This window comes from Suncus etruscus, chromosome 1 (genome assembly GCF_024139225.1).
Source record: "Suncus etruscus isolate mSunEtr1 chromosome 1, mSunEtr1.pri.cur, whole genome shotgun sequence".
NCBI classification, from domain to species: domain Eukaryota; kingdom Metazoa; phylum Chordata; class Mammalia; order Eulipotyphla; family Soricidae; genus Suncus; species Suncus etruscus.
The window spans coordinates 67380462-67946884 of record NC_064848.1 but is presented as its reverse complement, the minus strand read 5'-3'; the positions used below and the strand labels follow the sequence as shown (position 1 = coordinate 67946884).

General features: G+C 36.7%; 3 protein-coding genes, 1 non-coding gene and 2 pseudogenes across 4 annotated transcripts in view; 2 read left to right on the top strand and 4 right to left on the bottom strand.

Moving 5' to 3' along the window:
• PUM3 (pumilio RNA binding family member 3) overlaps window positions 1-9988 on the bottom strand; it is a 48293-nt gene extending 38305 nt beyond the window's left edge. The window contains exons 1-7 of the mRNA XM_049773314.1: window positions 9923-9988; window positions 7547-7635; window positions 4983-5201; window positions 2146-2281; window positions 1506-1581; window positions 842-935; window positions 325-391 (exon numbers count right to left, since the gene is read on the bottom strand). Coding sequence (XP_049629271.1) covers window positions 325-391; window positions 842-935; window positions 1506-1581; window positions 2146-2281; window positions 4983-5201; window positions 7547-7625 — 671 coding nt within the window. The 5' untranslated portion in view covers window positions 7626-7635; window positions 9923-9988. The remainder of the gene's footprint in view (window positions 1-324; window positions 392-841; window positions 936-1505; window positions 1582-2145; window positions 2282-4982; window positions 5202-7546; window positions 7636-9922) is intronic.
• Window positions 9989-82781: 72793 nt separating this feature from the next.
• On the bottom strand, window positions 82782-338388 carry LOC126007743 (histone-arginine methyltransferase CARM1-like). Its single transcript, XM_049772770.1, is given in 16 exon segments — window positions 82782-82974; window positions 83153-83242; window positions 98348-98485; window positions 100555-100644; window positions 102759-102844; window positions 104038-104119; window positions 123413-123503; window positions 129783-129858; window positions 129861-129884; window positions 129887-129954; window positions 215735-215742; window positions 220649-220764; window positions 262960-263064; window positions 264690-264796; window positions 338020-338145; window positions 338319-338388. Coding segments are annotated over 16 exon segments (1470 nt in total).
• Window positions 122379-122479, top strand: LOC126033238 (small nucleolar RNA U13). Its single transcript, XR_007504360.1, has one exon. It is a non-coding gene; the product is annotated as a small nucleolar RNA U13 (small nucleolar RNA).
• LOC126012609 (superoxide dismutase [Cu-Zn]-like) lies at window positions 150036-150465 on the top strand (annotated as a pseudogene).
• A 70217-nt stretch (window positions 338389-408605) lies between the features above and the next one.
• Window positions 408606-408753, bottom strand: LOC125995356 (uncharacterized; annotated as a pseudogene).
• Window positions 408754-511184: 102431 nt separating this feature from the next.
• The window catches only part of RFX3 (regulatory factor X3), a 331177-nt gene continuing 275938 nt past the window's right edge, over window positions 511185-566423 (bottom strand). The window contains 4 exon segments of the mRNA XM_049773246.1: window positions 511185-511710; window positions 515465-515507; window positions 551194-551347; window positions 563388-563596. Coding sequence (XP_049629203.1) covers window positions 511472-511710; window positions 515465-515507; window positions 551194-551347; window positions 563388-563596 — 645 coding nt within the window. The 3' untranslated portion in view covers window positions 511185-511471.

Genomic DNA, 566423 nt, shown 5'->3' with positions numbered 1-566423 from the left:
TCAGAAGCAGTAGAACAAAATCCAAACTTGGCAAAGAGCCACAGGACACAAAAGAATGAGAAGAGGCAAAGAGCCACGTGTTCGCCACCCCTGCTCAAGGGAGTATATGTGGTACTTTAGAGTTTCAATGTGTAGTTACTTGAACACATGCTTTGTATGTGTGAAGTCATGGGTGTTTTCTTTGGTACCACCCTTGTCCACCCTTAAGTACATAGCTCCCCAATACCAACCTGAACAAGAAATCAAGCACTGCTGGGAATGACCCTCTTTAACAATCCAAAAACAAAAGCAAATAAAAAATACTATTAAAATAAAATAACTCACCCATACATGAGAAATTTCTTAACAATATTTCTGGAATATTTAGCTTTACTTAATTCAACCAAATCACCTAAAAAAAAAAAAACCAAAATATATTATAATGATTTGATAACCTCATTTCAATCCTCCAAAAATAAAAAACTAACTAAACACACAATCCCAGAAATACAAACACAAAACTCTTTGTTCTAAGCAAGCAAGCAAATAACAAAAGGTTTACATAGAGTACATTGCCTTTCCTCCACAAATTATTTTCCAGGGAAATTGAGTAGTTCAAGAAAAAGTAACTTGGGTCCGGGCGGTGGCGCTAAAGGTAAGGTGCCTGCCTTGCCTGCGCTAGCCTTGGACGGACCGCGGTTCGATCCCCCGGCATCCCATATGGTCCCCCAAGCCAGGAGCAACTTCTGAGCACATAGCCAGGAGTAACCCCTGTGCATTACCGGGTGTGGCCCAAAAAAAAAAAAAAAAAAAAAAAAAGAAAAAGTAACTTATAAATAATTATAATTATCTTAAAAAATACCTCGCAATTCTTCAAAAGCCTGTTTTCTTTGTTCTTCATTACCAAATTGAATATAACACTGGATCACACGAGTTGAATCATGTGCAAATGCAATCTGTAAGAAAGATAGTTTGCACCTTTAGACTCATTCTCACTGAAGATTTTCTCAAACTATAGTATAGTGGGTAGGATGCATTACAAATCATTGTTCTTTGTAAGTATGTTATATTTTCTGAAACAACACCTTGCACTATCCTTATTTCTAGTATACAAATCTTAGATTTCCACTAGAAAATATAGGACGTATGTGGAATTTTACTAAATGAATACTTTTCACATAAAAATATTTAAATACATAAAATACAATATGTTCAAATGCTTAAGTGGTTTTACAGAACCTTCACCATTAAATTTATTGTTTACAAAGTATTATAAAAATACTTGATGATGTGGATGTTATCTGAAGTTGAGTGGCAATTATTTCAGTGTATATCAAACCATTGTGCTATATACTTGCATTGACAATTATAAGTTAAATACAGCTCAAACTGGAAAGAGGAAAGTATATAAAATTTGATATAAACTACATTAAAATTTCTATTTATTTGTCATGAATGGGCAATTAATCTTTAATAAGAACTGAATCCATTTCCACTTAAAAATTACAACCATATATCCTGCTTACAGTTTTAATTTTCCCTTGAATCAACTTCTGCAAATCACTCATCAACTTCTCTCTTTTTTCTTTGTTACAGTCTTTCCTTAAAAAGAAGAGGGAGAAAACATAGTTTAAGACATTATTCTAAACTTACAAAACAACAACAACAAAAAAAAAACACTACCATTTTATATTCATCCAGTTCAGTATAATTTTTTCTTTGAAGGCAGCAAACCTCTGACATTCAAATTACTATCCCAGAGCAGCCAAAGTAATTTTCTCAAAAGTAGAAACTCATCTCAGAAGATATAATTTTATGCATCAATCTAAATCTTTACAGCCAGAACTTCAAAAGAAAAGAAAATAAGTCCAAGAGATGACATACTTAAGTATCTCAACCCCCAGCCGATTAGAGAATGCCGTTCATTTCCTTAGAAATCTTAGAATGTCAAATCCATTTTAACTCTCAGCCATTTCCATGAACTTATCTGACCCCATCCAAATGATTTCACATATTTCTGCAATGGGCATATATTCATATACAGATGCCTCTACAGGAGTGTTCCAAATACTCCCTAGAAAGCCCAAGATCTGTTTCAGAACATCTCAGTATTTTTAAGGTCCACTCTTTTCCCTCCATAATCTCAAAAAGAGTAATAAAGATTACCTCCTTATGATCTCCCAAATCTGCTTAGCACGAACAACAATGTCATAGTTGACTTTATCACTGAGCTGCCGGGTCTGCTTCAATTCTTTCTTCTTCTTTTTGAAGTCATCCCATTTGGGTTTCTTGGATGCTGATTCTAGTTATAAGAGTTACAGTTTTCACCAATACCTGACATGTTGAGTCATAAACTATACCAATTAAGGCCACAGGACAATAATTATCAGGATCAATACTCATAAAAACCAAAAGGAAAAAACATTCCTTGTAAGTTTATACTTTAAATTTTTCTACTTTGAAACAAATAATTTCTCAATAAAGCAAAATTAGTCCAAATTTAAAATAGGGGCCAGAGACAGCAAATGGGTTGGGAAAGCTTAAAGGACTTCAATGCATTCAGTAGACTCTGAGTCGATCCCAGATACTAATGATACCCTGAGCACCACCAGAAGTGACCCCAACACACTGCCAGGTGTGGCCCAAAAACTAAAAAATGAAACAAAACAGAAAGGCCACTGCATTCAACAATTCATTGTTATTCTCATTTTACTTTTTGCAACAATCCTGTGATGAGGATACACTATCCCTTCAAGTTAGAGAAATAAAGGTACCAAGCCAGGGACTAAATACAGCAGACAAGGTACCTGCCTTGCACATGGCCAATGCAAGTTCATCCCTGGCATGCAATACAATCTTCAGAACCTTGCTAGACGTGATCCCTGAATGCAGTCCTGAGAACAGTCAGGTCTGACTCTGGCCTCCTCCCCTGCTTCCCCAATAAAATAAAATAATCTTTAGAAAACAAAATCATTTTGTAATCATGACCCTTCAATATTTTAATTATTTCTACCTCTTCCCTATTATGCATGCTTTCTATTAATCTTTTTCAAAAAGTCAGAATTTTTATCACTTAAAACTGTTTGTACATGTACCATGAAAGTGATAATTTTCAAGAACTTAATTTTTAACCCTTATACAATATTCAAGGCACTTATTTATTCCCAGCCTATACATAGATGACTATATTTAAAAAGCATACTTGCCACTAGTATTAGAGCATCATATACTATACAGCTGCAGATAATTGTTCTAGAGCTCATTTAATTCCAAAAATAGATGGAACCCTTGTTGTGTCATGCTAGGTTTATAGCTAACCATCTGATTGGCTCAATATTTATATAAACAAAGATTATACAAATAAACTCTGGAGACGTTTTATATCTAGCTCCTTCCAGTTGTTTGTTTAAAATAAATCTGGAATTCTATTTTGAGGTGCCAGGAACATTAGTTACTAAGGCACAAAAGCAGGATCTGATGAAATGAGTATGTGTATGTTTAAAATGCAGGTGTTAAATACTCCACTTGGGAGAGGACAGTTTTTTATTTTATTTCTTTGTTTTGTTTTTGGGTCACACCCAGCAGCGCTCAGGAGTTGCTCCTGGCTCTACGCTCAGAAATCGCTCCTGGCAGGCTCAGGGGATCATATAGGATGCCAGGATTTGAACCACCATCCTTCTGCATGCAAGGCTAACGCAATACCTCCATGCTATCTCTCCGGCCCCTAGGACAGTTTGTTAAGGCATATTTTAAAGGATAGGAAAAAGGAAGTAGGAAAGTGAAGCTGAAAAATAAACTGATGAGAGATGGAAAGAAAAGTAGAGAATGAAGAGAAAAGGGATTAGAGGATGAAAGAACACCTTGTTTCCCAACTAAAAAATAAAACTTTTCTTTCCTGAATTTGTCTCCATCTCCCACTTTGCAGGCTCCCATCCATTTAGTGAGCAGCCCTAAGCAGAAATAGGGTAAGGTGGCTAGAATGACAAGAGATCATAGCAGTGGTCTTAGCTTACAACAAAGGAACTTGCAGACTATGACATGTTGGGAAAAAAGAAAACGAAAGCTCCAAGAGAAATGCTCATGATGCTGCAGAGAAGTCTGCTTGTCTGAAACCAGTACAAGGCAGTGTACAAGACAGGCATAAAGAACTGAACAGCAAAGTTCTGGTTAAGACATGAACCAATATAATAATGAATACTGCTATATAGTGATTATGTTTTAATACACAAACAGGAGCTCTGCAAACACTTACAATGATTTAGCAACTTGTCCTAAATCAAGTCAAACTTAATTAAATTAATGTCTATACTATACCTTCCCCGGAATTGCCTATTATTAAGAGTCAGCAAATTGGCTTAATGCATTAGAGTGGTCCAAATATTGACCTTCAGCAAGGTACTCTAAGCAAAATCAAATATTTAGCTCAGACACTCTGATTATTTAAAATGAACCACCATATTGGGAAAGTCTGGTATCATCCCTGCTGATTCTTTTTTTTCTAAATTCTAGTACACTGCATGGAGAATACAAATAACTTTTAATGGAAAAATTATTCTAGTCTGCAATAAAAAATGCTTTTTGGAGATTTCACTACAGGAAGCCATTTATAACTTAGCTTAACTCCCCAGGTAAAGTACTTTTTTTTTTTTTTTTTGGTTTTTGGGCCACACCCTGTGACGCTCAGGGGTTACTCCTGGCTATGCGCTCAGAAGTTGCTCCTGGCTTCTTGGGGGACCATATGGGACGCCGGGGGATCGAACCGCGGTCCATCCTAGGCTAGCGCAGGCAAGGCAGGCACCTTACCTCCAGCGCCACCGCCCGGCCCCAGGTAAAGTACTTTCAGGAGGTGAAGAAATGAACTCTATAAGCAGCAAAGGGCAATTCTGACAAAGAAGATATTTCCTGCCCAAGTGACAAGAAAAGGAGGAACCTACTGAAATTCTAGAACAAACGCTAATGCACTTTTGGCTCCCACAAAAACTGCTAAAGGGATCAGTACTTACCATCACTTTTATTGTTAGACTGAAATTTTCTTTTCCTGTTAGTTTTATTTGCCTGCTGGAATTTATTCTTTGGTGACTTATCCCCTTGCTGCTTGTTCTTGAACTGTTTCACACCCTTTTTTCCAAGTTTTGTGGCACTTTTCTCAAAGTTTTTAGGTGTGGTTTTAGGTCTGCCATCCTTAACAAGTTTTCTTGGGAGCATCTTTGAAGAACTAGAATCTAATGGCAATAACAAATAATTACTAATCTAAGGATCATGAACCAAGATCCCTTTTATCCCTTTTATTTTCTGAGCTGTATTTGTTACTGAATATTATACTCTAGTGAAGCACTTTACTTGTTAGAGCTGAATCACACTTTTTACATACCCTCTACTTAAAAAGTTATAGGGAGCTGGGAGATGGTTCTGCAATTAGAGCATACGTTAGAGCAACAATTGTCTAATTCCTGAAGCACCCCAAGTGATGCTAGGAACAGACATGGGCACACAGAGGACAGACTGGCAGGCAGGCACGCACACTCATTATGGAGAATCTATAAATTAAAGAAATGTGTGTGCAACCAAAAATTAGGGACAGATATTCTAGAGCAGGGGCCTTCAATCACTACTTTGTGGACTAGTGCCCAGGTATAATGAAGAAAAGCTGAAAACTACTGGTCTATCCCCTCAGTATAACTGCTGGTCAACCAAGACACAAGACAGGGCTAGTCCTTGGGTATACAAATTAAGAATGCTCTGTTCTGGAGCTAGCAGCTACTGCTAGTCTGTTATTATTCCTGTTATAAATAAAAGTAACAATCAGACAGCTTTATATTTTAGTTTAGTAACACTATCATTTAAGTATTTTCTATGTCTGAATAGTGTAATAACCATCTAAGAAGAAATGAAGATTGAATGTTATTTAGACAAAAATGTTAGTCTTTCAAAATTTCCAGTTTAAAATATTTAAAAAATAAGGGACTAAAATAGTTTTTGTATTAAAATCCTTTAAAATTATAAAGAAAAAGCCATCAGTACTTCCCAATTAATACAGTCTGCTGATACCTCTGCAGCATTCTTTTTCTTGTTTTTATAGCCACACCACAGTGCTCAGGTGCTCTGGTTCTGCATTCAAAAATCACTCCTAGCAGACTAGGGGTACCATATGGGATACTGGTAATCAAACCCGTGTCCATCCCAGGTCAGCTGCATGCAAGGCAAACTCCCTACCTCTGTGCTATCTCTCTGGCACTCCTCTCTGTAGCATTTTAAGGAGTGCGGACAGATTCCTCTCTCTGCATGAACCTCAGCAGCCCAGTGCTGTACTATAAACTCTCCAACAGAAATGGCCAAGACCCACTACATAACCTAAGTAAACCTCCAAACCACCAAATCTGTTTCATATCTATAAAAATCCTGGACGGTGCAGCCACTTAATACCTCAAAATTTTATAACAGTGTCAGTCCAGTAGTATCACAGAAGTCTGATGGAAAGCTACATAACAGTCTACCCAATTCGGTGAACGTAAGTAGTAATACAGCAGGCTCATCAAGCATCAATCAAAACTCAGTAAACCCCTACACTTTACACTATGGAGCGATTACTTCAAATTGATGCTTGTTGATCTAAGTTTTGATAATTCTATTTGCTTTTAGGATGTAATAAACATTATGAAGTAAATCTGTTCATGCTTATAAGGGAGCAGGCTTGGGTGGTGGTAGGCAACTGGTGGCATTGGTGAAGGGAAGGTCACAATGGTGGTGAGGCTGGTGTTCAAACATTTAATGCCTCAAACAACTGTATTATGAAAACTTGGTAAATCATAACGTCTTAATAAAAAAAAATTTCATTAATTTTTTCCCTAAATCTGTAATAAGCTATTTGATAAAAAAAATTTTTGGTTAACAATACCCAACAAATGAGACAAAAGCTATAACAGATCTGCTATAAGAATGTTATAAGAAAAAAACATGCTTAGGAAACATTTAGTTCTTTATACAATCCTTAACTTCACTATTTTGCAATACTGACACCTGATGGAATAATAGAGACATCACAATTCTGAAGATCTGGTTTAGGGCTGCTGTGAAGAGCAGATAGAGCATTTTCTCTACACTTAGTTGAGCCATGACCAATTCCCTCAGTTCCTCGTTTAGTTCCTGGAACACCTTATGAAGTGATTCCTAAGCACAGAGCCACGAGTGAACCCTGAGGAATGCTGGTGTGGACTGATTAAAAAAAAAAAAAAAAAAAAAAAAAAAGATCGGGTTTATTATCAAGTATATTTCAATCAGTTTACAGAGTATTAAAATATAACTGATTAACAAAATGAGACAATTGCATTGCTATCTGAGGTAGCAAAATCACATCCTTCAATTATTCTGGGAATTGCTTAACTATCTAAATTTCAGAGAGCATCTAGGCACATATTTATTAATTATGGCTACATTTTCTTACTATTTTAATCCTAATCCTAGATCAAGAATATAAACTGAACTCTTTAATATATCCCTTATCTCACCGAATCTTCTATTATAAGAGCCAAATCAATCACATGTAATGTGTATGATACAGCTACCTTACCATTTTTCTTTGAAACTCCCTTCTCTTGTGATGTCTTTGAGCCTTTTCCTGAGAATTTTTTTTTCCCTTTGACTTCCATTGTAGCAACTCTGAAACAATTAAAAAAAAAGTAAATTGCTTTTTATCCAGTAAAAGGCATTAACTGTTGTTACCACATTTGATCCAGGTCCAGAGATGAATTATCATCTGGTTATACCAAAGGAATCTATATCTAGGAATTAGAGACACTATTAATATTCTTAAAGCAGAAAATATACCATTTCTCAACATAAAAAAAAACAAAACACTAACTTTTAGTGTGTTTCTGGAGGCATTACTTTAGTAACAGTGCTGGCTAAAAACATATTTACATTAAATAAGATACAAGTGGCGGGGCCGGAGAGATAGCACAGCGGTGTTTGCCTTACAAGCAGCCGACCCAGGTCCCAAGGTGGTTGGTTCGAACCCCAGCGTATATGGTCCCCCGTGCCTGCCAGGAACTATTTCTGAGCAGAGAGCCAGGAGTAACCCCTGAGCGCTGCCGGGTGAGACCCAAAATCCAAAAACCAAAAAAAAAAAAAAAAAGATACAAGTGGCAGTGCTCACAAATTGACTAAACTGGGGAGTCTTTTGATGAGAAATTGGCAACATGGCCAACTAATTTCTTAATCTCTATTTGGGGAGTGGTAGGGGTTTTCTGGGTTCATTCGTGGCAGCATGTTGGGACTCAAAATGCTCAAGAATGAGCCCAGGTCTCTCACATGCAGTCCACAGAGTAACCTCTGGCCCTCCAAATTTTCCTTATTCCTTTTTCTTTTAGAGGGAACCAAGTTGTTTTCAATGATACCCCAAAAGATCACACTGAAATATTTTCCCATTTAAAGGAATTTGCCTAACAAGTTGCCTCTGGGCACAGAAACCCCAAGTTGCAGACACTATCATAAGCCCATCAATCACTGAAAGACCCTGATTTACACTCAGAGTAAAGGTCATCTCACCAGTGTTCAGTGCCCACCACCTAGCATGCCTTTTGACAGTCACTTTTTTTGTTGTTCTATTCCTCCTCTTCCTTCCAAAGTTATAAACTCATTTCATTTCTAAAGTTGACTTTCTAGAGGAAAAGTATAAATCTACACACTGAAAAATAATTTCCCAAGACAGTAATAGATGCTAAAAGAATTCTGGAATAAAACACCCTTGGAAATAGTTAAATAAAAAATTTTCCTTTTAAAAAGAAAACTATTTTGAGCAGAAAGATAATACAATAGGCCAGCCAGGGTTCGATCTCCCAGAATCACCAAGCACCACCAGGAATAATCTCTGGGTTTAGAGCCAAAAGTAAGCCTCAAGAAAAACCGAATGCACTCCCTCACAAAAAAATAACCTCTTTCCATTTATTTTTTCTTCAAAATAAATTCCCTAAACAATATCCTCATCCATCCCCGTTTCTGTCACAGGCCCTCATCTGTTCCTTGTTCAAAGATTTACCTACGATTTTACCGTTCACGTTGTCTTCTCTTTGACTCAAGTTACTGTTTGTCAGAAGACTCAATTCCTCTTCAACCTTTTTTCAAATGATCCCTCCAACTTGTATCTCCACTGCCACCACTTTAACCCAACCATTAATGACACGCACTAATGATTATTAAAATTATTAATGATTATTGCATAATCATTACGTTGTGCAACTTTTTAAAAATCTAAATTCCATAGATTATTTTTAGAAGTCTGTCATGTTTCTCTCGTGCTTATAAACTTTTTAATCTTTCTTACGAACGAGAAATGGAACGTTCGTTTTCCATGACAGAGAACTCTCTTCGCTTTAAAGAACCTCTTCTCTAGCTTGATCGTACACACCCCTGGATCCCAGCTCAATACCCTTGTTTTTCTAGACCTCCCACCCCAGGATTTAGCTCTTGACAGGCCAGTTTAAAAGGAGCCTCCTAGATTTCCACATGGCGGGAGCAGGGTTAATAGAACACTTGTTAAATTAACACCTAGCTCAGCACTCTTCTTTGCCAGTGCCTAGAACTTACACCTGGCAAACAGCACTCTTCTTTGCCAGTGCCTAGAACTTACACCTGGCAAACGTTAGGCTGTGAATACGGCAGAAAGCACCGACTGGGATTTTGTCGAACACTCCACAAAGACACTGGGAGGAAGATGCAGAGATGCCCGGGCGAAACAGATGAGCATGAAGGCTAAACCCGCTTTCTCTGCCAGGCAGAGTCCCATCAATCCCCAAACTCTGGAAAAAGCCATAGAAGAAACCGCCGGCTGCAAACAGATCCGGACACTTCCACCCTCTTAGAGACCAGAAGGGAGACAGATTCCCATAGCGGGAAGAGCAGGGTGCGATTTCTTCCCTGGAACGGCGGATAAAGGCAATACACTCACCCAACACGTGGGACCAAGACCAGGACTCGCGCGGACTGTCGTCCCGCAGCCGCCGCTTCCGCTTCCGCTTCCTTATTTGGCCCCGCCTCCACGTCCAGCTTTTTTTTTTTCCTTTTCCAGATACTGATTCCCCATTCCAGGGGGCGGGATCTAGTTGGAAAAACGGAAACCGGGCATTTCTATTGGTGAGCATCTGTAATCGTCATCGAAATGCGCCAAAATAAGTCACAAATTGATTTGTCCCTTAAAAGGATCCGTCGGAGGAGGGATGTACGCGTCTTCTGAAAATGACGCAATGAACCCGGTCGCTTCTAGGTCCGGAAGAGAGCGATTTCTCCCGGAGAAGGGCTTGTGTTGCCCAAGTTGAGGTCCTAAGGAGGGGGCCTCATGAGAGGCCGTCATTCTTGTATTCAAAATCGTAAACTACGTGTTTTGGGAACACTTTGAATTTGGCATCTTCTTGGTCAGGCTATCTTGTAGAAGAAATGAATTCAGATTGTCCCCCCTTTTCCGTTTGCTATTTTATTTGTGTGGCTTTGGCAAAGTACTAAATTTCTCCAAGCCGTAGTGACCCAGTCAATAAAAAGGGAGAGAGGTCATGCGCTGGACACAATGCATAATCTCATCAAGCGCTCAGCAAAAGCATCACCCCTTTTTCACGCCTGCCCCCCCTCTCCCATTGAATAAGCCATTTTCCCCTTGCATGAGGCTAGAGTTAAGATGTCACCGCCTGTTTTTATAAATGAAGAAACTGAAACTGAGTTTGGGAAACAGAACTTTACTTCCCAGTAGTTCTGGAGTCGAGGTGCCCCCCATGCAACTTTTGACAAGGTGGTTTCAAGTTTCTAGGGAGATTCCTTTGTCCCTTCCGGTTTCTAGTGTTCCTAATCTCTGTGATTTTCCTGGCCTTCTGTCATTTCCATATTTGTTTTAAGTTACCTACTACTGGGTTTAGGGGTCACCATCCTGGATTATGATAATGTTCTAGAAATCTGAAAGAGAGAGACAGAGAGAGGAGAGAGAGGAGTGAGAGAAGGGGAGGAGGAGGAGGAGGAGGAGGAGGAGGAGGAGGAGGAGGAGGAGAAGAAGAAGAAGAAGAAGAAGAAGAAGAAGAAGAAGAAGAAGAAGAAGAAGAAGAAGAAGAAGAAGAAGAAGAAGAAGAAGAAGAAGAGAAGGAGGAGGAGGATTTAGGGGTCACCATCCTGGATGATGATAATGTTCTACAAATCTGAAAGAGAGACAGAGGAGAGAGAGGAGAGAGAGAAGGGGAGGAGGAGGAAGAGAAGAAGAAGAAGAAGAAGAAGAAGAAGAAGAAGAAGAAGAAGAAGAAGAAGAAGAAGAAGAAGAAGAAGAAGAAGAAGAAGAAGAAGAAGAAGAAGAAGAAGAAAAGAAGGAGGAGGAGGAGGATTTAGGGGTCACCATCCTGGATGATGATAATGTTCTACAAATCTGAGAGGAGAGAGAGAGACAGAGAAGGGGAGGAGGAGGAGGAAGAAGAGAAGAAGGAGGAGGAGGAGGAGGATTTAGGGGTCACCATCCTGGATGATGATAATGTTCTACAAATCTGAGAGGAGAAAGAAGAGAGAGAGAGGAGGGGAGGGAAAAAGAAAAGAAAGAAGGAAGGAGGGAGGGAAGGAAGGAAAACTTTCATGGACTCTGAAGGTTAAGACAAGGTTAAGACTATCTTTTGTAGGTTTGTATTCAAGCATTAATCTGGGAAGGTTAAAGTAGAAATCTAATTGCATACTAGATTCCAACTAGTTGTTTTCTGCCCAATTAGGCAATAAGGATGAGAGCATCAATTCTCTAATAATTTTAGTCTAGCAGTTCTCACTCTTGTCATCCATTCTGACATGCATTTGGATTGGCAGTTATAAAGCAATACTCTAGAAATCTTTTTTCTTTTCTTTCTATTTTTTTTGTTTTGGTTTTGGGGACACATATGCTCAGGGGTTACTCCTGGCTATGTGCTCAGAAATCGTTCCTGGAATGGGGAAACAAATGGGGAACCAGAGATTGAACCCAGGTCCGTCCTGGGTAAGCCACCCTACTGCTGTGCTATAGTGCTTTTCTCTTTTAATTCTTATTGTGGTCAAAGTGAATTACAAATCTTTCACAGTAATATTTAAGGCACATAATGGCAAGAATGAGGGGCATTCCAACCACCAGTGTTGTCCTCCCTCCATACCTGTTCCCAGCATGCATCCCATATCTCCCTCCTTTACCCCCTATGATGCTAGTGTAACTGTTCCCCACTTGAGCAGCTTGTTGTAGATTGGGTATCGATTCTGTTGTCGTTGACTTTGGGTTTAGTGTTCAAGTCTGATCATTTTTTATTTTCACTAAATGATCATACAACTATCTTGGTCTTAGTACCATCCCCCCCCCTCAAATGATGAGGCTGATCAAGGTGATTCCAGTAATGTAATTCTGTTGGAGATATAAGAAAAGATATGGGATAAGAAAAGAAAATAAATAAAAAACAAAAAAGGACAAACAACAAAAAAAGAAAAACTAGGAGGAGTCTGTCTAGCATGGGCCCAATCCTCTTTAACTTATTTTTTACCATATTTACTTATTTTTCTTTTCTCTTCTTTCTTATCTTTTATTTCCCCCTTCTTTCTCACCTAAGCTGTATCTTAGCAAATTATTTATCTTTTCTTAACTCAATTATATCTTAAGAGATCAGACCCAGCCTATGAGGGTCAGGCCTCCAACAATAACCTAAGAATAGAACACTGGGGCCGGAGAGATAGCATGGAGGTAAGGCGTTTGCCTTTCATGCAGGACAGTGTTTCGAATCCCGGCATTCCATATGGTCCTCTGTGCCTTCCAGGTGTAATTTCTGAGTATAGAGCCAGGAGTAAACCTTTAGCGCTGTCGGGTGTGAACCAAAAAAACAAAAACAAAAACAAAACAAAACAAAAAGAATAGAACACTAATGTCTGTCTTTAGGTGGGCATGAGTTTGTAGACAGTGAACTTCTCTCTGATTGCCAAACCTAAAATGTAAACAAGCCATGGTTAAAATGTATATAGCCCCTCTTATATGTTATCCCTCCTCCCCCCACTTCAGAAGTCCTTCTATCCTCTCATTCCCCAATCCTTACCCATTATTTAACCTGGTCCATTTATTTAATACTACTCCTTATTTAACCCTCTTTACCCTCCGTTCTTAACCCACTAGGTACCAAGACCAACTTCTCCAATAAACTACCACCAACCTCCCAAACCAAAAGGACACTCTCTCAGTCCCACATCACATGGGTTGGCAAGAAATCACAACCAACACTCCTGCTGATTCATGCTTTATGGCCCTTCTTATCACCTTCCTAATTGTGGACTGTTGCATGCTACCAATTCAGCCCCAGAAGGACCCCAGCCCAAGGACACTTCTCTTATGGCTGCAAATCATTTGCAAACTCAACAATGTAATGTATCTTCACTGTTAACTTTGCTGGGTATTTGTAAATCCAAGAACAGTCCCCAGAATGAGAAATTACTTCCCATCCCCTTATCCCCTTTCGGGGGAAGACCTTGGTAATATTTATCCGCAGCAAATAATAATCCACACAGACAAGAAGGATAGGGTGTAAAAGATCGGGCAAGGAGAGCCAGAGAATCCTCCTGCAGCCAGCAGCTTTCACAGAAGGGCCCCTCTCCCCTGTCCATCAAGCTATTTATTGCCAACTCCACAGCGCCCCACCTGAAAGGGCTAGGTGGGGCAATAGTCACAGAACAATCCTAAGGAAACACTTTTATATACAACAATTCCAAGAATCATCTTATGGAAACTTTTTCATATACTACAATTCCCCCCCTTTTTTTGTAAAGAAACAATAATAATGTACAGAAGTAAGAAATATTTTTTATAATTGTAAAAAGAATAACTAAGCAATTGTAAAGGAGTGGCTGTTTGCGTAAGTGCATCACGGGAAAAAGTATAGAAAAAAAAAATTTTTTTTAGCCTAACACAGGGTGTTCAAAACCAGAAACAGATGTAGAGGAATCAACTACAAGCTCCAGAGTAGAATAAAATCTACAGCGTCCAAGATGATCAATTCCGAGTAAGTATTCCCTTGGAAAAGCAGAAGTCAAGTATGAAATTCTAAGATTCAGGACCTAATAGGCCATGGGGAGCTCCCGGGGCAATAACAAAGCCCGAAAGTAATTCGGAGACAGAGATCCTTAGATGAGATGCTCACAAGGGTGTGTAGCAGGCGAGAAGAAACACATTTTCCATTCCAGTCCAGTTTGAGCAGAAGAAAGCCCATCTTTGGAGGCAGTGAATTAGGCCCCTATTTCGAAGGAAGAGGCACACACACACACCTGCACAATGGGCGCCAAAGTAAAGAAGATCCATAGGTACTTGAATTCAATCCAAGATGAGTTCTAGTCCAGTCAGAAGTTCATAAGAGGTCCGAAAATGAAGAACCATGTACAGCCGATTATTAGGTGGGAGCTTAAGTTCAAAACCAAAACAAAATGCTTAAGGCAGAGAACCTCCCCGTGTAAATGAAAAAATTGAGGGTCTATCCAAAATGGATAAAACCTCCTTTTGCACCTGCTATTTTTTCCAATGATGCGCCCATGCAAAAGGCCAAAATACCAGACAGGATTACAATCTAGTAACTTATTTATGACAGTATCTAACCCCTAATCCAAAGCAACAAAAGTAAAACCTTAATGAAATACCATATCAATTTTGAGAATTAACAACTAAAATGTAAAAACATTAATTACAGTAATCAACAAAAGTGTAGAATCAAATATAACTTTACAGGATTACAATTATAAAACTACAAGAGCTAAAATTTCTCCCAAGTTCAAAAACCACTATGAAAGGACGGGGAGTCCAGAACTCCCAAAAGTTCGACCAAAGAAACTTGATGAGTCGGGGAAAGCAGTTGTAATTAGAAGCAGGATACAGCACTACAACAGTTTACGATGTCTTTCTCAGTCAGAGATCATGAGGCTTGTCATTGTGGGTGATGATTTGCACACGATGATTTGCATATGTGGAGGGATTCCTGAAAATAGACTGTTAGGGACTAGGAAAAAAGAGGGAAGGATAAGTAAGAATAAATTGGGGAAGATAAAGTCAGGAAAAAAGAACTATATACAAAACATGTAAGACATACAGACACACAAGACATACATAAACATATTTCACAAAAACATGGCCATCACTCACTCATACTTACCAAAAAATGTTTGCTGGGAAGAATCCCAAATAGAACAAAAACAAACAAACAAAAAAAAATTCAGCTGAATCAACAAAAAGCGCTTTAAAATACAATAGCCGGCAAACAGTTTAAATGAATATCTTCAAGTTCACAGTAACAACAAAAGATATATTTTTAAGGCATAGTCGAGTAAATCTGCAAGAGAATTTCATGCACAATACGACCAAGGAAACCAATAATATAAGTAGAGACAAGTAATTCTATCGTAACCATAGATGATGAGCACTGTAAAGAGAGTCCACCTAAAAGGTACTGTTATGTCAAAATTATGAATTCACCTCCATCTTGAAGCCTAAATTGAGGTAAATAAAACAATGACGTTAGAGTGAAAGAGTGAAAGTTGTTAGATGAGTATATCTCAATATATTGCTATATAATACCCTTAGTACAATGAGGAAGCTTTCTCTCGAGTGAGCCTGGATCAATAGTGGTATTAAGACATAATTACATCATACAAGCAACTACAATGGGGATTCATCATATTCAATCCTATTCAGCGGGAGTACCTGTGAAATGAATCAAAGCATTAACGACAACTAACAAATAAAATAAATAATTATTAAGCATTTACAGTAGATCTCTGAGAAGTATAAAACAGGATGTATGCTGCTGTGGATTTTACCGATGCAGTAGGAATTTTCTTGATCTTCTTGTCATCAAAATTGATCCAGTGTTGTCTTGAGTCAATATTACAGTATGATGTACAGTGTCCAAAATGAAGTTTACCAAAATGGTTAGACACTGATGATAAGATGTATTTTTCAGTTTTGTAATTTTTTTCCTGAGTGAATTCTGCTAAGTTGAGGTCTTCTAAAGGAAAATACACATAAGTGAGTAGTTTTTTAATTTGTTTGCCATCAAAAGCAAAACGTTTCAAATGAATTATTAATACTGGAGGTAATTTCCATAAGTATGTCCTCTTCAAAAAGTCCCTTTTAGTGTTGCAGCTGTTACAATGAATTCTATTGTTATCTTTCTAATCTTCTTCTTTAAAGAATTCAACGAGGCATTCTTGTAACGTACATTTATCTGTAGGCTTGATTGCCATGGACAACTGAACAAATGTCTCATATACCTCAGACTTTTGGTGACATGTGAGACACTGTAGTATAGATTTGAACTGTCCTTGAAAGAGGTTATATATAAGAGATTTGTGAGCCTTTTGGTGTTTAGGCCTAGATTGTTCATGTTTTTCATTATCTATCAGGTGTATAGTTTTATCTGCTATTGAATTTTCAGTAAGCAAATCCTGATGTAGTCCCTCTATAAGGAACATCAATAATTCGTGAGGATCCTGTTGGTTGTGTCCGGCAAATTGGTCATTAAGTAAACCAATTGTTGCTTTGAAGTGTTCAGGATTGACATTCCTATGACATCCATCTCCCATGATTTTTATGAGATGACCGAATTGTTCTGCTAATTTACCTTTATGTCCACTTGGATTTTCTTTGTTAATGTCTTTTTTATAATGATCTTGATAAAAATACTGAGTTAAGTCTGAAATATTATACAGGCATTGTAATATTGAGTTCATATAGCATGAGTTCCCTAAATTTTGTAATCCAGTAAATGCAGGTCTCTGTTTCTCTATTTGCATTCTGGAATGTAAGGGTTTCTTACTCTTGTCTGCCTTATTCAAGATATTGGGTGTGAATGTTAATCCCTTGTTTACTTTCCCAGAGGCCACAGCAGTGTTACAATTGTCAGTGTTTTGAGCATTTTGTATTTGACGTGGGGGCAGGCTTGTAGTCCCAGCAACCTGATCCTGGTGGTTTGTACTAATTCGATTTTTGATGAGGCGTAAAGGGACCCAAAATTTCTTGGAGGGGTTGTCATTTGTACCAACATATGCATATCCCCTTCCTCTCAGAAGAAGATATCCAGCGATCCATTTTTTATACTCTTTGATCCAAACCGGTATATGTGATGCTTCTTGTCTCTAAATATCTTCTTTAAAATGTCTTTCCCCAGCAGTGTAACTTTCCCCTTGGGGTAAATTTAGGTAATTTAGCGTGAGAAGAGCAGCATGGGGCTGGATGGCGGTGGATGGCGATGGATTTTTCTCTGCCATCCCATGCCACGTGGCTCCGCAACCCCATCCAGCCGGCAGGTTCCAGGGCCAGGAGAAAGGCGAAATCACTCACAGGCAGGCTTTAGGAAGCATCAACTTTATTCATGCCCTATTCACCACATGTGTGTGGCCTACTCATAACCTTTCAAGCACTAGTTATTCTTGGCCCTGCATCTTAAACTCCTTTCAGCCATCTTCCCTTTGGGCTCCATGCTGGTCAAAGACCAGAACGCAGAGACCCAAAAGCCAGAGCAACCAGCAGCGCAGAAAGCGCCAAATCCCCTCGGTCCAAGGCTTTTCTAACTTTCCAAGACCCCTCCCAGGAATGGGCGGGGTCTTGCAGGTAAGGTCACACCTAATATCTGGTTGCCAAGACCCCTCCCAGAAATGGGTGGGTCTTAGGTATCTACACCTAAATCCAGGGTCTCAGATAGGTACACCAACAAACAAGACACGATATGTGATGAAAAAAATGCCCTGGATTCCACCCCTACAAGAATAGAGTTATTTTTTTTATAAAAATTACTTGAAGAGCTTTTTTTTTTTTTTTTTTTTTTTTTGGTTTTTGGGCCACATCCGGTAACGCTCAGGGGTTACTCCTGGCTATGCGCTCAGAAGTCGCTCCTGGCTTGGGGGACCATATGGGACACGGGGGGATCGAACCGCGGTCCATCCAAGGCTAGCGCAGGCAAGGCAAGGCACCTTACCTCTTGCGCCACCGCCCGGCCCCCCACTTGAAGAGCTTTTAAAATTCCTAATGTCTTTCGGATATTTCTTCTAATGATTCTGAAACAGACTACAACTATGACAATAATGGTCTGATCATCTTGAGAGGACTGGTACTCAAGCTTTAGTAGTTTAAAGTTTACTAATGTGATTTCGATGTGCAATAATTTTTGAGACCCACTACTCAATCTAGACTTTATGTTATATGCTAACTGGGGCTGGATTGGGTGCAATGTTAGTTCTGAAGTTCCTATCACACTAATTAGCACATAGATTTTGATCATTGCTATTTCTTCCTTAAGTCTTATATGTATGTTTGCAATCTCATAAAAAAATTTCAGACCTATGGATAAGGTGGTAATGGATGGTAGCTTTGATTGGGTGAAATCAACTAAACTCAATATGCCACCTTCTGGATTATTTTGCGTAATCTATTCACTACTAAATGCTCTCAAGAAGAAACTATAGATAGAACCAGAATTTCAGTGCCTGCTATGCTAAAGTTTTTTCCTTAGTACTAGCCAAAAAATAAAACAGCAAATCTTCACAAAATAGTACCCTGTCACAAAATATACTTGTATTTTGAACACCAATAAATAACAGCTCACATTTTTGCGGACTTGTTTATATAGCTGTTCTAAACATATACAAAAATTTATACTATACATTTGCCTTTTCATTGAGAAGAGAAGAAATGTATAACATGTAAAAGTCCTTTATCATTAATAATGTTAACTTTGTCAAGTCTCTGATGTTAAAAGTGTACTGAATTCAGTACTTTGAATTCAATGGAAAGTACCCTTCTGGATGGCAGAAGAGCAGTATCAATAATATACTCTGTAGTTTTTGTTTGTTTTATTGATTCAAAACAAGTTGTGCTCAGGGATTATTCCTAACTCTCCTAAATCCTAGTTCAGGATAACTCCTGTTGTTTTTTGTTTTTTTTTTGGGGGGGGGGTAATATGTGATGGTGTGGATTTAAAGTAGGGATAGCAGCATGCAAGCTGAGTGCCTATCTTCAGTACTATCCTGCCAGCCCTCTTTTATAATTTTGTACTTAAAATAAGCCCTTTAACTGTTAATGTATCAAATAATTTAAATGTTAAATATTATATGTATTCCTAGAAATAGAAGAAACTATAAATGATAGAGCATACAATTTAATCAGAACAACAAAATGTGTACTAGTGCAATAGCAATATTATAACAACGTAATATTGTAATATTGTAGTTAAGAGCATTGATACTAGAACTAGGGGCTGGAGTGGTGGTGCAAGCAGAAGGGCAGGGCATTTGCCTTGCAAGCACTAACCTAGGAAGGACTGCAGTTTGAACCCCAGTATCCCATATGGTCCCCCAAGCCAGGAGCGATTCCTGAGCCAGGAGTAAGCCATGATCATCACCGGCTATAGCTCAAAAAGAAAAAAAAAATCAAACAAACAACAAAAAAGAGCATTAGTACTAGAACTAATCTTAAAATAATAAATAATAAGACACTGGGAAGATAGCTCAAAAGGTTTGAGTATATGCATTTCTGAGGTCCTGAGTTTTATAAGTATAACCTTGGGCACAGTTCTGAAACCCCAGGCTCACACTGCCAGGCTGATTATTTCAGGGAATGGTCACTGGACCCAGGGACATCTGGAGATGTTCAAAATAATATGTTTATTTATGGTCACACTAATAAGTGTTCAGGGGTCACTTAGGAGATCTGTGGCATGCCAGGGATGAACCTGGGTGTACTGGTTGTCAGGTCAGTACTTACTGGCTTTACTATCATTTCACCATCCCCTCAAATAGTAATGCAGTTAAGGAGAGCATTGGCATGCAGCTCAGATAAATCTGACTCAGAATCCAAGTCTTTATAACCATAAATGAAATCACTGATCTCTTTGGATCTATTTCTGGATATGTAATATGGGAATAACAGCATATCAACTTTTTTTTAAAAAAAATTTGGGATCATATCAGCAGTGCTTAGAGGCCACCAGAACTTAAAATATTAATCTGTCTTCCAAGCTTAGTGGTACTTATTTTGGGGTCACCGTATTGCCCAAAAGTGGAGAGATAAGGTAAGGAATTTGCCTTGCATACAGCTAACTTGGGTTGATTGCCAATACCCTTATGTAATCCCCTAAACTCCACCAGGATTGACACCTGAATACAGAACCAAGAATAAGCCATGATCACAATTTGATGTAGTCCAAACACCAAAAAAGTAATAAGTTACTAGTTAATAGTGTTAATTGATTTATAACTTGAGAGAGGTGGGAAGCCAATTATATCAGAAATGCTCTTGACTGTGGAGCTGGAGAGATAGAACAAGGATTAAAATACTTTCACTTGCCTTGCATGTGGCTGGTAACAATTTGCTAATCTGCACAGTATACGTGGTCCCATGCCAAGAATGATCTCTGATCACAGAGATAACAGTAAGCCTATGCACTACTGACTGTGGCTGGCCTCCAAGCAATCCACAAAACAAAAGAACAAAAAAATATAGAAGTGTTCTTGGTTGCAAATAATATAAGGCTCAGATAACAGTGACATAGACAATATTTTATACAACAAAAATTCTTAAGATTATTGGTTGTGGTAGGTCTATAATTCAACAATATCATCAACAATTCAAATTCTTTCCACCACTATGTTTCACCACCACCCTCAGCATGTTGACATTTCGTTTTCAGGGTGTTTCTGCTTTTCCTTTTCTATTTTTCAATTAATTGAGGTTAATTTCCTCTACCTGTTTTTTCCCCACCAAAGTCAACCACTGATCTGTTTTTGGAACTCAGCGTGTTTAAATTCACTTCTATGATCACATAGTGCTTGTCTTTCTATTTTATTTATGTCACACTTATTCTTTGATCCTAAGATGTATTTTCATGATTTATATCTGAGTTCAGGACTCAGAAAATGGTTTATAGCTAGGACACTTACCAATTGGTTCTCACTGCTCTTATTCCAGAAGAAAAAGACTCGCCCCTTGTATTTTCATGCCTAGACTGAATCATAAGGCCATTTCAGAATTTAAGACTACCAGACATAATGTTAATCAAGCATTTGAATTTCATTCTCTTTGTAGTTTTCAAGTAAAACTGAAGATCACTTGGCAAATAGCCATCCACCTAGCAATAGATATTTAATTTAAATTAAATCAATCTGTTTTTTAAAACTAAATTAAGCTACAATTTAAAATAATTGTAATTTCCAGAGTAGTGGATATCAATCTTAACCATACATCCAAAATATCTGTGGAGTTTAACTTACACTTAAGGAAAGGGGAAGGGACAGAGTTTGAGAGAAATTATACATTCATTTGAAGTGGAATTTGTCATCAGGATATGGAATATGGAAAATTCTCTCAGATCAGGATAATTTGTGGCTAGGATTAAGAACTTCTTACCTGTTTAAGATATGTATCAAGTTGTTGATTGATTTTTCTAGTTAACTGAAGATTAAGGCCCATAATCTTTTGGCCTCTCCTTTTGCAATCACCAGAAATATCCTGAGTAGAATGTCGTGTGTATTACTGTGTACCTCTCATTACTTAAGACCTCCTGTAATGTTATGATATCACTGTATATTGAAAGTAGTTTAAATTTGTACTATACATTTTTAGATGTATTCAGGAACATGTTAACTTTATTCTATTTCTTGTCACTTTGTGCAAGTTTTCTCCTCTTCATAAAAATAAAATGCGTTAGGTGTCAGCTCCCACATATCCCCTCTACAAAATAAGTTATTTAGAATTCCAATTAATGGATTTTAACTAATTGGTGTTGTTTCTCTGTTTTCCAAATGTATAAGCAGAAATAAAGGGCACGTTATTGATATAAAGCATAAGTGAGATTTTGGCAAAGATTGGGTTTTATTTTCAGGACCTATTAGAGTCATAAATCCATGGAAACGAAGCACTTGCCAACACATTTTTAATTTTAAAAGAACTGTTTCTGAGCAGGGTTATTATGTTTTTAAATACCATTAAATTGCTAAAATGTGCTCTAATGTACTCTAAACATTATTTGTACATTCTTAATGTTCTGTTTGCTGTCTAGTAAACACAAAATTGACCTTGTCCTAATTTACTTTCTTTGAAGACACACTTAGGAGCTGCAGAAAAATCTTTAATTGAAATGAAAGTTTTATCATCGTATAAAGTGTGACCTTTCATTAAAGATCATGCCAGCATGTGATGGAGACAAAAAATAAATTAGTTGCCATTCAAAGCCCATAAATTATCATTTATTCACAGAGTGCTTATACTATGCTATATGGTATTATAAAATAAACTCTATTAACATCCTATATTAACTCAAAATTTTAGCTAGAATAAGAACAATATGTTTTTGGTTTAAGATTTAATTTTTTTTAGAATTGAAAGATATACTTTTTTTGGAAAGTAGTGACTGAATTTGACCTGTGATTACCTTTGATTGTGAGCAGTAAAGTTTTGCTTCCTACAGATATTAATAAGTTTTTAATTATCATTTGAATTTTACTTCTAAAATTATATAATAATGTAGTTAGCAGTTATAATGACAATCTATTTTAGCTTTACCTACCTACCCAAAATTTCTTCTCTTTTTGTTTTGTGTTTTTGGGCTACACCCGACAGTGCTTGGTGCTTACAAGGATTACTTTTGGCAGTATTAGGAGGACCAAATGTACTGTGGATCAAATGGGCCTTATTCATTGTACTATATCTCTCTGATCCCCAATTTTTTATTTTTTGTTTTGTTTTGTTTTTGGATCACACCCAATGATGCTCAGGGGTTACTCCTGGCTCTGCACTCAAAAATTGCTCCTGGCTTGGGGGACTATATGGGACGCCGGGGATAGAATCGAGATCCAACCTGGGTCAGCTGCGTGCAAGGCAAGCACACTACCACTGCACTATCGCTCTGGCCCCTGATCCCTCATTTTTTAAGATGAAGAAAAATTAACCAATAGCATAAACTTTTTAAAATTTGATTTTTCCAAAAATCAGATGAAATGTATTGGGAGAGAACTACAATAACAAAGAGAAAAGGAATAGGATCAAGTTGAAAAATTCTCAGGTAGGGCCGGGCGGTGGCGCTGGAGGTAAGGTGCCTGCCTTGCCAGCGCTAGCCTAGGACGGACCGCGGTTCGATCCCCCGGCGCCCCATATGGTCCCCCAAGAAGCCAGGAGCAACTTCTGAGCGTATAGCCAGGAGTAACCCCTGAGCGTCACAGGGTGTGGCCCAAAAACCAAAAAAAAAAAAAAAAAAAAAAAAAAAAAACCCGAAAAATTCTCAGGTCACAAAACTTAACAGATACTTGTAAATGAATAAAGAGAAAAAGATCTATAAATGTTTTCAAATTGTAGTAAAACTTTGAGATAGCCTTGATTTGTCAAACAGGGAGCTCCAAGTAATTTAATAAAATAATAAATTTCTTCTAATGCGAGACTTGAATTGAAATGGTTTGATTTTCTGTATTCAATTATTGACTTGGAAAAATCCAAAGAAAGTAGAGCTTCACCACAATTCTATGGTGAAGTCCAAAGTTGTGACCTCAAATAGGTTGTCAGCTAAAAAAAAAAAAGTTCTCTTTTGAAAGGAAAGCCTGTAGAAGTTCACTTTCAGGGTCATCAAAGTCCTTTTCTCACACATGCAGAACCACTTCTCCATCTAAAATAGAGGAATAGATATTTTTCTATTTCCTTTGGAGAGGGTCAGACTTACTCCTCACCCTGTACTCAGACTTATTCTTGTTCTCCTTACAGTGCTTGGAGAAATCAAATGTGTTAAAACAATCTCCAGGGGCCCTTGTACTATCCCTCTAGTCATGGCTTTTTATTTGAATGGAAAAAGTTATAAAATGGATATTCCAGGGACCAGCTACCCTCTTTAGGACTGCAACAGGTATTCATTATCTCTTATACTGTCTTTCTATTTGTACCATATTCTCAGTTATTAATCTGGTGACTTGGTTGATGGTGTACTTTAGAAACCTTATTATTAAGAAATCTTAGGCCCTGGTAATCATACCCTCTCACACAAGGACTGCCAAATAGGTTAATTTACAGTTACAGTTACATTGGATGCCAATGAGTGTCAGCCTATGTACTTACTGGTACTTACTGACACCTTAAACTTATCTTCCACATCCCCATGGTATAAAAGCAACTCCCCCTCTGATTGCTTATGTGAGTTAATGATCTCTGTCTAGATGTCTAGATCCCATTGTCAGTTTGAAACAATAGGGTCAAAATATCAATGGCATACGTAGTTCAATGAAAATCTTACTCTCTCCTCTGGCAAGTGTTTGTCTTCTTTTAGAATAAATACTTCTAATGCTGAACATTTCAGAATTAGGGTGGAAGGGAGGCCGGAGAGATAGCGTGGAGGTAAGGTGTTTGCCTTGCATACAGAAGGTCAGTGGTTCAAATCCCAGCATCCCATATGGTCCCCTGAGCCTGCCAGGAGCGATTTCTGAGCAGATAGCCAGAAGTAACCCCTGAGCGCTGCAAGGTGTGACCCAAAAACCAAAAAAAAAAAAAAAAAAAAAAAAAGAATTAGGGTGGAAGGAAATAAATTCTTCCAGAGGTTCGTGAGAATAAGTATATGCAGAGCCAAGCCTACTTTTACCCCTTAGTTCCCAGACATATGTATATATTCTTGTAATGTCATATAGAGATCTTATTTAGATTTATTTCTCATCCTAGAGAATAGGATTTAAGTAGATTAAAGAAGGTGCTTCATCTGTGCCTTTAACAAGCTACCATAATGTTAGTTTTGTTTTTAATTGAATCACAATTAAAAAGTTGTTGGTGATTAAGTTTCGATCATACAATGTCTAACTCCCCTCTTCACCATTGTATACTTCTTGCCACTATTGTTCCCAGTTTTCTTCCCAGCCTAACCCCTGACCGTCCCTGTCTGCCTCTATGGCATTTTCTTCTCTCTATAACTATCTTCCTTTTTTCACTTTTAGATGTGATTTGTGATATTTCTACTGAAAGGGTACCATATATATCACATTACTTTCTTTCAACACTCACTTCTTGTCCAGAGTGATCATTTCCAACAGTTATTGTCATAGTGGTCTCTTCTCTGTCCTATGTGCACTCCCCCCACTTGTCATGGCAAGCTTCCTACCAGGGTCCAGTCCTCCCTGGTCCTGCTATAATAACTTTTTATCAGGTTTTCTCCCTCTGGATGGTGCAGCATGTGATTTGACTTGTGGATTTCATGAACATAGACTTATGTTCATCAACCTAAATCCATTCACATCTTATGATTCCTGGGCCCCAAGGTTTATTCTTGGGCCCATCTGACTTATTAAATTGCAGATTAGATAGCTCCTAGTTGATAACAATAAGTTCTAGCAGAATAGTCATTATTAGTCTACAGCCAAGCATTTACCTCTATCAAGGTTCAATAAAAAGTGAGGAGTTTTTCTTAAGTAGCAAATAATTATCCATTATAGTTACCCTGACTTATCTTCAAACTCCTGAGACTTTGTGTTATGATCCTTCTATTTAGACTTACCATGAACTCTTTTTTGCAACTTTTCTCCATATACCAAATTTTCCACCAGACGTTTTGGTCCAAGTGAGAAAGGCTGATTCCATTAAAGCCTAGACATTTTATACAACACCTTCCTGACTCAGGTTCCACTTACTTTTCAACAGACTTCCATTTATTTTGGTATAATAATAAGAAGAAGATTGTTAGATGAACATTTCTCCTCTTTCTTTAGAATAATGAATACAAGATATCTTTTCTTTGGAGGGAATATCCTGACATAGCCTGACCCTATAAAAAAGTGTACTCCCTTCTTCTTAGTCCTTGATTTTTAGGATTCCCAATACCTTTACTGAAGTAGTTTTTGCTCAATCTTTATAAAGTTTGTCTTCTACCTTCTGGAAAACATGTTTCTTACCATGCTCTTTATTACACTATACATGCTTTTATTTTATTGATGTAATGGATCAATGTGTTGTTCTGCAGAATGTCCAGATGGCCCAGAACTCTTTGGACTATATTAAGACAGAAGGTGGGCGAGCTAACGTAGCCCTAGTGCAGAACTGTAAATGAGTATTGTTGTTCATTCCAAGGAATGTGAACTGATCCTATATTCCATCTATTTTTTCCATCTTATTTTTACCATCTGCTATGGTAACTAAGGCATTTCACTTTACTCTCCAGGCTTCAGAAAGTCACACAGCATTGTGCTTGCCCCATCCCCCAGGGTCCCTGCAATGTTATTAAAATCCATGTCCCAAGGATGGGATGCCAAGTCAATATCACCCTATTTGTTCACTTTTACTGGCTAGTCTTGGGAAGGAGCCCTTTTGATTTAATTTCAGGTTCTCTTCTTCTCCTGACATAACATGCTGCCCAATTCTGGAAGGTTCCTTAAGAAATAGTCTATTTTTTTCCTTATCAGGCCCATCATGTCTCCAACTGGGTTGTTATAATTATTATTATGCTTTCCATTGTTGGATTGGCAGTCAAGAAAGAAAGTGGAAGCAACTCTTTATCAGTTTTGTTTTTTAGTTGGCCAAACTCTGCTGTGCTTACTCCTGGTTTTGTTTCAGAGATCACTTCAGGTGGACTTAAGGGACCATATCAGGTGCCAAGGATTAAACCCAGGCTGACTTTGTGCCAGATAGCACTTTATGCCATGTGCTACCACTCCAGCCACAGAAAGGGTAATTCCTCAGAGACTGGAGACCAGATACCATCCTCCTGAGCATTCTTTTTTTTTTTTTTTTTCTTTTTTTTTTTTTTTGGTTTTTGGGCCACACCCTGTGAGGCTCAGGGGTTACTCCTGGCTATGCGCTCAGAAGTTGCTCCTGGCTTCTTGGGGGACCATATGGGACGCCGGGGGATCGAACCGCGGTCCGTCCTAGGTTAGCGCAGGCAAGGCAGGCACCTTACCTCCAGCGCCACCGCCCGGCCCCCTCCTGAGCATTCTTTGTAATGTCTTCTAGCACAAGGGACTGGGCTCTTAATAGGATTTTCTGAAGATTCTGCAGGTACAGGGTAGGCAGTAGAGCCAAAGTATTTGGATACATAATTCAAGGTCACAAGATTTTTATTTTCTGCCCCCTTCCCTATTCAAGTCACTGGCTTTAGTCTGACAGACAAAATTGTCTTTCAAGGTCAGAGAGAGAGAGAAAAAAAATACAGCACGTAAATCACTGACCTAGTATGCAGTAGGCCTAGAATTCCACCCCTAGAAATATATATATAGTCCACTGAATATTGCTAGTACTGATTCTTGAGTACTGAGCCAGTAGCAAGCCCCTGATCATCAATGGATGTGGTTTAAAATCCCCAAATATAACAAAGAAAATTTCTAGAGATTTATATGACTTTGAACTTTTATACTAGTATCTGATATTGGCACTCCCCCTGCAGGATAAAGGGCCTGGGGCTGGGTACCCTACTCTCTGTAAATTACCAGTAGAGACTCTTGGCTCTGCTAACGGCTCTTAGCTTTCTAGTGGCTTCAAGTTTTCATTATTGCTCTACAGGGAGTCATCCAATTCCACTGTCCCTTTGTTCACTATTCTCCCAGAACTTTCATAGATCTAAAGTGCACTGCTGAGAGCATTCCACGCCATCAATTTCTCCCTTATGATCATCTAGTGGTGATTCTGAGAAGCCCTCTAATGCCAAGGATAAGTTGTGTTTACATATCACTCAGATTGTGACCCCTCTTGTCACTTCATGGTGAGTGATCCAGTCTCAAATTTCCTGCTTAGTAGCAGCTTTCTGGAACCACTCCTAAAGCCAATTTTGTTATTTTAAGTGTTTGGAGGAAGCAAAGACAAAGTTAGAAATGTAAGAGGATTTGCAGGGACTAGCCTATGAAGATGAAGAAAAGAGAGAATGGGCATGTGAGAACTATTCTAACTACAGTGGGGAGGAAGGGTTGGAAGGTACAGAAAGACTCATGGGGTTGGAGAGAGAGAGTACAGTAGGTAGGTGCTTGCCTTGCACATGGCTGCCGACCTGTATTTTTTCTCCTGAACACTTGCAGGAGAGTTCTCCGAGTACAGATGGATTTAACCCAAAACAAAAACAAAAACAAAACAAAAAGGACTTGGGAAGTTTGGAACAGAAACAGCAAAGCAGAATGACCATTGAAAAAGTCACAACATTCTTAAATGCCAACCTGTCACTAGTTAAAGACTGTGACCTGAGTTTGAATAAGGAGCTAGATTCAAATGGTGGGAAAACTAGAGGATTTCTATCTTTCTTGCTATAAAGTCTCTCCAGCAGATGATGTTAGTGGTGCCCTCTGCTGCCAAGATTAGGACAAACACCAGAACCATCCGCTTTGGAAGCCAAATCCCTCTCCCATTTTATACGATTTGGGGGAAGATTAATTCTTGTGCTATATCCTTCAATGTATAATTTTAGTATCTAGCAATTCAAAGCAATAAGATTAAGAATTATCTTTGGAAAATAACTAGATATGATATTGAATTAAAATATGGCCTAGCACTGCAAGGAGAAATTAAGTTTGGAGAATTTTACAATTGAATGTTCAATTAATTAACCTTTTGATGGAATTTAAAATGTGCACGACAAGGAGCTTTACGTGCCTGTGCTTATGACAAACACATTGAAACAGTAAACTAGAATTTTTAATTTTAAACAAATTGTACATATAATTTTTTGGTAAACTACATGAAATGAGAATTTATTTTTCCCCAGATTCTTCAGATTGACCAACACATATACTTGTAAAGAATATTTATTACATAAATATGACTACAATACTATAATTCTATATGTATAGCTCATATATATATATGTATATATATATATATATATATATATATATATATATATATATACAGTAGCTTACTTTAGTCACTTGAGCAACTCAGTACATTACTCTGTCCCAGGCAATAGTCTAGACACTGAGAATATACTGTTTATAACATTAAGATTTCCTGCCAGTACACATCCAATAGCAACAAACAACAGATGAGTGCATTGTATGGTGGTATGATAGATGTACTATATAGTAAGAATAAAGCAATTTAAGAGAGCTATGTTGGAGTCACAGTATTTTAAATAGAATGGACATAATAGACAGTGAGAAGGAAGTATGTGAGTAGGACAAACATATTAATAGTTAACCTGATGAAAACCATCGAGTGGATCCTGGTCAAACATGACTAGTGGTTTGGAAGAACTGTTAGCGGTGTGATTGAGTTATTGAGAAGGCCAAAGTGATAGCGTATTGGTAGGGCATTTGCCTTGCACGGCTGACCCAGGACAGACATAGGTTCTATCTCCAGCATTCCATATAGTTCCCCAAGCCAGGAGCGATTTCTGAGAACATAGCTAGGAATAACCCCTAATCATCATTGGGTGTGGCCCAAAAACAAAAAATAAAAAAAATTAAATAAAATAGGTTATTGAGCAAGAGTAATAGAACAAAAGGGAAAATGCATGGTGAAGAATCAAATTTGTGAAAGACTGTTTTTCCAGAAAAGGTTATACTATCTCCTGCACCTCTGGAGACACTGAAACAATTAGGGGAAATATAATCACAGCTTCAGGTGCAAATGGGGGAGGGAATTTCTATTTGTTCAGAAACAGATTTCTACCTTAAAGCAAGAATATTTCCAGGGGGGATGATGAGTACATTTTTTTCTACAAGTGGTACAGGAGGTCAAATAAGTTTTTTGGTAACCTCTGAATTACTTTCAACAGTGAACTTTATGTTGATTTTCTGTGATGCATACTGAAATTTATATAATGTTATAATGCAATATTATTTCAGTGGGAAAAAATAGACAGTAATAACCAAAATCAAAATAAAAAAGCACAATTTCACAGTGAGTTTTAATCTTTTAAGGAGGACCCCTTAAGAAAATATTCAAGTCTAAAAAATCAGAAAATAGATATATGGAAGAGTAATTTACTGAGGAATGAATATAGTCTCTTTCTCACAGTTGCTACTAAAAGAATAAGAAGTATTTACCCATAATTGCTTTACCCTTACTCCTCAGGAAAGACAAAATAAATTTTGAAAGAGAAAACTATTGGGAGCTGAGAGATAGTACAGCAGATGGGGAGCTTGATTTGTATGTTGTTAACCAGGATTCAATCTCTGGTACTCCATATGGTCACAAAGCCTTGTCAGAAGTAGTTCCTGAGTATGGGGCCAGTAGCAAACCACCAGGTGTGACCCAAAACACACAAAAAAATTAAATAATAATAACACTTAAAAAGGAATATAGGATTCAGAAAGAAGGGGGCTTAAATGTACCATAGAAAAAAGTTTGTGGGTATTAGAAGACAAATGAGTGTAAGAATTTAAGTGAACAAGGTGAGATTGGGGAAGGTGGGACTCCTGGAATGTGAAGAAATACATTCTTGTATCCTTTATTGACAGGGATGCATGTATAGAAATATATCCTAAGGAGATTTTATCATTTTATATATAGAATAGAGTATAATTCCACAAACCTAGGTGGTATATAGCCAAGGACTTAGATATTTCCACGTATCCTTTTTACTCCCTATATATTTACATGACACTGGGAATAAAATATGATTTAAAAAATCAAACACTTGGGTCCGGAGAGATAGCACAGCGGCGTTTGCCTTGCAAGCGGCCAATCCAGGACCAAAGGTGGTTGGTTCGAATCCTGGTGTCCCATATGGTCCCCCGTGCCTGCCAGGAGCTATTTCTGAGCAGACAGCCAGGAGTAATGCCTGAGCACTGCCAGGTGTGACTTAAAAACCAAAAAAAAAAAAAAATTTAAGGGGCCGGGCGGTGGCGCTCGAGGTAAGGTGCCTGCCTTACCTGCGCTAGCCTAGGAGACGGACCGCGGTTCGATCCCCCGGCATCCCATATGGTCCCCCAAGCCAGGAGCGACTTCTGAGCGCATAGCCAGGAGTAACCCCTGAGCGTCACCGGGTGTGGCCAAAAAACCAAAAAAAAAAAAAAAAAAAAAAATTTAAACACTTACTAAAAACAAACCACAGATTTATTTAAAAGAAAATTATTACAACCCATACATTAAGTTACCCAAACACATATGAAGGGGATGGTGACCCAAAATTTAAGAAACTATAGGTAGTCAACTACATAACTAGGTTATCTGGTATAGTCTATTCGGATCCTGGCTGCTTTATATGAGATTCAGGGTTAATTTAAACATTCTTAAGAGACACATAACCATTTACAAAGAATTAGAAGGACCTGCCTTCATAATGTCATGGAATTTGAAGAGTGGGCATATTGGATTAAAAGCCTTATTTTTCCATGTATGAGTACTTCAATCCTCTTAAAGCTCACTATAACTCACAAGGAAAGCATAGTTGAAAAACCTAGCTGAAAATAGTAACTATGTCTAGTTGTGAGAAGTTAGTTAAAATTATGTAATGTAGGACCAGAGCGATAGCATCGCGGGCAGGGCACATGCCTTGCACTTGGCCAGCACAGATTTGATCTCCAGCAACCTGTATGGTCTCCAGATCCTGCCAGAAGTAATTTCTTTGGGGGAGGGGGAAGTGGGAGTCACATCCGGTGACGCTCAGGGTTTACTACTGGCTACGAGCTCAAAAATCGCTCCTGGCTTGGGGGACCATATGGGACGCCAGGGATTGAACCCAGATTCATCCTGGATCAGCCACATGCAAGGCAAATGCCCTACCACTGTGTTACTGCTCCGGCCCCTGCCAGAAATAATTTCTGAGCGCAGAGCCAGGAGTAACCTCTGAGCTCTACCAGGTGTGATCTATAAACCAAAACCAAATCAAAACAAAATACAAAGTACGTAATGTTAAAATAAAAAGCCAATTCTTACACCAAATTCATAGCTGCAGTAGAAAGATTAATTCATATATAACCTTCTGTTTTAAACTGAGATTATGTGGTTTACAATGCTATATGCTTTCTCAGCACATAATTACAAAACCACAACATCACCAGTGTATCCTCTCCCTCTCTCAAGGATCTCAAGACCTCTCCATCGCAAGTCCTTCTACCATCACTACCATTACTGCCATCACTACTCAATTGTGTGAATCAGTTCTCTGGTTTTGTTACCTTTGGACATTATGTTGCTGTGTATCTTTAATTTCCATGTATAAGAGAGACTATTCTGTGTCTATCCCTTTCTTTTGACTGACTTCACTCATCATGGTATTCTCTAATTCCATTCATGTTGCTGTAAATTGCATGATTTGATTCTTTCTTAAACCTGTAAGATACATCATTGTGTGTATATATACCAGAGCTTCTCTATATACAAGAGCTACTTACTCTTTTGAAGTTATGTATTGAGTAGTATAGTTTATAAATCCATATGGGAGAATAATGTATATTTGTAAAATTGTAACTTAGAACCTCCTGCTACGTAACATCTCCCAAATCTGTCCCTATGTGTAAGCTCCTAAATCCTGACATCTCAGTGAAATAACAAGCATTTATTTGTTCTTCTCTACTTCTATTTTTTTTTTTAACTCTTGCCATTAGAATTCTGTATGTGAACAATAATTAGTGGATACATCACGTCCAAGGACTGGAGACCTTTGAATGACACACACTTGAAATAAAAATTAGAGAAAAGGACAGAGAGCAAGACCAAGTAAGTAAAGGAAATAAATGAGGAAAGAAAATGTGAGAAAGGGAGGGAAAGAATGAAAGGCAAAGGAAGAAAGTCCAAGAGACAGTTGTGAGCACTTCTGACTTTTTTTGCTGTAGCAAATATCTCAGATGCTTGGATATTTAGTGCACCTATCACATTTTTTTAGAGAATCCACAAAGTGCCTCTGGGACCCTTAATTTGATAAATTAAGGATTTGTAAGTAGAGGTAGTAAGCTAATTTTTTCTTGTAATCATTAACTCACTCAGTGAAAATACAAACATAAATCATATTTAAAATAATATATAAATTTAATATGTTATTCTCACGTTTCCAAGTTCTTCATATTTAATGGAAATTTTTTAAATGTAAGTATCCCTGTCATTGGTAGAGGCACTTCTGGAGTTATCCAATCATTTATCATTTCTATCATTTATCAATTTTTCAAAGGACTGAAGTTTAAAATTCAGAAATAATGACTGCATCATTTTTCTTTGCATCTTCATTGTTTTTGTTGTTGTTGTTGTTTTGGTTTTTTTTGGGGGGGCACAACGGCAGTGCTCAGGGGTCACTCCTGGCTGTTTGCTCAGAAATAGCTCCTGGCAGGCACGGGGGACCATATGGGACACCAGGATTCGAACCAACCACCTTTGGTCCTGGATCGGCTGCTTGCAAGGCAAACGCCGCTGTGCTATCTCTCCGGGCCCATCTTCATTGTTTTTAACTTATTTGTGAACCCTCTATATGCATTCAAAATCTACACTGTTTTAGTTTATGGGATATTTTCTTCAAGAAATGCTTTACTTTTCAACATAGAGTAATTGAGAGAGAATTCTTTAAATGAGTGTGCTTGCAAGGGTTGGATTCAAGATGATTTGCCTTTATTTTTCTTTGAAGCAAAATTTAGCACACAAGTCATGTTTTTAAAAATGAAATAAATTTATGGCTCAAGATTAGACCTGATTTGTTTTAGTTTAGGCTATTCTAGGAATTCCTTAGGACCTTTATTGAGAGATTTGCATGAGACAAGCTCCAAATGAATCATATCTCCCAGTAGAAATTTCAGCTCCACTAGGTTCAAGACAAGCCTAGTTAGTTCAAACTCTGGAACTATGGCCAAGAACAATCCTGTCTCATCTGCATCTGTCCATATCACAGCTTCTCAGCTGAGAATGTTCTGTTCTCCTTTCTCCGACAGGCCACTAGGCAATGGCCGGAGTAAATTTTTATTATTACCAGTGGAGACAAATTGACAAGATCTCAGAGAAATATAAATAGGATCTGTATTTAAATCCATACACATGGTCTATATTTATATCTTTATCACTTTGATTACTATTTATGTCCATATTATCTACACATTTATCTATATTGGAATTGATTTAAAATAATTGGTTCATGCAATAATAAAGCCTGGCAAGTCCAAAATCTGCTGTTCATGTAAAAAGATGATTAGTTGGGGAATTAGTGTAGTGCTGATGTTACATATTAAGTCTTAAAGACACATGTCGGCATAATTCCTATTGCCCCAGAGAGTTCAGTTTTTTTTATTCTAATCAGCTTTATTTTTATTTTATTTTATTATTTCGGGGGGCATACTCAGCAGTGTTTGGGATTACTCTTGGCTCCACACTCAAGAATTACTTGGTGGTGCTCAGGGGATCAAATGGGGTGTCTTGGACTAAATCCAAGTAGACCACATGGAAGGGAAGCTCCCTACCCACTCTGCTATAACTCTGGCCCCTAATCCAGTCAGGATTTGACCCATTAAATGTGGCTCACCCATATTATGGAGGTCACTCTATTCAAAGGTCATTGATTTAAATAGTTTCTTACTTAATGCCACACTCATATCAACATCATGAATGCTTGACAACATATCTGGAAATGATGTCAATAGCAAATTAACCATGGGAGTGTAAGGCAAATTAGAGGAGGGAGAAAGCAATGCTCCTTACTGTCCTCTGATGGGTAGAGAGGGAAATGCTGCCACAGTCCCGGAAAGCACTAGAAGCCCCTCCCAAACCAGACTGAGTCCCAAGTATCAGTAGGTTGAGAAATGCTGATCCACAAAGTACAGTCACATGCTTGATAATGTGATTAACATCACTAGCTGAAACTGGTGGGACTTTTATATATAATCATTAACTTTATTAGAAATAAAACTATCAAATTCTCTCAGTGACTATCATTCTTTCCTTCTCATTCTAATTTGACTTCCAAGGAAAGAGAATTATTACACTGAGACAAGTTTGCTGTTTTGAGATTTCATAACAGACACACATCTAATTTCCTAAGAGCAATTCATACCAAAATTTAGCTGCATATAGAATCTGGTAGTAGGGACAGGTGTGAAAAGATGGTACAGCAAGGAAGGCACTTTACCGTGCAAATAGTTTACTTGGGTTTAATCTCTAGCATCACATTTTTATGCCCCAGCTCTGCCAAGAGAAATTCCACAATGCAGCTGAATGTGGCCAAACAAACAACACACACACACACACACACACACACACACACACACGCACACACATGAAAGAGAGAAAGGAATACTCAAGGAAGTAGAAAAGAAGAAAGAAAGAAGAAAGAAAGAAAGAAGAAAGAAAGAAAGAAAGAAAGAAAGAAAGAAAGAAGAAAGAAAAGAAAGAAAGAAAGAAAGAAGAAAGAAAGAAAGAAAGAAAGAAGGGAAGAAGGAAGGAAGGAAGGAAGGAAGGAAGGAAGGAAGGAAAGGAAGGAAGGAAGGAAGGAAGGAAAGAAAGAAAGAAAGAAAGAAAGAAAGAAAGAAAGAAAGAAAGAAAGAAAGAAAGAAAGAAAGAAAGAAGGAAGGAAGGAAGGAAGGAAGGAAGGAAGGAAGGAAGGAAGGAAGGAAAGAAAGAAAGAAAGAAAGAAAGAAAGAAAGAAAGAAAGAAAGAAAGAAAGAAAGAAAGAAAGAAAGAAGAAAGAAAGAAAGAAAAAGAAAGGAGAGAAAGAATTTCATGAAAGCACTGGGGAAAGAATTTTCTGGATAAAACATGAGCCTAGATATTCCTGAAATGAAGCTAGCATCTGAGTGTAATGTTCCCTGGTAACATGGTCAATGACCTTAGAAAATAATCTCAAATTGGCAACAAATTTGTTGAGATTAATTTACTGAAAACAAAAAGCAAACAATTACTGCATTAACTTGTTCATTTATTCATTTCATCATTCACTCAGCAAATCACTTATTCAGAGGAGGAGAATCTGAGAGGGAAGCCTGGAGTCTTGAACCAGGGAGAAGCAGTGAGACATGGTTAAGGAGGTAGGGAAAAGTAAAGAACAAAGGAATGAGGCAGCATCATAGTAGATAATCGAATGAATGGTCAACTAAGAAAACAAGGAGTGTGTGTCAAAAAGGAGATCTTGTGTCCACCAAGATCCATGCTACCCGAAAATCCAGAAGCTAGAAATGAACTTCCCTAGAAGCCTTTCTCTCTCATTATACACATTATATTTTAGATGGCCCCAGGAACTATCACATAATAAAGTTGTTTTTGAGAGGGGAGAGGACTTCCCCGTGACTGACTTGTGAGAACAGGAGTTTATCACTCCTGCCTATCACTCATCAGCTCCTTTTGGACATTTCTAAAAGGGAGACAAAATGCACTTCCAATGAATATTTAGTATTAGCATGCCTTGAATCTGATGTTGTAAATTGGTAAAACTAGATACATTAAGACAAAAGAAATGGGCTTTTCACCGACAATTCTGAATATCAATTGTTTTTTTCATGCAAATTTCTAAACACCAAACTGAACTATGCAGCATAACTGCCATCAGATGGCACTGTATCCCCTGAAACACTTGACTATATCGACAGGATGAATTTCTCCATAAATTCATAACAAGTGAGAGAAGAGTGTCATAATTATTATTATTAATCTCTCCTAAAGACCAGGGCATGGAGCCCTAGAGTCAAGGGTTTAATTTGTTCCTGTATGCTCTTGGGCAATTTTGCAGGTTTCCTTGACATAAAATGACTTGAAGAATTCTGGACTTCTCAATTGAGTTTCAACTGCATATATACAGGAGCTCTTAGCCCTTTTAGTTTGATGAAGTATCTGAACTCTTTCTCAGCATCATGCTTTTAGATGCATTAAATAGGATGTACCAGATTATCAAGGAATCTGATTATTAATTATTAAGCATAGTTTCTGGACAATCTTAGAAAATGTACAATACAGTGATACATGTGTTTCTTTTCTTTTTCTTTTCTTTCTTTTTTTTAATTATTTTGTTTTGTTTTGTTTTTTAGGTCACACCCGACAGTGCTCGACGACAGGCCTGGCTCCTTGGTCCCTTTTGAAACTCAGGCACACTTCTGCCCAACTCTAAACTCTGTGGCTGTCTTGTAAAGGCCAGGCAAACCCTCCATGGAAGAACCTCAACATACATATGTCTCTATGTCTGAGTGAGGGGTGGTGGGCAAGTGGGGGAGAAGACCTGGCTAGAAGCAGCTATACCCAGGACAGCTCCTAAGGTGGGGCCTTGATTCAATAAATAATAAAGCTCTGAGCAAGCTGAAAAAAAAAGGGCAAAAATATTTTGAAACCACCTTCTCTTCTGGAATGTTCTCTTCTTTGGCTGCTGAAATCAAAGCCATTTTCTTCTCTCTTTGCCCTCCTTTAATTTTTACTTAAAGTTGAGAGTAGCCTAACTCAGTTCAAGCATCCCTCTCAATCATTCGTTATGTTTTTGAATTTCTTCTCTCTAGAAAGGCAGAAGAATGAAGTCTAATAGATTAAAACCAGCAAATTCAGTCATTAGAATATCAGAAACTATGACAACTTTTTGAATATATACATCCCTCAATCTACCTAATGTCTCTCCTTCATCCCTCCCATTATTCTCTGTCCTCTGTCTGTGTTAGTTTCTTCATATCACTTTATCTTTTGGGGTAAAGTTGGGACACTCAGCGATGTTCAGAACTAACTCCTGGATCTATGCTCAACGTGGTTCTCAGGGCATCATATGTGGTGCCAGAGACTGGGCTAAGGACTGCCACAGGAAAGATCTTTACATCCCCTGAACCATGTCCTATGGCTTTTATCATTGTTTGAACTTATTAGTATATTTATGTTATCTATTTTCTACATTAAAATTCAAGCTTCATGAATGCAGAAATTTGTCTTGTTTTGATTCAACCTCTTTAGTGTCTAGAACATGACTGTGTAGAATAGATAATCAAGTAATTGCTGTCAAATAAATGAATCAGCTTGGAATGTTCACTGAGAGATCCCCATGGGTAATTTCAGTAGAGAGGTCAATGAGCTCTAAAGAAGATGACTTATCTACTCTTTTCTCTTTAGTTATAAAAGAGATTTATTAGCAGCAAGCCAATAGGTTGGATGACAATGGATTATGCTTTTAAAGAGGCTATCTTAGTCGTAACGTATAAGAAGCAGTTTTATAATGAAAGATAATAGATAGGTATATTTCTAGAAAAAGTGGGATCTCAGACTGATGGATACTATGGTGATCAATAAATTTCCTAAAATGCTGGTTTCCTAAGGCACAGTCTCAATAAGTTGGCTTTTATATTTCTATTTTTGAGTCATACTTGTTGGCACTCAGGTGTTACCCTGGGTCTGAATACAGAAATTACTCCTAGCAAGCTTCAGTAATCAAATACATGCAACACAAAGGCCCTACCTGTTATGCTATTGTTCAGGCCCAGAAGTTGATTTATAATGAGGTAGAGAAGTAGAATAGAGAATAAGCTTTGATTATTATTAGTACAAAGTCTATAAATAATGTAATGCAAATACACTTCCATTAAAATTTTAAAATAATTGTTTATTTTACAAAAATGTTTTTAGTTACTCTCTCATCATATGCAAGATGAATAAAGATGTTAAATCATTTTACATTTATACCTCTTGGCATTGGCAAAGCTAAAGGAGGTTTACCGAGACACCAAATTTCACCTCATGGGTAACATGAGCAACATAGAATTATAAGTGGTAAATTATCATCATTTACATTTTCTAAAGAGAAAATAAATTCTCCAAACCAGATTGAAGAATTGAGTTTTAGTTCTAAAGGAACAGTCTAAAATAGATGTGAAAGACATTGGTGCCAGTAGGTGGGGCCATTGAGCAATAATCAAAGACAAATGGCAGAAACTTAATTTTTCCCTAGAGTATGCTCTGCTGGACCAGAATACTGAATCTTCACTAGTCCTCTGAAAGATCTCTGAAGACCTCTAAACTAGTAAATTTTTCACTAAGTATCTGAATGAGGGCTAACTACAAATTATATTCAATTAGAGCATTTAACAAAATAGGCAGATCTTGTTCTTTATCAAAAGAATTAATAAAATCAGAGCTGAATTTGGGCAATTTTAGACAGCATGAATGAAGAAGAATGTTGCTGTTTTGAATAATACTACCTTATTCAAGTTATCTCATATAAAGTATAGGCTGATGTTACTTGAATGTTTTGAATTAAAATAGGTTTTAGGGGGCAGAGCAATAACACAGAAATAGAGCGTTTGCCTTGTACAAAGCCGATCCAGGACAGACCTTGATCCCCAGCGTCCCATATGGTCCCCCTAGCCAGAAGCGATTTCTGAGTCCCTAGCCAGGAGTAACTCCTGAGTGTTACCAAGTGTGGCCCCAAAACAAACAAACAAACAAACAAACAAAAAACAAGTTTTAGCAAATGTCAACTATCCTCTTCATATAGTGTCTCTGACCCAGTCATTATTGCCCATGAAAGAAACATGATGAAAAATTTTATAACCTGTTATCAAAACCAAAAGTATAATATATTTTTGAGATATCTAGATAGATGTCACTTACCAACTTGTTATTTTATCCTCCCAGGTTTAAATATGCCTGTGTAATCTCTTCATTCACTAATTTTGAGATTTTCTTTTCTTTTACATTAAAGCATTCTACTGCTGCGAGCCAAATTTTGTTTGCAGTCTACAGCACCTGCAAACAAATCCTTCGTGGAGTTCGGGAAAAATTCCACGGGAAAAGGTGGGCACGCGGAATGGCTAATGACGGAAATATATTGTAAAAATGAATGAAACCACACAGATAGTATGGGGACTCACGTTTACAAGGAACGAGAGACAATTTTATTTTTTAAGCTGGCAGCTTTTTAAAGGTAGAGGCAGGGAAAAGCGGGTGCAAATTCTAGACATCAAAGAAACTGGGAGAGAAAGGAGGACTCTGGCTTAGATTAGCATATTAAAGAGCTGAATACTGAAGGTGAAAAAGGCAGCTTGTTTTGGGTTCGCTTTGCTTTGGGTAAAACAGAAGGAAAAGGTAATTATCAGGTGGAATGTGAGGAATGTTTTAGAGTTTCGGGGGAAAAGTGAAAATTACTCTGTTTTGAGCTAAGTTATGGAAAAACCTGAATTTAGGCGCCAAGGTAGCAAAAATTACAGGGAGCTATTAAGTGGGAGATTTTTGGCGGGATTAGTACTGTCCTTTGTTGTAGGAAGAAATTACTAAGGCCTGATTTCTAATATAAGTTTAAAATAAAGAGAGAGATAGTTATAGCCACTATTTTAGAATTATTGCCAAACCCTCCACGCAAAGGGTCAAGTGATTTTGACTGCTCTAAGCGGGCCTTTTTGGCAAAGCTTTTCAGGAGAGCACTACACTTTGGTGTGTACTTCTCCTGAGTGGGGATGTGGCATTCTACATGCACACAAAAAACAAATTCACAACATAGTGAATTAACATAAAGTGACCACAAAGGTTATTATCATTTGTGTTCAGAAATGTAATCATTTCTATTCCCTGAAAGTTTTTCCTGATAACATTACTTTGTCCTCTTTAATGATAATCGTCCCTTTCTTGTTTTTCTTCACTTTTACCACCTTACTATGCATTTCTCAACAGTGTAGCTTAGTATGCCATTTATGAGCCTTACATATGAAATTTCAGTGAATCAATCTGCATTGAATACTTGTGTCCTTCTATCAGAGCTGAGCTGCTGGAGATAGGCCCACGCTGCTGGTGTCCATGGGGCCTTGAAAGCAAGACTCTGATAAATATTTTAATCTTTTTTATTAGAGAAGTCTAAGAGCTTATGACAAATTCCTAGGCCAGGAAAGAGAGAATGAAGGAGAGAGAGATGGATTTGGGACTAAGGTAAGGTCAGATTGAGGGCCAGGTAAGAGGAACAGGTATATGACGTAAATTAAAAGAAAAAGCTGAGAGTAGTGAATGAGAGAAATAGAATGCCTGTCTTGAATACAGGCAAGAGATGGGGGACGGAGAGGGGGGCATTGGTGGTAGGAATGTTACACTGGTGAAGAGGGGTTTTCTTTATAACTGAAACCCAACTACAAACATGTTTGTAATCATGGTGCTTAAATAAATATATTAATTCTTTTAAAGGTATACTACTGAAAGTAGCCAAACGTTTGTCCAAATCAGGAAGAAAGCCATAGCCAGGGGTAAAAACAGTTCAATCCGATTGCTTCTTCAACTATCTCTTCTAGGGGCCAGTAACTCTCCACCCCCAGCGTCCCCCTCCCTGGGAGGTGGGTGTTATAGACTCAGCCAGCCAATCACAATTAGGGTCTTACTTAAAAGGGCGGACCCCTTTTATGGTTGGCTGATGCTGGTCTGTATGACTAGATTCTTCCATTTAATTTTTTTGTTTGTTTCTGGATCACACCCAGCAGTGGTGCTCAGAGGTTGCTCTGCACTCAAATATAACTTGGTGGACTCAGGCAAACATATGGAATATTGAGGATTAAACCCAAGTAGGCTGCTTACAAGCCAAACACACTACCCACTGTACTATACCTCTGCCCTTCCACCTAATTCTGAATTCTTAGGTAGAATTCTTAGGTACCTCACAACTCTTGTTTTAGAAGTGGATTCTCTGGAAGTTATTTAAGATTAAATTAAATTATAAGGTTAAGCATTCACGAATTAGATTAGTACCCTCATAAGAGCTATAAAAAATTGTTTCACCACTAATTTTTAGCAATGTGAGGTTACAATTAGAGATAACCTAAAAAAATTATAACCAGAATCCAAATGTGATGGCACCTTCAACTTAAACTTCCAGATTCTAGGACTGTGAGAAATGAAATTCTGTTGTTCACAAACCTTCCAGTATATGGTAATTTGTTACAGTAGCCTTAAAGAACAGACAGAACTCATTCTGTTCTACCTTCCTTTAACCAACATTAACAAATTTTTTAAAAAAATTGTAATTTGTAGGCATTATCACTTGTTTTTGTTATTCTGTGGAATTCCATTACATAAAAACTCACAATTTACTAATTTGACTTTCATAATTAATTTTTCTGAATTTGGCTTTTAGGAATAATGTTGTTCTTGATACTCATTTACATGTGTCATGATAAACCTATGTAGCATTTTCTAGGTATATAACAGGAGAAGGATTACCATATAGAGAGGATGCATACATAATACCCAATTATTTTTCCAAGAAATTTATATTATATCCAACAATGCATGGATTTTCATTGTTCCATAACATTAGAAATTTTTTGACTTAAAAATGTGCTAATTGTCGTGACGAGCCAGACCACCGAAGCAGCAACAATAACCTACAGACTTATACTACAGGCTCTACTCATCGAACACATTCAAGCAAACTAGAATTCCCTTGCTCTTTTTTCCTCTCTTCTCACCACTTTCTTTTTTTCTTCTCTTCTTTTCTCTTCTCCTCTTTTTAATGTATTTTCTCTTTTCTTCTTTCCTGCCCCTTCTATATATTTTCCTTTCCCCCCTCTTTGGATATCTGACTATCCCTGCACCCCCTCCAGATTTCCCACCTTATTAAAACTCTTTACCCTCAGTTCTTAATCCATTAGGCATAAAGACTGACCTTCTACCCCAACGAACCAGTACCCACCACCCAAGTGAAGGGACACCCAGTCAAACCCACACCTCATCCCTGGCAAGAAGAGCCAACCAACTCCCCTGCTGACTCATGCTGCGCGTCCCTCCTTACCAACTCTTCCTAATATGAACTATTACTTGAAAACGGACTTAGCTCTAAAAGTACCCCCAAAACAAGAACTCTTCCCAAGACCTTCCTGCTGCGATCTCTTACCAATCTGAAGAAGGTCAGGGTGCGTGATGAAAAGGCACTCGGCAATCACACACCACAAGAAAATCCCAAAAGACATTGGGGAAACCTATACTTCCATCATAAGTATAAGACCTGTACAGAGTACCTCTTTACCTGCTTTTTTCCCAAATGTAAGATAGTCTATTGCATCATTTTGTTCCTTTAATTACCTTGTTATTTCATTTTAAAAATATATTTATGTGAGCACATATAGTTTTATTTCTATTTTTTTTTTTATATTTTTGGGGAGTGTGACCTGTTCTGTTTTCTTCTCTTTCCACCCCAAATGCACCAGCAATATAAGGTAGCACCATTTCCCACTGCAAGCACACACTAAAAAAATGGGGAAATCTTACATATAAAAACAAGCCCTTATCTACTAGGGATAAGAACTCATACTTATTACAATACAGGGACATCTCCCACGCTGAAAATATGTCACATGGACCCAACTAGACCACAGGTTATTATACATCATTCCTCCAGCCTTGAACCCTGGATCCCAGACATAAAATGACACAGTTCTTCACAACAGCTACCGGAAACAAATCCCGTCTGAGACATCCTTAATACTACTGGGACACCATCAAGTGCCAGCTCTAAAATGATATCCTGACAACGAGGAAAATGCGAACAACTTGACCTAAGAGCAGGTTATCCTACCCCACCAGCTAATGATAAGACAAAAATCAGAAGACTTGTCACCCTTTGGTCTGTCCAAAAGCCAAGATTACGATCTACAGATGACTGGCTGATAGAACCATGACCAGACTTGTATGTTTCCTGGGACCAATTAAAAAAAGCCCTAGTTTAGAGTGTGAGCTATGGCCTGCACAATAACCATGATATCCAGTTCCAAAGGTCTGTCTGAGACAATTGCAACGGAATGAGTCTTCTGAAAACATCCTAGGATCAACGCAAAGACCAAGACCACCAACCACAGAAGACGGATTAAAATGACACTGAGGGAGCGGAATTTCTAGAACCACAAAGAAAGACTTCATCATAAGCTCCACCCCTTGACTTGTGTAGATACCGAGACCTTTAGATACTGAGGTCTGACGGAGCAGAGGTCTTCCAAACAGCACGAAAGCACCAAGGGGAGAGTAAATGAATCTGTACAGAGTCTATAGTTAATCCCATGACAATATACTCCAAGAGTGGAGAAACCCTGTAGCTCTTAGGCCAAGGGAATTCCTTTTCGAATGACCCCAATATTTACTGTGCCTGTGCAGGAGGGAAAAAAAAGGCACAAAACAATTTGTCTCCTTTTTTTATTTATCTATCTAGTTTTTGTCTTTTTCATTGTTTTGATGTGGTTATTGAAGTTGTTGTCTCCATTTATATATTTATTTTCTTCCTTTCTTTTCTTTCTTTCTTTATGTGCTCTGCCATGTTTTTATTTCAAGATCATGGCTTTTATGTGGTGCTTACCCTTATTGTCGAGTGCTCACTGGATATTTTATTTGACACTTCTTTTTGTACTGTTGCGGTGATTCACCTTTTTCCCCTTTGTCTCTCAAACCATTGATGAGAGCTTCTAGAAGGACTCCGCCCATTTTTGGCGTATTTGATTTTTACCCCAGTTTATTACTTTTCTCTTCTTCAAACAAAACCATGTAACTTTATCTATCTACTCCCGCCTCCCAGTTACAGGAGGAAATAAGGGAGCTACCAAGACCAAACAGGTATAAGACCACTAAGTAGCAAGTTAGGCACAGAGGAGACCACTATTCTCTCAGCCACGGGGGTGAGGGAGGTAGATATGGGAGGTAGGATGGGAACAGAGGTATAGGGAGAACAATTCGGTGATGCGAATCCCCCTGGTATTAAGTTAAATGTACCTAAAATATTATTGTCAACAATATGTAAGCCACTATGATCAAAATAAAAATTATATTAAAAATGTGCTAATTGTGTCTTTCATTTTTATTCCCATGTTAAAGTGATCATATTTTATTTTGATTCTCTCTCATTTGTTAAATACCTAAAACTTTTGCTTATATGTCTACTGAGTTGTTACATGTCTAATTATTTGTAGTAATAATTCATTTGTCCCAGATATGGCAACCCTTTTAATAAAAGATGAAGAAACTTTATCCAGAATATGTATTATAAATATGATTTTGACTTGACATTTTTATATATTTTTGTTTTTAAATGATAACCTTGATAAATATAAATTTTGTCTAGTTTATTAAAAGTTTCCTTCAGCATTCACCCTTGTGTTCTGTTTAACATTTTGATACTCATATTTTCTAAAAGAAATTCTACTTCTGAAAAGTATAGTGCAAGCAAATTTGTGAACATTATTGTTCTTCCATTGACGTCATTAATACAATGGCAGGAGGTTTAGAAAGCTCTTGTTGGCTGTTCATTCTGTTAAATTGGCGTGTTCCTATAGGAATGATGACATCAAACAAATGAAGTTGTTCAGGAATTCAAAACATTATTAATGATACTGTGGCTCCTAAGGGTATGTTCTAGCTACCAGGTCTCCAGGAAGGAAGATGAGGGGGAGGGCACCTGCACTCACTCCATAAAAGCCCTACAGATATTAGTCCAAATACTGGTGTAGCTGAAGTTTGGTCAGATTGATGTCCCAAAAGGGAGTGGAGAATCAGGGCCAAGTAGTGATTCTGGGTGATAAATGCAGCAGGTGTGGCTTTGGCAGGGCAGGGGCTTGACCCATCTTCTCCTCCCGAGATTGCCAGCTTTTGACTGCTTTGCCAGTATACCCATGATTTTTCATGATTTGGTTTACATATCTTTTAAGAGAAGAGTGAGTTTATGGAGCTGGCACAATACAAACATCAGCCATATTTAGTTTTACTCCTTTCTTCTCTTATTATTTGTACCTTGGGAGTCCTTTATTTGAGTGTGTGTGTGTGTGTGTGTGTGTGTGTGTGTGTGTGTGTGTGTGTGTGTAGCTTGAACCGAGGCATATCATGCAAAGCATAAGTTAGTGCACTGCATGATAGCCAAAGTCCTAAATCCATCCTATTAAAACCTCTTTGCATATATAATTCTCGTTATTTTCTTTTAGACTTAGAATATTTGAATTATAAAGCATTACCTTCTACTACATCTTTTTTCCCAGTAAATTTTTTCTGCATATTTAATAGGGTAGAAAGAGACTCAAGGTTAACTCTCCTTCATATCTTAGCATCCCATTTACAATGACCTCAGTAGATCATTCAAAAAAATTTACATTTTATGTGATTTCAAACAATGATAACATAATAGCAGTGCTGCCGTGCCTGAACTTAAATAAAAAGGATATCATCCTGTATTCTGATCTTTCTCTCTTTTTGCCAACCTTTCTTCACTCCTTTGGTGATTACTGGTCTCATCTCTAAGGTACCCACTATACCTGGCTACCTCTGCTAATTTTTCCATCAAACTTTAGTATTACATGGACAGCCGATCTCCAACAAAACCCATAACAATCATTAAAGGCATCCATGTGGATTTTGCAAGTTCAAATTATTATTGATGCTACTTTTATCTAATAATAGTAATGTAAGTGGAGAAGAGCTTGCATGCTAGTAGTGGTGGAACAGTAACTTGGTACATCAAATGTATAAATTTTAATTTTACAAAACCAAGTTAGAATGTATTAATAATAGTAATATACCTCTAGTAATAGAGGTAAAGGTGTATACAGTATATTCCAGAGGCAGAAGGGTAGGAGAGGGGCTGTTTTGCAAGCGCCTAATTTATAGGGTGACCCTGAGGTCCCTGCCCAACACCCCTTCGAGGATAGGGATTGTGGGGGCATGTGGATTATTTTACTGACCTTTCTGTTCTGAGCTGACTTGAGGCTTTTGTGATGGTGGCTGGGAGTTCCAGAGGCCATGTATACCATATCTTGCAGAAAACGGGGCCTGTGAGATTTTGTGTGTCAGCACATAAGAATGCTATACTGAAATATATATCTTAACCATTTTCAGAGACTGTGATATATAAAAGAAATATAAAGATAAGTTATCAAATAAAGTAAATATCTAACAAATCTCATATGCATAAGAGGAGATGCGCATATATTGCCTGGGCACATGTTGCCTGGATCTCCCCTCTTGAGATGTGAACTTTATTACTTTCATGCTGGGTTGTGTATCAGGACTCTCTCCACTTTTAGAGAAGCCTGCACTCTCTCTTAAGCATGTTAGTTGTTACTCTCTTTTTTTTTTATTTATTTTGTTTTTTTGGGTCATATCCAGCAGCACTCAGGGGTTACTCCTGGATCTGTGCACAGAAATCACTCCTGGCAGGCATGGGGGACCATATGGCATGCTGGGATTTGAACCACCGTCTGTTCACAATCGGCTCCGTGCAAGGCAAATGCCCTACCGCTGTGCTCTCTCTCCAGCCCCTCTCTCTTTCTTAACCTCTCTCTCTCTTTCCTCAAAGACTCTAATTAAAACCTATTTTTTTACTTTAAGAAAAGAGAGATTTCAAGAAGGAAAGACCAAGAGGTAAGAAAAAAAGACCAAGAGGTAAAATAAAATCAATATATATATGCATATATATTACATTAATGGGCATGATTTCTATACATATTCTGAGCTACAAAAGGTGGAGTGAGACTAGGGAGGGCCAACAAAGGAAAGAATTTTATAAATTGACTAATTTATAATTGACTAATTATGTCCAGAGGAATTTCTATAGTGTTAGTAAGAAACAATTTCAGAGCTGCAAGTTTTTGATAAAAATTATAGTTGTTTCCAAATTCTCCAGACCTAAGAAGTGGTTTCTAGCAACTAAGTTATTCTTTCAGTGTTTCCTTATTGGTTTAATCTTTTCATTCCAGTTTCTTTCCAAGGAGAATAGGTGACCAAAAGAACCCAATGAAGTTTAAGTACTATGAGCTTGAGCCGTCTGAAAAGAAGCAAAACTGTTAGCAGTATCCCTGAGCCATATCACATACACTCCATGTCTGAGACCCACTCTTCTTCAACCCTGCTGTTTAAGTAAGCTGTGTGCTAGGTGACTGATAATGGTTTCTTATATTTCATCAGTTCCTTCATATGTTTTGGAGGTCATTAAGAATCATTAGGGAACGATTGAGTTACATTTGGAAGGCCAGAGAAAAGACTGTTTGCAGATGTTCTTTGCAGTTTGAACTGTGAAGACTCACATCTGTTTCTTCATGTGTGTTACTGGACATGAATGATCTCGCCATACATCATCGACAAACACCTGCTCCAGAATTGCCACATTACAACTGATGTGAAAATAAACTACTTGGTGATTAATGAACATTTTATAGTATTTCAGGAAATGGATGTCAGAGTCACCCAAATGTGTGACCAAGGAGATATTTTATGGCTAATGTGTTAGTGAATAGAGCTAATGAAACTCAAAGGCTTTAGAGAAAGCCTTCAGCATTAAATTGCATCTGACTGCAATCAGAGTGAATTAAACAGGTATGGGACAAAATTTTCTCTATTTAAATTTTTAGAGGCAGGAAGTACAAGGCTGGTATAGCAATTTTTTGTCACCAACAATTCAGGCATTCTCTTTCTTTGTGCCTCACCATACCTGGGGTATGACATGTTTCCTCCAGATGCTACATCACCAACCAATGTGGCTGCCTGGAGGCAACTGCTTTTCTCAGTCTTGTCAAGCATGAATCAAGTGAGCAGGTTAATGTGAGTTCCAGAATGGAAGGATAGAGAAGATTTATCTTTGAGGTAAGAAGAGAAAAGAGATGAAGAAAAATTCCTAACAGAGCAGAGGTTGAAAATTAGTAGATGTCATAAGCCTTTATCTGTAGCTCTCTATAATTAGAAAAAAAATGAGCCTTCACTTCTGTTATAAAATGGCTCTTCAGGTAAGTCAAGAGTGAGCAATCGCACTGACACTCCTTGGGAAAGCTTGGCCTTATCTTTAGGCATACCAGTGTACTCCCACTTTTTCTTCTTAGCTTCATGCAAGTCTCCATTTTCTAAGTGAAAATCTATATTACTATTAAAATCCATGATTCTTCCAGTGATAGTTCTATCTAAACATTCATCAGAGATAAATTGATTTGATCACTTTACAGATACATTTTAGAAATATTGCAGATTTGATTCCAGACTACCATCATAAGGTGACTGTTGCAAGAGCAAGTCACAGAATTTTTTTTAGTTTCTTGGTATATATAAATCATCTCTACACTATAAAATAGCCTATTAATTGTGCAATATCTTTGCCGATAAAAGCAAATGCATATATTTTTACTTAAAAATATCTTATTGGGAGTGAGTGAGAAATGGCTGCAGGTGGGGGTTTCCAGGCAGAGTGCTGACTGCTCTACCTGCAGAATCTCCACCGGGCTGTGCTTCTTCTGAGGAACTGAGCACCGGAAGGGAGCCCTGTCCTACCCTTCTCTGTCTTTCCTGAACTCTGGAAGCTCTCCTCAGAGCCCTGGGAAGCGAACCCCAAAGAAACTACATTCGGGAGCTACCCAGCGAGCCAGTGAGTGAGTGAGAAATGGCTGCAGGTGGGGGTTTCCAGGCAGAGTGCTGACTGCTCTACCTGCAGAATCTCCACCGGGCTGTGCTTCTTCTGAGGAACTGAGCACCAGAAGGGAGCCCTGTCCTACCCTTCGCTGTCTTTCCTGAACTCTGGAAGCTATCCTCAGAGCCCTGGGAAGCGAACCCCAAAGAAACTACATTCGGGAGCTACCCAGCGAGCCAGTGAGTGAGTGAGAAATGGCTGCAGGTGGGGGTTTCCAGGCAGAGTGCTGACTGCTCTACCTGCAGAATCTCCACCGGGCTGTGCTTCTTCTGAGGAACTGAGCACCGGAAGGGAGCCCTGTCCTACCCTTCTCTGTCTTTCCTGAACTCTGGAAGCTCTCCTCAGAGCCCTGGGAAGCTAACTCCAAAGAAACTACATTCGGGAAGAGATAACAATGCTATCTGGGCAAAAGCCGGCTCCCTGTGTGTGACACCAGGCGGGGAAAATCCGCGAAAGTACACCGGCCCAGTGGGGCTCAACTGTGAAAGACTATGAGTGTGACCTGTCTATGTCTGTCTACTGTCCTCTTGCGTGAAACTCTTGCGAGTGGGGCAAAAAGAGGCTCAGAGGAGCACGGCCGCTCCGCTTCACTACGTGGCCGTGCACTCTTTCTAAGGAAAGAACTCCATTGCAACAAGAAGGAAAAATCACACTAAGAACAGCGCTATATCACAGAAGCAAACATTTCTCTCTGGACTGTCTTCTCTGTTGCATGCTCGGGCCTAAGATTTGACCCAGTGTGAGGCTTCATCCACGGAGGTCTCCCCTCCCTTAGAGGCAAGTCAGCCCATCCAGAAAGGGAGGAGCCAGAGGAGTGTGCTGCCTACATCATATAGACAATGAATACCACCACAACACGTAGAAAAACCCACAATACAAGTGTGACAATGGGGAAACAACGCAGGCCAGCATCAGACATAGAGAATGAAGATGACAATTCTGAGGACCAGATAATGACTGAACAACTAATCAACCTCTCAGATAAGGACTTTAGACTAGCAATATGGAAGGTGCTCAACAGACTCCAAGAAACCATGGATCGAGTTGAACAGAACACTAATAAGAACCAAGAAAATATGAAGGCAGAAATGACAAAACTCCAAACTGAAATAACATGTCAACTAACAGGACTGAAAAAGTCAGTAAACGAAGTGAATGACAAAATGGATAAGCTCTGGGACAGGGTATCAGAAGCTGAGAATAGACTTGGTGCTGTGGAAGATGAGATACATAACAATTCCATACAGCAGGAGAGATTGGACAAAAAACTTAAAGCAAATGAGCAGACAATGGAAAAATTAGTCAAAGAATGGGAACAGACGAAAATAGAAGTCTATGATAAGATCAACAGAAACAACTTAAGAATCATTGGAGTCCCAGAGACCCAGGAAGAAAATTTCCAGGAAGAATCAATGGTCAAGAACATCATTAAAGAGAAACTTCCAGAGCTAAAGAATATATGTGATCAAATCCTGCATGCCCGAAGAGTACCAACCAAAAGAGACCCCAGAAAAACCACCCCAAGACACATCCTAGTCACAATGACAAATCCCACAGATAGAGACAGAATTCTGAAAACAGCAAGATCAAAAGGGGAAATCATGTTCAAGCAAGCTTCCCTGAGATTTACAGCAGACCTGTCACCAGAAACACTCAATGCCAGAAAGCAGTGGTGGGATATTGTGACAAGACTGAATGAAATGAATGCTTCACCCAGAATACTATACCCAGCAAAACTCACTTTCCGGTTTTATGGAAGAATACATGGTTTCACAGACAAAAAACAGCTCAGAAACTTCACAGACACAAAACCAGTCTTAAGAGAAAAACTGAAAGACCTAATCTAAGACAAGACTACCCAAAAGACACACCAAATTTTGAAATAAAGATGGCGTTAAATCCCAGGACAATTCTTTCTCTCAACGTCAATGGACTAAATGCACCAGTGAAGAGACACAGAGTGGCTAAATGGATCAAAAAACTCAATCCAACCTTCTGCTGCCTACAAGAAACGCACCTGAATAGTCAGAACAAACATAGACTCAAAATAAAAGGCTGGAGAAAAGTTATCCAAGCAAACAACACCCATAAAAAAGCTGGAGTGGCCATACTAATATCAGATAATGCAAACTTTATACTCAGGAAGGTTGTAAGGGACAAAGATGGACATTTTATATTAATCAAGGGGTACGTAGAGCAGGAAGAATTCACTCTCCTAAACATATATGCACCGAATGAGGGGCCAGCAAAATATTTAATACAACTGTTAACAAATCTGAAAAATAATATCAACAACAACACAATAATTGTGGGGGACCTTAACACGGCTTTGTCAACACTGGACAGGTCAACCAGACTGAAACCCAACAAGAATATACTAGACCTGAGGAGAGAAATGGAAGAAAGAGGCCTAGTGGATATATATAGGACACTCCATCCCCAGAAACCTGGATACACATTCTTCTCCAATGTACATGGGACATTCTCCAGGATAGACTACATGCTGGCACATAAAACATACCTCCATAAGATCAAGAGGATAGAAATTTTGCAGACTACCTTCGCTGACCACAAGGCTCTGAAATTATTTGTGAACTCCAAAGGGACTCAGAAGAAACACTTTAACACCTGGAAGTTAAACAGCCTCATGCTCAATAACCAGTGGGTCCGAGATGAAATCAAGGAGGAAATCAAAAGGTTCCTGGAAACAAATGACAATAAAGACACAAACTCTCAGAACTTATGGGACACAGCAAAAGCAGTACTGAGAGGAAAATTTATAGCTTTGCAAGCACACATCAGGAAGGAAGAAGGAGCTTACCTGAGTAGCTTAATGACACAGCTAATAGAACTAGAAAATGCTCAACAAAAGGACCCAAGAATAGGAAGACAGAAGGAAATAACAAAGCTGAGAGCAGAAATCAACGAAGTGGAAACTCAAAAAACAATCCGAAAGATCAACGAAAGCAAAAGTTGGTTCTTTGAAAAAATAAACAAGATTGATAGACCACTGGCAAACCTAACAAAGAAAGAGAGAGAGAGAAACTTGATAACTCGTATCAGGAATGAAAAAGGAGAGATCACTACTGATATGACAGAGATTCAAAGGGTAATCAGAAACTACTTTGAAAAACTCTACGCCACTAAAAATGAGAACCTGGAAGAAATGGATAAATTCTTGGACTCTTATAATCTTCCACGGTTGAAGGAAGAGGATGTAGCATATCTAAACACCCCCATCACCATTGATGAAATTAAAACAGTAATCAAATGTCTGCCGAAAAACAAAAGCCCAGGTCCAGATGGATTCACTAATGAATTCTATCAAACTTTCCAAGAGGAACTACTGCCAATCTTGGCAAGACTCTTTCATGAAATTGAACAAACAGAAACACTTCCAAATAGCTTTTATGAAGCCAACATCACCTTGATACCTAAACCAGACAGAGACGCTACCAAAAAAGAAAATTACAGACCAATATCACTGATGAATGCAGATGCAAAGATCCTCAACAAAATCCTGGCAAATAGGATTCAATGCCTCGTTAAGAAGATCATCCACTACGATCAAGTAGGTTTCATCCCAGGAATGCAAGGCTGGTTTAACATCCGTAAATCTATCAACATAATACACAACATCAATAACAAGAAAAATAAAAACCACATGATCATATCAATAGATGCAGAGAAAGCATTTGATAAGGTCCAACACCCATTCTTGATCAAAACTCTCAGCAAGATGGGAATGGAGGGAACCTTTCTCAATATAGTGAAGGCCATCTACCACAAGCCAGTGGCAAATATTATCCTCAATGGAGAAAAACTGAAAGCCTTCCCTCTAAATTCTGGCACAAGACAAGGCTGTCCTCTCTCACCACTCCTATTCAACATAGCACTGGAAGTACTTGCTATAGCGATTAGGCAAGAAAAGGATATCAAGGGAATCCAGATAGGAAAGGAAGAAGTCAAGCTCTCACTGTTTGCAGATGACATGATACTCTACTTAGAAAACCCTAAAGACTCTATCAAAAAGCTTCTAGAAACAATAGACTCATATAGCAAGGTGGCAGGCTACAAAATTAACACACAAAAATCAATGGCCTTTCTATATACCAATAGTAATAAGGATGAAATGGACATTAAGAAAACAACCCCATTCACAATAGTGCCACACAAACTCAAATATCTTGGAATCAACTTGACTAAATATGTGAAGGACCTATACAAAGAAAACTATAAAACTCTGCTCCAAGAAATAAGAGAGGACACACGGAAATGGAAACGCATACCCTGCTCATGGATTGGCAGGATTAACATCATCAAAATGTCAATACTCCCCAAGGCATTATACAGATTTAATGCCATCCCTCTAAAGATACCCATGACATTCTTCAAAGAAGTGGATCAGACACTTTTGAAATTCATTTGGAACAATAAACACCCTCGAATAGCTAAAGCAATCATTGGGAAAAAGAATATGGGAGGAATTACTTTTCCCAACTTTAAACTGTACTACAAAGCAACAGTTATCAAAACAGCATGGTATTGGAATAAGGATAGGTCCTCAGATCAGTGGAATAGGCTTGAATACTCAGAAAATGTTCCCCAGAGATACAACCATCTAATTTTTGATAAAGGAGCAGGAAATCCTAAATGGAGCAGGGAAAGCCTCTTCAACAAGTGGTGTTGGCACAATTGGATAACCACTTGCAAAAAATTAAACTTAGACCCCCAGCTAACATCATGTACAAAGGTAAAATCCAAATGGATTAAAGACCTTGATATCAGCCCCAAAACCATAAGATATATAGAACAGCACATAGGCAAAACACTCCAGGACATTACAGGCATCTTCAAGGAGGAAACTGCACTCTCCAAGCAAGTGAAAGCAGAGATTAACAGATGGGAATATATTAAGCTGAGAAGCTTCTGCACCTCAAAGGAAATAGTGCCCAGGATACAAGAGCCCCCCACTGAGTGGGAGAAACTATTCACCCAATACCCATCAGATAAGGGGCTAATCTCCAAAATATACAAGGCACTGACAGAACTCTACAAGAAAAAAACATCTAACCCCATCAAAAAATGGGGAGAAGAAATGAACAGACACTTTGACAAAGAAGAAATACACATGGCCAAAAGACACATGAAAAAATGTTCCACATCACTAATCATCAGGGAGATGCAAATCAAAACAACGATGAGATACCACCTCACACCCCAGAGAATGGCACACATCACAAAGAATGAGAATAAACAGTGTTGGCGGGGATGTGGAGAGAAAGGAACTCTTATCCACTGCTGGTGGGAATGCTGTCTAGTTCAACCTTTATGGAAAGCGATATGGAGATTCCTCCAAAAACTGGAAATCGAGCTCCCATACGATCCAGCTATACCACTCCTAGGAATATACCCTAGGAACACAAAAATACAATACAAAAACCCCTTCCTTACACCTATATTCATTGCAGCTCTATTTACCATAGCAAGACTCTGGAAACAACCAAGATGCCCTTCAACAGACGAATGGCTAAAGAAACTGTGGTACATATACACAATGGAATATTATGCAGCTGTCAGGAGAGATGAAGTCATGAAATTTTCCTATACATGGATGTACATGGAATCTATTATGCTGAGTGAAATAAGTCAGAGAGAGAGAGAAAAACGCAGAATGGTCTCACTCATCTATGGGTTTTAAGAAAAATGAAAGACACCCTTGTAATAATAATTTTCAGACACAAAAGAGAAAAGAGTTGGAAGTTCCAGCTCACCTCAGGAAGCTCACCACAAAGAGTGATGAGTTTAGTTAGAGAAATAACTACATTTTGAACTGTCCTAATATTGAGAATGTACGAGGGAAATGTAGAGCCTGTTTAGGGTACAGGCAGGGGTTGGGTGGGGAGGAGGGAGATTTGGGACTTGGGTGATGGGAATGTTGCACTGGTGATGGGTGGTGTTCCTTTTATGACTGAAACCCAAACACAATCATGTATGTAATCAAGGTGTTTAAATAAAAAAAATATGCAAAAAAAATATCTTATTGGTAAAATTATTAACCACTAGAGTTTGGTTTAGAAATAGTGCAGGGTAGCCACAAACTTTTAGTTTGTAAAAGACTGCAGTATCTATAATGGATGATAGTATGCTTCACAATAAAACAAGGTCTGTCTGTAATTGCCTTACAGATTTTCTAAATTGAGATTAAAGCAGTATTTCATTGTTTTACTTAGTGCACTAGATATTTTCATGTTTATTAGTTTTTGTTATTTCTATTGACAAGTTTTACTTGTATCTTTTGCATATAAAATGGGAAGGTTAAGATAATTTATTTTCAATATATGCAAGTTGTAAAATTGTCCTCTCATTGTCTGTGTTTTACAAATGAATATTCCAGTGAACTAAGCCATATTCTCTACTTCAAATACAGTTTTTAGCTGGTTCTTTTTTATTTCTTCTTTCATATTCCTAATGTTTCTCAGCATAAGCATTATTAATGCTATTTTAAATTTAATTTCTTCAACTCCTTATTTGGATTAATTTATATGTATGAATTGAAGAAAAAAGGACGATTTCCATTTTGGAGTCTGAGGAACCAAATGGTAAATATTTGCCATTTCCTGTCATCTTAGAAGAAAACCTTTTGGTCAGGAATCCACCCTTTAGAAACAAGGAGAAGCAGCACTGAAGGGAGAGTTTCTTCCATTTGGTTATTTACATTAACTTGGGCTCTTGGAGGAGAGGAATGAATACTTCAGATTGGTCTGTCCTGTACTTCCTTTCATTCAGATCTTACATTTTCAAGACCTTTTGTCCTGTGTTTATATTGTACTAGCAGAGAAAAATCAGGCAATTGCAAACATTTTTGCAATGATGAACTGGTCTGTGGTTTCTCCAATTTCAGAAACCTGGAGAGGAGCAAGTGTAGAATATAACAAGATCTCTGGTAATTCCTGTTTTTATTCTAGCTTTGTGTGAATCTCTGGCTGCAGTCGTTCATTTATCTCACAGTAGTGACCTGAGGAAATGCCATTTATTGGACTTGCAGCCTCACATATGTAAATCAGAATCTACCACAAAACTATATCCTCTAGCTCAGGGGCAAAGCATTAAAAAATTGATGATTTATAAATCTATATTTCCTTCGAGTGATAGAGTTTTCCTGAGTGGATCTAGGAAGAGGACACTGTATTAATTATATTTGTTTCCTAGGACTGTTTTAAGAAAGTGACACAAACTTGGTAGGTTAAAATGACATAGTGCATACAGTTTTAGACACCAGAAGTCCATAATTAAGCTGGTGGCAAGTCTGATTCCTTCTGGAGGCTCTGAGAGAGAATACACTGCATATCTCCTTTTACTTTCTGGTAGCTTTTGCAATCTTTGTTCCTCTTTGCTTTACAGAAGTCTCACTCCAATCTCTATCTCCAACCTTTATATTACTTATTACCCTATCTCAAACACAACTTTGTCTCTTCCCACCTGACACGCCTCCCCCAACACTTTATGTACTTTCCTCTTTAAATTTTTTTCAGGTGAGTTGTGGGCCACACTTGGTGATGCTTAGGGATTAGTATCCCCATTTTGTATTCTCTTTTTTCTTCCTTTTTTTTTTGGAGGGCTTACTACTGACTTTGTGCTCAAGAATAGTACTTAGCAGGCTCGGAGGACCTTATGGGGTGCTGAAGATCAAACCCAGGCTGGGTATATCCAAAACAAATGCCCATTCTGCTGTACTATTGCTCTGGCTCCTCCTTTTCTCTCTTCATTGGACTTAGGAATATCCCCAAATCTCAAAGTTTTCACCTAGAAATCTTTAGTTACATGTGTAGGGAGATTTTCCCAAGAAAGGGTCTGTTGGAAGGAACACAGTTCAACCAACTATAACCATCTTAAGTAGAGCTAGAAGATCCCAAGTACAGCAAATCTACCTGTATCTGTATTTCCAACTTACCCCAGAAGACTATTTGTGCAATTCTGACATCACTAGTCCTTCCTCTGAAATGCAAATTTCAGCTCTGAGGTCAAATTCTTATAACTTTTATCAAAATATTCCTATTTGATCTCTTTCTAGTCTTCAGGAAGTCTGTAGAATTCTCGTAAGAGAGGAGCTAGAGATATTGAAGTGGCAACCTTGCCAACAAGAGACCATACATTTGAACCCTGGTCTCAGCTCAGCATGTATGGAGCAGGATCCAGTGTCTGCTATCTGGAATTACAACTACCACCTGTATGCCTATATGTTTGGTCCTGAGGTTTGTGAAAATTCTGCAACTGAAGTGTTTAACATGGTGGCCAGGAGCACAGTCCCAGCATGCACTTGTGTGAGCACCATCACAGCCTCTGGCCAGTGACTCCTCACAAGGACTGCAACCACAATGTGTGCCCTTGCTAAAGTGTGACCCCTTAGAGAGCTCATATGCAAGGCCCACAACTAAAGTGTAGAAGAACCCCTGGTTGTTAGAGCAGCAAGGCCAACTACGTGAAAGGGGGGAAAATACAATTGGAAAAACAGTCCTTGTTTAAGAGACATTTTCCAGTTTAACTTGGAAGAAAACCTTGTCTTTGTCCCAGGCCCTTTGATCTCCTCCTTCCTCTGTCAACCTTAATTGAGACTTAATAGACATGCCTCATGGGCCAGACTATACAAAAATCTATAAGCCATTAACTATAGCTATATTAAACCAATAAGAATCAATTTCCACACTTGCCTTCAAAGCACTGCAGGCTTCAGAAGAGAACTGAAAAGTGAAAGACTGCAGTGGGCCTGGTGATCAGAGGAGGCCGACTTGGGACTAGAGCCTCCAGGGTTTATAAACTATCTGACCTTCAGGAGAAGGCTGTCCAGCTTAACCATAAGAGAATGAGTCATCAGGAGCAGAGAAGGCCATTCCCTTAACATAGGAGAAGAAACCAAAGTCTGGGAAGAATTTAAGAGGGAATTAGTAATGAGCAAGGTCCTGAAATAATTGGGCTTTGAAAATCTCAAGTTTTGCTTTTCTAAATGACTCCGGGTTGCTTTATGCCTATTGATCTTCCTGAGTGTTCACAGCCTGTAAATGATGAGCCTTTTACCGCACCCCATGACTGAAGGGCACACAACTGTGAGAACAGCTCATTTCATTTTTGTCGATTATACAAAAGATGCTATAGCTCAAGCCCTCTAGGCACCCATCTCAATACATAAATATGCCAATTAAGCTAAATGGAAATCCTGCAGGTTAAAAGTGCCTCATACATGAACAAAGCTTTTTCCAAAGGCAGAAAGTTTATCCACAGTGGAAATACCAAATCAACAAAAGTGGGTTTGTGCCAAACCATTAAAGTTAAAAAAAAAAAAAAGAAAAAGAAAAAGAAAAAACAAGCGTCCTGGAATCCCAAAATGAAGAGGAAACATTTCTTATGGAGCAAAGATAGAAATAAAAAGCAACCTTTCTATTGTGAATTAATAACTATAAGCAACTATTATTACTAACTATCTGCTATTACATTTTCTTGTCAGGGTTGGGGCAGGCAGGGAATGAAAGGAAACCAGTGCAAGTCACCACACTGAAAACACAATTTCAAGTGTCCAACCCAGTCACAGTGATGGTAGTGGTAGGAACAAGCCACTGTCAAAATTACCACAGTTTTCTAATCAGAAATTGTGCCTAATATACAAGCATCATATCCTGTAGCTCATTATAAAGGGAGATTCTCAGGCCTTTTGCTAGAGTACTTAAACTAAATCTGCAAGTTGGCGAGCTTTGCAGGAAATTCTTATGTGTATATGGGCTTGCATGAATTCCATCTTTAGTAAATGGTTCATCTTATGCTCACTATCTACCTTGTGAAGACTTGGCTGTTTTTATTAAACCAGTAGCATTGAGGTAAAGGGTATAGATCTAGGTTATTGGTCAAGGGAAGCAGATAAATGTGTTTTTTAAATCTAATCCTAGTCAATTTGAACAACAATATCAAACAACACTCTTAAAGGACTTGAATCCATTATATGTCTCCAAAGCCTTGGCAAGCAGCTTCCAAGGTTAAACAGGAACTCCTGGTCCTTCCTGACAAACACATTATTTCTTTTCTTTAGCTACTGGCAGTTTATAAAACTATAGACAGAAACAAATAAAAGGTTTTTTTTAATTATTGGTAATATAGGATTTGGGGTGAGGAAAGTATAAAAATATTTTATAATCATCCCAATGTTTCTCCCATAATTATTGCCCCAAATGATATGTATGTCATAGACCCCACATCAAAATGATCACAATCAAACCCCAAGCATTATCACTTACTTATTCACTCACTCACTCACTCACTCACTCACTCACTCACTCACTCACTCACTCACTCACTCACTAATGGCAAATAAATAGCTTGAGAACAACAACAACAAAAAAAAAACAATAAACCTGATCATCTGAAATGGCAAGTAGGTAAGTAGATTACCATTTGATTCAATCCAATGAACACCACAGTAGCTTTTTTTCTGTGCTGTTTATGATAAAAACGTGTATACCTCCATTGTTCTTAGTATTTAAGATATTAGTATTTCTCTTGTTATTTCAGAGAGGTCTGGATTACAGGTCAGGTTCTACCACACACTTGCTATGTAGTTTTGTACAGCTTTTTTTTTTTATCTCTTTGAACCTCAGTTTCCACATCTATAAATAGGAATGGTAATGATGCCTAGTTTTAGACAATGCAACTGATCCATTATCTAAAGAGATCTCACACATAAGTCACTACATTTACCATACAGAAAGCCTCCTAAAATGTTTGCTAGGGGAAAGGAGAGGAGAAAAATAAGATACAGTCTATGTTATCCCGGTATTATATCAGGCATGTGTTTGTGTGTGTGTATGTTTGTGTGTGTGTGTGTGTGTGTGTGTGTGTGTCAAAAATACTTTGTTGAAGTGGGTAACTTAGCAATTTAACCATATTTGTCTCATGGGATTCTCACAGGGAAATATTTGCTGGATGGATAGGTGAAAGGACAGAACGTATCACATGGAATGTAAGAATGAGTTATATAAAGAAAAACATAGACATTGGAACCAGAGAGAGAGAGAAAGGGAAAAAGAGAGAAAGAGAGAGACTTTCAATGAATAGGGAAATTGCCTTGCATGTGGCCAACCTGGATTTAATCTCCAGCACTGTATATGGTCACTGAGGCCCCACCAGAAGTGATCCCTGAGTGCAGAGGCATGAGTGATCTCCGAGTACTGCCAGATATGGCCCCAAAGCCAACAAACAAAAAGCAGATATTGTGGAATCATCACTCATCATTAGTAATAATTTTATAACAATAAAAATTGCAATAATTCTTAACAATAAAAGAGTAAGTATCCCAACCTTGAAAAATATAGAAGACAATGATAGATGGGTCCCAGCAGGACCTTCTGAAGTGTAATGACTGGATTTGTTTGTTCTTACCTCTCTGCCAGACAATTATGCCTGAGAGCTGCAGTTTCTGGTGCTCTCCTCTTTTCCTTTGCTTTTATCTACTCCTACTGACCACCCTTCCACTTTTCTCTCTGTCTGAGGTCTTTCTTCTGAACTCCAGACATGCAGATCCTGTTGCTGACTGAACTTGGATGGTTCCAATTCCCTAAGTCCAAATGGACCTATGATCTTCCCTCTAGTGCTTTTCCACTCTGTGTGCAAAGGCTCAAAGGAGTTTCTCTGCCATGTCACTTTCAAAGAACATCCCTGCTGGGTTGCCAGGGAAAAGTGAGTACTGTCAGTAGAGGGAGATGTCAGATAAGAAAAGAATCCCATAGGCCCCAATCAACACATTTTAAAATCTGATATTTTTTTCTCCTTTACCAGAAAATAATGTTGAAATTTGCTATTTTTTTGAACTCTAGAGAAGTAATGTTTTCTAACCTTAATAAGGTATTTTCTGTAGTTGGACGCTTTTTTCTTCTGTAATTTTCCTTGTGAAAATGAAGCAATATTTGCTTTGGATTTTAATACAACATTTTCACATATGCACATATTTAGGGTTGCCTTCCTGCTTCATTGCTTGCATATCTCTATATGTATAAAGATATATGACTACTTTATAAAGCCAACAGGCTTTTTACAATCCATGCAAGATAAAACCAAAGAGGCAGGAAAGGAGAAAAAAACACATGCTACAGGACAGAGTCCTAGGGGTAGCAAGACTATACCAGAATGTGTCACTAACTCTCACTGTCTCAGACATTCCCTTAGACATAGTGATTTAGTGTTATCAAGGTAGTATAGTAAATCCCACTCTCTTGTTTTATTCCATCATTATTATTGCTAGTCAGTCCAGATACATTTTATCTGAATTATCCTAAACAATATGTATTCCTTATCCTTGAAAATTAACTAAATCTCTTCAGAAAAAGCCAGGTATGGATGAATATGAGAACTAATGACCGAGATATAGAGAGACATAGATAATACATAACTTTCAACCATTTGTGAAAAGGTTACTTATGAATTATTACATTTTCTTTGTTTGCACTTAAAATTTCCTTTTCTTCTTCCCTCCCCCTAATTCAACTTCCCTTTATACTTTACCTCATTATCTGTCTTCTGGGTTCTACAGAGTTTGGAGTAACTGGAGGTTTAGTACTATTATAACTCTCCATAAAACTAATTTGCCTCATAATGTGTTCTAAAATTGCTAGACCAATGTTAAGTTTTCCTGCTCCATTTCTATATCTGATCTTTATTCTGGAAAGCCCATCTCCATTATATGTGCTGCTGAGAATGACCCAACTCTGGTTCTTCAAGAATTGAGAACAACTTGTCCTTGAGGAATTTGTGTGCAATTATAATAAGGCAGGTATGCTTTCTGGAGGGAAGGGAGTATTGAGAAGAGAAAAACCAGAGAAGAAAATCTAATTGCTACTTGCAGTGAGAAGAGTCAGATATTGGGAAATTCTTTTAATCTGGGAATAAAATAAGAATATGTTGATGCACTTGTGCCTAGAGTATCACATTTAATCAGGTCAGCAAGACTTGAACATTTCCACACATTTACTTTCCAAAGACAGTATCAGCCCTTTTAACAATTCAACCTTCATGTTATCATCAGGAGAGTAACTTTATACAGGAAAAACTTATATGAAACAAATCTGATTGAATCAGTTCAACAACGATGCAATTTCATTGAAGTTGAAGACAATTTTCATTCTGTTAACAAGAATTCAGTATCAACATAAGCCAGGAAACCTATAGGCAAATGCAATGAAAGAAATATAAAATCAAGGTAATTCTGTGTGATTTCTTGGGGACAGAAACTTAAAGAAAATATTTGCTAAAAATCCCTGCAAGAAACAACCTAACAAAGTCAGAGAAAGGAGCTAACCTGGAACACAAGGAATTCAAGGCCCTGAATTTGATCCTTGGCACCATGACCACCTTCCCTTCTAGACCTTTTATTGGGTGACTCTATTGTTACCCAATACTGCTGGTGTGAGGTACAGGACCTCTTTGGGAGGCCCCTGTATTAAACTATATTTGATAAATTGATATTATCTAATGATGGAGACTGAGAATTTTGCTTGGCATTCATAGTAAGGGCCTGAATGAATGACAATTACTTTGAATTTCTTCAGTTTATGTACATCTATTATGCAGCTCAAGCTATGAGATAAAAGATAACTATGAGTACCTGCTCTGTAGTTATGCAGTTATTAGCAGTTATTGAATTAACAAAATTAAGAAACATGCTTATTCCAAGCCCCCAGTGATGGAACAGGTTGAACTCAGTGCCTGTGAGTTCTCTCCAGAAAAGTATTAAATGTGGAGAGGGCTGTCAGACCAAACTGTCTAAGAATGAAGCCCAAAAGAAAGCTGAGCAGAAGAGTCTAAAATATATCCCATGCATTTCTATGATTTATCTGCAGTTGCAAAAAAAATAAAACAATGCTTCATCTATGTAATAAAAGAGTAAACAACTTACTCTTGCCAAACAGTTGTTCAAAAGCTCTTAGTCTTGGCCATTTTGCTATAAAAGCTTGGCTTGACCTTCCTTCCATGATGTGTCTCTCTTGAATTGGCAGTGTTTTCATTTTAGCCTCTCTAGGCTTTACTCTGGCAATGCTTACTCTTTTGTACTTAGCTCTGTGATCTGCTTTTGATATTTCCTTTTTTTAAGAACCTTTTCTGTTTCATGCCTGTTTCTAAGCTTAAGCAATAGAATAATTCAGTTTTGTTCTCTTCTTACAGCTACCATCATTCCCTAACATATTATGACAGTGTACATAAAAGTACTTTATACACTGTAAAGCAATGTACAAATGTTAATTGATGTGATTATAAGTAGCTGTTCTAAGTGTCTCAAGTTGATTTCTAATCACAATTCCTGTTATCAGGTCAAATATGAAATAAAATTGCCCTTCTTGCTCTGTGTTGATGGAGCCATCCAGGCACAATACTATTATGACAGCTGGGATTCATTTGAAAATGAGCTTTACTTCACTTGGCATGTCAGATGGTAATTTAAAAAACTAGATCCTATTTTTTATATCAGAATTGGTTCACATTCAAGAAGCACATGTCCCTTGTGAGAAGAAGGGCTCAGCCATGCAGCTGGTGGTGGGACATCAAACTAGCAGCATAGAGATGTGGCAACAGGGCAGGTCCTGAGGGAAGCATTGCAAGGATGGTCGGACAGGGGGAAGACATTTCCAAAATAAAGCCAATTTTGACAGGGGACAGGTGGTGATCTTGGCAGCTGACTGACTCAGCCTGAGTCAGCCAAGGATCCCTGTGGATTTGCTGGCAGGAGGGCAGAGCATTCCCAGAAGTGTTGGAAGCAATGGGCCATGGCAAGCCAACCTATCATTGGTGACAAGGTTCCATAACAGACCCTGGAAGCTTGTGTAGGAATGCTTAGGCATCAATGTCATGTTTCCTATCTTTGTTCTCACAGGCACCTTCTGTCTCTTCACAGGACCATCCCACTTAACAAACAGGCCTAGACACATGAGAACTCATTTTAGAGTATATGTATTAGGTGGACCTGGTACCTAATAAGCAATTGCTTTCCTAAAAACAAGTTATCATGAATTCAGCAGCTGTTTGGTGGAGGTGCAGAAATCACCACTCTCCATGTTGTCAAACTCCTGACTTTAAAGATGCAAACTAGAATGTAAAGCTTACTATCAGTGAGGCCCAGAGTTAGAGAGAGGGAAGAATATTTATAACTTGCATGTGGTATGGAAGAATAGATAAGAAATACATAAAACTAATTTATTTGGGAAGTGTGGACTTGAAGTCTGAAGGTAAGAAACAGAAGACAATGAGAGAAGTTACCCACATAATTGAGTTGTTTTGGGGGTTTGAAAGAAAGGGACATTGTGGATTAGGGAAGGGAGATGGGTACATGGTTATGGATTTGATGTTGGAATTACGTGCATAGGAAACCATCATTAACAGTATTGTAAATCACAAATTCTTACTTTTTACCAAAAATTAAAAAATAAAATGTGTTTTGAATATGTGGATTATTGACAATTAGAAATTAAATAATTTAAAGCATTGTTACTATTGTCACAATATGTGACACAATATGTGACCTCACAAATGTGAGGTTGGGGGCCGGGCGGTGGCGCTGGAGGTAAGGTGCCTGCCTTGCCTGCGCTAGCCTAGGACGGACCTCGGTTCGATCCCCCGGCGCCCCATATGGTCCCCCAAGAAGCCAGGAGCAACTTCTGAGCGCATAGCCAGGAGTAACCCCTGAGCGTCACAGGGTGTGGCCCAAAAAACCAAAAAACAAAACAAAACAAAACAAAGCAAATGTGAGGTGCTTGACTTTCTTACCTATATCATTCGTTACCTTGATGTTTATCTTTTTAGGGGACATAGTATTGTCACTGGCTTAATAGAATCCTTAAGTTTGCTGGGCTTTATGAAAAATATTTAGTATTTCTTCTGTTTTTTTTCTTTTTGTATCCCTTCTGGTTTGATGGCTTAATCAAACTTTTAAGTGGAAATTTCTGGTAGAGGGAGTATTTGGTTCTCAGAGTTATCTGGAAGGTAGTACACATACCTTATTAGACTTGACTGAAAATCAAGGAGATGTCAACTGTAAGGACCAAGAAGTAGTCAGAGAGATAGTGCAGAAGGTAGGATACTTGCCTTGCACATTGCCAATTCAGGTTTGATTTCCAAAACCCTGTATGGTCCTCTTATCCTGCTAGGAGTGATCCCTAAGCACAGAACATGGAATGTCCCTAATACAAAAACAACAACAGCAGCAGCAACAACAACAATAAAAAGATCAGGTAGGAAGCAGAATCTAATCAATAATGGACTAAATGAGGAATAATTTTGTCAAGATAGAAATTCCAACACCAGAATCTAACTCTCATTCCATTTTTTGTCATTCACATCAAAATTCTTTGGACAATATACCTAAAATAACTTTTCCTACTTTGCCACTTCCTTTACTCCACATTAGGTCTGAGATGTTGCATATGAAGATAACCAATACTTTGTTTACCTCTTTTTTTTTTTTTTTTTTTTTTTTTTTGGTTTTTGGGTCACACCTGGCAGTGCTCAGGGGTTATTCCTGGCTCCAGGCTCAGAAATTGCTCCTGGCAGGCACAGGGGACCATATGGGGCGCCGGGATTCGAACCGATGACCTCCTGCATGAAAGGCAAACGCCTTACCTCCATGCTATCTCTCCGGCCCCCTTGTTTACCTCTTACTATGGCCAAATATATTTATATTGTATTTTATCCTGAAGTCACATTTGAAAGTATTTCCTTCCTTTATTTTCCTTAAAGCAATTACTTTTTTTGTGTGTCTCATGAGACCCTATCCCTCTTTACAGAATACATTGTCCCACCTTTCTTGCTGACTCCTTCTAATCTCTCTGAATTTTAATTATTATTTTACACTCTGGCTCTCTTTTCCTTACATTATCTTCCAAAGAACCTTGTCAAGTCATGTGGTTTAATTTATCATCCACTGGCTCTGTCATTCTCCACTCTCTCCTCCCAGATTCAGCTCCTTTTGAGTTTTTGGTACACACATCCAACTACAGTGACAATATCTGCTTGGAGGAAATTTAGTGGAAAAGTTTGTGGGGTTCTGTTACCCACTTTCTATCCAGCCCCTGGGAATTTTTTTCCAAATATTACTTAGAGGAAACAGTTGTCCACCAAGGTTTGAAGCAAAATGTTGATTAAAAAAGGAGTTTGATGCTGGGGATAAATCTCTTCATACACTTTTCCACAGGGTGGTATAAATTATATAATCAGCTTTGTTTTGTGGCTCTGTGATGTTTTAAAAAATCTTATAGAAATGTTAAATCATAAAATAAATGTGGCATTAATGAAAATGACAAGGGTACTTATTATAAGACAGTTATAACATAATAAGTTTGGGACTTCACATTGGCCTATGTCAATATGTGATTTTATGCTATTTTGCATGGCAAGGAGGTTTTACAAAATTCATTTGATAGTTAGATCAATGTGAAAATACATTATCTGCTTGCCTTGAGCATGGCCAACTGCTGACCTCTTCAATTAAGTGGATTTGATAATGAAAATTCAATTATAATGAACAAACTTTTCTTTAGCACTTTATATGTGTAAGCTCCTATGCTGAGTCCTGTGGGGAATTTTCAGATTTCTCTTTGCAGCATTTGCAAGTGGTAGAAGTTAGAGATACATGCATGGATCACTATGGTATAACAAGCTATATTATCTTGTGAAAATAGAGGATATGCATCAGTTTTGAAATTATATTATTCATACACTGCTAGTCAGAGTGGAGGATATTGGTTTTTGTCTCATATCCATTTCCTTTCTTTGGATTAAAACCCTACTTTTTACAGGGTGTGTCTTTTGGGTAAAATTAGTTTATTTCCAGTTCATTAATAAGCCCTGTTGATTTAGCCCCTTTGTGGAGATGATCATGGTCTCATATCAGTGATTGGTTTAGAAATGGGTGTGTAGGGGCCGGGTAGGTGGCGCTGGAGGTAAGGTGTCTGCCTTGCAAGCGCTAGCCAAGGAAGGACCGCGGTTCGATCCCCCGGCGTCCCATATGGTCCCCCCAAGCCAGGGGCGATTTCTGAGCACATAGCCAGGAGTAACCCCTGAGCGTCAAACGGGTGTGGCCCAAAAACCAAAATAAATAAATAAATAAATAAATAAATGGGTGTATAACCTGTTATAGCTAACCAAGTATGCTGACAAGTTGTCTATGTTGCTTTTGGAAATATTTCTTTAAAAAGAAAAACTATTTGATTAAAGACATGGAGTACAAAAAAGAAAGCCTAGTTTACAATCTAAACCTTTGTCTTGTTTACCAGTGGGAAAATTACTCAATCTTTATGCCTCTAATTTCTCATTTGATAAGTGGGGTTAATAATAATACACACTAATAATAGCAATGTCAGTCTTGTCCAGAGGAAAAATTTAGTTAATAGATGCACAGCGCTTAGAAGAGTGTTAATAATCATTACTTAATAGGCAAACTCAAAAATGATAAGCTCTTTTTATGACTCTGGATTCTGGAGTGTATGGACATAACTACTGGTACTTCCATAGTCACTCCATCCCACTCCCTGATAAAATCATTGAGACACTGAGTTATCAATCTAGAAATCCACTCTACTTTATATTATCCCCGAAATCTTATAAATGTCTTTATTTTCAGCGTTCTTCTGTTGGGGTCTTCTGATACTTAAAAAAAACACTTTAATCCACTAAGTAACTTCCTGGAATCTGTTCTGGAGTTTCTTGGTCTGTGGGACCTTTGAATCACACAAGTAGGCTACTCAGAGCAACTCTTGACCAACATGCCATATCTCCTATTGTCCTCATTTAATGTGAACTATATTAAGTGATTTCAGGAATACATGAAGTATTCCTTAAATTGTCCTTAAATTATTCCTCAAAGTGTCCTTAATCTACTCTTAATTTTCACCAGGGGTGTACTCTGAGGTCACACTTGTTTGTTCACAAATACGATGATAATGCAATTGCCCGACCACTCACACTAAGTTAACAAGCAATCACAGTTTATTCTTAATCATTTCTAGATATAGTTTTAGGACTTGAATAAATGATAAAGTCACTGAGTCCATACATTGAAATAAACTCTCCCTTATTTAAAAATATTTTTATTGATATATCACTCCATTACAGTATCATATAATTTCTGGGTTTTAGTTTCACCCCTCTGTGTAACAGACATCCTTCCTTTACCAAAGTTCTAGGACCACTTCATCACCATATGCTCATTCTTCCCATTTGCTAAATTTTGTTTCTTCTAACTACCAGTTTTCACTGAGTCTAGATGCTAGATCTGGTGTTCATTGCCAGCTTGCTTGCTTTAGTAATTGATATTCCTCTTAAATAAAACCATTTAATAATTGTATTTCACTTCTTATCATAATAACCTTTAGTTTTAGCCATTTTGACCTCAAAGGCAAGTTCTTTTTAATTCCAGAGTAGTAAGCATTTGAGTATATATGTCATGGCTTCTTCATTAAGTCATATATTGATTTTAGGTTTTGGTTGTTATGAATTATGCTGCTATGAATAGAAAGATGCAAATAATTTTTTCAGTTAATGTTTTCAAGGTCTTTGAAACAAGAGTATAAAATTGCTATTTCTGTATCACATAGAATTTTTACTCTATTTGAAACTTCATACCATTTTCCATAGCTCTATTAATAGAGCTCTCGTGTAACTTGTTCTCCACATGGTCACCAATATTTGTTTCCAATCCTTTTGACAAAGGTCATTCACATGGCCATTTATCTCATTAAATTATAACAACCATTAAATATGTAATTTAACAAGAACTTAAATTTCTACAAATAAGATGAAGATAATAAATATTACATGTCTTTTGACATAAATATTACATGTCTTTTGAGTGTATGAAGTAGTAAATGGAATCACATTTTTTAATCTGAAAAAGGCCTGGGTTTTATCTCTTGGTCTAGTTCTATAGACTGACAAAGGCTCCCCAGAGTTTAGGGTTTCTATAATACAGGGTTTACAATTTTTGTCAATCATGATTGCAAGATAGTTAGAACACTAGGAAGCCTAACTCCAAAATTCCAATTATTTTTATCTTTAGGATAAATACATGTATTTATCTATACATATTTATTGCACAACTTCTATGCATTATGCTATTATTAAGCATTATGGAAAAATTAAAGAATCAATTAAATTCAGATAAACTGAAAACAAATTAATAGAGATAAATATATGTGTATGTTTAGGACTGAAGAAGTGAATTGCCACAGGAACATATTAGATTAGGAGAAACAGGAGATAGTTCTGCCAAAAAATGTCAAAGATGAGAAAGGCTACTTCTAGTGTCTGTGGTCAACAAGATGTCTGTTGAGGGTGTATTTGAAAAAAGTCTTGCAGTGATCTGAGTGATAAAGTTTGTTGAAATGTATTGGAAGGGAAGGCTATTTCAAACTGAATGGCCAGAGTGATAGAAAGCACCAGAGTGGAACGATGAAAGCTGTGGGTGACTGACTAACTGATGAGACTACGTAGTTGCTGTTTATTCTAGTTTTCCCACAGAGCAAGCAGGATGCCTGCTAGTCTTCATTAGATTGTCTTGCTGATGTGACATCCATTCTTAGAGGGATAGTTTGGGAAAGCCTGCTTTTTGGAAAGATCATCACTTGACATGTAACATAGCAAATAGCTTAAAGTAAAGAAGAGGCCTTATTGGTATCTCATAAAGTAAAGGTTTTTTTTTTAACCATAAATCTAAGAGACTAGACAAATTTTCATCTTTATTTTCTTTACTCATACAGAATTACCAATTATTGTCAGTATTTCTGATTCCACCATTCAACTGCATGAATAATATGAAATATTCATTAGCACATTTCTGAGTTTGGAGGCAGATGCTGATTTGTTGAAAATACTTGCTAAAGGTCACTGAAACATCAAACAGAAGATCATTCTTAATGCTCTCGTGTCATACTTATGCTTACATATAAACATGAGGTAGGGTGGTATGAATTTTTCTTTAAATATACCCCCAATTAAAGCTATACTGGTTTTACTGAAAAAATAAATAAAAATAAAAAATTACAAAATAACTATGCTTCAGCAATATGAGAATTATACAAGGTCATCTCAGTAAGCATCAAGAAAAAATAAGTCAATAAAATTATAATGTACATTTGAGTTAGAAAAATTGTTTAAAATAACTCATCTTCGTAAAATTTACAATGCATATTTGAACATGGAAGTATGAATGTGGAGTTCAAGTTCTCAGGACATCTCAGGACTTCATTTTACTTATTGCTTTGACTTGTCACTATCTTCTAAGCAAACCTAAAATAGAAAAGGTTATTCTATAACACCAAAGTAATAAAAATTTACCCAGACCCAAAAAACAAGTTAGATTTGTATTTAGTTTTCTTCTTTCCCTTTAATCTCCATCCCCCTTCCCTTTTATCACTACTTGTTCTTTCCTGGAAGTTTTATGACAGCCTTAAATCTATATGCACTGTCTATATTTAGGAAGTTTGATTATGCATAGCCTAAATTCAGATCTGAGTTGATGATCCAGATTTCTGTTCACTAAAAGGACTTTTTCTCTTATTTTCATCGGTTTATAGCAAAGGTTAAATTTGACTGACTTCTCTCTTCTTGTTATCAGTCGGTTTATTGTGCTTGGCTTTGCCATTACTATTCTTTAGTAGAAGATTCAGCTTGTACATCCATTCAAGCCACTTCCTGACATTTCAATACACTCCCACACTACTCAATGCAAATTAGAGCCTCTGAGACTCCTGGGTGTTGGCAGTGTAGGCAATCTTTTTTTTTTTTTTTTTTTGGTTTTGAGACACACTGGCAATGTTCAGAGGATATTCCTGAGTCTGCATAAAGTAATAACCTCTGGAAATGCTCAAGACACTATGTGGTGTGCTGGGGATTTAAACTAGGATCTGCAGGATGCAAGGCAAGCACCTTAGTCCCTGTATCTTTCCAGTTCTTCTTACTTGCTAACTACTATCCCTTTAGATCTTTTTTATTTTTTAAGTAAAAGCAGGATTTTATTTATAAGTTCTAAAGAAAGTTGGGGAAGCATATAAAGCATTCAAGAAAAAGCATGAAATTCTCTAAAGGTGGCAAGAGCCTGATAGTTCCTTTCTTTATTTTTTAGGTTTTCATACATTTAATGCTTCCACATTCTGCAAAGTTCACCCTTTTTAGGGTACAGTTCAGCAAGTTTGACAAACACAGACATGTGTAATGTTATGAAAAAATCTAGCATAGAAATTTTTGGCACTTTGAAAAATGTCCGCATATCCCTTTATGGCTAGGCTCCTTGTCACCCTAAACTATAATCTATTTTATCATGTTGTCTTTCCCGTCATGTCATATAAAAGAAAGCATATAGTATGTAACCCTTTGAGTTTGACTTTTTTCACTTAGCATAATGCATACGAGACAAATTTGTATTTTACATGTATCAGTCCTTGATTCCTTTTTACTGCTAAAGCTTTTTACTTGTATGCCTAGATCATAGTTTCTTTATTCATTCTACATTTAAAAGCCATTCTGGCTATTTCCAGTGTTTGGTGATTGCAAATAAAGCAGCAATAAATATTCAAATACAGTTTTCATTTCTTATGTAAATATCTTGGAGTGGGATTGCTGAGTGTCATGATAAGTGAATATTTAAGTATCTGAGGAACTGTCAAATTGTTTTCCATAGTGGCTGTATGATCTTTATTTTTGCCAGCAATAAATGAGAGTTCTAGAAACTCTCTATTCTCACCAGCACTTGACATTGCAAGAATTTTTATTTATTTTAGGCATTCTAGTGGAAGTCAGTGATATGGCATAAATTTGCATTTCCATAATGAGCAATTATTTCGAACATATTTATATATATATCACATTGCATTTTCTTTGGTGAAGTGTCTATTCAAATATTTTACTTTTTAAAGTATCATTGTTTCCTGTGCTATTTGGCTTAGTTAAGTAGATGGTAACACTAATTTTTTTTGATATTCTACTTATTTATCTAGTTTTCTAACTACATAATTTTAAAATATTTTCCCTGAGGTTGGGGACTTACCTTTATTACTCTTTTAATTAATATTTTGTGCATTCTATACTTTTTCATTTTAATAGGGTATTATTTTTCATTTATTTTTTTCTTTTTCTTTTTTTTTTTTAATTTTTTTTTTATTTAAACACCTTGATTACATACATGATTGTGTTTGGGTTTCAGTCATAAATGGAACACCACCCATCACCAGTGCAACATTCCCATCACCCAAGTCCCAAATCTCCCTCCTCCCCACCCAACCCCCGCCTGTACCCTAAACAGGCTCTACATTTCCCTCATACATTCTCAATATTAGGACAGTTCAAAATGTAGTTATTTCTCTAACTAAACTCATCACTCTTTGTGGTGAGCTTCCTGAGGTGAGCTGGAACTTCCAGCTCTTTTCTCTTTTGTGTCTGAAAATTATTATTACAAGGGTGTCTTTCATTTTTCTTAAAACCCATAGATGAGTGAGACCATTCTGCGTTTTTCTCTCTCTCTCTGACTTATTTCACTCAGCATAATAGATTCCATGTACATCCATGTATAGGAAAATTTCATGACTTCATCTCTCCTGACAGCTGCATAATATTCCATTGTGTATATGTACCACAGTTTCTTTAGCCATTCGTCTGTTGAAGGGCATCTTGGTTGTTTCCAGAGTCTTGCTATGGTAAATAGAGCTGCAATGAATATAGGTGTAAGGAAGGGGTTTTTGTATTGTATTTTTGTGTTCCTAGGGTATATTCCTAGGAGTGGTATAGCTGGATCGTATGGGAGCTCGATTTCCAGTTTTTGGAGGAATCTCCATATCGCTTTCCATAAAGGTTGAACTAGACAGCATTCCCACCAGCAGTGGATAAGAGTTCCTTTCTCTCCACATCCCCGCCAACACTGTTTATTCTCATTCTTTGTGATGTGTGCCATTCTCTGGGGTGTGAGGTGGTATCTCATCGTTGTTTTGATTTGCATCTCCCTGATGATTAGTGATGTGGAACATTTTTTCATGTGTCTTTTGGCCATGCGTATTTCTTCTTTGTCAAAGTGTCTGTTCATTTCTTCTCCCCATTTTTTGATGGGGTTAGATGTTTTTTTCTTGTAAAGTTCTGTCAGTGCCTTGTATATTTTGGAGATTAGCCCCTTATCTGATGGGTATTGGGTGAATAGTTTCTCCCACTCAGTGGGTGGCTCTTGTATCCTGGGCACTATTTCCTTTGAGGTGCAGAAGCTTCTCAGCTTAATATATTCCCATCTGTTAATCTCTGCTTTCACTTGCTTGGAGAGTGCAGTTTCCTCCTTGAAGATGCCTGTAATGTCCTGGAGTGTTTTGCCTATGTGCTGTTCTATATATCTTATGGTTTTGGGGCTGATATCGAGGTCTTTAATCCATTTGGATTTTACCTTTGTACATGATGTTAGCTGGGGGTCTAAGTTTAATTTTTTGCAAGTGGCTATCCAATTGTGCCAACACCACTTGTTGAAGAGGCTTTCCCTGCTCCATTTAGGATTTCCTGCTCCTTTATCAAAAATTAGATGGTTGTATCTCTGGGGAACATTTTCTGAGTATTCAAGCCTATTCCACTGATCTGAGGACCTATCCTTATTCCAATACCATGCTGTTTTGATAACTGTTGCTTTGTAGTACAGTTTAAAGTTGGGAAAAGTAATTCCTCCCATATTCTTTTTCCCAATGATTGCTTTAGCTATTCGAGGGTGTTTATTGTTCCAAATGAATTTCAAAAGTGTCTGATCCACTTCTTTGAAGAATGTCATGGGTATCTTTAGAGGGATGGCATTAAATCTGTATAATGCCTTGGGGAGTATTGACATTTTGATGATGTTAATCCTGCCAATCCATGAGCAGGGTATGTGTTTCCATTTCCGTGTGTCCTCTCTTATTTCTTGGAGCAGAGTTTTATAGTTTTCTTTGTATAGGTCCTTCACATATTTAGTCAAGTTGATTCCAAGATATTTGAGTTTGTGTGGCACTATTGTGAATGGGGTTGTTTTCTTAATGTCCATTTCATCCTTATTACTATTGGTATATAGAAAGGCCATTGATTTTTGTGTGTTAATTTTGTAGCCTGCCACCTTGCTATATGAGTCTATTGTTTCTAGAAGCTTTTTGATAGAGTCTTTAGGGTTTTCTAAGTAGAGTATCATGTCATCTGCAAACAGTGAGAGCTTGACTTCTTCCTTTCCTATCTGGATTCCCTTGATATCCTTTTCTTGCCTAATCGCTATAGCAAGTACTTCCAGTGCTATGTTGAATAGGAGTGGTGAGAGAGGACAGCCTTGTCTTGTGCCAGAATTTAGAGGGAAGGCTTTCAGTTTTTCTCCATTGAGGATAATATTTGCCACTGGCTTGTGGTAGATGGCCTTCACTATATTGAGAAAGGTTCCCTCCATTCCCATCTTGCTGAGAGTTTTGATCAAGAATGGGTGTTGGACCTTATCAAATGCTTTCTCTGCATCTATTGATATGATCATGTGGTTTTTATTTTTCTTGTTATTGATGTTGTGTATTATGTTGATAGATTTACGGATGTTAAACCAGCCTTGCATTCCTGGGATGAAACCTACTTGATCGTAGTGGATGATCTTCTTAACGAGGCATTGAATCCTATTTGCCAGGATTTTGTTGAGGATCTTTGCATCTGCATTCATCAGTGATATTGGTCTGTAATTTTCTTTTTTGGTAGCGTCTCTGTCTGGTTTAGGTATCAAGGTGATGTTGGCTTCATAAAAGCTATTTGGAAGTGTTTCTGTTTGTTCAATTTCATGAAAGAGTCTTGCCAAGATTGGCAGTAGTTCCTCTTGGAAAGTTTGATAGAATTCATTAGTGAATCCATCTGGACCTGGGCTTTTGTTTTTCGGCAGACATTTGATTACTGTTTTAATTTCATCAATGGTGATGGGGGTGTTTAGATATGCTACATCCTCTTCCTTCAACCGTGGAAGATTATAAGAGTCCAAGAATTTATCCATTTCTTCCAGGTTCTCATTTTTAGTGGCGTAGAGTTTTTCAAAGTAGTTTCTGATTACCCTTTGAATCTCTGTCATATCAGTAGTGATCTCTCCTTTTTCATTCCTGATACGAGTTATCAAGTTTCTCTCTCTCTCTTTCTTTGTTAGGTTTGCCAGTGGTCTATCAATCTTGTTTATTTTTTCAAAGAACCAACTTCTGCTTTCGTTGATCTTTCGGATTGTTTTTTGAGTTTCCACTTCGTTGATTTCTGCTCTCAGCTTTGTTATTTCCTTCTGTCTTCCTATTCTTGGGTCCTTTTGTTGAGCATTTTCTAGTTCTATTAGCTGTGTCATTAAGCTACTCAGGTAAGCTCCTTCTTCCTTCCTGATGTGTGCTTGCAAAGCTATAAATTTTCCTCTCAGTACTGCTTTTGCTGTGTCCCATAAGTTCTGAGAGTTTGTGTCTTTATTGTCATTTGTTTCCAGGAACCTTTTTATTTCCTCCTTGATTTCATCTCGGACCCACTGGTTATTGAGCATGAGGCTGTTTAACTTCCAGGTGTTAAAGTGTTTCTTCTGAGTCCCTTTGGAGTTCACAAATAATTTCAGAGCCTTGTGGTCAGCGAAGGTAGTCTGCAAAATTTCTATCCTCTTGATCTTATGGAGGTATGTTTTATGTGCCAGCATGTAGTCTATCCTGGAGAATGTCCCATGTACATTGGAGAAGAATGTGTATCCAGGTTTCTGGGGATGGAGTGTCCTATATATATCCACTAGGCCTCTTTCTTCCATTTCTCTCCTCAGGTCTAGTATATTCTTGTTGGGTTTCAGTCTGGTTGACCTGTCCAGTGTTGACAAAGCCGTGTTAAGGTCCCCCACAATTATTGTGTTGTTGTTGATATTATTTTTCAGATTTGTCAACAGTTGTATTAAATATTTTGCTGGCCCCTCATTCGGTGCATATATGTTTAGGAGAGTGAATTCTTCCTGCTCTACGTACCCCTTGATTAATATAAAATGTCCGTCTTTGTCCCTTACAACCTTCCTGAGTATAAAGTTTGCATTATCTGATATTAGTATGGCCACTCCAGCTTTTTTATGGGTGTTGTTTGCTTGGATAACTTTTCTCCAGCCTTTTATTTTGAGTCTATGTTTGTTCTGACTATTCAGGTGCGTTTCTTGTAGGCAGCAGAAGGTTGGATTGAGTTTTTTGATCCATTTAGCCACTCTGTGTCTCTTAACTGGTGCATTTAGTCCATTGACGTTGAGAGAAAGAATTGTCCTGGGATTTAACGCCATCTTTATTTCAAAATTTGGTGTGTCTTTTGGGTAGTCTTGTCTTAGATTAGGTCTTTCAGTTTTTCTCTTAAGACTGGTTTTGTGTCTGTGAAGTTTCTGAGCTGTTTTTTGTCTGTGAAACCATGTATTCTTCCATCAAACCGGAAAGTGAGTTTTGCTGGGTATAGTATTCTGGGTGAAGCATTCATTTCATTCAGTCTTGTCACAATATCCCACCACTGCTTTCTGGCATTGAGCGTTTCTGGTGACAGGTCTGCTGTAAATCTCAGGGAAGCTTGCTTGAACATGATTTCCCCTTTTGATCTTGCTGTTTTCAGAATTCTGTCTCTATCTGTGGGATTTGTCATTGTGACTAGGATGTGTCTTGGGGTGGTTTTTCTGGGGTCTCTTTTGGTTGGTACTCTTCGGGCATGCAGGATTTGATCACATATATTCTTTAGCTCTGGAAGTTTCTCTTTAATGATGTTCTTGACCATTGATTCTTCCTGGAAATTTTCTTCCTGGGTCTCTGGGACTCCAATGATTCTTAAGTTGTTTCTGTTGATCTTATCATAGACTTCTATTTTCGTCTGTTCCCATTCTTTGACTAATTTTTCCATTGTCTGCTCATTTGCTTTAAGTTTTTTGTCCAATCTCTCCTGCTGTATGGAATTGTTATGTATCTCATCTTCCACAGCACCAAGTCTATTCTCAGCTTCTGATACCCTGTCCCAGAGCTTATCCATTTTGTCATTCACTTCGTTTACTGACTTTTTCAGTCCTGTTAGTTGACATGTTATTTCAGTTTGGAGTTTTGTCATTTCTGCCTTCATATTTTCTTGGTTCTTATTAGTGTTCTGTTCAACTCGATCCATGGTTTCTTGGAGTCTGTTGAGCACCTTCCATATTGCTAGTCTAAAGTCCTTATCTGAGAGGTTGATTAGTTGTTCAGTCATTATCTGGTCCTCAGAATTGTCATCTTCATTCTCTATGTCTGATGCTGGCCTGCGTTGTTTCCCCATTGTCACACTTGTATTGTGGGTTTTTCTACATGTTGTAGTGGTATTCATTGTCTATATGATGTAGGCAGCACACTCCTCTGGCTCCTCCCTTTCTGGATGGGCTGACTTGCCTCTAAGGGAGGGGAGTCCTCCGTGGATGAAGCCTCACACTGGGTCAAATCTTAGGCCCGAGCATGCAACAGAGAAGACAGTCCAGAGAGAAATGTTTGCTTCTGTGATATAGCGCCGTTCTTAGTGTGATTTTTCCTTCTTGTTGCAATGGAGTTCTTTCCTCTGAGCCTCTTTTTGCCCCACTCGCAAGAGTTTCACGCAAGAGGACAGTAGACAGACATAGACAGGTCACACTCACAGTCTTTCACAGCTGAGCCCCACTGGGCCGGTGTACTTTCGCGGATTTTCCCCGCCTGGTGTCACACACAGGGAGCCAGCTTTTGCAAAGGTTAGCCGGTTTTTATGCTCTGAAGTCCCTCCCTGAAAATGGCGTCTGGGCGAGCGAGGTTTCTGGAGGCTCTTTTTGCCCCACTCGCAAGAGTTTCACGCAAGAGGACAGTAGACAGACATAGACAGGTCACACTCACAGTCTTTCACAGCTGAGCCCCACTGGGCCGGTGTACTTTCGCGGATTTTCCTCGCCTGGTGTCACACACAGGGAGCCAGCTTTTGCAAAGGTTAGCTGGTTTTTATGCTCTGAAGTCCCTCCCTGAAAATGGCGTCTGGGCGAGCGAGGTTTCTGGAGGCTCTTTTTGCCCCACTCGCAAGAGTTTCACGCAAGAGGACAGTAGACAGACATAGACAGGTCACACTCACAGTCTTTCACAGCTGAGCCCCACTGGGCCGGTGTACTTTCGCGGATTTTCCCCACCTGGTGTCACACACAGGGAGCCAGCTTTTGCAAAGGTTAGCCGGTTTTTATGCTCTGAAGTCCTCATTTATTTTTTTCACAAATTGTTTTTGGTATTATATCTAAGAAATATTTGACCCATGGGCATAAAAATGTTCTTCTAAAAGATTTTTTAAATATTTTATATGAGAGGCCAGAGCAGTGGCACAGCAGCAAGACGTTTGCCTTGCACGTAGTTAACCTAGGACTGACAGTGGTTTATTCCCCCAGCATCCCTATGGTCCCCCAAGCCAGGAGCAATTTCTGAGCACATAGCCAGGAGTAACCCTGGAGCATCACCGGGTGTGGCCCAAAAAAAATCAAAACAAAAAAATGTTTTACATGATATTTTTCTGAGTTAATCTTTATAGATAATATAAAATATGGCTAAAACTTAAAGTAGTTCTATCTACTCCAGTACCACTCTGAAAGACTACTAATTCTCACTGACCTTCTTTTAACTCTGTTGGAAACAGAGTTAACAAAATATATATTCAGTCCTTTTTCAACCTCTATTCCATCCCATTGATTTGCATTTCATTCTTTCACCTTGATTACTGCAGCTTCATCTGATTCTGGAAATGAGGCAAATATTTTGTTCAGCCTCTTCAGAAAGTTTAGAACTATATTCCAGCACAGAGAAAAATTCATGGCATGCAATGATTTCTTAATAAATTACTTGAGAAAAAGTCATGAAAAAAAGCAGTACTAATTATTTGAGGAAAGCAAGATAAAATTCTGTAAGAATCTGTGAATAGAAAGATAGAAAATAAAAAAATGATAGAAAATAAAAAAACCTGATTTATGTGCTGATATAGAAGACAAAATGCTCTTTGGGTGGTGTCATTTTGATCCCAAGCTCAGTCATTTAGTGTTCATTCAACCATGAAGAATGTATCTAATATGTATGGCCACAGTAATGTCTGTGCTCAAGGTGGGGGGGGGGTTGCAGAAGACAAAAACAAAAATTGAGACATTGTCATTAGGTTGCTTCTCCAGTGAATGAGAAAAGTATCCAACATAGTCTTGCACTTGGAAGGCTTCTTGGAAGCTATAGAATTAGTAAACTCTAATTTTAATTGCAAACTATGAGTCTCAGTTGTCTTTCAAAGGGATTTTGCACTAGTTTCTGTTGGATGTTGTGAAACATTTCCAACAGTTTCTGGGTTTGGTGGACTAATAAATGGACTCTATTAGATTTATAGATTTTCCCAGGTAAAGCTCCCTTGGTACCCTCTAGCTCTCCTTCATGATAAGATTATTGTGAGACAAAATTGACAATACAATTAGCTATTTCATTAATGCTTACTATCCTCCCACTTCAATGGCAGCTTCCTGAAAGCGAGTATTGCACCTACCCTGTCTCCATTGCATTTCCAGAATCCATCATAGTGAGTATCAAAGCCAGATCCTGGCACAGACTATCAGACCAAAATGATGAAGAACCAGATTCATAGTTCTAGTCCTCCATGAGGAGGTAGTAAGAGGTTTATCTGAAAGTGTTCATTAGACCATAAAGTAGTTGTGTCCTTGTTCATTGTTTCTGTTTCAGAGCTACACTGATGGCACTCAAGAATTATTCCTAATGGTGCTTGGGAATCCATATGAGATGCTAGGGATCAAACCCAAGTTGGCTGTGAAAAGCAATCACCTTACCTGCTGCTGTACTACTGCTCCAAGCCTCCCGCATTTAGTCATTTTTAGTAAGACATGCTAGCTATTTTAGTTTCAAATTACTTTATCGAAACAACATTGGTGGTGGGGATGCCCCTGATTCAATGTCACCATGTACCTAAAATACTACTGTGAATGATTTGTAATCCACTTTGGTCAAAATAAAAATTATTAATTAAAAAAATTAACAGTCAAAATATAATGCCCCATTTCACAGCCAAGTTAGACACTGTATAATTATGGATGTTCCTATATTTAGTAATTTGTTGAACTTGCAATATTTTTGTTTTGTTTTTGAGCTATATGCAGTGGTGCTCAGGGTTTACTCTTGGCTCTATACTTGGGTTAATCCTGTTAAGGTTTGGGGAATCACAGAGGAGGATAACAGGGACCAAATCCAGGTTGGGCGCATACAAGGAAAGCACTCTACCCATAGTACTATAACTCCAGCTTCTGATTTTAGGATTCTTTTTATAGCATGTTACTGATGTATAGGTAATATCAGGGATCAACCAAGAACTGAAAATAAAAATTTGCTTTTATGTGTTAGAATGAGATATTATGTCCAAAAATGAATAAAATTCCTCTAAGTAATATCGTATATGTTTATTCTCTTGAATAGAAACAATATAGAGATAGTGTTGTTTCTCTATTGCCTACTGTAGGCCTCCAGTGTTTTCCAGAGGGGCTATAAGTGAAAAGCACATAAATAAGGGCCATGGCATAAGAGTAGACAATCAACTGGTATGACAAGGAATGGTGGGGGGGGTCACAGGAAAGAAAAATATTAGAAGGGGGTTGTGAAGTCAGATTGTGAGGAAGAAAAAAATTAAGACCTAGAATTCTGCTAAATTAATGTCAATCAGATATGCTTCTAAATGGGAACAAATGGAAAAGAAAACTGTCTGCCCCTCTCTCAATAGTCTATCTGTTTCTACAAGGTCATGGCCCTCAAGTATTATAAGACCTGGACAAGTGCTTATTTGACCTATGGCTATTTGTTTGTGCATTCATGCAAAGCAGCAGCTTGTAAAGGTCAAGGCCAAACTGCTCTCCTGTGCTTTTTGGATGAAAACATACTCCTGCCAGATGAAGTAGGAGACTGAAGAGTTACTAGTTCACATGGCCCTTGCATTTAAAAGGTGATTTTTCAAAAACTATCTAAAAATGTATGCTCTTTTTCACACCCAAATGATTGTGTTTGGAATAAAAAATCATGCTATCCTTATTGAGAGACAATGAGCAGAGAATGGAAAGAAAAGGGAGGAAAGGAATGAAACTAGCATTTTTAGAACATTATGTGGTATTTTTTAGGGGGTGAGAGGGCACATCTGGTGGTACCAAGGGGACCAGGTGGTGCCAAGAATTGAACATAGGTCGCCTGAAAAAAATGTATGTGCCCCAATCCTTTGAATTATGTGTTCAGCTTATATGAAACTTGAAAATATTATAGAAATGCTTGCAATCTTTTAGTGAAGTATGTTCATCCCACTTTACAGCTGAAAAAAAAAACTGAGGCCTAGAAAGGTTAACTTATAAACAGTCATCTTATTTTCTCTGAGATTTTCTCTGTGCTTCTTGCTTTGCATGGGAGAGTGTGTAAAGGAGGGACAAGAGTAAAAATTCCTCCAATTCCTCAAAATTAGTGATGAAATTAAGAATAAATGAAGGATGAAATCCATATCCTTAACATTAATAGGCTGCAAAAAACCTCCACCAAGTGTGATAACTGACAAAAAATATACACAATGGAAGCTGTGTTGTTTTTGGTTTTTGTTTTTATTTACTCTCTGCTTCAAGGTAAAAAAAACAATTCACTTTCCCTGTGTCTGGAGAGAACATTGATGGGATAAGGTGCATTCTAGATTCAACTTTGGTACATGGTCCCAGTTAATAATACTTGCACTATGTAGCTCAAACAGCACTGTATCCTTGGACCTTACATTGAATTGCCACAGACAGAGACTCCCAAATCTAAACACCTCTCAGGAGGCCCCCTAAATATTCAGGTTAGTAATAATTATTGGTGCTCATGGTTTCATCTTTTTAAAATTTTCAGGACTACAGAGGTGCAATTATTTGGTAAAGACTTGGAGATACATTGCAATATGAAAGAGAGGGTTTTTTCCCCCCAGCGTAGCCAAACCATGTAATGCTTAGTGCTGACTCCTAGTATTTACTAAGATATCTTATGGCAGTACTCAGGGGACCATATGAGTTGCCAAAGATTGAACCTGGATTGACTGTTTGGCAAGGAAAACTCTCTATCTATTGTACTCTGGCCCTGATAGGTCAGTTTTTTAAATTAGGAGTTCAAAAGGTACATTGTCAAGTGGTCTTAATTTGCATAGTTGACATCATGCTAGTAGGGTTTGTTTGTTCGTTGTTTTGCCACACCAGTGATGCTCAGGTCTTACTCTGTCTCTGTGTCAGGGATCATTTTTGGTGGGCTCTGGGGACCATATGTGGGGCTGGGGATTGAATCCAGGTTCATTCTGTGCAAGAAAAGTACCTTACCCACTGTATTATCAGTTCAGCCTCTATATAGGTTTTAATAGACTCATACTGAATAAGTCAGGGGGGAGTTTTTATAGAAATATTTTCCATGTTCATCTCATTTTAACAAGTTCTTTGTATCAGATAAAAATCTGTATAGCTTCTAGAAAGATATGTCCTGACTTACATGATTTACACATTTCAGAAAATGTACTTCACATGTACTCCTGCTTTAGATGTACTGGAATAACTGTTACACAAAATCATCCCTTAGTGAATGAAGGTCGACAGAGATCATCTTTAAACTCTACATTTTGCAGATGAGAAAAGTAAATGCCAGTAGCAAAGTCACTTTGCCTGAGGTCACACAGCTTGTTATACTTTTTTGGAATAGAATTCACTTTGTTGGACTTTCCTGCGTTCTTTGTTTCAATATCAGATTGTTTATATAGAATTCTGTTTAATAGAACATAAGATATTCAACTCTTGTCAAGATCTAAGTTTCCTTAAAAGGGAAAATAATATGTTTCTATGTATTCACTGGAACAATGGGATTTTTTGAGCTTCGTTACCTGGTTTTGTGGTTAGTTGTAGTTTTATATACATAAGTGCAAAATAGATGAAGATTTCTTACCTAAAGAAAGGATTCTTTAAGTCAATGATGTTTCCAGATCTGAAGCCCGTCTGATTTACCAGTGCCACAATCTGAATGTCATAGCTCTGTCTATGTGGCAGAAAACAAAAGCAAAAACATTATTCCATAGGCTGGTTATTCACATGCATTCAAAATAGATTCTACACATTTTAAGAATATATGTTTGTTGGGCCGGAGTGATAGCACAACGGTAGGGCATTTGCCTTGTCTGTAGCTGACCCAGGATGGAGCTGGGTTCAATCCCTGACGTTACATATGATCCCCCAAGCCCATAGCGATTTCTGAGTGCATAACCAGGAGTAACCCCTAAGTGTCACTGGTGTAGCCCAACCCCCCAAAAAGAATATAACTTTGTTATCTTAAAATATTTGTGTTTGGGGCTGGAGTGATAGCACAGTGGTATTTGCATTGCATGCTGCCGACCTGGGACTGACCAGGGTTTGATCCCCAGCATTCCATATGAAGCCCTTAGCCTGCCAGGAGCAATTTCTGAGCACAGAGCCAGGAGTTACCTCTGAACACTGTCAGGTGTGGTCCAAAATCCCCTAAAAATATTTGTGTTAAGTTGTCATGGTACTTATAAATGATTATAAATCAACTATAAATCATTTGCAAAGTATAATTGAATTTTAAACAATGTTCCAGATCTATCACTAGTATCAACTTCCCTCCAGTATGTTTGGTACCTTATGTATGTCATATGTGTTTATTAAGATCCATCATGTTTATTAACTTAAGATGAGGTAAGGCAATTGAAGGCCACAATTATTTGTTAGAAGAGTTTGACAGCTGTAATTTTCAATTTTATTTATAGAGTAGTAAAGTTTCTTATTTCTTTACCAGTATTTATGATAGAAATGGTTTTGAGTACAGACATTTCATAGGTCATCACGAATATCAGAACAATTTCAATCATCTCAAACTTATATAAAACAGCTAATAAATATAAGTCTTTGTTTGTTTGTTTTATCATACCTGGTTTCTCAAGGCTTGCATCTGACACTGCACTCAGGGATCACTTCTGATAGGGATTGGGGACTAAACTGGGTGCTGGGGATTGAAATTCGATCAGTTGTATGTAAGGCAAGTGCCTTATCCACTGTACTATCCACTCTGATCCTAAAATTTTTATTTTTTATTTGATTTAAGTTCTAATAAATTCAAATGTTTTTCTCTAAACTTTTCTTCCAAGATATCTGCATATATAAGTTCACTTTCAAATACACTTACAGTGTACTTGAAAGTAGATTCTAGGGGATCTAGACATGAAGACAATGAGAATCTTTGAAGAGATACAACACTTCCTGGAGTTGTAGAAAGGCTTTATCAACTTTGAAAATAATTCAGAGACATATATACACACATTAAGATAAATAAAAGATATTATTAACATTAACAACTTATTATAGAAGTTCAATTTATTCAAGCAGAAACTCAACATTAAAAGTTATGTGCAGATGTGTGTATTTATGGATATATACATGAATCAGATTTGCCACAACTGAAAACTGTGCGGTTCCTGTTGAAGTTGTTAAGAAGAATCTGTAAATTATTTATATAGAAACTAGATTTTTCAGAAAGCTGTGTAACACTTCTACTTTGAACCACATGCTTTTCACAACCTACTTCTCTTCTTTACCCATCATCAATGTTTCATTTTCCCCAACAGAAGAAAAACAGATTTGCTCTCATGTCTCAATTTGGTGAGAAAAATAGCCTCAGATATGTTATCAGTCTTTTTCTTTTCTCTCTATCTCTATCTATCTATCTATCTATCTATCTATCTATCTATCTATCTATCTATCATCTATCAAACAAGATTAGAGAGATACCTAAGAACACTATTTTGATTGTAATTTCTCAAACTGAGAAAGAATGTGCCTTCATCTATGATTCATGAAAATAAAGTATTTTTCTCTCCCAGGAACAGTGTCAGTGCTAAGATATCTAGAAGGCCAGATCCAAATTCAGTAATTAATTCACAATATATTTAAAGCAAACATACTGTCACTTTTCTAAGAACTGTCTGTAGAATCTTAAGTAACTATTACATTTGTTGAACCAGTTAGTTTTAAATGCATAACAAAATCACACAAAAGAAGACTATTTCTTTGACATAGTTTATAATTTTATCAAGCCTATACAGGCCACATAATGGGATATGTACCCGAGTTGAAGGTTTGAATACAAAAGTAATGCTTTGATACCAACATTTCTTTGTAATAGTCAAAATAACAGTAGAAACTTGATCTAATCCCAGCGTCCCATATGATCCCTCGAGCCTGCCAGGAGTGGGTTCCGAGTGTTGAGCCAGGAGTAAACCCTGAGCGCTGCAGGGTGTGACCCCCCCCCCAAAAGGCTCAATCTACAGTAGAAACTTGAAAATAACATAAACAGCATGCATCTTTTTGGAGAATGTGGTAATTAATAATTTTTATCTTAAGAGTGAATAGAAGGTGTAGTTGTGGGATAGGAATATTGCTGACCATCAAGGGAGAAAGTCAAATAGGAAGTTTGGGGAAAATGTTCCAAGTCACCAAGAATTTAATGATAGATAAAAGAAAAAATAGGGGCCTGATGGGGGTGGACTCTACAAGATTCAGAAGAGTTTGAATGAAAAATAGTTTTATTTTTTTGTTAGTTGTTATAAATGAATTGAATTGTGTCTGACTACAATATATACCTTACTCCCTTGGTATCTGTGAATGGGGTATCATTTGAAAACAGGGTTTTCCTGCACATAATTCAGTTTAGATGAAGTCTAACAATGTGTCAACCTTAAATACAATGACTAGTGTTCTTGAATCCAATGAATAGTGTTCTTATAAGAACAGGAAAAGAACCAGAAGAGAAGAAGGCTAAAAGTGAAGTCAGAGGTAGAGCCAGGAGGATATACAGCTATAAAAAATACACAGAACCATAAAAACAATGTGAAGGGGTCTGGTCAAAGTGAATGAGGGGGGGCTCACTGCTTGCCCCTCATTTCCTTGGCCCTAACCAGTGTCTCTAGCCCACTCTGCATCAAGAAGCTGAATGCAGCATCCCACAAGCCCACCATACTCCCCACCATCATCTTTCTCAGACACCCCCATCGGACTTATTTTTTAAACATACATAAAATATAGTTTTATTTAAAAAAAAACAAGGACTTCACTGAATTAAGAATTTAGGAATAGAATATCTAGAGATTTAAAAAATAAAAATAATTAGGGCTGGAGAGATTTAAAAAAAAAAGAAAAAGAAATACACAGGATTTTCAAGCTGTACTAAAGGCACAAGAAAGCTTCTCCATGGAGCCATGAAGGCAACACAGCCACACCAACATATTGATTTCATACTTCTAGTAGTTTCCAGAATTATGAAAGAAGTCATTTACAATATGTGGTTTTATGGCATCCCTAGAAAGCTAATATAATTGTTTCTAATATATAAGTATATATATTTTATATTTAATATATATAATATAAATATAATAAGATATAAACATTTGTAGATTCAGGAGGTAAATGCTAGGTTCCAGCCCACAACTAAAAGTCAAAATATAGTAAAGGTTCAACATTAACATAAATAAGTTATGGATAAGACCATAATTATTTTTTAATATCATGGAATTAAATAATTGAGGAAGTACCAAGCATGTAATAGAGCTAGAAGATTCTAAGTAAAAGTGCATCAGAGCTAGAAGAATCTAAGAAACAATGTAGAACAAAGAAATGTCACTAAAAGCTGCAATAACAGACCATTATTTCCTTGTGTTAAACAGCTTTCCCAAATAATTCCTTCTGATTCATCTGTCTAAATATATAGATGATAGATATGGTTATTGAGAGGCTTCTGTCTGAGGCAGAGCAGTTCACTGATGACCATAATGAACAGCATGTAAAGCTTCCCAAAGCTTTAATTCTTTGATCATCATTTCATATTTTTTTCAAAGAACATCAAACTCTTTGCATACCAAAATTCCTTGGCAAACTCAGGAATACCTGGCCTTCATAGTGATCTCAAGAATTTAAGGTCTACTCCTGCTTCTGCACTCAGGGCTCACGTTTTGTGGGACTTTGGGAACATATAGGGTCCCAGAAATCAATCCTGTATTGGCTTCATGCAAGGTAAATGCCCTACCCATGTACTGTCATTCTGGCTCCATCCTTATGTATATTACTAATTCAGAGCCCCCAAATGATTGGATTCTCCTGAACAATAAATATGAGTTTGTATACTATTTTGTTTAAACCTTTGATTGAACTAAGACTTTTGGTGGTGATGTGTGCTATATTCAGATATCAAATTACAATTCTGTATATCTGAAAAATATAAAACTTGAAGCCAATGATACCTCAATAAAAACATACTGTATTAAAAGAGCAATGTAGCAAATATTAAGCTATATTTCAAAAATTTTGGCAAAGGATAAGTGGTTGAGCTAGAGCTAGCAATAAGCTCATATTTATTTTTTCAATTCATTTGAATTTTTGTATGCCTTAAAACAACCAATTTGAACTTTTAGACATGCTTAAATACAAGGAAATGTCAATATGAATATGTTTTATATAGACACATATGGATTGAGTTCTTAGTAGTGTCCATTGTGTCTTATTGTGATGATTATAGCAGGTACACAGAATTATAAGAAAAATATTAGTTGTGCTTGTGGTAAAAAAACAAAATGTTTCACTCAAAGGTGAACATGATAGAAAAAACCTTGGGGACAACCTATGTAAACTTTAGTGATATAACTTTTATACAAATATAGTTTCTATTTTATTGTTAAAAACAATAAAAAAGACAGCTCAAGAAGATTGTTATAAATAAAAAACTAGTAATGCAACCATAAATAATCTTGATGGAGAAGAAAATGATACTCATTGTCACACCTGTGCAAGGGTCATCTTCCTTGAGGTCAGAATTTAAGAGCATTTGACCCCTCATTGAGTTTGAGGGGATAGAAAATTCACTGTAAAATAAAGGGATCATGCATTACTTAATAATACTGTGAAAATACTGATATTCAGAAATATCAGGCTTGCTGAAAATACCAAGTAAAATAATAATTTTAAAACAAAAAATATCCGAAGAGGCACAATGAAACTATAAAAAGGAGAAAAAGTGAAGAAGAAACTAAAATACACTGTGGATATGTTATGTATTAATTACTACATGAAGTACTTTCTTTAATATTGGCAAAATCAGGTGAGACAATTCAATAATAAATTATATTTTACAGATGACCCAGTGAGCATACAGTAGTGCTAGATAAAAGATCTAAGATCAAGATCACTTACAGTATGTACCAACCATCTGATACAAGTGAAACAAAAACAGGAAACATTACACTCCACAAGCTTGTCTCTTTTCTCTATACACAGTATCTTCTCCCCCTCTCTTTCTTCCACCTATAAAATCTTGTGTTTTCATGAAAACTTAGCTTTTCCTTTCAATTTTACCAGGCTAGTGTTTTTTTTTTTTTTTTTTATAAAAGATGGACCATCATCCATGTGTCCTTCATTCATTTTCCCATTCCCATCACATATCTGGGATGTATTAAATGAAGAGGAAAAAATAACAGAGTGTAATTAAGTCTTCCCTCTTGGGAAATCATAATATCGACAAGGAACAGCAATTTAACATTGGTACTACTATAATGGTAGGGAGAGTTTTAAGAGCTCTGGGAGCTGTGATTTAGTAGTATGAGGTACCTACTAGAGGAATGAAGGAGAGAAGCATAGAAAAATCTGATTGTTAAAAAAAAATACCCAAGATACGTCAGAAAGAAAAGGAAGTGACCTGAGGATAGCTTAGTAGCAGAGCACCTGTTTTGCATAAATAAATTCCTGAGTTTGATCACTTGATTCATGCCCAGTGTGATCTCTGTAGCATTGCTATTTGGGATTCTTAGAAATATAGCAAAGTATGTTATTCTGGCACAACCAAAGGATTGTACATTATACACAAGCACTGTACAGAAAAAGGCATCCAATGTTTAGCACACTAAAGTATGTGAGCATTGCAAGCTAATACGAGATCCTCAATTGTACCATCCACTACAAAAGGTTTTGGAGTGCCAATTGTATACAACCCTGAGTCATCACAATAGCACTTACAAAAGGAAAGAAGTACTAGACACATACAAAGATTTAATTTCACTAATGTAATTATAGTCTGACATCTTAAAATATTAATATTTGAATGAAAAATGAATGTTATCTTGTTTTTTAAAAAACCAACAAAAGACAAAGTAAAATATTTTTACATTTACAGGCAAATGTTGGCTATTTTTCTAGCATTTTTTAAATGAACTGATCATAAACAGATGGATTACGAGAAATAAAGTGATAGCTTCCTGGATATGCATGACACCCGTCATAATTTTCCATTTTTCTTCTTGAAAGCCATCCCAAATTCAGGAGAACAGAATCTTCAGAGCATAGGCATTATTGTCTGTAAACCAGAAGAAACATATAATCTATTGTCTTCAACTATGTATGACGGAAAAGCCACTGGAGGTGGTAGTGAATAAAGGGAAATTTATAGGAGTGCACAAAGTACATGTAACTGAGAGAGAGAAGCATTTTCTGAAAAGAAAATTATTCTTTGTTACTTTTGTGACATTAGTGTAAGCAACGCTGCTAGGCAGAAACTCTTTTGGAACTTTTAGAACTAGAATATGATGGAACTATCCAAACCTTTACAAGAGGAGCCAGCCCTATTTGAAGGAAACAATATTCTGGGTTGAGAAAAATAACAAAAAGACCATCATATATCTCTTTATCACAATAACTTCTTGCAGTCCATAAAAGCCATAACAAAGCCCTTTCCTTATGAAGGAATCAGTAATGTAGCCAGGGCCCTTCAGAGACAGGTTTGGACTCCATTGAGATTGCCACTCCAGCAGGGCAGACTCACATCCACAGAACTAAGGCCCTGAAAGGAGATGCCCTGTATGCTGAGACTTCCTTTCTCCCTCTAGGGAAGAGGGATATGAGCACTTGCTAGAGCAAACATCTGGCATGTCACAATGAAGCCTATCACATAGGTCATGTTGCCCCAGTCACTAGGTCATGTTAGCAGACCTGATATGCTGCATGTACAACTGACCAGTAAGAACCTTCAATTCTCCTCTTCAAGCTTCTTTCACAGGTAAGTCCTGTTAGCTATATAACTGTTTAAATACTCCTTCAGGTTACTAGAAAGAGAGAAAGGAAAGAGAGAGAGGAGAGAGAAAAGAGAAAGAGGAGATAGAAAGGGAAGAGGAAGAGAGAGCAAATGAAAGAGAAAAAGAGAAAGCCTGTCCTAGAGACATGCAGGGGGTGGATGTAGGGGTGGGGAGGGAAACGGGAGACATTGATGGTGGAAAAATTGCACTGGCGAAGGGTGGTGTACACGCTATGACTAAAACCCAACTACGAACATTTCTGTAACCACAGTGCTTAAAGAAAAAAATTATTTAAAAAAATACTCCTCCTTGAATAATAATCGTCTCACTGAAGTTGATCTCGAAGGCCTTGGTCCTCTGCTTTCCACCCTGGTGCCCTAAGCTGACCTGAGGTGTGAACTCACCCAGGATCAGACATCACCAGCACAATCTTTTAGACAGTGACATTTATAAAGGAAGACTATTGTGCAGATATACAATAATCAAAGTTGAGAAAGAGAAGGATTTCATTGTGTTCATATGAGACTACCTTTGAGTAGTACTGAAATTAAGAATTTTTTAAAAACAGTATATATTACAATTCAGTTATAAAACCAGGCAAAAATGTATATATTCCAAACAACAAAGTGCTTGGTTTTGTATATAAAATGAAATTCTAAAAGAAAAATAGGAAACGTTAACAATGACTAATGTTTGAGGAGGAGAAAGGGCATAATGAGGTCTGACACTAGATGTAAACAATACTTCATTGCAAGTCTTTTTAATAATTTTATTATTAATGGTGTGACTGTCTTACCTATTAAAATTAAATAACTTTGGAAAGAAATAAAAAGTTATAACTAGAGATCTAACAGAGTTTCATTAAATATGACATCTTTGTCCAATTAGCTTCATTTTCTTTTTAGTTAAGGTTACTAGAATGAAGTATGAGGGTGACACCAGATATTAAACTCATCTCTATATCACACTTAACTATATTTTGTTGGCTTCCATTACTTAATAATTTTTAAATAAAAACCTGATTATCAAAGTTGCAAATCATACAAATGATAGGAATTAATCATACAAGAGATAAAATAATTTAAGAAAAATAAATAGAATATTCCATTGGGGGGGACGAGCAATGGCGCAAACAGTGAGACACTTGCCTTGCATGCACTAATGTAGGACAGACCAAGGTTTGATTCCCCAGTATCCCATATGCTCCCCCAAGCTAGGAGTGATTTTTGAGCGCATAGCCAGGAGTAAGCCAGGAGCATCACTGGGTGTGGCCCAAAAACAAAATGAAACGAAATGAATATTTTATTGGACCTAGGCAGCATGATGAGTGAATGAAAAGAAAAAAATTTAAATCTTGAATTTTAAGTGATAAAAATAGTTAAAAAATGATTTTTGAAAAGCACATAATATAAAAAAATACAGTTTTGGTTTTAATTGACTAAATACTCAAGTAAAATTGTTTTCAAACTTAATTTATATTTCCATTACATTATTGTAAGTATAATTACAAACCTGCTTGGCTATTATTGTCCTCCATCCAGAACTCTAAACAATGGAGACATTGTATTTAGTTTTGGAAAAATATTTTAAAAGGAACATTGAGGACCTTGATATTCCAATGGAGAGGTTTTCAGAATTTCAAATTATTCAAAATTATCCTTATATACGTAAGAGGTTAATGATACTAACCTGTATAAAGGGGGGTCTAGAGCTAAGAAAATTCCAAAATATTTGCACCACCTTAGCTTGATTTTACAACTGATATATTTCTTTTGAATTTAGAAATACAACAAGAATCAATGAGTAGAATTCATAAGGAGTAACTAAGGCCAATGTCAATATTAATTGATAATTAAAGCTGTTTAAGATAGACAGTATAGCTAATTATGGTATAAAAGTTACTCAACTTTATCAACAATAACAAAGAAATCAAAACAATCACATGCAACTTTTTTTTAACTTTATTAATTGATTGGTTCTTGGGCCACACCCAGTAGTGCTCAGGGGTTACTACTGGCTCTGCACTCAAAAATCACCCATGGCAGGCTGGGGGACCATATAGGATGCCTGGAATTAAATCGGGTCCCTCCCCAGCCGACTGTATGCAAGGCTGTGCTATCTCTCAGGCCCCACAATGCAACTTTTAAAAAGTAAAATAATCATTTTGAGGGGGAGGGAGAATTGGGCTACAGTTTGTTTCTGTCTTTGTGCTCAGGAGTGACTCATGACAGTGCTCAGAGGTGGTCTAGGTATTTGAACCAGAGTCATAGTCAATGTGACTGCATATAAAACAAGTGCTTTAATTCTTTTACTATCTCTCTTACCCAGAAGAAACTAAAAAATGATCAGGGTGATCTAGTCAATGAGCAAAACTCAATGAGTCTGACAACAACCAGTTCAGGGAAAGATGTATTGATGTGAATGGAAACTATTTGGCATTTGGGAAAGGCAGTATGTGTCAAATACCTACATGTATTTGTTCTCTGATCTATTTCTAGCAGCTTATTTGGAAATAGTCTTATTGCAGTGGAAGATACATGTGTGAAGGTATTTTGAGCAGTATAACTTGCAATAACAGCAATATTTATAAAAGCAATGACATAGAAATTAATCAGATATTAAAAAGATAATATGAGATTCTCTCTCAGCTTTACACATTGATTCAAAACATAAAACAATAAAATAGATCTAGCTATACAAATTCATCACCCACTGCCATAAAGTTATTTGTAATACATGAACTGAAAATCACCTGAAAGGGTAATTATCAAGGGGTGACATCTGGAAATGTGCTAAGGGATGGCAGAGTAGATAGTCTAATGATTCTAAATTTATATGTGACCATGTTAGATAATATAATTAGACTTGAAAATGATGGTTTAACAAACCCATTTAAAAATGGGCATAAGGATGAAGCTACACTTCATAACAATAAATAGTAATCATAAAACTATGCTCATTATAACTTAGTTCAGGAAAACACAAATCAAAATGTCAATGAGCTATCATCTCATACAAGTGAGAATGATGTATAGAATAAACCTGGAAATAACAAAACTTGGCAGGGATGATATGAAAAATGATCTTTCATTCACTGCTGCTAACAATGTCAGCTGATGCATTCCATGTGGAAAGCAACATGAAGATTTTTCCAAGAAAGTCAGAATGGAGCTCCCATTTGACCCTGCTATCCCACTTCTAGGTATCAACTTCAACACACACACACACACACACACACACACACACACACACACACACACACACCATTAATTTGAAAAGATATAGTCACACCTATTTTCATTGTGATTCTTAATACAATAGTCAGGATATGAAAGCAACCCAATGCCCAACAACAGATGAGTGAATAAAAAAGTTGTGGTACATTGGGAACTTTGGTGGAGGGTGGTCAACACTGGTGGCGAGAATAGCCCTAATTCACTGTCACTGTATGCCTGAAATCCAACTATCAAGGACTTGTAATTCACAATGGCCTCAATAAAAAATTAAGATAAAAAAGATTGGATATAAAACTGAGCTAGAGAGACAAAGGAACAATGGTAGAGGGTGTTATATTTTGGTGATGGCAGTATGCAGTAACTTTGTACACCAACACTAATGTAATCAAGTTATCTAAATGATAACATAATTTTTAAAATTAATTTAAGATAAATAAAATAAATAAAAAATAAAGGTTAAAAAGCTGTGGTATATATGCACAGTTGAGTATTATCAATCACTAGAAAAAATGAAGTAATGGTTTATGGAAAGTTGTATAGAACTGGATTGTATCATGCTAATTGAAATAAGCTAGAGGCAGAGGGACAAATACAGTGTGCTCTCACCCATCTGTGGTTTATAAAGAAACAAAGGATAAGAAAATACCAACAATTAATACTTTTAAAAACCCACAGTTGCCATATTTGTACCTGCCCAGATTCATAGACTCACTCTGTTATTGAAAGAGATATAAAACAAGCTGTGAAAGATTATAAGTATACCAGCCACAGAACCTAAAGATGGCAATCTTGGGAGCAGGGCAGGCCAACTTCCTGGCCTGCCAAAGCCACACCTGCTGCACCCATAACCCCGAATCACCACTTCACTAATGACCCTGATTTACCATTCCTCTATAGCTCTCTGCAGAAACACCAATTTGATCATAACTCCACATATGCTAGTATTTGAACTGTTATCACTAGAATTTTTGGAGTGAGTGCAGATACTCTCCCCTCCTCGCTGCCTTTTACATTAACAGTCCTAAAAGCTGAAAATACATTCCACAAAAGCCATAGTATCAGGAATAGTTTTTGGAATTCTAGAGCCTGTGACAATTTCATTTTTGTTTAATTCTGTCATTCATTTAAAAACACATCAATTGGGGCCCAAACCATAGCTCAGCAGGTAGGGCTTTTGCTTGCAAGAGGCCAATCTGGGTTCAATCTCTGGCATGTCATATGGTCCCTCAAGCCTGCCAGGAATGATTTCTGAATGCAAATATAGGACTAACCCCTAAGCACAACTGGTTATTGCCCAAACATAATAACAACAAGAAAGGACACACTAATTTAGATGCCAATATCAATATGTATCTAAAGGGACTTCACGTTCAAAAACAAATGAAGTAACAGAATGGTCAACTAGCAACAGCTTATTAAACCTTCTGACAATGACTTAATGACCTCATTGTTAGAAACAATAATTTTTTAAACTTAATTTTTATTTTGATCATAGTGGTTTACAAATTATTGACAATAATATTTTAGGTACATATTTACATAAAATCAGGGGGGATTTCCATCACCAATTTGTCCTCCCTACATCTCCGTTTTTGTCCTGCCTCCCATATGCTCTTCCCTCACCCCGAGGGCTGCCAGAATATGTTGTTCCCTCTGTATCTAGCCTAATACTTAGTAGTCTTGCACCTGTTTGGTCCTGGTGCCTCCCTTATTTCCCCCTCTAACTGGGGGGCAGGACTAGCTAGTTCAATTTACGTGGTTTTGTTTGAAGAAGGGAATAGTAGTAAACTGGGGTAAAGGTCTAATATGCAGAAAATAAGCGGGATTCTTCTAGAGGGTCTCCTCCTCAGAGAGACGAAGGAGAAAAAGGTGAAACACTCCACCAGTACAAAAAGAATTGTCAAATATTCAGTGAGGATTCCAACAATAACGCTAAGCACCACAAAAAAAAAAAAAAAAAAAAAAAACAGCCACGGTCTTGAGATAAGAACATGGCAGAGCATATAATGAAAGAAAAGTAAAGAAAAGAAGAGAAGAGAAAAGAAAAGAAAAGAAAAGAAAAGAAAAGAAAAGAAAAGAAAAAAAGAAAAGAAAAAAAGTGTAAATGGGGGCAACAGCTTCAATAACCACACCAAAAAAAAGAAGTCAACCAAAAATAGATAGGTAAATATAATAATAATGATAATAAATGAAGATAAAAAATAATACATATAAAAAGATAAATAATATTTTGTGTTTTGTTTCTTTCCCTCCTGCCTTGGCACAGTAAATATTGGGGTCATTCCAAAAGGAATTCACTTGGCCTAAGAGATATGGGGTTTCTTCGCCCTTGGAGTATATTGTCACGGGATCAACTATAGCCTCTGTTCAGGATCCTTTACTCTCCCGGTGGTGTTTTTGTGTTGTTTGGAAGATTTCTGTTCCGTCCTAGGTGATAAAATCAGACCTCTGTATCTATCGATCTCAGTATCTGCATAGTTCCAGGGATGGGACTTATGATGAAGTCAGTCTTTGTGGTTCTAGAAGTTTTGTTCCCTCAGTGTCATTTTAATCCATCTTCTGTGGTTGGTGGTCTTGGTCTTGGCACCTAGGATAATGCCTTTTCTTGTGTTTCCAGAAGCCCCATTCCATTACAGTTGTCTCTGCCAGACCTTTGGAACTGGGGATCATGGTTGTTGTGCAGGTCGTAGTTCAAACCCTAGACTAGGTCTTTTTTATTGGTCCCAAGATATATACAGTCTGGCATGATTCTAGTAGCCAGTCATTTGTAAATTGCGATCTTGGTTTTTGGACCTACCAACGGGTGACAAGACTTCTGATTTTGACTAATCGATGGCTGATAATGTAGGATAACCTGTTCTTAGGTCATGTTGTTCCAATTTTCCTCGTTGTCAGGATATCGGTGTTCCAGTAGTATTAATGTTGTCCCGGATGGGGTTTGAGAAACAATAATTTTTATAAGTTTTTTTATTGCTGAACTTTTTTTCTTTCATTATCTTTCTTTTCTGGTACTAATGTTCAAAGTTACTTCTGAACCCCACTATTGAAGTAACAACCTATGATTCTCCTACTATCACTAAATCAACTCTGTTTCATACTTTCTTCTCCCAAACTACCTCATTATTATTTTTTTTTACCGAGTTATAATTTGATCACATTCTGTTCTTTCTCTTCACACCTTCCAAGTACTCAAGACCTCCACTTATGTCCCTGTGTTTCTTCCTATTAATATTACTCCTCATCCCTATCTTCTTAGCCTGGACTTGTTAGGTCTAGATTCTAGTATCTGATGTTTATTATTTTTATTTGCTTTATTTAAAGAGCATGCATCACATAGTTGATAATACATTTGTTTCCAGGTAAGTGGGAGAGAAATTATTAGTACCAGAAACTTGAACTCTATTGTAACCTATGACAAACTATAAAAATTAAAATTAAAAAGGCCAGAGCCATAGTACATCAGTAGGGTGTTTGCCTTGCATGTGGCATTCCAGGACAGACCCAGGTTTAATCCCCAGCATCCCATATAGTCCCCAAGCATGCCAGGAGCAATTTCTGAGTGCAGAGCCAGGAGTAACCTGAATGTCACCGGATGTGGCCCAAAAATCAAAAAAATGAAATAAATAAAATGAAAACCCATAAGCAATAAAATAATTTAATTACATCATAAATGTAAGAATTATGTAAGTTTACATGTTTAAAATGCTTAGCCTTGGGGATAAATAATGATTTGGGAGCTATTCAGTTTGTGTATTTGGGGGCCACACCCAGTGGTTCCAGGGCTTACTCCTGGTGAGGTTCAAGGAACCTTATGAAGTACTTGGGATCAAATCCCTGAGTTGGCCATGTGCTAGGTAAATAACTTGCCTACTATACTATTTCTTTAGCTCCTAATGATTTTTTTTTTAATGGCACTTTGACTATATAGTGGTGAGCTCTGTCACTGGAGTGTTCAATACCAAGAATAGGAGGGAGGGAGAATAGAAAGTGAACAAAATAATCATGGATTCACCTTTTTTTTTTTTTTTTTTTTGGTTTTTCGGGCCACACCCGTTTGATGCTCAGGGGTTACTCCTGGCTAAGCACTCAGAAATTGCCCCTGGCTTGGGGGGACCATATGAGATGCGGGGATTGAACCACAGTCCTTCCTTGGCTAGCACTTGCAAGGCAGACTCCTTACCTCTAGCACCACCTCGCCGGCCCCATGGATTCACCTTAATGATCTGAGCATCCTTACACCACTCTGCTGCTCTTTGCTCCTCTATCTCCCCCAGGAGTAGCTCCAACAATGTCAAAGAAAGTGTTTTTTAAATGTGATAAAGCAAAGTAACCACTATAGAAATTTAATGGAATCTATCCCCAAAGGAAGCAGCCATGTCTGATAATGTCCTTACAATACTTTTATTCTCTGCAGCATAGATCATGTTTGTATTAAATTTCTATATGTGTGCATCTGTGTGTCTAGACATATATATGTAAAGTTAGGAAGCTGAATTGGAATTTAATGACATCTGATAAGTAGTGTTCAATATTTGGCAAGTATTCCCATAAACTGATGGATTACCTTCCTTTCTCCACTGTCAGAACAGTTCCCTTGAGCTACTGGAAGCTTCTCTTTTTTGTGATTCTCAGTTCTGCAAACTGTGTAGCTGCAGACATCTTTACAAAACTCAGTCAGTCCATTTTAGCTATCCCCATCTAATGCTGCAGTCTGCTTCCTCCAGTTTCCGACACTCAAAGCCCAGTAAAACAATGCAAAATGTCATTCTTAATTATTCTACTTACTGTTTATTGGCTATAAATAGCACTTTCCCTGACAGTGTCTCCCCTTCTTTGGCAAAGAGAGGGGTCTTCAGAAGGCACCGCACCTGATACCAATGAGTTAGAGGCTCTGTTGGGGCTGTTGAGAGCCAAACAGTTACCCTGTGGAGCAAGAAAAGAATGAAAAGTATTTTCCAGTTCCATATATATATATGTATATATATGTGTGTGTATATATGTATATATATTCATTGAACTAGGAAGGAAAATTAGTAATTCAGTGGTTTTCATTGCTTTTGGTGCATGGGATATTTGTAATATCAGAATAGCTAGATTTATTAAGAAATTATTATGTACTAGATAATACATGTAGAGTTTTGTGTATTCTGTACAGAAAAACGTCCAAGTTCAGATGAGTAAAAGGACTTACCCAATATCACACAGAAGAAAACTAGAGAGTCAAGCTTCAAACTCATACATACACTTGGTTGTTCTGTTAATCTGCATTTCTATTTTTCTAAACTTTATTTATTGATTGATTGGTTGACTTTTGGGCCACACCCAATGGTGCTGAGGGTGTGGCTCTGCAATCAGAAATCACCCCTTGAAGGCTGGGGGGACCATATGGGATACCAGGAATTGAACTGGATCCTTCCCAGGTCGGCCACATGCAAGGCTAATGCCCTATTATTGTGCTTTCTCTCTGGCCCCTAATCTGTATTTCTAAATCAAAACTCATTAGAAGACCAATACATAAACTTAAAAATATACTTGTTTAAAAAAATGGCAGGAAAAATATTAAAAAATAAAAAATGGCAGGGATGTCTGGAATCCCACCTCTTACTGTTCTGATATGGCTTACTGAAACAGTTGTATGTTTTCTTTTAGCATGGACATTGTGTGTGTGTGTGTGTGTGTGTGTGTGTGTGTGTGTGTGTGTGTGTGTGTGTGTGTGTAAACTGAGGTCGATTACTTTGTGGGAAGAAGTGAAAACATCTTACTGAGCTTCAGATACAGAAATAATCTGTCCTTGGGTTAGACAAGAGCTTTGAGGTAATAAGGTTATATTAAGCCTTAGTTAAATCATTATATTATTTTTGATTTGAAGATTTGAGGAGGAAGATTTATATAATTTAACTGCTTAGTAATACAAAGCATACTTCTTTCAAATTATATTCAGCTATATTATGAAGCAAGTTTTCTACAGATATTTAAGGCAAAGCATTGAAAGAAAAACTTCCTTGAAGTTTATCTACAGTACCGTTGCCAGAAGAAGTTCATTACTTGGGATATTATTGTGAGAAAGTATGGATTTCTAGAACCACACGCTGTGTTGAAGAATAATGACTTGCATGTTATTATCCTTTTATCTGAGCATTCTAGGAATCCTTTCCTTCTGACTCTCTAAGTCCTCTGAGAGTTACCATAGAGCAAAGGCCACTTTTTACCCAGTAGGTGTAATGTTTAGTTTAGATGCTTTTCTAAGGAAAGGGGGAGTGTATAGTAACAGCAATCTGGTAGCTGGTCAATATTCTTTATTCCTTACAATATTAATAAGAAATATATGCCTGCCAACTTATTAAAAATAAAACTTAATATGGTTACCAAAGTGAAAGAAAGTACTATTTAAGAATCATTATCTAGAAGAAAATCAGGAAATTCTAGAAAGCGATGGATTCCACATCTATCTGGATAGAACAAGAAAAGAAGGCTGAGTGAAGGAAAAAAAAATAAGTAGACAATATTGAAATGGAAAAATCTTATTCTTTTATTACAAAACTGAGATTACTAAGTAGTGAATGGGGTTCAGGGTTGGAGAGGAGGAAGTGAGAGGTGGACTAAAGATGATATCATCACAGTGATAGAGGGCCTACAGTACTTTTGTGATGGTGAAGGTGCAGTAACTTTGCATACCCAAATTGAAAATTAAAACTGTTGCAATAATGTTACATAAATTACATTTTATAAAAAAAAGAACAGGAGAGTTGAAGTCCCAGTCTCTCTCATCTGAATTCCAATCTAGTTGATTTAAGCCTTTATCCAAGTTAATATGACTGTAGACAATTTTTGCTTTCACTATCCTATAAAATCTATAGGTATCTTTAGCATCTATGTTTATTTTCTTAAAATGTGGAAAATAAATATTGTTGAAATCAATCTTTTCAACTCAAAAGTTATTAGCACAAATGGCAAGGATAGCATGGAGAATAGGTAAGGAGTGTTATACTTACAGAGACCCAGCAAATGCCACATCAAACCAGAATGCCAGGCCATGGATGAGGCCGGATTGTGCCATTTGAAATACAAAGGGGATTTCTACTCTGCAAAGAAACGAAAAAGATATAAAGAAGAACCTTGTTGGAATGATTTATTTGTTGACACTGGCTACATTTGTGAGATCAGTGGGGATATTCACAGAATATTTCCTTTCCCTTGTAATCACTTTTGTTTCAGTAGCACAGATCTCTACAGTTTTGATTAATGCTTGGGTGATGCCACACATCTGAGAATGTTGCTTCTTGAGAAAACTCTGCACGTTTCTATAATACTGTACTGCAGAGACCAAAAACTCCACACCTGGTACAGGGGTTGATGACTGAAGAGGCGGGCCATTCAGGACACAGATGACACATATCCTCCAAACATCAAAATATTGGCTTATCCCTTAATTTTCAGCTTGGCATTGCTACAAGATTTATGTGGATCAATAAATGTGAAGGTAGTGAATTGTATTATCTGTCTTTTTTTCTTCAATGATCAGCATAGTCCTGAGACAGGGTGCTATACAGACAGGGTGCTATACTAGCTCCATTGTTGGGTAGACAAATATACAGAGAAGTAAAACTGGCATAAATTGTATAGGGGATATATATATATATATATAAAATTTAACTGAGGTTTTCGACTGTTATGGTAGTATGAGTTTGTGCTGATTGGCATAGTCCCTTCTGTCCACTGTGCCATCAAAATGACAAAATCGTCATAAACAGCTAAAATTCTAAAGTCAGTCTCTTGCTCTCTGCATAAAGAAGGCAAAGTATAACCTGGCTGCATTTTAATTTCATTTTGTTTGTTTGCTTAGTCACACTAAGTGATACTCGGACTTTCTCCTGGTTATGGACTCAGGGATCATTCCTGGAGAGTTCAGATAACAACACCTCATCCTCTATACTATCTCTCTGGCCCTTAAATTCTTTAATTAGAAAAAGATTTATGGGGCTAGCGAGGTGGCGCTAGAGGTAAGGTGTCTGCCTTGCAAGCGCTAGCCAAGGAAGGACCGCGGTTCGATCCCCCGGTGTCCAATATGGTCTCCCCAAGCCAGGGGCAATTTCTGAACGCTTAGCCAGGAGTAACCCCTGAGCATCAAACGAGTGTGGCCCGAAAAACAAAGCAAAAAGAAAAAGAAAAAGATTTATGACTATTGACCAACTCAAATAAAAAGGGCAAAGTACTATAGAGATAGGTTTCCCAAAGAACTGATATTATACACCAGAAATAAATCCTTATTTTTTTCAAGTAGAACCAAAAAAGAACAAAAACTAACAATTACCTCTAAAAAGAGCCACAGCCTGTAAAATGAACAAAGGATATATATTATGGAATATGCACCCAACAAGTTGTAGTTCCAAATAGTGTAATACCTATCTTTAACATATCTCAATTATGTAACCATATGTAACTTAATTGGTCTATATTTCTTAATCTCTTCCTTGATAAAATTGAGATTACAATTGTACAGTTTGCATAGATTTGTTGTGATAATTAAATGAGTCATATGAAAAGGCTCAGAAGACTGTCTTTTATTACTATTTGAAGGGTTTTCTTCTTAGTTTGTTTTTTGTTTTTGTTTTTGTTTTTGGTAGGGTGAACACCTGGTAATGCTCAGGATTTACCCCTAGTTCTTCATTCAGGATATATGCCTGTTAGGCTAGGAGGACTACACAAGGATCGAACTCAGTCAACTGAGGGCAAGGCAAGTGCCCTACTCACTAAGACTCTCTCCAATCCCTTTAATGTATTTTATTGGATTCTGGTTGGTTTTTGTTTTTTTTTTTTTGGCCACACCCAGTAACACTCAGGGGTAACTCCTGGCTATACGTTCAGAAATTGCTCTTGGCTTGGGAGACCATATGGAATGCGGGGGTCGAACTGCTATCCGTCCAAGGCTAGAGCAGGCAAGGCAGACACCTCACCACTCCAAGCCACCACTCTGGCCCCATGGATTCTTAAAGGAAAACTAAAGGAGACATCATTGTTTTCATTTGCAATAAATGAGATAAAGACCTAGTAACATTGCTTCTGTGTATGTTCTGTGTATGAATTACACCTAAAACCCATCCCCATTGTGAACAGCCAAAACCAGCTTAAAGTTTTAAGGATGGGAGAGTTAGTGGCAAGATTTTAAAAATGATAAGCAATGATTATTTATACAAACCTGTGAAGATCTGCCTCTTCTGCATCCATAAAATTTACTGTATATTTGACTGTCCGAGCCATCAAAATCCTAATGTCAAATGTGTCCTGTCCAGGATGGAGTGTGTTGGGGAGAGTGACAAACAAACAAAATGAAGGTATTATTTTTCTGTCAGGATAAATTAAATTTAAGTAAGGCTGTGATCTACCTTTCCTCTTGAAATTTTAACTCAACAAGAGTTGTTCAATGAGAACAATATTATTAATAAAATTTATTATTTAATGTTTACTTTCAGCCAAATACTAAATGCTTTTTGAAGTAAAATTTCTTTACTAGGTGATCTGATTTAATCATCAAAATATTTCTGTAGCAGATATTGAACAATATTTTCCTGTTTGTATGTTTCTCACCTTTCAGGATGTATCTCTTTTCCATAATTCCAGAAAGTTTCTGGGAAATTTAATCTTCAGCCAGATTTGGTAGTTTACTCAAACCTGGTCAATCAGAATATTACTTCTAAAGACAACAATTTGGTTTCACAGTTGGGTACATTCAGAATGTATCAAATTAGCCATTGCTTTATTAGAAAAGGCAGGCTCCCCTGTAGGACCTGGACTTTTAAGAATCTAAGACTGGAACTTCTACAACCTTCTTATTACAAGGGAGATCCTGCCCAGAAATAGAATCCTGTCTAGGAATAGAGTGAAATAAAAGGAAATAGCTGACAGAAAAAAAATCACGTTCTGGTAACACTGTCTGAACTCCCGTCAATTTTGAGTGCCAATAATTCCATTTTAGCTTAAGCCAGTTTGGGCTTCTTTACCCTTCTAACCAAGTTTAAAAAAAATCAAACTCACAGTTGTCCAAGATTACAAAGCTTTGTGGAAACTTAATTGAAGCCCAAATCTGTTTAATGATTTATTGTGATTTTTTTCTTTCACTTCTATTTTGCCTCGAGTCAACAGACTCAATGAGAGAATGTGAATTATTGACCAAATAATGGTGTGTTAGTATATCCTCAGGGTAGATCAGCAAAGTAGGAGAATTAAAAGTCCATTACTGAAATTAAGTCAGGAGATCATGTTTTCAACAGTATGATTTTCTGAGGTTTTCTTTTCGGGGGGTGGTGTAATTTTTTAGGAGACCATAACTAGAAGACTTGAATACACAGTAGCTGAAGGAAATTTTCCTGAACTTGAACAGATAAAGAAGCATAGAACATCCCAAGTATAGAAGGTAATGACTTAATAAATTATGTGAGAAATACATGGGTGGCAAACCTCCAAGAGAACACACTTACCACTATTGGCTGCCTGAAGTACTCATCTAAAGCAGCACCCTGGAGACTAGAAAGATTGACCCCATAGAAGCACTGCTGATACCTAAAATAAACAATTCAGTCATATACCATGCATCTTTCTTTTCATCATAGTTCCTAAGTCCCTTTAGCATTGATGTGCTGTGAGTTAGCTCTAACATGAAGATATGTGAAGGGCAACTGGTTTCTTTGGAATGGTGGAGAAAATTCTCTCCAGAGAAATTTCAGGACTATTTTAGACTTAGAGTGGAGAAAAAGAAAAGCAGTATTGAAATCAGGTGAGAAAATTTTTTGTGGCAAAATTATTCATAATGATGGGGCCAGGAAGACCTATAGGCTTCCACCTTTGAATCTCAATGCTCCAAAGAGGCTGCCTTCAACCTAGATCAAGACTTTAGATCACCAACTTCTCTAAACAATCTAAATGTCTTAGGAATTAAGATCCTCTTTTCTGTTTTTTTTTTTCATAGCACTGGCCTGCACCTATTTGATAGCATAGTGATCAAAACCGTGCAAAATAAATAATACTCTTGATGAACAGAATATGTCACATCACAATTCATTATGGACAATTTTTCCTGATTGATGTTTAACGACATCAAAATCAGTGTTTCTCACCTTTTTCCAACTATGGTGCCCTTCCAGTTTTACTTGCTTCATATGTTGCTTACCACACTCATTCTACAAACTGGCCGTTAGTCTCTTGTCATAGCCCCCAATTTATGGAATTTTCACCTGTGGTCTTTTTAGAATACCTTGGGGATGGTTAACCAATGGCTCTATGATTTCTGGATAAGAAATGTTTATGTAGATTACAGGAACAGGCATATATACCAAATTATGCATCCTCCTCTCAGGAAACCAAATCTATAGTACTGCTGGCACAACTCCGATGACTCTGTCCTATTTTTTAAATATGATTTTTATTTTAATTATAGTGGCTTACATATTGTTCACAGTACACAGTAATATTCCAGGTACATATTTACATTGAATCAGGGTAATTCCCACCACCGAATTGTCCTCCCACAACCGCTCCCATCCTGCCTCCCATATCCTCCACTCCCCTCGCCCCAGGGGATGCTAGAATGTGTGGTCCCTTCTGTGTCTAGTTTGTTACTTAGTGGTCTAATAGCTGTTTGGTCTTGGTGCTTCCATTACTGCCCCCTCTAATTGGGAGGCGGGACTAGAAAGTTCAAGTTATGTGGTTTTGTTTGAGGAAGAGAAAAGTAATATAATGGGGGTAAAAATCGACTACGCCAACTATGAGCAGAGTCATTCTAGAGGCTCTCATCCTTGGTTTGAGGGACGAAAGGGAAAAGAAGGTGAAACACCACAACAGTTCAAAAAGAGGAATCAAATTAGATATCCAGTGAGCACTGCAGCAATAGAAATATGCCCCACATAGTTGCCATGGTCATGAGATAGGAAATATGACAAGGCGCAAAGAGAAAGAAGAGAAAAGAAGAAAGAAAATGTAAATATATAAGTAAAAAATGGACAACTACTTCAATATCTACCCCCAAACAAAGAAATAGACAAAAACTAGATAAAAAATAATAAAAAATAAAAAAGAAGGATTATTTAGTGTTTTTTATCTCTTCCCCCCCCCCACCCCCCTGCATAGGCACAGTAAATATTGGGGTCATCCAAAACAGGAATCCCCTTGGCCTAAGAGATACAGGGTTTCTCTACCCTTGGAATATATTGTCATGGGATTATCTATAGACTCCTTTTACGTTCATTTACTTTCCCCTTGGTGTTTTTGTGCCGTATGGAAGACTTCTGCTCCGATCTGGATGATAAAAACAGACCTCTAAATCTAGAGGTCTCAGTCTGTGCACAGGTCAAGGAGTGGAACTTATGATGAAGACTTTCTTTGTGATTTTAGAAGTTCTGTTTCCTCGATGTCATTTTAATCTGTCTTCTGTGGTTAGTGGTCTTGGCCCTTGCGCTGAAACTCGGATGGAGCCTGGGATATCGTCTTTCGTTATGTTTCTAAAGACTCGTTCAGTTGCAATTGCCTCAGTCAGGACTCTGGAATTAGAGATCATGATTGTTATGCAGGACGTAGACCAAACCCTAGACTAGGGCTTTCTTGTTGGTTCCAGAATACATACTGCCCGGTCATGGTTCTATCAGCTGGTCATCTGTAGATCACGTTCGTGGCTTTTGCACAGCCCATAGTATGGTAAGTCTTCTGATTTTGTTTTATCATTAGTTGGTAAGGTAGGATAACCTATTCTTATGTCCATTTGTTCCCAATTTCCTCGTTGTCAAGATATCATATTAGAACTGGCACATGTTGGAGTTCGAGTAGTATTCAGGCTGTCCCAGATGGGCTTTGGTTCCTGTAGCTGTTGTGAAGAAATGAGTCGATTCTATGTCTGGGGTTCAGGATTCAAGTCTGGACGGTCGGTGTATAATCTTCTGGAATCTAAGATGGATCCATGTGACATATTTTCAAGGTGGGAGATTCCCCTGTATCTGTCCTATTTTTATGGAACTCCCACAAAACAGATCATGCCACCAGCAGAGTATGTGTTTTTTGCTAGCTAGGTGATAGTCTGATGTTTGCTGAAGTTCCAAAGAATATTTGGCTTATAGCACTCTTTCAGAAAAAAATTACAAAGCACCCCTCTGGAAATTTATTTTTAAAAAATGAACAAACAGAAAGGCCCCTACTCTCATTACTTCTGAGGCTACTATAATACTCCTAAACTGTTCTAGCACCCCCATCCAGAGATGACTTTTAACTACTTTGGGAAAGAGTGATTTTGAGTAAAGATCTAGGGTGCAAATTAAGAGCATCAGTACTCACCATGTGAATGCTTAGCTATAGCTATTTGTATCCAAAAAGTCCCTTAGATTTTGTGTTTTAGTTTCTTTATCTCTAAAATAGAAAACTATAGACTCACTTTGTAGGATTATAGTAAGGATTGAATAAATTATTTCACATGAAGAACTTTGAACAGTGTTCAGCATTTGATTACTTTTATATAAACCTTAGCAATTGTTTTGAGAAATTTACCTCCTATCATCTAAAGGTGACTAGAGAAGGGTTTCCAATCTGATTGTCTTATGGTATTACTTGGAAGAGCTTGCTAAACTCAAGAAAAGGTTAGGGAACCTTAACACTAGTGATTGAAAATTTATATCCTGAGATTCACAAGAGGCTTCCCTGTAAGTATATATAAATGTGTCACATAATCTGTGTATCAGAAAAGAATTCGATTAATCATTACCTATCTTCATCCAAACCTATACCACAAGTATACAGAAAGCAGAGGGAAAAAACCCCAACAATATAGAATAAACATTAGAAAAAGTTGTGATAGAAGGACCACCAAAAAGACTCTAAACTAGGGGCTAGAATGGTGGCACAGCAGTACGGCGTTTGCCTTGCATATGGCTGACCTAGGTGGACCGTGGTTCGATCCTCCCATGTCCCATATGGTCCCCCAAGCCAGGAGTTGTTTCTGAGTGCGGAGCCAAGAGTAACCTCTGAGCATCACTGGGTGTATCCCAAAACAAAAACAAAGAAACAAAAAGACTATAAACTGACAATTAAAGTTTCAAATATTTTCATAGAAAGAAATGAGAGAGGGAGAAAGTGTAAGATCCACTGATCAACTAAAAGATCCTTCAAGATTTTGTATACTTCTCAGCTTTGAGTTTCTTATTGATTCCCTTTATAATAGAATATTAGCCTCCATTGTTGCCCTCTGAATTACTACTGAATCTTTAAGACTCAATTTAAATATTTCCCCTAAAAATATTAAGAACTCATGTTACAATGAATATTTTGGCATTATACCCTTAAAGAATAATTATTTAACTCATTAATATACATGTAGCACTTAACATGAGCATGACATCTTTCTTTATGTGTGTGTTGGGAGGGATATTTCTGGCCATACTTGAGGAGACCATGCAATCTTTGGTATTAAATATGAGGCTTTGGAATGCAGCATATCCCATCCCTTTGAGCCATCTCCCTGTCCTGTGTTGTTTATTTGTTTATACTGATGCTGGGAACAAATTTAGGGCCTCACACAGGTAAAGGAAATACTTTACCACTGAGCTATATCCTTTGCTACAGTTCTTGAATAAATAAGCTTTTATTTTTAAGGTCTTTTATATTTTAAGGTCTTGGTCCTAAGCATCCTTTGTGTGGGCCTAGCTGCCAATAGGACAAAAGAGAACCAGAAAATAATTTGTTTAAATTCCTGGGGCTTTATTTTGCATTTCCCAAAGCCTTATTACTTGTTTTCTAATGCCCTACCAAGGCCAGACATAAGCTGGCCACAGGAAAAGAGAGATTGTACATCATTTTATAAGTACACATATTGAAAACAAGACTGCTATAATATGAGAAATTGCTTGGAAACAGAACATTAAATTTTACCCATTTTCTTCTGTTTAGATTTCCCTCATTATCACAAAAGGTTTATTAGAGGAAAGGAGGAGGAAAAAGAAATAGAGGGATTGAGGAATGTATAGTGGCAAAGAAAGAAGAGGAGAGAGAGGACAGCGCACGCGCGCGCGCACACACACACACACACACACACACACACACACACACACACACACACACGAAACTTTGCAGAGAACCATGATGAATTCAACCTCATCTGTCCTTTAAGACCTCTTGGAAAGTTTTTAAAAAGTGCAGATGCTTGACCATTGCCATAATCTAATTTATTTGACCTGGTGATAAAACTCCACATATAGTTGTTGCTAAAGCTCAAACTATGATTCTAATGCAACTATGGTTGAATATGCAACTAAGGTTGAATAGTGCTAAGTTAACTTTCTAGAAATATGAACTTGGTAAAGGAAAAATCATTTCTGTCAAAGATTGAAGTTGAAAATGGTACTTTGTTCTATATAAGGAGCCTCAGAGCTCAGTGGGGTGAAACTGTGTCCTTTTGTGTGTGTGTGTTTGGTACCAATTAAAACCTAGCAGCCACAATCAGTGTGGTGCAATTGGGCTCCACTCCTAGGGCAGACGGAGAGCCATAGGCAAAGAGCCAACTGCCTGGGTCTTAAAAACTTTCTGGCTGGATTATATTTCTAATTCTTAGAAATCTAAACTCTCCTTCTGAAATGTGTCATTAACTAATTAAAGCAGATGGGCTCTGGCACTTCTTTGGGTCTCTGTAGATACTCGGTGGGGGGATAGATCAGGAAATAAATCTGTTCATACAGAAGCTGAGGCTTCATCAAATGTGGACTTTATTTTTCAAGATATTTTGGTCTTTGTGAATGGATTCTCTGTAGTTTTATTCCTCCTGGCTTCAAAATTTCCAATAATATACTCTATTTCCTTCTCTGCTTCTCTCTAATTCAAGCAACATGTATAAATTTCTTTGAGTAGAGCCAGAAGGAAAAACAATCTTATCTATTATCTATGTATAACTATACCCAGAGAACAGAAAGAGGCGATCCATTTGCCATCATGTTAGCATCTTCACTTTTTCCACTCAAAATCTACCTTGGAAGCATCCAGGAATATGTCCCCTTTCTGTTCGCTCCAGTTCATCATGGCCTTTTGTTTTTCCTCTTCCTCACATCTCTCCCTGCTAGTATCCTTAATCAGTCTCTGAATGTTGGTGGTACAGCATTTTGTTCTCTTGCAGAAGTCTTCTTTTAGATTCAAAAAGAGGAAAACTGCCCAATATGAGCAGCCCTTTCTCTTGCTAGTATAAAAACACATCATAAGGCCTGAGATATGGTTTGATGGGACCATAGGACATAAAACACTTGCAGGGCATGTTTGACGCCATGAATTTGATCCTGAATGGCATGGTACTTAAGAGCATGCACATATGATCCTTATAGCCCCTAGAATTACCAATCCCCGAGTACCATGTCTTCGGGACAAGCACTAAACTGTCTAACCCATACCACCGACTAAACCATCATCGGTATGGCCCCACTGTCTTCCACTCCAGTATAGCTGAGTGTGTCCACTAAACAAAATTAAAACAGGAATCCACAGAAATAATGCAAAGTTTAAGTAGCTTGCCTTGCATCATGCTGACCATTGTTCAAATGCTTTGGGCCTATAAAAATTGTACAGGGTTACTCCAGTGCACCGAGTCAGAATACATTCTGAGCACTATTGAATGTGGCCCACTTCTCTTTATAAATTAAATTAAAAACACATTCGCACATCAAATATCATATTTTATCTTTTTTGGGTGGGGCACACCTGGATGCAGGGATACTCCTTCAACTGCACTCAGGAACTGCATTCCTGACATAAGCTCATGGAATCATATGGAGTGCCAGACACTGAACCTTAGTGTTCACTGAACCTTGACACTGAACCTTGGTCAGCTGCAATCAACGTAAGCACCCTATGCACTCTGCTATTCCTCCAGACCTTAAGATTTTACTTTAATAAAAAATATTTGTAGCTTCATTTACATTATAACCAAAAATTCAACCATTCCAAATGGAAGGAGGGAAGGAGGGAGGGAGGTAGGGAGGGAGGGAGGAAGAAGGAAGGCAGGAAGGAGAAAGGAAGGAAGGGAGGAAGGAAGGGAGGATGAAAGGAAGGGAGGGAGGGAGGAAGAGAGGAAAGAAGAGAAGAAAAAAGAAGAAAAGAAGGAAGAAAGAAGGAAGGAAAGAAGCAAAGAATGAAGGAAAGAAGAAAAGGAAGGAAGGAAGGAAGGAAGGAAAGAAAGAAAGAAGGAAGGAAGGAAGGAAAGAAGGAAGGGAGGGAGGGAGGATGGGAGTGAGGAAGGGATGGACGAAGGGAGGGAGGGAGGAAGAAGAAAGGTAGGGAGGAAGGGAGGAAGGCAGGAAAAAAAGGAAGGGAGGAAAATAAGAAGGGAGGGAGGGAGAGCGGATGGGAGGGAGGATGTAGGAAGGAAGGAAGGAAGAAAGAAGGAAGAAAGCAAGGAAAGAAGAAAGGAAGGAAGCAAAGGAAGGAAAGAAGAAAAGGAAGGGAGGAAGGAAGGAAGAAAGGAAGGAGAAAAACCCATTTTTCTATATGATACTGAAACAATTTACTATTATTTTAAAGTATTATGATCTACCAGAACTTAAAACTAAGTCAATGAGACACATATATGAATTAGAAACTAGAAAACTCAAGTAAGGATCTAAGACTGATGAATGAGGTGAAGGATGGGTACTGTAATGTTGTATGACTGAAACTCAACAATCAATATTTTTTGATCTGTATCTCTTGATAATATAATGGAAAAAAAAACAAAGATAAGTGACACCCAAGTCTCACATAGCAATAAATATGGAATATTAAAGGATGATTAGAATGATTTGTTGAGAGTGCCGAGTACAATATTTGTCTAAGAATATGTTGTATCTCTATTTAATTATTTATTTGTTTTTTTATTTATAGTAGAAAATGAGGTTTACTTATTTTTGACGATTTTCTGCATCACTAGACTGTGGCTATATCATTGCATAAAGTGTATCTGTGTAATGATGCTCAGTGCATTAGGTGGCTGTTTTTTGCAAATGTGCCTTACGACTTTACTTATGATATGTTTGCACACTTTGGGTATGTGTCAAGTGTCAATTTTTATATAAAGGAGTGGAAGAAATAGAAACATAGTTTTAAAAAGAAATTAAGCTTCTAGCTTTTTTTTGGATGAGAAGGAGGAAAAGCAGGGCTGTAGAGATAGTACAGAAAGTAAGGTGCCTGTCTTGCACACAGCTCATCAGGGTTCTATCCCATATGGTCCCCTCGCATTTCCTGGAGTTATCCCTGAGTGTAGGATCAGGAAGCATTACACACTGCTGGTTATGCCTTCCTATACAAACAAAAAAGTTCTGAAATTAGGATGTCTTTATCAGAAACAGTGAATTCATGAAAACAATTATGCTGGAAATTGTTTTACCCAGCAAATGTTGACTTTTCTTCTGGTATTAGTACCAAATTTTCTTCTTAAAATCTCTCTTCTTACTCTCAGTTATTATAGCTTATATGGTATTGACTCTACTCTAATTGTAAAGGTTAGCATCTGGGTCAGTCACAGCCAAAGAGATCATCTTATCATCTGAGTCATGGTGATGGTGCACAAAATGTAGTATTTAACCCAGAAGAATCAAATCTATGACATGATTATTATTTTAAATTGTTTCTGGAAACCTTGAAAGCAAATTTATCCAAGGGTAGAATCTAGGAGAGAGAGAGGAGGAAGTGAAGCAAGAAGAGACAGACAGAAAGACAGATACAAAGAAAGAGATGAAGGGATAATACTTTAACCAGATTAACTGAAGGCCTAATTTTGTGTGACGTGAACATGAATTGCTTTGGAATATGTTACTTATTTTTTGCCTTCCCACAATCCCCACAAGGAATAGAACCAGGATCTTCATATAAATTATTTTAGCTCAAAGTATACTGAAGCTAAATTGGGATGGTGAGGTAGATGTGTGCTGTGATTGGCAATTCTGTCTCTGGAAATGAACAGTTCTGATGTTCCAGGATGTAGAAATGGAAAGATTGCAATTACTCTCTGATAAAAGGGCAATAAAAAGTGGAGCAGGAAGGCATCTTCAACAAGTGGTATTGGGACAACTAGTCAGCCACATATAAAAAGGGAACTGAACCTCTCCTTAACAACATACACAAAGATCAAACCAAAATAGATTAAAGAGCTTCAGATCATACCTGAAACTATAAGACATATAGAAGAAAATATAGGCAAAACACTCCATGACATTGAGATTAAAGTCATCTTCCAGGCGAAAACACCACTGTCCAAGCAAGTGAAAAGAAAGATAAACAATTGGGACTTTCAGCAAACAAATTAAACCGAGAAGCTTCTACGCTCAAAGGAACCAGTGATTAAGATACAAAGCTCACACACAGAATGGGTGAAACTCTTCTCCCAATACCTATCTGATAAAGGTTTAATATCTAAAATATACAAGGTAGTGACAGAACTTAACAAAACAAAAATATCTAACCCCATCAGAAAATAGTGAGAAGAAATAAACAGACATTTTCTCATAGAAGAAATACAATGGCCAAAAGGCACATAAAATATTCCACATCACTAATCATTAGGAAGATGCTAATCAAAACAGTGAGGTGTTCATCTCACACCACAGGGACTGGCACACGTCACAAAGAAAAAGAACAACTGGTAAAGGCATGGATGCAGGAAGAAATGGTCCCTTATTCACTGCTAGTGGGAATACTTCCTTGTCCATCCAGGTTTTCTGGAAAACAATGTGGATATTCCTCAAAAAACTAAAACTTCAATTCCCATATGATCCAGCAATACCCTCGGAACACAAAAGCAAAATACAAAAAATGCCCTCTGCACATGAATGTGCAACACTATTTACAGTAGTCAGAATCTGGAAACAACCCAGGTTTCCAACAACAGATGAGTGGCTAAAGAAATTGTGGTATATTGACTCAAAGGAATATTATGCAGTTGTTAGAAAAAATGAAGTCATAAAATTTGCCTACATGGATGGACCTCAAGACTATACTGAGTGAAATGAGTCAGGGGAGAAAGAAAGTATAGTTTCATTTATCTGTGGGATACAAGAAAAATAAAATACAGCATGTTAACAATATCCAGAGACAATAGAGACAAGGTTCAGAAAGATTAGCACATGATATGAAGCTTACCACAAAAAGCAGTATGCACAGTTAGAGCACTAACTGCATTGACAACTACCATGACAATGATACTAAGAGAGAAGTAGAATGTCTGTCCTGAAGATAGGCAAGGGGTGGGCAGGAGAGAAATGGGGAACATTGGTGATGGGAAAATTACACTCACCAATGAAAGGGGGTGTATATTTAACGACTGAAATGAAGCTATAAACATTTTTGTAACCACAGTGCTTAAATAAATAATTTTTAAAAGTAAAGAAATGGAAAGATTGTATCCCTGGTTACACATGTTATGCATTTATTTGGAACCAGTGTAAGACATTATTTAGACAATTATGAATTTGACATGGGTTACAGAATGATAAATATAAAAATTGAGGAATTTTTTAGGATATAAAGGTCAAGAGCCACATAAATAAACAGAAATATAGAAAACATTAAGACTACATAATAGTATCTGAAAGCATATTACTGTTTCACAATCAGTTGAACGTAAATAAAACAAGGTCAGATGTTGCATAGGTCACAATATTGTACAATCATATTCTTGCAAAGGTTCTTTCTCTGTGAAACTCAGTGCCATATACTTGGCACTTAACAAAAAAGCGAATTGTATCACATAGTAATTTTAAATATTTTTATTTGGCCCACAAGGTATTTCTATGAACTAGTGGTTATTAGGGAAGAGTGCATTTTGGGAGAAATATAAGGAAAATTATAAATAGCTAAGCCAAAACAAGTAAAAATTTCAGGTCAGTGGTAGAATTTGCTTAGAAACAAATCATCCAAAATCTTCTCAACAGAAGCCAGCAGATTATCTATTCAATTAAATAGATTTCCTTAAAAATAATGTATTTATCAGGATTATTATAATCAGTAAGGCATTTCCTCTGAGAGTGAAAAGATGAAAGTAGGGATAGGGCATACTATTTATTCACAAAGCTCTGAAAAAAAAACTGGAAAATGCATTTTCATTCCTTATGTAGGCATACTACCTTTCAAATGTCACCTCAGAACCTTTCAGTGTTACCTGCCTTTGGTATCTATAGTCAGGTGTTTTGTTTCCTCTGTATCAAGATGTGGCACATATGACCAAACAGTGCCTCACCTCACATCTGCACTGTGTCACTCCCCTCCTGATCCAGAATCTTGGAAGATGAGACACCCTGAAAACCACTTATTGTTTGTACATGTATAATTCAGAAATGCAGGTTAGCCCATGTCTTAAGGATAACAGTTGATCAATGGGAAAATAAGAGTTAGAGGAAAAATTAATCTCTGATTACTATAAAAGCCATCTTCAGAAAATGATACAGAGTATGCGATCACTTAGTACTTAGCTAAGTGATTAATTGCTAACTTAGCACTCCTTGCCTCATTCTTATTTATTCTCATTATTATTTACTCTTTCTTATTTATTCTCTTTTAAAACTGAGATTAATAGTTGTAGTTTATAAACATTACCTACCCTCATGCTTTCCTAAAAACAGAACTGAGAGAAAAATATGGACTCTTAGACTTCCAAGCCAGCTCGATGATAAAATCCTCCTCAGTACATGGTGGCTAACAGGGAGTAATGACGCTTGATATGTAATTTTATCAAACTGTTAATTATCTATTTGGTATTTAATTATAATACTTACCATAGATGAAGGATTGGGCTGTAAGGTGATCATGTGCTTAAAGTTTGAGGAGTGATAAATATGTCATAAGGGGTATGCACATATTTTAACAACAGCAAAAGTTTTGAAAAATTATAGTTTCAAGCAGTTAGCTCCTAATACTATGAAATCAGAAGGCTTCTGTAAAAGAATTTAAGTAAATATCTCTTTGGTGCTCCAAATTCTGCTGTGCTAAAAATAAGTACTAGAATTTCACAAATGGAATTCATATCCCTGAAACAGAAATTCCTCCATCTCTCCTCTCTAAACAAGAGAATAAACCAATAATAGAAGAAAAATAGAAGTAAACCAGTAATAGAAGAGCTGCAAAAGAAATTTGAGGTGACAATTTGACAAATCTTATATTTTAAAATCAGGGTTCTGACATGGAAAGAGTTGACATTAACATCCGATTAGGGTAGCTGAGCAGAGAAGGAAATAAGTCTTTAAAATCACTTCCCAATTCACCTGAATCCTTTAAATCAGTAGAAGCATATTTTTTTTTAGCAATTATTACCAGAAAAGAACAGACTTACCTTAATTAAGACTATAAAATTTTTCTGAAACTCTGGGTATTGCAAGACAACTCTGTTCTCAGGATTTGTCCATTGTCTCTAGACTGATGGTTTAAGCTTAATTGTCAGTCTCATAACTCAAGCATAGCTAAGCAGAAAGTGCAATTCTTATTCTAGGAGGAAATATCACACACCTAAACATTGTATACATTAATAGTGCTGAATTGGGGGTGGTACAATTCATTGATGTGGGACACACATGAAATTCAATATTCTTACAAGGTGCTAGTAATAAAATCTGTTAAGAAGTTGCTTTGAATCTTAGTTGCCATGATGGTCTACAGTTAGTGAAATAGGGACTCAGAAACTCTATCAATGGTCACAAGTTTAAATGCTGCATTGATTTTCTATGGAAAGCTAAGAATGTTCTGAGTATGCTGTCAGGAAAATCTAGAAACCTCTTTTTTTCTGGGAGATAATGGGAAAAAATCAGAAAGCAGTAGCTGATCAAAAACGGTAATGCTGTCATTAAACTATGCTCCAATGGACACAATTTAGATGAAATTTGAGAATATCAAAAGCAAGGAGGCAGCAATTAACTCTGGCAAGAATGACATAATTATAGTGTTAACAAGCAAAGCTGGAGTGGCAATTAGGGTACCTTGCCACTTAGGGATCTACAGTGGTGGTTAATAGATTCTAGTGTTATTAGAGAGATGAAAAAGATATAATCAAGTAGGATATTATTCAATTTGTTCAACAACAAAATGCTAGTTGGTGAGCAACAGGGTATCACCTGACATAGTGAAAAGATTAGAGCCCTCACCTAATTTCCAGATCTAATTTCTAGATCTGGTTTTTAATCCAAAGAGGACTGTTTTTATGATTGAATTAAAGCGCCCACCCCTTAAGGAAGAATTTTTTATATTATTGCAAATACAAGTGGTAAATATTCTCCAAAAAAACGTGTGTGTTGGTGTGTGTGTGTGTGTGTGTGTCTGTGTGTGCATTGTGGTTTTTTGTTTTGTTTTGGTTTGTTGTTATTGTTGTTGTTGTTTTTAGATTTTTGGACCACACCCAGGGATGCTGAGGTGTGACTACTGGTCTCTTGGTGATGCTTGGGAGACCATATGGAATGCTGGAAAATGAACCCAGATTGGCCATGTGCAAGAAAAGTGCCTTACCCATTGTCCTATCTCTACAGCATCCAAAGACTGATGTTTCTATAACAATACAACTATACCATATGAAGAGGACCTAGATTTTTTGAGCCATTCAAATAAGGACTCTAAACTTGATACGGATACTGGGAAATTTAGCATACTTTTGGTTAGTGAAGCTTCTGGAGGACAGATAGTAAAGGAAACTCTGGATTAAATTTATTTTATGGAATATCTAATGAGTTCCCAGTCATACTATTGTTAATCTTCCTCTCCCTGAGTGTACAATGGAAACAGATAATTCAGAGATTGGCAGAACCATAACAATGGCATGTGAAGAAAGGGCTATTATGATAGGGAAGAAAAAACAAAGGACCCATTTTAGAATCTAAATGGTCCTAGCCCCAGGTAGATATTATAATCACCTTTAATTTATGAATCAAAAAATTGTGTCTCAGAGAAATTAACATGAAGTTTTATAGTTAGTAATTGACAGAACAAAAAACCATACATAATTCAGTTTGACTCTGGAGTTCAATTCATGTAGCTTTTAGCTACTGCCTGGTTAACCTATGTTTTAATGTTCAATAATTGTAGTAAATGTAATAAGGCTATCTAGCATTATTTCAAACTTCTTGAGAATATTTTGTGGCTCCTCATAATTGATAATATATAGATATTTTTCTTAATATGAAAAATCCATTTAAAATTATATATAAAAGCTTTGTCTAAGCCCCCTGAACCAATTATTTTCAATAATTACATTAAACCCATCACATAAAGGAATTTTAAAGCTGGGAATAATTGTTCTTCATGACTGAGCCTTACTCTCTGGGGATGCTTTTAAGAATCTTAATAAAGGCCAAGAAATTGTCATCAAATAAGAAAAGGAAATAATTAATTATGTAAGTAACTGTGTAAATATCAGAATACAGTAACTGGGTCAAAGTGAATAGCTGGTAGGGCATTTGCCTTGCATGTGGCTGACTGGGGTTTGATCCCTGATATCCCTGAGTCTGTCAGGAGTGTATTTTGAGTGCAGAACCAGGAGTAACCCTTGAGTGCTATCTGGTGTGCCCCATCCCACACACAAAAAAAATATAGTAACCTTGTCTAATTAGAATCCTATAATTCATTTAGATAAAATAAGACTACAAGACTATGTGATTATCACAAACTTAAACTAAAATAAATTTTAGAATAAGTATAAATTTTTAAACAGAAAATGTGAAATAAGTAAAAGGAAAGAAGTGAAAGTTAATATCAAACTCAAGGTGGGAAAGTCCTTTCAAAAAAAGAAAAGGAAACTTGGGGAATCTAGTTACAAAAAAAGGTCTTAAGTTCTTTAGAAAATCATGACAAAGAAAATTATAATGCAAATTAAAATTCAGAAGAAAACACAACAAAGTTTTAGTATCTTTAATATGCAAATACTTCTTAAGAGTGTATTTATCTTTTAGGTTGACAAAAATGTATTGAGCTAGGCTAGATAATAGAGACACATCAGTAAAGACTACAGTAACTCTTTTGAAATGTGTAGTCACAGGAGGAGAGATAAATAAAAATAAGTGAGAACACAATATGGTAGATGGTGATAAGTGCTACAAAGGAAAATAGAGTGAGAAATGAGATAAAGACTGTAGAAAAAAAGATGCTTGTTTATAATTGGCAGTAGGTCTCTCTGGGAAAATGATTTGTGAGCAAAATCCTGATGTAGGTACAAGCAAGTCACCAGTCTGCTTGATTTCAGGCAGAGGAAATGGCAGTAAAGAAGAACCAAGTGTGATATGTTCAAGAGGGAAACAGTAAAACCAGTAGGTGAGGCCAGAGTACAGTGAATAAGATCGAGGGGGAAAGGGTAATAAGATAGAACTAGATCATGTAAAGCACAGGTTACTAAACAAATTTGACCTAGAGCCCCTTTTCAAGAAAAATAAATTACTCAGTTCTCTACCTGAAATTAACTTTGTTGAAGTAAATAAACAGTAAAATACCCAAAGTGCACCAAGGCTACTACTAACCTCCAATAATTCCAGCACATATGGGGAGTGTAATTTGCTCAGTTTGGGAAACAATGAAAACTGTCCAAGCAGAAGACAGGAAGATATTAGAATGGTTCCATTTTGAAGAGAATTATCTGAATTATGTTATTAAGATCATTTTACTGATGTCTAAAAGGTAGAATTTTGTAGCCCAGGAATGGCTTAGTGATTAAGAGCTTCTGGCTTGCAAATGTGAAGCTATGAGTTTAATTCCCATTGTTTGACCACATGCAGCAAATACGGCCTCAGCATTTCTCCTTTCTGCAATCCCCATCTCTACAAAAGAGCATGTTCTTCAGGTCATAGTCTGGTGAGTGTCTACCCTGCAGGCAAAGTATGTGACCTATAGTGTGCATTTCAACTAAACATGTGTGAGCACTGCTGTCCGTAGTGAGAGTTTTGGTGAGGATTAAGGCTCAGAGTGTGAATATGAGGACCACAAACCAATGCAAACTAATGTGCAAATCCCAGGAAGCACCACAGTCCAGTATGTGTGGTTCTCCTCTCACAACAACAGTAAAAATACAGGGTCACTCCTGGTGATACTCAAGAGGACCACATGCAGTGCCACATATTAAACCAGTGTCAGCTCTGTGCAAAATAACTACTTTAACCTCAATACTATTTCTCCAACTCCTTTATATGGTTTTGTTTTGCAGGGTAGATAGTGGCAGTGATGAAGGTATGCAGTTTACCTCTCTTAGATAGTTATACTTATTTATACTAATTTATGCATAACCAAATAGAGCTTTCAATACAGTTGGACACCCAGAGGCTATTCAGGGAAGAATTATGGCCTGTAGTTGTAACTATGGTAAGTTGTAACCACTTAGAGAGTATTTACAGTCCAGACTCTGAATGAAATCTGGAAGAAAGTAAATGTGATTAAAGAGGAAGACTTAGAAGAAGAAAAGCAGGAATTATTCCAATCTTATAAATGTGGGTCATGAGGAAGAAGGAAGAGTAAGGACTAAAAAGATGGGGCCAGAAAGAAAAGAGATTTGAGTATATAAGTACCAGGTCTGGGTATAGAAGTAAGGAGACAATAGTGTCAAGTGTTGTTAAGAAGAAAGGTATGAAGGAGACCCATCACCTGTGATCTAAGATCCCTTCCTTTGGTACTTTTATAGCTTATTTCTCAGGAAATACTCAAAGGCGTTCTTTTGTTTCTGCCTCCTTCTCCCTTCTCCCTTTTCATTCCCCCTCTTCCTACCCTATTCTCCTTCTCTACCTTGCCCTCCTCCACCTTTTCCTCTTCTTCCTTTTCTTCCTACCTCTCCTTATTCACATTTTTGTGTCAACCAATAGTGCTCAGGGCTTACTTCTGGCTCTGCAGTCAGGGACCTCACCTGACAGGGCTTGTGGGACCATATGGAATGCAAAGGATCAAACCCCGGTTGGCTGCTTGCAAGGCAAAAACCCTAAGGCTGGGAACTTTGATAACTAAATATTTTAAAAATACATTTTATGTCTGTTGACTAAAAATAAAGTGGTTCAAATGTACTATCAAAGAAATACAGATTAAAAATAAACTGGCCACTATTTTTTTCCAAATCAAATTGGCATCTCAAAAAATATATATCCGTATGGACAAGACTCAGCAGACATTCTCATATACCACTGGTGGAAGTGTTAATTGCTAAAAGTTTTCAACAGGGCAATTTGGCATAATGTAAGATTTATATATATATATATATATATGTATATATATACATATATATAAAAGGTTTTTTCTTCACACCTTTTGGTCCAGCAATTTTTGCTTCTAGCTGTTTATTGTAAAGAAATCATCAAAATGCACACTATGATTTTTATTAAAAGGATGCTCACTTTACATTGTCTTTTATAAAATTTAAAACAAAGAGCTCTGAATTAGAAATAACACATTAGAATTTTTGGGTAGTATTTATAAGATTAAAATAATTTACTGTACAAACTCAAGTACTAAAATAATATAATGTCAAAATAATAAATGTACAGTTAAGATAATTTAATGGAAGGGGTTGAGCCAATAAAAATGAGTTAGCCATAAAAGAAATGCCAAGCAAGAGAATATTAAGAAGATATGAGATAAGGTATGTTTAAAAGCCTACCCAATAGTGAAATAAAGCTAAGGCATTAAGAGAGAATACTTTGGCCAAATTCAGAGAAAACTTAATTCTGTGGGATTTGAAATATATTGTTTTGACTTGTGCTAGTTTTTCCTCCTTCCCTTTTCAAGTAGTAGAAACAAGGAAATTTAGATGTTTTTACCTAGAGTTTACAGAACCAGAATGGGAGATGACAAGGTAGATGTCTGTTGGTTTTGTCAATTCTGTCTGAAAATAAAGTTACAAGATATAGAAATGGAAATATTATATCCTTAGATGAACAGGTTTGTGTGTATATGGGTCTAATGGCAGATATTATGGAAGAATTTAAGTCTGGGTTGGGCTACATAAATGATACATATAGAAATATATATTTTAATATTAAGTATATAGAAATTGAAGAGAGACAATGTGATAGGACAGTGGGTAGGGCATATTCCTTTCTGACTGCTGACATGAATTTGATCCCTGGCACCCCAAATTGTCAACTAAGCTCAACCAGAAGTGTTCCATAAGTACAGAACCAGGAGTAAGCCCTGAGCACAGCCAGGTGTGACCAAAACAATAACAAAAAACAATAAGGTGTACTCTAGTAAGAAAGGAATCCATAAGATGATGCTGGAAATGTCTTGTAGAAGATGTGAATACTAGTTGACCTTTGAGAAAATAGAAGGCTTCTCTCTTTGCCTTGTTTTTGGACTATATATTCTGCCTACTGTTATATAGTGTTACAGTTTTTAAGGACAAAGACTTGAAAGAACAATATATTGTTGAGACCAGATGGACAGTGTACATGAGTACATAAATTTTTAACATTGTGAGGAATGGACTTAGAAATACTTTCTTCTTCTTGTGGCTATCTAAGGTAAGGCTTCCATATAAATTTCTTTGCTTATTAAAGTCACCACCTACCAATTTGGGGTGGCTAATTTTCATCCTTAGGTTTACACCTTGTGCTCTGTGTACAGGGGGAAGTTTGCACGTCAACAAATGGAGTCTATTCTATGAAGAGTCTCGTTTTATAAAGAAAAAGAATAGAAATATTAGTGTGGAATGAACATAACTCATATTAGTAACATTTATGGACATTTTTAATATTGCCAAGTTGTTTTGCTTTATCAAAAACATGTAAGTATATAACATGTGATAGATACTGTTCTGGGTTACTGCTATGTATCAGTACAAACTGTTAGTAATCCTGTCTGCAGAATTAAAGATACTTTAAGATATGAGGGTGTGATCCTTTTCTGGTTCATAAGCATGATGATTGGGTTTTCACACGCCTGTGTGATATGTGCCTCCCTTCACCCTTGTTATGTCAGCACATGACCCTTCTGACATGAAAAAAAAAAGAGATGAAGGTGCTAAATAATAAAAAAGAATAAAAGAGAAAGGAGTGGTATAAATACACACTAAAATAGATGATCAGGGCAAGTCTCACTGACAGGAGGTATATGATAAACACTTTATAAAAGTCAAGATTCAGTTATGTTACTATTGAGGGAAAAGTACTCGGGAGAGGCTAGATAGCAGTTACAAAGGCCCTAAGTTTGGTAACATGTTTTCTATATCTGAGGATTAACAATAAAGTTTTTGGTTGTAGTTGTGGAAATAGCATTAGTCCAATATGGTTCTTTTTTACAAAGTTCTCTTGATAAAAATCAATTCTCAAAAAAAAAATGTAACAAACACTAATTGAGAACTGGCAGTGCCTTTGTAGCAGTTCTCATTTTACCAAGAAATAAACTAAGTCTCAGAGTGTAAAGTGAATTATTCAAAGCCAAACAGCCAACTAATGTGAATATACTACAATACCTTTGGTCATCTTATGTGCATAAAAATGTATATTATTGATATGCTCTCTGCTGAAAACATTTCTAATAGAATCTTTTATCCAAAGGAAAGAAGTTGTGATGAAGATATGAAAAGCAGACAGGAAAGAGGGTATTATTTAGTAGTGATGTGGTTAGGACCTATTTCGGATATTTAAGATTATATTATTAGTTCCCTGACTTGTCTACTCAGCAGGGGTGGGGATGAGTTTGCTTCCTCAAGAAGACATCTGGCAATGTCTGGCAAATTCTACTTATATACATTGAAAAGGGGAGGTTATTGGCATCTAGCTGGCATAAGTAAGGGCTTCTGCTAAGCATGCAATTGAGTATAGGGCTGCACCCAAATTCTTTTTCCATTATATTACCTAAATGCTAATACTTTCAGAAGCTCTAGTTATCTATGAAGAAAAAGGAAGTGAATAAAGCAGGAAACATTACCAAAAGTTAGCTCTGGAGTAGTGTTCCATGTAGAGTTGTTCATCAGAAAAGGGGGCCAAGTGGATATCACTGAATGTCGGGAACATCTTTCCTAATGAGCAAAAGACAACAGACCTAAATGTTAACTCCTACTTGTCTTGTGAATAAGGGAGCATTTACTCAACCAATAAAGTTCTCTTATTCTAAATTTCAGTTATTACACATATGACTGACATGTATGTTTATGATAAAACATAACACTAAGTGGAAGATTTCCAGAGTTATAAACAACAAACACCAAAGCAACTGCACGTATGTTATCATCAGAATTTCTAGAGTTTTAAAAGAGGCACTTAACAAATTATATTGGCTTGCCTTTTTTGTAAACTCTGTGCTTGAAAGTTTAGGTACTTTCTCAAGCAAGTAACCTTTCTTCAAAATTGGGTTGAGACTATTATTTGGTGAAACAAAGGTATAAACCAAGAAAGGTTATAGAATAATAAAGAAAGTCAAATGATGGCACCATACCACAGTACAATGGTAAGGATCACAAATTAGTACAGGAGGAAATTTCCGAAGAATAATGTCTGAGGCAATACCTCAGACATGTTGGACCATGAAAATTTGTCAGTCACTAGTATACATAAAACTAAGCTCAACTATATAGAAAACCAAAGTAGGGGTCAGAGCAATAGTACAGTAAGTAGTGTGTTTGCTGTGCAGTCAGCCAACCAGGGTTCAACCCCCAGAACCTCATATAGTTCTTTAAGCACTGCTGGGAGTGATCCCAGTATGGAGAGCTAGAAGTAATCCCTGAGCACCACTAGGCGTTAGAAAGAAAAGAAAATGAAGAAAATGGAAAGGAAAGAAAAGAAATAGGAGAAAAGAAAACAGAGAAAGGAAGGAAAAAAGAAGGGAGGGAGAATGGGAGGGAGAGAGAACGAGAGGGGGGAAATAAGGAAGGAAAGTGGAAGGAAGGGAAGGGAAGGGAAGGAAAGGGAAGGGAAGGGAAGGGAAGGGAAGGGAAGGGAAGGGAAGGGAAGGGAAGGGAAGGGAAGAGAAGGGAGAAAGAAAGAAAGAAAAGAAAGAAAGGAAGGAAGGAAGGAAGGAAGGAAGGAAGGAAGGAAGGAAGAAAGAAAGAAAGAAAGAAAGAAAGAAAGAAAGAAAGAAAGAAAGAAAGAAAGAAAGAAAGAAAGAAAGAAAGAAAGAAAAAAGAAAGAAAAAGAAAGAAAAAAGAAAGAAAAAGAAAGGAAGAAAGAAAAAGAAAGGAAGAAAGAAAGAAAGAAAAAAAGAAGAAAGAAAAAGAAAGAAAGAAAGGAAAGAAAGAAGAAAGAAAGAAAGGAAGGAAAGAAAGACAGAAAGAAAGACAGAAAGAAAGAAAGAAAGAAAAAGAAAGAAATAGAAAGAAAGAAAGAACGAAAGAAAGAAAGAAAGAAAGAAAGAAATAGAAAGAAATAGAAAGAAAGAAAGAAAGAAAGAAAGAAAGAAAGAAAGAAAGAAAGAAAGAAAGAAAGAAAGAAAGAAAGAAAGAAAGAAAGAAAGAAGGAAAGGAAGGAAGGAAGGAAGGAAGGAAGGAAGAAAGAGATAGAAAGAAAGAATAAAAGAAAGAGAGAAAGACATAAAGAAAGAAAAAGAAAGGAAGAAAGGAAGGTAGGGAAGGAAGGAAGGAAAGAAATAAAGGAAAGAAGGAAGGAAGGAAGAAAGGCAGGAAGGAAAGAAGAAAGGAAAGAAAGAAAAGCAGGAAAGAAGGAAAAATGAAAGGAAGAAAGAAGAAAAAGAAGAAAGTAAAAGAAAAAGAAAATTATTCTAAGAATTAAACAGGGATAAACAAAAACTAGCAAAGAACAATTATAATAACCAAATCATAACTCAGTACTAAATACTATCAGCATTGTTGTAATAAGAGAACATTGATTACTGACTTAACTAAATAATACTCAGGCCCATATTTACTAATATTACATTTCAAAATCCAAAAAACCCACTGCAAAACCACTGCAAAAAAAAGCAATGTATTTATTTTTTGTAAATTTGAAGACAAAATAATTTTGTGGTAAAACTAGTCACTGTATACTTTTCATTAGCATGGTATCTATATTAATATAATGTGTTTCATTATGAAGTGTTTTCTCAGATCCCACCAGAGGTGTTAATAAATGGAATATGATTGTATTGCCTTTTCAAAGGCCTCTGGATTCTGAATTCTGCAATGTATCTGGTACCAACAACTTTGAGTTAGGGATTAAGAGCTTAAAGATATTGGAGGGTGAAAAAGTAAAGAATCATTGGGAAGGGATACTGCTATCCAAAAATGCTAAATCTTACACCAAGAATAACAAAAATATAATTTTATACCAAAAATGTAGGTTAAAAATAACAAAGAAACATCAAATGGAATTGAAAAGGAGAGTCTTTGGGGTTAGTCTTGTATGGGGGAATATGTAGACCAAAGTCACTATTTTTATTATTAGTTTTTAAAATTGTATATGATGTTGTAGATCATGTCTTATTTTGATAGAATATAAAAATTGATAAAATAAGTATCCAATTCTACTTGCCTCGTTAAATAGCCAACTATTAAATTTCATATTCATTTCAAATATCTGGAGTCAAAAGATATATGGTTATTGACTATTAAGTTTAGAGGGACTCGTAGGATATAACTGAAATATGTTAAAAATGCATCATGTGAAAAGCACATACCAAATGGAAAAAATTTAGAAATAAATTTTTTAAAAAACCCTAAAAATAAATAATTCTTCTTTGGGGGCATTAAGAAAGAAATCCAGTGGCCAGAGTGATTGCACAGTGGGTAGGGCATTTGCCTTGCATGTGGATGATATGGCATCCCAAGCCTGCAAGGCGCAATTTTTGAGCATAGTGCCAGGCAGCCAGGAGTAACCCCTGAGCCCCACCAGGTGTAGTCCAAAAACCAAAATAAGAGAGAGATAGAAATACAACCTATTTACTTTCATCTCCATAATTCAGTTTTATCACATGAATACAAGGCTTCCAAGAACCTTCCAGACTGTATTACAACAAGAATGTTAATTAAGTTCTTAATGTCATGTATAGTTAGCTTCAGTTTATTTATTTTTACATGTTTTCAAAAAGTGCCTATTTCTGACTCAAATTTTGAAGCAAGAAGGAGATTATATATGAGTTGCAAGCTTAATTGATATGTAATATACTTTAGAAATTTTGGTGAGTGTGTGCTGCACTGCTTATAAGCTCTTTTAAATTTTTGCTTTCTCTGGCAATCAAGGTAGATAGAAATACTGGTTACTTAAAATAAATTAAACTGGGTTAATAAGTTGCAGCTTCCCTCCAAAGTATTTTTTTTAAACTTGATCAATTCACTTCACTCTTTAATTAGAAAATAAATAAAATATGCATGCTTTGTCTGGAACATATTTGCTCTCTCTGATCAAAATAGTTTAGGATTAGTTTTGTTTTTGCTTTTGTTCTTTTGTGCAATATTCAGTGGTTTTCAAAAGTTGTTCTTGATTCCGTGCTTAGGGAGCACTCCTGGAAGGCATGGGGACCATATGTGGTTCTGGGGAATCAAACTTGGTTGGCCATGTCCAAGGCAAGCTATCTACCTTCTGTACTATCTCTGGCGAAATAACACACAAGTCAATCTATTTGCTGCTTGGTGCCAACTAGAGTTTAATCCCCAAGAATCCTCAGAATGGTCTCTGAAGAACCATTAGGAGTGACTAAGAACACAGAGTCAGGAGTAAACCCTCAGATATGGCCTCTAATTCCTTCTGATCACCCATTCCTCAACAAAAACAGTCATGGGTGTGGTTTTAGGACAAACAAACCTGGATTCAAAATTCCCATTTTGGCACTAATTTAAGGTGAGTCCCTTAATACATTTCCCCCCATTGAACTTCATTCAGTTTTCTTCTTTAAGCATCCTCAGGTTGAATCCTGCTAACCCAGGATTATTTGAATAGTTGGAAATCTCTTTGATGGAGCAGGAAGGTGTGGGGAGAGCTTTCTTATATACTGAAGTCTTTTTTTACCAGCATCTGTGATTCTACCTAAGAGAGGCCATAACATCTCTCAGAAGTGACAACCAAAAATGTCTCAAAACATTGTCCAAAGACACCTAGGGAAGGGATACAAAATTACTGCTCAGAATCTCAGTTTCTACCCTTTAAATCAAATAAAAAACCATCATAATTCACACTTTGGAGGGTTTTTATAAAAAAGTTTATGCAAATTACTTAGCACATATAGATTTTTGTAAGCACAAAAAATAGATTTTATATTATCTGAATTATCTGTAGTGTGGATAATATTATATGTAGTCAGGATAATTATGTGTTTCTCTTTTAGAATAGCAGAGATATAGAGTAAAATAAACTATGATTAAAATAAAAGAGACTTCAGAGAGTGTCTTATAAGAGGTCAGTACTTAAAAGCCCTTAAAGAGGGGTGTGTTATGTTGTGTGTGTGTGTGTGTGTGTGTGTGTGTGTGTGTGTGTGTGTGTCTGTCTGTCTGTCTGTCTGTCTGTCTGGTCTGTCTTCAGGCTTCTGGGCAAAGACAGGTTGTGAATATCAGGGCAGACTTGTGCAGCCTGTTGGTTCAATGCTCTGCTCTGTCAATGCAGTCCTATGGTGGACAACATGTCCAGTGAGTGCTGAGGGCTTACAGGGAAACTCCTGTCAGTACATTCAGAGAAGGGGTGGGCCATGTGGTGTTTGGGATTGAAGGTGGGATCTACTGAATGTCAGGCGATGTGCTCCAGTCCTCTAGGCTATTTTCTTTGTGAATTTATCATGTTATTTGCAGGGTGACAGAATTACTGTTAGTTTATTCTTGGCTCTGCTCAGGAATTACTCCTAGCAGGATCACTCTCTAAGAGATCATATCTATGCCATGAATTGAACCAGGGAGACTTTGTACAAGGCAAGAGCTTAAGCTTTGTGCATCTCTGTAGCCTAAAATTTGTTTTTGTTTTTGTTTTGTATTTTATTTTGGTTTTTGGGCTACCATACCGGGGCCGCTCAGTGGGTTACTCTCTACTTTTAGCGCTCCGAAGAAATGGGCTCCTGGCCGTCGGGGGACCATATGGGATGCCTTGCCGGGATACGAATTCCAGGTTCGTCTGGAGCCAACGTCTATCAAGGCAAATACCCTACTAGCTGTGCTTATCTCTCCCGGGCCCCTATCATTGCTATTTTTAAAATTTGATTTTGCAACGCTGGTAATCAAACCCAGGACCTGTGGGGGGTAGTTCTCATACCCTCATCCCAACAAAGTGCTCTACTGCTGAACATCCACATCCCCCAGCCTCCAAGACTTTTTTTTTTTTTTTTGGAGAACCAAATTGAAAGAGACTATTTCTAACTAAGAATCATTACATCCAGAAAGTTAGCAGAAGGGATCAAAAACTGTAAGTTTGAACTGATCTACTAGATCAGTGGTGGGCAAAACCTTTTTTTTTCAACTGAGCCAAATTTTCGTCCAATGCCACGACTGAAATTTATTTTGAGAACTACTTTTTTAAAAACCGAAAATACATATGAGTGGTACACTGTTTTTAGATTCAATATGTTTTTATTGAGAATATTCTGCATGCAAGTATCCACATAGGTCGGGAGGATACAAATAACACAACTAATAAAACTAAAGAACTTTAGAACGATAACATTAAATTCCGTAAAATTTGCCTTACAATGGTAGAGAAAATTACATCCTGACAATGGCTGACAAAGTCACAAACACTAATGTGAACATTGGCCTTGGTTCTAATCAGAGCTGTGTGGAGCCGGCAGGGCTCGCACTGACAGAGGCTAAGAGCAGAGTCCTGACTCCTGGAGCGGCCACCCAGCACACAGAAGAGCCGCATTAAAAAGTGGAAAGAGCAGCATGTGGCTCGCGAGCCATGGCTTGCCGACCACTGTACTAGATAATATTGAACACTCTGCAGCACAATGCTATTTTTATTTTTGGGGGGTAGATGGCAGTTGTATCCAAGCGCCCTGGAGGCCACTACCAGAGATACTCAGCAATCAGACTTGTGGTTCAGTATTAGGACCTGAGGTGCAGTGCAGCTTGGGCCCTGCAGTGTTACGGACCTTCAGGGTTTACACTGTTGGAACTTTCTGGGGCTATACACCTGCTCATGTTAGGGAGGTGATGTGGTACCTAGGATTTAATTCTAGTTAATCCTTAACCCCTGTACTACATCCCTATTTTTATGAGTAAAAACTAGCTTTTGTGAAGAATAAGATAAGGAATAAGAATAAGATAAGAAAATCAAAGAACTAGTCTAAAAGAAATGGTTTCTCCTTTTCTTTCATAATTAAGCAGAAAATGACAAATTGTGGGGAAAAACAGTCAGTATTTTCTAAACTGCCAATTGACCCAACTCACCATTTGCTTTCAACCATTTTCTTTGAGTCTGAAGATAACTTTCCAGCATCCTTTCATTGAATAGCATGTATCCCATGAGGTTTCAGAAATGATCACATCTACAAGGCCTCAGGAAGTGAAATTTCCTCAATTTTCCCAGGCAAAACAATAATTTTGCACAAAAGATGATTATGTTTTTACTAGCAGTCTGTAAAAGAATAAAATGTGTACCATTAGTATATAGATTGCCTAATGAAAATGGTTTGTTGTTTGCATGTGGGTATGTTCATACATTTGCCTTTGGGAAATAATGATTTTCAACATATTTCCCATTGTTTCTACTGCAATAAAGATATCACAAAGCTCTATTCAACCACATCTTTATATATAGTTAGTGATCCTGATGCCTTATAAAATTATCCCTTGATCTTTGATTCCAAAACTTAATAATTCAATGTTCATTAACCTTTCATTATAAGTATATTTTACAATTATGTATTCATTTTCTTCCGTGTCTTCTGTTAGATTTAATAACGGTGAACTCTCTTAAAGTAGGAACTTGGAGACATCTATACTTATTATATTTTTTTAAATGCCAAATAGACAAGGACATTTTTTATTATATTTATGTCTTTCTACTGCCTGGAAAAATGTTCCTAACAAATTCCTTACATGCACCAGCATATATACAGAATATACTTTTCCAAGTTGTTGATCCATAAAATGTTTAGAACTATAGAACTCCATTCCTTGTCTTTATTTTATTTTTCTCATTTTATATAGCTAGTGGATATACTAATATTCTATAATGGAAAAAATTCTATAAAATATTCTATATTTTGGTAACTTTTCTCATACACTATACACAATCTTGCATTTTATATGTGCCTTTCACTTTCTTATCACATCTCCATATACCTCTAATTTTTCTATGAAAGTTTTAACTCCCCAATCTCAGCTACTCAAATTTATTAAATGACTTATATACTTATACTTTAAAAATACAGTAATCTCCCCCTGAATAGCCAAAAATACAATGAGAAAAGGAAAAAGGAGGACTTTTCTTCTATCAACTTAAATTCTACTATAAAGCTATGGTAATCTAGAGAGTAAGGTACTTGAACAAAAAAGAGACTTTCAACCCAGGGTATAAAATTGAAAGGTCCATAGAATAGATCTATAGCTAATCTACAACATTGGAGGCTAAGAGGTAGTGTGAAACAAGGAAAATCCATCAACAAAATGTTGGGGAAAGATCAGCAACATGTTTAAATAAGTTTAGATTCCTATATCTATTCCTATATATTCTATTCCTATATATTTTATAATATAAATATTTTTTTCTAATTTTTTCCTTATTTAAACATCTTGATTACACATATGATTGTGATTACGTTTCAGTCATGTAAAGAACACCCCCTTCAACATGCCTACCACCAATGTCCCAAATCTCCCTCCATCCCACCTCACCCGGATCTGTACTCCAGACAGGCTTTCCAATTCGCTCATTCATTCACATGATCATGGTAGTTCGCTGTGCAGTTATTTCTATAACTGCACTCACCACTCTTTGTGGTGTGCTTCATGAAGTGAGCTGGAAGTTCCAGACCTCTTCTCATTGTCTCTGAGGATGGTTGCAAACATGACTTTTATTTTTCTTAAAACTGATAGTTGAGTGAGACTATTCTGCATCTCTCTCTCTCTCTCTCTCTCTCTGTCTCTCTCTCTCCCTCCCTCCCTCCCTCCCTCTGACTTATTTCACTCAGCATGATAGATTCCATGTACATCCATGTATAGGAAATTTTCATGACTTCTGTCTCCTGATGACTGCATAATATTCCATTGTATATATGTACCACATTTTCTATAGCCATTCGTCTGTTGAAGGGCATCTTGGTTGTTTCCAGAGCCTGGCTATTGTGAATAGTGCTGCAATAAATATAGGTGTGAGGAAGGGGTTTTTGTATTGTATTCTTGTGTTCTTAGGGTATATCCCTAGGAGTGGAATTAGGCTGGGTCAAATGGGAGCTCAATTTTCCAGATTTTGGAGAATCTCCATATCGGTTTCCATAGAGGGTTGGATTAGACGGCATTCCCACCAGCAGTGGATAAGAGTTCCTTTCTCTCAACATCCCCACCAGCACTGATAGTTTCTCATTTTTTGTGATGTATGCCAATCTCTGTGGTGGTGAGATGGTAATCTCATTGTTGTTTTGATTTTGCATCTCCCTGGATGATTAGTGACGGAGGAGCATTTTTTTATATGTCTTATGGCCATTGTATTTCTTTTTATCAAAGTGTCTGTTCATTTCTTGCTCCCAATTTTTTTGAAGGAATTAGATGTTTTTTCTTGGTAAAGTTTCTGTCAGTGCCCTGTATATTTTGGATATTAGCCCATATCTGATGGATGTTAGGTGAATAGTTTACTCCCACATCAGTTGGGGAGTGGCTCTTGTATCATGGGCACTTTTTCCTTTGAGGTGCAGAAGCTTCTCAGCTTAAATGTATTCCCATCTGTTGATCTCTGCTTCCACTTGTTTGGAAAGTGCAATTTCCTCCTTGAAGATGACTTTAGTCTCGATGTCATGGAGTGTTTTACCGACATGTTGTTCTATATATCTTATGGTTCATGTTTGTTATCAAGGTCTTTAATCCATTTGGATTTTACCATTGTACATGATGTTAACTGGAGATCTATGTTCACTTTTTTGCAAGTGGCTAACCAGTTCTGCCAGCACCACTTGTTGAAGAAGTTTTCCTTACTCCACTTAAAATTTCTTGCTCCTTTGTCAAAAATTAGGTTATTGTATGTCTGGGGAACAATGTCTGAGAACTCAAGCCTATTCCACTGATCTGAGGGTCTGTCTTTATTCCAATACCATGCTGTTTTAATAACTATTGCTTTGTAGTACAGTTTAAAGTTGGGGAAAGTAATGCCTCCCATTTTCCTTTACCCTAGGAGTACTTTAGCTATTTGAGGGTGTTTATTGTTCCATTTGAACTTCATAAGTGTTTGATCCACTTCTTTGAAGAATGTCATGGGTATTTTTAAGGGAATCGCATTAAATCTGTATAATGCTTTGGGGAGTATTGCTGTTTTAATTATGTTAATCCATGAGCAGGGTACGTGTTTCCATTTCCATGTGTCCTCTCTTATTTCTTGGAACAAGGCTTTATAGTTTTCTTTGTATAAGTCCTTCGCGTTTTTGGTCAAATTGACTCCAAGGTATTTGAGTTTGTGTGGCACTATTGTGAATGGGGTTGTTTTCTTAATGTCCATTTCTTCCTTATTACTATTGGTGTATAGAAAGGCCATTGATTTTTGTGTGTTAATTTTGTAGCCTGCCAACTTGCTATATGAGTCTATTGTTTCTAGAAGCTTTTTGGTAGAGTTTTTAGGGTTTTCTAAGTAGAGTATCATGTCATCTGCAAACAATAAGAGCTTGATTTCTTCCTTTCCTATCTGGATTCCCTTGATATCTTTTTCTTGCCTGATCGCTATAGCAAGCACTTCCAGTACTATCTTGAAGAGGAGTGGTGAGAGCAGACAGCCTTATCTTGTACCAGAATTTAGAGGAAAGGCTTTTAGTTTTTCTCTATTGAGGATAATATTTGCCATTGGCTTGTGGTAGATGCCTTCAACTAGATTGAGAAAGATTTCTTTCATTCCCATCTTGCTGAGGGTTTTTTTTTTAATCAAGAATGGGTGTTGGACCTTATCAAATGCTTTCTCTGTGTCTATTGATATGATCATGTGATTTTTATTTTTCTTATTGTTGATGTGTATAATGTTGATAAATTTACAGATGTTAAACCATCCTTGCATTCATGGGATGAAACAACTTGATCATAGTGTATGATCTTCTTGATGATGCATTGGATACTATTTACCAGGATTTTGTTGAAGATCTTTGCATCTGCATTTATCAGGGATACTGGTCTGTAATTTTCTTTTTTGGCAGAATCTTTGTCTGGTTTTGGTATCAGGGTGATATTGGCTTCATAAAAGCTCTTTGGGAGTGGTTCCTGTTTTCAATTTCATAGAATAAGCCTGGCTAGGATTGGGTAGTAGCTCCTCTTGAAGAGATTTGAAAGAATTCAGTTAGTGAATCCATCTGGGCTTGGGCTTTTCTTTTGGGCAGATGTTTGATTACAGTTTTCAATTTCCTCAATAGGTGATGGGGGTGGTTTAGATATGCTACATCCTCCTTACTTAACTGTTGAAGGTGATAAGTGTCCAAAATTTTTCCATTTCTTCTACGAATCGACGTTTAGTAGCATAAAGTTTCTCAAAGTAGTCTCTGAATTACCCTTTGAATCTCATACAATATCTGTCGTGATCTCCCCATTTTCATTTCTAATTCGGTAATCAGATTTCTCTCTCTTTCTTTGTGAGTTTTGGCCACTGGGTCTATCAATCTTGTTTATTTTTCAAAGAAACAACTTCTGCTTTCTTTGATCTTTCGGATTGCTTTTGTGGTTTTCCCACTTCATTGAGATCTGCTTTCAGCTTTGTTTATTTCCTTCTGTCTTGCTATTTTTGGTTCCTTTGGTTGGTCTTTTCTAATTTTTTGAGCTGCGTCATTAAGTTTTTCAGTATGACCCTTCTTTCCTTCCTGATGTGTTGGCTTGTAGATGCTATAAATTTTCCTCTCAGGGACCGCTTTTGCATGTGTCCCATAGATTCTGGCAGTTTTGTGTCTCTTTATCATTTGTTTCCAGGAAAGTTTTTGATTTCCTTTTTGATTTCATCTCAGGACTCACTGTTTGTTTAGTTAGCAAGAGTGGTTTAATTTCCAATTATTAAAGGTTTTTTCTTCTGTGCGGGCTTTTGTAGTTCACATCTAATTTTCATGAGCTTTGTGGTCAACAAAAGGTAGCCTGCCAAGATTTTATGGAGGTATGTTTTATGTGTCAGCATGTAGATCTATTCTGGAGAATGACCCATGGTACATTGGAGAAGAATGTGTATCGCAGGTTTTTGGGGACGAAGTGTCCTATATATATCTATCTAGTCCCTCTTTTTTTCCATTACTCTTTCAGTGCTAGTATGTTTTTGTTGGATTTCAGTCTGGTTGACCTATCAAGTGTGCATAGGGCCGTGTTAAGGTCTCCCACAATTATTGTGTTATTATTGATTTCTTCTTTCAGATTTGTCAGTAACTGTATTAGTAATTTTCTGGTCTCTCATTGGGTGCATATATGTTTAATAATCTGATTTCTTCCTGTTGCACATATCCCTTGATTAGTACATAGTGTCCATCTTTGTCCCTTACCACTTTTCTGAGTATAAAGTTGGTGTCATCAGATATTAATATGGCCACCCCAGCATTTTTGAGGGTGTTGTTTGCTTGGATTATTTTCCTCCAGCCTTTGATTTTGAGTCTATGTTTGTTCTGACTATTCAGATGTGTTTCTTGTAGGCAGCAGAAGGTTGGATTCATCTTTTTGACCCATTTTGCAACTCTGTGTCTTTTAATTGGAGAATTTAGTCCATTGACATTGAGGGAGATGATTGTCATAGGATTTTATGCCATCTTTGTAGATAAGTTTGCTGTGTTTGTTGGTCTCTCTTGTCTTAGAGTAGACCTGTCAGTTTTTTCTTTAAGGCTGGTTTTTCATCTGTGAAGTTTCTGAGCTGTTGTTTATCCATGAAGCTATGTATTCTTTCTTCAAACCTGAACATGAGTCGGCCTGAGTGCAGTATTCTCAATGAAGCATTCATTTCATTCAATCTATTCACAATATCCCACCACTGTCTTCTGGTTGAGAGTTTCCTGTGACATGTCTGCTGTAAGTCTTAGGGATGCTTCTTTGAATGTAATTTTCCTTTTTGATATTGCTGCTTTCAGTATTCTATCTTTGTCTGTGGGATTTGTCATTGTAACGAGGATGTGTCTTGGGGTGTCTTTCTTTGGGTCTCTTTTAGCTGGTACTCTTCAGGCATGCAGGATTTGACTTTAACTCTGGGAGTATCTCTTTGATGATGTCTTTGACCATTGATTCTTCCTGGAGATCTCCTACCTGGGTCTCTGGGATTCTAATGATTCTTATGTTGTTTCTGTTGAGTTTATCAAAGACTTCTATTTTCATCTGTTCGCATTCCTTGAGTACTTTTCCCATTGCCTGTTCATTTGTCTTAAGGTTCTTTTCCAATTTCTTCTGCTGTGTTGTTTTTCTGCATCTCATCTTCCAGTACTCCGATTCTCTCCTCAGCTGCTGTTACCCTGCTGGCGAGGCCATCCATTGAGGTTTCCAGTTGAGCTGCCGTGTTTTTCAGATCTGTTATTTAAATTTGGAGTTTTCTGATTTCTGTCTTTGTGTTCTGTTCAAATTGGTCATGCTTTCTTTGAGTTCAACAAACATCTTTCATATTTCTATATTAAGTTCCGTATCCAAGAGGTTAATCAGATGGTTGGAATTTTTTAGGTCATTCGAGCTGTCATCTTTATTCTCTGTGCATAGTGTTTGCCTGCGAGGTTTCCCCATTGTCACACTTGTGGTGTGGTTTTTCCTGCATGTTGTGGTGGGGTACATTGGTAAGAAAGAGTGTGCTGCTCTTATGCTGCCTCTAATTGACAGTTTTTTGGGGGGTGCGTTCCCTAGTCCTCTGAGAAGATCTTCAGGTATTCAAGAAACACAGTCAGGCACAGGAAAAATTTTCCTTGAAGTCCTCAGAGTGATCAAAGGCACAGCAGGGCGGAGCCTCTGCAGGCCAGATAGCTCAGCTTATTGGTTGGCGACCCCCACAGCCAGACTTTACTCACTGGGCAGCTTCAAAATGCAGTTTTTGGGGGGTGCGCTTCCTAGGCCTCTGAGGAGACCTTCAGGTATTCAAGAAACTCAGACAAGCACAGGAGAAATTTCCCTTGAAGTCCCCAGAGTTATAAATATATTTTAAAATAAATTTTAAATGGAATAAAGACCTTGATATCAGACCTGAATTCACTCATTAAATGAGGAAAACATAGACTCTTCATGACATTGATTCTATATGCATCTTTAACCATTTTTGGTTTTTTGGTTTTTGGGTCACACCCGGCAATGCTCAGGGGTTACTCCTGGCTCTATGCTCAGAAATGGCTCCTGGCAGGCTCAAGGGACCATACAGGATGCTGGGATTTGAACCACTGACTTTCTGCATGAAAGGCAAATGTCTTGCCTCCATGTTATCTCTCCAGCCCCATCTTTAACAATTTAATACCATTGATTCAGAAAACAAAAGATAAATACATGGGACTACATCAAATTAAGAGGCTCCTGTCCCACAAAAAAAAAATTCTTGACCTGAATAAAACGACATTAAACAGACCAGGAGAAAACATTTTCTCACCACTCATCTGACAATGGCTCAATACTTTCATCTTAATCAAAGTGTTTATAAAACTTAATAATAATAAACCCTATGCAAAAATGGGTGGAAGGGATGAGCAGGAACTTCTTCAAAGAGTACATAGATCCCAGTTAGGTATATTAAAATGATATATACCATTGATAACCAGAGAAATACAAAGTAAACAACAATGAGGTATCATCTCACTCCAGTGAGATTGACATATATAAAAAGAGTAAAAGGCAATTGTTGTTGGCATGGATCTTGGGAAAAAGTAATCCTTGTTCTCTGCTGGTAGGAATGTTACCTGATTCAGTCTTTTTTTAAAAACAATATGAAAACTTTTCAAAAATCTAAAAATTGAACTTATATACATAACTTACCAATTTCATTTTTTGGAACATACTTCAAATACCCAAAAACTCTATTCTAAGGAGATATTTGTATTCCTATGTTCATTATAACACTATTCATATTAGCTAAAGTCTGGAAACAACCCAAATGTCCAAGAACAGATGACTGGGTGTAGAAACTATAATATGCATGCATGATAGTATACTTTCTGACTTTAAGATGTAATCATGCAATTTTCTACTATATGAATGAAACTGAATAGAATTAAGTAATCCAGAAAAAGAGGGGCAGACACAGAATGGTCTCTATCATATGTTAGGTATAAAAAGGCACAGTAAGAGATTAAAAAATGAGTGAAAGCAACAGAAATAAGAACTGTTCTATAGAACTAAGTTTATTGTGGCAGTGCTATATTCCATATACAGAGGGGTAAGGAGTAATGAAATAGTGAATTAAGGAAAGAGGCAGAGTGATGGAGAACTCTTAGAAAATAATGGAGGGGAATTATATACTCTAGTAGAGGAAGTGGGATATTTAAATGAATGCATAAAATCTTGTCATTGATAGTATTGTAAACAAAGAAAAAGTTAACAAACTTATTTAATTCATTAATCTTTGATTTAAGGAAAAGCATTGAAAAAATACCATTTAGCCATGTCATCCATTGTGAACATTTTCTCATGCGTAAGTCTCTTGGAATTCTATTCTGTGAAAACAAGGCCTAAATGTCCCAGCATTTGTACCCTGATAATTACTACCCCTCTGAGAGTGACATTTTTAGGTTTCTTTTCTCTTCCTACATTGACTTCTGCCATCATTTGTACATTTCTACCTGTGTTATTGATCATCTAAATATTTTCAGTATTTTTAACCTCAATACTTCATGAAAACTAATTTTCTCTAAATTTCTAAATTTCCTTTAATAATATTTTCTGGTTTTTGTTACTTAATTTGTTTTGCTCACTAATATCACAATCTTCATTATCCTGAAGGAATGATGCTTCCTACCTCTCAATTGTACTCAATTTCCATTTTTCCTTTTTGCCTGATTCACTGTTCCAAAGAGCTTTCAATATAAAAATTAAAAAATGTTAATATAATTTATGTCTTATTAATTAGAAATTAATTAAGAAATTAAGAAAAAAGTGGATGGTACCAGGGGCAAAGCAGTCTCATGAGCATTGAGTAAAAGTGAAAAATAATCACACCTAAATACCCAAAGTCAACAACAATAGAATCAGATACCCAAACTACACCAAACTATACACAAAAGGGACTTTTTACACTAGCAGTTTAAGGACTAAGGGTGGAGGGATAGGATGCATTCTGGGAACAGGGAGGAGGGAAGTCAACACTGGTGGTGGGAATTGCCCTAATTCACTGTTACTATGTACCTTAAGTATAACTGTGAAAGACTTGTATGTAATTCACGTTGGTCTCAATAAAAATTAAAAAATAGTTTATGTAATGATAATAAAATATTCCTATTTCATAAGCCAGTTTGAGTATAAATGAGATTAAGCATTATTAAGAGCATTAATATATTAAAATTAATATTTTATCATATAGTTTTTATTCAGTAAAAAACAAAAAATTACCTGCAAATGAACAAAAATATAAAAATAAAGACCATTTGTATTCCTATAATTTGGATATAAAAGGGTATATTTACTAAAAGATGTTTAAATGTATCACTTTATCAAAAATAATATTTTATAGTACATATTTTATAGTACATACTTTATAGTAATACATTATTCTTTTTATACAATTGTATTTTAGATCAGTTCTCCAAATCTTTTATTTCATGATATAAATTAAAAAATAACAATAAGTGACCAGAGAAATAGTACAACAGGTGAGGCACATGCCTTGTATGTGGCTGAACCCAGCTTGATCCCAAAAATGGGTCCAAACACCAAAATGGGTCCTCTGAGCACTGCTAGGAATGATACTTGACATAGAGCCAGAATAAGTATTGAGCAATGCAGAGGGTAGCCACAAATAAATAATAATATTAATAAATAATTTAAAGCATCTCCAAGATGACATGAAAATAGCCAATAAGTATATGAAAAATTGTTCATGGACACTGTTTCTTAGGGACATGCAAACCAAGTCATATTCATGAGACTGTCATATCAAAAATACCATACACAACCAGTGCAGAATAGGTTATGGTAAAAAACAAACTGATTCACAACTCATTGAATGTTATTTGAATTTAGCCTCTATTGAAAATAGTGTGGAGTCTTCTCAAAAAACTAAGTATAGTACTCTGAAATAACCCAGTGATTTCACTTTTTGCAATATATTTCTAAAACTCAGAATCATTAATAATCTGCACTTTCTATGCACTGCTTAGTACTACAGCCAGGACATAAAAACAGCCCTAATTTTCAATGAGAGATTAATGGATTTAGAAGTTGTGGCATATAACACAAAAAAATGGTATGTACCCACAAGGAAAAAAAAACAAAAACAAAATCTTGCAGTTTGCTGCCGGTTGGATGGGTATGGAGAATATAATGCTAAGTGAAATTATCCAGATGGAGAGAAGGAACCAAATGATCTCGATTTTCATGATGTTTAAAAGAAACAGGGATATAGATAATATCTACTGGTAACAAGCAATGAGGGCTAAAGCACAAACTATGAGCAGTAGGTTAGTGGAAATTGGTTGACAGAAAATAATACAGGAAAGGAGACGGCCATGGGCACTAGAAGTGGTAAAATGAGATGAGGTGATTAATTGTACACCAAGATTATAAATTTAAACATTATTGTAAACACCTTCCAACTATAATAAAAATTTAAAAATAATGTTCTTTGCACATGGGGTTCACTTGGAAAGGACGTTTACAACTTGAGATATTTAAGTTGGGAGTTGTAGCCAACAGTCTGACCAGCTCTCATAAATGTCAAGAATTTCAGTCCCTTAATATTAGCAAAATTTCTTTGAAAATAGTTTTGTATATTTTCTATGATTGTTCTGTAATATATTTTATTAGAATATTTTATAGATTTATCTTAATTCATTTAATCAACTACATGATTGAACATTTAAATTATAGTAAGATATTTTTATATTAATATAATGACCACAAGGCATTTAAGTCTGTATATACACTCCCTTTAATTTCACTTCCTTCAAACTTAAAGGGCATATGGTTTTAAGGATTTCTGATTTACATTGCTTTATTGAGTGAAAGGAATTCCATTTCTAAATTTCAATCCCTATCTAAATTTTTACAAAACGGCCTCTTTCAACCCATTTATCAATCAGGCCAGCATGCCAAATGTGGAAGTTTTTCTGGAGGAGCCACTAGTATAGGATACCTAATCATGATGTGGGTCAGATGGTGAGAATTTATAGAAAACATTCCTAGATATTTGAACCTGTTAAGAAATCAGAGATATCTAGTTATACTTCAGAAAAAATGTAAGAGCTATCAGCTATCATATTGGACTTAAAGAAAAATTTCAGTTGAATTATTTGACTGATAGAGAAAACTTGTAGAACCAAGGAGATAATATAGCAGTTGGGCTGTCTTTCACACAGCTAACCTGTGTGCAATACTTAATAATCTATATCATTCCACAAGCATTGCAAAGAATGACTTCTGGGGTCAAAGCCAGGAGTAAGCCCTGAGCACTGTTAGGTGTGGAATCCAAACAAAAAGTAGCAACAACAAAAATCAAATCCCAAAAAGGACATTTGTCCAAATGCCCATTGACATATGAGTATAATGAAATTGAGGAATATAAACATAATGAAATACAACTCAGTGATAATGAAAGATAAAATCTTGTACTTCGCTACAATATGGATGGAACTAGATGGTGTCATATTAGGCAAATTAAGTTAGAAAGAGAAAAATACCAAATGATCTTCAAAGAATAGACAACTTAAATGCTCATCCACAGGTAACTGGCTAAAGAAGCTATGATAGATTTACTGAATACTATTCTATTCTTTTTATTTTTAAAATTTTTATTGTGACCAAAGTGCATTACAAATCTTTCACTGCATCATTTATGGTACATAGTGACAATGAATGAGGGGCATTCCCACCACCAGTGCTATCCTCCCTCCGCCCCTGTTCCCAGTATGCATCCCATATCTCCCTCCTCTACCCCCCAGTATGCTAGTGCAACTGGTCTCCACTTTACAGCTTGTTGTAGATTGAGCATCCATTCCACCATCATTGGAGATAAAAAGGATAAGAAAAAGGGGAGAAAGAAATTTGGTGACAACAACCAAAAAAAGAAAGAAGAGAGAGAGAGAGAGAGAGAGAGAGAGAGAGAGAGAGAGAGAGAGAGAGAAAGAAAAATGGAAGAAAAAAGAAAAAAAATGGACCTGGCAAATAAAAAAAATCTCTAAATAATAACCACAAGTGTGAAAAAGAGAAAAGTGGAAGAGAAAAGAGAAGAAAAATAAAGTTAAAAACTAACAAATCAAAACAAAACAAGAAAAAGTATGGGTGCTGGAGTGGTAGAGTTTGGCGTTCCCCCCACTTTTTTTTTTTTTTTTTGCATAGACACTGTAAGCATTGAGGGAGAAAGAGAATTCCCATGGCCTAAGAGATTCAGGGTTTCTCCATCTTTGAAGCATGCCATCATGGGGTCAAACCCTGGCTCCATATATACTCATTACCCCATCCCAAAGGCTTTTTTGTGAGGCCAGGAAAGTTTCCTTTCGGTTGTGTTTGAGAAAATCAAGCCACAGTAGCTAGTGATCTTGGTATTTGCGCAGGTTATAGCTCAGGGTCTAGGATAGAGTCTCTAGGTCTTAGAGGTTCCTATCCATCATTGTTGTGGTGTTCAGTTTTCTGTAACACTTGCTCCTTGTTTTTGTTCAGTTCCTAAGCCAAAGCCTAGGATATTATGGATCCAAAGGTTCTGCTCAGTCTCTGTTGTCCAAGTTGGACCTCTGCAATAAGACATCTTGTTGTTGTTGTTTTTTATGTGTCCTGGACTATAGCCTAGGGTAGGATTTTCCTTATTAGTCCCAAGGTAGGCTCTGTTCAGTCACAGTTGTCAAAATCATTTTTTTGTTGTTAGTGCTCTTATTTTTCACAGTTCAAAGGACGATATCTCTTCTGATTTCCATTTAGTGTTAGGTGATGTGATAGGACAGCCTGGTCTTAGGTCAAGTTTTTCTTTCCTCGTTGTCATATCAAAACTGGCACAAATTGGTGCCAGAGTAGTGTTATAAATCTCCCAATGGAGCTTAGTTCCTGGTGGTGTTGCCCGGAGCTGTATCATTTCTACGTCGGGGATCTGGGGTTTCAGATTGGACTAACACAATCCAATCTCCTGGGGTCTGATTGTATCCACATGACACATGTTCAGGATGGGAGGCACTCTTCTGCTATAAAAAGTGAGTTTTTATCCCTAGAAGATAAGATCTTGTTTCTGTGTCTATGGTTTCCCCCCCCTTTTTTTTACTGTGCCCATACAAAAACATATGGTGTAATATTGTGCTGCTGGTGCTATTCTGGGCAAGGATGACAGGCTGCATACACAGTCTCTGTCGTCTGGTTTTGTTCTGAGCTTTTATCCCAGTCAAGGCTTTTTGTACCAAGCAGCACCAAAAATGGTAAGGATAGAGAAAAAATGTATATATTAAAATAGAATAAATAAAACTGAGTTAAAAAGAAAAGGTATTCGAATAAAACAAGTGGTGGAGGAGGCTACTTGTATATTTAGGAATACACATCTTAAGATGTATTGTTATACAGGTATTGAGCTTCCATAGGCAATATAAGACTCCCAATTAAGTCTTTTGATATATTCTTGTGGGGAGTAAAAGCCAAGGTACTTTTAGATTCACAGGCCTTGGAATTGAGTTTGAGAGATGTTTTGCTGCATTATGAGACCATATAGTGTCTTTGAACTGGGAGTTTTGCTGAGGCCAATTCCTATATCTTGCAACAGTCCATGATTTGGTGGGGGTGAGAGGGCCATCAAGATTGAGTCATCAGGCGTGCTGGTTGTAGTTCTTTGCCGATGTATGAGAACGGGGACCCAGAGGGTGCCTTTCACTGAGGAGCTGGAAGGTGGTCTGTTGGGGCAGGGGTCAATTTTGGTGCCTACCGAGTTAGGAACTGAGGGTAAAGAGGGTTAAATTAGGAGAAGATAACAGATCAGGATTGAAAAATGAAGAGATAGAGGAGAAACAGGGGTAGGGAAGAGGCAATACATGACAGGGGCTATATACAATACATATATATGAATTGTTTGTTATTTCGGCTTGGAGTAAGTACAGAAAGTCACGTCCATAAAGACTGATTTTAAAGATCCAAATCTTTGGTGTTCCGTTTCCTTTCCTAGGAACAGTCTAAAATGAAGAACATTTTTAGATAATGCTTAAAAAGTATATTTGTCGCTTGGGCACATTGCGCCTGCACAGATATAAAAATGAGTATTAGTAAGAAAAGACACTGCTGCAAGGGTCCAGTATGAATACAGGAGGATTTTCCATCCTCCCTCCTCCCCCCAGAGCCCAGTTGCCAAACCTAGCCCTGAAGACCAGTTTGGCATGGGGGGATCTCGGTCTCCTGGACTAGGTGGTCAGCCCAGGAGGCCATTGGCCAGCTGTCTGCCCAGATTCCCAGCCATACCCATAGGAGAGGAGCAGGAATCCTGGCACGTGGGATTTTCTGGGTCCAGCTGCAGCCTTCCTCTCTAGTTTGAAAAAGAATGGAATTGGAGTTTCCCTCCTCCCCCCTCCCCCCCAGAGCCCAGTTGCCAAACCTGGCCCTGAAGACCAGTTTGGCATGGGGGATCTCGTTCTCCTGGACTAGGTGGTCAGTCCAGGAGGCCATTGGCCAGCTGTCTGCCCAGATTCCCAGCCATACCTGTATATTCTATTACATAAAATTATGCAATTATGTCTTGGGGGGGGTAAATGAATGGAAGTACAGGAATCCTATTTTTGTCTTTTTAAGGCCACACCCATGGTGTTTCAGAGTTAACCCTGGTTTTGTTCAGGTGAGGAGAATTGATCCTGCAAAGGATGTGTAAAGGACCATCCTGTGTAGGTGACAGCACCTGAGCCATCTGCATACAAGGCATGTGCTCAGTCCTTTGAGTTCACTCCTCAGCCCAGAGGTGATAAGGTGGGTAAAATGAAGTAAAAGACAATTCCAGGTAGTTTCATTTGTTGAATATGAATTACTACAGCAAATAAACTGGTGAATAACAATACCTAAAATTAGTAAAAAAAAAAAAAAAAAACAAACCCTGGTGTCCAGGAGGAAAAGGGAAGAGGGAGATGAGTGAGCAGAAGTATTTTTCAGAGGTGAGATGGTTGTGGAACTTTGGCAATGTGACAGGTGACAGTTATACACAAAACCTCGAATGTTCCATAATATTCTAAGTCAGTGGTTAATGCAAATATTAAAAATTATAAAAATAGAAGTGAATATTGGGGCCAAACTGTGGTGCAAGTGGTAGGGTATTTGCCTTGTACGTACTAACTTAGGACCATGGTTTGATCCCCCAGCATCCCATATGGTCTCCCAAGCCAGGAGCAATTTCTGAGTGCATTGTCAGGAGTAATACTGAGTGTCACCGAGTGTGGCCCAAAAAGCAAAAAAATATGTAAATATTAAAATTACAAATAAAGAGTATGAAGCAGCATTTTACTGTCTCTTCTTTTTCCTTAATACTTCCTCAAAATATGCCTACCCCCTTGCCTGTAATAAAAGATGCTGAGTACTATGCAGGACCCTCTTGAACCACTGGTGCTCAATTACTAGTGTGCAGAAATCAGGGCATTTGAAAGTATGTTTTCAAGGAAGAGTAAATGGGTCCCTGGAGGAATGAGTTAGATATGAGTGGAAAAAAAAAGTCCTTGCAAACAAAATTAGTTGGAAAATGAGAGTGAGAAAAAAAATAGCAAATGAGGATGAAAGGTGCAAAAAGAAGGGAGGAAGAAGAGACTTCTTATTTTTCTATTTTCCTCCTTGGGGTTATTGAAAAGCCACTCTTGTGACAAGAATGTTCTCTACACTAAACAAATGTATGTCCATGATCATTGCAGAAACTCTAAAGATGAAAAAAGAAAGTCACATAAAACTTTTATGAAACAAATAAAGCCAACCTCCTGCTTTTTCTCTCTCCCTCTCTCTTTCTATCTGTCTCTCCCTCTCTCCCTCTCTTCCTCTCTCTTACTCTCTCTCTCCCTTTCTCCCTCTCTCTTACTCTCTCTCTCTCTCTCTCTCTCTCTCTCTCTCCGTGACAACTATTGTACTTGTAGCTGTTTTGTTTTCTTCAGTTGATTTTCCAGAATATTCGACAACCAGGCAAGAAGGAATCAAAAAGACAGACAAGTTGCTTTCTAGACTTGGGAAGAATTCTTTTAACCAACTTACAAAATAGTCATAAAAATATGTGACATCTGTAGAAGCAATTCATAGTCTTGTGTGTGTGCCCTTGGGTGGGAACTATATTTTACATATGCTCTTAGATGATTTAATTGTTCTTGATCACAAAGTTTTCCTCTGTAGAATGTGTATATCTGACAGCAGGTGCCATGTTTACTTTGCCCATCTAGCAGAGTTTTTGGCACATGGAAAACATCCAGCACTGGTTAATTATACAGCTAACCTTGAAACTCAAATTTCCATCTTAGTGGGGAGAGTTATTGTCACCACACTGGCATAGGTCAATGAGAAAAGATCAGTTTCTCCCTCTGTCTCTCAAATCTGGGTCTCTGGTACCAGGTAAATAAAGAATTAAATGTAAAAGGAATTTAAGGCTATTCTTTTATATCTCATAAATGCTAGCAAGTCTGACAACTGTGAGAGAATGATTCAGATGTCTGGGGAAATGTTTAATCATGAGAATTCTAAGGAATAAAATGTTACTAAGTATTCAGTTTGACATACTCTTCCAAGTTTTCTACCTTCCAATATCTGAGTGCTATTTCACAAGACTGTAAAACATTGATATTGCAAATGTTATAATGAAAAGAAGTCATGTCTGCTGCAATTGATGATTGGCCTGTGAATAGAGAAGTCATGTATCTATTTGTAAATGCTTTTAGAGATCCTGAATATATATGTACACATATAATTTATATTCATGTGTTTGAATCTATATATATAGTTCCCTGTATTATATTGTAAAGAATATCTTATATTTAATTCATTAACAAAGGAAATATCTGTCAGATATATTTTAATATTTTACCTGTAAAATTATTCTTTGGCATTTTATTTATTTTGAGTTAAATTTTTTATTATTTATATAATTACAATTAGGATGAACTTCAAGAGAAGTATGGATTGTTGAAATATATTTCTTCTTCAAAAGTTTATGTTCAGGGTTGGAGTGGTGGCGCTAGAGGTAAGGCATGTCTGCCTTGCATGTGCTAGCCTAGGATGGACTGCAGTTCAATCCCTCAGCATCCTATATGGTCTACCCAAGCCAGGAATAATTTCTGAGCGCATAGCCAGGAGTAACCCCTGAGTGTCAATGGGTATGACCCAAAAACAAACAAAAAAACAAAAAAATAAAGTTTATGTTCAGATGGAATACTGAATAATGAAACTGTAGAATATAAAGAGTAAGAAGGCAGTTTTGAGGGCCAAGATATACTGAATCAAGGCACCACATTGGTTTGTTGCTGATTTTGCTCTTCAATATTCTTCAAGTATCCTTTGTTGGTTTGTCACTCTATATATCACTGTTGGTAGATTTTCCATTTTCTCCCTGAGCATTTCCAGCTATTTATGGAGGGGTTTGTTTTTTGGTGGGAGGGGCTGAGTGGAAGTTGATTTATACACACTCTCAATGACAGAAAAGATGTCTTCCAGGGGTATGTGCTTTCCTGGAGCTACTTGGCTTCAAGTTTCTTGTCTCCACTTCCAGCTTGGGACTCTGGGAGGCTGAGGTGGGGGGGGGGGGAGTTGTCGATAGGCAGAGAAAGCCTCCCAGGGGCTGTTCAGATCGAAATTGTGGAACTCCTGTGCCAGCTCCACCGGCTTGGTCAGCTCCACTTAGCCTGACAAGGGAAAATCTCTTCTCAAGTGATGGCCCTCAAATTACCTTTAAAAAGGTAATTTGGGGCCTCTGAGTTCTCACTCACAGACTCACACTGGTTCTTCACAGGTTCCTGGTTCAGTCATTTTTTTGTCCACACTGATCTCTGGTTTCATCCCTTGAAGATCATGATAGTGTCTTTCTGATTCTGTCTCTATAAGTCCAGCATTGTTGACACTTCAGGACTGTCGCTAATTCTGTCTTCTCTCACTGGGCCTCTTTAGGTCTGATCCTTTGACTTTACTTAGTTCATAACTATATACACATGGGTAAGAACTGCTGTGTCTGGCATGTACATATGATGGGTCAAAAAAATAAGCTGCTGTACATTTGAGCATAAGCATGGAATCATAGAGGAAGTTACCCTACCAGAGCTTCCTTTTATTTTTTATTAATATTTTTATTTAAACACCTTGATTATAAACATGATTGTAGTTGGGTTTCAGACATGTAAAGAACACCCCCTTCATCAGTGTAACATTCCCATCACCAATGTCCCAATCCCAACCCCAGAAATTTTCTCTGTTTGACATTTCCATGTTCTCTATAGTGAGACTTAAAAGGACCAATTAAATTTACTATATAACCCCTCCCTTTCCTTGCCTTTCCACTGTAACCCTATGGTGCTCAAGGATGCCCTTCATTTACAGGCTTGCTGGCTTATTACTGGTGTCCTGGAGGCTGTTTTTGTCTGTTGCTCTTTCTTTCTATTTCTTTTCCCTGAGATGTATTGTTTCCTTCTTTATTATTATTTGGGGGGGTGGTGGCCACACTCAGTAATGCTTAGGGGTTATTCCTGGCTATGCGCTCAGAAATTGTTCCTGGTTGGGGACCATAGGAGATGACGGTAGATCAAACCACGGTCCGTCCTAGGTTAGCGCGTGCAAAGCAAACACCCTACCACTTGCGCCACCACTCGGGCCCCAGTCATCTTTATTATTTTTAAATAATAATTACTTTAAGCATTATAGTTACAGAATTATTCATGGTTGAATTAGTCAAACAATATATACCTTCCCTTCACCAGTGCATGTTTCCTATCACCAGTGTTGCAAATATACTTCCTACCCCTTTCCCCTGCCTGCCTCTGAGCAGGCATTTAACTGTTCTCTCTCTCGCTCTCTCTCACTCTCTTTCTCACTCTCTCTCTCCCCCCTCTCCCCCCCTCTCTCTCTCCCTCTCCCCCCCTCTCGTTCCCATATTAGAATTGTGGTTTGCAAAATTTCCTTTGGGCCACACCCATTTGATGAGGGGTTACTCCTGGATATGTGCTCAGAAATTGCCCCTAGCTTGGAGGGGACCATATGGGACACTGGGGCGCTTGCAAGGCAGATGCTTTACATCTAGTGCCACATCTCTGGCCCCTATTTGCAATATTTTTAATGAAGGAGTACTATGTATATCATTTTATCCCCTTTCAGCACACTGGTTTTTTTTTTTTTTTTGCTTTTATTTATTTTCAGAAAAGTCAGTTTCAATTATGATCGTCATAATGGATCCTCCTCTACCCTAACTGCAAAACTGGCACTTTGTTGCAAGCTTACTGCCATGATTGGTCCTCCTGGCCCTCATTTCTTTTGTCTCTGGTTACTACCATACTATCTGTTATCTTATGTTGGGTTATACCTTATTTTACCTAAAACAAAGTTTATCCCAAAGTTACTTTGTATCTGCTTATTTACAACTTAGTTTCACCCAAAACAAAGAATGTCTTACTTGTAAACCTGGGTGCGTTTATTGCTCAACCAAGGGGGTGATCAATTAAAACAGTAGTTCTGTCAGGCAGTGAGTTCCATACTAGTAAAGACTGCCAGACTACACGTGTTTACCCCTCAGCCTGGTTTGGGTTATTTCTTTTGTGTCCCTGATTCAGACTCGTTCACCTGTTCTTGGAGATATGGTGCATGGGGTGATTTTACAATCATATCCCACAGAAGAATGAGATTATTATATGTCTATCCCTCTCCCTCTGACTCTTTTCACTCAGTATAATAATCTCCATATTCATCCATATATAAATAAAATTCATATCTTCATTTTTCCTAATAACTGCATATTAATGGAGGTAAGGCCTTGCATGCAGAAGGTTGGTGGTTCAAATCCCGGCATCCCATATGGTCCCCTGAACCTGCCAAGAGTGATTTCTGAGCATAGAGCCAGGAGTAACCCCTAAGCGCTGTCGGGTGTGACCCAACCCTTCCCCGCACACACACACAAATAGCTGCCTATTATTCTGCGGAGTCAGTTTCCCTGGAGTGACACCTGCCTTCAACCTTGAATCTGCCACAGTATTACACTGTGTTCAGGTTCATTCTGACTCTAGAATGGATGGGTCAGGTAGATGGGATGTTGCTAAAGAAACAGTCATGGGAGAAGGTGCATAAGGAACAGGGGTTTGAGCAGCTTCTTGTATCTTACAGAGCCAGCTTCTAACTGAGCTTCTTTCCCTGTCACTTATATTATCTAGGTTTATCAGAAAATAGGTAATTCGGGGGGATCTCAGTGGTGGTGTCGAACCACTGGAGGGAGCTGGAGTGGCTTGAGCGAGTCATGGTGACCAAGACCATATGTGTGCTGAAGGGCAATGGCCTGGTCAAGGGCACCATCCACTTCGAGCAGCAGAGAAATGGGCCTGTGAATATGTCGGGCTCCATTTCCAGATGCACTGAAGGTTAGCACGGATTCCACGTGCATCCATTTGGAGATAACACACAAGGCTATACCAGCGCAGGACCTCACTTTATCCTTTCGCCAAAAAGCATGGTGGGCCAAAGGACCAAGACAGGCATGTGGGAGACCTGGGCAATGTGACCGCAGGCAAAGAGGGCCACTGTGTCTATCCAGAATGCCATGATCACTCTCTCTGGGGAGCATTCCATCATTGGCTGCACCATGGTGGTCCATGAAAAAGAAGATGACTTGGGCAAAGGTGGAAATGAAGAAAGTGCAAAGACAGGAATGTGACTGTCCTAGTAAACTATCTGTTATCCTGCTCTGTAGAAATTGCACTCAGTAACATTAAACACTGTAATCATAAAAGAAGAAGAAGAAGAAGAAGAAGAAGAAGAAGAAGAAGAAGAAGAAGAAGAAGAAGAAGAAGGAAGAAGAAGAAGAGAAAGAAGAAGAAGAAGGAAGAAGAAAAGAAGAAAGAAGAAGAAGAAGAAGAAGAAGAAGAAGAAAGAAGAAGAAGAAAGGAAGGAAGAAGAAGGAAGAAGAAGGAAGAAGGAAGATGAAGGAAGAAGGAAGAAGAAGGAAGAAGGAGGAAGAAGGAAGAAGAAGGAGGAAGGAGGAAGAAGGAAGAAGAAGGAAGAAGAAGGAAGAAGGAGGAAGAAGGAAGAAGAAGGAAGAAGGAGGAAGAAGGAGGAAGAAGGAAGAAGAAGGAAGAAGAAGGAAGAAGAAAGAAGAAGAAGGAAGAAGGAAGAAGAAGGAAGAAGGAAGAAGAAGGAGGAAGAAGGAAGAAGAAAGAAGAAGAAGGAAGAAGGAAGAAGAAGAGAAGAAGAGGAGAAGAAGAAGAAGAAGAAGGAGGAGGAAGAGGAGGAGGAGGAGGAGGAGGAAGAGGCCGGAGAGATAGCATGGAGGTAATGCAGGACGGTGGTTCGAATCCTGGCATCCTATTTGGTCCCCTGTGCCTGCCAGGAACGATTTCTGAGCATAGAGCCAGCAGTAACCACTGAGCGCAGCCGTGTGTGACCCCCCCCCCAAAAAAAAAGAGGTAATTCACCTAAGGACCAGAGTTGATTTAATTATGTTAATTAAGCCTAGGTGGATCCCTAATCAAGGCTGGGTGGGTTTTTACAAATCAAAAAGAGTGGAAGGAGGAAAGGAAAAGCAAGGAGTTGTCTAAGAATCAAATACAGGTGTCTACAATATTCCATTGTGAAGATGTACCACAGTTTCTTTAGACACTCCTCTGTTTTTGGACACTTGGGTTGTTTTCAGATTCTGGCTATTGTAAATAGTGCTGCAATGAGTAAAGCAATGCAGAGGGCTTTTCTGTATTGTGTTTTTGGATTCCTAGGGGCCAGAGAGATAGCATGGAGGTGAGGTGTTTGCCTTGCATGCAAAAGGATGGTGGTTACAGTCCCAGCTTCCCATATTGTCCCCCTAGACTGCCAGGAGTGATTTCTGAGCATAGAGCCAAGAGTAACCCCTGGGTGCTGCCAACCAAAAAACAAACAAACAAATAAACCTAGGGCATATTCATAGGAGTTGTATTGCTGGATCTAGTAAAAGCTCAATTTCTAGTTTTTTTTGAGGAATATCCATATTGTTTTCTAAAAAGTCTGAGCCAGTCTACAGTCCCACTAGCAGTGAATGGGAATTCCTTTCTCCCTGCATCTGTGGCAGCAAAGGCTGTTCTTGTTCTTTGTGACATATGTCAATCTTTTTGGTGTGAGATGATACCTCATTGTTTTGACTTGTATATCCCCGATGATTAATGTTGTGGAGCATTTTTTTTTATGTGCCCTTTGGCCATTTGTATTTCTTCTTTGAAGAAATGTCTGTTCTTTTTTTCTCTCTATTTATTTTTTGGGGGAATTTGATATGATTTACTTCCTGTTCAGTTCTGTCAGTGCTTTTTTATATCTTAGATATTAACTCCTTGTCTGATGAGTATTGGGTGAATAGGTTCTTGCATTCTATGTGTAGTTTTTTTTTTATTTAAGCACAGTGATGACAACATTGTTCATTGTTGGGTTTCATTCTTAGTATATACACCATCCATCACCAGTGCACCCATCCTGCCACCGATGTCTCCCATTTCACTCCCACCCCACACCGACCTATTTCTAGGACAGAAAATATATTTCTCTTTCTCTTTTCTTTTTGTCACTGTGTTTTGCATTATAGTTAATGGAAGGGTACCTTGCATGTCACTCGTCTTTCAAAGCAAAGTATTTTTTTTATACAGTAATCAATTCCAACTATCATTGTCATAATAGACCCTTTTCTACTCTACCTGCATTCACTGCTCTTTGTGGTAAGCTTCCTATCCTGGTCTGGATATCCTGACCCATATATATCTCCATTGTCTATGGATGTTATTATCATACTCTTTCTTGTTATTCTTATAACTCATAAATAAGTGAGATTATTCTGTCTACTCCTTTACCTCTCATTTCACTAGGCATAATAATCTTCATATCTATCCATAAGCAAATTCATGGCTTCATTTCTCCTAAAGGCTTCAGAATATTTCATTATGTAGATGTACCACAGTTTCTTTGGCCACTCATTTGTTTTTGGGTATCTGGTTTGTTTCCAGTTTCTGGCTATTTTAAATAGTTTTTCAATGAAGGAAGATAGGAGTGCAGAGGCATTACTGTATTTTTTGTGTTCCTGGAATATATCCCTGGGAGTGATATTGCTGAATTATATGGAAGCTAAACTTCTATAATTTTAAGGAATGTCTATAATGTTTTCCAAAAAAGGCTGAATTAGTCTGCATCACCAGCAGCAATGAGTGAGTCTTTTCTTCCTTTCTCTCTGCACCTGCATCTGGTTATTCTTGGTTTTTTTTTTTTGTTTGTTTGTTTGTTTGTTTTTGTGATGTGTGACAGTCTCTGGGGTATAAGATGATATCTTTGTTGTTTTGATTTGCAACTCCCTGATCATTAGTGATGTGAAGCATTTTTTTTTGTGCCTGTTGGCCATCTGTATTTTTTCTTTGAGGAAATATCAATTAATTTCTTTTCCCCATTATTTGATGAGGCTAGATATTTTTTGTAAAGTTCAATCAGTGCCTTGTATATCTTAGATACTAATCTCTTATCTGATGGTTATTGGGTGAATAGTATTTCCCATTCTGTGACTAGCCTTTGTATCCTAGTCACTGTTTCCTTTAAAGTTCAGAAGCTTCTTAGTTTAATGTAGTAAAAATTTTAATGTAGTAAAAATTTGTTTATTTTGCTTCCATTTGATTGGCCTCTGGTATTTCATCCTTGAAAATATCTTTAGCCTCAATGTCATAGCATGTTCCATGTCTTCCTTCATATACCTTATGGTTTCAGGTTTGACATTAAGGTTGTTAATCCATTCTGATTTGGCCTTTATGAATGTTGTTAAGAAAAGGTTTGTGTTCATTTTTTGCATGTAGTTGACCAGTTTTTTGACCAGATTCTTTACTTGCTCCCCATTGTATTTCTTGCTCTTTTAAAATTTAATTATTCATAAACCTGTGGATCCATCTCTGTAATATTTAAGTCTATTCCATTCTGATTCTAATACCATGTGATATTAATGACTAGAGCTTTATATTTAAAGTTGGGGAAGGTGATGGTGATTCATTTTTTATACCTTATTTAAAGACCTTGACTACATACATGAATGTGTTTGGGTTTCAGTCATATAAAGAACACCACTCATCACCAGTGCAACATTTCCATCACCAATGTTCCAAAATCACTCCTCCCCACCCAACCCCCGCCTGTACTCTAGATAGGCTTTCTATTTCCCTCGTACATTCTCTATATTAGGATAGTTCAAAATGTAGTTATTTCTCTAACTAAACTCATCCCTGTTTGTGGTGAGCTTTATGAGGTGAGCTGTAACTTCCAGCTCTTTTCTCTTTTGTGTCTGAAAATTATTATTGCAAGAATGTCTTTCATTTTTCTTAAAACCCATAAATGAGTGAGGCCATTCTGCATTTTTCTCTCTCCCTAACTTAATTTCATTCAGCATAGTAGATTCCATGTACATCCATGTATAGGAAAATTTCATGACTTCATCTTCTAACAGCTGCATAATATTCCATTGTATATATGTACCACAGTTTGTTTAGCTATTCATCTGTTGAAGGGTATCTTGGCTGTTTCCAGAGTCTTGCTATGGTAAATAGTGCTGCAATGAATATAGGTGTAAGGAAGGGATTTTTGTATTGTATTTTTATGTTCCTAGGGTATATTCCTAGGAGTGGTATAGCTGGGTCATATGGGAGCTCGATTTCCAGTTTTTCGAGGAATCTCCATATTGCTTTCCATAAAGGTTGAACTAGACGGCATTCCCACCAGCAGTGGATAAGAGTTCCTTTCTCTCCACGTCTGTTCCAACACTGCTTGTTCTCATTCTTTGTGATGTGCGCCAATCTCTGTGGTGTGAGATGGTACCTCATAGTTGTTTTGATTTGCATCTCCCTGATGATTAGTGATGTGGAGCATTTTTTTCATGTGTCTTTTGGCCATTTGTATTTCTTCTTTGTCAAAGTGTCTATTCATTTCTTCTCCATATTTTTTGATGGGATTAGATGTTTTTTTTCTTGTAAATTTCTGTCAGTGCCTTCTATATTTTGGAGATTAGCCCCTTATCTGATGGGTATTGGGTGAATAGTTTCTCCCACTCAGTGGGTGGCTCTTGTATCCTGGGCGCTATTTGAGCTGCAGAAGCTTCTCAACTTAATATATTTCCATCTGTTAATCTCTGCTTTCACTTGCTTGGATTGTGCAGTTTCTTCTTGAATATGCCTGTAGTCTCAATGTCCTGGAGTGTTTTACCTACGTGTTGTTCTATATATCTTATGGTTTTGGGTCTGATATCGAGGTCTTTAATCCATTTGGATTTTACCTTCGTACATGATATTAGCTGGGGGTCTAAGTTCTATTTTTTCAAGTGGCTAGCCAGTTGTGCCAACACCACTTGTTGAAGAGGCTTTCTTTGCTCCATTTAGGATTTCTTGCTCCTTTATCAAAAACTAGGTGATTGCATGTCTGGGGAGCATTCGCTGAGAACTCAAGTCTATTCCACTGACCTGAGGGCCTGTCCTTATTCCAATACCATGCTGTTTTGATAACTATTGCTTTGTAGTAAAGTTTAAAGTTGGGGAAAGTAATTCCTCCCATATTATTTTCCCAATGATTGCTTTAGCTATTCTAGGGTGTTCATTGTTCCAAATAAATTTCAAAAGTGCCTGATCCACTTCATTGAAGAATGTCATAGATATCTTTAAAGGGATCACATTAAATCTGTACAATGCCTTGGGGAGTATTGCCATTTTGATTATGTTAGTCCTGCCAATCCATGAGCAGGGTATGTGTTTCCATTTCTGTGTGTCCTCTCTTATTTCTTAGAGCAGAGTTTTATAGTTTTCTTTGTATAGGTCATTCAAATTTTTAGTCAAATTGATTCCAAGATATTTGAGTTTGTGTGGCACTATCGTGAATGGGGTTGTTTTCTTAATGTCCATTTCTTCCTTATTACTATTGGTGTATAAAAAGGCCATTAATTTTTGTGTGTTACTGTTGTAGCCTGCCACCTTGCTATATGAGTCTATTGTTTCTAGAAACTTTTGGTAGAGTCTTTAGGGTTTTCTAAGTAGAGTATCATATCATCTGCAAACAGCGAGAGCTTGACTTCTTCCTTATGTATCTGGATTCCCTTGATATCTTTTTCTTGCCTAATGGCTATAGCGAGTACTCCAGTGCTATTTTGAATAGGAGTGGTGAGAGAGGAATGTCTTGTCTTGTGCCAGAATTTAGAGAGAAGGCTTTTAGTTTTTCTCCATTGAGGATAATATTTGCATTGGCTTGTGTTAGATGGTCTTAACTATATTGAGAAAGGTTCCTTTCATTCCCATCTTGCTGAGAGTTTTGATCAAGAATGGGTGTCTGACCTTATTAAATGCTTTCTCTGCATCTATTATATGATCATGTGATTTTTATTTTTCTCATTGTTGGTGGATTGAGGATCTTTGCATCTGCATTCATCAGCGATATTAGCCTGTAATTTTCTTTTTTCGTAGCATTTCTGTCTGGTTTAGGTATCAAGGTGATGTTGGCTTCATAAAAGCTATTTGGAAGTGTTCCTGTTTATTCAACTTCATGAAAGAGTCTTGCCTGGATTGGTAGTAGTTTCTCTTGGAAAGTTTGAAAGAATTCATTAGTGAATCAATCTGGGCCTGTGCTTTTGTTTTGGGGCAGACATTTGATTACCGTTCTAATTTTATCAATAGTGATGGGGGTGTTTATATATGCTACATCCTCTTCTTTCAACTGTTGAAGATTATAAGAGTCCAAGAATTTATCCTTTTCTTCCAGGTTCTCATTGTTAGTGGCATAGAGTTTCTCAAAGTAGTTTATGATTACCCTTTGAATTCTCTGCCATATCAGTAGTTATCTCTCCTTTCATTCCTAATATGAGTTATCAAGTTTCTCTCTCTCTTTCTTTGTTTGTTTTGCCAGTGGTCTATCAATCTTGTTTATTTTTTCAAAGAACCAACTTCTGCTTTCGTTATTCTTTCGGATTGTTTTTTGGGTTTCCACTTCGTTGATTTCTGCTCTCAGCTTTGTTATTTCCTTCTGTCTCCCTATTTTTGGAACCTTTTGTTGAGCACTTTTTAATTCTACGAGCTGCATCATTAAGCTATTCAGGTATGCCCTTTCTTCCTTCCTGATGCATGCTTGCAAAGCTATAAATATTTCTCTCAGTATTGCTTTTGCTGTGTTCCTTAAGTTCTGATAGTTTGTGTCTTTATTATCATTTGTTTCCAGGAAATGATTGATTTCCTCTTTGATTTCATCTCGGACCCACTGGTTATTCAGTATGAGGCTGTTTATCTTCCAGGTGTTAAAGTTTTTCTTCTGAGTCCCTTTGGAATTCACATATATTTTCAGAGCCTTGTGGTCAGCGAAGATAGCTGCAAAATGTCTATCCTCTTGATATTATGGAGGTATGTTTTATGTGCCAGCATGTAGTTTATCCTGGAGAATGTCCCATGTACATTGGAGAAAAATGTATATCCAGGTTTCTGGGGATTGTGTGTCCTATACATATCTACTCGGCCTCTTTCTTCCATTTCTCTTCTTACAAAGGAAGAATCAGTGGTCAAGAACATCATTAAAGAGAAACTTCCAAGCTAAAGAAAGTATATAATCAAATCCTGCATTCCTGAAGAGTACCAAACAAAAGAGACCCCAGAAAAAATACCCCAAGACACATCCTGGTCACAATGAAGAATCCCACAGATAGAGATATAATTCTTAAAGCAGCAGATCAAAAAGGGAAATTATATTCAAGGGAGCATCCTGAGATTTACAGCAGACCTGTCACCAGAAACACTCAAGGCCAGAAAGCAGTGGTGGGACATAGTGACAAATCTCATTGAAATGAATGCTTCACCTAGAATACAGTAACCAGCTGTTGCATCAAATAACTAACGATGGGGCTGGATGGCGGTGGATGGCGATGAATTTCTCTCTCTGCCATCCCAGGCCACGTGGCTTCGCAACCCCATATAGCCGGCGGGTCCCAGGCCCAGGTGAAAGGTGAAAATCAGACTCATCCAGAGACAGGCATCAGGAAGCATTAACTTTATTCATGCCCTATCCACCACATGTGTGTGACCTACTCATAACCTTTCAAGCACTAGTTATTCTTGGCCCTGCATCTAAACTCCTTTCAGCCATCTTCCCTTTGGGCTCCATGCTCTTCAAAGACCAGAACGCAGAGACCCAAAAGCCAGAGTGCCCAGCAGCGCAGAAAAGGCCCGAATTCCCTCGGTCCAAGGCTTATCTAACTTTTCCAAGACTCCTCCCAGGAATGGGCGGGGTCTTGCAGGTAAGGTTACACCTAATATCTGGTTCCCAAGACCCCACCCAGAAATGGGTGGGTCTCAGGTAGCTACACCTAGATCCAGGGTCTCAGATAGGTACACTACATTTCCCCCTTTTCTGAAATATAAAGACCCTTTTGTAATCCTGACTTCACCTTTAGCCAAAGGTGGGTTAATATTTTCATACAACAACGTAATAAAGTGAAAATTAATATACCACCCCTTTTCAAAAACATAACATTTCTGCAAAATATACTATACACCTGTAACTTAAAATTATCTTAATGCTTTTTTACCAAGCACTATTTCGGAAATTTTATGTTCCTATACTCTTAAACTATATTGGGGGAAATTCCTGTTCCGATTAACCTTCCCTACACACAAGTACTAAAGCATAAATGCATAACATACATTTTAAAAACAGGCTAAGTACATTAAAATACACACAGTAAAACATTTTGTTATTGAAAATATTAACTATGAAAGACAACAAAACACATTTAAATTATAAAGAAAATGACTTAAGACAAAGATGCAGGTGGTTAGAAATTAGATGTTTTAGTTGGGCTAAGCTGTATTACCTCCCTATTTTTTTTAAACCACTAATTCACTAAAACTTATCCCATCACCAACTATGAGTAAAATATAAAACCACTAACTAACTAAAACTTATCCCATCACCAACTATGAGTAAAATATATAACTACCAGCTTAGTCCCTACACTTAAAATCATAAGTACAGATGACTAATTTGTCCCACGCTGATCTCACCACGTGGCTTCTGTAAACTTTGTGCAGGCCGGTTTCGTTCACGCCATTTCACCTTTGTGATCTGGAGGGTGGATCCCAGGCTCGCTGCTTTCTGCCAGATTAGGCACTGTTCGCCGCTTTTCTGCTACAGGGCCGAGTTCTTGGTTGATAGCAGCTGCCTTTTTCCCCCTCCGGATGGCACTTTTGGAAGCAAGTATCTCTCGGCCACAGCGTTTTTGCAGGTGGCTTTTGGATGTTCAGAGTTCTAGAAGTCCAGTCCGAAGTTTTCAAAGTTTAAATCCAAATTCAAGCCAAAGGTTGTTCTCAGAAAATCAGTCCACTTTAAATACAGTCTTTTTTCTCCTCCGTTTCCAATTTAGACTTTTAATCAGTCTTTGAGGAGGCCGAGGTTTTTGTTTATTGTAACAAAGTCTTAGTCCTAGGCCTGGGCCTGGGCTGGAGGTGATGCAAGCTTTCACCTCCCTTGTTTCAGTTGCCCTTTTCCCCCCCATAAGGTGTGTCGGCCATATTTGAAAATGGCTTCACATGGTAGCCCAAGGTTTTGGGCTCACTGCAACTGAAAAGAGCCAAAATGAAACTAAAAAGCAGAAATCTCACCATTATTGCTGTTTTGTTGGGTCCAGGATTCAAAACACAGTTCGAGCACCATTATGTTGCATTAAATAATTAATGATGGAGCTGGATGGCGGTGGATGGCGATGGATTTCTCTCTCTGCCATCCCAGGCCACGTGGCTTTGCAACCCCCATCCAGCCAGCGGGTCCCAGACTCATCCAGAGACAGGCATCAGGAAGCATTAACTTTATTCATGCCCTATCCACCACATGTGTGTGGCCTACTCATAACCTTTCAAGCACTAGTTATTCTTGGCCCTGCATCTAAACTCCTTTCAGCCATCTTCCCTTTGGGCTCCATGCTTGTCAAAGACCAGAACGCAGAGACCCAAAAGCCAGAGCGCCCAGCAGCGCAGAAAGGGCCCGAATTCCCTCGGTCCAAGGCTTATCTAACTTTTCCAAGACCCCTTCCAGGAATGGGCGGGGTCTTGCAGGTAAGGCTATACCTAATATCTGGTTCCCAAGACCCCTCCCAGAAATGGGTGGGTCTCAGGTAGCTACACCTAGATCCAGGATCTCAGATAGGTACACTACAACCAGCAAAACTCACTTTCAGGTTTGATGGAAGAATACATGGTTTCACAGACAAAAAACAGCTCAGAAACTTTACAGACTCAAAACCAGTCTTAAGGGAAAAACTGAAAGACCTAATTTAAGACAAGACTGACCAAAAGACACACCAAATTTTGATATAAAGATGGAATTAAATCACAGGACAATTCTTTCTCTCAATGTCAATGGACTAAATGCACCAGTTAAGAGACACAGAGTGGCTAAATGGATCAAAAAGCTCAATGCAACCTTCAGTGCCTACAAAAAATGCACCCGAATAGTCAGAACAAATAAACACTCAAAATAAAAGGCTGGAGAAAAATCATCCAAGCAAACAACACCCATAAAAAAGCTGGAGTTGCTATACTAATATCAGATTATGCAAACTTTATACTCAGGAAAGTTGTAAGGGACAAAGATGGACCTTTTATATTAATCAAGGGGTATGTAGAGCAGGAAGAAATAACTCTCCTAAACATATATGCACCGAATGAGGGTCCAGCAAAATATTTAATACAATTGTTGACAAATCTGAAAAATAATATCAATAACAACACAATAATTGTGGGAAACCTCAACATGTCTTTGTCAACACTGCTTAGGTCAACCAGATTGAAATCCAACAAGAATATACTTCTTACAAAGGGAATGTCACTACAGATACCACAGAAATTCAAAGGGTAATCAGCAATTACTTTGAGAATCTTTATGCCACTAAACAAGAGAACCTGGATAAAATCAATAAATTTTTGTACTCCTACAACCTTCCAATTTTGAACCAAGATTATCTGAAATAGCTATACAGATCTATCAATATTTAGAATATTGAAAAGGGTAATAAAATGCAGTACAACTTCTTCAAAGGTTTGAAAGAATTTTCTAGTGAATCCATCTGGACCTGAGTTTTTGCTTTGGAGAAACATTTTTGGGCCACACCCATTTGACGCTCAGGAGTTACTTCTGTCTATCCACTTTGAAATCACCCCTGGCTTGTGGGGACCATATAGGACACTGGGGCATCTAATCGCAGTCCATCCTAGGCTAGCAGTTACAAGGCAGACACCTTACCTATAGCGCCACTGCTCTGGCCCCTATAATTTCTAATTGGATATATAAAACTATTTGTTGTCATGTGTGTGTGTGTGGGTGACCATGCACCCCACATGATTCAATGGAACTCTGGATGAATTTTCCACCGCCTGCCTGGTAGCCACAAAGTTTGCATAGCCCCGAGCCAACAGGAAACTTTGCAAATAAATTTAGCTCAGCACACAGAATCTGGCTTAACCAGATTCCTTAACCTTTCCTTGGAATCTATTTTTGTGCCTGCTCTCAAGCATGTAGTTATAGATATGTTTTTGTAAAGTTTAAATTGTGATCCTTATTGCTTGCACAAAAGAAAGATCTAAATGGAAAATAGGCTAAACAAAAATTGTATTTGCGTAAATATCAATTAGCTATTTGTTTAAGAATTTGCTTCCCCTCCCCTCATCCTGCCAGGTTCCTCCTTATCCTTCTCGCCATCAAAATGTGTATGTGCAGTATGCGCACTAAACCAAAAAAGAAATTTATGCTCCCATTGGTTAAAATTGTTGTACTTGTACAAATCTGATTGGTTTATGTTTCAATCCTATGTTACTACTCCTCCCACTGGAGCAGGGCATAAAAACCCTGCTCTCCCCTTATTAAAGTCTCTCGACTGGCACACGTCACCCTTTTTACTAACTTCTACAGCTAAATTTTCTAGGTGTTCACAAAAGAGCTTAACACTCGCGAATTATTTGTAGTTGCCTTCTGCCTTCTGTCCTGGTTGAGAGAAAGCTGCTGGCCGAAATTCTCTCCCAGTAAAGGGCAGGAGCAGAGGCAATTGCATGTGTGTGTGTGTGTGTGTGTGTGTGTGTGTGTGTGTGTGTGTGAACAAGCCTCTAAGCCTTGAAGAGATGGGCCCACTATTTTTTAAATCAATTTTGCTTGTTTTCTTGTTTTGTTCATTAATATCTTTATTTAAGCACCATGGTTTCACACATGTTTGTAGTTGGGTTTTAGTCATTAAAAAGAATACCCCTATGAGGTCAGAGCAATGGCACAAGTGGGAGGGCATTTACCTTGCACACACTAACCTAGGATGGATCACGGTTTGATCCCCTGGCATCCCATATGGTTCCCCCAAGTCAGGAGGGATTTCTGAGTGCATAGCCAGGAGTAACCCCTGAGTGTCACCAGGTATGCCCCCCCAAAAAAAGTATACCCCCTTCACCAGTACAACCTTCCCCATCATCAATGCCTCCGATATCACTCCTCCCTCACCCCCTGCATGTCTTTGAGACAGGCATTCTATTTCTGTCATTAACTACTATTGGCATGATAGTTGTTGGTGTAGTTATTTCTCTAATTGCACTCACCAATATTTGTAGCAAGCTTCTGAACATTTATGTTTATCGCCACTCTATTTACAATAGGCAGAATCTGGAAACAACCAGATGCCCGACACAGATGAGTGGCTGAAGAAACTATGGTATATATATACACAGTTGAATACTATGCAGCTGTCAGGAAAAATGAAATTATGAAATTTTCTGATACATGGATGGACATGGAAACTATTATGCTGAGTTAAATGAGTCAGAAGACTACAGATATGCGCAGAATAGTCTCACTCATGTATGGGTTTTAAGAGAAATAAAAGATAGTATGGCAGTAATACCCAGAGACAATAGATATGAGGTTTAAAAGGACCAGCCCATGTATTGTACCATTTAAAGTTGGGAAAAGTGATGGCCCCATATTCTTCATACCAAATAATGCTTTGGTTATTTGTGGATATTTATTTTTCCAAATGAATTTCTTTTTATTTATTTATTTATTTTTTTGGTTTTGGGGCCACACCCATTTGATGCTCAGGGGTTCCTCCTGGCTAAGCACTCAGAAATTGCCCCTGGCTTGGGGGGACCATATGGGACACCAGGGGATCGAACCACTGTCCTTCCTTGGCTATCACTTGCAAGGCAGACACTTTACCTCTAGTGCCACCTCTCTGGCCCCCCAAATGAATCTCAAGGGAGATTCATTCCACTTTTTTGAATAATGTAATGGGTATTGTTTTCAAGGTTACATTAAATCTATACAATGCTTTGTGAAATATTGCCATGTTAATTATATTGATCCTCCCAATTAATGAGCAGGGTATATGTCTACATTTCCTTGTGTTCTTTTCTTTCCTTCCTTCCTTCCTTCCTTCCTTCCTTCCTACCTTCCTTCCTTCCTTCCTTCCCTTCTTTTTTTGGTTTTTGGGTCACACCTGGCAGTACTCAGGGGTTACTCCTGGCTCTGCACTCAGAAATCACTCCTGGCAGGCTCAGGGGACCATAAGGGATGCTGGGATTCGAAACACTGTCCTAGTGCATGCAAGGCAAACACCCTACCTCTATGCTATCTCTCTGGCCCCTGTGTTCTTTTATTTTTTGGAATAATGTTTTATAATTTTGTATGGATCTTTCACCTCTTTTTTAAGTTGAATCTAAGATACTTGATTTTCTGAGGCACAGTTTTGTGGGATTTTTTTAATGTCTCTTTCTTTTCTTTCATTTTTTGTATATAAAATCTATGGATTTTTACATATTAATTTTGTACTCTATCATTTAACTATACAAATATATTGTTTCTAGAAGCTTTTAGGTAGTGTCTTTAGGGTTTTCTAAATATGGCATCATGTTAAATGAAAACAGTGAGAGCTTAACTTCTTCCTATCCTATGTGATGTCCTGTATATTTTTTCTTTTGCCTAATTGTTATAGCAAGAACTTCAAGTGCTATATTGAATACAAGTGGCAAGAGAGGGCAACAACCTTGTATCATTCCAGATCTTAGTGGAAATGCTTTTAGTTTTTTCCCATTGAGTATATTTGCCATAGACTTGTAGTAAATGGCCTTGACTATGTTTATAAGTCCAAGAATTTATCCATTTCATCCGGGTTCTCTTGTTTTGTGGCATTAGGATTCTCAAAGTAATTGCTGATTACCCTTTTAATTTCTGTAATATCTGTAGTGACATACCCCTTTTCATTTCTGATTATTTATTAAAGTTTCTCTTTCTTTGTGAGTCTTGTTAATGGTTTATCTTGTTTACTTTTTCAAAGAACTAAATTTTACTTTTACTGATATGTTTTATTTTGTGGGTGCATACCAGTATTAATCTCCACCTTAATCTTTAGTAATCCTTTAGCCTACCTGTTTTTGGTTCATTTCATTAGTAATTTTCTAATTTTTACTGTTCCATTTAGTTATTTCTTTAAGCCTTTATTTTCTTCCTGATTAATGCTTGACAATTATAAATTTTCATCTCAATGCAACTTTTGCTTTGTCCCACAAATTCTGATAATTTTTGTCTTTGTTCTCATTTGTTTACAGAAATATTTTATTTCCTCTTTGATTTTGTCTCTGACCCACTGGCAACTCAGTAATGAGCTGATTTTTAAAGTTATTTCTCCATTTTTGTTTGTAATTCACTTTTATTCAGTGCATCATGGTCTTCAAAAATAGTTGAAACAATTCTATCCTCCTGATTTTATAGAGGTATGTTTTATGGCCCATCATGTGCTCTATCTTGGAAAATGTCCCAGGTACTTTGGAGAAGAATATGCATCAAGATCTCAGGAGACGAAAAGCTATATATATATATATATATATATATATATATATATATATATATATATATATATTCTCTTCCATTTCTCTCTTCAAAGCCAGAATGTCCTTGTTAAGTTGTAGCCTGGTTTATCTATCAAGAGGTGATCAGGAGGTTTTGATGTCTTCCACTAATATTACGTTCCTATTAATCTTACGTTCCTATTAATCTTTAAGTCTGTTAGCTGTTTTAAGTATTTTTGCTGGCCCCTCATTGAGTGCATATATGTTTTAGAGTGTGACTTCTCCCTCTTGTACACATCCCTTGATTATTAAGAAATTCCCATCTCTGTATCTTATAACCTTTTTAAGTCTGAGTCTATGTCATCTGATAATGTAGCAATGTCAGCTTTTATAGAAGTTGTTTGCCTGAAGGCCTGTCCTCCAACCTTTTATTATGATATATTTTGTCGCTCTGTCTCTCTTAACTGTTGCATTTAGTCCATTTACACTGAGAATGATAATTGTCATGGGATTTTTGTGCTAATTTTGTGTGTTTGTGGTTTGTTTTGCCTTAAATTAGGCCCTTCTGTTCTTTTACTATTGGTTTTGAGTCTATACAGTTTCTGAACTGCTGTTTATCCATTAAGCAGTGTATCCTTCCTACAAATCTGAATGAAAGTCAGTGTGATGTATTGTGTGATGTATTGTGGTGAGGCATTCATTCCCCATTTTCCATTGAGAATCATTTTATTTTTTTTACTAAATACCACCACTGCTTTCAGGCCTGGAGAATGGCTTGTGATATATCTTCTGTGAATCCTAAAGATGCCTATTTACATTTAAATTCCTTTTGTGATCTTGCTGCTTTCAATAAGTTATCTCTATGTGTGGTTTTCATCATTGTGACTAAGATGTGTCTTGGTGTGCTTTTCTTTGGGTCTCTTTTAGCTGGTACTCTTAGGGAAACCAGGATGTGAGTATATGCACTATTCAGGTCTGGAAACTTCTCATTAATGATGTCTTTGACTGTTGCTACTTCATTGGGGTTGTCTTCCTGTTACTCTAAGACCCAAATTATACTTATGTTGTTCCTGTTTGTTCTATTGTCTATTTGCTTATTTTGATGATTTTCAGCTCTGTTCTTTTTTTTTAACTTTTATTGTGGCAGAAGTGAATTGCAAATCTTTCACAGTAATATTTAAGGTACATAATGACAATAAATTAGGGGAATTTCCACCACCAGTGATGTCCTCCCTCCACCCCTGTCCCCAGCATGCATTTCATATCTCCCTTCTTTACTCTCAGATTATTAGTATAACTGGTCCCTACTTGTACAGCTTGCTGTGGATTAGGTATATTCTGTTGTCGCTAACTTTGGGTTTGATGTTCAGGTCTGACCATTTTTTATTTCCACTAAATGTTCATGCGAGTGTCTGGACCTGGTACCATTCATTTTTTTCCCCTCAATTTATGAGGCTGAACAAGCTGATTCAAACAATGTGTTTCTGTTGGAGATATAAAAAAAGAAAAAGGAAAAGAATAAGAGAAAATAAAAACAAGTAGGAGGAGTCCTTCTAGGTGTTTAGAAAAGGGCTGAAAAAAAAAAGAAGAAAATGTTAATAATACAAAAAAAAATAACAAGCAAAAAAACAACAAAGTGATAACAAGAAAAATACAAAAAACAGAACCAAAAATACACAATTAAAAAAACAAAACAAACAAGAAAACAAAGCCAGCAACTATGAAAAAAAACCAACAAAAATGATAAAATATAAAAACAACAAAACCCAACCAGCAACTACATAAAAAAGGTTTGTGCTTCTTTTTATTTTTTGCCTTTTTATTTATTTATTATTTATTTATTTTGCAAAAGTATAGTAAGTATTGGGGAAGTTAGAAAGGGAATTTCTTGGCCTAAGAAATTTCGGGTTTCTCCACCCTTGAAGCATGCTGTCATGAGAACCACTACAGGCTCCTTACACACTCTTTTTCTCTCCCCAAGGTCTTTTTATGGTGCCAGGCATCTTTCCACTCAGTTGTGGATGATATAATCAGGCCTCTCTAACTCGATATCTTGGTATTTACACAGGTCATAGGACGAAGCCTAGGAATAGTCTTTCTTTATAGTTATAGAAGCTCTGTTCCATCACTCTTGATGTAATCAGTCTTTTATAATTGGTGGTCTCAGTTTCTGGACAGATCCTAGAAGGAAGGATGAAATAGAGTTTTTCAATTATGATTCCAGAAGTTCTATTCCATCACATTTTTTACAGTCAGACCTCCGGTATTGAAGATCTTGGTTTTGTACAGATCCTAGGCACTTTTCCACCTTCTTCTGTTGTATAGAGTTGTTATGCAGCTCATCTTCCAGCTCACTGATTCTGTCTTCAGCAACTGTTACTCTGCTGGTGAGGCCATTTCATTTCACCTAACATGTTTTTCACTTCTGTTATTTCTAGTTGAATTTATCTTATTTCTGCTTTCATACCTCCTTGAGTTTTATTGGCTGTCATTCTGTTTGTTCCATGATTTCTTTAAGATCTTTAAGCATTCCTCCACATTTCCCCTCTAAAATCTTTTTTGGAGAGCCATATAGGTGTCTGGTACTAGTTGATTCTTCCATTCTCTAAGCATAGTGCTGTTCTGTGTTGTTTCCCCTTTGTGACCTTTGAAGTGTTTTGCTATGGCTCATTGACTGAAGAAATATGTGGCTACAGAACAGTACAGAGTTATTGGGCCTGCATGTTTGACATCAGCAGCGGTAAAATAGCAGTCTTGGAGAGCCATTCACCACTCTTTTAGCATTATAATGTGCAACTTTTGTTCTTTTTGAGCCACACCTAACAGTTCAGGGTTTATTTTGGCTATGTACTCAGGTGTTACTCCTACAGTGCTCAGAGAATCACATGGGTTGCCTGATGGACCCTGTGTCAGCCTCATGCAAAGCTAATGCCCTTCTTACTGTACTAGCACTCCAACCCCTAAAGTACCTATTCCACTTTAGTTCCAAAATTTAATTTACTCTAATATAATATTTTTTGGGGGGGCACACCCGGTAACGCTCAGGGGTTACTCATGGCTATGCGCTCAGAAGTCGCTCCTGGCTTGGGGGACCATATGGGACACCGGGGGATTGAACCGCGGTCCGTCCTAGGCTAGCGCAGGCAAGGCAGGCACCTTACCTCTAGCGCCACCACCCGGCCCCCACTCTAATATAATTTTAATGACTTTTATCTTCCTATCCCATTTTCTTCCTCTTTATTTGTAAGTTGTATAATATGTAGCACAAGAGCTAAGTATACTTATTTCTGACTGTTGTGTTAAGTATTAATGTTCATGGATGGATGGATGAGGCCTTTCTCAGGTCAGCCCAGTGCCTGCAACCCCTGTCAGCCTGGAGGGTCTTTAGGTTCAGGATACTAGTGATAAAATGATCCACAGCAGTCATATTTCAGAAGACATGAAGTTTTATTAGTAAGGCCTTAACTGCAATGTGCATTTCTCACATGGCTTCTAAGCTAAGCTGCCTCTCTGTACCAGCCTGTCTCTCCTCTCCATGCTGCTTCTTCCTGCTGAGTCCTCTGTCTCTCCCTATGCAGAGGCAACAACTTAAATTACCCACTATAGACCTCTCCCAGCTATGGGATGGTCTCCCTTTCCAGGAGAGATAGGCAAGAAGTTGGGGGAAATGTAACATCTCATCTGACAATAAACCTGAGTTTAAGTCTATGCTCCTTTACTTCGCATTAGATAATAAACCCTTACCTTAGGTTACAAAAATAAAACTACTAAGCAAATGAATTAAGGGCAGTGGTTGAAGAAGTGGATTAGAGGTTACATAAGGATAATGGAGGAGAATTAGGGGCACTTTGGTGGTGGTGAAAGTGCAGTAATTTTGTACATCAATATCATAACACTATTGTAACCATGTTACCTAAGCTATAATACAATTAAAACCAAATTAATCTCAATACCCAGTTTCCATAAAAGCAGAATAGCAATAATAACTGCAATGACTTCACAAGACTTAATGAGACAATGTATGGATAGTGATTTATGCACTGCTTGAGCGATGACAAGTGAATATAGATGCAATTTTTTATCCCAAATTGTTTCCTTGTGGAGGTAATCTAGATGGCTAATAGTTTATATCAGCAAGGGAGTACAGGTGTAAGGAGTAGGTAGATTAGCAGACAGAGTTCTCCATGACTATATTTCTCTTTCTGCTTTTTCCTCTGAAGACCTCTCTGAAAATAATTTATAATTTTCAGGCATCTGCTACTTTTCCATTCAACATCCAATTCTAGAATTTTCTCAAGAAATTGTTTATATTACCATACAATGTAGTCACAAAATTACTTTATTTCCTGGTTATGTTTACTGTTAAGTATGGCTAACTAGCTACATTTGGGCCTAAAAAAGGGTCTTTTAGGAAGACTCCTTAAAAGGGAGAAAAATCCAGGAAAAGTCATTGAATTACCTCTTTCCTATTGCCTAGATTTAGAATATGGATTTGCTAGTTGAAGTTCAAGCAGTCAACTGCTCACTAAGATGATGTTAAAGCAATATACTATACTACAGCATTATGGAATAGAATGATATAAGAAACCTGGTTTCTACCATTTTATCAGAGCTGCTAAGTTGCCTTTAATCAATCCTCCACCTTATAGATTTTTATATGAAATAAATAAGGACTAGTATATTTAAAACAGGCTTAGTGTTAACATAGATTTTCCTGTTATATGCAGATAAATGTTGGATGTATTGTTCAGTCTAAGAGGTCTAACAACCATGATTGTCATAACAGAATAATCTGAGAACTCAGATAAATTACTACCTTTAAATATCTATTTTGTGCTCCTTCTGAGCGCCAAAGAGGCATAACATAGTAATATACTACTATTTGTAAAAGAGACATATGTAGTAGAAGACAGTTTGTAAAAAAACAGTCTCCTCTCCTAACTTTACCTCTCCTTTCATACAAGTAACTTTTCCATTAAATAGTTATTTTCCATTCATGCACAATCATCAGGGGATATATTGCTTATACTACTGTGAATATTCAGCATAGCTGTGGGCTTTCGAGTAATGTTTAATATCAGCAACTAAATAAAAATTCAACTTTTGATCTGCTTCTCTGGGAAGATAAGTTAAAAGTATATAAATTATTTTATAACTCAAGTTATAGTTAAGTGACATGACTATATATAGGCTTTTTTTGGGTTTTGGGTCAAACCCAGCAGCACTCAGGGGTTACTCGTGACTGAATGCTCAGAAATCGCTCCTGGCAGGCTCAGGGGATCATATGGGATGCCGGGATTCAAACCATCATCCTTCTGCATGCAAGGCATGCAGCTCTCCAGCCCCCTAGGCTTATCATTTTGTGGCTTTTATTTTGGCAAATAATAATGATTAATGAATTATTAAGATATTTTTACAAATACTAACCAACCAATATTTATTATATTATAATATGTACTTATACAATAGTTATTTATACAATAAAATAAGGTTTATTAATCATTGTGATCAATGATGAATCAATGATTAGAATTTTACCTCTCAAGATTATCTCATATATAATAACACTGTGAGGAAGACATTATTATTTCTATTTTATAGGCAATCAAATTAGTTAAATAACTCCACAAGATTATTCCACAAGTATTATAGGAAATACTTAAGAATTTAGTACTGAAAAAATTATCATTAATAGCAAAAGTAAATTAAAATTATATACCAATAAGTTTTTGAAATGGAAATTTATAAGGTAAATATAAATAACTGACAAATTAAATGCTTGATTTGGCTGATTTACAAGTTATAAAATGAAACTGGTTAATAGGCAAAAAATAATGATGGGCTTTGTTATAAAACTATATCTAAAACTGAGTTTGGTGCATCAACATTTTGATAAATTAAATATGAAGGGGATTTGGAATATTTTGGGTTTTGTGTTCCATGAAATGATATTGTGAATATAAAAAATTGTCTTAGGATTTACCAATCCTAAAATGCTGCATCTTCTTAAACGGTTTTTCTTCAACTGTGAAATTTAGCTAATTAGCCTATCCTTGGCTTTGAAAGCAATCAGAGACTTGGGACTATCTTAGGACCCGATCTGTAGCCAGCTCTGGAGAGTTTTGAAGAGAGCAGATGAATAAATGGTATTGCTTCTTTGTAATGAAGCCTGATGAAATGCATATGCCACAAAAAATGTAGCCAAGGAATTATGCTATCTTTTCCCTCCAGGTTCTTCTTAAGAAGAGCATCCAGTCTAAGCAAGCTGCTCATTAAAAAAAATATATTTCTGAAAGGTCAAACGAGCAGTTAGTTGTGAATATATGGGTATATTTATGACAACCAAACATAGATCTAAAGAAAAGTGTTAGCTCATGTGAAACTCTATCAAGAAAAGACTGTAATTAGGGACTAACAGAATAAACATATAGGACATAGTAAAGCTCTAATAAGAAACAGATCTAATAAAATCACATTTACTCTAGTCTCAAACATTTATAATTTGTGAGCTATTGCAGTCTCGTCTCTTTTTTCTTCTCCACACCACTTTCCTTGATACAGTGATTGTTCAGAAAGAATAGCTATGTCAGAACATCTTCTATATTCTCATTGTTACTTGCTTAAGAGAAATATGTGATCAACATTTGGGCAATTTAATCCAGATCACGCTAAATAAAGCATTTTTTTTTTAAGTTTTTGGGCTATACCCAGCAATTCTTAGGTGTTACTCCTGGCTCTGAATTCAGGAATTATTTCTGGTGATGCTCAGGGGGTCATATAGAATTGAATCCGGATTGACTGCATGCCAAGAAAGTACCCTATCTGCTGTACTATCTCTCTAGCATCTTAAAGAATTTTTCTTCCAAGATTATCCCACTAGATACATTGACTCAGTTTAGCTTGTGAAAGAGTTTTTCATCCTCAGCCAGAGAGTGCCCTAATTGACTTATCAGCCCTTTAAAATATTTCAACGAGCTATTTCAACAAGAGACCAACTGACCTATTTCTGGAAAACCCATCATCTGTTCTGTTGGTTACCTATGATCTTAGTCCCCTAGCAAAACGGGCCTGAGTTTAAGGTGAGTTTAGGAATTTTCACCTTTTTCTTTACTTTATCTTTTGATATACTTTGATATTTCAGAAAAACACTAACAAAAAAATATTTTGACTGCAGAAAAGGTGCATATCTTGCATGTACTTGACCTAATTTCAATCCCTGGCACCTCATATAGTTTCCCAATTATCATCAGAAGTGACCTCTGAGTGCAAAGTTAGGAGGAAATCAGAGCACTGCTGAATATGGCCAAAATATAAAAAACAAAGCATAAAAAAATATAGAATTCACTTCTATGGGTTACTCTTGAGCCTGGGCTTTTATTTTTGGGAAGCATTTTGATTACCATTTCAAATTCTTCAATTATGATAGGTCTGTTCAGTTATTTTATATCATCTTAGTTCAATCTTGAGAGGTTACAGGAGTCCAAAAATTTATCCATTTCTTCCAGGTTCTTTGTGTGTGTGTGTGTGTGTATGTGTGTGTGGCATACAGCTTTTCAAATTAATCTCTAATTACCCTTTCTAATTCTCTAGCAACATCCCCTTTCAATTTCTGATTTTGTTTATTAAGTTTTATTTCTCTCTCCTTCTTTGTGAATCTTGCTAATAGTTTATTGATCTTGTTATTTTTAAATAAATCTTGCTTTCATTGATCTTTTGGATTTTTTAAATTTCTGCTTAACGTTTTATTATTTAATTCTTCCTGTCTACTTTTGTCTTCTTTTGCTGATCATTTTCCAATTTCCTAATCTGTACCATTAAGTTATTTATGTTAGCTTTGTCTTCCTTTCTGATAAATGCTTGCAAAGTTATAAATGATTCTCTTAATAGCATGTTTGCTATGCCCAAAAAATTCTGATAATGCTTGTCTTCAATCTTATTCTAAGATATACAAGGCAGTGGTACAACTCAGCAAGAAAAATATATCTAACCCCATCCAAAATTGGAGATAAAAAATGAACAAACATTCCCTCAAAGAATAAATACATATGGGCAAAATACAGATAAAAAATTATTCCATATTACTAAATACCAGGGAGATACAAATAAAAACACCAATGAGATATCATCTCACAACAGAGACTGGTACAAATTGCAAAGAACAAGAAAAACCTGTGCTGGTACAGATGTGAGGAGAAAGAGACTCATTCACTGTAGGAATGCTGATTAGCCCAGTCTTTTTGGAAAACAAAATTTATTTTTAAATAAAGACTAGAAATTGAGCTTCCATAATGTTCCAGCAATATCACTTCTAGGGATATATCAAGGAGTTCAAAACACAATACAGAAAAGCCCTCTGTATTTCTATGCTCCTTGCAGCACTATTTACAATAGCCAAAAACTGGAAACAATCCAAATGCCCAAGAACAGATAAGTATCTAAAGAGACTGTGGTACATCTACACGATGGAATATTACACAACTGTAAATGAAAATGAAGTCATGAAATTTGGATAAACATGAATGGATATAAAGAGTATTATGCTGAGTAAAATGAGTCAGAGGGAGGGTAATAGGCATCAAATAATCTCACTATTTGTAGTGATAGTATGGTAATAATATTCAGAGAAAATAGAGATGAGGGCCAGTATAGAATAAGAAACTCGCTGCAAGTTGTGGACCAGTGCAGTGCAGTTGGGATAGAGAAAGGACCACTAAGACAATGTTAGTTGGAACAGATCATACTTATAAGACCTGGGTGCTGAACTGAGATAAAGTGCTAGACACAGTACCCCTTCATTAACAATAGTGAAAAACACAGTGTCTAAAAGGAAAATAAAGAGGAGAAAGAGAGATAAGAAGGAGGAGGAGAAGAAGTAAAATGTCTACTCCAAAGGCAGGTAAGGGGAAGGTGGGAGGGAAACTGGGGACATTGGTGGGAAACGTGCACAGGTGAAGGTGATGTATATTCTAAGACTGAAACTCAATCATAAATAATTTTGTAACCATAGTGTTATAAAAGAAAATAAAAACACTGAAACAAAAGAAATGGAACTGACCAATAATATGGGTTTAGATTATATGTTTTAAACTACAGTTTAACCTATATGCATATTTTGGTTCAATCAACACATTTGGTCCTTCATATACATAAATTTAACTATGATGTTGATAATTTTCACACTTAAAGAGCCCATGTATATGTAACCTATAGATACAGAGCTGACCATAAAGGATTTGAATACTTATATACATTGATACTGATACCAATTTCCCATAAAATAAGTGACAACTATAAAGTTATGGATAAGTCACAAGTTATATACTACATGCTAGATTGGTAATGCTAAATTCTATAATGTTCAAGGTCCAACTTGATATACACTTGCTTCTGTTATTCAACTTCTTGTTATTCAACTTCTTATTCAAAGCTCCTAAAACTCTTGGAATTTTCTTTTTTTTTTTCTTTTCTTTTTAATTTATTTAAACACCTTAATTACATACATGATTGTGTTTGGGTTTCAGTCATGTAAAGAACACCACCCATCACCAGTGCAACATTTCCACCACCAATGTCCCAAGTCTCCTTCCTATAAATATATTACACAGAATTCTAAATTTCTTGTAATTTTCCAGATAATAGAAGCATCTTTAATTCTTCTTAAGATGATTTTTGGGTAGCTCTTATATAGTTTTAGGTTAGACTCTGGTCACTATGAAGACCACATCTTGGAGAGCCATATCCCCATCTTCTTTAAAATATGAAGGGCAAAGTATTGAGTAAATAATAAATCATGCCTATGTAATTTTATCTTCATAAAAATTTTTCTTTTCTTTTCTTTTCTTTTTTTTTTTTTTTGGTTTTTGGGCCATACCCGGTAACGCTCAGGGGTTACTCCTGGATATGCGCTCAAAAGTTGCTCCTGGCTTGGGGGACCATATGGGATGCCGGGGGATCGAACCGTGGTCCGTCCAAGGCTAGCGCAGGCAAGGCAGGCACCTTACCTCTAGCGCCACCGCCTGGCCCCATCATAAAAATTTCTAAACTTAGGGTTTCAGAGAATTTATGGATTGGTAACCACAGTACATCCATTTCTAGGAAGATAGTGTACTCCAGTTCAAAAGGGATGAAGGTTTCCTGATTGGGACACTTCTGAATTTCATTCTATATCTCACTTTATGTGTTTAATTACTTGAATCCTTTATACAACCTTGAAAATTTGGCATTTCCATGAGTTATGTGAGGTTTTTTTTTAGCATGTCATTAAGAATGTATTTGTGGAAGCCTGAGACTTTGTAGCCAAGATCGACAAAAGTATGGATTCCTTAGAAACCCATAACTTAGACTGATGTCTGAAAGGATGGCTGACTGGAAGTAAAATTTTAAGCTGACATTCTAGTAGAAATTTTAGAATTCAATTACATTATATAATGCCTGGATGGTGTGCAAAACTTGATGAATTGGTTGACATGTATAAAACTCCACTTAGCTGACATCAGAGATATTGTCAGATAAGTCATTTTTTAACACACTGGTACAATGAACAATAAACAGTATTCAATTTTATCTGGCTGCGTCATTTAGTTAATTATTCAGTATTAAGAGAGATTTTTTTTTCAAATATTTCTCTCTTTATACAATCCACTAGCAGAATATACTTAGGCATCCTGTTCCATTCAAGCCTTGAGTCCATTTGAGACAATGCCATTTACAAGAGATACATATTGACATTGAACTCCAAAAGATCAATTGAAGTCCAGGTTTCATCAATGAATTATTGTGACCACTTAGTGTCTTCAAAAGTCATTGCATCTGCAGGTTTATAAAAAAGTGAGAAAATGAAAGCATAGAACTGCATACAAAAGTCTGATTTTACAAAAGAGAGGAAACAAATTATACAATGACTGAGGACCTGTTGGTTTCAAGGAAATCAATTAGCAACCCAATCATAGCTGAAGCTGACCTCACTGTCCTGCAAGCCTCATTCCAGCTCTTGTACAGCCCTTGTACCCACCTGCAGTTGACCTCAACTATTAACAGAATAAAAAGAAAAATCTGAAGTTTTCTGTCATGAACCAGTCTGTGCTTTATAACTTGCCAAATGACAACTGAACATTGTTTCCTTGTACATTGCTTTATGTAGAATAATTCAGCCACCTTTTCCATCATTAGTGCTATTCAGAGCAGCTGAGGAATTCTAGGGCTGGTTTATTAGTCTCTACTGGGCTATGTTCCACATAATTTTCAAGTAAAAAAGAAAAAATTTTCATCAGCTAGGGAATTGTGTGAACACAGAGGTTAAAACAACATCTTCTCTGAATAATACATTTAAAAAGTCACTCAAAGCATGTTATTCAATCTGGTACCCAGATTTAAAGATTGCCAGATGGCCCATCCAGGCCTCTGAAGAATATCACATTGCTCTTCCCTTCTTTCTTTTGCCTTGCCACAAAACCACAAAACTGTGACATTCAATTATGCCAACTAAAGGTAAGAAAACTGAGGCTAAATGCTCTAACTAAACAAAACAGCCTTGGTATGTGCTCCGAATGCCAACAGGATTTCTAAGGAAGGAAATCTCGGGAAGAGGTTTTAAAGTAAAGAAAGTTTAAATTCCTTCCTACACATTTATTGGTATCTATGTGTAATCTATAAAAATCTGTGACATCTCAGAAATCCAAACAGACATTTAATTTCAGCTCCAGTCTCACTTTGAATTATCCTGGCTGTATTATCACTTAATTCAATTCCAATTTTACCTATAACTAATACAAGTATGAAGCTCTTGGTTATATGTGATCTAATATATAAAATGAGGTCATTATATATATGACCAAAATCTTCACCCTGAACAGTGTGTGTATTCATTTAAGTACACAATGTCCTCATAAGGCAAACTGTACTATCATTATCCTGTGGTAGTAGAAAGGGGATCTTAGTGTTTACTAAAGGTAACAATTATTAGTTGAATGTTTCCTTCTCCCCAAATTCAGTTGTTGAAGGCTTTGTTTCTGCTACATCTGGTTATGATCATATAGACATTTCAGATGTCATCAGTCACATTGAAGTTATACTGAAGTTGGTGAAGTGCTGAATGCAATGTAACTGGTCTCCTTCAATAAAGGGGGAATGTATACAAGAAAACATATACAGGAAAGCCAAGTGAGAATAAAGACAGTGCTCAGGGGATATCAGGAGAAGCCAGGGAGCAAAGAGATTCCATAAAATCACCAGAGCTAGAACAGTCATAAAACAGACTCTTTTTCAAAGCTCTTAAAAGAAACCTCTGCTCACATCTTGTCCTCAGATATTCAGTCTCCAGAAGTAGGACATGAACAATTTTTGTGTAATCAACTCATTGTGAGGTGCTTTGTATTACAGGCCAAGAAAACTGATACAGGTCACTAAATCAAAGCAGTTAACTCAACTTCGAGCAGGCCAGCATTAGTCTTCATTCTTTAAAAGTTTTTTCTGGCATTTAGGCTACACCCAACTGTGTTCAGGGTTCACTTCTGACTCTTTATGGATTACTCCTAGTCATATTCAGGGGACCATATGTAGTGTTTGGAATTGAACCTGGGCCAGCAACATGCAAGGTAAGCACTTCACCCATTATGCTATTTCTCCAGTTGCAAATCTTCATTTTTAACCATTTCACTAGGGTGCATACTACTGAAAGCATTCATCTATATGCGACACACTTTCCCAAGACAGAATAAAAGACACATGGAACAATATATAACCCGAGTAAGTATTAAAAAGGAATTTTAAGAAAACTAATTCACAACATTCATTGATAAAGCATTTGTTTAGAACTTAAAACTGCAAGAATTGAACAGTGAAAATGTGTCTCTTCTCTTTGAATGTAGTAATTCATTTAGCTGTATCTCAAAATTGAATGGTTATATTAAAATTTATTGAGTCAAAAAGGCTGTACTTTGAAGTGGAAGGTACTTTTCAGGTTAAAACTGGGATGAAACAAGAGTCTCAACAGATAAATCAGAATGTATGATATCACATACTGCAGAAGGAAAGGCAAAGAAACCTTAAATTTTGAAAAAACAGTGCAGGGCCAGCCATTCTATCTCATGTTCCATGCCAAAAATTGCTAAAAAGCATCAATGTGCTAAAGACTCATTTGATTTTGGGTCACACCCAGAAGTACTCAGGTACAACTGACGCATGGCACAGTTCCTAGGAATAAATCCTGAAAGTGCTTGGGGACCAATAAGTTCAGGAAAATGAACCCAGTCCTCTTGAATGCAAAGCATGAACTCGTGCACACTGAGTTTCTCTCCAGCAAGGACTAGAGACTTTTTTTTTTTTTTTTTTTTTTTTTGGTTTTTGGGCCACACCCGGTGACGCTCAGAGGTTACTCCTGGCTATGCGCTCAGAAGTCACTCCTGGCTTGGGGGACCATATGGGACGCCGGGGGATCGAACCGTGGTCCGTCCAAGGCTAGCGCAGGTAAGGCAGGCACCTTACCTCCAGCGCCACCGCCCGGCCCCAGGACTAGAGACTTTTAACTTTGGTGCTCACCCAGATTTCCCTTCAGCCACTATTTTTTGTCAGCTTTCCTATTTGTGTCATTTTGCTGTCTGTCTTGTCAGATCAGTTGTAACTTATCCAGACCATCTAAACCTATGAAGCTTTTCACTCCTTACTTCAAGGGATTTGTCTTTTGATTTTGTTTTCAGAGAGAAAGGCACTTTTTTCCATGGGCACCAAATATTTTGCAAATAGAAAGGTGAGTCAGCCAAGTCTGCTTAGAAAAGAGAAGGTAGCAGTCACCATTGAGGGGTATAGAGATTGCCCTCCATGAGAAGCTCAGAGAGTGAGGGGTCTTGGACTCACCCGACCAGGGCGAGTGCAGGCCTCCACCGTGGTCACCATTGAGGAGTACCTAGGCATGCCCACCTGAAGAGTACCCCCATGAGAATCTCAGAGACTGAGGTACCCCCCATGAGAATCTCAGAGACTGAGGTTTCCTGGACCCATATAAACGGTGGGGGGGGGTCTGAGGTGTGCAGCTGCTCTGCTTTGCTTCACCGCTGCATGCTCTTTCTAACTAATGAAACCCCACCATAACATGTAGAAAAAAATCAAACTACAAACACGGCTTTGTCAACACTGGATAGGTCAACCAGACTGAAACCCAACAAGAATATACTAGACCTGAAAAGAGAAATGGAAGAAAGAGGCCTAGTGGATATATATAGGACACTCCATCGCCAGAAACCTGGATACACATTCTTTTCCTATGTACATTCAATGTGTATGATGTGTATGGGTCATTCTTCAGGGTAGACCACACCACATGCTGGCACATAAAACATACCTCCATAAAACCAAGAGGATAGAAATTTGAAGGCTACCTTCACTGACCACAAGGCTCTGAAATTAGATTTGAACTACAAAGGGACACAGAAGAAGAACGTTAACAACTGAAAATTAAACAGCCTACTACTAAAAAACCAGTGGATCTGAGATGAAATCAAAGAGGAAATTAAAATTTTCCTGGAAACAAATGACAATGAAGACACAAACTATCAGAATCTATGGGAGATTGCAAAAGCAGTACTGAAAGGAAAACTTATAGTCTTGCAAGCACACATCAGGAAGGAAGAAGGGGCATACCTGAAAAGCTTAATGACACAGCTCATAAAATTATAAAATGATCAATGAAAGGAACCAAAAATAGGGAGACAGAAGGAAATAACGAAGCTTAGAGCAGAAATCAATGAAGTGGAAACCAAAAAAACCTGAAAGATCTTTCAAACCTTTCAAGAGGAACTACTACCAATCCTGGCAAGACTCTTTCATGAAATTGAAAAAAATGGGAACATTTCCAAATAGCTTTTATGAAGCCAACATAACCTTGATACAAAAACCAGACAGAGATGCTTCCAAAAAAGAAAACTACAGACCAATATCCCCAATGAATGCAGATGCAAAGATCTTCAACAAAAATCCCTTCTTCACACCTATATTCATTGCAGCATTATTTACAATAGCCATATTTTGGAAACAACTAAGATGTCCTTCAACATATGAATGGCTAAAGTAACTGTACATATATATATATATATATATATATATATATATACACAATGGAATATTATGCAGCTGTCAGGAGAGATGATGTCATGAAAATTTCCTATACATGGATGTAGTACATGGAATCTATTATGCTGAGTGAAAGAAGTCTGAGGGAGAGCAATAGACCCATAATAGTCTTACTCATCTATGGGTTTTAAGAAAAATAAAAGACAGTTTTGCAATAATTCTCAGAGACAAAAGAGCGGAGGGCTCAAGGTCCAGCTCATGACATGAAGCTCACCACAAAGAGTGATGAGTGCATTTAGAGAAATAACTACATTGAGAATTATTATAACAGTGTGAATGAATGAGGAAAGTAGAAAGTCTATCTAGAGTACAGGCTGGGGTGGGGTGTAAAGAGGGAGATTTGGGACTTTGGTGATGTGAATGTTGCCCTGGTGAAGGTGGGTGTTCTTTACATGACTGAAACCTAACTACAGTCATGTTTGTAATTAAGATATTTAAATAAGGACACTAATTTAAAAAATATCTCTCAAAATAAAAAAAGAAAAGAGAAGGTAGATAGTCTACCCATCAGAATAAAGGTAGTTTTGATCTTATGTGTTAATTGTGTTCAACTCCTCGATTCAAATATTAAAGCCCCCAAGATCTCAGACTTTGCTTTATAGGAGACATGGAGAGAGAGCTTATCTTTTCAGGCTGGGGCTGGAATCCAGATCTCTTTATGTAAGGCAAGTATTTACCACTGAGTCACATCCCTAGTCTCTGAAGATTGCATCTTTAAGGAGATAAGTTAAAATGATGCCGTTTAGGGGCTAGAGAGATAGCATGGAGGTAGGGCATCTACCTTGCATGCAGAAGGATAGTGGTTCAAATTCTGGCATCCCAAATGGTCCCCTGAGCCCTCCAGGAGTGATTTCTGAGTGTAGAGCCAGGAGTAACCCCTGAGCGCTGCCAGGTGTGACCCAAAAACTAAAAAAACAAAAAAAATTTTTAAAAATGATGCCACTTAGGTGTATCTTACTCAAGCATTACTGTGCATTTACAGGGAAAGATTAGGATAGAACAGAGAAAAAATCACATGAAGATAGAAGAAGAGATAGTAATTTACAAGCCAAGGAGTGAAACCTCAAAGAAATTTATCTTCACTGATATCAATTACAAGTCCACAGGAATAAATTGCAATTTATTGATGATTCTAGTTTTGTATTATCCCTAAAGAAAATTTTAAAACAACAACAACAACAACAACAACAAAACAACTACCTTCTAAATTGTCTTTATTTGTGAGGGGCACACCTGGAAATGCTGAGGGGTTACTACTTGCTCTGCACTCAGAAATCCCTTATGGCTGGTTGAAGGACCATATGGGATGCCAGGAATCGAACAAGTGTTTGTTCAGTGTTGGCCACATGCAAGCCAAATGCCCTATAGCTGTGCTAACTCTCTGACCCCTAACTTGTCTTTCATTAATTGAATAGTTTCAAAACTGTAGATTTGGCTATCTGATATTGTCAGGACAAGTAAGAAATACTTTAAGTAATAATAATAATAATACTAATAAGAAGGTTCAGATAATTTTGGATAGGCATCTATTAACTGTTCCAGACCAGAAGGTATTAAAATAAATTTTAAATTCATTTAACTAGGGACCAGAGCACAGCACAGCAGGTAAGTAATTTGCCTTGCACGCAGCAGATCTGGGTTTGATCCATGGCATCTCATATGTTCCCCTGAGCTTGCCAGGAGTGACTTCTGAGCACAGTGCCAGGAGTAACAAACTTAATCAAGAGTAATCTGTGAGCACAGTGATAGGACCAAGCATTGAGCACTACTAAGTATGCCTCCCACCTCTCCAAAAAAGCACCTATCCATCCAGTTCCAGTTTTACACGCAGCAGTTGAGGGTTTACTCGGTGCCAGACACTTTTTTATTCAGTGTGATCAGTATCTTATTTCACTTAATCCCTAAAATAATTCAATGTATGAGTTATCATAATCAAATGCATTACCATAATGTAACACAATCAGGGAATAAATGTATATGGTCCAAATGCATAAACTCTGTGAGTAGAAAACTTAATAGTATCAACACCTACAGTGCATCATACTTTATTTTTGGCCCTTTTATTTTATTGCATTGCCCTCTATTGTAAAGTTGATCAAAATAAAGTCAATATAATACTGTTTAATTTAATTACTACTGGACATTACAGGACACCAGGGTTTAAGAAGTCTGTTGATTTTTAAATATAGGTCATGCATTCAGCAATGCTGGGGTTGACTAAGAGTCGCTTTCATCAATGTTCTGCCAGATGGTACAGAACTCTCTAGTCAGTAGTTCCCAGGGATAGAAAAAAACAAATTCATGGCCTATACATGTTAGACATGTACTCTAACAACTGAACTATCTTTCATGTCCCACAACATTTTTGTAATTAAAAAATACAATGGAGCAAAATTCCATTGCCATGCAAAATAAAAGTAGATCTATAAAGCAGCAATAATAGTACCATCCTTCACCTGTCCTCCATCAAGAACATTATAGCTTGGTAAAATGGCAAAGAGAAGTACATTGCCTTACCATGAACAGAAACTCCCAGTAAGCCATTTATACTCAAGAATACTAAACCTGAATATACAGAAATAAAGGTCACAAAATTTCAAAGAAAATAGGCCACGATGTATGATTTCACCATGTATTACTGCAAACTAGTGAGATTTATATATTTTAACAATAGAACAAGGTAGATTTTATAAAAAATATTGACCTATTGATACCTAGGATACAACTATGTGATGCAATTACATCGTAAAATTGATTTTTGTTTTAAGAAATAAAAATCTTGGCTTACAAATTCGCTGGAGTTCATTTTTTTGATTAAACCACTAAATAAAGTCCCTGATGAACATTAAATCTTATGCTATATTTAAACAGATATGATTGATGTTATGGTCTCAGACATATTGTCTCCCAAGAAATGTGAAATCACTTCTGTTGTTTAAATCGCCTAGTCTGTGGTACTTAATCATGGCAGTCCTTAGAAATTAAGACATAGAGACATAGGTAAGAAAAGCAAAAGAAAGGGAGAGACTTGTCAGTGTATCTTCATGACTATGGTGGTAGATCTGGTTACTGGAAAAGAGTCAAGATCATCTTGGATGACAGGGCTAGAGCAATAATACAGTGGTTAGGGTATTAGCTTTGCATGCTGTTGACCCAGGTTCAATGGTTCAATCTTTCGCACCCCATAAAATCCCTGGAGCCCACAAGGAGTGATCCCTAGCACTGAGCCAGGTGTGTGGCCAAAAACCAAAAAAGAGAGAAAGAGAAAGAGAGTGAGAGAGAGAAAGAGAAAGAGTGTGAGAGAGAGGAGAGAGAGAGAATAGAGAGAGAGAGAATGAGTACTTTCAGGATGTTGGTTTTAGGACAAAATTCACTCAACTCATACTCTAGGGAAATGGTAGGCTCAGAGAGAGGGTTCAAATGAATGTTATCCATTCTTTCTATGATTCTGAATCAGATTAGCCTTCAAATCTATTGTCAGTGATGGGTCAAGTATGACCCTAGATACCTCATCTATCTGCACCTCTCTCCAATAATATTTCCATACCTCTTTATTCAGAAGCTGACATCTATCACAGATCTAAGTCTTAAAGTTGATAGGGTGATTATCTTGCACAGGCCAACCATACACCAACCTAACCACTCCATATGATTCCCCAGAATCCTACCAAGAGATTCCGGAGCACAGGACTAAGAGTAATGAACACAATCAAGTGTTATGTCATACCCAAAACCAAACATAAATCAATACCAAACAATGAAAACCCCTCACTAACACAAGAGTAATTCCATTGATCCATTTACATTACCCTCCCCACTATTTTTTGAAAGTAAGATGCATTGAGTGCTGGAAGGAGGAGCAATATTCACAACAAAGATTCAGGCAGAATGTGTACACATATGTGGACATATATAAGTATGTGTAAACCAGGCAAAAACTAAAGAAACAGGGCCTAGAGAGAGCCATTAGATTTCTAAAAATTCTACTAGTATTGGCTTTATTTACTTTTAACAGGGTTGGTTTGGAAGTATTTTGGTTTCACTCAAACATTCATGCCTGTAGGCTTCTAAGGATTTATGAAGATTTCTTTTGTGACTTCATTATAAAGGCGCTTCCCTCCCAAGAGATCCATTCATCAAGGTATCATGGCAGTGTGCTTCCTGCCTTTGGCTTTGCCACAAAAGCTCTTTCAAACAAACAGCACAGCTGCAATGAGGAGTGAGCTGCCGCGAGCGCAAGAATTAAATTAAACATCATTCAGTAAGAGAAATAGACTGTCAAGGCATCAGGAGGAAAATTGAAAAATTCAGTCAATTTGTCCTGATTGTTTCTTGACATAATCTGCATATTTAGAGCTAATGGGATCTGGTTGGAATGAAAACTTGTCCAAAAGAAGGGTTGTGTCTTATTTTTTTATATCATCAGCACAAAATCATGGGCATAGTAGCACTCAGAAAATAAACATTGAAGAACATTTGACATTATCACCATATAGCTAATGTCTTTCAGGTGCAAATCATTTTAATGTCATAGGCACACTTTCATGTTTAATACTAAATAGTCTATTTGGTCATTGAATTACTAAATTTTCAGGTAACCTCTTGCTTATTTATTGCAACTTTGCATTCACCTAAGTGTGTGGAGTAATTCTCGTCTGCCACAAACATTAATTCATCCTAGTAAATGGACATTATTCAACTTCCAAAGAATGGTAGCATTAATTAAATTTTAGACAAAGCTTTGCAGATTATAAAAGGCTTTCACATGATTTACCTTATTTAGAGTAAGGCAGGTATGTGTTTAATTCTTTGGTTGAGTTCACTTATGCGGGCTCTATTTCTCCTGGGAAAGTCTAACTTCTATTCTGAGAAGAGGAAGCAACATATGATGCTGATACAGACACATTCTGGTCCCCTGTAGCCACAGAAAGTCACTCAGTTCCAAACATACACAATTTCCTTCCAATAATAATTAGAAAGACAGGCAAGTAGACTAATCAAGTTCCTTCTCCAGGAATTTTTAAAAGTAGTCCTGGAAAAGATAACTTGTTTTCTACGTCATGTGTATGAAAAGATGATATTCAAGTGCAGCTATTGGTCTTTCCCTCAGATACAAATAGACTGTGGATAATAGTAGAATGAACCTGACATTCAGAGAAAATAAAAATAGAGTAAGAGGTGGGGGTGGTACTAGTGAGGAGAGAAGGCAAGAGACCTAAGTTGACTGATCTGTCTCTACTCTTCCCGATTCCCTGGATATATGAACTAATACATCATTTCTCTTAAGCCAATGTGAAATACTTTGGTTTACCACCCACAGTCCCACCAATAAATTTTATAAAATTTAACTAATTTATTTTAATTTGACTAATTTTTAAAGTTTAAGAAAACAAAATAATTTTCCAACTATTCGCCAATATTCCTTTCCCTGGAGTAAAGTCAATTTTTTTCTCATACATATCAGCCTTCATATGACTTGATTAAGTGATAGTCATAGACATGTATATGAGAAAAAAAATTAAACTTAAAGAGTTGGAATCTTATTAATACAGAAAAACCTTGCTAAAAACCTTACTTAGTTCAACATTATTAAGTCCTTTATAACCTAAATATTAACCAGGTAACTTGATCCAAATTATACAGTTATTATTTTCATTTTCATGGAACCAAGTGCCACAGTCATGCAAAGTTGATGTTCTATTGCTGAATTACATCTCCAACCGAAAGTTCTAGTTAATTTCACTATACCAGGTTGCTTCTAGCAACACTAAATTTTATAAGATTTTCCAGAGCATTTCCTAGAAATAGACTGAAGTTTTACTAGTCTCTTCATAGTAAAGTGTTTAGAAGAGTTTCTCTCTATAGAGATGAATTCTGGAATTTCCTTGTAGAAGATAATAATAATTTTATATAACTATTTTGGTGATCATAATTAGCTATTAGAATAATTTACCTAGTAGGTAATTTAAAAAACAAACAAACAAGAACTTGGGACCAGAGGGGTAAGACATTTGCCTTAGATGCAGAAGGACAGTGGTTCAAATCCCGGCATCTCATATGGTCCCCAGAGCCTGCCAGGAGCGATTTCTGAGCATAAAGCCAGGAGTAACCCCTGAGCACAGCTGGGTGTGACCCAAAAACCAAAAAAAAAAATCAAAACAAAACAAGAACTTCATTTTCCCATCCTAAGTAATAATGACTTTTAGTATTAAATGATAGAAGAATTATAATTCAAAAAATGCATGTTATGGACAGAGCATTTGAAAGTAGTCTGTAATAGTTAATTGTGACATGATTTTCTTTCTGAAATGCATACAAAAGTTCTCATATTTGAGAAATTAAAAACACCTAAATATAATTTTCTGATTTGTTTAAAAATATTTTAGAAGAGGGACTGGGGTGAGAGCACAGCAGATAGGGCATTTGCCATGCATGCAGCTGACTAGGGTTTGATTTTGACATCCCAGATGGTTCCCTGAGCTTCCAGAAGTAATTTCTGAGTGCAGATCCAGGAGTAATCTTTGAGTGCTATTGGATCTAGTTTTAAACACCCTCAAAATATTATTTTCAGAATAAATATTTTAATCATTTTAAACTTGCTTTGCCCAAATGAAACATCCATTGATTACCCAAAAAGTTCTCTTATAGATATCTGAGGAAATATTAATTTAAATGAGCTTTATATGCTTTGAATAATGGTTGATGAACTAATAAATGAATATTTCCCTCAACAGAGTAAAGGTTATATATACCAAACAAAATGGCAAAACACTTTCTTTTGGATCAGTTGTGGGACAACAGTTTCCACTCTCACCACTTCTTTTATAAAAGTATTAAATTCATACCCATAGCAATTAATTGATAAAAGGAAAAAAAGAAGGCCTAAATTGAAAAAAGTAAAGTATCACTATTTGCAGATATATTATCAGACATTGAAATTATTACTACTCAATTAAAAATTAGAATTACTAACTGAACTCAGGAAAATTGAAATCTATAAAATCAATGTATCTGTTATATTTCTACATACAATTAAGTGGACAAGAAATTTTAAAACTACATCTAAAAGAATTAAAGGAATAAACTAAAGGAATAAGAATAAACTAAATAACTGAAGAAATGAGTTTAAAAAAAAAGTTGAAAGACTTTTACATCAAAAACTGTGCTATTGTTCAAAGGAATCATAGAAGATACAAGAGATAGCTATTCCAGGCTCATAGATCCAAAAGACTGATATTATAAAATGACCGGCATATACAAAGCATATATAAATTCAATGCAATCCCTATAAAAATCCTACTTATATTCTTCAATAAAATTGAACAAAGGTTAATTAAATTAATAAAGATTCTGAACAATCAAAGTAATTCTGACACAAAAAAGAAAAAGATATTCATACAGTACTACAAAGCAGTAATAAAACAGTATGATATTATATTCAAATAGACATGCAGATCAATGGAAGAGAATTGAATTTCACACCTATAATAAGTTAATCTATGATAAAAAAACCCAAGTGCATAAAATGAACAAAAGAAGTCTCTAACAAATATTGTTCACAAAGCTTAATATTCACATGCAAAATAATAAAACTAGATTATGATCTACATGCACAAAATTTCACTGAAAATGAATTGGAGAATTAGTTATTAGACCCCCAAATCACAAAATACATTGAAATAAGTACAGAAAATACTCCAAGGGGTTGCAGAGATCATATAGAGGTTAAGCCTTGCACATGATAGATCCCAGTTGAATTTCTGGAATCTCTTTGACCTGTGAGCATCACCAGAAGCAATCTTCAAAAATAGAACTAGGATTAGTCTCTAAAATTGCCAGCTGTGACCTCAAACAAAAAATAATGTATAGACAATTAACTTCGAAGTTTTCTTCAATAATTTTACTCTATCAGCAAAAAAATAAAGCAAAAAATAAACAAATGAGAAGGCTCAAGCTAAAAAGCCTCTCCCAGGGGTCTCAAACTCGCGACCCGCAGGCCACAAATGGCCTTCCGTACATTTTGTGCCCCTGCCCTAGAGGAATCTTTTTCTGTTTTGTTTTAGTTGTTTGGGTCACACCCCATAATGTTCAAGGCTTACTACTGACTTTGCACTCAAGGATCACCCCAACTTTGCCTCCTGCGGCTCTCAGGTAAATTGAGTTTGAGACCCCTGCTAGTACACAGTTAAATATGTGACCAATAAAACAAAAAGCCTTCCCATCAGATGAGACTATCCACTCATCATACATTCAACAAAGGAGGTAGGGTATTTGCCTTGAATGCAGAAGGACGGTGGTTTGAATTCTGGCATCCCCTATGGTCCCCCAAGCTTGCCAGGAGCGATTTCTGAGCATAGAGCCAGGAGTAACCCCTGAGTACTGCTGGGTGTGACCCCCCCCCCAAAAAAAAGAACAAAAACTTTATATGAAAAATAAGGAGCCTTTAAAAAGTTTCTGAAGGGGGGGGTGGAGAGAGTGACCTTGTGTAGGGATTGATGCTGGAATATTGTGTGCATAAAACCCTATCATTAACAGTATTATAATCAAAGTGTTCAAATTAAAAAATATATTAAAAAAGAAGGGGTAAATGCTGAGCAAACACTTCACCAAAAAAGACATACATAGGCCAATAGACATGTTAAAAAAAAAAAGCACATCATTCTTTGGTATGAGAGGAATGCAAATCAAAACAACAGTAAATATTGCCTCTCACCTTTGAAAAAGGCCTACCTTCAGTAGATCAGAAGCAATTGTCAAGAGTACAGAGAAATAGGAAGTTTCATACACTGTTAGTAGGAATGAAACTGTAGCGTCAAAAGACAATAAGATTTTTCAAAATAAAGTGACTGTAAAAATCATCAATTCTACTTCTAGGTATCTATCCTCTAAACAGAAAAAAAATTACATAAAATAAAAAAGCACAACCAGGTTCATTGCATCACTATTTGTAATAGTCAAGGAACAACTTAAGTACTCTTTAACAGATGAGTGAGGGAAGAAGTTGTGGCATCTACAAACGATGTGATACCCCTCAGTCATAAGGAAAAAATAATTTGCTATCTTTTACAGCGTGGTAAAATTACAGAGAGACACTTTAATAAGTAAAATAAGTCAGAAGAAAAAAGCCAAATTCTGCCAAAACAAGTGAGATACAGAGAAGCAAAACAAGAAAACATGCAAAACAAGAAAAGAAATCTGTGGAATTTATTCCAAAAAGACAATTACCAGAGGGGAAAAAGAAAGGGAACATATTGGGGGAGGAGGCTCCAATGTACTATGTGGAAGAATATTGGTACTACTTAGGTGGTACCTAAGTACCACCAAAGTACCATCATTGTTTGGTAACATATATTTTAACAAGTATGAAATTATATACCTAAGATATATGTAATCACACAAACTAATAGGTTTATATTGAATTACTATTTTGCTCAATTCACAGTGCAACTCATTTTGCCTTTACACAACTTAGCTATTTTGTTGTGTTTTCACACCTAGCAGCAATAGTCCTTCTATTAAGTACCAAAATAAATTTAACATTGAATGGACCTTTAAACCACATCATGAAATATTGAATCAATATTTTATTTTATTTTATTGGTTTGGGGGACACACCCAGTGGTGCTCAGAGTTTACTCTTGCTTTGCGCTCATAAATCGTTTCTGGCTCAGGGGACCGTATAGAATACTGAGGATTGAACCTGGGTCCATCTTGGGTCAGCTGTGTGCAAGACAAACACCCTACTTCTGTGCTACCACTCCGGCCCCTGAATCTATATTTTTAATTATATTACTTATTAGTTTTTGTGTGTTATCAGTGAAACATGTAAATTAAATATTGTTGATTTTCATTTGTCTTATTTTTATCTCTCTTTTATTTCTGGTTTTATATTACTACATGAATTAAGACTTCCAGTACAAAAATGCAAAGAAGCTCACTCTTGTTTTTAAAGACCATGTTTATTAAATGCTGAATAATTTATACATAGTAATTTAAAATGCATAATTTAATGTATTTTTACACATATACACATATATGTATATATACCCATGTAATTACCTCTATAATCAAGGTATAAAATATACATTACCCCAATATTTTCTTCATAAGAGAAGATAGGTTCTTTACAATCAATTACTCCCTGTTTTAGATTTGACCAATACTACTAGCCCTAGGCAATCATTGATCTCCTCTTATTATTATAGATTAGTTTTGCCTAGTTTTGAAAGTTTTATGAATATATATTCTCCAAGAACCATACGTTCTTTTATATTTCTTTCACATTTTATAATGTTCTTGACATTTCACAATGATCTTAACATCATTCATACTGTTATAAGTATTAGTACATTTCTCCTATCTTTTGCTTAAAAGAATATATTGTTTTGATACACAATTGGTTTCTTCTTGTATGTGATGAAAATTTGTGTTGTACAATGGAATATTATGCAACCATCAGGAGAGATAAAGTCATAAAATTTTCCTATACATGGATGTACATGGAATCTATCATGCTGAGTGAAATAAGTCAGAGGGAGAGAGATAGACCAAGAATAGTCTCACTCATCTATGGGTTTTAAGAAAAATAAAAGACATTCTTGCAATAATTTTTAGAGACAGAAGAGAGGAGGGTTCAAGGTCCAGTTCACGATATGAAGCTCACCACAAAGAGTGATGAATGCAGTTAGAGAAATAACTACATTGAGAACTATCCTAACAATGTGAATGAATGAGGTAAGTAGAAAGCCTGTCTAGAGTACAGGTGGGGGTAGGATGGGTAGGAGGAAGATTTGGGACATTGATGATGGGAATGCTGCAATGGTGAGGGGGTGTTCTTTACATGACTGAAACTCAACCACAATCATGTTTGTAATCAAGGTGCTTAAATAAAGATATTAATTAAATAAAAAAAGACTGCTTTTCTGGCCATCTGCCACCCCTGTAAAAATTTTTTTAAAAAAAGAAAAATTTGTGTTGATTCCAGGTTTTTTTTCTTTTTGTGAGATATGTAAAAGCCAAGTAGTAAAATCTTGGGATCCAGATAGGAAAGCATATCTGACTTATAAGAGACTGCCTAGCTGCTTTGCAAAATTCTTATATTTTGTTTTGGTCTGCTTTGGGGATCACACCTCTTGGTGCTCATCAAGACTTACGTACTCCTTGCTCTGTGCTCAGGGAACACTAAGGGAGTGTGCTTAGGGAACAATATTTAATGTCCAGTTCTAAGCAATGAACTGGAGTCTTCCACATGCAAAGCAAGAGCTTTAGACCCAGTACTATCTCTCTATTTCCAAAAGTTCTTGCATCAATATACATTCCAACCCACAAAGTAAGAAGGCTCTAAAGTCTTTTTTTTTAAATATAATTTTTATTTTGATCATAGTGGCTTACATATTGTTGACAATAATATTTTAGGTACATATTTACATAAAATCAGGGGGGATTCCCATCACCAAATTGTCCTCCCTACACCACCGTTTTTGTCCTACCTCCCATATCCTCTTCCCTCACCCCCAGGGCTGCTAGAATATGTGGTCCCCTCTGTACCTAGCCTACTACTTAGTAGTCTTGCACCTGTTTGGTCTTGGTGCCTCCCTTATTTCCCCCTTTAACTGTGAGGCAGGGCTAGCTAGTTCAAGTTATGTGGTTTTGTTTGAAGAAGGGAAAAGTAATAAACTGGGGTAAAGTCTAATATGCCGAAAATGGGCCGAATCCTTCTAGAGGTTCTCATCATTGATTTGAGAGACGAAGGAAAAAAAGAAGGTGAAACACTCCACTAATGCATAAAGGAGTGTCAGATATCCAGTGAGGACTCCGACATTAACAATAAGCACCACAAAAAAAAGTAAGTAAATAAATAAAAATAAAAATAAAAAACCGCCATTGTCTTGAGATAAGAAACATGGCATAGCACAAAAAGAAAGAAAAGAAAAGAAGAGGAAAAAAATAAGTATAACTAGAAACAACAACTTCAATAACCACACCCGAACAAAGAAATCGACCAAAAATAGGTAGGTAAATAAAAAAAATTATAATAAATGATAAAAAATAATATATAAAAAATAAACAATGTTTTGTGCTTTTTGCTTTTTTTTTTCCGTCCTGCTCTGGCACAGTAAATATTGGGGTCATTCGAAAAGGAATTCACTTGGCCTAAGAGATAGGGGGTTTCTCCGTCCTTGGAGTATATTGTCATGGGATTAACTATAGACTCTGTTCAGTGTCATTTACTCTCCCGGTGGTGCTTTTGTGGTGTTTTGAAGACTTCTGGTCCATCCTGGGTGATACAATCAGACCTCTGGGTCACCAACAAGGGCCAGCTCTAATATGATATCCTGACAACGAGGAAAATGGGAACAACTTGACCTAAGAGCAGGTTATCCTACCTTACCAGCTAACAATAAGACAAAATCAGAAGACTTGTCACCCTTTGGTAGGTCCAAAAGCCAAGATCACGATTTACAGATGACTGACTGCTAGAACCATGACCAGACTGTATATATCTTGGGACCAATAAAAAAAGCCCTAGTTTCGGGTTTGAACTACGACCTGCACAATAACCATGATACCCAGTTCCAAAGGTCTGGCAGAAACAATGGTAACGGAATGGGGCTTCTGGAAACACAAAGAAAGACGCTATACTAGGTGCCATCCTAGGTTCAGTGCAAAGACCAAGACCACCATCCACAGAAGATGAATTAAAATGACACTGAGGGAACAGAACTTCTAGAACCACAAAGACTGACTTTATCATAAGACTCACCCCTGGACTTGTGCAGATACCGAGATCTCTAGATATAGAGGCTCTAAAGTCTTTTAAGTCTTAAAAGTCTTTTAAATTTTAGCTATTGGGGGTTACATTGTAGTATATGATCTTTCTAACTTTGGAGTATATCTTAATGCATGCACTATGAATACATAGCATGTGAAATAACTCAAGATATTTCTACTGATAAAATAGCTGAAAATATTTACCCATAACAATCTTATATGTATGTATGTATGTATGTATATAGATGTGTGTATACAAACACACATGTACACATTCTCAGTAAGGATCGTGTTCCTGACTTAAATTTTAGTTCCAACTCCTAGCAAGTTGTCTATTTAGATGCTATGTTATGGTAGGTTTAAGAAGTGTTTAAGTGTTTAAAAGTGTTTAAGAAGAAAATAACAATTTTAAGCTTTGGCTTCTATGCTTGGTACCTGTTAGCAGATGCCTCTAAAGCTTTGGGGCAGTGAGGATAGGTCAAACTCAGTTTCCAATCCAGTACTGCATGCCCTGCAGGGCTAGCTTTGGTTTCAACTGTGATTGGAGTTCATCTGCACAGAGGGTGACCTTAAAGAAAAACAAGTTTCCCCTTCCAGCATTGCCCCCAGAGACAGCTGAGCCCCAGCAGTTTCCCAGACACTTTACTTGTCATTCACATTCAAGTTTAAGGACACTCATCTGTCATTTCAAGGCTTATTGGCAGAAAAGAAGCAGTGCAAATACCAAGAAACCTCAGTGGTAAGTTCCTTTCAAGCAGGTCAGATGCCTAGTCATATGCACAGTATGATAGTTTAATCAGAGAACCGTGAAGTATTGTTGCTTCTGCCAGTGAGGAGCAGACCTTTTTCCTTTTCTTTTCAAGAAAGCCTTTCAGATCGCTATTACGTTGTTCAATTGAGAAACTGCACAAAAGAAGTGTTGGCTCCTTGTGGTCTTTTAGATCATTAAAAAGTAACCCAGGTGGCAAAACCAGTTATCATTTCCACAGCTACAGGAGATGAAAGAGCAAGATTGAACACCAATCTGAGGCTACATGACAGCCAAACTATCAGCCCAGAGCAAAAGAGGATTCATCATTTCTGTATAAAATATAGTCAAAGTGATTGTTTAGGATTGTATGTAGAAGCCAGGCTGTTGATTTCCTAGATTTCTGGCTCTCTGAATACTACTCTGGTCTTAAAAAGTCTTTAACACAACCTACGACTGATCTTGCTGTTTCCTTTCCTCTCTCCCATGGGCTTTCTCACAGGAAGAATCTCCTGAGAAATGTTTAACTTGCTGGGAAAAATTAAGTTAGTGTAAGAGTGGCTATGTGTAAAGCAAATTCACCTCGAAAATTGATGAGATTTCAGAGACATGGAGACATTCATTGTTTTCACTTGATTAGTAATCAACTGTCTGAATGCCTTTAGTTTTAATTCCCTGGAAGAGCTCAAATGATGTCTTACTTAATTGACTAATTTAAGTGACAGTCTGTTTCACCTTCTACACTGTTTGCCAAATGTGGACTAGTCACAATTCCCTAAATTATGGAGCTGCCAAGAGTAAAAAACAAAATCCTTTTTATTAAAACTGTTTTTAAAATTACCAATTAAGGTAGTGTGGTTCTCAATATTGTTTTCATGGCTTACTATGCACATAATTTCAAAATCACATCTATTTCCAATGTACCTCCCTCCCTCCCCAAAGGTTCCCAGTGCCTCTCCCTTTTAATTCCTTTCTATAAAATCAATTATTTGAAAATTCCTTATATCAACAAGCACTTTCTGTGCATATGCTACATTTTTCTCTATTGCCCACAATCATATTGGCCTTTACACTGGGCTGACAGTGGAGACACAATAGGATGTAGGGAAGTAGGGTGAGGATAAAGCTGGACATAAGGTTAAGGTATTGCTTATCTTATAACTTCAATATTAATATAACAGCTATATCAATGCTGGAAAAGAAATCAATTTCCAGTCAGAAAAAAGTAAGTGTGTATTTGGGCAAGTCCCTGAGTCACCCTCAGTAAATTGAGGAATTTGAAGATCAGTTTAAATAAGTATTCTTGATCTCCAGTCTCCTTTCAAGTAAAATTTGATCCTAAAATTCAATGCATAAAATAGATAAAAATGGTGTTGGTCACCATGACTGGGCAGAACTTAACCTGGGACCAAAAAGAAAGACACTAGCCTAGGTTTTAGCCTAGGATTTGTACAATAACCAAGATCTCTAATCCCAGAGGTCTGATTTTGACAACTGCGACAGAGCAGATCTTCCAGAAACATAATGAAAGACTACCCTATGCTTTGTCCTAGGATCTGTGCAAAAACCAAGACCAGAAGTTATAGAGACTAATTACAATAGTGATGGAACAAAACTGCTAGAACTGTAAAGAAAGACACTATCCTAGGCTTCATCTTAAGACTTGTGCAAATACCAAGATCTGATTCTACCATCCACAGCTGAGCAGAGAGTTAGTTTCCTGGCATCATAAAAAGTCCTTGGGGTGTGAAAAGGAGCATGTATGGAGTCTGTAGTTATTCCGTGAAAGTTTGTTTCAAGGGTAGACCAATCCTGTATCTTTTAGGCCAAGGAAATTCCCTTTCTAATTTCCACAATATTTACTGTACCTATGCAAAAACAAAAATGAAAACAAAAAAACCTTGCCATACCAGCCCTCCTTCCTTTTCTTTTATTTTATTTTTTCTTTCTTTTCATGGTTATTGTTTGGCTATTGTATATGTTTCTGTGGTGCTTTTTTGTAATTGCTAGTTTTGGTCTTTTGTTTGATTTTATTTCCTTTTTATTTATTTGTTTATTTTAGTTTTGTTGTAGGTTTTTGTTTTTCATATTTTTTTGTTGTTTTGTTATGTTTTTCTTCATTTTTTCCCCTTCTTTTTAAATTGGTATTTATAACCTTTAGATGGACTTCCCTAGCTTGTTTGTTTGTTTGTCGTTTTTTATTCCTTTTCTTTTCTTTTTTTTTTTTTGCATGTGTTTCCTTTTCTTTTTTTTTTTTTTTCAAACAGAACACATAACTTGAATCATCTTGTTCTGCCTCATAAATTGAGGGGAAGGGAAATGGATGATACCAGAACTAAAAAGTAGTATGAACACTAAGTGGAAATAAAAAAGAGGGGGCAGAGAGATAGCATGGAGGTAAGGCATTTGCCTTTCATGCAGAAGGTCATTGATTCAAATCCTGGCATCCCATATGGTCCCCCGTGCCTGCCAGGAGCGATTTCTGAGTGTGGAGCCAGGAGTAACCCCTGAGCACTGCTGGGTGTGACCCAAAAACCAAAAAATAAAAATAAAAAATAAAAAAGGGACATACTTAAACACCAAACCCAAAGTCAACAATAACAGAATTGATACATAATCTTCAACAAGCTATACAGAGAGGACCAGTTACCCTAGCAGTCCAGGTTGGGGAGGGGGGGCAAAGGAGGATGATACTGGGAACTGGTGTGGAGGGAGGACAACACTGTTGTGGGAATACCCTATTCAATGCCACTGTGTATTCAAATATTACTGTGAAAGATTTGTAATTCACGTTGGTCACAATAAAAATTATTTTTTAAAAAATGGTGTTGTTCTTCTAAAAAATAGGAAAATGAGGATCAAAATCACCAAGTGCCTGAGAGCAGATGAGTGGATAAAGAAACTGGTACATATACACAATGGAATACCCTGCAGCTTTTAGGAAAAATGAAGTCATGAAATTTGCTTATACATGGATGGCTATGGAGAGTACTATGTTAGTGAAATGAGAGACAGAAATAGATATAGAATCATTGTTCTCATTTGTGAGATATATAATGTAACACCCAGAGACAATAGAGATAAGGACCAGGAGAACCAATCTGAGTTTCCCACAAATAGTGGGAGAGTTCATTTAAAACAGAGAAATAGCCACTATGACAATGATAGTTTGGAAATTATCATTTTGGACAAGAATTGGGTGCTAAAAGAGATAAAATGATAGACATGATACCCCTCAGTAACAAAATTGCAAACCAATGTGTGTTTAAAAAGTTGTGGGGAGAAGTGAGAGTGTGTATGTGTGTATATAGAGAGAGAGAGAGAGAGAGAGAGAAGAAAAATGTCTGTCCCATAGACAGGCAGGGAGGATGGTGGGAAGGATCTGGGAACACTGGTGTAGGAAATGTGCACTAGTGAAGGATGTTGTACATTGTACATTGTACATTGGATGGCTGAAACTCAATCATAAATAATTTTGTATATTTAAAAAAACAATTTTTTTTATCACCACCACAATCTAATGAATCTCGTCAGAAGGCCCACTGAGAAATCTTCCCTTAGCGTGGATTTCTGATTTATAATTTATACTGATTTATAATGATCAAGATTTCTGAAAATAAAAGGTAATATTTTTGTTTGTTTGTTTTGGTTTGGGGGGGCATACCCAGTGACACTCAGGGGTTACTTCTGGCTATGGGCTCAGAAATCGCTCCTGGCTTGGGGAACCATATGGGACACCGGGGATTGAGCCCAGGTCCATTCTGGGTCAGCCGCATGCAAAGCAAACGCCATACCGCTGAACTAGCACTCTGGCCCTGAAAGGTGATATTTCTTATGTAATACAAAGTTATTTGGCCTATATATGAATCTCCCTTCTGATATATTAAGTGTGTATATAGTTGAACCTTTTACTTCCAAACATAAGAATCTTTTCAGGAAAATATAGCCTTGATTAATTTTTCTTTCCCTGGAAAACTCAGAACCAAAATATATCCAAATACAACTTTATTTCTCTTTGTCTTCTATATGCCTTTGCAGTTTTAAACAGAAAGGAATGTTTCACCTTTTGGACATCTCCAAAAGACTTTGAGCATTTGCTAACTAATTCTTTTGTTTGTTTTTTTGTTTTGTTTTGTTTTGGAGCCACACCTGTTGATGCTCAGGGGTGACTCCTGGCTATGTGCTCAGATATTGCTCCTGGCTTGGGAGGACCATATGGGATGCCGGGGGATCGAACCACAGTCCATCCTAGGCTAGCACTTGTAAGGCAGACACTTTATCTTTAGTGCCACTGCTCTGGCCCCTGCTAACTAAATTCTTGCCTCAAAACTTACATCCAAAGTTTTGTCCAGGAAATAGCATTGGGCTATTGAGAAAACCTTCACCAGGTAGATTTGCATCTCTTTCAGATAAGTTTGTTTTTTCCTAAAAACTATTTTATAGTCAAAACTTAGGAAGTTAGTTGTCTGTATTAGCCCCTAGAACAAAACCTGTTCCCTCAGAATATAGGAAAAAAAAAAAAAAAAACGTCTCCTTACAAATTCCCTTAAACAGTATTGGCATCCAAGACTAGCCAGACAGGAACTACTTTAAGATGTTAGTATTTATCTTCTCATTTTAACTCTGGATTCTTACTTGAAATATATTTACTCATCAGGAGCCATGTGAATTGTCTTGCTTTTCATTTACAAGAGAGTCATGTAATTTATTCTTTTCATGCCATAGAAAAAACTGTGGCTGGCTAATCCCTCATTTATAGCCCTTATTCTTTACATTAAATTCTAGAATGCTAGTTCTCCTACATGAAATCATGTGGTCTCTCATTTCTTCATATGCCATTCATGCATCCACTCTCCTTAAGGGAACTCAAAGAAGTTCTCTAACACAACCAGACCAAAGCTAGTCTATGGCATGTATTATGAACAACCTTGTAAACATGGTGTTTAAATAAAGTGACTATCTTTTTTTAAAAAAAGTAGAAAAAATGATAACGACTAAAGAGCTAGTTCTAAAATATATCAAAGAGAAAGCAAATAGTAAAGATACTAAAAAATTGGGATCCTTATATAAAGCTGATGAAAATATATAGACTAGTGCAACCACTATAGAAAACTGTGGGGTTCCAAGAAAAAAAAATAAAGTGACTATTATATAATCTATAATCCCACCTCTGAGTTTATATTTAAGGAACTAAAATTAGGATCTCAAATAGACTGCTGAAACCCATATTACTACACCATTTTTATAATAATCAAATATAGAAACAATTCAAATGTCCATTGCAAGATGAATATATAAAGAAACGATGATAGACAACAAATGCATTGAAGTTTTATTTGGCCTGAAAAAGAAGGAAACTTAGCAGTACAACATTAATTACCATATAGGACATAATATTAAGTGAAATAAGTTAGTCACAGATGAGCAAATACTGCATAATTCACTTACAAGAAATAGCTCAAAATAGGGAAACTTATAGAAGTAGAGTATAAGAAGATAATTGTTAGGGACTAGAGAAGGTAGAAATGAAAGAATTGTTTTTTCAATGTGTGTGAAGTTTCTGTTATATAAGTCTAATAGAGATCATATGAGTAAGCCATCAAATTTAACAGTGTTGAATCATCTACTGTAAAATATGTTTAGCAGAGGCTGGAGTGATAGCATAGTGGTAGGGCATTTGCCTTGCACATGACTGAACCGGGACAGACCTGTGTTCAATCTTTGGCATCCCATATGGTCCCCAAGCCTGCCAGGAGCGATTTCTGAATGCAGAGACAGGAGTAAACCTTATGTGCCACTGGGTGTAGCCCCCCAAAATAAAAACAAAAAAAATCCCATTAAATATGTTCAGTATAAGAGCTAAGGAAATAGTATAAGTATTAGGGTGTATGTTTTGCATGCATAGGGCCCCAGTTCCTTGGACCCACAGGAATACTTGATAATTACTATGGCCTGAGGATTATCCTGGTGGGCCCAGAAACATCTTATTCTTTAACCCTAGCATTTAACTATTTAGTTGGCTGAGAATCTCCAGAAATGAACATCAGTTTTCCTCCAGACCCTCAGTTTCCCCTGCATCACTGTCCCAGACCACAAAATAAGTTGAGGACAGATCTCATATTAAGAGTTCTAATCAAACAGGACCAGAGAGATAGCATGGAGGTAAAGCGTTTACCTTGCATGCAGAAGGATGGTGGTTTGAATCCCAGCATCCCATATGGTCCTGAGCCTGCCAGGAGCAATTTCTGAGTGTAGAGCCAGGAGTAACCCCTGAGCGCTGCCAGGTATGACCCAAAAAACAAAAACCAAAAACCAAACGAACAAAAATAATAAAGAGTTTGATCAAAACAAACAAAAGAAAACAAGGACATTTTGGGAAGTGATTGATATGTTAATACCAAAGTTCTTGTGATGGTATCAGGGGTACATCTATGTTTAACATTTTCAGATTTAATGTTCACAACTTTTTAATATCAATTTTACTTCAATAAAACTATAAAAGAGATGTTGTTCTCATGTTAGGTGGTTTGGTGGCTTTGGAAAAGTCGGCTCACCACTGCTGTTGCTCCCCAAACTCACTAAAGAGTTTATCTTTAAAAAAAAAAAAAAAAAACTGGGCCCGGAGAGATAGCACAGCGGCGTTTGCCTTGCAAGCAGCCAATCTAGGACCAAAGGTGGTTGGTTCGAATCCCGGTATCCCATGTGGTCCCTGTGCCTGCCAGGAGCTATTTCTGAGCAGACAGCCAGGAGTAACGCCTGAGCAAATCCAAGTGTGGCCCAAAAACAAAAAACAAAAAACAAACAAAAAAAAACTGTGGAAAATCTCTATTAAGAGCTATTTTACCTCTGTATGTTGTTACTTTATACAGTGGTTATCGAAAAGTGGTCTCCTAAAGAACACTGGACATCACCAGAATTAACTGGAAATGAAAATTCTCACTTCACATCTTGTACACAGTGAATTAAAAACTGTTGTAGAGATGTCCTGTAAGGGATCCTAATGCAACCTTGTTTGAGAACTTTTCCAGTACAGAAAAAATTATGATTTTCCTGGAAAAGGAATCAAATACTGACAAAACCCATAAAAACATAGGTTTAGGGGACAGAAATATAAATGCTTATGGGACAAAGATTTAGGAATAACTGTGAATGTCTTCTGTGAATTAGATGGCAGACATCTACTTAACACAGGTCATCTTGTCTATTACATACCATTTGCTCAGAATAGAGAACCTTTGAGAAAAGTTGGAAACAATACAGAGACTCTGTATTTTAATGGTATAGTATTCTATATGTTTAAATGTTTCATAATAGTTTTATTGAGAGGAGAAAGATTTATTATGGGTTCCTTGGTAGATACTCCAACTTGTAGTCATATATTCACCTTACCTTCAAAGAATCACTAGTCTCAGCCTATATGGCTATTCAATGAGGATGTGAAACTGAGAATTTGGGTCTCACAAAGAACATTCTATCTTTAGAACCTAAATTATCCAAGATTTCTCTTATTTAAAATGTAGGAGTGATATGTTTGTTCTAAGTACCTCCTTCCAGACTCTTTCTGAAAATCTTTAAGATTATATGTTGAAATACATCAAAAATTCTACAGCTTGAGCTATGAAAAATGCTTATTATTGTTTCCTTAGCAGATTCTTTACTGCCACCTTTAACATCATTGTCAGTGCAAAAATAAAAGTGTTGATGGGTTGGATTGGAATTTTGTGACTTAGGCATTTGGTGTCTGTGGGAGAGTGAGAAGGAAGTACAAGTTAGTTGATGGAGACACTAAAGAAATTGGAGGAAAACTCTATCTCAAAGAGTTGAAACCAGGATATATTCATATTAGAAAACTTGAAAGTGTTTGTTCTTTCTGGTGTTCTCAATTAGGAATTAGAACTATCTGATCAATAATTGGCCTTCAAAGTACTTGTGAAGATATTATCAACACCTTTATGGTAGAGAATATCACAAAAGCTTAGGTGTTTAAAAAAATCTCATGCTGGTAATAAGAAGTGAGCAATGAAAAATTGGAGCATTTCATCTTTTCCATAAGGACTTAACTCAAATGTGATATCTTCTCAGTGGGCTTCTCTATTCAGCTCAGTCCAGGAAAATTTCATGTGGTGGCATTTTTCATCGTTGTCATTAGTATGTTCTTGGCGTTCACTCACTGATGTCAAAAAATTTCACCTGCAACCCAACTGGATTTAAAAATGACTTGAAGGGAGGAAGTCCATCTGATATGTGTTCTGTGTCCTCATATGACTTTGAACGAGATAAAGCATATTCAATTGGATTTCTATAGTTTTGTGCTCATTCGTTAGGCGCACATAAAAATACCCTTGTAAGGGATAAAGTGATAGTACAGCAGATAGGGCATTTGCCTTGAATGTTGTTGACCTGGGTTTGATCTTCAGTGCTCCATTTGGTCCTCCAAGTCCCACCAGAAGGGATTCCTGCAGGTAGAGTCAGTGTAAGTCCTGAGTACCACTGGTTGTGACCCAAAAACAAACAAACAAAAATCACCCTGTAGCTTAAGCTTTTGGTGACATCACCTCAGTTCTTTTCCTTTATTATTAAATCTGTATCATTACACTTCAACTTGCTGTTTGTAGTCCCTTAACATAGTCAGAACATGAATCTTCATTTTGCTGTATAACACACAGATTCCTTCTTCAAGTTCAAAGCCCTATTTTCTGAGAATGCTGGCAGATAATTCTTAGCTGATCTTTTTTTTCCTATAAACTCTGCTAATTCAAGAGAGTTGCCTTACTAAAAGGCACAACCCTGCCTAAGGGAGTTCACATTTAAAGCTGAGGAATATAAAAATATTTTAAAGTTTTGTTTAGGTGATTCAACTACTCTAAAAGGCCTCTCCAGTTTAATATCCTTTGGGGTTACTGGTTGAGGTACAATTACCATTCATAACTTAACTTCTGCCACAACTCAGTCTGCCAAATCCTCTGCTTCCTTAACTTCCTCCACAGGCCAGGTTCCTGAAAAGCCTTTGCAGTAGACTTTCTGCATGTGGATCTGTGAAATAGAAACTGTCTTCACTGAACTTGCTCTAGAAAGAAAAGAAAAGAAACAAAAAGAAAAGAAACAGAAAGAAAAGAAAAGAAAAGGAAGAAAGAAAGAAAGAAAGAAAGAAAGAAAGAAAGAAAGAAAGAAGAAGAAAGAAAAGAAAGAAAGAAAGAAGAAAGAGAAAGAAAGAAAGAAGAAAGAGAAGAAAGAAGAGAGAGAGAGAGAGAGAGAGAGAGAAAGAAAGAAAGAAAGAAAGAAAGAAAGAAAGAAAGAAAGAAAAGAAAGAAAGAAAGAAAGAAAGAAAAAGAAAGAAAGAAAGAGAAGAAAGAAGAAAGAAAGAAAGAAAGAAAGAAAGAAAGAAAGAAAGAAAGAAAGAAAGAAAGAAAGAAAGAAAGAAAGAAAGAGAGAGAAAGAGAGAAAGAAAGAAAGAGAAAGAAAGAAAGAAAGAAAGAAAGAGAAAGAAAGAAGAAAGAAAGAATGAAAGAAAGAAGAAAGAAGAAAGAAAGAAAAGAAAGAAAGAAAAAGAAAGAAAGAAATGAAAGAAAGAAAGAAAGAAAGAAAGAGAATGAATAGAAAAAGAAAAAAGGAAAGAAAGGAGGAAGGAAGGAAGAGAGGGAGAGGGAGGGAGGGGGAGGGGAGAGAAAAAGAGAAAAGAATGAAAGGAGGAAGGAAGAAAAGAGAAAGAAAAGAAGAGATAATACAATAATAAGAAAAGTTGTGAGAAATTATTGGATCACAATGAGGTCACTTTTCCTTTTTTTCTTATTTGTTTTGGATTTTAGATTTATTTAAAAAATTTCGGTGGGTTATTTTTGGAGGAAGGCCACACCCGGTAATGATCAGGGGTTACTCCTGGCTAGTGATCAGAAATCGCTCCTGGCTTGGGGGTCCATGTGAAACAACAGGGATCAAACCAAGTTCTGTCCTAAATCAGCTGTGAACAAGGCAAAGGCCTTACCGCTGCGCTATCGCTCCAGCCCTGTTTTATTTGTTTTAAATGAGATTGTTTAGGGCTCTGTTGTTAAGTTTTGCAAATGCTTAATATATCTTGGATACTAACTTTTGATTCAATGTGTGGTGAGCAAATCATTTCTTTTACAGTATATGGTCAGAATGTTTAAGAAGATTTTGTTGTTAGTTGATCTTTCTGTTACTTCTTTTTTTTTCTGGGGGAATAAAAGTGGCTTCAAAAACACATAGGCATCTAAATTGGTGTGTTTCTACTTGGATTACAGTACTACAAATTTTGGAGTTGTTGTGCTGCCATCTCAGTCCAAGAATTCCAAGAACTGTGGCTGATACTTTGGCTTTTGTGGTATGTTATCAGCTACCAGGCCTTGGGAATTTCCAGAAGTCAGAAAGGGGGTTCATGCACTCACTCAAAAAAAAAAAAACCCTCATGTTGGCAGCCCAAATACTGGCATACCAAGAGTTTTTGGTTGGTTTGATGTGTCTGCAGAGAGCCGCAGTTGAGTGGTGAAGCTGGGCTATTGGCAAAAATGGTGATTGTGGGTGGTGTATGCAGCTGGCCCAGCATCATCAGCAAGGTGGAGAGTTGGTCTCCGACTGAGACTGTCAGCTTCATGGTAACTGTGTTTTAGAGAGAATATGGTTTCACATGCCAGGCCTTCTGGAAGTACAAGAAGGTGGTGGTGGTGGTGGTGGTGGTGGTGGTGGTGGTGGTGGTGGTGGTGGTGGTGGTGGTGGTGGTGGTAAAGGTTCCTGTACGCATTCCCCCAAATATCCTGACAATGTCGCCCAAATACCAGCATACCTGGTATTTTCATTGGTTTGGTGTCACTTCAGAGGGGAGCATACTCCATCCTCTTGATATGCTCAGTCCTATAGACTAATACTTTCTGTCACCATTAACATTTGTTATTTCCTACCTTATGTCTTCATAAAATCATCCTGTATTTGTCTATAACCTGATTTCACTGTGTAGGATACCCTCTAATTATGTCTATGTTGTGCTGAATTGCATATTTCATCTTTACTTTTAGCTGAATAACATTGCCTTATTTATATATGCCAGTTTCTTTATTCACTCAGCTGTTCTTGGTACTATGGTTATTTCCTGATGTTTTATCATTTTCAATTTGACTTGCATTTTCCGAATGATAAGCAACAAAAAGCACTTTTACACAAACCTATTGACAGTTCTTCTTTGATAAAATGGTAGGCTTTTCCTGTTTTGTTTTGGATTTTCTTCTTTTTTTTTTTTGCTTGTTTGTTGTTAAGTTTTGCAAATGCTTAATATACCTTGGATATTAATCTTTAGATAATGCGTAGTGAGCAAATCTTTTTTCACAGTCTATAGGGTATCTTTTTTGAATTTTATTCAGGTTCTTTTGCAGTGCAAGAGCTTTTAATTTGATGTATCTAATTTGCTTATGTTTGCTTCTCTTTGCTTCACCAATGACACTGAGGCATTGAAGATGCCCCTGGAGCCAATATCATTTTGAGATCTGCCTGCTTTGCTCAGTGTAATTTATGAATTTGTGCCTAATATTGAGGCATTTTCCAAAAAATATATATTATAGTGTAAGATAGGGATCCAAGTTTATTTTGTTGCACATGACTACCAAGTTTTTCCAATTAAACATATCAGAGAGGTTTTTCTTGTTCTTTGTCAAAGATAAGATGTTCATATAACTAAGCATCTGCCTCTGGTCTCTCTCCTACCATTCCACTGACCTGAGAATCTGCCTTTATTCCAGGAGCACAGCTCTTGATTTATTTCTATATATTTTTTCTCTAGTAAGTTTATTGAATCATGAAATACAGTTTCTTTTTTTTCCCACCCCACCCCCGCCTGTACTCTAGACAGGCTTCTACTTCCCTTGTTCATTCACATTGTTATGATAGTTCTCAATGTAGTTATTTCTCTAACAACACTCATCACTCTTTGTGGTGAGCTTCATGTAATGAGCTGGACCTTCCAGCTCTCCACTCTTTTGTCTCTGAGAATTACTGCAAAAATGTATTTTACTTTTCTTTATATATTTATATATTATATATTTTTTCTTTATTTATTTATAGTATATAGGGATTTTTGTTGTTGGTTTTTGGTTTTAGCTTTGGTTTTTCAGCCACACCCAGTGACGCTCAGGGGTTACTCCTGGCTTTGTGTTCAGAAATCACTCCTGGCTTGGGGGACCATATGGGATGCTGGGGGATTGAACCATGGTCTGTCATAGGCTAGCCCGGGTAAGGCAGATGCCTTACTGCTTACACCACTGCTCTGGTTCCTATAGTATATCGTTTTAAAGAACAATTTAAAGTTGTTCATTTTCCCAAAGATTACTTTGGATATTCAGAGAGTTTTTCTTCAAGACCTCTTTGCACCCTTGAAATTTGTATGTGACTGGGTATTAGGTATATAAAATAGGATATAAATAAAACATTTGCTAATGATAAGAAAAAGAAATCTATTTTAAAACCAATTGTCAGAAAGCAAATGACCTTCCAAGAGTAACCTGAGATGTCTATGCATGTAAGTCAGGTGTGCTCCAGCATTTTGAGTAATCTTTCTGAATCCAATATACTGAGTTCTGAGAAACTCAGAGGAGCTCCAAACCTAAGCCTAGAAGAAAGAGTAAAATCTTCCATAGTCTCGTGGTACTAAATCCTGATAAGAGAGGAATAGATAATTACATTACTTTCAAAACATTTGTCATATTTTTAAGATACATGGAATAGAATATTAGCTAGACTAAATATCTATAAGTAGGGTTAAAAAAGATATAGTTCAAAGGTCTGGAGCAAACTTCTAGCAGACATTATTTAATGACTTCCATGACATAGCCTCATTGCGTGCACCACTGGAGACTACCAGCATTGTTGGGCCTTAATCCTATCACAGTACTAGGCATGAGTGGACCCTGGGTTCCCTGAATATCACCTAAGCTCCTAAGTCACCCCAATATAAAAGATAAATAAACTCTACAAAGAGCAAAAGATTTAGGCTTGAGGAGTTGGAATTTTTGCACCTACTAATAAAAATCCTGAGGAGACAATTTAAAAGGAAGTAGTCTGGGAAATTTTTTTTAAGTTTTACCTTTTTCATTTGTTTATTTAGCAGTTATATCCAATTGTGCTCAAGGATTACTCCTGGCTCTATGCTTAGGGACCACTTCTGATAAGGCTCAGGGGACCATACGAAATGCCATACAAATACGGCTTGAACCCAGATAGGCCAAATGCAAGGCAAGTGCCCTACCCACTGTACTCTGTCTTGAATCCCTCCTATATGCTTTTAGTATATAAAAGGAAGAGATTCTTGTTGACCTGAGGTGGGAAGGCTCCTAGGTCAGAATTTTATTTTAAAAAATGTATTATAAAACTGTTATTATCAAGTAATTCATAATACAATCATTTTAGGTAGTAAATGATCAAACATCCCATCATCAGTGTGATCTTCCCTTCATCCGTGTCCCCAATTTCCCACCACCACCCTAGCCTGTCCCTTTACAGTCACAAACATATTTACTTCATTGTTTGTTACAACACAAAGGCAAATAAAATTATCAAAAATCACCAAGGGTCAATTTGAAATAATTGTTTTATGTTTCAGTGGTGTTACTAAAGTCTATGCTGATTATGGTTGGTACCGGTTGAGCCTTCTGTGTTACTGTTTAGGATCTAATCTTGCTAGATTTCTATGTACCCTTTTTTATCATATATTCTGTGATAGTACTGAGCTGGCACCAATAGGAAATTTGAGGCTTCATTGTCCAGGATCTATAGATTAAAAACAGATTTGGTGGTTTGGCAGTTTGATAAAGTCAAGTTGTTGTGCTTGGCCTTTTCTGTCAAAGGGTGAAGGGTGTGGTTTTGGGCTTTTTTGTCTTCAGGCAGAAATGGGAATCTGCTTTTACCCATTCTGAGAAGACCCCAGAAGTATCAGTTCACACAAGACTACTTGGGAAGATTCAGTAAATGTCCTTTTCTTTCAGAACTTAGTAGAGAAGCTAGGTCATTTTTCTCCTGGGAAGGTCAGAATTCTTGAGAGACTTTTAGTTTTGACTTGTTCCTAGGACAGGTGTGGTCTCTTACTACTGAACCAGAGATGTCACATTGGCTGCATTCAGGCAAGATCATGACCATTTGGCAAAAAAATGACTCAATGTTCATGCTCTTCAGACAGAATTATCTTTCCATCCAAGGGTCTGCCCTTATAAAATCAGGCCAACTCACAAAATGCAACTGAAATTAAATTCAATGCCATTTAAAAATAGTCCATTTACTTAAAACCCAGTAGGCTAGCATGAGAAAAGAATTCAGGGACAGACAATTGTAGTTAGACATGCACTTTCTTTTCTTATTGCAATTTTATCTTTTCCGAGCAATTTAATGAAGACTCCAGAGGAAAGAATTAAATGTCTGCTGGTTCAATTACCAAATAATGAAAAGGTCAAAAGGAGCACCACGCACTGTGTGCTGAGCTGCTATGAAAGCCTATTCTTAGAGTGAAAATTTTTTGTGTGCTGTTCACACTTACATAGAGGCACTTACAAACTGAACAGGTGAGTGTCAGAGTATGAAGTAGAAAAAGGAACTGGCACAGATTATCAGGCACAGCGATGGGAGGGCTGTGGTCCTTGGAGAGCATCTCACAACACCCAGGACATGAATCAAGCGCTTGGATGATACTGCATTTTGCAACATATTGGAAAGGCTGAAGCTACATTTACCCTTCAGGGATTCTAACAGTTCTGGCTCCTCAATATATTTTTAAATTTTTTTATTGAGACCATTGTGAATTACAAGTCTTTCACTGTTGTATTTCAGGCATTTAGTGACAGTGAACTAGGGCCATTCCCACCACTAGTGTTGATATCCTTCCACTATAGTTCCTGCATGCATCCCACCCATCTACCCCTCGCCCCCAGGACTACCAGTGTAACAGGTCCATTTTGTGTTTGGTTTGTTATAATTTGGGTCTCTTAAATCTATTGTCATTGAGTTTGGCTTTCTCAATACAGTTTTAACTAGCATTTTCCTTGCACAATCAGAGGCCACAAAGACCTCACAGGCAAAAGAGATTTGTCAGTATCTATTTCAAAAATTATTCTTTGGGGTCTTTACATATTGTGTAAAGCCATTTCTGTACACCACTCCCCATGCACACCCCCACACTATGTGCCCAGTGATACACAGAAAAGAAAGATTCCTGACAATAGAAACATCCTTTACAGAGAGTAAAATAAAAGGTAAAACGAAGGTGCTTCAAACTAATTGGAAAATTGCTGTAATGCTTTACAGATTCTGACTCAGGTAAGGGGAGAATATAGAGGGACTAAGGCACCCAATACTGGTTTAATCTACAGCACATGTGGACTCCTGAGCATTTCCATGTATAACCTTATAGATCCTCAAGAACTTTCATGTATGGTTCTATAAATGGAGTCCCAGGAACCTACTGTGTGGCCAACATCCTCATCCCAAGTAGTACCACATCCTCAGACTCTTCATTCAACCATTCAGCTTGCCAAGAAGAATCACTGGGACAGAATATTAGGGCCTCTTCACCACTATTAGGAGCGTCTCTCAACCATCAACCATCACCAATTTTTAAATAAATAAAATTAAAGTCTCTATACAAATACATAGTAAGGTAGCAACAGAAGGCAACACAACAGCAGAATTGAACCACAGAATTAAGTTTGGGAAGGATTGAAATTAAAGGGCCTTGGGGAACTTGGGTGAAAGAGTGTAGTGTGGTATTATGTACATGGAAAACCATCATTAATAGTATTGTAAATCACAGAACCTCAATCAATAAGATACAAACAACTAAAAAATAAAGTCTCCTTGGGAATATTAGTCAAGAAAATGTGGCAGTTACATTTTTTTTGGCCTCAAGACCTTGGAAATTGTCTCCCCTTGGACAGTAGCCTCTCTAATGTCTTTTGCCAGTATCATAAAAAATCAAATAGTTCAATGTATTAGTCCTTGTACAGCTTCATTTCACCTTTAAATTAAGTTTTTCTTTGGTTATATAAGCTATTCTAGGAATAAAGCCGCTTTGCCTCATTCTTAAAAAATCTGATCTAAAATTTTTAAGAAAAAAGACTATATATTTAACGGATCCACAGAACAAAATGTAAATGTATATATTTCTAGCTCTATCTCTTAAGTCTAGCCACACATAAATTGTATCAGCATGGCAAGGAAAAAAAAAAGAGTAAATGATAGTCCCGAAGGGGTAAAATGTAAACAATACACAAATCTAGTGGTTTTATTTTCACAATTTAGCTAGAAATTGAAATGATTTCAATAACGTAAAATGAACTATTTTAAAAGATCTTCCTTAAACGTGTTTAAAATTGTTTTAAAAGTATAAACATTTTAATTTCCTTCCCCTTTCTTTATTCTTTCTGAATAAAAGGAAATGGACTGTTGTTTGAGCTCCTTATAATTGCATAGTAGCAACACTCTGGGTAAGAGTGACCCTAATGATGCTCCTTTCAATGAAAAGTCAACAATCTTGCTGATGTTTTTAATTAGGATGAGAATTATCTTGGAGAAATTACCATAATTTTTGCTCTATAAGATGCATCTGACCATAAGATGCACATAGTTTTTAGATGCTCTCCTCCCCTGCACTCAGGCTTCAGCTCCAGGTGGCATTTGCTCCATAAAACACACTTAGGAGGTGGGGTTGGTGTGTGTGTGTCTTATGATACTCTGGAAATAGGTGGAGTCCTTCTAGAGGCTTTCATCCTTGGTTTGAGAGATGAAGGGGAAAAAGAAGGTGAAATACCACAACAGTATATAAAGAACTGTCAAATAAAATATCCAGTGAGCATTCCAAAAAAAAACAAACAAACAAAAGGGTAAGCACCATATAAAAGCCATGGTATTGAGATAAAAAAAATGTGGCAGAGCACATAAGAAAAGAAAAGAAGAAAATAAATAAATAAATAAATATAAATGGAGACATCCGCTTCAATAGCCAAACTACAACAATGGAATCAACAAAAAAAAATAGAGAAGTAAATAATAATAAAAAATTGTTTTGTGCTTTTTTTCCCCCTCCTGCAGATGCACAGTAAATATTGGGGTCATTCAAAAGGAATTTCCTTTGCCTAAGAGATACAGGGTTTCTCTACCCTTGAAGTATATTGTCATGGGATTAACTATAGACATCTTTCAGGGTCATTTACTCTCCCCTTGGTGCTTTTGTGGTGTATGGAAGACTTCTGCTCTGTCCTGGGTGATAACATCAGACCTCTATATCTAGAAGTCTCGGTATCTGCACAAGTCAAGGAGTTGAACTTATGATTATGTCTTTCTTTGTGGGTCTAGAAGTTCTGTTCCCTCAGTGTCATTTTAATTCGTCTTCTGTGGTTGGCGGTCCTGGTCTTTGCACTGATCCTAGGAAGGGCCCTGGGATAGTGTCTTCCATTATGTTTCCAGAGGTCCCCTTCCATTGCAATAGTCTCAGACAGACCTCTGGAACTAGGGATCATAGTTGTTATGCAGGTCGTAGCTCACACCCTAGACTAGGGCTTTTTTATTGGTCCCAGGATACATACAGTCTGGCCATGGTTCTGTCAGCCAGTCATCTGTAAATCGTGATCTTGGCATTTGGACAGACCAAAGGGTGACAAGTCTTCTGATTTTGTCTTATTGTAGCTGGTGAGGTAGGATAACTTGCTCTTAGGTCAAGTTGTTCCCATTTTCCTCATTGTCAGGGTATCATATTAGGGCTGGCACTTGTTGGTGTCCGAGCACTATTAAGGATGTCCCGGTTGGGATTTGTTTCCTGTGGCTGTTGTGAAGAAGTGTGTCTTTTCTATGTCTGTGGTCCAGGGTTCAAGGCTGGACGGTTGGTGTCTAATCACCTGGGGTTTAAGTTGGGTCCACGTGACATATTTTCAAGGTGGGAGATACCCCTGTATTGTAAACAAGTATGAGTTCATATCCCTAATAAATAAGAGCTCATTTTTATACGTAAGATTTCCCGTTTTTTTAGTGTGTCTTTGCAGGGAGAAATGGTGCTACATTATATTGCTGGTGCATTTGGGGGTGGAGAGAGAAGAAAACAAAAACATGTCACACACCCAAAAAAGATAAAAATAGAAATAAAAAATATGTGCTCATATATATATATATATATATATATATATATATATATATATATATATATATATATGACAAGAAAAAAGATTTTTAAGAAATGAAGTAAAAAATTAATTAAAGGAACAAGGTGATGCAAGAAAGTATCTTGCATTCGGGGAAAATCAGGTAAAGAGGTAGTGTAATACAGGTCTTATTCTTATGATGGTAGTATAGGTTTCCCCAATGTCTTTTGAGATTTTCTTGTGGTGTGTGTTCCCGGGCACCTTTTCATCTCCCAACCTGACCTTCTTGAGATTTGCAAAAGATTTGTGGCAGGGAGCACTTGAGAAGAGTTCATGCATTGGGGGATACTTGTAGAGCTAAGTCCAGTTTCAAGTAACAGTCCACGTTAGGAAGGGTTGGTAAGAAGGACCACGCAGCATGAGTCAGCAGGGGAGTTGGTTGCCTTTTCTTGTAGAGGGCGAGGTGTGGGTTTTACTGGTTGTCCCTTCGCTTGCATGCTGTGTACTGGTTCGCTAGGATAGGAGGTCATTCTTGATGCCTAATGGAATAGGAACTAAGGGTGAAGAGTTTTAATGTGGGGAATATGGATGGGATTGCGGGGTGAAAACTTAGAACAATCAATCATAAAATTTATCTGGAACCACAAAAGACCCAGGATAGCCAAACACATACTAAAAAACAGGAAGCTGGTGGAATCTCCTTATCTAACCTAAAGCTATACTATAAAGCCATAGTGATCAAAACAGCATGGTACTGGTACAAAGACAGAGCCTCAGACTAGTGGGTTAGAACAGAATTTCCAGACATAAGCCCTCAGATATACAGTCAACTGATATTTGACAAAAGAGCCAAGAACTTGAAATGGGACAAAGAAAGTCTTTTCAACAAATTGTGTTGGTACAACTGGAAAACCACATGCAAGAAATTCAAATTTGACCCATACCTCACTCCTTATACAAAAATCAATTCAAATAGATCAAAGACCTCGAAATTAGACCCAAAAATATGTTTTAATGCCTTAATCTTTCTATACTTAAAATAACCTCTCAGCTTTTCTGTCTACAGGCATTCTTGGATACAAAGGGTGGACAAACTAAGATTGCATCTCAGGGATCAATCACATGAGATATCATACCCATCTTGCACTACGAGAATGTCCCGATAAAACTCTTTAACATTCCCTTTATCCCTAGGTAATACCTTCATTTAGGACTTGAAGCACGTGACCAGCCAGACCACCGAAGCAGCAACTGTGACCTATAGACTTATACTACAGGCCCTATTCATCAAACAAACTAGCATTCCCTCACTCTTTTCTCTACTCTTCTCACTACTGTTTTTTTTCTTTTTCTTTTTTCTTTTTTTCTTTTCCTCTCCTTTTCTTTTTAATTTATTTTCTCTTTTCTTTCCTGCCCCTTCCATATACTTTCCCCTTTCACCCCTTTGAAAATCCGAGTATCCTTTCTCCCCGAAATCCCATCCAAAACATCTTTTTAAGATATTCATTCACAAGAAACAAAAGTGTCTTGTACATTGTATAGCAAACTCAATTATGAACAAATTTGTATCTTAAGATACAAACAGAAACCCAGGTTTATTAGGAACAACCTTGTGATCATGAAGTTTAAATAGCGTAATTTAAAAGAAAAAGATAAAATAAGAGTACTGAGTAGTGAGCCCAGGTTCATCAGAGATAGTTCTATGACTTGCAAATTTTGGCCAGATAACCAACTTTCTGCAAGGCTTGGTAATACTTAGTGAACTAGATTATTTTTAAGTGCAATTGAAAACTTTAAATAATCACAAGGCTAAAATTAAGAACTCAAGAGTACACATTCTTTCTAAAGAAAGGAATTATTTTCAGGAATATGATTGTTTTTAAATGCAATAAAATATATGTACAGCAGAACATTTCAATAGATGTACAAATGAACTTCACAAAAGGGAAAAAGAGTATAAATTAAAACCATAATATATAGGGACCGGAGAGATAGCATGGAGGTAAGGCTTTTGCCTTTCATGTAGAAGGATGGTGGTTCAAATCCCGGCATCCCATATGGTTCCCCGTGCCTACCAGGGGCAATTTCTGAGCATAGAGCCAGGAGTAATCCCTGAGTGCTTCTGGGTGTGACCCAAAAACAAAAAAAACCATAATATATATATGTATATATTTCATGTAATAAATATCATATAGGCAAAAGCCCTGGAAGATGACAGTAGCAAGTGCTGACAAAATGTTGAATGCACTTAGTTACCACTAGAGGAAGTAAAAATTGTTACAAACACTTTGAAAAATGTTTATACTAAGAAGTTCTAGCAAGGATGTAGTGGGCAATGAATGCAAAAATAATCATAGCAATACTTTTTTACTTTTTTTTTTTTTTGGTTTTTGGGTCACACCCAGCAGCACTCAGGGGTTACTCCTGGCTCTGCTCTCAGAAATCGCTCCTGGCATGTGGGTGCCCTTCCTGCAGGGACACCCCAGTTAAGATGTGGTTATTCTTTTTTGGAGGGAGATGCAAACACAAAGACACAAAGACAGACATGACAACAGACAAAGACAGACACGAAGACAGACAAAAGTGGGAAAAGGATTTCAGCCAAGACTGAACCCAATTCCCATTTATTGAAACTCAAGGCCCAGCTTATATACTTTTTGTGGGCATAGTTCTGCTCATACCTATTGAACAGGCATAACAAGATCCATTAGCAAATGAGATAATATGCAGATAATGAGATCTGTCTCTACTAAGTCAGGATGAACTGATAATGGAGCCTATCTTCGGGAGGTGGGGTATACAAGTTAATTCTTGAGGCTACCTGTTTTGATTATGGCTCTCTGTTTGGTGCCCTTAAGTAATTTCTCAAGACTGCCTGCAGGTGGGATATATGGTGACCTTAAATGTTTTACATTTAATTCCTGAGGTTACCTGCTTTAAGCAAAGTCACTAGGTACTTCATTTTAACTAAGTATTCTGCCTATTCTAAGAAGCTCCCTACACTGGCAGGCTCAGGGGACCATATGGGATGCCGGGATTCGAACCACCGTCCTTCTGCATAAAAGGCAAACGCCCTACCTCCACACTATCTCTCTGGTCCCAGTATTACTTTCTTAAGGAAGTCAATCATAGCCTGCCAATAGCATAGGTGACTAGCAACTTGAGTATTCAAACAATGGAATGTTTTGTAATGGTTGAAGTTAAATAAACCACAGTTATATCTATATCAACAAAATAAACCAAATAATATAATGCTGATAGATAAAATTATTTAAGAACAGATATCTTCTGATTTCATTTGTGAAAATTCCATGTTGTTAGGGATAGAGAGATACACCATAAAAATCATAAAGAACAAGAGAAATAAAAAGCTGAAAATTTAAACTTGTGGGTGCCTGTTATGTAGGTAAAGTGATCATAGTGAGACACATGAGCGTAAAAGAAAAGCGAAATCACTTACAAAAGGTTGTAGTAGGCATAGAACGATATTCTCATATTGTCACCCAATACGCATTTTACAAACTTTCTTTTTATGTATACTTTATATTTCATTTTAAAAATACTATATTTCAATTTTATTTCCCAAGTGCTCTTTGTGATTGGTGGTTCAGTGCTTTATTGAAAAACTCTAGTTTACCTGGTGGTATGTGGTAGGGAAGGGTGCAGCATGCAGTGCTGGGGCTCAAACTCAGGCTCTTGTAGATTTTAACTACCTCCCTGGTCCCAATAAACTTACTTTCAATTGTTGAATAGCTATGCAGATGGTTCAGTGGTTAGGGGCACATACCTTGTATGTGCAAGGACCAGAGTTTGATCTGTGCTAGGGCATCTGAAACATGGACCTCAGAACAATACTGAGTACAGCCTTGGTGATCCCTAGCACTGAAGGACATGAATGAAGCTGGATCCATTCACTTAAATTTCCAGTGCAACTGACCCAGTATTATAGGGGTTGGCTCCAAATTTCCAAATGGATTGATGGGAAGACAGTTTCCCCCACAAGACTAAATGGTGAAAAACAAATGATAAAAATTATTTTGTTTATAAATTGTTAGAAAATAGTACATCAATGAGCCTATTGTTTAGGCCCTGCCCTCTTTCTTTCCAAACAAGATATTCTAGTCTACTTTTTTCAGTGATTCTTGGCTTACTCAATCCAAAGACAATCAACCAATCATCAAACCAACCAGTTGTCCAGGGTTAGAGAAAGTTTCTGAGCAGCAGTCAAGCTTTCCTCTCTGCCATCTTCTCTGTCATTTAAATTCAGACCTCCAAGTGTGAATGACAAGCACAATACTCTGTTCAAGGCGTGCACATACACAGCCAATCTTCGTAGCTTGATTGGGTTATTATTAACTCTGAACATTACTGAAAAGCTATCATTACCTGACTCTTGACTTTGACTTTTTCTCTAATATTTGTACACTATTTCATCATGATAACAGAGCACTATATATAAAACAAAGCAATCCCATGTCTTCCGATCAAAATCTGGAATATGGAAAAGTTCCTTGCAATATAGTCCCCTATCTGCTCATCTAACTGTGCACCCACAGACGCTTGAGCCAAAAGTAAAATTTAAATTGAGTGGACTAGTTACTGACAGAATAGTACTGAGAAATAAAATAAATCTAACTCAAGACAGTATGACTTCATCTAATAGATAATCAAACAGTGGAAAACATTCATCCCTTCATCCCAGTGGAAGGGAAAAAGAAATTTTGTTATACTTTCATTATCATGAATGTTTCATAAATGATTGTTATAGGAAAGGTAGCTAAGTGACAGTGTTTAATGTTGTTTATCGCTTTTTGTGTTGTTTTGGCTGTGCTCAGGGGTCACTTCTGGTTCTGCTCTCTGCTCTCAGAAATCATTCCTGGAGGTGCTCAGGATTGAACCTGGGTCAACTGTATGCAAAGCCAGAGCCCTATCACTATCCTACTGCTCTGACCCCAATATTTATGGTTTCAGTTAATGCTTCTCAGCATCACCAAATTGCCCAAGACCTTCTATTACTATTTTAATGGGATTTCTAGACTACTTCTTCCTGCCCGCCACCCTGCTTCCTCCTTGTTTAATAATTTGTGTTTTTTAATCCAATGTTGAAGGTTTAACATCGTTCAATGCTATGTAATTTCTTGGTTTATTTCTATACATGTTACAGATGAGTGATGTCATCTGGTCCTTCTCCCTCTGATATTTTGCTTAGCATAATATCAACCAGTTCTATTCATGCTGTGGAAAACTGTAAGAGGCAGGTGGGTATGCTATTAGAAAGATCAATGCATAAAACTATGATTAATGTAGTGTAAAGCACAACAGCCCAATAAAAACCCTCCTTTCTTATAGCTGCATAATATTCTTTGTGAATATATACCGTATTTTCCGGCGTATAAGACAACTTTTTAACCCATGAAAAACTTCTTAAAAGTCAGGGGGCATCTTATACTCCAGTATACTGCATGCTGAAGCTTACTCCAGCTTCAGGGACGAGTGATCAACCCCCCTCTTACTGCTGCATCCCACTCAGTCCTCTGCTTATCCTGATTCATCTTTCAGGACACACAGAAGAGCTGAGTTACCAAGCACTGCATCCCATCCAGCTGCCGGGTGTCATGGCTGGTATGCAGCTTTCTGGTGCTCAGTCTTCTGCTTGTCCTGATTCATCTTTCAGAGCATACAAAGGAGCTGAGTTACCAAGCGTCGCATCTCATCCAGCCTCTGGGTATGCGGCTTTCCAGTTTTCAGTCCTCTGGTTAGCTTTTTTTTTTTTTTTTTTTATTAATTATTTTTTTATTATTTTAATTATGACAACAAAGATGCAAAGAAAGAGGACAGGGTAAAGTTACAGTGGAAGCCCAATCACCCATAAACAGGATTCTCAGTAGTTCCATCGATGATATCCCAGCCTTGAACTTTCAGCCAAAGAACATTAAGAAAAACAAAACTGAACCCATGTACAATACAATTACTTTGTCCCTCAAATCCCCAGTTGTAGTACATATTGTTTCTTAGCAGCACACCATATAATCTAAAGATATTAGACTTATGTAACTCTTTAAACATTGAGGGCAAAGTACATTTATCTAGTTCCATGCACATGCTTACTAGTTTAAGTTAACCTCAAAAGTTTTAATGGGTTGTTTTTCTTAAGGATTGGAGTCAAGAGAACATAGTAAAAAACAATATTAAAGTGGCATTTGTTTGCATAGGCCCACCAAAACATAAGGGACATGGAAAGACAAATTATGGTCTAAATACATGGAGACCCTACCCCTGAAGTTTCCTGGCACAGGACTGACTCTAGGCTCCAGGCAAACTAGTTTGTCCAATTCAAGTCATAGTCTGTAGTGGCAATACACCTCCATTCCTCACATAGTCTCTGTTGTTGGTATCATTCTTCTGTATTAAAGATCCTGGAGTCTGCATATCCCATATTGCAGTCAGGATGGTGCAGAGCATCCTCTCGTTTCACCTCACACTTAAGGGGCAATAGAGAGAACCATGTCCTGTAGAGCAGGTCATCGTTGTTGTCATGTCTTCTCGCAGGTCATTGTTGTTGTCACGTCTTCTCAGTGTAAACGGAAGTGTCTTATTAGGAGGTCGATGTCACACCCTTGGTAGTGTCTTTCCTGGTAGAGGACTGCTTCCAACTGTTGCTATAAAAGACCTTGGATGTTTCGTAGATAGCTTGCCTGGTTCCAGCGTGAATGGAGAATGCCCATTCAACTGAGGCCTATGCCAGGTCATTATATCAATATTCAGGGTGTAAGGTACATTGTAATGAGATTTATTAGATAATAACTAATCTGTATGTATAGTGTTTTCCCATTTTAATGTGTCTATGCAAACAAGGATCAATGCCACGAAGCGTTATTGGTGCATCTGGAGGCAATAGGAACAAGACCAGCAATTTCCATGACATAGTTCAATCATAGGCATCAAACTGAGGGATAGTTCCACCACAATCCTTACTGAACAGCTTACAAAGAAAAGACAAGATGAAAAGTGGATAGAAACATCATGGTAGAAGAATATATAGAGAGTTACAGCAGTTAAAGAAAATAACCATAAAATATTCAAAAAATATATGTGTTCAATATGTGTTCGATTTGTGTCCTTCTAAATAGTTCTGGGATTTGTAAGATCTACTGTATGTCTTTGGTCAGAGATTGAAGCTGTGTGTTACTGAAGTTAGAGAAGGGTAAATCTGGGGTACTGATGGTTGGGAGGAGCATATGATCGCGCGGGGGCGCTAGCCCCCCGCGGTTTCAAAATGTAGACTGGTATGAAATTGCCAGTGACAGCCTGAGTATAGCTGAGAAATTATTTGCCTCCCCCAGATCAAACTACACCCCCTGATCCACCCTCTAGAGCCGGCCTGGGAGTGGGGAAAACCCAGGGTGCCCCATCAGCTCCTCCCAGAAACCCACCTGGAGATCCGGAGGAAAGGGGGAGAGGGGGTTCGGGTGACCCAGGTCCGGGCCCCCCACCCTAGGCCAGGCCAAAAGGCCGCTGGCACATACGGAGGTCTGCCAGCTGCCCGCCCGTGCTGCTAAAAATCCAGCTCCAGGAAGGGAGAGAGACCCTCCCAAGCCCGAAGGACAGGGATTTAAGCCCAACCTAGGCCGGTCCCCAGACCCGGCCTGGGAGTGGGGAAAACCCAGGGTGCCCCATGAGCTCCTCCCAGAAACCCACCTGGAGATCCGGATCATAGTGGCTTACATATTGTTGACAATAATATTTTAGGTACATATTTACATAAAATCAGGGGGGATTCCCATCACCGGTTTGTCTTCCCTACTCCTCCGTTTTTGTCCTACCTTCCATATCCTCTTTCCTCACCCCCAGGGCTGCTAGAATATGTGGTCCCCTCTGTACCTATCCTATTACTTCGTAGTCTTACACCTGTTTGGTCCTGATCTCCTTTATTTCCCCCTCTAATTGGGGGGCAGGACTAGCTAGTTCAAGTTATGTGGTTTTGTTTGAAGAGGAGAAAAATGATAAACTGGGGTAAAAGTCTAATATGCCGGGAATAAGCAGAATTCTTCCAGAGGCTCTCGCCATCTGTTTGAGAGACGAAGGAGAAAAAGAAGGTGAAACAGTCCACCCCTACGAAATGAAGTGTCAAATATCTATTAAGAGTTCCAACAATAACGCTAAGCACCCCAAAAACAGAACAAAACAAACAAACAAACAAACAAAAAATGCCGTGGTCTTGAGAAAGGCATCATGGCAGAGTCCATGAAGAGGGAAAAGAAGGGGCCTGAGAGATCACATGGAGGCAGGCGTCTGCCTTTCATGCAGGAGGTCATCGGCTCGAATCTCTGCGCCCCACATGGTCCCTCGTGCTCGTATTTTTGGTCGATTTCTTTGTTTTAGTGTGGTTATTAAAGTTATTGCCCCCCACTTATCTGGTTAGCTTTTATGAGACACAGAAGAGGCACTTTGTCTCTCTCTAGCGGTCCTATTAATCACTGCACCCCAGACAGCTGCTCTTGGAGAAGGGCCCCTCTCCCTGTTCTCTATGTAGATCACAATGAAAAAAAAAAATCACAGCCAAAAACCAAAAAAAAAAAAAAAAAAAAAATCACAGCCACTCACTACATATGACAAATGTGACAAATGTAAAATGATTGTTGGTACTCCAAAGTCTAGCTTTATTAAACACATACTGTTAACCTTTGAGGGTTCTACTCTTTTTTCTCTTTTTTAAATTTCCAGTTGGTGTGCATTAAAAGAGAGGTAGTCTTATTCAGCGAATAGAGCCCAAAACCTATATTTTAACAGGAAAAGTAGCGGTCGTCTTATACGACCAGTCATCTTATACACCGGAATATGGTACTAAAACTTCTTAAATATTCATTTGTTAGTGGACAATTTAGCTTGTTTCCAGGTCTTGGCTATTGTAATAAGTGCTGAGTTGAATGAAGTTGTGTAGATATCTTTTCAATTTGTGTTTGGGGTATATATATTGAGAGGTGGAATTGCTAGGTCATATGAAAATGAGAAATCTTCATACTATTTTCCACAGAAGCTGAACCTGATAGCATCATCTATATTTAAAAATAATTGATTTCATATCAATTATGATATAGTGAAGATATTCTCTCTCAAAAGTCAATCACAGCAACAATAACAAAATTCAGGCTAGTACAAAGAGATTTCTAGAAACCATAAGTTTAAAAGACTCTATCACCTGGTGTCTTGAAATTTATGGAGATCCTAGGTTGGTTGTAGCTGGAAAAAAAAAACAACAGTCACATTACCTCAGCATACTGTGCTACTGAACTGGCTTCAACTGCATATACTCTCTTAGCTCCAGCCTGGACAGCAAAGAAGGACAGTATTCCTGATCCACAACCAACATCTAGAACTACCTGGAAAAAAAAAGAAGGTTAAAAGTGAGAATGAAAATATCAATAAGCATTTGGCTCCTGAGTCAATGCTAACTTTGAGCTTAGGGGTCACATTTATTTCAACTACTGGCTTTTTGTATATAAGAGAGAAATTTCCTTGATGAAATTATAGGTGTTGGTGAGACTAATTTTTTCCAAATTTTAAACATGTTTAATAATATTCTCTTTTTATGGATTTTTGTAGGAATTAAATAGTATGAAATGTATAGTTAAGCATATGATTTTTTTTTTTGGTTTAGGTTTTGCGACCACACCCAGTGACACTCAGGGGTTACTCCTGGCTATACACTCAGAAATCACTCCTGGCTTGGGAGACCATATGGGATGCCAGGGATCGAACCAAGGACTGTCCTGGGTCTCCGCATGCAAGGCAAATGCCCTACCACTGCAGTATTACTCTGGTTTCTATAATTGTTTTTTAAATCATTATTTATAATTATTACAGTTTTTTGTAATATGGATTGTTTTCAAAATACATAAGGCACAGAAAATTAATATACCTTTAACAATCTTGTTTCATTACAACTGTCACATGAACATAATATATTGTTTCACATAATTTTAAAAATCATATTTGCATGTTAAATATAACAGGAATTGTGGAATGTCTTGAGAAATGCAAACATGAGATACATGCTCTTCTTACCAGTCAATTTTCATAGAGTTGGGGAGGTTTATGTGGCTGTAGGAGGGGTTATTACTGTGGAAGCTGGAGTTGAAAAAAAAATGTTTCTTCCAATGTCTACTTTCAAAGTTAGAACTTGATTTTATGTCTGGGAAACATTCTCTGAATACTCAAGTCTATTTCACTGATCTGAGAATCTGTCTTTATTCTGATACTCAGACGTCCACCTAACACCATGCACAAAGGTAAAATCTAAATAAATTTAAGACCTTGATATCAGACCCGAAACATAAGGTATATAGAACAACATGTAGATAACATACTCTATGACATTGAAACTAAAGGCATTTTTCATGGAGGAAATATCACTCTCCAAACAAGTGAAAGAAGAGATAAACAGCTGAGACCATATTAAACTGAGAAGCTTCTGCATCTCAAAGGAAATAGTGCCTAGGATACAAAATCCACCCACAGAATGGGAGAAACTATTCACCCAACATCTATCAGATAAGGGGCTAATATCTAAGATATACAAAGTACTGACAGAACTTAACAGGAGTAAAACATCTAACCACATCAAAAATGGGGAGAAGAAATTAACAATTTCTCAAGAAGAAATACAAATGGCCAAAAAGCACATAAAAAAATGCTCCACATCACTAATCATCAGGGAAATGCAAATCAAAACAACAATGAGGTACCATCTCATGCTACAGAAACTTGCACACATCACAAAGAACAAGAACAATCAGTGCTGGTGGGTATGGGGGTGGGGAAAGGAACTCTCATTCACTGCTGGTAGGAATGCCATTTAGTCCAGCCTCATATTTCTATGTCTTCCTACAAATTGAGAAGAAAAAAAAGTAGATGGGACTCAGGGACCAAGCTGTCTCAGGAGCATTGAGTGGAAGTAAAAAATGGTCAGACCTAAATTTCAAACCAAAGTCAACAACAATAGTATCAAGAGACCCAAACTACAACAAGCTACACAAAAAGGGACCTGTTACACTAGCAGTCCAGGGGCTAAGGGTGGAGGATCGGATGCATTCTTGGAACTATGGTGGAGGAAGGTCAACACTGGTGGTGGGAATGGCCCTAATTTACTGTCACTATGTACCTTAAATACAACTGTAAAAGACTTGTTTGTAATTCACTTTGGTATCAATAAAAATTATTTTAAAGAATGATGCTTGGTCATCACTGCAATTTCAGATTAATAGTAACATCCCTTCTTATCTCATTGAGGTTTTTATTCTTAGCATTTTCATGGCTCTAAATTGTCACCATAAACATAAGACACATAGCATTATTATGCCCAGTAGAAGTAGGTATACTGAAATAACAAAACTGAACACTAGAGGCATTGAACAACCAGTGTAAGTTTGCCTAGTAGTAAACAGGAAAACCAAGAGCTAACTTTGGGCATTTTTGCTTACCATTTGCTGCCCCACAAAAAATCATACATTGTTTACTTAAATTTACATGTATAAATTTGACCATTTAGCAAACCAGTATCTAGAGGCAATGCTCAAAAAGAAATTAAAGTATTGCTTATTGTAGAAAATTTAAGAACATTTTATTTTTTTAAACTTTGATAGCGAAAAATTTCCTCAAAAAGGTAAATACCAAGAGGCTGTGTGTGCATTCTATCTGCAGTATCACACTGTGCTGACACAGATACTGTGCCATTCTTCTAAGAGAACATGCTGTTAGTAATGGGTTCACAGAACTCGTGTACATTCATACTAGAGCGGTGGCTATATTCCATATGATTTCCTAGGGTTTGGATAATTAGGAGGATTACCAATTTAAAATGTCACCTAGTCTCTGGAATGAGTTTTCAGGCTGTATATAGTTTTAGAAATATCAACATTCATTTTTCCTCATCCTATCTGTGAAATAAATCATCTTTATATGACTCTTATCTATTGCTAAAATAACCATGCCTACTCGTTAGAGAGTGGAGGGCATTAAGGTGGAGAGTACAATCTGTAGCTCAAAGAAATATGAAACACATTCAGAAAAATCTTCTTGGGTTCTTATAAAGTTAAAAATGTTATACCTTAAATTGCACGTGCAGACCAAATTACAGGTGAAAAATTAAGAGACAATGGAAATTTCACCTGCTTTTCCTGCTTTGCCCTAGAAATGGATTGTGAATCTCTGTGTATATATTTCTAGGGTTCTACCAGATGCATTTAGAAACATTTCATCTTCTCAATCTTGAAGACTGAAAACCAAAGAAAAGTTGTGCTATTAGGAGATAAATGGGAGAATGAGAGAAAAAAGAAAGGGGCTGAAGTTGAAGACAGGGTTCAGCTTTGGTCAGATTTGTCTATTTGATAGGAAAATACTCTGATAGATCATAACTAGAGAAATAAAGTTTACAAATTAGGGAAATTTTTCAGACACCTTGTTTTTTGTTTCTTTGGGAGCCACACCTGGGGATGCTCAGGTGTTACTCCTGTCACTTTTCTCAGAAATTACTCCTGGCACTTCCCTCAGGAATTACTCCTGGCAAGATCAGGGGATGATTTGGGATGTCAGGAGTCAAACTATGGTCAGGTGCATGCAAGGCAAATACCTGGTCCTCTGTGCTATTACTTTAGCCCTTTTAAACACATTATTTAATACTAAATTTTCAAACCCCCTCCCAAATTACATTTGTTTGGTTATTTCAAAACAGTTTGAGCTTTGAAAAATAATCTTTTGATAGCATTATATAGATCCTGTCAATCTCTTGTTTGTGTATATAAAATGAACTGCTTTCACTTATGAACAGGAAAATAGGTGAGAAAAGGTGAGGAGAAAAAGGGATGTTTAGTTTTATTATGTAGGTCATTCAATGCTAGAAAAAAAAACTGTTCAGGGTTAAAGACCCATTTTTCTGCTTTGAAAAATCGCATGTCAAAGAAAGTGTTTAGGTTTTAATGAAAATATACTACATTAGTCCTTTCTAACTATCTTGCTAAGATTTTGAAATCTTTTTGAAAGATTGTGAGACTACAAACACATATAATTTCATTATATTTTCTGTACTTCTGGAAGCTTATCACATTTTATATTCTCACAGTAGATTCCACTGTGACCATTTTTCATTCTATCATTGGTAGAACATAATGTAACTAGGTATATTTGGTGAAATTGACATTACAGTATATTTTCATGTCCCTGAAAAAAGTAATCTCATAACATTGAGGAAAAAAGGAGAGTAATAACACCCTTTTCTTTATATAAAGCAGTTGAAAGATACAAAACTAGTCCCCTTTGTTTGTTTGTTTGTTTATGGTGGAGTGACCTCCAAAACAGTTCTTAGGACCTTTGGAAGTCATGCATCAGTGACATCAGTCAACCTGGTTGACAGTTAAGGGATTGGGCCATAAAACACAGAGCTTCTAGGGCCTTGTGGTGTAATCAACCTTCACAACCAACCAAGTACCTACAGGATCAACACTTACAATGCTAGGTAATGTAAGGTGCTAGATCTAATAATGCTAAGTGGCTTGATATTGTGAGGAATCAAACTAGCCTTAAGTACACCCTAATTCAGGTATTATCATTTGACTCTCCTGACATTTTTTGATCCTCCCTTTACAGGAATATATATATATATATATATATATATATATATATATATATATATATATATATATATATATATAACCATTTCTATTTGCTGATAAAAAAGTGGGGTTTAGGAAGACTAAGTTTCAGGCTCAAGATAACACGACTGAAGAGGCAGAGTTGGGATTAGAATCCAATGATCAACTCTTTGCATCATCTGTGATTCTATTTTTTTTGTATAGCAAAAACTGGAGGAAAGGAAAAGAGCTCTAATGGTTCTGCACAGCTAACAGAGAAGAGTCAATGTCTTTATTGCATTGTTCTTAATATTAAGCAATCCAGCAATGTCTGACTTTTCTGACCTCTTTTTCGGTAGTATCCCTCTTTGTCTCCACATCTTAGGCTCAGCAACTTTGTCACTTGTTTTGTTGCAACCCCTTTTGTAGAAAAAACTAACAGCCTACTAAAGGTTAAGAATTATGGTAGCCTTATTGAGAAACAGCACCAAGATGGTTATCATCCTCACATTCTAGCATTCAATCTTCCTTAGGCAGTAGTAATGAGGATCCCTTAACAAGTATGTAAAAAAGTCTAAATTTGTGAGTCACCAATTAAACATACTGGATGTGGCATGAGAACAAAATAAAATTTATAATGCTAGACCACTGAGATTTAAAGCCTTGTCATGGAACATAGGATACAGTGGTCAACACTTTTTCCTTAGGTAAAATACCACCTCTCATTTTCCTATCTGAAAAACTCATCCTTTAAAAACAGATATATGACGTTTTCAGGGTCAGATAACATATCTTATGAGTACATTTCCTGATTTTTAAAGTCTATTTAGGTTCTCCAATAAAAAGATTCTTAAATTGGTTCTAAAAATTTGTTAAAGCTAATCTCTCACGTACTTATTATATAAAGGATAATGCATATATTTCTGTCTGTTTATCTTCCCCACATAGTCTGTGAGCTCCCTAAAGGCAAGAATCACATCATTTTTTAAAATTTTTTATTTAAACAACTTTATTACATAGATGATTGTGTTTGGGTTTCAGTCATGTAAAGAACACAACCCATCACCAGTGCAACATTCTCATCACCAATGTCCCAAATCTCTCTCCTCCCCACCCAACCCCCACCTGTACTCTAGACAGGCTTTCTATTTTCCTCGTACATTCTTATTATTAGGATAGTTCAAAACGTAGTTATTTCTCTAACTAAACTCATCCCTGTTTTTGGTCAGCTTCATGAGGTGAGCTGTAACTTCCAGCTCTTTTCTCTTTTGTGTCTGAAAGTTATCATTGCAAGAATGTCTTTCATTTTTCTTAAAACCCATAGATGAGTGAGACTGTTCTGTGTGTCTCTCTCTCTCTCTAACTTATTTCACTCAGCATAATAGATTCCATGTATATCCATGTATAGGAAAATTTCATGACTTCATCTCTCCTGACAGCTGCATAATATTCCATTGTGTATATGTACCACAGTTTCTTTAGCCATTCATCTGTTGAAGGGTATCTTGGCTGTTTCCATAGTCTTGCTATGGTAAATAGTGCTGCAATGAATATAGGTGTGAGGAAGGGATTTTTGTATTGTATTTTTGTGTTCCTAGGGCATATTCCTAAGAATGGTATGGCTAGGTCATATGCGAGCTCGATTTCCAGTTTTTGGAGGAATCTCCATATTGCTTTCCATAAAGGTTGAACTAGACAGCATTCCGACCAGCAGTGGATAAGAGTTCCTTTCTCTCCACATCCCCGCCAACACTGCTTGTTCTCATTCTTTGTGATGTGCGCCAATCTCTGGGGTGTGAGGTGGTACCTCATAGTTGTTTTGATTTGCATCTCCCTGATGATTAGTGATGTGGCGTATATTTTCATGTGCCTTTTGGCCATTTGTATTTCTTCTTTGTCAAAGTGTCTGTCTATTTCTTCTCTCCATTTTTTGATGGGATTAGATGTTTTTTTTTCTTGTAAATTTCTGTCAGTGCCTTGTATATTTTGGAGATTAGCCCCTTGTCTGATGGGTATTGGGTGAATAGTTTCTCCCACTCAGTGGGTGGCTCTTGTATCCTGGGCACTATTTCTTTTGAGGTGCAGAAGCTTCTCAGTTTAATATATTCCCATCTGTTAATCTCTGCTTTCACTTGCTTGGAGAGTGAAGTTTCCTCTTTGAATATGCCTTTAGTCTCAATGTCCTGGAGTGTTTTGCCTACGTGTTGTTCTATATATCTTATGGTTTCGGGTCTGATATCGAGGTCTTCCATCCATTTTATTTAACCTCCATACATGATGGTAGCTGGGGGTCTAAGTTCAATTTTTTGCAAGTGGCTGGCACAGACATTTGTGCCAACACCACTTGTTGAAGAGGCTTTCTTTGCTCCATTTAGGATTTCTTGCTCCTTTATCAAAAATTAGGTGATTGTATGTCTGGGGAACATTCTCTGAGTATTCAAGCCTATTCCACTGATCTGAGGGCCTGTCTTTATTCCAATACCATGCTGTTTTGATAACTGTTGCTTTGTAGTACAGTTTAAAGTTGGGGAAAGTAATTCCTCCCTTAAGGAATCACATCATGAATCTCTGACTAACTTGCACAGGAGACATAAAACCATTAATAAATATTTGTTGAAATTAGTATATGACTAAGTGGGATGATTTAATATAGCAGTTTCCTAATTCCAATATCTCTTTGAATTACATTTAGTAAAAATAAAAAAGTCTACTGCTTCTGCCATCCATTTGGCTTTTAGGAGTCCTCTTGCTTCCAAAGGCAAGTATTCAAAAATATGCTCAAAATCTCCTTATTTTATTCAAGTTCTACATTGTGAACTGTTTCACTTAACTTCCTTTTCTTATACTTCTTGACCTATTCCTTTTTTTAAATGATTTCTTTATTTGGGCACCAATTTGTTCATAGTTGATTTTCAGACATAAAATGTACATACCAGTGCAACTTTCCCACTATCAGTGTCCCCATTTCCTTTCTCCCACACCACCTGCCTGGCTTTAAGGCAGGAATTCTATTTTTCTTTTTTACTATCATTGTCATGGTAGTTATTAGTATAGTTATTTCTCTAATGCACTCATCACTCTTTGTGGTAAGCTTCATAACATAGGCTGGTAGTTCCTGCCCTCATATCTGTTGTGTATGTAAATATTTTATGGGATTATTATATTACTGACCCTATCCTGATTGTTGATTGTGCCCTACCCTAGGGTGTGACCTGGCATTCTGCCCCGATCTTAGGGTGGTACCTGATTCTGCTTCCACCATTGGGTGGTATCTGATCCCACCATTGGGTGGTACCTGATTCTGGGGGGTAAAAACAAGGGTCTGTGGAAGGCGAGAGGCTTTTGGCTGGATGCTGAGTCTTTGGACTTCAGTCTTGTCCAACGAATAAAGCTAATATTTCCACAAGCCTGACTGTCTTGGAGCTGTTTACCCACCGTTTCACCTCAGAACCGTCGGCTGGACGGGGTGGCAGACGCGTGCTCCGAGCTGGAGGGGAAAGACCTCATCCTCCATCCCTCCATCAGTCAACCTCTTCAGGGGCTGACTTGCAACAATCTCTATTGACTTGAGTATTATTATCATAATGTTTTTTTTTATTTTTCTTAAATCCCAAATATGAGTGAGACTATTATATGTCTATTTCTCTCCCTCAGACTTAATTCACTTAGCAAATAGTGTTCACCCATGAATAGGCAAATTTTATTATTTCATTTTACCTAACAACTGTGTGTAGATGTACCATTGTGTAGATATACCTCCATTAGCCACTCATCTGTTGTTGGGCATTTGGGTTTTTTCTAGATTCTGGCTATTGTAAATAGAGCTAAAATGAGCATAGGAGTGCAGAGGGTAGTTGTGATTTGTTCTTATGTTCCTAGGGTATATCTCTAGGAGTAGTATTGCTGAATCATTTGGGAGCTCAAATTCCAGTTTCCTGAGAAATTTCCATATTGTTTTCCAGACAGGCTGGATTAGATGGCATTTTCACCAGCAGTGAATAAGTTTCTTTCTTCCCACATCCATACCAGCACTGGTTGTTCTTATTTTTTGTGATATGTGCCAATCTCTGTGGCCTGAGATGATGATACTTTATTGTTGTTTTGATTTGCATCTCCCTGATGATTAGTGATGTGGAGCACTTTTTCATATGCCTTTTGGCTATCTGTATTTCTTTTTTGATAAAATGTCAGTTCATTTCTTCTCCCCATTTTTTGATTGGGTTAGATATTTTTCTTATTAAATTCTGACAGTATCTCATATATATTAGATATTAGCTCTTTATCTAATGGGTCTTTGCTCAATAGTTTCTCCTTATGTCTAGATATTGGTTCATTTTGTTGATACCTTCCAATTTTATAAGCAATGTCATTAAATTATGTAGGCCCATTCTTCCTTCCTGATGAGTGCTTGCAAAGCTATAAATTTTCCACTTAGTATCACTTTTGCTGTATCCCACAAATTCTGATAATTTATGTCTTCATTTTCATTTATTTCCAAGAATCTTTTGATTTCCATTTTGATTTTGTCTCTGACCCATTTCTTGTTCAGTAGTGAGCTGTTTAATTTACAGATGTTAAAGTTTTTCCTCTGTGTCTGTAATTCATTTCTAATTTCAGTTCATATAATTTCTATTTATTTTATGGAGGTATATTTTATGGGCCAAGATGTGTTCAATCTGGAGAATGACCCATATGCATTGGAGAGTAATATGTATCCATTTTTCTGGGGGTGGGGAGCCCGACACACACACACACACACACACACACACACACACACACACACACACACACACATTAAGCTACTCTCATTTCTTTCTATAGAGCCAGTAAATTCTTGTTAGGTTTTAGTCCAATTGACATATCAAGGGATGAAATGGTAGTGGTAAAGTCTCCCACAATTATTGTGTTGCTATTTATGTCTTCTTTTAAATTTGTCAGCAGTTGTTTTAAATGTTTTGCTGGCCTGTCATTGGGTGCATATATATTTAGAAATATTATTCCTTCCTGATCTACATATTCCTTGATTATGAGTAAATGTCCATCTCTGTCCTTTTAAACATTTTTAACCCTAAAGTCTCTGCCATCTGATATTATATGGCCACTCCAGCCTTTTTAAGGGAGTTGTTTGCTTGTGTTTCTTGTAAGTAATAGAACATTAAATTTAGCTTTTTGATTCATTTTGCCACTTTATGTCAATTAATTGGTGCATTAATTCATTGACATAGAAAGAAATAACTGTCATGGGATTTAGTGTCATTTTTTGTAGGAGTTTGGTGTGTCAATTTGTCTGTCTTAAGTTAGAACTTGCAATTCTTTTCAGGCTGGTTTTGAATCTGTAAAATTTTATGGGCTGCTTTTTTTTATCTATAAAGCTGTGTATACTTATTTTAAACCTGAATATAAGTCTGGCTGGATGAAGTACTCTTAATAAAGCATTAATTTAATTGATTTTTGTCTCTGTATCTTATCGCTTTTGGCCCTTGAGGTTTCCTTGCGACAGATCTGCTGCAAATCTTAAGAATACTCCTTTGAATGTCATTTCCTTTTTTGATATTGATGCCTTCATTATTCTATCTCTATATGTGGGATTCATCATTGTGACTAGGATGTGTCTTAGGGTTCTTTGCTTGGAATCTCTTTTAGTTGTTACTCTTTGAGCATGCAGGATTTGATTGTATGCACTCTTAGGTTTGGGAGTTTCTTTGCAATGTTGTCTTTGACTGTTGATTCTTCATGGGGATTTTTTTCCAGGGTCTCTGGGACTATAGTATTCTAATGTTGTTTCTGTTGAGTTTATCTAAGACTTCTCTTTTCATCTATTCACATTCTCTGAGGATTTTTTCCATTGTCTGATCATATGTTATAAGGCTCTTTTCCAATTTCTTCTGTTGTATGGAGTTGTTATGCTTCTCATCTTCCAGCTCTATGATTCTGTCTTCAGCCAGTATTACTATGTTGGAAGTGTTTCCAGATAGATTTTCATTTCACCTATCAAGGTTTTTAATCGTGTTATTTCATTTTGAAGTTTTCTTATTTCTACTTTTATATCCTCTTGATTTTTATTTGTGATTCATTCAGTTTGTTCCATGCTTTCTTTGAGTTTTATGAATACCCTTTATATTTATTCTCTAAGTCTTTATCTGAGAAGCTAACTAGGTGATTGGTACTTTTTGGGTCATCAGAGCTTTCATCTTTATTCATTAAGCATGGTGGAGGCCTGAATTGTTTGTCATGCTTATAGAGTAGAGTTTTCTACCTGTTTTTCTGAGGTTCATTAAGTAGGAGAAGTGCTCGGTAGCAGAGTAAAGCCTGCTTTGACATGCATACTCTGCTGCAGGGGGAGGGGCTTTGCTCTTTGGAGTAATATTTGTCCTCGTTTCCACTACTGCTGGAAGGTTGGGGCAGGGTCCACTTGACCTGTTTCTTATTTCTTGTATTTTTTCCTAAGTCACCTAATAGACTTAATTCTGAGCTCTTTCTCTATGATAACATTCCCTTCTTGAATATGGTCTGATTATGTCCTGAGGGTCATTTTTCTGTCCTAGGAAGCCTTTTGCCCTGATACAGGCAGATACCAAGTTCATTTCTGCCACAGTACCAGGCTATTTGGTATTCCTTTCACCTGAGTTGCTCCTTGTTGCATATCCTATGGTCTCAAGATATCATGGGGTTTTTGCTTGTTTGCTTTAGTTTTTTGGGCCAAACCCAGTGATGCTCAGGGGCTACTTCTAGCTATTTGCCCAAAAATTGCTCCTGGCTTGGGGGACCATATGGGATATGGGAAGATTGAACTGCAGTTCATCCTTGGCTAGCACTGGCAAGGCAGTGCCACTGCTCCAGCCCCTGGTGATTTTTTTATCTTTTCATTTTTAAAACCCACCTCAATGCCCATTATCAATTTGTTCCTCCAATTCAACTTCCTAATCATTTCCAATCTTCCGTTTGTCAGTGGTTTAGCATGTATAAATTGCATCAATAAGCCCTCTTTTCATAAGACGTTGTTTAGAATCATTAAAGGAAAAGAAAGAAAAATAGATCAATATGAGTAAAGACAGTAAAAGCAGAGAATTTTGATTCCTGGCTTCCTACCTCTTCCTGAATATCTACAGACTGACTGTCACTCTACCAACTAACAGCTTCCATTGTGCTTCCTTCTCCTACAACTATGACTGTTCTCTCAGATTTTCAGCTATTGACCTTACTCTGTGCTGCTTTACACCCTAAGGTGATGTATGGGCCCTACTCATGCAAGTCCAATAACTGCTCCTATAACTCTGCCAACACCTTTGTAAACAGTTCCATTATTTCTCTTCTAAATCACTTCACCCATTGTAACACAATTCACCTGCAGGGATTCTTTCAACTCTAACCCAGCCTTTAGTTATCAAACATCTCTGCATCCAGGAAAATTTTTTCCTAAGTTTTGCTCCTCTCCAAGGCTAGTACTCCTCTTGTACATTCTCTTATCACCTCCTACTCTTCCTATATAAGACTCCAGTTACAATTTTGTGAGGAGGGGAGTGTATAATGGGCCACACCCAGAGATTTTCATGATTTAATACTGGTTCTACACTCAGGGATCACTCCTATCAGGGTTTGGTGACCATCTATAGTGTCAGGAATCAAACATGGGTAGGCCATGAGCAAGGCAAGCACCGTACTAGTAGTATTAGCACTCTGATCACCATATAGTTACAATGTTTTATTGAAGAAGAGATTAAATAAAAATATCTGCTCCCTCTTCTGGATTATAACCTTAGTTAAGATATCAATTCATGTTCATTTATTTGCTACTATTGAATTTCTGAAACATAGCACTGGATCTGGCACATAATAGAGACCCTTGCTGATTGTTTGTGGAATGACTAAAATAAATTAAAATGTCTTACTACTACAAATGAAAATAGATTTATTAAACAGAAAATAGGGTAAAAATACATTAACTCCAGCAACATAGCAAAAGGGCTCTTGGAATCAGGTACCATAATGCTTAGAAGGGCTCTGGGTGCTACACAAGTTTATGCTCAGTTAGTCAGTGATTGGCATAAGTTGCAGTGCTGCTCAGGTATAGCAGTGTTTTGAGATACCAGGACTACCCCTGGCATTTATCATGAAACCATGCATTGCTGGGACTGAATTTGGGGTCTGTGCATGCAATATATGAGTCCCAACTCTAAGTCCCAACTCTATCTTATATTACCAAGCCTCTAATGATTTAAGTTTCCACATTTCCAAAGAATTACTTTCTTTTGAGATTAACATATTATTATTACATTACAATATAGTGAAGTCTTTAAATATGTTTCTCCTTTAAAGAGAGAATTTGTACTTAGCTAGTCTTGCATATACAAGAAGTTAATGTGGACTTGGCTAATTTGGATGCTTTACAGGACAGCTTCAGAAAATGGTATGAAATTCCTATCAGAACTGATAAGTAAAAATAGAAAAATGGTCAATATTAACAGTGGTCAATATTTTTGCTTTTTTTTAAATTGCATATGTATATATACACATATATAATATATAGAATATCTGCATGGAGGAAAAAAACCTATTTTAAGTCAAGGTCTAAGCCAGGGGTCCCCAAACTATGGCCCACAGACCATATGTGGACCACCAAAGACATTTATGCAGTTCACCAGGTGTTTTTGCTGCTTCTGCCTTTCATGTTTAGTAGTAGACTCCTTCTAGTCCCGCAGTACACATGTGTGGGATGTGCTCTGCACTCTCCAACTCCCCTCCTTCTCTCTGTTTCTCAATTCCTCCTCTCAGTCTTCAGCAGGGGTCCTCAAACTAGGGCTTTCCAAAAGCAGATCCATAGTTCCCATTGAAATACTGGTCATTTTGTTGATTAACTTTACTTATTCTTCAATTTAAATATTGCATTTGTTCCTTTTTGTGTGTGGATTTTTTTAAATAAACCTTTATCTAAGCACCATGTTTACAAGCATGTTTGTAGTTGAGTTTCAGTCATAAACAGAATACCCCCGTTCACCAGTGCAACATTCCCACCACCAATGTCCCCCTCCTCCCCCTTCTCTGCCTGTATTCATATTTAGACAAGCCTAAAAAAGCTGCGAGTGGATTCAAACTAAAATGAACATTTCGGTACTATGAAAGTGTGAAACAAGATTATTCTTAAGTAGTAGAGTAAAAATAAAGCCAAAATACTTTTGTTTCATCATTATTAGGAATCATGTCTGTTTAGTGTTTTGTAGACATTGAGTTACTTATAATGGAAACTATATAATGTGAGTTCTACTTATTTTCTCCACCTTGTAAATAATGAGATTAAAAATAAGCTGGAATTAAAACTCATGAACTTTAGTGGCATAAATGAAATTAAATAGAAAAATATTTAAATTCAAGGTCTAAGGAATCCTTTTGAATAAAATCAGGTTTTATTTGAAGAAAAGGGAGGGAGAGGACAAAAGGGTAAGTAAGGCACTCAAGAGAGAACAAAGACTTCTAAAATGGTAGAGAGAGCCACAAGTATACACCCCACACTTACAGTCTGAAAGTAGAGATTTCAAAGTGGAGATGTAGGTGACATGCACTTTGGCACGAACTGCCTCCAGTTTGAATTCTTTACCACGTCCTTTACCTCCAATTTTAACTTATTTTTTTACTTTTCAGGCCACTGACATATTGGTCAGACTTGACCCTTCTTTTCCATCCAAACATTATACAATTCCAATAATGAGGTCCTAAAGATCTATCTCACTATTTATTCCTCAAGATATGTCAGTTATTATTTATATATTCTTTTATTCATTTAAGCATATCAGTTAGTTTTTTGAATTGAAATACCCAATTTATTTTTGCCTGCCTCATACTACTCAATTCTGCATTCTACCCCTGTATATAATATCATCACTGCTCTTTCAGTCATAATTTTTAATATATTTGATTACCTCCAATGGACTATCCAAAGTTATATGTGCTTCACAATTTTGCATAGTGCTACAGACCTTATCATCATTGTGACCTTTGATGAGTTACTGGCTTTGGCTTTATCATACTGTGTCTAACTCAACCAATCACCAAACAATTGACTAGATAGTTAACTAAACAGCAGCCAGGAAGGAACAAGTAGAAAGATCTGAACAGTCTATTGCAGTTCATCACTCTTACTACTCAAGTGTTTGTAAAACTACTTCTTGGAAACAATCCAAGGAATCTCAGAGGTTACAGAAGACATACCCTTTAAGACTGCTGCAGTTTAAACTTAGCTCCTGTTAGGATAATTAGTATTTTATTAATTCTTCAGTGATAGCTACTCATAAGTCAAAGTACATATTTTCTGTGCAATGAAACTTGCTTCAAAGAAAGTGTTATCTGAATATAAATAATGAAAGATTAGTACTTATAACATCTGTATTTCATTCCTCCTGATATTTTTTTTCTGAGGTTGAATAAATCATCATTAATTTTTTTCTTGGGGAGGCCCATGAGGCAATGTTCAGAGGATTCTCCTGACTCTGTACTCAGGAATTCACTCCTGATGGTACTCAGGGTACCATATTAGATGCCAACTATCAAATCCATAAGACATGTAAAAATCAAGTACCCTATATCCTGGCCCCTATCAATAACTTCTTAACCACTTTTTCATCAGATCTCTAACTTATTTTATGTCTTTCCCAAGGGTTTTCATTGACTTACGATTAGTTTACGATATAACTTGGTTTACAATATAATAACTTGAAAGGACTCACTTCGTACTTCTTTATATGTGCCAACATATACACCACCAAAGTTCTAGTGCATCCCACTAAGTGGATTCCTCTATCAATCCCTTCCCTCAATCCTTCTTAATTGACTGACATTAACCACCATAGCCACCAAAAGTCTTAATCATACTTTTCATGCATTCATCATTCCAACACCATACACACTATCAGAGTCTGCTTCAATAGATGTCTATTAAGTACAGCCTGTTAATAACTGCTAGGTTCTGTCAATCAATGAAAAAATCCAATAGGAGAGGCAGAAAAATATAAAAAAGAATGTATGTAAATGACAGATAAATATAAAGGATACAAATTATGAAGATTATCCTGTTCTCCCAAGGGTTCTAAAGAAACTTTAGATGACCAAGGAGTAACAATTAAAATAAATTTAATATTGTGCTTAATAATAAAAGAGCAGGCATCCCAGAAAGAAGCATCAATAAAAAAGAATAAATGGCAGCATTGGTCACATTTGAGATGTTTTAAATAGTCCCAGCTATAATAAATAACCCTAGTAAAGTGTCAGAGGTAAAGTTAGGATATAAAAATGACAATTGAGAAAGCTGGAGAAATTTGCATATACTTGATCTCAGATGTATTTGTGTCCATTTTTAAGGAGCTTTGACTGTATCACTAAGCAACAAAGCATTAAAATTTTTCCCACAAATAAATTTGATCATAACTATCTTTCAGCATCATCACATTGATAGTTTTGATTTCCCTGATGAGGAAAAAAAAATCTGAGGTAACAAAGCAGATAGTGGTGGTTCTTAACAAATACCAGTTTCTTTTTCATTTCTATAAGGAATTTGAATTTACTGAGCACTGACCTTCCTCCATGTGGTTATCCAGCCCTATCTAGGTTGAGGCTCTTGACTGGTTTTAATCTTTGGCAGTTCCATTTTTCTGGCCAGTGATGAGTTTGGGTTCAGTGCCCAGTTTATGAAGCCTTGGTAAAGTCCACTAAAGACTATTGGAAAAGACCTACTAGTTTCTAAAAATGACACATTTTGTGTAAAAGAAAAATCTTCTTTTTTGGATATGATTAAGTTTGGATGTAATACTTAAAGTAATTGGACTTAAACACCTTGGAGTCACACTAACTCTGAATGTTCCAGCCAATTTCAGATTTTCTCTGACTTGAAGCCAAAGATATCTTAACTGTTACAAGAGGAGAAACTAATTGCAAAATTTTTGCAATTTTTTAAGAAAGCCATAATAATTATCAGAACCAAGAATTAGCCATAGGACAGAGGGGAATGGAAGAACTGCAAAAAAGCCAACTTAGAAGTTAAAAAAAATTGGTTGCCTGGGATAAAAGCTCAGACCACACCACAGATATTGTATGTGTAGCCTGTCATCCTTACCTGGAACTGCACCAGCAATACAAAAGGACACCATATGTTTTTGTATAGGCACAGTAAATAAGGGGAAATCATGGACTCAGATACAAGATCTTATCTACTAGGATAAGAACTCACACTCTTTATACAAGGGTACCTCCCATCCTGGACATATGTCATGTGGATACAACTCAGTCTCCACGAGATTGGACAGTGTTAGTTCATTCTCAAATCCCAGATCCCAGACGTAGAACTGAAACAAACCCATGCAGCAACACCAGGAACTAAGCTGCGTTGGGAGATATACTTGTGCCAGTGTTAATATGACAACGAGGACAGCAAGGATAACTTGACCTAAGACCAGGAGGTCCTATCACATCACCTAACACTAAGTGGAAATCAGAAGATGTATCGTCCTTTGAACTATGAAAAATAAGAGCACTAACTACAGAAAACTGACTTTGTCAACTGTGACTGGACAGAACGTACCTTGAGACCATTAAGGAAAACCCTACCCTAGGCTATAGCCCAGGTCTTTTACAAAAATCAAGACTTCTTAGTACAGAGGCCCAATTCTGACAACAGAGACTGAGCAGAACCATTGGAACCATAATTTCCTAGACTTTAGCTTAGAAAATGAGCAAAAACATGGAGCACATGATACAGAAAACTGAACACACCAACAATGGTGGAACAGTACCTCTGGTCTAGAACCTTGAAGACTCTATCCTAGGCCCTGTCCTAGGATCTGCGCAAAAACCAAGATTGCTTGCTATAGTGGCCTTATTTTCTTATCACAACAGAGAGGAAAGGTTTCTGACACTACACCAAAACAAAACAAAATAAAACAAACAAACCAAAAAAAAACTGGGATATGGCAATGAGAAGGTATGGAACCAGTGGTTGTTCCCATGACAATATGCTTCAAGAGTGGAGAAACCCTGAATCTCTTAGGCCACAGGAATTTCCTTCCTTCCCCAATACTTGCTGTGCTATACAAAAAAAAAAAAAAAAAAAAGTGGGGTAACACAAACCCTGCCACTGCAGCACTTTTTCTGGTCTTGTTTTGTTTTATTTTTTTGTTTGTTTTTGATATTATTTTCCTTCTCCTTTTTCTTCCACTTTTTTCTTTCTTTTCCACTTTTGTGGATATTATTCAGTGATTTTTTTTTTAGTAGTTGATACCAAATTTTTTGTCCTCTTTTCCTTAAATTTTTTACCTCCAACAGAATAGCATAATTTGAATCATTCAGCCTCATAAATTGAGGGGGAAAAAGAATGATACCAGGACCAATCATATGAACATGTAGTGTAAATAAAAAAATGGCCAGACTGGAACACCAAACATTTATAGATACCCAACTTATAACAAGCTGTAAGGCTGAGACCATTTGCACTAGGATTCTGGGGGGTAAAGGAGGGAGATGTGGGATACATGCTGGGAACAAGAGTGGAGGGAGGATAACATTGGTGGTGGGAATGCCCTTCATTCATTGTCACTATGTATTGTTTTGGGGTTTTTTTGTTTTTGTTTTTGTTTTGGGGTCACACCCATTTGACGTTCAGGGGCTACTCCTGGCTATGCGTTCAGAAATCGCTCCTGGCTTGGGGGAACCATATGGGACACCGGGGGATCAAATCGCTGTCCGTCCTACGCTAGCACTTGAAAGGCAAATCTTTACCTGTAGCGCCACCTTCCCGGCCCGTCACTATGTATTGTAAATAATTCTGTGTAATGAACTTCAGTCACAATAAAAGAAAAAAAAATTTAAAAAAAAGAAAGAAACAAAAAAAAGTTAAAAACTTTGGAAACTTGGAAGGAGGAAAAATCTACATTGACTGTAGGTTTATGGCTTAGTTACTGGTTATAGTGTTTTTTGTTTGTTTGTTTGTTTTTTGCCATGCCAAAATACAATACTTGATTTACTGTCAGTCCAGGGTTACTCCTGGGAAATATTTGCACTGATTGCTACAGATGAGCTAGGTTTCATTATTGCTCCTACTATAATCACTACAGGTAAAGCTATAGTGTCTTCTAGTTTCTCATATCACTTAAGAGCACTACTATAATGTTTAGCTCACTCATACAATGTAAGCATTATCTCTTGCTTCTTTTCATCTTCCATGTTCCTGCCAAGTCATGAAACAAGCACCACTCCACTGCACACATAATACATATGCAACCATGAAGGAGTTAGAAAGCTTATACTTGAGGCCATACTCTAATCAATATTAGATGGAAACCAGTGAATATTTTTTTTTATTTTATTCCTTTAGTGGAACTACTTGGAGGAGTTGCTTTATTACTCTCTGTTTTGCTTTTGGACACACTTACTGTTTAAATAGCCTTAATTTTGAATAACTAGTTTTTATCATAGAGGAATATAAAGATTTAAAAATTCAGTTCTACAACAGTGATGAAACAGAACTTCTAGAACCGTAAAGAAAGACTCCATCCTAGCCTCCATCCTTTGACCTGTGCAGATACCAAGATCTATAGATACAGAGGCCTGATTTTATCATCCATGACTGAGCAGAAGGTTTTCATATACCACAAAAGGACCTAGGGGAGAGTAAATGAACATGTAGGGAGTCTGTAGTTACTCCCATGACAGTATACTTCAAGGGCGTGTATCTCTTAGGCCAAGGGAACTCCCTTTCTAATCTCCCCAATATTTACTGTGCCTATGCAGGAAAAAAAAAGCAGCAAAAAATAATTTTTTTTGGTTTTGTTATTGTTGTCGGGTTTTTTTTTTCATTTTTTTGTGCTTTGTTTTGTTTTTATTTCAGGACTGTGGTTATTGTGTGGAGGTTGTCTTTATTGCTGTGGTGCTTCTTGAATTTTTGTTTGATTTTTCTTTTTGTATTGTTCTTGTGTTTCTCTTCCCTTTTTCCTTTCTTCATCAAATTGATATTTATAGCCTCTAGAAGGACTCCGCTCATATTTTGCTTGTTTAATATTTACCTCACTTTATTTTTTTTCTTTTCTTCAAACAGAACCACATAACTTGAACCATCTTGTTCCACCTCACAAATTGAGGGGGAAATAATAGAGGGTACCAAGACCAAACAATTGTATGATCACTAAGCACTAATAAAAAATGATCGGACTTCAACACCAAATCCAAAGCCAATGACAACAGAATAGATACCCAATCTACAACAAGCTAGACACAGAGGGGACCACTTATACTAGCAGCCCTTGGGAGTATGAGAGGGGGATTTAGGATGCATGCTGGGAACGGGAGTGGAGAGAGGAAAACTTTGGTGGTGGGAATTCCCCTGATTCAATGTCAATATGTACCTAAAATATTACTGTGAAAGATATGCATTCCACTTTGGTCATAATAAAAATTATTATTATAAAAATTTAGTTCTAGGATAAACTACTCTGCATTTAGTGGCTTGTTGAACTAGGCAGAACTCAGTGTAATTCAATAAAAAAATTATATCATAAACTTAGTAAGGGAATACCAAATGCTAAATACAATAGAAATAAAGAGTGGAAGAAATGATCTTCAGTACAAAGCCTGCCAGTGGGGAGAACAAGCTAGGGAAGAGGACACATGGTAGAGGGAGAGGGGAACATACAGGCAGTGGGGAGGGTGAGAGAGAAATTGGGAACATTGGTGGAGGGAAGCTAAAACTGGTGAAGATTGTGGTGTGAGAACACTGTATGCCTAAAACTCAATTATAAGTATCTTTATAATTTTTTATTCAGGGTAATTCAATTAAAATATTTTAAAAAATTATAAATCCATATCAGTGAAATATTAATCCTTCAACTCTCCTCTATTTCCTAGTTTCCTCCCATGCACAGCCCATATACTGAAAATATCACCTTCACAATCTGTCCCTTCTTTAATGATTTTGCAAAAGTGACATCTGGTATGATAGTCATTAGTGCCATTTACCAAATATTCCTTGTTTTCTTTATGGGCACATGGTAGAATTATACTCCTTTGTTCTCTTGCAATTAGAAGTGATCACATGCCCTTTGACCCATGTAATATGGTCAGAAGTACCCTGGGTCATTTTTGTGTAGAAGATTTTAGATTGGGCAGTTTGCCATTCTCTCCTTTCTAGTAACATTTCAGATGGTGGCTGCTCCCTCAACCTGGGTCTCAAAGTGAAAATGAAACAAAGCATGATTTCTTGTTAACCAATAATGGATATAAATACTAATGAGAAATCATTGTCTTTTGTTTTAAAATTCTTGGTGCTTGGGAATTGATTGTTGCAGCTGAAAAAGCTAGTTAACCCTAACAAACCTGACTAAGTCAGAATCTTGAAGCTCACATTCTTCCTGTTTCCTATCCCCAGTTCCCCAGCATTCCCATGTTGTGTTGAGACTGCATGTGATAGCTCACCAAATTCTTACAGCCACCAAGTGTTTAAGTGTTCTGATCTCTATTTTAAATTAAATTCTGAGAGATTAAGGTCTCAAGTAAACATCTTGAAGTGTACAAAGATGGGCTTTTGTGTGTGTGTGTGTGTGTGTGTGTGTGTGTGGTTTTTGGGTCACACCCGGCAGTGCTCAGGGATTATTCCTGGCTCCAGGCTCAGAAATTGTTCCTGGCAGGCACGGGGGACCATATGGGACGCCGGGATTCGAACCGATGACCTCCTGCATAAAAGGCAAACGCCTTACCTCCATGCTATCTCTCCGGCCCCCAAAGATGGGCTTTAATAAAAAATGAAATAGATTAAAAATCCATCTAAGATACCCATTCTGCCCTCAACTTCCTCTTGCACAAATACCCTAAAAAGAAGTCCATGACTTCTTGCATTTTCAGGCATCCTTGCACCCTCATGAAAGCTACATTTTCTTTCATATAAAGTACTGTTGTCTGTGTACTCTGGCAACTTTCTTCCACATCCTTTCAGGGGAAGATTCTATGCAAGCTCAGGCAAACTCCCCTGGCACAGACCTGCCATCTGCTTCATGGTTATGGGTGGGAAAATCATGTGGAGGCTTTTGGGGCTTGCCACTTAGTACCAAGACCCATTTTCTGCCTCTTCACCTTGATTATAAATAAATATTTCAGAAATAAGCTCTTGTGATCTAACATAAACTGTGTCCTCAGCACCGAATTAAATAATATCACCAAAATTGTTATCTACCAAGAATCTGTGAATGTCACCATTTTGGAAATAGAGTATTTGATAGCTATCAATTTAAGATGTCAGCATAGAATTAAGGAGTAGTCCAACTTCAATATGAGTATTGTTAATCTGAGTGAGAAAGTGACACATAGATACACACGGAGTAAGTCATGTGATAATGAAGGCAGGCAGAAGAAATGCTAATATAAGCTGAGTAACACTATGGATTTCCATCAACTAGAAGAATCTAGAAAGAGGCAAAACAAGGTCATCTTTTAGAGCCTTCATGGAAAGCATAATTCTACTAAGACTATAACTTCAGATAAATACACAATATATTCTTGTTGTTCTAGTGATCCACTTTGTAAGAATGTGATAATGGCAGGTTCAGAAAATTTAAGCAGCCTCTAGGTCTAGACTGTCAAAAATATGTACCTTGAAAATATGTAAATGATAATGTTATCTACTTACAGTGACTATTTTTCACAATCACATCTTGCCATGATTAACATTTTAAAAATCACCTAGGTGAATAACACAACAGTTCTACTACCTGCCTAGAACATATACAGAATAGCTTTCTGTTGCTTCTAAATAACTTAATAACAAAGGCATATTACCCTCATATACCCTGTATAGCTCTACTACTTAGTAGTTTTGAATCCAACATCAAGTTGATTAAGCCAGTATAGAAAGTTGGTTAATCTATAAAATTAGACCAACATATTACACTGTTCATTGTATGCTTTGATTATTATTGCCATTCTTTTTCTTTCAAGCATGTTTGAGCTCAACTATAATCAGCATGTTTGAGCTCAACTATAATCAGCATTGCAACCCAGCTGTAAAGCCAGCACCAGTCTCCTCTGAGGGAAGCCACAGTTGTTCGAGGTTGCCTTCCAGAACACTCACAGCTAAAACACAGTATGACCCAGTCTCTGCCAATAATAAATTATTTGAGTGTGAAGCTCCAGAAAGCTGAGAAGGGAAGGCAGAGTCCAATGAGGTGGGAACCTCTGATTTACCTCTAGATTCCAGTGCATCCAAAAAAAGTTCTAAGAACATCCATGGGTAGTTCAGAAGAAGATTATGCCAATGTGGTGTCCTAGTTTGCATGGAGGCTATCTTTCTAGGCTCAACTATACAGAATGATTTTAAAGTTTATCTTTGTGTGTGATCTTTCAGTGAGCACCACAACCAGAATATTTAAAACAACACAATGAAAGAGTTTAATTCTCAGTCAGCATGCAACCATGTTATACAACTACAAGTAAGCATCCTCTGCTAAGGACTATGGTTAGAGCATTTGGAAGCAACATGTATGTAGCTCCAATACTCAAAATCAACAATATACGAAAGGAAGGGAAAGAAAACCACAAGGAGACAAGTGCTAGTTTACAGACAAGAATACTGGACAAGTCTAGACTACAGACTCTATTATTATCAATGGTCAAGCCAGGTCTCATTAAAGTACCAGGTTAAAGCACGATATTCAGTATTTTAAGTATCTGTGTGGGGTGGTGGTAGAGATTTTAGAGCAGAATTTTAAGGAGACTTTAGAATCTTTGATAGAACTAATGACAAACTCACACATGCAAGAAAACTCATATTGGAAGAGCCTGTCATTTAGGCTCAACATATCTGCATATAAGCTGACAATCTGAGCAAACTACTTTCATGTTTGTTGTTATGCATGTTTTCTTTCATGCCTTCAAATCTCTGAATTCCGTCTGCCCGAGTCAGCTTTACATTTGGATGCGCCCAAGCAGCTGTTGTGAGTAGGGATCCTCTCCTATGTGAACATGCTGATTTAAAAAAATTATATAATAAGCTCTTGGCTCCTACTTACTCTCACAAGTTTCCTGCAACTGGTACCCTGACAAACGAAGTGTCAAAACATTTCCAAATTAAAACCCTACAGCTCACACAGCCCCACACCCTCAGCAGGGTGGACTTCCCCTGTTTGTGCCCTAGGCACACTTGAAGAACCTAAAAATAGCCAGATGGCAATTAACAGAAACTCTGAGGAGGGGAGTAGGAATGGGTTCCAGCAGGGTCAGTTTCATGGATGGTTTCCAAATGGTGTTCTCAGCTAGAAGTGATCTGGCCAAGAATGGATTTTTATTAAACTGCATGAAGGAGGCAGAATGCTAACAAAATCAAGATTTTAATGATTTCAAAATGAGAGCAGACGTGAAAACATCAGTACCTTCCCAGATCCATTAAATGATAATTACAATCATAATAATACATGTATACTTAGTTCATATTATGAGATACTTCATAAGACTAAATATAGGTACTCCTCTTAGAAAGAATATAGACACAAAAAGAGAGCTGAGAGCCTGCCCAAGATCTCAAGAAAAACCAAATAATGGTCAACACCAGGTATATGGCAAGTGGCCATGGTGGATTTTGGTAGATTTCTTCTCTGGTACTGGGACCACACTCAACTCTTCTCTGAACATAATCCTGTTTATAAGCTTAGGGGTCACTATTGTTAGAGTTTGGAGGACCATAGAGGATGCTGGGGATCAAAGCTAGGTTAGCTGTATATAAGGCAAGTTCCTTATCACTTTCCTGTCTCTTTGCTTCCCATGCTGGTGTTAAACTCAGCTCTCTAGATCCAAAGCTCATGAATAATTCTACTGTACAATGATGGGATTTATGAGTTTTTTGGTTTTTGGTTTTTGGTATCTTTTTTGTTTTTTTTTTTGTTTTGTTTTGTTTGGCCACATCCAGTAATGCTCAAGGGTTATTCCTGGCTATGTGCTCAGAAATAGCTCCTGGGTTGGGAGACCATCTGGGTCACTGGGGATTGAACCCAAGTGTGTCTTGAGTCAACCATGTAAAAGGCAAATGCCCTACTGCTGAGCTATCTATCGGGCCCCTTGGATTTGGTTTTAAAAGCCACACCTGTAAGTGCCAGGTAGGCTCTGTGCTCAGGTATCATTCCTGGCAGGGCTCAGGAACTGTATGTAGTGCCAGGGTTTTCTATATGAAAAACTAGTGCCCCAGTAACTGTACTATCTCTCTGGCCTTTCATGAGTTTTTTTAAGTGATCAGGTTTTGGCCATCTCTGGGTCCAGAGAAACAAAAATATATCTTTTTTTTTTTATATATATTTATATTCATGTCAAAACAGTATTGTAAATATCAATTAATTATTAGTTTATGTTTGTATATATACATATTTTAAATTTTATTTTATTGAAATAATTGTGATTTACAGAATCTTTCATAGTTGAATTTCAGATATTCAATGACTATGGGCCCTTACCACCACCAGTATCAAATGTCCTCCACCAATGGACCCAGAGTGCATCCTATACTACCTCCCTCAGACTCCTGTCATGCCAGTATAACAGGCCTCTTTAAGTTTAGATTGTTAAAGTTTAGGTCCCTTGATTGTATTATCATTGACTTTGGCTTGAATATTTAGTTCTATTCTTATTTATTTTCCTGCCAATACATCTGAGACCACTTGGTCGCTAGCTCCCAGCTTTTCTTTGTTCCTTTCTTCTTAGTTTTATGGAGTATTAAGGGAATATGTGGTAAAATAAAGCAATCTGTTTTCCAGTGCTTCATGAAAAAAGCTGGAGCCCCAATTTAAAAGATGAGATTTAAAAAAGTGTGTGTGGCATTTATTTTTTGTTTATGTGTTTGTTTTTGCATAGCCATAGCAAAATATGGGGAAAATAGGAAGGAAAAAACTTACCCATGAACGATCTGCCATAAGACCAAATACAGGCTCTGGGCATACTAAATTGTCTAACCCCAAAGTTTTGTCCTGTGGTCCCATTAAAAGTTCTTCACAATCAAGGTTGTCACAGTCAGGTTTCTGTAGTTAGAGATCCTGGTTTTTGTACAGATGCTATGTCAAAGTCAGGGTGACACGGAGCATCTTCTGGTTTCATCTCACCATAAGGTGGCAATGAAGAGAACCCTGCCCTGCAAGCAAGTTGGTGTTACCAAGTTGTCAGGGTGTTACATGAACTCACTCTGAAGCAAGTTGATGCAGGGCAGGAGTCTGACTCCTGGTGCTGGTGTAGAAAACCTGGCTGATTCCATAGATGAGATCCAGGGTTGATAGGTGAATAATCAGTGTTCGATCTTCTGAAGCCTAAGTCAAGTGCTCACTATAAGAGGTTTTGATGTCTTAATTTTATTATTTCTTTTTTCATTTTTTATATCTTTATTTAAACATCTTAATTACAAATATAATTGTGATTAGGTTTTATCCATGTAAAGAACACTCCCCATCACCAGTGCAACATTCCCACCACCAATGTCCCAAATCTCCCTCCATCCCAACCCACCCCCACCTGTACTCTAGACAGGCTTTCCAGTTCCCTCATTCATTCACATGGTTATGGTAGTTCTCAGTGTAGTTATTTCTATAGCTGCACTCACCAATCTTCGTGGTGAGTTTCATGAAGTGAACTGGATGTTCCAGCCTTCCTCTCTTTGTCTCTGAGGATTGTTGCAAAAATGACTTTTATTTTTTTTAAACCCATAGATGAGTGACACTATTCTGCATCTATCTCTCTCCCTCTGAGTTATTTCACTCAGCATGATAGATTCCATGTACATCCATATATAGGAAAATTTCATAACTCCATCTCTCCTGACGACTGCATAATATTCCATTGTGTATATGTACCACAGTTTCTTTAGCCATTCATCTGTTGAAGGGCATCTTGGTTATTATTTCTTTTTTTCTTAATGCATAATTTTTTTTATTTAAACACCTTGATTACATACATGATTGTGTTTGGGTTTCAGTCATAAAAGGAACACCACCCATCACCAGTGCAATATTCCCATCACCCAAGTCCCAAATCTCCCTCCTCCCCACCCAACCCCCGCCTGTACCCTAAACAGGCTCTACATTTCCCTCATACATTCTCAATATTAGGACAGTTCAAAATGTAGTTATTTCTCTAACTAAACTCATCACTCTTTGTGGTGAGCTTCCTGAGGTGAGCTGGAACTTCCAGCTCTTTTCTCTTTTGTGTCTGAAAATTATTATTACAAGGGTGTCTTTCATTTTTCTTAAAACCCATAGATGAGTGAGACCATTCTGCGTTTTTCTCTCTCTCTCTGACTTATTTCACTCAGCATAATAGATTCCATGTACATCCATGTATAGGAAAATTTCATGACTTCATCTCTCCTGACAGCTGCATAATATTCCATTGTGTATATGTACCACAGTTTCTTTAGCCATTCGTCTGTTGAAGGGCATCTTGGTTGTTTCCAGAGTCTTGCTATGGTAAATAGAGCTGCAATGAATATAGGTGTAAGGAAGGGGTTTTTGTATTGTATTTTTGTGTTCCTAGGGTATATTCCTAGGAGTGGTATAGCTGGATCGTATGGGAGCTCGATTTCCAGTTTTTGGAGGAATCTCCATATCGCTTTCCATAAAGGTTGAACTAGACAGCATTCCCACCAGCAGTGGATAAGAGTTCCTTTCTCTCCACATCCCCGCCAACACTGTTGATTCTCATTCTTTGTGATGTGTGCCATTCTCTGGTGTGTGAGGTGGTATCTCATCGTTGTTTTGATTTGCATCTCTCTGATGATTAGTGATGTGGAACATTTTTTCATGTGTCTTTTGGCCATGCGTATTTCTTCTTTGTCAAAGTGTCTGTTCATTTCTTCTCCCCATTTTTTGATGGGGTTAGATGTTTTTTTTCTTGTAAAGTTCTGTCAGTGCCTTGTATATTTTGGAGATTAGCCCCTTATCTGATGGGTATTGGGTGAATAGTTTCTCCCACTCAGTGGGTGGCTCTTGTATCCTGGGCACTATTTCCTTTGAGGTGCAGAAGCTTCTCAGCTTAATATATTCCCATCTGTTAATCTCTGCTTTCACTTGCTTGGAGAGTGCAGTTTCCTCCTTGAAGATGCCTGTAATGTCCTGTAGTGTTTTGCCTATGTGCTGTTCTATATATCTTATGGTTTTGGGGCTGATATCGAGGTCTTTAATCCATTTGGATTTTACCTTTGTACATGATGTTAGCTGGGGGTCTAAGTTTAATTTTTTGCAAGTGGCTATCCAATTGTGCCAACACCACTTGTTGAAGAGGCTTTCCCTGCTCCATTTAGGATTTCCTGCTCCTTTATCAAAAATTAGATGGTTGTATCTCTGGGGAACATTTTCTGAGTATTCAAGCCTTTTCCACTGATCTGAGGACCTATCCTTATTCCAATACCATGCTGTTTTGATAACTGTTGCTTTGTAGTACAGTTTAAAGTTGGGGAAAGTAATTCCTCCCATATTCTTTTTCCCAATGATTGCTTTAGCTATTCGAGGGTGTTTATTGTTCCAAATGAATTTCAAAAGTGTCTGATCCACTTCTTTGAAGAATGTCATGGGTATCTTTAGAGGGATGGCATTAAATCTGTATAATGCCTTGGGGAGTATTGACATTTTGATGATGTTAATCCTGCCAATCCATGAGCAGGGTATGTGTTTCCATTTCCGTGTGTCCTCTCTTATTTCTTGGAGCAGAGTTTTATAGTTTTCTTTGTATAGGTCCTTCACATATTTAGTCAAGTTGATTCCAAGATATTTGAGTTTGTGTGGTACTATTGTGAATGGGGTTGTTTTCTTAATGTCCATTTCATCCTTATTACTATTGGTATATAGAAAGGCCATTGATTTTTGTGTGTTAATTTTGTAGCCTGCCACCTTGCTATATGAGTCTATTGTTTCTAGAAGCTTTTTGATAGTCTTTAGGGTTTTCTAAGTAGAGTATCATGTCATCTGCAAACAGTGAGAGCTTGACTTCTTCCTTTCCTATCTGGATTCCCTTGATATCCTTTTCTTGCCTAATCGCTATAGCAAGTACTTCCAGTGCTATGTTGAATAGGAGTGGTGAGAGAGGACAGCCTTGTCTTGTGCCAGAATTTAGAGGGAAGGCTTTCAGTTTTTCTCCATTGAGGATAATATTTGCCACTGGCTTGTGGTAGATGGCCTTCACTATATTGAGAAAGGTTCCCTCCATTCCCATCTTGCTGAGAGTTTTGATCAAGAATGGGTGTTGGACCTTATCAAATGCTTTCTCTGCATCTATTGATATGATCATGTGGTTTTTATTTTTCTTGTTATTGATGTTGTGTATTATGTTGATAGATTTACGGATGTTAAACCAGCCTTGCATTCCTGGGATGAAACCTACTTGATCGTAGTGGATGATCTTCTTAACGAGGCATTGAATCCTATTTGCCAGGATTTTGTTGAGGATCTTTGCATCTGCATTCATCAGTGATATTGGTCTGTAATTTTCTTTTTTGGTAGCGTCTCTGTCTGGTTTAGGTATCAAGGTGATGTTGGCTTCATAAAAGCTATTTGGAAGTGTTTCTGTTTGTTCAATTTCATGAAAGAGTCTTGCCAAGATTGGCAGTAGTTCCTCTTGGAAAGTTTGATAGAATTCATTAGTGAATCCATCTGGACCTGGGCTTTTGTTTTTCGGCAGACATTTGATTACTGTTTTAATTTCATCAATGGTGATGGGGGTGTTTAGATATGCTACATCCTCTTCCTTCAACCGTGGAAGATTATAAGAGTCCAAGAATTTATCCATTTCTTCCAGGTTCTCATTTTTAGTGGCGTAGAGTTTCTCAAAGTAGTTTCTGATTACCCGTTGAATCTCTGTCATATCAGTAGTGATCTCTCCTTTTTCATTCCTGATACGAGTTATCAAGTTTCTCTCTCTCTCTTTCTTTGTTAGGTTTGCCAGTGGTCTATCAATCTTGTTTATTTTTTCAAAGAACCAACTTCTGCTTTCGTTGATCTTTCGGATTGTTTTTTGAGTTTCCACTTCGTTGATTTCTGCTCTCAGCTTTGTTATTTCCTTCTGTCTTCCTATTCTTGGGTCCTTTTGTTGAGCATTTCCTAGTTCTATTAGCTGTGTCATTAAGCTACTCAGGTAAGCTCCTTCTTCCTTCCTGATGTGTGCTTGCAAAGCTATAAATTTTCCTCTCAGTACTGCTTTTGCTGTGTCCCATAGGTTCTGAGAGTTTGTGTCTTTATTGCCATTTGTTTCCAGGAACCTTTTTATTTCCTCCTTGATTTCATCTCGGACCCACTGGTTATTGAGCATGAGGCTGTTTAACTTCCAGGTGTTAAAGTGTTTCTTCTGAGTCCCTCTAGAGTTCACAAATAATTTCAGAGCCTTGTGGTCAGCGAAGGTAGTCTGCAAAATTTCTATCCTCTTGATCTTATGGAGGTATGTTTTATGTGCCAGCATGTAGTCTATCCTGGAGAATGTCCCATGTACATTGGAGAAGAATGTGTATCCAGGTTTCTGGGGATGGAGTGTCCTATATATATCCACTAGGCCTCTTTCTTCCATTTCTCTCCTCAGGTCTAGTATATTCTTGTTGGGTTTCAGTCTGGTTGACCTGTCCAGTGTTGACAAAGCCGTGTTAAGGTCCCCCACAATTATTGTGTTGTTGTTGATATTATTTTTCAGATTTGTCAACAGTTGTATTAAATATTTTGCTGGACCCTCATTCGGTGCATATATGTTTAGGAGAGTGAATTCTTCCTGCTCTACGTACCCCTTGATTAATATAAAATGTCCGTCTTTGTCCCTTACAACCTTCCTGAGTATAAAGTTTGCATTATCTGATATTAGTATGGCCACTCCAGCTTTTTTATGGGTGTTGTTTGCTTGGATAACTTTTCTCCAGCCTTTTATTTTGAGTCTATGTTTGTTCTGACTATTCAGGTGCGTTTCTTGTAGGCAGCAGAAGGTTGGATTGAGTTTTTTGATCCATTTAGCCACTCTGTGTCTCTTAACTGGTGCATTTAGTCCATTGACGTTGAGAGAAAGAATTGTCCTGGGATTTAACGCCATCTTTATTTCAAAATTTGGTGTGTCTTTTGGGTAGTCTTGTCTTAGATTAGGTCTTTCAGTTTTTCTCTTAAGACTGGTTTTGTGTCTGTGAAGTTTCTGAGCTGTTTTTTGTCTGTGAAACCATGTATTCTCCCGTCAAACCGGAAAGTGAGTTTTGCTGGGTATAGTATTCTGGGTGAAGCATTCATTTCATTCAGTCTTGTCACAATATCCCACCACTGCTTTCTGGCATTGAGCGTTTCTGGTGACAGGTCTGCTGTAAATCTCAGGGAAGCTTGCTTGAACATGATTTCCCCTTTTGATCTTGCTGTTTTCAGAATTCTGTCTCTATCTGTGGGATTTGTCATTGTGACTAGGATGTGTCTTGGGGTGGTTTTTCTGGGGTCTCTTTTGGTTGGTACTCTTCGGGCATGCAGGATTTGATCACATATATTCTTTAGCTCTGGAAGTTTCTCTTTAATGATGTTCTTGACCATTGATTCTTCCTGGAAATTTTCTTCCTGGGTCTCTGGGACTCCAATGATTCTTAAGTTGTTTCTGTTGATCTTATCATAGACTTCTATTTTCGTCTGTTTCCATTCTTTGACTAATTTTTCCATTGTCTGCTCATTTGCTTTAAGTTTTTTGTCCAATCTCTCCTGCTGTATGGAATTGTTATGTATCTCATCTTCCACAGCACCAAGTCTATTCTCAGCTTCTGATACCCTGTCCCAGAGCTTATCCATTTTGTCATTCACTTCGTTTACTGACTTTTTCAGTCCTGTTAGTTGACATGTTATTTCAGTTTGGTGTTTTGTCATTTCTGCCTTCATATTTTCTTGGTTCTTATTAGTGTTCTGTTCAACTCGATCCATGGTTTCTTGGAGTCTGTTGAGCACCTTCCATATTGCTAGTCTAAAGTTCTTATCTGAGAGGTTGATTAGTTGTTCAGTCATTATCTGGTCCTCAGAATTGTCATCTTCATTCTCTATGTCTGATGCTGGCCTGCGTTGTTTCCCCATTGTCACACTTGTATTGTGGGTTTTTCTACGTGTTGTGGTGGTATTCATTGTCTATATGATGTAGGCAGCACACTCCTCTGGCTCCTCCCTTTCTGGATGGGCTGACTTGCCTCTAAGGGAGGGGAGTCCTCCGTGGATGAAGCCTCACACTGGGTCAAATCTTAGGCCCGAGCATGCAACAGAGAAGACAGTCCAGAGAGAAATGTTTGCTTCTGTGATATAGCGCCGTTCTTAGTGTGATTTTTCCTTCTTGTTGCAATGGAGTTCTTTCCTTAGAAAGAGTGCACGGCCGCGTAGCGAAGCAGAGCGGCCGTGCTCCTCTGGAGCCTCTTTTTGCCCCACTCGCAAGAGTTTCACGCAAGAGGACAGTAGACAGACATAGACAGGTCACACTCACAGTCTTTCACAGTTGAGCCCCACTGGGCCGGTGTACTTTCGCGGATTTTCCCCGCCTGGTGTCACACACAGGGAGCCCACAAAAATATATCTTTAACAATGTCAGCATACTTTTCCCAGGCAGTATCCTTCAAGAATTATATATGTGGGCTATTATTGAATAGCAATTAATTTATCATCCTTTTAATATAAAATCAGATAAACTATCAAGGTTTTCTTGGTTCTGTTTTCTCATCTCTAAAAAGACATTAATACCAATATTCACCATGAACCTGTTACTCAGATAAAAAGAAATCTCTATGATTGTGCTCTTCCAAAACTCACATATTGAAATTCTAATCTTTGATACAATTAGTTTAATAATGGACCTTTGAACAGCAACTATATTATAAAGGTGGAGCCTGATGATGGGACTCATATCTCTAGAAGAAGAGTAGAAAAGAACTTGCTTCCTCTCCTCAATTATATGGGCATACAGGAAGAAGATTGCTGTCTACAAGCCAGGAAATAATTCTTCACCTGATAATGGTTGCATTAGTACATTAAATTTGATGCTTCAGTTTTCTTTTTTTAATATATATTTTATTTAAACAACTTGATTACATACATGATTGTGTTTAGGTTTCAGCAATGTAAAGAACACCACCCATCACCAGTGCAACATTCCCATCTCCAATTACCAAATCTCCCTACTCTCCACCCTACCCCCACCTGTACTCTAGACAGGCTTTCTATTTCCCTCATACATTCTCATTGTTAGGATAGTTCACAACGTAGTATTTCTCTAACTAAACGCATACCTGTTTGTGGTGAGCTTCATGAGATGGGCTGTAACTTCTGGCCCTCCTCTCTTTTGTGTCTGAAAATTATTATTGCAAGAATGTCTTTCATTTTTCTTAAAATCCATAAATGAGTGAGACCATTCTGCATCTTTCTCTCTCTCTCTGACTTATTTCACTCAGCACAATAGATTCCATGTATATCCATGTATTGGAAAATTTCATGACTTCATTTCTCCTGACAGCTGCATAATATTTCATTATATATATGTACCACAGTTTCTTTAGCCATTCATCTTGGCTCTTTCCAGAGTCTTGCTATGGTAAATAGTGCTGCGATGAATATAGGTGTAAGGAAGGGATTCTTGTATTGTATTTTTGTGTTCCTAGGGTATATTCCTAGGAGTGGTATAGCTGGATCATATGGGAGCTCGATTTCCAGTTTTTGGAGGAATCTCCATATTGCTTTCCATAAAGGTTAAACTAGACGGCATTCTCACCAGCAGTGGATAAGAGTTCCTTTCTCTCCACATCCCCGCCAACACTGCTTGTTCTCATTCTTTGCGATGTGTGCCAATATCTGTGGTGTGAGGTGGTACCTCATAGTTGTTTTGATTTGCATCTCCCTGATGATTAGTAATGTGGAGCATTTTTTCATGTGTCTTTTGGCCATTTGTACTTCTTCTTTGTCAAAGTATCTGTCCATTTCTTCTCCTCATTTTTTGATGGGATTAGATATTTTTTTTCTTGTAAATTTCTATCAGTGCCTTGTATATTTTGGAGATTAGCCACTTATCTGATGGTTATTGGGTGAATAGTTTCTCCCACTCAGTGGGGTGCTCTTGTATCCTGGGCACTATTTCCTTTGAGATGCAGAAGCTTCTCAGCTTAATATATTCCAATCTGTTAATTTCTGCTTTCACTTGCTTGGAGAGTGCAGTTTCCTCCTTGAATATGCCTGTAGTCTCAATGTCCTGGAGTGTTTTGCCTATGTGTTGTTCTATATATCTTATGGTTTCAGGTCTGATATCGAGGTCTTTCATCTATTTGGTTTTACCTTTGTACATGACGTTAACTGGGAGTCTAAGTTCAATTTTTTGCAAGTGGTCAGTTGTGCCAACACCACTTGTTGAAGAGGCTTTCTTTGCTCCATTTAGGATTTCTTGCTCCTTTATCAAAAATTAGGTGATTGTAACTCTGGAGAACATTCTCAGAGTATTCAAGCCTATTCCACTGATCTGAGGTCCTGTCTTTATTCCTATACCATGCTGTTTTGATAAATATTGCTTTGTAGTAAAGTTTAAAGTTGGGAAAAGTAATTCCTCCCATATTTTTTTTCTGAATGATTGCTTTAGCTATTCTAGGGTGTTCATTGTTCCAAATGAATTTCAAAAGTGCCTGATCCACTTCTTTGAAGAATGTCATGTGTATATTAAGAGGGATCACATTAAATCTGTAAAATGCTTTGGGGAGTATTGCCATTTTCATGATGTTAATCCTGCCAATCCATGAGCAGGCTATGTGCTTCCATTTCCGTGTGTCCTCTCTTATTTTTTGTAGCAGAGTTTTGTAGTTTTCTTTGTATAGTTCCTTCACATTTTTAGTCAAGTTGATTCCAAGATATTTGAGTTTGTGTGGCACTATTTGAATGGGGTTGTTTTCTTAATGTACATTTCTTCCCAATTATTATTGGTGTATAGAAAGGCCATTGCTTTTTGTGTGTTAATTTTATAACCTGCCACCTTGCTATAAGAGTCTATTGTTTCTAGAAGCTTTTTGGTTGAGTCTTTAGGGTTTTCTAGGTAGAGTATTATGTCATCTGCAAACAGCGAGAGCGTGAATTCTTCCTTTCCTATCTGGATTCCCTTGATATCTTTTTCTTGCCTAATCGCTATAGCAAGGACTTCCAGTGCTATGTTGAATAGGAGTGGTGAGAGAGGACAGCCTTGTCTTGTGCCAGAATTTAGAGGGAAGGCTTTTAGTTTTTCTCCATTGGGGACAATATTGCCTCTGGCTTGTAGTAGATGACCTTAACTATATTGATAAAGGTTCCTTCCATTCCCATCTTGCTGAAAGTTTTGATCAAGAATGGGTGTTGGACCTTGTCAAATGCTTTCTCTGCATCTATTGATATGATCATGTGATTTTTATTTTTCTTGTTGTTGATGTTGTGTATTATGCTGATAGATTTACGGATGTTAAACCAGCCTTGCATTCCTGGATGAAACCTACTTGATCGTAGTGGATGATCTTCTTAATGAGGCATTGAATCCTATTTGCCAGGATTTTGTTGAGGATCTTTACATCTGCGTTCATCAGCGATATTAGTCTGTAATTTTTTTTTCATAGCATCTCTGTCTGGTTTAGGTATCAAGGTGATGTTGGCTTCATAAAAGCTATTTGGAAGTTTTCCTGTTTTTTCAATTTCATGGAAGAGTCTTAACAGGATTGGTAGTAGTCTTGAAAGATTTTAAAGGATTCATTAGTGAATCCATCTGGGCTGGGCTTTTGTTTTTTGGGTGGACATTTGATTACTGTCTTAATTTCCTCAATTGTGATGGGGTGTTTAGATATGCTAGATCCTCTTCATTCAACCGTGGTAGATTACAAGAGTCCAAGAATTTATCCATTTCTTCCAAGTTCTCATTTCTAGTGGCATAGAGTTTTTCAAAGTAGTTTTTGATTACACTTTGAATCTCTGCCATATCATTAGTGATCTCTCCTTTTTCATTCCTACTATGAGTTATCAAGTTTCTCTCTCTCTCTCTTTCTTTGTTAGTTTTGCCAGTGGTCTATCAATCTTGTTTATTTTTTCAAAGAACCAACTTCTGCTTTCGTTGATCTTTCGGGTTTCCACTTCATTGATTCCTGCTCTTAGCTTTGTTATTTCCTTCTGTCTCCCTATTTTTAGTTCCTTTTGTTGAGCACTTTCTAATTCTATGAGCTGCATCATTAAGCTGTTCAGGTATGCCCCTTCTTCTTTTGCTTGCAAAGCTATAAATTTTTTTCTGAGTACCGCTTTTGCTGTGTCCCATAGGTTCTGATAGTTTGTGTCTCCATTGTCATTTGTTTCTAGGAAGGTTTTGATTTCATCTCAGACCCACTGGTTATTCAGTATTAGGCTGTTTAACTTCTATGTATTAAAGTTTTTCTTCTGTGTCCCTTTGTAGTTCACATATAATTTCAGAGCCTTGTGGTCAGCAAAGGTAGCCTGCAAAATTTCTATCCTCTTGATATTATGGAGGTATGTTTTATGTGCTAGCTGTAGAATGTCCCATGTACATTAGAGAAGAATGTGTATCCAGGTTTCTGGGGATGGAGTGTCCTATATATATCTACTAGGCCTCTTTCTTCCATGTCTCTTTTCAGGTCTAGTATATTCTTGTTGGGTTTCAGTCTGGTTAACCTATCAAGTGTTGACAATGCCATGTTGAGGTCTCCCACAATTATTGTGTTGTTATTGATATTATTTTTCAGATTTTACAACTTTCCTGAGTATAAAGTTATCATCATCTGATATTAGTATAGCCACTCCAGCTTTTGTACGGGTGTTGTTTGCTTGGATGATTTTCCTTCAGCCTTTTATTTTGAGTCTATGTTTGTTCTGACTATTCAGGTGCATTTCTTATAGGCAGCAGAAGGTTGGATTGTGTTTTTTGATCCATTTAGCTACTCTCTGTCTCTTAACTGGTGCATTTAGTCCATTGACATTGAGAGAAAGAATTGTCCTGAGATTTAGTGCCATCTTTATATCAAAGTTTGGTGTGTCTTTGGTCAGTCTTGTCTTAAAGTAGGTCTTTCAGTTTTTGTTTTAAGACTGGTTTTGAATCTGTGAAGTTTCTGAGCTGTTGTTTGTCTGTGAAACTATGTATTGTTCCTTCAAACCTGAAAGTGAGTTTTGCTGGGTGCAGTATTCTAGGCGAAGCATTTATTTCATTGAATTTTGTCACTATGTCCTATCACTGCTTTCTGGCCTTGAGTGTTTCATGTGACAGGTCTGCAGTAAATCTCAAGGATTTCCCTTGAATGTAATTTCTCTTTTCGATCTTGCTACTTTTAGAATTATGTCTCTATCTGTTGGAATTTGTCATTGTGACTAGAATGTGTCTCGGGGTGTTTTTTCTAGGGTCTCTTTTAGTTGGTACTCTTCAGGCATGCAGGATTTGTTCACATTTATTCTTTAGCTCTGGTAGTTTTTCTTTAATGATGTTCTTGACTGTTGATTCTTCCTGGAGATTTTCTTCCTGGGTCTCTAGGACTCCAATGATTCTTAAGTTGTTTCTGTTGAGCTTATTATAGACTTCTATTTTCATCTGTTCCCATTCTTTGAGTAATTTTTCCATTGTTTGATCATTTGCTTTAAGGCTTTTTACCAATCTCTTCTGCTGTATGGAGTTGTTATTCATCTCATCTTCCAGTGTACTAATTCTATCCTCAGATGCTGTTAACCCATGGGAAAGCTCATCCATGTTTTTCTTCAATTTATCTACTGAGTTTCAGACCTGTTATTTGACCTGAAATTTCAGTTTGGAGTTTTCTCATTTCTATCTTCATATTCTCTTGATTCTTATTAGTGTTCTCTTCTATACTTTCTTTGAGTTCTTTGAACATCTTCCAAATTTCGACTCTAAGCTCCTTATTTGAGAGACTGACTAGTTGGTTTGCCATGTTCTGGTCATCTGAGTTGCTGTCTTCATTCTCTATGTCTGGCTTTGGCCTGCGTTGTTTCCCCATTGTCCCACTTGTATTGTGGATTTTTTCTACATATTGTGGTTGTATTCATTGGCTAAATGATGTGCGCAGCTGCTCCACTGAGCTCCTCTGGCTCCTCCCTCTCTGGGCGTATCAACTCACCTCCAGGAAAGGCTAGCCGTGTGTAGATGAAGCCACACACAGGATAAAATCAGGCCAAGAATGCAGCACAGCACAGGAGACAATCAGAGATAAGTCCTGGCATCTGAGTTCCAGCAGAGTTCAGCGACTTCCCCCTTTCCGGGCGTATCAACTCACCTCTATCTTTCAGTTTTCAAATATTGTATAAAATAAATGTTTTGTGTATCAGCAACTTTATGGTATTTTTGTGATAGCAGCCTCAACCTGGACAGAAACAGTGCATATAAATCTCAATATAGTGTTTGAATATACCAAGTTTCATAATAAATAAGAAGTACTGGCAAAAATATGTGCTAACTCCTTTTTATTGACAAGCATACTTAATCATACCTTTTTAGGTAATCAGTTTTAAGGAGAAAGAATTAAGGGTTTGGTGAAAATAGAGCATTCGCTATAGACTCCAAGGCCTACTCTAAAAGGGTCCTCAGCATCTCTATATTTTAAACCACTAGAGGCTAACATTACTGTAAGCATGATCCCAAACTAATTATTATCAAGCTTTAAAAAGTGTTGTTCAAGGACAAGCTGGAGGCTGAGTGGGAAATTGGTTGAAGGACGTTGTATTGCAGCAACTTTACTGTCAACAACTTTGAAACTCACAGTGTCTAAATAAACATTTAAATAATAATTGCAAGGAACAAGAAGAAGAGTTTTTAGTCCTTAGCTTTAGCAAATAAAACCTTATTTTTTGACTTTTGGATGGATGGTAAACTTGATAGATTTTCTGTTAGCGGAATTAACCATTTTAATTTGTTTGGAATGGAAACGATATCTGTGATGTTAATACTATTACTTTGCTCTCAGTTTTCAGTAGAACAGAGATATTTACTTTTAGGAGAGACTAATAAGAATGATTTTGTCCCTCTTTCAACCTAATTTTAGAAAATGCCCCTCTGACTAGTGATACTGACTGGTGACTTGGTATGCAAAGTTCAGAATCTGGGAAGATATCAGCCTGCCCACCACCCACTCAAGCACACATTTCTTAGTACTCCATGTGAAGTCTGGCTCTACAGGCATTAGAATTGTCTGTGAGAGACCAGTTGTTCAGAATACAAGCTGGTGAGAAAGCAGTTTGGGAGGAAATGAGTAGGAAAACTTATTTGGCTGCATATTTGAGACCTATTCTCCAAACAACATTACAGATTATAAAGCTGGTATCATGATTTCTACCTGACATCTGTGTCTTTTTCTAAATTCGTTCAGAACTCAGAGGGGGAAAGGGATATAATTAATTATGAACCATGTGATTAATTATCACCCTTATAAACCCAAACAGATGGATGCCTATTTTATTTCACTGGCAAATAAACCCATTTCAGGCTGGCAGGAAAAGGGTATTTTGTAGATTCAAATAAGGTTAGGGCTGGCAGTGACCTTAAGGTTGGTCCAATATCTTAATTTCTATAGATGAAAAGATACATAAAGGTCAAGTGACATAGTATATGAGAAATTCTATTAGGCATATAAAGTCAGTTTGTAGAATTAGTAGTTAGGGAAACTGCTTTAGAATCTGTAATCATAATTTAAAATAGATTACAGATTAAAATTTAGTAATAAAAATTATCCAATAAAACAGTTTAAATAAAATTTATTTTTAATTGTCAATATATCTATTTTGCCATCCCACTAAGGTCCATTTATACACAATTCTAGATGTCAAATAATGGGGAGAAAAGAAATTTTTTCTCCATATTCATTCTGCCTACCAATAATAATAATGAGATTCTCTTGATTAGGAATATCCACTTCACATATAGTGAGGTATGCTCCAGGGTAAAACAAGATTCTAGGCACCTTTACACATATAGCAGGACAAACAAGACCCTTTCTGGTATTAACCATCCCACTATATTCACCTACCAGAAGACATATATCTGGCTTTTAGAAAGTGTCCAATTTTGAATAAGTCAGAGAAATTCCACTTTACTCAGTCACATCTGTCTTTCCCACAGAATGCAACTACTAAGCTACTAAACTTAAGGACTTTGGAAAAAAATAGCAGTGGACTGGGAAGGAAGACCAAAGTTGAAATATTAGAGAACTACCACCACTCCCAATCCTGAATTCAACACAATAGGAATGGGTAACAGGGTGTCTCTAGGATGTCTCTAGGATGGTTTCATCATCTAGGATGGTTTCACTCCTGATGAAAAAAATCCTGTTCACTTTTTGCACTTTCTTCCTGTCCCTTTTCCCTCCTTTCATCCCTTTTCTCCCCTTTTGTTTTCATCCTGTGGTTATCTTGTAGTAACTACATCAATCTTAAGAAACAAACAAACAAACAAACAAAAAAGTAAGACAGTGCTTACTACTTTATTCAATAGTACTTTTATTACCAAAGTTTGTGATCAACCTCTGCTGATTTTTCTCTCTCTTTGTCTTCCCTACTTAGCCAAAAGCAAAGGCAAAAGTGCACAAGTGCATGGCAAAGTGAGCTTTACAACCAGATATTACAAATTGGTGCTTAGAACATACTAGGAACATCACTGAAAGGAAGAAGCTTAGCTTAGCAACAAACAATTCCATAATGGTTTTGTTTTTTTTCTTTGTTTTTAAACTAAATTCTGAGGCTTCTTCTTAACTACTTGCATGGGTTTGAAGTTAAATAGGTGCTGAAATTTCCCATGGTAACATACAAATGCAGCAGATCTAAATAGCCTTGCCAAGATTTTGAAAAACTGAGTCAACATATAAGCCATAGCTCCCAGAAGACCAACTGGTAGCATGAAACATCCTCTCTGAAACTAACCAGGTTGCATGATAATGAAAGCAAAAAGTTTAACAAGACGTATAAGACTTCAATAAGACTGAAAGTCTTACAATATTCAAATCCAATTGTATCATACTAAAAACTTTCTTATAAAATGAGAAATAAGAAAAAAGTCTCAATTTTCCAGAAGACAACCAATTGAAAATTAGCACAGAAGTGGCATAAATGTTTTATTAATTTTACAAAGCCTTTCCAGTAGCTATTATAAACAAAGTTCCAACCCGAAATCAGATATGTGTAAAACCCAGGAAAAAAATAGAAAAATTTTGGTTCATAAATATATCATAGAAAGAAGACTCAAGTGAAAATTTCTGAATTGGAAAATACAATTGCCTTCCCCCACACCTGTCACCAAATAATTCGTTGCTGAGTTCAATAACAGAAAAGAGATTTCACAGGGAAAAAGCCTTAGCAAGTAAATTTCTAGAAAGAAACTATCACCATTTTGTGATACATATTTAAATGTAGTGGTTTAAACTGAAAACCATTAGAGAATCTTTATCTCTAATTCTTGGGAAAGTTAGGGCATTTCTTTACAGGTCTTGAAATGACTTCCACATTGTTATCTCCTCATTGAGCTAGAGAGTTGTTTGGACTGTGAGGTCCAAGAAGGCCTCACTTATAGGCCTGTGAATTGGCACTGGCTGGTAACTGGGGTGCCAGCTCTCCATGTGACTTGCAATCCACTTTTTCATATTCTGGTTATCACAGGTTTTCATGTAATCTTAACATCTGAAGACTCTATTGGTCAAAGCGAACCACAAGAACAGCATAGAGATAATGTATAAAATCTTGGGCTTTCTTTTAATGAAAAAAACAGCTACCTGATTCTGAAAAAAGAGAGAGAGACATGGGGGCCAAGAATCACTGAAATCATTAGTTCAATGTTCTTCCACAAGCTTCCCGGAGATATTAAGTTGCAAATCTCAAACACATATGAAGACATAATTGTTACTGCAGCCAAATAGATTGTTATGTTCTAAAAAGTGTAATGTTTTGTCTAAGACAGATGTAGTTAGTAGCAACACATTAAACTAAGCCCCAAGACTGTTGATTCCATGAATCAATGCACTTGTACTGTATTTTGAACATTGGCTTTTAATGGGCAAGATAATAATGAGCAACATTTATTTTAATGTGTCAGTAATCATTTACCATCCAGATCAACCAGGTGAAGGAAATAAATGCAGACATTTGTGGAATCCAAAAAAAAAAAAAAAATAAGTAAAGTGACTAAGTACAAGCTATTCATTGTATAGCAATAAAGCCACTAACTTGCTACATGCCAAAATAGGGTGCATTCAATCTCTTGAGCTCCTAGCAATCAAAGCTTAATTTATTTATTGAGGTAGAATGCACATAACATAAATGAACCATTACCATTTACTATTTGAAAGTGTACAATTCACTGGCATTTAGTATATTCGCTTTATTGTACAATCAATATCTCTATCAAGTTTGAAGACATTTTCATCAACTTAAATGGAACCATGTGCCCATTAAGCATCCACTTTCTATTCCCTCACCCTTCCCAGCCCCTAGAGACCAGAAGTCAGATTTATCTCTACAAATGTGTCTATTATGGAATTTTGGTGATCATCTATATGAGATTTATATAACTGACTCTCTAACTTAACACATTTTATGGGTTATGCACATTGAATCATGTATCAGCATCCCATTCCTTTTTATGCACAAGTTTGAATTATGTATATTTGATTGAATAATTGTATTAAGAAAATAAATTTTTTCTTTTTGAATTCAGGAAAGTGTGGATTGGTTCCAATTTTATTGGCTAAAATTTATGAAAATTGTAATTTTCAGTCACATAAAAATTCTGCTGTTAGTAGTTGTAGTAGTAACTAGATCCCTGCTTTTAATTATTTTGACGATATAATTAGGACTTAAATTATTTGGTCATATCAAGTAATTTAAGTCTATGAAGACTTAACTAATTCCAACTTCTAACAAGGAATTTTTTCCCAAAACTCTTCTATCGCTACCTTGACAATCTTTCTCAGAATGACTTGAGATTATAGCCCACTGTCAGCAACATTACCTTATCCCTAAAGTCGGTGTGGTTCTGGAGGATGGCACTGTGGTAAGTTGCTGTCCTCACAAAATCTTGCATCATATTCTGTTGCTGAGAAATGTAACCATAGAACTATAAGAGAAGAAAAGGTACAGTAAACAACCTGTAAGGCAATTCCTTTATGAGTATCTGAAATATTTTCTTTTATTTAAACACCATGATTACAAAGTAGTCATGATTGAGTTCTGGTCTTAAATTTATACACCACCCATCACCCAATCATTTTTTCCACCACTAGTGTCCCCAGTTTCCTTCCCATTCTCCTCTTACAGGATAAGGTATTTTTGAACATCTTAAATGGTTTTGACAGTGATCTAATCAAGGCATTGCTAGCAGGGAAGTTTGAGGTTCTGAGAGAAGCAGTGTATTATATATATATATATATATATATATATATATATATATATATATATATATATATATATATATATATATTATAACTAGTAAGAGGCCCCCAACTTACTCAGCCTACTTCTTTTCAGAAACAAAATTACTCAAAATATCTTTGAAATATACCTCCTGTAAGAGATCAAACAAAAAGAGCCCTTTCCCTGGGGGCCAGAAGAGAGCAATAGTGTCAACTTTGGGAAACACTTAGGATCTATACAAATCTCAGATTTCTGACAGCTCATCCATACATTGTAGTTATGCCTAGAACTTGACATGATGGGTATCTAGGGTATCTCTTTCCAAAGCAGAAAGTTTGAGAAAGTGTGATAAGGTACAGATCAAATTTAAGGAAGTCAAAAGAGGGTCCTGAGTAGTACTATAGAAAGTATGGCACTTGCCTTGCATGTGGCCAACCTGGATTAGATTCCTGCCATCCTGTATGGTCCAACAAGCAATGTCAGGAGTAAATCCTAAGTACAGAGCTAAGAATAATCCCTGAGAATCACAGGGTGTGGCCACAAAATAACATATAACAACAGAAAACAAAAAACACAGAAAGCTAAAGGAGAAACATCCAGGGTCAAAAGAGATGGAAAATATAAACTTACTGATTCTGGAGAAGAAAACAGAACTAGGTACAGATGCTGAGAGAGGGTGGAGCTGAGTTAGAAGGTAGTGATGATGCCATTCCCCGTGACTTACATCATTAGGTAATATATATAGAACAGATAAATCTATGAGTACTGACAGTTTTAAGAATAAATATCTGTATTGTAAATGTCATCATTTGGTTGGATGTTTTATTTACCATAAAGGTAACATGTCAAGTGCTTCAAAAATCATCACATTTTTGTTTTTTTATGGGTAACACTTGAAAACACTCGAAGTTTACTCCTAGTAGATTTGGGAGACCATATTCAGTGCAAATTATAGAACCTAGTAGTTTGGCCATATGAAAAGCAAGTACCTTAACTTGGAGTAGTATCTCACAAGGCTTACCTACTCCATTTAAGTCACAACGATAATAAAATAAATTTTCTTTCTCAGCTTAAGAAACTGAGACTTAGAAAGATACAACTCTGTTCCACATTGTGAGAGCTTGGTGACAGAGTATAGATTCTACTTTACACATGGGACCACTAGTGGTTAGTAGAACACACTTTGAGAACAATGGCCACACAGTCATTTTTTTCTCCAACCGCCTCTGGGCCCAGATATGTGTGTGTGTGTGTCGTGTGTGTGTGTGTGTGTGTGTGTGTGTTTGTATGTCTTTGGAAGTTTTTTCTACCTGAGGTAATGTCCCTGACCTGAAAGTATTGTGCAGCTGATGCCTCTTCAGTCCGTTGGTTGAAGACTGAGTATTCTTTTTTCTCCTTCCAGCAGCTTTTCAAGATATTTGAAAATATACTGAATTCTGCAAGAAGAAAAAGCAGATCCGTTTTCTGCATGGAAAATTATAGCACTAGAACTCACCACTGCACTCTTCACTAAATTCTACCTGAGAGAATATTAGAAGATTAATATGGCAATTCATCCTTGAACACACACATGATAAATAATGGCAAGGTGGAAATGGGTACTGCTTCAAGGTGTGACACCCTTATTTACACTTGTCATCCATATTTGCATTCAGAAATGTCAAGTGAGAGAGTATAATAGAACAGAAGCAGAGGCTTGGCTCATTGTAATCTCCTGGTATCAGGCTTGAAAAGTTCATGGATCTATTCTTAGTAGGTTCTCTGGGGAAGGTGATTGTTGGCAATAAGGAAACATACATATATATGTGAATACCAAATGTATATATATATATATAAATGAATACACGATAAAATCTTATTTTATTATCACAGTGTCAGGGTTTTATTTTTTGCATTTAGAGTTCTCTAGACATAGAAAGAGAAAGAGAAAGAAAAGGTAAAATAAATAGCTCCCTAAATATGTAAATACAAGGGAATTGTTTATTATTTATGGAAAAATACAAATGAAGAGGCTCAAAATTCCCAGAAGTGCTATTACTAAGAAATAATAAAGCCAGAGAGATAGTACAGAGGATAGAATGCACACAGCTAAGCCAGGCTCTATCCCTGGCACCCCAAATGGTCCTTGAGCACTACCAGGAGTAATTCCTGAGAACAGAGCCAGGAATAACCTCTGAGCATTGCCAAATATGATCCCAACTCCCCAAAAGAAATTAAAAAAATGCACCCTTTTCAAATTTTGTGACTGAGAAATATTTCTCAAGTCCTATCATGTGGTCCTCACTGCCTGTAAGTGCTTTCTTCTCTACCGCACTTCCTTCTTTACCATTGAAATTGTGACTAGGTCTCTGTCTTGTAGTATATCTTGGGTTCTAATTCTCAGACACTATACCTTTACCAGAAGCTCAGGCTATCAAATTTTATCTGCTCCTTCAAAAATACCATCTATCTCTCCTCACCCTGGTTAACCCAGTTCTGGATTGTCTTCTTGACATTAACTATCACTCCTATTTTGTTTACATTTTGACATTAAGCTCCTCTTCATTCTCCAAGATTCAGTCCAACCAACAATTCCTATACTTATATTCTGAAACATACAGAGGCAAAATCAGTTGCTATAATAAAGTATCAACACTTTACTATTGTCAGGAACATCTGAAAGATGAAAAAAATGTCAGAGGGAGAGAGAAAAAGCTAGATGATTTCACTCATGTGTGTTACATAAAGAAATAAAGCAAAGGAAGGGACAATTTCCAATGAAAACAAAACATTGGACTTTGACAACAGATTACCAATTGGAAGGAAGGATGAGGTGAACTAGAAGAAACAAAGTAACAGTATGACAAGAGGGTTGATGACACTTCAGTGGAGGTGATGGTGCAATTACTTAACCAAAAGCATAAATATTAGTGCTATTGTAAGCCATGTTACCTCAATACTAATTACATTAAAAATTTAAAATTAAACAAGCACCAATAAGGAGGAAGAAGAGGAAGGGGAGACAAAAATATAGTGATTCTTCCCTTCTGCTTTTAGGCCTAAAATTAATATTGAGTTAGTTTAAATTTCCATTTCCCAAAGGGAAATTATTTCACTCTTCTTTGCAAAAAAAAAAAAAAGAAATAGTGGTTGTTCGTAGGAGCATAAAGAAGCACATTTGAATAAAGGCGAGCAGCTATGCAACTGGCTCTGCTCTTTGTTCTGGAGCATCTTTATAAGGAAATGACCTCTTTTCTCCTTCCTTGTGTATTTTGGTAAAAATGTGTTATTTGGCATGTCTTTTGTATTTTAACCTTTTGTAGTTAACCATTTATAAAAGCTTAATTCATAATACGTTAATTATGTAAGATCCAATGCCCATAAATGGCTGTCAGTATGCTAAATTAACATTTATACCTGATATTTGTGGTTTTCTGCTTTCTGTTATAAATATAGGAAATTCTCACTTAATTTTCACTTTAAGCAAAAAAAAAACATATAGAGAAACAAAATACCTCACTAATGTCATTCATTGGATGTGGTCAGAGATTATTTTTTCTTTATCAAAATTGTAACAATAGGACATTGAATGAAACCACATATTCAAGGACTTGCTATGTATACTTCTTAAATCTCTCCTTACCTGACCTCATGATCCTCAATGGAAGCTGAAAAAAACTTGTATTCAGTTTATATCACAATAGAATTGGGAAGCATATCTTGGATTCCTGTAGAATGGATTTTGATTCTTTCTTAGCATTATAAAAAGATGCTTTTCATTTCTGTTCTTGTCATTGATTAAACTTTTTTTTACTGGACAAATATCTTAGTAAAAAAAAAAAGAGTAAAATGTAGTTATCGAACCCATACCTGGTAATGCATTATTCAGTGAAACAAGGCATCTGTTTGTTCAAAAGAACAAAGAGTTAGTTGTCATATGCAGACAGGAATGAAAATCTCAGATCTTATGTTCTCAGTTTACCACTGTGTTTTATATTTCCAAAAACTATTCAGATTTTTAACTCTTTCGCTTTAGAAGTCCAAATCCGACTTTAGAAGTCCAAGTTCATCTTGTTGAATAATGAAAATAATAATTCTTAAGTAACTATAACATCAATACAAAAAGTAAAAATATAATTGCAAAATACAGTAAAAGCAAAAATGGCAGTCCTACTATATAAGTTATTAATGTTCTTAACAATTAGGTGGCTGTCCTTTCTTTCATTTGAGGAGTATATAGTTCTTGTGGAGTTTGTGTTGTTTAAAATTTCCTCCTTATAAATTTTGTAACCACTTCACTGATTGCTTCCCAAGTGATTAAGTATTCTGCTCCTTTTCAGTAGTGAACATAAGATTTTAATTTGCATGGAAGTACCCCTATTTGGCCAATTCCATGACTAGATTCTAAGCCTTAGACTAGATCAACTGTATCAGAAGACAACTGTATCAAGTTCAGCATTTGTCACTTAAGAATCCAAGTTAATAAGCTATAGAAATGTCCATACACAGTCTAGAGAGAGAAAAAAAAAGGAGCTTACTAAACCTTCGGCTATTGTATTAACAACTTTATTGGCAATACAATAATTTTTACAAACATAACTGCTAATGAATTCTCTCCCCTTCTTTTTCCATTTTTTGATTCTCTATTCTCTTTACATTTCTTAATAACTTCTCTTCTGTCATCTGAAACAAATGTATTAAGATCAATTATGTCAACTATGCGATACATTTTCTTTAAATAAATTTTAAAAAAGGGCTGGAGCAGTGACAAAAGTGGTAGGGCATCTGCCTTGCCCACTCTAGCCTAGGACAGACCGTGGTTTGATTCCCAGTGTCCCATTTGGTCCCCCAATCCAGGAGCAATTTCTGAGTACATAGCCAGAAGTAACTCCTGAGCATCACCGGGTGTGGCCCAAACACAAAAATAAATAAATTAAAAAAAAAGAAATGTCCATACACTAGGATTCAATATAGTGAAAGACATTATTCCTTCATGATGTCTATATTATGAAATAAATAGATTAATCAGTATTGCTCTTCTTTCATGATTTTTATGCTGGACTTTTATGCTGGATTTTTTGTTTATATTTTAAAAGTAATATGCATACAACTTAAAAATAGGAAATTTAGAACTTCAGAAAAACCAGAAGAGAAAAACCAATTCCCAAGATAATAACACAAATAATATTTTGAGGTGAAATCTTCCGCAATGTTTAACAGAGCCAGAAGTAATCACTTAGCATCAGAGAGTGTAGACCCCAAACAAAAAATAAATAAATAAATCTATTTTATATTATTTATGATACCAGCATTATTCTCTACTATTTTATTACTTTCCTTTTTACTAACAATGTCGTGTTAGTTTTCCCTGTATCAGTACTTTCCTTGTAAAATGATTGACACACAAATCTCTTTCATTGTCCTGTCAGTTTGCTCTTCTTTCCACAAATTTCATTTTTTAATTATTTTTATCCTTTATTTTACTTTTTGTAAATAAAGTCTTTAATTGAATCAAAGTGAGATATACTTACATGGTTATTATTGAGTTTCAGTGATACAATGTTCAACACCCTTCACAAGTACACATTTCCTGCCACCAATGTCCTCATTTTCCATGCACAATCACCCTGCCTATCTCTGTGGCAGATATTTTTTTTAGATACTGTGGCTTGCAATATTGTTATTGTAAGGGCATCATATATATAAATACCTTCTTTCAGTACCCAGATTTTGTCCAGTGATAATTTCCAACTTTAATTGTCATAGTGATCCCTTCTATGCCCTAGGTGCATGCCCCCATCATTTGTGGGAAGCTTCCACCATGGAATACTTCTTCTGACCTCAACTTGGGATATTGCTACCAGTTTTAGATACTCTGCAAATGATTGTGATCACTCTATGTCTACTCCTCTCTCTTTGATTCATTTCACTTAGGATACTCCATATTCACTCATGTAAAAGATAGTAATTTCAAAACATTATTTATTTCAAAAACTTTTTATAACAGCTGCATAGTATTCCATTGTATAAATATACCATTATCTCTTTATCCACTCATCTGTTTTCCAGAACTTGGGTTGTTTCCAAATTCTGGCTATTGTGAATAGTGCCGCTATAAATGTAGAGTGCAGAGCGCTTTTATGCATGGTATTTTTGGGCCCTAGGGTATATTCCTAGGAGCAGTTTTGCTGGGTTGTATGGGAGCTCAATTTCTAGTTTTTTGAGGAATATCCATATTGTTTTTCAAAAAGGCTGGACTAGTCTTCATTTCCACCAACTGTATGAGACACTCTGTCTCTCTCTCTGCATTCACACCAGCACTGTTTATTCTTGTTCTTTCTGATGTGTGCAAATCTCTGTAGTGTGAGATGATATTATTATTGTTTCAATTTGCATCTTCCTGATGATTAATGACTCCACAATTTTCTTAAATACAGTAGATAATTTTAGTGAGTTTCTCATTATGTTCCTGAAAATTCTGCTTCTAATTATGTGCTTCTAAAACATGTGAAATTCTATTAAAAACATAAAAGGTAAAATGCATTTTGCTAAACAATTTTCTGTTGATTTTTTCTCCTTTAAAAAAAGACAAAACTTTAAAATATTTTAATGAACATTTAAATATTTTTAAACTGAAAAGAAAAAAGTTATAAAGTTGAATGAATACTCAATTAATTAAAGAAATTGAGAAGTATATAATGTGCACCTAAACAAAAGCTATAAATGACAAACTTACTGTTATCATACACAATAATCATAAGATCAAAGTTTTTCTCCAAAAAATTATAAATAAGACAAGTATGCATTCTCATTCCATTTCTATTCAACATGTACAAGAAATCATATCTAAGACAACTAGGCCAGGAAAAGAAAAGAAAATCTGTTCAAATCATTAAAGAAATAGTAAAACTGATTCTACTTGTAGAGAAACGTATTATTCATAGTAAACCCTAAAATTTCCACCAAAATACATTAGAATTTATCAATAAACTCAGTAAACTTACAAATACAAATTATACAAAAATTAGTTGCATATGTGCACGCTGACATAAATTAACATAAAGATAAATTAAGATTTCTGACATCAAAAACAATAAGCTACTCCGAAACAAACTTAGCCAAGAAGGTCTCTATACTGAAAATTGTAAGACATTGATTTTAAAAAAAGTTGAAGGCGAAAGAAACTGTAGAGATATTCTGTGATTATGTATTAGTATAATTAACATTAGCAAAATGGTAATCCTAAAATTTGTATGAAATCACAAACTACTTTACTGAAATAGCCAAAGCAATATTGAAAAAGAAGAAAATAGTTGGGGTCACAACATTTTCTAATTGCAAACAATAAAGGTTGAAGGATAGCATCTTCCCATCTTTTGCTGGGAAAACTGAAAAACACACACACACACAAAAATGAAACTGAACCACTCTCTTCTACCAACCACAAAAAATAACTCAAAATGAATGATAAAACTTTAACTGGTGGGGGCCAAAGAGATAGCATGGAAATAGGGCATTTGCCTTGCATGCAGAAGGACAGTGGTTCAAATCCCGGCATCCCATTTGGTCCCCCGAACCTGCCAGGAGCAATTTCTGAGTGTAGAGCCAGGAGTAACCCCCGAGCGCTGCTGGGTATGATCCAAAAAACAGAACAAACAAACAAAAAATCTTTTAACTGGAGATCTAGCACCATAAAACTAAGAGAAATCAGTAGTTATAACCTTCTTGATATTAATCTCAAAAATTATTTCTTAGATTTTACACCAAAAGCAAAGATAAAAGAAACATATAAAGGGAATTAAATTAAAATAAAAAGAATCAAGACAGCAAAAAAGGCATTAAAATGAAAAGCACTTTTATAATATGGAGAATATATTTGCAAATTTATACATAGTAAAGGCTCACTGTCTGAATTATAAGAATAATTCAGGTAACTCGATAGCACAAACCTAATTAATCCAATTAAAATGGCTAGGAGAATTCCATTTATTTTCATAAAAGGCATTGTTAAGAGAATCAGGCACTTTTTTCATAGAAAATACTATTGCTCATTTAAGACATTCTATTGTTAAAAATCAAGACATTTATTTTTTAAAATAAAATAAGCACTTTAACTGAATCTCTATGAGATGCAGTTTACAAAGTTGTTCATGATTGAGTTTCAGCCATACAATGTTCACACACATCACTTCACCAGTGACATTTCCCATCACCAATGCTCAATTTCCCTCCTGCACTGCCCACTTCCATCTTCTCTGCCTGAATGTGGAAAACATTTATTTTCCACTTAAATTATGTTTTGTTTTAATTTTTAAAACGATAATTTCCTTATTTAAGCACTGTGGTTACAGAAATGTTCCTAGTTGGGTTTCAGTCACAGAACATACACCACCCTTCACCAGTATAACTTTCCTACTACTGATGTCTTCATATCCCTCCCACCCCCCACCTGACCCTGGGCAGGCATTTTGCTTCTCTCTTTCTCTCTCTCCTTTCTGACTCTGGTTTGCACCACTGTTAATGAGGAGTGCCATGCATATCACTATTTCCTTTCAACACCCAGTTCTTATCCAGTGATCAGTTGCAACCATCATTGTCATGGTAGTTGTCAGAGCAATTAGTACTCTAACTGCACTCACCTCTCTCTAGCAACTTCATATCAAGGACTGGTCTCATGGCCTTCATCTCTATTGTCTCTGGATATTAATACCATATTGTCTTTTAATTTTCTTATATTCTTATAATAGTGAAGCTATTCTATGTATGTCCCTTTCTCTCTGACTCATTCCACTCAGCATAATATACTCTCCATCTTCATTAACGTATAAGCAAATTTCATGACTTCATTTTCCCCAATAGAATGCACTATTCCATTTTGTATGCATACCATGGTTCTTTTATCCACTCATCTGTTCTATGGCACTTGGGTTGTTTCCAGATTCTGCTGTTGTGATTGGTGCCGCAATGAAAAGTGCAGATGACTTTAAAGTATTGTTTTGGACCCTAGGGTATATTCCCAAGAATGCTATTACTGGATTATATTGGGAGCTCAATTTTGAGGGTTATTTTTTTTGAGGAATATCCATATTGTTTTCCAAAGAGTCTAGACCACCAGCAGTGAAAAAGAATCCCTTTCTCCCTGCATCTACACCAGCACTCGTTGCTCTTGTTGTTTCTGATGTGTGCCAGTCTTTGCAGTGTGAGATAATAGCTTTGTTGTTTTGATTTGCATCTTCCTGATGATTTACAATATGGAGTATTTTTCATATGCCTTTTGGCCATCTGTATTTTTTCTTTGAGATATACTGATTAAATTAGGAAAGTAGGAATATTTTGGCAAGCTCATGAATCAGCACAAATGAACTCCTATCTATGATTAATTGTGTCGCAAACTTAATCTATCAGAGAGCTATAGCTGACCTTCAATTTTTATTTTAATGATTAAATATTGATTCATAAGGAAAATGTCAGCACTTCCATATAATGTATAAAAATATCAAAACCACCACATCCTTTATAAGCAAAAATAAAATCAACAGTTGTGATTTCTCCTTTAACTTTCTCCTCCAGATGAAAGCACTCTAGTACCACTGCTACAACATATAGCCACTTTTTTTCAAGTCATCGTGATTGAAAAGAAGCCAGAAACAAAATGATGGAGTTTGGTAATTGTATTTTAAAAAAAGAATATGAGAAAAGGAAGGTTAGATTGGGGATCTGCCTTAAGAAAGATCCCCAGAAAGATAAAAAGCAACAACAACAGCAGCAGCAGCAGCAAAAATTTTCTTTTACATCATTTAAAAAGTGGGTGAGTACTTTGCTTTGAGATTAAGGTATGCAGAGAAATTAAAAATAAATGGGGTGTGCTGGGAAGAGCAGAACGTGTCCCTGTCTCCCCATTAAAGATGGTTGATGCTTATTCCATTGCTATAACTGAACATTCAGATAAAAGACATAAACAATACATTTATTTTACACAACTCTGGAGACTACACACTTTAGATCAAGATACCAGTATGGTCAGGTTCTAATAAGAACCTCTTTTTAATTTATAGACAGTCAACTTCTCCCATTGTGTGTGTCTTCACATGGTGGCACTTTCTCAAAGGCAGATTTCTGGGAATTCTTTCATAAAGGCGCCTACCAATCTCATCTAAAGGACATCAATTTCTAGACACAGTTACTTTCTCAGTGTCCTAACAACAAAGAGGAGGCTAGGGATAGGACAAGGAAAATGCAATAATAATAATAATAATAATAATAATAATAATAATAATAATAATAATAATAATAATAATAATAATAATGGTGGAAGGAGGAGATGCTGAAAGTTGATAAAGTATTACTGTTTGAAATACTTTACAGCAATACTGTAAATCACAGTGCAAACACTATTAAAAAAAGCTTCTCTCATAGAAGCAAATTGGTGGGTGGGAGGCAAAGTGGGAAAGCCTTGGGGGAGTAAAATAAATTCACTAATAACAATAGTAGAAAAAGGAAAAATACACTAGGGATGTTTTCAACATGTGAATCAACAAAAACATATCATCTAAGGACAAACCTCATTGGAGAATTCAAAATGGAATAGCATGGGATTACTGGGATTGATCTGGTTCTACTTCACTCAGTATATACCTTGTTACTCATTGGTTGAAATCACCTTTGAATATAACACTTTGGATTTGTGTTGAGACCAGCTGGTCCCACCTCCAGGTGTGGCCATTTTCCCTCAGATTAAATACTTGGATGGAGACGAAGTCACCCTCTTGCATTTGAGGACCTATTGGAGTTTACTGCTTTCTAGGAGTGAAGGGCAAACGTGAGGAACTTCTGAAAATTCTTTTCCCTCTCCATGAGCGCCCGCGTGTGTGAATTATTTTCCAGACTACCATCCAATTCCAGACCTGCATCTCTCCAGTATTCTGGTGTTTGAACCTGAGGACTTTATTCAATATAATATAGATCATAAATAAATAGATAAATCAACTTTCCTTCCCCCGCTTCCAAAACTGGGAGTACAAGGGCTAAGGAATCGTTTAATTCAACAAGCAATTTTGACTTTGGTGGACAGTTTGGGGATGAGGAAGTCTTCTGATCTGCAAGCTCCAGTTCAATGAAGTCACAGAGCAGAGCCACAATGACTGCCAGAGGAGAGGAAGAAAGGCCAGCTACTAAGTACACAATGAGACCTAAATGGATGCTCACAAAGCGTACTGGTTACTTCAGCTGCTCAAGATACTAAAGAATGGGTGAACAATGAAGTGAGTGCGGTGGTTGCGTTGCACCCGGTTCAGTTCCTAGCATCACAATCAGTCTCTGAGCCTCATGAGAAGTTAATCCTGAGTGGAGGTTCAGGAGTAAACAGTATACAGCATGGCCCAGTAAAATTGTCAGGTGAAATTTCAAAACAAAATAAAAAAAACATTATGGATCAGGAGCGGAGTTCTGGAATAAAGTAGTTTTGAGAACTCTTTTTCCAGAAGTATGGAAGAAGGTGGGAAAACTCAGTAAAGTCGTAGTAAAACCAAATCTCTCTGATAGAGTATGGATTACAAGGAAGAGAGAAACTTTTTTCAAAGACCATGTTTATTCAAGCTGTTTCCGAATAGGTCCTGGTGGGACCATACCATTGTAACCACTCTAATGTAAGTTCTCTTTGCCATTTCACCACAAATACAAATATAATCTTTTCCATGCTACTGCCATGATTGTAATTCTTTTCTCTTGATTCTCATGATTTATGTTTTTTTTTAGCAAGCCATTACATTTCATTTTAACCCATTTTTCAACTTGTGGCTCAATAAAGATGATTCAGACACACCATTCTTTCTTTTGTTCTGTTACTCCTAAAAGACCAGATTGAAGGGATCTGTTTGTATTTGCTTGCTTCTCTTAAATAGCTGTTATTTACATATGATATTGTCTGCAGTGTTTTCCACAAAGAGTTTATTTACCAAGATGCGAGCATCTTTCTTTGCTAGGAAAGGGTAATACCTATCTGTCTGCCTCAGCTGTTCTGTCCACATGTCACAAAAACATACTGACTATACACTGACACTATAATAATTGAAAAGTTTAAAAAAAAAACAATGCATTAAACTTGAGACATGGTGCAGAATTGCTTGAACAATTTCCAAAAAAATTGTTTTGATTCTTGTTAGTCATCAACTTAAATTGAACAAATTAAGCTCATTTTTGCTTTTTTTTATGTAGTTACTAACAAAGAACAAAATACTACTGACCAATTGCTCCTATTCAATCCTCTGCTTGGTTTTATGATCAGGGTGTTTGCTCCTCTCAATAAATATTTCTTAAAACAGATAGTATTTATTCCTTGTCTTTCCCATCAGGTCAAAGCTGGAGAAAAGAATTGTATCTCAGGGCAGTATTCAGGCAGGATGGATGGCATGCCAACAGAGGCAATGCTGATCTTGTCTGTCAGCCACTTATTAGTTCTCTGCACAACATATGGTAGAATAACGGTTATTTGTTTAGTTTTTCATTTTGCCCCAAGACTGCATAATCTATGCATGATTCATGAGAGTAAAAAAATTTAGTAGTCATTAAAATCGTGATGCTTAATATGATAATTGTATACACTAAATATTCAATAAATATAAAGAAAGAAATAAACAAAAGCATGAAAGCATTGTTTCTTGTTACTTTTCTTAATTTCTTCCCTCCTTTTTTCCCCTCCTTTTGTACTTTTACTTTTGATTGGTTCAGTTCTCCCAAGCAATTATCTTAGACTTGGGTTTTATTTTTTTCCCAATGACTTAGTCATATCTTAATCAGAGATGCTAAACTTAACTATTTGGGTTCAGTTGTTCTATCTTACTAAGAGAGGCGTTTAATTATTCAAAAAGTTTTTCTATGTAGGCATCAAAATAAAACCAAATTATCTTTTTTTGTTAATTGTATATTTATACTCAATAATAAAGAACTACATGCCAGTATTACCAAGCTTCTCTATTTTAAATGCTGAGGGATATATTATTTGCATTAAAACATTTCTATACTCTCTTCATCACAATTCTCATAGTTAACTAAATTCAGTAAACTGAATTTTAGGAAATTTTCTGAAAATATGTATAGGAATACTCCAAAGTAATTATATAAATGTTTATGAGTCTGTGTGTGATGTGTATGTGTGTTACTCTCAGAGGGTTGAAGAAAATTAATACATCCCAAACTTGCAAACATGCTTGCAGGAGACTCTGCTACTATATGAAATTCAATGTAAGGATAGCCTCTCTATACCATGTATAATTTTTTTTACTAATTAAAACAATAAGAGGACACATACAAATAAAGTTACTAACACAGATAGCAATAATATGGACCCTTGTTTGTTTTGATTGCATTTATGTGAGAACTAGAATAAAATGGACAGCCTCAGCAAACTTGAAAGTGTGTCTCTTCCTGGAAAAGAATTTGTCAGCACTCCCTGAAAGTAACTGCCAAATCAATCTCTCTTAAAAAGGTACTTATGAGTTCTGGGCCGGGTAGGTGGCGCTGGAGGTAAGGTGTCTGCCTTGCAAGCGCTAGCCAAGGAAGGACCACGGTTCGATCCCCCGGCGTCCCATATGGTCCCCCCAAGCCAGGGGCGATTTCTGAGTGCATAGCCAGGAGTAACCCCTGAGCGTCAAATGGGTGTGGCCCAAAAACCAAAAAAAAAATGTTTTAAAAAGGTACTTATGAGTTCTAAAAAACTGAAAACATTGCTTAGATCCTCTAAAAGTCTTACACTTAGCAATCAAACCCATAATTAATTCATAATATATGAAATACCAAACATGTTTGTTAAAGCAAAACATTAGTAAAAAAAGTACTGGAGAAAGCTATTGAAAAGTATTTTGTGTGTGTCTCCCATGTCTCTATATTTCAAGTATCTTATGAAAGAAATAATTGGCATACCTCAGAATCAATCTTCAAGGCATAGCTTAAAAGTCAATTAAATCTAGCAGTGAGCAGCGGTGACCTAAATCTTTACCATCAGCTTAATACTGAGTTTCACCACGTTGGTTAATTTGTTTAAAACTTTACTATTTATAGCATCCATATCCAATTGTTTTGACATTCCACTGACCAACAAAAATAGCCCAGAAGCCAATATCTAATTTTACATAATCAGAAAGGTAGGGGAGATCTATTGAACCAAAGCAGGAGCAAGAGTCTAAGAAAAGATATCAGTGAAAACTCTTCTGGTTAAATTTAATTAAGTTGAAAGTAAAAAATGATCAACAAAACAAAAATAGTATTAAAATCCAATTTTTAAGAATGATTATCTATATCTCTTGCATTATATTTTTGTTTTAGCTTCATGCTCCAGCAGAAAAAAATTATTCCTCACAAGGTTTGAACAATAGTAAAGTGGATAGGGTGGACACTAAGGGGAGTGATCGCTGAGCACCATTGGGTATGCCCCACAAAAAAATCTCTCATAAGAAAAGATTGCTATCCATATTTTAGAAACTTTGTTATCAGTTCCACAAACTCAGCCTTTCCAAAATGTCCCAGCAAAATTTCTACATTGAGTTTAGTTTCATTGAATCAAATATCCATTGCTCTCAAATATTCACTTGGACATATTGATTATTCTGAATCAAAATTAATTGAGAAATGGCTGGAAAAGAAGGTTTTCTAAATATCTCCATCTTCCTGAAATCAGGAAATAGGTCTCTCAGGTAAAAGGTATCTTCCTGCCCCAAAAGTAGAGATAGCCTTATCACTTGAGCTGGAAAATTCAGGGCTTACATGTCAGTGCCAATAATAATGCTTAGCTATTACTAGTTAGTAGCAAGTTCCAGTATTTTTTGTCTTACTAATCCTCACAAACGAATTATTTATGATAAGTATAAATACCACAAGTTTTGATCGGGTCTTCATTCTATATTTATGATGCCTCTATGCATACATTTTTCCTCATGTTAATGACTTCTGCTAATTTAATTATTGAACCAAAAGAAAGAACCTATAAAGGAAAGAGGAAAACTTTCTTCCCCTTCTATCAAACTCAACACAAATCAATGCTGTAGAAATAAATCAATACCAGTTGTCTGAACTTATATCAACCTTATCTAAACCCAAGAGAAAATTGGGCTTCAGTTATCAGAAGCAAGGAGAGTAGATTAAAGGTAGGTCAAGTCACAGTTGATTGCTCTTGCACGGAGTAAAAATATTATAAACTGAAATAGCAGAAATAAAAGTGAGAAAAATCTATGTGCTTCAGGGGGTGAACTGAAGGAAGGTGAGATTTGAAAACAGACTTTCAGCTTCCTGGCTTCGAATGTCCTTGAACACAACATAACTTCAGCCCAGACAGCAGACTGCTGTTGTTAAAGCACTACAAAGCAATCTATCATTTCTGGTGGGAAATCCAAGCATTGGCTAAATTACCTCCTCTTCTTCTGCCTACACTTTAAAGAGTATTCTGCTTTGCTCTTAACTCTTTGTTTCTGTTTAAACCACTGGAACTCTATTCTACTTAGAAAACTATCGAAGAATGAGTTGATATTCAAAGAGCCAGTTAGCCTGAATGAAAAGATTTTGGCCCGGAGAGATAGCACAGCGGCGTTTGCCTTGCAAGCAGCCGATCCAGGACCAAAGGTGGTTGGTTCGAATCCCGGTGTCCCATATGGTCCCCCATGCCTGCCAGGAGCTATTTCTGAGCAGACAGCCAGGAGTAACCCCTGAGCATCGCCGGGTGTGGCCCAAAAACCAAAAAAAAAAAAAAAAAGAAAAAGAAAAGATTTTGACACTGCAATAAGTAGGGGTCAGCAATAGGCTGTAAAAAGGATTGTTCCTAGTTCTTTATTTTTTGTAGACCATCCAATATATGCCCATTAATCTAGAGACTTTTTTGTGTGTACAACCTTTATACAGAAATATTTCTACCTTGGACAATAAATAATTAAGTTGTAGTTATATAAGGAAACAGTCTCAGGTGGATGACAATGCTGGGTCAAATCAGCAGAGAGATAATGAGACAGAAAAGATGGAGATGAGGCAGAACTGCCAAGAAATATCTTGAGGGTTCAGGGCAGGCTGAACCTCTGTCTTAAATGCATTAAGTATTTTCTTATAGTGACTTTCCAATTTTATTTTTACTTCAGCTATTTTGGGTAAGAACCCTTGACTAGAAATTTCCCCTACTTTATAATAGTATTGATATTTTTGAATAATTGCTAGTTTATTCCAGGTTTCTGAGAATATTGCTGGGGATTGTTGGGTTTGGTTTTATTAATTTAATTTTGGGAGTCTCTGAAATTAAAGGGGTACCCCAAAGAATTGAGGGATTCCTTTCAGAGATTCTCTGCCAATAGGTTCAATTATTTAATGTGGTGCTACTTGGGTCCTGTAGTGCCTGGGATTATTTGGGCCACCCAACAGGGTTTGGGGCCTTCTAGGGCCAAACTTAGCAGTGTTGGGCATGGGTGGAATCCTGAGGTTTAAATTTCAGTACCATATCTCTGACTACAGATTGAGATTTTGCATTTCCTAACAATTATATATGTATATATGTATATGTATATATATATATATATATCAGTTTTGGGCCATACTCTGTGACACTCCGGAGTTACTCCTGGTTGTGTGCTCCTAGCTTGAGGGATCATATGAGATGCGGGAGGGGTGGTCAAACCACCGTCTGTCCTAGGTTAGTTTGTAACAAGGCAAACACCCTACCACTTGCGCCACCGCTCCTGCCCCCAATTTTATATATTTTTATCTTGTACTGCTTACAAAGACTTTTCATACTCACACCAAGCTATAATTGTTTTTTTATTTTTGGGTCACACCTGGAAGCTCTCGGGGGTTACTCCTGGCTCTGTGCTCAGAAATAGCTCCTGGCAGACAAAGGGGACCATATGGGATGCCGAAATTCAAACCAGCATTCGTCCTGGATCAGCTGTGTGCAAGGCAAACGCCCTACTCTCTCTCCACCCCACACACTATAATTTTTATTCTAGAAGCAAACACATCTGTTTGCATTTTTCACAACTGTTTTTAAACTATTAGTATGAAGATCATTTAGTATTTACATTACTTAGGATCAATATTAAATTTAATAAAATCACTTAGTCTTTGGACAGTCACCAGATTTACAGAAATTGGTAACTTCTCTCACAAAGTGTGGGGCATTTAGCATATGTTAAGAGACTTATTTATGTATGCAACAGCATATGTCATTATTCAATTAGTTGTCAAGACTTCCCAAAATTTCTGTGAGTTCCCCAAGAAGGAAATCAGCAAAGGTGAACACTAAACAGGTATTTTAAAGGCACATGTCTAGTTTAATTAAAGTTGGTTGGTAGTTTCTTTTTTATTTTTATTTTTGTCACACTCCACTGTGCTCAGAGCTTACTTCTGGTTCTACACATAAATATTACTTTTTTGGAAGTCTCAAGGAATATGTGGTGCTGGAAATTGAACCTAAGTCAGCTGCAACCAAGTTATGCACCACACTTGTATTATCTCTCTAACCACAGTTTACACAGTTTTAAAAATGATATGACAACTGAAACCAATATTACTATGAAAACCTATTCCATACTTCCCAATTCTCCCAACCAGCTAACTCTGGGTAAGCATTAATATAACACCACACACAATTTAAAGAAATGAAATAACAGCCAGTGTTTTCAGTACATGATATATCAGGACACTTCATTTTGTCAAGTGATTATTTAATTTAATAGGTAAACATAAAGCTCTTGAGTTTTCTTTTTACATGTTATCTGTAAATAAATGAGACAAAATTGCATATTAACTCAGTTGAAAATTTCTATACTATTTTAAGACAATGGGAAAATAATATTTTATAACTGTAAGGCTTAAAATTTCAAGTCCCACTTTAAAAAAAAAAGCCCAGTTTAAATGACAAGTAACATCTCATTGGTTTGCAAACAATATTTAAGATCTGCTCTCTTCCCATTCAACATGGATTTAGCAATAATACAACACAGCTGTTCTACCTAATCCTCATCAAGAAATTAATTTTATCCTCATTACTTAGAAGACAAACTGTACCCATTATAGATTTCATGATCTACTTATCTAATAATTGGCTAAATATAGGGATGGGCATGTGTCTACTTAAATCTGTGTCTTTTACTTTTCTCTCTCTCTCTTTTTTTTCCTTTATTACCTATTGAACAGTCATTTGGTATTGTTTTTGGGTTAAAATAACTGAGCAGAGTCCCACACCACTTTTAGATTTGGCCATCATGTGTCTTAAAAAAAAGTTTAAAAAACCTTACAGGAAATCTAAACATTTTTGACTGAAATGAATAGCATTATATTTCTGGATCTAAATTTCTCTGTAAAAATTAGTAAGAGTGGTTATTGCAGCCACAGTTTAAATGAATACAACTTCTTCCATCCCTTTCTAACATTATCCTCTCTTATTCAGAACTAGTCTACTTATTAAGCAGACTGCCCCTTTAGGGCCCTGTGACTGGAGTCTCTGACCCCAAAAAAATCTATGGCAATATCTCAAAATAAATCTAAAATTTTAAATATCAACTCTTTCACTTTTAGGCACAATGATATCATAAAAGCTAAGAAAAATAATAGTGAGAAATACTTTGCCAAGTATTCTCTTTAATCATTTGTTTAATGCTATAGAAAGTGTTGCATTTCTGGGTAACAAGATTTATATCAATTTCAAATAACTTAATTTAATATGAATATGGTACAGTTGGCTGATCCAAATGTGATTCATCTGTAGAAAATGTGATTCATCAGTTATTATTAGCCTGTCTATTTTGCATAATGTTCCCCTGTAATTAGATGATCTAGGTGGGAGACTCAGGAGTACAAAATCTATAATTAAAGAAAAATTTGGTTCAGGATGTCCATAATATGCTCAGATTTCTCCAACAAATTGACCCAACCATTTACTACTATAACAAGCTACCAATAAATTTAGCAATAATTGAATGAACTCTTGGTCAACTTATCTCCACTTTTCTGATAAGGGATGGTAGATTCAACAGTTAAAGCCAAGAACATTGTTGTATTTCAGTGTTTTCATAGCTACACCAGTTATTGCTATACACATATGATTTAACTGAAGTTTTGTTACAATATAGTACTGAAATAAGTATTGAGTCTATAGTCCTTGATGCTATGGTATGAAGAATAATTCCAATTTTATTATTAACCACTTTAAAATGTTTGTTCAAATATAAATGCTAAGAGAAACGAATATATACTTCCCTCCTACCATCGTTGTACACCTATGGGCATTGATAAGATTGAATATTTATATTTCCTTTTTCACTTGGATCCCAGGAAGCATAGCATCCAAACCATGGGCAGGCAGTAATATTTTGAAATAATAGTTAGCATTTAAACAAGCTATGTTAAATAGAATTAATTCAACTAATATGATGTATCCCGTATAATTTAAATGAACATAAGAAATAACATGCATATTTAAAAATATTTTCTCCTGAACAATTCCTCAAAGAAGAAATGGCCAAAAGGCACATGAAAAAATGCTCCACATCACTAATCATAAGGGAAATGCAAATCAAAACAACAATGAAGTACCATCTCACACCACAGAGATTGGCACATATCACAAAGAATGAGAGCAAACAGTGTTGGCGGGGATGTGGAAAGAAAGGAACTCTCATTCACTGCTGGTAGGAATGTCATCTAGTCTAGCCCTTATGGTAAACAATATGGTGATTCCTCAAAAATTGGAAATTGAGCCCCCATTTGATCCGGCTATACTACTCCTAGGAATATACCCTAGGAACACGAGAATACAATACAAAAATCCCTTCATCACACCTATATTCATTGCAGCACTTTCTACAATAGCCAGACTGTGGAAACAACCAAGATGCCCTTCAACAGATGAATGGCTAAAGAAACTGTAGTACATATACACAATAGAATATTATGCAGCTATCAGGAGAGATGAAGTCATGAAATTTCCTATACATGGATGTACATAAAATCTACTATGCTGAGTAAAATTAGTCAGAGGGAGAGAGACACAGAATAGTCTCACTCATCTATGGGTTTTAAGAAAAATTAAAGACATTGAAATAATTCCCAGAGTTGAGGGCTGGAAGGACGGACTCAACTGTCTCACAAAAGTGGTGAGTGCAGTTAGAGAAACTATCATGACAATGTCAGTGAGTGAGGGATTTAGAAAGCCTGTCTTGAATACAGGTGGGGGAGGGGGAGTGAAGAGATGGGGGCATTGGTGAGGGGAGGTTGCACAAGAACACGGGGGTTGTTGTTGTTATGACTGAAACCCAACTACAATTATGTTTGTAATCATGGTGTTTAAATAAAGAATAATGGAAAGCCTGTTTAGAGTACAGGCGGGGGTCGGGTGGGGAGGAGGGAGATTTGGGACATTGGTGATGGGAATGTTGCACTGGTGATGGGTGGTGTTCTTTACATGACTGAAATCCAAACACAATCATGTATGTAATCAAGGTGTTTAAATAAAATATATTAAAAAATAAAGAATTTAGTTTTTCTGCCTTATTTTTCTTAATGTTTTTTTGACTGTAAGTTCAATATTTAGGCGTCAGCAAGGGGATTTCTTCTGAGAACTCTGTTTATGGGTGATTGTTCTTTCACTGTAACTTTACCTTGTCCTCTTTGCATCACTGTTCTCATAATTAAAAATAAAAATTAAAAAAAGAAATAACTATATAAGAATAAAATGAAGAAAAAAATTAAAACAATAAAAAAAAATTTCCTCCTAACCCAGCCTATTTTGCTTTCTCTATTTTCCTTATTCTTAAAATTAAACTATTATATTTTAGTCTATGCAGCAAAATATGTAGAGGAAATAATTTCTCAATGGAATAAATTAGGAAGTTGATGCATAGATGGATGATAGATAAAGATTGATCTAATGATTCTATAATTAGTACGTGAAGGACTAACAAACACTGGTTTAATCATTTTGTAATTTTCTACCTCACTTTCCACATAATAGCCTACTCTGCTCTGAGCAGCAAATACAAGGACTTTGGAAGCAACAGTGTTGGTCCCATATGTTGAAAGCAGATGGGAGCTACACTGTCTTCACAGTATCAGCTGCCCAGGAACCAAAGTGAAGAGGAGGAGGGTGGGGGAAAGAGCATGAGGGGAGAAAAATACAAAAGAGCAATCAGTAATGGAGCAGAAGAGATACTTCCGGATACCAGTCTCAGTCATGGTTAAAAGCAAGCACACATTTATGAACAGCTCAACTCAATGACATTTTCACATTTATGCCTCACTTAATTCCATTTCCATTGCCAAACAGGTATTGTACTCTTTATCATAATGATGAAGAAAAGATACAAACATAGTTTTCTCAGAGACAAACACATGTAGGGTCAATACTTATTCTGAAATCAAAACCTACAAGCCAGAAAGTGGCAAATTCTAAATTCTGGAAAAAACCTGGAATGACATAGTTATATACATTTGAAGAGGTCTATGTATTAACTGAAGGTGATTGCAAAGAAAGAGATTGAAATCAAATTTATGTTACTATAACATAAGTGGCAAGGAAATAAATTTATCTGAAGTCAGAGATCAATGGTAGATATTTTTGCATTTTATGTGTTACAAAGTCTTATATAATAGCAAAGAATCCATGTGGTTATGTAATTACAGAATTTTTTCCTTTGGAGACTTTTATTGGAAAACTACTTATCTATTATTCTAGGTTTGCAAAACTTTGCCAAAAACTGTTATGTAAATTTAAAGATCTCACTGTTTTTAAAAGCAGGGTATTATCAATCATACAATGAATTATTTTTCACAAGCACTAACATCAAATTTAGAAGGATGTTAGCATCATAGCTGATTTAGATGGCCATCATTTTTTCCTCCCCTTACACCTTAAATAACAAATTGATAACCATTCACAGATAAATGCACTTTTCTGGCCACTATGAGATCCAGAACCATATGCCAAGGAAATCAGAAGAAATCTGATTCACTTGTGTTATTGAAAGTAATATATCACTTGTGTTATTGAAAGTAATATACAGATCTTGGTCCTTGCACTGGACCATAAAGTGTGACTGTTCCCTTCTAGCAATGATCAGGTATCCCTGAAAAACACTTTTTGGGCAGGGTGGAGTTACTCCTGGCTCTACACTCAGAAATTGCTCCTGGCAGACTCTGGGGACCATATGCGGTGCCGGGATTTGAACCACCATCCTTCTGCATGCAAGGCAAATGCCTTACCTCCATGCTATCTCTCCGATACAAAAAACACTTTTTTTCCACCAATGAATAAGAGAGTCTGTGGATAACTCATATTTCCTGTGGAAAACAGTCCTACCAGTGGTAAAAATGTGATCTCAGGTACATGGGAGAGGAAGAGGGGAAACATTTGACTTCACTTCATTCTTCCTTCCCCAAGGAGAGTCAAATGTTCTTTTTGTGACTGAAACCCAACTAAAAACATGTTTGTAATCATGGTGCTTAAATAAGAATATTATTTAAAAAATTGTTTGACCTGTCATTGTTACTGAATAGTAAAGAGAGTAAGACTAGCTCCCTTACCTATGCAGGACATTGCAAAAGAGACTCATTTCTTGCTCACTGCCCATATAGAATACTGAATCACAGGTAGCATCACTGGTGGGCAGAAAAAGCATCATGAAGGTCTCTCAGAGAGCATTCAAGAAACTTTAACCCTATTAAGTGTTCGTGAATTCCATTTGAATCTCATAAATGAGCTAGCTACTGGGGACTGACCATTCACCTTCAACTCTCCTTGACTCAACTATGGTCATCTCAGCACTCCATGGGTATCACCTCCACTCACTCTCTGAAAAGCTTCCTCTGTGAGCTCCTGCCAGTGGTACTGAGAACAAGCTTTGGCAGACAACCATTGACTATGTACAGAAAGCTGGCGCAAACTTAAGATCTGGAGAGAGGGTACAAACTTAAGCTTTGAGGGAACTGTCATCACTTGGCACTATGGCATTGCAGAATGGAAAGATATTCAAATTTAAGATATCTGCCACAAGAGGGAGCAAGAAACATAGAGCAGTTGTATCTACTTAAGTATGGGAATCCTGATAAAAATTACTACTCTCTAACTAAGTAAAAACTTGAAAAGTATGAAGTCATGCTAAAAAACTGAAGTCATGTTACTTCAAATGTAAAGATAAAACCATAATGTTTAAAAGAAACATTATATAATTAAAATATCACAATAATTAAATATAAAGATTTATTTCTAGATTAACTAAGTAATGAAAAATATTTGTTCTAAGAAGACAGTGAAAGCTAGATAGTAGAGCAGGAAAGGCAGCTTCCCCTGAGAACTCTTAGAAGTGATCTCTTAGCACAGCAGAGAAGGAGGGAGGGATGGAGGAAGGGAGGGAAGGAGGAAGGAAGGAAGAGAGAGAGGGAGGAAGGGAGGGAGGGAGGAAGGAAGGGAGGGAGGGAGAGAGGGAGGCAGGGAGGGAGGGAGGGAGGAAGAAGTTTCAGAAAATTACATAAAATCTTTAAAAGATTCAAGAAATCAGTGAATTCAGGAAAATAACACATATAAAATTATGTATGTTTTAAAATGAGATGGAAATTATAAAAAGTCAAAAAAGAATTTATGGTATTAAGGAATCTTGTAAAGTGCAAGGAGGCACCCATTAATATACTACTAGCATTTTCTCAGCATAAATCTTAGAGGTCAGGAGAGAATTATAATAATATACTTGTTCTACTAAAAGTAAAAAAAAATTCATCAATCAAGAATTATCTACCTAGAAAAAGGCATCCTTTAGAAGTGAGAAGGGGTATACATTTTCCTTTGCAAATAAGAGCTAAGGAATCTTATTACAACAAATATTGCCTTGCAAAAGGTACTAATAAAAAGTATTCATTAACATGGAAAAATAGATGCTAATTAGTGATATCAAAACAAAATAAATAAATATACAACACATTGGTAAAGGTAAGATATGCATATAATCAAATTCAGAAAAATGTCTAAATGTAATCTGGTGGTATAATAAAAATGCAATTATTAATATAATTATTACTACAAACATAGATATATAATTTAAAATATGTAAATTGAGACATTGAAAGAAATTGAAGAAAAGAGTAAAAGGGCTCAGCTTTTATTTTATTAAAGTTGACTTATTGTTAGCCTAGAAAGGACCGCACAGTTACAAGATACTTTATGTAAGCATTAGATTAACCATAAAGGAAAAACTTACATATGCAAACAAACTTTACGAAAAATCAAAAAAGTATGGAGTTAAATTATACCACTACATAAGGTAATTAATTCACAAAGGAAAACATGGGGGAAAGTGGAAAGGAGAAAACTAAAAAGCCATTAGCAAACAAGAAGGTATTTTTAATATATCCTGAATTATCATATATGATTCTAAGTATAAATAGAATACTTAGAGTGCCTGAGAATGTATTTTATTTTAAAAAACAGATCAAAGATGATGGGATGGATGCTGGAATATTATCTGAGTAAAACTCAAACATGAGGAACTTGTAACCATGTATCACAAGGTGACTCAATTAAAATTATTTAGGGGGCCAGAGTGATAGAACAGTGATAGAGCATTTGCCTTGCATGTGGCAAATCAGGATAGACCAGGTTAGATTCCAGCATCCATATGGTTCCCCCAAAACTGCCAGGATCGATTTCTGAGCCTAGAGTTAGGAGAAACCTTTGAGCACTGAGAGGTGTGGGCCAAAAATAAAACAAAAGGGTAGGGAGGAGGGAAATTTGAGACATTGGGACATTGGGGATGTGAATGTTGCACTGGTGAAGGAGGGTGTTCTTTACATGACTGAAACCCAACCATAATCATGTTTGTAATCAAGGTGTTTAAAGAAAGATATTTTAAAAAAGATGCAAGACACTATAAGTTGTAATTATGATGTCACAATAGCTATTATGATGCATCACCACTATATCATAATTCATGATTATGATATGACAATAGCAAAAAATAATTAAAAAATTTAAATTTTAAAAAGACCAGACAAGAAGCCGCTTAAAGGGGATTGTCTTTCGCTTCAAACTCAGAAGCTCTATAACCATAGTCTCAAAGTGAACATATAAAAAAAGTTATTCAGGGCCGGAGAGATAGCATGGAGGTAAGGGGTTTTGCCTTTCAAGCAGAAGGACGGTAGTTCGAATCCCAGTATCCCATATGGTCCCCCGTGCCTGCCAGGCGATTTCTGAACATAGAGCCAGGAGTAACCCCTGAGCACCGCCGGGTATGACAAAAAAAAAAAAAAAAAAAAGCATACTCTCTGGGGCCAACAATGTGGCACTAGAGATAAGGTGTCTGCCTTGCAAGCACTAGCCAAGGAAGGACCGCGGTTCTATCCCCCGGAGTCCCATATGGTCCCCCCAAGCCAGGGGCAATTTCTGAGCGCTTAGCCAGGAGTAACCCCTGAGCGTCAAACGGATGTGGCCCGAAAAACAAACAAACAAAAAAAAAGTTATTCAATGAAAGTATAAACTATAAGAGAACAGATTTAATGGTACTTACATCAGTAAACTACTTTAAAAGGCCATTTTATAACAAAAATGTGGTTGGTCCATTAGCCAAGAAGATAAAATAGTTATAAATACACATGTACTAACATTGGAGGACTTAAATATAGTTATCAAGTTACTAGCAGTGTTAAATGAATACATATAAAACTACATAACTAAAGTGGGAGAACTTTACTAGTCCATTATCAAAAATGAATGTACTATATAGACAATGAAATGGCAAATATGATCTATACTTTGAACCATAATGGACATATAACAAATTGCTCCATTAAACAGCAGCAAAATACTTGTCTCTAAAGTATAACCAACATTTTCCAGGATAGATCATATGATAAATCACAAACAAATCTTATCTACTTAAAAGATTGAAATCATACCCATATATATTTTTATCACCACAATACAGAACTAGAAAACAAAAACAAAGGGAAAGTTGGAAATTTCACAAAAATATGAAAATTAGACAACTCCTACACAGGTCAAGAAGAAATAAAACTTGTAGGAAGATAAAAACAGAAATCCAACATACCCAAATTTATAAAAACAGTAAAAACAGTTCAAAGGTAAATGTTTATCATAATATACAACTACCAAAAAGAAAATAACTAAAAATGAAATAAACAACTTCACACCTCAAGTAAAAGAAAGAATAAATCAGGTCCAAATAACTAGAAGGATAACAACAAAGATCAGAATAAATAGAAATTAAAAAATTTAAAGCAAAACCATAATACAACACATCAACAAAATTAAGAAGAGATTATTTTAAAGACCAACAAAACTGATATATAAACAAATTGGAGGGAAAAAAAGTATAAGATTAGGGGGCAGGGGAAAAAAAGAAAAAAGGTATAAGATTCAAATAAATGTAAGTAAGAAGCTAAAATGTGTGGCATAGGAACCGGAACAATAGCACAGTAGTTAGGACATTTTTATTGCATACAGCACATCTGGGTTCTACCCCTGGCATTCCATATGATCACCAAGACTACCATGAGTGATTTCTGAGCACAGAGCCAGGAGTAAATTGAGTATGACTAATAATAATAATAATAAAAATAATAATAAAATGTGGTAAATTTTCTTTAATATAAGAGAAATACAAATGATCATGCAGTGATAATTCACCAAAATTTGAATAACGTAGAATGAATATATTTCCAGAAACATACAAACATTTTAAGTCTAAACCAGAAGAATTAGGTTTTAATAGCCCAACAATGAGTAATGTAACTAATTCAATGAATTTTTTAAGAAAACCCACAAAACATATCCTTACAACCAACAACAATAACAAAAAACACAGAGCCAGATGGTTTTTCTGGTAAGCTCAACCAAATATTTAAAGATTGATTAATGTCAGTCTTTCTCAAACTCTTACAATATGTTGGCTAAAAAGGAACACAAACTCACTTGATGAAGTCATCTTTATTCTTTTACCAAAGCCAGAAAAGAATACAAGAAAATAAAGCTATAGTATATTACTGCCAATGAACATAGATGCAGAAATCCTCAAGAAAAATGCCTATATACTCAAGTATAAGCTAATCTGAGTATAAGCCGACCTTCCTTCTAATTTTACCCTAAAAAACTGGGAAAACTTAGTGACTCGAGTATAAACCAAGGTGGAAAATGCAGCAACCATTGGTAAATTACAAAAATAAAAATATATACCCAGAACAATTACAATAATTGAGGAATCAGTAAATAAATGAATAAATACATGATTACGTTTATAATACAAGATTGTTTGATATACTGTATACCAGTAACATACCACATTAACCCATAGTATTCAATGGCAACTTTAATAAAGTGAATAAACCATTTAAGACAGTAAAGCATTGTAAATAAATGGTTAAAATTTCTAAATCTTCATACTCAAAAACCTCTAATTATAAGGATTTATAAACATTTATTTACACTACTTTACTGCCTTAAATGGGTTTTTCACTTAATAAATGTGCCACTGAATATTGTGGGTTAAATAGTTCAGTGGCACACAGTTCAGGTCAGCCACCTACCCTTCAGCTCAGCTACAACTTGTGGGCTAAGCTGAAGCACTGCCCCCTCCAGCAGATGGCAGAAGATGACTGGAGATTATGTGCATTTGATTCAGTGCATGCGCACTGATCAAATAACCTGTATGACCCAAGTATAAGTTGAGTTCCAGTGTTTTGGCAAAAGTTTTGTGCTGGAAAAACTTGGCTTATATTCGAGTATATATGGTATTCCTAAAAAAAATCATGTGCATTAAAAATTTTTATTCCAGGGTAATAGACATAAAAATCAATAAATGCTATATTTTATATTAATATAAAGAACTATAAAATTATATAACTACCTCAAATGCAGAGTTATATAGCAGAATAAAAATGTTTCATGATAAGAACTACAAGTTGAATATATAAGAAACGTAACTCATAGATGAGCCAGAGAAATTAGACAGCTTGCCTTGCATGAGGCCTATCTGAGTTTGATTCCCAGCACCCACTATGGTCCCATGAGCACTACCAAAAGTGATGACTTAAAGCAAAACCAGGAATAAGCTGGATACATCCCCCAAATCAAATTTAAAAAAAATTAAATGGCTCAATGTATCTTGGTAGATTATATTCAATGATATCTGGCAATGTTTCCATGAACCTTAAAAAAAGTTTCTAGGTAGTATATATGGTTTTGAAATGATGTTGGTATGAAAACTAATAGTATTTTAAGCAATAGGAACCCAATAAAATATAACATAAACATTGAAATATAAAATATGGGATTAAAAATTAACTCAAAATAATAAAGCAATATGAGAGAATTCTTTTTTGTTTGTTTGTTTTGTTTTTGGGTCACACCCAGCAGTGCCCGGGGTTCCTTCTGGCTCTATGCTCAGAAATTGCTCCTAGAAGGCTTGGGGGACCATATGGTATGCCAGGATTTGAAACACCATCCTTCTGCATACAAGGCAAATGCTCCTCCTTCATGCTATCTCTCCGGCCCCAATATGTGAGAATTCTAAAACTAATATGAAAGTAAAAAAGACAAAGAAAAAACAGAAAAGGATCATGAATTGGAAAAGAAGTAAAACTAACTTTACAGATAATATAATCTTTAATCTTATACACAGACAATTCTAAAGATACCAATAAGGGTCTGAAGCAATAGTACAGTGGCTAAGACTCTTGTCTTGCATGAAATTGACCCAGGTTTGATACCAGGCACCACAAATAGTCTTCTGAGCCCCACCAGAAGGGATCCCTGAACACAGAGCCAGGAGTAATCCTTGAGCACTGCAACATGTGTACCAAAAACTAAAACTAAAACTAAAAATAATATAAACACACCACTAGAAGAACTGTTTCCATTAGCAAAAAAAAAAAAAAATTCAGTGAAGATGAAGGATATACAGCATACAGAAATCAGTTGTAGACATAACCCACTAGCACCACCAAGACAATGGCCCAACTTCACCACTTTACCACTGGTCTCTGAAGACATCTAACTAACAAAAACTCCAGGTATGCCAGTATTTGGCCTGAGATCTCTAGGACCGTGTTGTGAATGTAGGCAGCCAATCCCCCACCTTTCCATATTTCTGAAAGCCCTAGTGGTCACAGGCATGCTCTATAGCTAACACTATGTTAGCCATAGAACTTGATATTCTTGGATCATGTAGCTGGCATTTCCAAATATTTCAACACTCACACTCTATTAGGAATACACTAAAATAGAATAGAATCCACCTAAGGTTAACAAATAAAACCAATAAAATAATGATCAACTAGCAACAAGAGACTTATAATCCTTCAGACAATGACTTAATGACCCAATTATGAGATATAATAATTTAAATAAACAAGACCAATAAGATAATGTTTAACTAGCAACAACTAGCTCAAGAAACCTTCAAAGAGTTAATAACTCCATTGTGAGATATGATAATTTTCACAAATTTTCTTTTGTCATATTTTTTCTGATAATCCCATTACTACTTAGTCATAAACATGCACTATAAAGTTAATTATTTTATGCCTGCCAATGGGGTAGACTTGGGGATAGGCAGACATACAGGGACTATGTTGGAAGGAATTTTACACTGGTGGTGGTATTGATGTTTGAATATGGAATCGTGGAAACAAATATATTATGAGCAACTATGAAAAACATGATATTTAAATAAAGTTAATCAGTTTCTTAAAAGTCAGCTATTGTTTTGTCTCCAGAGCCAGAGGCGACAAAGAGCAGCTATCAAGGTGGAGACTGACCATTGTTGGGTGTCCAATACGTGTGTCCCCACAAGCACATGGATATCTGGAAGGACAATTTTCTCTCCTGCTAACACGGGTGTCATCCCCCCTGAGTGCTCCAGAGCTCCACGGTCTTGACCAGGGATTACTGCAAAGGGTCTTGCTGATGCTTTTAAGAAATAATAAACCAGGAGGGAGAAAATGGGGATGAACCCCCTCTGACTTCCTGTCCTTGGGATGCAGTGACCTTCCCCAAGGTAGCTGTTAGCTTCTCCTAAGAGGAGTGGCCATGCCTGGATGACTCTGAGAGGAAGCTCTACAGAGAAATGATGCTAGATACCTACCAGCACCTATGGGCAGTAGGGAATTTGGGTGTTAAGCATTTACTAATCTGTTTGGAAGGAGGAGCCCTGGGGAGGCTTCAGAAAGTTGTTTTTCCAGAATGTGAACCACCGATTAAGGATTTGGTATTTCAGCAATTAACTTTTGGAGCATTATCTCCAAATAGGAGTGAGATGGGAATTGAATAATGTATTCAATATGCAACGGACCCATTCCACAATGGCCTGCCCACAGGAATTGTAAGGGATTCTGGTGATATATAAAATCTGCTACTCCTGAAGAAATCAAAGAACTGGTGGAAGGCACCAGCGGGTTCATTATCAATTTTTCCTTCCACCGAGACACCTATGACAAAAATCCAGATGAGCAAATGATCAATAATGACTAGCCTTTTTCACATTTTGGGTGATGGTCCAGAGAAATCAAAAGAAGTTGTCTATAGAGACATGGAGATAGTAATAAGGGCAAAGGAAGGAAAATGAGTAACAGCCATCTGGCAAATTTGATTCCCACATAACTCTCTGGGATTAGCACCCTGTGGTAAAGTTCTGCACATGTATGGGGCCCAGGTGCAATAGCCCTATATAATAAGCAGAGCATGGTGAAGGGGTTGGTTGGCATCAGTGGAATGTAATCACTCTGCATTAGAATGCAAGGCAGTTTGTTCTTCCTCCAATGAGGTGAAAATACACAAACCCTGATTCAGTGGTCTACCCTACTCCTGAGTATACCCTGTGATGGGTACAGTACAGAGGACAAATTTGGAGTAGACGTAACAACTGTCTCTATGGGAGAAAATCTTTAAAGAGTATTTAGAAGGTAGTGGGCTATTGTAGTGACTGGGTTTTCATTCTATTCAGGAAAATTCTTCTTTGTTGGTGCTTTTCACTTATTGGACTGGAAGCACATTTTGGATTGGTCCTTTACCTACCTGTACTCCATCATAGGGAATGGTCTTTTACTTCCCAATAAAGACCCTGGGTCTCAGGGAAAAAAAGAAAATAAAAAATATAAAATGAGTTGTAATTCTCCACACTAACAATAACACTGGTGATACAACAGGTACAGTATTAAAAAGTTGTATGTCTGAAATCCAACTAACAAAGCAACTTTTTATTTTAAAAGTTAATTTTAAAATATCCTTTTCTTTTTCTTTTTTTTAAGTGAATTACCACACAATATGCAATTACAAAGTTATTGCTGGCTGAGTTTCAATCATATAAACTTCCAACAACCGTCAGTTCACCAATGTGCACTTCCAATCACCAATGTCCTCAGTTTTCTTTCTGTCCCCACTGAAGCCTGCCTCTATGGCAGACACTAAAACAGCAACCTTATTAACTTACAACAACAACAACAACAACAAAAACAGGAATAAATTTAGAAAATAAATTTAACAAAGAAAATAATAATAATAATAATCCTGAAACAAAAAATAAGGTGAGCCATAACGTTTTCTGAATTCAAATATACTACAAAGCAATAATAATCAATATAGCATGGTATTGGCATAAAACTACATACAAGTAAGAATCCATGCATATATAGTTATCTGACATTTGGTAGGGAACAAAAACACTCAATGAGGAAAAGACAATCTTTTTAAATAAATATAACTGAGAAAACTGAAAAACTATATAGAGTAAATGCCATTGGGTTAATATCATTCTAGCTACAAAATTTACTTGAAATATAGTAGAGACAAGTATAAGAATTTAAGCCATGATAATTTTTAATGAAAGAAAGAAAAAATGTAACATTAAATCTTGGCCATTTTTAAATATATCATACAAAAAAAATAAAGCAACAAAACCAAACTAAACAAGTGGAATTATGTCAAAAAGCCTTAGTCACAGAAAAGAAAAACAGACAAACTAAAAATTCCATTAAATAGATGAAAATATTTTATAATTTATCAGAGAAGCCTATATCACTCAAAATATATATAAAAAAAACTCACAATACCTACTTCCAAAAAGTATCTGAATATAAAAACAAGGAACAGACTGAATAGACATTTTCCCACAAAAGAAATACAAAAAGCAGTCATATGAAACAAAATCAAGTCTCGTTAATCAGGGAGGTGCATGAACTATCTCTCATATCCTTTAAGAGAAAATTAACAAGAAGGGAAAAATGCAAAAAATGTTGTCAAAGAATGTTAGTGGGAACACAACATTTTGCACAGCCATAGGACTAAGAGGTAGTACAGCCAGCAAGACACTCACTACACACTCAGCTGACCTATGTTCAATCCCGTTATACTGTAAAGTCCCTAGGATTTGAGGAGTGATCCTTGAGTACAGTAAGTGCGAAACACTGCTAGATATGGCCCCAAAACAGCCCAACAAAAATTGGTATGACCTTATAGAAAAGAAAGGAATGAAGCAAGAGGGAAATGGTGGCTGAAAAGTTGCATTGGTGAAGGGGTATGTGCAATTACAAACATGACTGTAACCATAGTGTTTAAATAATTACTTTAAAAAAAGAAAAAAGAGAACTGCATGTGATTGATCAGTCCTACTTCCTGGTATGTACCCAAAGAAAATAATACCTCAAAGACATATCTGCATTCTCACCATTGCAGCTTTGCTCACAATAGCCAACCAAGATAATGACACATAGCTGTCCACAGATAGAAAAAGGATGTGTGTATATGTATATTCATTAAATATTATTCAGTCATGATAAAAAAAAAACATTCTGTTATTTGTGACATCGTATTCATCATATTCTTGAGGGCTTTAATTGTAAGTCAGAATTAGAAAGACAGATATTATTTCACATAATTTATATTTTGAATATGCATCTAAAACGTTGAAGTCGGCAATAGACCTTAGAATAGGGGTTATCAGGGATTGTCAATCAGAACAATGAAGAGATGTTGGTAAATGTTTCAGTCTATATCTATCTATAAGATAAAGCAGAAGTCCAGAGCATTGGAGAGACGTAGGTCTGGAAGCAAAGGCAGATGCAGGAAATAATCCACATATGGGTAAATGGATTACCATATTTATTAGAGTTTAACGCTAAAATTTTCTACCAAAAAAAAAAAGAAATCAAGGTTTGAGTGCGCATTATAAACAAGGGCTGGGGTGGGGTGGCAGTGGCGGCCACTGAGTTCCAATGAGGGCGCAGGCGAATTGTGAGTTCGTGCCGCGCCTTTCCCGGGCTGCAACCGCGCACTGTATGCGAGGGAGAAGAAAAACAAAATCTCGAAAAGCCTGGCCTATCTCTCGTGACATCTGGGTTAAAACATCATGGAAAGACATGCCAAAAGAAATGATCATCAATAGTTTTTGGAAGACAGGCATCAGCAATCAAATGGACGGCACAAAAGTCGACCTGCTGTGGAATTCAGACTCAGAAGAAAGCGAAGAAACTGGAGATGTTCCTGCCAACTGGGACACTGATGAAAAATCAACTCGAGAAGAATGGCAACAACTCTCTAGTGTATCTGATGATGAATCTGACTTGGAAGCATTTTAAATAAATATTGTTACCAGTAATTTTATTTCGGTATTATGTTTATACCAGTTTATTTTGTCAATAAATGATTTTTATCGTGGCCGCACGTGTCCAACAACATTTTTGTTGTCTATTACAATGCTTGGTGTGAAACAAAATTTTATACCGATTTTTAATTGAAAATTAGGGCTGTGCGTTATACATGAGTGCGCGTTATACGCGAATAAATATGGTAAACCAGTTCAGGAACTCCACAGGCAAGCAGATAGCTCAATGATGGAAACCAAAGCCCCTAAAAGAACTTTTTCTTGAGACCAGGGATCTTTATTAGAAAGTGGCAGACCATACCCTCGGGCGGACAACCAGTGGCCTAAGGCGCCAAATTTAAAAGGTGCTTCATCCAAAGGTGCTTCCAACCAATGAGTAACAAGTACATACTGAATAGGATGGAACCCAGTTAATCCAACAATAAGATTAACTAATGCTGGGATTTTAATGGTTAGTGTGACAATTACAATACTACATTATTATGCATCTAAACACTTAGAAAGCCTGTCTCGAGTATAGGTGGGGTGGGGAGGAAGATCTGGGAAATTGGTGGTGGGAATCTTGCACTGGTGAAAGGGGGTGTTCTTTACATAATTGCAATCATACAACTGCAATCATGTTTGTAATCATGGTATTTAAATAAAGATAATTTAACAATAAAAATGATTAACTTAAACAGCAATAAAATATTGTTATTACATATTAAAAATACTTATGGGGCTGGAGTGAAAGTACACTAGATAGGGTCTTTGCCTTGCATGTGGCTGACCTGGGTTCAATATCAGCATCCCATTTGGTTCCCTGAGCCTAATTTCTTAGTATAGAACTAAGGTGTGGCCCAAACAACAACAACAACAATAACAACAACAACATATTTGTATGTGGTGATGGAGTTATCAGCTCACTACTAAGATAATTTTTGTAATACATACATTAATCAGGTCAATGCTCTATACATCATAAACCTATGCATTCACATAATTACAATTTGATAAGGTTGGTTAATCCCAAAACATTCAATAAACTAAAAAGCATAATAACATTTATCAACATTTCAGTTTCAAATTATTACCTCTTGCCTACACAAAGATGGTTCTACACACATGGTTCTATTTCACTCAAAGTGTATAATGTAAAAATATAGATCTAATGTATAAAGGGTCCCAAAATATTTCCCTATTGGAGTCTGTTTCATTCATAATTGGAATGCAGATCAAGAGGTCAAACTCAAAATAATCTGTCTGGCATCCAGTTCTGGATATATTATGAACTGTGATTTTAGACAGGTTACTCTCAGCCTTTTGTACTTAGTGAAATGAAAACAGTAAAACCTAGCCCTCAAGTTATGTTGGTTATACAGAGATTTATATTTACTTATGTATAAGTGTGTTGTTATTATGTGCACACACATTGACACATAATACTACAGCAAGTACTCAGAGTAAGTTCTGGTTGGAAATTATTTCATTTTGCTAAAGGAAAATGAGTAGTCAGAGGTCTGAGTTTTATCTAAATGGCACCTTGGGCTGATCTCCACTGGGGTCTATTTCTTTCACAGTTACCCAAGTATTGAAAGGCCACTTTTGAATTTTTCCCTTGAACATGTTGCAGTGAAATTCACACCAGTATAATGGAAAGAAGCCAAAGAAGCAAGGTTTTCTTGGAAGGCTGCATGGTTTAGAACAACTTGAGCCATGGGGGCCAGAGTGCTGGCAGTGAATCAGCTTCTTATTAAATAGCAGTTATTGATCACCTGCTGTGTGAGCTAGTCACAGAAAAAAACTTTGTAGGTGACAAACTAAATTAGAAATGAGGAATGCGTACAGACATCAATGTACACATCAATGAAGATGAGAAGTGCCACAAAACATTGTATTTTTACATACAAACTGATGCAGGCTAGTTTTGTACACACCACTCTTAAGGACAGAGATATATCTGTGTTTATTTAATCAGTGAGGGCTTTTTAGGTAGCATAGGCAGAAGAATTGAATTTGAACATGTAGAGAACAAGGAAAATTGAACTGAATTGAATTTCAACATGTAGAGAACAAGAAAAGGCTCAAAAGGAGAGTTTGTTTGTTTGTTTGTTTTTGAGTTCCAAAGTAAAAAAAAGGCAGTTACAGAGAAAACTGAATATGAACAGAGAGGCCTCTTGGTGATAATTTTATTTTATTTTGTTTTGTTTTGTTTTGTTTTGGGGTCACACTAGGTGGTGATGCTCAGGGGTTACTCTTGTTTCTGTGTTCAGAGATCTTTCCTGGTGATGCTCAGGGAACCATATGGAGTGTGGGAGGTGGAACCCAGTTCTGCTATGTGCAAGACAAATGCTCTACCCATTCTCCACTTGTACTATCACTTTCTACTTGGTGATTGAATGTTAAGTGGGGAATTGAATTTGTCATCCATCTTTTTTTATTTTGGGTTTTTGTGTCACTTCCAGAGGTGCTCTGTGGGATTGAGATTAGTGGGATTGATATGTTACTACCTCACTCTGTATATTCCTTGTTACTTATTGGTTGAAATCACCATTGAATGTAGCACCTTTGATTGGTGTTGAGACCACCTCCAGATATGATGGTTTCCCTAAAATCAAATACTGGAATGGAGAGGAAGTAGCTCATTCCTCTTCAATGGAGAGGAAATGTAAGAACATTTCCAGAATTCTTTGGAGTTGGCTGCTTTCTAGGAGCTAAGGGCAAATGCCAGGGAACTCCTCAAAATCCTTCTCTCTCTCTCTCTCTCTCTCTCTCTCTCTCTCTCTCTCTCTCTCTCTCTCTCTCTCTCTCTCCTCTCGCTCCTCTCTCTCTTCTCTCTCTCTTTGTGTGAGGGGGGGAGAGAGGAGGGAGGGAGAGAGAAGGGAGAAGGATGGAGAGAGAGGAAGAGAGAGAGGGAGGGAAGGAGAGATTCGCAGTGTTTCGGTGTTTGAACCTGAGGACTTAATTCAATAAGGAGGGGGAAGGGGAGAGAGAAAGGGGGAGGAGGAGAAACAGCAGCATACTGTAGAAGTCTATCTATTTTGCACTGGATAAGTAAAAATATCCTTCATGATAAATGATTTAATATATGTAAAGTTCTTAGAAATGTGTAAAATGACAATGAATGGTCGAGAGAAACATTCAAACAGGAGGAGGAGGTGGTGCCGAAAGGTGGTAAAGTGTTATTTATGAAATCCTATTTGATATGAAGCTTACCTCAAAGAGTGGTGAGTGCAGTTAGAGAAATAATTACACTAACAACCATCATGACAATCGTAGTGAGTGAGAGAAGTAGAAAGCCTGTCTCAAATACAGGAGATAGGGGGAGGTGGGACGCATTGGTGGTGGAAATTTTGCACTGGTGAAGGAGGATTTTCTTTTTTCATAACTGAAACCCAACTACAAACATGTTTGTAATCATGGTGCATAAATAAAGATATTTAAAAATTAAAAAAAGAAACTATTTGCAGAAGTACTGCAAATCACAGTGCAAAAGCACCTCTCATAAAGAAGTCTAGTAGGTGAGAGGCAAAAGGTGCTATAGAGTGGGGCATTGGTGGGGGGAAGTGAATATTGGTGAAGGGATCAGTATTTAAATATTGTATGCCTGAAATCCAATCATAAATGACTTTGTAATTTAACAGTGACTAAATATAAAATAAGGAAAATAAGGGGAAAGACTCACTTTGTTCTCAAAAGACATATAACCCAAGCTGTGAAATATAACGGGTACACAGACCACAAAGTTAAAAGCTGGCTATTGAAGGAGGAGAGAGTTGGCCAATTTCTCACCCTAGCAAAGCCATGCCTGCTGCATACATCACCCATAATTGCCACTTTTCTATGGTCCTGCTTCACCCCTTCTCTAATACTCTCTTTATAGACACCAATCTGACCAAACACCATTTATGATGGTATTTGGGCTGAAAAACATAGGACTTTTTGAAGTGAATATAGGTATATTCCATGCACACCTTCTCATACTTCAGAAAGACCTGGAAAGTAAAACACCCCTCACAAGAGCTTCAGTATGAAGCTTATTAGTGCTTAAACTTCCTGGACCATGAGGCCAAAAATGCCACCACACAATTTCATTTTTGTTTGATACTGTCATTTCCATAGGAGCATAGCAATTTAGATGTCAATGTAGAGCTGAAATCTCTTAATGTTCAGAAACAAATGTAGTAACAAAATGGTCAGCTAACAAGTGCTTACGCAATCTTCTGAGAATAATTAATGACCTCATTGAAAATACAATAATTTTCCAAATTTGCTTGTTACTGTACTATTTTATCCTCTTTGCTTCCTTAGTTTTCTATTCTTTTTTTAAAATAAATTTGCTCTCACTTATCTGGCAACAAATGTATTATGATCAACTATGTCAACTATGTGATAATTCTCATCAAATAAAATAAATTGATTTTTAAAATGTAGATGACAAACTGTCTCTGCAGTTCTTCCCATTGAACCATGAACACTGTCATATGTCTAACAGTTACTGAAGCACATAGATTCCTCCTTGCTGGAATCCCAGTTTTTGGCAAATGTAGCCATGCATGCCTGTTTCACTTTCAGATCTCCTGTAGTGACTAACCAAGCATTGTGCCACCACAATCAGGTAGAATATGTGAGAAAATATTCTTTCCATTTTCTCATCAACCTGTGGCCTTTTCTATCATGCACTGGAATCATTTCCATTTCACAATGGGGAAAACCATAGTTTAGAAAGATGAAGTTAGTACCACCACTAGTCTATAGAGATGATTGGCAACATTACAGAGACTGATATTCCAAAATATCATGCTTTTAATGTCAATTCCTTGCCCATAGATTAGGGGGCAAAAACCAAAATCCTTGGGAAAAATCTGGCCTCTGGTTTGGTTTTGTGACACCCACAAAAGTAATAGATAATATATTTTCAAAAAGCTAAATAATCAAAATCGTAAATATATTTTGTGATGAATTAATATATATATATAATTCAAGTTTCGGTGTCCAGAAGCAAAGGTTCGTGGAACACAGCCACACACTCACTCTTTTACACATAGACACATAGTCCATCATTCCTTCCATAGAGAGTTGAGTTGTGATAAGTCCTATGAAGTCTAAAATACTTAGTAGACAGTATTTTCTGTAAAAAAGAGAGAACTTTGCTTACCTCATCTTTTCATGCATAATTAAGAAGCACAGGCTTCTTTGCCCAGCTGTGCAGACAGGCTAGTGCAAAGGTCAGAAAAATCATGGAGTGATAAGCATCAATCAGTTTAAAGCACCCTCATCTGAAGACTGTGGTTACAGCTGGGTCACACCTGGAACCAATGAGGCAGGCAAAGGTACTCGGCTTAGGTCCATTTGTTAGCAGAGAAGGTAGGACTTAATGGTTATACTGAAAGTCAGGGAGGGTGTTCAACAAACCTTTAATTGACTTAATTAACTTGCAAATAACATGGATCTTGCAGTTGACTGAGCTCTGCAGATATGAAAAGTTTATTTATACTTGAGTCAGCAACCCCTGTTTCTGCTAAGCTCTCTGTAGAGTCGCCAACAAGTGAAGAACTGACAGATTTGCACACCACCTCCCTCTACAGATGAGGCTAACTCAGTTGTAAGACAGCCAGAAGGAAAAAAAAAAATGCAAGCCAAATCATGCCTGCAAAATCCTGTACTTGCAGTCTGAGAAGATTATGACTAATTTTCTCTCTACCAAGCCAGGAGAATCCAGAGAAAACAGCAGAGGATCCCAGAGGCAATAAATCTGCCCTGAGTGGAGACTGAAGTAAAGCACACCTATTTTCAAGTAGCAAAGAGAACAAAGTGGTCATCACATTAATTCTTACCAGATAACCTATTAGGCATATCACTAACGGTGGCTTTTACTCCATAGTCATTCATTGTCCTACATGTCAACTGTTTTGAAAATGTGGAACAGGGGCCAGCGAGGTGGCGCTAGAGGTAAGTAGTCTGCCTTGCAAGCACTAGCCAAGGAAGGACCGCGGTTCGATCCCCCGGCATCCCATATGGTCCCCCCACGCCAGGGGCAATTTCTGAGCGCTTAGCTAGGAGTAACCCCTGAGCACCAAACGGTGTGTCCCAAAAAAAACAAAAAAGAAAAAAAAGAAAAAGAAAAAGAAAAGAAAGTGTGAAGCAACAATAAAAGTGAGATAGAAGAAATTACATCTTTGGAAATTTAAGTAGGATTATAAATAAAGCAGATGTTTTGAGACCAGAATCTCTAGATATTGGTTTGTTTTTAACTCTACTATTCCCTACATGATCATTGTTATTATAAATTGAAGTTTTCAGGTAATTATGGAACTATTTTATAATAAGCTAGTAATTTAAGGGTTCATATGAGTATAAATGAGGACTGTATTTTTCTATATAAGAGTAAACTCAAATAATAGTTACTTTCATGCAAGAATAATTAATTCCTCACATGAAAGAAGTCCAAAAATAGGCAGCTAAATATTAGTGCAGCAGCTTCACAGTCAAACATAACAAAAAGTATGTATTTTATCTTCTTGTAGTCTAGAAACCTACTTCTAGCCCCAGGGTATCCTATAGTCTCAAAATGAATACTCCAGCAATCATTTCTACATTCCAGGCAGGAGGGCAATGGATGAATGGCATATTTCCATCAGAATTAGTCTTTGTTAAGGAGATTTTTTTTCATGCTGAAGGCCAGGGCTCCATCCCTAGAACCACATATTGTCCCATAAGCAATGCTCTGAGCAATTCTCAAGCACAGGTCTAGAATTGATCCTGAGCACAACTTTACTGCTGTCCTCAAACCAAACACTTAAAAATAAGTACAAAATAATATAACTATAATATATTCCAATAATTTCCTATGTATATTCATATTAAGTCATAATAGTTTAGAGTTATTAGATTAAATTAAAGATACTAATTCCACTCATTTTATTTAACCTCACAAAAATGCATTTACTAAAGAGTCTGGAGGTGAATGGCAATGATAGCTGAGTAACAAAATAAAAGTACTTAGTATTATGCAACAGTATACTGGGATATTGTTAGGATTAATTTTATGTTATATAAACTTTGAATTAAAATCAACATATATTTAATGGCCTAATGTGACTATTTCTGGTTAATGTATTTTACTGTAAATAAAAACGTGTAACTTCATTCATTTTTGTGTCACAAGGCTAGGTAGATACTGCCTGCTCCGTAAATATTTGTTGACCAAAATCATATATACTGGATAAAATCTTTGAAAGAATACAGTAAAGACATGTGAAAAGGAAGAATGATGATATAGCAAGGGCCTGGAAGGACCAAACTGTGCCAAATTTAAAACCTTCAGAAAGTCTGGAAACAACCAATATGGATCCCCAATACTACATGTGGTTTCCCAAGCTATACCTGGTGTAATCTCTGCATGCTAAACCAGAAATACGTCCAGAGAACAACCAGGTATGCCCCTGATTTACTAAAAATGAAACAATGTGACTCAATTCAAATCCTGATAAGTATTAGTAACTCATAAATGACCCTGACAGGGCCATTCACTCTGAGCATTAGTTTCTTCATCTATAAACCAGGGATGATTATAGAACCACCTTACCATGTTGCAAAAAAAACTAAAGGAGTTTCAGTTGGTAGAGTCCCTGATGCACAATAAAGGATTAATAAATATTAGTTCTTTTTATTAGCTTATATACATTTGTTATGAAGGGAAAATAACCATTTTAAAAGTTGCCTGAAGCCAATCCACATTAAATTTTCCCCTGCTGAATATTAAAGCAGAATTTTTAATATGAGATGACAAAAATAATTTGAGTTGGCAGATGGCATAGTGTTGTCACCTACTTTGTTGCTTGGAATTGAATGGATTGTATATAAATATCACCGAACTCTCTCCTTGTTTTGAGCAGTACCTGACTCCATGATCAGCTGTTTGTTATGTGGTGTTATCTTGGCCCTGCATACTAGTGTGATGGCATAACAGCACATGCAGATGGGCTGGTGGCAGTGGCTGAATTAGAGGGGCCAGGCAGGCTATGCTTCTGAACATAATACTGTCAAACTGCAATGTTTTTAAACATTTGTTTCTTATTTAACTTTCATTTCCATCACAAGTCAGGGTAGAACCCCTAATTCATACAAGACTCAGGCTAGGAAGAAGCTGAAAGAACAGAGAACACAGTAATTCTAAAAACTGGCTCAAAACTTTTAGAAATGCCATAGATCTCTCACTCATCGGCCTTAGCCAAACTAAGTCACAAGTCCATGCCTAAATTGACAGGAGAAAATGATGGAATTCCATCACATGATCAGAAGAAAGGATATAGATAAAATATTTTTGAAGACTTCTTTTTTGTTTTTGTTTTTTGTTTTGGGTCACACCCGGCAGCACTCAGGGGTTACTCCTGGCTCTAACTCAGAAATCGCTTCTGACAGGCTCAGGGGAGCATATGGGATGCCTGAATTCGAACCACAGTCCTTCTGAATGCAAGGAAAACACCTTACCTCCATGCTATCTCTCCAGCACTTTTTGAAGACTTCTTGACTGTTACTGCCTGAGATGATGATTTTATGGGATCAGAGAAAGAATACTGCCCTGTGTTCTCAGGTTTATGTTATATGTGAATATTTGAGGGTATATATTTATATATAAACATAGTTTATACTATATGAGCATATACTAATATGTTTTGCTATCCTAACAAAATTTCCTTCAATATCATGTCATTAGAAAGCAATTAAATGTAAATTGAAATGATTTGCTACTTTGTAGAAAAATTGAATTTAAAAAAATCAAAATGTAGTAAGGTTCCTTTTTTAATATCTTTATTGGGCTGGAGTGGAGGCACAGCAGTAGGGCATTTGCCTTGCACACAGCTGACCTAGGATGAACCATGCTTCAATCCCCCTGTGTCCCAAGCCAGGAGCATTTTGAGGGAATGGCCAGGAGTAACGCCTGAGCATCACTGGATGAGGCCCAAAACAACAACAACAACAACAAAAATCTTTATTTAAGCACCATGGTTTCAAACAGGTTTGCAGTTGGGTTTCAGTCATAAAGAGAACACCTCCTTTACCAGTGCAACATTCCCACCACCAATGCCCCATCTCCCTCCTCCCTCACTCCCTGCCTATATTTGAGACAGGCATTCTACTTCTCTCACTCATTACTATTGTCATGATAGTTCTTAGTGTAGTTATTTCTCTAACTAAACTCACTCTTTTTGTGGTAAGCTTCATATTATGGTCTGGTCCTTCCAGCCCTCATCTCTATTGTCTCTGGGTATTATTACAAAAATGCCTTTTATTTTTCTTAAAACCTATAGACGAGTGAGACTATTCTGTGTCTATCTTTCTACCTCTGACTTATTTCACTCAGAATAATAGTTTCCATGTCCATTCCATGAACAGGAAAATTCCATAACTTCATCTCTCCTGATGACTGCATAGTATTCCATTGTGTATATGTATTACAGTTTCTTTAGTTATTCTTTAGTCATTCTTCAGTCATTCTTCTCTGTTGAAGAGATTCTGGATTGTTTCCATATTCTGGTTATTGTAAATGTGCTGCAATAAATATAGGTGTGCAGAAGGCAGATTTGGATTGTGCTTTTGTGTTCCTAGGGTATACCCCTAGACATAGTATAGCTGGATCATATGGTAGCTAAATTTTCAGTGTTTTGAGAAATATAGCTCCTGGCAAACTTGGGGGACCATTTGGGATGCTGGGTATCAAGTCTGGGTCTGTCCCAGGTCAGCCGCCTGCAAGGCAAATGCCCTACCACTGTTCTATTACTCAGCCTGAATTTCTTCTTAGAGATAATGTCTGTTGATTGCCGTTCCCCATTTTAAAATTGGGTTAGATTTTTTTTCTTGCTAAGTTCTATTAGTGCCTTTTATATCGTATATATTAACCTCTTATCTGATGCCTATTGGGTGAATAATTTCCCCCATTATCTGTGTTGCCTTTGTATCCTAGTCACTGTTTCCTTTAAATGCAGAGGTTTCTCAAATCATTCACAGTAGTATTTCAGGTACGTAGTGACATTGAATCAGGAGATTCCCACCACCCATTTTGTCCTTTCTCCACCCGTGTTCCCCCAGATTTGCAGAAGAAATGTTACTATATCTAGAAAATCCTAAAGACTCTACCAATAAGCTTTAAGAAACAATTTATATAGAAAAGAGAAAGAATACAAAATTAATTTTCAAAAATCCATGGTTTTTCTATATACAAATAATGAAAGAGAAAAATGATTATATTTCAAAAAGCAATCCCATTCACAATTGTGCCTCAGAGAAAGGGATACAAGAAAATGGAGACATATGCCCTGCTCATGGGTTGGAAGGATTAACAATTAAAATAGAAATACTTCCCAAAGCATTGTACAGATTTAATACAATCTCTCTAAGGATAACCTTAACATTTTTCAAAGAAGTGGGTCAAACATTCTTTTTTTTATAATTATTTTTATTTAAACACCGTGATTACAAACATGATTATAGTTGTATGATTACAGTCATGTAAAGAACAACCCCCTTCACCAGTGCAACATTCCCACCACCAATTTTCCAGATCTCCCTCCTCCCCACCCCCCTATACCTGTACTCGAGACAGGCTTTCTACCTCCCTCATTCATTCACAGTTATGATAGTTTTCAGTGTAGTCATCTCTCCAACTGCACTCATCACTCTATGTGATGAGCTTCATGTCATGAGCTGCACCTACCAGCCCTCATCTCTCTTGTCTCTGAGATACTGTTAAATATGTCTTTCATTTTTCTTAAAGCCCATAGATGAGTGAAACCATTCTGCATCTTTCTCTCTCCCTCTGACTTACTTCACTCAGCATAATAGATTCCATGTACATCCATGTATAGGAAAATTTCATGACTTCATCTCTCCTGATGGCTGCATAGTATTCCATTGTGTATATGTACCACAGTTTCTTTAGCCACTCATTTGATGAAGGGCATCTTGGTTGTTTCCAGAGTCTGGCTATTGTAAATAGTGCTGCAATGAATATAGGAGTAAGGAAGGGATTTTTGTATTGTATTTTTGTGTTCCTCGGGTATATTCCTAGGAGTGGTATAGCTGGATCATATGGGAGCTCAATTTCCAGTTTGTGAAGGAGTCTTCATATCGCTTTCCTTAAAGGTTGTACTAGACGGCATTCCCACCAGCAGTGAAAAAGAGTTACTTTCTCTCCACATCCCCGCCAGTACTGCTTGTTTTCCTTTTTTGTGATGTGTGCCAATCTCAGTGGCATGAGATGGTACCTCATAGTAGTTTTGATTTGCATCTCCCTGATGATTAGTGATGTTGAGCATCTTTTCATGTGCCTTTTGGCCATTTGCCTTTCTTCTTTTTCAAAGTGTCTGTTCATTTCTTCTTCCCATTTTTTGATGGGGTTAGTTGTTTTTTTCTTGTATAGTTCTGTCAGTACCTTGTAAATTTTGGATATTAGCCCTTTATCTGATGAGTATTGGGTGAATAATTTCTCCCACTCAGTGGGTGGCCTTTGTATTCTAGGCACTATTTCCTTTGAGATGCAGAAGCTTCTCAGCTTAATATAGTCCCATCTGTTTATCTCTGCTTCCACTTGTTTGGAAAGTGCTGTCTCCTCCTTAAAGATGCCTTTAGTCTCAATGTCCTGGAATGTTTCACCTACATGTTGTTCTATATACCGTATAGTTTCAGATCTGATATCAAGGTCTTTAATTCATTTGGATTTTACATGGTGTTTGTACATGGTGTTAGCTGGGGGTCTGAGTTCGCTTTTTTGCAAGTGGCTAACCAGCTGTGCCAACACCACTTGTTGAATAGGCTTTCCTTGCTCCATTTAGGATTTCTTGCTCCTTTATCAAAAACTAGGTGGTTATATGTCTTAGGAACCTTCTCTGAGTACTCAAGCCTATTCCACTGATCTGAGGGTCTGTCTTTATTCCAATACCATGCTGTTTTTATAACTATTGCTTTGTAATACAGCTTAAAATTGGGGAAAGTAATACCACCCATATTCCTTTTCCCAAGGAGTGCTTTAGCTATTCGAGGTTGTTTATTGTTCCAGATGAATTTCAAAAGGATCAAACATTCTTGAGCTTCATAAATATTGTTATAAATAAGAAGTGGATAGGAAGTAATAAGGAGCTAAGGTCATTGGGTATGTTGGTATCTAGAAGTCGTTTATCTTTACATACAAACCACTGAGTCAAAAACACTGAAAGCATATGATATGAACTACAATGAACCAAACTTAAAAAGTGTCCATATGGAGTCATGATATGCAGAGTTGGATGGCGAGAGGTAAATGAGAGTTCCAGGACCAAACAGATATGAGATCACTAGTAGTAAGCCAGACAAAGAGGGGTCCACCTACTCTAGCAGCCGGGGGGTGATGGTGGGTTATATGGGTTGTAGAAAGGGAACTGGAATGGGGGGAGGACATAGTTGGTGATGGGTATTTCCCTGATTCAATGTTAATATGTACCTAAAACACTACTGTGAAAGATATGTAAGCCATTATGGAAAAAAATATGTTTTTAATCAGAAACTTTCTTTGACTTACATGTATTATTATTATATCAATTATATTATATGTTATGTTATGTCACTATATTATGTTATGTTAGCTTACCTCATTATGTTAATCAATTTTATCTCTTGAATAAATTCTTACAATAAAATTAAAAAAAAAAAAAACCTAGGGACCCCGGTGGTGGGAATTTGGCACTTGTTGTGGGACAGATTTTGGAACATTGTATGCCTAAAATATGAGGAATTCTGTAAATCAGAGTACTTTAACACACAGAGAGAAGAAATAGGGTGCCTGCATATTTAATTGAAATTACTTAGGGAAAAATTAGGTCCTAAAGTATGTTCAAATAGTACACATGTCAGATCCTCCCTTTTTCTCCATATTTACTGCCCTAGAAAAAGGTGTCATATTCAAATCCTTCAAAGGTCAGGTATATTACTTCTGAAGTTGGACAAGTATGTGAATTTGTAATAAGTAATGGAGACAGTAAAAATTAAAAAGAAAGTACAGACCTCGTCTAAATGTCTTCAAGCTAACTGTATCAACATTATTGTACAGGATAAATGTAATCTATCATCTGGTAAAGTCATTCCTATAGTAATCAGTTCAAAAACTGGTTCTTGGTCAAATAATTGATAAATGATGGAGTGTAACTTATTTGTTAAATGTTGATATTCTTTATTATTTCCAGTCAGAAACTGTAAAATCCTCACAATACTTCCAAGTTAGTGATTTTTCAAATGAGGTTACCTTGCTCAAAGAACATGTGACAATTTCTGGGGACATTTGGTCTCCACTGTTGAGGAGAGATGAGTATTGTCATCTATTTCATGTGGCTTCAAAACAACAAAAAGTGGTCAATAGTGTCACTGTTGAAAATTATCTAAATAGTTGATGAGGATTTTTAAAAGGTAAGAAAGATTATTTTCTAGGTATGAAGATATGTACCCTAATGTATGTATGATAGATATGCAAATAAATTCGTCAAAATAAATGTAAGCATAAACTATAGGTATTCCTAGACAACTGTTGCTCTAATTCTACATTGTGGGAATTACCAGAAACACCACATTTTTTCTTCCTTTCTCTTCTTTTTCAAACAATTATGCCATGTTCAACCTCATATATAGATTGCGTAGCATATATCAAGTATAGAAAGGTTTATTAAATATATATATATATATGAGTTGGAAAGAAAATGTCTGTGAGTACATGAACTATTGTTTTGACATGTTAGTTTCTTTCTCAGAGAAACTCATACCCATGTTATCCCTGCTGTAACCTGGATAATATACTTCATAATACTACTTGCTTATAAGTATGATGAATATTGAGCTACAGGTATAAAGTGATATCTGAACATTACTTTGACCACGTACTTTCTTCAAGCTATTTCAGTAAAGGAATGATTTCTAAATTTCAAACTATCAGAAATACATTTGTAGCCCATTCTGATATAAGACTGCCTCTGATTACCCAGTATATGTGGTGGCTTCAAATTGGCACAAAAGATAATTTCTCAGAAAATTATTTTTATTAATTTTTACTGAGGCATAATATTTTATGATACTATTGTTAGTTTAGAGTGCAAAACTATTATACCAATCGCCTCACCAGTATTTCATTATCCCTTAAACATTATATCATGGTACTTCCCTTCTCCTCTCCATTCCTCAGCCTCCTTGATTTCCAGGTACGGTCATTATGAATTCTTTATACAGGCTTTTGTTCTCTGAGATTAGTTTAATACATTACACTACCTCTTATATAGTACATAACTCCATATAATATTCACAAGAATTAGGGAATCACTACATTACCTGGGTATCACAAGAAAACTTTCGTTGCTAAGAGAAGGTGAAAAGACAGAAAAGGTATTTACTTAGTAACAAAAATTTCTTAGTAATTTACTTAATAACTAAAATGTTAGTATAGACTGTAAACAAAAATATTATATCCCTAGCACCAGACATAGTGTTTGAAGTTATGGGTTTTGATAACATATATTTTCAATGAAATATGAATGGCATGAATGATAACTACCATTTAAAACAAATTTAATCATATATCAAAGAGCTCTTCTATTTAAAAAATGGGAACAGGGATTAGAACATTACTAAGTAGTGTTCAGGGTTCACTTCTGGCTCTATGCTCAGAGTATACTCCTATCCGTGTGCTCAGAGAATCATATGTAATAATAGGCATCAAACTGGATGTGGCTGTGTGCAATGCAAATGCCTTAATCCCTGTGTTATCTCTCTGGCCCACACAAAGATATTTTTGGGGTAGGTGTTTCTTAGCAGTTTTCAGAGAGCCCAAGATCATTCCAAATTCAGCCAGCTGGGCTGGCATTTCAATGCTAAGACCTGAAGATAAAGTACTGCAATTCAGATTCTGTGGTGCCAAGGATCACCAAGGTCACTGTAACAGTGCCCATCTAAATATCCTCAGAAGGCCATTTTGTGCATGTGTAAATCTTGCAAAGAAATTTTTTTTTTTTTTTGGTTTTTGGGCCACACCCGGTAATGCACAGGGGTTACTCCTGGCTATGTGCTCAGAAGTTGCTCCTGGCTTGGGGGACCATATGGGATGCCGGGGGATCGAACCGCGGTCCGTCCAAGGCTAGCGCAGGCAAGGCAGGCACCTTACCTTTAGCGCCACCGCCCGGACCCAATCTTGCAAAGAAATTTTTTAACAAATACACAGTATTCCAAATCATTAATAACTTGATGATGAGCATTTTAGTTGTTTGGGGATTTTGCTGTTATAAATAATGGGCTAAAGTTACTGTTTTCTTAAAATGTATTTCTCTCACTCATGAATATATTTGTAGAAAAAATTTTAATGAGGTCTCAAAAGATAAGTTTATTTTGATTTTAGAATATATTGCCAAATTACCCTCTATCAAGACTTAGCAATTTATATGCCATAAGTGTTTGTTTAAATATTTTTATACATCATCATCATGTTGCATAAATGGCTTTTATGTAAGAGTTCATTTAAATAGTTAAAATGCATAACTATTTCTCTCCAGTGTTTACTCATTCCATGGCCTAATATATTTTTACACTCCCAAAAGAGCTAAAGCATTGGAAGGTACATTAACATATTGACACTAGTGCTGCAATTTGTGTTAATTAAGCTACATCCAAGAGTGTGCCGGTGATGGCAAGTGCCAGTATCAATGTGCTTAACAAGAATGAGGGTAAGGGACAGAAATATATCTAGCAAAACTGAGCACAGATTGTACTGAATTAAATAATCATGTTCTACTTTGTCCAGGAAGTATTAGCTAAATGAAATAAAATCAAAATTATAAAGATTCACATATTTTTACTCTGCTTCCCCAGCTTCCTGCTATTGCTGCTAAAATTAGAATATTTCAACATAATTTCAAAGTTTATGACCAGTAATCTTTAGATTATCAATCCAATAAAGTTGTAGGTAAAAAAGTTTATCTCCTAAAGAAATATACATTGATGATATCTCAAATCACAGTTTCAGATATTTTTCTATTATTTTAACTGATACCTTTAAGTGTAATTCAAGATAATATCATTTTATCTACAAATAAATCAGTAGATAGAGATATTTTATGCACCTGTTTAGCAGGAGAAAAGAATCAGAGAATGTAGTTACTATCATAAATACTAAAATCAGAGAAACATAGAGTAGCCATTATACAACAGGGTTTTAGTGAAATATGCTTTTCCCTACTGTATATATTCAGTAGATAATCAATTTTCATTGAATGAAGGAGTAAAAAATCTCTCCATGAGGCACAAATCCATGTGCAATAGGTAACTCCAACTTTCATTTATCAATAATTGATAGAAGAAAATTATATTATTCTATCTATTATGAAATGAATATGTATCTGCTCAACATAGCATTAACTTTCATATAAAAGAGGAGTATAAAAACTTCTCAATACACCACTTGGCTCCCAGAGCACCATCAGGTGATTCTGCTGACCAGTAGAATTGTGATATCAAGCATTACTGCATTGTGGGGCCACTCCCTACCAGTGAGCCATCCCATCTAGTTTGCCACATATTATTGGGAGTAACCTCCAGCAATCTGAGTATTGTTTGAAAGATGCCCTCTTAAAAGAATCCATAAGCCAAATAGAAAAATAAAATTAAAACTAGTGAATAGTTTTATTTATGACAACAACAACAAAACAATATAGCACTATGCAATACAGACAAAGCAATGTACTGTGAGAAAGCTATAGTATCAATGCATATCTTCAGAAAAGAGGATCCAAAATAATAACCTAAGCATTTGTTATAAGTTGAAGAAAAAAGATCAGAGACTCATACAAACCAGAAGTTATGAATTAAAAGATACTAATAATAAAGATATGAATAAGAATGAATAAAAATTAAAAAATATATACAAAAGAGACAAAAAATAAACTCAAAAGTTGTGCCATGAACAATCAACAAGGATGAAAATTCTTTATTTAGACTGATGGGGATGTGGAGGAAAAAAATTACTAACAAAATGAAAGACATATTTTATTGATCATAGTAAGTGAACTGATAGTCTAGAAGATTAAGCAGCTCATCACCAGTCCCAAAAAACTGGATACACATTCTTCTTCAATGCATATGAGTAATTCACCAAGACAGATCACATGCTGGCATAAAAGCAATAGGATAGAAATTTTAAGAACTGCCTTCTCAGATTATCATGCACTGAAATAGAAGTGAATCACAAACAGACACACCAAAAAACCTTAACACCTGGAAATTCAACAGCTCACTACTGACTAGTGGGTAAGAAATAAAAATCAAAGAGGAAATCAAAAGATTCTTGGAAACAAATGAGAATAAAAACACAGATTGTCAGAATTTGTGGAACACAACAAAAGTAGTACTAAGAGAAAAATTTATAGCTTTGCAGCACTCATCAAGAAAAAAGAATGGGCCACATAAAAAGTTTAATGACACAACTTAAAAAATTTGGAAATATATCATAAAATGAACCAAAAATAGGCAGATGGAAGAAAATAATCAAGCTTAGAGTAGATTAGTGAACTGGAAATAAAAAAAAATATTGAAGAAAGTAAGAGTTGGTTCATTTTTTTTAAAGGCAAGATCGATTAACCATTAGCAAAACACATGAAGAAAAGGAGAGAGAGAAACATAGTAAGCTGAATTAGATATAAAAGGAGGAAAGTTACTACATATGCTACAGAAATTCAAAGGGTACTCAAAGATTACTTAATTCTATGCTATAAAACAAGAGAACCTAGAAGAATTGGGTAAATTGTACTCCTATAACCTCGCAAGAATGAACCAAGATGATCTAGAATATCAGAATAGATCTATAACTACTGATAAAATTAAAATAGTAATCAAGTCTTCCCCAAAAACAAAAACCCAGGCCCAGAATTTACTAGTGAATTATTTCAAACATTTAAAGAGCACCAGTTACCAATCCTTTTTAGGCTCTTCCAGGAAATTGAAGAAACATAAACATTCCCAAATAGTTTTCATGAAGCTAATATTGAAAGCAGAGATGACACAAAAAGAGACCTACAGACCAATATCCTTAATGAACACCAATACAAAGATCATCAACACGATTCTAGCAAATAATATCCAATGTCTCAAGAAAGTCATACACTATGACCAGAGATACAATAGCTTAACATACATATCAATCAATGTAACACATCATATTAATAAAAGGTAAAAGAAAAATCATGATCATATCAATATATCCAGAAAGAGCATTTGATAAGGTCCAACATCTTATGATTAAAACTCTCAATAAGAAGGAAATCAAAGGAACTTTTTTCAATATAGTCAAAGCCATTTACCGCAAGCTTATGTCAAATATTATACTCAATGGAGAAAAACTGAACACCTTATTTCTAAAATCTGGTACAAAATAAGGCTGCCCCCTCTGATCACTTTTATTCAATATGTTACTGGAAGTACTTGCCATAGCAAAAAAAAAGACAAGAAAAAGAAAATTCAGGGCATTCAGATAGGGAGGAAGAAGTCATGCCCTCATTGTTTGCAAATGACATATTATATTTAGAAAATCTCAGATACTCTACCAGATTCTAGAAACAATAGATTTGTATAGCAAAGCCTACAAAATTGAAACACAAAAAATCCATGGCCTTTTCTTTTTATAAATTATGATTAAAAAGAAATAGACGTTAAAAAACCAATCCCATATACAATAATGCCTCCAAAACTCAAGTACCTTGGAGTCAACTTAACTAAAGAGGTGAAGAGATAATGCAAAGAAAACTGTAAAACACTGCTCCAAAACTAAAAGAGGATACAAGGAAATGGAGACATATACCTTTCTCATGGATTGGGATGAAGAAAAAGCCTTCTGCATTCCTATGTTAATCGCAACACAATTCACAATAGTCAGAATTAGATGCCATCTGATGAGTGGGACTTTCCCACACATAATTTACCTACAAACTATACTCAACTTAATTGCCAAATATTCTCAGCTTCTTATATTGTTTTTTCTTTCACTACTTATTGCATACAACCCAATATATATATTCATTTATTTGTGCTTTGCCTTTAAAATATCAGCTTTATAGCTATAAAGACCAGTTTATTTAGTCCTCTACATTCAGATAAGTGCTTGTCACATAATAAAATAGCAATAAATATTTGTTAAATATAAGAATGGATTGATAAACAAGGGCAAAAGATTTTATACATCTGGTATATAAAGTCGATTATAAATGACACAATTCATTTGTTTGTTTTGCTAATCTCAGTCATTATTACATATGCTAGTTATAAAACAAATCAAAAAGTATTGGATTTTACAGAGCTTCTTGAGATTACTACAGATTATGTGTCATATACACACATTAGATTACTGCTGCAACTCAAAGGAAGGAAAGTAGGGAGGGAAAAATATTCCTCACATAGACATATTTAAATATTTTATCACTTTTAGTTATCAGAAGTGATGAAATTATCAATATAGGCCAAGTTCCACTAAAATTAAATTTTATTTATTATTTAGGTTACAGGTCATTCCAGTATCCACCATTTTTACTTCTTATAGAACAATTAAAATTAATAGGTTAGAGTCAGTATTCTAAAGCTAAGTGATCCAAGGCTTGTGTACTAACAATTCCTGAGAAAAAGGTTACATACTGAATCAATTAAGAATACGTGATCTCAGAATGAGTTCTATAAAGGGAACTTTATTTGGAAATTTTCCTTACTTTGGTTGTCATAAATAGATTAAGGACTATATTGTTCATTTGTCACATAAATTAGGTTAAAGCAAACTGAACCCAGATTCCATCATGGGGCATAAAAATCCATCTTAGAAAACATAAAGGATTGGTATGCTCTCTCTTAATCGGAAAAGTTGTCAAATACTACTAACATAAGCCCTAGTGTAGGAACAGGGCAGCTAATTCCTGCCATTGTCCCCAATACTAATGAGCCATGTTGGTTCAGGATCTCCTAAATTTGTTTGTTTTTAAGTATCTGTCTATCCCAGATATTTAAGATTCCCTGCTTCAGAAAGAAGGCTAGATTCAAAAGAAGCCAGAACCAAGAAATTACTGGCCACTTTATGTAATAGTGATTAATGATATCCCAATTTCCCTGGATTTTGTTTACTGAAATTTCAAATTTTCTAATGGTGTATATTCTATAACAGAAACTTAATCATGAACAATATTGTAACAATGGTGCCTAAATAAAGTATTTAACAATAAAATTTATGTTTTACTATAATAAATACTCAAAAGCTATATCTATAAAATGAAGGAAAACACAATTCTGATTAGCCCTCTTATACCCATCCCAAATCCTAAAGTTTACAAGAATAATCAGATTATCAGTACCAACTTTGAACAACACACAATTGAAGCATTAATAGTGTGCACAATGTGTAGATCTAATCAGTAATTTCCTTAAAGATAAGTGTTTAAAATCTGAGCATATTTAAAAGAAAAATTATTTTCCTATTTAGTCTCAATATATCATTGTTCCTTATTATTTCATTGACTACTTTATTTTTTAAAACTATATATGGGTAATCAATGATGACTTATGGTAGCATGGGAACCATATATGAAGTTTAGAGTCAGGTATATTTGACCTTAAATTATTTTTTTTTTCTGGTTTTGTTTTTGGGTAGCGCTCAGGAGTTGGTTACTCCTGGCTCTATTCTCAGAAATTGCTCCTGGCAGGCTCCAGGGACTATATGGATGCTGGGATTTGAACCACCGTCCTTCTGCATGCAAGGCAAACACCTTACCTCTATGCTATCTCTCCAGCCTCATATTTGAGCTTACATTTTTAATAAGTTAGCTATTAGCCAGATTTCTTGAGAATGTAACTCATTATCTTGTGCTTTCCATTTCTTCATTAACTAAATTATTAAACTAAATTCTTTTTCAGGTGGATGGTATATTAGACAGTAAAATAAGTTAAAAGATTATTTAAAAAAAAGACGTCATCATGAATGGGTGTTGGATTTTGTCAAATGCCTTCTCTTCATTGATTGATATGATCATGTGGTTTTTGTCTTTCTTTTTGTTGATGTGGTGTATGATGTTGATTGATTTGCATATGTTGAACCATCCTTGCATCCCTGGGATTAAACCTACTTACCTACTTGGTCATGATATATAATCTTTTTGATGTGTTGTTGGATTCAATATGCTAAGATTATGTTAAGGATTTTTGCATCCTTGTTCATTAGTGAGATTGGTCTGTAGTAAAAAAAAAAAAAAAAAGTGGATGGTTCCAGGGGCAAAGCAGTCTCAGGAGCATAGAGTGGACATAAATGACTAAACCTAAATACCCAAGCCAAAGTCAATGACAATAGAATCAAGAGACCCAAACTACAAGATATACACAAAAGGGACCTGTTACACTAGCAGTCCAGTGGGCAAAGGGTGGAGGTATGGGATGCATGCTGGGAACAGTGGCGGAGGGAGGTCAGCATTGGTGGTGGGAATTGCCCTAACTTACTGTCACTATGTACCTTAAATATAACTGTGAAAGACTTGTAATTCAAAAAAAAAGCAAATTAAAAAATGTTTAAAATCAGTGTAGGGTAAAAAATAAGGCATTTATATTGGTCCAATTATGTTCCATAATTACACAGTCCAGAAAAATTTCCTACTTTTTAAAGAATTACATTCCTCAAACTCATGAACTACAAAAAACATCCACATCCTGAGATCAGTCACATCCTAATTTTTATTATCAAAGAATAAGAATGTGTTGTTTCTGAACTGACTCAGTTCTCCACTGACTGTTTCAGAAGGATTCACTGTGTGTTGATCTGGATTCCTGTTCTAACACAAAGAGACATTTTCACTATGACTGGAGTCCTGAAGTTCTGCAAATGAACAAAAAATTTTATTTGTAGAATGAAAATTTCTTCCAGCAGAAGCCCATTTATACAGCACTAACTTTGACTTCCAAAAAAGAACAGTTCAGGGAGAAGTTTCTACTGGCAACTCATGTAATAGCTGCCATGAAAAGGTCAGAGGTCCAGTTAAATCTTGTTCTCCTGTCCCTGAGCAACACTGGGAGTGACTCCTGAGCATGCTTAACTCTTTCACCACAACAAACAAACAAATAAAAAAAAGATGCCAGTGTAATCTTCTCCAAGGACACACCCAAAGGAGCACCTATTCTATGAAAAGAATGCTGATCGGTGACTGTGTACTCTCATGGTATATTCATTCTGTAAATACTAGTAGGAGGTAGAAATGTAGAAATACTACTACTGGGGTCCTTGAGACTGGAAGCCAGAGGTCAACGCTGAAACATTTGTGCATAAGGAGTTTCAAAGTAAATAGATTGCTTTCTAGTTCCTGAAATTATCTCCTCAATTCATGACTTCAAGCTAGTATGAAGGCATTGCAGAGGCCATTTATGTTCAACTAGACCAGGAGTCTGCAACCTTTAAGACACGACGTAAAGAGCCACTTGGACTCTTTTCTGAATGGGGGGGGGGGGGGAACACCTGGGAACCGCAAAATCATTGTGACATTTAAAACAAATACAGCACCGCATACATTGTTTCTTATCTTAATGCTATATGCAGCTGTCTTTGTGGTATATATATCGGCCAGTTCCATTTCAAGATCAGGTTGACTTACATCTGCAAATGCAGTCTGTTCAATAAGGATGGATCAATCGCCAGGGGAGTAACAGAGAAGGATAATGTGGTTTTTCCTTCTCTGAACTCACAGAATCATTTCGCAAATGAATTTTGCATTGTGGTGATTGCAGACTTCAAATAATCTAAATTTATTGTATCATGACTTTGTTTGAACTCTCTCAAAGAGGGGAAAGTGAGACAGGGTACCTTTCTGTAAATCTTTGACAAACACTGTCAACTTGCACTTGAATGCCAAAACCTCCTTCAGCATGTGCAGGGCTGTACTTCCTTTCGCTGAAGGGTTGTATTTAGTATGTTTAGATGTGCTGTCATATCTACCATAAAATGTAAATTTTCCAGCCACTCTGGTTGTTCCAGCTCAGCAAAGGTGAACTCTTTGCTGGCCAGGAAAGTTTTTACTTCTTCTAAACATGCAACAAAGCATTTTAGCACCTCGCCTATGAACAACCACCAGACCTTGTTGTGGAGCAGGAGGTCAGAATATGTGCTATCCACCTCATTCAATAATAGCAAAAAGAATTGGAGGTGATGTAAATCCTTTATCATTATCTTATTAACAATCTGAATAACTATATCTATCACTTTTTGGGGGGGGGGTTGGGCCACACCTGGCGATGCTCAGGGGTTACTCCTGGCTGTCTGCTCAGAAATAGCTCCTGGCAGGCACGGGGGACCATATGGGACACCGGGATTCGAACCAACCACCTTTGGTCCTGGATCAGCTGCTTGCAAGGCAAACGCCGCTGTGCTATCTCTCTGGGCCCTATTTATCACTTTTGTGCATTCCGAGGGAAATGTTTGAGCACACAATGTCTCTTAGGGCAGGATGCAATGAAATGACAGCAGCATTCTACCCAGAGCCTTCTTCAGTAGAGCAATAAAGCCCTTCTGTGCTCCTCTCATGTTTGGTGCCCCATCAGTAGCTACTGAGACCAGGTGGCTGGTGTTTATATTTTTAGCTGTGAAGGTAAGTGATACCGCTCCGACTCCCTGCTATTGGCCCTGCTGTCAAAGGGCAGCAAAGCTTCAAGAGAGCCATATGCGGCTCTGGAGCAGCAGGTTGCTGACACCTGAAATATATCATGGCACCCAACCTGCCACTGAAGATTGTTCAGTACCTTTGTATATTTCAGACCACTGGATGGATAGGAATGATTCCCAATGGGTTTTATAATGTTATTGCATACCTCTTAAACATAAATAACATTTAGGGGAAAGTAACAGTCTGATAGGTGCATTCAATAATAAATTTACCAGTACATCTTTGATAATGAAACAAGAAATGTGACGTGGAACAAGGAAAGCCACTTCAATAAGTGATGTGGGAAAACTAATCACACATGTGCACACACACATGCAAGAACTTAGGCATTTTTTAATACATCCACAAAATTAAAATCAAAATTGATTAGCAATCTTGATATCCGACCTGAAGTACATAGAGGAATACATAGGCAGAACTCTGATTTTTAGATTACTGCTTTTGTACATTTCATTTTATTTTTGCCCAAAATATATTTAAAATATGATTATTTAATGGATATCTTGTTATTGATAATAAAACTTCTGAGAAGTTTATTATTCAAACAAACACTGCTCTGTTCATTCCTCCTTTCCATTTTTTGGTTGGATTTTTTCTTGTTAAATTTTATAAGTGCTGGTAAGGGACAAAGATGGACACTATGTACTAATCAAGGGATATGTGCAACAGGAAGAAATCAGACTATTAAACATATATGCACCCAATGAGAGACCAGCAAATTATCTAATACAATTACTGACAAATCTGAAAGAAGAAATCAATAATAACACAATAATTGTGGGAGACCTCAACACGACCGTATCAACACTTGATAGGTCAACCAGACTGAAACCCAACAAAAACATACTAGCCCTGAAAAGAGTAATGGGAGAAAGAGGACTAGTAGATATATATAGGATACTCTATCCCAAAAAACCTGGATACACATTCTTCTTCAATGTACATGGGTCATTCTCCAGGATAGACTACATGCTGAAACATAAAACATTCCTCCATAAAATCAAGAGGATAGAAATCTTTCAGGCTACCTTTCCTGACCACAAGGCTCTGAAATTAGATGTGAACTACAAAGCCACACAGAAGAAAACTTTAACAATTGGAAATTAGACACCTTGCTACTGAAAAACCAGTGGGTCCGAGATGAAATCAAAAAGGAAATCAAAACTTTCCTGGAAACAAATGATAATGAAGATACAAACTGCCAGAATCTATGGGACACAGCAAAAGTTGTCCTGAGAGGAAAATTTATAGCTCTACAAGCACACATGAGGAAGGAAGAAGGGGCATACCTGAATAACTTAATGACACAGCTCAAAAATTAAAAAAATGACCAACAAAAGGAACCAAAAATAGGGAGACAGACGGGAATAACAAAGCTGAAATCAGAACTCAATAAAGTGGAAAACCAAAAGAAAGATCAACGAAAGCAGAAGTTGGTTCTTTGAAAAATAAACAAGATAGATCATTGGCAAAACTCAAAATCTGATAACCCATATTAGAAATGAAAAGGGGGAATCACAACAGATATTGCAGAGATCCAAAGGGTAATCAGAGACTACTTTGAGAAACTTTATATTACTAAACATGGGAACTAGAAGAAATGGAAAAATTCTTGGACACTTATAACCTTCCACATTTAAGTAAGGAGGATATAGCATATCTAAATACCCCCATCACTACTGAGGAAATTGAAACTGTAATCAAACATCTTCCCAAAAAGAAAAGCCCAGGCCCAGATGGATTTCCTAATGAATTTTTTCAAATCTTTCAAGAGGAGCTAATACCAATCCTAGCCAGGCTCTTCCATGAAATTGAAAAAACAGGAACACTCCCAAACGGTTTATATGAAGCCAACATTACCTTGATACCAAAACCAAACAGAGATGCTGCCAAAAAAGAAAATTACAGACCAATATCCCTGATGAATGCTGATGCAGATATCCTCAACAAAATCCTGGCAAATAGGATCCAATGCATCATCAAGAAGATCAGACACTACGACCAAGAAGATTTTATCCCAGGAATGCAAGGATGGTTTAACATCCGTAAATCTATCAACATCATACACAACATCAACAAGAAGAAAAATAAAAATCACATGATCATATCAATAGATGCAGAAAAAGCATTTGATAAGGTCCAACATCCATTCTTGATCAAAACTCTCAGCAAGATGGGAATGGAAGGAACCTTTCTCAATCTAGTTGAAGCCATCTACCACAAGCCAATGGCAAATATTATCCTCAATGGTGAAAAATTAAAAGCCTTTTCTCTAAATTCTGTTACAAGACAAGGCTGTCCACTCTCATCACTCTTCTTCAACATAGTACTGGAAGTTCTTGCTATAGCAATCAGGCAAGAAAAAGATATCAAGGGAATCAAGATAGGAAAGGAAAGGAAGAAGTCAAGCTCTCATTGTTTGCAGACAGCATGATACTCTAGTTAAAAATCCCTAAAGACTCTACCAAAAAGCTTCTAGAAACAATAGACTTATATAGCAAGGTGGCAAGCTACAAAATTAACACACAGATCAATGGCCTTTTTATACACTAATAATGATAAGGAAGAGAAGGAAGTCAAGAAGGCAATCCCATTCATAATAATGCCACACAAACTCAAATATCTTGGAGTCAACTTGACCAAAGACGTGAAGGACCTATACAAAGAAAATTATAAAGCCCTGCTCCAAGAAATAAGAGAGGATACATGGAAATGAAAACACATACCCTGCTCATGGATTGGCAGGATTAACATCATTAAAATGGCAATACTCCCCCAAAGCATTATACAGACTTAATGAGATCCACTTAAAAATACCCATGACATTCTTCAAAGAAGTGGCTCAAACACGAATGAAGTTCATCTGGAACAATAAACACCCTTGAATAGCTAAAGCACTCCTAGGGAAAAGGAAAATGAGAGGCATTACTTTCCCCAACTTTAAACTGTACTGCAAAGTAATAGTTATTAAAACAGCATGGTATTGGAATAAAGACAGACCCTCAGATCAGTGGAATAGGCTTGAGTTCTCAGACATTGTCCCCCAACATACAATTACCTAATTTTTGACAAAGGAGCAAGAAATCCTAAGTGAAGCAGGGAAAACTTCTTCAACAAGTGGTGTTGGCAGAACTGGTTAGCCACTTGCAAAAAAGTGAACATAGACCCGCCGACCAGTTAACGTCATGTACGAAGGTAAAATCCAAATGGATTAAAGACCTTAATATCAGACCTGATACTATAAGGTATATCGAACAACACATCGGTAAAACACTCCATGACACTGAGACTAAAGGCATCCTCAAGGAGGAAATAGCACTTTCCAAACAAGTGAAAGCAGAGATCAACAGATGGGAATACATTAAACTGAGAAGTTTCTGCACCTGAAAAGAAATAGTGCCCAGGATACAAGAGTCACCCACCGAATGGAAGAAACTATTCACCCAACATTCATCAGATAATGGGGCTAATATCCAAAATATACAGGGCACTGACAGAACTTTACAAGAAAAAAACATCTAATCCCATCAAAAATGAAGAGAAGAAATGAACAGACACTTTGATAAAAAAGAAATACAAATGGCCAAAAGGCACATTAAAAAATGCTCCTCGTCACTAATCAACAGGGAGAAGCAAATCAAAACAACGATGTGATACCACCTCATACCACAGAGATTGGCGCACATCACAAAGAATGAGAACAATCAGTGCTGGCGGGGATATGTAGAGAAAGGAACTCTTATCCACTGCTGGTGGGAATGCTATCTAGTCCAACCTCTTTGGAAAGCAATATGGAGATTCCTCCAAAATCTGGAAATTGAGCTCGTATTCGACCCAGCTATTCCACCCCTAGGGATATACCCTAAGAACACAAGAATACAATACAAAACCCCCTTCCTCACTCCTATATTTATTGCAGCACTATTCACAATAGCCAGACTCTGGAAACACCCAAGATGCCCTTCAACAGATGAAAGGCTAAAGAAACCGTGGTACATATACACAATGCAGTCATCAGAAGAGATGAAGTCATGAAATTTTCCTATACATGGATGTAGATGGAATCTATCATGCTGAGTGAAATAAGTCAGAGGGAGGGAGAGACGCAGAATAGTCTCACTCACCTATGGGTTTTAAGAAAAATAAAAGTCATTTTTGCACCAACCCTCAGAGACAATGAGAGGAGGGCTGGAACTTCCAGCTCACTTCATGAAGCTCTCCACAAAGAGTGGTGAGTGCAGTTACATAAATAACTACACAGAGAACTACCATAATCATGTGAATGAATGAGGGAACTGGAAAGCCTGTCTGGAGTACAGGTGGGGCTGGGGTGGGATGGAGGGAGATTTGGGACATTAGTGATGGGAATGTTGCACTGGTGAAGGGGGTGTTCTTTACATAACTGAAACCTAATCACAATCGTATATGTAATCAAGATGTTTAAATAAAGAAAAAAAATGAAAAATAAATAAAATAAATTTTTAAAATATTGAAAAAAAATTTTAAGTGCTTTAGATATACCCCTTTGTCAGATGGGAAATATTACCACTTTATCAGGTGGGAAAATATTCTCTTCCAGTCTTTGGTATGTCTTTGTATCTTGGTTATCATTTCTTTTGCAGTGAAAGAGCTTCTTAATTAGATGTAGTCCCATTTCTTTATCTTTGCTTTCATTTGTTTAGTTAACAACATTAAATTATTGAAGTTACTATTAGAATTAATGTCATGAAGTGTTCTATATTTTCCTAAATATAATTTACAGATTCAAGCCTAATATCAAGCTATTTAATTAATTTTATCACATAGTGTAAGACAGGGATCTAAGTTCATATTATTACATGTGACTAGATAATTTTTCTTCATCATTTCCTGAAAACTCTTTCCTTTGTCCACTTTATGCTCCTAGTTCATTTGTCAAAGTTTAGATGACCATATATCTGAAGATCTTTCTCTCTGTCTCCTTTGTGTGCTCGCAATTCCATTCAATTAGTTTGAGTTTACCCATATTTCAATATCACACTGTCCTAATAACTATGAATGGTTTGAATATTTTGAAAAACAAAATATATAACTATTTTTAATAAAATAAGCATTGAGAATCTATTATGATCCAGGAATTCCATTTCTTGGCACAAAGGGCCCCAGAAAGGCACATGTAATCAATTTTCATTGAAACTCTTCACAATAGCCAAAATATGAAAAATACTCAAATGTCTCGAAGATTTGACAGGATAAATAAACTATAGTACATACACACAATTAATACTACTCAGCTAAAAGACCGCTTGCAATTTGCTGCTATGTAGATGTGACTGGACAGTATCATCCTGAGTGATATCATCCAAAAGAAGAGGGACATGTGTGGGATATAATGAATCACAGTTAGAGAAATAAATAATCAGACATAGCAGAAACTGAAAATTGGTATAAAGAGCTAAGGTTCTAATGGTGATGAGATAGTAGGATAGAGTAGGGGGAAGAAGCTTGAGTCAAGAAAATGATGAAAGTAAACAGAAACTGGTGGAGTTTGTGGGATTGGAATGTTGTGTGCAAAAGTTAGGGTATTTGCTTTGCATGCAACTGACCCAGGTTTGATCCCTGGCATTTCATATGGTTCACTAAGCCCTGCCAGGAGTGATCCCTTAGTAGAGAACCAGTGGTTGGGCCTGAGCACTACTGAGTGTGACATCCCTCCCCCGCCAAAAAAAAAAAAAAAAAAGGAGTGCTGGAGAGATAGTTTAGGGCAAAGTGCTTGCTTGCGTTGCATATGGCTTTCCCTGGTTTGATCTCTGGCACTGTATGTTATCCCCTGAGTACCTCCAGGAATGATCCTTTATTGCAGAGCCAGGAGTAATCCCTGAGTACTTCTAGTTGGTTTTAAAGAACACCTTCTAAAAAAGACTGAGAAATTGATATTTCTCCTCATTCAGCATTTCCTAATTTACAATTTGGAAAAAATCATAAAAATATTAAAGTTGCCTCTATTTGGGGCAGGAGTGGTAGGGCGTTTGCCTTGCATGTAGCTGACCCAGGATGGACCTGTGTTCGATCCCTGTTGGTGTCCTATTTGGTCCCTGAGGTAGGAGCAATTTTTGAGTGTATAGCCAGGAGTAACCCCTGAGCATTAGTAGGTGTGTGTGTTCCCCAAAAAATGTTGTCTCTATTTGCAGAGAACAAAAATATTTTATTTTATATATTATTACTTTAGTTGAAGTTACATGGCTATAATAAGGTTAGAGGTGTTCTTTTCTATTTACAGCATTACTATATCTCCAACAACAATAAAATGCAAAGACTATATTATTGCCACTAAATTACTTCTAGTTCATCTCTTTCTTCACCCACAAAATCATATCCTTCTATTTCTTGGGAACTTCAATTCTATAATCTAAGTACAAGAATTTATTATCATTAGATAATATTTATGATAAAACATTTTAATATATAATATATATAGTATTTTAATGATGAGCTCTTAAAAAACTAGAACTAGCGATTTAACAATTGAGGTATTTAAGATTAATATTCAAAGTAAATTTATTTACTATAATTCAGCAGCAAACAATAGTGGCTTTTTAAAATTTTACTAATAATTAGTTGAAAACATAAAACACTGAAGGACAAATTTGTCAGAATATGTGTGTGACCTCCACTCTAAAAGCTATAAAGCATTTAGGGGAAAAGATCAAAACCAATAAAGTAAAATAGCATTTATCTTGAGTAGAAGAAATAATGTCCTATAAACAACAATTAGTTCTTATCTCAAGAGAAAAATTGTTGTAGACTGCCAGCTCCTGTGATATAAATTCTATCAATAATAATTTTTTAGAAAATTTTGTCTCTTATAATTTTTTTTTTTTTTTTGGTTTTTGGGCCACACCCGGTGATGCTCAGGGGTTACTCCTGGCTATGCGCTCAGAAGTCGCTCCTGGCTTGGGGGACCATATGGGACACCGGGGGATCGAACCGCGGTCCATCCAAGGCGAGCGCAGGCAAGGCAGGCACCTTACCTCTAGCGCCACCGCCCGGCCCCTGTCTCTTATAATTTAGTCTGAACTAACTTTACCTCACCAATGTTTAAATGATTTATATTGATAAAATGTAAATTTTCGGTCCTTTGGCTTGGCGTTTGGGCGTGCCCCTCCCCCCAGAGACCCCTGCGGGCCGGCTGGGGAGGCCTGAGTGAGTTTCTGTCCTTTGGCTTGGCGTGTGGGCCTGCCCCTCCCCCCAGAGACCCCTGCGGGCCGGCTGGGGAGGCCTGTGTGAGGTTCTGTTCTTTGGCTTGGCGTGTGGGCCTGCCCCTCCCCCCAGAGACCCCTGCGGGCCGGCTGGGGAGGCCTGTGTGAGGTTCTGTTCTTTGGCTTGGCGTGTGGGCCTGCCCCTCCCCCCAGAGACCCCTGCGGGCCGGCTGGGGAGGCCTGTGTGAGGTTCTGTTCTTTGGCTTGGCGTGTGGGCCTGCCCCTCCCCCCAGAGACCCCTGCGGGCCGGCTGGGGAGGCCTGAGTGAGTTTTTGCCCTTTGGCTTGGCGTGTGGGCCTGCCCCTCCCCCCAGAGACCCCTGCGGGCCAGCTGGGGAGGCCTGAGTGAGTTTCTGTCCTTTGGTGGCTCGGCGTTTGGGCCTGCCCCTCCCCCCAGAGACCCCTGCGGGCAGGCTGGGGAGGCCTGAGTGAGTTTCTGTCCTTTGGTGGCTCGGCGTTTGGGCCTGCCCCTCCCCCCAGAGACCCCTGCGGGCAGGCTGGGGAGGCCTGAGTGAGTTTCTGTCCTGTTGCTCAGCGTTTGGGCCGGCCCCTCCCCCCAGGGTGGCGCCTAGAAAGGCAAGTTGAGTGACCAGAATAGACGGGGGAGATAGGGAGATAGGGAGATAGGGCCAACCATCTGGACTTGCAGGTGACCTAGAGGAGTCCACCTTCTGGACCCTGGAGTGGACCAGGGACTCCCCAAGGGCGTGGACAGAGCCTGCAGGGTCGAACTGAGGGAACTCATTCAAGGGAGTCTTGGAGGGGGCGGAGCTCCATTGAATCCCAGAGAAAGGAGGGTGGATTGAGAACTAGGCTCAATAGCGCCAGTAAACATTGTGGCCAGGAGTGGAACTGTACCACTGATGGAAATAAGGAGCAGAAAAGGGACAAGACCCACTACAGGAAGGCCGAACTCTAGGTAGCAAAGGGGAGGAGAAAGGGCTAGGTTCAACAAACTCACCCAACAGCCCCTCTAGAAACACCTTCAGGAAGGAGACCAAAGCAGGCTGAAATTAGAAGCCACAGCACTCCAAAACACACCATTAAATACAAAGAATTATGCATAAATCAAGGAGATCTCTTATAACTGGAGACACCATGACAAGCCCTATCAAGTTTCCAAGTCCACCAAAACGTACAGATCCAGGGGAAGAAGACCTAAAAGCGGTCATGAGGAAGGAAATGCAAGAATTACTAAAACAAATGAAAGAAACCCTAGCAACCGAGTATAAGAAATCCATGGACGAACGAATCAGCCAAATTAAAGAAGAAATGTCAAAGAACATGAGATTCCATACAAAAAGAAGTGAAGGATTTAAAAGACAAAGTAGCAAGCCTTACGAGTAGAAACACAGAGTTGGAGAAGCACATCGAAGAACTCAAAGGAAAACTGCAATCAAAAAATGATAAAGAAACCAACAAAGAAATAAAAGGCAAAGCACTGGAAGGAAAAATCCAATATCTAATGAACAAGGACAAAAGAAACAATCTAAGAATTGAGGGTATACCAGAAGGGGAGGAAATAGGAAAGGGGGAAGAACAGGTGGTCAGGGAGATAATAACAGAGAACTTTCCCACCCTCTGGAAAGATAATTCAGGACAAATCCAAGAAGTCAAGAGAGTCCCTAATAAAATAGACCCTAATAAACCCACACCAAGACATATAATAATCCAAATGGCAAAAAACAAAGATAAAGAGGAACTCCTGAAAGCAATAAGGAAGGAAAAAAACCTCAAGTACAAAGGAAAGGACATAAGAATCAAACCAGATCTCCCATTTGAAATAATTCAAGCAAGAAGACAGTGGAAAGACATATTTAAACAACTGAATGAAAGAAATTTCCAACCCAGGGTCCAATACCCAGCAAAACTATCATTCATATGGGAGGGCAGACTAAAAACATTCTCAAACATGAGCGAACTTGAACTATTTGTGCAAACTAAGCAATCCTAAGCGACTTACTCAGAGACGAATTACACAATCCAAACCCCCGATTGTAACAACAACCACTCCACACAATACAACTGCACAACAGTCCTCTCTATTAATAATTTCCCTAAATGTTAACGGACTAAACTCTCCAATTAAAAGACATATAGTAGAGAACTGGGTTAGGAAAAATAAACCGGACTTCTGCTGTCTGCAAGAAACACACCTACAGTTACAGGATAAGCACAGGCTTAGAATAAAAGGATGGAAAGTAATTATTCAGGCCAATGGAAAACAAACAAGAGCAGGGACAGCCATTCTTATATCAGACCAAATTGTATTCAACCTCAAGAAAGTGATCAGAGACAAAGAGGGTCACTACTTACTGATCAGGGGAACATTAGATCAAGATACACTAACCCTGGTCAATATCTATGCACCTAATGTAGAGTCACCAAAATATGTGAGGCAACTACTGGCAAACCTGGAGAAACACATGAAGGGAATTGTGATAATAGTAGGGGACCTCAATACTCCATTATCACCACTGGACAGATCCTCCATACAGAAAAATAGCAAAGAAATAAGAGCTCTAAATGAAAAATTAGAAGATTTAGGGTTAATAGATTTATATAGAGCCCTCCATCCCCAGAAAGTAGAATATACATTTTTCTCAAACCCACATGGCACCTTCTCCAGAATAGACCATGTCTTAGGATACAAAGCCAACTTATATAAGACCACAAAGGTAAGGATCATTAGAAGTACCCTTTCAGATCACTATGCAACAGAGCTTATAATTGATGTCAAGAAGAAGCAATGGAGGAAAACTAATACCTGGAGATTAAACAACATGCTGCTCAACAACAGCTGGATCAAAGAACAACTCAAGGAAGAAATAAAAAGATTCCTTGAGACAAATGACAATGAAGAGACAATATGTCAAAATTTATGGGACACAGCAAAAGCAGTAATTAGGGGGAAACTCATAGCAATACAGGCCTATGTCAAGAAACAGGAAAATAACAAAACCAACAGTTTAAAAGATCACCTCAAAGAACTGGAACAACAGCAACAGAGGAATCCAACCACAACCAGAAGGCAAGAAATAATAAAAACCAGAGCAGAAATAAACAACATCAAAACTAAGAAAACAATACAAAAAATCAATGAGACCAGGAGTTGGTTTTTCGAAAAAATAAACAAGATAGATAAACCATTGGCAAAACTCACCAAAAAAAAGAGGGAAAACACCCAAATCACTAGGATCACGAATGAAAGGGGAGAGATTACAACAGAACCCCAAGAAATACAACATATCATGAGATCATATTATGAACAACTTTATTCAACTAGGCTAGAGAACCCACTAGAAATCGACAGATTCTTGGACAAACACCCTCTTCCAAGACTGGAAAAGGAAGATCTAGACAGTTTAAACAGTCCAATCACTTCAGAGGAAATTGAAGATGTAATTAAAAAACTTCCTAAGAACAAATGCCCAGGTCCAGATGGATTTACAGGTGAATTCTATCAAACATTTCAAGAAGACTTATTACCACTGTTCCATAGGCTTTTCCAACCCATAGAAAAAACAGCAATCCTACCCAACTCCTTTTATGAGGCTAATATCACACTCATTCCCAAAGAAGGCAAAGACACCACCAAATAAGAAAACTACAGACCAATCTCACTAATGAACATTGATGCAAAGATACTCAACAAAATCTTAGCAAACCGAATCCAACACTTCATCAAAAAGATCATACATCACGATCAAGTGGGATTCATACCAGGAATGCAAGGTTGGTTCAACATACGCAAATCAATAAACATGATACATCACATCAACAACATGAAAGACAAAAACCACATGATCATATCAATCGATGCCGAGAAGGCATTTGACAAAATCCAACCTCCTTTTATGTTAAAGACACTCAGCAAAATGGGTTAGAAGGCACCTTCCTTAAGATAGTTACAGCTATTTATGAAAAGCCTACAGCCAACATTATACTTAATGGCGAGAAACTAGAAGCATTCCCACTAAGGTCAGGAACTAGGCAAGGCTGTCCACTCTCTCCACTCTTATTCAATATAACCTTAGAAGTCCTAGCAATAGCAATCCGACAAGAGAAGTGAATCAAAGGAATTCAAGTAGGGACAGAGGAACACAAGCTAGCTCTATTTGCTGACAATATGATGATATACATCAAAAACCCTAAAGAGTCCACAGAAAAACTCCTAGAAACAATCAACCAATACAGCAAAGTGGCTGGATACAAAGTCAATACACAAAAGACAGTAGCGTTTTTATATACAAACAATGAAGTTGAGGAGAGAGAGATTAAAAATACAATCCCATTTAAGATAGTATCAAAAAATATCAAATATCTAGGAATCAACCTTACAAGAGAAGTGAAAGACCTATACCAGGGAAACTTCAAAACACTTCAGAAAGAAATTGAAGACGATCTAAAGAAATGGAAGAACATCCCATGCTCATGGATAGGTAGAATTAACATAGTCAAAATTACTATCTTACCCAAACTGCTATAGAGATTTAATGCAATCCCTATCCAAATCCAGGCACAATTCTTTAAAGAAATAGAACAATCAATTACAAAATTCATCTGGAACCACAAAAGACCCAGGATAGCCAAACACATACTGAAAAATGAGAAGTTGGGAGGCATCTCCTTACCTAACTTGAAACTATACTATAATGCCATAGTAATTAAAACAGCATGGTACTGGAACAGAGACAGGACCTCAGACCAGTGGATCAGAACAGAATTCCCAGACATAAACCCTCAGATATACAGCCAACTAATATTTGATAAAAGAGGCAAGAATATGAAATGGAACAAAGAAAGCCTATTCAACAAATGGTGTTGGTACAACTGGAAACTCACATGTACGAAAGTGAAAATCGACCCATATCTCACTCCTTATACAAAAGTCAACTCAAAATGGATCAAAGACCTGGAAATTAGACCTGAATCTATAAAGTTTATCGAGAATAAAATAGGCAGAACACTCGAAGACCTTTATATCAAAAGGGTCTTTGAGAATGGAGCACCAATGGCAAGAACGTTAGCATCAAATATAAACAAATGGGACTACATCAAACTAAAAATCTTCTGCATGGCAAAAGAAACCCTACTTATCGCAAGAAGACAGCTAACAGAATGGGAAAAAATCTTTTCACTTGATATATCAGATAAAGGGCTGATATCTAGAACATACAAAGTGCTCAGAAAGCTGAGCCCCTCAAAACCAAATAAAGCCATAAAAAATGGGGAGATGAAATGAATAGACACTTCTCTGAGGAAGACAGAAGGATGGCCAACAAACACATGAAAACATGCTCACCTTCACTCATCATCAGGGAGATCCAAATCAAGACAACAATGAGATACCACCTCACACCAGTGAGGTTGGCTCACATCAAAAATAATAGAAACAACTTTTGTTGGCGAGGATGCGGTATGAAAGGAACTCTCATCCACTGCTGGTGGGAATGCCCCCTAGTCCAACATCTATGGAGAAAACTCTGGAGAGTGCTCAAAGAACTCAGAATTGAGCTGCCATTTGACCCAGCAATTGCTCTCCTAGGCATATACCCCCAAGATGGAAGGACATTCATTCCAAAATACGTATGCACCCCACTATTTATTGCAGCAATCAGTATAATAGCCAAATCTTGGAACCAACCTCATCCAACAACAGATGAATGGATCATTAAGATGTGGTATATATATACAATGGAATATTACATGGCAGTTAGAAATGATACAATCACAGACTTTGCAGCAACGTGGATGGACCTAGATCATGTTATGTTAAACAAAGTAAGTCAGAAGACAAAAGAAAAATACAGAATGGTAGCACTATTCTGAAACACCCAGAACACATATTTTATACACAACTAATACTTAACAATCAAATAACAGGGTTTAACATGGTAGAAACTCCGAACACTGTAATAGTCAACATATACATGGGAGCAGTGTCCAAAATACATGAAAAAGGAATAATGCAAAATTTTGATTACACAATATACCATAAAGAAAACAATAACAATAGAAACGGCAGCATAGAGAGAACAGGTAGGTAATCAGACTTCTACAACAAAGGCCCACAATAATCCCTTGAAGTTCGTATACAGGAACACAAGTATAGAACACCAAGGGAAATCACGGACTGCAATGGCAACATACCATAACAATACCTTTTAATGCCTTTATCTTACTATATTTTAAATAACCTCTCAGCTTTTCTGTCCACAGGCGCCCTTGGATACAAAGGGCGGACAAACTAAGGTGGCAATTCGGGATACCACACAGGATACCATACCTTGCATGCACTACGAGATGGCCAGGAGAAAACTCTTTAACATACACTTTATCTCTAGGTAATACCTCCATTTAGGAATTGAAGCACGTGATCATTCAGATCATCGAAGCAGTACCTGAGACGTACAGACTTAAACCACAGGCTCGATTCTTCGAACACTTTTAATTAAACCAGCATTCCCTTGCTATTCTCTCCTCTCTTCTTACTACTTTTCTTTTCTTTTTTTTCTCTCTATTCTGCTTATTACTTTTTTCTCTTTCTCTTCCCCTTTTCTCTCTAAGGTATTTTCTCTTTTCTCTTCCTTCATACCCTTCCCATATACCTTCCCCTTTCTCCCCTCCGGAAATCCAACTATCCCTTTACCCCTCAATCCCATCCAGATCTTCCACCATATTAAAATTTTTCACCCTCAGTCCTTATTCTATTAGGCATCAAGATCGACCTCCTACTCAACGAACCAGTACCCTGCACCCAGGCGAGGGGACACCCAGATAAACCCACACCTCGTCTCCTGAAAGAAAAGACATCCAACTCCCCTGTGGACTCATGCTGCGAGGCCCTCCCTACTAACTCCCTAACGCGGACTGTTCCTTGAAACTGGGCCTAGCTCCAAAAGTATCCCCAATGCAAGAACTCTTCCAAGACCTCCCTGCCGCAAATTTTAATAATCTGAAAAAATTGTAATCAAATTCTTGTCGTTGATTTCTCCTTTCAGTTCATGATTGCCCCCAATTTAATGTTTTTTTGCCTGTTTCACTAGTTTATCTCCCCCCATTGTTTTACATTTGTTTCTTTAGTCCTAGTACCACTGTGTTTTGGTTGTTTTAATGCCTAAATTGACTGTTAGATCAAAAATTGCCTTATTACCTCTTAAATATAATCTTGTGTCTCTCCCCGCTGCAGTACAAAAATCAAACACTGCCATCACCCTAGCCTTATTAAAAGGCCTAGGTGTTATTGGTGTAAGCACAAATATTTATTCATTGGTTCATACTCTAGAATCTGCTAATGCCTTATAACTGTGGCTAAAAATGTTTACAAACTTAAAGAAGTTTACACTACTGTTGATTTCCTAGCAAAGAGTGCAGAATAACTGCCGTGGTTCAAAATTTAACATTTTTTTTGAGGGAGGGGGGAATTTGTGTCATCCTTAGAGTAAAATGTTGCTTTTTAAAATAAATTCGGCTTAGCTAGAGATAGCATTCAACACATAGAGGATAATTTAGTAAATAGACAAAAAGATATAGAGCAGAGTGAGAGCTGGTACAAAAATTGGTTTTCTACCACTCCATGGATAACAACAGTGCTCCCAGCCTTTTTGGGGCCCTTCATTGGCTTTATGTTGCTAGTTTCCTTTGGTCCTTGGCCTTTTCGCAAACTCACCACCTTCGTAAAGAATCAAGTGGATGAAGCAACCAGAAAGGACTCAAAGGATCTATACCAACAACTATGCACCTCAGAAGACCAGCTGACACCTGACATCTCCCCTCCTGCCAACTCTCCGCCACTTAAGTTTGAAGTTATCGAGGAGCTGGCGCATAGACCTCAATCTGTGCCTTGCCAAGCTTTGGAAATGACTGAATCAAGGGTAGCAGATGCGGTGACTGGAAGCCCCACACCTCTTCACCCAGTGTGGCCAGTCCACCGAGGCACGTCTGTCCCTTCTATATTGTATACTAAACAGGGGGAGATGTGGGAGATCGAGCACCCCACATATCAAAGGAACTCTGAATGAATTTTCCACCGCCTGTCTGATTCAAGCCACAAAAGTTTGCATAGCCCCGAACCAACAGAAAACTCTGCAAATAAATTTAGCTCAGCACAAAGAATCTGGCTTAACCAGATGCCTTAACCTTTCCATGGAACCTGTTTTTGTAACTGCTCTCAAGCATGTAGTTATAGATATGTTTTTGTAAAGTTTAAATTATGATCCTTATTGCTTGCACAAAAGATAGATCTAAATGGAAAATAGGCTAAACAAATAATTGTATTTGCGTAAATATCAATTAGCTATTTGTTTAAGAATTCGCTTCCCCTCCCCCCATCCTGCCAGGTTCCTCTTTATCCTTCCCGCCATCAAAATGTGTTTATGCTCCCATTGGTTAAAATTGTTGTACTTGTACAAATCTGATTGGTTTATGTTTCAATCCTATGTTACTAAAATAGGCCCTGGATTGAGCTATTATGAAAGGGGCCCTTGGGCTACTGTGAAGGTAAGAAGTGCTCAGGCCATGGGGGTATTGTTGGAAAGACGTGTGCAGAAATAATGTTAACTGTATATTAACTTCTGATCCTCGGGGCTGGGCGGTGGCGCTGGAGGTAAGGTGCCTGCCTTACCTGCGCTAGCCTAGGAGACGGACCGCGGTTCGATCCCCCGGCGTCCCATATGGTCCCCCAAGCCAGGAGCGACTTCTGAGCGCATAGCCAGGAGTAACCCCTGAGCGTTACCGGGTGTGGCCCAAAAACCAAAAAAAAAAAAAAAAAAAAAAAAAAAAAACTTCTGATCCTCAATAAAAATAAGCTATTATAAAATAAAAAAAATGTAAATTTTCACCAAATTTATCAATCTCAATATTGGATCAAGGGCATTTTACAAACTAAGCTATAAAATGTATATGAGACTATTAAACACTAAAAATATCCAGAACTATTTTATTTATTTATTTATTTATTGGTTTTTCAGGCCACACCCGTTTGATGCTCAGGGGTTACTCCTGGTTAAGCACTCAGAAATTGTCCCTAGCTTGGGGAGACCATATGAGACACCAGGAGATCGAACTGCGGTCCTTCCTTGGCTAGTGCTTGCAAGGCATCAGACCTTACCTCTAGCGCCATCTCGCCGGCCCCACCAGAACTATTTTAAAAGAAGAAAAATATAGCAGAACCACCATGCTTTTCTGTTATTATAAAGGCAATCAAACAATATGATATTGCCATAAAAATAACCAAATGAACTGAATGGAGAGCTCTAAAATATAGGTCTGGTCTGTATAAATATATAATAATTTTATTTTCATGTCTTTTCATTAAAATGAGGGGCTAGAATAGCTACTTGTCCATATGGTTTAAAAATAACCTTGTTCCCATAACTCACACACTAACTTAGTGTTACAGACCTAAAATATATACTCATTTCAGAGGACAATAAAGGAGACATCACCTGATTGTTAAAGACATAATGCAATTAGGAAAACTGCAATTTTAAAAAAATGATAAATCAAATTCTTCATAACTTCAGTACTTCTCAATATAGAACATGAATATGGCAAAAATAAGAAAATTAACAACTAAAAGATAACATTCATAAATCATGTATCTGATATATACCTAGTATCTGAATATACAAAGACCATCTATATATAAGTTACTAAAATGCAAAAAGTTTTAATAAAGTTTTAATTTATAAGCACATTAAAAGTGCTTAACATAAAATAAAATAAAGAAAATAAAATATAAAATTAAGAAAACAGAAACTAAACCCACAGGAAGGGTCAAGATACAGCTCATTTTTACAGTGCAGCTCATATAAGTATATATGCTATTCCATCAAGCCATAATAGCAAAAACCTATAAGGGCACTATCTGCAAAAAAAATCAAATGGTTTAGATAAATATAAAACTTGAGGCCAGAGCAATAGCACAGCAGTAAGGCTTTTTTGTCTTGAAGGAGACTGACCCAGGATAGACCTGGGTTCGATCCCTGGTGACCCAGATGTTCCCCAAGCCAGGAGTGATTTCTGAGCTCACAGCCAGGAGTAACCCCTGAGCGTCACTGGGTGTGCCCCCCCAAAGTAAACAAAATATAAATAAATATAAAACTTACCTGCATGAGACTCAAACTTCACCAAGGCACTATCACATCCCAGAGTAATCAAGATGGATTCCTTCCCAATTCTGCAATATTCAGCATCTCTGTTGAGTATGCATTTGAGGACACAAGTACCATCAGCTACAAAGAAGGAAAAAAGAATTAGGAAAAATCCATTTTAAGCAAAAACTTCAATGACACACAACATTTCTGTACACTTCTCAAATTTTTTATTTGATTTCCTTAATATAATGAAGGCATATGTGAATGTAAGGGGAAAAGGCTAGAAGGGATGAATGTAATCGGTTGAATACCAATGGAGTTAATATCTGGCTCAAAACTTGAACTCTCCTTAGTTATTGCCTTTATAACCAGGTCCTCCATTCCCAGTAACTCATGTTACTCATGTGGTTTCAAAATACTATTTTATCTTTGAGCACTATAGTAGGAAAATTCAATTATTATTCTGCTAGGTTATTCTTGAGTTCTAACCAAGTACACAAGATAGAGATATCACAACAAATCTCTATATTATTGATGCTCATATTCCTAAAGACAAGGTAGAAAATTTAAGTCAAAATATGTCAAGCTAGAATGTGGTAAACCTATTCACAATAGCCAGTATCTGGAAACAATCCAAGTGTCTGAGTACTGATAACTGGATAAAGAAACAATGGTACATTTACACAATGTAATACTATGCAGCTGTTATGAAAGTGAAGTCATGAAATTTACTTATACTGTACATAGATTGATATGGAAAGTATTATACTGAGTAAAATGAGAAAGGTGTAGAGAAATATGGATGATCACACTCATTTCTGGGATATAATAGAGTACTAAACTAATACACAAAGGCAGTAGAGATGAGGGTACATTGTAGTGAGCTTATCACAAATAGTGGTGGAGTTCTTTTACAGCAGAAAAGGGATCACCATGACAATGATAGTTGGAAATGACCACTCTGGACAAGAACTGGGTTCTGAAAGGAGATATGTATGATACTCCTTTGGGAACAATATTGCAAACCATAGTGTCCAAAAGAATAAAAAGGGAGACAGAAGAGAGAGAAAAAATAAAAATATCTTCCAGGAAGGCAGGGAGAATGTAGAAAGAGGACAGGAGGGAAACTGGGAAATTGGTGGCAGGAAATGTACACTAATGAAAGATATTGCACATTATATGACTGAAACTCAATCATGAACAACTTTCTAACTGTATCTCATGGTGTCAAATAATTTATCTAAAAACAAAATGCTTAATCTAGGCGCTCATACTGAGATAATTTACTCCAGTTTCAATGTTTCTTACATCACAATATGCTGAAAAAATAGATAAGAGGAAGCAAGCAAGACTTGCAGTAAGAAATTCATTCATAGAAAGCTGGGAATTAGTCCTACTTTTTCCTTTACAGATTAGAGCAGCCTTTAGCATTAAGGCTTTGTAGTATGTTGGAAAGAGCACTTAACTTGAGGTTTTATTTTTCTCTCTTACTCGGTAACCTTAATAATTAAATACATAACATCACATTTTTCATTTTGCGAAATAAAACTACTTATGCTTATTTGGACAGACTTCTGTCTAGACTGACTATTAAAGATAAATAACTTCTAAATTATATTCAAAAAACAAGCAACTATACTTCCTCTCATTATAAAGTAGCTCTTAGGTCCTACCCTTAATGTCTTCCATTTGTCTTATAAAATTAAATATATAGCTGTATTAACTCAAAAACATAATTATGTTTAAAATTCTACAAGTATACATAAACATATGCACATTCATGTATGGCCAAAGAGTAAGATGACCAAATATTGCATTTCTTTTTTTTTTTTTTTTTTTTTTTTATTTAAACACCTTGATTACATACATGATTGTGTTTGGGTTTCAGTCATAAAAGGAACACCACCCATCACCAGTGCAACATTCCCATCACCCAAGTCCCAAATCACCCTCCTCCCCACCCAACCCCCGCCTGTACCCTAAACAGGCTCTACATTTCCCTCATACATTCTCAATATTAGGACAGTTCAAAATGTAGTTATTTCTCTAACTAAACTCATCACTCTTTGTGGTGAGCTTCCTGAGGTGAGCTGGAACTTCCAGCTCTTTTCTCTTTTGTGTCTGAAAATTATTATTACAAGGGTGTCTTTCATTTTTCTTAAAACCCATAGATGAGTGAGACCATTCTGCGTTTTTCTCTCTCTCTCTGACTTATTTCACTCAGCATAATAGATTCCATGTACATCCATGTATAGGAAAATTTCATGACTTCATCTCTCCTGACAGCTGCATAATATTCCATTGTGTATATGTACCACAGTTTCTTTAGCCATTCATCTGTTGAAGGGCATCTTGGTTGTTTCCAGAGTCTTGCTATGGTAAATAGTGCTGCAATGAATATAGGTGTAAGGAAGGGGTTTTTGTATTGTATTTTTGTGTTCCTAGGGTATATTCCTAGGAGTGGTATAGCTGGATCGTATGGGAGCTCGATTTCCAGTTTTTGGAGGAATCTCCATATCGCTTTCCATAAAGGTTGAACTAGACAGCATTCCCACCAGCAGTGGATAAGAGTTCCTTTCTCTCCACATCCCCGCCAACACTGTTTATTCTCATTCTTTGTGATGTGTGCCATTCTCTGGGGTGTGAGGTGGTATCTCATCGTTGTTTTGATTTGCATCTCCCTGATGATTAGTGATGTGGAACATTTTTTCATGTGTCTTTTGGCCATGCGTATTTCTTCTTTGTCAAAGTGTCTGTTCATTTCTTCTCCCCATTTTTTGATGGGGTTAGATGTTTTTTTCTTGTAAAGTTCTGTCAGTGCCTTGTATATTTTGGAGATTAGCCCCTTATCTGATGGGTATTGGGTGAATAGTTTCTCCCACTCAGTGGGTGGCTCTTGTATCCTGGGCACTATTTCCTTTGAGGTGCAGAAGCTTCTCAGCTTAATATATTCCCATCTGTTAATCTCTGCTTTCACTTGCTTGGAGAGTGCAGTTTCCTCCTTGAAGATGCCTGTAATGTCCTGTAGTGTTTTGCCTATGTGCTGTTCTATATATCTTATGGTTTTGGGGCTGATATCGAGGTCTTTAATCCATTTGGATTTTACCTTTGTACATGATGTTAGCTGGGGGTCTAAGTTTAATTTTTTGCAAGTGGCTATCCAATTGTGCCAACACCACTTGTTGAAGAGGCTTTCCCTGCTCCATTTAGGATTTCCTGCTCCTTTATCAAAAATTAGATGGTTGTATCTCTGGGGAACATTTTCTGAGTATTCAAGCCTATTCCACTGATCTGAGGACCTATCCTTATTCCAATACCATGCTGTTTTGATAACTGTTGCTTTGTAGTACAGTTTAAAGTTGGGAAAAGTAATTCCTCCCATATTCTTTTTCCCAATGATTGCTTTAGCTATTCGAGGGTGTTTATTGTTCCAAATGAATTTCAAAAGTGTCTGATCCACTTCTTTGAAGAATGTCATGGGTATCTTTAGAGGGATGGCATTAAATCTGTATAATGCCTTGGGGAGTATTGACATTTTGATGATGTTAATCCTGCCTATCCATGAGCAGGGTATGTGTTTCCATTTCCGTGTGTCCTCTCTTATTTCTTGGAGCAGAGTTTTATAGTTTTCTTTGTATAGGTCCTTCACATATTTAGTCAAGTTGATTCCAAGATATTTGAGTTTGTGTGGTACTATTGTGAATGGGGTTGTTTTCTTAATGTCCATTTCTTCTTTATTACTGTTGGTGTATAGAAAGGCCATTGATTTTTGTGTGTTAATTTTGTAGCCTGCCACCTTGCTATATGAGTCTATTGTTTCTAGAAGCTTTTTGATAGAGTCTTTAGGGTTTTCTAAGTAGAGTATCATGTCATCTGCAAACAGTGAGAGCTTGACTTCTTCCTTTCCTATCTGGATTCCCTTGATATCCTTTTCTTGCCTAATCGCTATAGCAAGTACTTCCAGTGCTATGTTGAATAGGAGTGGTGAGAGAGGACAGCCTTGTCTTGTGCCAGAATTTAGAGGGAAGGCTTTCAGTTTTTCTCCATTGAGGATAATATTTGCCACTGGCTTGTGGTAGATGGCCTTCACTATATTGAGAAAGGTTCCCTCCATTCCCATCTTGCTGAGAGTTTTGATCAAGAATGGGTGTTGGACCTTATCAAATGCTTTCTCTGCATCTATTGATATGATCATGTGGTTTTTATTTTTCTTGTTATTGATGTTGTGTATTATGTTGATAGATTTACGGATGTTAAACCAGCCTTGCATTCCTGGGATGAAACCTACTTGATCGTAGTGGATGATCTTCTTAATGAGGCATTGAATCCTATTTGCCAGGATTTTGTTGAGGATCTTTGCATCTGCATTCATCAGTGATATTGGTCTGTAATTTTCTTTTTTGGTAGCGTCTCTGTCTGGTTTAGGTATCAAGGTGATGTTGGCTTCATAAAAGCTATTTGGAAGTGTTTCTGTTTGTTCAATTTCATGAAAGAGTCTTGCCAAGATTGGCAGTAGTTCCTCTTGGAAAGTTTGATAGAATTCATTAGTGAATCCATCTGGACCTGGGCTTTTGTTTTTCGGCAGACATTTGATTACTGTTTTAATTTCATCAATGGTGATGGGGGTGTTTAGATATGCTACATCCTCTTCCTTCAACCGTGGAAGATTATAAGAGTCCAAGAATTTATCCATTTCTTCCAGGTTCTCATTTTTAGTGGCGTAGAGTTTTTCAAAGTAGTTTCTGATTACCCTTTGAATCTCTGTCATATCAGTAGTGATCTCTCCTTTTTCATTCCTGATACGAGTTATCAAGTTTCTCTCTCTCTCTTTCTTTGTTAGGTTTGCCAGTGGTCTATCAATCTTGTTTATTTTTTCAAAGAACCAACTTCTGCTTTCGTTGATCTTTCGGATTGTTTTTTGAGTTTCCACTTCGTTGATTTCTGCTCTCAGCTTTGTTATTTCCTTCTGTCTTCCTGTTCTTGGGTCCTTTTGTTGAGCATTTTCTAGTTCTATTAGCTGTGTCATTAAGCTACTCAGGTAAGCTCCTTCTTCCTTCCTGATGTGTGCTTGCAAAGCTATAAATTTTCCTCTCAGTACTGCTTTTGCTGTGTCCCATAAGTTCTGAGAGTTTGTGTCTTTATTGTCATTTGTTTCCAGGAACCTTTTTATTTCCTCCTTGATTTCATCTCGGACCCACTGGTTATTGAGCATGAGGCTGTTTAACTTCCAGGTGTTAAAGTGTTTCTTCTGAGTCCCTTTGGAGTTCACAAATAATTTCAGAGCCTTGTGGTCAGCGAAGGTAGTCTGCAAAATTTCTATCCTCTTGATCTTATGGAGGTATGTTTTATGTGCCAGCATGTAGTCTATCCTGGAGAATGTCCCATGTACATTGGAGAAGAATGTGTATCCATGTTTCTGGGGATGGAGTGTCCTATATATATCCACTAGGCCTCTTTCTTCCATTTCTCTCCTCAGGTCTAGTATATTCTTGTTGGGTTTCAGTCTGGTTGACCTGTCCAGTGTTGACAAAGCCGTGTTTAGGTCCCCCACAATTATTGTGTTGTTGTTGATATTATTTTTCAGATTTGTCAGCAGTTGTATTAAATATTTTGCTGGCCCCTCATTCGGTGCATATATGTTTAGGAGAGTGAATTCTTCCTGCTCTACGTACCCCTTGATTAATATAAAATGTCCGTCTTTGTCCCTTACAACCTTCCTGAGTATAAAGTTTGCATTATCTGATATTAGTATGGCCACTCCAGCTTTTTTATGGGTGTTGTTTGCTTGGATAACTTTTCTCCAGCCTTTTATTTTGAGTCTATGTTTGTTCTGACTATTCAGGTGCGTTTCTTGTAGGCAGCAGAAGGTTGGATTGAGTTTTTTGATCCATTTAGCCACTCTGTGTCTCTTAACTGGTGCATTTAGTCCATTGACATTGAGAGAAAGAATTGTCCTGGGATTTAACGCCATCTTTATTTCAAAATTTGGTGTGTCTTTTGGGTAGTCTTGTCTTAGATTAGGTCTTTCAGTTTTTCTCTTAAGACTGGTTTTGTGTCTGTGAAGTTTCTGAGCTGTTTTTTGTCTGTGAAACCATGTATTCTTCCATCAAACCGGAAAGTGAGTTTTGCTGGGTATAGTATTCTGGGTGAAGCATTCATTTCATTCAGTCTTGTCACAATATCCCACCACTGCTTTCTGGCATTGAGCGTTTCTGGTGACAGGTCTGCTGTAAATCTCAGGGAAGCTTGCTTGAACATGATTTCCCCTTTTGATCTTGCTGTTTTCAGAATTCTGTCTCTATCTGTGGGATTTGTCATTGTGACTAGGATGTGTCTTGGGGTGGTTTTTCTGGGGTCTCTTTTGGTTGGTACTCTTCGGGCATGCAGGATTTGATCACATATATTCTTTAGCTCTGGAAGTTTCTCTTTAATGATGTTCTTGACCATTGATTCTTCCTGGAAATTTTCTTCCTGGGTCTCTGGGACTCCAATGATTCTTAAGTTGTTTCTGTTGATCTTATCATAGACTTCTATTTTCGTCTGTTCCCATTCTTTGACTAATTTTTCCATTGTCTGCTCATTTGCTTTAAGTTTTTTGTCCAATCTCTCCTGCTGTATGGAATTGTTATGTATCTCATCTTCCACAGCACCAAGTCTATTCTCAGCTTCTGATACCCTGTCCCAGAGCTTATCCATTTTGTCATTCACTTCGTTTACTGAGTTTTTCAGGCCTGTTAGTTGACATGTTATTTCAGTTTGGAGTTTTGTCATTTCTGCCTTCATATTTTCTTGGTTCTTATTAGTGTTCTGTTCAACTCGATCCATGGTTTCTTGGAGTCTGTTGAGCACCTTCCATATTGCTAGTCTAAAGTCCTTATCTGAGAGGTTGATTAGTTGTTCAGTCATGATCTGGTCCTCAGAATTGTCATCTTCATTCTCTATGTCTGATGCTGGCCTGCGCTGTTTCCCCATTGTCACATTTGTATTGTGGGTTTTTCTACGTGTTGTAGTGGTATTCATTGTCTATATGATGTAGGCAGCACACTCCTCTGGCTCCTCCCTTTCTGGATGGGCTGACTTGCCTCTAAGGGAGGGGAGTCCTCCGTGGATGAAGCCTCACACTGGGTCAAATCTTAGGCCCGAGCATGTAACAGAGAAGACAGTCCAGAGAGAAATGTTTGCTTCTGTGATATAGCGCCGTTCTTAGTGTGATTTTTCCTTCTTGTTGCAATGGAGTTCTTTCCTTAGAAAGAGTGCACGGCCGCGTAGCGAAGCGGAGCGGCCGTGCTCCTCTGAGCCTCTTTTTGCCCCACTCGCAAGAGTTTCACGCAAGAGGACAGTAGACAGACATAGACAGGTCACACTCACAGTCTTTCACAGCTGAGCCCCACTGGGCCGGTGTACTTTCGCGGATTTTCCCCGCCTGGTGTCACACACAGGGAGCCAGCTTTTGCAAAGGATAGCCGGCTTTTATGCTCTGAAGTCCCTCCCTGAAAATGGCGTCTGGGCGAGCGAGGTTTCTGGAGGCTCTTTTTGCCCCACTCGCAAGAGTTTCACGCAAGAGGACAGTAGACAGACGTAGACAGGTCACACTCACAGTCTTTCACAGCTGAGCCCCACTGGGCCGGTGTACTTTCGCGGATTTTCCCCGCCTGGTGTCACACACAGGGAGCCAGCTTTTGCAAAGGATAGCCGGTTTTTATGCTCTGAAGTCCCTCCCTGAAAATGGCGTCTGGGCGAGCGAGGTTTCTGGAGGCTCTTTTTGCCCCACTCGCAAGAGTTTCACGCAAGAGGACAGTAGACAGACATAGACAGGTCACACTCACAGTCTTTCACAGCTGAGCCCCACTGGGCCGGTGTACTTTCGCGGATTTTCCCCGCCTGGTGTCACACACAGGGAGCCAGCTTTTGCAAAGGATAGCCGGTTTTTATGCTCTGAAGTCCCTCCCTGAAAATGGCGTCTGGGCGAGCGAGGTTTCTGGAGGCTCTTTTTGCCCCACTCGCAAGAGTTTCACGCAAGAGGACAGTAGACAGACATAGACAGGTCACACTCACAGTCTTTCACAGCTGAGCCCCACTGGGCCGGTGTACTTTCGCGGATTTTCCCCGCCTGGTGTCACACACAGGGAGCCAGCTTTTGCAAAGGATAGCCGGCTTTTATGCTCTGAAGTCCCTCCCTGAAAATGGCGTCTGGGCGAGCGAGGTTTCTGGAGGCTCTTTTTGCCCCACTCGCAAGAGTTTCACGCAAGAGGACAGTAGACAGACATAGACAGGTCACACTCACAGTCTTTCACAGCTGAGCCCCACTGGGCCGGTGTACTTTCGCGGATTTTCCCCGCCTGGTGTCACACACAGGGAGCCAGCTTTTGCAAAGGATAGCCGGTTTTTATGCTCTGAAGTCCCTCCCTGAAAATGGCGTCTGGGCGAGCGAGGTTTCTGGAGGCTCTTTTTGCCCCACTCGCAAGAGTTTCACGCAAGAGGACAGTAGACAGACATAGACAGGTCACACTCACAGTCTTTCACAGCTGAGCCCCACTGGGCCGGTGTACTTTCGCGGATTTTCCCCGCCTGGTGTCACACACAGGGAGCCAGCTTTTGCAAAGGATAGCCGGCTTTTATGCTCTGAAGTCCCTCCCTGAAAATGGCGTCTGGGCGAGCGAGGTTTCTGGAGGCTCTTTTTGCCCCACTCGCAAGAGTTTCACGCAAGAGGACAGTAGACAGACATAGACAGGTCACACTCACAGTCTTTCACAGCTGAGCCCCACTGGGCCGGTGTACTTTCGCGGATTTTCCCCGCCTGGTGTCACACACAGGGAGCCAGCTTTTGCAAAGGATAGCCGGTTTTTATGCTCTGAAGTCCCTCCCTGAAAATGGCGTCTGGGCGAGCGAGGTTTCTGGAGGCTCTTTTTGCCCCACTCGCAAGAGTTTCACGCAAGAGGACAGTAGACAGACATAGACAGGTCACACTCACAGTCTTTCACAGCTGAGCCCCACTGGGCCGGTGTACTTTCGCGGATTTTCCCCGCCTGGTGTCACACACAGGGAGCCAGCTTTTGCAAAGGATAGCCGGCTTTTATGCTCTGAAGTCCCTCCCTGAAAATGGCGTCTGGGCGAGCGAGGTTTCTGGAGGCTCTTTTTGCCCCACTCGCAAGAGTTTCACGCAAGAGGACAGTAGACAGACGTAGACAGGTCACACTCACAGTCTTTCACAGCTGAGCCCCACTGGGCCGGTGTACTTTCGCGGATTTTCCCCGCCTGGTGTCACACACAGGGAGCCAGCTTTTGCAAAGGATAGCCGGTTTTTATGCTCTGAAGTCCCTCCCTGAAAATGGCGTCTGGGCGAGCGAGGTTTCTGGAGGCTCTTTTTGCCCCACTCGCAAGAGTTTCACGCAAGAGGACAGTAGACAGACATAGACAGGTCACACTCACAGTCTTTCACAGCTGAGCCCCACTGGGCCGGTGTACTTTCGCGGATTTTCCCCGCCTGGTGTCACACACAGGGAGCCAGCTTTTGCAAAGGATAGCCGGTTTTTATGCTCTGAAGTCCCTCCCTGAAAATGGCGTCTGGGCGAGCGAGGTTTCTGGAGGCTCTTTTTGCCCCACTCGCAAGAGTTTCACGCAAGAGGACAGTAGACAGACATAGACAGGTCACACTCACAGTCTTTCACAGCTGAGCCCCACTGGGCCGGTGTACTTTCGCGGATTTTCCCCGCCTGGTGTCACACACAGGGAGCCAGCTTTTGCAAAGGATAGCCGGCTTTTATGCTCTGAAGTCCCTCCCTGAAAATGGCGTCTGGGCGAGCGAGGTTTCTGGAGGCTCTTTTTGCCCCACTCGCAAGAGTTTCACGCAAGAGGACAGTAGACAGACATAGACAGGTCACACTCACAGTCTTTCACAGCTGAGCCCCACTGGGCCGGTGTACTTTCGCGGATTTTCCCCGCCTGGTGTCACACACAGGGAGCCAGCTTTTGCAAAGGATAGCCGGTTTTTATGCTCTGAAGTCCCTCCCTGAAAATGGCGTCTGGGCGAGCGAGGTTTCTGGAGGCTCTTTTTGCCCCACTCGCAAGAGTTTCACGCAAGAGGACAGTAGACAGACATAGACAGGTCACACTCACAGTCTTTCACAGCTGAGCCCCACTGGGCCGGTGTACTTTCGCGGATTTTCCCCGCCTGGTGTCACACACAGGGAGCCAGCTTTTGCAAAGGATAGCCGGTTTTTATGCTCTGAAGTCCCTCCCTGAAAATGGCGTCTGGGCGAGCGAGGTTTCTGGAGGCTCTTTTTGCCCCACTCGCAAGAGTTTCACGCAAGGGGACAGTAGACAGACATAGACAGGTCACACTCACAGTCTTTCACAGCTGAGCCCCACTGGGCCGGTGTACTTTCGCGGATTTTCCCCGCCTGGTGTCACACACAGGGAGCCAGCTTTTGCAAAGGATAGCCGGCTTTTATGCTCTCCAAATATTGCATTTCTTAATGGTGGGAATATTTTTCACAAAACAGCCTGACTAATTAAATACTTTATATGTTTTAAAAGCATTTTCCTGGCATAAAATATGATTATAGGCTTAGATATTATAACCCATCAGTATCCCAAAGACATCAGGACCTCTCTACTAAAGTAGATTAGAATGTAGATATAAAAATACAATTTGAGGGGCCCAAGAGATAGCATGGAAGTAGGGCATTTGCCTTTTATGCAGAAGGACATCCATATAGTTCCCTGTGCCTGCCAGGGGCAATTTCTGAGTGTAGAGCCAGGAGTGGTCCTGAGCACTGCCAGGTGTGACCCAAAAACAGAAACAAAAAAAATACAGTTTGAATATTTTAATCAAGTTTTATTGGAACAAAATTTTCAAGATGTAAAAATTTAAATTATTTCTTTTGTGGTTTGTAAAAAAAAAAAAAGAAAAAGAAAAAGAAAGAAGGAAAGGGGTTCTAGCCTTCTGTCGTTCCCTGGCTATTATGGCCTTTGTGGGCAGAGAAAATTTTATTTTAAGAATCAATATTATTTTCTGAATCAAAATCTAATGTAATACCAACTACTTGAAAATACATTGAATCAGTAAAAGCATTTTCTGTGCACTGACTACATATCATTCCAGAGTTGATTTTGAAAAATTTAAAAAGTATCTAGTTTAATTCTCCTTAACAAACTAATCTCAGAATTTTTATGTTTTATTTTTGTTGTGGTTATCTTTTACTATGTTTTAAAAAGAATTATTTTCCTACTTTTATAAATTGTATAATATATACTACACATTATTTTATGTTCTCCCTACTGCTTTACAAATGTAATGGGTGAATATTATCTTTTTTAAAGTTACTATAAAATCCAAAAGTACTAACAATTTAAAAATTTTTAAATTTGCACATAAAAAATGTTAAAATAACTTAAAAATTTGAAAATCAATAAGTTAAGAAAATACTTTCAACAAAATAACAAGGGTATAATAATATCAATAAAGTTCTCAAAATTTAATAAGATAAATAATAAAATATAATTATTTTAAATATTTAAGTATTTCTATTGGTAACATATATACAATAACAATAAATAATATAAATGCCAATAATTTTAAAAATGAATCTGAATAATAAGTTAAAAGATATATCACTTGTTAAATATTTTTAATTAGATGTCAATATGAAATGTTAGAAAGCAAATAAAAGTTGTTAGTAGTGTAAATTCCCTTATTTTTGCAACACATGTCGCTCAAACAAGTCAATATATTAAAATTTGTACTATTCACTAGGTAATCTAATCATAACAATTTCTTCTAGGATTACTTTATCAAGTATAGATAAATATTCATTCAAGAACATACATCTTGGGGCCGGGCGGTGGCGCTGGAGGTAAGGTGCCTGCCTTGCCTGTGCTAGCCTAGGACGGACCGCGGTTCGATCCCCCGGCGTCCCATATGGTCCCCCAAGAAGCCAGGAGCAACTTCTGAGCGCATAGCCAGGAGTAACCCCTGAGCCTCACCGGGTGTGGCCCAAAAACCAAAAAAAAAAAAAAAAAAAGAACATACATCTTGGATTTGTTACTAAAACTGGCAAATGCAAAAGTCAGAATTTTAGAATAGATGTATGATATGCTAACTAAAATAATTTAATGTTGTATTTATCTATTATCTTTGTAGAAATATATTTTAAAAAGACCTCCACAATAATATTATGTACATTTTCCCCTGGATGGAGAGACTGAGCTCATTTTTATGTCTTATTTATTGAGTCCTATCTTGTTTAAATTTTCTACATAGTTATTTTTATTATCAGAAAAACAAAACTGGAATTTTCATGTAGCAAAAAGCAAACAAAAGGCATACTGCCATAACTAATATATTTACTGTATTTTCATTTACAATAACATTATTCTTTTACTTTGTTGTAAATTGATTGATACCTCATTGGAAAACATCTATGAAGAGCTTATAGTAAAGGTGTTTGTTATATACCACACTCTGGAACCCTCTCTATCAATCAGTCCCTCCCCTTTGTTTCCATTCTGTGTTGTGGTAACACACCATCAAATTTTGGATATATGGGTTACTGCAAAAATCTTAGCTGTAAATGGGTAAGATTTTATTATATCATTGATTAACAACATGCATTTCAATACTTCTGAGACAGAGAGACAGTGAAAAGTAAAACTTGTGCCCCAGAAACAGGTGGGGAAGGCTGGATGTAAAGGAAACTGGGGACACTGGTGGTGGGAAATGTGCACTGGTGAAGGCTGGTGTACATTCTATGAGTGAAACTCAACCAAGAACAATTTTGTAATCATATTCTTAAAGTAATCATTAAGTAAATAAAATAAAGATAGTTGTAACAAAAACAATACAACAACAACAACAACAACAAAAATGGGTTCTCCAAGGTGAAAAAAGCAGAGACATAGAAACAAGCAAGAGATTGTTGAAGGGAGAATATGGGCTTGAAGTACAAGCCTGTAACTTAATTTTAACAAATAATCCTTGATATTAAAATATTAGTAATTTTAATCTACATTATTCATTAATTCTGTAGAAATAAGTTGTATTGTCTGGATTGTTCTAAAATACAAAATAAAATTAATTTTAAAAACTATTTTTAAGTTTTATTTTAATAAATAAATTCTTTAATTGAATAACCATGAGATACAGTTACAAAGCTTTTTTTAAAATTGAATTTCAATCATACAATGTACAGCAATCTTCACCAAAGTATATTTTCTGCCACCAACACCCCCAATTGCCCTCCTGTCCTCCCTCCTTCCTTCTCTTCTGCCTGCCTTCTCTCTTTTTCTCTCTCTCTTTCTTCCTTTATTTTTTAGAGTCTGTGGTTTGCAATATTGTGACTGAGAGAGTATCATGCATTATCACTTTAATTCCTTTAAACACCCATTTCTTGTCCAAAGTGATCATTTTCAACTATCATAGTAATTCCTTCTTTATCCTAACTGTACTCCCCACTATATATGTAAAACTTACTACAATGGACTGGTCTTCATGGTACTCATCTCTGTTGTTTATGGATATTAATACATACATCTTCTATTTAGGGGCCCCAAAATACAATGCAGAAAAGCCCTCTGCATTCCTATGTTTATTGCAGCACTAATCACAATAGCTAAAATCTAGAACAACCAATATGTTAGAAAATAGTTGAGTGGATAAAGTAACTGTGGTATATCTACACAATGGAATATTACACAGCTGGTAGGGAAAATGAAGTCATGAAATTTTCTTTTACAGGGATAGATATAGAGAGTATTATATGGGGTGAAATCTGAGTCATAGGAAGATAGATAGACATCAAATTGTCTCACTCATTTGTGGGATATAAAAATATTGATTACTTTTGGTGCAAAAATTCTTTAATCTTTCTTGGGGGGATCTCCCAAGTGTTGCTCAGGAGGTATAGAAGCTAATAATGAGGATGATTCAATATGAAAACTCAAAAATAGGGTGTTATTCAGGCCCTGTGGTGCTTCTCCCAAAGCACTCTGGAAGTGCTTAGTCACTCTCAGGGTTGAATCTAGGGCTGTTTGGTAAGTCTTATAGTACCAAGAATGGAAACACAGTCAACTACATGCATGCAAGCATGGGCTTTACCCCCTATACTATCTTTTAGGCTCCAAATAGATAAAGTTGCATCATTAAAAGGACAAATCTGCCAACAAAAATATTTAACTTACAAAATTATCTCAAATATATGGGGGGAAATCTTTTTTCAAACATATTAAAACTAGTACAGTTTACCACCACATATATTTTTTATTATTGAAGCAAAATAGTTTTTACTGAAATAAATTCACTTAGATGTGAGGTGAGATTAAGAGAGATACTTGTTCAAGAGAGAACAGGGGCTTCTAAAAATGGGGGGAAATCACCAACTGGATTTCTTCTCTGCAAGAAATTTCAAAATGAATTATTTAAAATGAACAGAACAAAGGACCATAGAATCTTGAGTAAGATGATAAGAATAATATGGGATACTTGCTCTCTCTGTCCAAGGACCTATCTTGAATATATGTCTTTTCTATTTCTTTGCTTGCTTACTCTTTTGCTCTTCAAGTCCATATTCTCCCCTAAAACATGTATTTCACTTTCTTGTTTCTACATCTTCTCACTTGCTTATTTCTTCTATGAGGAGCCCATGTTTTCTTTGAAACAGATGTTCCCTTCTCTTCTCTCCCCTCATATCTTTCTAAGTAAGTTTCATTAAATAAAAATTATATTGTTTCACTTTTTAAAAGAAGTAATATGGGAATAAAAAGGAACAGAGATAATAAAAGTATAAAAATAAGATAAAACAGAAGTGTTATGGTCAATCAATAACAATAATAATAACAATAATAATACAACACATACAAAAGATATAGGAAGTATAATACAGTCACCATGATAAGCACAATAAAAATATGAAAGACAATGAAAATAAAATTAATAAATGTAGAGAATCACAAGGATAAACCATCCATATTAGAAGGCACACACAAATAAATGGGAAAAATAAATAAATAAATAGGATAAAAACAAAGGAAATACACAACTACTGAAAATAAAAGAAATAAATTAATATATACAAGTATAGATATAAATAAATAATATAATTTATATATGTATGCACATGAGGAGAGAAACAACTAAAATGATAGAAGAAAATAATTAAAATTAGAATGAGTATAAATGAATAAAATAGAAATTAAAAAGGTAAACTAAACAAGAATCTGGTTCTATCAGACCAGTAAGCAAAACTACTAAAACCTTTGGTAGGCTCACCAAAGAATAAAAGGCAGGGAATCCCTAAAGCATCTTTCTGGCTTATCTCACCTGACATATATCATCTTTATCACTTCACTAAAATTCTTTGTACCTCTCTTGAAAAATTTAGCTTATTCTCTCATTGAACCCCAGTTCTATTTTACCAGATGTTTATAGACAGGAATGAAATCACCTTCCTCTGTGGTTCTACTAGGGAACCTAGTACACAGTGAGAACCATGAATAATTGACTTAACTAGATAAACCATAGGCATTACTCCAGTTTAGAGATGACCTCTTTGCTGTAACCACCATTATAAGCAGAGTAAAATAACAGTCATCACTCTTCACTGGATTCCAAATCAGAATAATAGACTATCATTCCTTCTTTTTCCCATCTTTCTCTACATGTGACTACAGTTTAGAGAAAAACAAATAAACACTGAAACCAACTCCATAATGAAAGTTTGAACACCTCTATGGCCAATATTTTCAAATCAGAATGAAGTAACTTCTCATTTTGCCTTTAATGAAATTGCATGCCACTTCCCTAACAGCTTCTTGAGGAACCCACTGCTTCTTCACATTCATTTGCAAAACTTGTCCGAGTAATTCTTCAGCTCTCTCTTCAATTTCTCATAGTGAGAAAGTTACTAGAGAGCCCAAATTTACTAGGAATTCTAGACAGAGGAGTTATTTATTTTATTTTATTCTATTCTATTAGAAATCTTGACTCCTTTCTATCAAATACATGTCTACTGTTTCCAGCACAGCAGTTTGCACATAGAATATTACTGGTACATGCTTTCTGATTTTAACTACTAAAGCAACATAGACACAGAAACCTTCATCACTTTTCCACCTTTTAATTAAACACCATGGCTACTAAGTTTTATATGATTAAGTTTCAGTCATAAAATGTATACCATCCTTCACACATGAACATTTCCTACCACTAATATCCCTAGTTACCCTCTCATCTTTCCCACTGCTTACTGCTTTCTATCTCCCTGTCTATGTTTCCTCTTTTTTCCCTTTTAGACACTGTGGTTTGCACTATTTTTAATAAAGGGGTACAATACACATCACTTTATCTCCATTCAGCCACATAAAAAGAATAAATCTTTATATAACTACAGATATCAAAATTTCAGTCTTGCAGGTGGTCTGGGTCATTTGTTTTATAAAATATTTTTAAGGTATAATATCAGGTAAAGAAAAAATTCATTGCATTTCTTTAGAGTAACCAAATGTAAAATCTACATTCAATCTGGCAAAGTTTTCTCAGATTATTAGCTTTCACTTTGTGTTTGTGAGAAACTATCAACTATCTTTTGGAAGTCTCTCAGTCAAGGATAATTTCCGTGATGTGAATTCATCAGCTAAATCAACAATAAAAGATGGTCACTTGCAATAAAAGAACATAAAATACAACTTTGCTGTCAAGAGCTGTTCTCAAAATTAATTTTTATTTTCCCTCTAAAGCAGATGTGATGGAGCCAGATGTCTGAGAGCCATGTTTTGTGAATTTATTCATAGGTGCACATATATTTTACATTTGTGAGCATCTGCTACAAGTCAGTCAACTGCTGATTGGCACTGTGGAAGGAATAAAATGAAATAATGTGTAACCACAGTCTGAGAGAGTTCATGGTACAAGAGGATGTTTGTTAAAGTTATTTGGTATCCCAGAGAAATAAACCATTTTGCCTAGAATCTCTCAAAGGAGAAATTACAATGGAAGTGATCCCTGGAAGAGAAGTTAGAGCTTGCCAAGTAGAAACTAAAGAATAAAATACTAAGGAAATAGCCTAAGTAAAGGGCTAGAAAATGAACAAATCATAAATGAAAATGTGGAGATGAAAATCTGGAAATGAGGAATAATGCTGTATGATTTTTTCCCTTGGCACAATGTATCCATACAGGGAGAATAAAGCAAAAAAATTATACCCTGGATTTATTTTTGCCATTTTTATTAAAAACAATTGCTCATAGGAAAGAAAAACAGGACAACAGATTATGTAAGTACCTCTGTAGTGTATTTTACATATTTCATATGCGCTACCTATGTGTAATGTGTTATATGTGTGTTACATATGTATTCATTGCCTGCTATATAATAAGGTGGGATTAAACCTATTCTATAAGCAGAAGTCTCAGGTTTATTGGGAAATTTGCTTAAATTCACCTTCAGCATAAATTTATTCCAAATCTGTTCCCATTACATACCCTGTTTGTATCTCCAGTGATAAATAAAAAGGAAAAGGGGACTGGAGAGGTAGTCCAGCATATAGGATGCTTGATTTGCATGCAGCCAACCCAGGTTTAATTTCTAGCTTCCAATATGTTTACCTAAAGCCCACCAGGAGTAACTACTGCATGCAAAGCCAGGAGCAACTCTTATTAATGTCAGATGTGGAATGAATGGATTAGAGTGAATTAGAATGGAGAGAAAGGAACTCTTATCCACTGCTAGTGGGAATACTGCTATATAATACTGCTATATAATAAGGTGGGATTAAACCTATTCTATAAGCAGAAGTCTCAGGTTTATTGGAAAATTTGCTTAAATTCACCTTCAGCATAAATTTATTCCAAATCTGTTCCCATTACATACCCTGTTTGTATCTCCAGTGATAAATAAAAAGGAAAAGGGGACTGGAGAGGTAGTCCAGCATATAGGATGCTTGATTTGCATGCAGCAAATCCAATCTAGTCCAACCTCTATGGAAAGCCATATGGAGATTCCTCCAAAATCTGGAAATTGAGCTCCCATTTGACCCAGCTATTCCACTCCTAGGGATATACCCTAAGAACACAAGAATACAATATAAAAACCCTTTCCTCACACCTATATTTATTGCAGCACTATTCACAATAGTCAGGCTCTGGAAACATATAAGATGCCCTTCAACACACGAATGGCTAAAGAAACCATGGTACATATACACAATGGAATATTATGCAGCCATCAGGAGAGATGAAGTCATGAAATTTTCCTATACATGGATATACATGAAATCTATCATGCTGAGTGAAATAAGTCAGAGGGAGAGAGAGAGATGCAGAATAGTCTCACTCATCTATGGGTTTTAAGAAAAATAAAAGTCATTTTTGCACCAACCCTCAGAGACAATGAGAGAAGGGCTGGAACTTCCAGCTCACTTCATGAAGCTCTCCACAGAGTGGTGAGTGCAGTTATAGAAATAACTACACAGAGAACTACCATAATCATGTGAATGAATGAGGGAACTGGAAAGCCTGTCTGGAGTACAGGTGGGGCTGGGGTGGGATGGAGGGAGATTTGGGACATTGGTGGTAGGAATGTTGCACTGGTGAAGGGGGTGTTCTTTACATGACTGAAACCTAATCACAATCATATGTGTAATCAAGATGTTTAAATAAAGGAAAAAAAGAATGGAGGGGAGAAGGAGAAGGTGAGAGATGATATAAAAAGAAAAGGAAATGAAAAACAAAGGGTTAAAAAAGATAAAGGATTTTCAGATTAACAGAGGAGCTCTGAGATCTGGTTTTCAAAGTAATCACATATAAATGTCCTTTATATCTTCCCACTTAATCATCGCTTTCCAAGTTTCTAAAGGCCAAACTTGTCAGAAATTGATCAAGTGTCACCTTTTTTTATTACCTTTATTTCTCGCCATGTATTGTTCATCTGCTACATATGAAACAAATAACTATGTTTTTCTCAGTAAGTAAAGTTAAGTAAACTCAGTAAGTAAGTAAAAAAAATAAATGTTTTATTCATGTCTTTACACTTAATGACTCCTAGTTATATGTCATGGATGCAATATGTAGTCACTAAATGTTGATTTCCCAAGTGTAGATCAAGACTCATTGATTTTACTCTAAGGAACTTTTTGAAATAATTTGGAAATTTTCCTCCAGAAGGATTGCCAAAGCCAGATGGGTTTTACAAGCAGTATTTAACCAAGTATTTGAGAAAGAGGTCATTTCTATGCTTTTTAAACTGTTCCAGAATGAAAAAAATTATGAAATATATTTTCAATCTTTATAAAGCCAATGTGATAAAACAGATTCACAACATAGGAAATTACAGTAACAGCATGGCGAGATAATGAAAAATGACCTTGCTCAGAGTAAAGAAAAACAGGGCAACTGACTTACTGGTTTTATTTTCTTGTAAATGTTATTTAACTTTTCTACAATCATTACTTTTATTATGATAAAATAGTAAATAAAAATAGCATAATCTGGTAATACAGGATTTGTTGAGGTTCAACAAAATGCTGCTGCTTACTTTAGTATTAGTTTGACCTGTTAAAAAGCTTGATATCTATTGACATCTACTCTTTACAACTCCAAGGCAGTATAAACAACCTCTGAGCATCAGGTGTAGTCCAAAAAACAATTAAAATATAATTACTTAAGTTTTATATTAGTATGATAGCTATAAGGATGAGTTTATTATATTTCATTTTTTGCATATAGGAATGCCAACAATTTCTGTGTGTTGATTTTGAAGTTGGCCACATTACTATATGGATTTATTGCTTCTAGTTTTAGGAAGGGAAGGTTGTAGAATCTTTGAGTTTTTTTTTGTTTGTTTTTTGGTCTGGGGGGGTTTGGTAGGTTTTTTTTTGTTTTGTTTTGTTTTTGTTTTGTCTTTTTCGACCACACCCTGTGACACTCAGGGGTTTTTCCTGGCTATGCACTCAGAAATTGCTCCTGGCTCTGGGGACCATAAGGGATGCCAGGGATTGAACCGTGGTCCGTCCTAGATCAGCCACGTGCAAGGAAAACATCCTACTGCTGTGCTATTGCTCTGGCCCCTCTTTGGAGTTTTTTAAGTATTATGTTATGTCATCTGAAAATAGTGACAGTTTGATTTCTTTTCTAATATGCTCTTTATATCTCTTTCTTGCCAAATTCCTAGGTCCAGTATTTGAAATACCATATTAAATAATAGTAAGAGTGTGAAAACATGTCTGTGACTGATCCTAGAGAAAAAGCTTTTAGTTTTTCTCCATTGGGTATTATGCTGACTAGATTATAGTAGATAGTTTTAATTTGCTGAAAAAATGTCCTTCTATTACAATTCCATTTAATATTTTATATGTACATATATACTGAACTTTGTCAAGGGTTTTCTCTGCATATTTAAATATATATGTATATATACTGGACTTTGTCAAGTACTTTCTCCAGATATATTGTTATAAGCATGTGACTTTTATTATTCTTTGAATTAATATGATGTACTATATTGACTAACTTGCTCATTTTAAGCCATTTTTTGCATCACTAGAATAAATTATACTTGATTATCATGTATGATCTTTGTAACAGATTGTTATATTTGGCTTGTTACTATTTTATTAAGGATCTTTGAATTTATATTCATAAGAGATATAGCTTTATTATTTTCTTACTACTTGTGTTATTAGGTAATGTCTTCCTCATAAAAAGGGAGAGTCTACATTTATCAGCTTTCAGAAATATCCTGAAATAAACTGAAGAAATAAACTTTCTCAAAGATTAATTAGAACTTAATCTTTAAAACTTCTGTGCTTCAGATATTTTTGGAGGATATTTTTATTACCATTTTAATTTATTTGATAGTATTAGTTCGTTTATGTCCTCTTTGTTCAGTCTAAGAAATTTATGAGTCCAAAAATTTATTCAATTTTTCTAGGTTATCCAGTTTCATGACATAAAGATTTTCATGACAGTCCCAAATGTTCCTTAGAAATTTTGTGGTATATGTTATAATATAATCCCATTTATTTCTGATTTTATTTATTAGTATCTTCTATTTTTCTTTCACTGTGAATCTAGCTGATGATCTGTTTATCTTCTTTATACTTTCAAAGAACCAGTTCTTTATTGTTGTTTTTTTTTAACTTTTTCCAGTTTCTATTCCATTGATTTCTTCTCAAAAATTCTTTTAAGTGGGGACCGGGAAGGTGGCGCTAGCGGTAAGGTGTCTGCCTTGCAAGCGCTAGCATAGGACAGACCGAGGTTCGATCCCCTGGTGTCCCATATGGTCCCCCCCAGCCAGGAGCAATTTCTGAGCACATAGCCAGGAGTAACCCCTATTCATCAAACGGCTGTGGCCCAAAAACAAACAAAAAATTATTAAGTTTAAGAATGTTTAAGGATTATCAAATTAAGTATATCTGCAGAAAGGTTTTAATGTTTATGTTCAGAGAAGTCCATGAAAAATATTGTGATATGTATTAGACAAAGATATAGAAAAAGCTGAGTGCTTTGATAGCGGGGGTAAGTTTTCTGATTCAGATCCTGCCATTCTGTTTCTTGGTTGGTGAAATCAAGACACTCATGTTGAGAGAGACTATTGAGATGAAAATATGTATTGCCATCATTTTTTTAGAATCATGTGTGTTGTGACTTTATCTTATTTTAAAAAATCTCTTTTAAACAGAACGGAAGTCTCCCAAACACGACAAAAGACCACCGGGAGAGTAAATGATCCTGAACAGAGTCTATAGTTGATCCCATGACAATATACTCCAAGGGCGGAGAAACCCATAACTCTTAGGCCAAGTGAATTCCTTTTCGAATGACCCCAACATTTACTGTGCCAGGGCAGGAGGAAAAAAAAAAAAGCACAAAGCATTGTTTACTTATTATATATTATTTTGTACCTTCATTTATTATTATTACTATTATTTTACTTACATAACTATTTTTTGATTGATTTCTCTGTGTAGGTGTGGTTATTGAAGCTGTTGTCCCAGATATTCCTAGTTTTTTCTCCTCTTTTCTTTTCTTTCTTTATGGGGCTAAGTCATGTTTTCTTATATCAAGACCATGGCGGTTTTGCTTTTTTTTTTTGTTTGTTTTGTTTTGTTTTGTTTGTTTGTTTTTTGTTTTTGTTTTTGTTTTGTGCATGTGTGGTGCTTACCATTATTGTTTGGAGTCCTCACTGGATAATGGACACTTTTTTTTTGTTCTGATGGAATATTTCATTTTCTTTTTTCTCCATCGCCCCCCAAATCGATGATGAGAGCCTCTAGAAGGACTCTGCCCACTTTTGGAGTATTAAACTTTTACCCCAGTTTACTACTTTTCTCTTCTTCAGACCAAACCACGCAAACTTAACTAGCTAGGCCTACCTCCCAGTTAGAGGGGGGAAATTAGGGAAACACCTAGACCAATCAGATGCAAGACTACTATGTGGTAGGATAGGTACATAGGGGACCACATATTCTAGCAGCCCTGTGGGTGAGGGAAGTGGATATGGGAGATAGGATAAAAACAGAGGTGAAGGGAAGACAATTTGGTGATGGGAATGCCCCCTGATGTTATGTAAATATTTAACTAAAATATTATTGTCAACATGTAAACCACTATGATCAAAATAAAAACTATATTATAAAAAAATCTCTTTTACCATTAAGACAATGATAGTTGGAAATAATCATCATGGACAAGAATTGGATGCTGAAAGTAGATAAAGTGATATGTATACCCTTTAATAATAATACTGCAAAGAAGAGAGAAAGAGAGAGAGAAGAAAATGTCTGGTAATAAGACAAGAAGAGAGAAAGTTAAATGGAAGGATGAGGGAAATTGGGAACATTGTAGGAAATGTACACTGGTGAAGGGAGGGGTGCTGGAACACTGTATGACTGAATCTCAATCATGAACAATTTGTAACTTTGAATCTCACAGTGATTCAATATTTATTAAAAATAAAATGAAGTCTTTTTAGATGTTGGAGTGATAATACAGTGGATAGGGCTCTTGTCTTGCAAGGGGCTTGCCTGAATTCAATCCTTGACAGCCCATAGAGTCCCTTGAGCATCCAGGTATGATTCTTAAGTACTGCTGGGTATGACTACTCCCCAAGGAAAGAAGTCCCTTAAGTTTTAATTTAGACTTGTTTTCAAGGCTATGGGTGTCTTAAACCTTGCTTATCCTCAAATCTCTGTATCATTTCTTCAAACCTAAATAACAGTCTATCACTAGCTATATAAAGTATTCTTGGTGAGGTATTCATTTCATTTAATTTAAAAACTATATCCACTATTTTCTTGCCCTCTGAGTCTCACTTGATAAATCTGCTGTGATTCTCAGATGAGCTCTTTTATATGTAGATTCACTCTTTAATCTTGCTGCTGTTTTCAATATTCTATCTGTCTTTGACTTAATATTCTGATATGCCTTGGAGTATTTTTATTTAGGTTTTTTGATGGGCCTTTCAGGCCTCTTGATTTTGAGTAATATATTCATATATTCATCAACTGTGCAAGATTCTTCATAACTCCCTTGACTATTGGTTCTTCATCTAATTTTTCTTCCTATTTTCTAGTAATTTCAATTATTATAATAGTATTCCTTTTTAATTCATCCCATAGAATTTTTCACATCTTCTGTTGTTTTCTCAAGGTTTCTTGCGTCTCATCTTGGAGTTCATTCACATTTTTCTCAGCTATCCATATTCTGCTGCCATGACTTTTCACTGAGTTTCTTATTTCAATAAGAAACTCTTAACTACTAACTACACAACTCTTAACTACACAACTACAGAAGATGAATTAAAACGACACTGAAGGGGCCGGCGAGGTGGCGCTAGAGGTAAGGTGTCTGCCTTGCAAGCGCTAGCCAAGGAAAGGACCACGGTTCGATCCCCCGGCGTCCCATATGGTCCCCCCAAGCCAGGAGCAATTTCTGAGTGCGTAGCCAGGAGTAACCCCTGAGCATCTAACGGGTGTGGCCTGAAAAACCAAAAAAAAAAAAAAAAAACGACACTGAAGAAGCAGAACTGCTAGAACCACAAAGAAAGACTTCATCATTAGCTCCATTTCTTGAGCTGCACAGTCACCAAGATCTCTAGATACAGAGGACTGATTTTACCATCCATGACAAAGCAGAAGTCTTCCATACACCACAAAAGCACCGAGGGGAGAGTAAATGATCATGCAAGAAGTCTAGAGTTAATCCCATGACAGTATACTTCAGGGGTGGAGAAACCCTGTATCTAGGCCAAGGGAATTCCCTCTATAATATCCCCAATAGTTACTGTGCCTATGCAGGGGGAAAAAGAAAAAAAAGGGGGAAAGAAAGCACAAAATAATCATTTTTCCACATATATATTTATGATTGATTTTTGACGTCCTTATTTTGGTGTAGATATTGAAGTTTATGTCTACTTTTTTATTTAATATTATTTTATCTTATTTTTCTCTCTCTTTTTTGCACTCTGGCATGATTTGAATTCAGAACCAAGACTATTGTGTGGTGCTTCTCTTTATTGCTTTAGGGATCACTGGATATTTAATATGACATTTATTTTTGTATTGTTATGGTGTTTCAATTACCTTTTTCAAGTCCTCTCTCAAACTGAGGCTGATAGCCAGTAGAAGGACTCCACCTATTTTCAGCATATTTTTAAAAAAAAAAATTTTGCTTAATCTTTACCCCATTCTATTGCTTTTCTTTCCCTCAAACAAAACCACATAACTCAATTTATCTAGCTTAGCCTCTCAAATAGAGGGAGAAACAAGGGAGGGCACCAGGACCAAACAGATGTATGATCACTGATAGTAAGCTAGACAAAGAGGGGAACACCTACTCTAGCAGCCCGGGGGGGTGATGGTGGGGGATATGGATTGCAGAAAGGGAAAGGGGAAGGGGGGAGGACAAATTTGGTGGTGGGTATTCCTCTGATTCAATGTTAATATGTACCTAAAATACTAATGTGAAAAATATGTAAGCCACTATGATCAAAATAAAAATTAAAAAAATATATGGAATACTTCATAGAGGTGTCATTAATGTGCAGAGATTATGCTAATTTTGTAATAATTCTAAATTTAATATATGTTTAATATGTAATGTATTATAATATATGGTTAATATATTTTCAACTAAATATAAGTATATAAATATGATATGGCTATAAATAAATATTTGTAGTAAACAATGCAAGTTTCCAAGTAATCTGAATTTTTAATTGGATCAGAGCAATAGTATTGCAGGTAAAGTGCTTGTTTTGCACGAGGTCATCCTGGGTTCAACCACCTGTACCACATATAGTGGCCCCAAGCACTGCCAGGAGTGATTCTTAAGCAGGAGCCAGGAGTAAACTCTGAATAGTGTTATTAAATATCTGTATATATTCTCCAGTGAATAATGATGAGAATCATAAAGCTAATCTTTAAAAAGCACATGAACTTAAACTCCAAACTAGAAATATACTGAAATACGTAACAAAATGATAGAACTTTTAAAAACCACAAATAGAAAAATGACACTTTCATCTTCCAGCAAATTTTTGGAGGTACTTTGCAATGTTTTTAGTGGATATAGATTAAGATACAGGAAAAATAACACTCTACAATGAAATTGCAAATGATAGAATATTTTAGAAGGGAAATTCAGTAATTTACATAAAATCTGTTTAAATAATTATGCTCTTTGACCCAGTAATTTCAGTTTGGTGTGTTTATTCTTAGAATAAAAATTTTGTGGAAATATTAATTCTATTTCTATTCATCAAAGTATTGCCTATACCTTTCAAAAATTGTAATAATTTAAATGTCAAGCAATAGTGGAATAAGTAAATAGATTTGCCACATTCACACAAAGAGACACGATCACATTGAAAAACTTCTCATTATTAATGGTTGTTCCCATGTGCTCTAAGAAAACAAAATGTTTGCATAACCCTAACATCATAGGGTAAAAAAAATTATTCATTAGAAAAGTGTCTTGACGCATAGATAATCCAAGAGTGTTTTATTTTATTTATTTCATTTTTGGGTCACATCCTGTGATGCTCAGGGGTTATTCCTGGCTATGTGCTCAGAAATCGCTCCTGGCTTGAGAGACCATCTGGGATACTGGGGGATAGAACCAAAGTCTGTTCTAGATAGGCTGTGTGTAAGGCAAAGGCCCTACCACTGTGCTATCGCTCCGACCCTGAAGAGTGTTTTATTTTTCTGGAAGGTGAAATATAAAGAATTCTTGGTTTGCATCTATTTTAAATGTTATAGTTATTAAAATGCACTGTTTTTAATAAAAAAGATAATAGTTATTTTTAATAACTTTAATTGTGACCAAAAGTGAATAACAAATCTTTCACAGTAAGTAATATTTGAGGTACAGAGTGACAATCCTGGTCATCCCCACCATCAGGGCTGTCCTCCCTCCACCCCCCTTTCCCAGCATTTGTCCCATATTTCCCTCCTTAAATAGAGTTATTTTAGAAAAGAAAAATAGCATATATCTCATATGCCTTCAAATTATTATCAGTATTGAACTAAATTATTCTCATATAATAAATCATATGTACATATAACAAATAATTCTGTACACTAGGGATTCATCTGAATGCATTTCACATTGAATTTATTTTATTTTTTTATTTGAATGTATTAACTGTATCATAAGGGCCAGATGTACCCATATTCATATTTTTCTGAAAATTGCCAAAGGCTTTTAAGAATAGTTGTAATTTTATAAATGATATAGTAAATATGTATGCATATTTTATTTAATCATTAAATCATTAATCATGAAACAATAAATCAAGAAGACACAAAACAATTTTGAATATGATTGAGAATTTCAATCCTGACTACTACCTACATTCCCTTCTTAATATGTTCTCTGTATTTAACTATTCCTAATAAATATAAAATATGATACTTATGACCAGATGAATGATTGAGTATTTAGGCACCATAAACTAGGCCATACTCTGAAATACTACAGACCAAAATTTTTCTCTTCCTTGTTCTTTCTTCTGTAATATTTAAATTTTTAGCACTCTGTGAGAACTAATCCTCAGAAAAGGTTCTTCAATATTTTAAATACTTTGCCTAAAATATATGACAAATACATATTTATAAAATATGCAATATGTATTGCATATGGTTGTAAAGTGGAAATTGACATTAAAGAAAAATAGCTGGTCATATACTTGAGGGTTTGTCGCAGGATATTTATCTATCCCATTGACCTGAGGATCTGTCTTTATTTCAATACCATGCTGCTTTAATTATTAACTCTTTGTAGAACATCTTTTATTCCCCAAGGTCTGCTTTAGTTATGTGGATGAGGCGGGAGTGTTATTATTCCATATGAATATTGACAGTGTTTGTTCTATTTCTTTGAAAAAATATTATGGGAATTGTTATAGGGACTACATTGATTCTGAAAAATGCTTTGGATAAAATTGTCACTTTGATATTAATCCTCCCAATCCAAGAAAGCCTCTTCAACAAGTGGTTAGAAAAAAATGGGTCAGCTACATATTAAAAATAATAATTCAGATATCTTTCTAATGCTATACCAAACAGTCAAATCAAAATGAACCTTAGACCTTGATATGAGATCTGAATCCACAGAGGTCTCATATCATATAGAAAAACACAGAAAAAATTGCCCACAACATTGAAGCTAAAGGCATCTTCAAAGGTGAAATATCACTGACCAAGAATGTGGAAGCAAAGATAAACAGGACTACATTAAATTGAAAAGGTCCAGCATATCAAAGGTAATTATGATAAAGATACAAAGACAGCCCACAGGTTGGACTATCATTTTTACTTACCCCCACCCCCTATCCGATATAGGATTAATATAAGAGATATATCAGTCACTGGTAGAACTTTGCAAGAAAAAAGCACTTAACCCATCAAAAAATGAGAAAAAGGGACGAACAGTCTTCCTTAGTGAAGAAATACAAATAATGAAGAAATACAAAAGGCACATGAAAAATGCTCCACATCAGTAATTATCAGGGTGGTGCAATTCAAAGCAACACTATGATGTCATCTCACACCACAGAGATTGACACATATCATAAAGAACAAGAACAACCAAAACTGGTGTGAAGATGGTGAGGAAAAGACACTCATTCACTGCTGGTGGGAATGTATACTGGTCCAGTCTTTCTGAAAAACAATATGGACATTTAAAAAATCCAGATATTGGAACCAGAGCAGTAGGTAGCATAGCAGTAGTGCATTTGCCTTGCATGTGACCGACCAGGGTTTGATCCCAGCATCACATGTGGCCCCCTGAGCACTGCCAGGAATATGAGCACAGAGTTGGTATAATCCTTGAGCACTGCCAGTTGCGGCCCCAAAATCAAACAAAAAATTTCAAGTGTTGAGCTTCCATTTGACTCAGCAACTCCATTACTTGGAATATACCTCAAGGACTCAAAAACAAACTAGAGAAAAGACATTTGCATTTGTATGTCCCTTGCAGTACTATCTGCAAAAGCCAAAATCTGGAAACAACTCAAATGTCCAAGAATAGATGACTGGATAAAATAATATGGTACATATACAAGATGGAATATTCCTCAGCCACAATAAAAGATAAAGTCATGCAATTTGCTACAGGGAGGAACCTGCTGAGTATCTTGCTGAGTGAAGCTAGTAAGAAGGAGAGAAATTAAAATAGAATGCTCTGTCTCATATGCAGGATATAAAGAAGTATAATGAGTGGTATAATACTCAAAGACAATAAGGACTCAAAGACAATGGAAACAAAGAAAATGAGCACTGGTACTCAGTAGGAAACTTGCTGCTTGAGGGAGCTGGGGGATAGGATAGGTAGAGAACAAGGACTGTGGTGGAGGAAATGGTTGACCCATGAGGAGTTAGTAATGCTAAAAGATGGTAAAGCATTAGGACTTAAATCTAATCAGCAACATGGTAACCATGGTGCAAAAGCTTAAAAATGAGTGTCTCTCAAAGAAACAGATTAGTGGTGGCATTGGTGGAAGGAAGAGAACACTAGTGAAGGAATTGGTGTTGATATATTGTATGCCTGAAACTTAATCCTAAATAACTTTGTAATTCCATGGTGACTAATAAAACTATTTTAATAAAGATGAAATTAATGATAAATTTACAGGGTGTTTACTATCCAAGTCAAACATATTTCCATATTTCTCAAAGTGATCTTTATTCCCTTATGTTTATATGAAATTCTACTTAAGCATAATCCAAACATTACAAAAATAGTGGGAGTAGACATAAGTTCAAGTCTGAAAAGCAAACACTGAGGAAAACTTTCCTGTTTCAGACTCTGCTAAGGAAGAGGGTAACCAAAAAATATCAAGAAGGTGTACACCTCTTTGCTGGAGGTGTACAGCTCCTAAGTGTTTCGATATAACTTGGTCTGAAATACAGAGAAAAACACATGTGAGGTTTAAAGATGGAGAGAGATATTCTAAATAACTTCCAGAAGTTAGTCTATATCCAGACTTCAAAAATGACTGTGCAGGGGCCAGAGCAATAATACAGTGGGGAGGGCACTTGCCTTGCACACAGCCCACCCAGGTTCAATTCCCTTGCATGGTTCCTGGTAATCTCTCCAGGAGTGATTCCTGAGTTCAGTCAGGAGTAATTTCTGAGCACTGCTGATGTGGTCCCCAAACAAAAATCAAATAACTGGCCATAAAAAATGAAAATAAAATAGTCCAGACACAATTCACTACAACAAACAGGATATACTAAAGAAAATAAGAATATACAATGTGGGGCTAGGAAAGCGAGGAGGAGAAAGCTGGCAGGAGCCTTACAAAGTTTTTACAATTTTAAACAGGATTAGATGAAGGAGCAGAGATCATTCTAGCTAAACAAAGCAGAAACACAGGGGATTAGAAAACAATTTAAAAGTCTTTCAAGTAACTGTTTGCAAGAGATTGTTCTTTTAAGTAGTGATCTCAACAACAATCTGCTATGCGCAAATGGAACTACAAGAAATCCACCAACTCCATCTTGACCATAATCAGATGTCAGAAAATCTAGAAGCTTCTGCTGGGCTGAATTTCTTGAGTTAAATATTACCTGCAACTGATAGAGGCAAAATGTGTGTTTCAGATCTACTTGTCAACACCCATAAAACTAAAGGTCAGATTCTGAAGAAAAGAAAGAAAAGAAAGAAAGAAAGAAAAGAAAAGAAAGAAGAAAGAAAGAAAGAAAGAAAAGAAAGAAAGAAAGAAAAGAAGAAGAAAAGAAAGAAAAGAAAGAAAGAAAGAAAGAAAGAAAGAAAGAAAGAAAGAAAGAAAGAAAGAAAGAAAGAAAGAAAGAAGAAAAGAAAGAAAGAAAGAAGAAAGAAAGAAAGAAAGAAAAAGAATGAAAGAAAGTAAGAAGAAAGAAAGAGAAGAGAAAGAAAGAAAAGAAACAAAAATAGAAAGAAAGAAAGAAAGAAAGAAAAAGAATGAAAGAAAGTAAGAAGAAAGAAAGAGAAGAGAAAGAAAGAAAAGAAACAAAGAAAGAAAGAAAGAAAAAGAAAGAAAGAAAGAAAGAAAGAAAGAAAGAAAGAAAGAAAGAAGAAAGAAAGAAAGAAGAAAGAAAGAAAGAAAGAAAAAAGAAAGAAAGAAACAAACAAACAAACAAACAAACAAACAAACCCTGGAGGTCCAGCTTTATTATTAAAACCATACTAAATTTTAAAATCAATTTATGTTCATGACAGCAAGATTTAAAGTGATCTGAAATTATGCCTTTGCCTAGTTTATTTGAAAAACTCACTTAGTCTACATGCTTGGCTGATAAGCTTCAACCTCTAGCTTGCTAGAAGAGAGGGAAAAAATTGCAGTCATCAAAACTATGACCAACAGCATATTATAATTAGGCTTCATCAAGGCTCTTTAGTTAAAAATATGATATATGCCCCATTAGAGTTTAGAATTAAATGGACGTTTATTCATATTCATTCAATTATGTAATGCTTTCATTACTCCAAATAAAGTAACCATTAGCAGATATTTCTTCCTCCTGCAAGTGCCAGGTAATCATTAATCTACTTTCTTTATAATATTTGTATGTGCTGGATATGTTAAAACAAATAAAATTATATAATACATAATCATTACACCTAACTTCTTCACTATGCATTGCATGTATCCAGATCACAACAGACATTCAAAAATTGTAGAAAATAATAATGGTGAATATAGGTGTAAGGAAGGGGTTTTTGTATTGTATTTTTGTGTTCCTAGAGTATATTCTTAGGAGTGGTATAGCTGGGTCGTATGGGAGCTCGATTTCCAGTTTTTGGAGGAATCTCCATATCACTTTCCATAAAGGTTGAACTAGACAGCATTCCCACCAGCAGTGGATAAGAGTTCCTTTCTCTCCACATCCCCGCCAACACTGTTTATTCTCATTCTTTGTGATGTGTGCCATTCTCTGTGGTGTGAGGTGCTACCTCATAGTTGTTTTGATTTGCATCTCCCTGATGATTAGTGATGTAGAGCATTTTTTCATGTGTCTTTTGGCCATTTGTATATTCATTGCAGCACTATTTACCATAGCAAGACTCCGGAAACAACCAAGATGCTCTTCAACAGACGAATGGCTAAAGAAACTGTGGTACATATACACAATGAAATATTATGCAGCTGTCAGGAGAGATGAAGTCATGAAATTTTCCTATACATGGATGTACACGGAATCTATTATGCTGAGTGAAATAAGTCAGAGAGAGAGAAAAACGCAGAATGGTCTCACTCATCTATGGGTTTTAAGAAAAATGAAAGACATTCTTGCAATAATAATTTTCAGACACAAAAGAGAAAAGAGCTGGAAGTTACAGCTCACCTCAGGAAGCTCACCACAAAGAGTGATGAGTTTAGTTAGAGAAATAACTACATTTGAACTGTCCTAATAATGAGATTGTATGAGGGAAATGGAAAGCCTGTCTAGAGTACAGGCGGGGGTCGGTGGGGAGGAGGGAGACATGGGACTTTGGTGATGGGAATGTTGCACTGGTGATGGGTGGTGTTCTTTACATGACTGAAACCCAAACACAATCATGTATGTAATCAAGGTGCTTAAATAAAATATAAAAAAAGAATAATAAAGAACTTAAAAGAAAAAAAAGAAAATAATAATGGTATATTGACCTCAAATTTTTCAACTGATCACTCACTTTTATCACAGTCAGGAGTATATTCCATGTAATCCCTTATTCCCATTAATTTTATACAATTCTGGAATTTTAAACCTCCCAGATGGTTCACTTATCTAAGCCAAAATTCCCTAAAACCTTAACCCCCCAAAACCATGAAAGGTTTTCTTGGTCTTTTAATTTTGACTTTGTATCTCATGCTGCTTCTCATTCTCTTTGACAAATTAATTTAGCTACCCTTAATAAGATGACTTTTTCTTCAGATCTCTCAGTTGAAGGTTATATCCCCTCCTGGTTCCCAAAGCATAATACTTACATATTGCAAGCAACAAAAGTATCACAATTTTAGAAGTTTCATTTATTGCTTACTGTTTTTTAGGTGAGAAGTTCATGTCTTCATAAATGGATCCTTGTCTTTTTTTTATTCAAATAAAAGACAGTATGGCAATAATATCCAGAGACAATAAAGATGAGTGCTAGGAGGACCAGCTTATGATGTGAAGCTTTCCAAAAGAGCAGTGAGTGCAGATAGAGCACTGACCACAATGATAACTACCATGACAATAATAGAGAGAGGCAGCATTCCTGTCTAAGAGACAGGCAGAGGTTGTGATGGAGAAAGGAAATGGGGAACATTAGTGGTGGAAAGATCGCACTGGTGAATGGTGGTGTACACTGTATGACTGAAACCCACGTAAAAACATTTTTGTAACCACGGTACTTAAGTGAATAATTTTTTTTAAATATCCCCTTCTAAAAAATTGTCATTATTTTATTTTAAACAAAACGTTAATTGAATTACCATCCATCCAAGATACAGTTAAAGTTTTTCATGACTGAGTTTCAATTATGCAATATACAACACCAGTGCACAATTCTCACCAACAATATCCTTTCCTCTTCCACCCTGCCATCCCCCTACCTGCCTCTATGGCATCTTCTCTCTCTCTGTGTCTCTCTTCCTGTTTTAATTGCTTCTGGAGAGATCAACAAGCATTAAAATAAGGTTTTCTATGACTTTTTCCTCTTTTCATATACATACCTACTTGTCCTTTGGATTTAGAAATAGATCTTGAATACAAATTAAATGCAACTTGCTCTCCTAGAATTATGCACACACACACATACACACACACACACAAAACTACTTATTCTCAGTATAGACCTACTGATTTTTATAATTTATCAAGTTCCAAATCATTTAGCTGCCAAAAATATTAGAATTCTGAGGAATAAACTCCACTATGCTCTTAGATAATCAAAGTACTTCTGTTAAAGTACTACTTTAAAATTTTAAACTTAGAGGTCTGATATAGCACAGCAGTAGGGTGTTTAACTTGCATGCAGCCAACCCAGGATGGACCTGGGTTTAATTCCTGGCCTCCCATATGATCACCTGAGCTTGCCAGAAGCAAATTTTGAGTGCAGAGCCAGGAGTGCTGCTGGGTGTGACCAAAAAAAAATTTTTTTAACTTAAATCTTAAAAATCAAATACCATCTTTGAAATAAATAATCTTACAACTTTAGGTTTATTTCCTGATGATGAGCAAAGTGAATCTTTATTTTTTTAATAATATCTTTACTTAAGCACCAAATCTTTATAACCATGTTTGTAGTTGGGTTTCAGTCATTAAAAGTACACCCCCTTCATCAGATCAAGGTGAATCTTAAGCTGAGATTTATCCTACTATGTAAACTAGCGTCAAGGTCTAAAGAAAAATGATCAATTATTCCCTAAAAAATAAATCCATGTTGCACAATAATTACTTCAGTTACTTTGGTTTACATTTGACAAATAATTAATATTGGAAGATGGTCAAGGAGATTATTTTGTTAAATCTAGAAATCCAAATGTTTTGATGATTATTATGGTGGTGAATATTTACTTGTACTCACTCTAAAAATTTTTCCAGACTAAAATTTTCATGAGCATGCTATATGGACTAGAACTCTTGGTATTGGTTTGTACACATTGACCCAATGTTAGCACAGATGGAAATTTTTCTTATGATAATATTGATCCTGCTTTTAGTTCTCTACTTTCAATCCTTACTCTGCTGTTCACTTCTAAGAATATGTGTGTCTGACTGCATGAGTGAGAAACAGAACAGGGAAGGCATGGTGACTAATTCTATTCAAGCATGTCTCCTTTCCTCCACCACTTTCCTAAGAGACTGTCAATTGTTTACCTATCTCAGTTGATAATTAGAGCATATGACTTTCTATTCAATAATTATATAAATGAGTGTACAGAAGGACCCTATTCAGAAACATGAATTAAATTATTTTCTATCCAGCATCGAACAACGTATATGCTAACAGCAATACTTGTGAAATATTAGTTTCCAGTCCTGACATCCTAATATCTACCCCTTATTAAGCCTAATCACAAGAAAAATTACTATTACACATCCATTTTATTCTTCTCTGCCGCTCTTCTTCACCTTTATAATTGGTATACATATATTTTCAAAGATAGCAAATTTATTACTTTTCCATCTTAGTGATTTAAACAAAAGTTATAGTAGTCTTAGTACATATATAATACAGTACTATATTATGTTGCCTTTTTCCCTTTTCTTCTCTTATATATTCTTTTTTTTTGTTTTGTTTTGAGGCCACAACTGGCTGTGATCAGACTTACTCTTGTCTCTGTATTCAGAGATAATTCCTGATGGGACTCAGGGGACTATACATGATGTCAAGGATTGTGTACAAGCCAAGCACTATACCCATATACTCTCTACTTCCACATCCTTACTTTTAATTTAGATTTCTTAGTGTCCCTTATTCAACCTTTAAAATTGATTTTGGAATTAAATAGGAAATGGACAAAGAGTTTATCTCCATACATACCTCCAAAATTTCTTTTCTAATGTTTATTGTTCCCATGAACGTTGAATAAATTTTCTAGTAAATTTGTCCTCTCTAAATTTTTTTGAAAAATCAACATAATATATTTAATTGACTCCAAAGTAATGGATCTGCAGCCTCCAAATACTTTTCTGTAAATTTTAATTTCTTACTTAGAAATGTAGCAAGTTCTAGGAAATCAAATCTTCACCAGTTCCATATACTGATAACTCTACCTTTAACCATCTTATTTTCCTGCTTTATCACCTTTGAAAAAATAAAAGAAATAACTAGTATATAGATACAGGTTGTTATGAAGCTGACAAGCAATGTTACATATGATATTAGTTACTTTAATATTTAGTTCTTAAGGCATATTTCTATTATTTATAACACCTACTACCTTATAAATTATGATTTTTCAATAGCAAACTATTATATTACTTTTTTTTTTTTTTTTGGTTTTTGGGCCACTACCAGTGACACTCAGGTGTTACTCCTGGCTATGCACTCAGAAATCACTTCTGGCTTGGGGACATATGAGACACCAGGGATTGAAACCAGGTCCATCCTGGGTCAGTCACATGCAAGGCAAATGTTCTACTGCTGTGCTGTCACTCCAGCCCCAATATATTACATTTTTATTAAGAAAAAAGTTCTATGACATTATATGCTATGGACATCCCCTTTCAAACTTTGCCCACTTATTCTAGAACATAAAGTTTATTTTAGCAGTTACAGGGATTGAACTCAAAATCTCACACATGCTATATTCCAATGTCAGGTAAACAGTTATTTTTTTTAAATGTGTTTATTGAAACTTTTGTGATTTACAAAGTCCTTAATAGTTGGGTTTCAGACATACAATGCTTCCGGGCCAATCCCACCACCAGTGTTGACTTCCCTCTACTATTGTTCCCATGCCACCAACCCCTTCCCCCCAGACTACCAGAATATCAGGCCCATTTTGTTTTGCATGTTAAAATTTGGGTCTCATAATTATATTGATGTTGCATCTGGCTTAGATACTTAGATCTGTTCTAACACCACCAATGCACCCGAGACCTCTTGGCCTCAGTGCCCATCCTTTCATATTTATGTTTCTCCTCCTCCACTCAATTTCTTTCCTTCTCCTCACTATACTCTGGGGCCTAGAATGTTGTTGACAACTCCATTTAAAACATTGCATTTCTTAAATCAGTTATTCTACATATCACATATAAGTGACATCATTCTGTATTTATCCTTCTTCTGGCTTACTTCATTTAACATAATTTCTTCCAGTTCCATCTATGTTGCAGATAATTGCATGATTGCATCATTCCTTACAGCTTTATAGCATTCTGTTGTATATACTGTATTTTCCAGCATAAAAGATGATCCTCTACTTTTCCTGTTAAAATATAGGGTTTGGCTATATTTGCCATATAAGACTACTTCTCTTTTAATGCACACCAAATAGAAATTATAAAAAGTAAGATTTGATTTCAATATGGAAATTTTAATTCAAATACTTATGTCATGCATGTACTTAGCTGCAAAACTGTCACTTATAAATGTAAGGCTATTTGTCATCAAACATGTAAACATAAAATAGTGAGGTCGAATTCCTCCAAGAGCAGCTGGCTGGGGTGCAGTGATTGATAAGACGGCTAGAGGAAGACAGAGCACCTCCTCTGTGTCAATAAAAGCTGAACAGAGGGATGCAATGGTAAGGAGTCGGGAGGGGGGGGAGGCGGATCACTTATCCCAGAAACTGGAGTAAGATTTAGCATGCTGTATATCAGTGTATAAGACGACCTCTGACTATTAAGAAGTTTTTCATGGATTAAAAAGTAGTTTATAGAGGCCAGCGAGGTGGCACCAGAGGTAAGGTGTCTGCCTTGCAAGCGCTAACCAAGGAAGGACCGCGGTTCGATCCCCCGGTGTCCCATATGGTCCCCCCCAAGCCAGGGGCAATTTCTGAGCGCTTAGCCAGGAGTAACCCCTGAGCATCAAAGGGTGTGGCCTAAAATAAACAAACAAAACAAAGTAATTTATATGCCAGAAAATACCATATGTACCACATCTTCATAATCCATTTGTCTGTAGTTGGACACCTAGATTGATTCCAAATCTTAGCTACTGTGTGCTGCAAAGAATAGTAGTGTGCATATATCCTTTTCGTTAGTGTTTTACTGCCCTGGGAATAGATACCCAAAAAGTATATTGTTGAGTATATGGAAGATCATTTCTTATTTATATTTCTTTTATATTCCCACTCAAGTATCTATGTTCTGTAAATAGATTGTAATTAATAAATATAGGGGTCCAAAAGATAGAGGAGGAGAGGGGGAGTTAAGGTGTTTCTCTTGCACATGGCCAACCGTGGTTCAATCCCCACAGTGCATATGGTCCTACAAACACTGCCAGGCTTAATTATAGAGGCAAAATTAAACCCAAAGCACTCCTGAATGTGGTCTCCAAGAGGCGGGGAGGTGAGATTGAGTGATATATTCTTTTTATTCCCTTCTTTTACCCCATACAATATTTATATTCGGGAGGGGGCTAAATAAATCAATTATTTTACCATGATACATTGTCTTATGTTATAAAACTTAACTCACTGAGTTTCAAATATTATACTCATCTATTTACCCTTTTTTTTTCTTATAATGACTCTTGAAAGTTAAGAACATAACCCAATTATAGCTATATTTCCAGAAGCCAATTGGTGTTGAGTAGATTTAAATAAATACTTGCTAATACATGAATAAATGAATGACCAGCTAAAAGAATGAATAACAGTACTTCCACAGAGGTAAGTCATTAAACAAAAAAATGTTTCAAGAAAAAAATGTATCATAGGGAATTTGTGGTTTGGGAGACACAAAGGTTACTTTAGCAAGCTGAACAAAAATGTATGGCTGTGAACATCAAGTGGATAACAATATGCATTTGATTTTAAAGAAATACAGTTCTAAATGGAGAAGTAAGTACTCATACAGCATAAGTGTTTGTACCTAAGTAAATTATATTTGCATCTATAGATTGTGTGGTTATATGAGTTCTGCATCTATTAATAATAATAGATACTTGAAAGCTACTCAAATGACATATTCAGAAAGGTAAAAATATGTCTCAGTTATAGTTCATTATGTATAATAAACTCTTTTCTATAGAATATTTGTATTATTGAATTTCTCAGAACTATATGCTATTAACCCATTTCTTTTTGTTTAGTAACTGATGAGAATAAGAGTTTTTTTTCTCATGTATATCCATCATTTAGATATTCTTTACAAACATCTGAATTAAGTTTATTTGCCATATATAAGGATGGCTTTTGTGATTTATCTGTAAGAGTTCTTTCTATATTACAGAAAAGATACTTTTATTGGATGTTATTAAGTCTATCAGAAGAATTTTGTGAAATCCGAAGAAGGAAATGGTGATAATAACATAGCTTTGTGTGAGCACAAAATACAATATACAGTGAGATAATGTTGAGGCATTTATAAGACAATCTTTTGGAGGATTCCCAGGAAAATTGAGTCACAATACTTTACTAGTTTTATTGATCTTTTCTCACAAGTTACCTCATTTTTCTTTAACCTAGGAACAATTCCAAAATAAGCTATATTTACTCATTTCACTTTAGGAAGTGGGAGACTTCCAAGACATTCTTAGGAGGCTGAGGGGGTCTCCTTAAGATATTCTCAACCAAGCTAATGAAAGGATGAGTGTTGGAATGTTGTATGACTGAAACTCACCATCAATAACTTTGTGATTCAATAAAAAATAAAACTGATAATAGAATCAGCCACCACCCTAAATGTATCTGGTATTTGACTCCAATGTCAGGGAAAGCAAAAGCAAAAATAAACGAACTAGACTATATTAAATTAAAAACAAAATAAAACTTTGACACACCATCAAAAACTATATCAAAACACAAGAGCAACCTGATGAATGGTAAGATATCAGAAATTTATACATCTGCCAAAGGGGTTAATATAAAATATAAAAAATTAATAACAGCAAGAAAAACCAAATAATTGAATTTAAAAATAAATGGAAGATCTGAAGAGACACTCTTCAAAGAAAACACACAAATGACCAAAAGGCACATGAGACATTCACCATCTTTTATTATGAGGAATATGTAAATCAATACAACAATGAGGTATCATCTCACAACTATGAGAATATCTGAGCTATAAATTAACAACAGGTACTAAAGAAGTTGTGGAGAAAAAATTAATCCCTATACACTGGAAGCAAAGATTTCAGAAAAAAAAAAACAGAAAATTTATGTGTTCCTATTATCCCACTTCTGAATATTTAGAAAAAAATTACAAAAACAGAGTTAGATGTGTACACACACACACACACACACACACACACACACACACACACACACATAGTATAAAGTACAAGGGTTAAGGTACTTGTCTGCCTGTGACTGATCCCAAATATAATTTAATATTATTTTACTTTAAATGAATTGAAGAAAAAATAATTTCTCTTATAAAAATGCATACAACAGAAAAAACTACTAGGCAAGTAAGAACAGGAACAAGCAGACAAAAACGTTTAAAGCAGTATGGACAAAACCATGCTTAAGACATAAGAGGAAATATTATAATGGCTAATGTAGTTTTAAATTATCAAAGGAAACACTGAAAGCAAAATATTTGAAGTTAAAAATTAATAGAATGGAATAATTAAATAAGATGGCAGAAGAGTTTCCATATATACCTAATTTAGACAAATGGAAGAAAATATCTTAAGAATTAAAAAAATAAACTTTAAGAAATTTTCAAACACAAATATATAAATTTAACTCAAGGAAAGTAGTGAAAATATTGAAAGAAATTATACTGAGTATTTCCTTAATTTGGAAATTGATATAGTTCTTAAACACAGCAATGTCAGAAAACCCTAAGCAAGATAAATAAAAAAGAATGCCTACCTAGTGAATCTTCTGAAAAGCAAAAATAGAAATAAAATATTGGAGGCAACCAAAAAAAAATAACATACTGGGGACAGTTATTTTAATTATGAGATTTCTTTCTGTAACAACATATTTGTTAAAAAAAAAAGAGTAGAACATGTTCAAATTACTTGAAGCAAAATAATAACCACTAATCCAAAATTCTATATCCATAGAAAATATTCTTCAAGGCTAAAATAAAAAGTGTGACATTTTCAGATAATAAAAAGTAAGAATTCATTTCTAGCAGACTTGTGCTATTAAATATGCTGAAGGAAGTTATAATGGCTGATCAAAACTACACCAGATGGAAACAGATCTTTAGGAAGAAATAGAAGTCACCAGAAATGATAAAAATGTTTTAATAAAAAGATTTTTCTAAATTGGACAAGTGCTAAAATATGCATGGTAGTTTTAAAACAAAATTAATGACATATGGAGATATAACAGATATGATGAAATATGAACAATAGGAAATTAATACAATAAAATGTGGAAATGCAAGTTTTATTCATTTTTCATAAAATTATTTATGAAATAAATATTAGCATACTAAGAAAAGTTAAGATATATATTATAATTTCTAAAGCAACCTATAAGAACAGCAAACTAAAACTAAAAAATCAATAAACTGAGATCTCAAAAATATTCATAGTTTTTAAGAAAGAACAGTGCAGTGAAGGAGAAAAATCACAGAAAGATACAAGTAAATTAATAAACCTAAATACAACCATATAAACAATTTACAGTAAATGTTAATAAAATAAAGATTAAATTAAAGGCAGATTATTAAAATGATTGAAAATCAAAACCAAGATAAACTGGCAACACAATAGTCGGAGAAGACTATTACATTCTCACATATTGATAGATCAACTGAAGTTCAGCAAGGAAATACTTTGGAAAAAAGAAATGGGATAGACAGGCTTAGTATATTATACATTTATACTAATATATACATAAATTGGGCTTCTCACCACAAAAAATGCCAAGTACACATTATTCTCTACTGCACATGGGACATTCTCCAGAATAGGTGACCATTGGGATACAAAACATACTTCCACAAAGTCAAGATGATAGAAATAATACCAGCTACATCTCAGTTCATGAAGCACTGAAAATAAATGTTAATCACAAACAGAAATGGAAAAATAACACAAATTACTTTGTGTTATTTTGGGAAACAAAATAGCTATAATGAACAAACAATGGGTCAGAGAGAAAATCAAAATATTCCAGGAAACAAATAAGAATGAAGAAATATATGAGCTGCCAGAAGTTGTGGGACAAAGGAAAAGCAGTGTTATTTAGAGCAAAGTTCATAGTCATGCAAGCATTTCTCAGAAAGGAAGAAGGGCCCACGTAAGTCATTTGACTGCATAAGTGAAGAAATGAGAAAATGATCAACGAAAGGACCACAAAGCAGGTAAAATGAAGAAAATAATAAATCATAGATCTGAAATTAATGAATTGGAATTCACAAAATTAAAAATTGTCAATGGAATCAATTAAAGCAAGTACTGATTCTTTGAGAAAATAAACTTTCAATAAACTACTAGTAAGACTCAGAATGAGAACCCTAATACACTGAATTATAAACAAAAGAAGTGATATGACAACAGACTACAGAAATTCAAAGGATTAGGGAATATTTTGAGAAACTTTATGCATAAAACAAGTAAACCTAGATGGAAAACTTTTGTACTACTATAACCTCCCAAGGTTAAATCAAGATTATTTGGAATATCTGAACAGACTTATCACTAATAAAGAAATTGAAAGAAATTAAAAGATTTCCTAAAAACAAAAGCCAAGGCCCAATTGATACATCAGTGAATTTTTTCAAAACTTTAAAGAGCATCTACTGCTCTTCCAGAAAATTTAATAAACAAAAATGCTTTAAATAGTTGTTATAAAGCAACCATCACTCATATCAAAATTAAAGAAACTAGGGGGAAAAAAGAGAATTGCAGGTTGCTATCCTGATGAACATGGAGTTGCAAAGATCCTTAACAAAACAGTAACAAATAGAATCCAATGATTCATCAGAAAGATCAGACACCAGGACCAAGGAGGATTTATCCTGAGGATGCAAAAATGGTTTAACATAAGCAAGTAAAGCAAGATAATATATCCTACCAAAAATAAAAAATAAAAATCATGTCAATCAATAGATCACATCAATAGATGCAAAATAAGCATTTGACAAAATCAATCACATATTTATGATTAAAATGTTCAATTAAACAGGAATTGAAGGAATTTTCCATAATATAATCAAAGGCATTTACCACAAGCCCACAGTAAACTTTACACTCAAAGGGGGAAAAAGTTTCCTTTTAATATCAGGCACAAGGCAAAGTTGCCCACTCTTACCACTTCTAATCAATATATTAATGGAAGTATTTTGTCATAGCAATTAGGCACACATAATATATTAAGGGCATCCAGATAGGAATGAAGTCATAATACTTAATACTTGTAGATATGATACTATATTTAGAAAATCCTAAAGATTAAAGAAATAAAATCTATAAAACCAATATATTGGTTTTTAAAAAAATTGTTTCATTTGAAAATAAGAGGGGGGCAAGAAAGAGAGATTAATGTGCTGAAGAGATAATATGGGCTTCTCCAAAGGCAAGAAGCCCCAGTACACATTCAAGCATGAAAGTATGAAAGCATGAGAGTACACAGCTCTAGAGGGGAAACACAGGAGAAATGTGCATGCAAGCACCATGTACCCAGGCCTCACATATGTGCAGTCTTCTTCAGTGGTGGAGAAAGCCCAGTAAACATTCCCAAATTATTCCCAAAGTATTAAAGTACACATATTGAGAGATATATGTGGTGACATATGCATGTAGACACCAAGTGCAAAGGCTGGCCACACACATATGCCTAAAAGCAATAAATTTTTATAAAAAGTTTCAGGCTACAAAATTTAAATGCAAAAACATCTATGGCTTTCCTATGTACAAATAATTAAAGAGAAGAAAGAAGCAGTAAAAAAATACCACTCACAATTGTGCCTTAGAAAATCACGTACCTCAAATCAACTTAGCTAAAGAGGTAAAAAGCAAGGAAAACTATGTAACACTACTTCAAGAACTAAAATAGGACACATGGAAATGGAAACATAGCCCTGCTCAAGGATTGGGAAAATTAACTTTATTAAAATTAAAACATTTCTGAAAGAAAACATTGTATAAATTCAATGTGGTTTCTATAAGAATACCTATGATGTTTTTGATAGAAATAAATCAAACATTACTGAAATTTATATGTAAAAATAAGCCTCCACAGACTTTAACACAATTCTTGGAAAAAGAAAGTGGGAAGTATCACTTTCCCCAAATTCAAATAGTACTACTAAGTAATAGTAATTAAAATGACATATTACATTCTTATTTTGTTGGTATATGTGTGTTTTGTTTGTTTGGGGGCACGCTCAGCAGTGCTCAGGGGTTACTCCTGGCTCTGCACTCAGAAATCTCTCCTGGCAGGCTTGGGGGAACATATGGGATGCTGGGAACCAAACCCAGGTCTATCCCAAGTTGGCCGTTTGCAAGGCATACTCCCTTCCACTGTGCTATCACTCCAGCCCCAATATTGTCATTCTTAGGTCTTCATCCACTGAGCTGCATGAGCTGCATTCCATTTTTTTTTTTTGGAAATTGAAAGTGTTTTGGTTTTATTTGTTTTTTAATGTTTAATAGAGATCAAGGAAATATTACAGAGGTTAGAGTACAAGTAAAAAGGTTTTAATCCTTGGCACCACTCCCCACCCCCACCCCTTTCAAACATCTGCATGTCCTGGAGGTTCCTTAAGGAGTTGCTAGGGAGATTCTGTTGACTCTAGGCAAGGCCTGAGCAATACCATTTATACCTTCAACACAACTATCCAGTTGGCCAGGAATTTCCAGGAGGTCTCTGGCCCTGAACACTGCTCAGAAGGCCCCCAATTCCCCATTCCACCAACAACAAAATGTTCCTAGAGAAGCTGTTAGTGCAATCATAAGCCAGCCCCCATCTATACACATGAGAAGGTTTTGGGTCCTTAAACAAAGGCCAAGACTTTCTATGTTTATGTTATAAATTATTACTTTGATTAGAAGCTTTCTTCCCATGATTCCTCCTATTTTTGAAATATTTCTTACAATAAGGCAAATAACTTTTTTTTGATTACCCATATATAAGCCTACCTACCAGAGTTTCAGAGCTATAGGATAAAAATATCTGTTTATCACACTAAATAGATATAATTTTAGCCACAAACAAGAGAAAGCTGATGTTTTATTTAGCCTACAGGGACACATCTCAGCTTAATATAGTGTTTATGTAAGCCTTTTCAAAATATTGAAAATAGCTTGAGGAGTTCATTACAATCTTCAAAGACCCTGAAGATAAGAAAAATTTAACTGAGACTTTTTTGCATGAGTGAAAAAAGTTTCTGAAAATTGCTAAGAAGAAGCAAACTACATACATTGTATTCCTTAGTTCCTTCCCTTTTATTCTTGGCAAGAGTATATTAGATATACATTGTATATTAGATAGACATTGGCAAGAGTATATTAGATACCAAATAGATGTATAGTGGGCTCTGAAGTAGGCATTGGGAATCCCCTTTCCTCAAAAAACTCACAATCAGGGCTGATGTACTGGCTTGTACATCACCTGGTACTTTAAATGGTGCTCAAACCCTGCTAGGAGTAGTTTCTGAGCAAAGAGCTAAGAGTAGCATGCCCTAAGCAACATAAGGTGCAACCAAAAAACCAAATAACAACAACAAAAATAGGGGGGAGGAAATGCTCACAGTATAGCCAAGAGGACAGAGATGTAATGGACCCAACACAACTTAACACTAATTGAGCCTGAAGGCCATAGAAGTATTATTTCTCAGAACTGCCTTGGGAAGTCTGGGACGATTTCCCAAGAGACATTTACTGAGTTTAGAGGTTATAGTGAGAAGGAGTAAACCAGCTGAATAATGGGTTTCAGGCCTTTCCAGGAAGTGGGAACTAGAACCTAAAAGCTCAAGAATGAATGGAATGATAGAAACAACAAGGCATCCATAAAAAGAAGCAGTAAGGATAGTGGTCAAATGTGTACACTAAAGTCAAATAATCTAGGGAAGACTGAGGGGTTCTACCACTTAGAAACTAATTGACTTGCCACAAGTTTACTTCACCTTTCTAAGATTCTGTTTCTCCAGCTATAAAATGGGAACATCTTCTTTAAACTATCAGATCTTCAAGGATCAAAAAGCTCCTTAAAACATTGATCGCTGTGATCTGTACTTAGTAATTATTATATGCAAATTATGGTCTTCTGTTTGTGGGAAAATGAGTTTGGACCAGAAATTTCTGCAGGACCAGAAATTCTGAAGAATTCTCCTTCATATTTATTTTCTAGAGTCCTTGGAGAATTTTAAAGCTAGGAAGCAAGAAATAATATTATCTGTGAGCTTTTTTTCTTTTTCCAATTATTATTTATTTCTTAGATTTTCTAATTTCTTCCATTTCTTTATACAGATTTAAAGTGATTCCCTCTCAATGTACCCATGAACATTTTTCAAAGAAGTGGATCCAAACATTTCTGATTCATTAGGATACAATAAACACCCTCAAATAGCTAAAGCAATACGTGGGAAAAGGAATATGGGAGGGCATTACTTTTCCCAATCTTAGACTGTACTCAATGTACTCATAGACATTTTTCAAAGAAGTGGGATCAAACATTTCCTGATTCATTAGGAACAATAAACACCCTCAAATAGCTAAAGCAATACTTGGGAAAAGGAATATAGGAGGCATTACTTTTCCCAATTTTTAGACTGTAACTACAAAGCAATACTTATCAAAAACAGCATGGTATTGGAATAAAGACAGATCCTCAATCAGTGTATTAGATTTGAGGAACTAAGTGAATGTTTCCCCAGACATACAATCAACTAATCTTTGTTACAGGGGCAAGAAATACAAAACGGAGAAAGAAAAGCCTTTAAACGAGTGGTGGTTGGCACAACTGGGTGAGCCACTTGCAGAAAAAAGCGAATTCAGACCCCCTAGCAAACATCATGCACAAAGGGTGAAATACAAATGGATTAAAGACCTTGATATCAGACCTGAAACCACAAGTTATATAGAGCAACACATAGGTAAAACACTCCATGACATTGAGACTAAAGCATCTTCAAAAAGGATACAGCACTCTCAAAACAAGTGGAAGCAGAGAAACAGGATGGGACTATATTAAGCTGCGAAGCTTCTGCACCTCAAAGGGAAATACCATTTTTTTCGCGTATAGAGACGACTTTTGAAACAAAAAAAAGGTCAACCGAAAATCGGGGAGGGGGGGTCCATCTTATATGCCCAGTATATCCCGAAAAATGTTTCATATGCGCTACACGAAACAAACAAACAAACAAAGAAAATCAGGCCACAGAGTTTCCAAATCTCTTTCTTGGGGCTCCCAATCAGTACTCAGGAGATCTGGCGGGACCACTTCTGGCAAAACCCAGCTAACCGTGTTGGTGGTTCAGTGCTAGGTCCGAGGATGGGGTGTTGTTTGGTTCATGTAGGAGGGGGAGATTAACTGACTCACCAGGGAATTGCCAGAAAAGGTGCCTATGATAAGGGACCAATCACTGCAAGGCTGCTCGACCACCTCTCTAACTCAGCCAATCCAAGCAGGCTTTTTATGCATGCAAATTAGACAATGTTCTGGACCGAATCTACACTGTCCAAAAGCCTGCTCAGATTGGCCAGAGTCAGGGGAGGAAGTCTATTCCAGTATAACCGCTGAACCTTTGCTTGTTGTGATTGCTCACTGTGGTACATATAGTTGCAGCACAGGAACGTTCTGTCTGATACAGCAAATATAGGCCTAAACCTATATTTTAATTGCATAAATTAGGGGTAGTCTTATACTCGCCCAGTCGTCTTATACGCCGCAAATACGGTAGTACCTAGGATACAAGAGCCACCCACTGAATGGGAGAAATTATTCACCCAATCCCCATCAGATTAGGGTATAATATCCAAAATATACAAGGCACTGACAGAACTTTACAAGAAAAAAATTTAATCCCATCAAAAAATGAGAGAAAAAAAGAACAGACACTTAGTCAAAGAATAAATACAAATGGCAAAAAGACACATGAAAAAATGTTTCACATCACTAATCATCAGGGAGATGCAAATTAAAACAACAATGAGGTATCATCTCACACCACAGAGAATGGCACATATCACAAAGAACAAGAACAATCTGTGCTGGAGAGGATGTGGAGAGAAAGGAACTCTTATTCACTGCTGGTGGGAATGCCGTCTAGTCCAGCCTTTATGGAAAACAATATGGGTAGTCCTCCAAAAACTTGAAATTGAACTCCCATATGATCCAGCTATACCACTCCTAGGGATATACCCTAGGAACACAAATATCCAATTCAAAAACCCCTTCCTCACACCAGTATTCATTGCAGTGCTATTTACAATAGGCAGACTCTGGAAACAACCAAGATGCCCTTCAACAGATGAATGGCTAAAGAAACTGTGGTACATATACACAATGAAATATTATGCAGCCATCAGGAGAGATTAAGTCATAACATTTTTCCATACATGGATGTACATGAAATTTTTATTCTGAGTGAAGATGTCAGACAGAGAGAGGTAGACACAGAATAGTCTCACTCTATCTATGGGTTTTAAGAAAAATAAAAGACATTTTTTTGTAATAATTGTCAGAGACAATAGAGATGAGGGCTTGGAAGATCCTGCTCACAATATGAAGCTCACCACAAAGAGTCATGAGAAGCATTAGGAGAATAACTACACTGATCAACTAACATAATAGTGTGAATGAATGAGGAAGTTGAAAGCCTGTTTTAAATACATACAGGGGTGGAGAGTGGTAGGGAGGTGGGAGATTTGGGGCATTGGTGATGAAAATGTTGCACTGGTGAAGGGGGTGTTCTTTATGTGACTGAAACCCAACTACAATCATGTTTGTAATAAAATTGTATAAATAAAAATCTAAAAAAAGAAAAAAATTTAAAAAGAAAACAATATATATTAATATTTTAATACTTAAACCTTCTGTTACAATATTTTTGTATGAAAGAAAAAAGTGTTTCTAGTATTTTCACAAGAAATATACTAGAAAAACATTTATTTCTTGTCCTATTCCAAATAAAATATTTCTCATTCTAAAAGAAAATAATAAAGGAAAAGAAGGAAAAGAAAACTAGATAAATATTTGCCATAAAATGGAGGCTAGGTTATGGGTGTGTGGGATGGGATAAACTAGGAAAATTGTTGGTGGAAAAATGAACACCTGTGAGTGAATGGGTGTTGGAATGTTATATCATTGAAATTAATTATCAAAAACTTTTTACTCAGTATCTAAAGGCATTTTAATTAAAAATATGTCAACAACAGCCACACAAGGAAAATGCAAATAAATACCATCGATAATATAAATATAACTCTTTATACCCTTTAAAGACTCCTACTAATGTGGACAGATAGATTATGCAGCAGGTAAAACATTTGCTTTGGTGGCAGTTTACAACTCTCTTCAATTTCTGGTACCACATAAACTTTCATGAGAACTGCCTGTGGTCCACTCCTGAGCACAGATACAAGAATGGGCCCCTGAGGACCACTGGGTGGCATTACAAAATTAAAATGAGGAAGAAAAAAAATGATTGTTACCTCTAAGCCAAAACTAGAGAATAACAAATATTGTTTAGAATGTGGATAATCCTGGAATACTGCATTATTTATTGATGGAAATGTAAAACTATGCCATCATTATGCAAAGCAATTGTGTAGTTCCTCTAACAGATAACCATTGAATTACAATGATATCCTACAAATTCCACTAACTGGTAAAAACAATTTTCTAAACAAATTTAATTTGAGGAGCCATAGAAATTAGTAGAAAAGTATGCACCCCACTGCAGCACTGAGTACAGATAGCTTAGAATTGGAATCAGCCTACATGTCAATAACAGATAAAATATGGTACATATTTACAGTGAATACTACATAGCTGTAAGGAATGATACAATCATGCAATTTTCTGCAACAAGGATGGAACTGGAATATATGTTAAAATGAAATACAGGAATTATATCACTCATATTTAGTATTAGGAATAACTGCATGAAGACATGCATGGTACAAAAGGGAGTAGGTCAAAAACACTCTAGACTCCAAAGAAGAATAAATTAATTGAATGAGGAGAAACATAAATATACGAATGAAAGGGGACAGAGGCCAAGAGGTCTCAGTTGATTCGGTGAGTTAAGAAAGGACAGAAATGAATATGCTAAACCAGAGTTAACAACAATGAAATCATGAGATTAAACTTTAATAATCAAAACTAAAAATGGTCCCTGTTATGCTGGAAGAAGGATGGGCAGGAATGGTGCATGAAATGCATTCTAGGAGCATTGAGTGAATGGAGGGTTGACACTGGTGGGTGGGAATTTGCCCTGAACCGTTGTTATATTCTGAAATCCAACTGTAAAGAACTTTGTAAATCTCAATGGTTTCAATAAAATATTTAAACAATAAACTTAGGGGTCAGGGAAATAGCATGGAGGTAGGGTATTTGCTTGCATGCAGAAGAACATGGTTCAAACTCCGGCATCCCATACATCCCATATGGTCTCCCCGAGACTGCCAGGAGTGATTTCTGAGCATAGAACCAGGAGTAACCCCTGAGCACTGCCGGGTGTGACGCCTCCAAAAAAAACCAAACAAACAAATTAGCAGAAACATCTTCAATTGATATTGTGTCAAGAAAAAAAAAGCATGAAGAATGATATATAGTCAGAAATAAACCATTTTTCTTAAAAACCATAGATGAGTGAGACTATTCTGTGTCTACCTCTCTTCATCTGACATTTCACTCAGAATAATAAAATTCCATGTTACATCCATGTATAGGAAAATTTTATTACTTCATCTCTCCTGACAGCTGCATAATATTCCATTGTGTATATGTACCACAGTTTCTTTAGCCATTCATCTGCTGAAGAGCATCTTGGTTGTTTCCAGAGTCTGGCTATTAAATATAGCACTGCAATGAATATTGGTGTGGCAGATAGGGGTTTTTGAATTGGATAGTTGTGTTCCTAGGATATATCCCTAGGAGTGGTACAGCTGGATCATAAGGGAGCTCAATTTCAAGTTTTTGGAGGAATCTCCATATCATTTTCCATAAAGGCTGGACTAGATGGCATTCCCACCAGCAGTGAATAAGAGTTCCTTCCTCTCTACATCCCTGCCAGTACTACTTGTTCTCATTCTTTGTGATGAGCGTCAATCTCTGTAGCATGAGATGGTACCTCATAGTTGTTTTGATTTGCAATAATTCTCAGAGACAAAAGAGACGAGGGCTGGAATGTCAAGCTTACAACATGAAGCTCACCACAGAATGGTGAGTGCGGTTAGAGAAATAACTACATTGAGAACCATCATAACAAAGTGAATGAATGAGAAAAGAAGAAAGCCTGTCTAGAGTACAGGCGAGGGGTAGGGTGGGAAGAGGGGGATTTGGGACATTGGTGATAAAAATGTTGCACAGATGAAGGGGGGCGTATTTTTTACATCAGTGAAACCCAACTACAATCAGATTTGTAATCAAAGTGTTTAAATAAAGACATTAAAAAATAGACTTCAGCATAATGTAAAAGAAAGAAAAAAAGGAAGGAAGGAAGGAAGGAAGGAAGGAAGGAAGGAAGGAAGGAAGGAAGGAAGGAAAGGAAGGAAGGAAGGAAGGAAGGAAGGAAGGAAGGAAGGAGAGGAAGGAAGAAAGGAAGAAAGAAAGAAAGAAAGAAAGAAAGAAAGAAAGAAAGAAAGAAAGAAAGAAAGAAAAGAAAGAAAGAAAGAAAGAAAGAAAGAGAAGAAAGAAAGAAAGAGAAAGAAAGAAAGAAAGAAAGAAAGAAAGAAAGAAAGAAAGAAAGAAAGAAAGAAAGAAAGAAAGAAAGAAAGAAAGAAAGAAAGAAAGAAAGAAAGAAAGAAAGAAAGAAAGAAAGAAAGAAAGAAAGAAAGAAAGAAAGAAAGAAAGAAAGAAAGAAAGAAAGAAAGAAAGAGAAGAGAAGAGACCTAATGAAGAAATAAGTCAGAACACACAATTGAGTGTGTGCCATGATACATCTTCTGAGTTCTAAAAGTGCTTAGGAGCATGGAAAACTTAATCTGCTACAACTAAATAATTACTACTCTTCCTTTAAAAATATGCACAGAGGAAAAAATGCTCTTGCCATATAAATTTATTCTGAAACACAAAAAGAGTAATAAATAATGATGCTGCTCTCAAATAAAAAAACTTCTTTCTAAAATAGTCACTGTATGAAAAAATGTAATTGGATATTTCCAGTTCTCAATAAGCTAATGCTTTTTAAAAATAAACTAAACTATTCTTAATCTTTTAATATATTCCTGTGCTATTTTCTAAGAAGGTTGGGTCAATTTTTGGGGGGGGGGTCACAACCCAGCTGTGCTCAGGGGTTACTCCTGACTCCAAGCTCAGAAATCACTCCTGGCAGGCTCAGGGGACCATATAGGATACCGAAATTCGAACCAATGACCTTCTGCATGAAAGGCAAACACCTTTACCTCCGTGCTACCTCTCTGGCCCCCGGGTCAATTTTTAGAGACTAGAACAACCCAAATCACAAGGAATCTATGAATATAGAGCTGAGGTCAAAAGAAAGAGTGAAAGAGGAAGAAATGAACTGTGGAGGAATATTGGTACTATGGTGGGGGTGACAATATGGTAACATGTACTCTGGAAAGTATGAATTGCACCCCTAATACATATATAGTTATGTAAATTAATGTTATATTAATTTTTAAAATATGTTTTCAAGACTAATAAATAATCCAGACTTACCTACCATTAAGGTACAGGCTAAAATGTTTTGTAATCTTATAATAAAACTACAGCCATGGTTCATGATTAAAAAACTGTAATGAGTTAACATTGAATTATTTTGCTGCTTTTTCTTAAGATACTGGTGAACATAAAGGGGAAAGGTGCCAGGTAATCTAGTTAATGTAATTGATCATTTTAAATTCAATTGTTGGAGGCTTAAGAGATACTAGAGGAAATAGTACACTTGACCTGTATGCCAAGTTCAAATCACTGACCCACGTTCAAATCTCCAGGACCACATATGGTCTCCCAAGCATAGCCAAGCATCACCCTGAGCACAGAGCCCAAAATAGTTCCTGTGCACCACAGACTGTGGCATAAAAAAAATAGACAACAAAATAATATATATTACTCATTGAAGATGCAGTTAGTAAAAACATTATGGAAATGGCTGGGTGTGGGAAATAGTAAGAGTTAAAAGGGGGAAAACAGTTGGGTAATTCCCTCTTTGATTTCACCCTTGCACCTTCAGAACATATGGGAAACCCATTGGGATACATGGACATCAGTTAGGCACCATGGGTCCTGGACATAGACCATTGAGAGAATATAAAACCATATTTTTTTCTGAGTGCCTTTGGAAGAAAGTTTAATTTATTTTTTTTGCTTTTGAACCAAATTATTCATCTCTGCAAATACAGTATATTACATTTGCCATATGAAGATACTATTGGCACCAAGTTATGACATTATTAAGGTATAGAAATATTACTTAGAAATTTTATTTTATTATTTGTTCCCTGGATTTTGATATTGAATATTATTATTCCCATCTATAACAGTTTGCCTAATTTATTTTAATTTTAATATACATGTTCAAGAATATGGCAAATAAATTGGGTAAAAAAAAGTAGCAGAGATTTTTTAATTGCTTTATTTAAATACCATGGCTACAGAATTGTTGAATTTTAGTCAAAGTACACCATCCTTCACCATGCACCACTCTTCCCACCACTGATGTATATCATTTTCTTCCCATCCCTCACCCCGCCTGTCTCTAGGACAGGCAGTTTGCATCTCTTTCTATCTCTCTCTTTCTGTCTCTTTCTCTTTCTCCTCTCTTTTTTGACACTAGTTTGCACTATTGTTAATGAAGGGATTCCTTGCACGTCACTTTTTCCCCTTTGAGCACTGAGAGTTCTTGTCCAGAGTGATCGGTTCCAACTAGCATTATCACAATGGACTTTCTCTACTCTAACTACACTTGTCAATCTTTGTGGTGAGCTTCCTACCCTGGGCTGGTCCTCCTGACCCTATTTCTATCATCTCTGGATATTATTTCATACTACCTCATGTTTTTTTTTTAATATTCCACAAATGAGTAAGATTATTCTATGTCTATTCTTTTTCTCTGTCTCATTTCCATGTATAAAAATCTCCATGATTTTACATCCATTTAAAAACAAATTTGATGACTTCATTTTTCCTAATGGCTGCATAGTAATCCATTGTGTAGATATAACAGCATTTCTTTAGCCACTCATCTATTATCAGGAAACTGGGTTGTTTCCAGATTCCGACAATTGTAAATTGTGCTGTAATGAACATAGGAGTACAGATAGCATTTCTGTATTATGTAAAAGCATCTTCTTAAAGCTATTAAGTAACCATAACATTATACTCACAAGTGGTCTTGTTTGAAAATATTATATACGTTTTTCTAGGGTCACAGACTCAAAAACTAGTCCTGTTTCACAGTGACATATACTCTCACATAATCTCATACTGACTATAATTTAATCTTCAGATAATAGAAATTATAGTCCCCATGTTGCAACTTGGAGAAAATAATATAAACCACAAAAGTTAGTAGATTTAAGATTTTAGTCTGTTTGCCTCAGTGCATTATCTTAATTTTCATACATATAACACAATAACATCTCATAATATGCTATGACAGAATCATATTATGTGGAATTAGATATGAGGTGGGTTTACAGAATATAAATACTTTCTCATAATTGAATCCATTGGTTGGCAGTTTTAATATTGGTATTAATAGTATAAACTTTTCCATTGTGAAGTATAAAATGTTTCTTCATTTATACAAGTTTTCCATAGTTCTCAGTAAAATGTTCAAATCTTTTTAAGCAAATTCTTTGATATTTGTTAGGATTAGTTATAGTGACTTTATGTTAAGGGCAACTATCTCAGAAGAATGTATTTCCTTATAAGATCTACTCAGTTTTGCCTTACCTCTGATAATAATATTTTTGTTCATTTGTTCTGAAGCTGTTCACAAAATTAAAATTTTGATTATCATATTTGTTTTTAATTGGTTCTTAGTTTACAAACAATTAAATTACCTCTAAATCTTAATTTTTCCATTTTTTTCACTGTTAATACTTGGCATTCTTTTGGTTAGAACTGTTCCAGAATTGGAATCAGAGTGATAATACAGTAGGGGGGGGCACTTGCCCTGTACACAACACCCAGGTTTGATTTCCAACATCCCAATTGATCTCTCCAAGCACCACTAGAATTCCTGAGTACAGAACAAGGAATAATTGCTGAGTATTGCTAGTATGACTCAAAGCCCTCAACCCCCAAAATAAAGAATTTTTCAGAATAATATCTGTAAAGAGATATTTGTGTCCTAATCCTGATTATAAAAGTAAAGCCAGAACTAATTTTTGTCATGTACTGGGAAAAATAGTAAAGAGCTGCATTCTGATAGTCAATTTCCTTGATTGCTACCAATTAACCATAAAGGTTAATGCCTGGAAACAGCAGAACTGAGATCAGATCAAAGCCTCATCAAATTCAGTCTGGTGGTGTCTGCACTATGATTACCAGTAATTAAAAGTTTCTCATATTTCATCATTATTAAATGACCACTGGATGAAGATATATAGTCTAAAAATATTAAAAAATATTTTAATGGTCTAAATGAAAAAGACTAAAATTAATGTGTGCTGGCAGGGATATAGCAAAAAAGAAACTTTTATTCATTGTTGGGGAGACTGCTGCATGATTCAGCTTCTCTGGAAATGTGTTTGACAATTCCTCAACATTTTATGAATAGAACTTTCATATAACCCTCTTATTCCATTCCTGGGAATCTAACACAAGAACACAAAATATAACTTTTACAAAGATAGTGCCAAAAGACAAGAAGAAAGTCCCTTCCCTTCTGATAATGAAGCCAAAGTCAAACTTTGAAAGCCAAGAAAGCAGTGCTGAAAGGCTTCCATAGTCACAAAAAAGAAGATTCACATGTTACCCACCTCTGAATACCCAAAAGTGCTGTGAGAAGACAACCCAAGTATTCTCAGAAGAGTAAACTCAGGAGAAACAAGCTTGACTATTGGTCAAGTTCCCTCTGACCACTGTGTAAGAAGATAACTGCACACTTATATTCACTGTGGATGTCAAGGCCAACACCAGATTAAACAAGCCATGAAGAAGCTCTATGACACTAAAATGGTCAATACCATATTAGACCTGATAAGAGAAGAATGCATACTTTTAGCTGGTTCCTGGTTAATATGCCTTGGGTTATTAACAAAATTGGGATAATTTAAACTGTCTGACTGGCTAATTCTAAATACAATTTTTTTTTTTTTACAAACTTCCCAGCATCTGGCACTGATTGTGGCATCATTCATAATGCATAATACATCCATTCAAAGTCCATACATGTTAGCCTCTACTCAGTTAAGAAAGACGGATTTACTACTAACTTGCTAGAAATTTTAAAAGCAGTATTTCACATATATTGAATTTCTATGTCTGATCAGGTGTTCTATTTTTAATTTTTTACATTCATAGAAATTTTTGTCACAATCTTAACTTAATATTGTGGATAATAAAGCAATATGTATAATGTGATCACATCTAACATAAAGTCAATAGTCTTTATTATAAAAACACTTATATACTTTTACAGTACTATTCAGATCCCCCCAAATTTTCCTAATTCTCTTTATTTTTTCTAAAAATTTATATTTTTAGGATTTATCTATTTATGTAAATTAAAAAATTTATGAGCACAAAATTATTCATAATATTTATTTTTTAATTTATGTATAAAGGAAGACATATAGTTTTGGAAAAATGTACTTTTATCATTTTATTGACTTTAATTTTGTGGAATTTCAGGATATTTGCTCTATTCACCTATATTTATATAGATTTTTACCACCTCCACAGTAAATTTTTTTTTTTTAATTTTTTTTTTATTTAAACACCTTGATTACATACATGATTGTGTTTGGGTTTCAGTCATAAAAGGAACACCACCCATCACCAGTGCAACATTCCCATCACCCAAGTCCCAAATCACCCTCCTCCCCACCCAACCCCTGCCTGTACCCTAAACAGGCTCTACATTTCCCTCATACATTCTCAATATTAGGACAGTTCAAAATGTAGTTATTTCTCTAACTAAACTCATCACTCTTTGTGGTGAGCTTCCTGAGGTGAGCTGGAACTTCCAGCTCTTTTCTCTTTTGTGTCTGAAAATTATTATTACAAGGGTGTCTTTCATTTTTCTTAAAACCCATAGATGAGTGAGACCATTCTGCGTTTTTCTCTCTCTCTCTGACTTATTTCACTCAGCATAATAGATTCCATGTACATCCATGTATAGGAAAATTTCATGACTTCATCTCTCCTGACAGCTGCATAATATTCCATTGTGTATATGTACCACAGTTTCTTTAGCCATTCATCTGTTGAAGGGCATCTTGGTTGTTTCCAGAGTCTTGCTATGGTAAATAGAGCTGCAATGAATATAGGTGTAAGGAAGGGGTTTTTGTATTGTATTTTTGTGTTCCTAGGGTATATTCCTAGGAGTGGTATAGCTGGATCGTATGGGAGCTCGATTTCCAGTTTTTGGAGGAATCTCCATATCGCTTTCCATAAAGGTTGAACTAGACAGCATTCCCACCAGCAGTGGATAAGAGTTCCTTTCTCTCCACATCCCCGCCAACACTGTTTATTCTCATTCTTTGTGATGTGTGCCATTCTCTGGGGTGTGAGGTGGTATCTCATCGTTGTTTTGATTTGCATCTCCCTGATGATTAGTGATGTGGAACATTTTTTCATGTGTCTTTTGGCCATGCGTATTTCTTCTTTGTCAAAGTGTCTGTTCATTTCTTCTCCCCATTTTTTGATGGGGTTAGATGTTTTTTTCTTGTAAAGTTCTGTCAGTGCCTTGTATATTTTGGAGATTAGCCCCTTATCTGATGGGTATTGGGTGAATAGTTTCTCCCACTCAGTGGGTGGCTCTTGTATCCTGGGCACTATTTCCTTTGAGGTGCAGAAGCTTCTCAGCTTAATATATTCCCATCTGTTAATCTCTGCTTTCACTTGCTTGGAGAGTGCAGTTTCCTCCTTGAAGATGCCTGTAATGTCCTGTAGTGTTTTGCCTATGTGCTGTTCTATATATCTTATGGTTTTGGGGCTGATATCGAGGTCTTTAATCCATTTGGATTTTACCTTTGTACATGATGTTAGCTGGGGGTCTAAGTTTAATTTTTTGCAAGTGGCTATCCAATTGTGCCAACACCACTTGTTGAAGAGGCTTTCCCTGCTCCATTTAGGATTTCCTGCTCCTTTATCAAAAATTAGATGGTTGTATCTCTGGGGAACATTTTCTGAGTATTCAAGCCTATTCCACTGATCTGAGGACCTATCCTTATTCCAATACCATGCTGTTTTGATAACTGTTGCTTTGTAGTACAGTTTAAAGTTGGGAAAAGTAATTCCTCCCATATTCTTTTTCCCAATGATTGCTTTAGCTATTCGAGGGTGTTTATTGTTCCAAATGAATTTCAAAAGTGTCTGATCCACTTCTTTGAAGAATGTCATGGGTATCTTTAGAGGGATGGCATTAAATCTGTATAATGCCTTGGGGAGTATTGACATTTTGATGATGTTAATCCTGCCAATCCATGAGCAGGGTATGTGTTTCCATTTCCGTGTGTCCTCTCTTATTTCTTGGAGCAGAGTTTTATAGTTTTCTTTGTATAGGTCCTTCACATATTTAGTCAAGTTGATTCCAAGATATTTGAGTTTGTGTGGTACTATTGTGAATGGGGTTGTTTTCTTAATGTCCATTTCTTCTTTATTACTGTTGGTGTATAGAAAGGCCATTGATTTTTGTGTGTTAATTTTGTAGCCTGCCACCTTGCTATATGAGTCTATTGTTTCTAGAAGCTTTTTGATAGAGTCTTTAGGGTTTTCTAAGTAGAGTATCATGTCATCTGCAAACAGTGAGAGCTTGACTTCTTCCTTTCCTATCTGGATTCCCTTGATATCCTTTTCTTGCCTAATCGCTATAGCAAGTACTTCCAGTGCTATGTTGAATAGGAGTGGTGAGAGAGGACATCCTTGTCTTGTGCCAGAATTTAGAGGGAAGGCTTTCAGTTTTTCTCCATTGAGGATAATATTTGCCATTGGCTTGTGGTAGATGGCCTTCACTATATTGAGAAAGGTTCCCTCCATTCCCATCTTGCTGAAAGTTTTGATCAAGAATGGGTGTTGGACCTTATCAAATGCTTTCTCTGCATCTATTGATATGATCATGTGGTTTTTATTTTTCTTGTTATTGATGTTGTGTATTATGTTGATAGATTTACGGATGTTAAACCAGCCTTGCATTCCTGGGATGAAACCTACTTGATCGTAGTGGATGATCTTCTTAACGAGGCATTGAATCCTATTTGCCAGGATTTTGTTGAGGATCTTTGCATCTGCATTCATCAGTGATATTGGTCTGTAATTTTCTTTTTTGGTAGCGTCTCTGTCTGGTTTAGGTATCAAGGTGATGTTGGCTTCATAAAAGCTATTTGGAAGTGTTTCTGTTTGTTCAATTTCATGAAAGAGTCTTGCCAAGATTGGCAGTAGTTCCTCTTGGAAAGTTTGATAGAATTCATTAGTGAATCCATCTGGACCTGGGCTTTTGTTTTTCGGCAGACATTTGATTACTGTTTTAATTTCATCAATGGTGATGGGGGTGTTTAGATATGCTACATCCTCTTCCTTCAACCGTGGAAGATTATAAGAGTCCAAGAATTTATCCATTTCTTCCAGGTTCTCATTTTTAGTGGCATAGAGTTTCTCAAAGTAGTTTCTGATTACCCTTTGAATCTCTGTCATATCAGTAGTGATCTCTCCTTTTTCATTCCTGATACGAGTTATCAAGTTTCTCTCTCTCTCTTTCTTTGTTAGGTTTGCCAGTGGTCTATCAATCTTGTTTATTTTTTCAAAGAACCAACTTCTGCTTTCGTTGATCTTTCGGATTGTTTTTTGAGTTTCCACTTCGTTGATTTCTGCTCTCAGCTTTGTTATTTCCTTCTGTCTTCCTATTCTTGGGTCCTTTTGTTGAGCTTTTTCTAGTTCTATTAGCTGTGTCATTAAGCTACTCAGGTAAGCTCCTTCTTCCTTCCTGATGTGTGCTTGCAAAGCTATAAATTTTCCTCTCAGTACTGCTTTTGCTGTGTCCCATAAGTTCTGAGAGTTTGTGTCTTTATTGTCATTTGTTTCCAGGAACCTTTTTATTTCCTCCTTGATTTCATCTCGGACCCACTGGTTATTGAGCATGAGGCTGTTTAACTTCCAGGTGTTAAAGTGTTTCTTCTGAGTCCCTTTGGAGTTCACAAATAATTTCAGAGCCTTGTGGTCAGCGAAGGTAGTCTGCAAAATTTCTATCCTCTTGATCTTATGGAGGTATGTTTTATGTGCCAGCATGTAGTCTATCCTGGAGAATGTCCCATGTACATTGGAGAAGAATGTGTATCCAGGTTTCTGGGGATGGAGTGTCCTATATATATCCACTAGGCCTCTTTCTTCCATTTCTCTCCTCAGGTCTAGTATATTCTTGTTGGGTTTCAGTCTGGTTGACCTGTCCAGTGTTGACAAAGCCGTGTTTAGGTCCCCCACAATTATTGTGTTGTTGTTGATATTATTTTTCAGATTTGTCAGCAGTTGTATTAAATATTTTGCTGGCCCCTCATTCGGTGCATATATGTTTAGGAGAGTGAATTCTTCCTGCTCTACGTACCCCTTGATTAATATAAAATGTCCGTCTTTGTCCCTTACAACCTTCCTGAGTATAAAGTTTGCATTATCTGATATTAGTATGGCCACTCCAGCTTTTTTATGGGTGTTGTTTGCTTGGATAACTTTTCTCCAGCCTTTTATTTTGAGTCTATGTTTGTTCTGACTATTCAGGTGCGTTTCTTGTAGGCAGCAGAAGGTTGGATTGAGTTTTTTGATCCATTTAGCCACTCTGTGTCTCTTAACTGGTGCATTTAGTCCATTGACGTTGAGAGAAAGAATTGTCCTGGGATTTAACGCCATCTTTATTTCAAAATTTGGTGTGTCTTTTGGGTAGTCTTGTCTTAGATTAGGTCTTTCAGTTTTTCTCTTAAGACTGGTTTTGTGTCTGTGAAGTTTCTGAGCTGTTTTTTGTCTGTGAAACCATGTATTCTTCCATCAAACCGGAAAGTGAGTTTTGCTGGGTATAGTATTCTGGGTGAAGCATTCATTTCATTCAGTCTTGTCACAATATCCCACCACTGCTTTCTGGCATTGAGCGTTTCTGGTGACAGGTCTGCTGTAAATCTCAGGGAAGCTTGCTTGAACATGATTTCCCCTTTTGATCTTGCTGTTTTCAGAATTCTGTCTCTATCTGTGGGATTTGTCATTGTGACTAGGATGTGTCTTGGGGTGGTTTTTCTGGGGTCTCTTTTGGTTGGTACTCTTCGGGCATGCAGAATTTGATCACATATATTCTTTAGCTCTGGAAGTTTCTCTTTAATGATGTTCTTGACCATTGATTCTTCCTGGAAATTTTCTTCCTGGGTCTCTGGGACTCCAATGATTCTTAAGTTGTTTCTGTTGATCTTATCATAGACTTCTATTTTCGTCTGTTCCCATTCTTTGACTAATTTTTCCATTGTCTGCTCATTTGCTTTAAGTTTTTTGTCCAATCTCTCCTGCTGTATGGAATTGTTATGTATCTCATCTTCCACAGCACCAAGTCTATTCTCAGCTTCTGATACCCTGTCCCAGAGCTTATCCATTTTGTCATTCACTTCGTTTACTGAGTTTTTCAGGCCTGTTAGTTGACATGTTATTTCAGTTTGGAGTTTTGTCATTTCTGCCTTCATATTTTCTTGGTTCTTATTAGTGTTCTGTTCAACTCGATCCATGGTTTCTTGGAGTCTGTTGAGCACCTTCCATATTGCTAGTCTAAAGTCCTTATCTGAGAGGTTGATTAGTTGTTCAGTCATTATCTGGTCCTCAGAATTGTCATCTTCATTCTCTATGTCTGATGCTGGCCTGCGCTGTTTCCCCATTGTCACATTTGTATTGTGGGTTTTTCTACGTGTTGTAGTGGTATTCATTGTCTATATGATGTAGGCAGCACACTCCTCTGGCTCCTCCCTTTCTGGATGGGCTGACTTGCCTCTAAGGGAGGGGAGTCCTCCGTGGATGAAGCCTCACACTGGGTCAAATCTTAGGCCCGAGCATGTAACAGAGAAGACAGTCCAGAGAGAAATGTTTGCTTCTGTGATATAGCGCCGTTCTTAGTGTGATTTTTCCTTCTTGTTGCAATGGAGTTCTTTCCTTAGAAAGAGTGCACGGCCGCGTAGCGAAGCGGAGCGGCCGTGCTCCTCTGAGCCTCTTTTTGCCCCACTCGCAAGAGTTTCACGCAAGAGGACAGTAGACAGACATAGACAGGTCACACTCACAGTCTTTCACAGCTGAGCCCCACTGGGCCGGTGTACTTTCGCGGATTTTCCCCGCCTGGTGTCACACACAGGGAGCCAGCTTTTGCCTAAATACAATTTTTTTCACCACAAAAAGAATGCAAAAACTTTCACCCAAAGGACATATGTACACATATGTTCATCACAACATTATTTACAGTGACAAGATCTGAAAACAACCTAAATAACCAACAAAAGATAAGTAAATAAATGACTTGAAAGTAGAGGTTTCAGACCTAATATTGTTAAGTCAGGAAGTAAAAGATAAATGCCAGGATATTCGCACATATGTGGAATATAAAGAAACAAAGAAATGATTTAGATCATTCCTAGGGAAAACCAACCCTGAGATATGATCCCTAGAACAGAGCTGAGTAGGACTTGGAAAGGACCATGAGGAAATCGTGAAGAGATTTTGAACCTGACAGATAGATTAGTGTAATATTCTGCAATTACAAAATGATTGCAGAAATAATTTTCGCCTGGTGGTGGGAATGTTGCACTGGTGAAGGGGGGTGTATTCTGTTTATGACTGAAGCCCAACTACAAACATACTTGTAGTCATGCTGCTTAAATAAAGATTTATAATTTAAAAAACAAAAAAGAAAAAAGAAAAATAATTATGCCAGTTAATTGTATAATATATCTCAGTTTTAAAAATTAAAAAAAAAGTTTTAAAGAAGTTTTCTCTCAGTAGAGGTAAGTTATCTGTCAGTAGAAGAGAAAACTTTCTTTACTCTGTCACTCAAAGTTTTTTTGTCCAGTTGAACAATCAAATAACCATCAGATAGAAGAAAAGTGATTTAATTCTACATTAATTATGAAGAATCTATATGGTTTATAGAATTCAAAGTAAATGGAACAAAGCATGTGTCATTATTCTGAGGTAATGAATAGGATTGGGGCTTCAAGGAGAGAAGCAGGTAATTTATGTGACCAAAAATAAAATGATTTCTAACTAGATGCTTGCAGCTATTATATACAGAGGTTTCTCCAATAAAAAAAGATTAATTCTAGAAATAACTCTGGAAAAAATAATCCCAATGAATTCATATATCCAGTTACAGAAGAACTTTGAAGTATGAGGAATTTTCCCTTAGCTCCAACATTATACACTTAACTATATATTTTATATACATTGTAAAAGCAAAAAATATATATTTACATATATATATATATATATATATATAGCAAAGAGACTTAGAAAACAAAGTATTAGTGATGATTGTCTTATGGACAATTTTGACTTTTCCTGTGCTTTTCATCTTTTTTCTGATTATTATTACATGAGTCCAATATTTTTCTGTATCAAGGGCGAAATAACTTTATACTGATAATTAACTGCTTTCAAAAAGTTTAGGAGGAAATTTTCACACAGATCAGATTATAATAATCATTGAAGAAATGTGTAAAAGTTACACATGCTATGGTGGAAGCAGAAGGAATGAAAGGAATACCAGAAAACCTAACTAATTTATCACATTAAAACCTAATCTACCAAAAAAGGCAGCCAGTCAGAATAGATAATTGGAAAGCTGGGGTAAAAATAGTAAAAGACCATAGTTAAATAATAAGAAACCTGCTGCAAGCAAGCAGCTTCGTCTTTTTTTTTTTTAATCAGTATCTGGGCTGAAAGCAGATACTGCATCATGTAGTTGTAGAACAAGAAAAACTGAGGAGCAGGGAGCCATGGGACTATAATCCTAGAGAGGTCCACCACCAGACTACTTTGTAGCAAGCCCAAGCAATGGGGATATAGCATAGGTTCCAGGGCTCCAGCTGCAGACCTCAGACCTGGAAGACATGCATGCGGTAAGATAGCAAAGAGGGCAGGATCAAATTCACTTACAGTGGAGGGAAGTCAACAGAAAAGAGAAAGGGATAAGGGGCCGTACTCTGAACTGGGACTACAAAAGGACATGACAAGTGATGTCATCCATAATTAAAAAGGAAGATACTTGGCCAATGAAGAAACACCGTAGACCTAAATGCTTAACCTGTGCAAAAAAAAAAAAAAAGCTATAACTTCATAAGCAGCTGGAACTTTACAGGAAAAAATGTAATGCAATGCTCAAGGACCCAGGAATTTAGGCATAAAACCATTTTTGCTAGACACAAGATATTAGCATAAATTGAAGTACATATTTTCAGTTGCAGGAAAACAGTTGGCAAAGTGTAGTTAATGTAAATTATTTATTTATGATTCACATATTTACCTACTTCTGATGAATACAGGAGCACTTGTGTGCATCAGCCACGATGAATTAATATGTGCAATTTTACTGTCCCTGTGAATACTGGCAACTGAGAACTACAAAGTTCTAAGTCAAGGCAATGTTAAATACTAATAGTCTTCTGATAAAAGTAATTGTGAAGCACCATCAAAACAAACCAGCATTGATACTTGACATCACTTGACCCTACCTATCTGCTTTACTCCCTTGTTATACAGGCTGAAAAAACAATGTCAAATGATTCCTTTTATCTTACTAGTGGTCTGTAAGTACTCAGAAAGACACAGACTTCAGGCTTCTGAGCAGCTTTTAAATGCAACAAAAGAAAGGAAATAAATAGAGTATTCTCTACTGCACAATCACAAAACATAAATGAGAGACATCAGTGATCCAGTATTTAATAGAGAAGGGCTAGGTATACTTTCCGTGTCACTCACCAAAGATGGACACATTAGCAATATGCTGTGAAAAAAACAAGCCACACAGCAAAAGCTCTTTCAAAACTATAGTCACACACCTTGTATATAAAGTCTTTCATGAAATTTTAATATGAATTAATCTAATACAATTCATGCACTCTCGTTGCAATTTATTACCAAAATCTCAGTTGCTAGTCAATCAAAGTGAATGTGTTCCTCCTGAGTAAATTGCCATAGTCTTTATAAAAGTTCTACCAACCAAGTCAAAGTTAACTGAGTTTACTGAATAACATAGATTTGTGAAACTTTGAATAACTTATTTCGTTCCTTTAAGCCTCAGTTTTCTCAACAATATTTATGAGGTAATAATAATAACAATGATGGTGATGACTATGCTTTCCTCCTAAAGTTGCTGTAAAGCATACATAAATCAGTGTGTGGTTTTATAAACCTTACATAAAGATGTGATAGATACTGTTTCTTCCTCCAGGGCATTCCATTTTTCTCTCTGATGTAGAGATCATCTGTACAAACCACTACATTCCAGGCAGTATATTTCCAAACATGCAAAAATCAAGTCTCAGTCCAACAAGCCTGAAAACAATTTTAAACTATTGGAAAATGGCCAAGAGTTCTACTCAGGAAAATAAAGAAGACAGCAGGATCCCCAAGGCACTATTCTAACGCGTAGCTCGAAACTTCAGCTAGGATACTATGCTGGAATAAATGAAGGAAGGTCAAATAAATAACATAAATATTAAAGTTTTAATGGAAGAAAAAGGAATAGCAAGTACACAGTCATAACAAGGCAGCATAGTTTCTGAATCCTTACATGGGAAGTGTAGCTATAGTGAGGGTATTGCATAATCAAGAGCCTAAAAAAATAGGCTTAAATTCCAAACATCTAACTGTAAATAACAACAACAACAAAAAACATCAAATGAGTTGAAAGACCTCTTTGGATTATTCCACTGTAAAAATTGTGGTTCCTTAATAAAAACAAATTAATCCAATGGAAGTTAGCTAGGCTAACTGGTTGATTAAGTCCGTTCTTTGAGTGTCAAGATAATATGCCTTGTAACTACTAGCGATGGAGAGTGCATAAAACTGTGGCTTCTATAAATAATGTTATTTTTATTTCTAATTCCTCATAACTTTCAGATTAAAAATTAAACTAGGTTAAAAATTTTAATTAAAAAATTAAACTTTCCTAGGTCATCTGTGTGGTTCATCTGTCAATAGTCCTGAAGCAGAACAGGAGTCTCAAAGCATTTTCCTTCACAACAGTTGTTGAGAAGCGCATTTTATACTTTTGAAAATTCACACAATGTTAAAGTTGAAAGAAAAACTTTTAAAAATTTGGTCTCAATTCCTCTTTAAACAAAATATATAAGAAGCATTAAGCAGGGGCCGGAGAAGTGGTGCAGTAGTATGGCGTTTGCATTGCATGCAGCTGAACTCAGACCACAGTTCCATCCCAGGGCATCTCATATGGTCCCTCAGGCCAAGAGTGTTTTCTGACCACATAGCCAGGAGTAACTCCTGAGCATCACCGAGTGTGACCCAAAAATCCCAAAACAAATGAACAAAAAGCATTAAGCACAGAGAGACTCGGGCACTAGATGAAAATTGCACTGCAGATTAGCTTCCATCTGAGCAGTGGATGCAGGAATGAACATTTCAAATACTTCTTCCAATTCTAGAAAGCACACAATTATGAGTAGGTTGCACAGTTGCTAGATCTTTATGAGTTTCTCCTTTTGAAAGGAGAGGAACAGACTAACCCAACCTTCTCTTTTCTTTTCTGAATATTTTTTACTAAGTCACTATGCATGATTCACAAAGTTGTTTTTAATAACTTCAAGCACACAATGTTTTAACACCAATTCCATCACCGTGTTAACTTCCCTTCACCAATGTCTTCAAGTTCCTTTTCAGTCCCAGCTTGGCTCCTTAGATATATTTTATAGTTATATTATTTTAGTTCAGGTTCCATAATGTTTTACATGTTCTATTAGTTTTCAGGTTCTATGGTATTCTTAGCTACATAGTTTACATGTACTACAAATCAACACCACAGAGACCCCTATCTTCTAACCCTGCTACCTTTTTTCTGATTTCTTACTTCCACCCTTTTGTTTTTCTTCTTCCTTATCTTTCTCAGTTCTATAACCTAGGACCAGTGTAATAGAATTATCCCCTGCTCTTGATACCTTCAACTTCCTTGTCATTTTATTTATATACAACAGGTAGTGATAAAACCCAGCATTTGTCTTTTCTTCTAACTTAATTCACTTAACATGATAGATATTCTCCAGTTCTATCCAAGTTGCAGTAACTTGCATGGCTTCCTCATACTTTGCAGTTGCATAGCATTGCATTGTTTGTGTATGATGTGTGCAGACATATATATATACATATATACATATATATATGTGTGTATATTATACATATATATATATATACATCACACTTTTAATGTCATTTCTGTGATTCAACCCAAAAAGTTCAGTTTAGGTTGTTTTGTATGTTCTCTTGATTTATTTCTTTATAGGTTACATATGGATGAGATCATATAGTATTGTCTTCTTTTTTTTAAATTTATTTAAAGAAAATACATCATGTAGTTGACATAACTGATCATAATTCATTTTTTAGGAAGATCAAAAGCAATGTGATTAAAAAATAGAAAATTGAAAGAAATCTAAAGAGATGGAAGAGAAAGGAAGTAAGAAAAACTTCATTAGCAAGTATATTTTGAAAATTATTGAATCACCAGTGAACTCATTAAAGCACTAGCAGAAAGTTTAGTGAGCTTTTTTAGAATAAGAGTTAAAAAAATACAGTAAACACAGTGTGAGAGTGGCAATTGTTGTTTTTTTTTTTTTGCATAGGCCCAGCAAAATATGGAGGAAATGGAAGGAAAAGCCTTGGCCTAAAAACAAGGATACCTTATCCCTGAAATTTTCTGGCATAAGACAGACTCTGGGCTCCAGGCATACTAGGTTGCCCAACCCCTGAGTCATTCTCTGTGGTCCCCATAAAATTTTTTTGCACATTCGCTGTTGTTGGTTTTTCTGTAGTTAAAAATTAAAAATTCTGGTTTCTGTGCATCTCCTTCATCGAAATCAGGATGATGTAGAGTGTCCTCTAGTTTCACCTCACCATTAGATGCAGAGAGCCCTGCCCTGCAAGCAGGTTGTTGCTTTGCTAAGTCGTCTGCATGTTAAGATAACACTCTTTGGAGTAAGTCAATCCCAGGGCAGTGGTAGGGTCTTCCCTGGTAGAGGTTTGCATCCTGATATTGTTATAGACAATTGTGGTTGTTTCCATAGATGGTTTCCATGGTTCAGGGGTGTATGGGCAATGCCGTTCTTCTGAGGTCTGAGTAAAGTCATTATGCCATTGTTCAGAGATTAAGGCCCAACTGCATTACAACATTTGTGTTCCTATCTTATTAGACAAAAGCTTGTTTGCTTTCCAATTTTAATGTGCTTATGCAAAAGAGGAACAATTCCACAAGATATTATTGGTGCATCTGGAGGCCAAGGAAACAAGTCCAATACTACCCATAACTTGGATCTAACATGAACTCTAAACAGAGAGACTCTTCTACCAAAATACTTTATTGAAAAGATCACAAAGAAAAAAAAAAAAGAGTGGGCAAAATTGTCATGATATAAGAGGATATTCAGTAAGAGTTATAGCTATTAAGGGAATACATCTAAGATATTCAAAGAAGATATACATGTCCCTTTATGTTTTTAAAAATAGTCGGGGGTGTTGAATCTGGGACACCACTTTGGTCTGTAATTTGGCCTTGTTGAGTCTGCAAAAGGACTGCCAGCAGTCCTATATCAGGAAATGTTTTGTTTTGTTTTTTTTTTTTTTGGTTTTTGGGCCACACCCGTTTGACGCTCAGGGGTTACTCCTGGCTATGTGCTCAGAAATCGCCCCTGGCTTGGGGGGACCATATGGGACGCCGGGGGATCGAACCACGGTCCTTCCTTGGCTAGCGCTTCCTTACCTCCAGCGCCACCTACCCGGCCCCTGGAAATGTTTTTGAGTAGAAACTTCTCAGAGTATAGTAGCAAGCACAGGTACACAGTGAAGGGAGATGGAGGACAGGAGGCCGCAGAGAGTAGATAAATAGCAACAGAGTATTGGTTTCTTCTCAGCCTCAGAGTCTATTTTTTCACAATGGGAGCTGGTTGGCAGCTGGTTTGAGTGGGGATAATGATCTCCTTAGTGAGGAGCCAAGAACTGAGGGTTAAAAGGGTTAAATGGGGTAACAAGCTATGGGGGTGAGGGAGAAAAGAACTAGAAATGAGTTTGTAAGGTGGTGAGCCAAGGGAAGAAGGACAGTATATAACAGACATTCTGTATATTGCAAACACAGATTAAATCCTATGATATCCTATTAAACTATCTATACTTTACGATTTGAGAATGGACACTGATGGGAAGAAAAGTTGCCAGAGACTCCCCAAGCCAGCCTGTCTTGTAAAGGGCACCCAGGGATCTCCCTGAAGTCCAGGAGGAAAGAGAGGGAAGGCTGTTGGGGGCCTTCAGAGTCTTGCCATTCCCCAAGCTGGCGAAAGATCCAGCTCCCAGAACAGGAAAGAGTACCGCATTGAGCTAGAAGACGAAAGTTCGCCAGCCTCCTGCCCAAACCAGCCCCTCTCGTGCAGGGTAGGACTTGGGGAAAGCCTGGGGTGCCCTTTAAACTCCTCCTCAGCACCCACCTCGCTGGCCTCCTAGGCGAGTGCCCAGGGATAGCCCCAAAATCCAGGAAGAAGGAGGGGGAAGGCTGCTGGGGGCAGCCCGAGCCCTATAGCCCCCCTTAAGCTTGGTTTCAAAAAAAAAAAAAGGCCTTTGGCATGGAGCCTTGCCATTCCTCATGCTGACAAAAGCTCAGTATTTGTCTTTCTTTTTACAACTCATAGCATGACATCCTCCAACTCAGGATTCTGAGTCCTGAAAGTGCTAAAACCAGCACTATGGAATGTATTGTCTATTTTCCTCTATATTTTTTTACATGTCTTTAGTCCATTTTCTGTGCATCAATGTTTGTAAATGATAACATGTAGTGCTCTACTTTCAGTATTTAAAGAGGACATCCATTTTGAGCACCATTTGTTGTAGATTTTTTCCCTTCTCCTCTGTATGTTCTTAGAATCCTTGTCATAAATTAAGTGTCCATATATGTATGGACTTAGAACTTAACCCTCAATTTTATTACACTGACATGTGAATGCTTTGTTTTGATTACTATAGTTTCCTAGCAGAATTTTAAATTAGAAATGAGATACTTTGTGTTGTCTTTTTTTTCAGTCTTTTGTGTTTCTAATCAAAATTTGGTAATGTTTTTTCAATATCTTTGAAGAGTTCCATTGAAATTTTTATTGGATTGCACCAAATCTGTGAATTTCTTTCAGTTGCATGATCATTTAAATAATGTTAACTTTTCTAATCCTAAACACAAAATAACCTTTATAAGAGAAAATAGAAACATGGTATCTTCTTTTTTTAAGTTTATCTTATAGTTTTAATTATAATGCTTTTGCCTCTTTTTTAGTTTATTCCAAAGAACTTAGAAGCAATTATAAATAGAATAGCTTCTTTGATCTAACATCTTCTAGTTCATTGTTTGTGTATAAAAACCAACAGACTTCTGGCATTGATTTTGTAGCCTGCCACTTTACTGTAGTAGACTATTGTTTCCAGTCATTTTTAGTAGAGACTCTAGAGTTTTCTAAATATGTTATCCTATCATTTACAAACAGTTGCTATTTAGCTTCTTTTCTGTTTCATATTCCATTTATATCTTTAGAAAAGAGCAAATTTTACTGTACAGAACTATTCTATACATTGAAAAGGATTTTATGTTACTATCTTTACTCATTAAAGGTCAAAACCACCACTCTCTATCATTGTGATAACTACAAATGATCCTGTTCGTTCTAAATATCTAAAAGAAGAGAACCATCTCTTTCTCTCCCTCTCTCCTCTTTCTCCCTCTATTACTTTCTTTTGTCTCTTTCATTTGTAAGTATAATACTATTTTAGATACTTCTTTAATTGATTCATCAAGTTACAATAAATTCATGATTGACTTTCATTCTTACAATATTCCAACACCAATCCTTCACAAGTGTCCACTTCCCTACACCAATTTTCCAGTTCTCCTCCTGTACAACAACATGATTCTATGTCAGGCATTTTTTTTCTTTTTTCCTATTAGGCACTGCCCTTTAACTCCTTTCAGCATAGGCATATTATGTTTCTACTCAATGCTTTACTAGAGGTACAATGCACCAATGTTCCTCTATCATTGGTTCTAGTTCTCTTTCACCTACTACTGATCTTCACCTCTACACTCAGCAATCTCTCTACACAGAGAAACTTCTCTAGTAACATACTATAGAAATGATACCTGAAAGTATAGTCTTTACACTCAGCAATCTCTGACTTAGAACTATTTATTGTAGATCTCAAACACTATTCTCATAAGGTGAGTCAACTGTTATCTATGTTTCTAGCGCTTTCTATAAGCATTATAATATTTTTGATAGTAGAAATGGAGGACCTTTGTATCCAATAAAATTCACTAAATAGTCTTTGAAAATAAAATTAATAAAAATGATGTAAAAATAATTTAGTTTATACTAAAATAAGTGATTGTTTTGAAACATACAATAATATTTGAGAGTTACTCTTTCCCAACTCCCTGAAACTATCCCTCGTCATAATGTTAGAAAAGTTATGTGGAATAATCTTTGTCTTTGGAGAAACCTGTGGTATAATTTTTTGTCTGCTTCTGAATTTATGTGTTAACATTATTTATAGAGGAAACAATGGGTTTGCTACCAATCATAACATCATTTAAAATGATCAAGCTCTCTTTACAATACTTACATAATAAATATGTTTTTATAAAATATTTAGACTCCATGGTTTACCTGAAAAAAATTTAATAAACCAACATCATCAGAAATGAAGAGCTGGAAGAGTAAAGCAAAAGACATAGAATTATAAGAATACAGTGAAAATACAAAGGCACAAGAAAACATTTTATGGCCTTTTCATGGGTTGGATATACTTAATATTAACAAGATAATCCTATGAGGAATTCTCATTTACTGTTTATGCTATACTATTATTTTATAGATCAGGACAGGTAAAACACTCCAGGACATTGAGATTAAAGGCATCTTCAAAGAGAAAACTGCACTCTCCAAGCAAGTGAAAGCAGAGATTAACAAATGGGAATATATTAAACTGAGAAGCTTCCGCACCTCAAAAGAAATAGCGCCCAGGATACAAGAGCCCCCCACTGAATGGGAGAAACTATTCACCCAATACCCATCAGACAAGGGGCTAATCTCTGAAATATACAAGGCACTGACAGAAATTTACAAGAAAAAACATCTAATCCCATCAAAAAAATGGGGAGAAGAAATGGACAGACACTTTGACAAAGAAGAAATACAAATGGCCAAAAGACACATGAAAAAATGCTCCACATCACTAATCATCAGGGAGATGCAAATCAAAACAACTATGAGGTACCATCTCACACCCTAGAGACTGGCACACATCACAAAGAATGAGAACAAGCAGTGTTGGTGGGGATGTGGAGAGAAAGGAACTCTTATCCACTGCTGGTGGGAATGCCGTCTAGTTCAACCTTTATGGAAAGCAATATGGAGATTCCTCCAAAAACTGGAAATCGAGCTCCCATATGACCCAGCTATACCACTCCTAGGAATATACCCTAGAAACACAAAAATACAATACAAAAATCCCTTCCTTACATCTATATTGATTGCAGCACTATTTACCATAGCAAGACTCTGGAAACAGCCAAGATACCCTTCAACAGATGAATGGCTAAAGAAACTGTGGTACATATACACAATGGAATATTATGCAGCTGTCAGGAGAGATGAAGTCATGAAATTTTCCTATACATGGATGTACATGGAATCTATTATGCTGAGTGAAATAAGTCAGAGAGAGAGAGAAAGATGCAGAATGGTCTCACTCATCTATGGGTTTTAAGAAAAATGAAAGACATTCTTGCAATAATAATTTTCAGACACAAAAGAGAAAAGAGCTGGAAGTTACAGCTCACCTCATGAAGCTCACCACAAACAGGGATGAGTTTAGTTAGAGAAATAACTAAGTTTCAAACTATCCTAATAATGAGAATGTACGAGGAAAATAGAAAACCTGTCTAGAGTGCAGGCAGGGGTTGAGTGGGGAGGAGGGAGATTTGGGACATTGGTGATGGGAATGTTGCACTGGTGATGGGTGGTGTTCTTTACATGACTGAAACCCAAACACAATCATGTATGTAATAAATTTTGTTAAATAAAAAAAAGAAATTAATTAATCCTAGGTCACATTTAAAGCTTATCCAAGCTTGGCAGTTTTCACTTTTAAGTTCTGAATTAACCTTATTCAACCATTTTTCATAAAAAGGGTTGGACTCTGTCCACAAAGTCAAAAGAACTTAGAGATCTGTATGATATTACAGTAAGTAGGGTTCTTGCATAGAGTCTATCTGGGTTCAATCCTGGTACCCCATTTGGTCCTTAGAGCATTATCAGGAGTAATTACTGAATGCAGAACAAAAATAACCCATAGGCATCATCAGGTATGGCCCAAAATTAAAGCAAAGTAAATAAGAAAGTAGTAAGTTGTGTCATTTCTTCAGTCACTGATACATTTAATCTTTAAAAAAAAAAACAAAACATTTATTTATTTTGGTTTCCGGGGCACAGCTGGCAGTGCTCAGGACTTACTTTGGACTCTCTGATCATGGATTTGATGCTCTGTGCTCACTCAGCAGCATGCAAGGTAAGCACCTCCCCCTCTGTTAGATATCATTCCTATAATTCTTTTTCTAAATAAACAAAGTACTGGCTGAAACTTAAATTTCTAAAATGTGTAGAAATTGGCTTGGGCAGTTTTCCAAGATACCAAAACATCAAGTAAAATTAACAGTTCTGTTAGGAAGATCACTTAGGCTACTTATGAAAAACAAATGATAGAATCTCCCTCTTCACCTACCTAAAAAATAAAGATAAAGGGAGACTTCAGCTAACTTTGTTTGTGTTTCAAGGTTATTTTTAAATAACATTTAAAAAAAAAAAACCTAGCATGTGATTTGTAACTTGTTAATTGCTGTCTTTAGGTAGGGCACTCTCAAATGTTGCTCAAGAGATCTGGGATGGGGTCACTCCTGACCATATTCTACCAGCACATCTAGAGATTATATATGAAGGTATGAAGACCTGGTACTATATAGGCTTCTGATTTTCCAGGTACCAATAAGGGCCATTCTGGTATTACAAAGGAGGCCTGTGATGCCTGTGGACCTCAGGAATATTCCCAGCTGTAGAATCAAGATGAGGCTCATACAAACCATGCACCCTGACACCTCTACACTCTCTGATGAACCTGTTAGCTCATATAATAATTTTTTATTGTACTCCATGCTCAAGAATAGTATTGTGATGGATAATTTTATAGAATAATTCAGGTACAACGGAGTTCTCATTTGACTGCATTCTATTCTTTATGAAAGTATTCCCTAATCAGTAAATATTAGTTACAGCATATTTTGTATTACTGACTGTAAAGCAGCCATGGTGTTTAGTACATTCATTATATTTTCCAGCATCATATTCTCAAACTATTAAATTAGACATACTACCAATGGAGAATTTGGTAATTTTTCCAAAGTAACAATGACAAAGGAAGAGAATGCTGATACTACTTCATGGTCTGAATGTATTGAAAAATTAGACTCTTGGAAGAAACACTCTGCTTGATGATAACTTGTGGAAAACACATAATTGTACCACTTGTATTAAATAGCAGAAAACAAATTCAGTAAAAAGAAGTTCTAAATAAAACAACTATTTTGCACCTATTTGAACTTGGTATGCTACTTGAACATAGTTACAATCAAAATGATCACAAAAGAAAATGTTACAAGTTACACACGACCACTAATGAAAATCAATAAAACCTCTTAAATAATAGTTGGAAGACAATTTATGCATAATTCGTCTTCACAATTCAATGATGCTTAAAAAGAAAGATATGTATGCCCTTTATAGAAGTGAGTCTTATGAGTAGCTAATGATTTGACAAGGGTCTTTTTTCTTTAATCAGTGACACTTCTACTGCATATCTTCACTAAAGAGGTAAAAAGTTGTTAGATAAATATATCTAGATGCCTGGTGTCCACTTTTTTTTAGCTTTCAGAAAAATGCTACCTCCAGGTTCCTCCTGTTTTTAAATATGGTTGAGAAATGGAAATAAAATGGATAGATACTCTGAAGAGGGGCTGGAGCAGTGGCGAAAGTGGTAAGGCGTCTGCCTTTGAAGAGTATCAGTCTCAAAATCATAATTGCAAGAGAGAAATTAGAAAAACATACCTTTCGCTTCCTTATTTCTCCACTTGCAATTTAACTGTCTTTCCCATGAACATTACTCAAAAAATATTTGTAGCCATCGGTAAGACAATGGATAAGAAAATATTTGTACTTGGCCACAGAAGGTAAGAAATATTGTCATATATCTTAAATATATAACCAATATATTTTATAATCTATTATTCAATAAATTTTATTATTTTAATAATACCCCTAGAAAAGATATAATGATGACTAACCATTGCAATGCTATGAGTTAAGGACATCCTAAATGCTTTCATACTCATTCATTTGATCCTCCTAAGATAGATCCTCCATGATCTTCATGATAGGAGAAGAAACTGAAGCACTGACATTTTCTCAAGTAATATAAAAGGAAAGTATTGTACTTAAGATCCAAAACTAGGTAGCCTTATCCCTGGGTCTTCCTTCCCTAATCAGCTCTACAACCAAGTGAGTGTGATGCTTGATTATCACAAGCAAAAAGGAAAGAAGTGGAGCGGAAAGAACTTTGCATCAAATATTTGCCAGCTGAACCTAGTTGGTGATATTAAGTATTCAATGTATTTAATGTATTCAATATTTCTCGTGTTCAGAATATTTTTCAAATGTTAACATACTAAAATATATTGCATAAATAATGCAAAGTACTCTGTGGAATAAAAGAAACTATAAAAATTAATGAGTCATTATAAGAATTAATGTACCCCAAAATAAAAAAGATAAGAGTCATTATCTCTGGGGAAAATATTGTTTTTAATGTTCAAAGGGCCAGAGAGGTAATTCAATAGATGGAGTTGATGTTTAGAATGCTAGGGTAAAATGTACTAAATTTCTCAACTTCCACACAGAATGAAAATAGTTTGAACAGGAATGAGGTAATAAATAAAGCATACCATTTGAAATCATAAGGTACCAAGTGTGGCTACATAGCAGACATTTCACAGGGCAAATGTGAATGTACAGTTTTAAAGATCTTAGACAATCCTGAAAACACTTTTAAAATACCTCTTTAGAGAGCCTGCTGCCACACAAAGATGAGAAAATCAGTTACTGGGTCCCAAAATGTGGCCACTCAAACAGGTCCAAGATAATCTTATTCTCAGCATAGAATTCCTCAGATAGGCAAAAGTGATAATATGGAGGGGTAGGGCATTTGCCTTGCACATGACCAAATCATAATAAATGCTTCATATCACCAGTCATCAGGGAGATATAAATCAAAACAACCATGAGATATCATCTCACACCACATAATCATTATGAACAAGATCAATGCTGGTGTAAATGTGAAGAGAAAGGGACGCTCATTCACTACTGGTGGGAATGTTGAAAGGAGGTAAAGTGATATGCATAATACCCTTTCAGTTACTAATATTGCAAACCATAGTGTCCAACAGAAAAAATGGTGGGAAGCAGAAGAAAAGTGTCTGTCATAAAAGCATGCTGGGATTGAAGAACAAAAGGAAAACTAACACTGGTGGCAGGAAGTAGAGACTGGTGAGGGGAAGAGTGTTAGAAATTGTATGACTGAAACTCTACCATCAACAACTTTGGAACTGTGTAATTCAATAGTGATTCAATAAAAAAATTAAAATTAAAGCATAATAAAAAGAAAAATATTACTATTTAAAGGGGACATACTATAACTAAGCTTTCATAAGGTCATAATAAAGGCGACTTTTAAAATATTTCTCTTCTCAAGTTTTTCATCTCAAGAAGCCTCAGTACAGTAGCAGGTGTGTTTTACATAAATGACCAAAATGTAACAATATAAGTATGTCTCCCATATTGATCTCCATCTGTTTTCTTCTTATAAAATTAAACAGCCTTGCCATAGATAATCCTTTCAGAAATCATCCTTTCAGATGGCCTCGGTGTGTGGTATATTCATTTGAGTCTTAGCTCTCTTAAAGTTAGAGTGACCTCTTTAGGCTCTGCTCTTGGGACACCAGTGTTTTTCCAACACAGACTGTCTTTATATTCTACCAGCTGACTATGAAATTCACTTGCCTACAGTGAAATCTGGATTTCATAAGGAGTTCAGGAGTTAACTGTTGCGGGGGGGGTGGGGGAATCTGTAGGAGGAAAAGTCTGTCATGGTTAATGATATGATTTATTGCAATTACAGAAAACTACCCTGATTGTTCAAATTGCCGTCTGTGGGCCCCAGCCAGATTAAATGCCAGGCTGTGACTAGCACAGGGGAGATAATCAAATAATTGCCATTACTAAATAACACTGTACTTAATTCACACAGCAAACTTTTGATAGTATAAATTGGCATAACATGATTGTGAAAAACAAAACACCAGGATTTTAAAAATTAAATTATATAACAAAAATAGATCTATAGGTAGCTGGCTAGCCGAATTTTAAGTCATTTTGTTTCAAAGATTTTGAAATTTGGTGTGTCAGATATGAGTCTCAAACTACCAAACATGACATTTGCCACTTGTGTTTGCATAATTTACAAATTAGAACCTCCTTTATGATGGCATTAGCAGATAAAGGCTTGGTCAAATAGGTAGAATGTTCCTGAATGGCATCAGTGTCCTTATAAAAGAGACTTAGGAGAGTCCATCTCTCCTTTATTCCACCAAATGAAGCTCAAATGATAAGTCAGCCAGCTGGTACAGGAGTTTGCCTCAATAAAACCTGACTCTCATCTCCGACTTCCAGGTTGCAGAACTCTGTAGAATTTCTACCACCCAGCCTATGACAATTATGTTATAGCAGCCCAGCCTCAGACATTCATCATTTCAAAGAGTTGGGGAAAGGAAAACAATATTAAAAAATCAAGGGGTGGGAAAATTAGAAAATAAGAAAAAGAGAAACAAGATGGAGGTAGCATACATCCTCTCCTTAGTATTGTCTACTCAGAAAATAGCATGCCTGAACTAACACATTGGAAAACAAGAAATCAGACAGTATATTTTAACATACTTCAAATGTAACAATAAAGATGTTGTAGTTCAATTAGAAAAGAACTGGTCTGGGGGTCAAAGCGATAGCACAGTGGGTAAGATGTTTGCCTTGTATCAGGCTGACCCAGATTTGCTTCCCATTATCCTGTATGTTCCCCAAGTTTTCCAGGAGTAATTTCTGAGTACAGAGTCAGGAGTAACCCCTGCGTGCCACCAGGTATGGCTCAAAAACAAGCAGAGAACTGGTCTCTTATATTGTCTCTGGATTATCAAAGGATTTTTGTGGTTAAATAATTATGTTCTTTTCATTTTAATCTTCCCCCATGGTGTGAAGGAAAATGAGAGTGAATATAGTCATTAAAATATGCTTGCAATATGCTTTATCTTCCCCAAACTCCATAAGATTGTTTTTTAATAACCCCTTATCATCACTAGCACATCTAAATTTAAGTGCTTCCAAACAATTAGGGGAGTATATATTAGTTACATTTCACAATGAAGTATCATAACCACAAGAAGTTTTATTGCAATCCCCCCCAACATAATATTGTGTTTTGTTCTAAATTTAGAGATAAATTTTAATCTTTGCTTATGCCAAATTTATAATCCACCATGGAAATAGAATAGGTATAGAGACAGATCACAAATAACTTGCCTAGTAATGACTTATCAAATATACACCTATATTCTATGGATACAAACCAACTCTGAAAATATATAGAAATAATTTAGATACATTAACACAAAAAGCAGTCTGACTAAGCTACCATAAACTATCATATAAAAATATGTTACTGTATACACATTAGAAAAACTTAAGTTTGGGCTAGAGACATAGCATGGAGGTAAGGCCTTGCATGCAGAAGGTCGGTGGTTCAAATCCTGGCATCCCATATGGTCCCCTGTGCCTGCCAAGGGCAATTTCTGAACATAGAGCCAGAAGTAACCCCTGAGTGCTGCCAGGTGTTAACAAAAAAAAAAAAAAAACTTGTTATAATATTGAAAGAAAGCTAGAAATGTAGATTTCCTCTTAAAATTTAGAATATAGGCTGCTAAATAGGGATTGATTCTAGCAGAAAGGATTTCTAAAGATGCATATAGCCATTAGTTCCACTCATAGGAACATAACTGATCAGTATCTAGATCAGAATCAGTATCTCAATAATAGTGTATAGTCATATATATATATACATATATATACATATATATAGTATGTAGATATGTTTTTTGCTTTACATGCATCTGAACTGGGTTTGAATCCTGAACTCTGCAGGAGTGATTCCTGACACCACCAGATGTGGCCCATAAACAAAACAAAACAATTGTTTTTACTTTTATTCTATAATAAGTGCTCAGTATTGAATTTCTTCTTGTAACAGTGCCAATTTTGTAAACTATATCTTTTAAAAAAAACCTTTTCATAGTATTTATATATGTGTTTTTCATAAAGTAGTAATCTACTTTTTAGTTTTGTTTTTTTATGAGGTCACACATCACAATGCTCAGAGCTCACTCCTAGCTCTGCACTCAGAAATCACCCTTAAGTGGTCTTGGGTCTCTGTGGGATGCCAGGAATAGAGCCCAGGTTAGTCTCATGCATGACATGCAAGACAAGTGCCCTACTATAATATCTTTGGACCCACCTGAGTTTCTTTAAATAATTTTATCTTTTAGCCATATTTCTTTTGATCAACTCTTTTGTGTATTTGTGCTTTCACATTTTCTCCTTAGATTATATATGCTAATGATTTTTTGTTGACCTTTATTAAAGAGAAAGGTTTTTAAGTTTTAATTTTAGCTTTAAATTTGTTATTTTTATTCTTATTGTGTTATTTTCTATTAATGCTACTTTATAATTTTGTTTTGTTTGGGGGTCACACCTGGTGATGCTCAAGATTATTCCTGGCTCTTTGCTCAGGAATCCCTCCTGGTGATGCTTAGGGGATCATATGCAATATTGGGGGATGGATGCAGCTCAGCATCATACATATCAAATGCCCTTCCGATGTACTATTGCTCCAGTTCCAGTGTTTTTCAACTTTTGAATGTGTTTTTATTTGCTATTATAACTGAATGCTATAAATTCCCTTTGACTATTATTTACCTCTATCCTACAGAAAATGATGTTATGCTTCTACTTTAATTATTTCTACTTTATTGTAAATTTTCCCTAAGACCTAAGATGGCTAATAGATTTTTCTTTGTCTTGTTTCAAACTTATTGGGAGAAGAATAAGTCTTCAAAATTCTGTATCCAATTTCTTTTTTAGTATAACATTATACAGATTCAAGTATCCTGCTAAAAAGAAGTTTTGAAAGCAACACAACCTTTTGATCTCTGCAAGCTGGGAAAAAAAAGGCAAAGTACAGAATAGATTTTTAATTTGTTTGTTTTGTTTTGGGGCCACACCCAGCTATGCTCAGAGCTATGAGTTCAGTTCTCTTATGTATGACAAATTCAGTTTCTGCATCTCTCCTGGCTGGAAGCCCAGGTGCCACAACAGATTGTGTCATTCTGGTGCTCAGCCTGGTAAATGCATTAGAAACTAAAGTTCAAGACTCCCAGTAGCACCACTACCAGGTGTACAGCCATCAGTATGCACCACAGTCAAATAGTCACAGCAATGAAAACAAAGAGAAGGGAGAGTGGGGGAAAGAAATTCTAAATTAAGATATAACTGTGGTTCTTTTATACTATATATTTAAAGCAGTGATGTGACCAGGAATGTGGCTCAGTGGTAGCTATATGAGGACCTGAGCGTTATTCCTGACACTGAAAAAGATACAAACACTAATGAATAAATGTTATTGGTTGTATCTTTAAACTTTGTATATATTGTATGTAGTATGAAAATATGTTATTATTAGTGATAGTTTAAAATCATAGTACATTATTATCCTTAAGTGATTATGTTCAAAATTTATGGCAATAATAAAGCTACAGACAGGTCAGTAAAAATGAAACTACCCCCATTCAACTCTGGATTATGCTAATTAAATGGTTCTCTTAGGAGCCTATATATCCAAATTTAAGAATCTCATAATTTAATATATTTTACCCTTCTGCCTACAATGGAATCCTGGTCCTTTTTACTAGACAGTAAAATAGCCCCCAAAAAACATTCTGTTTCCAATTAGTATTGTATATTTGCCCCAGATAGTGGTCCATATAATCAAACATTTAAAAATCCCTCTAGTATCATTTTCTATAACCAGTATCAAAACAAATAATATTGTATATGTTCTGATTAAATTATTAGTCTGTATCATATCTATTCTTCATATGCACCGTCATTTAATTATATTTTTTGTGATCAATTATATTCTGCTAGAACTCCTCACATAGTTATATTTTTTAAAGATACTACCCACTGTTTTCTTAGAATTACAATTTTCTCATGAGAATTTCAAATTTTCTAATATTCCAACCATGATGAACAATCTTCACATTCTGAATCTTAGACAATACTTGCTAAAATGTGAGCACATATTTTCAAACAATAATGCTTCTCTGTGCTTCTCTGTAATAGGGCTACTTTTATTCACAGCATCCTTCACTTCACATTTCAAAATAATTATTCCCTGATGAGAAGTTAGATATTTTTTTTCTAAAAGAAGAAAATACCAGCCAAAGAAATAAAATGTTTACAAGTGAATATATATGTATCCAGATACATATAAATACCATATACCACATCATTCAAGTTCCTTCTGATTAGCTATATAAATAACAGAACTTCTAACCATTCCTAAATCTTTATGCCTGATTGGTGATGTTTGCCAGGTACACATCTACTATTCACTATGAACTCCACATTATTTTCAGACTCCCTATGTCTCTCTCAGTCAAAATTCCACTCCATCAATCTTTTGATTATGCATCTTAACAATATATACATTCCTAAATATTAGAACACTTCCATGAAGAGCTTATTTTCTGTAGCATAAGAGATGCGATTCTAATCTATTAACACCATAAATACAGGGATAGATATGTTTCCAAACTTCTTCAAAATAACCCATAAAAAATTGAATGCAAAGATAAATAGACCCTCAATATAGGGATCTTCTTAATATGTCATGATTGTTGGGTTTTTTCACCTAAAAGTTAAGAGAAAATTTAATTCAAATAGCCTCAAACTATTCAGCTGAGCTTTCTGTTCAGGTTTTTTTCCCTTCTCTCTCAGATTTCTTTTACTGTTTACTCAAAGAAAAGTGTGATGATTATTATTATGCTACATCACTTTCTTAACAAACATGCCTTAGATTTCAAATTCTCTGTGGTTAGCTACAATCATAAGGTGATCTATATTTAACTTCAAGGTCCAGAGGAATATTGAGTTATTACTTTGTCTCAGAGAAATACAATTTGACTGTTCATAATTATACTGAGATAATGCAGTACAAACTCCCTGCTAGTAGGTATTGGCTGTAGCCACTCAGAAACTAATGAATTTAAATTGAAAGAATGAATAAGCTTAGCTGTGTCTTCTCTAATGACTAATATGTGAGTTTTCTGTGATGGCTGCAACAAATTACTGCAAATTAAATGGCTTAAAGCACAGATGTCTCCTCACAGAGCTCTGGGGGCCAGCAGGCATGTACTGGGGATTCTAGAGAAGCATCTACTCAGTCTCTTCCAGCCTCTATGGAACCAATTACTTGACTTGAAATCACATGATTCTATTCTCTCGTCCTTCTGGTCACACTTTCCATTTCCTCCGCAGACAAACACCTTGTCTATCTCATATACTATTTTGATAGGGTTCAGGGATCTCCCAGAAATAAAAATTAGATCCTTTAGAGATCTTTGTATCATATACTATTATACATAATAGTATTTAAATAATAATAAACATAAAAATAGAGTATAATAATATACATACTGATATTACACATAATAATATTTCACCTGATAAAGTAATAATAATTTTTTTATTTTAACCACAAAGTGTAATGTTCACAAGTTGTGGGAATTAGAAATAGAAATGTCTATGTTTGGGATATCTCTACTAAACCTATTACATTTGGTGTATATAATCCATGAAAATTAAAAAAGAATATAGTTATATTCATTATAAAGCAACACACATAATCTTTAAGAAGTTGTGCTATCTTAATATAAATATACTCAATATTTCTATACAAGGTGATCTTTTTATATTTTTATGTTTAATGGAATAGATTTTAAAACTAAACCCCTATGGAAAACAGTATAGTTCTACCTCAAAAAAGTTAGGATTAGAACTTCTATAAGACCTAGAAATTCCACCACATACTACCAACCCCTGAGGGACATATAGCATACAATAATTCATTGCAGCTTTTAGTATAATAGCTAAGATATTAAATCAACCCAAGTGCCCAATGCTAGAGGAGTGGATAAAGAAGATGGAGTATTTATGCACAATGGAATACGCTGTAGCTGCATGGAATAATTAAGTCATACAATTTACTGCAACTTGGATGGATCAGGAGAATTCATGTCAAGTGAAGTAAATCAAGAGAAAAAGATCAAATAGCAGATGATCTCATTGATCTGTAGTATGTAGAATTACATGACAAGGGAATCAAGGTGTCAAAGGTAGGCAAATCCTTGATCCTAGATTATAGAAAAGACCAAGGAAGGAAAAAAAAGGAATAGGAGTGTAAATAAAAAGGATGTAATACAAATACAGGACTTGAACATATCAGATGTTGTGGCATGGTATCTGTATTTATCTCCACCACAGAGTCATTGTACTGCAAGTATGGACCTCAAAGCACAATAATAATTAACTTAAAAATGGGGATGGGCTTCGGAGGGAAACCTGGGAACACTGATGGAGGGAAGTTGACACCAGTGATGAAATTGCTCTAGGAGTATTTTCTTGTCTATTATGGACACATGTGTAAATAATTTTGAAAATTTATTAATAAGATTAAATGTGAAATGAATAGAATAAGCATAAAATATGTTTTCTGCCTTATTACAAATAAGGACTGTTAGTTATTTACGTAAGTTGGTCTCAGAAGAAAAGATTTTAATTTTTATAGGTTCCATTTGTAATATTTTGTAATTGATAAATATCATATTATTCCAACATAAAATAAACTACATATTTAGGTCACCTTCAAACACCTTAAATTAATTTATTTTATTTTTGCAAGGTTACCATGATATTACAAGTTATTCATTTTTTATTTACAAATATTCTGATACCTAAATTATATTATAGCTAGTTATTTCCTTAAGGCAATTAAGCATTTTTAAATGCTACATATTTATCTAGTATAGTTACTTTATTTACTGCTCTCAAAAAAAAACAGAATTTAAAACAAAAAACAGTGATCATCTAAAGTACTGAATCAATCCATTACACCACACGATCAAAATGTCTGCATCAATCAGGCAAATGTCTTGGGTTTACGCTAATTTTAGAATGTAATTTTTATCCCTAGCCTGTTATTTTCTCACTGATGCACATCTTTTTACTTCAGAATAAGTAAATTCCATTTCTTACCTTCCTGAAACCACCATGGCTTTCTCCTTTAACGCAATGTCCTAGCTAATAAGAAAGTGACCAATCAAGAAGTGGAGTAGATGGAGAAGTACTTCTCAAGTTTACAATGTTTAAGCTTCACAGAATTATTTGTTTTCTCTGCTTCCTCTTCTCGGAAAACTTTGGGGTGGTTGTGTTATTAATTTAATGTATAGTTCAGTCAATTCTCCATTTTGCAATTAACGTTTATTCCTACATATAATGCTTATTACATACAATATATTGTATATATAATAGAAATACAAAACATAGTTCAAAAGTCAGCACAAAATAAAACCTTGTATTTATGTAGTGTGTACCTTTCCTCTGACCCAATTATTTATAGCCTTTCTGCCTTATTATTTTTATCATTTGACATAGTCAATACCATGAGTCTCAAATCTATTCTTCCTACTGTTGTCAGTATAAATTTCATATATTTTCATTTGTCTTTTACTCAAAATCTAATTGATAATAGAGTCTATATCATGTTACCTTTCTCACTTATCCTAGAAATAATTTCAAAATAGCTTGCAGTAAAAGGAATATCTTCAACCTGATTCAATCATTCTTCTGTTTTTACACCTGCAAAATTTTCCACTGCATGTATATGATAGTTTATTTAATATTCTGCAGTGTTTTTTACACTAATTTGTTTCTAATTGGTACAATCACAAATTATACTGAAATGAAAAAGCCTAACATAAGTGTTTCTACGTTGTTTTATGTAAACCTAAATGTGAAATTGTTGAATCAAATGGCAAATGCATGTGCAATACTTCTGCCTTATGTCATTTAGATATTCAAACTCTAATTCACAGTACGGTTGCAATTTGTATTTTCAATGCCAATGTGTAAAAGAACCCATTTCCTGACAGCTGAAAAATAGAATGTATTGGGGCTGGAAAGATAGAACAACAAGTAGAGCACTTGCTTTGCACAGATAGCCTGGGTTCAACTCACATGTGGTTCCCCCATTCTTGCTAGGAAAGCAAAGCCAGGAAGGAATAAGCCTGGGGTATTGCAAGGTGTGGACTAAAATCCAAAAAGACAAAAAAAAAAAATTAAATGAATTGATTCACTTTTTAATTTTTTCCAATAATACAGATAAGAAATGAAATAGCAGATTACTTTATACTAAAATAAAGTTAAAGGACCAGCTCAATAGTACACAGTTAGGGCACTTGCCTTGCACAAAGCTAATCCAGGTTCAGTCTCCAGCATTTTATATAATATTCAAAGCACTTCCAGGTAAAATTACTGAGTACAGAGCCAGGAGAAACTCGAAACATCACTGGGTGTAGCCTCCAAAAAATTAAAAAACACAGTTAAATATTTCACTATTGGAGGTGACTTCTGTCCTACAGCATCAGTGGGATTTCAATGAATCCCCTTCAGGGAGAGTGGGTTGCACAGGTGGCGAAATATGAAATAATGGAACCACACACAGAATATGTGGCAGGAGTGCAACAAGTTTAATCTTTAAGCAGGGGGCTTTATAAGGGGAAAAACCAGTCATAGGTGTAAAGAAGAATGTTTTCAATTGCAAAGCAAAGTTTAACAGTAAATAATACTTAAGCTATGGGTGTGAACCATAAGAATTCTGAGTTACAAAAGAGAAGGCAGCTCTTTGCAAGCTTACTTCAAATGCAAAATCAGGGATTATTAGGAAGTAGAACTTAATAAAAAAAATAACATATAACACCATTAAAAAATGGGGAGAAGAAATGAACAAAGAAGAAATACAAATGACCAAAAGACACATAAAAAATGCTCCACACCACTAATCAGGGAGATGCAAATCAAAACTACAGTGAGGTACCATCTCACACCACAGAGACAGGCACACATCACAAAGAACAAGAACAATCAGTGTTGGAAAGGATGTGGAGAGAAAGGAACTCTCATTCACTACTGGTCGGAATGTCGTCCAGTCCAGCTCTTATAGAAAACAATATAGAGATTCCTCAAAAAACTGAAAATTGAGCTCCCATTTAATCCAGCTATACCACTCAGAGGGATATACCCTAGGAACACAAAAATACAATACAAAAATCCCTTCCTCACACCTATATTCATTGCAGCACTATACAATAGCCAGATTCTTGAAATAACCAAAATGCCCTACAACAGTTAAATGACTTAAGAAACAGTGGTACAAATACACAATGGAATATTATGCAGCTGTCAGAAAAAATGAAGTCATGAAATTTTCCTATACATGGATGGAACCTATTATGTTGAGTGAAATGAGTCAGAAGGAGACAGAGACACAGAATAGTCTCACTCATCTATGAGTTTTAAGAAAAATTAAAGACATTACTGTAATAAGGCCCAGAGACAATAGAGTTAAGGGCTGGAGGGGCCAGAAGGACTGGCTCACAATTTGAAGCTCACTACAAAGAGTGGTGAACGGTGTTAGGGAAATAACTACGCTAACACCTAGCATGACAATGTTAAAAAATGAGAGAGGTAGAATGCCTGTTGTGAATATAGCAGGGGTGTGGGGGGGCATTGGTGGTGGGAATGTTGCACTGGTTAAGGGGGTTATTCTCTTTATGGCTGAAATCCAATTACAAACATGCTTCTAATCATGGTGCTTAAATAAATATATATGTATATGTATGTATATATATATATATTAAAAACAACAACAATAGATTCTAGAGACCTAAATTTAACAATCTAAACTTAAATGGGCCTTTTATACTGGCAGACCAGGAGACAAAGTGTGGTAGTATAGGATGCACTCTGGGAATATTGGTGAAGGGAGGTTGAATCAGGGAATGGGCCTGATTCACTGTATATCTGAAATTCAACTATGAAGAACTTTGTTGATCACACGGTTTTAATAAAATTAAATTAAAAAAATATTTCTGAAGCAGAGGGATAGAACAGTTGGTAGGGCATTTGCATTGCACACTGCCATCCCAGCATCCCATATGGCTCCATGAACCTACCACTGTAGTTTTTGAGCACAGAGCCAGGAGTAACCCCTGTGTGTCACTGGCTGTGGCCCAGACCCCCCAAAATTAAATATAATAGAATCTATAGTAAATAAAATTATATAGTAAATATATATTTACATTATATATTACATATTATATATTTTATATAGTAAATATATTTCCTTAATAGTAAGTATATTTAGAATTTGTGATATGTTACAAATATTTTTCAGTTATTAATTAAGATTTGAATTGCAATATCTGTGCTTTCTGAAAGAAAATTTTATTAATCATTTCTTTAATTGCATCATTACATTAGTAATGTAATGATCATTACATTATGTAATATAAATTTTATTTTGGCTACACCTGGCAGCACTCAAAGGTTACTCCTGGCTCTGTGCTTTGAAATTACTCCTGGCAGACTCAAAGGACCATATGGGATGCTAGTAATTAAACCCTGGTTGGCCACATGCAAGGCAAATTCCCTCCTCACTGTGCTATCATCTGGCCCCTAGAAATTCTTTTTATTTCATACCATTAAAATAAATAATAATGCATATTTTCTTCTGTTACTTATAAAGCTTTATTTTTATAGTTAAATCTTTGATTTATTTGGTTTGTTTTTGTGTATCAGATGCATTATTAACCTATTTCTTTGTTTATGGAGAGAGCACACCCAGCGGCACTCAGGCATTACTCCTGGATCTATGATCAGGAATCATTCCTGGCAGGCTCAGAAGACTATATGAGATGCCAGGAATCGAACACAAGTCAACTGTGTGCAAGATAAAACGCCCTACTGCTGTGGTATCACTCCGGCTCCTTAGACTATTTTTTATCTTTTCCCTAATGACTAATCCATTGCCCTAGACTTATTATAAAATTTATTTTTACTTTGATGACTTAAAATTAAATTTTTATAGTAACATTGTAGTTCTTGATATCCTTGAATCTATTTCTAGACTTTATATTCTATTTTGTTGATCTTTCTCTTAATGTCTGTTTATATGTTTGTTTTGTTTTTAGGTCATACTCTATGATAATCTGAGTTTACTTCTGGCTCTCCACTTAAGAATTAGTCTTAGAGGTGCTCAGGAGATCATATGAATGTTGGGCTAGAACCTAGACTGGGCACATGCAAGTCTAGCACCTTACCCACTGTAGTATCTCTCCATCATCTTAATGTTTTATTTATAGAGACTGTGATATTTATAGGTTTTGTCATATATTTTAATATATAATAAGGGTTTTATCTGCATAGCTTTAATTTTTGTGCATGTTTTTCTGTCTAGTATTTTTATAAACATTAGTATTATCCCATTCCACATAAATAAAATATTTGTTAACAATTTGCTGGAACCGTGAAAAATTTATAACTTAACACAACTTTATAATATAAGACATTCTTCTCAAGAACACAGGTATTCTCATTTATTCACATATTTTTAAATATTTTTTGGGGGGGGAATGTTGGGCCACACCCATCATTCTTAGGAGTTACTCCTGGCTCTGTGCTCAAAACTAGCTCCTGGCAGGCACAGGGGATCATATGGGATGCCAGGGATCAAACCCAGGCCTGTCCTAAGTCCACCATGTGCAAGGCAAACACCTTACCACTGTACTATCACTCTGATCCCAGTTTTGAATATTTCAAGTGTTTTATAGCTTACCTTACTTAGATGTTGCAAATCTACTGTTAAATTACTTTTAAGTATTTAATCTTCTTTGTTGCCATCTCACTAGAATTTTCTCAGTGTTATGTCCTAGAATTTGGCAATTGTTTTTATATCTAAAGACTAGCAATTCCCTAGGAGTGATATGGGAACTCAATTTTAGTTTTTTGAGCAATCTCCGAAATTTTTTCCATAAAGGCTGGACTAGACGGCATTCCCACCATCAGTGATTGAGAGTCCCTTTCTCTCCACATTCCTGCCAGTACTGATTGTTCTTGTTCTTTGTGATGTGTGCCAGTCTCTGTGATGTGAGATGGTACCTGATTGTTGTTTTGATTTGCATCTCCCTGATGATTAGTGATGTGGAGCCTTTTTTATGTGCCTTTTGGTCATTTTTATTTCTTCTTTGAGGAAGTGTCTGTTCATTTCTTCTGCCCATTTTTTTTTTAAAAAAACCACAATAAAAAAAATGCCCTTTGTGTGCCTATATTCATTGCAGGGCAAATTACAATAGTCAGAATCTGGAAAGAACTCAGAGGCCTGACAACAAATAAATGACTAAAGAATTGTGGTACCAATATGAAGCTCACCACAAAGAGTGGTGAGTGCAGTTAGAAAAATAACTACACAGACAACTAACATAACAATGTGAATGAATGAGGGAAGTAGAAAGCCTGTCTCAAATACAGACAGGGGGGTGTGTAGGGAGGTGGGAGATTTGGGGCATTGGTGATGTGAATGTTATACTGGTGAAGACAGGTGTTCTTTATTTGACTGAACCCCAACTACAATCATGTTTGTAACTAAATTGAATAAAGATATTTAAAAATAGATAAAATATCAGGAAAAATAAAAAAGATTAATTTTAATCTTGCTTTAATGAAAATTTAACTAAATGATCAGCACCTTTTTCAATAAGTCCTATAGAACAGAAAAAAAAAAGAAATTGTGGTACATATACACAATGGAATACTATGCAGCCATCAGGAAAAATGAAGTCATAAAATTTTCCTATACATAGATGGACATGGAAACTATTCTGCTGAGTGAAAAAAGTCAGGGGAGAGAGAGAGACACAAAATAATCTTACTCATCTGTGGAATTTTAGGAAAATAAAAGACGTTATTGTAATAAATAGTAATAATAGTGTAATAATAATGTAATAATGTAATAACCCAATAATAGAAATGAGGGCTGGAAGGACCAGCCACAATATGAAGCTTACCACAAAAAGTGGTGAGTGCAATTAAGAAATAACTCCACTAACAACTATCATGACAATGGTAGTGAGTGAGAGAAGTAGAATGTCTCTCTTGAATACAGGCAGGGGTTGAGGTAAGAGGGAAATGGGGGCATTGGTGGTGGGAAGGTTTCACTGGTGAAGGGATGTGATTTTTTTTATAACTGAAACCCAATTACAAACATGTTTGTAAACATGATGCTTATTTAAAAAATAAATAAAGACTATCAATTCCAATTTCCTTATGTTCATTTTTTATTTTGTATCTTTACTTAATTATTTGTATTGAGAAAGTCTTATTATTGTTTCTTTTTAATTATTATCATTGCAGTTTAGGTAGCATGGTTATAATAGTATTATAAATTATAGTTTTGGTTTACAAAGTTATGTATCTTACCACAACCAAATGCCCAAGACCTTATACACCAAGCTTTAATTTTCATCCTACTTTATTCCCCTCCACACAGTTGTTGCTAATAAAATTATTAACATTTGCATTTTTTAAAGTTCTTCCCCATATTTTCTGTCATTTGGAATTATTTTATATTCCAGTTTATTCAGTTGAAAATCAAATTGGTTAATTTTCAGTATTTTCGAATGGGAGCTCAATTTCCAGATTCTGGAGGAATCTCCATATGCTTTTCTTTTCACTTATAAGTGTTTACATTATAATTTTTTATAAGCATTACTTTATAACATTATTTTATTCTCATCTTCATTTTAACTGTTACAGTGTAAAATTAAATAATTTGAATTTTCATTATTAATCCTTTTTCTCAAAACTCATCATGCATTTCATTTACTTAAATTTACTTAAGTACTTAATTTACAATGTTATTCATAATACCATTGTTTCTCTCCCAACATCAATCTGAACAACAGTGTCACCTTCCATTCACCATTGTCCCAAATTTTCCACAAAACCCCATGTCTTTCCCCCTGGGTATACATAAAATAATCTATTTTATATTACTTATTACAACAAAATGACTTTTTAAATTATAAAATGCAGAAGAAAATTTGTGGAAACTGGCAAATCTTTTTTTTTAACAAGTATCTCCATGTCTTTTATTATGTCAAATGCCTTTATATAGTTTTTCAACCACAGATATAATGAGATTATTCCAGTTAAATATTTGAAATTTATTATTATTTTTTCTCTTTCTCGTCTTTTCTTTTTTTACTTTTTTCTTTATTTTAACATCTTGATTACATATATGATTGTGATTAGGTTTCAGTCATGTAAAGAACACCCCTTTCACCAGTGCAATATTCCCACCACCAATGTCCCAAATCTCCCTCCATCCACCCCACCCCCACCTGTACTCCAGACAGGCTTTCCAGTTCTCTCATTCATTCACATGCTTATGGTAGTTCTCTGTGTAGTTATTTCTATAACTGCACTCATCACTCTTTGTGGAGAGCTTCATGAAGTGAGCTGGAAGTTCCAGCCCTCCTCTCATTTTATCTGAGGATTGTTGCAAAAATGACTTTTATTTTTCTTAAAACCCATAGATGAGTGAGACTATTCTGCATCTCTTTCTCCCTCTGACTTATTTTATTCAGCATGATAGATTTTATGTACATCCATGAATAGGAAAATTCATGACTTCATCTCTCCGGACAGCTGCATAATATTCCATTGTGTATATGTACCACAGTTTCCTTAGCCATTCGTCTGTTGAAGGGCATCTTGGTTGTTTCCAGAGCGTGGCTATTGTAAATAGTGCTGCAATAAATATAGGTATGAGGAAGGGGGTTTTGTATTGTATTCTTGTGTTCTTAGGGTATATCCCTAGGAGTGGAATAGCTGAGTCTAATTGGAGCTCAATTTCCAGATTTTGGAGGAATCTCCATATGGCTTTCCATAGAGGCTGGACTAGACAACATTCCCACCAGCAGTGGATAAGAGTTCCTTTCTCTCCACATCCCAGCCAGCACTGATTATTCTCATTCTTTGTGATGTATGCCAATCTCTGTGGTGTGAGATGGTATCTCATTGTTGTTTTGATTTGCATCTCCCTGATGATTAGTGACGAGGAGCATTTATTCATGTGCCTTATGGCCATTTGTATTTCTTTTTTATCAAAGTGTCTGTTCATTTCTTCTCCCCATTTTTGATGGGATTAGATTTTTTTTTCTTATAAAGTTCAGTCAGTGCCCTGTATATTTTGGATATTAGCCCCTTATCTGATGGGTATTGGGTGAATAGTTTCTCCCACTCGGTGGGTGGCTCTTGTACCTGGGCACTATTTCTTTTAAGGTGCAGAAGCTTCTCAGCTTAATGTATTCCCATCTGTTGATCTCTGCTTCCACTTGTTTAGAAAGTGCAGTTTCCTCCTTAAAAATGCCTTTAGTCTCAATGTCATGGAGTGTTTTACCTACGTGTTGCTCTATATAACTTATGGTATCAGGTCTGATATCAAGGTCTTTAATCCATTTGGATTTTACCTTCGTACATGATGTTAACTGGGGATCTATGTTCGCTTTTTTGCAAGTGGCTAACCAGTTCTGCCAGCACAACTTGTTGAAAAGGTTTTCCCTGCTCCACTTAGGATTTCTTGTTCCTTTGTCAAAAATTAGGTGATTGTATGTCTGGGGAACATTGTCTGAGAACTCAAGCCTATTCCACTGATCTGAGGGTCTGTCTTTATTCCAATACCATGCTGTTTTGATAACTATTGCTTTGTAGTACAGTTTAAAGTTGGGGAAAGTAAAGCCTCCCATTTTCCTTTTCCCTAGGAGTGCTTTAGCTATTCAAGGGTGTTTGTTGTTTCAGATGATCTTCATAAGTGTTTGATCCACTTATTTGAAGAATGTCATGGATATTTTTTAAAGGGATCACATTAAATCTGTATAATGCTTTGGGGGAGTATTGCCATTTTAATTATGTTAATCCTGCCAATCCATGAGCAGGGTGTTTCCATTTCTGTGTGTCCTCTCTTATTTCTTGGAGCAGAGCTTTATAGTTTTCTTTCTATAGGTCCTTCTCGTCTTTGGTCAAATTGATTCCAAGGTATTTGATTTTGTGTGGCACACTAATGTGAATGGGATTGCTTTCTTGATGTCCTTCTCTTCCCTATAATTATTGGTGTATAAAAAGGCCATTGATTTCTGTGTATTAATTTTGTAGCCTGCCACCTTGCTATATGAGTCTATTGTTTCTAGAAGCTTTATGGTAGAGTCTTTAGAGTTTTCTAAGAAAACTATCATGTCATCTGCAAACAATGAGAGCTTGACTTCTTCCTTTCCTATCTGGATTCCCTTGATATCTTTTTCTTGTCTGATCACTATATCAAGCACTTCCAGTACTATGTTGAAGAGGAGTGGTGAGAGAGGACAGCCTTGTCTTGTATCAGAATTTAGAGGGAAGGCTTTTAGTTTTTCGCCAATGAGGATAATATTTGCCATTGGCTTGTGGTAGATGGCTTCAACTAGATTGAGAAAGATTCCTTCCATTCCCATCTTGCTGAGAGTTTTGATCAAGAATGGGTGTTGGACTTTTTCAGATGCTTTCTCTGCGTCTATTGATATGAGCATGTGATTTTTATTTTTCTTGTTGTTGATGTTGTGTATTATGCTGATAGATTTACAGATGTCAAACCATCTTTGCATTCCTGGGATGAAACCTACTTGGTCGTAGTGTATGATCTTCTTAATGAGGCATTGGATCCTATTTGCCAGGATTTTGTTGAAGATCTTTGCATCAACATTCATCAGGGATATTGGTCTGTAATTTTCTTTTTTGGCAGCATCTCTGTCTGGTTTTGGTATCAAGGTGATGTTGGCTTCATAAAAGCTGTTTGGAGTGTTCCCGTTTTTTCAATTTCATGGAAGAGCCTGGCTAGGATTGGTAGTAGCTCCTCTTGAAAGATTTGAAAGAATTCATTAGGAAATCCATCTGGGCCTGGGCTTTTCTTTTGGGGCAGATGTTTGATTACAGAAAACTGGCAAATCTTACAATGAGGTCTTTAAAGCTATGGAGGAGTTACTGAGCTATTTGTTGCTGGTTGAGCTTTCTGTGTTATTGGGTTTTTTGTTTGCTTCTATGCTGCTTTCCCATCTAATTAGCTGTCTCCTACTGGGCAGTCACTACTGGTGAAGGTAATTTGTTTGCCCACTTCAAGAAAATCCCAGAATTTTAAGCCCTATAACCAGTTTATCTGGAATTTTCATTGACTTGCCATTTCTCCAGAACTTAGTTTTGAAGCAGTGAAGTTGGGCCTTTTCTATGGAGGTATCTATGGGGTGTGGTGGCTTTGGCAGGACAGTGATTAGCCTACACCCCACTCCAAAATATGCCCCAGTTTCCAACCTGAATTTATAGATATATTCCATTGAGTTTCAGTGGCTTGGCTTGCATCTCTTCTGAGATCAATTTTAAAACTGTGAAGCCCTGCTCTCATTTACATGGCTGCAGCTGTGGATTGTGGATATTATCCATTCATTTCTTAGTGGAATTATAGTAGATTTTTAAGTATCCTAAATAAAAATTTCATATCTCTAGCATATTTAAAAACACAAGAATGTTATTATTATTAATGCACTTCATATATATATATAATAATTTTTATTTGACCAAAGTGATTACAAATCATTCACAGTTCATATTTTTTAACAAACTAACATTATTTTTTAAGTTTAGAGCTAGCCTAGTATTGTCTTTGTAAGATATTTTTTGTTTTGCTATGTAGAATTAAAACTTAAAAATATCTTTGCATGCACTTCATTCTGAGTTGCCTGCATATCCCAACTCAGGGTAAGTAATTTCTTCCTTTAATTTACAGGGCTTTCTCTATATGAAGGAGCCATATTCTCTGCTGGTTGAAAAAATTTATCATTTGTCTTCAATAAAATCTTTCTGCTTTGCTATATATCCTTGTAATATTTAAACTTTTTATTCAGATAGGTTTCAGAGTTGTTAGGGATCAATATTCCTTAATCCCTTTCAATAACTAAATTTTGATTTTTATTTAAATCAAGAATTTTTAAACCATAGTTTATTTTCTTGTCTTGTATATTTTTTCAGAGATTTCAGATATTGGATCATCTAGTCCAATATTTAATTTCAAACTCTCACTATTTTTTCAATTATTGTCTTTACAATATTAACGTGAACAATAAACTCTGTTTTCTTTTTAATCTTGTTTTTATTCTCTTCTATTTTCCTTAATTTTCTTTCACATACTTATTGGCTTTTTGTTAGAATTTCTTATTCCTTATGGAACTGTAAAATTAGTATTCATTGTTATAATATTTCTGCTATTTTTTAATTTATCCTATTCATCTTTTAGTTTATTGAATTTTATCTGCACATTTGTTACTGTTTCATGTTGGTTTTTCTCTGTTGGTGGAACCAATCTTGAGACAATTATGAGTGTCTGGGTTCAAAAATGACTCAGAAAAATACATTAGCCCCTCACATTTGCTGTCAGTATTTTATAAAAAAAAAAAAACTTACCATATATAATTAAGTATAGCTGACGTGAGTATAAGCTGACCCCCCAATTTTAACTAAAAACTGGGAAAACTTAGTGACTTGAGGATAAGCAGAGGTGGAAAATGCAACAGACAGAGGGAGGCTGCAGCTGGACCCAGATGATCCCACATGCCAGGATTTCTGCTCCTCTCCTACGGGTATGCTTGGAATCTGAGCAGACAGCTGGCCAATGGCATCCTGGGGTGACCACTTAGTTCAGGAGGCCGACATCCCCCCATGCCAAACTGGTTTTTAGGGCCAGGTCTGGCAACTGGGCTCTGGGGGAAGGGGGGAGGAGGGAAACTCCTCCCGTATTCATAATGGACCCCCTGAAGAGGTGTCTTTTCTTATTTTTTTATTTAAACAACTTTATTACATACATGATCATGTTTGGGTTTCAGTCATGTAAAGAACACCACCCATCACCACTGAAACATTTCCATCACCAATGTCCCAAATCTCCATCCTCGCCACCCAACTCCCGCCTGTACTCTAGACAAATTTTCTATTCTCATTTTTAAGATAGTTCAAAACGTAGTTATTTCTCTAACTAAACTCATCCCTGTTTGTGGTGAGCTTCATGAGGTGAGCTGTTATTTCCAGCTCTTATTCTTTTCGTGTTTGAAAATTGTTATTGCAAGAATGTCTTTCATTTTTCTTAAAACCCATAGATGAGTGACACCATTCTGTGTCTTTCTCTCTTTCTCTCTCTCTGACTTATTTCACTCAGCATAATAGATTCCATATACATCCATGTATAGGAAAACTTCATGACTTCATCTCTCCTGACAGTTGCATAATATTACATTGTGTATATGTACCACAGTTTCTTTAGCCATTCATCTGTTGAAGGGTATCTTGGCTGTTTCTAGAGTCTTGCTATGGTAAATAGTGCTGCAATGAATATAGGTGTAAGGAAGAGATTTTTGTATTATATTTTTGTGTTCCTAGGGTATATTCCTAGGAGTGGTATAGCTGGGTCATATGGGAGCTCAATTTTCAGTTTTTGGAGGAATCTCCATATTGCTTTCCATAAAGGTTGAACTAGACGGCATTCCCACCAGCAGTGGATAAGAGTTCCTTTCTCTCCACATCTCCTCCAACATTGCTTGTTCTCATTCTTTGTGATGTGTGCCAATCTCTGGGGTGTGAGATGGTACCTCATAGTTGTTTTGATTTGCATCTCCCTGATGATTAGTGATGTGGAGCATTTTCTCATGTGTATTTTGGCCATTTGTATTTCTCCTTTGTCAAAGTGTCTGTCCATTTCTTCTCCCCATTTTTTGATGGGATTAGATGTTTTTTTCTTGTAAATTTCTGTCAGTGCCTTGTATATTTTGGAGATTAGCCCCTTGTCTGATGGGTATTGGGTGAATAGTTTCTTCCACTCAGAAGGGGGGCTCTTGTATCCTAGGCACAATTTCTTTTGAGGTTCAGAAGCTTCTGTTTAATATAATCCCATCTGTTAATCTCTGCTTTCACTTGCTTGGAGAGTGCAATTTCTTCTTTGAAGATGCCTTTAGACTCAATGTCCTGGAGTATTTTACCTACGTGTTGTTCTATATATCTTATGGTTTCGGGTCTGATATCGAGATCTTTTATCCATTTGGATTTAACCTTCGTACATGATGTTAGCTGGGGTCTAAGTTCAATTTTTTGCAAGTGGCTAGCCAGTTGTGCCAACACCACTTGTTGAAGAGGCTTTCCCTACTCCATTTAGGATTTCTTGCTCCTTTATCAAAAATTAGGTAATTGTATGTCTGGGGAACATTCTATGAGTATTCAAGCCTATTCCACTGATCTGAGGGCCTGTCTTTATTCCAATACCATGCTGTTTTGATAACTATTGCTTTGTAGTACAGCGTAAAGTTGAGGAAAGTAATTCCTCCATATTCTTTTTCCCAATGATTTCTTTACTATTCTAGGGTGTTTATTGTTCCATATGAATTTCAAAAGTGCCTGATCCACTTTTTTGAAGAATGTCATGGGTATCTTTAGAGGGATCGCATTAAATCTGTACAACGCTTTGGGGAGTATTGCCATTCTAGTGATGTTAATCCTGCCAATCCATGAGCAGGGTATGAGCTTCCATTTCCACGTGTCCTCTCTTATTTCTTGGAGCAGAGTTTAATAGTTCTTTGTATAGGTCCTTCACATTTTTAGTCAAGTTGATTCCAAGATATTTGAGTTTGTGTGGCACTATTGCGAATGGGGTTGTTTTCTTAATGCCCATTTCTTCCTTATTACTATTGATGTATAGAAACGCCATTGATTTTTGTGTGTTAATTTTGTAGCCTGCCACCTTGCTATAAAAGTCTATTGTTTTTAGAAGCTTTTTTGTAGAAACTTTAGGGTTTTCTAGGTAGAGTATCATGTCATCTGCAAACAACAAGAGCTTGACTTCTTCCTTTCTTATCTGGATTCACTTGATATCTTTTTCTTGCCTAATCACTATCGCAAGTACTTCCAGTGCTATGTTGAATAGGAGTGGTGAAAGAGGACAGCCTTGTCTTGTGCTAGAATTTAAAGGAAAGGCTTTAAGTTTTTCTCAATTGAGGAAAATATTTGCCTCTGGCTTGTGGTCGATGGCCTTAACTATGTTGAGAAAGGTTCCTTCCATTCCCATCTTGCTGAGAGTTTTGATCAAGAATGGGTGTCAGACCTTATCAAATGCTTTCTCTGCATCTATTGATATGATCATGTGATTTTTATTTTTCTTGTTGTTGATGTTGTGTATTATGTTGATAGATTTATGGATGTTAAACCAGCCTTGCATTCCTGGGATGAAACCTACTTGATCGTAGTGGATGATCTTCTTAATGAGGCACTGAATCCTATTTGCCAGGATTTTGTTGAGGATCTTTGCATCTGTATTCATCAGCGATAATGGTCTATAATTTTCTTTTTTTGGTAGCATCTCTGTCTGGTTTAGGTACCAAGGTGATGTTGGCTTCATAAAAGCTATTTGGAAGTGTTCCTGTTTTTTCACTTTCATGAAAGAGTCTTGCCAGGATTGGTAGAAGTTCCTCTTGAAAGGTTTGAAAGAATTCATTAGTAAATCCATCTGGGCCTGGTTTTTGTTTTGGGGCAGACATTTGATTACTGTCTTAATTTCCTCAATAGTGATGGGTGTGTTTAGATATGCTACAGCCTCTTCATTCAACCATGGAAGATTATAAGAGTCCAAAAATGTATCCATTTCTTCCAGGTTTTCATTTCCAGTGGCATAGAGTTTCTCAAAGTAGTTTCTGATTACCCTTTGGATCTCTACCATATCAGTAGTGATCTCTCCTTTTTCATTTCTAATAGGAGTTATCAAGTTTCTCTCTCTCTCTCTCTCTCTCTCTCTCTGTTAGTTTTGCCAGTGGTTTATTAATCTTGTTTATTTTTTTCAAAGAACCAACTTCTGCTTTCATTGATCTTTTGGATTGTTTTTCAGGTTTCCACTTCATAGATTTCTCCTCTTAGCTTTTTTATTTCCGTCTGTCTCCCTATTTGTGGGTCCTTTTGTTGAGTACTTTCTAATTCTATGAGCTGTGTCATTAAGCTATTCAGGTATGCCCCTTCTTCTTTCCTGATGTGTGCTTGCAAAGCTATAAATTTTTCTCTCAGTACCGTTTTTGCTGTGTCCGTTAGGTTCTGATAGTTTGTGTCTCCATTGTCATTTGTTTCTAGGAAGATTTTGATTTCCTCTTTGATTTCATCTCGGACCCACTGGTTATTCAGTATTAGGCTGTTTAACTTCCAGGTATTAAAGTTTTTCTTCTGTGTCCCTTTGTAGTTCACATATAATTTCAGGGCCTTGTGGTCAGTGGAGGTAACCTGCAAAATTTCTATCCTCTTGATATTATGGAGGTATGTTTTTTGTGCTAGCATGTAGTCTATCCTGGAGAATGTCCCATTTACATTAGAGAAAAAGGTGTATCCAGGCTTCTGGGGGTGGAGTGTCCTGTATATATCTACTAGGCCTCTTTCTTCCATTTCTCTTTTCAGGTCTAGTATATTCTTGTTGGGTTTCAGTCTGGTTGACCTGTCAAGTGTTGACAATGCCGTGTTGAGGTCTTCCACAATTATTGTGTTGTTATTGATATTAATTTTCAGATTTGTCAACAATTTTATTAAATATTTTGTGGCCCCTCATTCAGTGCATATATATTTAGGAGAGTGGTTTCTTCCTGCTGTACATATCCCTTGATTAATACAAAATGTCCGTCTTTGTCCCTTACAACTTTCCTAAGTATAAAGTTTCAATCATCTGATATTAGTGTGGCCACTCCAGCTTTTCTTTGGGTGTTGTTTGCTTGGATGATTTTCCTCCAGCCTTTTATTTTGAGTCTATGTTTGTTCTGACTATTCAGGTGCATATATAGTAGGCAGCAGAAGGTTGGATTGAGTTTTTGATTCATTTAGCCACTCTGTGTCTCTTAACTGGTGCATTTAGTCCATTGACATTGAGAGAAAGAATTGTCCAGGGAGTTGGTGCCATCTTTATATCAGAGTTTGGTGTCTGTCGGTCAGTCTTTTCTTAAAGTAGGCCATTCAGTTTTTCTTTTAAGAATGGTTTTGAGTCTGTAAAGTTTTTGAACTGTTGTTTGTCTGTGAAGCCATGTATTGTTCCTTCAAACCTGAAAGTGAGTTTTGCTGGGTACAGTATTCTAGGCGAAGCATTTATTTGATTGAGTTTTGTCGCTCTGTCCCACCATTGCCTTCTGGCCTTGAGTGTTTCTGGTGACAGGTCTGCAGTAAATCTCAAAGATGTTCTCTTGAATGTAATTTCTCTTTTCGATATTGCTGCTTTCAGAATTCTGTGTCTATCTGTGGGATTTGTCATTGTGACTAGGATGTGTCTTGGGGTATTTTTTCTGGGGTCTCTTTTATTTGGTACTCTTCGGGCATGCAGATTTGATTGCATGTATTCATTAGCTCTGGTAGTTTCTCTTTAATGATGTTCTTGACCGTTGATTCTTCCTGGAGATTTTCTTCCTGGGTCTCTGGGACTCCAATGATTCTTAAGTTGTTCCCATTCTTTGAGTAATTTTTCCATTGTTTGATCATTTTTTAAGGCTTTTTTCCAATTTCTTCCACTGTTTGGAATTGTTATTCATCTCCTCTTCCAGTGTACTAATTCTATCCTCAGCTGCTATTGACCCATGGGAAAGCTCAACCATGGTTTCCTTCAATTCATCTACTGAATTTTTCAGACCTGTTATTTGACCTGAAATTTCAGTTTGGAGTTTTCTGATTTCTATCTTCATATTCTCTTGATTCTTATTAGTGTTCTCTTCTATACTTTCTTTGAGTTCTTTGAAGATCTTCCATATTGCAACTCTAAACTCCTTATCTGAGAGACTGACTAGTTGGTTGGTCATGTTCAAGTCATCAGAGTTGCCATCGTCATTCTCTGTCTGGGGCTGGCCTGCATTGTTTCCCCATTGTCACACTTGTATTGTGGGTTTTTCTATGTGTTGCGGTTGTATTCATTGGCTAAATGATGTGCACAGCCGAGAAGCAAAGCAGAGCGGCCATGCTCCTCTGGCTCCACTCTTTCTGGGCTTGTAAACTCACCTCCAGGGAAGGCGAGCCGTCCTCAGATGAGCCACACACAGAATGAAATCAGGCCGAAAATGGAGCACAGCACAGAAGACAGGCAGATAGGGGTGCTGGCATCTGTGTTCCAACAGAGTCCAATGGTTTCCCCTTTCTGGGCGTGTAAGCTCACCTCCAGGAAAGGCTCCAGGGAAGGCGAGCCATCCACAGATGAGCCACACACAGGATGAAATCAGGCCAAAAATGGAGCACAGCACAGAAGATAGGCAGATAGGGGTGCTGGCATCTCAGTTCTAGCAGAGTTCAGACTCCAGCACAGTTCTTAGTGTGATTTTTTTTTCTTCTTGTTTCAATGGCGTTCTTTCCTTAGAAAGAGCGCACGGCTATGTTTGGCCCACTCTAAAGAGGTTCAAGCGATAGGACAGGAAACAGACACACACAGGCAGCACTCACAATTTCTCACAGTCGGGCCCACTGGGCAGGCATAGTTTCGTAGATTTTTCCCAGCCTGACATCACAAACAGGGGACCTGACTTCTGCAAAGTACTGCTTACAGCTGGTTTTCACATTTTGAAGCAGTTCCTTGGTGTGCCCACCCTTGAATGAGCCTCTGGGAGAGCGAGTTTTCTGGAGACTCTTTTCGGCCCACTCCCAAGAGGTTCAAGCAACAGGACAGGAGACAGACACATAAAGGCAGCACTCACAATTTCTCACGGTCGGGCCCCACTGGGCAGGTGTAGTTTCCAGAGGTGTCTTTTCTTACTAATACTCATTTTCATAACAGTGCGGGCGCATTTGCACCCGCATGACAAATATACTTTTTAAGCATTATCTAAAAATGTTCTTTATTCTAGACAATTCCTAGGAAAGGAAACGGAATACCAAAGATTTGGATGATGACACTCAAATAGATCTTTAAAGTCAGTTTTTATCTTCGTGATTCCATACTGACTCCAAGCCAAAATCACAAACAATTCATATATATATATATATTGTATATAGCCCCTGTCATGTATTGCCTTTCCCCTACCCCTGTGTCTCTTCTATCCCTTCATCTCCCAATCCTGATCTATTATCTTCCCCTAATTTAACCCTCTTTACCCTCAGTTCCTAACTTGGTAGGCACCAAGATTAACCTCCTGCCCCAACAGACCATCTTCCAGCTCCTCAGTGAAAGACACCCTCTGGGTCCCTGTTCTGATGCCTCGGCAAAAACTACAACCAGCACGCCTGCTGACTCATGCTTGATGGCCCCTCTCACTCCCACCAAATCGTGGACTGTTGCACGTTACAGGAATTGGCCTCAGCAAAACTCCTAGCTCAAAGACACTATATGGTCTCATAATGCAGCAAAGCATCTCTCAAACTCAATTCCAAGGCCTGTGAATCTAAAATTATCTTGGCTTTTACTCCCCACACGAATATATCAAAAAACTTAATTGGGAGTCTTATATTGCCTATGAAAGCTCAATACCTATATAACAATACATCTTAAGATGTGTATTCCTAAATATACAAGTAGCCTCCTCCACCACTTGTTTCATTCAAATACGTTTTCTTTTTAACTCAGTTTTATTTATTTGTTTTATTTTAATACATACATTTTTTCCCTATCCTTACCATTTTTGGTGCTGCTTGGTACAAAAAGCCTTGACTGGGATAAAAGCTCAGAACAAAACCAGATGACAGAGACTGTGTGTGCAGTCTGTCATCCTTACCCAGAATAGCACCAGCAACACAGTCTGACATCATACATTTTTGTATGGGCACAGTAAGAAAAGGGGAAACCATAGATCAGAAACAAGATCTTATCTTCTAGGGATAAGAACTCACTTTTTATAGCAGAAGGGTGCCTCCCATCCTGAACATGTGTCATGTGTATACAACGCAGTCCCCAGGAGATTGGACAGTGTTAGTCCGATCCCGGACATAGAAATGATACAGCTCTGGGCAACAGCACCAGGAACTAAGCTCCATTGGGAGATTTATAACACTACTCTGGCACCAACTTGGGCCAGTTTTGATATGACAATGAGGAAAGAAAAATTTGACCTAAGTCCAGGCTGTCCTATCACATCACCTAACACTAAATGGAAATCAGAAGAGATATCGTCCTTTGAACTGTGAAAAATAAGAGCAACAACAACAGAAAACTGACTTTGACAACCGTGACTGAACAGAACCTACCTTGGGACTAATAAGAAAAATCCTGCCTTAGGCTATAGCCCAGGACACATAAAGAACAATAATAACAACAAGATGTCTTATTGCAGAAGTCCAACTTGGACAAAAGAGACTGAGCAGAACCTTTGGAGCCATAATATCCTAGGCTTCGGCTTAGGGACTGAACGAAACAGGGAGCAAGTGTTACAGAAGACTGAACACGACAACAATGATAGATAGGAACCTCTAGAACCTAAAGACTCTATCCTAGACCCTGACCTATAACCTGCAAAAATACCAAGATTGCTAGCTTCAGTGGCTTGATTTTCTCACACATACCGAGAGGAAACTTTTCTGGCATCACAAAAAAAGCCTTTGGGATGGGGTAATGAGTATATATGGAGCCAGGGGTTGATCCCATGATGGTATGCTTCAAGAATGGAGAAACCCTGAATCTCTTAGGCCACAGGAATTCCCTTTCTTCCCCAATGCTTACTGTGCCTATGGAAAAAAAAAAGTGGGGGGAATGCCAAACCCTACCACTCCAGCACCCATACTTTTTCTTGTTTTGTTTTGATTTGTTAGTTTTTTACTTTATTTTTCTTCTCTTTTTTCTTCCACTCTTTTCTTTCTTTTTCACTCTTGTGGTTATTATTTAGAGATTTATTTTTATTTTTATTTGCCAGGTCCATTTTTTTTCTATTTTTCTTTTCTTTTTTTCTCTCTCTTCTTTCTTTTTTTGGTAGTTGTCACCAATTTTTTTCTCCCCTTTTTCTTATTCTTTTTATCTCCAGTGACGGTAGAATAGATGCTCAATCTACAACAAACTGCAAAGTGGATACCAGTTGCACTAGCATTCTGGGGGGTAAAGGAGGGAGATATGGGATGCATACTGGGAACAGGGGTGGAGGGAGGACAGCACTGGTGGTGGGAATGCCTCTTATTCATTGTCACTGTGTACCATAAATGATGCAGTGAAAGATTTGTAATGCATTTTGGTCACAATAAAAATTAAAAAGAAAAGAAAAGAAAATGCAACAGCCACTGGTAAATTTCAAAAATAAAAATATATACCCAAAATAATTACAATAATTTAGGATTTAATGGCAACTTTAATAAAGTGAATAAACCATTTAAGACAGTAAAGCATTGTAAATAAATGGTTAAAAATCCTAAATCCTTATACTCCTGAACTATAACCCCTAACTATAAGGATTCGGGATTTATAAACATTTATTTACATGACTTTAAATGGGTTTTTCACTTCATTAAATGTGCCATTGAATATTTTGGGTTAAATAGTTCAGTGGCATTCAGTTCCATTAGCCACCTACCTCTTCAGCTCAGCTGTGATTTGTGGACTGAGCTGAAGCACCGCCCCCTCCAGCAAACGGCAGAAGACAACTGGACACTACATGCATTTGATTCCGTGCTCACACAGGTCATAACCTGTATGACCCACGTCTAAGCCGAGTTTTGTGCCTAAAAACTCGGCTTATACTCAAGTATATAGGAAATTAAATCCTAAGCCCTATCTCAGTGGGGATTTTCAATAGAAGAATTGACAGAATCACCTCAGCCCATGAGGCCTGTACCAGGATTTGAACTTGTATCCACATGCTTCACCAAAAGTATAAACTTCTGAGTAATATTCAATGCCATTTACTACTGGTCTTTAACTTTCCACTTTAATATGGCTTGCTTCTCAAATCACCCATATATATTTAAGAAAAGTTCCTTTTCAGATCATCAAAAATTTGAGAATCTTTATGCCATGAAATGAGAGAACATAGAAGAAATGGACCAATTCTTGGACTCCTGTAACCTCCTTCCAGGGCTGAATCAAGATGATGTGGAATACCTGAAAAGACCTACTGAGGAATTTGAAATGGCAATCAAAAGTTTTTCCCAAACACAAAATCCCAAGCCCAGATCAATTCACTAGTGAACTATATTAAACCTTAAAGAAATCGGTACATCTAAACAATGGCATACTATGCTGCTTTTAGGGAAATGAAGTAATAAAATTTTCTTATTTGTGGATAGATCTGTAGAGTGTTATGCTGAGAAAATAAGTCAGCGTAAGAGGGATAGACATAGAATGATTTACTCATTTTTGAAATATTTAAAAAAGATATAGGGTGATAATAATATCCAAATACAATAGAGATAACAGCCATAAGAACCAGTCCATTTCAAATAGAATTAATCGATTCATTACAAAGTTTACACATAATAACCAAGCAAGATCCATTCTGGAAATGTAACCATTGTTTAACATATGCAATGCAATCAACACAATATACCATATCAATAAAATAAAAATCATATGACCATACTAATATATGCAGTAAAAGTATTTGACAAGATCCAGCACACATTTATGATAAAAACCCTCAATAAAGAGGAAATTGAAGGAATATTCCTCAATATAGCCAAAGTCATTTAACATAAGCCCACACACAAGCCGACAGCAAACATTATACTCATGGGAAAAACTAAAAGCCTTTCCTCTAATATCAGGCACAAGACATTCACCACTTCTATTCAATATTGTACAGGAAATATTTGCCATAGCAATTAAGCAAGGAAAAGATATAAAGGTAATCTAGATTAGAAAGAAAAAAGTTATGCTCTCACTATTTGCAAATGGCATGATACAATATTTAGAAAATCCCAAAGACTCTACCAAAGACCTTCTAGAAACAATAGACTTTTATAGTAAAGTAACACTGCAAAATTAATATGCAAAATCCATGGGTTTCTACCATGCAAATAATAAAGGAGAGAAGAAATATCTACTAAAAATTCCATTCACATTTGTGCCTCAAAAAATTAAGTATCTCAAAATCAACTAAAGAGGTGAAGAAAGACCTATACAAAGAAAATTACAAAACACCTCTTCAAGAAATAAGAAAGGCAATGGAAACATACCCTGCTCATGGATTGGGAGGTTTAACATCATTAAAATGGCAATACACCTCAAAGCATTGTACAGCTTCAATGCATCTCCTCTGAAGATACTTATAATGTTGTTCAAAGAAACAGATTAAACACTCCTGAAATAAACCACTCAAATATCTATAGCAGTCCTCAGGGAAATAAAGAAAGGAAGCATCATTTTCTCAATGTTATAAAGAAATAGCAATTTAAAAAAATCATGATATTAGAATAAAGACAGACCCTCAGATCAGTTAAATGAAATTGCATATTTTAAGACCAACCCCAAGTTACTCTCTGATAAAAGAGAAAAAAAATTAATTGGAGCAAGGAAAGCCTCTTCAACAAATGGTGATGGAAGATTGGTCAGATATGTATGAAATAAATAAATAAACAAAGAAACAAACTTAAACCTCTATCTAACCCCACACATACAAATCAAATCAAAATGGTTTAAAGCCCTTGATATTATACCTGATATCATAAGATACATAGAGGAAAACATAGACAGAACTATCCATGACATTGAAGTTAAGAGAATCTTCAAGGATGAAAAATTCCTGACCAACTAAATTTAAGAAAATATGAACAAATGGAACTATATTAAACTACAAAGTTTCTGTACATTAAAGGAAATGGTGATCAGAATACAAAGATTTCCATGTACTGGGAGAATCTATTTACCCACTATCCATCCAATAAGGGATTAAAGTCTAAGATGTATAAAGTACAGGTAGAATTTAACAATAAAAGATCATCCCATCAAAAAATTGGGAGAATATGTGAACAGAAATGTCTCAAAAAAGAAACAAAGATGTATATGAAATAAAAGGCACATGATAAAAGTTCCACATCACTAATCATCAGGGAAATGCAAATCAAAACAACAATGAGGTACCATCTCATGCCACAGAGATTGGCACACATCACAAAGAATAAGAACAATCAGTGCTGACATGGATGTGGGAAGAAAGTGACTCTTATTTACTGCTGGTGGGAATATAGACTGGTCCAGCATTTTTGAAAAATAATATGGACATTCCAAAAAAAAAACACCCTAGAAATTGAGTTTCCATATAGCCCAGCAATACTGCTTCTAAGAATATACCCGAGGGGACCAAAAATACAATGCAGAAAAATACCTAATTCTTATTGTCATTGTAGCACTATTCACAATTGCCAGAATCTGGGAATGCCAAAGAGCAAATGATTGGATAAAGAAAATAGGGTACATCTACAGGATGAATTTACATATAGCCAGTAGGAAAAAATAGTAATGAAATTTGCTCATATATGTATGGAAATGAAGAGTATCATTATTAGTCAGAGGAGAGGGGCCAACATAGAATTACAGCACTCATTTGTGAGATATAAAAAAAATAGTAAGAGAGTAATACCCAAAGACAATTGAAATGAGAGTCAGGATGTCTGGTTCTGATTTTTAAATATTAATAAGAAGCTTGCTCATGAAGGGGTTGGAGATAGTTGGAGATAGTTAGGACAGAAAAGGGTATGAAAATAATATTTGGAAATGATCACTCTGACAAGAACTAGGTGCTGAAAGGAGGTATATTAATATTCACAGTTCCTTTCTGTAAAGTAACAGCAAAGCATAGTGGCTAAAAGGGGGGAGGAGGAAGGCAAAAAGGGAGCAGGAGGGGGAAGAAGGGTAAGGAGGAGAAGGAGGGAGTGAAGGAAGGGTAAGAAGAGGGTAAAGTAGGGAGAGAGAAGAGAAACAGGGTGAAAGGGAGGAGGAGAGGAGGAGGCAGGAGAGTAATTTGGGGAGAAGGAGGAGGTGGAGAAAGGAGAGATGAGACAATTGGTGGAGGGGAAGGGGAGGAGGGAAGAAAAGGGGGAAGAAGAAAGTTTGCCATGGAGGCAGGCTGGGGGGAACTTGGTGGGAATTGTGCAAAGGTAAAATGGTGTTACAACATTGTATGAATGAACACAATCATGAACAACTTTGTTGTTTCTGTTTTGTTTTGTTTATTCAGCCTAGAGCACTAGCATAGTCCCCCTCCCCAATACAAATTTTGCACATTTGAGAAAATAGCAGGGATTAGCATAACTGGGGAGCAATGAATAAGCCTTACCATGGGAAAACCATATTTGGGAAACTGGTATCTTCCACTGTCAGGTAAGTAACCTGTAACTGTGTGCCCTATGGTAATACAAAAACCAAAAAATATTTAGAAGAAAAATTCCTTTTGCTCCATTTAGTAGGTGAGATTTAAATTCATTAAATTGTCATTTATTTATTATTTATTATTTTTATTGTTTGTTATTATTTGTTATTTATATTGTTTGTTATTATTTATTTATTAGATTTTTATTTTCTGCTACTTTTTATGGGACAGGTCTCCTCTACTTCTAGAGTCACCACTCTTTTTTTTTTGTTTTGTTTTTTGGGCCACACCCGGTAACGCTCAGGGGTTACTCCTGGCTATGCACTCAGAAGTTGCTCCTGGCTTGGGGGACCATATGGGACACCGGGGGATCGAACCGCGGTCTGTCCAAGGCTAGCGCAGGCAAGGCAGGCACCTTACCTTTAGCGCCACCACCCGGCCCCTAGAGTTACCACTCTTAACAGATGTATTGTAGCATCAATTTTTGACAAGCAAAATAAATTAAGTGTTTTTTTCACTTTGATAATAAAAAGCAACACAAAGAAATGCACTGAATCATGATTTTAAAGACAGAGGTGCAAGAAGCAGCAAGAACTCTAAGCAGTAACACTGCCAGATCCTGCTCCTTCCCGAAACCACTATCTACAGTGTGTGTCTTCTATCACTTCTGCCTTCATTTTGATATTAAATTTTATTTTATGAGTTCCTCTGTATTTTAGCATGATTTGATAAATGTATTTCTCTATGGACAGTAAAGATTTTCTATAAGGGGGCCAGAATCATGGATAAAGATCTTAACTTGCATGATTTAATCATGGCATCACATGTACTCCCATGAGCATTTCCAGGAGTGATCTCTGAGCTGATTGCAAAAGTAAACTTCAGGCACAGCTGGGTGTGATCCAAAAATGAAAGAAAAAAAAAGAAAAATTTTCAAATAAATAATAATTGCTTCCCTCCTTTGTACCATTAATCATGTGACAGTTTCATGAGAACACAACATAATAAGAGCAAGGAAAACCTATATATATATTCTTATCTTTAAGTAGTATTACACAAATTATCAGTAAGTTGTGCTGAAATAAATACTTGATACCTTTGCTTTTCTAAAATACAATACTGGTGGTGGAGTAGTGGGAGGGACAGATGCCCAGGGAAAAAAGATTTCTGTTTTCAGGGTTGTGCAATGTGGCTGAGTGACTGATGGACTTCTATTTCAAGTAAGGCCACAGAAGTGGAGCTATTTGTTCTTTATTTTCTTCTTTTGCCATGAAGGATCACAATTGCACTCTCTTATTTCTCTCTGGTTTTCAAAGGATGCCTCTCCATTTTCGTCTCTCTTCTATTCAAGTGTTGCTTTTTCCAAAGTGCCTCTTGATACAACTGTTAAGCTTCTCCCAGTCATCACTTTCCTTATCTGCAAGATCACTTTAGGTTTGGGAGATAATTTTATTTTCAGGATTTTCACTCTGCTGATGGACTTTCTCTTGATAATGATAGCTTTAGATCAATATCATATCTACTGCTAGTTCTTTCTCTAGCAGCTTTTCAAGGACAACCATTGTCATCAAAGGTTTGTAGCAGGAGGATAAAATAGGATATTCTAGGTATCTGTCCGTTTTGTAGTTGAAGGTGTTTTGAAGTTGGGATATTACATTTCTTCTGGTTATACTGAGAGCATGAGGTTAAGTTCTTGTTGCTATTTTGTTTGGGAGGGGATATGCTGGGAGATTGAGATTTATATTGTTTTATCATCTACTCATCTACTTAGCAAATTAAAGAGTTGATATAAATGTTAAATAAATTAAACATAAAATGTTTAATCGGCTGTCTACTGAGAAATTATATTCAGTTTTCCATCTTGTCATAATACATATATAACACAAAACATGTTTACTCTATCAACACATTAAACTGTTGGTATTCGTGGCTAAGCCTAAAAGAACTTAAGAAGTTGGGGCATCTCCGAGTCTCAGGAGATTTGTATTTGAAGTTTCTATAGAGATGGGTTCTCCCTCACTTCTACCAATATTGAATGCAATTAAAATAAAAATGTGAGAGATAAATAAAAAGCAGCATGCTGGAGCAAAGTTACTTGCCACAAAGCCCCATCACCACCACCACTAGAAGAGATTTGTACTATTCAGAAAATATGATATTGGTATTTATACTCTGAGGCTTTAATAAAATATATGGAACTGGATTCATAACTCTTTCTAACCTTGCCTACTCTATTTCTCATTCCTTACTTCCTCTGGGTTATATAAGGGCTGTCTTTCAATCTGTGAATGCATTATTGATGTCTTTAACACAGTATTCATTCAATGAATTAAGAGCAGGTGGTCTCCTCAAAGACAACCAGAGAAACTAAATCTAAAACTTTAAGAGCAAGACTGTACCTTTTCATAAACTCAGAGATTATCAGGAATAAAAATCATTAAAAAAATAACTGACTTTTAAAAATTAGAAATTAATGTCCCTGTAAAGAATTTTCAGTTTTATTCAAAGAAAATTTATGTTTTTAAACACAGAGAAGGGTTCTGAATGCTCACTTCATATCTGACTGGGATCTACATCATAATTTGCAACTTTCCTCTGAAATATTAGGTCAGTTCTTAAAACATGCCTCAGACTTTAACCAAAAGCAGCAGGGAAACCACACTAATTTGAAATATTGACAAGGATTTTGGATCTGTGATGACATTAACCACACAATTCAGATAAGACCAATACACACAATTCAGATTCATATTCTTTTCTATTCAAATTTATGAATACTTCACTAAATTCCTATTTTTGGACCAAAGATCTGAGACGACTGCATTCTTTCAAACCTCTCCAGAACCTATCTCGTAGTCAACATACAAATTCTATGCCAGACAGATAGAACACTGGGTAGGGTATTTGCCTTTTATGAGGTTTCCTTAAGTCAATGCCTGTAAGAATGATAAATTAAATAAAAAGTATTAACCCTGGGTTAAAGAGGAGGCTGGAGTTAGAGGCCACCAATCACAAGATTATTTAATAAGAAATTTTAAGTGGAAAGGAAAAGGTTAACAAATGCTTTTGAGAATGTGAGAGGTTGACACATATTTTTTTCCCATTTAGGAAACAAAAAGTCATAAAGAATAAAGAGTCCTGGCCAAGTCAGATGGAGTAATTATTACATTAGAATTGTGCATATTCTGAATCTTGTCTTCATGAAATTGAGTTCATGGTCAGTCTCTCTGCTAAGAAAAGGCACCGCACGAGGAGTGATTGCTTAGCAGAGAGCCAGGAGTAATTCCTAAGTATCAAAAGGTGTGGCCTAATATATCCAAATATATAGAATTGGCTAATCATTTTTGTTATAATGTGTAAGTATATTCAGAATACATAAATATATTTGCTTAAAATATAATTATATATTATAACAAAGAAAAGTATTAGACAATTTTACATATTCTATGTAATATATATACATATATATATATTCAAACAAAGAAAATCCTAGACAATTCCCAGTATAAATAAACTTGAGCCAATAGATCAGTCAAATCAGGCTATAAAGGCAGAGTGTGGGAAAGGACCTAGGACAATGGTGAAGGTTATTAACTCTCTGGTGGGATATGGGAGGCAGAATAGCATATAAGAATAAAACAAAACTATGAAAAATATTACAAAACATATTACAATAACATATAACAATAAATTTGATTCATTGTTAAAGTTCTTCTGGAAAACATGTGACAAATAAAAAATAAACTAGTTGCAGGTCAGAGTCTGAGATTCATAGTCAACCATGTTTTGATATTTGAAAGCAACTCCCTTACAAAAGATTTTCCAAAATAGTTCATTATTTTCTGTTGTAATTTTAGTTTGGTTTTGTCACACCTTACAGTACTCAACACTTACTCCTGGCTCAGTGCTTAGGGATCACTCTTTGCAGAGAACAGTAGAGCATATATTTGGTGCCAGAGATTGAAACCAAGTCAGCTTATGCAAAGCAATTACTTTACCTGCTTTATTATCTCCCCAGCTTCCAAATAATAATGTTTTCAACTGGGACAATAAAAAGGCAGCATTAATAATAATATAAAATATAAAATTCTAATATTTTATCTGTGAAAATATCTGCGCTGATGGAACCTAAGTTCTTATTATGAACGAAAGTTCTTATAAAAATGATAGTTCTTATTATGGCTTCAAGTCATTGGACATGCCAAAATAATAAAAACAATAGTAGAGACTTTTACTTCATAATAAGCAAATCCATGGTGAGGATTCCAACCTCCTCAACTTTTCCTCCAGACTGTTTTACTTATTCTCTTTAGCCCCTTCCACCTTTCCTTTTCTTCCTTTATTCCTTTGACTCTTTCTGTCTCCTTTCTCATCATGGACAAATTTCTTTTTTTCCTTCATTTCAAACTTCATTGAAATTTCTAATATTTGAAATTCATCTCACCAGTGAGTGACTTAATAAAAAGTACTTCTGTTTGAACTTAAACATATATTTAATACATCTCTTCCCTGCAAAGAAGAAAAGCCAGCTGAGCCCTCCAGGCAAACAAATGAAGTCATGAGAAAGGAAAGGTGTCTGATATCTAATCAGTTTCTTCAATGGGATTTCTTCTTCAAAAGAAGCCCCTTCCATCCAGCTATTCAAAAGTATATAGCCAGAAACTCATTGCAGCTAATGTCCTGTTTCCTGGATCTGGGTAGCTCTGCTAAGATATGGTCTGTATGTTTTCAATACATGTTTTCTATACTTGTTTTCATTTTTAACTGAAAATTTACTGAGAGTTTCAGAGTCAAATTAACTATAATACTAGTTATAAAAAGATTTTTGAGGGGCTGGAGAGGAATAAAGGTTAAGCACTTGCTCTGTACAGTCCAATGTCAATTTGATTCCCATTATTTTTTAATAATTATTATAACTTTATTTAAGCACCATGATTACAAACATATCTGTAGTTTGGTTTCAGTCATAAAAGAGAACCCCACCTTCACCACTATAACATTCCCACCACCAATAGCCCCCCACTCTCCCTCCTCCCCCTTTCATGATATGAGCACCAAAGCAATGTTAGGAGTGATAGCTTAGCACAGAGTAAGGAGCAAACCTTAAGAAATGGCAAATATGGTCTCAAAGCCAAAAAGAAAATTTTTATAATTTCTTGTATGTTTGCTTATGGGAGGCTATCACAGACAAAAGACTAAAGTTTTCTAGAATATTTTCTCTATAAAAGTGGTAACTGTTTTTCCTCAGTGTTTGTGGACAGGCCCCATCAATCATAACTAGACAACAGTATGAGTCATGGAGGTTGTATCCATGACCTGGGATACTTCAAATGACAACTGCCATCTTGGCTTAGACTCTCACTCTGGCTGGATTAAAACTGCTGCCCTATTATGCAGAGCCCTGTGGGCCCTGAGGTCTGTGAAGGTGACCTTCAGTACACAGGTAGCAAACACTGAGGTTCTTGGTGAATGTTATGAATTGCTGTACTAAATTAATAACACTGCACTGCTGTCACTTGATGAACTGAATTAATCCAATAACTATACATGTGGCCTTAGAATCTGTTCACATCTCCAGAAAAACCTGCTAATAGCTCAGAATCAGCAGAAAGGTACTTCTATTTACCAGGGCAGTGTTTTTTTTTTTTTTTTAACCTTTTCATACCTGTGGCCCCACATTATGATTGGAAAGGTTGGAAACCATTGCTGAGTCCCTGAATCCTGCTAATACCCCACATTCCTGATTATTTGTAAGCAGCAGTAAACTGCTTTTCTTATGCCTTACCTGACTTACAGTAATATGCATTAATAAATAAATAATAAATATGAATTGTACAAATCAATAAATGAAATTAATTCCTGTCACTGATATGGGAGAATTACTGAAGACAGGAAGCTATTCATCCCAGTATTGCTATGCACAACACAACTAGGTGAATAAACTCAATTTTCTATAACATTCTAACAAATACATTTTAAAAATAAACATATCGTAAGTAAATGCAATTTCCCATAACAAACATGTTACATTAGCTTTTCAGTAGTTATAGCAGCCTCAAGGTTGACTTGTATTTCCCACCAGGTAACAATAAACATTCTAAGTTAAAAACAAAATGTGACTGAAGGCCTTTATGCCTTTTCTTAGCAGAGAGACTGACCATGAACTCAATTTCATGAAGACAAGATTCCGAACATGCACAATTCTAATATAATAGTTACTTCATCTGACTTGGTCAGGACTCCTTATTCTTTATGACTTTTTGTTTCCTAAATGGGAAAAATAATATGCTTAAACCTCGCACATTCTCAAAAGCATTTATTAACCTTTTCCTTTCCACTTAAAATTTCTTATTAAATAATCTTGTGATTGGTGGCCCATGACTCCAACCTCCACTTTAACCAAGGTAAATACTTTTTATTTAATTTCTCATTACCAGTTGTGATAATTTTTATAAAATCAAGTGGACTAACATTAGTGGTAGAGGATAGAGTAAAAGCAGTAGTACTTAACAAAATAAAAGTTTTTTCTTTTTTTTCTGAAAAGTGCCTTTCAAAAAAGGTCCAAAAAATATAAAGGACAAGATGGAATGTGAACATGGAATAGGATTTCCAACAGAAAAAGTAGCACATGGTAAGAACTTGAGGAAAGATTCATCAGTAAAGAGGCTGGTATCACAAGCAATCGTGTTGCAATGTGAGAAAAAACATAGACAATGTATATATAGTTTTCTTTCTCCTACAGGAAGTCCAGTAGAGACAAATATTATAATTTCCCAAATAACAGAAGGTATGCTTTATGTAAGAGACATTTTTGCTTATAAAATACCTCTGCATTATTTGTATTTGATCCTTTTGATTTTTTGTGCTTTATAAAATAATAGAAGTCATTTGTAGAAATTTTCACTCTTCAGTATCCTATTTATTTTTCCGCGAACTTGATGAATTAAACATTACCTCAGTTTCCCAGATAGAAAAGGAAGCTTCAGACCGTTATGTCAGCCTGTCCAAGGTCATGAAGCTAGTAAGTGGGATAATTTTATCTGCCTGATACCTTGCCAACATACTCATAAAAAGATTAAAATGGTAAGAATTAATCAAAAGAAAGTGATGCAATATTATTTTGCAAGATGCATTTTTGGGCCAAGCAGACTACATCCTACTTCTAAGATCATTATAGTAAAAATTTCTAGGTTAAAAGTTAACAGCAATAGAATCAAGAGACCCAAACTATAACAAGCTATACACAAAAGGACCTATTACTCTAGCAGTCCAGGGGGCTAAGGAGGGAGCTATGGGATGCATGCTGGGAACTATGGTGGAGGAAGTTCAACACTGGTGGTGGGAATAGCTCTAATTTACTGTCACTATGTACCTGAAATACAACTGTGAAAGACTTGTAATTCACATTGGTTTCAATAAAAAAAAATTTAAAACGATTTCTAGGTAAAAACTAAGTAGCCAGATTCTACAGTCCAACTCTATCGATTGCTTCCAAACAATACCCAGTCACAGCGTTCTTACTAATGACAAAAAAGAATAGAAACAGCCTCTTTTCTACTTATTAATAAGGAAAGAATAGAAAGTCATTTGCTATTTCAAAAAATTCCCCAGATTTTTGCTAGAATATTTCTGTTAATCAATCTAAAATTGTGACCAATCCATATGGCCTCAAATTTACAACATGCTTGATTTTTTTCAGACTCTTCATGTCCTGATCCCAGAAGCAAATACCTGGGAAAAACCAACTTGATTATGGGCCTGAATATGATTCCTGTCCTGAAATACTTTCTTTATCTTATTATGATGAGTTCTAAGTAGTCAACTTAGATAGCTGGCCTAGACTTCAGAAAACATCCCCAATATTGTGACTAACATTCCCTTTTACTAAAATTATTTTTTGTTGTTGCTATTGTTGTTTGGGTTGCACCCAGCTATACTCAGCTCTTATTTCTGGCTCTGTACTCAGGGATCAATCCTGGCAGTGCTCTGGATCCATATTGGTGTCAGGAAAATTAACCCAGGCTCGACTGAGCACAAGGCAAAATACTCTACTCACTGTAGTAGCTATCTGGCCAATCAAAAGGATTTTTAAGTTCATAGGAGAGGCAAAGCCTTTTGCAATTTTACCCCTTATATTCCTTCTGTCTTCAAAACGTTGAAAGACTCTTTGGTTTAGGAAAAGTTAAACTAAATTGGCCTGAGATATGTAGTTTCAAGTGTATAGTAACTTCTCCCTGAAAGAAGCTGCTTGTACTGACCAGGCCAAAACAGATCCTTTTGATCACTTCTGAGATCAAACAGCCAGGCTAAACAGCTCCAGTTAGTGAAGACTTGCTCAGAGGAGCACTCCTGATGCTCTAGTAACATTTTCTCCATGATCATACTATTAAAAAAAACCTCATATCAAAGTTCTTCACAATTTTCTTTTTTTAATATAATTTTTATTTTGATCATAGTGGCTTACATATTGTTGACAATAATATTTTAGGTACATATTTACATAAAATCAGGGGGGATTCCCATCACCAATTTGTTCTCCCTATACCTCCGTTTTCGTCCTATCTCCCATATCCTCTTCCCTCACCCCCAGAGCTGCTAGAATATGTGGTCCCCTGTACCTAGCCTACTACTTAGTAGTCTTACACCTGTTTGGTCTTGGTGCCTCCCTTATTTCCCCCTCTAACTGGGAGGCAGGACTAGCTAGTTCAAGTTACGTGGTTTTGTTTGAAGAAGAGAAAAGTAATAAACTGGGGTAAAAGTCTAATACGCCGAAAATGGGCAGAATCATTCTAGAGGCTCTCATCATCTGTTTGAGAGACGAAGGAGAAAAAGAAGATGAAACACTCCACCAGTACAAAAAGAAGTGTCAAATATCCAGTGAAGACTCCAACAATAATGATAAGCACAAAAAAAAAAAAAAATACGCCATGGTCTTCACATTTTCTATACAGAATATGTACATTTGTTGTATGTTCCTCAACTGAGCATGTTTACCTTTCCTCATGAATATGTAAGTTGCCTAAAAACTACTCTGAACGGTATAAAACCAGACCTCCAGTTCCTCAGTTCCAATTCCTCAATTCCTTCTATGCTTCCTCTTCAGCTGGTTAGACAATCTTCCCAATATAAGTTATTTTTATGCAAATAAGACCCCTTTGTTTTACTCAATTCTTTCTGTGCATTTTGGACCACAGAACGATACAGAAGAAATTTAAAAAAATAAAAAGGCATATACAATTCTTTATTCTATGAACTAGTATCTCATGTTTGTGGCTGAAGTTTTTCTCTTTTGTGGGGGCGGGGAGTTTGAGTCACATCCGGCAGTGCTCAGGGGTTACTCCGGGCTCTGAGCACAGAAATCACTCCTGGCTCAGGGAAGAATATGGGATCCAGGGAATCGAATCTGGACCTGTACTAGGTCAGCTGCATTCAAGGCAAAGGCCCTACTGCTGTCCTTTCACTCAGCCCCATGTGGCTAAAGTTCTAAGTGTTGTTATTATTGTTTTAGGAGGTCACACCCAGCAGTGTTCAGGGCTTACTCCTAGCTCTCAGCTCAGGAGTCACTCCTGATGATGATATATAATCATATATATAAATATATCATATATAAATTATATAAATCCTATATATATAAATGGAGTCAGCCTCCTACATGGTAAGAGGCCTACCATCCTTTCCCCCCAGGATTCTCAACATGATTGAGGAAAGTAACAAAACACAACATGGTAACATTAAAAGAGCTAAGTAGTAAGAGTTTTGATGACACTACAACCAGGACAGAATGAACCAATAAATTCTGTTTAATATCATCTGCCTCCAAGTTACAGTTAAGACAGGAGAATGACAGTAAGTCTAGCAGCTAACTCCAAGAAATAGCTGCTAGGCTAATGAAGGTAAATTTTATGATGACTTAGGTTGCTTGCCATCTCTCAGACATGGTGGGGTGTGGGCATGCATACTCAAGAATGCAAGATCATTCTACTGAGTAAAGAATTTGTGTCCTTTTAAAGAGCTATTTCAGAGATTTAGTCTGTGTGTGCCTTAGAGGCAGCAGACTCCAGTATCAGAGCAAGCCCTGAGCACTGATAGGTGTGCTCTGAAAACAAAAACAAAACAAAACAATAAGTCAAAATTCAATGCTAATTTAACAGGGCTAATTTAATGATTTCAGCTTCAGCTCACATATCAAAACGAAACATTGGTTGTGAAGGAAAGAAAATTGAGGGGTGTGGTAAAAGCTCCCTGGCACCCAGAGTCTAAGGGGAAAAGAAAAGACTGAGATGGAGAATGAGAACTAAGAGTGCTGCTTGTGTTTTCTCTTTAAATTGCTGGAGTAAGACACCATCTGTGTGCGACTGAAGGTGGAAAGAAAAGGTTAGGAGATTTAAGATTGTGGTTGTTGTCTATCACTTGAAGCTAAAGAGGAACATCTTTATAGAGCTCATCTTTTCAACAATTCATTTATTCTGTATTAAATCCAGCTAATATGTTAACGATACTGTTAACTTTTAAGGTTTGAATAAATTAAATGACTGCACCTTCCCACCATCAAAGTGCCCCCAATCAGTCCACATTTGTCCTTAGGTTGCTTGGAATCTACCTCTTCCTTCTTCCTCCACCCCACCTGCAACCCTCATTTTTGTTTTATTTTGAGGGGTTACACCCGGGAGTGCTCAAGGATTACTCCTGGCCCTGAGTTCAGTAATCAGTACTGGTGGTTCTCTGGAAACTAATGGGATGCAAAGATTTAAATCCAAATTGGTTGTGTGCAAGGCAGATGCTTACAATGCCTAAAACTGTGCTATCTCTCTGGTCCAAATCCTCATCTTTTAAAATAGTTGATAATGTCAGGAACTTTGTGACCAGCCCCATCAAAAAGCAAAAATATGAAGCCAGTTAGGGCAGCATCAATGATTTCTTTGTTTGAAGTGGAAATTCTTAAAAAATTAAGAGACAACTATATTTTTTTTTTTTATTTTTTTGGTTTTTGGGCCACACCCGGTTGACGCTCAGGGGTTACTCCTGGCTATGTGCTCAGAAATCGCCCCTGGCTTGGGGGGGACCATATGGGACGCCGGGGGATCGAACCACGGTCCTTCCTTGGCTAGCGCTTGCAAGGCAGACACCTTACCTCCAGCGCCACCTACCCGGCCCCAAGAGACAACTATATTTTACTGTTTTTCTCAACCTGTTTATTCATCCCAATGGCTGATTGTAAGTTTTCATCAAAATGAGTTTCCTATCTTTGAACTGGGTGGTTATCAATATGTAAAAATGTTGGGAAAATGGTATAGAGAACATGAAGTTACTAGGCTTGTTTATTATTTTCTTTGATTTTATGGAGATAAAAGAAAATTATAAGGGCTGGAGAGATAGCACATATAGAGGGCATGCGGTCAACCCGGGAGGGACCTGGTTTGATTTCCAGCATCTCAGGTGGTCCCCTAGCCTGCCAGGAGCAATTTCTGAGTGCAGAGCCAGGAGTAATCCCCTAGCACCATTGAGTGTGGCCCAAAAAACAATAAATAAATAAATAAATAAAGTTAAAAAAAAATAAAATTAAAAAGTGACTCCTGGCTGTGAAGAAGATGTGCTTTTCCACTCAGCATGATGGGACCAAGCAGAACAGCTATAAAGATTAGGGAGCCAAACATGCTGTCTAGAGCATGCATGAAATAGGTATATGGGCAAAGTGCTTGCCTTGAAGCTGACCTGGGTTTGATCTCCAGCTCCCAAACTGGTCCCAAGAGTAAGCCATAAGTATCACTGTATGTGACCCCAAAACAAAATCTTATGGTAGACTTTATTGGTTTCTTTATCTGGGTATCTTATCACTCAGAATGATTTCTGCCTCCAAGAGATTGATCCCCTCCCTATTAGTTCAAAATATGTATTTTCTTATTTAACCAAAATGTATTTTCTTATTTACAAATTACCATATACCCTGGCAGACAAATGTTTTGTTACTGTAGAATATGATACAATGTAAATTTTTCTTTTATTTCTGCCTTTCTAAAATACATATATATAAATAAATACATAAACATATATATAAATAAATACATAAACACATTGACGGGATAAAGAAAGCAAGTGATTATGACTTTCACTGTGTATTGACAGATTTTTTTCTTTCCAGGCTAGCCCTGGGCCTTAACTCTGAAGAAATTCATCTCTTTCTTTCAACCTTACAGTGGAAAATGTTTTGTGTTTTTAAATCAATAAAGTCCATGACTTAATTCAATGATGGAAAATGGTGGAAAGAAAAGAAACTTAAAGAGTCTTTATACGACCAGAAAAACAAGTCTTGCCATGTGTACTCATGCCTGGTGTCTTTATACTCAACTATTCAAAGGCCTTGAACAATTTTCCATTTATTAGTGATTCAAGGTTCCATTACTGTCTGAGTAAAGAAGTGTTTTTCTTTACTGACACACAAAACTAGAACACAACACCACATATAGCTGAGTGTCTCAATTTAGTTATATTAAAGTTCTTTCTTGAAAGTTATAATATATTTATAAAAGCACTGTTCCTGGTAAAGATCACAATAAAAGAAGTTACTGGAAAGATTCTGCATCTCAAAAGGTGTAACAATTCTTCAATACCAAAATAACATCTAAAAGGTTGCTGGGATTAAAATCATAGCAATGCTATTTTAGCAAAGTTATTAAAATAGTAGCAAGGTGAATACAAAAGGAATACTCAGTGTGGGGAAGGACTACTGAACAAATATATATGTGGTGCTAATTTTTCAAAAATAAAAATATTTCAAGAATATTTTATATATATTCTGAGGTTTTATATTATTAAGGGGGTGAAGGGAATGTTTGCATATTTTCTCCTTCATGTATCCATGTGAAGTTCTGCTACCAAGGCAAAAAGATTGTTCTTCTTTGTGATAATAACTTTCATTTAAGAGGATGCATTTTCTCCCAAGAGGTTACACAATATAACAGTATAACCAGTTTATGTTTCTACAATAAATAATTTTTGAAATGTAAATGTTATTAATGATATGATGAATCATTTTAGTTCTCTCCCTACCTCCACCCTTTCTTCTCAGGCTCCTTTAATTAATGCTTTTGGGGAAAGAATATGAATCTGACCAGCACTCTCACATCTTTATTTCCTTTCTTCCTGGTCACTGAGAAAGTAGCCTATAGGATTTTATTTTGGGATATAGGACAAGTTGATTTCAAGAATAAAGAATCAGAACGTCCATTGCGATACACATAAAAACCCATGCCCTCTGGTTATTTTTTTTTTTTTAGGAATTGTGATAAAGAGGTTGTGTTAATTCTTCCTTTGAATGAGTGAGTTAATGATTGAGCTAGTGAATAAGTGAGCCATCCTACATAAACTGGTTGCTTTTACTGACCATTTTAAAATACTATCCCCTAATGTTCTGATACATTCTTCTTGAATATGAGTTAAGTTTATAACAGCTTTGGCTAACAGAGTATATCAAACACATTGTTGAATGATTTTCTTTATGGATCACAGGTATTGTCTACAGGAAAATTGAAGTAAGATTGAGAAAATCAAATGGATATAATCAAGCTGTCGGTTAAGGTCACACTGAAAGTAGACTTTCCGGCGAGAGTAATATACTGGGAGCTTGCTTTGCATGAGGCAACCCCAAGTTAATCTCAGAAACCAAATATGATTTCCAGAGCCCCACCAGGACTGACCCCTGATCACAGAGCCAGGAGTAAGTGCTGAATACCAGCGGGTATGTCTGCCCCCCCACCCAAGAAAAGTACACTCTCGATTGTGTAAAGAACAAGCTTAAAAGATTATGGTGACCAACTGATCCAAAATCCTCAGTGTAGGTGAGCAGAGTGAAGGCCCAGAAAAGGTAATGCAAATTGAGCTGGCAGAATTCTTCTTTGTTTAGAAAATATAGTCTTTCTTTTAAAGAGTTGAACTGATAAATTGAGGCCCACAGTTTCTGGAGGATAATCTACTTTATTCAACTCATTTGATTTTCCTCTATTTTATTTTGCAGTTTTTGAAACACAATCAATGGTGCTCAAAGAATACTCCTGCTTTGTGCTTAGGGATCACTCCTGAGAACATATATGGTGCCAGGGATAGAACCGGGGTCAGTTGTATGTAAAGCAATTGACTTTGCATGTACTAATTGTACTAACTCAGTCCTTCACAATATGTCTTTTTACTCTTTTCCAACACTATCCTCACAGAAAAATCCAAAATAATTCCTAGTCAAATTAATTCATCACTTGGACTAGCCAGATTGACCAAAGAAACAGAAAACAAAAATTTAGTCATCATGCCATCCCAAGTGAAAGACCCTTTCTTAGTCCCTCAAGACAAACAAAGCACTCATTAAATGTTTACAAATAACCCAAGTTAGTACCATAAGAAACAAAAGAATCACTTAGGCAAGTCCTGCTTGGTTCTTAACCCATAGACAATTGAGAGGACTTTTAAATTGTTCCTTTAAGTCATCAAGCTTTCTGGTAGCTTGTTATGTTCCAGTAATAATTGGAACACGAACTTCAACTCACAAGACTCCCCACCTCTCTTAACAAGCACCCACTCTTCTGGCTATTTCAAACACATCAACTTCTTGTCTTGGGGCCTTTCTATATTTCCTTTTTTCTGTAAATAGTTTTCTTCAGGTTCGTTGCTTAGTCTGCTGCTTTTATCCTTCCTGCTTCAGATCAAATATCACTTCTACAGAGAAGTCTTCCCTGACTATGCTCTCTTTTTGGTCTCCCCACACCTCTCAGGTGTCTCTGTTTGGGGATCTTTTTCTCCTTTTTCACTTTTAAAAGTCATTATTATTCCCCCTCCCTCCCTCCCTCCCTAAAATTAAAAAAATTATCCCTATTTTTTTCTAAAAGAAAAAAAAGATTATCTGTATCTTTAGCCATTGTCTTCAGCAAGATATTAAATTCAGAAATACAGGTATTTAACCAGCTCTTTTGCTGCCAGCACAGTGATTAGCATAAGACTAAAGTGTTCAATAAAATTTTGTTGAATAAAAGGTAATGAAGTTTATATTCTTCACAGTTGACTGATTTCAAGATCCAATCCTCTGTTATCAGAGAATTTAATGAAGCAAAATCACTACTCCCGGGTGATATGCAAGAAAGTTTTTCTCTGACTCTTCTTTGGCTCCCTTTTCCCATCTAATGAGCTAGCAGCCACTGGGGAACAAAAAATACCTAGTGGCTGTTCACAATACCTCAGATACAAAACCACCACATTTTAAACTTGATTAGCTATGCGGTTTAGTAAAATATATTTTCCCAACTCTTTCAGATTAATTAAATGACAAGTCCAAACTGAGAAAGGAAAGAATGTTTGCTCTGCTATGGGAGAACACATATCTTAGGTATGTGTCCTATACAGAAGCTCTGTACTGTTTCCTCCAGCACCTACCCTGGCCTGAGCCTCAGAGAAATTTTAGGGGTGCATGAAGAAGACACAAGTCTACTCCACCCATTAATTGTTTCGCCTTTATTTTCCAGTTCTTGAATATATTATACAGTGTTGAAAACATATGTTCCTCATCATCTAAAGTCAAATCCTTGTCCACAATCCCCTGCTACCATCTATTCTCATTTTCTCGGATTACAAATTGCCTTGTCTCCTGATTCTCTCTTGTTTTAACCATATCTTTAATTTTGGTACTTTGATGCTTTAACTCTTGGAGCCTTTTGCTTATACCCACAAATGTCCCTTTCAATGTTGACTCTCCCTAGTTGGCTTGTTCCTAGAGTAAACCAGTCCTCAGCAGATGTGGTCTCCAAATGTGAAGCAACATTTCCAATGCCCACATCACCAATCACTGCCTTTAATGACTGAACAAATACCCCTGGCTTTTATTTACCAGCCCCATCATTCCAGAGCAAATGCCAGACAATTAGGGCATCCTCTTCACTAGAAGCTCTTGTGAAATGATTCAATTACACAGCATATCCTGAGTCATGGATTCCTTTATATCAAGACTGCAGAAAAGTCTCTTGCTCACATAGAGTTCTTTTCTCCTGTGCTCTAATATGTACGAGATATTCCATGATCCACCGCATGATGTAAGGTACCCCCCTTTTCTTGAAAATGGAGTAATAAAGTATATTTTTTCAATAGCATTTATCTCCACATATATTGTGCTTTCTGCACCTTCAACTTTTTACTATCTATACACTATGTAATTTCTGGGCTGTTGTAATAGCTTATTGGGTAGGGCATTTGCCTAGTGCTCAACAGACTCAACAGACCTAGGTTCTATCCCTAGCATCCCATATGGACCCTAGAGCCTGCCAGGAGTAATCCCCAAGAGCCACCAGATGTGTCCCCAAAACAAAGCAAAACCTATATATAATATACCTATATACTATATACTTTCTATAAACTAGGGAATCAAACAGTTCTTTAATTCATGTTTCCAGTAATGGTAATATGCCTTTTAGGAGGATACCTGAATGGTTCAGAGGCATGTCAGAAGCCTTGGATGCAAATTAGGACACTTTCTAGTTATTCACTCAAAGAAAGTAAATTTCCAAGGGGGGCACTGAGTCATTCAATGTCTGAAAAGTGGACAATAGATCGAATAAGTTTGCAAACTTATAATTCAGTCTGCAAGGACATAATACAATGTCCTCATCATTCAGGGCAACTCAGAATTTTATATATTATCTTGCCAAGATTTTAGAAATCTTGAGTTAAATCATCATTTGTATCAAGGGACAATTATTGATACTTTGGGTACTCAATACTATGGAGGGTTCTGGGGATAAAAGGGCATATCAAATATGTTCTCATGCAGGCTCCTGTATGGGTGGATACTAAAATACAGGAAGGAAATTGAAAGGGAAAGGGGGTGGTAGTGAGAAAGCAAAAGAGTGGATAGATATGTTTCTAGATTTATAACCTTCATGATGAGTTCCCTTTAAAACTTATTGTCAATTTTGAAGAAATTTAGATTAAACTACTCATTCTCACTTTTAACATAACAATTTCTTGAGATGGGGAAACTTAAAAGATTGCTCCATTTTTATATTATTACCAGATTTATATGTCTACCTGCAATATTTTCATAAAAGTGTAGCCTAGGCATCTCTCAGAACAGCGAACAGCTTAAGGTGACTATTATTTAAGGGATTGAATATGATTATAATATTAATGTTAATAATTGAATTCTTAAGTTATGCCAAACTATTTACTAAGCATGGCATGTGTAGTATTTTATTTAATCCTAACAAAATCCTTATTTTATTGATGAAAAAATTAAAGATGAATCTAAAGATAACTAATTTGTTTAATGCAGCATAGCTAATAAAAAAGTAACATCAGGGCCAGAGAGATAGTACAGCAGGTAAAATAGCACCATGGTCACCCAAGAATCTCTCGGAGTGATCTCTTAGCACAGAATCAGAAGTACTGAGCACTTTCAGGAGTGGCATTAAGACAAAAGAAAAATTTTAAAGGACATCAGGATTTGAATCCAATCAATTCCACTAAAACTTAATTCTGTAACAATTAATTTATATACATGACTTTAAAAGGTGTATAATTTCTAAATTCTTTAAATTCATTACAAATGGTCCAGGGGCTGGAGAAATAAAATAGCAGATAATGTGTTTGCCTTGCATAAGGCTACCTGTATCCAATCTTAGCATCCCATATAGCACCCTGAGTACTAAAAGAAGTTTTTTCTAAGTACAAAGTGTGGAGTAACCTCATACTTTAAGAATCACTGGGTATGCTGTAACTGTGCAGATACTGAGATCTCTAGATACAGAGGTCTCACTATATCACTCAGGACGGAGCAGAAGCCTCCCAAACACCACAAATGCACCACCGGGAGAATAAAGGATCATGAACAGAGTCTATAGTTGATCCCATGACAATATACTCCAAGGGTGGAGAAACCCCATATCTCTTAGGCCATGTGAATCCCTTTTCGAATGACCCCAATATTTACTGTGCCTGGGCAGGAAGGGAAAAAAAACATTGTTTATTTTTCATATATTACTTTTTATCTTCATGTACTACTATTATTATTTTTATTTACCTATCTATTTTTGGTCGATTTCTTTGCTTTAGTGTGGTTATTGAAGTTATTGCCCCCACTTATCTTTTTTTCTCCTCTTTTTTTTTTTCTTCAGATTTTTGGGTGGCACCTGGCAGTGCTCAGGGATTATGCCTGGCTCCGGGCTCAGAGATTGCTCCTGGTGGGCACGAGGGACCATGTGGGGCGCCGAGATTCGAGCCGATGACCTCCTGCATGAAAAGCAGACGCCTTGCCTCCATGTTATCTCTCTGGCCCCTTCTTTTCCCTCTTCATGTGCTCTGCCATGGTGCCTATCTCAAGACCACGGCGGTTTTTTTTTTTGTTTGTTTGTTTGTTTGTTTTGTTCTGTTTTTGTGGTGCTTAGCGTTATTGTTGGAACTCTTAATAGATATTTGACACTTCATTTCGTAGGGGTGGAGTGTTTCACCTTCTTTTTCTCCTTCGTCTCTCAAACAGATGATGAGAGCCTCTAGAAGAATTCTGCTTATTTCCGGCGTATTAGACTTTTACCCCAGTTTATTACTTTTCTCCTCTCAAACAAAACCACATAACTTGAACTACCTACTCCTGCCTCCCAATTAGAGGGGGAAATAAAGGAGGCATCAGGACCAAACAGGTGTAAGACTACGAAGTAATAGGATAGGTACAGAAGGGACCACATATTCTAGCAGCCCTGGGGGTGAGGAAAGAGGATATGAGAGGTAGGACAAAAACGGAGGAGTAGGGAAGACAAATCCCCCCTGATTTTATGTAAATATGTACCTAAAATATTGTCAACAATATGTAAGCCACTATGATCAAAATAAAAATTATGTTAAAAAGACATTAAAAATTAATTTCAATTAAATGATTAATTAAAATTATTGTAAATTAAATAAATTTAAGGTAAAATTTTAAAAAAGAAGAAAAGAAAATAGCCCTTACAATGACATAAAATTGAGGTTAACAAGTAGAGTGGAGAATGAAGAGGCGTAAGCTGAAAGAGTAAAGTGAGTCCAGAGGACTGTGAAGATATATAGACCCTTTGGTACTGAAATATGGTGTGATCAAGTTTATAATCCTAAAACACATAAACATTTATAATCTTGTAAATTAATGTTCCACAATAAGAAAAAATGGCATATATATACATATATATAGAGAGAGAAAGAAAGAGATGTCTACCATAGAGGCAGGCAAGGGAGAGAGCAAGAAGGGAAACCGGGAACATTGGTGGTGGGAAATGTGCACTGAAAGGTGTTGTACCTTGTATGACTGAAACTTAATCATGAACAACTTTGTAACTGTGCCAGAAAAAAAAAAAAACAAAACAACAAGTGTGGGGCCGGCGAGGTGGTGCTAGAGGTAAGGTGTCTGCCTTGCAAGCGCTAGCCAAGGAAGGACCACGGTTCGATCCCCCAGCACCCCATATGGTTCCCCCAAGCCAGGGGCAATTTCTGAGCACTTAGCCAGGAGTAACTCCTGAGCATCAAACGGGTGTGGCCGAAAAAAAAAAAACAAGTGTATTATGATCAATTTTGTAATCACAGTTTAAATAAAGCAATAAACTATTGATCCAGGACCAGGAAAAAAAAAAGAATCACTGGGTATGGAGCAAAAAAGCCCCCCAAAAATGCACTGAATGATATCCTATGAGAAATTCCACCCATCCAAAATTCTGCTACTAATTTTAGAATATTTATGTGCTCCAGAATATTTCTTCAACTAATTCTTAACTCAACCTGACACCAGCCACTTGGATTTAGTTGGTGAGATAGTATAAGAACTACTTGAAAGAAAAACTCCATTGGGTAATAACCTGAAAGCGGAATTGCTAGATTATATAAAACTATTTTTAACTTTTTAAGACTCTCTATATTGTTTCCTTAATCATTGAAGCAATGAATGTTTCACCAACACTGTTAGGGATCATTCTTCACCACATTATTTTGCCAGAGGATTTTAAGACTATGCCCACTTCAATGTCTACCTATAGCATTACTTCAACAGTCAAGATATCATAGCCATTCGAATGTACATCAAGAACTGGATTTAAAATTGTGATATATTTATACATGTTTGTGGAAATAAAGTATTATGTGTAGCCATGAAAAAATGAGGTGTCTTACCATTTGTGGCAATATGGATACACATTATAGTAAGTGATGTAAGTTATAGATGAAGACAAATACTACATGATATCACTCATGTGGAATCTAAAAAAGTCAAACTTATAAAACACAGGATGAGAGGTGGGAGACAAGAGTAAATTTTTTCAACAATATAAGTCTGCAACAACTAGTAAGTCATAGAACTAAAAAATTAAAATACAGCATAATGAGGGCCAGAGAGATAGCACAGCAGTGGACATTTGCCTTGCATGTGGCTGACCCAGGAGGGACCTGGTTTGATTCCCAGCTCCCATACGGTTCCCCAGCCTGCCAGGGGTGATTTCTGAGTGCAGAGCCAGAAGTAACCCCTGTGCACCACTGGGTGTGGCCCAAAAACCAATCAATCAATCAAAAAAATAAAAATATAGCATAATGAATGACAACATTATACTACAATCATCTACTTTGCTGAGATTAAACTTAATTATCCCAGCAGATGATAATAATTCAATCTGAAAGATACAAAATATTAATATAAAGGAACTGATTCACAGTATATTAAAAGTGTCAAATTAATTATTATATGCCACATAAGTCACGCAATTACGTATCGAATACATTTTATAAAAAAAGAAAAAAATGATAGTTTCTCTCCAGAAACTCTCCATAAAAGAGTATCAGGTGTTAATAATTGCTTTCATATACAGAATGCATTTTAGGATGCAATTCTGCTTGTTAATGACTCTTTCTAAGGAATGTAATCAAAATCTCATGACATTAACAAACCTGTCATAACTTTAATTATTAGTCCCAGTTGTACTTTTTGTTCTAATACATACTACAGAGGTCATCTCCATAATTCAACTTAGTGCATCAAGGGAGAGCTCATTGCTCTCTCTGGGAGCTCTGAGAAGTATATAATTTCAATTACCTTGAACCTTGGATTTTTTCTCTTTTAAATATATGTGAAAAAGAGATTCCTAGGACATTAAAAACATATCTCGGATCTGCTCTTCTATTTATCTATATATATATGATTACAGATCAAACAGCTACCAAATAGGCAAAATAAAAATTAACTTCTTTTCTCGTCACTTCAATATCCAGAATTTCCAGGAAGAACACAAAAAGTGACACCTTTTCCCCTACTCCAACTGATAAATTGCTGGGTCCAGTTTTTTGGGGTTGTTGTTTTTTGTTTGTTTGTTTGTTTGTTTTTGCGCTGTCAGCTCTTGGTTTTTGATTTGGGGTCACACCTGGCAATCCTCAAGGCTTACTCCTGGCTCTGGGATCAGGGATAATTTTTGGATTATTGAGCCCAAATCAGCTGCACTCGAGGCAAAAGTAAGCACCGTACCCATTTGCCAATCTCTCTGATCCCTTAAACTAGATTTTTGATCCCTTGCCAAGGCTCAGCCTTCCAAAGACACACCCAAAGGTTTAATTTTGCTACGATTTGGGATGGGGGAAAACCACACCCGGTGGCGCTCAGGGGTTACTCCTTGGCTCTGCACTCAGAAATTGCTCAGGGTCCCTGGCAGGCTCAGGGACCATATGGATGTCGGGGATCGAATCCAGGTCCACCCCCGGCTTGGCCACGTGCAAGGCAATAGCCCTACCACTGTGATATCACTCCGACCCCTAATTCTGCTACTAAGTTTTAAACATTTAAGCGTTCCAGAAACTCTCACAAACACTTGAGTGTCTAATAAGTGATTGAAACTGTGTTAGGATTTTGAAAACAGCAGTGAACATGTATTCTACTTCTTACTAAGCCTCAGAATGTACTTGCTAGTTTGAAATTCCCACTGGAGCTATATCCCAGCTGGTTTTTAAACTCTGCTCTGAATTTTAGAATCAGCTTCCTAAAAAAAAAAAAAATGTAGTCCTCCTAGACTCTATTTGCTACATTTGGTCTAACTTATTTTATTGCAGAACGGGTAAGTGCCTCTCCCCCCACCCCGTGTTTATATGCTAAGATTAGTCCGCCTACATGTTTCCTTAATTTCCCCAAAAAAAGGTCCAAGCCACGACTCCCATTCCTGCACCCAAATTCAAATGTCCCTTTGATATAACCAGAATTTGATGAGCCCAATGGATTGTATCCGTATGCCCTTGCTAAAGTTAATCATGTAGGCCAAAAAGGAACTCCAAGTGGGCCCTGCCTTTTTGCTACCCCTGCAGATCTCCTTAAATATCTGGCTTGTGCCTCACCCCAAAATCCAGAGTGGAGGGGCCTTGGAAAGAGTCGCGAGGCACGCACGCGTGGAAGGCGGGCCACGTGGGTTCCCGCACAGTTGCATTCAAGAACTGAGAGGCAGTGGGCACAGCAATCTGGAGCGTCATTACGTATCTCCCAGATGCTTCCAGCTTCTCCCAACTTCGCTGGCACAACCGAGACACCATCAGGAGCTTCCCTGGGCCTGCGGAGGTAGCCCGCACTTTCCCAAAGCCAGCCCCTCTTGGGCTACAACGGGGTGCACACCTTCCAGGCGCAGCCTGCAATGCACTTGCATATCGGCCTTGACACTTTTTTGCCCGGCAACACTTCTGCGCCCAAGACCCGCCACTTCCCCGCGACTTGCGCCCAGTACTTCACCGTCAGTCACTGTCGCTACGGCTTCTTCCCCGGTAGGGTGCACCTCCAGGAGCAGAGAGTTCGACTTGGGGAGCGACAGTGGTCCAGCCCCGAAGAGCTGCTCCTCCGTTACGAAGTGCAGTTGCACGCGGTAGTGCAGGCGCACGGGGCTCGGGGCTGGCGTGGGGACGCAGCCATGGCACCAGCGCGCGAGGACTGCGCCTCCTTGGCTTGGAGAGCGCTAACCACCGCTCTCACCTCCGCGTTCAGTGGCTACAGCGACGTTCCCTGGTTCCCGCCCGACCCCCGCAGCTCTCCTTATTCACCCCTCTCTCCCAAGACCCCTGGAACGCGTGCAACCTCCACACCGAGCGCCCACAGGAGCGCACTGCAGACGTGCAACGGGTTGCGCCACTTTCTAGGGAGCCCGCTCTCCAAAAAAACAAGTTTAGAGCGCTCAAAAGGCACCTGGAGGCACTTAAGAGTTTGGAAGCAAAAGGGTGACACCTGCTGTTCGCTGGGCCCCGAAAAGCTGCGTGGGTGTTGGCTTGGAAATGATCTTGGCCCAGTACTTTGCTTTAGGATGACGTGTGTGCTATCCGAGAAGGATTGGATGGAGGGGGCTTCTGGGGTCCCTAGCACCCCGCCTTATGTGCAGACCTCTTCTCATAGCTGCGATTGCAGCTATGAGGCTATGAGGGCAGGGCAAGTCCTAAGAGTCTTGGCAACTGTGTGATGTCATGTCAAATCTCCCAGCACTTATACGTGATTGGAAACCTATTCGCTATAGGATTATGAGCCATTTCCATGGACTTAAACGACTAGAAGGGCAGGACCTTTTGTACCCTGCTAGATTCCTGGCTCCAGAAACTCTCTGACCTAAGCAATTAACTCTGATGTTCAAGGATGCAACCCTCCGAGCCCCCTTTTAGTCTTCTATGCAGAGGAATTAATTCATGAGTTACAGGGGTGTGACCAAATAAGCAATATTTTTGGTTTTGCTTGTTCTTTGTTGAGTCCCCCACAATCATATGCCCTTAAAGGGAGACTTTCTACAGATTCTGAGCCAACTCCCATCCTGACATGAAAGGACTGTAGAAAGGAAACGATTATAAATCAATCCCAGTTCCACAGGATAGTGTCCTTAACTAACCAGGATGAGTTTTTTTATTCTTCTAATAATATCTTTATTTAAGCACCATGGTTACAAACATGTTCGTTGTTGGGTTTCATTCATAAAATATACACAGGGATTCTATTTCTCTCACTCACTACCATTGTCATGGTAGCTGTCCGTGTAGTTATTTTTCTAAACGCCCCATTCTTTGTAGTAAGCTTCATATTGTGGGCTGGTCCTTCCAGCCCTCATCTGTATTGTCTCTGGGTATTATTACCATACAGTCTTTTATTTTTTTCTTAGATCCCATTGATGAATGAGACTATTCTGTGTGTATCTCTCTCACTCTGACTTATTTTACTCAGCATAATAGTTACCATGTCCATCATGTATAGGAAAATTTCATGACTTCATTTTTTCTAACAGTTGCATAGTATTCCATTGTGTAAATGTACCACAGTTTCTTTAGCATAAATGAGTATCTGTTATCAGGCACCTGGGTTGTTTCTAGATTCTAGCTATTGTAAATAGTCCTGTAATGAACATAAGCACACAGAGGGCATTTTTGTATTGTGTTTTTTGTGTTCCTAGGGTGTATCCCTAGGTGTGGTATTTCTGTATCATATGGGTTTAATAGAGTTTTATAGAAGAAGTTTTTCTAGAAACCCTAAGGCCTATAAATTCAGCCTTTCCAAGTGGTCCTTCCTATTAAATCCAATAAATCTTTTTCCTCTCCCATGATGTACTGTGTTCCCACCCTTCACCTACTTGAGTGTCCTTCTGGCTGCTCCTCATATTCACTTTGCAAGATAATTTTCTCTTCTCTAACCTTCCTTCACTCTCGAGTCCCTCTCTGTCATCTACATATTCTGCTCTTCCTTTGACCCCTTTCTTGCTATACACTGCTTCGCCATTGAATGAGAAATAAGAAGACAACACAAAGGATTTAGTTTCCTGGAGAGACTCCCCATATGTCACTCCTGACTGATATTCTATCCTGTATCTAAATAGCAGGCCAGAAAGGTTGTCTGCTCAGCCTTATATGCAGGGCACCATCAAAGCAATTTCAACTTAGTTTTAGCATTTAAAATGCCATTCTCGTTATGTGTGGAGAAACAAAAGAAAACTGTGTGTGTATGCCTGGGAAAGCTCACACATCTATCTGCAGGAAGCTCAGACTCAGTAGTGCCTGCAGTCTTAAAACCTGAAGTCTCTAGAACACTCTTCACCCCCTATGGAGCTCTTACTCGTATCTGGTAATAAATCTCACTTCCTGATTCAGACATTACTTCAGAGTGACTCTGCAGAGAACCCTCCTGCTTCCTTTACCTAGTTCAAAGTACAGTTCCCTCAGCATATAGTGGGCAGACTGACAGGGTGTTACACACACACACACACACACACACACACACACATTCTGGATCTCAGTCAAATAAATTTTTATGCAACATAAATCTTTTTATGTCATACTTAATGATGGTAATTCAAACAGCATATGTGAGCTGACCTATTAAACAGAAGTAATCATCATTTACAGATTTCATATTTTTAAATTAAGCCTCATCTCAGTAATACAGGTATTAAAATAATCATTTGGAAACAAGTATAGGGAGGTGAAAGTGAGTCACTTGATTGATACATTCCTAGATAGACCAAATAAGACAACTCTCTGCATCCTTGATTCAACTTTTATTCTGGAACATGTATAATTTTTGCCCTGCTTAGTACCACATTTTTCCTATCTTGCATATGATAATTGGTTGTTTTTCTATTAAAAATGGTCCCCAAGATTGGGAACCTAATGATAATGGTGGAGGGAATGTTAGCACTGGTGATGGAGTTGGTATTGGAATGTTGTATGTCATAAATAACTGTATTTTGAACAACTCTGTAAATCACAGTACATTAAAATAAAGGCATTTAATTTACATATTTGTAACCATGGCACTTAAATAAAATTATTAGTTAAAAACATTTAATTTAATTTTTTAAAAAGATCCTCATGCACATAATACTAAGTGATTTTATATATAAAATATATATTACAAAAAATCTATAGGTAAGATTTATTCAGTTCAGATTTAGGGTGTTTTTGACTATTAGCTCAATGTTAATGAATCAATAATACATATCAAATAGATATGGTTTATGAGTTTATGGGTTACATATAAAGCAAAATCATATTTTATTATGAAGAAAAGGTCATGACCAGAGACTTGCAGGGACCTATCACTGTACTTTTCTTTTTTGTCTTTTTGGGGTTTTTTTGTGTTGTTTCTTGTTTCTGTTTTTAGGCCACACCCAGCAGCACTCAGAGATTACTCCTGGCTCTGTGCTCACTGGCTCGGGAACCATATGGAATGCCAGGAATTGAACCCGGGCCTGTCCAGGGTCACCAGTGCACAAGGCAAACACCCTACCACTGTGCTATCACTCCAACTCTAACACTGTACTTTTCTTTGGAGCAGTGGATCAGAATTTGCTCATCTAGTTTAAGTAATAGCTTCACAGAATATCACCTAGTTGGCATTTAATGGAGCTTGTTAAAGAAAACTGTGTAATTGCCAGACTCTTTCTAAAATAACATTACAATGTTTCATCACTTTGACCCAGCTTCCTATCTATACCACTTGTCAATGATGCCCTTCTTGTACCAGTGGGCATGAAGGAAAGTACTTTGAGAAAAAGGTTTGGGATAACACACACACACACACACACACACACACACACACACACACACACACACACACACACACACACAAAGAGATAGGGGGCACAAGTACCTTTTTTTGTTTTTCAGTATTTGGACCACACCTTGCTGAGTTCGGCAATTATTCTTTTTTTTTCTTTCTTTTTTTGGGATTTTTGGGCCACACCCAGTGACGCTCAGGGGTTACTCTCTTGGCTATGTGCTTAGAAATCGCTCCTGGCTTGGGAGACCATAAGGGATGCTGGGGGAGACTGAACCGTGGTCCCTACTAGGTTAGCCATGTAAAAGGCAAACGCCCTACCGCTGTGCCACTGCTCCAGTCCTTGGAGATTATTCTTTGCTTTGCCCTTAGGGATCATACCTAGTGGGTTCAGGGGACTCTTTGGGGTGTCAGGAATCAAAACTCATTCAGCTACAAGCAAGGTAAAAGCTCTATTTGCTGTACTATCACTCCAGCTGCACACAATTACTCTTTAAGCCAGCAGTCTTCAAACTGTCTTCAAACTGAGGCATGTAAAAGACACAGCCTACCAGCAGAGGAAAGTTTCAAGGAATGATTTCTCAGGTCTTCTGCTTCCATTTGCCCTTTTTCCTAAAACTGATCTTGCTGAGAAATACACATAATGGAGAGGTAGAATCTGCCTTCCCATCATTCACTTTATTAAGGAAAGGGACATTTTCCTTATCTTTATTTTACTATATGTGGTTAATTGACATTGGGCATATGAACATCTAAACTAACAAGCAAAATTGCTGTATATATACAGAAAATAAATATCTGCAATTATTTTAAAGAGCAGGTTTTATTCAATGTTTTAAATAAAATTGAGGTATTCTAAAATGACCTGTCAACTAAGAGATTATTAAACATAATTTTAGGTTGTATTTGGGGGATACACTCAGGTATGTAAACATAATTGTTTTATGGTGAATTACCATGTGCTCTTAGTCAATACTGAACAAAAACAGGAACATAGAATAAAGGGTCTGATTCTCAAGCCTCCTTAGCTTCATGGATAATCCTCATCTATAATTACTTTTAAAGTATAGCAATTATCTGAACCTCTCATTATTATGGAAATGCAAATCAAAATAACAATAAGATATCACTTCACTCCAGTGAGACAGCATCCATCACAAAGACATGAAGAACAAAAACAACCAGTATTGGCTTAGATATGGGCACAAAAAATTCTTCATCCACTAAATGCTGATAGGAATGTCAACCTTTTGAGGGAAAAATCTGGAAACTTCTCAAAAAAGTAATAGTTGGGGCCAGAGTAGTAGCACAGTGGGTAGGGCATTTACCTTGTACAAGGCCAACCTGGGTTCATTCCCATATGGTCCACCAACCTGCCAAGAGCAATTTCTGAGTGCTGAGCCAAGAGTAACCCCTAAGCATTGCTAGGTGTGTCCCCAACACAAAAACAGACAAAAAATAACGTAAGCATTGGCAAATGCAGTCATCATGTTCAAACTGGGCCAGCTCCATAGACTCTTTTTTCTTGAATGAAATGTAATGCTACACAGGCCAATGCAACACAAACCTTGCTCTCTCAGCAGGAAAGATTGGGATAACACCTACTCCACTACACACACAACACACACACTCACACATACAAACACACACACATACACACACACACACACACACACACACACACACACACCACTGAAGCCACATTTGCTGCCTCCATCACCCATCACCCAGAATCACTATTTCCCTGATGGCCAGACCCTCTGCTATTCCCTGAGGGATGCAGATCTGACCAAACTACAGGTACACTGATGGTTGGGCTTATATCACCAGATCTTTTTAGGACAAAGTGCAGTCACGCAACCTCTTATCTTCCTTCTTCCAGGAAAGCCTGGCAGTTTTAACCATACCCACAAACACAGTCACCATATTAAATCCGGCCTTCTTCCAGGAAGCCCTGCAGCTGACTATATGCCTCTAAAATTCATAGTATCGTAGCTTTAAATTTCTGGACAACTTTGTTTGAGGCTATCATCCCTAAAGGAACACCCTAATTTAACAGACTGGAAATATAACAAGAGCTATCTAAAACCTCTGCCATGTATTAATGACTTCATTGGTGATACAAAAATTTTCACAAATGAACTTGCTACTACTGTACTTTTTCTTTTTCTTTTTTTTTCTCTTCTATTCCATTTTTTCCCAAGTACTTTGCTTTTGCTTATCTGGAAACAAATGTAGTATGATCAACTATGCCAACTATGTGATGCATTTTCTTTAAATAATTAAATTTTTTTTAAAAAGTAAGAGTTGGGGCCAGAGAGATAGCATGGAGGTAGGTGTTTGCCTTGCATGCAGAGGACAGTGGTTCAAATCCCTGCATCCCATATAGTCCCCACCCCCACCCCCCGAGCCTGCCAGGAGCGATTTCTGAGCATAGAGCCAGGAATAGCCCCTGAGTGCTGCCGGGTGTGACCCAAAAACCAAAAAAAAAAAAAAAAAAAGTAAGAGTTTACTTTTAATATGACCAACAATTCCACTTCAAGTGGCAAAAATTACTCATAAAAGGCATTTAACATTATGTTTTAAATATTTATGTTTATTGCATAATGGCTAATATCTGGAAACAATCCAATGCCCAAGAACACTTGACTAGTTGACTGGAAAAAATATATATATATAAATTTAAGATACATATTCATATACATTTAAATTCTACTTGGCTACTGAAAAGAAGAAATTATGTAATTAACTGCTACATGGATACATTAGAGAGTATCATTCCGAGTAGGTAAGTCAGAAGGAGAAGGATAGATAAAAAAAATGATTTCTTTTATATGTGAGATGTACAGAGATATAATAAAGGAAAAATAAATGGCCAAAGGCAACAGAACCTGACAACTGATCTACAGAACTGAGTTTATCGCACTGAAGGGACATAAAAGCGGGTAGAGATTGAGACGGACACTCTGGTGTTAAAATCATATGCATAAAATCCTATTGTTGGGGCTGGTGAGGTGGCGCTAGAGGTAAGGTGTCTGCCTTGTAAGCGCTAGCCAAGTAAGGACTGTGGTTCGATCCCCCGTTGTACCATATGGTCCCCCCAAGCCAGGGGCAATTTCTGAGTGCTTAGCCAAGAGTAACCCCTGAGCACCAAATGGGTGTGGCCCGAAAAACCAAAAAAAATATTCTATTGTTACAGAATTGTAAATCACAAGTTTAAATTAAAAAAAATTAAAATTACAGCACATCAATTAAGTCAAGTTTTTATTTTTAAAAAACAAAAAATTTAAGTTGCATTTATATTTATATTTTTTAATTTATAAGTTATTGTAAAGTTGATAGAAGATTTTTAAAGCATAAACTACATTAACTAGAATAAAATTCTATGTAGAAAGTATAATAGAATAAAAATTTAAGGTTAAGAAAAGACATACATATTTCTGATGAAAAAATAACATGTATTTTTCAATGAATTTTAATGAATATCAAATAATCCCATAATTTAGAGTTACTGGATTCATTTAAAAAGTGACTCATCTTTTATTTTTAACAGTTAATAATAATAATAATGAACTGGAAATAATATCACTGTGAATATTTAAACCTGAAACATTTCAGTTGTCAACTTTAAAGTGTGTGTGGGATTCGCAAATTCAGAAACTAGAAAAAGAACAATTAAGTCCCAAAAGTAGAAGGAAAGAAATAATAAAAATTAAAGGAGAGAGCAATGAAATGATATAAAGGGTCAATAAAATCAAATGATTTTTTTTAAAAAAAAATAGCCAAACCCTAAGCTAAATTCACAAAGGAAAAAGAAACCACATTTCATTTCAGAGATGAAAGGGAGAAATTAATACAAACACATAAGAAGCACAAAAAATAATGAAGGCTGGAGAAAGCATACAGTGGATATAGCCTTGCAAGCAAGCAATCTCTTTTTGATCCCTGAGTTTAGGATACAGGAGTAATATCTGAGTACCAATACATATGATCCAAAATCAAAAAAAGAAGAAAAATAAATCATAAGAGGTCACTGTGGACAGCAATAGAAAACCTAAAGAAATGGATGATTGCTAAGAGAATCAGACAACCTGCCAAAATGGAATTAGGATGAAGTGGAACATCTGAACATATCAAGAGTATGGAAAGTGAAACAATTCATTTGAGAACTCTCCAACAACAAAATGCCCAAGTACAGATAGTACAGATATGTTCACTTGTGAATTCAATCAAACCTTGGAAGGCTTACTGTCTATAGTCTTCAAGCTCTTCCAAGTTATCAAATACATTGAAATTTTTCCTATTATATTCGGGGTGTGTGTTATAATCAGCCATGCTCAAAGATCACATATGTGGGACTGAGTCCAGGTTTGTCACTTGCAAGGAAAATATGTACCCATATCCACTATACTATTTCTCCAGGAATTTACCAAGGAATTAGAATCCTTCTAATAAATCTTTCTATGAAGCCAACATTACCCTAATACTAATAGCATACTGACCTATAACAAAAATATAAAATGACAGACCAATTTTTATGATAAACATCAATAAGGAGATCCTAATAAAATCTTTCAAATCAAGCCCAACAATGTAACAAAAGAGTCAGACACCATGACTGGTTTAATTTACCCCAAATATTCAAGGATTTTTAAATATATGCAGTTTAATTAATGTAATGCCATATCAACAGAAAGATAAAAAACATATGATTGTATCAAAAACACAGGAAATATTTTATTCAAGATTCAACATTAATTTTTTTAAATTCTCAATCAAATAGAGGTCTGACTTTATCACCCAGAAAGGAGCAGAAGTCTTCCATACACCACAAAAGCACCAAGGGGAGAGTAAATGAACCTGAAAGGAGTCTATAGTTAATCCCGTGACAATATACTTCAAGGGTGGAGAAGCCCTGTGTCTCTTAGGCCAAGGGAATTCCTTTTCAAATGACCCCAAAATTTACTGTGCCTGTGCAGAAGGGAAAAAAAGGCAACAAGTACAAAACATTTTTTATTTTATTATAATTTTTTATATATTTATTTATCTAGTTTTTGTTGATTTCTTTTTTTTTGTTTGTTTTGTTTTTGGTTTTTGGGCCACACCCGGCGGTGCTCAGGGGTTACTCCTGGCTGTCTGCTCAGAAATAGCTCCTGGCAGGCACGGGGGACCATATGGGACACAGGGATTCGAACCAACCACCTTTGGTCCTGAATTGGCTGCTTGCAAGGCAAACACTGCTGTGCTATCTCTCTGGGCCCAATTTCTTTGTTTTGGTGTAGATATTGAAGCTGTTGTCTCCATTATTATTTATTTATTTATTTTTCTTCTTTTCTCTTCTTTCTTTATGCACTCTGCCTTGTTTTTCATCTCAAGACCATGGCTTTTATGTGGTGCTTATCTTTATTGTTGGAGTGATCACTGGATATTTTATTTAACACTTCTTTTTTGTACTGTTGTGATGTTTCACCTTCTTTTTCCCCTTTGTCTCTCAAACTGAGGATGAGAGCCTCTAGAAGGACTCTGCCCATTTTCAAAGTTTTTGATTTTTACCCCAGTTTATTACTTTTCTTTTCTTCAAACAAAACCACATAACTTAAACTATCTAGTCCAGCCTCCCAATTAAAGGGGGAAACAAGGGAGGTACCAAGACCAAACAGGTGTAGGATTACTAAGTAGTAAGCTGGGCAAAGAGAGAGAGGAGGTTATGGGAGGCAGGATGGGAACAGAGGTGGAGGGAGGACAATTCGGTGATGGGAATTCCCCTGATTTTATGTTAATATGTACCTAAAATATTATTGTCAACGATATGTAAGCCACTATGTTTAAAATAAAAATATTTTATTAATAAAAAATAGACTAGCAACATACTTGGAAAATATATTGTGGTATTTTAAATTTTTAGATAACAGAAAGGTTACCGTTTTTGGCTTCTCTATCCATTTGTAAAGTCCTTGATTGAAGAACTCAGTCTCTGTTTTGTATCTCTAGAACCTGATAAATATTGTGCAGAATGACACAAATAAAACCCTTTGTTTGTTATGCCATAATTTTACTTTCATTAAAGACAATGTCTTCCAATGTTAAAAAAAAATAGTCAACTGGGCATATAAGACGACCCCCTACTTTTCCTGTTAAAATATAGGGTTTGGGCTATATTCACAATATAAGACTACCTTTCTTTTAATGCACACCAAATGAAAATTAAAAAACATAAGAGAAAAAGAGTAGAATCCTCAAAGGTTAACAGTATATGTTTAATAAAGCTAGAATTTGGAGTGCCAACAATCATTTTACAATTGTCATTAGTAGTGAGTGACTGTGATTTTTTTTAAAATTGTGACCTACATTGAAAGCAGGGAGAAGGGCTCCTCCAAGAGCAGCTGACTGGTGTACAGAGATTAATAGAACTTCTCGAGGGAGACAGAGTGCCTCCTCTTTGTCCCATATAAGCTGAACAGAGGACTGAGCACTGGAAAGCAGAAAGCTGCATAACAAGTGACTGGATGGGATTCAGCACTCGGTAACTCAGCTCCTTTATGTGCCCTGAAAGATGAATCAGGACAAGCAAAGGACTGAGTGATGACGCCTGGCAGCTGGGTGGGATGTGGTGGTAAGAGGGGGGTGGATCATTCATCCCTGAAGCTGGAGTAAGTTTCAGCATGCTATATACTGGCGCATAAGACAACCCCCTACTTTTAAGAAGTTTTTCATGGGTTAAAAATTCATCTTAGGGCCTGGAGAGATAGCACAGCGGCGTTTGCCTTGCAAGCAGCCGATCCAGGACCAAAGGTGGTTGGTTCGAATCCCTGTGTCCCATATGGTCCCCCGTGCCTGCCGGGAGCTGTTTCTGAGCAGACAGCCAAGAGTAACCCCTGAGCACCGCCGGGTGTGACCCAAAAACTAAAAAAAAAAAAAAAAAAAAAAAGTCATCTTATATGCTGGAAAATATGGTAAATTCATAGCTGAAGAAAATCCAGACTTGCAGAGGGAAGTGAAATAGGTGAGAATAAGGTAAGGAACCTGGGAAAAATCACGAAAAAAAATAGAAAGTCTCATTTAGTAAGTTGGGCTTCATATGTTAGGCAATATATCCTTTAATGATTCCATTTTAGTGATGCAGTCTGTCCGCTCAGCCTCTAAAGCTAGTATGGGGATAAGACAAGGAGAAATGAACTCTCCCACATTTATGGCTCTGCTAGCTTCTTGACTGGGATGCAGCATTTTATGTAAAAGACTGCCCATAGTTATCAATCAGAAGTGAAAAGGATCCTATGAGTTTAGTAAGAAATAAACTGCAGTCATAGACAATGCAGATATGGATTCGACACAACTCACCTAGGTAACCCAGGCAAATTACTCTGATTCTTTGCATTTACTAAAGCTTCTTCCCCAAACCTACGATGATTCTATAATTTTGTTGTAAAAATTAAATGACCTATTATATAACAAGCTCTGGACACTGGTAGGAAGTGGTTATCACTGGTATCATTATTCATAAGAGTATATGTGAAAGTAAAAGAACAGAAGCTTAGGTAAGCCATATTTCCTCATCTGAAGGCAATCATTGGGATTATTTGAGAAAAGTTACTCATAATGTTTTCTATTAGCCAATTAATGTTGGCATGAGTTTGCTTTTTTATTGAAAACTAAAATTAAAATACCCACATATACAGGAGACATATATGGGATTGACTGTTTTCTCTCTCCCCATTATGAAAAAGAACTGCTACTAAAACATGTGAGTTTCAGCTTTCATTTGTTTTTATTTTTGTTGTTCTGTCACTTATTTATGGTTTGTGATTTATATTGTACTCATGCCCAGAGGCACATTGGCATGTTTTGTAAACTAACAAATAAATAAGCAGCAGCTATATTTCCAGATCTGTTTATATGGAGGTGAAAGCAAACATAAAAATAGATTGGGGAAATAAGTTGCAAAATTGAAAATAAGTTTATCGAATGGGAGGGGCGTTTTAAAAAGAAAATGTGATTATTACTAACCTGTCAGTTTATATTAACATTCAGAAGACCCCCTTCGATAGTCAATCATAAAGAAATTACTTTGTTGATCAGCAGCCTGGAGTTTTTCCCAAGAGGTAATGTGCTTGTATGAAGTCTATGCATTATTTCTCACAAGGTTCTTTTCTTGATCTCCAAGCAGGAGTTCCCAAAACATAGTAAACTTACTGACTCATATTCTCTGAGAAATTAACCACAAACCAAAATTTACTTGACTGATTTATTTGAATATGTAATAGAATAAAATGAATGCTACAGGGGCCGGAGAGATAGCATGGAGGTAAGGCGTTTGCCTTTCATGCAGGAGGTCATCGGTTCGAATCCCGGCGCCCCATATGGTCCCCTGTGCCTGCCAGGAGCAATTTCTGAGCATGGAGCCAGGAAAAACCCCTGAGCACTGCCGGGTGTGACCCAAAAACCACAAAAAAAAAATGAATGCTACAAAAATTACATACCTTTTCAATTTCTTCAACATAAAAGAAATTTGCTTTACATTTAATCTTGCTGCATTATTTATTTTTCTCTTTTTATAGGGTGAGTATTGGACCACACCAGCTGTACTCAGGACTTATTACTGGCTCTGTGATCAGTGACTATCTCTGCAGGTGTTGGGGAGGGGTATATATGTGGTGCTTGGCACCTAATTAAAGCCAGCTACATGCAAAGCAAACACCTTACCTTCTGCACTATCTTTTTGACACCATTCTCTCTCTCTTTAATCATGTCACTGGTTTGCAATACTATAGAATTCATGTGTATGGCTTAATTTCTCTATAGTTATAAAGGATTCATAATTAACCTTAATATTTTCCCATATTTTTATGTAAAGTAAAAATAAGAATTGCATCATAAGACAAAGATACTTAGTTCTTAGTCAAGGTGCTCTGCTCATTTGTTTTCTTGGAATCAGGAGAAATAAATAGCTCAGTTCCTGAGGCAGAAGTTTCAGAAGGAGACATAGACAAACACAATACAGACAAGAAAAATACATCTTAAAACAATTCTTGCAAACATCATTGCAAAGTGGGCATTTTTGACAGCTTCCCTAAGCTTCGCAATGAGAGCTAGACCTGCAGTGCTTTTGTGCTGTTTATCAAACACAGTATTCATTTGGAAAGCTTTATAAAAAGATCTGTCTCCAAGAGTTTGGCAGCAAGGGCCCACTTGTCTCTCACATGTTGGAACACCTTGATCCATTGGTACTTCTAGTGTTTAATCCACCCTTTTATTAGAGAAGTTAATAATAATTAAGCTCATGGAGCAATGGCCAGCGTTATCTTCTTAATTCTTACTTACCTGGACTAACTTAAAGTTCACTTTCATCCCACAAACATGCATAGCATAGAGAATGTAATGCAAATAATATAGGCAGAAGAGCTTAGTACTACTAATTACTATGCAGCACATTTCATTAATATTACTATTCTCATAGCAATATTACTGTTTTATAATTAATTAAAATTAATACAAATACAGTATAATATGCAATATCAATATGTATCAATATTGCATTTTAATATTAACTTTCCAAGAAAGGAAGCAACAGATACTGGATTTACATAGAAACAGCCTGACCTGGTCACTTGCAAGCAGAGCTGCCCTAGTTTGGTAAGGCCCACACCTTTTCAGGTTTCCAGAGAGGGCAAAGCACAGTACTTTGCATTGACCTTCAATGGCAACTGCCAATTATCTACTCCAGGTACCTGCTAAGAGGGGCTGCACTCTAAAACAGCTGCACTCTGCTCTTTAATAATAGAAAGCCACTTTAACTTGTGTAGGCTTAACACACAAGTGGGGGAAGAAAACTACTTCAACCTGAGCAACTCAGAGTTTTCTTTGTATCTCAAAAAAAATCTGTCTTGACTTCAAATTGTAAATAGATTTTTCTGGAAATTAAAATAAATCTGTCAAGTAGGATATCCCTTGAACAGCCAACTACAGACATTAAGCCTTACATAATTTTCGCAATTTCTTTATATACATTATGGCAACTAAGAATAAAAACCTGTGTTGAGGATGATCATTTAGTGCTCAAACTATAAATTACCAATTCACAGACCAAAAACAAAAAACAAATATTTATTATAATTTATAATGTGTTTAAATTGAACTTGGAAGAACGGCAAATAAAAGTCTTTTTTAAAAACTTGTAAGGAAATTGAGAAGAAAAAAAGATGAGGGCCAGGGGCCAACTGGTCTCAGGTGCATTGGTGGAGATAAAAACGAACAGAAATAAATACCCAAGTCAAAGTCAACAACAATAGTCAAGAGATCCAAACTATAGGAATTTATTCTTAAAATGAGCTTAAAATGGAGGGCAGGGGGGGCTAAGGATGGAGGTATAAAATGCATTCTGGGAACTTTGATGGAGGGAGGTCAACACTGGTGGTCGGAACGGCCCTAATGCACTGTCACTTTATGAAATCCAACTATGAAGGTCTTGTAATTCACAATGATTTCAATAAAAATTATTTAAAAATAAAAGCTTTGTAAGGAACCAGAGTGATTGAATAACCAGTAGGGCATTTGCTTTGCACATGGTCAGCCCGCATTCTATCTCCTGCATCCCATACAGTCTTGTGAGCCTTCCAGGAGTTATTTCTGAGAGCAAAGCCAGGAACAACCCCTGAGTGCTGCCAGGTATGACCCAAAATCCAAAATAAAATAAAATAATATTTAAAAAAGGACTTTTTTACATCTCATGGTGTTGCAGGGTTTTTGTTTGTTTGTTTTATTTTGTTTTTGGGGGGCGGTTGGACTTTGCACTCAGGATTTACACCTGAAACAGCTCCAGGGACCATGTGGAATTTCAGTCAGCTGCATGCGAGGCAAGCACCCTACCTGTTATACTATCGCTCTGACCCAGGAATCACAAGAATTTTTTAAAATTCTATTAGTAAAAGAGCAGAGAAATAAATCTCCTGCTCATTGATGCTGATTATATAAAATGACAATTTCTTTGGAGGATACTACCAAACTTCAAAACTACTATCTCTTGTAACTTGAAATTCCATTTCTAAAAGTAGACTGGAGTCAGTCATCAGGAGAAAACCAGATCTTTAAGTCAAAACTTAAGTTTATCCTGAAATTCCTTCAATCTATGTCAAGCAGCAGCACTCTCTCTAGAGTTTCAATGTAATATATATATGTGAAAAATATGGAAATATGTATATTTGCATATGAGAATATGCAAACATAGCTTTATAACAGAGAATATTAAAAGCATAATTAAATATTTGAAATTAAAAGGAGAAGCCGAGGGCTGAAGATTTAGGTTTTGCATGCACCTTACAGGATAGATCCCAGCACAACAAGCCCTTCCTAGCAGTTGTGGGTGTAGCCCTGGAGGTCCTACTTAGCAACATTTTATCCTCGGGCTCCCAGCTGTGAACCTCTAGCCACCTGGACAGTGTATCCCTGGCAGTGCCCCTCGGGCCGTTTGGGAGACCTCCCCCCAAAAGACAAATCTGAATTTATTGATCATTTAATAAAAGGCTGCTATATTCAAGCCCACAGTAGCAACATAGAGCAAACTGCTGCTGAACTTACACAAGATGATGGATTTTCATTTGTCCTTTGTGAAACCTGGAGTTTAAGGATCAGCTGTCTTTCAAGGTGTTATAGATTGATTTTGTATGAGATGTCTAATTTCTCTCATGAGCTGGTTGGCGTATGAGGCATATTTATTGCAGTGAGTCCTAATCCAACTTGGCTATTTTTCAGAAACTCCAGGGTCATTGACTATTAACATGTAAAAGTGTGTTTATATTATTGGATTTTTTTTTCTGGATTTGGGTCACACCTAGCACTGCTCAGGGCTTACTCCTGGCTCTGCAAACAGGTATCATTCCTGACAGTGCTCAGGGATGGAGATCAAACCTGTGTTGGCTGCATGCAAGGCAAGTGCCCTACCCACTGTGTTATTTCTCTATCCTTTGATTTGTGTTTTTGACTCATTAGTTTTTAAGGTATTTTGGTGGTTCTGTGCTATTATGTTTATAAAACAAACCATCATCTGTGAAGTTTCTAGAATTGTCTTCATTCTCCTTAGATGAGTTTATACAAATGTCTTTTGAAGTAACTCCACTTCAAATTAGGACAGATATAAATATGTAGATAGAAATGTCAACTGTCTAGAGATTAAAAAAAACATCTTCTAGAAGGCGATTAATTAAATCAGTACATCGTACAATGAAATGCAATAGAACCACTTTTATAATAACATAAATGTATTGTACTGACATAGAAGAGGTTCCATTGTGCAGTAGTAAGTGGATCAAGGAGGGAGTAGAACTTATTGTTAGCTACGCAAACAGAAATATCTGGACACATTAAAAGAAAATGAGGGGTTTTAATGATAGTTCAACTTGCCTTGCATGCGAATCACTCATGTTCTATCCTTGGCATCTTATATGGTCCCCTAAGCCCTACCAGAAGTGACTCCTGAGTGTGGAGTCAGGAGTTACCCTTGAGCACAATCAGATGAACCTCCACCAAAAAAAAAAGTGAGGGAGGGAGGGAGGGAGGGAGGGAGGGAGGAAGGAAGGAAGGAAGGAAGGAAGGAAGGAAGGAAGGAAGGAAGGAAGGAAGGAAGGAAGGAAGGGAGGAAGGAAGGAAGGAAGGAAGGAAGGGAGGGAGGGAGGGAGGGAGGGAGGGAGGAAGGGAGGAAGGGAGGAAGGGAGGGAGGAAGGGAGGAAGGGAGGAAGAAAGGAAGGTAGGAAGGAAGGGAGGGAGGGAAGAAGTAAAGAAAGAAGTAAAGAAAAAAAGAAAGAAAGGAAGGAAGAAAGGAAGAAAGAAAGGGAGGGAGGAAGAAAGAAAATGACTGATAGTATATACATAGAGAAAACGGAGTCTTTGATAAAAGTGGTGAACTTTTCATTAAAAAGTCAGTGCTCAAAAGCCAGAAATCTGGAACTCTATAGTCTACTCTGCTTCCAAGCTGCTTTACCAAACTTCTCCATTTTCAATGTTTTTCTAGGCTAATGCTTCTGGTTGCATGGCATAAGAGAAGCCCTGTAATCTCATAAAATGGTATTTGTAAAATCATCACATTATGCCGTCAATCAAAATACTTGTCTTTTTATTATAGCCTTTTTGCTTTATCTAAATACTTTTTTATATTTCAGAAAACCGGACGTGTATACACTTTTCACGGTTAAGTTAAGGCAAAGCTGTCATACCTAGAGATGTCTGTGTTACATATTTTCCCAGATCACCATCTTTTCCTTACTGCTCCAAAAGAGTCATCCTTTGGAAGGCTCCTATTTATGTTCTTCTTCCACAAAAGATGATCTCCACTTCCTCTCTACAGTAAGTGCAAAATTGGTTTTGTCTCCTGCATATCTTTCAAACTCTTCCCAAATCAGTGCCTCCAGGGCCCTTGGAGCACTTTTTAGCAATCTTTTCTTAAATCTTTCCCAAATCTTGCAGATACCTGAGAGGCTCAGATCTAAATCAAATCAAGTGAGTGTGATCTCCAGAGAATTCCATTGCAATTACTACTACAGTAAGAAGACAACTCATTAATGCAAAATAAAGTAGAACAAGAACAAAGTCCTGTCATAAAGATTGAGATTTGGGGGCTCTCCAGTCAGCACTTGATGAGGCATGGCTTGGAGAATGTGGAGATACAAGCCATCAAGACACAATAGTGACAGGAGAAAAGACTCATGATCAGAAGGGCGAAGTTAGGATAGGACCAAACTAAGTATTCACAGGACCAAACATCTTTTCTTCTTGTGTGAGAGCAGAATATAGGGATTAAGTATATAGATTTGTTTGTTTTTACTTGAATTTCAACAATTATAGATATTAAGTGCATTATAAAAAAGGAAACTGCATGCATTTAAAATTAAGCAACTATGCTATAATCCATCTATCTAGGGAAATTTATTATAGATATTCTGATGTATATCCTCCAGGTAACTTTTTAAGCATCTATAGATATTTACAATTGCATTTATTCTGCATAATATTTAGTGATATGTTGTGGTTGTTAACATTTTTCATATTTCACAAATCACAGAGCATTCTGATAGCATGGCAATCAGCTTATGTTGGATTCTGTTTTATACCATCCTTCACTATTCACCACTTCATGCCACTGAAAATTACAACCATATCATTACCTTACCTTAATCATTTTGTGTTTTTATGTTTGTTATATTTAGGGCTTGTTATTTTTTGGCAGAGTTATTTAAAGTTTATACTATCCCTTTGTATCCCTTGTCCCTTGCCACATATATATTTTTTCCTTTGTTTTGGGACCATACCCAAGAGTGCTCAAGGCTTACTTCTGGCTATGCTTCCAGGGCTCACTCCTACTAGGACACCGGGGTGGGTGGGGAACATATGAGGTGCCAGAGAACAACCCAGATTAGCTCAGTGCATTCCAAGCACCCCTGCAGGGCTGTGCTACCTCTCTGGCCCCCTACAGTTTAACATTTTTTGGTTTTTTTTTTTTGGGGGGGTGTCACACCCGGCCACACTCAGGGGTTACTCATGGTTCTATGCTCAGAAATCGCTCCTGGCAGGCTCAGGGGTCTATATAGGATGCTGGGATTTGAACCAATGACCTTCTGTATGAAAGGCAAATGCTTTACCTCCATGCTATCTCTCCAGCCCCTCCGTTTAACTTTTAAATCCCCCCAAAACGACTCAGAAGGCTGAGGGAAACAATTTTGTCCCCTACAAAATCTTTACACTTTATTTTCACTTACATAAGGACAATATATATACATATATATAAATAGCAATAAACTAGCCAATATATATTGATAACTAAGAGTTCTTAAGATGTGTGTGCATGTTAGTGTGTGTAATGAAGTAGAAATGCATGTGATTTTTTTTTAAATTTCTCTTTGGAGGAATTCTGGATCATATTTGTTCTCTCTTTGAATTACCCTGTATTTTCCAAATTTCCTCAGTGAATATGTATCGTTTTGTATAATCTGCCAGTTAAGAGTGTTTTAGGGGCTGGAACATATAATAAAGAGGATTAAAAATCCATTAGAAGGTACTCAAAAAAGATTTACTTAAGGTGGGAAAAAATGATCCCGGATGCATATCTGAGAAGTGAGAAATGGTTCACATATGTGGGATATGGTGAACATTAGCTAATCAAAACAATAATATTATCAGCTGTGTGCACGCAAATGCAAGCTAGTCTCCTAACAATAGATAACATTGGAAGGCCTTGCCAGTTTTACTACAGCACACTACTTTGGTGGCCTCATTCGCAAAGTACCAGGAAACCCAGAAGTGAAAACAAAAGCCTCATAGTTTATTTGAAGTGCTCTCTTCAAGCCATTAACACTATAGAAAGAAAAGCCAGGTTCTTAACAGCATTTGAAAGAAATGTAATAACATTTGAAAGAATAAAACATTCAGGATTTCTATTTTTAATAATAAAGATGACCATATATTTTAGAATGAATTTATCTCTCAGTAATTTAGGGTGAGGAAAGCAAAGAATTTTAGCACTTTAAAAGTAAACAAAATCTCAGCACTTAGACCATTTCAATGTAACAATTCTACTTTCCTAATATCTAGAGCATACAAGGTAGTCAGATATTCTCCTCCCATTTCCTGCCAAAAGAGGGAAGGTGTGTAGGTTGGAGAGATAGTATACAGGTAATGTACTTGCTTGCATGCTGTCCAACTAAGTTTCTTCCCCCAGCAATGCCTATGGTCAGTCCCTGGAAGACTGGCAGGAGTGATCCTTGAGCTCAGAGATTAAAGCCCTGTCCAATGCCAGGTGTGGCCTCTGTCTCCCCACCCCCCAAATAAACAAACAAAATTTTTATTGCAGAGAACATAGACAAAAAATAAATAAAAGTTCTGTGGGATTCTTTCAATCTCTTTATCAATTAATTCACATTCTAATTTCATGTTTTTCTGCTTCTATACTGATCTGCATCTACACATCTAAATTCCATTCTCTATAATTTACTAGTGACTAAATTATGGGGAATTAAACTAACGAAAAAACGTTGAATTCTGTTCAATGCCCAAATGCTAAATATACCAGGGAAAGAAAAGGAATATGTAGTTAGATTAGACAAACCTGTGGATTCCATGGATTTACAGAACATCCTTGGAAGACTCTTTATATTTGATTCTGAGGGAGTGAATGAATGGGTATGCAAATAAACTGGTGGTTATGCAAACTATTAAGCAAACTACTTGATCACTTTCCTTCCTTTAGTTTAGTTTCCTCTCTGTTAGCTGGTTCTGAACACCTGCAGAGATACTTAATGTGGGACTGTTTCCAAAATTAGGGGAGCTCTTGTTGCATACTCTTCACAACGTTAGAAAAACTTCTGGCAGGTGACACCTAGAATATCATTATAGAAGCTGCCCCGCAACCAAGACCTTGGCTCCCTTTTCCTTCAGAACAACATCAACTTGATGGTATATGGCCTTCCACCCCATCTCCATAGCGATGGTACTTCAGAGTGTTCTCCCTAACTTCCTAAATCAGTATTCACTCAACGTGGGTTAGTTGCCGCTTAAATTATAGAGAAACTTGAGTAAAGGTAAATAGACACAGGATGAAGTGGGAGGGCAATATTCTGACAAGGTTACAAAGATTCAGAGGAAATGAAATATTTGAAAGCAGTTCTAATGAAAGATAGCCCTTTCTCTCTAAGGCTTGTGTGTGAAATAGCATTTCATACAATGAATACGAAAACATAGAACCTTGGGTTTTTTCAAAAAAGAGCAGACTTTAAAAATAAATAAACTAAAAACCCATCCTGGACGTGACGAAGACAGGAAATACAAGTTTATTTCCAGCATCACACAACATGTTTATGGCACAGTGAGGGCAATGATTGTGCAATTGTTTGTACATTGGCATGCGCTCATTTAATCCATCCACTCTGATGCGAATTTAGACGTTTATATGATGCCTGTTTTACATCTGAGGAAAAAACTTATCAGATTTGGGAATATTGTTTCTGCCACAACATACAAGCCTGTAAGTCAGCTTATTGTTTCATCTACCTTTGACCTGAATATTTGCTAGTGATTACTGAAACAAGTATTTCTCTGATGTCAAACATCTTGTATAAATTGAAAATGATCTTGAGATCATAGGATGAGACTTTCTATTACCTTATAATCAGTGTAAGGCTAGGCAAATATTTAAATAAACATTGGTTGAACAATGTAATAATTATGAGTTTCAGACTTTTATTAAACAGATAACATTAAAATATAAAACTTCTCAGACCAACCCCGGTTTAGTCCCCGGTATCACATGGTCCCCTCAACACTGCTAGAAGTGACCTATGAGCACAGAGCGAGGAATAAGTTCTGAGTACTGCCAGGTGTGGCCCAAACTAAAAATGTCTAATATATAATTTATGTAAGTGAAAAGATGATACATTAAGTAAAATTGTTTATTGCTATATTCAGGGCTATAGTGTATATATTTTTAATTAATTAATAAAAATAAAAGAAGAACTATTTTAGCCAGTAAAAGGAAATGAGAAGAAAAGAAATTACTTAGCCCAATAGAAGTTGCAAATTGAGGAAGAGAAAGCACTGGATAGGTAGAAAAACTAAAACTCCAAATAAGCTGAATAAAACTTAATTTACTCAGCAATTGCTTCAACTCTAAATAGATTAAATGCTTCAGCTTGCAGCCATATTATGTTGAAAAATCCAACTATAATCCAGTGAAAAGTACATTTGAAATATTGAAATATATAAAGTTGAGAGTAAAATTATGAAAAGGAGAAGCCAGACATATTGTGGTCTTTTACCATCTCCATATAAGACACAATCCCAAAGGAAGATAAAATTATGAAAGACACTAGAATTTTAACTACATTGCCCTTAAATAAAAGGATAATCAGAGTCACATGGAGAAATAGACAAATCTATAGATGAGATTAAAACCAACTTCTGTGGTAGTTTACCTGAGTATATAGGAAAGATATACCAACATAAATTTGAAAGTTTAAAAACATAGTTGTAAACTAAAACAAAGGGATGTATGTATATGAAATCTTTAAGCAGTACTAAATAATATACCTTCTCTATGTCATACGAAGTCTAAGGAAACTATTAGTTTATAAAATAAACTTATAAAATTTGAACGCTCAGAGTCAAACATAGTACTTTTATAATTTTCTTGCTAATTTTCCCTTCGTTTATAAAATCATGGAATTCTTGGGGGTTAGCTAGTGTCATATCTTTGTATGTACAATTGTAAATAAATGACTCCTATAGCCAACTTATGACAATAAATTAACTTAGATGAGAGACCCACTGGCATTGTATATATGAGTCCTGGAGTGCCAATCCTGACACCACATGACCATGCAAAGAGGGACCCAACACCGCTTGCCAAGTCTAAAACCATCAAACCTTGTGTCCTGAGTATCCCTAGGAGTGACACCTGAGTACATAGATAGAGATAAGCTCTGAGCACTGTTGGATATGTCCTCAAACCTCCCCCAAACACATAAACATACATTATCCCTATGACAGACTTTTAATATATACAAGCAGTGAAGGGAACTTTCTTAACCAATGAATGAGTATTAAACACCATAAAAGTGTTGTTTTTAGTAGTAAAATGCCTGATTCTTCACAATTAAATGAGATTCAGAAAAGGAAACCAGTCATCAACCTTATCTTTATTTTATGGGAGATTTAATATCTTATGGAAGTATTTCTCAACTAGAATATTTCAACAGAACAACAGTTAAAAATTGCATAAAAATGGAGTCATTTCTTGAGACAAAGGGACAACTGGTAGTGGGGCAGGGACACAGGAAAGAAACAAGGTCAGAAGGGGGTCAGTAAAATGCACTTTTATGGCTGAAACCCAATTATGAACATATTTGTAACCATGGTGCTTAAATAAAGAAATTATATATGTAAAATATGTATATGTGTATTTATGTATATATATAAAGAAGGGGGCTAGTAAAAGGTGAGAGATGCTGTTTAACAGTATACAGAATAAGTCAATAAAATAATGCAATTCTAAATAATGTGGAGAAGATATCTTTCTTAATATTTATACAAATTTTTTTCTTTTTAAAAATATTTGGGTCCACGGTCAGTAATCTTTACAGTTTATTCTTGTTTATGTTCTCAGGGACCACTCCTGGAGGGACTAAAGTCTGGGATCAAGCCTCAAATGTGTGCAAAGCAGACATTAAACACAGTTTCCTTGGTAGTGAAGTAGTCATAAAACACAAATTACCAGAAGTTCTCACTTATGCATGGTGTGGATGCTGTGAGTCAAAGTGGAGGCACCTATATTACTCTGGTCCCAAGATTATAGAACTGAGAAAGACAAGAAAGGAAAGAAAACAGAAAAAGGGGAAGTAAGTAGAGATGGATAAGACATAACAGGAGGAGCTAAGGGCCTTGGACACATTGGTGGTATAGAAGTGGGTTATATCTATATATCTTAGCCACAGCACCAACAGGAAGAGATCCAAACTACAACAATCTTAAAAATATGCCTGTCTCTCAACAAGATACTAGAAAATCAAATCTAACAACTAATCAAAATGATCAAATCCTATAATCAAATGGGATTCATGTCAGTTATGCAAGGATAGTTTAATTTATGCAAGTCAATTGATGTAATATACTGTGTCCATACAAAAATTGAAAATTGTATGTTCATATCAATAAATGTAGAGAAAACATTCAATAAAAGTTAACACCAGTCATGATTAAAAACTCAATAATAAGGAAATGAAGAAACTGTCTTCAAGCCATTTACTGCGAGTCAATAGTAAACATGTTCAATGGAGAAAAACTAATATCCTTCTCCTTAAAGATTAGGCAGAAGACAAGATGCCCATTCTCACCACTTCTAGTCAATATAGCATTGCACATACTTTTGATAGCAATTGGGCAAGAAAATATATTAAAGGCATCCATATAGGAAAGGAAGAAGTTAAGTTGTCACTATATGTAGATAACATGATACGATAGCTATATCTAGGAAACCCTAAAAACTACAACAAATTATAGAAACAATAGATTTGTATAATAAAATGACAGGCTACAAAATTAGCATGCATATATTGGTGGCTTTTCCATATGCAAATAGTGAAACAGAAGCGACAGATATTTAAAAAAATCTTATTCATAAATGTGCTTCAGAAAATCAAGTACCTATGAATCAAACTAATTAAAGAGGCAAATGATATATACAAAGAAAACTATTAGACACCACTTAAAATAATAAAGAAAAAAGACATTAGGAAATGGAAACACATTCCTTTCCCCTGGATTGGGAGTATTAACATTGTCAAAATTGCAATATTTCTCCAAAATTTTATCTCCAATACAGATTAAATGCAATATCGATAGATCTTATTCTTCTGGTTAATAATATGACAGTACCATTCTTAAGTAGAGTTATGTTTGGAGGAGAAAAGTTTAACTTTTTTTCCTTCATAGATTTTTTTTTCTAAAAGGATTGACTATTGGGTCCAGAGCAATGATAGCATAAAAACCCAAAGTGCAATTCACCAAATATATCTACATTCTTATGTTCATTGAAGTTCTATATACAATAGCCAAAATATGGAAACAACACATGTGCTCATCAACAGATAATTGATAAAGAAATTATGACACATATACAAAGCCATATACTATATACTATTTGGTCATAGGAAAACGTAAAGTCTTTAAATTACTGCTATGTGGATGGATCTGGAGAGAATCATGAGAGAGAGAGAGAGAGAGAGAGAGAGAGAGAGAGAGAGAGAGAGAGAGACTCGAATCAATCTCCGTCTCTCATATGAGGAACATAAATAAATGACAATAGAAACAAAGAACTGGAGAACTAGACTTCAGTTGGAAACTTGCCACTGGGATAGAATAGAGGAGGATAAGTTAGGGAAGAAAACACTAGGAAAATGGAGCAGGGGGAAAGTGTCTGCCATAGTGACAGGCTGGGGGTGTGTGCAGATGGAAACTAGTGATATTGTAGAAGTTAGTGGACCTTGCTGAAAGGATTGGTATTGGGACAATATACACCTGAAATTCAGTTATAAATACCATTATATTGAACTGTGATTCAATAAAAAGTAAAAGAAAAATTGTGCATATTAAAGAGATAGTTGAGGGTGGGGAAGGAGAAAAATCAAAGGTATTTATGAATGGAAGTTCACATGGTGGCAGGACTGGTATTGGAACACAGTATGCCTGAAACTCAACTCTGAATTACTTTGTTAATCACTGAACCTTAATAAACATTACAAATAAATAAAAATAATAAAAGTGTATGTCAACAGATTTTCTCAACTTTGGCTTGATTGACATTTGGATCAATGGATTCTTAGCATGGGAGGAAGATTCTATGCATTGGTGGATATTTAATAACATCCTTGGCTTCCATCCATTACATGTCATAATAATAACCCCTATGAATCACAATAGTCTTGTATCCAAAATAACTGCAGGTATCCAAAAGGTTTCTACAGGACAAAATCATCCCTACAGAGAACCACTGCCTAGAAAGCCTGATGTTAAATTAGAGCACAAACTTTGGACCTACATTGTCTTGAAATTAAATGTACCTTCCTCAGTAGGAGCAATAGAATCTGAGTGAGCTACTGAGATATCAAGGTCAAATTAAGCTTTTACTTTAGTTAATTTACCCAATAAGTACTCTGAAGAAAGTTGATCATTAGCTTTATTATTAGTCAATAGGGAAGACAGACATCCTACAGAAATAATATCACCTTTTGTAAAATTACAGAAAAGCCCCTTTTGAACTTCACAGGGGGACCTGATGTGTCTGTAGTTGTGGTGAGGTGAGATGGGGGAAGTATTCCCTATACAAACATGTTTTCATGCCTTTTCTAGAGCTCATTGTAACCCTAGAAAAGTACACGTGACACTAATTTTTTTCTTGATTTTATGGCCAATGAAAATGAACTTAGTAAAGTGTGGCCACCTAGTTAGCAGACAGCATGGCTGGAACAGGAGGCAGGTAAACTGGCTGGAAAATTTATATCCTTTGCTTCTCCTTCTTGGCAATATTATTAGTGCTTTCACTAAGTCTCCCAGTGGGATCAATCAAAAATGTTTGCTTTCCCACAACAACACCCTCTCTTTGGCACAGATAAGCCAGTGATGATGATTTTGAAGAGGCATATGGTGCCCAGAATTGACCTTTGGCTTGCTATTTATAGGATGCCGATATTAAGAAGTTTGTGCCATCATGCACCACCATCAGGCAGTCAGCATATTTGTAGCAGGTGTTTAAAATAGCACTTGACAAATATTTATTATCTTAACAAAACTGGAATCTATAATGCGAACTCCCCCATAACGTCAATTAACAAGGAAAGTGTGGCAGGTTGGGAGAGAAAGAAAGGTTGGTTCAGAGGTAACATGGGAGAGCTGGTTGGGGGGAGTGTCATGAGCACTTCAGTGGTGGGGATAAACAGTAACTTTGATCATCAGTACCAAAACTGGAACACTACTATAATCTTGACACATAAAAAATAAAGCATCATAAAAATAAATTAAAACTAAGCAAATCAAAAATCCCAGAGGAATTGGCCCCCAACATAAACTTAATGCTATAAACAAAATAATGTAATACATTCAAGTTCCTTCTACCCCCAAAATCTGACATACAAATGTTTAGAAAACATTTTAAAATATGCTGAATTTTAGAGTGATAGTACAGTGGGTAAGGCATTTGCCGTGCATGTAGTTAACCTGGGTCCAATCCTCAGTACTTCATATACTCCTCTGAGTCTTGCAGGAGTGATTTCTGAGAGCAAGGAATATGTCCTACCCATTGTTGGATGTGGCCCAACAACAAAATTTTAGGGTAAATATGCATTTACAGAAATCACTTCTGCCCAGGCATTTTAGTATAGTGGCAACAAACTTCATAAGACATAAATTCAACTGTTACAAAATGTTTTAATAATACTAGTTAACAAAAATAACATTATTTATAAAATCTCCATTTCTAGCTCATATTCTTCTGGTTAGCAAAAAAAAGTACCATTGTTAAGTAGAGTTAAGTTGGGAGGAGAAACTAATAACTTTTTTTTCCTTCATAGACTTTTGCATAAGTTTATTTTCTAAAAGGATTGACGTTGGGGGCCAGAGTGATGATAGCACAGAAGAGTGGGTATTTGCCTTTCACAGGGTCCACCCAGGTTTGATACCTGGATTCCCATATGGTTCCTGAAGTCTGCCAGGAGTGACTTCAGAGCACAGAACCAAGAGTAATGCTGGAGTGCCTCTAGATGTGGCCCCAAAATAAAAACAAATAAACAAAACAAAAAAGGGTTCAGTCTTCTTTATTTCTGATGATAATTCTCTTTTAGACCAGATTATGTCATTTATAAAAATCATAAATGACATAATGAAAAATCATAAATGACTAATCATAAATATCATTAATGAAAAAGTAGCTGTACTATGGTAATATTTTAGAATATTCTAGGTGCTCTTGGCAAAATATAGCCTGCAGACACGTTTTCCTTCAGAAGTGATCTGGACCACAACTGGCACAACTGATGCATCTACAAAGTAGAGTCAAGAAAAATTTGTCTCTAAAATGATACTGACATATTCTAGATTTAGGAAATAAAGCCCAGTGAAAGCTGAGAGTTGTATGGAGGGGGCAGAGAGGACAGGTGGTGAATGTTGACACTCTTGATGTCTCTTCATTGCAGACTAGCAAGCATAGGGACGAGGGAAGAGAAAGATGGAGAGTCTGGGAGTGTTCCCTCTCCAGTTCATTTGTATGATGAACGCTGCTTTGCAAATCATTTCTATGAGAGAGCTTGCTTGTTACACTAGTCCTAAAATGCATGGCAATTTGACTTGGTCATACCGCCATTATGCAAATAAACCTTTCCACTTCTGGAATACAAACAGCATTATATCCTGCCCATAAGAGCTGTTGTTTCTTGCCCCGATACAACCTGTGGTCTTGGTTTACTTACAGATATCACATAGAGATATGTATCCTACATATCACAGGATTACTCCTTCAATTCTCAGACCCTACTGACATAGAATCCTATGAATAGCCATTTAGCAAGGTGAAAAAAAAATGCTGAGTATTCTAGATCACCAAAAAATATTTCTGCAGAATAGGGACACCCTACAAGTTTGAAGCACTTGCCAAAAATCTTTTGCAATAGGGGCTGGAGTAATAATTCAGTGGTGCAGCGTTTGACTTGCATGCGGTAGATACAGGACAGAACTCTGTTCAATCCTTGGCGTCCCATATGGTCCCCAAGACAGGAGCGATTTCTGAGTGCATAGGTAACCTCTGAGTGTCACCGGATATGGCCCCCAAAAGCAAAAGAAAAACAAAAAAAAAGAATAACAACAAATCTTTTGCAATAATTTGTATATTTATTGCAGCCCTGATCCCTGCATGATATCCACAATGTCAGAGATTTAACCCAAGGCCTCCCACAGTCAGAGCATAAGATCTATCACCAGCAACATCTTGACATTATTCTTTTCTCTCTCTCTCTCATTTTGTTTTGGGGCCATACCTGACAGTATTCAGGTTTTATTCCTGGCTCTGTGCTCAGGAATCTCACCTGGTGAAGCTCAGGAGACCATATGTGATGCTGGAATTGGCTATGTGCAAGGTAAGAGCCTAAACGTTTGTTTCCCATGCTATCTATTTTTTACTCTTAAGTACCAGGAACCAGAGATTGTAAAAATTCAATATTCTTTGTATTTGTTAATTTATGTCAACTACAACAAATACATCCTTTTGTACTAATCTAAAATAAACTAACCAGCAGACAAGTAATCATTTCTGATTATTAAAGTATGAACATTTCATGGCTTCCTCTGGTTAAAGGCATCCTGAAAATAATGCATTAAAAGTAAAGCATACAAACTCGGTATTCATAGTGTTTTTCAATAAAAAAAAAATAAAAGTGTATGCTAAATGCTTTCCAGGCTTTAGAAAATTCTTAGGTGAGTATGGGATTAAATCATTGAGTCTATAGAGAGGTTAGCCTAGAACCAGAGTACTTTTAGCTCTTTTATTTGTTATATCAAAATGTTCTCTTGGTATACAAATAAATAGTCACTATACATATCAAGAGAAAGTATTTCAGTGCCCAGGATACAAGAGCCACCCACTGAGTTGGAGAAACTATTCACCCAATACCCATCAGACAAGGGGCTAATCTCCAAAATATACAAGGCACTGACAGAAATTTATAAGAAAAAAATCTAATCCCATCAAAAAATGGGGAGAAGAAATGGACAGACACTTTGACAAAGAAGAAATACAAATGGCCAAAAAACACATGAAAAAATGCTCCACATCACCAATCATCAGGGAGATGCAAATCAAAACAACTATGAGGTACCACCTCACACCCTAGAGACTGGCACACATCACAGAGAATGAGAACAAGCAGTGTTGGTGGGGATGTGGAGAGAAAGGAACTCTTATCCACTGCTGGTGGGAATGCCGTCTAGTTCAACCTTTATGGAAAGCGATATGGAGATTCCTCCAAAAACTGGAAATCGAGCTCCCATATGATCCAGCTATACCACTTCTAGGAATATACCCTAGGAACACAAAAATACAATACAAAAATCCCTTCCTTATACCTATATTCATCGCAGCACTATTTACCATAGCAAGACTCTGGAAACAACCAAGATGTCCTTCAATAGACGAATGGCTAAAAAAACTGTGGTACATATACACAATGGAATATTATGCAGCTGTCAGGAGAGATGAAGTCATGAAATTTTCCTATACATGGATCTACATGGAATCTATTATACTGAGTAAAATTAAGTCAGAGAGAGAAAAACCAGAATGGTCTCACTCATCTAAGGGTTTTAAGAAAAATGAAAGACATTCTTGCAATAATAATTTTCAGACACAAAAGGGAGAAGGGCTGGAAGTAACAGCTCACCTCATGAAGCTCACCATAAACAGGGATGAGTTAGAGAAAAAACTACATTGTGAACTATCCTAATAATGAGAATGTATGAAGGAAATAGAAAGCCTGTCTAGAGTACAGGCGGAGGTTGAGTGGGGAGTAGGGAGATTTGGGACATTGGTGATGGGAATGTTGCACTGGTGAAGGGGGTGCTCTTTACATAACTGAAACCCAAATACAATCATGTATCTAATCAAGGTATTTAAATAAAATATATTTTAAAAAATGGTAAAAAATAAAAAGAGATAGTATTTCTATCACCCAAAAGCCCTGAGCTCTTTTCTAAGAGCAACTATTTTCTCCTCTTTGAACTTTGTAAATGGAATAATTTAACCCATTTTACTTTGTGTTTGGCTACTTTTTTTCTGTGTAATATTTGTGTGAGATTTATCAAGTTGTGACTTGTATTTAATTTATTTCATGGACATGTGCTATTTTTTATCTGAGTAGTGAGTGCTTTATTTCTTTTTTATTCTTTCTTAAAGGAAATAGGATTTTTTAAATTGGTGAGATTAAAAGTAATTTTTTTAGGTCAGGACTTAATATCTTTCATATTTTAAAGAACAGTTCCCTTACTTAATAACATAATGAAGTGTTCTGCGATTATGTAGGTATATTTAACAGGATATAATTAAAAAAAATGAAATGACAGATATGCTAACATAAGTACTTAGTGATAGATTTGCAGCTCGTATTTCAAGTTTAACTTCTAGATGATCATTTGGGGTATAAAATATTTATTTTCCCACTGTGCATCTATAATTAATATAGCAATTACTGAGGGAAGGATTCAAAATAATCAATAATTCTGTAAATAATCTTCAGATTATGTAGTTTTTACATATTTGTTTTCAACCTTAAAAATATAAGCAGTCCTGTATTAAAAATTAGATGCTTTAATAATATTTTTCAGTCAGTTGATTCAGATTTAAAGTATTATAAGTTAGTTCAAACTTGAGCAGTAGAGTTTAGCAACATGCCCCCACCAATATTTTATAGAGAGCACTGTTTTTCTCCAATTTATGCAAAGAATATGCAAGTATGGGAAAAATAAGATATGTGCATAGTCAAAAAGTTTAAGTAAAATGATAAACAATTATTTGTAGAAGTAGAAACAACTTTCAACAGTATAATCATTACATACAATCATAAGATAATCACTTCCTTAATTTATGTAACATTTGTCAAATAAATTATCTACCAAGTTCTATGCCACACAGAGGGAATTCTGTGGCAATCAAGACAAAGAAATTTATTTTTCATATGGTTTCGGGAGACAGACAAAATAGAAAATAGCTTGACCTGCACCTTATTGGTATCTTTGTGGGCTTTCTCTTACGTCAAGGGTAACAAAAGTAAAAATAAACAAATGTGGCTACTTCAAATTGAGAAAAATATCTGCACAGTGTAAAAACTATCATCAGACCAAAATTCATCTGGATGAGAATGAGAAAACAGTGATAAGGCATCACTGGAATGGCCCAGGCAATCCTCAACTCTGCAGGACCCAGGCAGTACTGCAGCCACAGGCCCTTGTTTTGAACCCCTTGTCAATGGCAAGGGGAAGTCCCTAACCCTCTGAGATTTGCTTGGGATCACTCCCACCCCAAAGACATTTTATTGAATGGAATAAAGTGTTCACAAATAGCACATTTATCAAAAGGATAGCCAAAGTAAAGAAAGAACTCATAGTGAACAAGTATCAACCTGACACTAAAATTCGGAGGTTCTAAAGACACAAATACAAAAAGATGTATAATAGACACATGAAAGATATTCAACTTCATGTATTAATGGTAAAATAAAAAATATAAGCCCACTATGAAGTGTAAGCTCACACCTGTGAAATGGTTATTGCCATAAAATAGAAGAAACAAATGTGTTAGGATATGGACAAAATATGCGTATTGTTGGTGAAAATGTAAACTGGTGCAACCTCTTTGAAAATATTACAGAAATTTCTTAAAATTGCTAAAAATACCATAAATGCAATTATTGTATTATCTTATTCCTTATTTGACAAATTATTATTGTATAGTTTAGTGCTTAGTGCTTATTTAAAACACAAATTCAAAACTAACCCAATATTTTATGTACATTACAAAATGATTTCCAAAAGACACAAAAGTAACCTAATGGTTCATCAACAGATGATTTGAAAAAGATATGGGCAAGACTGACACTATGAAATACTACTCAACTGTTTAAAATATAAAACATTGCCATTTTATGACATTCATCATTGATGAAATAATGTCTTTGATGTAGTGAAATAAGTCAGATGGATTCCATATGCAGATAAACTGGCAAACAAAACAAAATTGAACAGATAAGAGAATAAAATGGTAGTTGCTCAAGGAAAGGGGGAAGTAGTGGTGAATAGAGATAAAGGGAATCAATTGGATGTTAGGGATGGAAACTAGAGCTTTTTTTGGGTGGTGATTATATGTAGTATATACAGATGCTAAAATATAATGTATCCATGAACCACATACTGCTCTAAAGCAATGTTACTTCAATGAAAATATTAATTAGGGCTAGAGAAAAAGTACAATGAGTAGGGAGCTTGTCCTGCACACAGCCATTCATTCCAGGCACCACAAAGGTTCCCTAAGCCCTGCCAGGAGTGATTCCTCAGTGCAGAGCCAGGAGTAAACTCTGAGCATTGCTGGATATTTTCCTCCTCCCAGATCTGCTCCTACTGCAAACCCCAACTAAAAAAAGATGTATTTCCCCAGTTTTCCAATTCAAATGGGTGATTTAGGATTATCCAAAACTAACTCTTCTCACAGACATATCACTCAACAGCTACATATGGACAATTCACTCTAAAAACAATCTAAAGAATAACCAAGAAACTCCACAATTAGGCTCATATGTAAATCTCATGAAATCAGTGGGCAGAGGTTGAAAAATAAATTTGTCATGAACCCTCCTCTAGCTGTGAAGTCCACATAGAGAAGACACTCAAGCTTCTAGAGGAGGAAGGGTTTGAATCCAAGAGACAAATCGCCAGACATCTTAAGCTTTGAAAACTAAAGGGTTGCAGCCTTGAGATCCATGACTACACCCATATAGAAATGGCTTGTAAGGGCTACATTCCAGCTCACCTGCATCATTCAACATCAGAGAATGAACCTGGGCCAGCATCATTCAGTTTAACGTACGTGGGGATGATGGGCGATGCATTACTCATTGGGTGAAGATGATACGGGTCGTCCTGTCCCTCTCCCCCCTCACAGGTTGAACTCTTCTCTCATTATCTTCTCCTTCCCTCTCCTTTTCTTGTTCCTATCTCCCTCCCCCTCTCCCACCTATATCAGTGCTCCAACTGGCAGGTATTGTCTCCTTGTACCCCCAATTCCCTGGCTATTTCCAAAAGTGAGTTGGAGACATTGCATGTGTGTGTGTGTGTGTGTGTGTGTGTGTGTGTGTGTGTGTGTGTGTGTGTGTGTGTATCAAACTCTGGTCAGCCATGTGTGTGTTCTTACCATTGTAACCATGGATGACTTCTGAAAACAGTCCTTGATAACAGTTCCAGAAAGCTGCTCCAGTGGAGGTGGTTTGTGTTTCTAATCCCATGACACTCTAACTTACCAAAGAATCATTCTTTTGGGTACTCTAGAGCCCTTGGGTACAGAAAAGATAGAACAAAATTCACCCTATCTTCATGAGGAAGACTGTTCCTGAATGTTCAGTAACTTTGACCTGAGGGAATGGTTCTGGCACAACACTTTCAGGAGACTATGGAAGTGTCCCATATAAGCTTATACTTGTCTCTGGCTTCCTGATTATTATTATTATTATTATTATTATTATTATTATTATTATTATTAATTATGTTGGAGGAGTTGAGAGTTGGGCCATACCCAGCTGTGCTCAGGATTATTCCTGGCACTGTGTTAAGGAAACATCCCGGAAGTGGTTCAGACAGCCATATAGGGTGCTAGACATGGAACTTAGGTTAGTGGCATGCAAAGTAAGTGTCTTACCTGCTGTACTGCTTCTCTAGCTATGCTTGTAATTTCTTAGAAAAAACTTAGTACTGACATTGCATTTATATTTTGGGGGGAATTAGTATCTTAACAATATTTAATTTTTTGTTCCTGTGATATATTTTTCCACCTGTCTTTAATTGTCACTAGTAAAGCTTTATGATTTTTAATATTTTTGCTAAGAATTTCACAGGTAGTATTTCTATTTAATTTCACATTGCTTTCGATCTTTCTGTAATGTCTTATTTGTGTTGTTGCTGTTTACTCACATAATTTTGGTCTCACTTGGCAGTGCTCAGTAGCAACTCCTGCCTCTGTGCTCAAGGGTTGCTCCTACCAGTGCTCAAAGAGCCAGCCATGCCGTGCTGGGGACTAACCCAGAAGTATATGCTCAATCTATTGAATTCTCTCTCAGACCCAAGATGTACTCTTTCTGAAAACATATTTGCCCACCTTTTCCTTTTAATTAAAATATATTGTACTTATATTTATTAATGTATCTGTATTGTCAGCTCACATATTATTTCTATACTAAATCTTGCATGAGATATTTCCAAACTTGGGGCAAGAAATGATAAATGGATGTAAAAGCAGAGCTTGTTAGCAGAGATACTATAATATCTAGGCCTTTTGGCTACATTATCTGTTTGTCACCTAGCTCCTGTAAGAGGAAACAATCTCCTCCCCTGATCCAGAGGCTGCTTCAGAGAGAAGCAGAATACACATCAGAATTTTCCCGCTGACTTCCCCAGTAATCTAAATATACTAGTAATAGCAAAATGGCAATCACACTTATGATGTCCTTTGCCCCTCCCTTCAAATATGTACCTTAAATAACACACTACTTTAAGGCCACATGAAGGAAAAAATTAGTTGATATTTGAAATTATTAAACCACTTACATTTCTCAGGCAGAGTTCTAATCTTAAATATGCTCCAGCTCAAAGAAGATAATATTAAGAATCTATGGTGAGAGAACTTTGACAATAAGCACAAATTATAGGACCTATTTGAAAGACTTAAAATTTCCAGGAGATACTATGTACAAATTAGAAACTCTGAAGTATTTTATACATATATTTACACATACAAATGGTGATTACTGTAACATAAAAATGCCCCCATTTTCTTTCTATACTAGTACTGTCTAATATTGGCAAATATTCTATTTGCCTTTTTTCATTTGTTAGATAACATTTACCTAATATGTTATTGTATTTCATTATGTACATAGAATTTGGTGTTTTTGTAAATACTAACTAGACTGAGGTCTCCAAGGTATTTTCTAGTTTTCTTTTGTTTTTCTTTTTTTTATTTTGTGCTCAGAGGATCTCACAGGCCATGATTAAAGGACCATGTGGTTCTGGACATTGAACATGGCAATCTCACGGACTAAGCATGTACTCCAGTACTTTGAGCCATCTCCACAGAACTGCCTGGAATTTCTATGTTTTAAGAAAATCTGAAATGTACTGGTTCTTCTGTGTGCTAGAAGGCAGCTCTATTTATTTACACTTTGATTTAAAAAAAAAAAGAACAGTAAAGTAAAACCTTTTAATTTTGATTGTGGGGGTTATATCGCTCAGTGTAATTGTCAAAACTCTGAAGAAATGTACATTAAAGAAAGGGGGAATCTTCTTGTTGTTACTATATAATCCAAAGAAAAAAGGCCATTTTCCTTTTAATAGAATTCTTAATAAGCTCTTTCAATCTATGCAAAGAACATGAGTTCTAAATATCAATGTGTTGATATAAAACAAATACAAATATCTGCAAATTTGGATTTACAATGGAAATGTGACAGCCTCTGAAATTAAACAGCAGTCAGTCACTAATTTTCTTTGAGGATAAGATTTGTACCCTGCTGAGTTTATAATTCTGTTTTCTCTTTTTGTGCTGTTCATGTGTAAATATTGTCAATTTCATCTGACACGCAAAAAGGAAAACAACTTAATTTTGTATCTGAGCTAGTGAATGACAGAAACTATATTCTAGATAGGGCAGAGTAATGTAAGCTTCTTGGCAAGGATTGGGGAGTGCAAGAGTGTGTAGTGGGGAGGGAAAGAAACCATTTCAAATGTATTTGTAACAAGGAAACAAATTTATTGATTTTAAAAGACAAGACACCATTTTTTTTTTGAAAAACACAAGAAAGCTAGCCTGAGTTCAAGTCTGAAATATTCAGAAAAATCCTACTAATATCTTTAGTATGTTCCAGTCATTTGTTTAAACAACACACTAAAAGTTAATATATATTTTTATAATTATAAAAGTTCCCCAGTTATTGTACAGTACACAATACAAATCGCCCACGAACTATTATTTAGCTCCTGCCAATTTTGAAAGGACATGATATACTAAAAGATTTAGCATTTCTCACAAAAATCACATCGGAAATACGTATTTACAAAATCAAATACATTATACAAAAAAACCATCACATGTTATTCGGTAAAGATGTTTTTAAATAATTAAAAAGTTTATTCAACTGTAGTTCAAAAACTGGAAAAGAACATTACATTATCTCACACATACAATCTCTACAAAAGTTGCTTACCTCATTTACATAATATATTCAGTCGATTTTAAAATAAATGTTCAAATATCTCCTAGTGTTACTATGTTTCTGTGCTTGTGGGACTGAATAATGTAATCTGCCACTTACTAAGTGAAATTTAAATGATGGCACTTAAAAAAAAATACAGTTTCTTAAAAAAACACAATGAAAGAAGTTTTACCTAGAAGGTACGAAAGCCCTGAGTGATAGTAGAATTACTGATTGGTAAGCACTATAATTAACCTAATTAAAAGTTTACCACCCCAGGCACAAATTTCCAAGTTTTCTCAAGGCACTCACTTAAAGTTTCTGTAACCTATGCATTGGTCACCACCATTAGTCCCAATTGATGATGGAGATGAGTAGAGAAAAAAATTTGCTTTGGTACAAAAGATGCTTTTAAAACGAATAAAATTCAATACCTCTTTTATTGGGTCATTTAAAATTGGGTTTAGCAGGTTAAGACAAGGCAATCATTTGTTCAAAACTATTAATTCATTGAAGGAAAATTTTACTTGGTTATTAACAGTCAATGAGTTTTTTTCCCTCCCCAGAATCATAATTCTCCTAAAAAAGATTGTTGTCATCATATTGAGCTACATAAACAATTCTTACCAAAGATTTCATTACTCAGGGCTTCCAATCCCAACATCATAATTTATTTAAAAAACAAAGGAAAGGGGGGAAAAAGAGTATCAGAATCAAATAGGAGACAGAAAACATTAAAAAAATTAAGACACGTTACCAATTACTTCAAACAAAAGAAAAAAATCCTAGGCAGTCACTTTGTAAGTGGCTTTTACTATTTAAGTAAAATTGGTAAACTAAACTCAGGTCTACTGGCACATAAAAATCACTAGCAGCAATGATCAAGGCATGCAAACTGAGAAGCATTTACAGTAAATCATCATGAAGAATTCAAAAAAGAAGATAGTTAAATTAAAACCCTTTGAGTATTGCATGTTACCACGAGTAATTTGCATGATTTGACTTCCTAAACTGCCTAAAAAGCAACGTTTACGGCAAACTTGTACTATGCTATGTATGTCCTGTCATCAGACATCAGAATAGGTTACACTCTTATTGTGCCCATTGAGGGCAGCACAAGCACATCTGCAGAGGACGCTGCTCTCAGTTTCCATCACACAGGGGACAAAGGGAATCAGAACACACAGAGTGTCCACTGAACAAAGTCAGCAATTGTATAAGTAGATTGGCATGTATAGATATGTAAAGCAGTAGTCATAGCATCTCCTGACAGATGAGCTTAAAATCAATTGCTATGCTCTCCATTCTACATCTGTATAATCTTTCTGACAGCGTATAAAATTTTGGAGCATAGATTAAATGCCCAGTACAAAATTCCCAAACAATTTATGAGATCTAATTCCAAATAGCCTACCTGCCCTCAGAGAGTTCAGCTTTGTTTTATCCATTTGAACTTGTTTCTTCCAAGGCGTCACTGACAACTGGACTTTCTAAAGCTAATAAATAAATGAGATTTTTGTCTTGTTTTGGGAAAAAATAAGAGAAAAAAATGTAACCCTTTCTTTATCATACCTTTTAAAGGCAATCTAGGTACTTTCAATGTGCAGAGTTCAGTTACAACATAGACCTACAGGCCTATGTATTTGTCCTCCTTTTCTAGAGTTATGACATGATGCTAGAAAAGTTTCTTTTTTTTTTATTCTGTAAACAGCACACTTACTTAGATGGCAGTGAATATTTGGGAATAAATATATCAAGCCCTCTTGAAGAAAATTAAGAGTTGTATATAAAATGCAAGTGTTCAGTGTGGAAACACTTTCTCTTCCTACCCCCCCTCTTTAAAAAAACAGCATAATTAGACATTTGGATATAGAGTATATTTTACTGGTCTAAGTCTAAATAAATGATCTGAAAGGCTTTTATCCCCCATTGTATATCTTACAATGCTCAAAGGGTTAATACAAGGCATTACATTAAAGGGGTTCTCTAATACTAGAACTAAGCACTGAATTAATGCTTCTATTGTTTTAAATTTTTTTTATTAAATCACCAAAATTGCAGGAACACTAGAATTTCTTTAATTGATTTGTTCTAACCATATACATGGGTGGAGGTTTTCCTGCTCAAGTGACAAGCCCAATTTTTAATAGCACTGCATGTCAACCCCTCTCCCCCATGTTCTGGTGTGATTCATTTACAAATTCTAAATTCTGATCTCAATTTTTTGAAGGTTACTATTTCTCTCCATAAATTTAGGGGGAGGAAAGTTCTAGCAAAGGTCAATTTGTTGTATGTTATTCACTGCCTCAAGTTGTATACAAAGGTGACTCACCAGAGCTCTTTACTTTCTACCTGCGTCCACACACGGAGGACCCACTCACAGTGACACATTTTTTTTCTTTTATACTAAATGCACAGCATTATTTTAAACATCTCAAACATATCTGAAGAAATTTTTAGGCTTGAAAATGCATCGAGCACTACAAAATTTCATGATTACAGTAAGGAAAACTGTACTCATTTCTGAATGACTACCGTACAGCATTCTACAAGAACGTGTTTGGTTTTGCTTGTCTACTACAAATCAAAGGCAGTCAACGTTGCACAGTACTCATTTTAGGTAAGCAGTGTTAAAACCATTTTCTAAAATTTACTTTAGTTTTTAAAGGACACCATCTAAAAAGAGGTGCATGAACCGTGCTATACAGTACAGGAAAAAGCACAAAAAGGAAAGCAGATTTCTGAAAAGGTAGTAAGACTTATACAATTGTTCCAAACATTGTTTGGATGATAATCCTGAAAAAGTGACCAGCAAATTGATATTCAAAGAAAAAACTGAAAATTGGGCCCTGTTTCCCAAAAAGATGCTTTTACTCATTTCACCTCATTTTTTTTTATTGTTCACTGATTCAAGAATGCAAAATTTTGGGCCTGATTCTCAAAGAATATGCAAAGATCAAATGATAATCATGATATTCAATCTTGTTGTGTGGAAATACCTGTTCTGAAATACAAAAATAGCCAACATACCTGCTTTACAGTTTCTGACAAAGAGAAATGTAGCATTTCATTTGTGTAATTATGTTTTATGACTAGTGTTAAATCATAATACCAAGAAACATAAAGAAACCTTTAAAATGTATATTTGTATGCATTTGTATAAATAAATTATCATTTAGAAATCAGTTACTGTGAGGAATGGAAATAAAATTCTCCATAAGGGCAAGTAATGAGATTGGCCCATTAGCTCTGATCTATAAATTTTGTTTTGTCTAATATACTTAAAATTTAAATTTGTCTGAGATGATTATTCGTGATTGTATATGAATGTGTCTTACTGTGGACTAGAAATAACTGGAAGAGCATGGATCATATATACTATTTTTGTCTACTGATCAGAACAATCTAAACTACACACAAAGATTTAACATTCCTAACTGTTCATAAGGAGTTATTTTGAGTCAACTTGAGATTTAAGATTAATTCCTAATCTTTTCTCATAAAAAAAGAAAAACATGAACAATTGGAAGAAATGTTGAATCCTGGAGCATTCCCAGCCCTAATTTGCATCAATCTAAATTTACCCATTATTATCAGGTTCCTCTACTGATACAAATATTTCCAACATTAAATAATGATGATAAATACATTTAAAGTTTTCAATAAACAAGATAAAACAAGTAAATACATTTGGTCCCATACATATAAAATAAAGTCTGGGAGTGATGGGTAGGAACAGGAAAGTAAAAAAGAAATCAGATTTGAAACAGAGAGTACTTTTTTTCCTACTTAAAATTTTACCTGTAAACATTTGTTAACACACATATTAGTACATGCATGATCTTGCAGCTTAAGGTATTCAATTTGTTTACCTTTTTGGAGTGTGTAATGGTGCAAATTCATTGTTTTTTTTTTTTTTGAGGAAAACAGGGAATGATAATTTAAGTAATAGTTAGATGAAGGTGAGGCTAGAATGTATAACATATTTGAATCAATTTAAAATTGCATCTAAAACATTTAAAATTCACCTAAGAAACTGTGGGTTTTCATTATTTGAGTAGGCAATTGAGTAGTAAACAGTTGGAACATACTGTAGATTACCCAATACACCATTTGGTATTTTTTAACTTTTTAGATTGGCTCACCTCTTCTTTCAAGGCCCTTCCCCTATCCCCTGCCCTAGAAAAAAATGAAAGATAAAACATTTTGAGTTTAATGTAGGCTTCATCAATAATCAGTAAATCATTTTGTGCTTCCCTTCTTTTGGCTTTATGCATTCATTGATTTTGCTATTTATTTTGTATTCTAGCTATATTAACTGAATGGATGTGTCTGTTCCACCTCCCCTCCCCTAATTAATAGTTATTTGTGTATTTAAAATCAAAGAGCCTTGACTTGATTTAAAAGGGAACAGGTGTATCCTCTCTGGGATTTGGGATTTCACCTTCTGACTTTATAGCTGACTTGTCCACTGGCACTCGTGTGTGAACCCGAACAGACACTTAGACGAACAGACAAACATGCAGACTGAAAAGATGCACTTCGATAAGTACCTGCTTATTTTGTTAACTTCCTTAAATTATAACTAGGTAAGAGTAATCTAAAACACATATGATTTTTATGTAACAAGTTGGTGATTAAAACTAGCCACACCCTTAAGCAATCTAATTTGTAATCAAGTAATATCAGCTTTAAGAATAAAATAAAGTTGCATGGTCGAAGTGGGGAACTGAGGTGTTTTTTTTTCTTTTTTGCTCTGTTTTTCTTAAATTTCCTTTGAAGAACATGTAACCTGTCCTTACTTTGGGAATCTGAAAATGACAGGCACACTTTATCAAATGGATTGAAGAGGAATTCACATGAACAAAATAAGCCTTACTAAACCTTAGCTTCAGTTCTGTTTTAAGGCACCATGTAGTAGCCGAGGTACGATGATCCCTGATGTACATTCTTCAATGGCACTGGTCCATTCAGTCACTTATCCAAAGCCTACAGAACTGGGGATAAGCAACAGTGTGGTGTGCCAGTTACACTGCCTTCAGGTTCTGTTTAAAATTTAAATCCACATACTTTAGAAACCAGGAAATATTTTTGAAGTAAATAATGATATGCAGGTTGCTACATTCCTTGCATTCTATAATTTTTTTTATAATAGCAGCATATTGAACTACTATTAGGAAAATGACCTGGAATAAAAGAAAGTCATTCAAATGGAATGGTTTCCTGTATGTCCAGCTCAGCATAAGTAGCATGTACACTTAAAAAAAAGTCAAGTCATTTTTTTCAGCTTCAGTATCTAACTATAACAGCCCCACTCAACAGTAGAATGCATCTGTGCAGTGGTCCCAAATACAGAATCAGTAGTCTTTAAACAGAGGAATTGGTATGCAATTACAGTTAAAATTCAATGTTTAACGGAAGCTTGCATTAACAAGGTCTAAGAAATATGTACACAAATTATGTACATATTAGCATAATTTCTCGCAATTTTGTCATTTACTCTGAACTAATAAATGCACGGCTCAATTTTTCTCCAGAGAAAAATAGATGACCTTCCCAACCCTCTAGCATTATAATAAAAATGTTCTGTATTCTCTTTCTATACTCCAAAACGTATCAAAATAGTGTCTTTTGGTTTTGTCCAATGAAAAGCACCTTTCAAAAGCAAATCTGATGCATCTGCTGCCAAATGGGCATGCCTCCAGTGTAAATCAAAGAAATTCATTTCTTTTGATATTTCACAGAAGTGCATCTAATTAAACTCACACATGAAATCATACATCAAGACTAACAATCAACAATAAAATATTTTAAGCTACAAAAATGTAAATTACTTTTTAATTATAAGAAAACAAAAACATTAAGTGTTGTAAAAATCCTCCTGACACCTGAAACTAAGGGGAAAAAAACTCTGATTAAGAGGCAAATAATCTGTTTACATAAAAAAAGTCTGGTGAAATACATACACCCATTCCATTTCACAACTCCAAAAGTAATGTTCAGCACAGATAGAATTTGACAACAGTCGACCTTCAGGCTTATTAAAACTTCAACTTAAGCCCAATATCAACAGGGTTAATGTTAGCTGGAAAAATATGCTTTAATATTCTTTAGACTGCAGTGTAGGTATTTCCTGTAGCGCTGCACTGTCTGATAGTCTGAGTACTTGTAACGATGTGCTCACTATGGATTGGATTCAGAAGGGTTGGTTGCACGCCACTCTCCAGGACAGGCTGCATGCAGCCCACTGGAAATGCCTGGTTCAGCTCAGTTTTCTCTCTTTTGGCTTGAGGTTCTGAAGAGTCATCTAGTTCTTCATCCATTTCACTTTCCACTTCACTGCCTTCATCTGCACAAATAAATAATACCAAAATGACTACCAGATGAAAACCAGACAACATGATGAAAGCACTCAATGTGCTTTGGTAATAAATTAATGCAACATCTTGGGGCCAAGGAGATTAATCAACAGACTGGAGTACATGCTTTGCATGTGAAAGGCTCATGTTCAGTCCCTGGTACCACATTGCCACCTAAGTATCCCTGAGGAGCGACTTCCAGCACTTGAAGTAAACCCTTGGCAGTGCTGAGTGTCGTCCCAAAACATAAAGAAAACAACTTCTGAGGTCCTTCTCTGGAGACAAAACTTATTGTTTTTCTTTCTTTCTTGCCTTTTTTTTTGGGGGGGGGGGGTCCCCAACCCAGCAGTGCTCAGGGGATAATCCTGGCTATATGCTCAGAAATCGCTCCTGGCAGGCTCAGGGGACCTTATGGGATGCCCGGATTGAACCACTGTCCTTCTGTATGCAAGGCAAATCTATCTCTCCAGCCCATATAGGTTTTCTTTTAATTCATTTTACTTTGATCAGTGCTCTATTAATAACATGCTAATTCTTTAAAGCATAGCAGAAGTAATTTTGGGGGCTAATTTGTGATCAATAATCTTAGTTCTTTGCAGAAGACCTATGTAATTTCCTAATTTTTTATATTAAATACTGGCATAATTTGTGTTATTAAATGTAGTCATTTTGTAGACCATGCTCACTTTGGGGAATGTATTGAGCTGAAAGTACTATATAAAATATAAAAGAATGAAAATTTTCAGTCTCTTCCAAAAATCTACATTAGACATACATTTCATTTGTATTGATATTAAATAGGTGAGACCTGTCAATTCACAAAGCAACTTTTATAAGCATAAAATGGGACTGCTGAACAGCAGTAATTTATGATACAAATGCTGTAGATACTACTCTTAAGCAGACCCCTAATTTTTTTTTGTTTTTGGGTCATACCTAGCTGTGTTCAGGGCTTGGTCACTTCTGGTGATGCCTATGTAAATTTAGGTTGTGCTGGGGCTAGAATTGGGAAAGCCATGTAAAGGAACAAGCACTACCTGCTGTACTTATCTTCTGTTAATAATTCCTACTGTAAAATTTCGAGGATAGAAGAGATAGTGTCAGATTATATTTAATGAATTTTAATTCCTAACAACACTGATATTCACTATTAAGAGCTAATATTCATTTCTGTGAATTAAATATATTAAAAATCAATATTATCTCTAAAGTTTAATATAATTTCTAAAACATCATTATAATATAGTTTTTAATTTTTTAAATTTTATTTTTCCAGTAGTCATTGTTAAACACAACAGTGAGAGAATATGCTATCATAGCCTTACTCTGTGTAAAATTTTTCTTTGTTTTTCAATCATCAAAAAAATAAAATTTAAAAATTTCAGGTAAGAGGACAAAAAATCTTGAAGCTTTCACATTCAGGATCTAAATATGCCAGCTTAGCTGTCTCAAGAAGCCACCAAGTCTAGGACAGATAAGATTGTTTCTTTCTTTTTTTTTTTTTGGTTTTTGGGCCACACCCGTTTGACGCTCAGGGGTTACTCCTGGCTATGTGCTCAGAAATCGCCCCTGGCTTGGGGGGACCATATGGGACGCCGGGGGATCGAACCGCGGTCCGTTCCTTGCTAGCGCTTACAAGGCAGACACCTTATCTCCAGCGCCACCTTCCCGGCCCCAAGATTGTTTCTTAACTCCCTTTTCACCAACTTTCCTGTGCATGAGACACATGCAAAATAATAAGAGGGGTAAAACAGCAAGAAAAGAACCGTTTTAATGGGTCAGATAATACAGAGGTCACAGTGCTGCTTTGAATTAAACTGACCCTAGTTTGACCTAGCCCAACCTGAGAACAACCAGGATGGCCTGGATTTTGTCAGCACAGCAGTGCTCAAGCAGCATCACATGCTTGGGCCTTAGATTAAACCACCTATCTGGCAGGCTGAGAACTGCTAGGAGTGTTTCCCAGGTCTCCTGGGCTCCTCTTCGAATATCTCTCCTTATTCACTTCTCCAACAAAGAATCATTTCAAGCAGGTTCAGCTACTTCTGCCCAGCTGTAGATGAAAATGGCAATGGTGGCCAGAAGAAATGTGGACCATAAAGCCATCCACAAATTCTTTTCCAATGGGCAAATGAATCCAATTCCACATATACCCACACTTAAATAAAATCTCAGACATATTTCAGACTTTACTCAAGATTAAAAAAATCTGGCATACAAAACCTAAAATGAGGTGTTACTAAATTTATTTAAGATGAGCACTTCATAAAGGAGACTGTCAGTCAGCATTTGGCCAAGTAGTAGTAACACTCCTACTGCATCTTGGCCATGAGGGACAAAGTCCCCAAAAGTGGGTTATGAGGCTTTCTTGTCAGTGCATCATTTAGGCTGCATTACGCCAACATGGATTTCAAATGAAAGATGTTTCTTGCTCTGAAATTACAAGTTAATGTAACTGATTTTCTGAAGGTTATATTGCTAAATCCCAGAGTATGTATTTGCAGCAACCATATTTTGGAGCTATAATTTCCTACCTTTGTTGCTTTGCTCATATGCACATTACTAAAACACAGATTAACTCACACACAGTTGGTAAACAGAGCTTGATGAAAACATTAATGTTTTCCACATCAGAGGAAAAGAAGCTTAACACCACACATCACTATTCCAGAGGAATAAAAGATGAACACCAACCACCATTAATAGAGATTGCTCCAGTGAATGGTGTGGTTTTTCATGTGCAAATTCCCTTAGTCAATCCTCAGGCTACAATTGTTTCTGAAATTTCCCCACAGATGTGGGCTCTGCTTTGGAAAAGTTAATTATTATTTCTCAATTTTTGCACATTTTGTTCCTGTCCCTGAATTTAATTAGAAATACTTGAAGTTTTGTTTTCAAGGCTTATATTTCTGTGACTTTTTAATCAAAAAAATTATACTTATTTTATTTTACTTGTTTAATATGAACTGAAAATTTAATCTTTTTTTTTTGTACATGTACTATTTTAAATTTATTTCACCATCAGGCTTGTTCCTATTAACCTGTGGTTTTGTATACTGAGATTCTTTTCTTTGGGGGGTGGTGGTGGCTCATACCTTGCTCCGCTGAGGGGAACTTTTGTGATGCCAGGAATCAGACCTGGGAGGGTGGCAAGCAGGGTAAGTGGCCTATCTGAAGTGCTATCTCTCAGGCCCAATATTGAGGGTCTTTTAATGCAGTATTTCTTGGGTGATCATGGTAGAGTGGCAAGAATGCTATTACAATTAAGAAGCATATTATAATCCTTTTTTACCTATAACCAGTTCTAATCTTGTTAATCTTCTAAACTTCAGTGCATTCTCTGAGTGTTCCCCTCTCCCCACCACTGAAAAGTATGAAATGGTAATATGAGTAGGCTGAGAAGTCTTTTTTTATGCCTAGTGGGTTTGGAATAAAAATACTGGGTCCAATTTTATCATATTTCTTTAGGACTCTGCTGCTTCTACTGAACTTAAGGCAGAAAATAGAAGAGTTTGTAATTGCATTTATATTCATTTCTTGCATTTAATATACCTCACTGAAAGAAGTTTCAGAAATAGAGAAATAATGAAGAATTCTAAAAGACATAACTGTCATATTCATCCTAAATTGTATTCTATTTCCACAAAATAAGGGTTCTGTGGATATAGACTATATTTCTTTCCTCAATTAGAATTTATCTGTCAGAAAAAGTCCTTAAAAATGTACATTATTTTCAATTCTTACCTTTATCCAGATTTCCAGGAGACACAGCATTCAAATCACCAAACTGCAAAACAACAGTCATTAGTGCAACAGTTACTACTGAGGAAAATAAAATAAATTTTTATCAGTCTGTGGTACATTATGACTTTTTAAAATTGTAAACTAGTGACCATTTTGATCTCTACCTACAGAGGCCACATAATTTTCTAATCAAACTTGTCAAATTTGAACAGCTTAAATTATGTCACAATTTAGCTGTCTTAGCCTCTTTGCAAAGGGTTACAATTTTCTCTGCCTTCTGTGCTCCATTTTATTTTGTCTTATTTCATGTTAACAGTAAAGAAATAGGGAGCTAATGGTCTTGATGAAGATGGATGTGCTGGAATTAATTTAGAAAAGCCTGAGGAAGGAGGGTACATTTAGCTCCATCCCTCATGCATCGTCCCATGAGTCTACTTGGAATATATAAATGCAGACATATGGTCCAACTACTTGGTCTTGCAAGTTCTCTTTTGTAGAAATATATAGTGTATGATAGGAATCCCAATGTTGAGGACTGCTGCTTTTATGAAATATTTAATCTGAAACTTCCCATCATTTTAATGGGTTTCACTTTAAAAAAGAAAGGCATCCATCCGAACACTACTCTTGCAAATAAAAGAGTAGAAAGTAGTCAGAAGCAATTAATAGTCATAACCTTAGATTTCTGATCTCGTTTCAAGAAATTGATAGTATATTATAGTGAGAAAAAACATTCTGAGGTGGACAAAGATGGACACATTATATAAAATATTCAACAGCAAAGGCAACAATGCTACTTGGAAAAGTGTAAATGTGAAACCTAGAAACAGCCACTTTCTAAATATTAATTTTTTTAAAGATGATGATTCAGCTATGTCATAATCAGAAATGAGGATTTGTCAGACGCCATTTTCAGGGAGAGACTACAGAGCATGAAAACCGGCTAAGCTTTGCTCCCTGTGTGTGACACCAGGCGGGGAAAATCCGCGAAAGTACACCGGCCCAGTGGGGCCCAACTGTGAAAAACTGTGAGTGTGACCTGTCTATGTCTGTCTACTGTCCTCTTGCGTAAAACTCTTGCGAGTGGGGCAAAAAGAGGCTCCAGCGGAGCATGGCCGCTCCGCTTCGCTACGCGGCCGTGCACTCTTGATAAGGAAAGAATTCCATTGCAGCAAGAAGGAAAAATCACACTAAGAACGGCTCTATATCACAGAAGCAAACATTTCTCTCCGGACTGTCTTCTCTGTTGCATGCTCGGGCCTAAGATTTGACCCAGTGTGAGGCTTCATCCACGGAGGACTCCCCTCCCTTAGAGGCAAGTCAGCCCATCCAGAAAGGGAGGAGCCAGAGGAGTGTGCTGCCTGCATCATATAGACAATGAATACCACCACAACACGTAGAAAAACCCACAATACAAGTGTGACAATGGGGAAACAACGCAGGCCAGCATCAGACATAGAGAATGAAGATGACAATTCTGATGACCAGATAATACCAACCAACTAATCAACCTCTCAGATAAGGACTTTAGACTAGCAATATGGAAGATGCTCAACGGACTCCAAGAAACCATGGATCGAGTTGAACAGAACACTAATAAGAACCAAGAAAATATGAAGACAGAAATCACAAAACTCCAAACTGAAATAACATGTCAACTAACAGGACTGAAAAAGTCAGTAAACGAAGTGAATGACAAAATGGATAAGCTCTGGGACAGGGTATCAGAAGCTGAGAATAGACTTGGTGCTGTGGAAGATGAGATACATAACAATTCCATACAGCAGGAGAGATTGGACAAAAAACTTAAAGCAAATGAGCAGACAATGGAAAAATTAGTCAAAGAATGGGAACAGATGAAAATAAAGTCTATGATAAGATCAACAGAAACAACTTAAGAATCATTGGAGTCCCAGAGACCCAGGAAGAAAATTTCCAGGAAGAATCAACGGTCAAGAACATCATTAAAGAGAAACTTCCAGAGCTAAAGAATATATGTGACCAAATCCTGCATGCCCGAAGAGGACCAACCAAAAGAGACCCCAGAAAAACCACCCCAAGACACCTCCTAGTCACAATGACAAATCCCACAGATAGAGACAGAATTCTGAAAACAGCAAGATCAAAAGGGGAAATCACGTTCAAGCAAGCTTCCCTGAGATTTACAGCAGACCTGTCACCAGAAACACTCAATGCCAGAAAGCAGTGGTGGGATATTGTGACAAGACTGAATGAAATGAATGCTTCACCCAGAATACTATACCCAGCAAAACTCACTTTCCGGTTTGACGGAAGAATACATGGCTTCACAGACAAAAAACAGCTCAGAAACTTCACAGACACAAAACCAGTCTTAAGAGAAAAACTGAAAGACCTAATCTAAGACAAGACTACCCAAAAGACACACCAAATTTTGAAATAAAGATGGCGTTAAATCCCAGGACAATTCTTTCTCTCAACGTCAATGGACTAAATGCACCAGTTAAGAGACACAGAGTGGCTAAATGGATCAAAAAACTCAATCAACCTTCTGCTGCCTACAAGAAACGCACCTGAATAGTCAGAACAAACATAGACTCAAAATAAAAGGCTGGAGAAAAATTATCCAAGTAAACAACACCCATAAAAAAGCTGGAGTGGCCATACTAATATCAGATAATGCAAACTTTATACTCAGGAAGGTTGTAAGGGACAAAGATGGACATTTTATATTAATCAAGGGGTACGTAGAGCAGGAAGAATTCACTCTCCTAAACATATATGCACCGAATGAGGGGCCAGCAAAATATTTAATACAACTGTTGACAAATCTGAAAAATAATATCAACAACAACACAATAATTGTGGGGGATCTTAACACGGCTTTGTCAACACTGGATAGGTCAACCAGACTGAAATCCAACAAGAATATACTAGACCTGAGGAGAGAAATGGAAGAAAGAGGCCTAGTGGATATATATAGGACACTCCATCCCCAGAAACCTGGATACACATTCTTCTACAATGTACATGGGACATCCTCCAGGATAGACTACATGCTGGCACATAAAACATACCTCTATAAGATCAAGAGGATAGAAATTTTGCAGACTACCTTCGCTGACCACAAGGCTCTGAAATTATTTGTGAACTCCAAAGGGACTCAGAAGAAACACTTTAACACCTGGAAGTTAAACAGCCTCATGCTCAATAACCAGTGGGTCCGAGATGAAATCAAGGAGGAAATCAAAAGGTTCCTGGAAACAAATGACAATAAAGACACAAACTATCAAAACTTATGGGACACAGCAAAAGCAGTACTGAGAGGAAAATTTATAGCTTTGCAAGCACACATCAGGAAGGAAGAAGGAGCTTACCTGAGTAGCTTAATGACACAGCTAATAGAACTAGAAAATGCTCAACAAAAGGACCCAAGAATAGGAAGACAGAAGGAAATAACAAAGCTGAGAGCAGAAATCAACGAAGTGGAAACTCAAAAAAGAATCCGAAAGATCAACGAAAGCAGAAGTTGGTTCTTTGAAAAAATAAACAAGATTGATAGACCACTGGCAAACCTAACAAAGAAAGAGAGAGAGAGAAACTTGATAACTCGTATCAGGAATGAAAAAGGAGAGATCACTACTGATATGACAGAGATTCAAAGGGTAATCAGAAACTACTTTGAAAAACTCTACACCACTAAAAATGAGAACCTGGAAGAAATGGATAAATTCTTGGACTCTTATAATCTTCCACGGTTGAAGGAAGAGGATGTAGCATATCTAAACACCCCCATCACCATTGATGAAATTAAAACAGTAATCAAATGTCTGCCGAAAAACAAAAGCCCAGGCCCAGATGGATTCACTAATGAATTCTTTCAAACTTTCCAAGAGGAACTACTGCCAATCTTGGCAAGACTCTTTCATGAAATTGAACAAACAGAAACACTTCCAAATAGCTTTTATGAAGCCAACATCACCTTGATACCTAAACCAGACAGAGATGCTACCAAAAAAGAAAATTACAGACCAATATAACTGATGAATGCAGATGCAAAGATCCTCAACAAAATCCTGGCAAATAGGATTCAATGCCTCGTTAAAAAGATCATCCACTACGATCAAGTAGGTTTCATCTCAGAAATGCAAGGCTGGTTTAATGTTGGAGACAGTATCCTGTCAGAGGATCAATTTTTCTGTCTTCTGTCTTTTATGCAGCCTTTACCTAAGGCTGCCCATCTGCTGATTTTGCTGTAAGCTGTTGGACTAACAGGAAAGGTATTTCACAGCTGAAGGAGATTTTTTCTTTGAAACCAAAGAGAAAGTGAACACCCCCAATGCTAAATCCAGATCTAGGCCACTCCCTTTAGCTTCTTTCCGGAGTTAATAGCTACCTTCAAAAACCTGCCCCCTTCACAAACTGATGTTAGCCCAGATAAGCGGCTGCAGATCCCACTTTGGAAACATAAGGTCTCCATCCCTTCTGAATATTTTACTGCCCTTTGTTCTAAAAACCTTCCCGCCAAAAAGTATGATTGACATGTTCTTTTTCCTGCCCATTTCTCCTCCTCTATATAAGAGTTGCTGAACCCAATAAATTTTGCCTCTGACCGGAACTTCGCCTGGGGTCTTCTTTACTAACCTCAGATTTTTTACAGGTGTGGTTGTTCTTTTAACTCAGCAAAATAAGAGTGCGGAAGTCCAAGAGCCTCCCAGCCGTTTCCCCGCTGGCCGGGCCCCTCCGGGGGACTCTAGGACCACGCATTTTGGCGCCCAACGCTGGGCTCGAAGACCACCACACTCGGACGACCAAGAGAGCCAGGCGAGTCCGGAGCTGTTTTGTAAAACGCAAAAAAGGACCTCACCAAGGTAAGCGTATAAACAGTCAGCCCTTGATCAAAATAAACTGCAGTATTTTCGTCGTCCCCCTCGCCGCCCCTTAATTGGCTTTTGGGGGCTTCACCCAGTGGATACGCCATGGGTGTCACGTTATTTGTAATTTCTTAATGTTTTGTTTATGATGTTTGCCAAAAATCTAGTTCTCAGGTTCCTGTCGCTTTAAATCTCTCAGTTCCCTCCCTCCTTTAACCCTTCATCTTCACTTCTGCCGCTTCAACCTCTGTGCTAATCCTGTTAAAGCCGCTGCTTTTTTCCCTGAGCAGCTCTCCCCGGCGGGCGGGCGAAAATTCCGCCGCTTTCCCCCCCGCGCTGTTAATCTCTAGCCAGCGGGCGGGCAAAAATCCTAGTCTCTAAACTCTTATAGAAACAACACACTTTTTCCAGGGCCCAGCCTGTCAGCAGCTCTGTGCCTGAGTCACTCTCCAAAGTGCTAACCCCCACCGCCACTCCCTTCTCTATGCCTGCACCCCCCTCAGCCCCCCGCGGGGCAAAGTGCGGGGAAGCAAAAAAGCACTCGTAGCTGCAAACTATTAACGCTGGTTCTACCTCCGCCGCAGCCACAATTCCACTTCCAGATTCCAACTCTGATTCAGAAAAACAAAATGCTCACACCCTATACCATCTCTCCTAACCTTGCCTCCAGCTTTTCTGTCGCTGCAAAACTAAAAGCAGTCTTTAAAAATCTCCCTGGCGTTTCTCCTACCCTGCCATAGCCTGCCTCAGCTCCGTCCTTGCTCCCTCAAAGTTTTTATTCCCCTCCTTAGCCGGCAATTGCTACAAAGCAAAGTCTTTAATTAAAAAAAGCCTCACAGCTGTTTCAAGCCGTGTGACCCCAGCCCCTTACACGCTCTCCTGCTTGAAATCTATTGGGGGCGGCGCTGTCTCCCCCCTGAAAAGCTGAACTCTTGCAAAGTTAACTTTTTCTCCGCAGTAAAATCTTTCCTTCCAGCAAGCAAGCACACATTCTAATCTCTGAGCTCATCGCTGGCTTCACCTTAAAGGGACAGCGCCCATTTTCCAAATCCCAGCTTAAACCCGGTTCCACACGGGGCAACAAACTTTTGCTACTCCCCCCCCCCCCTCTCTTGGCCATGCGGCCGCTTCAGCAAAATTCAGCGAGCAGGGCGAAAACCTCCCATCCCTTACTATACAAATGCCTATCTTCCCTCAGGTTTTTATAATTGTCTCTCTGGTGCTACAAATGTTCCTTTTTCCTGAGTTGGGATGCCTAAGTTGAAATGTTTTTCTAAATATAAAGGCCACAGTTGGTAAAATTAAAAAGTCTTAAATATGTTACAAAATGTCATAAAAAGTTCTTTAACCTATGCAAAGGTCACGTATGTGTGGCAATACTTTGTACCTCTTTTTAAAACTGTAAGTTTCTCTGTACCTAAGTGCAAAACATAAAAAAAAAAAAAAAAAAAAACTTAAACCAAATAGTCTAAACCTTAAAGGCAATTAAATAGTTCAAACAGTGGCATAAAAGCCATTTTAAAAACAAAAACAGTGTAATAACTAACTAAATAAATTTGTTCATAAATTAATATTCATAAAATTAAACCTTAAGTAGCTTTGTCCTTTTTCTTAATTTCAAGCCTGATTTTAAACTCAAAGGTAAGTAAACATAATTTTGCATTTTCCAAGTTTAATCTTAAATTGTCTCTGTTCATGTTGTGGTTAGCCTTTTTTAAAATAATATTGTTAATTAGCATTATAAAGGTACCTAAATTTTATAAGCAAATTAACAAGTGTTAAATATAATTTGGTCTTCAGCTCTAAGTGTAAAAGTACATCAAATGCCTTTAACTATATTTTATAATGTCTAAACATCTTGTTAATTTGGTATCTAATATTTTTTACAAATTATTCACTTTAAGTCTTCATAGTAAAAACAGTTGTTTGTTTTTTAAGTCAATTTTTATACCTTTAATAATCATAGTTCATGCTCTCATGTTTAATCATAAAAATTTTAACACTTTATTACAGCTGTCTTACTATTCTACTGTAAAACCAATTTATAACAAACCTGTTCCTTTACAGCAAATAATATACTTCACAGTGAAAACTCCTGCTACAGCACTCACTAACCATTTTACTTAACAAAAATTTTAACTGCTAACATCTTACTTCATGTTTGAAACTTCAAATTAAAATTGTTTTAAAAATGTTTTGTGTTAAAGCTAAACCTTAAAATTTATTTTCAGCAGTTCCACTCCAGCTATGTTAACAATTTTTTACAAACATGCCGGCTAAATATTTAAAAGCGCTTGTCAATTTTTCCAATGCATTTTTTAAATAAATCCTCTTGTCTGTTCATGTGTGTGTGTTATGCGTGAAAGTGGCCACAATGTTGTGTTTCGTGTTGTTTGTTCTGTCTGTTTCTTTGTTATTTTTGCATTTCATAATAAATACAATTTTTATAGCCTTATCCATTTTTAAAATTTCAATTAATTTTTTTTACCTGGCTTAGTCTGGTCATCTAACAAACTGTGAAATCCTGCCAAAAATCCTGTGCTCAGCTAGCTTTGTTCTATCAGCATGGCAAAAAAGGTAGGGGATGGTAAACCCCAAAAATTTCTCAAATGGCCATCAGGATTAACTTTTTCCTGGAGAATTTCTGGACTTTGCAATCCCCAGTTTTTCTGCTATGTGTAGTTAAGGCCAATAGAATAAGGCCAAATTTGGCTAGAGAAAAAAGCATCCAGCTTTAAAATAATAACTAAGAAGTTTAAAAGAAATCATTTAAGTTCAGTTTAAAGGTTTCAAAATGCATTCCTGTGGCATTCAAAAATAATCATTTTACCTCCTGCCAAGTTGTTTTCTTATAGACCTCCTACAGCTTCCTGCAGTCCTATCTTCACCCACTTCAAAACAGCCTGTCACCCCCTGCTAGCCCACCATTCCTGCCGGACCTGTTTCTAACTAACTCTGCCTAAAGAAAATGCTGAAATTGGTACTCTGCCTGGCTGTCCTTGATGCCCACTGCCACCAACCACCCCCTTCGCACCAAGGCTTCATTAATTTGTTTGCTCCACTTCACTCTCCCTTGCAAGACGATGACAACACCTCTGGTTCCTTCTCTTCACCCTTTGCTGCCCATGCTGTCCTCCGGACCCCCCTCCTCTTCTCAGCTCATCCTTGTCATGATCAACGCTTCTGCCCTCCGTCCAAACGCAGACGCCTTCGGTACCTGCTATTCACCCACCTCGAACCTCATCCTGCAAATGGTCAACGCCTCCACCATCACTGACCCTGCCTATCTGCTATTCATCTCAACCGCCCTTCTGCTTTGGTAACCCCCTGCCTGTCTCTGACCCCTTCGCTCTGCGATCCAGCCCCAAGCCTCACTTCAGCATCACCTTCAAACAGGTGGTGAAACTTGAACTTTGCCTTTTGGTACCCAATATGATTCCCCCTATTGAAAATTGTAATCAAATTCTTGTCATTAATTCCTCCTTTCAGTTCATAATTGCCCCCAATTTAACGTTTCTTGCCTGTTTCACTGGTTTATCTCCCCCATTGTTTCACATTTGTTTTTTCAGTCCTAAAACTACTGTGTTTTCATTGTTTTAATGCCTAACTTACCTGTCAAACCTGCTCTCACCCTAGCCTTAATCATAGGCCTGGGTGCTACCGCTGTAAGCACAATAATTTATTCATTGGTTCATACTTAAAAATCTGTTACTGCCTTAAATATAACTGTTGTTACAAATGTTTCAAACTTACAATAAGTTTACAATACTTAAAGCACACTATTGTATCCCTAGCAAACATAGTGCAGCTAACCACTGTGGTTTACTTTGGTATTTTTCCTTTTTTTTTAGGAAGGGGGAATCTGTGTAGCCCTTAAGGAACAATGTTGTACAGTGTTCAACACATTGGTGATGGTATGAAAGAATTTCTGAGCCATTTTAATCAAGAACAAAGTTGGTACCAGGGCTGGTTTTTCTCTTCTCCTTGGCTTCACACTATACTGTCCACTGTTTTGGGACCCCTCATTAGCCTCATGCTGCTCCTTTCCCTTGGCCCATGGGCTCTACGCAAACTCACGGACCTTGTTAAAAATCTGGCAGATGATAAAGAAAAAACCTCTGTTCAGGTTCACTGCCAACTAGCCCCACGTGTTTCCTGTGAAAACTTGGCTATAATCACCAAGCCGCCCCTCCAGCCACTAAGTTTCCAGGAGATTGAGCGCATAGCTAACAGACGGAGTTCGCTCCGGTCTTTGTGCTCTCGGCTGTGGAGATGCCTATGACGGGATTAGTAGGGTCCCAGTTAGGGCATGGCCCCAAAAGGCTACGGCGTATAAATCGAACCTCCGTGCACACCCACCGCGTCCGTAGCCATCATTTTAAAATGCGGCTGATAGCCATGTCCGACCTGGTCAAACCCTGCACGCCTAAGACAGGGTCTTCCACCCACGCACGACTTTCCTTCTTTTATTAGAAGAGAAAGGGGGAGATGTTGGAGACAGTATCCTGTCAGAGGATCAATTTTTCTGTCTTCTGTCTTTTATGCAGCCTTTACCTAAGGCTGCCCATCTGCTGATTTTGCTGTAAGCTGTTGGACTAACAGGAAAGGTATTTCACAGCTGAAGGAGATTTTTTCTTTGAAACCAAAGAGAAAGTGAACACCCCCAATGCTAAATCCAGATCTAGGCCACTCCCTTTAGCTTCTTTCCGGAGTTAATAGCTACCTTCAAAAACCTGCCCCCTTCACAAACTGATGTTAGCCCAGATAAGCGGCTGCAGATCCCACTTTGGAAACATAAGGTCTCCATCCCTTCTGAATATTTTACTGCCCTTTGTTCTAAAAACCTTCCCGCCAAAAAGTATGATTGACATGTTCTTTTTCCTGCCCATTTCTCCTCCTCTATATAAGAGTTGCTGAACCCAATAAATTTTGCCTCTGACCGGAACTTCGCCTGGGGTCTTCTTTACTAACCTCTCTCAGATTTTTTACAGGTGTGGTTGTTCTTTTAACTCAGCAAAATAAGAGTGCGGAAGTCCAAGAGCCTCCCAGCCGTTTCCCCGCTGGCCGGGCCCCTCCGGGGGACTCTAGGACCACGCAGTTTAACATCCGTAAATCTATCAACATAATACACAACATCAATAACAAGAAAAATAAAAACCACATGATCATATCAATAGAAGCAGAGAAACCATTTGATAAGGTCCAACACCCATTCTTGATCAAAACTCTCAGCAAGATGGGAATGGAGGGAACCTTTCTCAATATAGTGAAGGCCATCTACCACAAGCCAGTGGCAAATATTATCCTCAATGGAGAAAAACTGAAAGCCTTCCCTCTGAATTCTGGCACAAGACAAGGCTGTCCTCGCTCACCACTCCTATTCAACATAGCACTGGAAGTACTTGCTATAGCGATTAGGCAAGAAAAGGATATCAAGGGAATCCAGATAGGAAAGGAAGAAGTCAAGCTCTCACTGTTTGCAGATGACATGATACTCTACATAGAAAACCCTAAAGACTCTATCAAAAAGCTTCTAGAAACAATAGACTCATATAGCAAGGTGGCAGGCTACAAAATTAACACACAAAAATCAATGGCCTTTCTATACACCAATAGTAATAAGGATGAAATGGACATTAAGAAAACAACCCCATTCACAATAGTGCCACACAAACTCAAATATCTTGGAATCAACTTGACTAAATATGTGAAGGACCTATACAAAGAAAACTATAAAACTCTGCTCTAAGAAATAAGAGAGGACACATGGAAATGGAAACGCATACCCTGCTCATGGATTGGCAGGATTAACATCATCAAAATGGCAATACTCCCCAAGGCATTATACAGATTTAATGCCATCCCTCTAAAGATACCGATGACATTCTTCAAAGAAGTGGATCAGACACTTTTGAAATTCATTTGGAACAATAAACACCCTTGAATAGCTAAAGCAATCATTGGGAAAAAGAATATGGGAGGAATTACTTTCCCCAACTTTAAACTGTACTACAAAGCAACAGTTATCAAAACAGCATGGCATTGGAATAAGGACAGGTCCTCAGATCAGTGGAATAGGCTTGAATACTCAGAAAATGTTCCCCAGACATACAACCACCTAATTTTTGATAAAGGAGCAGGAAATCCTAAATGGAGCAGGGAAAGCCTCTTCAACAAGTGGTGTTGGCACAATTGGATAGCCACTTGCAAAAAATTGAACTTAGACCCCCAGCTAACATCATGTACGAAGGTAAAATCCAAATGGATTAAAGACCTCGATATCAGCCCCAAAACCATAAGATATATAGAACAGCACATAGGCAAAACACTCCAGGACATTACAGGCATCTTCAAGGAGGAAACTGCACTCTCCAAGCAAGTGAAAGCAGAGATTAACAGATGGGAATATATTAAACTGAGAAGCTTCTGCACCTCAAAGGAAATAGTGCCCAGGATACAAGAGCCCCCCACTGAGTGGGAGAAACTATTCACCCAATACCCATCAGATAAGGGCCTAATCTCCAAAATATACAAGGCACTGACAGAACTTTACAAGAAAAAAACATCTAACCCCATCAAAAAATGGGGAGAAGAAATGAACAGACACTTTGACAAAGAAGAAATACACATGGCCAAAAGACACATGAAAAAATGCTCCACATCACTAATCATCAGGGAGATGCAAATCAAAACAACGATGAGATACCACCTCACACCCCAGAGAATGGCACACATCACAAAGAATGAGAATAAACAGTGTCGGCGGGGATGTGGAGAGAAAGGCACTCTTATCCACTGCTGGTGGGAATGCCGTCTAGTTCAACCTTTATGGAAAGCGATATGGAGATTCCTCCAAAAACTGGAAATCGAGCTCCCATACGATCCAGCTATACCACTCCTAGGAATGTACCCTAGGAACACAAAAATACAATACAAAACCCCCTTCCTTACACCTATATTCATTGCAGCACTATTTACCATAGCAAGACTCTGGAAACAACCAAGATGCCCTTCAACAGATGAATGGCTAAAGAAACTGTGGTACATATACACAATGGAATATTATGCAGCTGTCAGGAGAGATGAAGTCATGAAATTTTCCTATACATGGATGTACACGGAATCTATTATGCTGAGTGAAATAAGTCAGAGAGAGAGAGAAAAACGCAGAATGGTCTCACTCATCTATGGGTTTTAAGAAAAATGAAAGACATTCTTGCAATAATAATTTTCAGACACAAAAGAGAAAAGAGCTGGAAGTTCCAGCTCACCTCAGGAAGCTCACCACAAAGAGTGATGAGTTTAGTTAGGGAAATAACTACATTTTGAACTGTCCTAATAATGAGAATGTATGAGGAAAATGGAGAGCCTGTCTAGAGTACAGGCGGGGGTCGGGTGGGGCGAAGGGAGACTTGGGTCATTGGTGATGGGAATGTTGCACTGGTGATGGGTGGTGTTCTTTACATGACTGAAACCCAAACACAATCATGTATGTAATTAAGGTGTTTAAAAAAAAAAAGAAAAAAAAATAAATCTGTAAAAAAAAAAAAAAAGAAATGAGGATTTGTCAACAGGCTTAAAAAGAGACAGAAATTTTACTTATATTCGGAAGTCTGCTTATAGAGTTCCAAGATAGGAGAATTTTTTTTCATCTACGAGGTATGTCTATAAAGTAATAAAACTAATCTTATTTTGTAAACATACCATTTTTTTAAATCCATATTGTTTTTCATAGTAGCTAACTTGGGAGTGTATACATTCTGAAATTCCTCTTAGACAATTAATTTCAGGAGTTAGTGTATTGTTTAAGAAAGTACATGTAATATTTTATATACATATTATACTCCAAACAACTTCAAATTTATTCACTCACTGTATTTGGTTCTGGGTTGATTTCTGAATTTCATACCACTGTGAATTGCATCTCTGTCACAATTCAGAATATTCAACCTAGCATGTCACTTTACTCTTTATTACTTCTTTGCCCTTTGGAGAATTTTTAAAAGAGGCATTCCAAATCTTAAGCAAGGCAGCATTATTGGAACATTATTAGAAATGTGTAGCATTTCTAGGTGATTGCTTTGAAGGGAACATAGTCTCCTGATAAATAGCTCCTAGTGTGTTGTTTTAAAGACTGTCCCATTATTTTATAGTTATATCCTCTGGCCATCAATTATAAAATCATAAATACTGTTATGTAGAATGTACAAAGCTAAATGATGATTTATAAAGTAGTTCCAAATGACACAAGATAGTAAGGTTTTTGTTTTAAGTGATACTTAAAATCCAATTGTGGAAACAAGTTGGTAGTGAAGTAGATCTACTTCTGTATCTATATAATAAGCAAATATTCCAGCTGTTTTTTTGGAAAAATCCCTGAAAGTTGCTTGAGCCTAAATTATCATTGCCTTTGGTGTCCAGTAATATAAAACAAGCTAGCTAACCCCAAGCTATGTACATATTTGAATTTTTTCTTAATAAGAAACATTGCTTTTAGTCATAACTTATTTAAAAATATGTCAATGTTCTTAACAAACAGCTCTCCTTACATAGCTTTTGCCTAAACCAAATTAATCTGATTATTTGAAATGCTGAGAACATGAAAACAAATGAAATTTCAGGGACAGGGGACTTAGATCAGAAGTATAGAATGCTTTATGTACATATAAGGATGTAGGTTCACTCAAAGTACCAGGACAAAAGAAAGGAAATGTAAAGGGAAAAGGGAAGGGAAGGGAATGAAAGAGGGGAAAGGAGAAAGGAAAAGGGAAAAGTAAGGAAAAAAACAAAAAGAAATTATTATAAGCATTTTGAGGTGGTAGGAGGGAGCATGTCCAGAGACACTTGGGTTACTCCTAGCTCTATGCTCAGAAGTCATTTATTCGAAATGGGGAGGACCAGATCGGATGCCAGGGATCAAACCCAGGTCAGCTGTATATAAGGAAAATGCACAAACCATTGTGTTATCACTCTGGCCCAGAGACAAGTATTTTTTAAATTTTCCTGCAAACCAGCTCATCTTATATTACAAAACAGAAATGCCATCTCTATTTTGCCCACCTCAGAATATAGAAAATGGGGATATAGTGGCTCAATACAACCTTTACTATCAGGCTCTCTAATTAGCCCATTGCTCCTTGGTACTACTCTGGGAACTGGAACAGTTTCCAGAGGTGCTCAGGGAAGAGGGGATAGCTTCTATACACAGAATCTGGCCAGGAGCAGACAAGGGCAACCCCCTGTTGCCAGTGCATAGAGTAGAACCTCAGAAGCTCCCTCACCTTTTCCACAGCAGATGATTAGGGAAGAGAAGGCAAGAAAAGGGAAGAACATAAAAATACAATTCAAAATCTCTCCATTACATCTATATTCATTGCAGTTCTACTTACAACAGCCAGACTCTGGAAACAACCCAGATGCCCTTCAACAGATAAATGGCTAAAGAAACTGTGGTACATATACACAATGGAATATTATGCAGCCGTTAGGAGAGATGAAGTCATGAAATTTTCCTATACGTAGATGTACATGGAATCTATTATGCTGAGTGAAATAAGTCAGAGGGAGAGAGATAGACACAGAACAGTCTCACTCATCTATGGGTTTTCAGAAAAATTAAGGACATTATTGTAATAATTCACAGAGACAATAGAGATGAGGGCCAGACCGGCTCACAATATGAAGCTCACCACAAGTAGTGGTGCAGTTAGGGAAATAACTACATTAACAATTATCATGACAATCTTAATGAGAAAGAAGTAAAATGCCTGTCTCAAATATAAGGGTTGGAAAGGAAGAAGTGGGGGTATTGGTGGTGGAAATATTGCACTGGTGAAGGGGGGTGTTCTGTGTATGACTGAAACCCAATTACAATCACGATTGTAATATGGTGCTTAAATAAAGATTTTATATCTTTTCATATATTACAAAAAAGGGAAGAGAGAAAAGGAAAAGGAGGCCAAGAAGGGAAAGGGTGAGGAAGGTAAAAAGAGGGGGAAAGAAGAAGGGAGATAAGAGGGAAAGCAAGAGAAGAGGAAAAATTAGAATGATTCTGCTGATAGTAAAACAAAATAATCATGCACATTCAATGTGGTATGCTAGTGGCTAAGCAGACTCAGCAATTTGCTAAACCCTATTTAAAATACATCTTGGAGAGACTTAAGGTCTTTAGCTATTTTGGGGAGAGAACAAGCCATATCTGATACAGCAAAAAGAGTAAATTAAAAACAAAGAATTAAAAATTTTAGAGGTAAAATTTGTTATCCTATATGCTTGAGTAAATTTTTAAAACTTATATTAAATGTGAGAAAAGAGAATACAGGTGATTATGAAGAGCACTTTCATCCAATAGACTGATTATGAGAATCAATTTGTTCAACTCATCAACTACTGAGAGCTTGGCAGCCAGTTTCCATCAGAGCAATTTGTAACTGTTCTTTCTTTATGGAGATTTTAGCAGTTGCTTTTTTTTTTTAATGAAAGGTTAGAATTTAGCTGAAAGGTGAGTAAGCCTAGAACATGTTAGATAAGGTTTGAGAATAAAGTTTTTTTTTTTTTAAAGGGCAAAGAACGTCAAATCTTTTGAGCGGGATGGAGGGATACAAACTTTGACAGGGAAGACAGCATAAATATAAAGAACATAGAATCACAGAAGAGTGCAGATGATAAATCCCTAGATAAGACACAAAAAGAAACAGTAAAGAATAAGCTTAACTAATTTGCATAAAAAAGAGACTCCCAAGAAAGTGAAGGAAGTTTCAGTTCCAGAAATGGGAAAACTCTTGTGTTCTAACTTGCTATGCTGCTGCGTAGGGAATAGCAGAGAGCTCCTACCAATTGAGGTGCACACTGACAGACAGTACTTTTCATGATTCAGTACCGATAGACTTTCTCTCAAATCTTATGATCTCAAGTATCTCATTCTCCATACTGCTTCCTTAGAAAGCTTATTCTGATAGCATAAGCATGTGCATTCTCTTTCAGATGATCCTTCAAACCATCTACACCACATACGATATTTACTGTTTCTTCATCTCATACTGTCCTCTCCACTTAAAGCCACTGAGATGGGGCTAGGGACCCCGTTTATCTTCTCACAACACCTGATTCATGGCAAAGGCTAATAGCAAATTAATTTGCTTCTTCATTTCAATCTTACAAAAAATTTTTGGTAATAAATTTGGTAATCTAGAGTTTAGATTTAATCGTACATAGCTATTGGAGACAATATTATATAGTAAAATACGGTGGTTCTAGATTAGGAATCAGAGGGAAAGAAGTATGGGAAGGGGAAGCAGAGAGGTGAATATGTGTCCATTACACATGGAAGAAGATTATCATTTAGGGATGTAAAATGTGCTTCGCAGTTATAATGCATATTACCTGTGATCTATGTAGGAACCAAATCCTGCCAGGCTGACAGAGGGAATGTTCTAAAGAAATGGGCCAGAAAAAATATTTGGTATTTTCAAAAGATAGATTCCTACCCTATAAATCTTTTGTCTCATGTCATGATTAGGATTCATAGTAAGCAGTACTCTCCTGGGTAAGAGGAGAATGAAAAATGTCAGGGCTAGGGCAACAGTACAATGAATGGGTAGGAAGCTTGCCTTTCGTGAGGCTGATCCAAATACAATATTCTGCACCCATTATAGACCATGAGTCCTGCCAGGAACAATCTTGAGTAATGCTGGCTGAGTGTGGCCCCCTCCAAAAGAAAAAAAGTGTTGTCAATGCAAGCTGTAGGAGGTTTTTAAACTCATAAATTTATGAGAAAACTAATTATAACTATAAATCATAAATGGGAAACCATACAGCATGGCCAGTATAACTATGGGGGTTCTATGAAAAACCTAGAGTATAATCCTTATGTGTGGCCAATCAGCTGAGAAGTAGTTTATCCAACCAGGCTTAGAGCAGAGTGATAGTAGAGAGCATGGGGCACATGCCCTGAATGCAGCACACCTGGATTCAAACCCTAGCATCCCATATGGTCTTCTGAGCTGTACCAGTGATCTGATCCCTGAGTGCAGAGTCAGAAGAAAGTACCGAGCATGCTGGGTTTGACCCATAACACAAAAAGTGTGTGTGTGTGTGTGTGTGTGTGTGTTGTGTGTGTGTGTGTGTGTGTGTGTGTGTAAAAGAAAGAGAGAGAGTAGAGAGAGTAGAGAGAGTGAGAAACCAGACCACAGCTAACTTTTCATAGTGAGAGAAGGAAGTCTTGCAATCCTCGATCCTGAAACATACAAAACTAGTCAGGGACTACAGACAGCAAGCATGGGAAGGGTAGAAAACATGGGGGCACAGTGGCCAAAGTGGGAACAGGATAAACCTCACTTTCAGGGATACCTCTGCTGCAAGTTTACCCCATTCTCAGGAGAAAGAATTAGTAGTAATCATCATCACATTATCTTGTGAAAATACTTCCCCCATGGAAATTTCAAGTTACACAAAATGTGTTCACATAAACAGATAGAGATGTGTCAGCAAACAGATACAATCATACATGAATGAGCATACATATGCACATATAATATTTGTCTACTAAGATAACAGATGTTTAATTCTAAACTAACTCTTGTTAATTTTGACTACCATGGACACATACAATATATCTGATTTAACTGGTGATATCAAGATACAAAACCTATGGTTTAGAACAAGGATTAGAAATTTTATTTTTCATAAAAGGTAAAATAGTAAATATTTTGGGCCTTATGGTGGTGCTTCAATTTCTCAACTTTTCCACTACTGTATAAATAATAGTCATAGACAAAACGATTTGACTATGACCCATTACATTACATATTTTATTTATCTATTTTGGAGCTACACCTGTGATACTCAGGGATCTCCCTGGTGCTGTTTGGGGGAACAAGACAGCAGTGCCAGGGACCAAACTTGTGTTGGCCACATGGAAAGTTAGTAACTTAACTACTGTGTTATCTTTTTGGTTCCATAACCTTTATGTATAAAGTCATATGATGGGCTGGTTACTGGCTAGAAGAGCTTGTTAAGCCAAGATGTGCTTCAGTTTGTAAACAGTCAAAGGAAAGGGTTTCTATATTTACAGTGTTAAGACTTTTGGCCAAAGAAGCATATAGAACTAAATGCTTTAGAGCTAACAGCATAGGCGCATGGGTATCAGCCAATGAAGAGTGGAGGAAAGCAACATCAATAAACGTTTAAAGAAAAAGTCAGAAAAACAATCTTTCTCTAGTATCTGCAAACTTGTATGTACAGAGATAGAGCAAAGGGTGGTGTTTAATTGTGATGGGTAAAGAGGAATGATTTGAGATGTGAGAAAATACTACAGAAAAGAGAAAAGCTTTGAAAAGGATACATGAGTTACATGGGGCATATACTCTCTAAGGGAAAAATTTCAGACTGCAATCACCCACAGAGAAATGACTGAAGCTCGAGAGACAGCACTGTGGGAAGTATGTTTGCCTTGCATGTGGCTGACCCAGATTTGATCCCCAGCATCCCATATATGGTCAAGAGAGCAGAGTCATTCTGAGCATTGACAGGTATAATCCCACATGCAACAGAAATGCAACAAAATCAAAATGAACAAAAATGGAAAAATAATATTGATATTTAGGTCCATGAGAGGAGAAGAGAGACTAAAATTACAATTATTCAGAGTAAGTACAGCTTTCACATGGTAACAATTTCCTTCTATGGCTGTAAAAAATTACCAAAAACCTAGTGCCTAAAAAGAATACAGACCTATTATTTTTCCAGTATAGGACATCAAAATCCCGAAGTTGATCTCACTAATCTAAGGTGTTGGCTGGTGGGGTTTCCTACATCTAGAGGCTATCTACAACCTTTTTTGTAGCCCATTCCCTACTAGGAACCAATATTGTCAAGCCAGGTCTTTCTCCTGCTACATCTTTCTAAAGTTGATTAATATTTTTCTCTCATTTTTAAAAGATCCTTGTGAAGACACTGTGTTCAGAGGTAATCCAAGAACATCTCCTAAAAGTCAATTAACTATAATCCTAATTCTATCTCTCACAGGGTATGTTAGACATTTCTGAAAGCTGTTTATACTGCTTATCTAGATATCTACAATGTATAAAATCAAAACTGTTAAGATTCCTGAGTAAGGCTGCTACCCTACCCCAATATTGTAAGAAATGTAACCTTCCATATTAATCTGTTTAGAACATAAGAATTTCTTTTTCTTTTCCCTCTTAATTTTTACCTGTTTTATGCTCATTTTGTGGGGAGGGTGTTTGGTCATACCTAGCTGTGCTCAGGGCTTACTCCTAACTGTACTCAGGAAACTGTTTTGCATTCTTTACTAGATATGAATTAGGATACATAAATAAATTAATATTTTATGATTACTTAGGTAATTCATATTTTATTTTTTATTTGTAGACATTTACTTTTATGCACAACTTATCCACTTGAAAGTAGGTTTAAAACATGTATATTCCTGAAAAACATAATTTCATTTAATAGCAAAAAGAGGACCTCAATTCATTCCTATTAGATTTAATACAAGTCTAGTTAAGATTGTCCAGGTTAGCCCTAATTATGTTTATGCTTCTTCCCTAATGTTGTTCTTTTATTTTTTAGACAGTTTATTCCCTATACTGTTTTACAGGTTGTGTTTTTCCACACAGACTTAGTTTGCCTGATTGCCACTTTGGCTACATCTCAGAGATGTCTGTTAGATTTTTTTGGTGATTCAATGAATCATTTTACTCAATATTTCAAAATCATCTAGGTTTTTTCCTCCTCATAAATATTATGATTCAAGCCAGTGGTTACTTCTATGTTACCCATTGTTTTATTTTTAATCTCTTGGCTCAGCTTTGTATGACTGAACATACATAAGAACATATGTACATGTATATACATTTGGATATAATATGAAGGGAAATTTCTAACTGTATATATTATTACTTGGATTATCCATGTAAAATCAATAAAAAGTTTTAATGCATAACAGAAACATGAAACTACTGAATAAAATATACGACATATTTTTACATACTTATAGGAAGAAAAGGAAATAAAAATGAACAAAATAGGGACCTATAATGTGTCTGTCTACTTATTTATTTTCTCTATACTTATCTATCCAACTTCTTTAAGAAATGGTTCATAGAGGGGCCGGAGCTGTGGCGCATCGGTAAGGCGTTTGCCTTGCACATGTCTGACCTAGGATGGGCTGAGGTTCAATCCCCTGGCATCCCATATGGTCCTCCACACCAGGAATGATTTCTGAGCGCATAGCTAGGAGTAACCCCTGAACATCACATGCTGTGGCCCAAAAACCAAAAAGAAAAGAAAAAAAAGAAATGGTTCATATATTTTGTTTATTTTTGGACCATACCTGGCTCTTCTCAAGGCTTACTCTGGCTCTGTGTTCTAGGATCACTCTTGGCAGAGCTCCTGAGGTGCTAGAATTGAATTGGGGTTAGCTGTGTGCAAGGCAAGAACCTTACCTTCTGTGTCTATTATTTTAATTAAAAAAATCTAAGGCTCAGGAATAAGTAATGTGCTCAGTTTTCAAAGTTATTAAATGATGGGACTGAAGAGATAGTACAGTGGCATTAATATAGGAGTAAGCCCTGTGTTGCTGGATGAGACCCCAAAATAAAGCAAAAACAAAAACAAAAACAAATAAAACAAAAATATTAAGAAGAAACAGGAAATCAAAACTCAGGCACAGAGCTGACTGTAGCAGATAATACAAGAACCAGTACAACCTATATTAGCATCACAACTCTCCCTACTACTATAAGTTATATGATTCTGGGGAAGTTCAATTTTTTGGGAATTAGATTTCTTTACATATGAAAGAGGCAAGGTTAATATGAGAATTAAATGTTCTTTTACTTGCAAAAAGACCCCAAATGCTTCTACTCAAGACAGATAGTCTTCATAACTCAATTTTCAATTACTATTGATTGAATCCTAGAATCCTAGAATTTTATTCAATTATAAGAACATAGTATGGTGATTTCAAAATGAAATGCCTCTAGCTAAATGGGATTTCAAGGACTGAGAATGGTTCTTTGACTTAGTGTTTTCATACGTGAACTAAATCTAGAACTGAGAGTAAAGCAAGTTTAAATACTGATCAAGTAAAGTTGTGAACAATATACTAAGGAGTGTGTGTGTGGTGGGTGTTTGGAAAGATGGGTATGCTTATAAAGAAATAACTGGTAAGTTCAAATAAATATCAATGTGCAAACCCTGTCATAACCAACTGCTTCTCTCTTTTGTTTTTTCTGAGAAGTCAATAAAAAAAACAAATTCCTTGAAAGATTTCCCTATAAAAACAAAGACTGATTACATGCAGATTTAAACTTCAAGATCCACTTCTAATATTTCAAACTTTATTTAGTTTGAATATTGTTATGTTCTGAATTACAGTAAGGTTTTATAAATATTACATGGCTGAGCAACTTTCTCTAATTTTAGATATTAGCCAACATTTGCTAAAATGATCACAACAAGGAGTAAGCAAAGGCATCTATTTTCAATGATTTTGATGGTAGAGAACTATCTCAACATTTTAATCAAAAGAAATATCAGTTCAGTTCTATTTTCTTTAAATTTATCCTAAATAAAACTAAATTAATTTAAGTATTTTACATTTAGCATTGGTATAAGAGTTTACATTTTTTTCTTTGTATTTTTTTTTGGGAGCCACATCCAGCAGCACTCAGGGGTTATTCCTGGCTCTGTGCTCAGAAATCGCTTCCTGCAGGCTGGGGACCACATGGGATGCCAGTGATAGAACCCGGGTCAGTCCCAGGTCAGCTGTGTGCTAGGCAAATATCCTACCCACACAAGCTCCTTAACCCTAAACAGAACATTTCTCATGTTTATGAAAGTGTGATCTTGGTACTGTGATGGTGAGAAGGAGGAAATAATTCAAGTGAATTGAGGAACTTTGCCCACCCCAAATATCAGTGATATCTTTCTTAGTAGTTATAAGCAAAAATGCCAGAAGCAACAAAAAAGCCAGAGTAACTTGGGTTGGGCACAGGTTAAAGAAAGTGACAAAATGTCCAGCAGGGGGGAGTTATCCTGTTTAACGAAGCCAAAAAATATTTTCGCAGCTTGTCTTGAAGTTGCATCTGCCAGGGACCTTATTTGTCTTGGGCAAGAATTCCTATAGTAGATTATGTTGAAGAGGACTTTATTCTGAAACTTCTTCCCAGACATTTACATTGGTCATTTTATTTATTAATATATGTTAAGAAATCTTTTTGGGGGGCAGGGAACACACCAGTTGACACTCAGGGATTACTCCAGGCTATGCACTCAGAAGTGACTCCTGGCTTGGGGGACCATATGGGACCCCTGGGATAGAACCCAGGTCTGTCCTCGGTCAGCCACATGCAAGGCAAACACCCTACTACTGTGCTATTGCTCCAGCCCCATATGCTAAGAAATCTTAAAACTTGAGCCAGGGAGATGGTTGATAGGCCTGACTGAGATGCATCCTTTGCATGTGAGAGTGCTGGGTTCCTTCTTCAAAGAAGTAGACCAAAAACTCCTAAAATTCATTTGGAACAATAAAACATCAATGAATAGCTAGCGCAACCCTTAGGAAAAAGAATATGGAGAAATTACTTTCCCCAACTTTAAATTGTACTATAAAGCAATAATCATTAAAACAGTATGGTGTTGTAATAAAGACAGACCCTCAGATCAGTGGAATAAACTTGTGATTTCCGAGAATGTTCCCCAGACATACAATTAATCTTTGATAAAGGGGCAAGAAATGCAAAACAAGAAAAGCCTCTTGAACAAGTGGTGTTGGGACAACTGGTAAACCACACGCAAAAAAGCAAACTTAGACCTCCATCTAACACCACGCACAAAGGTCAAAACCAAATGATATCAGACACAAAACCACAAGGTTTATAGAACAACAGTAGGTAAAATATGCCATGACATTGACACTAAAGGCATCTTCAAGGCTGGAGAGATAGCATGAAGGTAAGGCATTTGCCTTGCATGCAAAGGTCGGTGGTTCGAATTCTGGCATCCCACATGGTCCCCTGAGCCTGCCAGGAGCGATTTCTGAGCATAGAGCTAGGAGTAACACTGAGCACTGCCGGGTGTGACCCAAAACCCAAAAACCCAAAACAAAACAAAACAAACAAACAAAAGAAGATTGCATCTACAAGAAGGATACATCACCCCCCAAACAAGTAAAAGTGGAGATAAACAGATGGGACTATATTAAGCTGAGAAGCTTCTGCACCTTAAAGAAAATAATGACTAGGATACAAAGGCCACACATAGAATGGGATAAACTATTCACCCAATACTCATCAGATACGGGGCTAATATCTAACATGTACAAGGTACTTACAGAACTTAACAAGAGAAAAACATCTAACCCCATCAAAAAATGTGGGGAAGAAATGAACAGACACTTCCTCAAAGGGAAAAATACAAATGGCCAAAGGGCACATGAAAAAACTGCTCCACAACACTAATCATCAGGGAAGTGCAAATCAAAATAACAATGAGGTACCATCTTAAAACACAAAGACCGGCACATATCACAAAGAATAAAAACAATTAGTGCTGGCTGGGATGTGGAGAAAAAGGAACTCTTATTTATTGTTGGTGGGAATGCTGTCTAGTCCAGCCTTTATGAAAAACAAAATGGAGATTCCTCAAAAAAACTGAAAATTGAGCTTCCATCTGATCTAGCTATACCATGCCTAGGGATATGTCCTAGAAACACACACACACACACACACACACACACACACACACACACAACACAAATATGCCTTCTGGACACCTATATTCATTGCAGCACTATTTGCAATATTTACAATAGCCAGAATCTGGAAACAACCCAGAAGTCTTTCAATAGATGGAAAGAAATGTGATACATATACACAGTGGAATACTATGCAGCCTTCAAGAGAAATGAAGTCATGAAATTTTCCTATATGTGGATAGACATGGAAACTATTATGCTGAGTAAAATAATTCAGAGGGAGAGTGGTAGTCAAAGAATAGTCTCACTCATCTATGGGTTTTAAGAAAAATAAAAGATTATTATAATGATACCCAGAAACAATAAAGATGAGGGCTGGAAGGACCAGTCCACAATATGAAGCTTACCACAAAGTGTGATGAGTTTAGTTAGACTTAGAGAAATAACTACACTAACAACTATCATGGCAATGGTAATGAGTGAGAGAACTAGAATGCCTGTCTCAAATATAGGCAGGGGTAAAAGATGATAGGGGGAAAACTTGGTGGTGGGAATGTTGGACTAGTGAAAGGGGGTATTCTTTTTATGACTGTAACCCAACTACAAATAATTTGCTAACAATGGTACTTAAATAAAATATTATTTAAAAAAAAAAGAGAAAGAGAGTGCTAGGTTCCATTTCCAGTACTGCATATTTCCCAGGTACCACTGGGAGTAAACATGCATGCAATGGACCAGGTCTAGCTCCCCACCACTACTGGGTGTGGCTCAAAACCCTGAAAATTTAAATAAGTAAAAGAAATCTTAAAATTTAGTGTTCTTTTCCCCCAATTTCAAGTCTTTTGGAAAACTATTCTTATTTTGCACTTACAAATACTATCTCTTTATCGATATGTAAAACATACTATTGACTGATTACATTCTGCATTTTTTTTTGTTCAAGGTGCTTCATTTTCTTGATAGAAATTCAGTATATCAATTTAAACAAAATCCAAAGAGACATCCTGTAATTTGAGTGTCTATCATTCTTTTATACTGCCTTCCTTTAATGGTCATATTTTGAACATATACTGGAGAACTGTATTTAAACCACACAGAAAATAACCAGAGCTATAACCAGAGCAAATTAGGAAAGGAATCAAGAAGAATCTAAGCAACAAGGATACAAGTGATAAAGAATGGTGGCAATGAGTTACCAAATATTCTTATAAATGTAAGGAGAGGCTATGAACAGAATGGCATAGAAAGAAGAAACATAGAAGAAAAAATGGCATAGAAGAAACATGAACAGAAGATTCTAAGCGCCAATTCTTATTAAATCAGAGTATAAAGAAGTAGAATATTCACACCTTCTCCCATGTCTCTCCACTGGGGGGTTAGTTTTATAATTTATTTTCAAGCTGTCAGAATTGTGCTAATGCAGAACAGCTGATTCACTGCTAAAAGCAAACTACAAATTCTAAAAAAAAATTTGATTTAGATCTGGTCTGTGGGTGGGTATGAAGAGTTGAAGGGTGTAATTTGTTGTTGTTTTCTGGCAGATTTAACATTCCAACAGCTATTTACTTAGAGTAATATTCTATTTATCTGCATATTCTGAATACTTAACAAAAAAGAGGAAAGCAGAAGGGTGGTAGCTCTATCAAGATTTATCCTGTTGCAACAATGATACCGAATCCTCCAGTATACAATGCTGACAACTCTGGAGCCTTCTTGAAATGGGGCAGGCAGATTCCCATTTCTATCTGAAGGCACGACAGCATCAGCCACACCCTACAACCTGACATAAAAAGGGTCCAGCTACACAACTAAACATCATCTAACAGTTTCGGCTTTACCAATACTGGACCACATAGTTGTGACACCTCCAAATTTTAGTTGTATCAGCCCTGTAGCAAGCACTCTTGCCTGTAAGAGCACCAAGCTCAATGAGACTAAATAATAACACAGAAGACTCAACGAGCACCAACTAGCCTAGAAAATCTTCAGATAATGTCTTCAGTAATACCACCAAGAGATATAACATTTATCATAAATTGACTTGTATTGGTCTAAATTTTGATAATTTCATTTGCTTTTTGTGTTGTACCAAATGATATGAAGTAAATTTGTGCTGGCAAAGGTGCATGCAGCTGGGGTGGTAAGTGGAAAACTGGGGACATTGGTAGGGGATGCTCACATTGGTAGTGAGATTAGTGTTGGAATATTTAATGCCTCAAACAACTGTATATGAACAACTTGATAAATCATGGTGCTATAATTAAAAAACAAAGGGGACGGAGAGATAGCATGGAGGTAGGGCGTTTGCCTTTCATGCAGAAAGACGGTGGTTCAAATCCTGGCATCTCATATGGTCCCCTGAACCTGACAGGAGCGATTTCTGAGCACAGAGCCAGGAGTAACCCCTGAGCACTTCGGGTGTGACACAAAAACAAAAACAAACAAAAATACACCCTGCTGCAGAGAAAAGATGTCCAGAAAAAAAAAGTAAAAATTTACATGTGAGATATATGATTTGTGTATGACTGTGTGTGTTGCTGTGCATACCTTTGCATATGTGCTTCAGAGATTTATACAGTAGAGGCAAAAATTAATAAACTCCTAATCTTTTGTTGGAGGGAATTTGGTCCACACCTGTTGCTCAGGGATTACTCCTGGTTCTGTGCTGAGAAATCACTACAGGCAAGCTTGGGGCATCAAAGATAAACCATATGGGATGCCAGAGATTGAACCTGAGTCAACCACAGGCAATGTAAATGCCCTGCTCTGTGCTACTGTTTTGGCCCCAAGTCCCTATTCTTAATGTGCTACAATTCTAAAAATTTCAAATTTATTCTTTTGACTACTCTGACTGAAACAGGCAGTCCTGCTTTCTAAAGTTACATCTACCACTTCTTAGCTGTTTTGCAACTTTCAATCACTTTCTTCTTCCTCAGTGAACTGGGGATGCTTTCACACCTCTTGTAAGGTTTTGGTGAAAATTCATTTTAACTAATTTTATTGATTTCCTATTGGATTGAACATTCTATAGATATTGGGAGTACAGCTTTATCAGTCTCACTGCACCCATCACCAACATTCTCGGGTTCTCAAGATCAGACCTTTTTTCTGCAACTCAATCATTCTCCCCTATTGTAACCGTAATTGTTTTGCAACCTGGGCTTTTGTTGTTATGGAGATATGTGTATGGGCATTGCTTAAGGCATGTCTTTTTTTGATTATTGTTTCAGACTTGTGACAAGTCTGTTCAAATGATCTATTTCCTCCTAAATCAGTCTTGAAAAATAGTAGGATTCTGTTCTTTACTTCAAGGTAGCACAAATTGTTTGTATATAAATGATCATATTAATCTCTTATGAAGTCAGGATTTCTATGTTATCAGAGAGAATTTCCAATCTTTCTTTAAATAAAACAACACACACCTGATTCCTAGTTAGTTTTAAATTTTTTCTTAGTCAGTCTAGGGTTTATCATATTTTTTTTTATCCTTTTATCATTATCTTTTGACTTTGCTGATGTTTTGTATCTTCTCTTTAGTTTCTAGTTCACTTACTTCTACTATAATATTGGTCATTTACTTCCTTCCATCAATATAATTGCTTATCTGTGATTTTTTTCTTGATTACCAACGTGGTCCTGTGTTGAATTTTCCTATTACTTTTGCTAAATCTCAAAGGATCTAATAGCATTTTTCTTCATTTTCAACCCTATCAAAATAACTTATTTTATTTCTTTGCTGACTCAATAGTTCTTTAGGACCAATAGTAACTCATCTCCACATGTTTAAAATCTTTCCAGGATTTGTTGCTGTTGTTGTTGCTGTTATGCTTTGAAATTTATTTCTAGCCTCACACTGAATAAGGTGTAGTGATAGCAATCTTATTTTTAGTGGATCTTGTTTTGTGTGCCAACTTAAGTTTGGCACAGAATGTATCATGTACATTTGAAAAGAATATGCACTAATTTTGGAGAATATGGAAGTTGATGTGTGTAGAGATCTGATTACTTATTTTAAGGCTCTTGATTTTATAATTACATTTTTTGGTTTGTTTTGGGCCATATCCAGAGATGCTTAGAACTTATTCCTGGCTCTATGCTGAGGGTTCACTTCTGGCAGGACTCTGGTGAACTATATAGGGTGCCATATGGATCATCTGGTTTGGCTGCTTGGAAGGCAAGATAGCCTACTGTATTATCTCTCCTGCTCTTATAATTGATTTTTTTTCTAATGGTATGTTGAATGGTGTGCTGAAATCTATTTGCAGCTGCTGAATATTTGGGGAGGGGGGGCAGTTGGGCCACACCTGGCAAAATTCAGTAGTTACTCCTGGCTCTGTACTTAGAAATTACTCCTGGCAGGCATGGGGGTTCCTATGGGATGCCAGGAACTGAACCCAAGTTGGCCGCATGCAAGGCAAATGCCCTATCTTCCTACTTACTGTGCTATCGCTCTGGCCCTAAATTTTTTCATTTAGCATTTTTTTGCATTTATAGTAACTTATATATTTTTTTAATGTGTTCAGTTTTTAATGTCAGATGCTTTTATACTTTACAAACAGTTAAATATCGAATGCATTTTGAGTATTCCACAATGTACCTCTAAATTTCACTCAGAGTTTGAGTTCATTTTCTCCTGATTGGAAAGATCACTCACTCCTCCTGTTTAAAAAAATGTCACTTTTCAATTTTCAGATGACCTGGGATTATCCCAAGTGATGTCGGCCTACTTGTTATTAATTTAAGATCAAATGTCATTATTCTTGTTGGGATTTGAATCTGAAGAATGAGACACCTTTTTACAGGCTTCAAGATATAATAATCAGGGCTGGAGTGGTGGTGCAAGCAGTAATGCCTTGCTCACGTTAGCCTAGGATGGTTCATTTCCCCAGCATCCCATATGGTCCCCCAAGCCAGGAGTGACCTCTGAGCATCACCTGTATGGCCCAAAAACCAAAAAAAGAAAAAATAGATATAATAATCATGAAATCTGTCCTTTACCTCATTGAAAGCATTGCAGGGGGTAGAACAATTTCTTAGTTCAGAGCCAGGATCTGAGATATACCCTGAGCATTGCCAGATGTGGACCCCCACCCCCCCCCAACAAAACAAAATATAAAACAGGTGTGTCTGGCAGTCACAAAACAGATATGATGGATAAATTGCTGGGGGGGGTTCTATATATACTAAATTAATGATAATTTTAATTATTGGTAGATTGTTCTCTTGATCATAACAGTGCCTGTTGCTGTATTTTATAAAACTTTGGGTTGAAAGTCTGTTTTATTAAATATGGAAACAGAAGTTTCTGTCATTTCTTTGCACTAGCTTGAACTATCACACACCAGCATTTTATTACTATTTTATGTTTGGCTTTATATCTGGTAAGGATTTTTCCAGGGATCTTGCTTTTTACCCATCTAGCTTTGTGAGTTAGCATATTTATATATGGTTGGGTTACTATAATTTCATCTTTTGTTTTACTGTTGTTTTCTATCTGGTCCTTCTCCTACCATGAGTTACTTAGTTTTTGTTGTAATTCTTTTATTTCTTTTCAATATAATCATCTCTACTTTGTTTTGTAGTATTATTACTAGTTTTTCTGTAAGTTGACTAATCAATAAAAATCGATATATCGTTAATAGACTAAAGCGATCATCATTTTCTTCTCTTTTGAAAATGTTTTTTTGTTTTTTTGGTCCACACCCCAGCGGTATTGAGTGGTTACTCCTGGCTATCTGCTCAGAAATAGCTCCTGGCAAGCATGGGGGATCATATGGGATGCCGGGATTCGAACCAACCTCCTTAGGTCCTGGGTTGGCTGCTTGCAAGGCAAACACTGCTGTGCTATCTCTCTGGCCCCTGAAATATTTTTATTGTCTCATTTTATTGTTTATATTTATGATTCTGTCTTACCACTTTATCACCCAACTCAAAGTTAAGTGTTCTTTTTTATTTTTCTTTCTATGTAATAGAAAAGTAAGCTGTGTTAGTTTTTCTTTTTCTGAGAAAATGTTTACCTCTCTAATTCAAAGATAGTTTCAAAGCACTGGAAGTGCATTGCTGGCTGGTAGATTTAATTTAATTTTTTTCCCTTCTGGACTTAGACCATACCCAGCTGTACTCAGGGCTTACTAATGATAGTGTTCAGGGGACCATCTGGGGCGCTAGGTATTGAAATTCACCTGGGTTGTCTGATGCAAGGCAAGTGCCCTGCGTGCTTCTCTATCTTGTGGCCATGGCTGTTATCTTTTAATTTTTTAATGGAAAGTATAACATTCTATGTCTCCTTGTTTGTAGCGTTTCTAATGAGAAACTTGATAATAGATAGTTCATGGCGCATTTGTATGGTAGATATTTATTTTCCCAAATAGCTTTAATACTTTATCAATGACTTTGATAAACTGAAATTATCATGGAATAAATCTTTCTTGCATTTAGAAATCAGTTTTCTATTAGCACCCTGAAGTCTATGTTTATATTTCTCATTAGGTTTTGGAAATGTTTGTTATCATTTATTTGAATAAACTCTCTCTTTGCCTTTTGTTAAGACCATTATCCTTCTGTTTTCTTTAATACTACAGTCTGATAAATTGATAGTGTTTTCCATTTTCCTTAATTTGATTCCTCTTGCCTCTACTATTGACTCACCAAGGAAATTTCATCTTTAATTGTGCTGATTATTTTCTTTGCATGACTGAATCTGTATACTAAGTTTTCTATAGAAGTTTGCATTTTATTCACTGAGTTTTTAATATATAGAATATGTTTCAAATTCTTTTCAATTTTTTTTCTTTTTTTTGGTTTTTCGGGCCACACCCGTTAGATGCTCAGGGGTTATTCCTGGCTATGAGCTCAGAAATTGCCCCTGGCTTGGGGGGACCATATGGAACGCTGGGGATCGAACCGTGGTCCTTTCCTTGGCTAGCACTTGCAAGGCAGACACCTTACCTCTAGCGCCACCTCGCCGGCCCCATTCTTTTCAATTTTTAATCTTTGGTTAAAGACATATTTTCCTTTTATATCTCATTTCCTTTTATATTCATTAATATTTTATTTTGTTGAATGTCTTTGATACAAACTCATTGATTTTCCTGGTAATTATTTTAAATTCATTGTCCATTTGACTATTTTTATGTCCTTAAAATTAATGAATATCATAACAATGTGAATAAATGAGGGAAGTGGAAAGCCTGTCTAGAGTACAGGTGAGGGTGGGGTGGGGAGGAGGGAGATTTGGGACATTGGTGGTGGGAATGTTGCATCAGTGAAGGGGGGGTGTTCTTTATATGACTTCAGTCTTGGGTTTCAACCCAAGTACAATCATATTTGTAATCAAGGTGTTTAAATAAAGATATTAATAAAAATTATGATTATTTCTTTCTCATACATTATGTCATATGATTTACTCTTTATTGTAGATATTCCATATCCTGTGTTTTTCTTTGGTTCTCTTTTTTCTGAACCTTAGCATTACCTATAGTCCTCTTACTAGAAAGGGACTAAAAAAAGGGCTTGAAAAAAAGCCTGAATATAAGCTGTCCCTTTCTCCTCTTATGATCTTATCCATATTCATCACCAAAGGGTGAGTGAGGTGATGCAATATGCCACCTTCCTATGAAATGGCTAATATTCAGTGTCTCATCACAGTGCCCAACTTCAACAAGGACATGTGTAATCTCATTGAAATTACAAAAATACAAATGAAAAACTAAGTAAAATTCAGTTATTCTATATCTTAGCATTTTTGCTATTTTTAGATTTAAAATCTTCACAGACATACATCATTCAAAAATTACACAATCATTTTTGTAAATAAACAGTAAAAATATAGGTAAGAGATTACCAATGTATCTAAGATATGTATATGTATGCATATATATGTATGGTATATGTAAGATATATCTTAAACAATGTGTCTAAAGTATGTGTGGACCTTCCTTAACACAAAATATAATTGTTCCAGGTTGAAATAGACACTTATAAAGTGTTCCAATAAAAGAGAAACTTCATGAATACAAGCATAAAAGAAGCTACTTGATTATAAAAGGAACAGGATGAGGGAAAATTTTGAACTTGGTTAGAAGAATAAAGTCAGTAGAAGACTACAAAATTATAAAAAAATGTAAGTGAAGAATTTTTCTCCTAACTATCAGTGAGAGAAAGTCACTAAAGGGTCATAAGTAACGATAAAACAATTAGCTTTTCATTTTCATAAGAAGACTGGTGACACCATGACGGTTTAGGAAATATCTCTAATAATTAATGGTTATTGAAGTTAAGATAAAAAGCATGTAAAAAGATGATTTCAAGGTATCTATCAAGCTCAGCAGGAAGAACCTTGGAACTATTTACTACGAAACAATAGTGTTTATAATTATTAGTTTGCTATTATTGACAATTAAAACCTATTTGCTAAAATTGAGGAAAGTGTGATTTCTATTTCCATGGATTTTGGTCTGACACTTTGCTGATAATATCTACACAGGCTCTTTTAAATTTTGTGTTTAAAAAGAAAGGTTAAGTAAGGAAGGGGCAAAGAGTAGACTGTCTCCACATGTAAAAGCCTTTTCATCTCTAATCTGACTTATATGGTAGCCTTGGGTAGGCATGGTAAGTCAGTGCCCTCTCATGTGTGGGGCACATGAGAAAAGTCTTTTTCTTGACTTTTTGGTCTCCTGCTATTAGAAAAACAAGAAATGTACAATATGATAATAGCCAACCTACTTAATGAGCCCAAAAGGTGTGTGAAGAGGCATCAATGTTATGTGAAAATCAAGCCTATACAATTAATTTTTCTAGGCTAAATATAGATGGGCTCCCAAAACTCAAAGGATCTTTCTATGAATTGGGTGGAGAGGAATAAATGGCAAATCAATCAAAAAGGTGCCTAGATTTTTGATATTACAGAAAATATTTCATACCTTCTTTTCTGAACTATATTTTATTCACATTTTATACTTCATGTGGCAAGTTATTAGTTTATATTGTTGCTACTACTATGATGACAATAACGACGATGATGAGACTACTACTACTACTACTACTACTACTACTACTACTACTACTACTACTACTACTACTACTACTACTGTAGGGAGCTTCTTAGAACAGGCAGAATACTTAGGACCTCGTGACTTTGCTCAAAGCAGGTAGCCCTGAGATTGAATGTTAACCATTTAAGACTTAAGGGCACCAAACAGAGAGCCATAATCAAAGCAGGTAGCCTCGAGAATTAAACATTTAAGGTCACCTTACTTGTATACCCCACCTGCCGGAGATAGGCTCCATTATCAGTTCATCCTGACCTAATAGAGACAGATCTCATTATCCACACATTCCATCTCATTTGCTAATGAGTCCTGTTATGCCTGTTCTATAGGAACGAGCAAAAAATATATAAACCGGGCCTTGAGTTTCAATAAATTAGAATTGGGTTCAGTCTTGGCTGGAATCCTTTTCCCACTTTTGTCTGACCCCGTGTCTGTCTTTGCCTATCTATCGTCACGTCTGTCTTTGTGTCTTTGTGTTTGTGTCTCCCTCCAAGAAAGAAAAAACACATCTTAACTGGTGCCCCTGCAGAAAGGGCACCCATATACTACTATTACTACTACTACTACTACTACTACTACTACTACTACTACTACTACTACTACCACTACCACCACCACCACCACCACCACCACCACCACCACCACCACCACCACCACCACCACCACCACCACCACCACCACCAACACCACCACCACTACAACAAATAGATATCTATGAATACAATTACTTGGCTGTGACTCCCCATGTAAGCATAAAAACTCTGGTAGACCAGTACTACCTGTACAACCACATAAAACAGTTATGCCATCACACTGAGTGATCAGCATATACACAGTTTTTGTTCCCTGGATGGCAATGTAAACAATAACTTTCATTACTGGGATTGGCATTGCTTTATTTGCTATGTTTTTGGTTTAGTTTTTTCCTTTCCACATCAGGATTAGCCACATTAATTAGGATCACTTGTCATTATTCTTTTGTTCTATTCAAATTGTCCTGGAAGGGATGAGGTATATGAGAAATGTGTTAAAAATGTGTCAAAAGGCATGCCTATTTCAGAAGTTTTGAGGCATGAGTTAAGAAACATTTTAGTGCTTAATATACATGCCAACTTAGCATTTTGCAATCAAGCATCTATTAAAGAACTAACGTGATAGGCAATGATGGGAAGTCATATTTAAGAAAAGTCCAGATAATTTTGGTAACATAAGATTGTGCCTATAATTTAAAAGCTACATTTATTATTGCGTAGTCCCACACATATATAATTAGCATCACTTAAGCACAATAAAAAATAAGCAATATCACACTAAAGGACATGCACAATTTGGCATTTTTAAGAAGAGAATGAGAAATACTCTAAAGGTTTCTAAACAAAAATGAACTTTATTTTTATTAAAATAGCTAAAGGGATTCCTAAAATATTCTAATGTTTTACTAATATCTTTTTTTTTGTTTGTATGTTTTTTTGGGCCACACCCAGTGACACTCAGGAGTTACTCCTGGATATGCACTCAGAAATCGCTCCTGGCTTGGGAGACCATATGGGACTCTGGGGGATTGAACCGCAGTTCGTCCTTGGCTAGCGCAGGTAAGGCAGATGCCTAACGCCTTGTTGCTCTGCGCCATTGCTCCAACCCCGTTTTTTCACGTGAAAGATGTCATGTGGAAATAATTTGGAGTTAAATAAGGTAATATTTCATTTTTAATGAAATTTATTCATGAACTGATTTGTTTATTCTAACTTTAAGAATAATCAAATTAGGTTTTTCTTATAGAGTAAATGTGAAATCACTAATTTCAGCTATGCAACATAAAATTTTTCCTTTACAGTATCTTTTCCAATTTTAATTTTTTTGCGTCTTTTTTTGTTTTTGGATTATAGAGGTCTGTCCTAGGTTAGTGCATGCAAGGCAAACACCCTACAGCTTGCACCATCACTCTGGCCTCTGATATCTTTATTATATTAAATTAGAAAAGCATCCAATATTTTTATTTCTAAATTTAAATAGGCCCATACACATAACTTTAAAAATGAACAGGCCTCTTATTTTTTGTTTTGGTTTATTTGTATTATCATCTAAACTGGTATAATTCAGAAAGATCTGAATAATCTCTTTTCTATAAAAGAAGCCATCTTCTGAATCATTTCATCCTTTGCTTCTATTTTGCATGAACTGTTGTTTATATTAACCTATAGCTTTGGGTTTTGACGCTTGAGCTATTTTCAAGCGATAGAGAAATTTTGAAGAAAATCTCTGCCCCCACATTTTTAGTGACTAAAAGTATGGATTTTAAATTCAGACAGTACTCAAAACTGGTTTCCACTACTTAAAAATCACTTAGCTTCATTTAAAACAGATACTTTCAAGACATTCATTTTTTTTTTTTTTTTTTTTTTGTGGTTTTTGGGTCACACCCGGCAGTGCTCAGGGGTTATTCCTGGCTCCAGGCTCAGAAATTGCTCCTGGCAGGCACGGGAGGACCATATATGGGACGCCGGGATTCGAACCGATGACCTCCTGCATGAGAGGCAAACGCCTTACCTCCATGCTATCTCTCCGGCCCAAGACATTCATTTTTAAAATAAAAAAGTAAAATAGCACCTATGTTGAAGAATTATTGTAAGTGATGATTATCTACTCATAAAGGTCTTAAGAATATTATGCTTGGCATTGTCCCAAAATTAACTTCCTCATAATTATGAAATGAATGATAATCAGAATCATTCACCTTGTTTTCAGGACTTTGGAAAAAGTCTATAAAATACACAGTGAACTTCATTTTCTCTTGTGTATTCCCAATCCTTAGCTCTATGAGAAACATGATTCTTTTTTATTTTCCATAATATAATTTTAGTCCACTGAATTTCAGAAATTTTATGTGGACACCTTTATAACACACTGATGCCTTCCATAGATTATGGCATATTATAACCTATACTTTAAGGATTTTCATTAAAAAAATATACATGTCCATAGGGACTTAGGATTCCTGTGAAAACTCACAACTCCACTGAGGATCTAAGTGGTTAGGAATTACTGCTTTAAATAATTCTTTTTAAAGTCCTGGAGGAGGGGGTCATATCTTTTAGCCTCTCTTACCTCTCCCATGACAGCAATGGGGGTCTCTCCTGTTGCCTGAGCAACACGATGTTCTACTAAATAGAACATGTATTCGTCGTAGAGTAGACGGATCAGGTGGAAGGAGCCAAAGCTAGCAGCACTGCGTAAGGTTAAATCCCGAATAACCATTGAGCTGGTTCAAGAGAAAAGATAGATAAGTAGTTAATGTTATGACCAGGATTAGAGCTTAATATAGTTTTCCTCTGAAAAGAGGAAGGCGCTCCAATACAAACAATACTTCTTAGTGTATGCCATAGAATAATTGCATTATTAAAAACAGTTGAATTAACTTACTTAAACCAGAGGGTCAAGAGGTAAGTATCACTTGAGTAAAATTATAGTTTTATTAAAACCTTAAAGGTCATCATTGAGATAGACATTTATTATAGGCAGGTCTGCTGAGCCCAGGAAATTCACAGAAAGGTCAGAATTTACTCAAAAAGGCTTTTAATGGACCACTCACTGTTATCATGAAAATGCAACTCAAAATAATACCTATTGATAGGTAAATGTTGTTTCTCTTCCTATTGATAATTTTAGGGTACAACCAACAACAAACTGATATATTTCTGCCATATAAAGGTACTGAATATAATAAGCAATGTTGCCAGATTGGACAATACTGAAGAAAAAGTGTACAGAACTGCCCAACAGTCCATTAGAAGCAAATTTATCAAGTGATTCTAGTTTCCTAAGAAGAAAGAAGTTTAATTTTCCATTATAAGGATGATAACAAAATAAGAAATACATCTTTAAATAATTGAGCATTTAATTTAAAATAGAAATGAGCCCCAAATACAATTTATTTATTTATTTTGGTTTTGGGGTCACACCCGGGAGCTCAAGGATTATTCCCGGCTCTATGCTCAGAAACTGCTCCTGGCAGGCTCAGGGACCATATGTAATGCCAGAATTCGAACCACCGTCCTTCTGCATGTGAGGCAAATGTCTTACCTCCATGCTACCTCTCCGGCCCCATCCCCAAATACAACTTAACTGCACTGAATATATGTCAGTCATTGTCCATATACTTGAAGCTTCTTTCATATTTCAAGTAGGATCAGAATAGGAAGTGTGAATATTCATGTACATGAACACGTATATGTACCTTTGTCATCTTTCTGATCTAATAATTCTTCCTAAAATTCTTGAACTTGAGAAACAATAGTCCTTATATTTTCAGAAGAAAAGTAACTCACAAAAGCGTTAGGTTAATATTTTAACTTATGTTTGCAATGAAATATAAATAATATCCCAATAAAAATATTTTTAAAAGCATAACTCAAAAATGTAAAGTTTCAGGGAGAGGAGAAAATACTTAACTATTCTGGTTTGTTTCATTCTCAACTTCTTTTACATGGAAATTCCTAATATATTCAAATTGTGTCCAATGAGTTTATTAACTGACTGTAACAACTCACCACTGTTTCAACTCTAAAACTGTGGGTTGATTCTGGCTCTTCATTAAGTTCTTTGATCTCAAATCATTTCCCTTAAAATTTTCTTTTGGGATGAAAGTAAAAGCAATTCTTTGGGTCTTATCTAACATAAAATGTTGAACTAAATAGACTTATGAATAGAATAATGCCTAATAAGTAGAAGTGATTAATACTCAGAAAAAACTTTGTTCCTAATTGTCAACTGTGTATCAGAAGAATGATAAATTTCTAAATAAACTAGATTTATTTACTATAAAAAAAAACCCTTAAGTTTGAAATTAGACTCAAATTTGCCAGTATGACCTTATTATGACCATATCAATCAACTTTCTTTTTCTTCCTTTGGTTTTTGGGCCACACCCAGTGACGCTCAGAGGTTACTCCTGGCTATGTGCTCAGAAATTGCTCCAGGGTTGGGGGATCATATGGAATGCCGGGGGATCAAACTGTGGTGGGTCCTAGGCTAGCTTGGACAAGGTAGAGGCCTTACCACTTGCACCACCGCTCCAGCCCCAATGTCAGTCAACTTTTTTTTTTTTTTTTGGTTTTTGGGTCACACCCGGCAGTGCTCAGGGGTTATTCCTGGCTCCAGGCTCAGAAATTGCTCCTGGCAGGCACGGGGGACCATATGGGACGCCGGGATTCGAACCGATGACCTCCTGCATGAAAGGCAAACGCCTTACCTCCATGCTATCTCTCCGGCCCCGTCAGTCAACTTTTTAAGGTTCAAGATGAGCTTGAGGATCAAGATAATGTATAGGAGATCATAAAAAAAAAATTATCCGATATTATACTACTCTGTATAATCATGTTAATGTTTATTATCACATAAATAGTAATACTGGATTATTTCTTACTTTAGAATTCTTTAAGTAAATTACTAAAATATATTAGGATATGGGGCTTGTAGATAGTAAACTTTTGTCTTGTAACTGCTGATTCAAATTTGACCTGTGGCACCCCCTAAGATCCTCTGGGCCCACCAAGAGTGATCCTTGAGTAACTCTGACCATCACAAGATGATATTACAAACAAAAATATATTAGCACATTTAAGTGCCAAAGATAAATGACAAAACGGTTCTCATTCTATGCATAACTTCCCTAAAATTCAAAGACAAATTATTTTTAAAAAAATAAATCACAATATATGTATGTATGTATCTTTTTTTAGCTTGAATTTCATTTATTTATTTATTTATTTATTTATTTATTTATTTATTTATTTATTTATTTATTTAGGTTTTTGGGCCACACCTGTTTGAAGCTCAGGCGTTACTCCTGGCTAAGCACTCAGAAATCGCCCCTGGCTTCAGGAGACCATATGATGGAAAGACCGGGGATCCAACCATGGTCCTTCCTTGGCTAGAGCTTGCAAGTCAGACACCTTCCCTCTAGCGCCACCTCTCCGGCCCCTTTTTTTTTAATATAATTTTTATTTTAATCATAATGGCTTACATATCGTTGACAATAATATTTTAGGTACATATTAACATAAAATCGGGGGAATTCCCATTACCGAATTGTCCTCCCTCCACCTCCGTTCCCGTCCCACTTCCCATATCCTCTTCCCTCACCCCCGGGGCTGCTAGAGGTAAGTGGTTCCCTCTGTGCCTAGCTTACTACTTAGTGGTCTTACACCTGTTTGGTCTTGGTACCTCTCTTATTTCCCCCCAATTGGGAGGCGGGACTACATAGTTAAGTTATGTGGTTTTGTTTGAAGAAGAGAAAAGTAATAAACCTTTTTTTAAAATTTTCTTTTTAAACACCATTATTACGAACATGATTGTAGTTTGGTTTCAGTCATACAAAGAATACCCACTTCATCAGTGGAATATTCCCATCACCAATGCTTCCTATTTTTAAGTTTGCATCTCCTGCTTTCAAGTCATAGTACTTTCAAATCATGGTACTTTAACAAAAATTTTATTAACACAAAAATATTTTAAAGTTTAGCAGTGTTTAAAATGTAAAATTTCTTAAAAAATTAAATGTAAATTAAGCCCCTACTTTGAAAAGATCAACATAAAAGTATTACATCATGATTTTAATCTCACTCAACTCTGAACACCTAGAGTCAATGATTTTGAAAAATTATAAAGAAGGGCAAAAATTTGCTCAGGATTTCATTTTTTTTTTGCATTTTTTGGGGGGCCACCTCCCTTTGATGCTCAGGGGTTACTCCTGGCTAAGCACTCAGAAATTGCCCCTGGCTTGGGGGGACCATATGGGACACCGGGGGATCGAACTGCAGTCCTTTTGGCTAGCGCTTGCAAGGCAGACATCTTACCTCTAGCACCACCTCACCGGCCCCAGGATTTCATTTTTTTAAGCTAAAATAAATAGCAAAATATTCAAAATAGATACCTAAGGAGAAAAATGGCTAACACAAAAGCAAAAAATTTTAAAATTTTAATTAAATTTATTTAAGACAACATATATCATCTCTGAAAATGTAAGAAATTAAATAATAGTGTGTATAATATTTTAGATAAGAACTTTCATTTTTCTTTCAAGCAGTCTAAATTCACAAAACCTGTGGTAGGTAATTTGGAAGCATCTGTCAAAAATATATAAACCATTTAACCTAGAATTCTAATTCTCAAAATTTACACAAATAAACAGATCTTATTTTATTGGGGCCCATATTTAGTGGTGCTTAGAGTTTACTCTTAGCTCTACAGTCAAGAATTACTTTTGATGGTGCGTAGCAAACTACATGGGATTCTGAGGATTGAACACGGATCAGTTGTGTGCAAGGCAAGAGGCCTATCTGTTGTACTAATCGCTCTGGCCCCAGAGAGATAGTTTTAAGTGAAGCAATACTTGTACCAGTAAGAAACTATAGAGGAGTGGGGGATTAAATGTCCATTACCAGGCCCTAATTAAATTAATTTATGTTCATATGTTAAATATTATGCAGTAAGCTTGAAGAAATGAAGTACTATCTTTATGGAGGAGAGTAACATGGAATAATGTTAAGTTGAAGTATAATGCATAATATAAGCCCAGTTAACATAAAAACTATAGACTTTAAATAAATGGGAATGTTTAATACTTTATTAGAGTTGAGTAACACATGTTATTAAAATTTTATTAGTCATTTAAAAAAGTTCAAAGCATTTTATCAGAATTTGTCTGGAGATACATATTTAATTTCACACAAAGTAATTGTTACAGCATTTTAAAATATTATTTCACGATGCCAAACTACCTAAAGGCCCTAGAATAAAAAATAATGCATAAGACATACACAGTGGAATATTGTGAGAAACTAAATATTTCTGAAGCTATTTAAATGACAAGAAATATTCAATATATGTTAAATGAAAAAACTTAAGGGAAATAAATAACAAACTATTGTAAACAACCAGATTTCAATTTCATGTAACACTTTAAAAATAATTTATCATTTGTTATTTCAGTAAATATGGAATAAGTTTATTCTGAGCATAGTTTTTATACTTATGTGTTCTAAAGTGAATGAATATTTTGTAAAGAAATATTTATTTTAAAAGATACTAATTATAATAGAAAATTAATCCTCGGTTATTTGAATGCCAACAAATCTATGAGGACAAATACAAATATGAACATCAAATTATAATATATACTTCTAAATTAAAATCAGGCTCTTTTATTTTCCTCCAAATATATTAATTCTAAAATCCTAGAAATAAATAAGGTAAATATATTCATATTATAAAGCTCTCTTAATAGCAATGCAGTAGTTACTGTTTTTTTAAAAATTTTTTTGAGAATTCAATTCTAAAATCCTAGAAATAAATAAGGTAAATATATTCATATTATAAAGCTCTCTTAATAGAAATGCAGTAGTTACTGTTTTTTTAAATTTTTTTTGAGAATTCAGATTCAGTCATACAATGTTATTTATTGCATCCTTACTGGTTACCAGTGTCTTGCTTTAGGTGGGGTCAGACAAAATTCAATAGCATTCACATTATAAATAAGAAATTATTGCTAAAGATAAGAAAATATTGAAGATGTAAGGGAAGTTGTTTTTAATCAGGTAATATCCATGGGGAAATTGATTTAATTAAAGGAAGTGAGGCATGAGAAAAAGTGAGTATTGTGGCAGAAAGTAGACAAAAATATACTCAGGTTGAACAATACTTAATAGACAATGTAAGTTCACATACATCATTCTAAGGTTCTGTATTTCAAGTATTTTGTAACCTCTAGACAGTTCAATACCACTTTATTTCAGCATGTATGTGCAATATAAAAATATGCTGGAAAAATATGTTGGAAAATAAATAAATTCAGTTCTACTGCTACTTAAAAATTAATAAGACCATAAAATTATTGTCATATTCTTAGAAAAGAATTATTTAAGTTTTATTATTAAATGCTGTCTTCTTTGTGCTTTCTGTGTTGGGCTGCTGCCCTACAAGCCAAATATTAAGTGATACAATTACCAGTTTAATTGGAAATCTATTGTCCAATTCAACTTCTGTAAGATATATTGCAAAATTGAATCCATTAAATTTCATGTTGCTAAGTTACCATAAATGAATTCACCTACTTTTAAAATTAGAATTATAAATGTTAATTATGTTATAATAGATAAGAAATACCTTTGTGTGTTTAACTTTATATTCATATTTAGAAATTGAAATATATACCCTAACATGTAATTCTCAATCTACTTCTTATGCATTTTTGAGTCACACTGACCATATTCAGAGCTTATTCCTTGGTTCTGTGCTTAGGGATGACTCCTGTCAATTTGTAGGGGACCGTATGGGGTGCTAATGATGAAACCTAGGTAAGCATCATACAAGGCAGTCACTTATCTGTTTTATGCTGTTGTCACTCAGGTCTAGATGCTATTTTTGCATGGTAAGTATAATTGATTCCAGAAGACCCTAATGTTTTAGATATATGCCCAATTGTAAGTAAACTAAATCCCCTGTGCTTCCTTTCAAATCATGATATGTTAAGAAGGAAGAGGCAAACTGGAACTGACATAAGAATAGTGGTGGAGAGTCTTGGGCACTTTGTAATGGTGAAGCATATAACTATGGACATCAATATAATAAAAATTATGTAACCATGTTATCAAAACTATAAATATATTAAAATTGTAATGGATATTTGGAAGACTTTGTTCTTATGGCCACACATATACATTAGTTAACAAATATCCTACATATTTCATTATTGTTGCCCCTCAAAAAGATGGTATTTTTTTCCTACCTTCCAGCAAACCATTAGTGGCTATTAAAATGAGATTAAGAAAGGAAAGGAAGGGTTGGAGCGGTGGCGCAAGCGGTAGGGCATTTTCCTTGCATGCAGTAACCAAAGACGGACTGCAGGTTTGATCCCAGTGTCCCATGTGGTCCTCCAAACCAGAAACAATTTCTGAACACATAGCCAGGAGTAGCCCCTGAGTGTCACCAGGTATGGCCAAAACCCAACCAACCAACCAACCAACCAAACAAACAAACAAAAAACAAAACAAAACAAAAACACACAAAAAAAATAGAAAGAAAAGGAAAGGCCCCTTTTTTGAGGACCAGCCGTTTGAAGCAATTTATCAACTGATTCAATCATGATTATCTGCTAGTTCACTTTTATATCTGCATGCATGTGAATATATACAAATAATTAAAAGATGAGTTAAATTGACATTAGGTTTTGTAGATGAGACAACCTAAGTTTTATTCCAATCCAAAGAAGTATTTAAAAAATACTGTAATTCTGCCTCTCTGATTGTTTTTGAATAAAGTTGCCACTACTTTGTTCTTAGGCTTCAGTAGAAACAGTTCAGATTTTCAAGGTCCTTAAATTTCCGAGTTATTGATTTTGTCTACCAAAAGGAAATATGTATCTATACGAATATACCTTTCCTTCTATGGCCCTGAACTGTACATCTTCAAGTCTTTCAGAAATGAAAATAATAACTATAATGGTGTCTAATACTAAACCAATTATTCCTAACTCAGGGGAAAACAAGAGGGCAAGCAAGTGATGATCTACTGGGTCTGTATTTCTGCAAGAGAGCAAGAAATACAAACAAGTAATTTTCTTTCTTTTACAGATACCTGCAACAAATCTTAGTGTAGACAAAAGCTACAAGGAATATATATATATATATATATATATATATTCAACAAAATATAGGAAATAAAACCCAAGCTCATAAGAATATGGTGATTCTGACATAACAACATAACAAATGCAGTGAGAAAGAAAAAAAAGCTTTCTTTTCCTCATATAGAAGATTCACATTTCAAAACAACCAACTAGTATCATTCCTTGTTCTTTTTCTCAAACATTCATGATATATATTCATGATATATATATTTTATATTATATATATATATAAAATCAGTATAGCTTTCTGAGTGGGTAGAAACACAGGGAAATATTTGCAAATCTTCTAAGGCAAGGGTCTCAAACTCAATTTACCTGGGGGCTGCAGGAGGCAAAGTCGGGGTGAGGCAGGGCTGCATAAAGGATTTCACAAAAAAAAGTCCTCAAATGTCATTATTAACAGTTTTAATTATTTCCTCTGAACACGAATAGAACATTGAGTGAAGATCATTAACAGTTCTTCTAGACATGGCATCTTTTGCCTATTTTTTGCTGCCAGAGACTTGATAGCGCTTCTTCTCACAAATCTGAACCACATTTGACTTTAGAGAGGAAGCAGTTGAGACCCTCAGTATGGCCTGAAGATGATCATCATTAAGTCTAGACCTGTAATTTGACTTATTGAAGTTCAATGTGGAGAATAACTTTTCACACAAATATATGCTCTCCAAAAGGCACATGGTGCGCTTGAACATTCGGGAAAGCTCACGGATGCTGGGGGGCACCCATGCGTGTCTGCTTTTCCACTAATCTCCCTGAACTTGGTTTTGAGATCAGAGTAGCAATGCAGGTCAATGAGCTCCATTTGAGCATAGGATGGGCATCTTGCACATCAAAGGAAAAGGGGTCCACAAAAATTTGGAAAGTGGCTCTGTGCTTTTTGAAGTCTGCAAATCTGTGATCCAATTCCTTCTCTAGCTTAAAAATAGCATCAACATATTTCTCACCACTGAATGGTATGCCTGCATCCACAAGTTCCTTGCATGCTGGAAATGGCAAAGGTTTGTCTGAGAGAGCTGGGATTTCCATAACACAGTTTTGTGGAGAATGCTCTCACGTTGTTATAGGCAGCACTGATAAGCTGCCCCGGGCCTTGTAACATCTTGTTTAGTACATTCAGCTTATGTGTGATGTCAACAAGAAAAGCTAAGTCCATGAGCCATTTGTGATCACTCAACTCAGAAACAGCATTCCCATCCTTCTCCATGAAGGCTTTCACTTCTCTCAACTCAAAAAATCTTTTCAGGACATTTCCCCTGCTGAGCCAACGTACCTCTGTGAAATAGAGCACAGCTCCATATTCTGACTCCATTTCCTCTAAAAAAGCATGGAACCTCCTGTGCTTTAAGCCCCTGGATCTGATTTGGTTGATGCATTTCACAACAGACATCACATTGTCACACAGCAGGCATTTACTGCAAAGGGCCTGCTGATGGATAATACAGTGAAGAGCAATGACCTTCTCTACACCCTCCTCTTCAAGTTTTTTTTGAACAAGTGCCACCAGTCCATTTTTCCTCCCTGTCATCAATGGCGCTCCATCGGTTATTATTCCAACAAATCTCTTCCATTGCAAACGTGCATTCTCAATGGCATCACACAGATGCTGAAATATCTCATTAGCGGTGGTCTGGCCATGCATTAAAATTATTGTGAGCAGCTCCTCTGTCAATTCAAAATTGCAATCAACACCATGGACATAAATTGTGAGCTGTGCAGTGTATGTTATATCTGTGCCCTCGTCAAGAGCAACTGAGTATGCATCAAAACATTTGGCTTTCTCACACAGTTGATGATGAATGTCAATTGACATGTCAGAAATGCGCTCTGCCACAGTATTGGCAGAAAGGCTGATTTTGCTAAACTGACCTTTCTTTTTGGACAGATAAAACTTGCAGCCTGTAACATGCTTTTTTTTTTTTTTAAACAAACTCTCCTTCTGTGAATGGCTTCCCTGCTTTAGCAATCATCTCATTAACGATGTAACTAGCTTCGACTGATGCAACGTTCTCTTTGGTTGCTTTCTTGAAGAAATCTTGTTGCCTCATTAGACATGCTTTAAGACTGGCAACCTGGTTGGCTCTCTCATTTCCTTGATATTTTGCATATTCCTCAGCATGGTTAGTTGAATAATGGTGTTTCAAGTTGTATTCCTTGTGCACAGCAACTTTCTCTGAGCAAGTAAGACATGTGGGGATGCCCCTGTGCTCAACAAAGAAATACTGCGTCTCCCACTTTTCCTGAAATCGTCTGTGCTCGTCATTAATCTTTCTCTTCACTTCAGGCTTTGATGAAGTCATGATGAAGGTATGACAAAATCTAATTCTGTAATAAACTTCTCTCCCTTAGGCCTCCGATAATGCAAGGGACAGTGGGCAGGAGTAGCGGAAATAACGTCTGAACTAGGAGCAAAGTATTCGTGATTATTCGCTAACCAAATATTCACAATAAAAAATCGCATTAGTAAGAAAAAAATCGCAAAAAATCGCATTAAACATTTGCATACCCTGAACAAAACTGCTCGGGGTAAGTGAATGTTTAATGCGATTTTTTTCTTACTAATGTGATTTTTACTGCGATTATTCGGTAAGCGAATAACTGCGAATACTGCTATATTTGAAGGCCGGCCACGGGCTTCAAAATGTTGTATAGAGGGCAGCAAACGGCCCGTGGGCCACGAGTTTGAGACCCCTGTTCTAAGGTAATGCTCCCTACAATGGCTTACATAGTTGTTACACAATTTATAATTGTTTATCTCTATCTCTCTTCCTTGAGATGGAGATAATACTGGGCTTGTACTAGTAAATATTATGCTTATTAACTTCTTTTTTAGATTCACAGAGGTGACTCCGAAGCAGTGGTCAGGGAACCTGGGCAGGCAACTCAAAGATGATATAATGGAAAGATCTGAAGATGCTGTGTTGCTCAGACCCTGAGGTGACAGATAGTAGGCCATCCTGGCAGTTCTTGAGAACTCCAGAACCACATTCAGTGATGCCAAGCACTGCATTCGGCAATGCTCAGCTGAGGATAGAACCAGAGTTGGCTATATATAAGACAAGTACTGTAGTCCTTGTACAGTCTTATGGATCCCAGATTATATTTGGGCATACCTAGGGCTTAGGGATTTTTTTCCTGGCTCTGAGTTTAGGGATCACTCCTTAAGGGCTTGGGAGACCATCTGGGGTGTTGGGGATCAAACCTGGGTCAGCTATGTGCAAGGCAAACACCATATCTATTGTATTATCATTCTGGAACCTATTATTTTCATTGTAAAAAGTCTTGAAGACAGAGAACAGGCCTACAGAAGGCATAGTTAGAATTATAACTATTCTCTTGGTATGAAGTCAGTATTTTAAAAAATTATGAGTTTTAAATGAACACTGCATTACTGTGTACTTGAAAACATAATTTTTAACTTTGGGGGCAGGAATATAGTCAATAGCTCATTTCAATATATATGTATATATATATACACACAAAATATATATATCATAAAACCTGAAGGACTTTTATGAGATTTTGTTGTTCAACATACACATATTGAATTATTTTAGTCAAAAAATGATCCAACATTGTCTACTTAAGTAATTGTTCTTAAAGTGATCATTAAAATAATAAAAAGCTTTTTTGTTTTTTAAGTCACTCTGGTATTTTCGGGGGCTTACCCCTAATAGTGCTTGTTCTTAAAGTGATCATTAAAATAATAAAAAGCTTTTTTGGTTTTTGAGTCACTCTGGTATTTTCGGGGGCTTACCCCTAATAGTGCTTAGGTACCATAGTTGGTACTGGAGATTGAACATGGGTCGGTCCATGCAAGGCAAACATCTGAACCCCTTTACTTTCTTATGGGCACAAAACTAAGCTTTTTGAATAAAATATCTAAGACTTAAATTCCTAATTACTCTTTCCTAATTATCGAAATCTTGAGTCAATATGTTTGGAGAGGTGCCTTAGAAATATTCTAGAGGTTAACTGTGGGGATTAGAGAGATGATAAAGGGGGAAAAGTCCTTATCCTGTATGCAGCTGACTACAGAAGAGATCATAATTAGATCAGACATGCCAAAAAAACCCAACCCCTGCAAATTAATTCTGATGAGCAGTTAAGTTTGGTAAAAGTCCTAAGAGATAAAATTAAGAATTTATTGAAGTTCATAGCATACATAAAAATAAATGGATGACTTTTTATAAAGCAGAGATTTCTGAGCCTCCGTAGTTTCTGGTTACAGCAGATTTTGGGAAAGGGGCTGAAAATGTGACTTCCTAACATGTTTCTAACAGTTATGTTATTCGTCAGGACACCAGTTTGAGAATCAGAGAAATAAAAGAGTGCTAATAAGACTTTAAAAAAGGAAGAAATGTTTGTAATAAGGAGGACTGTAGCACTTTCCTGATTGTTGCCAACCCATTCTCTAGATTGAAATCTCAGATGATTTAGTCTGAGAACTGAAGGACTTTGAACAAAAGGCTTTCTTTTCCTAATAGAAGATTTATTTCTAATGTCTTTGTATATTTCATAATAAAATTACTGAGTTGTATTGAATGAAATTAACATTTATAAACATATATCAACAGAATATGAAAAACAAAATTTAGAAAAATTGAGGTGATACCTGTAGAAAGACCATTTTAGTAGAAATTGCCTGGCAGCTTTAGGAAAACTGGGTCGTCCTTCATAGGGTTTGAGTGCTTGCATCATCACATTGTCAAGCCATGCAGCCCACTGCTCCAGGGTGCTCTGCTGTTGAAGAGTCATCTTAAAGTCTGTTTCTAGTCTCTGAACCATGTTGTCATCACACTGACACACCCAGGAAGCCTGCTCCTGGTACAGTCCACAAAAGAAAGAAAAAGTTCAACTCAGCATCATTTCACTGAATGTTATCATACAAACCATATGTACAAGTGAACAGAAAATGATAACAATAATCTTACACAATAAAATACATTAAGAAAATGAACGACATGGGGCCAGAAAAATAGTATTGCATTAGGGCATTTGCCTTGCACGCAGCCAACTTGGGATGGACCCAGGTTCAATTTCCGGCATCCCATATGTTCCCCTGAGCCAGCCAGGAGCGATTTCTGAGTGAAGAGCCAGTAGTAAACCCTGAGCTCTGTCGCTGGGTGTAACCCAAAACCAAAAAAGAAAATAAAAGAACATGAATGATCACTTAAAAATGATAAAGTAATATTGCTTTTGATCAAGAAAAATTTCTATATTAACTATTATAATAAAATCATAATCACTTATAAAACATAAAAAACTGAACCTATAGTATGCAGTATATATTATCTTGTTCATATTTTGTATTTTCTCCACAAGTTTTCTCTTTATCCTACAAACAAAAGTTTAAAGCCAATTAATTTGAGAGGATCTGAAGTAAGTCAGGTGGATAAATAGATTCAATTGTCTAAAGTGATCTCTCCAGATTAAAACCTAAACAGACACTGTACAATATTATGTAGAAGCATTTTTGGGGGGGCCGGAGAGAAAACATGGAAGTAAGGCATTTGCCTTTCATGCAGAAGGTCATTGGTTCAAATCCCGGCATCCTATATGGTCCTCTGAGCCCGCCAGGAGCGATTTCTGAGCCTAGAGCCAGGAGTAACCCCTGACTGCTGCCAGGTGTGACCCAAAAACCAAAAACCAAAAAAAAAAAAAAAAAAAAAGAGAGAGAGAGAGAGAGAAAAGAAGCTTTTTTGGTTCTGTAAGAATTATGTATTGGGAACTTGAAATCTCTAAGACTAGCAAGGAAAGATATAAATGCAGGTTAGGGGCCACAGAGATTATGCATTGGTAAGGTGCTTGCCTTCCACATGGCCAACCAAGTTTTATCCCCAGCACTTCACTTGGAACCTTGGTTTGCAACTGTTACTGAAAAAGTATGATGCATATCACTTTAATTCCTTTTAGCACTCAGCTCTTATCCAGAGTAATCATTTTCAACTATTACTGGAGGTTTGATTCCATGTATCAAAACTCCATTTGTTTTTGATATGCAATAGTATTCCATTAAGTGGCTATACCACATTTTGTGTATATATTAATTAGTTAATGAGTATTTGGGTTGTTTCCACATTTACAAATCTCTAGCGTAAAACTGTTGAGTCATACAACTCAAATTTTAACCTTTTGAGGAAATGCTAGGCTGTTTTCTTAGCGGCTAAAACATTTTATTCCAATTAGCAAGCAGTGTTTCAGAGCTCCAATTTCTCCACATTCTCATCACACTTGTTATTATATGTTATCTTGATTATATCTTTTAGTGTGTATAAAGTGGTATCTCACTATAACTTTGATTTGCATTTCCCTGGTAGCTAATGATATCTGAGCATCTTTTTAGGTGCTTATCGGGCATTTAATAAAGTATCTTCTTTTGAGAATGTCTACTCCTCTCTGTAATTTTTTTAATGCACTGCTTTTTAAATTATTGTGCTGTAACAGTTCTTCACATAATCTGTCTACAACTTCTTAATCAGACATAATTTACAAGTACTTTGATTCTAGGAGTAGTGATTTTGCTTTCTTGATTTCTATTTTTTTTTTCATGAATGAGGGCTCTTTTTTCACCATATTCCCACCAATACTTGCTGTTTTTGTTATTTTGATATAGGCTATCCTCACCTACATGAGGTGATATCTCATTATTGTTTTGATTTGTATTTCCCTGATCATGGCAATGTCATGTAAAATCTCATTTATTTTTATTTGTTGTGGGGTAGAAGGTGGCACACCTGATGATATTCAGGAGCTACTCCTTTCTTAGTGCTCAGGGACCCTTCTCAAAGGAGCTAAGGTGATTCTACAAGTTCTGGGGATCAAATCTGGGTTTTTAGAATGCCATGCATGCTTTCCAGCCCTCTGAGCTATCTACCCTGCCCTCGGGTCTCCTTTCTGGAAGCTGAACTGTGTCTACATTACCAACTGCTGCCAACTTGAAGTGGTTTTGAATTTGATGGTGGAGAGCTGATCTTTCTTGATAATTTAATTTTTAAAACACAAAATCTTTAATTTTTTATTCAGATTTTTCTTCAGTTAATTGTATTTTGGATGAATAATGATATTGTTTTGTATAGTAATAAGAAGCTTCATATATTAGAATATAAAATATCTGCAGGTATTACATTATAATATTTCTAATTGAGACATTTTAAATATACTTTAAAAAGTGATAATAAGGCTAAATATTTTCTTTTTCATTTGAGTTATCAAAATGGCTAAGCACATTATACCTAATTCTTCTTTTCTTGGCTAAAAGCCACATCAGCAGTGCGTGAGCCTGGTTCCTTGCAGTGTTCAGGAATGAAAACTGGGCCTCTAGCAATGTGAAGTGAGTGCTCAGCTCATTGAACTCTAGCTCCATGATTATTTTCAAATGAATAATTATTTCCTCAGCACCTATAGTAAACTCTAAATTAGAGTTACTCTATTTAGTTGTTTTATGCAGGTTGGGAAAGAAACCATTAAAAGCAAATATCCTTGCATATCATGCTGCAAAGGGTTTTAGATGACTAATATGACAACTTGACCAAGATCCAACAGCTAAATTGAAGAGTTTAATCTTTTGCATAATCTCAGTGATTGTGACTGTCTTTACTCCATTAACTAGCAAATGTTGATATGATATTATATCCTGTCTACTACAATG